Source organism: Macrotis lagotis, chromosome 1 (genome assembly GCF_037893015.1).
Source record: "Macrotis lagotis isolate mMagLag1 chromosome 1, bilby.v1.9.chrom.fasta, whole genome shotgun sequence".
Taxonomy (NCBI): Eukaryota; Metazoa; Chordata; class Mammalia; order Peramelemorphia; family Peramelidae; genus Macrotis; species Macrotis lagotis.
The window spans coordinates 424861852-425438567 of record NC_133658.1 but is presented as its reverse complement, the minus strand read 5'-3'; the positions used below and the strand labels follow the sequence as shown (position 1 = coordinate 425438567).

Sequence of the window (576716 nt, the reverse complement as noted above, 5' to 3'; positions counted from 1 at the left end):
TTCTACCTCTCCCTTTCCCTTTCTCTCAGTACATGCTTCTCTCACCCCTTAATTTTATTTTTTTAAGCTATCATCCTATCATATTCAATACCCACCTGGTGCCCTCTGTAAATGTATAAATATGTACTCCTGCTAACTGACTTAATAATGAGAAACTTCTAATGAGTTACCAGTATCATCTTCTCATGAAGGATTGTAAAGAGTTTAACCTTATTCATTTCCTTTATCATTTACCTTTTATGCTTCTCTTGAGTCTTGTATTTGAAAGTCAAATCATCTATTCCACTCTGGTCTTTTCATCAAGAAAGGCTTGAATGTCCTAAATTTCATTGAATATTCATTTTTTTCTCCTGAGTGGGTCAGGTCAGAATAGATTAAATATTAATTTTTTTGCACAGTTTCGCTGGCAAGTGATTGATTCTTGGTTGTAATCCTAGCTCCTTCGCCCTCTGGAATATTGTATTCCAATATTAGAAGCAGTCAAATCTTGTGTTATCCTGACTGGCTACATGATACTTGAATTATTTCTTTCTGGCTGCTTGCAATATTTTCTCCTTAATTTGGGAGTTCTGGAATTTCATTAATATATTCCTAGGAGCTTTCATTTTGAGACTTCTTTCAGGAGGTGATTGGTGTATTCTTTCAATTTTTATTTTACTCTCCAGTCCTAGAATATCAGGGCAGTTTTCTTCATAATTTCTTGAAATATAATGTCTAAGTTATTTTTTTTTTATCGTGGCTTTCTGGTAGTCCCATAATTTCTTTAATTATCTCTCCTGAATCTCTTTTCCAGGTCAGTTGTTTTTCACATTTTCTCCTATCTTTTTCATTCTTTTCTTCTTTGTTTTATTGTTTCTTGATTTCTCATAAAGTCATTAGTTTCCATTTGCTCAATTCTAACTTTTAAAGAATTATTTTCTTCAGTAAGCTTTTGTACCTCCTTTTCTATTTGGCCAGTTCTACTTTTTAAAGAGTTTCTTCAGTAAATTTTTTTTTAGGTTTTTTGCAAGGCAAATGGGGTTAAGTGGATTGCCCAAGGCCACACAGCCTCATTGGCTTTTGAATCTCTTTTATCATCTTTCCATATCTATTTTTTAAGGTGCTATTTTATTCAGTATTTTTGTGTCTCCTTTTCTTACCTATTCACTCATTTTTCATGATTTTCTCACATCACACTCATTTCTCTTACTATTTTCCCCCTTCTATCTCCTTTACTTGATTTTCAAAATCCTTTTTGCCCAATTCCCATTGTTCTTGGATGCTTTTAATACAGGAATTTTGACTTTGTTATCTCCTCTCGAGTATGTTTTGACCTCCCTCTGCCACCATAATAACTTTCTATGATCAGAATTTTTTCCTGTTGTTTCTAATTTTCCCATCCATTTACTTGATTTTAAACTTTATGTTAAAGTAGGGCTCTGCTTCCAGGGTGAAGAGCACCTTGTCCCAAGTTTTTTCAGGGATCCTTCTAGGGACTTGTGAGTTTTCAGTTCTTCCAAGGTGCCATGATCCAAGGAGAGGTGTTTACCTGAAGGAAAAGACTCTGGGAAGATGTAAGAGCTACTAGCAGTGTCTATCATGTCCTACTTCCAGCTTGCTACATTAAAGACTTCAGAGAGTTTCTCCTTGGATGAGATTCAGAACCTTCTCTTGATTGGGCTGAGTTATCTTATTCTCAGTGGGAGAGCTCCTTTACTCTATGATATCTGTATATATTTTTCTATGATTTGATACTTGTTTTGATACCAATTTGGATAAATGGACTTCTTTGCTATTCACTGTGTGTTAATTGTGAAACTGATAACTGGGGTGAGAGTAGGGGAAAGGGAATCAAAACTTGAATATAAAGTTTGGAGTCCTACTTCCCCCAATATTGAAAATAGCAATCAGAAGTTAGATTGAATCTGAAAATAAGACCCCCTCAGACAGATAATATTTAATGAAGTATATAAATATAATTCTTGTTCAATATTCCCTCTCTCTAAGAAGAGGAGAATAGCCAAATTTCTAGTCACAATATCCTTCTTCCCTTCCTGGCAGAAAAAAAAGTCTCCCTACTAGAAGAAAGGAGGAGTGAGGGTAGAAAAGGTTAGAAATGTTTGTTTTGCCTCCCTTTAAACCACACTTATACCCCCGCCCCATTCCACATATGGGGTTTTGTCTCTTATCTATATATTCATATACATATATACACACACAAAAGAAAATACAGATGGGGTGGGTAGGTGGTGCAGTGGATAAAGCACAGGCCCTGGAGTCAGGAATACCTAGGTTCAAATCTGGTCTCAGATGCTTAATAATTACCTAGCTGTGTGGCCTTGGGCAAGCCACTTAACCCCATTTGCCTTGCAAAAACCTAAAAAAAAAAGAAAAGAAAAAAAGAAAATACAGATAGACAACAAAGTGGGCCTGGAATTGAACAATAGAAGATTGCCCTGGGGGAAAATTGCAAAACTCCTTTTATAACCCACAAATTCATATGAAAGCAAAAAATCCACCTTTTTTAATACCAACATGTTATAGTGTTATTAAATATAAGGCATGGAATGTAACAATCTCTGAAGAATTAAAAATTAATATCATATGGAAGGGAGGAGCTAGGTGGCACAGTGTATAGAGCACCTGGAGTCAGGAGTACCTGAGTTCAAAGTGGGTCTCAGACACTTAATAATTACCTAGCTGTGTGGCCTAGGGCAAGCCACTTAACCCCACTGCCTTGCAAAAAACAGCCAAAAAAATATCATATGGAAGGTAATGGAGAAGCATATGATAGATGTGAGCAGTCTTCATCATATAACCAAGCAAACTAACCACTAGAAACCAACATATAACCAATTTATCTTTGAAGACAAGGGATAAGAAGGAAATGTCATCAAGAAAATATGATAGGAAGAAGAGATAGGCTGGTTATATGAAAAGGGAGGAATGAGAAGTGGACAGCCTTTGGTATGATGTATTATGAGTATATTATAAAATGTCAAAAGAAAACAAGAAAAGCCTCCAGAATGTTGGAAGGACCCCTTGTGGTGAATAGAAGGGAGGACATGGAAGGAGTCATATAGGCCAGGCAGGCATGGATGTTTTGGGACCTACACTGTTGGAAGAAGTCTCCAAATTAATGAGATCACAGACCCATTTGAGTATTTAATTAATATAAACATAAAAATAATAAACTTCCTCAAATAAAGTCTTCCTCCAATGCCTCATCTTGGTAGAGAGGTTGTCTTCTAAGTTCTATTACCAGCTCAATTTTTTTTAGGTTTTTGCAAGGCAAATGGAGTTAAGTGGCTTGCCCAAGGCCACACAGCTAGGTAATTATTAAGTGTCTGAGACCCACTTTGAACTCAGGTACTCCTGACTCCAGGGCCGGTGCTCTATCCACTGCACCATCTAGCCCCTCAATTTTTAAAAAGCAAATATTCCATAATTATTTGCACTCCTGTTTATCCTCTGGGGCACCTGTAACTATTGTGGCACTTTCCCAGTACCCTTGGGTCATGTGAATTAAGCAGTATATGGAGCCTGCAAAAGGCCAACTTGTTTGTCAATGTATTAATTGGCCATTCAGGGAGTTACTAGATTTAAATTAGCATTACCTGAATGAGCCACCAGATGGTACACTAATTGAGCCACAGGGCTCACTAGAGTCTTTGTGGAGCATGAAGCCAACTTGAGGGAATCTTTTAACCTCTTTGTGTCCTAGGCAATTCTCCAAAACTATAAAATGCAATGCAAGCATAGCTCCGTAGAGGTAGAAGGATTCTGCACCACCCTTCCTCTCAGTTCAGAGGAGATGAAAGGAAGAGGTGTGTATTGAGAACCCAAATAGAGGGAAGTAGGGAAGAAGGATGGTGAGATAACTATCACCTACATGGGATTCAGCTAGTCCAATTATTATTAACTCTTTGAAACAATAGAAAGAAAAAAAGAGCAGGGGTCAAACCTGGAAGACACATGTGCATTCATGCATGCATGCATGCTTAGAAAACATACATACATGTATACAAACCTGGAAGACAGCTATACATTTGTTTATATACATCATGCATTTATAAATGACTGCATCATTTCCTTCCCCAAACTATTCTTCTTCTCCCTGACCTAAAGAACTTCTTACATTTTCATTTTCCAGTGTTCAATATTCTTTTATCTGCTTCCTTGTAGAAACTAAAATCCCTGCAAAGATGATGTAATAAAACAGAAGCACTAATTGTACTTCAAAGCTCAACTTAAATGCTTCCTTTTTTTTTTTAAGGTTTTTTTTTGGCAAGGCAATGGGGTTAAGTGACTTGCGCAAGGTCACACAGCTAGGTAATTATTAAGTATCTGAGTCTGGATTTGAACTCATGTCTTCCTGACTCCAGGGTCAGTGCTTTATCCAATGCACCACCTAGCTGCCCCTAATTGCTTCCTTTTTAAAAGCCTTCTCTTCTCCTTTCTCCAGTAATGACCTTCTTCCTCAGACTTGGCTCTGTATCCTTCTAATATAAGATAATGCATGTGTCTGTGTCTATGAGACTATAGGTTCTATAAGAGAAGGGAAGTATCTTATCTCAATTTTGTATTCTTCTTAGAACCTAATAACATAGTAAGTTTGCTAGTATACATTAGTAATTAATTTAATAATTGGTCTAATATAGTAGAGACTTAGGTGCTTTCTGAGTAATAAATAATGGGGTTTTCCACATGAAAGCAAAGGTCTAGGTCGGCCCAACTCCACTGAGGAATATTTATTAACTAGGTGTCTATCAGTCAATAGAATTTACTAAGCAACTATTATGAGTCAATGGAAACACAAAGAATAAAACAATTTCTGTTTACAAGGAGTTTACCTTCTAATGAAGGTAATAATTTAATAATAATAATAATAATAATAATTTAATAAAGATTCATGTGAGTATATACAGAATAAAAAATGCAAATAAGACAAAGTAATTAATTATGAGATAGTTTGAGTAAGAGTAATAATGGGAAAGTGTTGCCCTGAGGGAAAGAGAACTTAAATTTTGGGTTCATTCTAAGTAAAAAATTTACAGATAAGGAGTTAAGAAAGGCTAAATTTTAATTCAAAGGCTACTGCAAAGTTCACAAGTCACCACATAAAAGTTCACAGATTAAGCTCTCTGGAGAGCAACAAGAAAAAGAGCTACTTAAAGGACAACAAAAGTTGAGACTAAGGTGCCTAACAAAAAAGGGAAATGGAAAAGGAAAAAGAAACAACCACATATGTGACAGGGCTTAAACCCAGGTGATCCAGCATGGAGCTGGCACCATATTGGAAGTTACAAACAGGAAACAAGTCATCAAATTAAAGAGAGAAATTAAAAAGAGAAAAGAGAAGGAAAAGCTCAGAAGAGAGAAGAGAGAAAGAGAAAGAGGGAGAAGCTTAGTTCAACATAGATCCAGCCACATGGAGCTGAGACCATGTTGTTAAAGGAGAGAAGAGAGAAAGACAGAGAAGCTTAGATATATTGTATGAAGTGATTTCTAGATTGTAAAAGAAGGGGAACCAGTTCAACAGTATCCCATATAAGGATGCAGTGAGGGATAGACCTGGCCTCATCACTCCAACAGTGTTTCCTACTCCAAGAACTAAAATTGTAGAAATGAGTAAATGGGGAGTGGAGAAAGGAAGGGGAATCCCACCTGTAAGAGACTGCTGTGTGTGACAGTACTGTAAACTTTTATCACCTGGTGTCCTCTAGCACCAGAGTGTTGTTTTACTAAATGCTACGAGAGTGGGAGTGGACCACGGACTGGGGAGGAAATTTAAGCACTTGTATTTGGTTGAATAAAAGGAGATTTTGGAGAACCAAGAGAACTTTAAGGAGAACTTGTCATCTTTGTCTCTCTTGTGCCCTGCCCCTTCAATGTTTGTATGGGTAAGGACAAGCTAGCTGGCAGGAACCTAACACTTCCTGAGCAGCTAATCTAACAGGAACATAACACTCACCTTTGTACAATGAAGAAATACCATAGGTTAAAAAAACTGAAGTATGTTATTAATAGAAAATATATGTGAAGCAAAGATTCTAGCTTTACTAGGTTTATACCCAAAAGAGATTGAGTAAAGAGAAAAAGGACTCATGCCTACCAAAATATTTTCAACAGCCCTTTTTATATAAATTTGAAAGAAACTGGAAAGTAAGGGGATGTTGAATAACTAAAGAATGTGTAAATAAACTATGGCATATGAATGTATTGGAATATTTTTGTGCCATAAGAAATTGACAATCAACAAATCAATAAATATTTATTACATACCTGTTATGTACCCTGGGAAGACTTATATGAACTATTACATAGTGAAATGAGTGCCAGAACAATAATTTATATGTTTATAACAGCTTCATAAAGGCAAATAACTTTGAAAGATTCAAGATCTCTGATCTATGCAACCATAATTCCATAGGATTTATGATGATCTATCTTATTCTCTGATAGAAAGGTAATTGATTCAAGAATCAGAATATCCTGAGGGTCTATTTTTTTTAGGGGGAGGGTGTATTATGTTTATTCTTAAACAAGAATATTTTAGTAATGTACAAAAAAATCATTTGTACAAAAGTAAAAATAAATATAATAATAAAAAAGAATCAAAATAAGACATTTTCTGGATATGGACAATTAATTTCTTTATCTTGATTGCATATTTTGTTTTGGTTTTTTTTAGGTTTTTGCAAGGCAGATGGGGTTAAGTGGCTTGCCCAAGGCCACACAGCTAGTTAATTATTAAGTGTCTGAGACAGAATTTGAACCCAGGTACTCCTGACTCCAGGGCCAGTGCTTTATCCACTAAGCCACCTAGCCACCCACATTGCATATTTTGTTAAAGAGTTTCTTCTTTCTTTTTTTCTTTCAAAAGGACTGGAGGAAGGAGAGAGAAAAAAATAGATGCTTGTTAATTGAAAAATAAAATAAAATTAAGATGAGGGATGACAGTAGAATCTATGTGAGTTTTAATAGTGAGTAATCTCAGATAAGGTAATAAAAATAATCATGGTAAAAAGAGATAAACAGAGAAATTGCATTAGTCTTAAAGGTACCAAAGAGTAATAATTAATATAAATATAGAAAACAATTAACTTATATAATATTTACATTACTCAGAAAAATATAGAAGTAAGTTCCCTTACCAAATTTTTTTATGAAATAAGCATGGTCTTCAAGTTCAAATTAGGGAGGGACAAATCAGAGAAAGAAAGCTACACCATATCTTTGATGAATATGCTGCCAAAAATATTGAATAAAAAGTAAACAAAGAGAAATTCTGTTTAAATATATTTTTATTATTTTATTAAATATTCCAAATAAACTTTTAAAACATTTTTATCATTCTTTTTTAAAAATTTTGAGATCCAATGATTTCTCTCTCATCACATTCAACTTAGATCAATGTATACCATGTAAACAATGGAATGACTAACAGCCTGCCTTCTCTGGGGGTAGGGGGAGGGAAGTGAGATTAAGGGAAAAATTGTAAAATTATAAATAAATAGATAAATAAATAAAAGAAAAAATGATTGGTAGAAATTATCATTGTATATAATTAGAAAACAAATAAAATATATAATTTAAAAAATTGAGATCCAAATTCTCTTATTCCCATCCCTCCCTCTCCTAAGGCAAGGCAAGCAATTTGATATCAATTATGCATATGAAGTCATGCAAACAAATTTCCATATTCCATTCCCCCACTCCCAAACAATAAGAAAAATAAAGTGGTAGAGTTTTTTAAGTATAAATCAATCTGTGCTCAGAATTCAACAATTCTCTCTTTTTTCTTCATGAGTCCTTTGAAATTGTCTTGGATCATTGTCTTGATCAGAGTAGCTATGTCTTTCATAGTTGGTCATCTTTATAAAACTGCTGTTACTATGTACTGGTTCTTCTCACTTCACTCTGTATTCATTCATATTCTCAGATTTTTTTTTTTGCAAGGCAAGTGGGGTAAGTGGCTTGCCCAAGGCCACACAAGCTAGGTAATTATTAAGTGTCTGAGACTGGATTTGAACCCAGGTACTCCTGACTCCAGGACCAGTGCTTTATCCACCTAGTCACCCCTCAGATTTTTCTAAAACCATTCAACTCATCATATCTTATAGTATAATAATATTGAATCACAATCATATGCCACAGCTTGTTCAATCATTCCCCAATTGATGGTTATCCCCTGGATTTTCATTTTTGCCACCACAAAAAAGAGCAGCTATAAATATTTTTGTCCAAATAGTATTTAAAATCCATTATAGTTAGGTTGGAGTTATATCAGGAAAGTACAGGAATAGTAAATATAATTTACAATGTAAAAAATAAAATTCTTTTCTTTCAAGCCAATGGGGTTAAGTGACTTGCCAACACCACACAGCTAGGTAATAATAATAAAATTCTTTTTAAAAAATTGATAAGCATAGTAATGAACTGACCTTTCCTTAAAGTGGCAAACAAATAAATAAAATCTTTCTAAAAAACTAAATAAAATGGCCAACAGCATTTATTAAGTTTCAGAACTCCCAAGTCAAAGAGAAAATATTACAAACAGCCAGAAGGACACAATTCAAATATTGTGGAGTTGCAATCAGGATCACACAGGACTTAGCAGCAACTATATTAAGGGCTCATAGAGCTTGGAATATAATATTCCAGAATGCAAAAGAGCTTGGAGTGCAACAGAGAATCAACTATCCAGCAAAACTGAACATCCTCTTCCATGGGAAAAGATGGGCTTTTAATGAAATGGGAATTTCAAATGTTCTTTTTGAAACAACCAAAGTTGAACAGAAAGTTTGACCTCCAAATACAGGACTCAGGTGAAGTATAGAGAGTGGAGGAGCAGAGTAAATTATGAGGGACTGTGGCACAGTGAATAGAGCACTGGCCTATTAGGGGCGGCTCTAGACTGGGACCCCCTGAGAGGACCGTGAGATGCCCAGAGGTTAGAACCTGCCTTCGGGTACTGGGATGGCCTCGGTATGGGCTGTCTCCACCCTCGGGGGGGGAACTCAGGAGGAGCAAGACCACCTACTAGGAGGAGTTAGGTCTGGGGATAAAAGGGAAAGTATAGAAGGGCTGGTGGGGGGGGGATTCTTCGTAACATCAATAAAGAAGTGAACCTCTCCTCGGGTGCTCTGCCTGGTTTGTTCTCCCCTCCCCCACCCCGGGTGGGGAGCCAGAGAAGTCTGAAGACCCTGGATTAGGGTAAATAGAGGGCGGTGGCTGGAGGGTCCGACAGACACCCCGCAACACTGGCCTTAGTTAGGAGTACCTGGGTTCAAATCCGACCTCAGACACTTAATAATTACCTAGCCATGTGGCCTTGGGCAAGCCACTTAGCCCCATTGCCTTGAAAAATCTAAAAAAATAAAAAATAAATAAAAAAATTATGAGGGACTGACTTAATAATGATGAACTGACTTAATGATGATGAACTGCATGTATTCCTGCATGGAAAAATGATACAAATAATAATCATATGAACCTTCTCATTTAATAGAGCAGGTAGAAGGAGCTTTTACAGATGAGGCACAGGAGACAGCTGAATTTGAAGATATAATATGGTAAAAATGGAGTCAATGGGTGAAAAGGAAATATACTGGGAGTAAGAGAAAGGAGAGGTAGAATAGGCTAAGATATTTCATACAAAAGATATTTCATGTAGCTTTTGCAATGGTATGGAAGGAGGGAAGGTGAGGAGGAATGAGGGAGGCTTCATGCTCATTGAAAATGGCTCAGAGGGGCAGCTAGGTGGTGCAGTGGATAAAGCACCAGCCTTGGAGCCAGAAGTACCTGGGTTCAAATCCGGTCTCAGACACTTAATAATTACCTAGCTGTGTGGCCTTGGGCAAGACACTTAACCCCGTTTGCCTTGCAAAAACCTAAAAAATAAAAATGGCTCAGAGAGGAAACAGCATACACACTCAATAGGGTATAGACATCCAGAAGAAAAAGGAGATTAGAGGGATGGGGGGAGGGGAGGTGGGAATGTGGGTGATGGAGGAGAGGGTACATCATAGGAGAAGATAGTCAGATATAACACATTTTCTTTTTTTATTTTTTGCAAGGTGCTGGGATTGGGTGGTCTGTCTGGGACCAAGGTGGTTGCTGGGTCTCTGGAATTGGGATATAGGCTTGGGGCCTCTTGACCCCAAGGCCAGTGATCTGTCTGCTACACTACTTGGCTGCCCCACAGTCCATTTCTGAAAAGGACAGAGTGAAAGTAGAGAGAAAATATAATAGAGGAGGAATGGATGGAGGGAATTACAATCAGCAGCCACTGTGGAAAAATATGGACTTATGATGGACTTATGATAAAGAAAGTGATCCACCCAAGACAGAGCTGATGGTATCAAAACACAGACTGAAACACATTTTTTTCTCTTTCTTTTATTTTATTTCTCATGAGGTTTTATATTTTTGTGGGAGAGGGGTATTATGTTTACTCTTAAACAAGAATATTTTAGTAATGTGTAAATAAATTAAAGGGAAAAAAAAGAAAATCAATTACCATTATCAACCATGGCAAAAATTTAGAGACCTTTCCAATGAGATCAAAGGTAATACAAAAACATTCATTGTCACCATTATGATATAATACAATTTTAGAAATTCTAGCCACAGCAATAAAACACAAAAAAAGAAACTGGGGGAACAAGCAAGAAGGAAACAAAATAATTAGCTTTTAAAAATGATATGATATTCAACCTAGGGAATCCTAGAATATCAACTAAAGACTTGATTGTCACTCCTAATTTTCCCACATGCTGCAACAGTGGCCATGACTACTGCTCAGAATTCAGAAGAGATTTGCCTCCAGTATCCTTCAGTGTAGAATGGCAAAGAAATGATTTGACCCTATTAAACTAATGAAATTACCAACTCTGGTCAATAGATTTGCCACCTAATCATCTTCAAACCTGATCATATCTAATACTGCACCCGTTGCCAGGGAAAAAAACAAATAAATCTCTAACGCTCTTAAAGAATAAGTACAAGAAGGGGCGGCTAGGTGGCGTAGTGGATAAAGCACCAGCCTTGGAGTCAGGAGTACCTGGGTTCAAATCCGGTCTCAGACACTTAATAATTACCTAGCTGTGTGGCCTTGGGAAAGCCACTTAACTCTGTTTGCCTTGCAAAAAACAAAAAAAAACAAAAAAGAATAAGTACAAGAATGTTGATAAGATAAAGGGTATATACGGTGGTCATATGCCTGAAGTAACCTGGTTAAGGAGACTGAGGATGCTGTGCCATATACTCAGTGATTAATATTTAGTCAGGGGCAGCTAGGTGGCACAGTGGATAGAGCTGTGGCCTTGGGCAAGCCACTTAACCCATTGCCTTGCAAAAACCTAAAAATAAATAAATATTTAGCCAATCTAGTCACCTAATATAATATAGGATTTACATATATTAATACATATTATATATATGTTATATCTAAGGATAATTAGATGAGATAATTATGTCTTATAAAAGTCACATCTATTAGAATTAGTTTCAAACCAACATCTCACTCATGTCTTGTGACAAGATTAATATCCACTAAGGTTCTCCTCCACCACTCTCTAACATGGATTAGATTACATTTTTTCCTAAAATTGTCCCTCTCCTTGACGCAGCTTCCTGGTGACCCTTGGACTTCCTGGGCACCTAAGATATAGAAAGGTCCATTCAAGTGAATTTTATGCCTTTTAGACTTGGTTTATATCCCAAGATCACTCAAACCACTATACCATTTCCTACTGACCAGATATGTGTCTATATGGAGACAAGATGGGATAGGAGGCTAAGTGTCATTGTGTCACTGTTGGATAATCTTTTTATATTAAGGCTAAGTCAACCTCCTTTGGTTAACTGTATAATAAGGTTTTAGTACTGAACCTGAACTAAGTCATGTCTTATACAAGCTAGGCAAGTGATTAATCCCAATTAAGAAAATAATAATCAGTCAAAGAATATGAATAGATGACTTTCAAAGAAAGAAATCTAAGCTATCAATTGACATATTTTTAAATGCTTCAAGTCATTAGTAAAGAAATATAAATGAATAGCTCTGAAGTTCCACCCCATACCTATCATTAGCAAAGATGACAGAAAAGGGAAAAAACAATTATTGAAGGGTCTGCAAAAAGACAAAAATACCATTGATAAAGTTGTGAAGTGGTCTAGCCCTTATGGAAAGCAGTTTAGATCTATGACCCAAAAGGCAGTAAATGATATTGATAATACTATTAGGTGTGTACTCCAAGGAATCCAGTCAAAGACAGACAGAAAGGACCCATATGTGTCAAAGCATTTATAACCAAAAAAAACCATTTATAACAATACTTTGCATAGTGGTAAAATAAGTTAAATAAAATAAATGTTTATCAAATGGGAAATGATTGAACCAAGTTATGATATATGAATGACTGGAATGAGAACAGTAACTGATTAAGAGAGAGCTGAGAAGACTTGTAAAAAATTTTTGAAGATTGGGGTGAGCAAAACAAGAATAATTTACTTGATGATCAAAACACTCATAAATAGTGTGACTGAAACAACTCTGAAGGAAGCTCAGAATTCTAGACCATTAATGACTTAAAAATGCAGATGATAAAATATGCCTTCTACCTCTTTATCTAACAGAATAATGAGGTACAGAACCAGATACTTGTTCTCAGACATGATCAATGTGTTTGTTTTACTTGCCTAAACAGATCTGTTTCCTATTGTAGGCAAATCACTCCCTTTTAGTTTTTGCATCTGTAAAATAAGCATTAATAAGTTCTGAGCTTCCCACATAAAGATGACCTGAATGACCATATTAGCTTTGAGCTCTCTTTCCCTCATATGGAGATGACTTAGCCCTGAGCCATCTATATCCTTGCCAGTTTTGCAAGATGTAGGTCAGAATAGAAGAAACAGATTAAATGGAACTTCTCTGTGCAGTGTTAAGCAGCTTTTTCTGGGGTTATCAGGAAGAAGGGATATAATGATATAATTTACTCATCCACAGTAAAATTATAAGAGCAGTACTGGTTTAGATGACCTTTGCTTTCTATCCTAGGGCTTTCACCTTCTACTTCTTCCTAAACTCCTCTGATCCCTGAAACCTCCTAACCTTTGAGTTCAGGTTAGCCTTGTCTAATTCCTAATTTTCTTCCTACCACTGCTGGCTACCATCTGTTTCCATTTAACTATTGTTTCTTTTTCTTCTATAGCTCACATTCCAGATAAACAATGTATTCACTAGGACTTATTAAAAAGGGGGGGAAGAATGAGTATATTTAGAAATTTTATGCCAGGATGATGTCATTAGAAGAATATATAAAAGGACCTTCCTTGAACTTGAACTATATCACCCTAAATTTCATCATTTCTTTTATAATCACTTTACTTTTTTTTTAGATTTTATTTAGAGTTTTACAGTTTTCCCCCAATCACCCCCCACACAGAAGGCAATTTACCAGTCTTTACATTATTTCCATGATATACATTGATCCAAGTTGAATGTGATAAGAGAGAAATCATATCCCTAAGGAAGAAACATAAAGTATAAGACATAGCAAGATCAGACAATAAGATATCAGGGTTTTTTTTTTCTAAGTTAAAGGTAAAAGTCCTTGGTCTTTGTTCAAACTCCACAGTTCTTCATCTGGATACAGATGGTATTCTCCATTGCAGACAGCCCCAAATTGTCTCTGATTGTTGCACTGATGGAATGAGCAAGTCCATCAAGGTTGCTCATCACCCCCATGTTGCTGTTAGGGTGTACAGTGTTTTTCTGATTCTGCTCATCTCGCTCAGCATCAGTGCATGAAAATCCCTCCAGGCTCCCCTGAATTCCCATCCCTCCCGGTTTCTAATAGAACAATAGTGTTCCATGACATACATATACCACAGTTTGCTAAGCCATTCCCCAATTGAATGACATTTACTTGGCTTCCAATTCTTTGCCACCACAAACAGGGCTGCTATGAACATTTTTGTACAACTGATGTTTTTACCCCTTTTTCATCCTCTCTTCAGGGATAGACCCAGTAGTGGTATTGCTGGATCAAAGGGTATGCACATATTTGTTGCCCTTTTTTTGCATAGTTCCAAATAGCTCTCCAGAAAGTTTGGATGAGTTCACAGCTCCACCAACAATGTATTAGTGTCCCAGATTTCCCACAACCCTTCCAACAATGATCATTGTCCTTTCTGGTCATATTGGCCATTCTGAGAGGTGTGAGGTGGTACCTCAAAAAAGCTTTAATTTGCATTTCTTTAATAAGTAATGATATAATCACTTTTTATCAGATCTGCCATAGCTACTTATTCTGAGTTAGGTCAGTCTTACAGAATTGTATCAGCTCCCCTTATGATCCAAATGAGAATAGTAGCTTCTTCCCTGATGATACCATATTTAGAACTAGATGATAGTGATGAAGAATAAACATTAATATAGCCCTTAGCTCCTTCCATGATAGAATCCTTTGTGTCATCATGTTTATAACGCTTTAGAGTTTACAAAGCACTTTACAAATACGATCTCATCTTATTCTCACAAACTAGGAAGGTAGGCGCTACTATTACAATATAATTTTACAGTCATAGGTTAAATGACTTGCCCAGGGTTGCAGAGCTAGTAAGTATTTGAGGTAATATTTGAACTCAAGTCTTCCTGATAATAGACCCAGCACTCTATCCACTGTGCTATATATTACAATTAATTTAGTAGTTTCTATATAAGTCTTCGTATAACGCATCTAAGGAGATGTTTGCCTATCAGCATTTTATAATTGTTCCGGGCCAAGAAAATAAATTTATATCACTCTTAAAAATGGTATCTATAAAGATATTTCTAGCTTTCCCACCCTTGAGATTCTACATAGGAAAACTAACTTAGAATGTTATATACAGCCAGGCCTCAATCTATAGGAAAACTAACTTAGAATGTTATATACAGCCAGGCCTCAATCTATCTTTCCCACTTCCCACTACCCCTCTTACATTCTGAAATCTAGTCAACCTAGCCTTCTCAGTGTTGCTTTTATATGATTAATAATAATACTAATAACTTTGTAGTACTTTAAAATTTACAAAGCACTTTACATATGTTATCTCATTTGATCCTCAGAATAATATGAGGCAAGTGCCACAATTATTCCTATTTTATAGAAGGTGCCCATAGTCTATTGAGGGAAAATGTATGCAAATTTTAAACAAACATGAATAGTATAAATTGAAGATAATCAGTACAAGGAGGGCACTAGCATTAAAGTGAATAGGGAAAGACTTCTTGTAGAAAGTGGTGTTTTATATGGAACTTAAAGACAGAGGAGCAAAGATGCAGATATGAGGAAAGAGTTTTAGACATAGGGTATATATAACAGGTGAAATTTCCCACACACAGCAAGAATGTTCATGTCACTGGATCTTAGATTACATGGAAGGAAGAGAGGTACAAAAATTAGAAAATCAGAAGAGAACTAGGTTATGCAGGGTTTTGAATGCCATACAAAAGATTTTTTAAAAAAAATCTTAATAGTATTTTATTTTTTCCAATTGCACGTAAAGACAATTTTCAACATTCATTTTTTATAAGATTTTAAATTCCCAATTTTTCTCTCTCCCTTCCTCCCCTCACCTTCCCCAAGCAATCTGCTACAGACTATACATATGCAATTTGTAAAATTTATTTCCACAAGCTGGGAACTCATCCAAATTTTCTGGAGCACAATTTGGAATTACGCCTAAAGGGCAATAAAAATGTGCATATCCTTTGATCTAGCAATATTACTACCTGATCTATACCCTGAAGAGATCATGAAAAAGGGTAAAAACATCACTTGTACAAAAATATTCATAGCAGCCCTGTTTGTGGTGGCAAAGAATTGGAAACTGAGTGAATGTCCATCAATTGGGGAATGGCTAAACAAATTTTGGTATATGTACATTATGTAACACTATTGTTCTATTAGAAACCAGGAGGGATGAGAATTCAGTGAAGCCTGGAAGGATAAACTGATGCTGAGCAAGATGAGCAGAACCAGAAGAACATTGTACACCCTAACAGCAACATGGGGTTGATGATCAATCGATGGAACAATCAGGGACAATTTTAGGGTATTATGCAATGGAGAATACCATCTGTATTCAGAGAAAGAACTGTGGAGTTTAAACAAGAACTTCAATTTTTAAAAAAAGTATCTTATTAGATAATTTTGCCATCTCATATTTTATTTTTTCCTTAATAATATGATTTCTCTCTCAACACATTCAATTTTTATCAATGGATAGCATGGAAACAATGTAAAGACTGCCTTCTGTGGGGGGTAGGGGGAAGGGAAGTGAGATTGGGAGAAAAAATTGTAAAATTCAAAAAACAATTTAAAAAACTTATTTCCAAATTATTCAGGGTGCGAAAGAAGAAACAGAGAGAAAATTTTTTTTAATTTAAAAAAAGAAAGAAACAGAACAAAATGAAAGCATACACACATGCAAACAAAGAAAGTAAAAATAATATGCATTCAGATTCCATCAGTTCTTTCTCTGGATGTGCTTAGCATTTTCTACTATGAGTCTTGGACTTGTCTTCAATCATAGCATGGCTGAGGAGAAATAAGTCATTCATAGGTGATCATTTCACAATTATATAGAGAATTTTCTCTTGGATCAATAAAGTGGAGTTGAATGGAGGCTAGGAGAGATTTGAGAAAAAGAGAGACCAACTGGAAGACTATTATCATAGTCAAGGGGTGAAGTAATGAGGGCTTACACCAGGATTGTGGCAGTATGAGAGGAGAAAAGGGAACAAATAAGAGATGTTACAAAGGGGAGAACTTAGCTGGTGGAGGGAAAGGGGAAAGCAGAACTGTGAGGAGTCAAGGATGTGAGCTTGATTGACTTGGAGGATAGTGATGCTCTCCACAATAATAGGAAAATTCAGATGGGAGATAGTTTGGGGGGATAGGTAGGGAGGAAATTTCTTAAACATACTAAATTTAAGATGTCTGCAGGACATCTAGTTCAAAATGTGTATTACAAATGGAGAAGTCTGGAGATGGGAAGTTTGATTAGAGACTTTTAGGTAGATTTGATAATCTATAGAGATGATAATCAAATCCTTGGAAGCCAGTGAGATCACCAAGTGAAGTAGTAAAAGATAAGTAGGGAAAAGAGAAGAGATCCCAGGTCAGAGACTTGCGAGATACCCAGAGTTAGTGAACATGACCTGGATGAAGAATTAGCAAAGGAGACAGAATGGTCAGACAGATAAGAGGAGACATAGGAGTCACAAAAACCTAATTAAGAGTACAATATCAAGGCTGCCAAGTGGTCAAGAAATATGATAATTGAGAAAAGGTCATTAGGTTTCCTTATACAGGAGAACCTCAGTTTACTAGTAACCTGGTTTACATATGCTTTGCTAGACGAGGAAAAGATTTTCACAAAATTTATCTTGCAGGATGAACAAAACTTTTGCAGTAGGAACATCATATTTGGATTTGAAGGGCTTCAACTAGGGCATTGTTTAAGGAACCTCCATTGTCCATTCTACTTCAATACTATCTCCAAGGCCAGTCTCTTCTCATTATTCACAATCAACCACTTAGCTCATGCCCTCATTACCTCTTTTTTGTTTTTGTTTTTGCAAGGCAATGGGGTTGTAACTTGCCCAAGTCACTTACCCAAGGTCACACAGTTAGGAAATTATTAAGTATCTGAGGTCAATTTTGAACTCAGGTCCTCCTGACTCCAGAGCCAGTGCTCTATCCACTGAGCCACCCAGCTGTCCTGCCCTCATTACCTCTTTTCTGGACTGTTGCATAGTCTCCTAATTGTTCTGTCTGTTTCAGATACCTCCCCTCTCCAATTCACTCAAGAGTGAAGGTAAAGAAAAAAATCAGTCAAAACATGAAAGTGATTCTTAAAAATGAAAAATAAGTGAATGTGGTAGTAGTCTTACTTTTAGTGAAAGTAGCACAAGAAAGAACACTCCTGATGTTCTCATGGAAGAAGATTCTCTTTCTAAGCAATAACCCTTCCTCCTCTCCTCCTCCCTCTTATCTCCCTCATGCCAGGTAAAGTGCAGGTTAATTTGCTTTATTTTCAGTTTATATTATATACTAATCATTGCTAGTGTATTTCAGGTACATTACAGACAAAAAAATTTACTTAAAATTATAAATAATTATTTTTATGTGAATATTTTTGAGGATGTGGTACCGACCTAACATTATTTCCTTTGGGAAAATTCACTTTGCAATATGAACAAATCGAATGCTGAAAAGAATCTTGGAATGAATTAAATTTGTAAACCAAATCCTTGGTCCTCTCTCTCTCTCTCTCTCTCTCTCTCTGGGTCCACCTCAATATAGAGAGAAGTGTTTGTTTATTCATTCATTCCTTTATTTGTTTGTTTATTGTTTTGTTTCTCCTTGAGGGGAGGAACTGTGAGCTTCTATTTACTTTTTTTGTATTCTCGGTGTTGTAACACAGTACTTGACTCAGAGTTAAATGAATGTTTGTTGACTGACTGACTGACTGATTTCACAGATTTTCCTTTTCATACAGGAAACTTTTGTGTTTTGGATTTTCCAGAATTGTAATTGTTGGGGAGCAAGATTTTATCAATCAATTGACAAGCATTTTATTACGCACCTCTCATGTGCTAGCCACTAGAGATACAAGTACAAAGAATGAAACAATCCCTATTTTTAAGGAGTTTAAATTCTAATGGGGAAGTATATAAGTATGTGTATGTAGACATATATGTATATACTTATATGCACATATATGTGTATATACATATATACATGTGTGTATAAAATCAGAGCATATCTGGGTAAGTCCACTTCAACTGACAAGGAGTCACCTTTGAGGACTTTTGGAGCACACCTAGAGTCCTAACATGGGAAACTCTTGGTCCCCTACCACATAGATAGTGGTAATCTTCTTTGACTGGCTGCCTACATCTTTCTTTAAAACTAGTGAGGAAGAATCATTTGCTCTCTTCTCAGCCTCTCTCAAGTGTGTCCAGAAGGTGAAGACCCTACCTGGAGAATGTCATTACATGAAAGGATGGGAAGGAAAGGACTTTCCTTCCTCTGCTCAGTCTGTTTTACCCTGGCTCTGAGAACTGGGCTTGGGGGTATTTGCTTCTGTTTTGTTTTGTTTATCCTCTTTTGTTTTAGCTGCTGGAAGTGATCCACACGGGACCAGAAGTTCAAGTCATAGTGACCTTAGAACAAGATGACATGGTGCAACTAGCCAGTTAGCCAAGCATGGGAATCCTTGAGCAGCCAGGGGTGCAGAGACTGGAGCTCAAGGACTTAAAATTAGGACAGTGTTGTATAAGAACTAAACCAAACTATGAACCTAATCTCCTTCCCAGAGGTTTAAGTGGTTTCAAAGCAGGGAGGAGGATTATTCCTCCCACATGTTGGGGAAGTGAGTTTGTATATCTGTGATTATTCCTTTGGAAGTAAACATTTCTGTGTAAAAGCTAATCTGAATGTTAGTGACTAAATGCAACTGTGGTGCAGAGAATCATTTCCTATACTTCAAAGCCCTTCATAACCTGGTTCCCTCCAACCTGTCCAATCTGCTTAAAACTTAGTCCTCTTTATGGATTTTCCTCAAAGAACTTACTCCATCTCATGACTCTAGACAATTTAAATTGGGTTGTTGTGCTTTTTTTCTTCCCTAGAAGTCTTAAAATAACGAGAAATAATCAGTTTAGCTTTATTTTAAGACTCCTAAAACACAGAGAGTCCCTATCTTTTTTTTTTCCTTCACCCACTTCTATTTTTATTTTTACATTTCTTCCTTTGGAGTATAATTTTTTGGTGTTTAAAATTATTTATGTGAAAATCTGACCTGCATTTTTAATACTATTCAGAACATACATAATATATTCCCCCTCCATTTGTGATTTAAACAGTTAAGTATTGATAGAAGAGTGGACCTATAGGTAAGTAGTTATTGATGTGCTCTCAGGCACATTTTTCAGTATTAATAAGGTCCTGGATTTCCCCCTCCCCCCACAATGTCTTCCTCTTCTTTTTTTTTATTCTTTTTCTTTAATTTAATATTTATTTATTCTCATTTTGTACAAATGATGTTTTTTATACCTTAATAAAATATTCTTGTTTAAGAGTAAACAAAATACCCCCTCCCTCAAAAAAAAATATAGACTTGCTTGAGCAATAAAGGGGAGAGGGAAAAAATTAAAATTAAAATAAAAAAATAGTAATAATTGTAGGTATGGCCAGGTGGTGCAGTGAACAGAGCACCAGCCCTGAAGCCAGAAGTGCCTCAGTTCATATCTGGCTCCATACACCCAACAATCACCCAGCTGTATGACATGCAAGCCACCCCAACCCCACTGCCCTGCAAAAACCAAAAAAAGAAAAAAAGAGAGTCAAAATATAATAAAATAGTAATAACAGTAGGGGTGGCTGGGTGGCAAACAGAGCACTGGCCCTTGAGCCAGGGGCACCTGGGTCCAAATCCAGTCTCAGACATCCAATGATCAACCTGCTATGCAGCCCCAGGCAGGCCACCCAGCCCCATTTCCCTGCACCCCCCAAAAAAATAATAATAATAAAAATGTGCTTCAGTCTGTGTTCCAACACCACCAGTGTATCACGAGTGGATCACATTCTTTATGATAAATCCATCAAAAAAGTTACTTCCATATTTTTCCACCATTGCCATAGCTAATCACAACTCCCTCCTTTCATATTTCTCTACTACCATGTACTATATTTTCTCTCCTTTTACTCTGACTCTGCTGTAGCGTAGCTGAGTGGCGCAGCATACAGATCCCTGGCCCTGGGGCCAAGAGACCCTGAGCCCCCATACCACCCCTTAGGCCCAGCATCCACCTGGCCCTATGGTCCTGGACAGGCCATCCAATCCCAGCCCCTTGCAAGAAGTAAAAAAGAAAATGTGTTATATCTAACCACTCTTCCCCCATGGTCCATCCTCTCCTCCATCATTCACATCCCCACCCCTTCCCCCTGCTCCCCCCTTCTTACTCCAAATGTCTATACCCCATTGAGTATATATGCTGTTTCCTCTCCTAGCCACCTCTGATGAGAGCAAAGATTCCCTCATTCTCCCTTGCCTTCCCCACCTTCCATATCATTGCAATAGCTCATTGTAATAAAGACAAATCTCATTATATGAAATATCTTGGCCTATTTCCCTCTTTCCTTTTTCTTTCTCCCATTACATTTCCCTTTTTTTTCTATTGACTCCATTTTTACACCGTATTTTATCTTCAAATTCAGCTTTCTCTTGTGCTTCATCTATAAAATCTCCTTCTACCTGCTCTGTTAATTGAGAAGGTTCATATGAGCATTATCAGTGCATTTTTCTATACAGGAATACCTGCAGTTCATCATCATTAAGTCCCTCATATTTTCCCCTTCTCCTCCAATCTCTATGCTTCACCTGAGTCCTGTATTTGAAGATCAAACCTTCTGTTCAGCTCTGGCCATTCCAACAGGAACATCTGAAATTCCCCTAGTTCATTGAAAGTCCATCTTTTTCCCTGGAAGAGGACATTCAATTTTGATAGGTAGTTGATTCTCAGTTGTATTCTAAGCTCTTTTGCTTTCCAGTATATTATATTCCAAGCCCTACAAGCTTTTAATGTAGTTGCTGCTAAGTCCTGTGAGATCCTGATTGCAGCTCCACGGCATTTGCATTGTGTCCTTCTGGCTGCTTGTAATATTTTCTCTTTGACTTGGGAGTTCTGGAACTTGGCTATAATATTCCTGGAGGTTGGATTTTTGGGATCTCTTTCTCAGGGGGATCGGTGGATTCTCTCCATTTCTATTTTGCCCTCTGCTTCTAGGATATCAGGGCAATTTTTCTGTAGTAATTCTTTGAAAATGATGTCAAGGCTCTTTTCCTGATCATGACTTTCAGTTATTCCAATAATTTTTAAATTATCTTTCCTAAATTTGTTTTCCATATCATTTGTTTTTTCAATGAGATGTTTCACATTTTCTTCTAATTTTTCATTTTTTTGGTTTTGAAGTAATGAGTCCTGATTTCTCATAAATTCAGCAATCTCCCTGAGTCCTATTCTTTATCTGAAGGATTTGTTTTCCTCAGAGTTTTCTTATCTCTTTTTCCATCTGGCCAATTCTGCTTTTTAAAGCATTCTTCTCCTCAATAACTTTTTGAACTGTTTTATTCATTTGACCTAAGCTGGTTTTTAGCATGCTATTTTCTTTAGCACTTTTTTGAATTTCCTTGACTAAGCTGCTGACTTCCTTTTCATGTTTTTCCTGCATCTCTCTCATTTCTTTTCCCAGTTTTTCTTCTAACTCCCTCATTTGATTTCCAAAGTCTTTTTTGAGCTCTGTCATAGCCTGAGCCCAGTTTCTGTTTTTCTTGGAGTCTTTAGATGCAGGAGCTTGTGCTTCCTCATCTTCAGTCTGAGTGTTTTGATCCTCCTTGGGCTCCCAGGCAAAATATTTCTCAATGGTGTTCCTCTTGTTTCTCTGCTTTCTCGTATTGTCAGCCTAAGCCTGGTTTGGGGGTGCTTCCTGAGCTTTTGGGACATTCCCACAAGGATGTGTGTGAGGCTCTGTCCTCCCTCTGAGGTGGGGGGGGGGGCTGCTGTTCTATTGGGGGGGTGGGCAGAGCTCAGCAGTCTCTCTTCACTCCCCTCCCTAGTTTCAATGGGCTCATGCCCTGGGGGCTCCTGATTACAGGCTCAGCCTGCTTCTGTTTCCTGGATCTGGACTGCCTTGGCCATGAAGCTCACTGTGTGCAGTAAGGGCTGGGCTTCACATTCTTGCTCTGGCAAAGGTCCCCCGCCCCTGTTCCCCCAAGTTGTGCTCAGGGCTCCCCGGGCTGTAGGTCAGGAAAGTTCCCCGCTGCTGTGTGCTGAGGCTCCCAGCTCCCTGGGGCTGCCTCCAGGAGGCTGAAGTTCTTTCACTCTGGTGGGCCACCCCTCTGGTGAGCCACCCCTCCAACCCTGGGGAGCAGAGCCTTTCTGCTCTTTTCCAGGTTACCTTGAGTAGGAGAACTGCCTGGCTGGGTCCCTCTGTGGGTTCTGTCTCTCGAAAATTTAGTTAGAGTAATTATTTTATAAGTTTTATGAGAGAGCGCCTAAGAGAGGATCCTCTCTTGTCGCCATCTTGGCTCCACCCTAGAGTGTCCCTTTCAAATTGCTTTAGTGAGTTGCCCTAATTCAATATCCACAAAGATTCATCAACTTGAGTGCCACAGATTAAATCTATGGATCTTAAGTAATAGAAAAAATATTATTTGTCCTTCATTCTTGCAGAGGACCAATGACATCAGGAGAGTGATATCTTGACTTACAATTGAAGTGAATTTAAATCAGGCAGGGCTGTACAAAATCACCAGCCTCATTCTCTCCTCTAGAGTCAGAGGAGTCTGGTAGCAAGAAAAAAGGTCAGAATTACTGGATGACCCAGGATGCAGAGGGAGGCTAATGTCTTTGCCTGACTGAGCAGTAACTCTATATCTCATTAGACTTCACCCTATAGGAAAAAGCAAGGGAATACAAAACATAAATAAGAATAATCCCATCACTTCCAGATAAGAGCTCAACAACATACAGATTGCCTCCAAAGTTCATAAGAGATACCATTATTCTTTACATGGTACCTCACACAATCCTCAGGGAAGATTTCCTTTCACTCTGGACACTTCTCATCTCTGTGTAGATTAGGTGAGGCAGTAAAGATTTGAAATAGTTGGCAAATAGAACAAGATGACTTAACCATACCCAGAACTACATTTCCCATGATCCTTGGGACTAGAAACTATTAGTCTCAGGGAGAATTATCAGGTCTCCATTTCCAAGGACACTATGTGTGTAGGCTCAGGGTAATTGTATCATAAGTATAACCAACCTCCCTCAGCCTCTTATGCAGACACTGACTAATCCAATGAGGAAGAATCCCATGCAAATAAATTGTGAGGCACAGATCAGTCAAGTCAAACATTGTCATTGGTATTGACAGGTGGAGATTTGAAAAAGTTAAAATTTGGTTCTCAAGGGTAAGTACAAAGAAGGCAATGGGTGAAGGTGCAGATGACTCCCAGACTAAAGAGTCTCCAAAGAAACTTGACGGATGCCTGTACCAGAGAGGCTTGAATAGACCCTCCATTCAACCACCTTGAGTAAAGAGAGCCAGAGTCATAAGGTGGCAGCTGGCAGTTTCCTAGTGGCACTGCCAGACAGGCTAAAGAGGAGGCTACAGCCTCAGTAGACACAACAGAGATAAAAGCAAGAGCCAAGCCAAGGGCTCTACAAGGGAGCAGCCTGGATGGAGAGATAAAGGTCCCAAGACTCTCTCTGCCCCACCCACCCATTAGCTTCCAGCCCTATTCATTGGAACAGAGCCAGGAAGAAGCCCTTGGCTGATTAATGTTTTTTGAATAGCCCTCATCTCAGCAGTTCCATCCCAAGGTTCATCTTCATGAGGGATGCAGTCAGGAAACAATACCCATGCATGTTTTAAAGTACACATGGGAATCGTGCCAAAGCATGGGCAGCTGGGTGGTGTGATGGACAAAGCACTGGGCCTAGAGTCAGGAAGACTCATCTTCCTGAGTTCAAATCTAGCCTCAGACACTTCCTTAGCTGTGTGATCCTAGACAAGTCACTTAACCCTCTTTGCCTCAGTTTCCTCATCTGTAAAATGACCTGGAGAAGAAAATAGCAATATCTTTGCCAAGAAAACCTCAAATGGGGTCAACAGAGAGTCACACACAATTGAACCAAAACAACAAAATGCTACACAAACTCTTGTCAGCTAATCTTAGCTAATCCTGTGGGACCTAGTCCTACATTCCATGGATTCTTTTTGAGACAAAGGATAGCTTATCACTCTGAGAAGCAAAATATCAATCTAGTACCATCAATTAAGTAGATGGATAGATATAGATTTAGCTATTTTTATCACAGTATCTATATCTATGAAGCTTTAAGCTGGATCTCTCCATAGTGTCATCTTCATTCACACCTTTCAAATGTAGGCATCTTTATGCCCCTTCCAGTTAAACTAGTCCAAGTTGTCTCAAATATCCAACATTCCACTTCTAGCCTTCATGCCTTTGTGTTTTCTTCTTATATCAGGAATGTACTCCTGATTCATCTCTGTTATTCAGGATCTATAACTTTCTTCAAAGTGTACTCCCTTCTATAAAAGATCTTTCCTGCTTCCTCTCTCTCCACTTTTTAATTTTATTTTTATATTATTCTCTTCCCAGGAGAATGTAAACATCCTCAAAGTCTCAAAAGTTGTTTCATTTTTGTCTGTGTATTCTTCCCAGAATTTAGAATAGTATTTTGAACAGGATGATTCTTAATAATATTTTGTTGAACTGATTATGCAATTCAACAAACACTACAAAATGAAACAGATAGAATGTAAGCATATCTTTCCAGTCTTCTTAAGGAGCTCCTTGGCAAACATTCCTATTGACATCACCATTTCTCTGTAGTCCTGACCCAATAACAAACTATTTCCTTCCTCCTTTGGAAGGGTTGAAGGGAAAGGAGTGGAAGTAGATGAAGAGGAAAGTTATTTCTTTTTTTTTTATAGCACCTAAATTCCAGGTGCTATAAACTATGCTATGTGCTTTTTACCAATATTATCTCATTTGATCTTCATAATAACTCTTGAAGGTAGGTACTATTCTTGCATCAATTTACAGTTGAGACAAATAGGTTGTGATGTTATTTACATCACATAGGTACATCACTAGGTAAATAAAATGGCTCCTAGAATTAACTTAAAATAAAGGCAAAAGTTAGAGCAATATTCATGTGTTTAATGTTTGCTAGATCTGCCAAGACTGTCATGAATAATTTCATTAATTTCAGAAATGACCCCTTTTTTCTATCTGATTTTTTCATTATGCTAAAATGTTTACTAGCATGCTGGTGAGTCTTATCTAAGCCTAAAGTGGGGAGTGGGGGTGGTTATAGGCCTTATCTGATGGAATTTAGGGACTTTAAAACAAAGTCTCTCCTTTCTGAGGATCTTCATTCTCTATCAGATATGCTAAATGATCTTCACCAAGCATGCCCCCTTTTCAAGCCAGAAAGGTTATCTTGATCTGATACCTTTACCACTTGTGTTACAGAAATATAATTTAAAATATAAATCTGTGTGTATATATGTGTACATATGTTTGTGTATGGGTGTACACCTGTACATACAGGCAAAGTTTATTGTTCACAGTGATGACTTTGGGCAAATCATTTAAACCTGCTTGTGCCTCAGATAACTCCATGGATACTGTGAGAAGAGGGGCCTTTTCTGAAGTTAATGAATGAGATTATTGTTAATGATCCTTCTGTCCGAAATGGACATGACTCAAAACACATCAGGGAACTTCTTTGATGAACAAGTACTGAAGATCCCCATTTACTAAAGACCCTACTTTCTTTTTTTTTTTGGCAAGGCAATGGGGTTAAGTGACTTGCCCAAGGCCACACAACTAGGTAATTATTAAGTGTCTGAGGTTGGATTGGAACTCAGGTAGCTCCTGACTCCAGGGCCAGTGCTCTATCTATCCACTGCGCCACCTAGCCGCCCCAAGATCCTACTTTCTAACTATGCCACTATAAAAATATGTTCCTCCCAAAGCTTCTGGGAGTCCAGTTTTCCAAGTTCCCAGTTAAGTATAATTGTTCATTTGCTTAATGGACAAATAAATACATGAACATTACTTTTGTTAAAGTCAAACACATGGCAACTTTCCTTCTCACTAGGAACAAGTAGCAAAGGCAGTATTTGGAACCAGATCTTCCTGACTCTAAACTCCCTTGAGAAGGCAGCAGATTATGGTGCAAGTTGCCCCCCTTACCCCTGCTCCACAGCTTGAGAATGAGGTGAGTTTTTGATGACTAGATGTTGCTGCATATCCATAGTATTGGTTGAGATTTTAAGGAGATATAGTCACACAGAGAAGGTATAGCCAAAGAAGGAAGCTCCACAACAATGAAATCTCAATTACAGAGAAAGTTGGAGGAGGGGAAGGGAGAAGGGTCTGTCCCCAGAACAGCTAGTATAAAGTAAACAAGGCGGGCAGCTAGGTGGTGCAATGGATAGAGCACTGGCCCTGGAGTCAGGAGTACCTGAGTTCCAATCCAGCCTCAGACACTTAACAATTACCTAGCTGTGTGGCCTTGGGAAAGTTACTTAACCCTATTTGCCTTGCAAAAACCTAAAAAAAAATAAAAAATAAAGTAAACAAGGACAAGGAAGGAGAAGCATGGGAAGTCAACAGAATAGACTGGTAAAAAGGGACAAACAAGTAGGTCATGGTTAACACAGCTGAGCACTGAGAAAATGAGTACCTTAAAAAGTCTGTACTTGAGTCAAGAAAGAATTACAGATACCAATATCATGCATATTCCCATGCTTCTTCCTTATTTACAAAGGGCTTTCTTCACAATAGTCCTCTGTAGGCATACAATTTAAAGACTACTATTCTTCTTTAATAGATAAGGAAACTGGGGGGCAGCTAGGTGGCAGTGGATAGAGCACCAGCCCTGGAGTCAGGAATACCTGAGTTCAAATCTGACCTCAGACACTTAATAATTACCTACCTGTGTAGCCTTGGGCAAGCCACTTAACCCCACTGCCTAGCAAAAAAAACAAAAACAAACCTAAAAAATAGATAAGGAAACTCAAATTTTGGGAGTATCAGAGGATTTAAAGATAGAAGGGACCTTAGAAACTTAGAGATCATCTATTTCTACTCTTGGGCAAATATTTCCAAAGATATTTTGAAATGAATGATGTTAAATAAAGAGTGCCAGGTTCCTTGGAAAGTTGGAAATGAATTTCACACATAGACTATCTTGATTTGACATAATAGGGACATGAAAGTTTATTTCATATTACTTGGCTTAAAAGGAACATGTAAAAAAGTAAGTTAATTCAGCAATAACAAAGGTTAGCTATCTTAAGAAAATCTAGCAAAAGCTAAGGGAGGAGAGGAAAGAGTCAGTGAGACAGAGACAGAGACACAGAGACAGAGAGAAGAGAGAGAGAGAAGCAGTTGCAAGATTATAAGCAGAAACTGAGGAATTTAGCAAAGAAAAGTAAGGACATTTATGAGTGTTGCAGCCAGGCTGATCAGAAGCAGCCAACTTCTGTAACATAAAAATGAGAAATTAGAGACAGTTGCAAGAACATAGTAATTGAGCTAGATTTCTTAGGCAAACAGTTGGAATTTCTTAAGAAAGTAACCAAATTAAGAGAAAGTTAGGACAAATGCCAGAGCATTACTGGAAAAGGGACAAGAGAGGAGTTAGGGTGGTGCTAGGGAGGGAGGGAGGAGTGGGTAACACATAGGCTGCACATGTCCTTAGTATCTTCTAGTGGTATCATTAAGGTAAAGCATGGGATGATTGTATGGGTGGGTTTCAAGTAGTTTCAACCCTAAATAGTGTGGAGTAGGGTATATAGGTGGATCCCAAGAGGATTAGGTGAGGTAATAGAATGGGAGAATACTTCCATGAATTTCTGTGAGATAATTTTGAATGATAAGATAGGGGTAGGAGTGGGGGTGGGGGTCTGTGTTAATGTTAGGGCAACTCAGAAATGAGATAATTAGAGAAATATAAATGATAGATATAGCTCAAAGGGTAAAAATGAGGTAATTAAGGATATGTAGATGAAGGGCAGAAGATCTAAGACTTCCTCCTTTCAGGCTATAGCAAGCTTCCATTGTTTTCTAGATAGGGTTTTGTCCTGTGGAAGAAAAGGAGTCAGGGACCTAATGAGTCCTTGCCAGAGGACAAGGCACTTCACTGAAAATCAGTGATCTCATTGAATGGGATAAAGTCTGAGATTTCTTCAGTAGAATATTATGGATTAGAAATAGTTAAAACTGTGTGTTATGTCCCTTCTGCTCCTCCTCCCCTGACAATTTTATGTTACCTTGACCAGAACTGATCCTGTCTTATCTGGACAAATCCAAATGGTCCTACATTCCTTGTCCTGGAGGGGGAGAACCTGTCTCTGTTTATTCTTTAGAGTAATTTACAGGTATAGATTGTGAAGACCACATTCCTCACTAAGGAGGATGGGTCAGTGGGGGGCGATCTCCCTAGGATAAATGGATCTTGGATTTCCTGCTCTTTACCCCTTTTCTCTCTCCATGTTTAAGACGGAGCAAGGGGGTCCAATCCTCAAGAATTGAATAAAACTTTTCTCTTCATACCTTGAGAAATCTCTGAGCTTTATTTAAGCAGGTAAACTCATCCCACACATCATCAATGTGATTTTTAAGGTTGCACAGTGGATAGAGCACTAGCCCTGGTGTCAAATTTGACCTCAGACACTTAATAATTACCTAGCTATGTGACTTTGGGCAAGTCACTTGACTCCATTGCCTTAAAAAAAAGATTAAGAGCTCTTGAAAGTGAAAAAATTCATTAATAGTCTTGGAATTGAAATAATTTAGGATTTATTTCACAAACCTGTAAAATTCACAGATTAAAACCTTTTTACTCAAGAGACAGCAAGCTGTTTGTAATAGGTTTCTGGACAGGGTAAATAACAAAGTTTTAGGAGATGTGCCTGAGGGAAAGAGTGAAAGAAAACAATCAGGAGAGACCTGGCTAGGCTGAGGCTTAAGTGGAGGACAGGCTGAACAACAAAGTTTTAGGATAGAATCACTGAGGATAAGGGAGTAGGGAAAAATAGCCATAAGAGTTGACTTAGACTCAAGTTAGTCTGGCCACATGGAATAGAGGCCATAGTTCTCCAGCCTCCTAGGCCAGGAGCACATGATTCTAGCTTAGAGGGAGAAAAATGACCATTCTACAAAGAAGGAGGAAGAGATTAGATTCCCATAGTGGGTTGGACAAGGGTGGCACTTGGGGTGTGGTTTAGCACCTGGCTTCAAGCACTCTCCAATATACATGCCACAGGAACAGCCCTCCAAGGAGAGGCCTAGGTAGCACTCTTTGCACATGAGTGTTAGTCCATGCACCAGTCCTTCCTGTCCCAAAGGGTGAGATCTTCAGGTCCTACATGTCATTTCCTGTCTCCTGCATCAGTGATATTTATTACTTTTGCTCCCATATCTATGCTTTGGGATCTTTGAGGAAAGTGTTTGCAGAGGATGAGAGTATGGGCCAGCCAGGGGTATATAAAGGGTCTTGATTATGAGATCAAGTGTTGTGGGGTTATCTGGGACCAGAAGGAGACTTTAACTATGAGATCATTATTGGGCAATACTGGATTATTTCTCAAAAGTCTCATAGAGGTTCTTTATGTGAAAGAGAGGTTTCCCCCCCTTGGGATTCTTTATGTGAAATAATAGGTTTTATACAGAGGTAGAACAATTTATATATAAGAGCAAGACCATCCTTGATTAATAGATTATTTCATTAGGAGATGATTGGGAGTAGGCTTTAGATGAGGGATTAGTCTCCAAAAGGACCTCATCTTCTCTTGCAGTCTGGCTGAGCACAGTACTCAAAGTTTGAGCAAGTTTAAAATGTGGGAGCCACCTTATCTTTTGCCCAGTGGTCTGATTTTACATGATTAGATTAACTCAGATACTGAAGCAGGGCACAAGGAAATGATTGAAACTTTGGCCAAGCAGGACTTGAGGGTGTGGAACAAAAAAGACTCTATAGAATACCAGCTATGTGCAAAGAGGACTGCCATAGCCACTCCTTGTGGACTGCTCCTGTAGCATATGCATTGGAGAATACCTGAAACCAGGTGCTAAACTACTTCCCAAGTACCACCCCGTCCCACCTACCATGGAAATACATTTAAGCAAGATCCTTTGGGGTGGTAATCTCTTCTTCTCTGGATTCCCTAGCAGACTACTGCTCTTTTTCTATCTTTCTATGAGACTAATTTTTTGTCCACTTCTTTCCTGGCTTGTAACTACCCATATGGGCCCTATTCCAAGCTGGACTCCTGATGATCTAAGCCTCTTTGTGGTCTGTAATATGCAGCCCTGTGAATAAAAAAATCTAAACTTTTACACCACTAGGGTCAGTCATTTAGAATCCTAATCTTTGGGCTCTTTATCTGACTGCACTTGCCCAAATCTCCCTTTATCAATAAGGGTGGGAGGAAGGAGAAGAAGATAAACCTTCTGAAAAAAGAGGCTCTATGTAAAGGTACTAAAAAGGCTTGATTTATCAATATAACTTTTGTGTCTTTGTCCTTGCTGTACTGGATTCTTCTTGGATCTGAGGTCATAGCTCTTTCCTTGCATATTGAGCTCTGGAGCTTATTTGTGCTTCTGACCTAAATACTCTGTCCTACTTCTGGCTCATTGGCTCAGAAACCTGTATCCCTCCTAAGTGAAGTTTATTTTCTACATTACTGATGATGCTTCTGGCATTTCCTCAGTTAGGACTGACCAGTTGCAGCTTTTCTTGTTAATCAGCTTGGGAAGTCCTATCTGGTCCAATGGAAACACCCCAGCTTAGGTAAGATCCATCCTTGGATCAGGTCTGTAGGAAACATTATACTTGTTTTTTTTTTTAAATTTATTTTTATTAAAGATATTATTTGAGTTTTACCTTTTTCCTCCAATCTTGCTTCCCTCCCCCTCCCCCCCACAGAAAGCACTCTGTCAGTCTTTACTTTGTTTCCATGTTGTACCTTGTTCCAAATTGGGTGTGATGAGAGAGAAATCATATCCCTAAAGAGAAGAGAAGTCTAAGAGGTAACAAAATCATACAATAAGCTATCTGTTTTTTTTTTCTAAATTAAAGGGAATAGTCCTTGCACTTTGTTCAAACTCCCCAGCTCCTTATCTGGATACAGATGGCACTCTCCTTTGCAGACAGCCCAAAATTGTTCCTGATTGTTGCACTGATGGAATGAGCAAGTCCCTCAAGGTTGAACATCACTCCCATGTTGCTGTTAGGGTGTACATTGTTTTTCTGGCTCTGCTCATCTCACTCAGCATCAGTTCATGCAAATCCCTCCAGGTTTCCCTGAGATCCCGTCCCTCCTGGTTTCTAATAGAACAATAGTGCTCCATGACATACATATACCACAGTTTGTAAAGCCATTCCCCAATTGAAGGACATTTACTGGATTTCCAATTCTTTGCCACCACAAACAGGGCTGCTATAAACATTCTTGTACAAGTAATGTTTCTACCCTTCCTCCTCATCTCTTCAGGGTATAGACCCAATAGTGGTATTGCTGGGTCAAAGGGTATGCACATTTTTGTTGCCCTTTGGGCATAGGGAAATATTATACTTGTACCAATCTAAATATTTAAAATAATTTTGTGTCCCACACTGAAACAAATTTCAATGAAATCTCTGGAGGAAAATAAATTAATATAAAAAATAGTGACTAGAGAATGGAATCCTATGCCTGGAAATTTTATATTTGAGGCAAGAATGTGGCAGAAGGCATATTAAGGGTACCCTTGATCACTGAATCCTCCCAATTCACTTGAAGTTAAAGGATGATGGAGATATGAGTGATCCTTACAGATTTTGAATTAGCTGATTTGTACCTTATAAAGGGTATGTATGTCCTTTTCAAACTTTGGCTAATTTGTGAATAGAAGCACCAGAAAACTTGGCACCTGAAAGACTGCACTGCTTGGAGGCAGAGCTAGCCTTGGTGAGGATTGAAAAGAGATGGAACAGATCTTGCCAGAAATCTCGCAATTGAGTTTCTTAATCACAAATGAAGAGGGCCAGACATGGAAAAAGTCTCAGCTGTTAAAAAGTTTGTTCTTTGTCTTTCCCTTTTCCTTTCTTGGACAGTGCAACAAACATCCTAGGAGCAAGCCCAAGGGACCCAAGACAGCAACTTTTCCCAAAAAGGGAATGTTGGGATGCCCCATGCCAAGTCATGTAAAGAACGCTAGCATTCTGCCACATTGTTGATGTAAACAGCACCTCCTTGAACAAGCATATTATGAAAAACAAGTTTCCCACATGTATGCTCCTTGTCACCTCCATGTGTGCCCTCTGTCTCTGAATGCATTGGGTACATCACTGGGAGAGTATAGTCCAGGATTTATAGAGATAGCTATTCTGTTTCCTTATTATGCTATTTTTAGAAAGTACCTTTATTTTGTGCTAGTAGGATCAACTGAAGATAGTGAAGGAGATATGCTGGAGAAATATTTTCCTATAATATTAAGGAACTATCTATGCTTGTCTAATTTAACCTTCTCAGATGTAAATTCTTTTTTAAAAAATTTTATTTATTTAAGGTAATGGGATTAAGTGACTTGCTCCAGGTCTCAGAGCTAGGCAATTATTAAGAGTGAGACTGGATTTGAACTCAGGTCCTCCTGACTCCAGGGCTGATGCTCTATCCACTATGCTACTTAGCTGTTCCTCAAATGTAAATTCATCAAAATAATAGAAAGCAACCCCACCCCTTCCCCCTACCCCCTTCCACCTTCCTGGTTCAGCTGGATGCTTGACTCCAGTCACTTCCAGGTGAGTCACTCCTTGATCCCCCTCCCAGTGACTCCTCCCTGCAGAGAAGATGGGCTAGATTCCCTATAAAAGTTTGGCCAACCCCCTCCTCCAAGCTGGAGACACTTGGGTCTAAGCTCAGTCACTTCTTGTGGCTGTTTCTCTTTCTTCTTTCCCCTTTTTTAAATGTTTTTGCTATTAGTTTTTATGAACTTTTAGTAACATGTAAATACTTTGTAGAAATCTGTGCGACCTGTGAAGTCTTTCCCACCGCCCAGAATCCAAATGATAGGTGAGTTCTTCACAAATACAAACCTATGTCTATCCTTAAGGCCCCTTTCTCCCCAACTCCATTTCCTTGTCTTTATGGGTACACCCTTTGGTGAGAGTTCAAGAAGTCTTAATTTTAGTAATAGAGGCCCACAGAGTCATCCTTCATAGTTCTTAAGTAATGAGTACAAGTTCGGGCAGGGAGTAATCCAGTAAGGGCTGGGTTGTATTTGTTGTATGTCAACTTCTGTCACTTCTACTTCTTAAAAAATAGTCCAGAGTCATACTCTAAATTTAAATTCCATGTATGCCACTTCCTTAAATAAATCAACCTCCTTATGCTTTAGTTTCCTCTTATATAAAATGAGTTTAGGACAATATGGTCTCCAAGGTTCAGAGGTTTCCAGTTCAAATCTTTGATCTATTATCTCCTATCCAGAGTTTACTCGGGAAAATCTCAAAAAATAGTTCATGAACAGCTCATGTCTAGATTAAAATGGATGTGGGTGAACCCTTCCCCTAACTTGAAATGGTGCAAATTAACCTTGTAAAAGAAGGTTGGGTGTGTATATGTCCCTCTCACACTTTAACTTATTTAACAAAAAGTCAGAAAACTCAGCTGGGAATTGGCAGAAATTATTTTTTTAATTTAAATTTAATATTTATTCTCATTTTGTACAATAATGTTTTTATACATTAATAAAATATTCTTATTTAAGAGTAAACAAAATACCATCCCCCAAAAAATATAGACTCATTTGAGCGATAAAGGGGAGAGAAAAAATTAAAATTAAAATAAAAAAATAGTAATAATTGTAGGTATGGCCAGGTGGTACAGTGGATGGAGCACCATCCCTGGAGCCAGGAGCACCTGAGCCCATATCCGGCCCTGTATATCCAACAATCACCCAGCTGTGTGACATGCAAGCAACCCCAACCCTACTGCCCTACAAAACCAAAAAAAGAAAAAAAAGACCCAAAATAAAATAAAATAGCAATAACAGTAGGGGCGGCTGGATGGCAGACAGAGGACTGACCTTTGAGCCAGGAGCACCTGGGTCCAAATCCGGCCTCAGACACCCAATGATCACTCTACTATGTGGCCCCAGGGAGGCCACCCAACCCCATTTCCCTGCACCCCCCCCCAAAATAGTAATAACAAATGTACTTCAGTCTGTGTTCCAACACCACCAACTCTGTCACAGGAGGATCACATTCTTTATGATAAGTCCATCACAAAAGTTACTTCCATATTTTTCTACCATTGTCATTGCTGATCCCAACTGCCTTCTTTTGTATTTCTCCACTACCATGTACTATATGTTCTCTCTCCTTTCACTCTGACTCTGCTGTAGGGTAGCTGAGTGGCACAGCAGACAGATCCCTGGCCCTGGGGCCAAGAGGCCCTGAGCCCCCATACCACCCCTTAGGCCCAGCATCCACCTGGCCCTATGGTCCTGGACAGGCCATCCAATCCCAGCCCCTTGCAAGAAGTAAAAAAGAAAATGTGTTATATCTGACCACTCTTGCCCCATGGTCCATCCTCTCTTCCATCATTCACATCCCCACCCCTTCCCCCTGTTCCCCCCTTCTTACTCCAGATTTCTATATGCCATTGTGTATATATGCTATTTCCTCCTCTCCTAGCCACCTCTGATGAGAGCAAAGATTCCCTCATTCCCCCTTGCCTTCCCCCTCCTTCCATATCATTGCAATAGCTCATTGTAATAAAGAAAAATCTTATTATATGAAATATCTTGGTCTTTTCCCCCCTCTCCTTTTTCTTTCTCCCCTTACATTTCCCTTTTTTTCTATTGACTCCGTTTTTACATCATATTTTATCTTCAAATTCAGCTTTCTCCTGTTCTTCATCTATAAAATCTCCTTCTACCTCCTCTGTTAATTGAGAAGGTTCATATGAGTATTATCAGTGTCATTTTTCTATACATGAATACATGCAGTTCATCATCATTAAATCCCTCATATTTTCCCCTTCTCCAATATCTTTTTTTCTTTTTTTTAGTTGCTTTTTTTTTACAAGGCAAATATGGTTGAGTGGCTTGCCCAAGGCCACACAGCTAGGTAATTATTAAGTGTCTGAGACCTGATTTGAACCCAGGTACTCCTGACTCCAGGGCTGGTGGTTTATCCACTGTGCCATCTAGCCACCCTTTCCCTTCTCCAATCTCTGTGCTTCACCTGAGTCCTGTATTTGAAGATCAAACCTTCTGTTTAGCTCTGGCCATTCCAACAGGAACATTTGAAATTCCCCTGGTTCATTGAAAGTCCATCTTTTTCCCTGGAAGAGGATATTCAGCCTTTCTGGGTAGTTGATTCACGATTGCATTCTAAGCTCTTTTGCCTTCTGGTATATTATATTCCAAGCCCTACAAACTTTTAATGTAGTTGCTGCTAAGTCCTGTGAAATCCTGATTGCAGCTCCATGGTATTTGAATTGTGTCCTTCTGGCTGCTTGTAATATTTTCTCTTTGACTTGGGAGTTCTGGAACTTGGCTATAATACTCCTGGAGGTTGGTTTTTTGGGATCTCTTTCTCAGGGGGAACGGTGGATTCTCTCCATTTCTATTTTGCCCTCTACTTGTAGGATATCAGGGCAATTTTCCTATAGTAATTCTTTGAAAATAATGTCAAGGCTCTTTTGCTGATCATGACTTTCAGGTATTCCAATAATTTTTAAATTATCTTTCCTAAATCTGTTTTCCATATCAGTTGTTTTTTCAATGAGATGTTTCACATTTTCTTCTAATTTTAGTTTTGAAGTATTGAGTCCTGATTTCTCATAAATTCAGCAATCTCCCTGAGTTCTGTTCTTTGTCTGAAGGATTTGTTTTCCTCAGAGAACTTTCTTATCTCTTTTCCCATATGGCCAATTCTGCTTTTTAAAGCATTCTTCTCCTCAATAACTTTTTGAACTGTTTTATCCATTTGACCTAAGCTGGTTTTTAGCATGCTATTTTCTTCAGCATTTTTTTTGAATTTCCTTGACTAAGCTGCTGACTTCCTTTTCATGTTTTTCCTGCATCTCTCTCATTTCTTTTCCCAGTTTTTCTTCTAATTCCCTCACTTGATTTTCAGTCTTTTTTGAGCTCTGTCATAGCCTGAGCCCAGTTTCTGTTTTTCTTGGAGTCTTTAGATGCAGGAGCTTGTGCTTCCTCATCTTCAGAATGAGTGTTTTGATCCTCCTTGGGCTCCCAGGCAAAATATTTCTCAATGGTGTTCCTCTTGTTTCTCTGCTTTCTCGTATTGTCAGCCTAAGCCTGGTTTTGGGGTGATTCCTGAGTTTTTGGGACACTCCTAGAAGGATCTCAGTGTGTGAGGCTCTGTCCTCCCTCCTGGTCTGTGAATGACCATATGCGCCCCCCTCTGCCACGGGGCTGAGGTGGGGGGGGGGGGCCCTGCTGTTCTATGGGGAGGCCTAGACTGGGATCAGGATCTGAATGTGGTCAGAACCCCAGAGTCCTGTTCCAGGGGCAGAGCTCAACAGTCTCTCTTTACTCCCCTCCCTAGGTTCAATGGACTCATGCCCTGGGGACTCCTGATTACAGGCTCAGCCTGCTTCTGTTTCCTGGATCTGGACTGCCTTGGCCAAGCTGCTCGCTGTGTGCAGTGGGGGCTGGGCTTCATGTTCTTGCTCTGGCAGAGGTCCCCCGCTGTTCCCCCAAGTTATGCCCGGTGCTCCCCAGGGTGTAGATCAGGAAACTCCCCTGCTGCTGTGAGCCTCGGCTCCCAGCGCCCTGGGGCTGCCTCCTGGAGCCTGAAGTTCTTTCACTCTGGCAGGCTGCCCCTCCAACCCTGGGGAGCAGAGCCTTTCTGTTCTTTTCCAGGTTACCTTGAGTAGGAGAACTGCCTCATTGGGTCCTTCTGTGGGTTCTGTCTCTCAAAAATTTAAAGTCCTTAGTTCATAAGTTTTATGAGAGAGCGCCTAAGAGAGGATCCTCTCTTGTCACCATCTTGGCTCTGCCCCCCCCCCAGAAATTCTTTTAGGAAAAAAAATACATTTATATATAAATGTGATGTTTCTCATCCATAAATGTTTATTAAGCACCTACTATGTGCTAAGCAATGGGAATAAAAAAGAAGCAAAAGATAGTTCCTGCCCTCAGGAAATTTATTATCTATCAAACAGTACATAAAACTGTAAGCTATGTACAGGACAAATAGAAAATAATTAGAGAGGGAAGACAATAGAATTATGAGGAGTTGGGAAAAGTTTCTATAAAAGATCTCTCTGCCTAAAGTCTCTCCCTACTCCAAAACATCTTCCACTCAGTTATCAAGCTGATCTCCCTAAAGTTCAGGTCTGATGTCATTCACTATTAAACTCCAGTGATTTCTTGTCATCTCCAGAATCAAATAAAATTTATCTGATGTTTTACCCTGGTCCCTTCCTTTCCAGTTTTCTAATAGCTTATTCTTCTCCACATAATCCAGATCTGTTCCTCCTATGTGACACTCATCTCCCAATTTGGTGTATTTTCACTGGAATAATCTCCTGTTCTCACCCTCCTGACTTTCCTAGATTCCATCACATTTCAATTAAAATCCTACTTTCTACAAAAAGCCTTTCCTGATCTCCCCTCAACCATCTTTCTGATCTTACCTCCAATTTACCCTGTATCTATGCTATCTGTATGTTCTCTTACCTTATTAATTTCATAAGAAATCATGAGCAGGTGGAATTCAGAAAAACCTGGAAAGGTTTTTCAGTCATGAACTGTAATTGAGCAGAACCAGGAGAACATTATACACATTCACAGCAACATTGTGTGATGATCAACTATGATAATTTTAACTCTTCTCAGCAATACAATGATCCAAGACAATTCCCAGAAGATTCATGATGGAAAATACCATCCACATCCAGAGAAAGAATTGTGGAGTCTAAATGTAGATCAAAGTATATACTATTTTCACTTTTTTTGTTTTTTCTTTCCTACAGTTTTTCCCTTTTGTTCTGATTCTTTTTTTTTCATAACATAATTAATGTGGAAATATATATTAAACATGTACAATCTTTATCAGATTGCTTGAAGGGATAAGGGTAGGGACAAAGAAAATTTTAGCACTCAAAATCTTAAATCTCCCAAAACAAATGTTGTAAACTATCTTTACATGTAATTGGGAAAAAATTAAATACTATTAAGTGAGGAAAACAAAAATATGGGTTTTATGAAAGCAGGCACTGGTTTTGCCTCTATAAATCCAGTGCTTAGCACAATGCCTAACATAGAGTTATTGTTCATCGTTTATTTCTGAAGAGGACCAATGATCACAGGATGGTGTCTTGTCTTATATGTGAATTGGAATTCAATGAGGCAGAATTGCATGGTCATCAGTCTCTTTCACTCACTCTTCCATAGTCATTGGCAAATCAAAAGTCAGAACAACTGATGTGATGCTTTTGATTACCTTGGTGTCTTTGACATCTGATCAAGCTCTAAGTGGTCCACAGAATCAGCTGCCTTCATGGCTAGTGGAACAAATTGTTCTCATCTACCCATTCCAACAGAGAAATTTATTTAAGTTTATTTATTTAGCACTTACTCTATGCTGAATAAAGCATGTTAACTTATTGAGTTAAACAAAGGCTTTACTGATCTAGGTATACCCCTTTTTTGGGGAGGCAATTAAGTTAAGTGACTTGCCCAAGGTTACATAGTGTCTGAGGTCCGATTTGAACTCAGGTCCTGTTGACTCCAAGTTTAGCACTGCACCATCTGGTTACTCCTGCTATAGGTACATAATAAATATTTATTGAATTGATAAGAAACTGGTTACTTCACTAATGAAGGGCACCTGTTTGAATTAGACAGTGGTTGGTTCTGAGTTTGTTAGTTTGGAGTTCAATAATAAAGAACCTATCTCTAAAGTTTCTCTAACTTAACAGTTTAAAGAACTGCCTAGAGCAGTGAGAGGTTAAGTGAGTTGCCCTGGGTCACACAGCAGAAGGAAAACTTGAACTCAATTCTTTTTCTCTCTATCCACTCTGACAAAAGGTGTCTCTCTTTAGCTGACTAACTAGATTTGATTTACCCAGTTATGTAAAAATTTACTTCACTGATTTACCCATTTGTTTATAAAATAATGGGTTTTTAGACAGATTCACTAAGTTATTTATTTATTTTGGTTTTCAATGATCATTTTTTTGCAAAGATTTGTTCACATTTTTCTCCCTCTTTCCTTTTCCTCCCCCCCTTTCCTGACAGAAAGCCATCTAATACAGGTTATACATATATGATCATGCTAAACACAGATACATATTAATCATGTTGTGAAAGAAGAATCAATCAAAATGGGGAGGAAAACATTAGTGAGAAAAAATAATACATGACAATTTTTTAAAATTGAAAATAGTAAGCTTTGGTCTGCATTTAAACTCCATAGTTCCTTCTCTGGATATGAATGGCATTTTTCCATCATGTCTTTTTTAATTGTCTTTGATTACTGTATTGCTGAAATGAACAAGTCCATCATAGTTGATCATCATGCAATGTTTAGTGTGCAAAATTCTCTTCTGATTCTGGTCACCACTCAAAATCAGTTGATGCAAGTCTTTCCAGGTTATTCTGAAGTTCTGTCCCTCATGATTTCTTATAGAACAATAGTGTTCCAGCACATTCATATACCACAATTTCTTTAGCCATTCCCCAATTACTGGACATTCCCTCTATTTCCAATTCTTTGCCACTACAGAAAGAACTGCTATAAATATTTCACTTGATTATTTTCAAAATAATCAATGGTTGCACTGAATTGACCCAATTAAAAAACAAATGCCCCTAGAACACTGTATACAGCAACACTGTGCAATGATCAACTATGATAGATGTAGCTCTTCTAAGCAATAAAATGATCTGAGACAATTCCAAAATACTCATGATAGAAGATGCTATACACATCCAGACACAGAACTATGGAGTGTGAATGCAGATTGAAGCATACTATTTTCAGATTTTTAAATTTTTTTCTTTCTTGTAGTTTTTCCCCTTTTGTTCTTTGTTTCACAATATGATTACTTTGGAAATATGATTAATATGGTTGTACATGTATAACCTATATCTTGGGGAGAAAGGAGGGGAAGAAGAGAAAAAAATCAAAACTCAAAATCTTATAGAAGTGAATGTTGAAAACTTAAAAACAAACAACAACAATCCACAAATGGCTAGATGCTTGAATGAATTCATCTGGTCATTTCCAATTCAGTTGGCAAATGCAGCTACAAACTCAAGGAAGGCACACTATACCTCAGCGCCTCACAATATCTCTACTGCTCAGCTCTATTTTTACTGGGACGAGCGTTTGACATGTATCTATTTATAAACTTTTCTCCTTCTTGTGATTCTCATCCCAGTTGTATAATCCATGTAGTGTAGTTTTTTGTGTCTTCAGGTCTCAAGGTTACAGACTCCTGGTTGCTAGCAATATCTGAGAATTTTCTTATTAACAATTATACTGTTAAGGTCCATGTTTAGGGAAACAACAAGAACTATGTTTTTGATGTGGCCCCCAAAGAGACTTTTTTTTAATGCTGTTGCTAAATTTGGAGTTTTACTTTATTTAGTAGCAAGTTCATAGTTTAATTCAGTATAATTAATTAAATTCATAATTTATTCATTCAATTCATAACTCATAAATAAATTCATAATTAATTAAATTCAGCATAAACAATTCTTTTGGTCTCCATAACATTAAATAATAAGAATTCTGCTCTGTGCACCCAAGAGAACAGAGGAGGGCTCAGTAGGTGTGGTTAAGGACACAGCTGTCAACACAGCCTTGTGATCCAGCATGATAGCTGGCCAGACTTTTGGTGTATTCTGTGTCTAAGGCTTCCCAAGGGAGACACATGATATGGAAGATTGCAAACCTGGGCAAAGTCATCCACTTATTTATTTAGTAAACAATTATTGTCTACTATGTACCAGGTAGACATCTTCCCCTATCCCAAAAACCTACCCTGGGATACTCTACCACAAAGACACACCCAAGTCTCTTGATCATTTTCCTTACAGCTCTCATATCTTAACATTAGATTAGATCAGCCCAACATTGGATTAAAAGACCTGCTTCTCCTGGCTCTCCTCTATTACTTAAGGAGTAGAAACTATCAGCATCTGTCGTGTTCACAGGTCAGTTCCCCTGCTTGTAGAAAATAAAAATGTCTTGCAATACGGTGGGGGTTTTCATCCAAGTCTTATTTCTCAACTATCCTGTTATACTGCCATAGGACAGTGCCCTTGTTAATGGAGGGACAGAAGTTCACCTAAAACTCAGGTTGAGTTAACAAACATGTCATGATGAGAATGAAAGAGGTCACCATCCTGCTGTATTCTAACCTGGTCAAGCTTTGAGTCCTGGAAATTTTTGGAATGACATGATATTTGCAACCTGGATCATGTTCTGTTCAGAAGACACTGAGGTTTTTTGCCAAGGCATGCAAAAACTCTCTCTAAAAGGATCTGTTGAAGGATGTTGAGATGTTTGTTTAGTCTTAAAAGACTTAAAAGAGACATGACAGACTAGCTAGTACAAAAAGAGCCTTGTCACTAGAGGGAAGGACTAGAAGCCCAGGGGCGAAAGTGGTAGAAAGACAGATTACCTTCCAGTGTAAGGATAAATTTCCCAAGTAATTGGCATTCATTAAATAACTGCCCTGTGCCAAGCCAGAAAAACAAAGATAAGAAGGAAATAGTCCTTGCCCTCAAGAGATGTTCATTCTATTAGGAGAACCAACAGGCACGGGTAAAGCATATGAAGCAACAGGGTGGTTCAGTGGATAGAGTGCTGGGCCTGGAGTCATCTTCTGATATATACTTATCTTCCAGGATTGTTGTTCCACAGGAAGCACTTTAAAAATGCTCATTCTTTTTTCCCTTCAGTTTGTAATACCCCAAGGGCACTTTCAGATCAGATCATTCAGAAGAGAACTACCTGCAAGTCCTGGGTACCCTATCTCTGAGCTCCCAAAACTCTACTATCCTAGAATTTAGGTTTTGCAGCCAGTGCAACATCACTGGCTTGAGGAATAAGAAGTTGGCTTTGGGAGTGCCCTTAAGACCCATTCCAGTGATAGCTGAAACAAGGACTCATCAGGCATCAAGGCTACCTCCAGATGTGTACTTGGTGGAACTAATGTAGAAACTAAGCTAAGTTTGTAACCACTCTCTCCAAGGACTGTAGTGGGAGAGGAGAGTGCATACTGTCAAGGTATTGGGAGGAAATACTTGTACTTTTGTTCCTACTATATCTTTTTTTTAACATTTTATTTGTTTTCCAATTATATACAATAGTAATATGTACCCATCATTTTTTGCAAGGCTCTGAATTCTACAATTTCCCCCCCTTCCCTCCCTGCCCCAGAAGGCTGTCTGACATTTTCTACATTGTTTCCATGCCATATACTGAGGTAAATTGAATGTGTTATAAGAGTAACCCTAAGAATAAACATAAACTCCCTTCCCCCCCAAGAGGATGAGAAACTTCAAGAATAGAGAGAGAAAAAAAATTGTACTTCAGTCTGTGTTCAGATTCCAATGACTCTGTCTCTGAGGTAAGTGCACCAAAGAAGTTGCTTCAATATTTTTCCTTCAGTTGCTATTATTAGCTGTACCTCCACTCTATTTCTCCCCACTCTCATTTATTCTATTCTCTCTCTCCTTTCGTCCTGGCCCTGGCCAAAAGTGTATTGAATCTGAGTACCCTCTCCTTCCATCTTCCCTCTCTTCGAAGTATCACCTATTGCTCCCTTCCCTCCCCCCATTCCACCTCATCCTGTCCTTTTCCTCCCATCCTTCTCCAGGGCAAGATAGATTTCCTCACCCTATTAAGTATGTATGTCATTTCCTCCCTGAGCCATTTCCGATGAGAATGAAGGCTCACTTATTCTCCCTTGCCTTCCCACCCTCCACTCCATTGAAAAAGCTTTTTCTTGACTCATATGAAATCTCTCAGCTTCTTCATCTCCTTTTCCTTCCTCCCAGTACTTTCCCCCCATCACCCATTGACTCCATCCCTTTACCACATCAAACCATTATATTCCACTCCTTCCTATGTCCTATCTATAGATGTTCCTTCTAACAGCTCTTATAAATGAGAAAGTTCATATGAGTTATCAATATCTTCTTCCCATACAGGAATACAAAGAGTTCAATATCATTAAGTTTCTCATAGTTAGTCCTTCTCTTCCACTCCCTCTATGGTTCACCAGAGTCTTGTACTTGGAGATCAAACTTTTTGTTCAGCTCTGGTTAACTTGATAGGAAAGTTTGAAAGTCCCCTGTTTCATTGAAAGTCCATCTTTTCCCCTGAAAGAAGATGTTCAGTTTTTCTGGGTAGCTGATTCTGTTATAAACCAAGATCTTTTGCCTTCCGGAATATCATATTCCAATCCCTATGAGCCCTTAATGTAGATGCTGCCAGATCCTGTGTAATCCTGACTAAGGAGCCTCAGTAGTTGAATTGTTTGTTTCTGGCAGCTTTTAGAATTTTCTCTTTGATTTGGGAGTTTGGGAATTTGGCTATAATATTCCTGGAAGTTTTTCTTTTGGGATCTCTTTCAGGGGGTGACTGGTGAATTCTCTCAATTTCTGTTTTACCCTTTGCTTCTAGGATCTCAGGGCAATTTTGCTGTATTATTTCTTGAAAAATGAAGTCCAGGCTCTTCTGATTGTGGCTTTCAGATAGCCCAATAATTTTTAAATTATTTCTTCTGGATCTGTTTTCGAGGCCGGTTGTTTTTCCAATGAGATATTTCACATTTTCTTCTAATTTTTGGCTTTTTTGGAAGAGTTTTATTTCTTCCTGATTTCTTACAAAGTCATCAGCTTCCTTTAGTTCCATCTGCATTCAAAAGGAATTATTTTCTTCAGAGAGCTTTTTTATCTCCTTTTCCAGCTGGCCAATTCATCTTTTTAAGGCATTCTTCTCCTCATTTGCCTTTTGTTTTATTTCATACATTAAGCCTAAACTGGTTTTTAACATATGATTTTCTTCAGTATTTTGTATATTTTTCACCAAGATTTGGTTTTCATGATTTTTCTGTATCGCTCTCATTTTTCCTCCCAATTTTTCCTCCACCTTCCTTAATTGCTTTTCAAAGTCTTTTTTGAGCTCATCCATAGTCTGAGTCCATTTTCTATTTCTCTTGGAGGTTTTGGATACAGAAGCTTCGATTTTGTCATCATCTGCATATATGTTTTGCTTTCATGGGACTAAAGTAATTCTCTATGGTCAGATTCTTCTTTTTTCTGTTGTTTACTCATTTACTCAGGCCAAGACTAATTTACAGCACTTCCAAGGTTTGGGTTTTTGGGGTACACCCCACTGGGACCTTTATTCCTCCAAGGCCTTATGCTCTTTAGCCTGTGCTTTGATATGTAGATGACCACAGCACTGCCCTCTGCCCTAAGGCTTTAAGGAGGGATCCAGCTATCTTAGTATGGAAGTCCAAACTGCAATATCTGAGGGTAGGCAAACAGCAGGGTCCTACCCCAGGAAGAGCAGAGAAATCTCTGCAGACTTCCCTTACTGTCTCTGGGGGAGCAGTCTGCTTTCTCCTGATTCTCACTGCAGATTCTATGGCCATGCTCACCCAGGTGCAGCAGAGTTCTCTTACCGCCCCTTCAAGCTGTTGCTGATGATCTCTGGGCTGGGCTGGGCTGTGGCTTTTTTCCAATCCCTGGTCCTGGTGAAACACACCTTTCCCAAGGAACTTCTAAGTTATCTTGGACTGGGAAAATGTACCACTCAGTCTTTCTGTGGGTTCTTCCTCCTCTAAATTTTGGCTAGAGCCATCCTTTGTTTTTGGGGGGTTTGGGGGGGTCAGAATTCTCAGGAAATGTTGCCTTCACACCACCATCTTGGCTCTGCCTCACCCCACTATATCTTTGAAGAAAAAAAAATCTCTCTGTAAAAGTTCATCAGTGTTAGGGAGCCCTTTCGGCTAAACACCAGCAAGCAATGATAAGGGGAACAAACTTTTTGGGCTTGAGTCAATGGCAGTAGAAAAATGTCACTTCAGACCCTTTAGGGTTCTCTTAGAAGAGGAGATGCAGTCAGCCCTGCTACTGACCAGTGAGCAAGGGAGAGAAATAGACAGATGCATAAGGAAGAAAAACAAATTCCCCATTGTTGTTGTTGTGGAATTCTTTCCCAGTCTTCTCAGTCCAGTGGATCATATTGTCCATAGGGGTTTTCTTGGCAAAGATACTGGAGTTTGTGCCATTTCCTTCTCCAGTGTATTAAGGCAAACAGAGGGGAAAGGGACTTACACAGAATCCCACAACTTTGGCCAGGTCCAAATCTTGAGTCAAATCCATCTCTCAAGAAGCGGGAAGTATTCTTCATCAATGGTTAATTGGAATTAGGGTGGTCATTACAGTGATCAAAAGTTCAAATTGACTTTTTTTGACAATGTCTAGCTATTATTTACATGGTTCTCCTCCTTTCACTCTGCATCCATTAATTCAGGTCTTCCCAGGTTTCTCTGCAACTGCTGCCTTTATCATTTCTTTTTTTTTTAAGGTTTTTTTGTAAGGCAAATGGGGTTAAGTGGCTTGCCCAAGGCCACACAGCTAGGTGTGGCTGAAATTCTACAATTAGTGATTTATTCCTCTTTTATCCCAAGTTTTTCCTAAGCTTCACTTATGGGAAACTAGGTGGTACAGCAGATAGAGCACCAGCTCTCGAACCAGGAGGACCTGAGTCAAATCCATTCTCAGACACTTAGTAATTACCTAGCTGAGTGGCCCTGGGCACATCACTTAACCCTATTGCCTTGCAAAAAGTCAAAAAAGAAAAAGAATTTACTAAATGGCTTCACTTTTAAAAAATGCAAATGCTTTATTCTCTTTCCCTCTCCCCAAGCCTTACCCGTAATAAAAGTTTGTAATTAATTGCACTCAATATAAAAGAGTTTATCAGATTTAATATGACCTTTACTCTTACATATCCTGGAACTAAACTTTGAGAATGTGAAAAAGGGAAGTAATTCTGAGCCCTGGGGAAAATGGCCTTGGGAACAGTGGCCAGGAGTTCAGAGATATGGGAGCTTGATGGAAATAAGTAGGAGAGAGAGGATTATATCAAAAGATCACAGAATTTAGATTTAGAAGACTTCTTAGACATCATCTGGTCCAATCCTCACTTTTCCAGGTAAAGAAATTTAAGGTCAGGACCTAGGAAAGGACTTGTCCAAGGCCCCCTGTTAGTAGCCTGAATTGGAACTTCCAAATCTTCAATCATCCTGTCTCAACAGGTGTAGAACAAAGAGAAATTTCCAGGTTTCATTTTGTTCCCTTTCTATTCTGTTTTCATCAACTCTACAGTCCTGTCATACAGGACTACTCTCCATTCTATTCTTTCCCTGCCCTTTCTTGCCTTCCACCTTGTCTATGCAGAACTCCCATGCCTGTAATGGATTACTCCTGTCTCCTACCCCATTTATCCTACAGATATTGAACTGGAAAGGACATCAAATGTCCAGCTAGTTCAACTTCTCCATTAGAATGCAAGCTTCTCCTGAGCAGGGATTACCTTTTGTATCTCTGTGGCTCAGCACATAGTGACTGGTATAATAAATGTGTTGTTATTCAGTTGTTTCAGTCAAGTTCAACGCTTCATGACTCAACTTTTGATTTTCTTGGCAAAGGTACTAGAGTGGTTTGCCATTTCCTTCTCCAGTTCATTTTACAAATGAGGAAACCGAGACAAATGGGATTGAGTGACTTGCCTAAGATCACCAAACAAGTTAAATATCCAAGACTGAATTTGAACTCAGTAAGATGAGTCTTCCTGACTCCAGGCCCAGCACTCTATCCTGCACTACTAGCTACTACTGGTAAGTGGTAGGTGCTTAATAAATATTTGTAGGTAAGAAAACTGAGGGGTAAAGAAATGAAGCCACTGGCCTGAGCTCACAAAAATAAGTTGTAGGGAAGGTCTCCCACATATCAGCACAGATCTTCAGATTTTTACTGTCTCTATGAGATTAAAGTCTGGGTTTCATTCTTGCTGAGGTGTGACTGGTTGTGTATTGTTTCCTGAGAAAAAGAATCTTAACCTCCAGAGAAATTCCAAACAGCTCTCAATCTCACCCTAGTAATCTCAAACAATTCACAACCTTCACAGAGATCCCAAAGGACTCTCAATCTCTATGAAAACTATACCACCCTGCTTTCTATATCCCAAAACTTACAAAACATCTCAAACCCATCTCGCTGTTCCTTCAATAAACAGCTTTACATTCTATTTGCCTCAGTGACTGTCCTCCTTAAACCACAGACTTTCTTACTTCAACTTTTGCCCTTTCAGTCCTATGCTAATAATTCCAAGTCCCTTGAATTTTCTTTCTTCAAAGTTCAACTCAGGTATCACTTAAACCTAGCAGAAATGGAAACCTTTCTATTCACATTTCTTTTGGGACAAGAAGGTGGCAAAGTGGATAGTGCTCTGGGTCTGGAGTTAGGAAAGCCTAAATTCTAATCCAGTCTCTTAGATACTGTGTGACCCCAGGCAAATCATTTAACCTGTCTGCCTTAGTTTCCTCAATTGTAAAATGGGGATAATAACAGCATCTACTTCTCCGGGCTATTCTGAAGATCATATGAAAAAATATTTGTAATGCATTTAGTGCAAAGTTTAGAAATGTACTAAATAAATGCCTATTTCCCTCCCTTGCCTAAACTTCTCTTGTGCATTTATCTTGCTTTGTCCAATTATTTATAAATACATTTTTATCTCCTATTAAATTCAAGGTTCCTTGAGAGCGGAATCTCTGTCCTATCTATCTTTGTGTGCACAGGTCACCCAACTTTCACCTGACTCTAAAAAACTGGAGTGAGGTATCGCACCCATACTCTAATAAAACTGTCTTGGCAGACTCTAAAAGCTGAAGGCATTTAATAAATACTAAATGAAATTAACTGAAATTAAATTCTATTACCTATTATATAATATTAAACATATATTGTAAAGCACTTTTAAAGGCTTGCAAAGTGCTTTCACATACTTTATCTTTTGATTCTCACAACGACTGGGGAGTTAAGTGTTATTATTTATTCTCATGATAGAGATTAGGAAACTAGAGTTAAGTGACTTAGGTCACACAGTAGGAAATGACTGTGGTAGGCACTGATGAATTCAGTTATTTCCAAGTCCACTGTATCATCTAGAGCCTTTCCTTACAAAGGAAATCAATTCTGTAGAGACAATCCCAAAGGACTCAAGATGAAAAATGCAATGAGCCTCCAGAGAAAGAACTGATGGAGTTTGGATATAGACTAAAGCACACTATTTAACAAAAAGGAAAAGTCAAAAACAAAATATCAAAACATTAAAAAAAAAGTTCAGATTCCAGGTTAAGGATTCCTGGATTAAAAACTTTCCTAGTTAATCCCATTCTTTGCTATTCATATACTGCTCCAATCTGCGTATTCTACTCTATTCTTTTTGCCAAAAAAAATAATATATTCAATATATATTCCTAAAAATTACCTGTCAAAAACTATTGGAGTCAATGTGTAATTGGTTCACCTACTACTACTGCTGCTGTCTCCTCCTTCCTTCCTTTTATAGTCTCAAAAATTATCTTTTTAATATATAAATCATTCACTTTTGCTCAAAAGTGCTCTTTCTTTGGATTAAAAACTCCAAGAGAGACAAGGATGATATATTATCTAAACTTTGAATTTCCTTTAGCACCTAGCCCTGTGCTACCCTCCTCATATACTGGTCTTTTTCATACATTTTTTTTTGCAAGGCAATAGGGTTAAGTGACTTACCCAAGGTCACACAGCTGGGTAATTATTAAGTATCTGAGCCAGGATTTGAACTTGGGTCCTCCTGATTCCAGGGCCCATGCTCTATCCCACTGCACCACCTAGCTATCCCTCCCTCATACATTCTTAAGCACCCATTAAATGGGACTACTCTCCATTCCCCAAACATATTCTGTTCAAAAGGCCTGGAATATTCATTGGGGTTTCTGTACATTGCATTTCCTCCTAGCTTTTAAAGACCAATTCAGAAGTCACTCTTCTTTTACAGAATTTCTGATCTCAAATAGCTCTATAACTGTGTTTTAGATACTAACATTTTATTCTTGTATATCATAGCTACTGAAATACATGTTTATCTTCCTACAAACACCAGTTCCAAGAACACAGGAACTTTGTCTTGTCTAAACCTTATTTAATCCCATCTGCAATCAATTCTGCACTCAGAAGGTACTGGATAAATGTTTATTTTTTATTTTAATTTATTTTATTCTGTACTTATGAAATAAAACAGAATAGAAAAAAAAAGTTGACTGTACCTGAAACTGCAAATCTACTATATACGACTTGTTATTCCTTTTAAATATAGAATAGCTATCATGTTATTTTCTCTTTTTTTTCTCTTCTCCTCCCCTCCTACCCTAGTGATGGTTATTATTAAAGACAAGCATGAACATATCTACATATATCTATATAGACATATCTACATGTCTATATAGATATATATGTAAAATCATCCTATACATACTTTTATTTATCAGTTCTTTCTCTGGATATAGACAGTGTCTTTCTTTGTAATTTAGGTATTTTAATAGTCAAAATAATTTAATCAAAGATGTTCTTGAAACAATATTGCTATTACTGTTTAAAACATTCACTTGGTTTTGTTCAATTCATTCTTCATTATTTGTGTAAGTCTATCCATATTTTGCTAAGATCATTGAGTTCATTATTTCTGAGTACAGTAGTATTCCAGCATGACCATAAACCACAACTTATTCAGCCATTCCCCAATCGATGGCCATCCCTGAAATTTCTAGTTCTTTGCCACCACAAAAGGAGCTGTTATATTTTAAAACATAATGGTTCTTTTTCTTTTTCCCTAATCATCTTGGCAAAGACCTAATTGTAGTAGAATTGCTGAGTCAAAGGATACAGGCATTTTAATAACTCTTTGAGCCTAATTCCAGATTGCTCTCCAAAAATGGTTGGATTAGTTCAGTTCCACCACAGTGAACTAATATACCAACTTTCCTACAACCCCTCCAACATTTGTTGCTTTCCCCTTCAATAACTTTAACCAATCTGATGGGTATAAAATGATATCTCATTATTTTAATTTGCCTTTTCCTAATTAATCATGATTTAGAGAATTTTTATATGACTTTTGATTTCTTCAGAAAACTGACTATTCCTATCAAATAGCAATTGAGAAATGACTTGCCTTCTTACAGATTTGAGGAAGTTCTTTATAAATTTGAGATGAGACCTTTATTTGAGGAACTATCTATAAAAATTTTCCCCCAATTTTTAGCTTTCCTTCTGATTTTAGCTAATTTGTCTTGTACAAATCTTTTTTAAATTTAATATAACCTAAATGATTCACTTTACAATTCCTATTGCTTTTAGTCTCTTGTTTATTCATAAATAGTTCCCCTATCCATCAGTCTTGATAAATGTTTGTAAACTGAATTGGTCTTTTCTAGTTGGAAATGTATTTTCCTATGAACTAATTTTCTCAGCCACTCCTAGGACAGGATATTCTGTCCAGAAAGAGAAGATGGGGAGTGGCAACCTCTTCAGGGCACAGGTTCTGGCTATGAAACTACCATATCAACTAGGTTTTATTGGGCTGTGAGGCATCTCAAGTTAGCCCAGTTTTAAACTGTTGGGAAGAGGACTTGAGGTGGGAAGTTGGAAGTTAAGAAGTCAGAGCTGCAGCTCAGTGCCAACAATCAGTTTCACAATCTCCTGGGATAATTCTTAGAGCTGAACCCTCCCCTTCCTCACTGGAACAAGCATAATTTTGTAATTCAGCATTCACTTTTACTTTTACATTTAAAAAAAAATCTTGGGTACAGTGGATAAGAGCACAGGCCCTGGAGTCTGGAGTACCTGAGTTCAAATCCTGCCTCAGACACTTAATAATTACCTAGCTGTGTGGCCTTGGGCAAGCCACTTTAACTCCATTTGCCTTGCAAAAACCTAAAAACAAAATTAAAAAAAATCTTGATATGCTTAAACAATTAATCACACCTCCACAGCTCAGAAATAGGCAGTGCTCTGAGATTCTGGTAGTTTTCTTCTTTCATCCTTCTAAGGTACTAGATGCAGCCCTCCCCAGACCCCAGTCCTGAATTCTTTTCTCTGATTGACTTGTCCCAGATGTTTTAGTTCCATGGAGCCATGATAAAATTTTAACCCCTTGGCTCACTTTTTTTTGATAACTTCTATTTTTCAAAATTCCCTCAGGTGTTTCTCCTCAGACAAAAAATGGAAGCCCAGATGGCTACTTGCTATGCAGACTATTCAAGTAAATGGATCTTAGAGGGAGTGTGGTAGAATCACAATTGATTGCTGAAGTGCAAATGTGATAGACCTGGAATCAGGAGATCAACATGGTTTCAAATAGTACTTACTTGCTATGTGATCATGAGCAAATCACTTCACATCTCAAGAGTTGTTGGGGGGGGGGGGGCTTTGAACAGAACTTAAAATAATATTCAAATCTAAGTTGTTTTGATGGGTGTGACCAAGAACAAATCACTTCCCCTTTCCAAGTTTTTATCTTCTCTTAAAACTTTTCTTCTCAGCACTTGGAAAGCTTTCTTCTATGCTCATTAAATTTTCCCCAAGTAAGAAATCTGGAAATTGTTTGGACCCAACCCAGTAAATCTGGAACTTTGCCCCAAATTATTCTTAGCCATTGAAAATCAGTTAACATTCTGATTCTGGGGAAAAGGGCAGGCCTAGTTTTCTCTGTATAGGTTTTGATAGGGAGTGACGATCAACCTTGAAGGACTTGCTCATTCCATCAGTGCAACAATTGGGAACAATTGTATAGGTTTTGATAAATAAATACAAGGAAAATAGAATAGGATTGGTTGCTTGGTTCTTGTCCTTCATTATCGAAGAAGACCAAGATGACAGACATCAGTATGTTTGAGACAAATCACAGTGAGTCAGACTGTGGCTGATGAGACCAATAGTGGCTCAGGATGCTCTACCACAGGTCGGGCACAAATTGTCTATGTGAACACCTGGGGTAGGTACTCTAAATTTTGGGGATGACATGTTATCTTTGAGCTGCTTCAATTCTTGTCCATCTCATAGAGTGTAGCCTCTCACTGAGGAGGGTGCACCATGCTGGGTGGACCTGTGCCAGGGTCTCCCATGCTGTACAATCAATTCCAAAGTTCTTCAATGAGACATTCAGGGTGACTTGGTATCACTTCTCCTGACCTGTGTGAGCACTTGCCCTGTGTGAGTTCTCCACAAAATAATCGTTTTGACAAGTGTAGATAACAACTTGTCCAGCTCATCATGGTTGCATTCTCTGTAGTACTGTAGGAATTGGAGGAAGTTTAGCTCAAGAAAGTGTCTGGGACCTTCTCCAGCTGGGTGATCTTCAGAATCTTCCTAAGATAAATTTAAATGGAAGAGATTCAGTTTCCTGACATGGCACTGGTAGACTGTCCAGGTTTCACAGGTATAGAACAGTGTGGTCAGCACAATGGCTCTGTGGGCCTTCAGTTTAGTAGTCAGTCTAATCTTCTCCCACAATGTCTTTTGGAGCCTCCCAGATACTGAGCTAGCTCTGGCAATGCTAGTGTCAATCTCATGGTCAATGTGGATCTCCTTGTACCAAGTCACTTTTAAATATCTCTAGCATATATCCCATTCTCTCCTTGACACTGCCACCATCTTGGTGTAGGCACTCACCAGCTCCTGCCTAGATTATTGCAATAACTTTTTTGCCTCTAGGGTCTCCCTTCCCCAGGCTATTCTCCAGTGTGATACTGCAGTGGTTCCCTATCTGGCAGGATCAAATATAAACCCCTCAATTTGGCTTTTAAAGTCCTTCATAACCTGGAGCCTTCCTACCTGTCCATGCTTCTTACACTTTACTTCCATCATTCAATTCTCTTTAGAGAATCTGCATCTACAGAAACAAGTATCAAGAAAGGTTGAATGTGTCAGAAGAAAAATGAAAGGAATGATCTCTGTAATAATAGGATTATGACTAAGAACCTTGCTTCAAATTTTAATGAAAAAATTGAGGTCATTCACTAAGAGTTCCCTTTTCTACCCTCCTCCTCCTCCTCCTCCTCCTCCTCCCTATCTCATATCACCCAGGTACTTTCTGCCACTATCTCCTCCTTTCCTTCTCCTTCCTCCCCTCCCTCCCCCCAACCCCCCACCTCCCATGAAGAGGTGGCCCTTTTCCTTGTCAAGACAAACCTCTCTACCTGGATAAGTGTTTCTATTCCATCTCACCTTTACCAGATTACCCCCTCCATCATCCCCACTCTCTTATTTATTTTCAATCTCCTTATCTGTTGCTTCTTTACTGCCTACCAATAGGCCCACATCTCCTGCCTTCTACAAAAACAAAAACAAACTTCATTTCATCCATGACTGCTAGGTATCATTCTCATAAATCTCCTTCCTTTACTGGCTAAATTTCTAGAGAGAATAATCTGTAATGAATGCTTCTACTTCTTAATTCTCTACAAACTGTCTTCAAACTCATGATCATTCAACTTAAAATGTTTTCTCTACCGTTACCAATCATCATGTAACTGCCAAATCTAAAGGAGTTTCTTGGTCCTCATACTCACTGACTTCCATGGAATCTTTCTCTTCTCTGTTTTTGGGTCATTGCTCTCTCTTGGATCTCTTCCTACCAGTCCAATCCCTCCTCAGTATCCTTTTACAGGATCATCATTCAGAATACACCCAGCTGACCATGGTTATCTGCCAAGGCTCTGTCTCTTTTCTTTTCTTCCTCATACTATTTCCCTGGGCAATCTCAACTATCATCTCTTTATGCAGATGATTCTAAGGTTTATTGATCTAGTTCTAATCTTTTTTTCCTACTAGAGTAGTAGATGGAGCACTGAGCTTGGAATCAGGACTCCTCTTCATGAGTTCAAATCCAGCCTCAGACACTTACTTATGTGACCCTGGGACAAGGGCTTTAGATCCTCATGTATAGAATGACTGGAGGAGATGCCAAAGCACTCCAGTAGTAATCTGTCCCGAGAAACCCCAAATGGGGCCACGAGAGTCAGAAAGCACTGAACAAGGCTCTTTCCTGACTTGCAGTTTTCTATCTGGGCAACTCCGGCAGCTTCACACTGGCGCTGTCCCCCTGCCCTCCTTCTTCCCTGGGGGTTCCACCGGCTCCCCCCCCCCCCCCCCCGCACCTGGGCTGGAAAGGCACACGCGGGCCGGAGCCCCCCCCAGCACTTCGCCCCAGGGGGGCCGGAGCCCCCCAGCACTTCGCCCCAGGGGGGCCGGAGCCCCCCAGCACTTCGCCCCAGGGGGGCCGGAGCCCCCCCCAGCACTTCGCCCCAGGGGGGCCGGAGCCCCCCAGCACTTCGCCCCAGGGGGGCCGGAGCCCCCCAGCACTTCGCCCCAGGGGGGCCGGAGCCCCCCAGCACTTCGCCCCAGGGGGGCCGGGCCAGTGCCGCCCGCGCTTTACACTCCAGCCTGCCCTCGGGGCCCCATCCGGGGGTTCGCCCGGGTCCGCCCGCACAGAGCCGCTCCTTTGTCTGCCGCCGCCCCCGAGGCCCCCACCCCCTGCCAGCCGCGCCCGCCACGTCCGCCTCTCGCCTCGCGGGGCCGCGGGGCCTCCCAGCCAATCGGGGCTCGGAGCTCGGGGCCCGGCCCGGGGTGTTGTCCGCGCCCCGCCGGCTGATTGGCTGCGGCTCCCCCTCCCCGCCGGGGCCGGAGAGCAGCCCGGAGGAGCTCGGCGCCCGGCTCGGCTTCCTCTGCGTGGCGGCGCGGGCTGGGCCGGGCTGGGCCGGGGGCCGCTCGCTGCCATCGCCCTTCCCTCCGCAGCGGCGCGGCCCGGCCGGAGGCCCCACGGGGGCAGGGGGCGGGCGGCGCAGACTCGGCACCCGGAGGCGCGCGGCCCCGGGAGCCGCGGGTGGGAGGCGGCGAGGAGGAGAGGCCGCGCCGCAGCGGGCGGCGGGGGACAGGCCGGCCATGGCGCTCGACTTCTTGGCGGGATGCGCTGGGGGTGAGTACGGGCCGGGGCCGCAGGGGGTGGTTGCGGAGAGCGGCCGTGCCCGCACCGGCTCCACGTGCGCCCCCTCCTCGGGCCCGCCGGGCCCGGGGCGGCGCTGGGAGCAGGCGCGGGCCTTGGCGCGGGCGGGAGCCGGGCCGCTCCGGGAGAACAATAGGCGGGGCGGGAGCCTCCGCAGCCGCGCCCCCCGCGTGCCCGGGCCCCCCGAGCGGGGGAGGACCCTCCTGCCTTTTGTTGCCCCCGCGGCCCTCCCGCCCCTTCAGCCTGGGCTGGCTGCGGGCCGGGCCCCGGGACTCGCCGGGGGGGCGCCGGCTCGGTGGCGGCTCCGCTCACCTGGGCCGGCCCGGGCCGCGGAAGGAGGCAGGAGCGCGCGCGGGGCCTGGGCGCCCAGGCACTTCGCTCCGAATTGGAAACCCATAGTCCTGAAATGGAGAGGGCGAGGAGGGGCTGAGCCCCCCCCCCCGCCCGGCCCGACCCGTGGGACCCAGACTTCCAGGAGCCCCCGGCCGGCCCAAAAGGATTTGGAAGCAGAAGGTGGAGGGGTGCAGGAGAGGCTGGGGTTCCTGACCGCGGATCACAGGAAGAATGGACTTCCTGTCTGAAGCTCCTCCACTCTGAGCAAAGTCTCTGGCAAGAGCTCCAGAACTTTCTTGAAGCATGAGCAGGATGGATTTTCAACCAACAACCCCCCCCCCCCCACACACACACACACAGTGTACATATAAACTGAGGAGACAACTCTGCCAGGCTCTAACTTAAAATCAAGAAATGTCTATGTTCCCCGTCTTCAGAATTTATATAATTTCAAGTATTTTCAGCCAGAAATGGGGGGGGGAGGAAGTCAAATAAAAAGGCTGCTGTGATAGAATTTAGAATTGAAAACAGCATCTAATACTTTTAACCTAAGTCATGAAGGGACCAACGTGAGATAAGGTCACACAAGTCCTCTCTCTGTCAGCCTTTTTTTCATCCCTGACATCTCAAAGTTGGTATTATTCCTTATGTAAAGAAAGCAAATTACATTGGCAGCTAGAAGTGGGGAGGACTGGCAAAAGAAGCCAGAATTTAGAGTCTTTGCAGGAGAGCCACATGATACCTCCATGCCCAGGCTGTTATTTGCTCCAGATTTTGGACAGTGACCGTATTATGTCTTTTAAGAATTGGTTTTTCTTTTCTATGGGCTCCTTGGTGAGCCATAAACCAAGTATTGATCTAGCATGAGTTCACCTTCAGAGAGAGACAGAGAGAGAGGAGTTGCCCCCTTCCACTTCTTGGCATTTGGATCGTTGCTGTTCAGCCTGCATTTTGGCCCTTCTCCTACAGTGGTAGCAAGAATCCCTTTTCATCAGCTCAGCTACATGGTATTTTCTTTACCAGAAACACTCTCAGCCTCAAGATTTCCAAAGTGTTTGCTTTGTAGCAGTTTCTGGGAGTCAAGAGGACATTGAGTTGAGAGATTCTGACCTCCCAGCACATGGCAGTTGTCACTTTTCATTGACCCAGAAAAGACAATCAGTGGTAGAGATGGTGAGATAACCAAGAGTGGTCCTCCTGGCTAGGTAAGACAGCTAGTGGTGATGAGGGCAGTAGGAAGTAGCCAAGGGGATAAATAGTTTTTTATTATGTCTCCTTCATTCTAAGCCTAATACAGTTTCTTCTGTAATACCCTACCTTTCATAAATAGGTATAAAAAATTTATAGGGTGGAACAAACTAATAGTTAACCATTAAATTGTTGAAAGAGGAAGAGAGTATAGAGAACTTTGCCAGTCCTCCCCACTTCTAGCTGCCAATGTAATTTGCTTTCTTTAAATAAGGAATAATACCAACTTTGAGATGTCAGGGCTGAAAAGAGACTTGAATTCAAATGAGACTAATCTGACTGAGCCTCAGTTTTCTCATCTTTAAAATGAAACTATTACCTATAGTGGCCACTCACAGTTTTGAAGAACAAATGAGAGTGTAAATATAAACTGACTTTTGGTATATCCTATAGAGATCAGCACCACTATTTGTCAGATTTATGTTGAATAACATAAGAGGCAGGGTTAGAATCCATGTCCCATAATCCCCTGTCAAGTCCAGAGGAGAGTTTGGAAAGCTGAAGGAGGCTTGGATGGTACCAAAGACTTGTGTTTTGTGCTACTTGGACATATTGCCTTCCTTCTTTGGCCCTCAGTTTCTCATCTGTTTAGGGCTACTGGTAAGATCAGAAGAACTTAAAATGCTGTACCTCCTATAGGAAAATAGTAATGTTATAGTAAAGACTCCAAAAGAAATAAATGTTTAAAATTATAACAAAAACTGCCTTTTGGAGACTACTGATATAGGCAGATCTGCTTGTTCATTGATAAGTGAGGCAGCACAATTATACTAGGAAGATCCCTGGTCTAGAAGTTAGGAAACTTGGCTTCTTACTGGGCCATTGATCCTAACTGACTCCATGTAGACAAATGACACATTTTCTTTGAACCTTGGATGCCCCATCTGTCAAATAACAGTAGCTGACATTTGGTACTTTAGTGTTTAAAATTGACTTCCTGAAAACTAACACTGTATACTTTGTGCAGATGCTATACTCATTTTATTTCTTTTTTTTTTTTAGGATTTTATTTATTTATTTTGCAGGGCAATGGAGTTAAGTGTCTTGCCCAAGGCCACACAGCTAGGTAATTATTAAGTGTCTAAGGCCGGATTTGAACTCAGGTCCTCCTGACTCCAAGGCCAGTGCTCTATCCACTGCACCATGTAGCTGCCCCTCTATACCCATTTTAAAGAAGAGGTAACTTAAGCTCACCGTGGTTTAGGTATTTGCCTATAAATTCATACACCTAGTAAGAGTCCTTGCTAAACTGGAAACCAGATCATATTATCCAGGTCTCCTGCCCCAGACTTTTTCTATATTTTAAACTGTATCTAAATTGTAACATGTTATGATTTTCTAAAAGATCCCTTTGATCCTATATTTTATTATGTCATATGTTATAACATAATTTAATATATAAATTCTATGATCCAGCCTCAATTTTGATAAATGGTTGTAATTGCTATTACTCTAAGCCCTAAAAGAGGTAGGTTTTTTTGAGGTTTTCAAGGAAGTTTAGTAAAAAACTGCTGTGGGTAAAGCACAGAATTTGAAGTCAGGTTGACATCTTCCTGAGTTCAGATCCAACCTCAGGAGCAGCTAGGTGGCATAGTGGATAGAATGCCAGCCTTGGAGTCAGGAGGACCTGAGATCAAATCTGGCCTCAGACACATAATAATTGCCTAGCTGAGTGACCTTGGGCAAATCACAACCCTATTTGCCTCAATTTATCATCTGTAAAATAAGGGAAAGAAACTCTAGTGTCTAGTATCTTTGCCAAGAAAACTCCCAAATAGGGTGACAAAGACTTGGACAAGACTGAACAACAAAAAGTTGAAAGTTTCTCCTACCTAAACACACTATCTGGGATAGCAATGTGTCTGCTGGCACAGATGGTTCAAAGGAACTTGGTCCAAGCCAAACTGGGCCCCGAGGTCCAAGCCAGCCAATGAATGATGTGGGCTGAGGCTGGCTGCAGGGAGGAAATACAGAGATGAATCAACTAACCTAGGGGAGTTTGGGCTAGTCACAACTTTTCTGGGGTTCCATTTTCTCATCTTTTAAATTAGGGATTTAATCAGGATTAATTGACCACTCACCCTAAATCTAGGATTCTAGGATGTCACATTGCATAACATTATCAACTTTTCCCTCAAAAGCCACACTTGTCTTTGAAATTCAAATAAATCCTGTGGGTTAGATAGAACAAGTATTTCTAGTTCTTAGACTAGTCCAGCAGAACAAAATGATAAGTGATAAATGTTAGTGGGTCTGTGAAAGGTATGTACCACTTGGGGAAAAAGTGACCACCTTTTGGCTCAGCTGTACTGCTGCCAGGTCAGTAACCTGTTCCTCAACCCTCCCCAAAGCAAAGAAAAAGTCTTAATTTATAACAGTGAGAAAAATTGGAAACTAAAGAGATAGCCTTTAATTGAGGATCAGCCGAATAATTCAGTTAAGTTAATGTATATTAGTATTGTATGGTAATGAGGAAGTTCATGGTTTCAAAGAGATGTGGATTTATACAAAATTAATAAGAGGTAAAGTCAGAAGAGTCAGAACAACTGTAGAAACATAATTTCAAAGACTTTTGTAAACTGATAATGGAATGAATAGAACAAAAACTATTTATATAGTATAAATCTAAAGAATTTTGAAACCTGTTCAGTGACTATCCATATCCATAGGACTTTCCACCTCCAGACCAAAAAAGTGATAGATTTAGAGCACAGGAGATACAAATCTATTTTGAATTTGTTTTGCTAGACTATGCATGCATATGTATTTCTTTTCTTTTGGGGGGGGGTGGTTAAGTGACTAGCACAACCACACGGCTAGGTAATTTTAAAAAGATAAACAAAAAAATTGAGTTCTAAACTTAGAATCAGGAGGCCTGGCTTCAATATAGTTTTTTCTGTTGCAAAATAGGAATAATTATTAAGCTTATTATTAATATTAACTACCTACTTAAGCATCATCCTAAGGAAATGCTCCATTCTTTAAGATTAAATGAAGGAGGGGGGTTGGCTAGGTGGTACAGTGGATAAAGCACCACCCCTGGAGTCAGGAGTACCTGGGTTCAAATCCTGTCTCAGACACCTAGCTGTGTGGCCTTGGGCAAGCCACTTAACCCCATTTGCTTTGCAAAAAAAAAACAAACCCTAAAAAAAAGTTAAATGAAGGGGGGCCACAGCTAGGTGGCACAGTGGATAGAGCTCGGACCAAGTCTTTCAGGAGTTGAAATTTGACCCCAGACACTTATTACCTAGCTGTGTGACCCCATTGTCTTGCAACACCCCCCCCAAAAAAAAGATTAAATTGGTACTGAGTTCAAATATGACCTCACACCATTTACTAGCCATCTGACCTTGGGCAAGTCACTTAATCCTGATTGCCTCCAAAGTTTTTTTTAATAATAGTTAAATTAATACTATAGAATTGTGAAACAGCTTGTATGTAGAATTCTGAACTTGGAGTCTAGAGAATTGGATTCAATTCCCATCTCTGCCATAAGTTCATGGGCATCATTTATTCAATTAAATTTCCTCATCTCTTAAAAATAATGTCCCTTCTTTACAGAATTCTTATAAGGGCCAAATGAAATAATATATATAAAGCACCTTACAAATGACAGCCCTTGTTATTCCCATTTGAATGGATGATAAAACTGAGGTTTGCAGAATTTAAAGTGACTTGCCTAACACACAACTGGGTCTAGAACCCAGGTCATTCCGAAAAGTTGTTATTTTGAGGTAAGAGATTTTTCAGTGAAGACCATTTATTTGGTTCTTTATGGGAATGTGTATTTTCTGTTTCCTCAGCTAGTCTGTTATCTCCATGGCAAGGAGATCCATGCTGGATTAGATACCATAGTGACTGCTTTCACAAATGCTTTCCAGTGTTCAAAGCTCTTTCTTATGCTTTGCCTATTAGACTAGGAATCAGCCCTATTTTACAGGTGAGAAAACCTTGAGGATTAGGTAAAGTGATTTGCCCATCTCACCCCAATACTTTGTCCCATCCCTACACTGCCCCATACACACATATGCACATAGAATGATTATTCTTGCCCAAGCCCAGAATCGGTACATGGAGAACTCACCAAATGGAGATTTAAGACGACATTTCTTTTTACTCCTCAGACTAAACCATAATCTAGCACAGAAACTGTGATACAGCTCTGCATGTCTTCATGCAAAACCGTACCAGGCAGTGGGCATCTTGATAAAGAAAGATCTGGGTTCACTTTGTACTGATGACATGCTAGCTGTGTGACCTTGGGCAGCTTTCTAAGATTAGGTTGAAGAATAGGCACCCCCCTTTTTTTTCTTTTTTAAAAAGTCTTCTGGGGACAACATGGGGTCACCAGGCCTGGAGTCTGGAGGACCTGAGTTAAAATCCAGCCTCAGTTGTGTGACTGAGCAAATCACTTAACCCATATCCCAGCTCTGAAAGCAATGCTTGTGACTATGGGCTGACACCCTCAGCCTCTTTTTTATAAGATGGGGCAAACTAAGAGCTCTAGAAGGTGATTTATGGTTTTCTGGTAATAGTGTTAGATGTGGAATAAGGAACTGGGTTCAAACCTAGTGCCAATCATTTGATCCCTGGGCCTCAATTTCCTTATCTACAAAATTATGGGGTTGAAATTAGATAACCACAGAAGTCCTTTCAGTACTCAGTTTACCATTGAGTGATTATTATTGTTCTGAAGGCATTCATGGATAGAAAGGTGGTATTAGTCAGGATGGAAGTTTGAGTTGGAATCCAACTCCAACTTTGTGACATGAATAAATGAATGAAAGAAAGAAAAAGTATTTAAGACTTAGTTTGTGCCAGTGTCTTAGCCCCTTGAGTTTACATTCTAATGAAGATAATATATGTAGGGGAGCTCTTTGTTCAGGGAAGTTTTGGGTGGAATCATAGAGAGACTCTACGTTCTACTGAGAAAGATAATCTTGATTTGATTACTATTCCCAGTCCTAGAGATGGAGAGAATGGGGAGAGAGGTTTTAGTTCAGTGGAATGAGTGAAGATGGCTGTAGAAAAAGGAAACCCAGGTCCGAAGAGCAATGGATGAAGTAAAAGATTGGAGGTTGTGTCCTAAATCAGTTTCTCCATCTATAAAATGGTGGTAATAACTGGTTTACAAGATCTTTTATGAAAATCAAATGAGATAATGTATGTAAAATGCAGGTTTTCATCCTCTGTATAAATGTGAGATAATAACCAGCATGAAATTCTGCAGATAAGATCAGAGAATCACAGGATTTTAGAGGGGGAAGAGATGTAGCCACAATCATAGTCCAACCTATGCACCAAAAGGATAAAATAGCAACTCTCAGTACCAGTCTCTACTTGAAGATCACCAGCAATAAGAAGGAAGCCCCCTCCTGATGCAGCTCACTCCACCTGGATAGACAATTGTAAGCCTAAACTTAGCTCTTTGCCTCATCCACCCACTGTTTCAGAATCTTAGCGACCAACAAGTAATAGAGGTGGGACCCTGGAGCAGGGATGACCTGAGTTCAAATACAGCCTCAGAGATTTACTACTTTGTGACTTGGGTCACTGGTTGCGTAATTTTAAAAAAAATGAACGAGTAGGGGCGGCTAGGTGGCACAGTGGATAAAGCACCTGGCCTGGAGTCAGGAATACTCGAGTTCAAAACCGACCTCAGACACTTAATAATTACCTAGCTGTGTGGCTTTGGGCAAGCCGCTTAACCCCACTGCCTTGCAAAAAAAAACCTAAACAAAAACTAAAATTATGATGATACCACCAGTAATAACTAGAATTTATGTAGCATTTTCAGCTTTGCAAAGAATATTTCAAATATTATTTTACCTTCCTAGTGACCCTGGGAGGTGCATGTTGTTATCTCAGTTTTACAGAGGAAAGGAAAGGAGTAGTTATTAATTACCAAGCACTGTCTCCTTTTGTCCCTGCAACAACCTGTAGGAGGTTCCTCTTTTAGTGTGTAAGCGAAACAAATTAAATTGCCTCTAGTCACACACAGAGTATGAGGCTGGATTTTTCTGGCTAAAAGCCCCTGCTTTTATCATTCTTTGATCCCCGGGGTCCAGACCTCTCACTCGAGAAATGTCTTCAGCCCGGACCCCAGGGAAGCGGTTCGGATGTGTCCCGGACTTGGTACCTTTGAGCTGTGCTGCGGCACCTGCGCTCTCCCGGCGGGCCGCGGGGTGGCAGTGCGGAGCTGCGCCCTCGAGGCTGGGGAGGGTCTGGGTTGGAATGGGACTGGCTCAGAAATGGGGGCGGGTTCAATAAGTGACCCGGAAGTGAAGCCAAACAAAGCTCCGCCCCTCACCCTCCCGGTGCATCCAGCTGCCTGTCCTCTCCGGGGCAGACAGGCTGGTTGCCCTAAGGTCTACACGGCTAGGTGCAGGCTTCTGCAGGGCCGCCAGGTGGCGCAGCACATGGAGCCATCACATGGGATCCGGGAACACGTGACATCACCGGGCCCCTGGCGCCCTGCCCCGGCCCAGCCTGCTCAGCTTGTGACTCCTGGATCCACACCTGCCAGGTGTCTGCAGCCACTCAGGAAGAAGCTCAAACAGGAATGCCCCACCCCACCAGCCCTGCCATTTCTCCTGTGATATCTGCAGTGTGCGGGCCAGGGGATGGAGGGAGGAGTCTGGCCTCCACAGGACCTCTACAACCTGCCCTTATAATATAAGTGTTCATACATGCCAGGTGTTATTATAATACCTGAGTAATAGTGGATGGGATCAAGACCACCATGTGTCATTTTTCTTTTTTTTCCTTAGTTTTTGCAAAGCCATGGGATTAAGTGATTTTCTAAGTATTCTAAGTATTAAGTAATCCAGCTTCTTGATGATTTCCCCAAGGTTTCACCTTGATCCACTTGGTCCCACTAAAATCCTTTATTTTTCAGAAAGATCCCCAGCTCCCTTAATGCTAGCCAGAACCTTTCTTCTATGATCATCTCAAGCTTATTATTTTATCTTGCATGTACAGTTTTAGTGTCCTACATTGGAATGAGTCTTTTGAGCAATGTTTTTTTTCATTAGAACAGCAGTAAGAGTAACAAAGTAACACAAATTACTATTCCCAGAAAGAGTCATACTTTTTCATATTTTCCTTATTGCCCTTCAAAGCAATCACCTTCATTCCAGGCTTTAATAATACAGTATTTAAAAAACACATTCACAGTAGATAGCCTAAATATTGCAAATATTTCTTTGCAATTACAAAAGAACATCACACAACTGATAAAAACATCTTATTCATCAATCAATAAGTTACCTTACAATAGGGCCCACAATTGCCATTTGTTCAGAGCCCCCCATCAGCTGCCTGCCCTAAGAGAGAAGTCCACATTCTTGACTTCTTAAACATCTCATTTCCCTTAGAATAAGAGCAAAATGAATATCCCATGTTCTTTACACTTCGGTCTCTTTACCCCAAATTTTCAGAATCCGATCTCATACATACGACATTTAAAACCCCAATGCAATTACAACTCAACTAACTTCCCAACAGTTTAGTTTAATAAACTTTAGAGTACCTTCAGCACTCACATTCCAAATGCTATCCAAAATATACAATTGTTAGCATTATTAAACTCAACATTAAAACCAATTAGAGCATTTTCCCAAAAGACATCAGTAAACATCCCTGATAACCTAAGTATTTCTCTTAGTAACCCAATAGCACTTTACTTTAACCCAAAAGTGTTAGAGTACAGTTTAAAATCCCAAACCACATAACTCCTAGCAAAAGTTCAATAATGTTAAAATAGTTTTAATCCTAAACTAATTTAACAATCTAGGTTATTTAATTCCTCCCATTCTGTACAAATTTTGTCAGAACGTTACAACACAATTATCCCTCTTTTAAAACCCTCAGTGTGCTTCCCAAAACTCTAGTTCAGAAACTTTTAAAACAATGAGAGTCATCACTCAGGCCACTCCTTTCAATAAAGGAGTCTCTTAAGCCCTGGATCATAGATATTTTTCTTTCTTTCCAATCACACATCCCACCTGTGGAGGGGTCACTTTACCTTTAAGGTTTAAGCACTTGAGCTCTCCTGTCTATCCCCCCCTCGCAGGGTTGGATGGGGCACTTAGGTAGACTCAGTCTAGGGTTCAAGTCTTAACTATGTGTCCAACCCACCACCTCCTCCAACCCAGGGAGAAAGCATGGGATCTTTCCCAGACACTCATAAGGGTAAAAAAAAAAATCTTTCCTCCTAGAACTTCTCAATCTTTCCCTTAAAGGTTCTCTCTTCTTTTAAACTTTTTCTCTTTTAAGAATCCCCCTCCCTTCCCTTAACTCTACACGCCTAGCACATCTACCACTGGCTCAGCGAGGGAAGGGCTGATTTCCACGTGGGGGCCACTGCACATTACTTCCTTTTCCCCCACCTTCTGAAACTTCTGGGCCCAACTCCCAGCTAGCCCTCTTTTAAAACTTAAGCTGGAGGGGCGGCTAGGTGGCACAGTGGATAAAGCACCAGCCCTGGAGTCAGGAGTGCCTGGGTTCAAATCCGGTCTCAAACACTTAATAATTACCTAGCTGTGTGGCCTTGGGCAAGCCACTTAACCCCAATTAACCCAATTTTTCTCAATTGCAAAAAAAAAACCTATAAAAAATAAAATAATTTTTTAAAGACTAAGGAAAAACTCTAAAATCTTGGGGAGACCCCTTCTGAAACTGATATACAAAGAAAGAAGTAGGATCAATGAGGGAAACTTAAGCTTGGGTCTTAAGACACAGAGATGCTTTTCTCCTCTCTCCAGACTTTCCCTTTCCTCCTGGGCCCCACTGTTAGCCTCTTCCTCTCTAGGACATTTAGCATTCCCAATTATCCAGCATGCTGCATATATATATTTTCCACCTCTTTATTTAAAGGTACCTGTTCATCAGACCCAAACCTTGCCCACCAGGCAGACTGTCCTTGCATGGGGATTTGTGGCCATTCAGAACAGCAGTATCTGATGAACTTACTCTTCTCTTTACCCTGGACAGCATCCTTACTGTTCCAGCTAGCTCATTTCCTACTCAAAAGGCCTCTCCTCGGTACTGGATTGGGGGGGGGTCTCTTCCTCCCCTCCCTGAAGTGCCTTTTTGACCCCTGGCCTCTTATCTAGGACTGCCTTTCCTGGAATTGTCTAGAATCAGCCTCTAAAGATAAAAACCGAAGTTTCCCTACCTTTCTATCACTCTCCTTGTCAATGGCAGGGTTTCAGATCCATCAGAGGGATCTGGCTTGAAATCAAGCCATGAGTGCTCCTTCCCCCTGTCTCTTCTGGGGCTTCCTCAGGGGGTTTTTTAAGATGGCACAAGGCTCCAAATTGTTATAAATGAATGAAAAGAAAAATCTGCTAAAATGAGAGAAAATTGTGCATTTTATTCACAAACCTTGGAAGATACATCCTAAAAGGGACCTCCCTCCTAGGCTTGAGGCATGAATTGGTTTTCAAAGTCAGCTAATTTATGGTCTTCAGACACTCCCCCCCCCTCTTGGATGTTCATAGGCTCTCAGAGTTTGAGTTACAATCTAAAAGGTCTACCCATTGCGTGACATGCCCCTAATATGATCCCCCCACATCACAGGACATGTGATATGCTAAAGAACCCCAATTGTCACAGGGGTGGGGTGTGGGTTAATATTCAGTTACCTAATTGTGCAAACTCAGTAGCATTAAGTCAAGATCTCTAGGTCACTCTTGACCTGTTGAGAACCAGTTTGGGGTTTGATATCCCTGGAATGGGATTAAGAAAACTCTTCCAGCCTTGTGATTGACTGGGCCTTTCCCCCTTTGTAATGGATTCCCTAAGGGCTCCCCTCCACACCCTGCAGTTTAATTGTTGTTGACCCCATCTGGGGTTTTCTTGGCAAAGATACTGGAGTGATTTGCCATTTCCTTCTCTATCTTCTTGTAGAGTTAAGGAAACTGAGGCAAACAAGGTTAAGTGACTTCCCTGGGTCACCCAATTAATAAGTGAGGTCATATTTGAACTCAGGGAGATGTCCTTTTGCCTCCAGGCTCAATGTTCTATCTACTATACTACCTAATTTCTTTAAGCTTAATTACCTTTAAACTTTTATGAACCTACATTTTCTTACCTTCCAATTGGCAATGATATACTCTGCTCTTCTTTCTCATTGCTGTTCTAAGAGTTGAATGTGATCATCAACTTAATTTGTAAAGCAGTTCATACAATATTAGGGATTGTAAAAGTAAACTTGCTTATGTATGAAATTATATCATTTAAGTCATGGGGGAGATAGGAAGGATGGGGAAGAGAAGATTCCAGCAAGATCTTCACTACCCTGAACAGACCTTTTTATAATATCTGGTATAATACATTCTCACTTTATTTTTCTTTAATAGACAAGATCTTCAATGATCACTATGATTTTGATGGGTTCTTTATATTTTTGACACTTAATGCAACTCAAGTCATGGGTTTTACATTCATTATAATGGGTCATTCCCCTCAAAGCCTTAGGTCCCCTTGGGAATTGGGCACTATGGCTTACAGCATTTCAGAAACTCAGCTTTGGAGAATGAAGGTGTAACCCTGAGCACACTCTTTGAACATCCCTTGGATTAGAAAATCTTCGTCCTCTGAGAATGGATTTCATCTTTAGAAATAGTCAAGAGTCATATCACAGCCAATCACTCTAGGTCTTCAAACTGGACTACTGTTTTTTTGTCCCCCAAATGTCCACCTTACAGAATAATCTTGGAATCTCACTTCTCTAGTGACCCCTTCCTAAAGATGCCTCCTCAAACACCAAATATGGAATGACTGTTGAAATGAAATGTTGGAGTTGTTGTCTTCCTAGAGCTTATAGGAGTGAGACTGAAAAAAACATAGAAAATGTATATGGGGTATATAAAATCAAGTTTGAAACTGTAAGGTAACAATCTGTACACTCTGCTAAATGCATTTCAAATCTCTCATGTGATCCTCACAACAACCCCACGACATAGGGCATTTTTCTTATTCCCATTTTAGAAGGAAGAAGCTGGGACAGACAGAAATTAAGTGCCTTGACATATCTCCTGAACTTTGTGACTCCAGTCCAGTAGTCTGTCTACTAGGCATTGTTGTGACCCATTGAGTATTCAGTTACACTTTAAAGGAGGAATAGGAATTGATCAGGTAGACTACCAGGGCAGGGAGGGAACATGTCCGAGACATAGGAAAAAGCTCCTTTTAAGGGACATGTAAATATGTGGAGTATGTTCCTGGGCAGAGAAGTCTAAGTTAAATTAAACGGCCTTGAATGAGACCTCAGGTCATAAAGTTCAGCCAATCCCCTCATGCTGAAGAAACGGGCCCAGAGAGGTTACGTAACTTGCTCAGGGTCACTAAGCTCCACAGATGGAAATTTTGAACTCAAGATTCAGCCATGTGATCCTGGGCAAGTCATTTAACCTAATTTACCTCAGTTTCCTGTTCTGTAAAATGAGCCTAAGAAGGAAATGGCAAAATCCTCCAGTGCCTTTGCCAAGGAAAAACCACAGGACTGAGAAGTGAACAACCACCACCACCTCTGGTTTCAGAGCTTGGTATTATTTCATTGCATCTATTGATGGGGGCCAAGGAAATAGAATGGTTGAAAATTGATTGGGGCAGCCTTTGACCCATCCTTTGTGCCCTCTTCCTTCAGTGGATAGAATGTTGGGCCTGGAGTCAGGAAGACTCATTTCCTGAGTTCAAATTAAGCTACAGACACTTATGAGTTGTGTGACCCTGGGTGAGACATTTAACCCTGTTTGCTTCAGTTTTTCTCATTTGTAAAATGAGCTAGAGAAGGAAGCAGCAAGCTGTACCAAGTATTTTTGCCCTCTACCCCCCCCCCCAAAAAAAGAATCTAACACAACTGGACTCAACCCATCCCCTGTATTTTACAAAGATTCTTTTATATCACCACCTCCAGTTGTTTGTTCTTAAATCTTTCCTACCAACTTCAGCTTCTTTGAGAATTGTGGGTTGGCCTGTGACTACATAACTGTCCAAATGACACTTCCAATTTTCTTATAATCCTCATAGGTGCTGCAGGTGTGCTGGTGGGACATCCCTTTGACACCGTCAAGGTGAGGTTTTTTTTCCACAGGTTTAAGTATAAAATGAATTTGCACAGAATGCAGCCCCACAAAAAAAAGGGAATTGGTGAAAATTGGGGACCATATTTTGGGGAAAAATTTTCTACCTTTTTAAATTTTTACCTGAAGTGCGTAAACGTGCTTTGCTTTCTGGGTATCTTCTGAGAGGTATTAGGTATATAATGGAGAAACTATTTTACCCAGACTTGTTTTTAAATCTAAAACTGCTTAGAAGGGGATCATAAATTCTCATTTGAAATAGTCTAAGGGCCTGGACACTTTGCTTGAGTGCATGTTGCTGTGAAGATTTCTGACCTTGGCTTTTGGGAAAGACTGACTGACTGACTGGGTCAATTGTTGTTAGTTAAGTAAGCCCTTTCTAATCTTTGATGTTTCACAGGCACCTGTCCAAGGCCACTAGAGAATGCCATTCTTTGAAGCACTTTTCAGGAAGATGAAAACCTGTAAATAAGTTTCAGCCCCAAATTTTATTTTGTTGTAATTGGGGAGAAGGGGAAGGTAAACACTTAATTAGGTTACCTTCTAGATTGATTGAGCCCCTTCCATATCTGATCAGCCTGGAATCAGAGAAACTTTGGGAAAAACCTTAGGGTAAATAATCCAAAACCTTAAAATGTAATTTCATATCTCCTATTGCCTGATTGTATCAACTCCTCCCTTCCCCTTTCCAGCCACTACCCACTGGGGACAGCCAAATGCCTTAGGGGAAGGAAGAAAATGTATCTAATAGGGAGGTCCTGTTCAAGCTAAAACTAAATTCCTCACTTCATTTCTACCAAACTAATAAGAAACTTAAGCATAAGTTGGTTTTTATTTTTTCATTTGTTTTAAAAAAGGTATTATATTTCCTAATTTTGATCTAAGGCTTATCTTTTGTCAGGCAGTCTTTTATAAACTTTTTTCAAGACAGATCATACATTAAAAGTTTGGAGGGGGAGGTGTCTCCCAAAGGAACACCTTTTACAAAGCCTAGAAGCAGCTCCATATTCATCATGGTACATAAATTCAGATTCTTTTATAAAGGCATACCAGCATAGCCTACTACAATGACTAAATGCCTATTTCTGTTACTGAATTAGCATTAGCTTTGACTCCTACCTAGCCTCTAGAAAGCAGGAAATGGCCCTCAGTCCTTGCCCCTTTCCCGTGGAGGAGGAATAAAGGAAATTTTTACTTTCTGTTGCCTTTAAGGTTTCTTCTCAATCCCCAACATCCTTCCTTACCTGGTAGGTAATACAAATATTATTCTCCTTTTATAGAAGAGGAAACTGAAGCTGAGTGTTTTTGCAGACTCAATTGGGAGTGAAGATGATACTTTGTTGTTCACATTCATTTTATAGTCTCAAGGTTTTTTGTTTTTAAAGAAAATTACAGCTATTACTGAGGCCCTTGCAGAGAAAAGAGACAGTATTTACTCTGTGTCTCCTTAAGCATTCTCTTATTGCATAGCCTCCATTTATATTAAACCAGGCAACTTGTTACTCATATATTAAGGATTTCAGGATGGAAGGGAATCAATTTTTTCAACTCCTGTTGTAAAAATCCATTAAAATGAAATCTCCCCCCCCCCCCCCCAAGTCCTGGGAAATTTTCCTGTTCCTTCAACTGTTTGTAAATTTGGAAACTGGTAGTATCAGAAAGTATAGATAAAAAGATGTGGGGGAGATCTGTATCCAGCTCTTTAACATTCACTAGCTAGTTGACCTTTTGCAAATCATTTAGCTTTTCCTGAGTTTTTTTTTTATCTTAAACAGATGCTTGCAAAACAAAGTGCTATTTTTAAAAAAGTGTTCCTTTGAATACCTTCCTTACTAATAATCAGAATGCTAGTGAAGATACCTCACTTTTTTCTTAGTGGAGTTTACTTCCAGTGTACTTTAACACCAAAATACTCATTTTAAATAGGTTTTTAAGGCTTACGAAATAATTTCCTCACCTACTATGAGTAGGTAGCATAAATATTTTACAGGTGAAGAAACTGAGGCTTAGAGAGGTGAATTGCCTTGGCCAGCTAATAAGTGGCAGAACTCTAAACCTAGGTGTCCTGACTTTTAAAACTAGTCAATACATATACATATGCATATACACCTTTTTATTTGGAGGCTGTCTTTGGTCCCCATATGGTCATTAAATATAGCATCTTCATCTTTGGCTTAAAGGAGTAGCTTAGGTCATAGCCATTTAGAGCTGGAAGAGAATTTAGAGGCCACTTTATTAAACTTCTTAGCTTTCCAAGTATAAGGGAATTAAAACATTAAATGATTTGATCATTGGGATTCCAATTTGAATTTGAACCCAAGACCCAAATCCTGGATTTGCTCTTTTAGTCTAGGGCCCAGGTAGGCTTAATTAAATTTTTCAGTTTTTCCCCTTGAGCACCAGAATTTTAATATGCAAAATACTTTGTGATGGGACTAGTTTGGCTTTTGACATTCCCATAGCCCCCCCCCCCCCCCCAGGGTCTACCTTCCAGAGGGTGGGGCCGCTGGTTTTCCAATTCTAGAATAAAAGATTGGATCAGGGGTCCTCCCCACCACTTGCTACTGCCTCCTTCCCTTCCCTCCCCAACCCCCTGTGTTTGATGTGATGTTGAAAATTGTTCTGTTGCTTTTTAACTGCCTTTACTTTCTGAGCCCAGGGCTGTCTTCATTATAACAGCAAAAGTGTTACTTTGTTGTAGATGAGAGATAAGCCTCATCACTGGAGAGTTACCTAGTAAGTACAGACCAGGTGAACCTTCTGTTTCTCTCAGTCTGAATTTCTTCCAGAATGTATGATTAGTGCCAAGAATGGCCCTAAAAATCCCTCTGGAATCCTTCCTCCCAGGTCCTGACAAGTAATTGGGGGGGGGGGGGTGGAGGGTTGTGGGTAGGGAAAATTATCCCAGCCTGGCTAGAACCTCAGATGACCAGCCCAATATTCTGTCTTTTTTCCCCCTTTAAAAAGAATAATCTTGGGGAAATTGACAGCACTAGCTATCACTACTATCAATATGAGGCCTGACTTACACATACCCTTTCTTCAGAGCATTTAAACTTTATTTCTTCTGTTGATGCTTAAATCCAACTTCTCCCTCGAACCCACAGTTGGGATGAGCATAACTAGGATGCATCAAGAACTGGAAGGAGAAAGGGGATCATTTGGATTGGAGGGAGTGTGGACATGGGGATGAATGAACTTCAAGGCTGCTTTGGGGAGAAAAAATAGTTTGATTCATAGATGTGGTTTTATTTTTTTTAATTTGAGCCAAGCAGCTCAGGGAGACAGACCCCTTTACTAAATTGCATTTGGAGGTCTCATTTTCCTAGAACCCAACCTCTATTACTATTTGTTGTGAGCCAAGTGGGAATTTTCTCTGTATACTGTCCTTATGCACAGTCAAACTTTTTCACGCTTTTTTTTTAAACCTGTTGAGTGCTTTTGGGTGGGTGGGGAGGGGTTTGTTTGAGGTTATAGAATCATTTAAAGACATTCATCCTCATCTCTCCTGCCCCTCCACACACTTATGTAATATGTATTATCTTCTAAAAAGGAGGATTATAAGAATCTCACTTTTGAGATTCAAAAAAAAATTAGCTCTAAAGGAAGTCAAAAAGACCTTGTCAAAGAAAATAAAATACTTTAAAAACTTAACCCAATTAAGATGAGTTGGAAGTTTTCACTCATTTAGGAAGCACAAGGATTGAAGCCTAAATCATCCTCAGTCTCCAAATCCTGTACTCTGGCTCTTGGAATAACTAGAGGAAAGGTGGGACAGCTGCTTTCTACCTCAGACCAGAACAAATAAAATTTAAAGCTTTGGGGAAATGTTTCTCCTTATCATTGCAATTTTAAAAACATGCATAACAAGAGCAGAGATAAGCCCCCAAGGCCATAAGGAGTGTATTATCTGTAGAGGAACCTCCTCTTTCTCCTCCCAACTGCTGATAGCTGAAATCTTAAATCAGCCCCAAGGAATCTGCTCACCTTAAAAATAAGTTTTGTTTGTTTTAAATTGGGGAGGGAGTCTGATGCCTACGTTAGGGGAAAAAAAACAAATTGATGACCATAGAAGAAAGCTAAATTGGACTGTATTTATTGCTAACCTCTATCCTCTTTGGAAAAAAAGAAAAAACACTATTCTGATCCTTACAATGAGGTTAGTTAAATAAACTGAGAGCAGGTTTTGTCCTAGACCTCTCTGGTAGTAGAATGGTAGCCAGTGGATATTAGTGCCTCACTCTTGGAATGGGAACCCATTAATGGGGACCCAAGCAATTTAGCAACTCTACAGAGAACAAGTGGGGTTCCTTGAGGCCCTAATTTTGGACTGCTTAGGGGTAACCACACAGAATACCAACATAAAGGGAGGGCTGTGCTTTCATCAAGAGTGCTTTTGTAGGGGCTCGGCTAGGTGGTGTAGTGGATAAAGCAGTTACCTAGCTGTCTGGCCTTGGGAAAGCCACTTAACCCCATTTGCCTTGCAAAAACCTGAAAAAAAAAAGAGTGCTTTCCTGTTAACCCCTTCCCATTTAAGCCCCAGGAAATGTTCTGTGCATCATCTCCCAACAACTCTCTTTTCCTTAATTATAAAATAACCCCTAGTGCATCTCACCACCTTCTGCTCTCTGATGACCACATGTGGGCCTCCAGAGTGCTGTAGATATAAAGGCAGAGGACAAGTAAACTCTTTGGATTTTCCTGGACCTATCAAACTTTTTCACTGTGAACTTTTGTTTTAGGTCCGCCTCCAGGTTCAGAATGTAGAGAAACCTCTCTATCGAGGGACTTTGCACTGCTTTCAGTCTATTATAAAGCAAGAAAGTGTAAGTAATAGTAATTCCCATTTCTTCAGTGCTTCATGGTTCACCTCTACCTTTTTTACAACAGCTCTCAAAAGTCAGGTAATCTAAGAATTGTTATCTCTGATTTAGAGGTAAAATCACTGAATTGAGCTCATTTACTACGTATGTGATTCTGGGTAAGCCACTTAACCCTGTTGGTCTCAATTTTGAGCTGGAGTAAACCAGTCTAGAATCTTGCCAAGAAAAAACCCTAAAAGGGTTCATAAAGAGTAGGATGTAACTGAAAAAAAGACATAGCAACCCAGTGCCAGGCACTGGGCATGCCCTCTGGAAACACTAGGAATATAAAAAGAGGCAAAAGATAGTCCCTGCCCTCAAGGAGTTTACAATCTCTGGGGGAGGGTAGAATACAAATTGCCAACAAATCTATACAAAGCAAGCTAGATACCAGATAAGGAGGAAATAATAAATAGAGTAGAAACTGGAATTAAGGAGAATTTTAATTGGGATTTAAAGGAAGCCAACTTCCATGTCATCTGGGGCAGAACAAAAGTCTCATCCCTCTTCCACTCAGCCCTACAGATATTTCAGGAAAAGAATCATGTAGCCCATAAATCTTTCCTTTTCCACTCTCTTTGGTGTGATGATTTTCTAGAGAGACAGTACCAGAGAGGTTGGGAATGCTTGCTATCACCCAGAGAGGAAACTGTAAAATTAGAACTTAAACCTAGCATCTCTGGAGGTTTTGACACAGTACTTCCTTGTTAATCAAACTTTGGAAACTTTGCTGATCTTATGGTATCGCTTGCCTCTAACACTAATATAATTTGATGTGATCTGTGTTATACAGAGTGGGGAACTTTAATTAATTTAATTAATCTTTACATATATGGATGAGAAAAGTGTAGGGGCGGCTAGGTGGCACAGTGGATAGAGCATGGGCCTTGGAGTCAGGAGTACCTGAGTTCAAGCCTCAGACACTTAATTACCTAGCTGTGTGGCCTTGGGCAATCCACTTAAAACCCTACTGCCTTACAAAAAAAAAAACTTAAAAAAAAAGAAAAGGGAGGACCAGAAAGAAAAAGTTGCTTTTCCATGATTATATCAGCGAATGTGGTTGTGATGGAGCCTGACCCCAACCCAAGTCTTTCTTTTAGCTTAGGGCTTAAAATTTCTTTGTTCAGGGTTTTTTCCTTGTTTGGTTGTTTTTTTTCCTCCCCACCACATAATCGCTTCCATTTATGAGTGAGTTTTTATCATCATCACCAGTATTCCCCATCATTGATTTTTTTTTCTTCTGTTTTGCTTATAGGTATTTGGCCTGTATAAAGGTATTGGTTCACCCATGATGGGTCTGACCTTTATCAATGCCCTCGTGTTTGGGGTTCAAGGCAACACAATCCGGATCCTGGGGAAGGACACACCTATGAACCAGTTCTTAGCTGGGTCTGCTGCAGGTGCCATCCAGTGTGTGATCTGCTGCCCCATGGAGCTGGCCAAGACTCGGATGCAGCTTCAAGGCACAGGCGAGTACAAACAGAAGACAAGGACCTACAAAAACTCCCTGGATTGCCTACTGAAGATCTACCAGCAGCAGGGTCTCCGTGGCATCAACAAAGGCATGGTGTCCACTCTGATCCGCGAGACGCCCAGCTTTGGCTTCTACTTCCTTACCTACGACTACCTTACCCGCTTCCTGGGCTGCGAACCTGAGGACAGCTATGTTGTGCCCAAGTTGCTGTTGGCAGGCGGCTTTTCTGGGATTGTGTCCTGGCTCTCAACCTACCCTATGGATGTGATCAAGTCCCGAATACAAGCAGATGGTGTTCGGGGTGTCCAGCAGTACAATGGCATCCTCGACTGTATGCGCAAGAGTTACCAGGCAGAAGGCTGGAAGGTATTCACCCGGGGTCTCACATCCACCCTGCTGCGGGCCTTCCCAGTCAATGCAGCCACCTTTACCACTGTCACCATCTTCTTGATGTACATGCGGTCAGATGATGTGATGACAGAGACAGCCCTCTCCCACCCTTCCAGCTTGTAAAGAATTTATCCCCCATCCCAGGATGTCTCCTGTTCACTTTTGACATAGCCCTCTCCCCTCCAGAGCTGGATTTTGCTCTATCATATTTTTGTAAATGCCTGTTCTTGTAGAAAACTCTGTAAACAAAACTACTAAGCTGTTTCACCTGGGTACCATCTTGTCTTCTGGGGACACCTGGGTATCATCCCTCTTGGTGATTCAGTCCTTTTGTTTCTTGGGAATGTAGCCAACTTCTGTTCTAAAAGGACCTCAAATGCTAGCATTCTGATCCTAGGACATATGCACTGGACCTAATACTTTTTCTCGCAGTGCCAGCATTCTGATAAGTTTTTTCTTGGATTTTAATTAACCTAACTGTTCCTTCAAGGGAATCAAATCTATACAACTTTGAAAGAGCCTAAAGGCCATTTGTCCTTGGGTCTAGTTAGATTTTTACTTTCCTATGTTGGATGCATTTGATTTTACTGAAAGATCATTATCATGTGATCACAGCAAAGGATTTGGAGTTAGACCTGGGTTTGAATGTCATCTTTGTTCCTATATGACCTTGGGCAAATCATTCCTGTTTTGTTTTTTAAAGAAATTGAGTTTCCTCTTTTATAAATGAGGGTGTTGGAATATGTGATCCCTGTGGTCTTTCTCAATTGTTGACTTGTGTTCTTATCCCAGAGGATAAGAGGTTCTCTAACTAGGAAACCCTTCCCTTAAATATGGTTCTGGGTCAGCAAACACTCATTCAGGAACAGTAGTGCAGCTGAGGGGGTACAAGCTGAGATGCTTAGACATCACTGCCCAGCAAGATGGTATCTCTTCCATCCTTCTTCAGTAATAAAGTCTGCTTGTGCAGGTTTATAGATAATGATGTCAACCATGTTAAACTCAGGACAGGGAGCACCAATGGAGTCAGAGGAGAGTCCCAAACCCCCATCTTCCACCCCTACCTTTTCTGCACTATACATTTTGGTTGGGCATTTCAGGCCATAGACCATAATGTGGAAGTAGATGTGGTTTCAGCATATTGAAAAGTGCAAAGGATCAAATGTGGATAATGAGAATCTTTGTATTTATTGTTATAGAATGGCATTCTCATTGTTTTTTTTGAGGCTCTAAGCCTTGCTAATGCAAAAACTTAGATAATAGGGGATGAGTCATAAGGACTGAGCAATATAGAGTGAGGCTGTTCCCCACATAGGTTTCCTGTCACCAAGGGAGAGCCAGGAAACAGAGACAGGGTTAGGGAGTTGAGGGAATAGGTCCTTTTTTATACTGTACTTTAATAAAACGGAATTAAAAAACATTTTACACCACTGTCAGAAATTATGCTGAGGATACTTATTTTCCAGAGCAAAATATTTGACAGAAGGCAGAGAAGGGTATTATTGATAGGCTGCCACTGAACTGAGTTTCATTCACACAGTACAGGAAATATGTCACCTAAAGTATGAATAAGTCAATGATATCTTTGTAAGATATTCTGTAATTATTGTACAGACTCAATAAATTTTTTTTAAATCAACACTTGAATAAAATTTATTGATGCCTTTTTTTACATGAGTCAATTTAGAGTACACGTCATCTTCATTTCTAAATTGTTTCCTACCGAATTACTCTTATGCCCTGAGCAACATCCCCCATGTATAACAAGAAATTTTTTTAAAGGAGGAAGTCTTTCAGCAAAGTTAATCACAATTGGATCTGACTAAATGGAATATTCTATCCTTACAACTCTGAAGGGTGGGGGGGGAATTTCTCTGAGCAGATTTTGGGCAATATTGCATTTAGTTTTGTTTTTAAGTAACCACTTTTCTTAGAGCATTTTGTATTTGACAAAGTCTATCCTTTCTACCACTCAAGAAGTCTGGTGTTAATGGAAATTACTTATCAGAAGTCAAGAATTAGTCAGTGGCAGGACAGGGACCTGACCATAAATCTTTTGGAAATTAGTGTGTTCTTACATTCCACTGTATTAACCTAGGCTGATCTTATCAGCTCTCTTCTTCAGCATCCTTTGAAAAGTAGAGGTAACAAAATATTTGGAAGACCTCCTTAGATTTAATAGCAAAGGTGTTGAGGAGAGGGCTTTGTCTGTTAAGATAGCCTCACCTGGATTATACATTCTCAAGATCCTCCAGCAGCAACCTGTGCAAAGAAATGCTGGTCATTCAAGGCTCATTGAATTGTCATTGAAAAGCTGGCTGAATCCTTTTTTTTTTTTTTTTGCAAGGCAATGGGGTTAAGTGGCTTGCCTAAGGCCACAAAGCTAGGTAATTATTAAGTGTCTGAGATCGGATTTGAACCCAGGTACTCCTGACTCCAGGGCTGGTGCTTTATCCACTGCTCCACCTAGCCCCCCCTGCTGAATCCTTTTTTCCAGCTCTCTTGGAGATGGCCTGTACAAGCTCTCTTCCAATATCACCCCTCAAGGCCCACCTGAGATCACTTCCTCACATCCCCAAAATCTGCACCTTCAACTTCCTCAACATTTTGCTTGGGCCCTAAGTTGGTACTCATCACATTGTGGTTACTTCTATAAGTCATTCTATCATCTTGTTCAGTTTGAACGTGCATCAAACTAAGAGATTCACATTTATTGATGTATTCATGCATATAGGATGTTTTCCTTACAGCCCTCACATCAGTGGCCCTGAGTATTTAACAGGAGCAATGATGCCAGCCCACCCAAGGGGCAAGGTCTGCTAAAGGTGGGCTAAAACCTTTCTTGAATCATTTTGATGGGAAGAAGGCAAAGGGTCAGTGCTGAGTGACTGAGAGTGTTCCTAGTACAAAGACTTGTGTGATCTAAGGCTCCTGTGTTAATGTGTGTCCTTCGTTTTCATGAAGATCATGTTATCAGGGAAGTGATGCCATGACAAGAACATGAATTGGATTTGAGTGAGGGGGGTGCTGTGTCACCAGCTTCACTTTCTCCTCCAGAGCCATCTGAGTCCAGTGGACAGATAATGAATCAGGATGACTGGAGATGGCCCTGGATGCCAGGCAGTCTGGGTTAAGTGACTTGCCCAAGGTCACACCACTAGTTAAGTGAGGCTGGATTTGAAGCCCTGACTCCTAGGCCAGTACTCTTATCCACTCTGCTATTTAGCAATTAAAAGCAGTGATAAAAGAAGTCATATTTTAGTACACTACTTACAATTGGTATTTCCAAATCTAGTATTTAGAGAAGGCAAACTGCCTTAAGTTTCAGGGATGAAGCTTTGAGGCTAGTCCACTTGTTTCCAGTGTTCACCTAGCTCTGAAATACCCAGCAGAGGGGCTCTGCCTTGAAAGCGGGGGCTTCTCCTTCCATTGAGGCCCCTTAAAGAGTAATATCATTCCTAAGATTGTACAGATTTCTCAAAGATTTGTTAAGAACTCTTCTCATAGCAGTGAATGGTATGGAATTTTATCCTTTTACAGATGAAACAAGCTCCGGGAGAATTTAAGCTTGGTTTGCACATCTTGTGAGTATTAGAGCTAGGCTCCAGAGTAGGTCTTGGCTATAGTGGGGCTGGTTTCTAACTGGTAGCAGCAGTCCTCTCGGTCAAGGGAAGAGGAAGTGTATGTATGCTGCTCCTGGGGGCTAGGCTAAAGTGGCTGCTTGAGTGAGGTAGGAAAGGACTCCTTATCTATACAATGAGGATCCATAGATAGTACCTTGGATAGAGTTCTGGCCCTGAGTTTAAATCTGGTCTCAGACACTAAGCTGTGTGGCCCTGGGCTAGTCACTTAACCCTGTTTGCCTCAGTTTCCTCATCTGAAAAATGAGCTGGAGAAGAAAATGGCAAACCATTCCATATCTTTACCAGTTGGGTAAGTTTCAAACGGGATTATGAAGAATTGGGCATGACTGAAATGACTAAACAACAAAAAATGGAGATAATAGCACCTCCCTCCCAATAAAATATTTGTCACATATTTTGCAAATCTTAAAAGTGCTACCTAAAAACTAGCTATTACAGAAAGGAAGAAGGCCTGACTGATGGGAGTTCCATCGCTGATCTGTTATACCTGCTTTCTAAAGGAGATCTGCAACTGCTCTAAGAAACCTGGCCAAATCTAGATCAGTTATTAGGTGTATTATAAAGGAGTACTTGGGTTCAAATCCGACCTCAGACATTTAATAATTACCTAGCTGTGTGGCTTTGGGCAAGCCACTTTATTTGCCTTGCAAAAACCTTAAAAAAAAAACCATCTGGATTTGAATAAACAAATCAATAAGCCTTTAGTCTAGCCTAGAGTGCTAGGATATAGGGAATAAATACCTCTTAAAGCAAGGATTCAGAAAAAAATCAGGACTGGCCCTGGAGGGGTTGGTGGTGGAATGGAGAAGATAGTGCAGGTACAGGGAAAGAATCATGAAGGCAACTCAAGGTGCTCTTCCAGGGGGGGAACTAGCTCCAAAGAAGAAAGACCAGCCTGGGCTGGCACTGGAGTCCTGAGCCAGACACTTAGGACCTGCTTGAGCCCAGGGAAGAGAGTCTGAACCAGATGACCTCTGAGGTATCTTCCAGTCTTCACTCAATTGTTTGGGGTGGATTTTATCTGTGAAGATTTGCTCAGGTTATCTGGTCCTAAAGTGTAATGAGGGCAGCTAGGTGGAGCACAGATTGAGCACCCTGGCCTTGAGTTCAACTTTAACATTAGCTGGGTGACCCAGGGCAAGACACTTTTCTCATTTGTAAAATGAGCTAGAGGAGGATATGGCAAATCATACCAGTATCTTTGCCAAGAAAACTTTAAATAGCATCCCAAAAGGTTGGAAATGACTGACCAACAACAAATAAAATATCCCTGAGAAATGATCATCCAATAAGGAATTGATTAAATTTATTGAAATCAAATCTTTCCCAATTGAGAAATGTCCAGATTTGACTAGATCTCAAAAGTAGACTATCCAAGTTAGAAAAAAGCATAAGAAAAAATGTTCCATGTCACTAATAGAGAAATGCATAGCAGAGCGTTTGCTGAGATTCTGCATAATACCAATTTGCTGTTATTCAACTCTCTAATCCTATTTGTAGTTTTCTTCACAAAGGTAGAGTTGTAATTTGCCATTTCCTTCTATGGCTCATTTTACAAATCAGGAATAGGGAAACAGGGTTACTTGACTTGTCCAGGGTGACATAGTCATCTGAGACCAGAGAACTTCACCACTTCCCCTAGCTGAGCTCACTCACACCCATTGGCTTGGCAAAGATGAGCAAACCAAAAAAACGATAAAAGATAGGAAGTGGTTGTGGGAGAAAAGGCACCAACTGGTGGAACCTCAAATTTATCTAGCCGTTCTAGAAAGCAACTGGGAAGTGTTCCCCTTCCTCAAAGTCACTAAATACACATACTTTGACCTAGCAATAATTCTGGCCCCATATTTAGAGGAAGAGGAGGACCCATATGTACTAAAATATGGTTAAAAAAAAAAGTGGTAAAGAACTGGAACCCAAGAGGATGTCTATCAACTAAGCAATGAACAAGTTATGATATATGAATAGAATGGAATGCTATTTTTGCTAGAAGAAATGGAATTCATGGATTTGGAAAAACCTGGGAAAACTCAATGATGCAGCATGAGTGATTAGAACCAGCAAAACAATTATATAGTAACAACGATATTATAAAGACAAACAACTTTGAAAGATTTGAACTCCTTAATCAAATCAATACAATGATCAATTATACCAGAGATACTAAGACCAAAGGACTAATCATAATCTAGGCTGCCCACCTTCTGAGGCGATGGATTTAGTGTGAGATGTTTCTAGACACAGAAAATGTGGGAATTAGTATTGCCTGACTATACATATTTATTGCAAGGTTTTTGTTGCTGTTTTTTTAACTTTTTTTAAAACTGAAAAAAATAAATGTTAATTGAAAAAATAAATTTAAAAAAAGAAATGGCCATCCATCCAACCTCTGTTTAAATGTCCAAAATGGCTCAGTCACTTAGGTTTTTTAATCATGGCTTTGCCCCTCTTGGTTGGACCACTCACAAGTAATCTTTAGGATGGTATGTAGTAAAATGAGTCAAAGTATGTCTCCTTGTAACTCCCATCCCTTGGTTCTTATTTTGCCCTTTGGTAGAGAGTCAAATAAATCTCATCTTATCCAGATTTATCTCTTATTGCTTTTCTCTTTTCCTACTGGGTCACCTCTTCACTATTTCTTCCTAAGTAAATAAGCATTTCTGAGTGTCCATAATGAGTAAAAAAAAAAAAAAAAAATCTGTCCTTTTGTAGGTCAGATACTCAATCAGCAAAAAAGGGAGCCAGAGGAATCAAGGACTAGGAATAGAATATATATCTTTATCTCAAGGAGGTCAAAGATAAGAAGAGAGGTCCCACACATTACGGGAACCTAGGTGGTACAATGGGTTCAGAGAGCTAGGTCTGGAGTCAGGAAGGCCTGAGCTCAATCTACCTACAGACCCTTATAGCTGGAAAACCCTGGGCTAGTAACTTCACTTCTTTTGGCCTCAGTTTCCTCAACTGAAAAATGGGAATTATAATAGGTCCTTCCTCTGAGGTTCTTGTGAGGATTGGATAAGACAGCATCCTAACACATATCCAAGACAGAAATACCCCTCACTTTCTCTTCTTCCCTTCAGAGATCCATAAAGGCCCCCTTTTGTGTGAGCACAATCCCAGGAAATCCTGACTGCTGTCAGTGGAGGAGGGGCCACAGGCCCTGTGGAACCTAATGGAATCGCAGTCATTGTAAGGAGTGATAAATATGAGGTATTTAGAGAAACATGGGGAGAATGGATGCAGAATCAAGCCAGCTGAATGCCAACCTTGGACAAAATGGAAATAATAAAACTTGTAAAGGGCAGGGGAATGCTGATGAAATAGAATGACCCATCTCAGCCCTGGAAAACTAGTGATCAATCAACAAACATTGTGGAAAGCACTGGAGGACAGGAAGACAATGACAATGACAACAACAACCACTATCACAAAAACAAGAACAACCAGTCCATGAAGATATTCATGCCCTTCTTTCAGTAAAGATGAAATGTGGTATACATTATGGAATCAAATTGCTATGTCTATAGGTCTTAATGCTTTATTACAATACTGGGTATTCCAGACTGGAAAAATTGGTAATTATTTGAGAAACACTATTACAAGACCATAACTCTTCTGGCAAAAGAGGCTTAGGAAGTGGTGCCGTGGATAGAGAACTAACTGGAAATAAGAAAGATCTGAGTTAAAATCCGACCTCACACTAGCTGTGTGACCCTGGATAAGTCACTTAACCCTGTTTACCTCAGTTTCCTCATTTATAAAATGAGCTGCAAAAAGAAATGGCAAATCATCCCTATATCTCTGCCAATAAGAGTATGACAGAGGGAGGCTAGGTATCAAAGTGGATAGAACCCTGGAGTCAGAAGGACCTGAGTTCAAATCAGACCTCAGACATTTAAATATGACCTAGCTGTGTGCCTTGGGAAAGTCACTTAAACCCATTGCCTTACAAAAACAAAAACAAATAAACAAGAAGTAAGAAGAGTCTGAGGAAGCTGAACAAAGAGAAAATAGAACTGAATTGCCCCAGGTCACAGAGCAAGATAGTTTTAAACTGAAATTACACCCAAGTCAGCTAACTCCAATCAGTGGTTTTTCCTCTACCCTTCTACATTTCTTCTAGAAATATGGTGTCACAGAACAATACTGAACACATATCCCAAGGAAATGAAAGACACAAAATTCCACAATATACCATCATATTTATAACAACACTCTTAATTAACAAGTATTTATTAAGTGCCTAATAGGTGCCAGGCACTGTAGAAGGCATTGGACATGCAGAAACAAAAGTGAAACAGTTCTTGACCTCAAGAAAATTACATTCTAATGGTCTCATACCTACATACATACATACATACATACATACATATAGGTATGTAAAAAAACAGGACAAAACAGATGTAAAATAATTTTGGAATCATAAAGGTATTCATAAGCAGGAAGGACCAGGCCTTATATAGAAGGTGCTCGAGCTGAGTCTTAGAAACTAAGAGTTGAAGGTGGGGGGGTAAGTGCACTCCAGGTATGGGGGGAACCTTAAAATGCAGAGACCAGTGGAGTGATGTATACAAGGAACAATAAGAAGTTCATTTTGACTGGACCACCGAGTGGCAGGATGTTGAAAAGATAGCATGGGGTTGGAGAATATATACATATAGGCATATTGTACACATTATATATATTTAATTTATGTGTATAATATATGCATAACTTTAATTTTAATGAAATTTTTTGTTTTTCTAAACTTGACAAATATGAGCAAACATCAAAATTTTAATATGTAAGCAGGAATAAAATCAAAAATCCCCTCCACTAAGCAAGCTTATTTGAAGGAAATTTTCTATTTCATACAAGACTTTGTAAGGGAAGGTACCAGAGTTCATTTAACAGAAATATATGACATGATCACTGTCAGCATGGAGGATAAAATGGAGAAGAGACTTGAGGCAAGGATCTTAATTAGGAGTTATGAGTAATAACATGCTAAATCAGGATGGTGTCTGTGTGAGTGGAAGAGGGGATGTATATGAGATATTGTAAAGGTAGGAATGACAAGATTGGTCAATTGATTAGATATATGAAGTGAGGGAGCCAGAGAAATCAAAAAACATCAAGAGTACAAATTTGTGTTACTAAAAGGATGTTGCTGCCCTTATTAGAAAAGGAGAAGTTTGGATGGGAAATGAATTTGTGGGGAAATTTACTAGGTTGATTGGGACTTTTGTTGAATTTGAGATGAGTGTGCGACATTCAATTTCAAATTCCCAACAGGCAGGTAGTGATATGAAACTGGAGGTCTGGAGGAAGAGAATATGTAGCCTTGGTAGTTTACCAAAGAGATCATAACTGAACCTATAGAAACTGATGAAGAGAGAGCAGAGAGAAAAGATAATATAGGATAGTCTTGGGGTACACCTATATTTAGGGATATGGTATGGATAATGATAAGCAAAGGAGACTGAGAAGTAGTCAGAAAAGTTGGGAGAATAAGAAAGAATAGCCACAAAAATACAGGAAAAGATGGGCAAGTGAAATAGATGATCAAAAAGATAGAGGGGAAATCTAAAAAAAAAAAAGGGGGAGGCTAGGTGGCACAGTGAATAGAACACTGGCCTTGGAGTCAGGAGTACCTGGGTTCAAATCTGACCTCAGACACTTAATAATTACCTAGTTGTGTGGCCTTGGGCAAACCATTTAACACCATTGCCTTGAAAAAAATCTAAAAAAAAAAGAGGTGAAGAAGTAGAAGACCCCTTAATTAAGAAGTTACTAAGCTTTGGAGAGAGAAGTTTTAGCTGAATGAAGAAAATTGCAGAGGGAAAAGAGTAAGAAGTGGAGCCAACAAATGCAAAATGTTTTGTTTTCCCTTGGTTAAGGAATTTGATTGTGAAAGGGAGAAGTTATAAGATCATAGCAGATATTAGGGTCCAGTGAGGGATTTTTGTTGTTGCTGTTGTTTTTAGAACTGGGAGACTTGAGTGTTTATTAGCAGCAGGGCAGAATCAGTACATATAAGAGAGACTGAAAATTAAAGAGATGGGAAATGTCTGTGGGAGCAATCTGTTGGGGAATGGGAGGGGATAAGAACAATAGTACATGTAAGGGTCGGTCTTGTTAAAAAGGGTCACTTCTTCATTTAGCATAGAGGAGATGGAAGGGATGATATCTAGGGCTAAGAGATGGGAAAACAAGAAGGCAGGATTGATGATCTTGATTCAGCATGAAGATAAATTCTTTGTGGTAGAAATGATCTGAAAACAAGTTGTCAATTTGGAGAATAGTTAAAAAACCTATGGCTATGAACATAATGGAATATTATTGTTAACTAGTGGCATAGTGGAGAGAGCTGACTTAGATTCAAAGGAGACTTGATTTTGAAACTTAGACACAAGAACAGTGTGACACTAGTTAGATCAAATGCAGGTACCTCAAAAGATTGTTGTGGATCAAATGAGATAACCAAGTGTTTTGTAAACCTTAAAAATGCTATGTGAAAGCTATTATTGTATAGTAAAGAAGGAGAGTTGAGGATCATAGTTTTAATCATGGGACATACACACACATACACACTCACAGAGGACAAAAAACACTCCTCCACACATGCACATACAGAATCTTAGGGTGTGAGTTTTGTCTTGTGAGGGAGAAAGGCTTAAGTGTCTCAATATAAAGGGACACTTATGCATCTGTATTCATTGGTTTGACTTCAGTTTGTCTCTACAAGGGAAGATTCACTGGATTTGGGGATAGTGAGAGAACAGGATGGGGGGGGGTGTCTTCAAAAATGGCTAAAGATCATCTCTTGACCAAAGAAGACCTGCATCTGAGTCTTGCTTCTGCTTCCTGCCAGTTTTGTGGCCTTGAGAAAATTACTTTCCCTCTGAATCTTAGTTTACTCCTCTGGTAAAATAAGGATGCCAGATCTCTTTAGGTGATTTCTAAGGTCATTCCCTCCTCCCCACCATCCTCTAGATTTATGACCTTGTCTTGTTTTTCTGAGTAACAAAGGAACCAGGGAAAGAAGTATCAATTTGGGTATATTATAAGCAGAAGCTTTATGGGGAAACCCTTAGTATACTGAAATATTTGAATTGAATGTATTCATTTTAATTGGAGAGCTAATAATATGATACCTAGGCTCAAAGTATAATATATTACCTTTTGACCCAAGTTTATTAACTTTATTTATAGAATTCCATCCACCTTTCAGGAATTATGGGAAAAAAAACAAAAAGTTCTTTTGATCCCTATTATCAATCAATCAACATTTACAAAATGTTTATTAGGCACTAGGCGCTAAGCTTAGTGAACCAGAAGTCACCAAATTTTTTTCTTTATAGTTTAACTTAACTTTTAAATTTATGGCTTAAATATACAAGCATTAATTTTTCTTTCTGGTCTTTCTTTCCCTCCCCTCTCTGGAGACTGGGAGGGCTGAGGGAAGAATGTGGGTATAGGTATAGTTAAGCAATATAAATTGTCACATTGATCAAACAAAAAAATGTGCCTTCCTGCATAGAGTTCATCACTTCCCTGCCAGGAAATGGCTAACATTCTTCATAATCAGTATTTTGGAATCATGATGCTCATAGCGTTTTTGTCTGGCTTTTGAAGTTGCCATCAGAATCATAATTAGCACTAGCTGAATGATGGGAACGTTGATACAGGGGGCAAATCTTGAAGGAATGGAGCATGCTTTCTTCCTACTTTGCTGCATAATCAAATGCCATGCCATCTGGCATGGTCTTCTCATTTACACTTTTACCTGGCCTTGGGCCACCATCCCTGAATGTTCTGTTACTTCAAGGTCACTCTCTTTGGGTCCATCTTCCCACATTGTCATATCAGCATGACTACCCTTAACCAGGGTGAATTTTCTAAGTAATGTTGTCTAGTCTAGGGATCCAGAACATGACTGTAGAATAGTTAACAATACTGGTTCTGAATCTGCCTCAAGAGCTAGAAATTTCTAGTTATAGCTCTGGTCATCTTTGCCACAAAAATATCAACATCATTATTCTTTGCAAGATGAGCTTTCTTTTAGCTGTTGGTAATTTGAAATTTCTGGTCACTGAGGGCCAACCCTCTTCAAGCAGACCCTGCCTAGTTTCTCTCTTTTTGGTTATTGCAAGGCAGTGGGGTTAAGTGACTTGCCTAAGGCCACACAACTGTTAAGTGTCAAGTGTCTGAGGCCAGATGTGAACTCAGGTCCTCCTGTCTCCAGGGCTTTTGCTTTATCCACCACACCACCTAGTTGGCCCCTGCCTAGTTTCCCAATGGGTCTATTCCTACATACTCAAACCCAAACAAAAACACGCTGAAAGTCACTTATGACTGTCCACAGTGCTAATAAAGGAGAGAAATCATCAAAAATCAAATGGGAGTTATGAGTCAAGGATTTATTTCCCTATCCTATTAGCTAGTAAGTCAAACTTCTAGGGAGTCATTTGCTTTTAGATCTGGCAACAACCAAAGTTATCTAAAGACTTTTTAAAAAAGTAACTATATATTTGAAGGTCAACTCATTCTTCAGTGTGTTATAATGGTGAATTTAAATACTTTACTTTTTTGATGACCAGATCTCTCTGTATCTCCCAGATTATTAAGTTCAATGTCCTTTTATGATCTGATCTCACTGCTGTTCGGTCCCCAAGCTTTGACCTTAGTTCACTCCTAAAAAAGCTGGGTGATGGCACCAGCTTTCCCTTCCCCACTGCCAGGAGCCCACCTCATTGGTGCAGGACTTCATGTGGATATCAGCTCAACCCTAATGCAGCTCCAGCACACTGAGCTCAAGCAATCCATAGCCACAGCCTCAGTCCTCACTATCAAGAAGCCTGGCAACACTCTACATTTCAATTTGACTGTTCCAGTAACCAAGGACTTTAGAACCAGACTATGGAATGCATGCCTAGCTTGATGAACTTAACATGTTTGCTGAATAAATGGAAATAAAATTTTAGGTAGAAGGGAACTTAGAATCTCAGACTGTATTATCCTAGGAATTAGAAGTATCTTGGATCAATCATCTTGACTAATATCAACATTATAGAAAGAAAACAGCCCCACTTGATTCTTGACTCTAAATTCATTCTGACTCCCAAATTGATGTAGCTGAAAGGGATCTTTGCATTCAAATCCTCACTTCTGAAACATTAGGCATAATCTGAGCTTAATAATTTCTGCTTTGCCTTTAAGAGATTAACCTACTCATTTTAAATTAATGGAAATAGAGAAGGGAAGGGACCCAGGGTCAAGTGTTATGGCAGTGGCAGATCTGTTTAAATTTCAGCCTCCTTAATGCCAGGCTGACCAGCTAGGTGACAGTGGCTAGAGAACTGTGTCTGGAGTCAGGAAGACTCATCTCAGTTCAAACCCAGCCTCATTTACTAGCTGTGTAACCTTGGGCAACTCATTTCACCCTGTTTGCCTGTTTCCACATTTGAAAAATGAGCTGGAGAAGGAATTGGCAAACCATTCTAGGATCTTTACCAAATTCCAGGCTAGTGATTATGCTTCTGTTCTATATCACTCAAAAGATGGAACTACTCTAAAGGGGTATGGCTATATATTCTCACAATAAAATATGCACCATAATTATGTTTCAAAAAAATTTTGTCCAGCTGTGTGGCCTTGGGCAAGCCACTTAACCCCATTTGCCTTGCAAAAACCTAGGAAAACAATAACTGTCCAGTATCACCAGGACTTTCAATCATCACAGACCAACAGTTACTTATCCTCTACTACATTTGCCACCTCAGCACTCCTTTCTTAAATGATGCAGCCATTAAAATAAGTAAACATACAGAACAAGAAGCAATTATTTATCAGAATATTAAATAATTGTTATTTTATATTTAACATTTTTCTCAATTTCTCCAGGAGAAACTGATTTTGATAGAACATCAGAATTTCAGCTTTCAAATTCATCTCCTATCTATATCAACAATCCCCTTTTACAAAAATGCTTAAAGTGATGTATTTCTTTTGGGACATTCAAAAGGGCAACAGAAATGTGCATACCCTTTGATCCAGCAATTGCACTACTGGGTCTATACCCTGAAGAGGTGATGAAAAAGGGTAAAAACACACTTTTACAAAAATATTCATAGCAGGCCTGTTTGTGGATGGGTTATGGCTTAGCAGACTGTGGTGTATGTATGTCATGGGACACTATTGTTCTATTAGAAACCAAGAGGGACAGGATTTCAGGGAAGCCTGGAGGGATTTGCATCAACTGATGCTGAGTGAGATGAGCAGAACCAGAAAAACACTGTACACCCTCACAGCAACATGGGGATGATAATCAACCTTGATGGACTTGCTCATTCCAGCAATGCAACAATCAGGGACAATTTGGGGCTGTCTGCAATGGAGAATACCATCTGTATCCAGAGAAAGAACCATGGAGTTTGAACAAAGACCAAGGACTATTACCTTAAATTTAGAAAAAAAAACCTGGTATCATGTCTGATCTTACTATCTCTTATACTTTGTTTCCTTATGGATATGATTTCTCTTTCATCACAATTTGGATCAATGTATAGCAAGGAAACAATGTAAAGACTGACAACTGCCTTCTGTGGGGGGAGGGGGGAGGAAAGTAAGATTAGGAGAAAAATTGTAAAACTCAAAATCTTTAATAAAAAGAAGTGATCCATTTCTGACCCAGATGCACTAATCTGGGACAGCTCTTCGCCATGCCTCAGGATACTTACTTTTAGGAAAACCTCATCCTTGTACACATCATCACTACCCTCTGACCCTTTAATTGAAGGATGGAGCCATATACATTGAACCTTCATTTAAGGAGGAAGTTTAGCTCCGAACTCCTTTGGGATATGTCTTTTCTACCATGTTTTCCTCTTCTAGTTTTTTTTTGTGTGTGTGTATGTGGTTTTCCATTACATTGTGAGCAACTTGAACCAAGGAAGTGTTTAAAAACAAGTTATTTGTATCCCCAGATATTGTGACAGATAAGTGGTATAAGGTTAGAGTGCTGGGCCTGGAGTAAAGAAAACTCAACTTCTTGAATTCAAATGTAGCAACCCTGGACAAATCATTTAACCATGTTTGCCTGTTCCCTCATCTATACATATGTATATTAGCTTGAGAGACTTATTAGCTGTACATTACTGGGAAAATTATTTAACCTTGTTTGCCTTAATCATCTAGAAGGGAAAAAATACTCCAATCAATATCTTTGCAGAAGGCCCCAAATGGAGTCAGGCCAAACATTTCTAAAACCACTAAATCACCAATACGTAGCACATAGATGTTTAATCTTGACAATTGGTTAATACTGTATATTTCTAAATTCTTCCATTAAGCAGACAAGTTACCCCAAGAGGCAATGAGCTCTACTTTTAGATCACTGTTAGGAAATTTTCCCTACTATGAAACTTGAATTTGTCTCAGCAAATTTTTTGGTGTTGCTTTTGCTAGTCTTTACTGTCAGTTTTGTCCTGGAGGGGCAAATCTGTGGGTACTTCCATGTGGATAGCACTTTAAATACTTGTAGATGTTATATCCTGTAACTTAACTCTTGACTAAATATCATCAGGTTTAGATAGCATGAAATGATCAGATCTTTTATCATCCTGGTGGCCTTCTTCTAAGGCACTCTCCAATTTGACACCCTGAACCAAGTGTAAAACTCCAAGATGGTAGTTAGTTGAACCATAGCAGATAATATAGAGGTACTTCAATTCTGAACACTACCTCTGGTTAATGAAGCCTGGTTTGCTTAAGCTTTAGCTCTTCAATAGTCATATTACTATTGACTCATATTGACTGAGCTTATGCCTTAATCACCACAACATGCATCACAAGATTTCCAGCTAATTAAAAACTCATGTTAACTTCTTAATAAACGATATTCCTTTTAATTCAAGGAACAAAGAGAACATTATTGACTATATGAAATACACTGATAAAGAAAATCTGGCTTTCTTTGCCTATGTAAATTAAGGACACCTGTCTAGATAATAGAGAGGACTAGGCAATATTTTGGGGTTCAAATTCTGGTTTCCCTAATTTGTGATCTTGGATAAGTCACTGAATCTCCAATCTAGGTCATCCTTTTTTCTTTTTTGCAAGGCAATGGGGTTAAGTGGCTTGCCCAAGGCCACACAGCTAGGTGATTTAAGTGACTGAGGCTGGATTGAACTCAGGTACTCCTGACTCCAGGGCTGGTACTCTATCCAGTGTGCCACCTAGTCACCCCCAGTTTTCTTACTTATAAATTGTAATAACTAGTAAATGCTAGTTTTATAGGGCTTTTAGATTTTACAAATATTTCATTTTTCATCAAGATACTGAGAAGAGCTGTCATTATCCCCACTTTATAAATGAGGTAGTTGGAGGCTGGACTTGACTCAGATCTGATTCTAGGAAATGAGTAGGTAGATCAAAGTAACTCTGAGGTTGTCTGTACTCAAATACAATTTTTCTTTAAATTATGGAGGCAGATTTTGACTCATTATGAGGGGGAAAATCTTAATGCTGAAAAAATATGAACTATAGTTGAAATTCCTGATCAAGTTGCCCAAGGTCCCTTCTAGCACTTGGATCCAAATGAATTTGAATAAGCAAAAGAATAGATTAAATAGATAGATGATTAAAGAACAAATGAGAATTACAGGCCTTAAAAATCTTAACATTCTTTATTGTACTTTATAGGGCCAGGTTATACATGCTTGATGCTTAAAACTGAGTCATAGCTAAATGCTTCTCTTGATGCAAAGTCATCTGAATGCTTGATGCAGATGTTTCAAATATAGTATTTCTGCAGCTACAATCTATGAGCTAATGACAAACCAAGGAAAATTCCAGAAATGGTTTAAAGGAAAAATGCACAGGAGATGCACCGCTTGAGTCCTTGAATTGTGGCCTGTAGTTGTCACCAGAAAGTGGATAAAAATGGTATTTCTCCATGACCTGGTTTAACTAATCAAACCATTTAACTATTCCCAGGTGATAAAAGCCTCCAGATTTTGAAGAAAAATTCAGTTGAATGATTCAGTAGTTACCCTTCCTTCAGTAATGAAAAAGTGCATTCCTTAATCCTGACACATCATGTGGCACTCACAAATGTCATCCAATAGAAATTAATGAAGATTCTACTCAACATTCAAATGCTGTCTTTTACAGATTTGACCTGTAATTTCTTCTATACAGAATGAAATGGAGTCAACATAGGAGAAACCTTTTAGGCTGTGGAAAAAGAAAATCAGTCATTTTTTTCTTGCTCAGAATTTCAATGACTTAAAGCTTCAAAAGTAATTAGACATGCAACTACACTGTTATTTGCATATCATTAAGTTATAAAACAATGAAAAACAACTGCTACATTGGGTCCAGACAAAAGCTGTTTTCTGAAATTGTCCCAAATTGGACATGAAACCAGACTGAGTTCTCTCAAGTTTCATTCTTTTTCTATGATTAGTTCTCTTAATAGGATAAAGTATGTGATTCTAACAGTGAATAAAAATAAAACTGTAAGTAGGAAAATCTAAAAAAAAAAAAATCCCTGTTAAATCCCCAAAAATCTAACCCCAACAAAAATTAACCCCAAACCTCAAATTCCCTATAGCACGTATATATATTATTTAATATAATTTTGTACAATTAAATTTTAGTCTTTTAATTAAGTCCTCTTTTTAATACCTTATCATGGCACAGGTTTTCTTCTTTTTTGGTTCTCAGAACCTGTGTTTGTTGTCTGACGAACAGCCTAGCTAAGTGCATTCTTATCAGGTTTTGCCAATAGATTATTATAGGTTTTGGCCACAACAGCTCCTGAAGACTTGCTGCTACATGATCTGCATTGCATGTGTGGTGGGAGAACCCATAGGGATATCAACTCATTTACATTACACTTTAAGGTTTACAAAGCACTTTCCTCACAACAACCCTGTGAGGTAGGTTGTGCAAACACCCCCATTTTACAAATAAGCAAGTTTGTCTGATGACATAGCTATGAAATGGTGAAACTAGGATTCAAACACAAGTCTTCTTAGCCCAAGCCGAGTTCATGCTCTTTTTGATACAGTACTTGCTAATGCATGGCTGAGATCACAGATGTTTTGAGACATTAGTGGGTACTTACATCTTCCTTTCAAAGAGATGTTATTTTACCTATCCTGAGGGATAATGTATTTAGAGAACAAATGTATGAAATTGAAACCTAAGAATTTAATAATAACTTGCTACATCCAGGTTTAAAAATAAGGCCAGGGTAGCTAAGTGAGGTTTTGAATCCTGGCCTCCTTTGATTAAGTATTACATGCCAGAGGCGTGCTGTCTGAATTCCTTGACTAAGAAATCCTGGTGCACTTTGAGGTCATTAGCATTAAAGACCCTTAAAGGCTAAGCTTAGGCCTGTTTGAAAAAAAGAAAGGTCAGGGTCAGGCAGTTTCGGAATCTAGTGCATCCTTCTCCATTCTCTGCAAAATGACAAAAGCAAGGACTTAATAGTGCTTTCATTATGACTTTTTGTGGTCATCACCTAATATTGGGGGGGAAGATTACCTCAAATTTATAACACAGGACTTTTGTGTGCCCATCCTTTGTCCTCTCAACCATCTTTTTCTTGTTGCCATTTTCTTCAAGTATAAAGCTAGTCATGTCACCCCTTTAAATAGCTTCCTGTCACTCAATAAGGGTTTGGACACCCCAGCCAAGCACTACAGGCCCTAGGCTCTATTAGTCCTCTGACCTCTCCAGTCTCCTTCACATTGCTCCTTACTGTGGGTGCTCATCTTCTGAATACTGTGTAGAGCTTCCTCACCATTCCAAGAGCCTTCCTTCTGTTGGAATGTTCAAAGTCTCCTCTAGGAATTCTTTTATGCCCCCAACCCTAAATGATCCTCCCTAGAAAAGTACTTTGTACCTATAATGCTTTTTTTTCTATACTATACATACTTTGTATAGAAATGCATATTTGTTTATGAGTTGTTTCCTGTTGGAGCTCTACACTGGAGAGCAGAAATTTGGGGTCAAGAGGATCTGGTTTGAAATCCCAGGCTCTTTACTCATGAAATGTAGGAAAAATATTTCACCTCTCTGTTCTTTATTTTCATCTATTTGAGGAGTTTTTGTCCCATTAATCCAAAGTGAATGGTATAAAAAAAGCTTTCAATAATTAAAGATGGGGGTTGAGATGTCACTTTCATTTTTCTCTTACAGCCTATCCCCTCTAGTACCTAGCACAGAGCTTTAACAGTTACTGAATATTTTTTAAGTTCCCTATGACATGAAGGTGTTGGCAGAGGGAAACTCAAAACTTTTGGCCAGTCTAGGTTATGCATCACTCTTGGTTTTGTAACAGTCTGGACAGGAAACACAGGCATGCAGCAACCTTTCCTTGGTCTGAAGCTGCCTGACCCAGGAAAGAAAACCTTATTTTACATGAGAAAGGTTTCCAGGTCTAAGTGGCTTCTTAGAAAAGTAGCTCAATTCTTTTGACACTTATTAAATATTTTACTCATGGCCTCCAAGTTTCATTTTTCTTTATCACTTTCTCCATGGGAGTCAACAGAGATGGAATTTTCAGAAAGATTATATAAACAGAGCTACTGACACCTTTCCTAGGAGCCAGGGATACAAGGCAAATATAAGAAATAAGCCTGTAGCAGTAGTCAGATCAATAAAAGATTATAGATTCAGAAATATATTCAAAGTGATTATTTCTCAAACTTAGTAAGAAGTAAGAAATAGTTGCCAAATCCTAATATACCTGGAATGTCATAGACTTGGGCATGTTGTGTAGAAGATTACCTTATACCTGATCTACAAAATACCAAGCTAGTTAGTAGGAAGGGAAAAAAAAATACACAACAGAGAACAGTTTAAAGTAGCTCTTAATCTTCCACTTAGGCACTTTTCATATTTTAATTTGTCTTATGGGATACCCAGTCACTCCTCACAATAAACTAAGCTTTTTTAGGACAGGGACACAGCTTTACTAATTGTTCTATCACATGCACAGAATACTGTATAGATTCTGTTTAAAGAATTTCTATAGAAGTATTTTCAAAAAGAACATTAGCAGAATCATTTGCACACAAATCAATTCCTAATCAAATTTTTACTTATTGCATTTAGGAAGAAAAAAGAAAGGTACTTATCTAATCAGGCTTTGTTGACCAATATAATAGCCATTTCATTCGAAACAGCTTGTAATTTAATATTTTTGCAAGAACAAAGATAGGCCCTACTAATCATTCCAGTTTATAAACTTCTACAAAAGGGTCAATTTACAGATTAATCATTTTCTTAAATTCCTCAATCTTTAGAGTCAGATCATCCAGTAAAAGGCTAATTCTCTGGACAGACTCCCCCCGCCCCCAAATGTCCAAAAAGGAGAAACTAACCAGAAATTTAAGGATATAAACATCTGATGAAATGTAAATTTATATCTGCTTATAGATAAGAAAAATGAAGGGACAATATTCTAAATTAAGTTAAATCTTTACACCTATGGTCAGAAGCCCTTTAGCAATTTTAATGTTTTTAGCAAATTATAAATCTTAAACATAAGCAACACAATTCAAGATCAACAAAGATAAAGAACTACTACTTTCTCAAGGCTGTGTTGATCACTGTTACTGTAATCCCTTTATAAAGAAGTTGTATATTATTTCTACCAATCCCCATATGAAACTTCCTAAAAAACTCAAAAATCCTTACTTTTCATATGGACAAGATAAGTGTGAAAAGAGGCTACAAGAACAGGAAGGGTGGGTTGGAAAGGAGGATTCAAGACATGCCCAGGGGTTAACAAGGCACAGAGGAAAAAAAAGGTCTACCTTTAGAGATTTGCTTTTTATAAACATGGGCCTGTCTTAGACCCCCCTTTCCAAGGAGCTCCAATAAGTATAATTACCAGGTGAACCTTTCTGCAACCTGGTCTCAGTCAGTGAGATATCAGTGTATTACAGGACTGATGAATGGAAAATGTAACTAGTGGCTCAGTTGGAATTCTGATGACCTCACACAGACACAAATAAGCCTTAGGACAATCAGAGAAAGTATGAACTATTTTATATTACATTAATAAATTGGGACTCTGTGCCTCATGTCTAATCAAAGCATAGTATCATGTGTGCCAGCACACAGTTTTAAGTTAGAAATCCATCCAAGGGCTTACTTCTTACACACACTGCCAAATACAGTAAAGTCCTATGTATCTCAAAAGTCTGAGGAATAGGATTGTGGAACAAAGAACAAAGCTGGAAGGAACACCAAATTCCAACTCTCTTATCTTAAAAGATGGGGAAACTCAAGCTCAGAAAGCGGAAGTGATATCCTTAACAGTCATATTATCAATAGGACAAAACCAGAATCAGCACATACATCCCTGAACTCACAGAAAAGTTTTTCCCACTGGTATGATTAACTGAATAGCAAACTTTTACCTGGTATAGGACAGGTAATCCAAGAGACAGCTGCTTGAGATTTTTATCCTTCTCCCCAAAAGTGGAGAGAACAATAGCCTAAGAGGTAAAGAGAAAATCTGCCATGTGATCTTGGGGAAATCTTTTTCTCTTTGGGCCTCAATTTCCTTATCCGTAAAATAAGTGGATTGGAATAGATTTCTAATGTTCTTATCCAGTTCTCACTAATCATCTAGGTAGCATGAACCCTATAGGGCCTAACCATATGACAATCACTACTGTTTAAATGACCACCAAATTAAGTATGACAGCAGGCTTAGATCAATTAATGATTGTAAATGAAGCAAAATGTTAAGTACATAATTAAATCCATTTAGTCCAGTTATTTCATATATATATATATATATATATATCATACCTAAATACTAAAAATCAACCTAATCTTTCTTAACAATTCAGAAGGCACTTATGATGACCCTGAGGCCCTGCGAATGTCTAAGTGATGATTATTGTATGGGACAATACATGTAGAAAGTTTAGAAGGGATAGATGGACTGAGTCAATTAACCCTGATATAGCCTAAAAATTATTTTTCAAGAAAGAAATCACTGATAACAGCTACTTTACTTGTTTCAGTCTCTCATAAAAGCACTGACATAGAAAAAAGCATCTGGCTGTTTGGATAAGGAATTTACTGTATTGTGGCAGTTTGTAAAAATATTTTCAATGTGTCTGATACTTAATTTATTCCTTGAATAAAAATTCCGAGATTATAACCATACCTACAACATGAGAGGTAAAATATTCCCTGAGTACAATTTTGTAACAGTCTAATGATAGTCACCTTGCAAAATTGCACTCACTGTCTATGTGGAAGCATGCAAGTTACCAGCTCTTCAGTGACTCTTTGACTGGTACCAATGGGGAAACTAGCATTGAAAGATTCTACTGGAGAGAGGAACAAAGGCTTAGAAATAGCCCATTCCTTTATAGGAGAAACAAACACATTAAGGGGAAGGCTCAAAGGCTCACTGATGACCTTAAAGGCAACTTCAAGACTGTAAATAAAGGTTTAGATATACCACCTCACTGGAGTAATGAGTAACCCAATCTCTTCTATGCACTGCCTCCCCCACCCCCCACCCTGTAGCCCCAAAAGTGCCACTGGGAACATCTTACCTCAACAAAGCACATAAAGACCGTCACTGTCAACACAGCTTCATTGAGTGGCTTTGCCATGGCAGGGGTAGGTGCTGAAAGAACAAATGCATCACCAACGACAATTCAGCCATCCTGAACTGAGGAGTTCTCAAGTATCCCTAATCCAGGATGTCCATTACCTATTCTGATTTTAGGCAGATCTTAAATATACAATGGTCTGTAAATTTTCGGGCACCGCTTTCATCACAAATCACTGTAACTGAATGCAAAAGTAAAGGAAACTTGAGTAGCTTTATTTAGCTTCTAATTTCTGGGAGGCTCAAGAATTATTATTCTGGACAACAAAAAAAAATAAGACTGTGCTTACAGATCATTTTCTGCCATTTCTTTCTTTAGGACCACTATTTTATTGTTGCCCTTTCTATTACATGGGATGTACATACTGGGTGTTAATAAAAAGTCAATGCCTGTACAATATATTCTACAACTGAGCACCACTTTCTGTAACTGAACAGGCATAGAGAAATTACACGGAACATCGGCATCTGGCAGTATTTTTCCAAAAAAAGTGACTAAAATGGGTTTAAATTGATTAACACTATTAAATCACATCTAATATCTGATACTACATGATTTCAATACAGCTATACGATACAATTATACAAAATGTGTTAACATCAAAGAATACAACCAAAATTAAGATAGCAAACAAAACCTATATAACTTTTTTTTTACAGGAAAATACTTTTGAAGTATGCATGTAACTGCCCATTCTTTTAAAGAAAATCTACTGCAAGCAAAGTTATCAACCTCCGGAAAAAATCACACATAGCATTACTAAGCATATCCCCAAGAAGTGTACAATATGCACACTTGGAAAATACAAAATTAAAAAAATTGTAAGCAACAGGTGAGCTTCATATTTATAAGAATGTGAAAAGAAGTCCATTTTTTAGCACTGTCGTATAAAGAATTGTCTTTTTGATGCAAGTTCATGAATTAGCCTCCTACTGGGGGCTGCACTTTACAAAACACCATGTTCTTGAAACTGGGCTACAGAGCAAGATAGAGCATCTTAGCAACGTCATCTTAAAAGGTTTTTTTTTGTTTTATTTTTTTGTTTTATTTTTTTTGTTTTTATTTTTACTACTTTATCAAAACATGTCCTTTAGGTGTGTAGGATTCAATTTTTTTTTTAAAAATTCTTTCCTAGAAACAATATACAAAGGAGAGGCATATTTATTTCCAATCATACTCCTCTAAGATGCTTCTCGAGTTCGAGAACATTCTTCCCTCTTCTTTTCACTGGTTGTTTTTGGCCTTAGCATGTGTTAAGATGTGAGATTTCAGGTTAGTTGACTGAGCAAACTTCTTATTACAGCCGTCGAAGGGGCACACATAGGGCCTGTCTCCAGTATGAATTCGCACATGTGTGCGTAAATTGAAGTCCAGTGAAAAGCGCTTCCCACAGCCTTCGAACGTGCACTGTCAGAGGAAAGACCACATATCAAAACTGTTCAGCAACTTTGATAGTTACCTGGGAGATGAACTAGCAAAATTTCTCTTTCTCTTTGGGATAGCTCACTCTCCCTTAAAGAAATTAGATACCTCGATAAGCCAACTATCTTCTACAGTTTCTTTCTAGGGAGATTATATGATGTCTGAACAGGGATCACACTGACCTGACCTCTCCTGTAATGTGTAGAGGTAGTCAAGACTGAATGTGAATTCAAGATACAATTTGAATATCTGCAAACTGACAGAAAAATTACTGAATTAACTGGCTCCCTAAAACTTAAATTATACCATGCTCCCTAGCAGTTTTTTTAATTTCTAATATTAAAATCTAAAAATTGAAATCCTGCTTTTTAAAACATTAATCAATTTATTATATTAAGTTCTGTATAAAAGATAATCTCAAAGAAACAAAAATTAAGCTTATTGCTACAGATTAATATATTAAAAGTATATATATATTACATGACTACACTTGATTAATTGAGCTAATTAGATATAAATGATATATTTTGATCTTAAGAAATATATCAGAAAATAATTCTTAAATATTATCTTGAAAAATTATTAAATATTCTTAAACCATAGCACAAAGACAAAATTATAAACTTCCTCTAATAGAAGATTGCCATTTTCTCCCCTAGCAAACTTTTCCCCAAATACCTGGTTAGAGGTAGTGAGCGAACTACATATGGAGCCAAAAGAAAAAACAAAACAAAACAAAATGTAATACATCTAAGGTAACTCATAAATGCTAAAAAATACCATGGCTTGTATATGTACAGTATATCGACGCTACTACCTTCCAGCCCATTTATATTATATAAAGCAGACAGAAGAAAGAATAAGCTATACCTGAAAGGGCTTCTCTCCAGTATGAACCAGTTGATGCCGTTTTAGTTTTGAACTCTCAACAAAAGCCTTTCCACATTCTGCACATACGTGGACTCTAGGACCATGGGTGTGCAGATGTTTTCTCATGGCAGAGTTATCCCTGAACATCTTTGTGCATCCCTTAAAGCAGAGAGAAAAACTTCATTATTTTTGCCTAAAATTTTTTAATTATTCAAATCCTATTAGACTAGAATACTACTGTCACCTTAAAAAAAACCCCAAAACTTCCATCAGTCTGCTCACTTCTGCCAACCCACAATTCTTATTTTACTTAAAAATTACACTAAAATTTACTTTACAAAGATCAATGATTTCAAGTATTTTTAATTTAGATTCTTCTCTAGTGGTAAATGTGGTTAATAATCACTTCAAAATAAATTACAGAATGTTAAGAGACCAAAAAGGCTATCATGCAGTTTAACCCTTTTACTTTACAAATGAGGAAACTGGGGCCCAGAGAAGGGAAGTGACTTGCTCAAGGCAGCATGGCTCATCTGTGGCAGAACTGGGACTAGAACCCAGGTCTCCTGATTCTCTATCTAGTCTATTTCCTTTGTATCTCCCAAATCTGTTGTCCACAAAAATATTAATGGAAAGAAGCACTGATAAAGAAATGGAATTAAAATGATGGCACTCCACCACTACCTTTGGTGGGCCCCATAGTCTTTGGTGCAAGTATGGTCTGTCATTCTCCATCTCCTACTTCCCTCTTTCTTCTCTCTTTGCCTCTTTCCCCTTCTTGACAGAGAAAGAAGCAAGAGGGTCTCCAAGGAATGGCAACTACAGAAGAAATTGATTTCTGTGAGACACGAAGAACAGAGAGAAGCAGACAAACTGACTACCAATGCAATGCATGTTGAGGCTGATGAATATGTGGTGCTTAAGAAGCGTGTCAATAACAATTTCTTCTGCAGTTGTTGCCAAATAATGGAGTGGTTGGAAAAATGATAAAACAGCATGATAGAAGGACAGAATAAATAACTGTTTGAACAGTTCCAAGACAAAAGGGTGGTATATGGTGAACAGAGTTGAGATTGAGGGTTTTAGAGGAACCAAAGGCATTTCACCTTGACTACTAAGTAGCTATTTGGGAAATTAGATTTTTAAAAATTAAAGAAATGAGAGATGGTAGAAACTTAATATTACTATTTTTATTCTCTTTTCACTTCTGATCCCAATGAAGTCCTTCCTCACAAATCTCAAAATCAATCCAGTGAAGTCAGACTGGGAAACAAACTGTGAATACTGAATTATATAATATATGGATTTTGCTGAAGCTAAATTTATGCATCTTTACTCCCTACCTTGAGACATTTCCTTGGTTTTTTTGTTTATCTTATTCCCTTTACCAACTTCTAGACCTAACTCAAAATTCTTCCTCATGGTTGCATGGATGTATCAGTAGAGAATTAAGTCTGGGAAGAACCTACTGCAAGCTAGAAAGGCTTTGATTACAGGCCTAGTACCAAGACTATTTTGCTGTTGTATGAAACTAACCTAGAAGAGAAATTCATGCCCCAAGTGAAGAAAGATTGTGATCAGTCACCGAAAGTCTGAGTTGAGGAAAAACAATCCTATTGTCCCAATAATTTATCAGAACTTTGAGGTAAAGATAATATTAGGTTAGTACCATTTGAATAAATTCCAAATACTGATAAAATGCTTAAAAAGGAAAATACTTAATATTATATTAATAAATAGACTGGGATGACAGTGCTACTCCCTTTATCTAAAGCGGACTTTTAGGAAAAAAGAGCTACATCAAAAAGCTACCTACACCAAAGAGATTATCTAATTCAGAGATAAGTCAAATCTTATTTTAACAAAAGAACTCTAGGGGCAAAGTGTTGTCAATAGGAAGATGGAAAAATGTAATAAAAAAAACATTCTACAATGTAATGACAATTATCACCAAACTCCCATAAACCCCCTAGCATTACTTACTTTATGAGGGCAAGCTATTGTTCTTGGAGCATCATCTTCTTTTATTTTTCTTGGCTTCATTCTTACAAAAGAGAGAGAGACAGGCATTTGCAGGAGTGGGTAGACTCAACTGAAATAAATCATATTCCCTGAAATGTTATCCTAATATAAAAATTGTAGAGCTATCATAACTCAGAGTAGGAGGGCCTCAGAAGACACCTAGTTCAACCAGGATACAAATATCTAACATCCTTGCTGAGACTTCCAGTGGGGTAAGACAACTCACTACCTATACCAAGGCAGCTCATTCTACTTTTTGTTAGCACTAATGATTTTATAAAAAGTTTGTATTTAAAATACATCAAGTCAAAAATCTGCCTTTCTGCAGCTTCAACTCTTTATTTCTCATTCAGTCTTTGAATCAAATGAATACTATCCTGAATACAGACCTTGGGACACCCATCAGTTGACTAATTGTAGTAAGGTTTGCTAGTACCGGTTTAAGTTCAGCACCATAAAATACAGCTTTTATTAAATGCTATTAGGCTTGATTTTCATCTCTCTAATCTCTACTAAACTTTGGTTATGTATTCTACATAGAATACATATGTATTCTACATAAAATAGATTCAATATATTTTATGTTAGACATCAATGAAATCCTAGAACCAGAATAAAGAATCTAGGAACTGATGTTTTAATAATCAAACATTCTGACAAAAGTAGAGCATGGACTGTAATATAGGTCATGGAGTAAAGAGATTTTCTTTAATTCTGACTTTCCACTGTAAACCTTAGGACAGTAGGTAAAGAATTAGAAAAGAATTGGAAAAAAGTATGGGCTTAAGAAAAAAATGCTATAGGAACAAGTTATTTCCACAGAGCTATCTATAGTTTACTTACAAAGTACTTTACCTTGTCAGTTCAATTGTCACTAGTTCCATTTTTATAGAAAGGAACAGAGGAAGCGATTTGCTAAGTTACATGGTAGAACCAGGACTCAAACCCAGATCTGACCAAGTCCAGTGCTTTCTACTCCATACATAGCACTATGCTAATACATAAAAGCCAAGATAGTAATTATAATAGTGGGTCACAGTAGGGTTCGTTGTAAACACAAAACAATGTCCAAATCTCATCAACTGTTACTATGGGGATTCTTACTGCCAAATGAGGTACAAAGAAAGAAAGAGATCAAAGGATCACCACATGTAGAAAGAAGCCTCAGCTCTTTGATTCATGGCTGGTTCCTAAATTATGCTCTGACTTACCTGGCATTTTCACTGACCTAAAACTTGGGTCTTTTGGCAAAGGTGTATAAAAACAAAACAAAACAAAACAGCCTTCCCTTCAATTTCTCCCTTCTCCCTTAGGATTTACGTAGGGTAGAAAGGAAATAATTAGACAAGTTCTCAAAATGAGCAGACTCTTGTAGGGACCAAATACCTAGGTATTCTCACAAACAGATGAGGTATAGGTTAAGTGCCCTCAAGAAAAAGGCTATCAATCTTTGTAACTGGATTATCACTATAATTAACAAATATTTTCTAAGTATTGTACTTGGCTTTGTTCAGTAAAAAAGACTCAAAAATCTAGGGTTAGGCCAGTATCCATATCTAGAAGTAGGCTATACAAGATTTTTTAGTACCACTGCTCCACCTAGAGGTTGGATCGAAAACTGCTAATTCTTAGAAGTCAGTGCCAATGATACCAAATACTATGACTTTTTATTCAAATACAACAGGCCAAATTTGAAACTTGATAAAAATCAAGTTTTAAGAGCTCTAGTTTTAATGAGAATTCTCCCACATTCTCATTCTGCATTAATAAAAACCAAAAAACAAACCTATAATCATTTTTTATTTCTTTTAGTTTTGAAGGCTTCAAAATGAAAAAGCAAAAAATATTTCCAGTTATAAGACAAAAATGGGCATGATACAATGAAACTTTAATCAAGCATCATCTCTCCTTTTTTAAAGTTAAGGGAGAATAAATTTCAATTGGAATATTTTAAATTACACCCTTTGATTCACAAGTCTTGTGTCTCTCTCCACCTAGAATTCTTTGTAATTGACTATGTTTACAATGACCCAACAAATTTAAATAATGAATTAGTAATGAGAATAATTATCCATTAATTTATTTTATTTTTTAAAGGTTTTTTTTGCAAGGCAAACGGGATTAAGTGGCTTGCTCAAGGCCACACAGCTAGATAATTACTAAGTGTTTTGAGACTGGATTTGAACCAAGGTACTCCTGGACTCCAGGGCCGGTGCTTTATCCACTACGCCACCTAGCTGCCCCTCAAGTCTTGTTCTTAAAGAATCATAATAAGTTAAATATTTGAGGGCAGAATAAAAATTAAGAGTTAATGAGGCTGGTAGAAAACTAAAAAGACAATTCAATTTCTGAAAAAGGGTGGTTTCTTAATTTTAAAAATGCTATCCAATAAAGATTTAATTTATCTAATCCTACTCAGAACATCCACTGGCTTTCAAAGGTATTTTGATGAAGTATCTTTTTCTAACCACTTAGGAAGTAATTAAGATTGAATACCAGAAACAAAATTTAAACTTGATAGATTCATGGGTTAATGAGGAATAACCATCTAGAATTACCTGAAAGTGTAAACCATTGCCCCTTAAAAGCTGAGGATGAGACAGAAGAAACAGGCTAGCACAAAAGACATTTTATTTAGTAGATTCACAAAATTGGATAAAGGAAATCCAACCACCATATTTTTTTTAAAGAGCTCAAAATTGACCATTTCAACTCCAAGAAATTTTTGTTTTGGGAAAGTTGGCTTCTTGAAACAAGCACAGTTAAAGCTGCAAAAGGGTTATCTTAGTGCCAAGGGACATGAAATTAAGTTTAATTTACATTGTAAGAGTTTCTACAGCAATCTATAATCCCAATATCATGAAAAGGTGTTTTAGAAAGAAGTTCAAGCCTGAGAAAGGAATGCAGAGTTAGTGGAAACATCACTCTTCCATGTCTTCTGATACTATCACTGATCTCATTTTCATTCTGCTAGGTTTAGGGGACTTTTAGATGGATTATCCAGGAAATTAAATTTTTTTTTGAAAGATCTTCCCTAAGAATCTGAGATATCTAGAAGTACAATGGGCTGCCTTTTGATATAGCAAGTTTCAAATCACTGGAGATCTTCAAGTCTGGTGGGGATGTCAAGTGATTCACGTTTTAGGTTATGTACTTGGCTAGATTCCATTCAACACTGCAAAGGATTATGTGCTTATTAGATTGATACAAAATACAAAAAGTACAGTTTCTGTCCTCAGGAAGTTTATATTCAATTATGATAGATAACTTCTAAGATCCCGCCTACTCCTGAGATTTTATGAACATTCTGGAATCCTTGGAATATATGAGCAGGCCAAAAGCCCATATAGAACTTACCACTTTATAGAAAGGATGTCATTGCTTTTGAAGAAATTTGATAAAAGGTTTAATGATCAAATCATTTCAGAAACCAAAATATGTAATGAAAATTATCCTCAAATGAGTTGCTCTTAAAAATATTACTGACTTATATATCAATTTGTATACTGTCTGGTGGATGCTCAGAGAACTAACTTTTGCAGTCTGTTGTGCCAAAAATCAAAATGAATTACTTAAACAAAATTAAGGGCAAAACCAAGAGCTACAATTGACTAAGGACACTTAAATCCCCTTCCAAATTTATATGTATATATACACATATAATTATATTATATTTTATATATATATATATATTAGGTTCTTGCAAGGCAAATGGGATTAAATGGCTTACCCAAGGCCACACAGCTAGGTTTTATTAAGTATCTGAGATTGGATTTGAACTCAGATACTCCTGACTCCCAAGGCTGGTGCTCTATCTGCCGTGCCACCTAGCCACCCCTAAAAATGTTTTTAACTGGGAAGATGTTCCTGTTCAAACTATACCAATTAAGTTCCTACTGGTCATAAACCTCTCAATATGAATCACTTATAATTAGATCATTTTACTACTTTCTTTTTGGCTTGAAGAAAAGGAGTCTTAAGTACACAACCCCCCATTTCCCCTCAACTCCACTTGAAAACAAAGACAATTTTGGAGCATGGGTAGTTTATGGAAAGCAACATGGTGTGCCAAAGCACAAAGGCACTAAACAGCAGGTGGCAGAGATGGAGGATGGGTGGAAAAGGGAGGTGGATCAGGCCCAAATAAATTTGATGTCTAACAATTTTCTCCAAAGGGAGTAATTCAGTCTTCAATGCTATTTTCTCTATCTCTGATCAGATACCTTCACCCATCTCTATGATAGGGTTACAGTGATTAAGAGAACTAGACTTAGAATCAGAAGACATTTGTTTGAATACTAGTTCTGCTTCTTAACAATAAATCAGTCGTTTCACCATTTTGTGCCAAAGTTTCCCCATCTGTAAAATGGATACCATTTGCTCTGCCTTCCCACAGATGATTTATAAACCAATTTGTAAAGCCATAAAAATGTTATGGAAATGTGAGGGATTGTTATTATTATTCTATATCATGCTAGGTCTCTCAAAGTCATTATTTTCATCACAGTCAACAGCACATTCCAAATGCTGATTTTCTCCCATTCCCATGCTATCAGAGTGACCCCTGGATTTAGAATTTATCAATTTACCCGGATCAATTACAAAGTGCTTTCTATAACCAATGGTATTATCATTGTTTTAGAATGCTTCTAAATAAGGAATTCAATGCATATAGTTCCTCAGTTTACAACATAAGTGGGTTAAGACCAGAAGAGAGAAAAACAAATTGGACACAGATATATAATCCCGGGGGGGGGGGCCGCGGGCTGCAGGCGCGGGGAATGATCGCTTTTAACCAGAAAGAAATTATTAAGAAACATTCCATAAACCAATCTAGAAATGTGGTAGTTTTTCTTTTAAAAGGCCCTCCCCCACCAAGTTTAAGACAAAGCTTTCGCATAATGATTTTATAATGTGATGAGCTTTAAACTTGTATTATAAGCTACCTACTGACATAATTTGGAAGAGAAATACTTAATTCTACACTAGTGCTCTTCAATAAATAGTGTCTTGCTGCAAGGTGCTATATTTAATTACCATTGGATAAGGCAAGTCAGGTCAACTTACCTGATGATGCTAGCAGAAGGAATCAAGAAAGCATATCACCACTACCATAAGTTAACAATAGTATTTTCTAGTTGCCCATAGCATCAATTGAATAAAGTATAGTTACAAATAGGTCACTAAACCACAGTGAAGGCTAACGTACTTCAACATCAACTTCGAGGTCCAAATAACCTCTGACAATGCAGTCTTGTTCCATGAAGTCTCCTCATTGTTAAATGTTATGTACCCTTTAAAAATTTACAAAGCTCATAACTTAAGTTGTCATGACAACTCCATGAAATAGGCATGCCAAGTTATTATCTTTTATTTGAAGCTGAAGAAACTGAAGGCCAGTGAGTATTGGAGACTGGTCCTGACTCCAAATAGAGTTCCATAAAGTTCCATTTTCTTCCTAAATATCATTTAAGTAATATTTTAAAGTCTGCAAAATGCTTTACAGGTTATGTCATTTGATCCTCATAACAACCCCGAGAAACAGGTACTATTATTCTTATTTTATAGCAAATTAATAAAACTGATGCTGGGAAGTCAATGTTACTGGTAAACCCAGGATGATAAAGACAGCTAGCATCTAAGGCAAGAGCTTTTGCACATGGGCATTGGTTCAAATGTCTTCTAACTTTCACCAGTTATTGACCTAGAGAGTCCAAGTCAGCTGCCTGTGTAGTTAGGGATAAGGAAATGGCTGCTTAATGATCTGACCAAAACAATCTATCACATTGTATCAGAGGTACAGAATGGGTGAATAACTCCCTAGAATCCAAGATTCCTAAATGTCAATCAATATACTTTCAAAATCAGGAAAAAAAAAATCAGCCAAGTTAATGTGGTAAAGGATGATTTGGTTTCTGTAAGGGAGACATTTTTTCTGCAATCTATGACCTCAAAGACTCCAAAATGCTGCCACACTAATTAGCACACTTTGCTTAAAATATAACTTACCACTTTTGTTTTTCCTCATAAAATAATACAAACTACAATGGTGACTAAGGCACAGTAAATATCATGGCTGGTCAGAACTTAAAGAGTTTTTCTAAAATTTTTTTTTTAAATGGAGGTACTGGTGGGGGTGGCGGCAATTTTTGTGACTTACCTAGCAAATTCAGCCAGTTGCTTAGGATCTGAGAGGTCAATGCCTGGTATTCCTCCAGGAGGAAGTTTCTTGCCTGTCATGTACTCAGAATAATCAGGAGGTGAATTCTCTCCAATGATCTGTTCTTCCACCACTGTCTCATGGTCAATGTCTTTTTTATCATCTGAAACACATTATGAGATTACCCTAGGATTTATAAAGATGTGTAGATTCAGTTAAAACTGCTTTAACTTCTCAAAGTTAAAGTAACCAGCAACATACACTTTCCTATAGTCACTTCTTTCTTCTACTGAAACTGCTATTCCCCCCCCACCAGATATTCAATGATTTTTCTCTCGCCGCCAAATAACCTCTTTTTAACAATCTCACTGACTCCTCAGAACAGATTCCTAAAATATCTGTCTCTCAATTATGATTATGACTTCCCCTTTTAAAAATTCCATTGTTTTCCTAATATTAAATCTTGACCTTTTAAATAATGCATTAACTTATTATAAGGCACTGTAATAACTGTGTGAGATGTAAAGATATTTTAGTTCCCACCCTTAAGAATCTTACAAATCCCCAGAGATGATTCAAGGTAGGGGAGAGGGAATAGAAGTGATGATGATTATACACACACACAATGACAAAAACTTAAATCATATTTAGTTGAAACAAAATTTAGTAGAGATAACATGTAAGACTTGGGGTAGAGAAGAAAAGATTTCTTCTTTATTTTAACTAGCATAACTCAACTCCTCATGATCAACTGCTTGGAAGACGCCTGCATGTGGAATATCCTGCATTAAAGCAGTTCAAATCTAATACAATCAAAACCCAATTACCTTTCCTCCCTATTATTTCCTATATCCAGTTACCAAGTCTTGGAGAATGATCTTGAAATCTTTCATATCTTTCCTGTTCTTCCTGGGAAAAAAGGTTAAGTTCTCCAAAAATATCTTCCTTAATAATCTTTGGAGCAGAAACTGTAGTACGTCCACTTTCCTGTCTAAAACCCAAAGGAATACACTAGATTTTGACTTCATTGATTTTGGGAACTACTAGTGAGGAAACAATTTCTGAGTATAAGAAAGTTGCCTAGAGAACTGAAGTTTAGCGACTTGCCCAGGAACATGTAGCCAATAAATATCAGAGACCAAGATCTACACCTTCCTGGTTCCAAGGCATTCTCTATATCCACAATAATCCAGGATGTCTTTGTTTTATAAGATCAACAATAACCTAACTCTAAAGGCTCCCTGCTTTGAATGTGGTCCTATATCCAAACCAAAATATAATCTGCATGTTCCAGAGAGATCTTCTGTTTGAAATTATTAGGTTATGTTTCCTAACAGGGTCTTTACTAAAAGCCAGGCTGACCTTTTTCTTGACATCCCCACAATATTTATTAATTTTATCATCTGAACTTTTCTGTCCCCCAATTTGCCCCTCCTAACTTCTTTGCTCTTGTGGCACTATCATCCTTCTAATCAACCCTCTGGCATAGAATTTCAATTATTTCTAATTTTTCTTTCTCCCTCCATTTGTTCAATTGTGAAATCTTCTCTCCCAACTCTTCGATTTCACCTTTTTCAAGTGTCTGCCACAGTATCCAAAAAGTCTCCCATTTGTTAATATTTTTCACACAGCTACCAAAATAATCTCATAATTTATATGGTTAATAGAAACTCCAGTGATTCCTATTCTCTACTATGGGGAACACAACCCGGTTTGTCAGTCAAAACAATCCAAGATTTAGTTTTAACCTACTCTTTTAGCCTTCTCTTCAATTTCTCTATAAGCTATCATAATAGTGGACTATTTATGAAAAGTTCCATAACCTTGTGCTTTACTTTTGTGATCCTTTTTCCTAGAATCTTCTTCCCTACAGACCTATTGACTCAACCTTTCTTTTTCAAGTCCTTATCCTAAGAACAGTACTTTTCTTAGCAAAGCAAACTTGCTTGCCCCCAGTAGAGATGACATCCCCAAACTCACTATCTGACCTGCCCCATTTACCCACAAAAGCACATATATAGCTCTAAGTTTGTTTGTTTGTTTTACTGCCAGGGACAACAAATTAAGAATATTACTGTTGAGCATACATCCCGTATAAAAAAAAATTATTTATGCAAAGAGTTAAGAACTATTTTTATCCTTACTTTATAGATTAAAAAAAACCTGAAGCCAAGAAAAGTTTAAGGATATTGACCAAAATTGGATGAGATTTCCAAGTTCCCTTTCTACTATGTCATAGTTTCCCCATACATAAGGTGGTTTATAAGACAATTCCCCAACACTATTAAGTAATACTTCAGAATGCTACTTTGGTGTCTTCTTCCTTATCCAACTACCTTTACTCCCATTCTAAGCACTGAAGCAAAATATCTATTATACACCCAGAAGTTTAAAAATGATTCAGTTTTAGTTTTTAGTGTCTCTGCAGCTCTGCAGGGAAAAAAAAAAAATCTGAGTGTGGGAAAAAGTCTGGGCAATGGCTATCTAACACATACTCTTTCCATCCCCCTACACCACAAAATGGGAACACCAGTTATTGTGTTGTCAGAGGAAAAGGTGATCAATTTTCTCTCTTCCTTAATCTTTTATCTCCCCTCACTCAAGTTTAAGAGCCTATGTACTATAAACCTCAAATTATTCTCAGCGCTTGTCAGACAATCACTGTTATCATATGCTAATAAAGTAGAAGCAATCATGGAGATAAAAACAAGAGGTTCAGTTAAAAACAGGTCAATGAGGGCAATGGACAGAGCACCAGCCCAGGAGTCAAGAAGAACTGACTTAAAATCCCAGCTCAGACACTTGCACACCATTTTACATATCCTAGTTCTAAGGAAGTCATAGAATTCAAGCTTTGGAAAAAATTGAATGTACATTTGAAGTTTAGTAAAAATGTTAATTAAAATGAAATGTTAATGTCAATAAACAGGGAAAAAAATTAAAATAATAAAGTCCTTCTATCTTTAAATTCTAAAGCTATATAAATACACACACACACACACACACACACACACATCAAGTCAAATGGGATTGGTTATTTGGTGACATAATTCTTTTACCCAACAGATGAGATTTGATTGGAATCATTAGAAGGAACTCATCCACAGTATTAAGACTACAGACATTTGAGTACTATTTCTATAAAACAATTATGCCAAAGTCATAGCTGAAAATTTCTCTATTAGGGGTGGCTAGGTGGCGTAGTGGATAAAGCACTGGCCCTGGAGTCAGGAGTACCTGGGTTCAAATCTGGCCTCGGACACTTAATAATTACCTAGCTGTGTGTGGCCTTGGGCAAGTCACTTAACCCCATTTGCCTTGCAAAAACCTTAAAAAAAATTTCTCTATCAAAAAAGTTTGTACTTATGCCAACACTAAAAATATACACATAAATGAGATCCACAAAACAATCTTGTCAGGGAACTTTACAGATAACAACATTGTAGCTCAGAGAACAAGAATGATTTGCCAATAAAGGTCTCTAAACTATTAAGCAGGATCATGTAAAAAAAATCTTGGTCTGGAATTCTGGAAAATATTTAGCCTTTCTAAGAGGCTGACTGTTTGGTTCCATTACAACTCCACTGGGCTCTCATTTTATCAACTAAATTAAGTATAGACATTTAAAATATCATGGGCACAATGCTATAACCTGGTATACAAAGGACAACTTTAAACAGTATCTGGCTTTAAGGAATTTTACATTCTAGAAGGTGAAATTATAACATCTAGTAAAAAACAAAGTCACTTATTTTGGGAAAAGAGTAAGGGAAGGGAAAAAAAATCAAGAAAAGGTCTCAGTATCTGTAGGAGAGTTTCTAAAAGGAAACCTCAAGGGAGGACATTATAAGCAGGAGGAATAGTCTATACAAACATAGAAAGTTTTGAGTGTGAGGAACAACAAACAAACCATTTTGGCTGGACACTAAGATGACTGAAGAGGAATAATGTGTAAGACTGGAAAGGGAGGCTTTGTTATTTGATCCCAGAGGCAAGGGAGCCTTAGAATTCTTGAGCAGGAGTGACGACATGGTCACACTAGAATTTAGCAATCATTTTGTTGTCAAGGGCAACTATGTGGAGCAATCAATGAAAAAGCTGACAAATTAGGTGTAAGGAGAACAATGAGAAAATTACTGCAATAGTTATGGGTAATATGGGCCCTCTAGCTAGAGATTCTTTGCTAAAGCTAACCCTGATTTGGTCACCTGAATTATCTTCTCACACCCAATATCTTCATTGAGTAAATTGCTTCAATTGATTCTTGCTTTTGAATCCCTCCGGTTTGATTAAGACCCACCTTTTCCAGCAGCTACTAGATGGCCCAATGGATAGAGCACCAGCCCTGGAACAAGGAGGACCTGAGTTCAAATCCATTCTCAGACACTTAATAATTTACCTAGCTATGTGACCCTGGGGCAAGTTACTTAAATTAGACCATTAACAGGATCTTGTTCCTGTACTGTTTGCCCATCTCCATCTCTTTGTTTATATCTCATGTGCTTAAAATGTATTTTCTCCTGACTAGCTATTTCAAGTCCCCACCTCTGATTCAAGCTTATAGGTTTTTTTCCCAAAGCAACAATCTAAAACTGTAGAAGTTGCAAATTAGCTGCATTGGTATGACTTTTTCTGACCTGGGAGATCCTGACATTAATCAAATTAAAGATTGAAGTTTTACCTCTATTCACCTAAAACCTGCACTAACTATGATGGAGTATAAATCATTTGAGACCAACAATAATTTTAACATGGCTTCATTTTTGGACAGCAAGTCATATCTACTGACATCAGGCTAAGATCATCTGATGAAATCAGAAGACTCTAAATCCAACATGATCTCACTATTTTTATTTTGATTTGGTCATCTGAATGCTAGATTTTGTGGTACTTTGTTTCAATGCTTCTTTTGTTGTACTGTTAATTCTTGTTTTTATATCATTCCAAGGAAATGTGCAAAAGTTATGAAGCTCTAGTACACTTCAACCATTGTTAGAGATATTACAGGAACTACTGGTCTGGGGAAGTCAAATGTTTCAAGTGTCATTCAAGTCCACAATCAAATATTTTTTGATCAATTGCTCTGAAAAACAAAGGCCTATGATCAAGCACCAAGCACTGACAAACTCTTTATTGTTGCAAAAGTCTAATTCTCAAAAAACAAGCAAAGGCCTTCAGAGAGACTGCAAAGATGGAGTTGTTACTGATTCCTCTCCTGTGTGGTGTAGACTTCTTGAAGTTGAAAGCGCATTAAGAAGAGCAGTAATCAAACTGTTAACCACTGCTATGAAGAAAAAAATATACTTGTAAGACAATATAAAGACGGGAATACTACAGAATGAAAAAAATTACTGACAAAACAGTTTTTCATTGAGATTATATCAAAACTGCTGACTGAAGTACAGGTGAATGAACCTGTATAAACCTTGTTATCTTCTGTCTAGAAAATATTCAAACCAAGTAAAAATGTTTTGGGGATTTATTCTTAGGGGACCCTGAAAGTCTTATTCCTACTGAATGATAATCTGATAACTATATTGTTATACTAAGAAACAGAATTCCCAAGTAGATGGAATACCAACCAACATATCTTTAATACAATACCACACATCACGAAAGATTAAGAAATCTTTTTTTGGGTTTTTTTTTGCAAGGCAAATGGGGTTAAGTGGCTTGCCCAAGGCCACACAGCTAGATCATTATTAAGTGTCTGAGACCGGATTTGAACCCAGGTACTCCTGACTCCAAGGCCGGTGCTTTATCCCCTAAGCCACCTAGCCGCCCCTAAGATTAAGAAATCTACCTAAATAGATGAATATGCTTTGACAGAACTGTGTCCAAAATAAAGTTTCATGATGAAGAATTAAACAACTAAAAGAAAATCTTGTGAACTCAATGCCAAAACATGCAAAAAACTGATTGCCTAAAAGGCATTATATTACAATTTTTAAAAAAAGATGTATTAAAATTTGTAAGGTTTGCATGTCAACAAAATTATTTAAATTTGTCCCAGCTAATTTGTACAATGTACCTCACAGAAGCATATTGTAAATATATATAAAGGTACCTTGTAAACTAAAATGCAAGGCATTATAACAATTTATGTTTTGAGGTATTCTTTTTAAGAATCATTTCAGATATTACGATCTCTTCAATGAAAAGAGATCCGTCTCCAGCCTTAAAACCTTCTCTCACCATTATCAAATGGAAAGAGCAGTTATAGCTATCTACTTTTATGTTCTAAACCCCCCCCCCCCCAATTAAACTATGAGCATCTTATAAACTGAAGACACTGGTTCTGGTTTCCTTTGTTGTAAGGGAGGGTTCAACTATATATAGCCAGAACTGAATGGAACAAGATATCAACAAAACTTTTAAAAAGAAAAAAACATTACAAACTTCTTGAGGACAGGACCTTTAAAAAAAATCATTTTTGTGTCAACCTTGTGCTCTATGTATTTAGTCTAAAGTGTTCTTAATTTGATATTATACTTTGCACCAGTCATTCATTCTTTTAAGGTCAAAGATAATTTGTACCTGTTGACAAAGAATATTGATTTAGTCAGTCAATGCTTGGTATTCTGCCCTGTTGAAAAATGATTTGAAATGTTATATGAACTGTTTTTTTATTACGGATAGAATACAATATTCACCTAAATTAATATTATTAAATCTAATGATTTCCTTATCTCTCTAACATAAAACTAGTTTACAAGACATTTTAATAGTAAATATGTTAAATAAGACAAAGAAGAATGAACTAGAAGCACATGCTTTAGGATAATAGTCCTAGGTACAGGAAGATACTAAAGAAGGTCATCTAAAACAGATTCTTCATTTTACATAAAGAAACTACGACCCAGAGAAAGTAAATAACCTGCTTAAGCTAAACAAATAGCAACAGGATTTGAACTCAGGTCTTTTGTCTCTAGAACCAGTGATTATCCCACTATAATATAATGCTTACAACCCAATATATAATTTTCTAAGCCAAAATTATAGAACTACATTTACAAGTCCTCTCCTACCCATCCACATTCTTATTTCATTTGCAGTGCTCCTGGACAACTATGCTATGAATCTTTTATCAGATCATCTTACTCAAATTTAAAGTCACCTTTAAATTATATAACAATTAAGTAAACTGCATGAATTTTTTAAAAATTTATTTTGTACAAGTGATTTTTTACTACATTACTAAAATATTTTTGTTTAAAAGTAAACATAACCCCCCCCCCAAAATATAGACCTTCATGAAAAATAAAGTAAGAGAAAAAAATGTGTTTCAGTCTGTGTTCTGATACCATCAGCTCTGTCCTGGGTGGATCACATTCTTTATAGTAAGTTCATCACAAAAGTTACTTCCATATTTTTCCACTGGTGCTGTTGGTGATTGAAAATGTGTTATATCTGACTATTCTCTCCTATGATCTAACCTCTTCCCTATCACCTACATCCTCCCCTTTCCCCCCTTCTCTCCTTTTTACTTTACATGTCTATACCTTAGAATGTGTTGCATGAATTCTTTTTCTTTTTTTAAGGTTTTTTTGCAAGGCAAATGGGGTTAAGTGGCTTGCCCAAGGCCACACAGCTAGGTAATAATTATCTGAGACCGGATTTGAACCCAGGTACTCCGGAATCCAGGGCCTGTGCTTTATGCACTATTTCTAAGCAGACACTAGTAGTATCTTTTTGTTAACTGAACACAAGGAAAAACAAAACCACTGCAAAAATTCTCCCACGTCATTTATGTCCAAAAATGCAAAATTCCCTCTTATTTGTCTCTCTGTCATGAGGTAAGCAGCACTCTAATCCATGGGAATCCTGGTTGATCCTTTCAATGAATTAAAAAAAAAAAAATTTTTTTTGAAATTCCTTTTCACAATTTCAAAATATATGTATTATTCTCCAGGTTCTTTTCTGAGATCAACTGAAGTTTGAGTAACATTTGTGTATTTAGACTTCTATACTTGCACTCTTTTCAGTTATGAGATGCATTTCTTCCCCTATTAAAGATGCAAACAACAAAAACCTCTTCCAGTGTATCCTTTCTGATTACTTCCTTACATTTGCCTTTTTTACATTTCTCTTTATTCTCAGTGTTTGTCAAAGTTTTCATTCAACTTTAGTCTTTCATTGGGAGTTTAAGATTTGTTTTCTTCTCTGCAGGATTATTATTAGATTTTTCACGATAATTTATTCTTGATTGTAAACTAGGTGGTGCAATGGAGAAAGTGCTGGGCCAGGAATCAGAAGACTGAAAACAAATCCAGTTTTAGACACTCACTTAGCCAAATGAGCCTAGAGGTCACTTTACTTTCTCCATTTGCAAAATGGGTTTAACTAATAGTACCTATCTCCTAATGCTGCTATAAGGAACAAATGAGATAATAATTATAATTGTAAAGCACTTAGCACAATATTTGGCTAGAAAATGTGTAGATGTAAATATTATTATCATTAAACATTTATTTTTTGCCTTTTGGTATAAGCTTATTCCACCATCTCTGCTCTTTTATTGTGGTAGCTGCTAACATCTTGTGTGATCTTAACTGGGGTTCCTCATTAACTTTTTTTTAAACTGGCTGCTTACCATATTTTTTAATTTACCCAGGGAAGTTCTGGATGTTGGGATTTCTTTAAAGAGGTTACAGGGGCAGATAGGTGGTACAGTGGATAGAGCACCAGCCCTGGGGTCAGGAGGACCTGAGGCTCAAGTCCTGCAACCTCAGACACTAGTTACCTAGCTGTATGAACCTTGGACAAGTCACTTAACCCCATTGCCTTAAATAAATGAAGAGGTTACAGGTGGATTCGATTTTCACAGCTTCTAGAAGTGGGTTCTTTTTTTTTCTTCTAGTCATTGTTTTTAAGTAAGAGTGATTCTTAAATTACCTCTTCTTTACGATTTAGTTTTCCAAGTCAGTTGTTTCTGCTATGAATTACTTTTTATTCTCTATTTCATCTTTTGACTTTACCACTTCTTAATGACTTATGGAATAAGTCTTCTGTTTGGTTCACTTTACTTTTCAGGGAGTCTATTATCTAGGGCAGGGTTTTGAACTTCTTATGCTGAGCTGTCCTGCCCAAGTGTCCTCCAAAGCTTTCAATTCATTTATATTTTTAAAAAACTCATAACTTTATAACCTAATAATAGCTGGGATATGGAGCAATGAGTCTGTAATCCCAGCTCTCATAGTTCCCCAACAATGGAAATTCTTAATTTTGACCTAGAAGGATGATTTATGGTAGAATTCTGATCTTATTCAGTCTGGCACTCTTTTTTAGATTTTTTTCAGTGTTAGTGTAAAGGTGTAATGGATCAGAGCCCCCCCCCCCCCCCATTTTGGCTAATCTACAGTAATATTCAATGAACATTACTACTTGTGATGTTATTTACTTAACCTCTGTTCCTACAGAATTTAGTCTTTCTTTTTAAGGTTTTTGCAAGGCAAATGGTGTTAAGTGGCTTGCCCAAGGCCACAGGGCTAGGTAATTAATTATTAAGTGTCTGCAAGCAAGCGGATTTGAACCCAGGTACTCCTGACTCCAGGGCCGGTGCTTTAACCACTGTGCCACCGAGCCACCCCAGAATTTAAATCTTATTATAAATCATGCTCAATAAACTTAGGACAGAGTAAATTGACTAAATTTTCTTTTGAGCCACTTTTCAGTCAATCAACAGCTATGTTAAGAAAGTTTGAATTAGGCACATTTGATTTCTCTGGCAACAAAGGCTAAGAAATTCAAATTTTCTGATGATAAAAAGGGAAAGGTATGCAAAAAGGAGATAAAAGCAGCTCATAGTTTATATGGTTCTTCATGGGCAACAAAACACTAGCCAAAATAATTATGAGTTTGCTGAGTACAAGAATCATTATATCCATTTTACATGAGGAAACTATAGCTTGCTAAAATGAATTGTTCAAGTGTTTTTGGAGTCTGTACTCAAACACTGACTTCAAGTGTAATGTTTCCATTATACCACATTGTGGGTAAAAAGGACTCTTGTCCTGCTGAAACCAGACTTGATGTTCTTAAATGGATCAAGGCCCCTACATACTTTGAGTTCTGTTAACAAGCTTGCTAGATTTCATGAAAATCAGATCCATAGTGTTACATTTCTGAGACAGATGGATGCAACTCCCTTTATGTTGTATAGTCATGAACAATTTGTTCCCTGTAGCTAGCCTCATCAGTATTATGTTCTAATCTGTGGTCGAATTACCAATGGACAATGAAATTATTGAAAAGAAGGTAGGTTAAATAAAGTAGACATAGACAACTTATTTCTAATTTTCATCATTTTTCATACTGAATCTAGAACATGCTATACTTTCTAACACTGAAGAAGTGTTTCTTACTTGAATTCATCCCTTGACTTCCCCCACTAAAACTGTAGTCTTAATCATACCCTCTAATACAACCCCCGCATGCTGCTGAAGTAATTATTAATAAGCAGAAGCTGAAACTCACCTACTTAAGACATCTTTAATGATGGTTTTCTAACTCCTCACCTCTATCACAATAAAGTAGAAACTTCTCAACTTAGCATCCAAAGCCCTGCTCAGTTCCCAATTAGCTTTCTAGTCTACTTCATACACACCACAATCTAGTCCCCATTCTTATCCTCTTTCCAATTACTCACCCTGAATACAGTGAAAAAGACCCAAGTATTTGATGTAAGGACTCTAATTCTCTGCCTCATTTTGTATTGCCAGGCCATTTGTAGCTAGGTGCCCCAGTGAATAGTGTTGGGCTTGGAGCTAGGGAGACTCATCTTCCTGAATTGAAATCTAGTCTCAGATCCTTATTAGCTGTCTGTCCCTGGGCAACTCACCTTACCTTGCTGCCTCAGTTACTCATCTAAAAAGAGATGGAGAAGGAAATGGCAAACCATTCCAGTAATTTTCCAAGAAAACCTCAAATGGAGTCCTAAAGAGTCAGATACGACTGAATAACAGACCACCAAAAAGGAGACATCTCACAAAGAGTACCACCTCAATTATTTACTGTGAGACTCTGGGGTGAAGTCACTTAAATCTCCGTGGGCCAAAATTTCTCATTTATAAATGGGATAGGAGAAAGTAGAAGGCTGAATTACACCCTTGGCAGTTAAGATCGCTTCCAGTTCCCAATCTATGATCTTTTGACATGACAACTGATCACTTTCATTCTCAATACTGTTTATATCATCAAATAGTCATCTTTTCTTAATTTCATCACCAGAGCTATGCAGCTCTTCCCATGTGTTTTTCTTCATAATCACTACTATTTACAATGCAATAAAATCTGATATTCAGATACTATTTTGTTTAGCCATTCCCCAATTGATGTTCTCATACTTTGCTTCCATTTCTTCTGGGTCTTTTCTTCATTTGCAAAATGAGTAGGTTATACTAGTTCTCTAGTCTCTTCCACATCTAAAGCTTCCATGCTTATATATATCATCCCAGTCTGAAAAAAAAACCTTCCCCCTGTTGAAATCCTTTTATTCACAAAGAATGCATTTGCAAATGTCAATTTCCTTTTGACCAAGAAAACTCATTACTAGGAGTAACAATTCAAGCACGTCAAATATAAAAACTACAATCAATACTATATTGAGAGCATTTTTTTTGTTGTAAAGAAATGGAAACAAATCATATATGCCCATCAACTGGGAAATAGTTAAACATTATACATCAATGTAATGGATAATTACTGAGCTGACACAATGAATATGAAGAACACAAAAAACAACCAATTCAAAGTGAAGTAAAAGTAGACACAAGAAAATAAAACACATCTCAAAACTACAAATGGAAAAAAAAGCAAAAATTCTGAAATTAAATAGCTCTGAAAGACATGAGAATGGTGCTTCCCTTCTTTCTTTAATGAAGTAGATGGCTGTGAGTGTGGAGTAACTCACATATGCTGCACCTGGTTTATGTGTTCTTTAACTTCTTTGTTATAGGGGAGCAGCATTTAGGGAAATTAATGTGATAAAAAAAGATTATCAATTTTTAAAGTCTTTCCATTCAAGGCTCAGTTCTGGTGCCACCTCCCCCCAATGAAACCTTCCCTATTTCACTTCTGCTGGAAATGATCTTTCTCTCCTTCAATCAATCTCTCACAACACTGTCCCTTCTATTTCTATCATTCTCAGAGGATTTTAAGTGCTTTGAAGTGCATTCTTTTCATTTTGATTTCTGCAAGGCAATGGGGCTAAGTGACTTGCTCAAGGTCACACAGTTAAATAAGTATTAAGTGTCTGAGGCCATATTTGAACTCAAGTCCTCTAGATGCTATTGTGCCACCTTAGCTGCCCCTAAACATTTCTTCTGATAAAACTTTAAAAGAACTTTGCTGATATCTTCCCTTTAACCTTAGTATTCTTCATTCAGGTTCATGTGCTTAATCCAAAAATCGACTCCTTTCCTCATTAAGGAAGTCCCTGCTGACAATCACACTGCACAAATCTCTCTCAAGTCCTTTAACATTTCCAGTCTGCACTATCTGGCAAATGGAAATCTCCACTCTTGCCCCTAGGTTTGTCCTGTTTTAAGATATTTCATAAGGATCTGCTCATTAGTATAGGTAACTCCTGATATGGAGACTGAACATCTAAGAAGAATTTTCTTTAACAAAGTTATATGGAATGGCCTGGGACACTTCATTCAACAAGCATTTCATAGTGTTTATTTTATGAGCAAAGATGAGGATACACAGACAAATGAATACAGTCCCTGCCCCCAAGGAACTCACATTCTTATGGGTAAAAATGTGCAGTGCAAATAAATACAAAAAGCAAAAAATTAAAAGGGAGTTCCCAAAAGGTCTTTTGTAGGAAGTGACACTTAAAAGCTGAGCCTTGAAGCAAATTTGTGATTCTATGAGGCAGAGGTGAAGGATGTACATGGCAAGCCTAGGGGAACAGTTTGTGCAAAAGCTCAACTCAAACTAAGAGATGGGATATGTATATAGGGAAAAGTTGGCCTGGCTGAACCACAGAGTGTCAAGTACAACGTGACGTTCGTCTGGAAAGACAGGTTGGAGAGATTGTGTAGGGCTTAAATGTCTGACAAATCTGTACTTTACCCTAGGTAAAAAAGGAAAGCTACTAAATTTTCTTGAACAGGGAGTATGCAGATGTGTGATTTGATTGTTATCAAATTTTGCACTTATATCAAGAATGGTTTGGAGACGGAGACAAAGAAATTACTGCTTTAGGTAAGAGTTGACTAGGGTTTAAATCTGGGTGGTAGATGTATGAATGAATACGATGCAAGAGATGCCATGTAAGTAGAACTGACAAAACTGATGTGGCAGGGTTGAAGGAGGATGAAAACTTGAGGATGATTAAGATGTTGTAATAAAGTTGAATGACTGGAAAGATGTTGGTACCCTTGATAGAAAGTGGGTTAGAATGAGGCATGGATTTGGAGGAAGAAGATGAGGTTAAATGTCTTGCTCATGGGCAGATGGCCAGTATGTGATAAGAGGTACAACTTGAACTCAGATTTTCCTGATGACATGTCCAATTCTCTCTCTTCTATCCTAAATATTTTAAGAAAATTACCAAAATATCTGACTATTCTATTAGACTTCAGAATGTCCAAATGCAAATATTTCTGATATGGGTCTAAACTAAAATTCAAGATATGTAGGAAACCAATATGAAAAGACAAAAGGAAATGAAATATAGTTCTCAAAGAAGACTCAAAAACTTTAAACAACCATATAAAAATTGCTCCCAATCGTTAGTAAGAAACAAGCAACCTTGATGTTTTATTTCACATGCAGAAAATTGTCAAAGATGACAACGAATAGAGACAGTCAATGTTGGATGGACTGTAGAAATAGAGAAATTAATAGAGTTGATAAAGAGCTGTAAATTTGTCCAAACCACTCTGGAAAGCAATTTGAAATTAACCTCAAAAAAAAAGTGTCTAATATGGATATCAATTGGGGAATGATTAAATAAACTGCAATATGATCATGATGGCCTATTACTTTGGCTTAAGAAACAATGAATATGAAAATTTTCAAGAAGCATGGCAAGGTTTAAATGAACGAATCAGAGTGAAACTACATGGCTTTTAAGATGCCTTCCAGCTTGAGATTATGACTCTCTACATTATAGGGACTTAAATACACTAAGAACAGGAAAACAATATACACAATGACAACAATATAAACGGAAAGAACAAAAAGCTGAAACTCCTAGTAATAAACTTGCTAGATGATGAACAGATGAAGAAATTTACCTCCCTTTTCTTCTTGGTAAAGGTGGGGGGAGACTGGGGGTTATATGTTGCACATTTCAACTTGGCTGTTGGTTAATTTTACTAAACTGCTTCCCCAATCCCATCTTTATTCTTTGTTTCAAGGATTGGCTGGTAGGGAAGAAGACTATATTTGGAAATGAAGGTGATATAAAAACAAAAAGACACCAATAATTTTTTTTAAACGTGCAAATAAATACAAAACCCCATTTCAAAAATCAAGCAGTTTTTGGATTACCTTAACTTCTGCTTCTCTCTAGTAAAATTAGCAGCACTCTTTTAGGACCACCATCTATTAATCTTGAACTACATGTGTGGCTTCTTGTATGTATCTGTTAACTTTTGTATAGTTAAGTTACCTTTGAGTATAGCTTGTTCTCTCCTAATAGATCAAGTTTTGAGAGAGGTTATATGTTTTTGTAGCTTTGCATCTCCCACAGTGGCTAACAGTGCCATGCAAAAACTAGATACTCAATATCATCAATTGAGGTCTATAAACATCTAGGACAGTATCTAAATAAACTAAACCATATCTTTCAATAGTGACGAACACAAATTACTGTCCCAGATGTTTTCTGGTTCAATTATGGCTGCAAAGTCTTAAAAAAAAAAGCTAACAGTTGAGACAAGATGTTTTTAATCTAATTGAACAAATTGAGAGAGAGAACAAAATACTGTATTTCTGTCCTTACTAGCTAATACAAGTTAAAATGTGTTAAGTATGTAGGAGAGATCACTTCTTTATAGACAGGAACCGGGGAGGGGTAGAGTGGGTAGAGAAAACAAGAAAGACTTCACGGAAGGAGTTGACAACCAGACCTGAGTCTTGAAGGAAGAGAAGGATTTCAGCAGACGGAGATGTGGAGGGAGTCTGTTCCAGGCATGGGGTATGGCCTGTGCAAATGAAGAGGTGGAAAAGGGCAAGATGAGACCATGAAATGGCTATTAGTCCAGTTTGGCTGGAACATAGAGTACATGAAGGATAATAGTGTGAAATAAGGCTAGAAACTAAACTTAGGGCCATTTTATGGAGCACTGTGAAACTAGCATAAAAAAGTTTACATTTTATCCTAAAGGCGACAAGGAATGGATTTGAATAAGGGAGTATAATGATCAGGCCTACATATTAGAAACATTACTTTGGCAGGGATCTAAAGTAAGGATTGAAAAGGGTAGGGGAGACCAGTAAGGTTATTACAATTAAACCAGGCAAGAGGACTGCTCAATTCTGAGGGTCACATTTTAACAATGATTAAGTAGAGCATCCAAAAAAAAAAAAAGTTAACCTGGATGGTGAAGGCCCTCAAGAATATGTTACGTAAGGACTATTAGTTGAAGGAACTGGAGATGTTTAGCTAGGAAATGTTAAGTTTCAGGGGGGAAATATGATAGTTGTCCTTCAAATATATGAAGAACTATAATACTGAAGAGGGATTAGATCTATTTCTGCTTGGACCTAGAGGACAGAAACTCCAAGCAATTTAAGTTTTATGCAAAGAAAAGCATCCCAACAATTAGAAATATTCCAGAGTCTAATTAGATTGCCTTGAAGTATAACAAGTTCTCTTTCACTGGATGTCTTTAATCCCTCAATTACTAATACGCCCCTCCTCATTCTGATTTAACTGTTCATATATTGTTTCTCCAAATTAAAATGAAAGTTCCTTGTGGTAAGTACACAGCTATGTTTGCTTTAATAAGGTATTTAATAATCATTTGCTTGTTGAATGAAATAAAAAGGGTAGGATGAGCATACTGGTCAAATATATTATAGAGATGTTAGGACCCCAAGGGCCTGAAGTTTTTTCCCCTACAGAGGGGTCTGTGAAAGGAGAGCACCTGGTGACCAGCTGAAAATTCTTTTCTTCTCTTTTCCTTTGCACTTCTCATTCTCCCTTGTATTGTGGTGACCTCTCTTCTACCCCCATGAGATTACAAGTTACTTAAGAGCAGGATCTGGATTATATCTCAGTATTCCTAGCAACAAGGAGCCCATGCACATAATCTATCTTTAAATAAATGTTTAATGGAACTGACAGACACAAAAATAAGTTCTTGCATTAAATAATCATAAATAGTCTGCTCTTTTTAAAAAATCAAGAACACATATTATAGCATTCAAGTCACTTCAAAGAGTTAACCAGCTTAAAAGAAAAATATGTATTATATAAACAGCAACTCAGTAGGCTCAGTAATTCTGATTATGAAGGAAACAAAATAGTTTGTTTTTCTCACTACCTGCAGTTGACATGTGCCTTTCCAGATCATATAGACTTGAAAGGAGTTCCAGAATTCTGTGCCAATTAAATAGGGAATCCTCTCCTTCTAAACTAATTCTAAGTGTCCAGGAAAAATTGAAAACTTAATCTAATAATCGTCCTTCCAAATCATGCTGTTAAACTTGGAAGGGTGGTGGTGGTAGTGTGGTCCAGTTTTAACAAATGGAAGAAATTACCAACCTGCTATTTTCACTTCATGATTTTTAATTGGTTAATACCTCAAAGATCCAATAACCTTAGAGAGAAGACTAAAATCTCAAAAGGTTAAGTGAACTTTTCAAGGTCACACAAATTATTAAGAGCTGACCGCAAAACACAATTCTTCTGACTCCTAGGTCAGCAATCTCTGTGGTCCTCTTGAAGTGAAGAGGTAATGATTATCTCAGTAAATATATTTCAAACAAATCCTCTGGTAGCATCGGTTGTATATTTTAAGAACAAACCAAGGGGCGGCTAGGTGTGGCAGTGGATAAAGCACAGGCCCTGGAGTCGGGAGTACCTGGGTTCAAATCCGGTCTCAGATAATTATTACCTAGCTGTGTGGCCTTGGGCAAGCCACTTAACCCCATTTCCCTTGCAAAAACCTAAAAAAAAAAACAAAAAAAAAAAAAAACACCAAAAGAAATGTAAATGTACTGCCTTATAAAACCTATTAGCATAACAGATTTCAAACCAAAAGTATCCTCAGAGTCAATTTAGTCCCAACACCCTCAATTTTACAGATAAGGAAATTGAGAGAGGTTAAATTTAACTGGGAGGTTAAATGACTTGCCTAAGATCACGCACAGGTTCTTTGTGTTGTGGGGGTTTAGATTCAAGTTCCAATCTATTTCCACTGAATTGTTTCCTTCAAGTCTTATTTAAATTCAATTCTCCCTCCAGAAATGAATTCTTGAAGCCAAGTGAAGGATTCTTCGGTTTAACACTTGGTTCAATTTAAGTTAGAGTAACAGTATAATAGGTATTTCAGACTTGAAGTGCCATAGAGGGTAAGTGACTTGCCCAAGGCCACATAGATAGCAGAGCCAATGCCATTCCCAGTTAACCACTGTCTCCCAAAGAAAATTTTTTTTAAAAGGGGGGAGGAAATTTAAAAAATTCTTGATTCATAGCATTGGATATATATATAAATACCAGGAGATGGTTAAAATCTAACGAATTGTGCAATGAAGTGATTCACAACTTTACAATTACAGACCCATTTAATTTTACATTTACCTAAAATTTCAACCTTTGAAGTTACAAAGCTTTATTTTTCAGTCTTTCTTCGGAAGTAAAATTGATCTTCTTTCAATTCGATCTCATCAGTGGCTTAGAGGGATAAGAATTCAAGAGGCCTCAGTCCTATAAATTTACTTAAGCTACTGACTTGCTGAATCAATTTCTTCCAGTCTAAAAGCCTCTAGGCTAAAGCCTTGAAGAAGGCAAGCATTAATTCTAGCAACTGCCTTTAGACATCAAATAACCTCACTCCACTATTGTCTAGGGAACCCTCTTTAGATGGTAAGTCCTCTGTATCTTGTAGTTGGATCACTTTGCCTCCAGAGGTGATTTTTGAATAGACACCATGGGAACTTAAAACTAATAAGGAATAATAAATGAATGTTGAAGTGAATAAATGACACATGTTTTTAAAAGATCTATAATTTGTGGTCTCCCCTCCATTGGGTGATGTGTTAATTTGTTTCTCCCTACTGCTTTTCAGTCATAGCTAAAATTATGTTTTTATGCACTTTATGCAACATAAAACTGAGTTCCAATTTTGATAAGATGGAAATATTTGCTTAATCCATAAGAAAAAGTTATCTGAAGAGTGTCAAAAGCTATTTGTTTACAACATCCTAAATTGTGAATCGTGATTAAGAACAAATTTGGGGGAAAAAAAGCCAACCTAACAAAAGTATCTAACCACACTGAGACATGGGCATTTGCCCAAAATAACATCGCCTTTTGAGGGGTCCTTGAAAAAAGAATCCAAGAACTAAGAACTCATGCCTGTGTTCTAATTCAAAAGATGGTCATCTTTGAGGCCAGTTCTAGATGAGCTGTACCAAGACAGACAATTGTAGAAAAATATGGTTCATATTTGTGTGACTCTCCAAAAGTTAAATCAATTTTTGGTTTTGGGGGTAGATCAGAAGATATTTTGGGGTCTTCTAAGCTTACAGGATTCCATAATTCTTTCTCTGTGATAAAAAGGCAGGAAGATGACAGCAGCTGGCAGGTGGGATAGTTAATGCACAACCAGGATAATAGATTACTGAACAAATGAACAGTTTTCTACTCCAAATGACATTTTGTTGTATTTTAAAAAACATGAAACCTGAGACTCCTTTATTTCTTCACTAACTTTACTTCCTCACTAGCAGAATTCGAGATTATACATCTTAATTTAGAAGATATGCCAGAGGGTCATTTAGTCTAATTCTCTCACATTTTACAAATGAAGACACAATTGTGGTCCAGAAGGGAACGTGACTTGTTCAATATCACACAGGCACTAAAGTGGTAGAATGGGATCCTAGGCTCTCTGACTTTTCACCATTATTATTCATGTGATTATGGACATGGATCCTGTCCAGGGACACTTCTTTAGCTATAGCATAGATTCTTAATCTTATTTTTTATGTGCCATGGGCACCACTGGCAGTCTGGTGAAGCCTATGAATGTATTGTTAGTACAATGGTTTTAAACAAATTGGAAGGATTGTTAAATTTCATTTAAGAGATTAGTCAAAATAAAGAAGAACTCCTAATCTATAGGATGGGATAACATGACCCATCTAACAGGACTGTCAAGTACTCTGTAAATTTTAAAAGCATCTGAAAAATGTTAAAACTATTATTCCAGGGGCGGCTAGGTGGCGCAGTGGACAGAGCACTGGCCTTGGGAGTCAGGAGTACCTGGGTTCAAATCCTACCTCAGACATTTAATAATTACCTAGCCGAGTGGCCTTGGGCAAGCCACTTAACCCCATTACCTTGAAAAATCTTAAAAAAACAAACAAACCAACCCCAACTATTGTTCCAGGATCAAAATGTTAAGTCAATTAAATCCAGAACATTATGCCAAAGGTTAAGAATATTTCAAAAAATTCTAAATTCAAGTTTACATTTTGTCTACATTTAGTGAAACAATGGGATCTTTTAATCATTTCCTCACTCTTGCTGCTACCAAATTATCCTACTTCTAAGAAGTGAATTGAGTTTTGGACATGCCCTGTTGACCACAAACCATTTAGTTTTTCTTCTCTAATATGCCCTCAACCACAAAAGGCAGAGGGGAAAGGGGACAGTCTACCACAAAACATGTCCATGGAAGCAAAATGCCATATATTATCACCATCTCATATTAACTGTCAATATGGTTATGGTTGTTACAGACCCACACCCTTTGATAATTTACATTAAAATAATAAATCCTAAATTGTTCCAACTTTTATGAGCAACCCCCCCCACAGAGGGAAAATGATTTAAAAATGCTGATAATCAACTTTTACTTATTGAAGACACATCCTCAACTCTTGCTAGTTGATTTTTATGCCATTGGGTCTATCTCAGTTAACCTCTGACTTCACATTAGCACCTTTAAAATTCAAAGTTGAAAGTATTTTATTAACCCCTCTGGAAGCTGAATCGAATGCTGCATTTAGTTGGCTTAGAATATAAGTTTTGGCACTTTGTATTAAGCTACTTGGTGGTCTCTTCTGAAAAAAAGCTTTCTCATTTGTAAAACAGGCACAATACTTACAGTAATGTCTTAAGGTTTCTTGAGGTGTACTTTAACACAGAATATCATACCTGTTTTACAAATGAGGAAGCTAAAACTAGGGCAGCTAGGTCACTGAAGGTTGAGAGCTAGGCCTGGGAACAGGAAAATATAAGCTTAAATTCAGGCTCAGGCATTTACTAGCATTGTGACCTTGGGCAAGTCACCTAGTCTAGTCTGGTCTACTTTCCTAAACAGCAGATAGAGATAATAACATTTACCTCCGAAATTATTTTGAGGATCAAATGAGATAATAGTTGTTATTTTGAAACTTATATAATACTTCTTGAACTTCACTTCACCTTGGAAGCATTATTCTCATTTTCCATAAAGTATAGATCACTAGGGTGATCTACAATAGTCTTTATGTGGCCCTTTTGTTGGGTGATGAGGCCCAGAGGGCTAAAAAAATTGGATAAGCCTGGATTAGTCTATCAGTGACTTATTTCTATAGTTATGAAACCTAATATATATCAGGTCAGGGTTGAACTTGGCCTTAAACCTTCATTTTTGTATTAGTTTTTAGGTGTTTATGTACAATCCCATGTCTTTTAAATAAACATAACTTCAGAATTGCATTAAAACTTATTTCTATCTTGCTTAAAATCAGCAAATCTACTTATATCCAAATTTCTAACAGTCTGAAAGTTCCTAAATTAATTTTAGAACACCTGTTAGTAACCAAAATATCCTGAGGTTGCTTTTGGGAAACAATACTAGAATTTCTATAAATTTAAACATCCAAATTCTGCACAACTGGGACTTCTAAAACCTCCTGGGGGCATTCTGAATTCAATGTCTCTAGGTCTATATATCTAGAGAGTCTGGCAGTCTATTTGTTCCAACTGTCCCTTGAATCACATCCTCATTGGATAGACCTAAACCAGCCTAATATTCTAGTCTCTTAACCACCGTTTGTCATTTTCTGGTTTTAAAAACAAAAAAATCACATTATAAAGTAGATAGGAAAAGGGGTTAGACAGGTCACTAAACTTAAGGTCAACCTTTAAACCCAAATGACGAATTTACTACCTGTAGTTGTAGTCATCTTAGTCCCCTATTTAACATTCTCTAATTTTGTTAGAAAAACTGTTATCGTTACACAGTATTGTTTTAAGAAAAAAAGTATTAAAAATTAATGACATCTTTTGAAAGTAAGATCTCCTCAAGTTTTTTGAGGTACAAAACAGAAATCCTTCGTCATAAATAACTCCCCCCAAGAAAACTTTATATTCAAGACCAAAGCTATGTTAAAATTTCTTATAATTTTTCAATATTTTCGATGAGAAAAGTTGAGGTAATGCTTTGTTAGTATTCATTTCCAAACCTAGTTTCAGTTTAGGTCAAAATCAGTATTTCGGTTTATGCCACAACGAATAAAATGGAGCTATATTGCTTTTGAAAAAAGGTTGGAAACATAAAAACGCTTCGAGAGACGGCTCAATAGCCTTATTAAAGAGGTCCTAGTCTTCAACTAGTTGAGGGAAACATACTCCGAGAAAACGGACAAAATCGCCCCGCTCTTTAAAACTGGGGCCTGCTGCAGAGGAGATGCTGGGGGCCTTCCCCGCCGGGGACCCTCAAGTCTTTCCTCCTCCCCGGATCCTCCTGCCCTCCCGCACTTCCTCCTCCAAGCTCCGCCACTCGGCGGGGGTCGCCCCGGGGCTGGGGCCGGGCGCAGCAGGCCGAGCTGGGCCGCTTCCTCCGCCCCCCCCCCCCCCCCCCCCGCTGCCCCGTGGGAAGAGGGCCGGGCCCGGGCGGGGGAGAAGGCCGGGCCTCGAGCCCTCGCGGGAACAATGCAGCGGTTCCACTCCCCCCTCCGGGGTAACGGTGACCCGGGAGGGGGGCCCCGCCCGAAGCCGCAGGGAGGAGGGGTGGGGGCTGGGGCCCGCCGGGCGCGTGGCCGGAGGAGGGGAGGGGGGACGAGTCGGAGCGGAGGGAGGAGCCGGGCCGAAGGTGGGAGGGGGGGGCGCGGGCGGCAGCGTGGAGGCCGAGCGGCGAGCCACCCCCGCCCCACCCCCCCACCCCCCCCCCGCCAGGGCCCGGCCCCACCCCCGCCGCCGCTCCTCCCCTCCCCTCCCCCTCCCGCTTCCCCCTCTCGGAGAAACTACGCCATTGCGGCCTAGTTGTGGAACCGGCGCGCCGCCCCCTCCCCCCACGTCCCCTCCACACCGCCAGCGCCGCCATCTTCCTTTCCCCCCGGACGGATCCCAGCGGCCCCGCCGCCCCCGCCGCCGCACAGGCCCCGCCATCTTTTGAGGCCGCCATACTTGCCCTGGCGAAGAAGATGGCGGCGCCCATCACACACATAAAACATGGCTTCCCTTCAAAACAAAAACATCCCCGGGGTCGGGGGAGCCGGGGCCGTGCCGCCCGGGCCGCGTCCCGGGGCCCCGCGCCTTCCTCGGCCTGGCGCCGCTCACCTGAGGCCCACATGGTGACGGAAAACTCCCCCTCCAAGGTCTTGATCTGCACCTGCTTCTGCTCCCACTTCCTGCCGCTCGGCTCGGCCCCGCCGCCGCCGCCGCCGCCCGCCCCGCCGCCGCCGCCGCCGCTCAGGTAACTCTTCTTGCCGCTCTTCTTGCCCCCGCCGCCGCCCTTCTTCATCCGGCCGCCGCCCGACGACGACGAGCCGCCGCCGCTCTTGCCGGCCGCCGCGGCCGTCACCAGCGTCTGCTCGATGTAGTCCTCCTCGCCGCCGGCCGGCGCGGGCACGGGGATGAGGATCTGGTCCTCGAAGCCGTCCTCGGCCCGCAGCCCGTCCGAGTCGTCGCCGCCCACCACCTCCTCGCGGGTCTGCACCAAGATCACCTCCTGATGGTGGTGGACCTGGCTGGGGTCGTCGGTGACGAGCGGCTGCAGCGCGATCATGGGCGGGTGGTGGTGGTGGTGGTGGTGGTGGTGATGGTGGTGGTGGCCGCTGTGGCCGCCGCCCCCCCCGCCGCCTCCCGCGCCGTCCTCGTCATCCTCCTCCTCGTCCTCCTCCTCGCCCACCACGGTGGTCTCGATGGTCTCCACGGGGATGGTCTCCACCTCGATCTCGTGCAGCTCCACGATCTCGGCCGGCATCTCCGAGCCGTCCGTGGCGATGTAGAGGGTGTCGCCCGAGGCCATGGCTGAAGCCTGCGCCGCCGCCGCCGCCTGCCCGGGCCGCTGCCGCCGCCGCCGCCGCCGTCCGCGTCCTCCTCCGCTGCGGGCGGCCGAGGCGGGCGAGGCGGCCGGTCGGAGGGCAGCGAAGGGAGCGAGCGAGCGAGGGGAGGAGGGGGAGCCTGGGGAAGGGGGAGGGAGGGTAGGGGGAGGGGGCGGGCGAGCAGGCGGGCGCGCTGTCGCCGCTCTCCGTCCCCTCCTCGCTCCGCGCTCGCTCGGCCTTCTCGTCCGGGCTGGAGAGGCTGCGGCCCCCCCCTCCCCTCCCACCCCACCCTTCGGGCCGGGTCTCCGGGCTTTCCCCCCCTCTTCCTCCTCTCCTCCTCCTCCGCCTCCTCCTTCAACACAAATACCAACTCCTCAGCTCGACTGCAAATCTCGCCGCCGCCACACTCGCTCCGGCGCCGCCTCGCGAGACTTCCGCTCCTTCCTCTCCCTCCCTCCCTCCGCGCGAGTCTCGCTCACTCCCGCGGGCTCCTCCCTCCCCCCAACCGACCTCGCCGTTTGCTGTGACAGGCTGCCGCGATGTCGGCCCCGCCCCCCTCGCCCAGCCGCGCTCGGATTGGGGGAGGTGGTGGGAGCTCACCCCGCCTCCTCCCGCGCGTGACGTCAGCGCGTCGCCGTCGCCGCCTCCTTTTCCTCGCGCCGTCCCCCCCCCTCCCTTCTCTCCCCCCCACCCCCAACGGTCGGAACCGCCCGGGTCTGCGCGGCCTCGGGCTCCCGGGCTGCGCTCGGTTACCGGCGTGTTGGCCCGCACCGCCCGCCGCCCTCCCGCCCTCCCGGGAGCCGTCAGCCGGGGACGCGGCGCTCGCCACTCCCCCTCCGCCGCCTTCGATGTGGGCCCGGGCAAGGTTTGGCGGGAGTTGTCGGGGCTGGGGCTCTGGAGGCGGCGGGAAGGAAGGCCCGGTGGAAAATGGCAAGAGGCGGGTGACTAGGCGGCCCCGCGGAGCCGGGAGGCCGGAGGGTGGACCGGGCGGAGATGGGCCGCCGGGGCGCCCGTCCCCGCGGCCCCTGGCGGGCTTTGGGGGGGTGGGGAGAGGGGGGAGAAGAGCAGCCGAGGAAAAGTTAGTCCTCGCCTTGGTGGGCTTGGCCGAGCTCGGGTTCTGCCGGGAGCCCCCGAGGCCGAGGCGGACAGGGAGTGCCCGGGGGACGGAGTGGCCATGTGCAAGAGCCTGCCCCCGGGGGACGCCCTTGTGGTATTTGGGCACGGGTGTTTGGTGGAGAGCTCCGGAACTCCCCTGCTTAACAGCCGTGGAGGCTCAGAACCAGAGTCCAGGCTCTCCCCCTTCACTCTGATGGGACCTGGCGCTAGTTTATGAACCCATCTTGACAGCTGCTTCCTGCTCTATAAAGCAAAGAGATTGTATTTTACGGTTATTTAAAATCCTCTGCATTTCTAAAATCTGTAAGTTGAGAATCCTGGTGAATTAGTTCTGGGCAATACGCTATTTTTTATTTCTGCTCCCAACCATAAACATGTTCCACTAAGTGCCCCTTTCGTGCTGCCAGATGTAAGCAGGCTACTGGGTTCCTGAAAACTGTGCCTTAATTTTTCCCAATATAGCTTCGGCCGTTTGGCCAGGCCCTCAGGAAATAGCCCGAGTTTGGAGAGGTCTGTCAGTCACCACTGGGTTGGCCACTAGGTCTGGGGGGGTCTTTTGCGACCTTAATTGAAGCATCTTCTAAGGGGGGCAGTGCAGCTGTTGCTCATTACACGAATGAAAGGAGAGAACAAAAGCATTGAAATAAAATAAAGCTAGTAATCAAAGACGTGGAAAAGAAAATTCAGAGATCTTAACTTCCTTCATTTTTAGATGAGGAAACAGACCTAGAGTAGTTAAATGATTTTAGGTAAAATGTTAATTTTTGCAGAGTCACTGCTGAGCCAATGACATAGGTAATAACTAAGATGAGCCTAACAACTGATACAAAATTAATAGGCAAAAGAATTTCGTAGTGATAAAAGCATTTGAAGACAATAATGATTTGTCTAATAATAGCTTTGGTTTTGTTAAAAGGCTTTTAGAAACGAAGAGGACTTTTTAAAGTGAATAGTAGAAAAGAAAAAAGGTCCAAAGAGTAGTTTAAAATGATTGAAAACTTACTATTTGATTATAAAGAAAGGGTATCACTCAAAAAAATCAACCAGGTCTATAGGAGCAAGACACATTCACCTCTTGTAGGATAAATTTTACTGATCATAATGTGCTACAGCAGAAAGAACACTGAATTTTTAATAAAAAGAACTGAGTTTGACTCTTTGCTCTATCCACCTCTCACTCAGCTAGCTGGTGCAGTGGGTAGGGCACTGGCCTCAGGAGGACCAGAGTTCAAAGCCAACCTCAGACGTTTACTAGCTGTGTGACCTTGGGCAAGTCACTTTAAGCCTGATTGCTTCTCACCAGAACCATCTCCAGTTTTCCTGATTCACATCTGGTCACTGGACCCAGATGGCTCTAGAAGAGAAAAGTAAGGCTGGTGACTTAGCACAGCACACTCACACAAATCTAATTCATGTACTTATCTTGGTATGACCACCCTGATGTCAACAAACATTATATGATCTTTGAGCCTTTCTGTGTCTTAGTTTCTCATTTTTAAAATAAAGAATTGGATTAGATGACCCTCCTAAATCCCTTTGAGCTTTAAATCTCTAGTTCTCTGATTTTGGTCTCTGGATTATCTTGCCTAGCCGAAATTTCATTTGCAGTATAGAAAGGTCTTTAACTGTGTTGTAATGACATTTGATTAATCAAAATTGGGGCGGCTAGGTGGTGAAGTGGATAAAGCACTGGCCCTGGAGTCAGGAGGACCCGAGTTCAAATGTGGCCTCACACACTTAATTACCTAGCTGTGTGACCTTGGGCAAGCCACTTAACCCCAATTTGCCTTGTAAAAACCTAATAATAATAATGATTATTAATCAAAATTGTCATTCAGGAACCACCACGAAGAGGTTTTAGTTCTCATTCAAGTAAATATAATAAGACTTAAATTAGAAGAACATTATTAATGTCTGCTTATTAAATTCTCAAAACAACCCTGTCAGTTAGGTGCTATCATTGTCTTCATTTTACCGATGAGAAAAGAAGCTTAGTGAGCTGCCTCAGTGTCACACAGCTAATAACTGTTATTCCTGACTCCCAAGTCCAGTGCTCTCTCCGTTGTGCCCCTTAGCTATCCTTAACTGGAACTTTTTAGGCTTTGAGAGACATGGCTGAGTTCAATCCATTTTTTGCAAACAGTTCACTTAGAAGTAGTAGATCTCAGACATCTTTACTCTTGTATATAATAGTGTCTGGTCTGCAAAGTAAACAACAATTTTGGATGACTTAAGCCAAATAATTTAGATTGCTGATTGTAAACTAGATCATTCTTGTGCTAAACAAGTAATTATGAAGTATCTTACTTTGTTTTGAATATTTTCTAATTTAAAAACCATTAGAAAAGCATAGTGGGGAGCATGGTCCCCATGGTAGTATTTTCTAGGCAGTAATTAAGTTTAACTAGTAAATGTAGAGGAAGGCAACCCAATGGGGCAAACGACATAATGGCAGGTGGCAACTTTAGAAAAGTATGTTAAAAATATTCATGTACTATATACATTCACTGGAACTTGTTGCCGTATTGTATTTTACTATTGTCTGTGTGTGTGTTTCCAAGTGCCTTAGCAAAATCATTCTGAGTAAAGGATTCTATGTGATAGAATATCTCGTTAAACATAGTTGAGAAGCTTGTTTAAGGCTATTTTAATCGTTATGAGTTATGATTTATTAACATTTTTGCTCATGTTCACAATATTGACAATTAAACAGGGGGAAACTGCCATTCTTCAGGGGCAAATGTAGGAATTCAAAATTCTGTGCTTATAATAAGGTCAAAATTCCATAAGACCAAAAGACCCTTTGGAAGATTCCCCTGAGTTTATGTGTAATGCTTTACACCTATGACATTGAAAAAAATCTGAGAAGATAGAGCTCAAATTGAAATCATAGCAAAAGAATAACTTCCTGGTGCAGTTACGAGTGGTGGAATAAAAGAATAAAGAAGTCATGATGCAGCATTGATTATCAGTATTTTTAGCATGAATGCCCTTGAACTCAATTTGAAAAGAGCACATGTATATTCATGTATCCTGGAAAAGCAATCCTGTGAAGGTGTATCACTGATATTAAGGAAATAAAACGCTTTTGTAGTTATATCAAACATTTATCAAATGAAAATATTTTACTGGGAGGTAAAATCTAAGATAAGATTAAGTTGTTCATTAATATGGAAGCAATATTATCAACACTTTGAGCCTAAAGGTAATTAGATGCTCAGGAGAAAATAATTTTCATTACTAGAAATAATATTAACTAGCCTTTTACATATATTATTTCAGTTGATTCTCATAATACTGTGAGGTGTTAACACTCATTTTATAGATAAGGAAACTGAGGACACTGATTGAGGATTACTGACATATCCAGTCACACAGAGTAAGTATTTGAGGCTGTACTTGAATTCAGGTCTTCCTGACATAAGTCCAGCATTCTTGTTGCTTCCTTATCTAGCTACCTTGCTGAAAAGTGAATATGAATGGAATGCAGCCAAAAAAGTTGATTGCCTCCATCCTTATGACCATAAATGATTAAACAGGATAGCTGTTTGCATTTTACTATTTTATCATTTTTAACATCAACTGAGTTTTTCCAGGGTTTTTTTGAAATCACTCTTCTGTTATGCAGAGAACATATATAAATTGCCTCATCCCATAGTAAGTTCTAAGCTACCAACTCTTGTCACTAATTCATATACTCAGGGAAAAATAAGGTATTTTCATGTAAAGGTATTTGATAGGCATTTAAACCTGTTGCAAATTAGCATTTTGATGTAGTTTTTCTTTGCAATCTGTGAGGGCATTGGACTAGTTGACTTTTGATCTACCTCTAGATCTATGGTGTTAATTCTATACCAGTTTACAAATGGAAATTTATTTTTTTATCTTTTCATTGGAGTAGTACTCCTTTTTGGATAATGTCATTGGGCTTCTTAAACTTGAGGATAAGACAGTTTTCTTTGGCCCTGAACCTTGCTGCTCAAATAAAATATACTTGGATAAGAAATAACTCTTGAATAGTTTGGCAGTTCAGTTCCAATTTGTTTGCTTCAGACTTCCTCGGGATAGAGAGATGAGTTTGACAACAGATTGTTAACCAAGTTAACTGAGTTCCTAAGTTTGTACTAAAATAGTCCTTAAATTTAAGGAGGCCAGATGGCAATAATATAGATCAACCCTCTCTCCCCATTTAAAGACAAAATAAAATTTTTACTATTCCACTGGATTTCTTGTGTTGTTACCATAATTTATTTTAGTTTTGTTTTTTTGCAAAGCAGTGGGGTTAAATGACTTGCTTGAAAAAGTCTCACAGGTAGGTAATTATTACCTGTCTGAGGCCACATTTGAATTCAGGTCCTCCTGACTCCAGGGGCTGGTAACTTTACCTTGTCATAATTAACAGACTGCCATGGATTAATATTGTCCCAGTGAGTCTGGAATGTTTTATCTCTACCCATAAAAGCAACTTTCTGGAGTCTTGCACAAAGAAGTCCTTGACCTGTAGGTCTTGTGGAAAATATTTTTATATTCTATATTACAAAAGGAGCTCACATAGCAGGAAAAAGGTAAGTTGCAAAGTTAGAGCCAACCAGGATATGTATGTATATGTTTCTTTTGTAGGCTAAGATGAATGATCTGATGTTTCTTTCTTACTCTCCTTTGACAAGTTCATTGACTCCCAAGGCTTCAACTACCACCATTATGCAGATGACTCTCAAACTTTATCTCCAGATCAGAGCTCCAGACAGTCATCTTCAGCTGCCTTCCAAGACCTCTTCTCCTAAATGTCCATTTGGCACCTCTGTTTAGTCATATCTAAAACTTAGCTTAATTGTATTTTTTTTTTCCTTTTAAACCTACTCTTCAAATTTCACTATTTCTGTCAGTGGCATAATCATTCATTCTGTCCTCTGAGTGTTCATAACTGGATCCTTCACCTTTCATTCAATTAGTAACCAGCTCTTGTTGCTTCCATTTCTACAGCATCTCTCATTTCTTTTCCTTCTTCAATTTCTCACATTAATACAAACTCTTCTCATTTAATCTTCCCCAATCCTCTACACCACTGCCAAAGAATCTCATAATATAGATTTAGCTTTGGTTTTACTTTTCTCAAAAATCTTCATTGAATTTCTATTTCCTATCTAGTGAAGTTTTAAATTTTGGACTGACTTTCAAGCCACTCTGCTGTCTGCAATGTGCCCTCCCACAATTCCAGATGTCTCATTTCTTTCCTTTGCACACTTAATGCTAAACTAACTGGACCAGTTGATTCCCCTTATATGCACATATATACCCAGAATGCTTTTTTCCTTCCCTTTTAAAACTGCTCTACATGCCACTACCTACAACCTGTTGATTTTGGTAAACAATGCAACACTTTGTATTGTGACCCTAATGTATTTGTGTTGAAGTCTTATTTTTCTAATAGTAATTTCTTGGATGACAGGGACAGTATCTTATCTAAATTGTGTTACCCCCTAGTGTTTTGCATATAGTAGATAATGTAATATATGACTTACTAGTCTGTAAGCTCCATGAGGGCAGGGACTATGTCTTATCTAAACTTTGGAACTTCTGCAGTGACTACTTTAATGTTTTTCTCACAGTAGGCACTTAATAAATGTTTGTATGATTGAACTGAACCTATCTACTGACTTCTAGTATTTATTTTTCTGCCATTTATTTCTTCATAATAAATTGCTTTAGGCATACTTATGTGGAACTATTTAATGCATCTTTTGTTTTTAAGTTTTATGTCCCTAAAATTTTCTGCAACAGAGACCCCTGTTTTCATAGTTCTAGAACTGACAGGCATAGATAATATAGAATACTTTTATATTTATTTGTTGGTAACAAAAAAAGCATTTGACTTAGTCTAACAAAATATAACCACAAAAGTAACTTTCCTGTTAGCTATATAGAGATCTTTTTTTATTTCATAAAACCACATGGATGATTATGTTAATTGATCCTCTGGTGCAAGAGAAAATATGGGATTTGGAGAAAGGGGACCAACCCAATTTCAAATCTTCTGCTATCTGATCTTGGGCAAGTCACTTTACTCCATTGAAATGTCTCTTCATTTGTATTTTGCAGTGATTGGACAAGATTATCTCTAAATTTATGGTCCTATGATTGTTTTAACTTTCTAGAGTCAATCTCTTAGCTTATTTCATTACAAAAATTTGATATAACCTTTTATCCACAGATTAGAACTGTTGCTCTAGTAAACTAGAAATTCTAAACAGTATACTTGCCCAAGGCCACACAGCTAGGTCTGAGGCCGAATTTGAACTCAGGGTACGCCTGATTCCAGGGCTGGTCCTCTATCCCCTGTACCACCTAGCCACCCCAAAGATAAATTTTTAGTGTTATTTTTTTTTCTATAGTATGTTTCTCACATTATAGGACCCTCCTTCCCAACTTCCTGGAAACTTTATAAGAGATAAAAAGCACTTCATTAAAATTGCCAAAAAATAATGAAAAAGCATTCATTAAACAAATCTGATACTGTATTGTGCACATACAAACACACACCTCCCTCCCTACCTCTCCCCACCACCATGCTCTCTTGAGTTTATATGCCCTGGGGACTTGTGGGTGTGGGTGCTGTCATCTGACCTGTTGGTATACCCCCTGGGGATGGGGCCTGCTATTTGCCCCTGCAGCTGTATATGTTCTCCTTACCCCACCCTGTTTAGATTTTGATCTTGAGATCTGGAATGTTGAATCCCCATAATTGTTATCATACTGGGGCAATAGTAAATAATACATTCTCTTTTTTTGGTCTCGAACCCAGATTGTTTCATTATGATTAACTGACTTCAGTTGTTTTGTAGTTATTGTGCATTATTTTACTTCTGCTTCATTTCATATCAATTCACTTGTATTCCTCTGTCCATATTCACTGTTTTATTACAGAAAAGTAGTATTCCATTATGTGTCATACAACACAATTTGTTTTGCCATTCTCCAATCCATCAATTATCTATTTACTTTGAAGTTTTAACAAATTGTAGCAATGTACTTAATAAATTTTTCTTAAAACCATTTTAAATGTTTGATATTCTACTTTTTGGTTCATTCTTAAGTTCTGACTCTCTAAGGAGTGACTTAGAGCCATAAATTCATTATAACACTAGGTAAAAATTTTAGATTCAGCCAGCGTTTCCAAAAAACGAAAGGTCAATTCTGAAGATGAGAACTCAATTTTACCTAGATAATTCAGATGCAGTGCCCTCCTAACAACTTTTGTTTGGAAATCTCAAAATGATTAGGCTTGTGAAGTTCACACCTAAGATCGTAATAGTTCACGGAGGAGAGATCATGTATAAAGTTGATAAAATTCATGCATATGTCTAAAGCTTGGTTAATAGTATACTAGGTCATAGATAGAAGAGTTCAAGGAAACCTTAGGAATCAAAAGATTTCAACCACCCACCTCATGTATCAGGGCATTGATCAATTTCTTCCTTATAATACTAAGTGATTTATTATAGTGATTGATTCTTATTAGTATCCAGGAATATAATGAAAATGAAATTTGCTAATTAATCATCATGCTTCAAAGCATTCGATTTGCCCTTCTAGTTGCAGTATTATTTCTTGGGATAGCTAATTGTCAGTTCATTCATTCCATAAACAGGAGTGCTAAGCTAGGACCAAGTATAAATCTAACCAAAAATAATGATGCTTCTTTCTTACTCAGAATTTGTTTAGCAATTTGTATTTCTCGGAAGCACTCATATATACAGTCTATACAGTCGTAGGCAAAATGGAGAGATGTGGATTAGACAGTAGTACAATTTGGTAGACTAAAAATGGGCTGGAATGAATAGTGTCAAATTAAAGATTACTGTAGCCCTATAGTTAATTAGAAACCCACAGATTAATATTATCTATGTCTTTTTTTGTTTTAATAAACATTTCCCATTTACATTTCAATCAAGTATGGCTGCATTTAGAATTTTACTGGCTCCTTGCTGCATTAGATGACTAAAATAAAAATTAATATATTAATTGCTACAGGGAGTTTTCTGTAGAGTGCCCCAGATTAGTTATATCCTTGACTCTTCAACATTTTCATTAATCACTTGAATGATGCCTTGCTTGTTATATTTGTAGTTGACACAGTTTGGATGAATAGCTAACATGGCAAAAGTAAGGTAGCAAAAAGACCTTGATATAAGAATGGGCTGACTCTTAAAAAATGAAATTTAATAGCAAAAAGTGAGGTACATGTAGTGTCAAGGAATCAGCTGCTTAAAGTGCAGAATAGGGAAGGCATGATTACAGAATTTAATGTAGAAAAAGAAGTGGGAGTTGAGTATGAAAGAATAGCTCTCCACAAATAAATCACTGATGTTTGTCCTCTGTTCTTAAAGAAGGCCATGGCATCAGGGGAGGTGATGCCATGAATTGGATTGAGTGAGGAGATGCTGTGCTGAGTCATGAGCTTCACTTTCTCCCAGAGCCATCTGGGTCCAGTGGCCAGATACGAATCAGGATGTCTGCAGATGTCCCTGGTTGCAAGGCAATCAGGGTAAAGTGATTTGCCCAGGGTCACACAAGCTAGTAAGTATCAAGTGTCTGGGGGGGGGGGGATTCTCCTGTCCTGACTCCACTACCCCATGAGATGGTTGTCAATAGAAGTAACATCAGTAAATCTTTTGCCTGCCCCAGTTAACTTCTGTAGGCCATATTACTAATCATTGATCTAGAGCAGTGATGTCAATCCCATAGAAACAAGGACCACTAAACTCAGATAAAAATCCTTGCCTGTTGCATATTGACTTGGAAAACTTCATGTTTTATTGTATTTTATTAAAAATTTTCCAGTTATATTTTAATCTGGTTGAGTTGAGAGAGCTGAATTGCATGTCATCTCTGCTCTCCAGTGTATTCCTAAGGATCTTAGAATGTTAAGAAGTCTGGGATTCTATGTGGCCTTGAGCAAGTCACTTAACCCCATTGCCTTGCAAAAACAAAAAAAAAATCTGGGATTGACTCCCTGATAAGAATCAAATCAGTTGACAATTCTTGGCCTGAACTTGACATCATACCTGTTTCTCATTTTATTAAGGAAATAACATTTGTAAATTCGTTCTCCACTAGATTTCTATTTCAAACCTCTTTAACATCTTTCATTCTCTTCTTTGTTCCTCTAGTTTCATTCAAGGCTTAGAACTTGGGTGCCACCCAAGTATTTGAGTATAGTATATAAGTATACTAGATCATAGATTTAAGAGTTCAAGAAGGCCTTTTTGTGCTAAGGGAAGCCTTACCTGATCTCTTTAGTTGTAGAACTAGACTTATTCTTGGCCCCAATAAAACAGTGATTGAGCTGGATGAAAGGAAAAAAGCAACAATCTTCATAAAGTTTATATTTAAAAAATGAAATAGACTATTTAAAAGGATCATGAGTTCCCCATTATAGGAGGTTTTCATTCCCAATCTGTTACCATATAGAATATAGTTTTCCCATATAGTTCTGGAGATTGTGATAATCAGACTGTAGGACATCAGGAAAGTCTTTGAGGAATTGGAATTTGAACTCGGTCCTGAAATGTGGCTAGGATTTTGGCAGATGGAAAAAAAGTACAATGGGCATTTCAAAACTAGGGAATAAATAGTGTGAACAAAGGTAGAAAGGTGCAGATGTGTTGGAACAGAGGGTACAATTTGATGAGTATGTGAAGGATAATGGTGTGAGAAAAAGCTGTACGAAAGTATATGGGAGGCAAAGTGTTGAATGCTAAGTTAAGGAGATTGGATTTTGTTTGAAATGTGTGTGGTGGTAAGTGGAGGGAAAAGTATGAAACTAAAAGTTTGAGGAATGGAGTGATAATTGACCCTTTGCTTTTGAGAAACAAGTTGGCAGCTGTGAAAGATGCACTGAAAATGTTGGGCTATTTACAATAGTGCAGGTTTATGAGAATAGTAGTGCAACAAATAAGAACAGACTAGACCAGGGTCAACAAAGTGCAAATAATAAAGTGGAAACAAATTACAGATTTGTTGTAAAATATACAAGCCTTGGCAGCTAATTGGATACAGGATGTTAGGGAAATGGAGTCAAAGGTGATAGAAGTTTCATGCATATTTGTTCAGGAGAGTGACAGTGCCATTAGCACAAATAGAGAAGCCAAGATAAAGGAGCAGTTTTTGGAGGAAAGATGAATATAATTTTTGGACAGATTGAGGTGTTTTGTGGGATAAATGTGTGTGTGGGGGATTTTGGAACTCCAAGTTGAGTTCAGGTGAAACAGGTTGAGTAGGAGATATATTTGCCCATCCCCCTTTACTGTCTCTCTTCCCCTCTCCCTCTTCCTTCTCTCTCTCTCTCTCCCCCTTTTCCCTCTTCCTTCTTTCTCTCCCTTTTTCCTCTCTCCCCCCTTCCCCTGCCCCCTTTCCCTGCCACCCTCCCTCTCTCCCTCTCATATATATGTCTGTGTGTGTCTGTGTGTGTGTGTGTGTGTATAAAATCTTACCTGTAGTTGAGTGTTGTCTCCCTCATTAGATTGTGAGATTTAAGAGCAAGGACTGTCTTATTTTTTCTCTTTACCCCTTCCCTCTCCCCTGCCCCTCTCCCATCTCTCTCTCTCTCTCTCTCTCTCTCTCTCTCTCTCTCTCTCTCTCTCTCTCTCCCCCTCCCTCCCTCCCTCCCTCCATGACATACCTATTCTTGGTATTGATAAATATTGAATTATTTATTCCATAAAATTGGAAGTCATCTGTAGAAAGATCATAATTGAAATGATGAGAGTGGCACTGAGGACAAAGCTATAGAAAGGTCATGATTGAAACCATAGGAGTGGATTAGATATAGGCACTGAAGACAAATGTCTATAGTAAAATGTTAGGAGCCTTAACAGAAACAACAGGGGCAGCTAGGTGGCGCAGTGGATAGAGCACCGGCCCTGGAGTCAGGAGGACCTGAGTTCAAATCTTAACGCAGATACTTAATAATAATTACCTAGCTGTGTGGCCTTGGGCAAGCCACTTAACCCCATTGCCTAAAAAAAAACCTAAAAAAACAAAAAAAATTTAAAAAATAACCACAAAATAAATTTTAAAAAAGAGAGAAGGAACAGAGAATAGAACTCCAAGGAGTACACATAGAGAGGCAAAATGGGAGAGAGTAGCAAAGTAGCAATCATGTCAGATGCTCCAGATGTTAAAGAATGAGAACTTCTAAAAGATAATTGGAATTATTTCATTTAAGTGGTAGACCAGAGTTGCACGAAAATGTGGAAGCCTCAAGAGTAGAGTGTTCGGGGCAGCTAGGTGGTACAGTGGATACAGCATCAGTCCTGGAGCCAGGAGAACCTGAGTTCATATCCAGCCTAAGACACTTAATAATTACCTAGCCGTGTGGTCTTGGGCAAGCCACTTAACCCATTGCCTTGCAAAAAAAAAACCTAGAAAAAAAAGTAAAGTGTTCCTGTAAGTTTAGCTGTGAAAAAGAACTGAAGGGATGATAGCTGGACTGAGTAGAACATTTGATCAATAGTTTTAGTTCAGGAGATGAATATTTGTAAACAGAAGACTTAGTGGAGAGAGAGAGATTGAAGATGTCTTAGAAGGATACATCTCTTTCCTCCTTTCTCCCACCCTTCTCTTTCTTGCCCTCCCTCTCCCTCTTAATTTACGATTTTAAGTTATGATCTCCAAGTTTCTTTCTAATGCTAAAGTTCTGACTCAATCAACAGGCTTGTATTGAGCACCTATGTTTGGGACCTTCTCATGGTCATTTGGCACGTCCCTGTGCCTAAATAGGAAAGCCACAAGGCTTCCTCTACATTCTTTCTTGGTAACTTCATCCACTTCTGTGGGTTATTATCTTTATGCCCTGTTTTCGCTCTGATTCTCAACTCTCTTTGCTTCATGTCACCAATTGCTAGAAGGTCATTTTTTTTAGGTTTTTTTTTTTTGCAAGACAATGGGGTTAAGTGACTTGCCCAAGGCCACAGGGCTAGATAATTATTAAGTGTCTGAGGCCGGATTTGAACTCAGGTACTCCTGACTGCAGGGCCAGTGCTCTATCCATTGTGCTGCCTAGCTGCCCCTGGAAGGTCATTTTGAACTAGGTATCTATAGATAATTTAAATTTACCATATTCAGAGCAGAATCTTTCCAATCATCTACCTTGTAAATCCCATAGACTTTCATATGGAATGAACTGAGAAATCCTGCTTTGACTTCTACAGTATCTTTTGTATTCTCTACACTTAGACCACAAACACCCTAGTTCAGACCCTCATCATTGCCTGCACATTGCAGTCTTCTCCTAATGACTCTGTCTTTAATCTCTCTCTCCCCTATCCATCCTCCATACAACTTCCAAATTTATATTCTTCATGCACAACTATAACCGTGTCACTCTTCTTTTCAAGAAACTCCAGTGACTCCCTATTATCTCTAGGATAAAATACAAAGTCTTATAAAATTCTAAGCTATTCACATTTGGACTGTAGCCTACCTTTCCAGGCTTTTATTATTACTTCCCTTCATGTGTTCTCTGCTCCAGCCACCTGGCATGCTTGCTTTTCCCTAATGCTACATTCCATCTCCCATCTCAGCCTTTGCACAGCTGTTCTCCCATGCCTAAAATGCATTCCCTCTTCTACCCTGTCTCTTAAAGCTCCAGGATGTCTTTATTCATTCTCTACAGCATATAGTAGAGGCTGTTAATCTGGCCTTGAGGGTCAGGAAGACATGGATTCAAGGGGCACCTCTGATCAACAATGCTTCTGTAAACTAGGTCACTTCCCAGTTTGGGAGACTGGAAGTGAGAGTGAAGCCTAAACAGATTCATATGTAACTGGGAAATGTTTAATAAGATACACTAAAATACAATATGGGATAATATTAACTTGTGATTTTTCTAAGTATGCAGAGCTGTGTTAGTATTTAGTTTCTATTTGACTTGACTGCTTAAGGTAACTCTTTAAGATCTAAAGTTGCGGAGAGGGTGGCAGCTTGCATTAGTGAAGAGTATTTCCTCACCTAAGATTTCTATATATTAAAGAAATTATAGTTTGAGTTCCTGTTTCTTATATTTTATATTCATTTGTATGTGTACCCCCAAAGAATGTAGCCTCCTTGAGGTCAGAAAGACTCCAGGGCCGGTGCTTTATCCACTGCACCACCTAGCCGCCCCTGCCATAGATTTTTAACAGATGTTTGTGGATTAATAAAAGGGGCAGCTAGGTGGTGTAGTGGATAGAGCACCTGCCCTGGAGTAAGAAGTACCTGAGTTCAAATCTGGCCTCAGACACTTAATAATTACCTAGCCCTGAGGCCTTGGGCAAGCCACTTAACCCTACTGCCCTGCAAAAAAAAAAAAAATACTGCCCTAAAATGCCTTGCCAAAAAACCCTAAAAATAAATAAAGTAAAATATGAAGAAAAAGTGTTGAGGGAACTCATCCTGATAGCCTCCATCTCAGGAAAGTGGCTTGACCGAAATAAAAGTAAATTGAAACACAAAGTTTCGAGCACATGAGTTTATAAAATTAAAACACAAACTACTCTATGGTGAGATGGAGTTCATCAGAAAACAGGAAGAAAACTAAAATAGTATTACTGTCATTGAATAAAAATCTACTTATGTATGCTAGCTATACTACATCAGTGTGATTTTTTTTCTTCATTGGCATAGATCAGTCCTTTATTCATATCTTTGCCTTTTCCTAAAGCCTTCATAAAAAAATATACCTCCAGTTCTGGAAGTCTTCCAGCTGAATAGCACATATTTTAAAATGTGAATGAAACAATTCATTTTATGAAGCAGTTAAGTACAACATATTCAACATGCTGAATTATAAAAATGTAATAAATTGACATGTTAGCATGTTTATCATATGTTTGCAGTGGTTCATCTTTAATACGTCTTTTGTCCTATTTTCCCCATCTTTAAAATGAGTACTTGGAACTGAAACCTTTCCAAATCTTAGTTCTTAGGATCTATGAATTTGAAGGTCTTTAGGACATCTGTAACATTCAACATAGGAGGATTTTTACTTTCTTAGAAAAAAAATGAAAATGAAAAGGTTAAAGGATTGTTCAGTAAACCAAATTAAGCTACATTCATTTTGAAGATGAAAGAATTTGTTTAACCTTAAGTTATGGTTTATGAGTAAATTTTTCACATACAATATCTATAGTTCTGAACTCATCGTTAGGAACATAGAATTCTGTCACTATAAGGTTACTTCAGCCAGAAAGGATTTTAAAATGTCTACTACATAGCAGACACTCATTGTCCTCCAAGAAATTACATTCTATTAGAGAAAAGAATGTACATAGAGGTATTTACAAAATAAAGATAAATTTTTGGTAGGGAACAGCTAAGGCACCAGCAGCTGGAGGTGATCACATGTGGAAGGTTATACTTGAGCTGAGTTTTATAGGTGAGAAGAGGAAGAGCAAAAATGTATTTTTGTATCCTCAGTGCCTGACCCAGACGGTTGGCACTCAATACATGCCTGTTAAATGATTGAATCAGAACTTTAGTATTGAAAGGAAACTTGGAGATCACATATTATAAATAAATGATTCATAGGCATGTATTTAGATAAGAGATTGATTACTGATCTTTTTTTTAACTAAAAAAACAAAACACTGAACTATATGGATTGAGAAATAGAGGAAGGGCAAAAAATTTGGTTGGGACTGTCAGTTTAAAGGAGAGAGTGCTGTCCTGAGGAATTCTGTAGACATGGTTTCTATTCCTACTTGGTTGAATGTATGTTCTTGGGTGCGAGGTAGAGGGAAGGTAGAGGTTGTAGGGATGCTTATTGGACCTCATTTTTTTCATCTGTAGAGAAGATTTAATTTGTGTTAACTCTTAGGTCCCAAATTGTACATTTCTGTGGAGGTATTAATACTGCTTAAAGATGGTGACATGAAAGGTCATAGAACAGCCTAACTTTCCCATAAGCAATTCTTTTTTTTTTTTACTTTTTTTATTTTTTGTTTTTGCAAGGAAATGGTGACTTGCCCAAGGCCACACAGCTAGGTAATTAAAGTATCTGAGGCTGGATTTGAGCTCAGGTCTTCCTGGCTCCAGCACTGATGCTCTAGCTGCCCCCAATACTCTTCTTGATAACATCTTTTATGACATCTTTAGTCTCTGTAATCTACAAGAGTACCATCTTGTTAATTGTCATAAAAACCATAGAAAATCAGAGCTTGCAGGTCTTCCAGTCCAATATCCTCATTTCACAGATAGGGAAACTGAGCCTCAGAATGTGAAAGTGACTTGTTCAGGTACACACAGATCTGAGGATTGAAGCTAGATTTGTTTACAAGTTTAGTTCTACTTCACCATGCTAGTTTTTATCTACCATAGCATTTTGGCTACAACTACCCTCCTTAGTAAAGTATTTGACAAAATCAAGCCTTGTGGGACAGCTAGTTGGAGCAGTGGATAAAGCCCTGGCCTTGGAGTCAGGAGTACCTGGGTTCAAATCTGGTCTCAAACACTTAATAATTACCTAGCTGTGTGGCCTTGGGCAAGCCACTTAACCCCATTTGCCTTGCAAAAAAAACAAAAAAAAATCAAGCCTTGTCAGCTTGTTTAAAGGAGTGGAGGTTTTCATCATTTGAATCATTCTTTATGAGGGTATTCACATTTTAAACTGAATGAATAGAGAAGTATCTAGAGTAAATAAAGTCAGCAGTCTTAATATTCCCTATGCTGGTCAAGTCCCTTCTGAAAGGCTTTGGACTTTTTTAGACAGTATTTTAGGCAAGCAAACTTCCTAAGACTGTTTCTCGCATCAGCCCTCTGAGAAAAGTACATAATTAATTTTGTTGTTTGTCCTTCATTTTTGAAGAAAACCTTGACATCAGGGGAGGTGATACCATGATAAGCACATGAATTGGATTTGAATGAGGGGGTGTTGTGCTAAGTCACCAGCCTTACTTTCTCCTCCAGAGCCATCTGGGTCCAGTGGCCAGTTTTGAATGAGGATGACTAGAGATGACCCTGGATGTGAGACAATTCGGGGTTAAGTGACTTGCCCAGGATTATACAGTTAGGAAGCATCAAATGTCTGAGACCAGATTCAAACTCTTATCCTCCTGACTCCAAGACCAGTGCTCTAGTCAGGAGGCTGGGTCTTTAAATCCAGCCTCAGATACTTCCTAGTTGTGTGACCCTGGGCAAATCACTTAATCCTGATTGCCTCTTATCCAAGGCCATCTCCAGTCTTCCCGAGTCATATCTGGCCATTGGATCCAGCATTTTCTTGCAATTAGAGCTGCCCAACAATAGAATGGGTTGCTTCATGAGGTGGTGAATTTCCTGCCCTAGATATATTAAAAGAGTAGATGGGCACTTCAAGATATTATAGAACTCTGAATTAGGTAGAGGGTTAGACTGGATGTTGGCTCTAGTCTCGAGTCTATGATTCAAATTATACCTAGGATAAGGCTATTCATATAGGAGATGTTCTGGCTTTAACATTTAACGAGTACTTATTGACTTTAATGCCAGGTAAAGGGGAGGAGAGGGTAGGATTTATTACTCAACAATGAACACTGGCCTAAAAGGAAGTCTTTCTGTAACAAGACTCCACAGTTAGTGAATGTTATTGAGCTTAATTTACCTAGGTTGTCCTTAAAAGCTTCTGGAAGAATTAAATTTATACTTTTGAAAGCAAACAAAAATTATGCTCTGCTTGGAATATGAATGCAATTCCAGATTATTCATATAAATGCATGATAAATCTTCACTATTAGAAGAATTACTGTAGAAAAGAAAATGAAGAATAGTATTCACATCTCCCAAGAGGGCATTTTGATCTTTCCAACTTTGAAGAAGTGAGATATATGTGTGTGTGTGTGTGTGTGTGTGTGTGTGTATGTGTGTGTGTATATATATATATATATATTTCTTTTATTTGCAAAAATACAGCTAAAGACAGTTGATAAAGCCCATGAAAGCCTTTAGTAACTTTGATTTATAAGTAAAATCCTGTTTTGACATGCCCAGTCAGAACCGATATAATTCATTCAACCTTCTGAAAGCTCTCTTTAAATCTTTGCCATCACAGTAAAATCCCATTACAAATAATAGCATAACAAAACCTCACAGAACTTACCAAAGCAACAATTTATTGATTTGGTTACAGTTCATCTTTCACAAAATTTTAGAGTTTAAAGGGATCTTTAGTTTGACTCATATCCAAGAGGAATCCCCACTGTAACATACTTAATAAGTCATTCAGTTTCTACTTGAAAAAACCTCTTCATTTCAGATGAAGATACTGTTGTTGAGCATTTAAGTGACTTTACCAGAGTCTCACAGTCATTGTGTCTGAGTTTAGATTCAATATGATTTTTTTTTTAGATTTTTTTCAAGGCAGTGGAGTTAAGTGGCTTGCCCAAGGCCACACGGCTAGGTAATTATTAAGTGTCTGAGCTTAGATTCAATCTCAGATTTTTTTTAGATTTTTTTCAAGGCAATGGGGTTAAGTGGCTTGTCCAAGGCCACACGGCTAGGTAATTATTAAGTGTCTGAGACCGGATTTGAACCCAGGTACTCCTGACTCCAGGGCCGGTGCTCTATCCACTGCGCCACCTAGCCGCCCCTCAGATCTTCTTGACTGTAAATTCAGTGTTGTATTTCCTATGTCATCTCATTGCCCTCATCTTTTTATCACTGATAATTATGTTAAATCAATAATATCTTCGCCAATTATTTTTACTAAAGGCTTCCTGAAGCATCAAATCTTATTTGTGCTTTTGAGAAACAGCAAAAAAAATATAATCACTTGCAGTTGATATTGTTTCCTTGAGTATTTTCACAGGATTTTATTTTTTAGCATCTTTTATCCTCTCCTGAGCTGATTTTTTTCCCTTAACATTATCTCTGAACCATTTGAAATCTGCTTTACCAAGAACTATGGTGTATGTCAGACATTTCCAACATGATAGATAAAGGAGTGGTCATTTCTTCTCAGATTTCAATCATTTCTAAATAAACCACTAGTTTCTCACTGATTGTGAGAATCAGACCTAGAATAGAATAGAATATTCTCATCCTATTGCTCAACTTTTTGTTTTGTTTTGTTTTAGGTTTTTGCAAGGCAAATGGAGTTAAGTGGCTTGCCCGGGGCCACACAGCTAGGTAATTACTAAGTGTCTGAGGTCGAATTTGAACTCAGGTCCTCCTGACTCCAGGGCCAGTACTTTATCCACTGCACCACTTAGCTAGCCACCAGACTGCTCAACTTTTTGAAAGATGAATGAAATAATTTCTAAGTCAAGTTAAAAAGCTATAAGACATTTGCTTAGAAATGGAGACATGAAAGGTCACTGAGTAAACCTCCCTCATTCTACTGTAAGTATTCTCATATAAAGATATGAAAAGGGCGCCAGATTGAAAAATGTTCAATAAGTCTAAAGAGTGGGGCAGCTAGGTGGCGCAGTGAATAGAGCACCGGCCCAGGGGTCAGGAGGACCTGAGTTCAAATCCGCTCTCAGACACTTACTAATTACCTAGCTGTGTGGCCTTGGGCAAGTCACTTAACTTTACTGCCTTGCTAAAACTGGGGGAAAAAGTCTAAAGAGTACAATAAGTTTTCCAGTCAAGCTGAGGACTTCATGAAAAGACATAATGTTGTAGGCACTGAGAAAGGGGTCCCTTTAGGGAAGGCAGTATGAACTTAGGTTTAATAGACCTGGAAACTTTAGTTTGTGAGATGCTGTGGAAAGTGTGGGGATTAGAAGTATGTGGTGCCTCAGAGGATAAGGGGGAAGAGTTCTGAAAGCCCAAAGTACTCTGTCTATACTCCTGGGACCCTGAAAACTGCTGTGAGAAGTACCTGAGAAAGTTTATTCCAGTGACAAGCATCAGAAATCAGAAGCAGGACCATACATCCTGAACATCTAAGAGTGTGGGAGGAGACAGAACTTGTCCCAAACCAAAAACTGAGGCTGAAGGTAAAAGTAAAGCAGAAGAAAACACTGGATGCATTGAAGAAGTCTTTTCCACAAAAAATATCTTTATACTTTATATGTATTTAAATTTTTTGCATTAATTTATTTTTTCAATTAGCAATTCCTCTCACTGAAAAAGAAAAAATCCTTTGTTAACAAATATGCATTGTCAAGTTAAACAAATTCCTTTATTGGCTATTTTCAAAAAATGTACAACTTCCTCTTGAATCCCTTACCTTTCTTGTTGGTTGGTATTTGGCATTCTTCATTTTCTGTCCTCTGGGCTCTTTGTTGTTCACTTTGTTGAATTGAGGTCTCTAGTTTTTTAAAAGTTGCTTATATTTTACATTGTTGTTATAGAAATTGTTCTCTTTGAACTTCTCATTTTACACTGCATCAGTTCATGCAACTATTCCCAGTTTTCTCTGAAACCATCCCTTTTCATTATCACTTAGAGCACCGTAGAATTATGTTTATATTCATATATCATAATTTGTTCAGTCAGTCTCCAGTTGATGGGCCTTTACTTCCTTTTTTTTTGCCATTATAAAAGAACTACTAAATCACAAAAGGCAATTAGGGTGGCACAATGGATAGTGTGCCAGTCTTGGACTCAGAAACACTTATCTTCCCGAGTTCAAATCCAGCCTCACACATTTAGCAGCTGTATGACCTGGGTAAGTCACTTAGCCCTGTGTCAAAGTAATTTCTTGTTGGATTTCTTGGTCATTATTCAGCCTGGTATGCATATCACTTTCCTTGGCCAGACTCCTGAAATTGCCATCTAGTCACTCATTTTCCTTTAGGTTAATGTAAGGATTTTAAGGTGAATTGATCAAAGAGAGCAATTCTGATTTTTCTCCCTTAGAATATGTTTTTTACCTGCATCTTCAGCTTTAGTTTCTGAATTAGAGCTTTGAATCAAGACCAGCTTCATGTCAGCCAGCCTTGGTTGTTCTCTCCTTAGGACTCCTGAGTTCTTGTACTGACTTCCTTCTCCCTGGAGTAGGACCTCTGGGATCTATGAGTTTCATTCAGAGTGAGAACCTAGATTTTGATGGTTTTTATTTCTTCCAGTAGTGGATTAATTTAGACATTGCATAGAAATGTTACATTTAGAATAAACCCAGTACAATTAATGTTTTTAGATAACCTCTAAGTATATAACTTTTGACACTTTGTTGAAATGACTTGAATCAAGCCTTTTGTTTACTATCACGTTGGTGTTAGGGACTTAATGTTTACAGATAATGCTGATCTTATCTATTTCCTTTGCTCTCCCAGGGTCATCCTGTTCCCAAAATAGAAACTACTGTGAGTTCTTCAAGAAATGCCCAAATCAGAGACGTGATATGAAAACATATCTTATTTTCTATTTCTTGGCTGATCTGTGGATGAAGTTAAGAGATTACTGTTAAACCTTAGACTAGAGCTCAATACATGCCTTTCTCTCTCTCTCTTTTCTTTTTCTCTTCTCCCTCTCTCCCTCCCTCCCTCTCTTCACTCTCTTCCAGCTCTGTCTTCTCTCTCTCCTTCTCTCCCTCTCACACACACTCACCACAAACCTGACGCTAACCTTGGCACACACAGCTTTATCCCTTTTGCTGGCAGTACCCTACATTTTAATACTTAAGATTCGAAGGCAACCATACTAGACCAAAATACAATTTATTTTTTATTTTTAGATTTTTCAAGGCAATGGGGTTAAGTGGCTTGCCCAAGGACACACGGCTAGGTAATTATTAAGTGTCTGAGGTTGGATTTGAACCCAGGTACTCCTGACTCCAAGGCCAGTGCTCTATTCACTGTGCCACCTAGCCACCCCAAAACACAATTTTAATTGTTACTTGTTTTTCATGAACTTCCATGGACAAAGATTTTTTACCTAAAGCATTGTTTACAGGTAGTGAACTTTTGTCCATATTTATTTAACTAGCCTGGTCCTGGCACAAACAGACAATGTCTGTCTCTGATGCTTTCTTGAAATCTTTCAAGCTTCATAGCCCCTAACAAAGCTTCAGTCCATGCTTTTAGTCTTTCAGGTTACTTTAACCCCATGAATGGGAAAATGACTTTTATCCTAGAGCACAAAAAATGGTATCTTGTATATTATGCCTCATGACATGAGTGAAGAGAACATGGATTTTGTCCAAGGCTATATGTACTGCAGTATAATCTCTGGAAAATACTATCAAGTTGGAAAAGTTTCATGTACAACCTGGAAATGGATTCTGTGTCTATTGTGTGAATCCTTGAGTTAGTGGAGTATAAAGAAGTTCATTACCTTGAAGTTAAAAATCAAGTGTTATGAGCTGGGTATTTGGCACCTCTGGTCAACCCCTACCTAAAATATGAGTTCTCTATACTTGTATCTTATCCCCCTTTCTCTCTCTTTTTTTCTTCCCATTTTCTCCCTCTCCCTATCCCTCTTCTTCTCTTCCTTTTTATGTTCATTTCTCTTTTCCCTCTATGCTTGTATCTTTTTCCTTCCCATTTTTTCCATCTTTGTTTTATGTCTATTTTTTCTTCTCTTCTCTTTTATGTTCATTTTTCTCCTGTATGTCTTTATTCTATTCTTCTGTACCTTCTTTTTTTTCTATTTAACTTTCTCTTCTATTAATCTCAATATTTTTAACTGTTCACTTTTCATTCTCCTCTTGCTCTGCTTCTATTACTTCCCTCTGCTTTTTTATTTGTTCCTTTCTACAGGCCAAAATATGGAAATAAAATATATTTTAAAATAGTTGATGTTATTGAGCTGTTTTATATTCCCTAGTCTCAATATAAAAGTGAATCTTTAAGGGTAGAAAACTCATAAATTAAATTATTCTTGTTATTTTTTTTGTTCCCATTGCTCATTGGCCATTTATAGAAAAAGATTCCCTCCTGTTATATTAGGTATAAATGTGTAGATGAAAAAGGAGTCATCCATGTAATCTTTGCATGACCACATCAGTTCTTTCAAGGTTAACAACAAATTCATGGACAATGGATAGCAATGCAGCATCTTTTTTTTTTAGGATTTTGCAAGGCAAATGGAGTTAAATGGCTTGCCCAAGGCCACACAGCTAGGTAATTATTAAGTACCTGAGGTCAGATTTGAACTCAAGTTACTCCTGACTCCAGGGCCAGTACTCTATCCATTGCGCCACCTAGCTGCCCCACAATGCAGCATCTTATGAAGATGAAGCTGATTTAAGTAAATGGCATACTTACCATCTTCTGCCTCAGTCAAAGTTTCTGACTGACTTTAAAGACTTTCTTTTCTGAGAACACAGGCTATCTAGTTTCACCCAGGAAATAAGTTATATTTTGAGGAGTAATCATATATTAATAGTTTAACCTTTTTTGATCTACATCTGAGTAGGCCCAATAGACATGCCTTAGGGCTAAGCAAAGTACTCTGCTTCCAAGCTGAGAGTGGGGCCATTGACTCCTATCATAAATATAAAACTTAAGTATTGGAGGAACTTTAGAAAACAATAAGGGTGGGGATTCTTTACCTTGTTGATGTTCTACATGTCTCCACCAATCTGGTAAAATCTCAAAATGGTTTTTATTTTAAATTTTTTATTTATGTAAGGCAATGGGGTTAAGATTGACTTGCCCAAGGTCACACAGCTAGAAGTGTCTGAGGCAGGATTTGAATTCCTGACTCCAGGCAGGTGCTCTATCCACTGCACCACCTAGCTGCCCCTCAAAATGTTTTAAATGCATAAAATGATATATATAGGATTACAGAGGAAGCCATTTTTTATTGAAATTCAGTTATCAACATTAAAAAAAAAAATGATTCCAGGTTAAAAACCCCTGATCTGAACTGACTTCTTTTTACAAAGAAAACTGAGGCCCCTGTATGGGAAATGACTTGTTGAAGGTCACATAGTTATAAGTGAGACTAAAACCTAGTTCCCGCTAATTTCTATAGTTTCTTTTCCTCAGCTTTACTATGTTGCCTTTCTACTATAAACAGAACTATTTTGGATTTTTCTCCTGGAGCCAGTTCTGACAAATATTCAAGTCCAGGTGTTAAAATGGTTTGAATGTCAGAACTGGTAGCAGAAGGCTGAGTAGTTGGGACAGTGAGGGAGAAAATCAACTGTATATAGGAAAGGAGGTTTAGCTACCCTATAGAAGTGAATTTAGATATTAAGTTGATTGCTTTGTGTAGATTTTGGTGTGTATTTATCTTGTGCCCAAAGCGTGTGATATTTCCGTCTTTAAAAAGAGCAAACTGTCCCTATTATATTCTCATAATCTGGAACTCCTAATCTGGTTTGTTACTGAAATTCTAGCCTAACAAGATTAGGTTTACTCTTGAAGTTTCTCAACAACAATTCTATAGTTTGTTTCCATGTGCAAGGTTTCTTCCTAGGAACATTTAATTTGGCTCAAAAAAAGGAAGCAAGGAGGGAGGAAGGAAGGAAGGAGGGAAGGAAGGAAGGAAGGGAAGAGGGAGGGAAGGAGGAAGGGAGAAAAGGAAGTCCAAAGCTTACTTTCATCAGGCTGAGACATCAAATATTGGACAGGTTTTATTTAACTTGAAAAAAATGTAAAGATTTGTAAACAAGCCCTAAACAAGTTGTAATGGAGAGAGAGGGGGAATTTTCTCATCTGCTACATTGGGTTATCTCCCATGGAACTGGCTGAGCAGGCTCTTTATCTGTGAGAAGACATGTTCTATGATTGCTGAAGGACTTGGAATTTGAAATGATATATTTCTTATTGATCCTTATACTTAAGGGGTTGTATCAAAGATGATTGGTGACTGTGGCAGGAAAGGAGTAGAGGAAATGGAGGAAGGTCCGGGAAGTACTGTTCTCATGATATCCCTAACCATGAATGCCTTTCCCAGTTCTTCTTTCTTCTCCACTCATTTTTAGCTTAGCTGCTTCCTGATCTCCAAGAAACTATGCCAAATGACCTAATTTGGGAGCTCTTATACTTCCATTTTCTCTCATCCTTTCCCACATCTCTTATATCATTGTCTTCTTCTAATATCACTACTACCTTCCCTCCTCCCTCAGGAGTTCCAGCACCTTTTGGAAATACTGTACTTGCCTTGGAGAAGATGACAGTGTTCATCATATACATCAGACATGGTTTTCTTTCAAAATAAAAAAATATTCTGTGTCCAGAGGCAGCTGGCAAGGTATTATTCTGGCCAGGTCTTACTTACCTTTACCTGAAGTATGAGGATAACAGAAAATTCCTTCTCTGCTTGCTTTTGTTCCTTTCTTCTGTTCCTTGGCTCAATCCTTCTACTATTGACACATCTTCTATTGCTGCCTCTCTTTCCCCCCACCTGTTCTAATGTTGCCCAGGTATCTCTTCTTGCTGCCCTCTCTTGCCCTCAAAAGCATTGTGATGTTAGCACGTGACTATAAGAACTTGGGCTTAGCTATGTGAGCATGAAATGGAACCTTGAACCCTGGATACAGCTGCTTCTGTTTTGTGTTCTGTTCCCTAAACACAGTTTAAGGAATAGTAATCCTGAGAGAAGATTCTGGACCAATGTGGTGATATAGAAATTAAATTAAAAATACATAAACCTCAAAATGTAATAACTCACAGGGTAAATGGGAATTCTGTTTAACTTTGGGGACATCAACCCCTCATAGAGTGGATTTATGTCCCGAGTTCTCTGAACCAACCAAATCCCAAAGATTGCCTCCTTAAAGGAAAACCCTATTAGCTTATGTGACATGAATGCTGTCCCTATCACACCCTAGCTGAACTTTAATGGCCAACTCTCCCAGAGGATCACCACTACTTAAAACTGCTATGACCTTGGGAAGAAACCTCGGAAAGCAGTACTGGAGGAAAAGGAGGTTAATTCAAATAATAAAATTTTAAAAAGTCAATTGATATAAAATTCTTTCACAAGTACAGTCTAGGCAATGGGAACATAGTGAAAAAGAACTAAGTATTATTAAAAATATCTCAGATCAGCATTGTAAGAGTCCTGCCACATAAAATTTAAAATATCCTAGAAATCAACTACCCCATTTGGTTTTTTTCATGCCACCCAAGTATTTTGTATCCATACTTAAGGGATGACTCTTTAGAGTAAGTATGGAGGTTCTTTCAGGGTTGAATTATTCTAATTTCAAGACTTCGAGGAGGTCAGATTCCATATGCCTAAGTCACAGGTCACATTGTGGGGAAGGGTTCAGAGATATAAGGGGCTTCTAGTTGTTAGTAGCCAGGTATTATACCTGGGGAGTTTCTTGGTTTGTGGTCTTACCTTCCCTCAGGTCACACTTCTAATTTCCCTCCTTTTTCTGGAGACTGGTAAAGTAGAAATGCCCAAGTTATGTGTTAGTGTTTTTGTTTTTCCCTAAAGCTATGGGCATCAGATAAGTACAAGAGCATAGCTCATTGGTCCACTGGACAACAGATTTACATATCACCCTTTTACTGATGATTTTAGGAGCTTATAAATGCAGATTAATAATGAAGTTTTCCAAACCAGAGCACAACCTATAAAGATCTATGAATTCAAATAATCACTTGTCTTTTCCATTTACACTCTCATGAAGGAAAAACAAAACAAAACATTAGGGGTAATTGTATCTTTATCCAGAGAAAACTAGACCTAAAGTACTATTAAAATAATAAAAGAACTATTTAATAAAAGATAATAGATTTAGGGCTTAAACCTCTACCTTTTTAGATGAAAAAGGATGAAGAAGGAGAAAAAGATCACCCTGGGTTTCTTCAAAAAAGAAGTCTTACTCTGCCTAGCAAGATTTTCATTAAACTTGTGGAATTGTGAGCAAAAATTTCCAATAGAGCCTGGAAGGATTTGCATGATGCTGAGCAAGAACCAGAAAAACATTGTACACCATAACAGCAACATTGGGGTGATGATGAACTTGATGGACTTGGATCATTCCATCAGTGCAACAGTCAGGGACAGTTTTGGGCTATATGCGATGGAGAATACCATCTGTATGCAGAGAAAGAATTGTGGAGTTTGAACAAAGACTATTACCTTCAATTTGGAAAAAAAAAATCCGTTATCTTATTATGTAATTTTGTTATCTCTTATACTGTATTTTTCTTCCTTAAAGATATTATTTCTCTCTCATCACATTCAATATGGATCAATGTATACCATGGAAACAATGTATAAATTGGCAAATTGCCTTCTGTGGGGTGGGGAGCAAGATTAGGGGGAAAATTGTAAAACTCAAAATAAAATCTTTGGGAAAAAACTTCCAATAGCTCAGGTTAGTCTTTGTGCAAACATGAATCCCTTGAAAATACATTGGCTATTAAAAAAGACTTATAAAGACTTTTATAAATACACAAGTTAACTATAAAGGACATATGAAGAAAAATGCTATCTGCATCCAGAGAAAGAACTGATTAAAAAGAAGTATAAGGGGAAAAAAAGAAATTTCTGTGATAATTTTGCTATATATTTGAAAGGAATAGGAAACTGCTTAGTAGATTTGCAGTTCTATGTACAATCATTTATTATGCTGTGTTATAGAAATAAATGCTTGTTTTATTCAATAAATTAAAAATTAAATTTTTTTAAAAGTACATTTCTTGTGTCATTTGGTTACATGTGGAATCACTTCTCCAGTTTCTCCTGTAATATCCTAAATTAGTCTGGTTAGTTAGATCCAGCTCTTTAGGGACTTGTGGATCTTTCATTTCTGAAGTGAGCTGATTCATGGCCATGAATCTGCATATTTAAAATCTGAGCTTGCTGGCCCAGGCTTGGTTTTAGCTTATCTAGGTTCTATGGATGTCTGGTTCTAGGTATGAAGGATGCCCTCTGGATTCAGGGAGACTTCATCCTCCTCCTCCTGATTTTGATTTGTTGTTTTTTAGTCATTTTAGCAATGTCCAATTCTTTTGACCCCATTTTTGGGTTTTATTGGCAAAAATTTTGGGAGTAATTCTATTCCACCTTATTTTACAGATGAGAAAACTAAGGCAAACAGGATAAAGTGACTTGCCCCGTGTCACAACTAGTGTTGAGACTGGATTTGACCTCAAGATGATTCTTCCTGATTCCATGTCCAGTGCTCTTCCACTGCACCACCTTGCTGCCTCCATCTGACTAGTCTTCCCCAATTCAAGACAAGGTAATTCTTTCCATACTTCTCTAGAGTCTGACCATTCAGGGTTTATTATAGAACAGTAGTACTCCATTAACATTCATGTACCGTAACTTGTTCATTTATTCCCCATTTGATGGGCATCCCTTCAATTTTCTTTTTCTTTTTTCTTTTTTTTCTTTGCAAGGCAAATGGGGTTAAGTGGCTTGCCCAAGGCCACACAGCTAGGTAATTATTAAGTGTCTGAGACCGGATTTGAACCCAGGTACTCCTGACTCCAGGGCCGGTGCTTTATCCTATGCCACCTAGCCGCCCCCATCCCTTCAATTTTCAATTCTTTACCACTACAAAAAAGAGCTGCTATGAATATTTTGGAACATGTGGGACTTTTTCCATTTTTTTAATGATTTCTTCTGGATATATAGGCCTAGTATTGATATTACTGGGTCAAAGGTTTTTGCTTAGTGAAGGGAGTAGAACCTCAGTTTTCTTGTTCTTTGGGCATAATTCCATATTGTTCTCCAGAATGGTTGGATTGATTCACCATTCTATTAACAGTGCATTAATGTCCCAATCCTCCTAGACCTCTCCAGCAGTGATTGTTTTCCCTTTTTTTTGTCATCTTAGCCAATCTGATAGGTGTGAGGTGGTATCAGGATGGTTTTTGATCTCTGAACAGCTGAGTAGAGCTGCATCCACCATAGTTGATCATCTCACAATGTTGTTAATATATGCAATACTCTATTGTTTCTGCTCCCTTCACTCAGCATCAATTCAGACATATTGATTTCTTGAATAATTGTCTTATTTAGACAATATTTGTACAGTGGCTGAGTACTTTTTTTACCTGGCATCTCCTGAGATAATTATCCATCATTTCTTTCTACTCAGCATCCAACTTAGTAATTTATAGACAGTTAAATTTAACGAATAAAATAAGTGTTTCCATAATGTAGAAAAATAAAAAAGATCATTGTACATGAAATTGCAAAGCTGCTATGCACAGTTTGCTAATCTTTTCCCTGCTGTGATTCCACCATCGACTGGTGCTTTATATAGAATCAGAGCAAGGAAACACCACAAGGGAGGAGCACAGTAGAAATTTAATTTTATGGATAAACAAGGTATTTAACTATGTATAAATGGTGAGGGTGGGGGAATGTTTGGGCAGTACCTCTATGAAAAGGGATAGTAGTAGATTGTTGCTTGAGAGCTCATCTTTTTTTTTTTTTAGGGGGTTTTTTTTTGGTAGGGCATTGGGGTAGTGGTCTCACAGCTAAGTAATTATTAAGTGTCTGAGGCTAGATTTGAACTCCTGATTCTAGGGCCGGTGCTCTATCCACTGCCCCCATTGGAGAATTATTTCTCCAAGCCATGTTGGAAGTTATCAGTTTGCTGATAGGTAGCTACCAAACCTTCAACTAATGAGTGGAGGAGGCTATTTATCAAATTTTGCCTAGCATAGGTAACATTTCCCTGGGAAATAGTTTTTCACCATATTGGTACTACCTTCTTGTGGGAAGTAAGGATGGTGTCTTCATACTTTGAACCCAAAAAGTCATCCATCAGGTAGGAACTACTATTTGGGGTAGAGGCACTTCGCCAGATCTAATTAGTTTTAGTTTCTCATAGACCTAGCACTGTGGGGAACAGAAGACACTGTATCTGTGTTACCACTAGCTAATGGGTCTATCTGGAAGTGATTGATAACTAAGAGTCAGGTCACCATTATTGGTGAGGTAAGAATGAGAATGAGGTAAAGAACTCTCATTCAGGTGGGGTGGGTAGAAGGTGGTTCCAGGAATAGGCCTTTCATCCTTGTTCCTCTATTGGTAGCAAATCAAATGAAAGGCATAGTGGGTTGGGGGTAACATTCCCTAGGAAATATACAAAGTAGAATTTGTCACCATATTTGTATCACCCAGTTGTGGGAAAGACTGGCACATAGTAGACCAAGATCAGTTTACTTTATTGGGAGGGCCTTCATATCACCTTCTAGGTACTGCCCCATGGCAATCTCAGTCTACCTGTCTGTTGCCCCGATATTGTGCATGATGACTTGGAGGGGACTTCTCTTTCCCTTTATTAGTAGCCTGAGGTGATACTGACCAGGTTCTACCTACAGCTTGATAGTATGTGTTCCCATATCCTTTATTTGAGCAGTCTGCTAGCTCAAATTTATGAAACGAAAGACAATTAGTTCAACTGGAGAACAGAGCAAGCTGCTGTTTTAGAGATATTAAATCCCCAGTATAATGGACTTTATCTTTAGGTTTTTGTGACCTACAGTAGCCTATGACAGTAGAGCAGGGGTTCTTGATCTACAGGCTTCCAAGGAGCCCATGGATAGATTTCATAGGGTTCATGAACTCAACTGGGGAATAATTACATCTTTATTTTCACTAACCTTTGTTTGTTTTAATTTTATTTTATACCTTTAAAAACATTGTTCTGAGAGGAATCCATAAACTTCACTAGATTGCCAGAGGCGGGGTCTGTGGCATGGAAAAGTTTAGAAGAAACAATTAGTGTCTCTTCACAAAGGAAACGATTGCTGAATACTATCTGCAACCTAGAGCTTTAGGTTGAAATGTAATAATAGACTATGCCACCTTTCTTAATAAGTTAGAGACTTTAATAAGTGTTTCATATATTTATTTCAGGTTTATGTATATAGGCTCTCCTTCTAAGGACAGAGATGGCAGCCCCTCTACACCTCATCAGATGATCTTCATGAATTGTTATGGCTGAAAAAAATCATCACTTAGTGGTCAACCTTCTGGTGAGGAGCTTTTTTTTTATTGCATCTGAGGATACAAGGCCTTTACCCGAAGTCTTTCCAGGTTGATGTTGCCCTGGCAGAGCCTTGGAGAGAACCAATCCTTAGCATGACAGGAGGGTTCTAATCGCAGTTTCAGTATGATTAACTATGCATACACCCAACAGGTCCATGGACCCACAATAACAGCATCAGAGCTAGATTCTAGTGTATTTCTATGGAGGCAAAGGGAAAAACTGCCTCCATTCACATCCTTCTTCCAGATGTAGTGGAAATAATGACAACAGCTCATATTTATCTAGCACTTTACTTTTTCCAAAGCACTTTCACATCCATGATCTCATTTGGTCTTCACTAAATCCCTGTGGAAAAGATGAAACAAAGAAAATTATCCACTTTGAACTTGCCCATGGCTCCACAGCTCATCAGTAGCAGATGCCTTCTGACTCTCAGCCCTTTTCTGTGGTGGGTATGGTGTGCCTCTTCTTACTTTCAAAGCGCTGAACTTAGAGTAGGGAAATGCCCCAGCTCTTTGGGGGTCTCAGGGAAGCCAACCTGTCTGGGCCTTGGGCTTGTCACCCATCAAATAATGATGAGGTCTAATTAGGTAATGGCAAAGGGTCTTCTCAGCTCAGATAGCCTATTAAGTCTGTGATTCTCTTCTATCATTCATCAGTAGCCACCGGAAATGTGAGTGTTTAAAAGAAAGAGAATTTTTAGGATTTTGAATTCATTGCAAGTGCTAAGTACATGGAATTAACATTAGCTGCATTCGGTGCATACATTTTAAAAAGAAATGCCATTAAAAGTACCCAATAACCCTTCCTACCCTCCACCCCCAATAATTTTCAGATGAGCAAAATATTTACAAACATTTATGCATATAGACCTTAACATAAAGTTAGTCACATATTACATACTCATCTGTGCCTCAGTTGAGTCATTTGAATATTCAAAATCCGATTCACAGAGCCACAGCATATCAGTGCTTGAGAGGGTGGGGGTGGGAACTAAGAGTCACAAAACCATAGACTGTCAGACCTTAATAAACATTTAGTATCCAATCTTAGGAAGAAACCAAGAACATTACTATCCCTATGTCTTTATTTAATATATCAATAAGAAATTTGCCAAAAATACTTCATGAACACTTACTATGTGTGAAAAAAAGTGAATGTGTTTTTAAGGACTGAAAAAGCATGATTTCTCAAAAACATCACCTACTTTATGCTTGTTATAGGAATCATGTGTGCTACCTGAGTCCCCTTTATAATCATTTACTGAAAAACCTTTAAAAATGCAATGATTTAATTTTTTTTTTTGACTCTTAACCTTTGGCAACCAACTTTTAATAATATGATTAGATACATTATCAAGTAGAGGCCAAACCTAAGCTGTGTTTTTCTTTCTTACTAGAGACAGATAAAGTCTATTTGTCACAAAATACTGGTGAATTTATTTATGACTGTTTGCAAAGTGTTTCTGCTACCTTCTCTCTGTAGAACAGTCAAATGGTCTTTTCCTCAATTTGGAGAAATCTGGGAAATTAAGAAATTTGCCTCTGTCTCTAATCCAACCTGGGTAAGTTACTTCTTCGCTGTGAACCTCAGTTTCTTCACATGACAGGTAAAACCAAGGGATTAGACTGGATGATAGTATGTTTTGAAATAACTACAGTAGCTAATGCATCTCTGAATAAATGCTAGTGAGAAGGAAAGGGATACATTGGGAAGTTATCCACCCTCTGTCATATTGATCAGCTTAGAGGATGATAAGTTTGGAGACTTCTATTTCATAGACTGCATGTCAGTCATGTGATACAATGAAATTAATTGATGAATTGTTTATCTTAGATTTGATGTAAATTGAAAGGCTTCCAGAAACATCCTATAGCTCCTTCTACAATGTCTAAAATTCTTAGCCATAGCCTCCTTCTTTTAAAGGTTTTGAGGGAGAAGGTAAGACAATACACAACCAATACTTTGGCCTTTTGTTACTTTTACTTATGATGATGATGATGATGATGATGATGATTTCCAATAATGGAATTCAATGCAGAAAAATTTTAGGGAGGAATGAAAAACCAATGAATAAATGAAAAAGCATTTATTAAATAAGTGAGGCTATAAATATCAAAAAGCTATTTAGTTGGGGGAGACAGCCCACAAAAGAAAGTTCAGCTTCTGGACAGATGGAAAGACCCAGACCCTAAGGGTTCAGCTTTGGGATAATGGCAAAAGTCATTAAGATGCATTAGTAGGTCAGGTTACAGTGCCCTAGGATCTGGAGAGCCTAGAGGAATGCTAAATGGAAACTCCAGAGGGGTCTTGAGATAGTAGGTGCTGGTCCTGCCTAGTGGTAATCCATTTCATCTGAAGGATTAGAGTGGATGAATCCTGTCTCATTCCAGAGGTTTGAGCACTCACATTTCCCTTCCTGATTACAAGATACCAATTCAAGGTAAAAGGTTGGGGGTGGTTTCAGCTGTCAGCCTTCCCACCACTTCACCACCTTCTAGAACCTGGGAATCCCAAGGGTTAGGGAAGGTGGTAGAAGAAAGGCAAGAGAGGAGGTTGCCCCTGGTGGAAGGTCTTTATGTCTCCTAGTCCCCCAGATAGAGATGTCTGGTTTCTTCCAGAATTTCAAAGACTGTCCTAGAAGAGGGAGCAGAAAGGAAAGAACATTCTACATCATGTTAATAGAATTGTAGATCTTTAGCCTAGGAGAGAGGTTATCCAGGAGTGATCATTGTCTTCTTATATCTTAAGGGTTATCTTGGGGAAGAGGGATTAGATTTGTTCATTTTTGAGACAGAAGGGCAGAACTAAGAATTATGGGTAGAAATTGTGGGGAGGCAGATTTTGGATTAGTACAGAAAACTTTATAATAATAATAATAATAATAATAATAATAATAATAATAATAATGTTCTGTCCAGCAATGGGATGCTGGATATCATGAACTCTTTGAAAGTGTTTAAGCAGATGTTCTATGATCATTTGTTTGTTTGTTTTTGTTTTTCTGCTTTCTTTATGTATCTCTCTTAGGTATCAGCACTATATTTTTATTATAATAAAGAGGCTTGGTAAGATGATTCTTTCTCTACATTTGCAAAAAATAAAGGAATTTAGGAACAAATTGTTCTTTTAAAGGGTCAGTAGAATTCATTTATAAATCTATTTGGACCTGGGCATTTTTTTTCCTTTGGATGTTATTTATATTTTTCTCAATTTCTAAGATTTTCTCAAATTTTAAGATTTCTAATAATTCTCTATTTCTTATTCTATTAATCTAGGAGTTTTGTATTTTTAAAAAATAAATTCTCTGTTTCATTTAGTTATCAATTTGGGGAACATATAATTGGGCAAAATAGTTTCAAAGTCACTTTTATTTTCTCTTTATTGTGATTTATCTATTTTCATTTTTCATTTTGATAATTTGGTTTTCTTGCTTTTTTAAAAAAATCAAATGAGTTAATAGTTTGGCTGTCTTATTAGTCTTTTAAAAACCTCCTAATTTTATTTATTAATTATTAATGTTAGCTTTTTGTCTTGTTTATTTTTCTTTGATTTTAGCTATTTTAATTTTTTTGATTTGTTGCTTTTCTATTTTTTTTTTTGTCTGCATGACCAATCCATTGATCTCTTGTTTTTATTTTAGATGTGTTTAGAGTTCTAAATTTTGCTTTTGCTTCATTTCAAAACTTTCAGAATATTGTCTCATTCTAATTTTCTTTGGTAAGGTTATCTATTGGTTTGATTTGTTTTTGAATTATATGTTCATTAGGATTATATTATTACACATTTTAAGTTCTTGTTGTATTAAGCTTGATAAAAAATGTGCTTATTAACTGTTTTTCTACACTTAAGAAATTTTTTAATGCCCTAACATGTCAGTTTTTAAAAGTTGTCATAAAACTCAACTCTTCATAATTCCCATCCAGTAGTCTCAAAGGGTTTCTAACTTTTACAAAATTCATATTTTTAACATCTTTCTTTTTTAAAGATATACTTTGTTTTTCCATTTCCATTCTTCACCCTCCTAAAAAACTATTTCTTATAACAAAGAGTTTCTAAAAGAAAAAAAAAACAGAACAAAAAATATTTCAGCAAATTCAATCAACGTGTTCTATTATATGCAGTGTTTTATATTTGTGAGCCATGAACTCGGCAAAGGAGTTGGGGGAAAGTGCCTTTTCATATATATTCTTCTTTGGATAACTTGTCTAAGTCTGAAAAGAGGCTTCATTAAAATACCAAGTAATTATTATTTTTTTTTTTTGCTGTTTGTTTCTCCCTATAGTTTAATTTCCATTATTCTTTAAGCATTTATATGCTATGATATTACATAAACAGTAAAATATTTAGTATTATATCAATTATATATGGTGACTTTAAGCGTGATATAATTTTTCTGCAATTCTGTTTGTTTTTGTTTACTTGTCTAAAACCATATTGCTATTCCTGGGGTTTTTTGGGGTTTTTTTTTTTTTTGATCATCTGAGCTGTAATAGATTTGGCTCCAAGAGAGTGACTTGCCCTATCCAGAGAAAGAACTGAGGAGTTTGAACAAAGACTAAGGACTATTACCTTTAATTAATTAATTCATTTATTTTAATTTTTTTAATAAAGATTTTATTTATTTTGAGTTTTACAATTTTTCCTCTAATCTTACTTCCCTCCCTCCACCCCCACCCCCCCCAGAAGGCAATTTGTCAGTCTTTACATTGTTTCTATGGTATACATTGATCCAAATTGAGTGTGATGAGAGAGAAATCATATCCTTAAGGAAGAAACATAAAGTATAAGAGATAGCAGGATCAGACAATAAGATATCAGGTTTTTTTCCTAAATTTAAGGTATTAGTCCTTGGTCTTTGTCCAAACTCCACAATTCTTTCTCTAGATATAGATGGTATTCTCCATTGCAGACAGCCCCAAATTGTCCCTGATTGTTGCCCTGATGGAATGAGTGAGTCCATCAAGGTTGATCATCACTCCCATGTTGCTGTTAGGGTATACAGTGTTTTTCTGGTTCTGCTCATCTCACTCAGCATCAGTTCATGCAAATCCCTTCAGGCTTCCCTGAATTCCCATCCCTCCTGGTTTTTAATAGAACAATAGTGTTCTATGACATATATATACCACAGTTTGCTAAGCCATTCCCCAATTGAAGGACATTTACTTGATTTCCAATTCTTTACCACCACAAACGGGGCTGCTATGAATATTTATTTATTTATTTATTTGCTTGCTCATTTATTTATTTGTTTATTCATTCATTTATTTATTTAGTTGTTTATTTTTTTATTTTATTTTATTTTTAGTTTTTGCAAGGCAATGGGGTTAAGTGGCTTGCCCAAGGCCACACTGCCAGGTAATTATTAAGTGTCTGAGGTCAGATTTGCCTTCGGGTACTCCTGACTCCAAGGCCAGTGCTCTATCCACTGCACCACCTCGCTGCCCCTGCTATGAATATTTTTGATGTTTTTCCCCTTTTTCATCATCTCTTCAGGGTGTAGACCTAGTAGTGGTATTGCTGGATCAAAGGGTATGCATATTTTTAGTTGCCCTTTGGGTGTAGTTCCAAATTTCTCTCCAGAAAGGTTAGATGAGTTCACAGCTTCACCAACAATGTATTACCTTTAATTTAGAAAAAAACTGATATTTTATTGTCTGATCCTGCTATCTCTTATACTTCATGTTTCTTCCTTAAGGATATGATTTCTCTCTCATCACATTCAATTTGGATCAATGTATGCCATGGAAGCAATGTAAAGAAATGACAAATTGCCTTCTGTGGGGGGTAGGGAGAGGGAAGTAAGATTGGGGGGGGAATTGTAAAGCTCAAATAAAATCTTTAAAAAGACAAAAATAATTTTTTTATCAAACAGTGAATTCTTAACCCAAAATTTAAATCTTTATATTTATCAAGTGTAAAATCGCTATAATCATTTACTAAGTATTTGTTTTATGTCTGTTCTGTTCTACTGTTCTTTCTATTTCTTAGCCAATACCAGATAGTTTTGATAATTATTGCATTATAATATACTTTAGAATCTTATACTGCTAAAATTCCTTTCTTTGCTTTTTAAAAAATTAATCCCTTTGATGTTCTTGACTTTTTGGTCTTCCAGTTGAATTTTGTTATTATTTTACTAATTCAATAAGTTAATTTTTTGATAATATAATTGAGGTAGCATTAAATAAGTAGATGAGTTTGATAGAATTATCATTTTTGTTATATTGGTTCTGCCCACCCATAAACAATTAAAATTTCTCCTATTATTTTTTTTTTTTAAAGAGTAACTTGGCCAAGATCACACAGCTAGATAATTATTAAGTGTCTGAGGCTTGCTTGGATCTCAGGTCCTCCTGACTCCAGGGCCAGTGCTCTACCCACTCACTACTCTGACAGCTGCCTTGTCTGTGTCTGTTTGTTTGTCTGTTTGTGTGTGTGTGTGTGTGTGTTTGTGTGTGTGTGTGTTTCTTTTATATAACATATTTTAAGATTCTTCTGTTTAATCCAATTTACCACACTGATCCTTTTTATGGTTAAGTTCAACTTGTTTACATTCACAGTTATGATGTTTTCAGTATTTTTCCCTCTATTATATCCTACCATGTTTGCTCTCTTTGCCATCTCCTACCTCCACCCCACCCCCATGACTTTTTAATCAAGAAAATCAAGAGGGAAAAAGAAGGGAATGAAATCAATACTAATAATCCATAATTGAACTGGTTTTATCCCATTCCTTCATCCGTTTCTTCATCCAGTCTAGAGTCTTATCATTGGTTCTTAAATTTTCATTTTCCTTTCTTTTTATTCCTCTCTTTGTAGTTGAAGTTTGTTAATATTATCTCCCCAATTATACCCTCTCTTAATTCTCCCCTTCCTTTCTCTCTGTTTTGATCTATCTTGCCTTTGAGTTTAATGTATTTCTGTTTAAACCCTTCATGAGTCTATGGTTAAGATATACCTGAGTGAGTTCATGAAATTTCTAAGTGTGTTTATTCTTCTAAAATACCCAAATACAGGGCGGCTAGGTGGCGCAGTGGATAGAGCACCAGCCTTGGAGTCAAGAGTACCTGAGTTCAAATTCAGCCTCAGACATGTAATAATTACCTAGCTGTGTGGCCTTGGGCAAACCACTTAACCCTATTCGCCTTACAAAATAAAATAAAATAAAATAAAATGCCCAAATATGAGAAATGGTAGATTTGTTCCTTTTTTTAATATATTCTTTATCCCATCTTCTTGTTCAGTCAATCATGTCTGACTTTTTGTGATCCCATGAATCATAGCATACCAAGCCCCTCTGTCCTCTACTATCTCCCCAAGACTGTTGCAGTTCATGTTCATTGTTTCCATGATATTATATATCTATCTTACTCTCTAGCATATTCCCTTTCCCCCTCTCTTTTATTTTTATTATTTTTCTTTTTGAAAGATTAGGTCTCCTTATCTTGCCCAAGTTAGAAGTCCAGAGGCTGCTTATAGTCCTTAACCCAACACTGACTGATACAGGAGTTTGGTCCTATCCTTTTTTCCCACAGGAGCCAGTTTGCCCTCCTTAAACAACCAGTAGCCCTCTGCTCTGGGTGGGGCTCATCATAATGGGCCTTAATGTGTACACTCATTAACCTAGCCCACCACAGCTCAGAACTCTGGAGTTCAAGAGATTGGCTAATCTTTCCCCATTAGCTGGTATTACAGGAGCATTCTACCTTTCCTGGCCTTTTTCTCTTAAGTCATATTTATTTTTCTTTGGCTCCTTTTTGACATTTGAAAACTGGGCTTTTGCATGGACAGTTTTTTGCCCTTCCTAGGATGTATGCATTTGAACATCTCTTTCCAAATTTTCATATGTATTTATCTTTCTAAATTTTTCTGTTTTGAAGAGTCTGCTCATCTCAGGAATGCTTGAAAATCCTGTTTTTTGAAAGTTTCACTCAAGTTCTATAGGACATGTTATTCTTGGTTATAAATCTTTCTCATAATGCTTTAATAGGTCATAATCTAAGTTTTTCTTCCATGTATATAATTGTTGCATATTTTATGTGAATCTGCTTCCTTGGTATTTGATTATTTTTTCCTGACTGCTTTTAACTTGAAAGTTTTAAATATTGACTGTGATATTTCCAGGTCTATTCAATTTAAAGTTTTGTTTTTTTCAGGAAGTGATGTGGATTCTTTCCATTTGTATATGGCCTTTTTAACTCAAACCAGTCGTTTGTGACCCCATTTGGGGTTTTCTTGCCATTTCCTTCTCCAGCTCATTTTTACAGATGAGGAAACTAAGGCAGAGTTAAGTGACTTGCCTAGAATTGCACAACTAGTAAATATCTGAGGCAGGTTTTGAACTCAGGAAGATAAATCTTCCTGACCCCAGATTTGTTACTGTGCCTAGCTACCCTTTGATTTCAAATAGTTTTTGGTAATTTTCTCTTATGATTTCTTGAAATATTGTATCCATGGGTTTTTTGGTTTGGCCTTGGGTTTTTTAAATTTTACTTTATTTTATGTTTTTAGTTACATTCAAACATAGTTTTTTCATCATTCATCTTTTTGTAAGCCTGGGATCAAACCCTGACTCTTTTCACAACTCTGGCCTCTGACCTGAAGTTGGGACTAAGCTTTGCACCCTATAGCAGTTCATGTTGGTTGTCTGGTAAGACCCATTGGCCATTGTCCTACTCCTCATGGCTTCATGGGTCTCAGTTCTTCTCCTATTAGTCCCTGTAGAGTCAAGTGCATCCCACAATCATCCCGATTGTGTCCACCAGTTCTTGGCACTCAGAAACCAGTCAGACTGAGTCAGCTTAGCTTTTGGAACCCAGAATTATGTGCTGAGTCTTTTTGGCTTTTGGCCTCAGACACCAAAAGTGCCTAATCAGCTCGGCTTCTCCAACCCTGGGTCAGAAGCTTCAGGCTGGAAAGCTCCATCCTTACGCCGCCCTCCCCCCACCTGCTGACCTCAGACTTTTCTCAGAAGGGTCCTAAGCCCCCTGCTTGTTGAAGCCTGGTGGCCCACTCTCCTGCTGGCAGGTGCATTCCTGGACCTGAAGTAGACAATTCTGACTTTGTCTGGTCATCCATTTAATCACTTAGGAAAAAGAAGAAATTTAGACTTTGTGGAACCTCTCAAATCACCATCTTCATGAATAGCCCTTGATGGTCACTTGTCAGGGATACTTTAGAAGGTGATTTTGTACTGGGAGGGAGGCTGAACTAGATGACCTTCCAGACTGTGCTTCTGTTCTACTAAGTTTGAAATGAGCTGATAAAGGAGGGAAGAGAAGGAAAGAATCCTGGAACATGTAGTACTGTTGAGGCCTTGAAGGGCTGTGATAGTGGAGGAGTAACCTAGATAGGGGATACGATTTGTGCAAGGTTACATAGTAAATCAACCTCAGAGGAGGAACAAGACCCGAGGACTGCCAGATTGGCACTATGAGGGTTTGCAGCTAAGCAGTTTTTCTGAATTTCTACCTAGTTGTATATAGCAAATATATACAGTATAGTGGAGTTAGTCATTAGGCAGCAAGGAGTTATCAGTGACCTTGCTTAAGTGGGGCATAATCTAGGAGAAAAAAGCATATGGTTGAAAGGAATTGAGATGTTGAAGAGCTGGTATCTTTTTTTAATTCCCTTTTCTGCTCAAATTTTCTGTGGTTCAGTGATTTTTTTTTCCTTTATGGTTAAATTTTACTTTTATTCTGATTTTAATCACCAAATACAATTACATAGTATAACATTATTAGTAGATTGTCCACAAAACTAACAGATCTCTTTTTTATATATATCTTGTTTTCCTTTTTTTTAACATAAATTGCTATGAATTACAATTGCTATAAAATCAACATGTAACTTTTTAACATAAATTGCTATCATTACAAATTATATTTTCAGAGCCGTCTTGTATGTGAGTGCTCACTATCTTCCTTCTATTCTCTTTGATACAACAACAAAACAAAATATTCCATGACCCTTATTTCTTTTTCTTTCTTCTTTTAGGGGTAGCTTTATTATTTTCCCTCCAACCTCTTCTCCCCTCCTTACAAAAAAGAAAAGAACAACTCTTGTCACAAATATGCCTTTCTAGACAAGGTAATTCTCACTTTGGATGAATCCAAAATTGTACATATCGTTTTACATTTTGACCCATCACCTTTCTGTCCAGAGTGGGTAGCATTGGCCTTCTAGAATTGCCAGAATTGTTTCTAGTTGCTATTATATTCAAAGTTGTTTGTCTTTACAATTAAGGAGTTCTTTTTCCTAGTTTGGTTTACTTCGCATTACATGGTTTCAGATCTTTCATTGCTGTAATCCAGTTGTTCAGTCTTGTCCAACTCTTCATGCTCTATTTAGGGTTTTCTTACAAAGATACAAGAGTATTTGCCTTTTTACAGATGAAGGAGCTGAGGAAAACAGGATGAAGTGACACAACTAGCAAGTGTCTGTTGCTGGATTTGAATTCAGCAAAGGCTGGGTGCTCTATCCACTGCGCCATCTGGTGGTACTTCTAAAAGTACAATAATTCTCCATTATATTCATATCCCATAATTTGACCATTCTCCCTTGATAGGTGCCACTTTAGTTTCCTGTTCTTTGCTATAACTACTATCATTTTAAAAATATGGGTCATTTTATTCTTTTTTTTTAATCTCTTTTGGATCAGAGTTTAATGAGGCATAGTTTCCAATTACTTTTCAGAATGGATGGACCAATTCACAGTTCTACCAAGATTGCTGAAGACCCTCTATCAATTGTATTTTTTCCTTTTTAAAGCCATCCTTGCCAATCTGTAAGGTGAAATTTCTAAGTAGTTTTAATTTATATTTCTATAGTGATTTGGAACATTTCCAAATTTCCAATTTCCAAGCTATGTTCATAGTTTGGAATTGCCTGTTCTGGGACAGCTAGGTGGCACAGTGGATAGAGCACTGACCCTGGAATCAGGAGTACCTGAGTTCAAATCAGGCCTCAGATACTTAATAATTACCTAGCTGTGTGGCCTTGGGCAAGCCACTTAACCCTACTGCCCTGCAAAAAAAAAAAACCTGCCCTAAAAAAAAAAATTGGCCTGTTCATATCTTTGGACCATTTATCTGCTGGGGAATGGTGCTTGTTCTTATAAATTTGAAACAGTTTCTTAAATTTCTTAGATATGAGAACTCTTATCAGGGAAACTTGCTGCAAAATTTTCCCCTAATTGTATGCCTTGTAATTTTAAATGCCTTAGTTTTGTTTGTGTAAAAACTTTTTTAAAATTGTCCATTTGATCTTCTGTGAGCTTCTTCATTATTTGGTCATGAAGTCTTTACCTATCCATGAAAGGTATTTTTTTTTCTTGCCCCTCTAATTTGTTTATGATATTACCTTTTATATTCACATCATGTTTCTCAATATTTATTTTGTGTATAACCAAGGCTTTGTTGCACGTGTCCAGATCACTTAAGATGGATGTACACCTGTGAGAGATTGCAGCCCTACCCATATGGTAGGGGAAAACAAAATGTCTTCCCAGGAGCAGGCCCCTGTCATTTCCCACCTGAGTTCTTCCATCTTAGGTGATCTGGGCATGTGTAGCAAATCCCTTATTATACATCATGAAGACCATTTGAAACCCATGGGGTTTTTTGCTGGTTGAGGTAATAGGAAAATGAATAAATCCATCAAGAAAGCCAGGTTTTAGGTAGAGATCTGCCAATCTGGTCCTAGGTTTCTGAGAAAAAAAATAGGATGCCTTTCATTTCCTTATAAAGAGTATGTGTAGGGCGGCTAGGTGGCGTAGTGGATAAAGCACCGGCCCTGGAGTCAGGAGTACCTGGGTTCAAATCCGGTCTCAGACACTTAATAATTACCTAGCTGTGTGGCCTTGGGCAAGCCACTTTAACCCCATTTGCCTTGCAAAAACCTAAAAAAAAAAAAAGGTATGTGTACATTTATTTCTTTGGCAAACCAGGAACAGGAAACAATCTTAGATTTTAGAAGGGAAAAACTGTTGACCTTCAAATGAACCTCCAAAGAACAAATGCAATTTAGTGAACAATTAGCCAGATATATGGTCATTGATGGAAGGAGAGCTTAATGACTTTTTGTTTTTTTGTTTTTGTTTTTTTAGGTTTTTACAAGGCAAATGGGGTTAAGTGGCTTGCCCAAGGCCACACAGCTAGGTAATTATTAAGTGTCTGAGGCCGGATTTGAACTCAGTTCCTCTTGACTCCAGGGCCAGTGCTCTATCCACTGTGCCACCTAGATGCCCCTTAATGACTTTTGAAGAAAGACTTTGGGACTCCACAGAATCTCAGAATACAGAGAGGGGGCATGACTTTCCAAAGGCACGGAAACAGTACAAGGACGTAAGTGTTCTGATCTTTTATCATGAGGATTTGTACTATTTAGGATTTGTATTTGGTGGGATATAGTATATCTAGAGAAGATGTCATTTGTAGGGCTTTTGTACCTTCTTTAACCTGCAAGTGGATACAACCTTAACCAAGCAATTTGAAGAGCAGTAGAGAGAGTTTGGGGTATTACAGGGTAGAGAACTTTATGAAGTCTACTGAATTAACTATATTTCAAACAAATGCTTTTCTATTCTAAAAAAAAATTATATATTTTTGAAGTTAAAACTGTGGTGAGTTCCTGTGTTGCATACTTCCACCCTGTGGCCATATCTAGTAATGACACCTTCCTCAATTTCCTAAACTTTGGGGACAAATGATGAGGTCATCCCAAGAGAGTATTCCAATACCCCAGTATTCTTCATTTCTTTCCTCCCACCAGTTTTTCCTAGAGCGCTCTTAGCTTACAAACTTAGGAAGGAACCTTACTTGACCGAGGGAGACCAAATCACATTTAGATGGGGAATCAAGAGACTGGGGTTCTGGTTCTGATTCTGATTCCACCCTTTATTAGATTTGTGACTTATGCTTGGACAGATGATTTCCCTTTGTGGATCTTGCTTTCCTCATTATAAAAAATAGGTATAATTTCTTTTCTTCCTTCTGCATGAGTAGGGATCAAAGGAAGCAACAAGTATTAAAGTACTTTGTGTTCTGTAAATCTCTGTGTAAGTAAAAGGGATGTCTATTATTGTGGCACTAGTAAAACCTTCCTGACTGCAGTGATTCTTGAGCAGCATATATAATTATATAACAACAATAATATCATTATTGTGGCACTAGTAAAACCTTCCTGACTGCAGTGATTCTTGAGCAGCATATATAATTATATAACAACAATAATATCTAAGATTTATATTGCATCTTAAGCTTTGCACGACATTGCACATATTGTCTCATTTTAGAATCATAACACCACCTAGCTGCCCATAACACTGGCAGTAGCCTCTTATTATCACAGATGAAATGTGGGATATCACCTCCCAAAGTAGATGAGAGTTTTGGTGTTTAACTGGGAAGGAGATTAATAGATGTTAAGGTGTTTAACTGGGAAGGAAGTTAATAGATGTTAAGCTGCACTAATATAAATGTAGGATCTAAGATGGAGGATAATTCATATTTCATATGTTTTAGGTTATTCAAGGTACCTTTTCTAAAAGATCTTTTGAGTCTCAAATAGATAAAGGGTCAAAGAATATGAATGGGCTGTTTTAAAAAAGAAGAAATATTTATTATCAGCCTGAACAAAATCTTTATCACTCATAAAAAATGTAAATTAAACTCCTCCAAGGTCCTGCTTTATACCCATCAGATTTGGCAAAGTGACAAAAGGAAAAAATTGCAATTATTGGAGGGTATCAGAGAGGATAGATAGGCTCACTAATGAACTATAAGGTAGAGCTGTGAAACAGTAATTTTTTAAAATTAAATTTTACTTATTTTCATGAAGATCTGACTTCTCTCATTCTCATCTCCCTTCTTCTTCACCCCGTTGAGAAAGAAAGAAAAGCAAAATTTCCTGTTAACAAACATGTATTGTCAAGCAAAACAAATCTACACAATGGCCATGTTCATATACATACAGTATGCACATATACATACATGTATATATATCTATACATAGATAGTTATACGTAGCTGTAGCTACATGCCACAGTGGATAAAGCTCTGGAGTCACGAAGACTCATTTTCCTCAGTTCAAATGTAACCCCCAAACATCTATGTTTGATGCTGGAAAAGTCATTTAATCCTGTTTGCCTCAGTTTTCTCATTTGTAAAATCAGTTGGAGAAAGAAATGGCAAACCAGTCTAGTATTTCTGCCAAGAAAATCCTAAATGAGTTCACTAAGAGTGAGATACAACTGAACAACAACAAAATGTACTCTGAGTCTTTGACCTCGCCATTGAGAGTGGGTAGTATGAATCATCATGAGTCCTTTGGAATTGTTGGTCATAGCATTGATCAGAATTCCTAAATCTTTCAAAGTCGTTTGTCTTTACAATATTGTTGTTCTGTAAATTGTTCTCCTGGTTCTTCTCAATTCACCCTGTTTCACTTTCTCTGAAACTGGAGAAATCCTTGCTAATTTCTTACAGACATCTTTCTTAATGGTTCATATTTATTTATGTACCATAACTTGTTCAATTATTTCCCAATTTATGGAAAATTAAGTGAGGAAATTCCTTCAGTTTATAACTCCTTGCCACCACACACACACACACACACAAACTTCTCTAAATATTTTTGTTCAAATGATATATGAATTTAATGGAATGTTCTTGAACCAAAAGAAATGATGACTGATAGATTTTGAGAAACTTGGGAAGACTTGTATGAACTGGTGTAGGTTGAAGTGGGTAGAACCAAGAGAGCAATTGATATGATGACCACAGTGCAAAGGACTTTAAAAGTCTTTGAAAAAGACTAATAATCATAATCCTAAAAAAAACTTCTGATAAATCATGCTTCTTATCTTTTGTAGAGAGGTGATGGACAGAACATGCAGAAAGACATACATTTCTAGACACAATAATATTGTGAATTTGGACTCCTTGATTATATTTATTTGTTTGGAACAAGGTATATCTGTGGGGGGGGAGGGACTTAATATATAGTAATAATGATTTAAAAAATAAAATGACATCAAGTAAAATTTTAAAAAATATGCATAAAGATGAACAGAGATGATGTCCCAGGTCATTTCTTATTCTTAACTTTAGTGATCCTGAGAGAGTAGTGGATAAATTGGTGGAGGATGTCCCTGTGGGAGGAACTCTTATATTTGCATATAAAAGGTACTGTATTGACATATTTTCTCATTTAAGAAATATTTATATCACTTCTTTTTATAAAACTTTCCCCTATAATATTTTGAACCCTGAGCTTCTATTAACAGGGAGTCAGTTTCAGTATTGTGAGTAGTAGGTATTGGGAAGAAATTTCCCTAATCCTCCTCTGGGAGGTGGTGGGCTGAATGTGGGTGTATAATAATAACATTTTTATAGCATTTTCAGTTACATCAAATAGTTTGTTCCCAGGAACTCTTGACGGATATATTGCTAGAATTATTATTCACATTTCATAGAGGAGGAAACTGAGGTTAAGAGAAGTGACATGCATTGACTAAGGTCATATTAACTGTGGTAATTTAGATTCAGATCTCAGTCTACCTACCTCTAGATGGAGCAACTTCTCCATATGTAGCCTGCTGCCTCTTGATAAAGTAGTTGGAGTATACTATAAAACACTGTGATGCCCAAGGAAGCTTGTTCCACTGTCAAGATCTGTCCTTGCTCTTTTCTTATGCTACTGATTCCAAAGAAGTTAATCCACTGTTCCCTAATTTGTTTCACCTACTTCCATTTGTAATGCCTGAGACTGACTCTTGCCTAGAAGCCAGTTATATAGGGTATCCCCAAAAAATTTTTAAAACTTTTTTTTCTTATTATAAAGCTTAAGCATTTGGGATATCCTTAACAGATTTCTCCTGGTTTAAGAGAAGTAACCTCAGTTTTATGATTTCCTTATTTGTTATGCTGACTGTTGATCTGGTTCTTGACCCTCTGCCCTCCTTTAATCTTCATAAAAATGACCTAACTTAAGCATATTGTTAAAATGCTTTAAGAAGGATATAGAGGGAATAGATTTTGGGGAAGTGAAAAACTAATTGTTGTCTATGGAACAGCCTGTGAGAGGCAAACTTGTAGGGAGATTCTTTTCTGAAGAGACTTGGAGATTTAACTGTCATGGAGAAAAGAAGCTGTAAGAGATTGTGAAAGCTAACTGTCTTTTTCTTCAGAGAGTTTGGGGAGACATTCTGAGAGAATTATGTTTATTCTTACTTTGTAAAGGAGATATCCTGAGAATTCCCAGAATACCTAAACTGCTACCTTGAGAGAAATGAATTGTTGGGCCAGGAGTCCAGTTTTCCAATCTTTCATGGGAATCACTTTTTTATAGCTTATATGCACTGTTGAAATTTTCCTTTGCAATATTGGTTACCGGAGTAAATAAATTATGTAGCTAGTAACAATATTTGTCTAAACTAGATCGCTACTAACAGAAGAGGAAAAAGTTTATGGGAAAATAAACTTTTTTTTTTAATCTATAAGCTGGGATAGGAGCTTGGAGTTAATTAGTTCATGTGATAGTTTTTTTGTGTGTTTAAATTTAAGAGATAATTTTAGAACATACCTCTTGATTGTCTTTGAACAAGATATGATAGAATTAATAAGCTAACAAGGAAAGTAGCAAGCGCAGAGCTGAGAAAATGCTTAGATATATTTATTGGAGAGAACATTTGGGAGGTGTTTCTCTCACCTTGCAACACATACCAACACTTGCATCACACATCTACAAAAGAATTGCTATAGGGCAGTTGGTATAAACCCTATTACATGTGGGATGCACAAAAAAGCCTGGGGAAGGTAGAGACTCAACAGAGAGGGGAGGAGAAGTTGCTTTAATTTAGAGGCTTCCCATATGTACAAAAAATATTTATAGCAACTTTTTTGCAGTGGCAAAAATTGGAAATTGAAAAGATGTCCACAAAGTGGGGAATGACTGAACAAGTTATGGTATATGAATGTAATGGAATGCTATTCTGCTGTAAGAAATGATAAAGGTGACCTTGGACAAGTCACTTAGCCCCATTGCCTTAAATAAAAATTTAAAAAAATTAAAAAAAAGAAATGATGAGGGTGGCTAGGTGGCACAGTGGATAGAGCACTGGCCCTGGAGTCAGGAGTACCTGAGTTCAAATCTGACCTCAGATACTTAATAATTACTTAGCTGTGTGGCCTTGGGCAAGCCATTTAGCCCCCATTGCCTTGCCAAAAAAAACAAAAAAAAAAGAATGAAGTGATCAGAAGCATGGAAATAGTTTATACAAAACCACAACAATTTAAAGACAATGACAATTTGAATGATTTAGGAACTATAACCAATGCAATGACCAAACATGATGCTGGAGGACTTAGGATAAAATATACTACTCCCCTCCTGATAAAGAGATGAAGAATCTAAGTGTAAATTAAGATATATTTTGTATGTGACCAATGATGAAATTTGTTCTGCTTTACTCTACATGTTTATAGTAAAGGTTATGGTTTTTCTTGCTTTCTTAAAGGTGCGTGTTTGGGGTTGTGGAGGTGGGAAGGAGAGATGATTTTTTTTTTGCCTAAAAAACAATTTTAAAAACTTATTTATTTTGAATTGTACAATTTTTCTCCTAATTTCGCTTCCCCTCCCCCCACCTACCACAGAAGGCAGTCTGTTAGTCTTCAACAGTGTGTTAGTCTTCACATTGTTTCCATGGTATACATAAAAAAAATAATTTTTAATTAAAAAAAAAGTACAGACTTGAGTGTAGACATCCATACAACATAAAATATTATGAGCCCTGGGGAGAGAAATGGGGAGACCAGGCTGCCCAAGGAGGATCAGAAGTGGAGTGAGAAAAGAAAGACTTAGGTGCTGATTGGCAGTGGAACTGGCCCATGAGTTGATGCTACTCTTTTAGCCTGGACTAGATAGGGAGATCCAGTCTTACCATCCCCATTCCCTGTACCTTTTCCCCACCAAAATTATGGGCTTAGGGGCAAATCCTTAATGTCTTGCCTTTTTTTTTTTTGTTTGTTTAAATAAAAACCCTGTCCTGTAATTGAAGTCTGAGTGGGAATTGAGGGATTTTATCTTTTTACTGTGGAGAAAATGAAGCATCATTTGTGAGATGCCTTCAAGACTAGGGTCTGGGCAGATTATTCAATTTTTGGTCACCTTGTATAACTAGAACTTTTTTTTTTAATTTATTGAAATCTATCACTGAAACTTTCACCCATTGCTCCAATCCTACCCTCTGGATCCAAGAAGAACAAATTTAAATCTTTTTTTCCATTTGCAGACAGACAACTATCACTTCTAAATCAGTAGTTTTTAACTTGGTGTCCATGGACTCCTAAGGAGTATATGAAGAGATTTCAGAAGGTCTGTGGATTTGGATGTAAAAAAAAAATAAGTTGTTATTATCACCAGTTTTGGGTTTCTCTATAATTCTGTTTATTTTATTTTATACATTTAAAAACATTCTGAGGGGCGGCTAGGTAGCGTAGTGGATAGAGCACTGGCCTTGTAGTCAGGAGTACCTGAGTTCAAATCCGGCCTCAGACACTTAATAATTACCTAGCCGTGTGGCCTTGGGCAAGCCACTTAACCCCATTGCCTTGCAAAAACTTAAAAAAAAAAATTAAAAAAAAACATTCTGAGAAGGGCTCTGTAAATTTCACCAGATGGTGAAGAGGCATGACACAAAGGAAGATCTTCTCTTCAGACTGAATATCTCTTGGTCCTTCCTTTGGTCATCTCTCTCTGCACGTTCTCTAATTTGTCAGTATCCCACTTAAAACTTTGCACTCAGAACTGGACTCAGGCTCCAGATGTGGTCTGACCAGGGCAGAGGACAGAAGAACTCCCACTCTCATGTTTCTGGACACTCTGTGTCTGTTAATATAACCTACAGTGGGTTTTGACTACCAGGAAGGTAGGAGCAGTAAAGAAGCAGCCAAAGCAGACTCAGAGGATGACCTGTCCTCTGACCACAGATGGACATTTGGAGCCAGACAATGACCCATGTAGAAATTCATATCAAAGATTGGATGATGAGAACAATGCATGATGGTGGGCAATGGAGGAAATAAATAGACATTTATATAGTACTCACTGTCTGCCAGGGACTGAACTAAGCACTTTTTACTAATACTCTCTTATTTGATCCTCATAGCAACTCTGAGAGGTTGGGCTATTATCATGCCTAGCTTACCTTGGAGGAAACCAAGGCAAACAGAAATTAAGTCACTTGCCTAGTAAGTGCCTGAGACTATATTTGAATTCAGGTGTCTTGTTTCCAGGCCCAGTGCTCTAACCCTTGCACTACCTGAGCTGATGTAGCTAACTAGCTGAGGATCAGAGAAAACCTGCCAAGGCTATTTCAGACTGAAGGGTATCTATCATAAATTGAGGAAAATAGGTTGATGTGCCCTTAGGAGCTCTCTTTCTTTTTTTTGCAAGGCAACGGGGTTAAATGACTTGTCCAAGGTCACGCAACTAGGTAAGTATTAAGTGTCTGGGGTTGGATTTGAACTCAGATCCTCTTGATACTGGGGCTAGTGCTATATCCACTGTACCACCAAGCTGCACCTGGAGCTCTCTTTTTCTTTTTTATCATTTTTTCTTCTTTTTTTTATATCTTATTTCTTTTTTTAATTTTATAATTTTCCCCCAATCTTGCTTCCCTTCCCCCACCCCCTACAGAAGGCAGTCTGATAGTCTTTGATTGTTTCCATGCTAAAAATTTATCAAAATTGAATGTGTTGAGAGAGAAATCATATCCTTAAGGAAAAAATAAAATATAAGAGATAGCAAAATTATGTAAAGAAGATACCTTTTTTAAAAAAAATTAAAGGTAATAGTCCTTGATCTTTGTTCAAACTCCACAATTCCCTCTTTGGATACAGATGGTATTCTCTGTCATAGATACCCCAAAACTGTCCCTGATTGTTGGACTGATGAAATGAGTAAGTCCAGTAAGATTAATCATCACCCCCATGTTGCTGTTAGGGTATACAACATTCTTCTGGTTCTGTTCATCTTGGAGAGCTCTCTTTTTTTTTGCCCAGTCCTCAACCTGTGAGAATTGAGGCTATCCATGGAGATAATGATAGGAAGCTAGGTGGTGCAGCAGATAGAGGACTGGTTTTGAAGTCAGAAAGACTCATCATCCTGAGTTCCTATCTGGCCTCAGACTTTTTTTTTTTTTTTTTTTTAGGTTTTTGCAAGGCAATAGGGTTAAGTAGCTTGCCCTAGGCCACACAGCTAAGTAATTATTAAGTGTCTAAGAACAGATTTGAACTCAGGTACTCCTGACTCCAGGGCCAGTACTTTATCCACTGTACCACCTAGCCGCCCCATGACCTCAGACTCTTACTGTGTGACCCTGGGCAAGTCACTTATTCCCATTTGTCTCAGTTTCTTCATCTGTAAAATGAGAAGAAAATGACAAACCACTCCAGTATCTCTGTCAAGAAAACCACCAATGAGATTGGACAGGACTGAAAGAAGACTGAACAACTAATAGAAATGATGATTTGGTGGGGCCTAGAAACAGACTCTAGTGAGTTTGAGGCTACCAAGAGTGAGCAGCAAATGACCCTGAAGGTTTTACAAGTAATTAAGCTTTATGATGTACTCTTAAGGATAGGAAGTTGCTCAGATAATATCCATTGATAGGGGATGTGTTATGTGTTTTTGTATATAATCTTATCACATGACAATATATATTACATATGATCTCTGTTTCATTTATTTTTAGCAACCTTGATATGCCATTCAATGTGATTTAAACATTATATGTACCTGTAACATGCAATATGCATGACCTGGACATGGCCTGTCTAGTCTACTGGATAAAACAGTAATTTTTTTTTTTTTTAGGTTTTTGCAAGGCAAATGGGGTTAAGTGGCTTGCCAAGGCCACACAGCTAGGTAATTATTAAGTGTCTGAGACCGGATTTGAACCCAGGTACTCCTGACTCCAGGGTCAGTTATTTGTTATCTTATTAAGGATAACTAACATATTATGGCCAGCACATAACCAAGCTAAATCTTTGGATTTAGCTTTTAAAAGAAGGGTTGTATGGAAGGAAGGAAGTAGCGCTAACCGAAGGTGGGCACAGCTCCTGTTGAAGAGAACCTTTGTGACCTTGTGGTTCTACGGCCCCTCCAGGGAACCACGTGCATCAGGGAACTACGTGGCCCCAGGAGAGGATGGAACCACATGGCTCCAGAGATGGCAGTAGACAGAGCAAAATGAGTATTTCCAGGACTAAGCTGGGAGCCAACATACTGTGATGGAGCAGCGGCTGTGGAATGATGGAGGATTTCATGCGTCAAACCTCTTGGATCCAGAGGAGGGGTTCTTGTAGAATACCAACCAAGTTCCTGGACCAGGCAAAAGAGTTCTTGGCACAAGCAGCAAATGACATCACTAAGATGGAGAGCAAAGGTATCAGACACATAGCTTATAAGCTACATGTTACCCATAATACTCCCAACTATTGCCTGGAGCAGATTAAAATGTAACTGGGAAATGTTTTAATAAATAAATTAAAATCAGTTAATATTATATTTTAAAATGAAGTCAATATGTGGTTCACAAGAATCCTTATGTATTCTTTAGTGTCTGTTTCTATTTGAGTCTGAGGCTACCTGATATAGCAGAGCAAACCTTTTAGGCATGTGAGTTAGGTTTTAAAGGATGAATATCCTTATAGGTTTGTTTGTTTGGGGTTTTTTTTTTTTTAGGTTTTTGCAAGGCAAATGGGGTTAAGAGGCTTGCCCAAGGCCACAGGGCTAGGTAATTATTAAGTGTCTGAGGTCGGATTTGAACCCAAGTACTCCTGACTCCAGGGCCGGTGCTTTATCCACTGTGCCACCTAGCTGCCCCTATATACTTATAAGTTGATGGATGGATGCACATCAACTTATAAGGCAGAGGGAATAGAGTGAGCAAAGGTGTGATCAGGGTAAAGAGAATAATCCAGTTTGATCATAGTGTAGACTAGACTGGAAAGGGGGGAGGTGGGGAGCACCAGATGGTAGAGGGTCTGGAAAACCAAGAAAAAGAGTTATGTATTGGGGCAGCTAGGTGGCGCAGTGGATAAAGCACCGGCCCTGGAGTCAGGAGAACCTGCGTTCAAATCCGGTCTCAGACACTTAATAATTACCTAGCCGTGTGGCCTTGGGCAAGTCACTAAACCCCATTGCCTTGCAAAAAAAAAAAAAACCTTAAAAAAAAAGAGTTACGTATTTCACATTGAAAGACTATAGGGAAGGGCGGCCAAGTTGCCTAGTGGATAGAGCAGCTGGAGTCAGGAGTACCTGAGTTCAAAGTGGGTCTCAGACACTTAATAATTACCTAGTCGTGTGGCCTTGGGCACACCACTTAACCTCATTTGCCTTGCAAAAACCTTAAAAAATAAAAAAAAGACTATAGGGAGGCAGACATCTGAAGCCTTGTTGAGCAAAGATATATAATCAAATCTATGTCTAACAAAGGTTATTTTGGTAGTCAGTTTTATAGAGGAAGTAAGGACTCTAATGAGGTTATTGCAATAGTTCAGATTAGTTTAAATAATAACAGAAGGGTATAGAAGCCTGATGTGTTGTGGAGGTGGAGTTCCTAATAGAACTTAGTAACTTTTATTATTGTTCATTCATTTCAGCAGTATCCAGCTCTTCCTTGTCAAAGATACTGGAAGTGGTTTGACATTTCCTTCTCTGGCTTGTTTTACAGATGAGAAAACAGAGGCAAACAAGGTTAAGTGACACCCCCAGGGTTACACAATTAGTAAGTCTGTAAGTAAGTAATTTACTACAAAGTAAGTAAATCTGAGGTTAGATTTGAACTAGAGTCTTCCTGATACCAGGCTCTGGGCTCTATCTACCACACCATTTAGCTATCCATATCAATCTAAAAGCACCACTTATATGGCAAACACTTGCTAAGTTCTGGTGATAGACAAAAATGAGACCACCTGTTCTCTCAAAGAGCTTACCGTCTATTAGGTAAAATAATATATATCAGTAATTATGAAATAAATATAATGTAATTTGAATAAGACCTAGCTAGGGGGGGATTAGGAAAATATGTATGAGGTGGCTTTTGAACTAGGCTTTAAAAGTAGCTTTCTATTCAAAAATGGGCAGGAGAGGAGGAGTTGACATTTCAAGCATAAGAAAAGCCTAGATAAAGGAACTGAGAGAAAACCTTGGGAAATTCAGAAGCCTCCCGGAAAGAAGACAAAAGAATGGTTAGAAAGGGAGGAGAGGGGCAACTAGATGGCTCAGTGGACACACCTACCCTGGAGACAGACCTCTGACACTTGATACTTACAAGCTGTGTGCAGTCACTTAATCCCATTGCCAAACCAAAAAAAAAAAAAGTGTGGGGGAGAGAACCAGAAGAGCTGGGATGTTTTGGAAATGATAATATGGAGAGTATATCTGATCATAAGAAGCCATCAATAGTGTGCAAAACTGTAAGAGGTTAAGAAAGATGACTGAAAAAGTTACTGCCTTTGACTGTTAGGAAGTCATTGGTGACCTTTGGGAGAACATTTCAATACAGTGGTGGAGACAGAAATAGATTGAAAGGGGTTGAGAATAGTGAGGAAATCAAAGGTAGAAAGTGAATGAGAGGAGCCTGCTAGGTGGTGCACCAGACAGAATACTAGGCCTAGCATCAGGAGGACCTGAGTTCAAATCCTGCTCAGATACTTACTAGCTATGTGACCCTAGGTAAGTCACTTAACCTCATTTTCTCAAGAAAACAACCAAAAAAAAGATGAATGAAAGAAGGAAACTGGGAAGATGAGAAGTGTCAAAGGGAAAAAAAATTTTAAAGTCTGGGAAAATTTGGTCATATTTGTAGGTATGGATAGGAGCCAGTGGTGAGAGAGCATGAAAAAGAAGGAATGCTATCTGGAGCAAAGTGTCTGGGTTTAGTTTGCCAGTCCCACCCCTTTTCCAAGTTCTCCCTGATGATTCATTCACAAGGTACTCCCCCCCCCCCCCACCTCCCTCAAGCCCTTGCTTCCAAATAACATAAATAGTATTAGAAAAACTCATAATTTCCACTCCTAGGTAAGGCATATCATTTTGCACAATCAGATGAATATAATAGTTTTTTCCTTAGGAGCCTAACATTTTTTTTTTAAAGAATAGTCTTATCTTTAATTTGTTTCTGAATTCTTTTATTAATGGTCTTAATGTAAAACATTTTGTTGATACAGTTTCATAAAAGACAAAACACCAGCTTTATGAATGTGAGCTGTTAACATTATTACATTTTTAACTGTAATTTATTGTTCTAGCTTCTTAAATAGAACTCATTTCTGGCTAACCAAACAGGCCTTTCTAGTTGTTGTTTTTTTTTTTTTTATCTTTTTAAAGTTCTAAATAGTCTAAATATTTAAAGGCTCATTGAGTTCTCCAAGCCAATGAATTCAGATCATTCAGATTATATTTCCTTCCAGAGTTCAGTGAGTTTGAAAAATCTTAAAAGGGGAAAAATGCACAATGAACCATATTTTCCATCTTCTCGCATCCCCAAATTTTGAAAGTGACTTAGAGGTATCATTAGGCCACAAAATAGGATCATTGATCCCAATTTGATGTCAAGTGTTATTGACTTTTTAAATATATAGAATACAATGCACAAACTATGGCCTGAATTTTTTATGTTTACTAAATAGTCCTTGTGTCAAGTCCTGATTTTGAAGGGAAAAAAATGGAAAAATTTAGTGTGTTTACTGAATTGTGATTTATCTGTGACCCTTTAAAAACAGGACACTAGTATAGTAAATAGTGGATGGAAGGAATGCTTCCTTGGCTTCAATTTCTGACCCAGCTTCCTAATATAATTTTGTGACCCTTTGTCTCTCTAGGTCTCAGTTTCCCCAACTACAAAGTGCGGATAGTAATGCTAATATTCCCTGTATGTCAAAATTATATCCTCCCCAAGTCAGTATTAGTAGTTTATAAACAGCCATTATAAAGGGAGTAAGTATAACAAGAAATAAGACCACAAAAGGGAACCTGGAAGTCACATACAAACCAAAGGATCAAAGGAGTATATTTAACAAAGTGTATCATATAATATTAACTGAAATTCATATTCTGTAATGTGTGCTGGGATCAGCAAACACCAATTAGATGCTGCTGTCACAGACTTCTGGTCCTATGATAGGTAAATCTCAGACAAGTTTCAGACCTCCACAGTAAGATTAGCAGAACACCAAAAAGTGCTAATAATTATAAGATGTGGACATATTAATTAACTAGCCCCAAGGGAGCACAGAGAAGAGTTCATCTGTTGTTCCCAAAACCTTAAAAAAAATTAGACCTGGAATTGCTCTCTCCCCTCAGGACTCTTCCAACTTCACTAGGACTATGCTTTCTGAGGGCTTGCAACTCTGATCCATGGTTCTGAGTGGTAAGTGCCTCTCCTCCCTCCCCTCCCCATACTGTCTCCTTTCATCATCACATCCCTGTTCTCCCTTACAGTCTGCTTCAGGATCTTTTTGCCTTACTTCCATACCCTCTGTCTTACTGAAATATGATTGCAGTCCTACTTCCTAATGTCATCATGGGTTTTCCTGCAAGGGCTCAGAAAAACTGTGCTTGTCCCCATTTTATAATTTCATAAGTTAATTTTCAGTTCAACATACTTCTTTGGTTGTAAAGAGGAAAATACCTTATAAACCTTAAAGCACTGAAGAGCAGGCATTTACTATCATGTTATTTTGGTTTGTATGGATCATGGCCTGCTTTCAGTCATGTTAATTCACTGCTGAAAGAACTTGGTATTTCAATAAGATATGAAAGGTCCCAAAGTGATCCCTTGCTTGCCTACGCCCTCCCCCCCACCCCAGCAAAGAGTGGGAGTCATATTTATTTAGAGAAGAGATAGTTTTCCACTGACTGACAGAGCCTGCATCTCTAGGTGATTAAATGTGACTCTTAGGAAAAACTTGCCCTAATATATTGGCATTCCACTGCTGATCCCCCTGGAGCCAGGACCCAACCTTGAACTTTATCCTCCTGGTTATCTTTGCATCTTTTGTTTTCTTCCCTTTAGTTGGTGATCCTGAGAGTTTTGATATGTGAGTGGGGATGATATTGTTTGTCTACCAGAGTAGATAGGAGTATAGCAGCAGGAGCCAGGAGCCAGGCTTGTAGCAAGAAAACTATTTGCATTGGAGAGAGTGACCTGGCCTAAGACTGGTATCAGACCTCCACTGTTCATAATCTTTCTTAGGATATTAAAATACAAAATTCTTTCAACAATGGGTTACCCTGTGGCTAGAAGCTGCCCCAGAGTTGCTATGTGGTCTGGAGGTAAGTAGATAATATAGATTGGAAGCAGATAATACCAGGTAGGTAGGTAGAAAGAAATGGATATAGATTGATAGGTAAATAGAGTAAAGTAAACTCATGCTAAGCACTGAGGATGGAAATAGAATAAAACAAGAACAATCCTTCCCTTCAAGGAGCTTACTTTTTAGTGTAAGGTAATACAAAACATAAAAGGGAACTACAAAGGAGTTAAGTAGAGTATTGTTTTCCTAGGAATTTAATTATATGTTGACAAAATATCTTTTATTTTGTTAAATCTGGGCAAGGACTTCAGTCTGGGGTATAGAGAAAAAAATTAGTATTTCTATGAGGCTTTGTATGCTTCTATAGTACAAATCCACATTACACTCAATAGCAATGGTTCTGATCAAATAGCATTCTCCAATAGATAATAAAAGAATCTGAAAGTGTTTTTTTTTCCCCAGATTTTTTTTTAAGGTTTTTGCAAGGCAAATGGAGTTAAGTGGCTTGCCCAAGGCCACACAGCTAGGCAATTATTAAGTGAGACCAGATTTGAACCCAGGTACTCCTGACTGTGGCTATCCACCTAGCCGCCCCTGAACATGTTTTTCAAAAGAACTGCAAGATACTAACAATCATTTGAAGGGATATTTCAAATCACTATTAAGAGAAATGCAGATCAAAATAACTCAGTTTATATCCAGCAAATTGGCAAAGATGACAAAATATGGGAGGATTCAATCTTGGAGGGTGTTATAAATGAATGAAAAGAAAAACCTGCTAGAGTGAGAGAAAATTGTACATTTTATTCACAAACCTTGCAAGATACACCTTACAAGATACAAGTACCTCACTCCTAGGCGTGAGGCGCACCTCAGAAACTCTTTCCCCCTCCCTCATGGATGTTCATAGGCTCTCAGAGTTTGAGTTACAATCTAAAAGGTCCACCCATTCCATGATATGCCCCTAATATGATCCCCCCCCCACATCATCCAAGGCATGCATGCTAAAGAACCCCAATCTTCACAGGGGGTGTGTGGGTTAATATTCAATTACCTAATTGCACAAACTCTGTAGCATTAGGTCAAGCTCTCTGGGTCACTCTTGACTGTGGGGGTTTGGTATCCCAGGAATGGAATTAGGAAGACTCTTCCAGTCTTGTGATAGGCTGGGTCATTCCCCCCTTGTAATGGATTCCCTAAGGGCTCCCCTCCACACCCTGTGAAGACCATCACCCTATATTCCTCACAACTTCCCCTTTTGTAATGGATTCCCTAAAGGCTCCCCTCCACACCCTGTGAAGACCAACACCCTACATTTCTCATACATGGGATGTGAAAAGACAGGTACACTAAAGCACTAAAGCGTGCTGGTGTAGCCAGCTTGGAAAACAGTTTGGAATTGTGTGTTTTTTTTTTATCAAAACTGTTTAAGGAATAAATGGGTTTACACATCAAGATTTAAAGGATTGTGTGGTCAAAATAAATAGAATTTGTAAACCTTCAGCTGAGGAGTTGACTGCTAAACACACAAATATTTGACCTAGTGAGAATATTGATGAGTTTCTTGTTCCTAATTGCATCCATGGTCAAGTTAATGCACAATGCTCCTAACTACATCCATGATCCACACGACTCATTGCCACACACAGCTAGCAAGTGACATTTGAATTCAGACTTTCCAGACTCCAGGCCTAGCACTTAATCCACTGAGCAACTTAGCTACCTCATTGTAATTCTCACAGAACGTGACTTCAAATCCAGCCTCACACATTTGATACTCAACTAGCTGTGTGACCCTGGACAAGTCATGGTTTAGTTCTTGCCTTGCATCCAGGCCTAGCTCCAATCATCCTGATTCATATCTGGCCATAGAACCCAGATGGCTCTGGAGGAGAAACTGAGGCTGGCAACTTAGCACAGCATCTCCCAATCAAATCTAATTCATGTGCTTGTCATGGTGTCATGTCTCAGTTGTCCTTCAAGAACAAAGGACAGACTTCATCATCTCATTTCTGTGTTCCTCCCTGCCAAATGTTTGTTTGTTGCTGCTGCTGTTTTGTTGTATCTGTGTGATCCTATCTGGGGTTTACTAGCTTGATACTGGAGTGGTTGGCCATTTCCTTCCTCAGCCCATTTTACAGATGAAGAAACTGAGGCAAGTAGGGTTAAGTGCTTTGCCCAGGGCAAAATGTCTCAGGCCAGATTTGACCTCAGGAAGAGGAATCTTCCTGATTCCATACCCAGAACTCTATTCCCACTTGTTCCTCTTCTCAGGTTGCCTTTGAATCCTTGTACTCCCTCTGTAGATTCTCCCAACTTTCCCTGCTAAATGAGAAGAACTTACATTTTGAGTCAGCTAAGCAGGGTGTTATAGGGAGTGGACCTGGAATCAGAAGAGCTGAGTTCAAATCCTGTCTGATCATATTAGTTGTTTGACCTTGGGAAGACACTAAACCCTTCTCTTCTTCATTTTCCTGATCAGTAAATAAAGATAACAAAATCACCTACCTTACAGGGTTGTAATGAGGATTGAATGAGATGATGGATTTTTAAAAATTTTTCTTTTAAATTAAAATTTTATTTTTCCAATTACATGCAGTGATCATTTTTCAACATTCATTCATTTGCAAATTTATGAGTTACATATTTTTCTACCACCCTCTCATCCCTCTTCCCTCCCCATGGCAGTGGTAAAATTTGTACATGTGCAAACCTTTTTAACAGATTTCTATTTTAGACATGTTATGGAAGAGGAATTAGAACTAAACCATGAGAAAGATAAGAAAAACCTAAAAAAAATTTTTTTTTAAGTCAACATAGTATGCTTTCAGTCTGTTTTTTTTCCCTCTGGATGTGGATGTCATTGTCCCTAGCAGGTCTGTCAGAGTTGTCCTTGATCTCTGAGGATCTCAGAGGAGCTGCATCCTCATAGCTGATCATCTACAATGTTCTTTATGTGTACAATGTTCTATTTGTTCTGTTTACTTCACATGAGATGGTATTTTAAAATACTTTGCAAAATGTTAAGTGTAATATAAATGCTAGTTATTATTATGTTAATTATGACACTGTCCCTTTGGACTTTAAATACATAAATACATGCTGCTGCACTCAAGCTTGGTTACATAAGTCTAGGAAAGTTGTGGAAAACAGTAAAGAATAGGGTGGAATCAAGTGGTAGAGGACTTTGAATGCCAGGCTCAGTATTCCATCATCCAAGGCGATTTGAATCTTGGGGTGGCTAGGTGGTGCAGTGGATAGAGCACAGGCCTTGGAATCAGGAGTACCTGAGTTCAAATCTCACCTCAGACACTTGATAATTACCTAGCTGTGTGGCCTTGGGTAAGCCACTTAACATCATTGCCTTGAAAAATCTAAAAAAAAAAAGATTCTAGATTCATCATTCAAGGCAACACCCATGTATCCAGTGGGGTAAAGCTGGAAGAAGGGAGTAGTGCCAAGAGTTTGGAGTAAAGGGGGATATTTTTGCTGAGCTCTCCCAATATTTCCTTTTCAACAGCTTCCTAAAAGGTTCACATAGAATTCTGAGAGGCCTAACTAACAAAAAGTTGAATAATTTTTTCCAGTCCTGGACAACTTAGAAAGAGAGACTAGAGGTCTGAGCATTGGAGTGGGAGAAGACTGGAGGTCATTTGGCAATTCCATTGCCATATTACTCAGTTCTATGTTGCAGTTCCAGAGTGTAGAGGAGCTGCGATCACGAGAGAGATATTGTGGTGGCATATTGTTGTTCTGTAACAATTCCCTTTTTTTTTGCAACATAGCTAATAAGGAAATGTTTTACTTGACTTCATATGTGTAATGGGTTGTTGTATTAGAAGAAATTAAATTGATTCTGTATTGTTTTATATTTGATTCTATTTTGTAATTGATTCTATCACAATAAATTGATTTGATCCTCTAATTGCCTGTCTCGATTCTTTGTCTCTGATCTTAATTCAGAAATTTTGCAGAACTATAGTGAGTTAAGAAATTCAGTTCTCTTGCTATTTATTCTATTCTTGTTTCAAGAAAATACGTTATCCTTGAGGGATGGACACCAGGCAATCTAGTCTACTATAGTTACACCACCAAATCATTTTTCAAGGAATTCTGGCTTGCTCTCCAAAGAAGTCTGTTGGGAACCGTTGTGTATGGAAATGTAAATTATCTTCACCTGGTGTCTTTGAACATCAGAGCCTTGTTCTACTAAGTGCCACAGGAGTGGGAGTGGATTAGAGACTGGAAAGGTATTTTTTAGGCACTGGTGTTTTGGTGAATAAACGGAGCACTTGGAGATCTTTTTTTTTTTTGTAGAAGCCCTTTATTAGCAGAATTGCATCTTCAGAAAATTATGAAGCCATTCACCTGGATCAGGTCTAGTTCCTAACAAAATGGTTAGGCTTTCCCAAACACACAAATAACCAACAATTTTTAAGAAAGTTGCCAACACTTAATTTACCACCTCCCAACAAGGAATGAAGACAGCTTATTGTGTGAATTAAGTAGGGGGTCAAACAGGCTACTTCTCTGACTGTGAGTTAGAGAAATGAACAGCCAGTTGCACATAATCTGGCTGAGATAGCTCCAGATTAGCAGTACAGGAGGCTTCTGCTGAAGGTTTGTAAATCTTAGATCCCCACAACAACCCTGTGAGGTAGGTGCTCTCTTCTAACTCCTTAGAACACAAAACAAAACATAGAGAGGTTATTGTGAAGGCTTGTTTGAAGCAGGGTTTGAGCTTGGTTCTTCTTGACAGGAATAACTTGTTTTGGTATGATCTCTGCCTCTTAAGCATAACCTCAAACATACGAGTGCCACACGGAGATGGAGAGAACAGTAATTTAAACTATATCACAATACACATTTTACCAAATGAATGGATGCAAGAGATGAAGACATTCAAGGGCAAGACAACTTGAATAGTTTGCTGGTTTTTTTTTTTTTGACATCTGCACTTTAGCAGACAGGATTCTAAAATGGGAGGGGCAGCAGTAGTAGTTGTTACTTCTTATTGGGGGCAAATGAGGCGATTTAAGTGATGGATGGATGGATGGATGGATGCAGTGGTAGGGAGGGGGAGGTGGTCTTGGTGTAGAATGCCTTTCATTTTACTGGCCATTCTTTATAACCAGAGCTTATTCCTTCTCCAGTTTATCTCTTTTGAGTTGTACCTGATTTTATTGCCAGTTTTCATCCGAATCCACTGGGGAATGGGACGATTCTGCTTCTGTTTCTTGGCCAGGAACCTCTTGATAATGAATGTTTTATGAAAGGACATGATGATGAGACAACAGCAGAGCTTCCACCACGATGGCTGGATGGGTGAAAAAGGCGCACTTGGAGATCTTGATGGAGTATTTGTCTCCTTTGCAATCCTTGTCTCCCACCCCTCCAATGCTTGCCTGGGGAGATTTAGGGAGCTCAGAAGTGGGACTCTACGTAAAGTCTAGTCCACTGTTTCTTTTTTTAAATTTTTTTTGTGAGGCAAGGGGTTTAAGTGACTTGCTGAAGTCACATAACTAGTAAGTATCAAGTTTCTGAGGCTGGATTTGAACTCCTGACCCTAGGGCCAATGCTCTATACACTGTACAACTTATCTGCCCCTGGTCCTCTATTTCTGATCTTGCAGGTTGACTTGCAAACAATCAGCATTTCTTAATCAGAGGAGGTAGGGGGTTTGCTAGCCCCTCATTTTCAATTTACCCTGAGGACCTCTGTGAATTAATTAAATTAATTAATTAAAAATAATAATTAGATTAAAAATATGTTAAACTTTAGAGTTTGCCCCAATAAGGGCCAAACATTAACCTCTAAGATCTGGCCCTATTTGCCTTGCAAAAACCTTAAAAAAAAAAAAGAAAAGAAAAAAGTGTGAAACAGAATTAGGGAAACATGTTTGTTAAAGTGATTGGGGACTGGCAAGAGAACCAGACTCCCTCAAAATACAACTTTGAAAAGGTTTTGTTTTTTTAAAAATACAATTTCACTATCAGAAGATAGGATCTGAAAAGTTACTTCTGGCTTCCTGATCAAGGAAAGGGAATGACCCTCAATTTGGAATGGGGATGCATATTATACATACCTCCCAGGTTGTATGTCCAGGCGGACCTGCCAGGGGGGATGGCTCCTCCAAAACTCAGGATCTTTGTTCCTTACCTGCTCCTCCAGAATGTTGGCACACCCAGTGACCCATGATACAATGGGATTTGTTATTAGGGGTCAACAAATCTTACTGTCCTCACCCACATGATGCTGCCAAGTTTGTAATTGCATTATTTTCCTCACCCAGTTCTGTTCTTTTATACTTAAAAAAAGGAGTTGTACCACCTCTGTTACCATTTGACCAACTTTGTTAAAAACTGGTTTATGCCTTGCTAATATAAAGCTCTGAAGTCTGCAACTCAGTTTACCTTTATTAAATTTTATGGAGACATAGTTCTTGTCTTCTTAAGGGAGAGGGAGTGAAGGGTGGGAGAAAATTTGGAACTAAATATGACAATAAAGTAATACTAGAAAAAGACTGGCCATGAAACTGGCCATGAAGTTATACACTTACTTCCAAACTCTGCCCTGCCCCTCTTCCTTTTTCCTGATGCCTTGGAAAAAAAAAAGAGAAAAATAACTCATCTGAAAATCTCAGAAAGGCTCAGTCTTAGATCTTGTTTAGAAGCCTTTGTCTAAGGTCTAGATGCTCCTTTTTTTTTTTTTTTTTTTTTTTTTTTTTTTTTAGTTTTTGCAAGGCAATGGGGTTAAGTGGCTTGCCCAAGGCCACACAGCTAGGTAATTATTAAATGTCTGAGTTCGGATTTGAATTCAGGTACTCCTGACTCCAGGGCCAGTGCTCTATCCACTGCGCCACCTAACCGCCCCTTAAGGTCTAGATGCTTGTGAGAAAAGCAATATTCAGAATGAATTTAGAAATATATTAGTGCAACGGTTGGATATGATGAAATGGACATATTGGACTAAAAGCAAATAATTGACTTAGTTGGCTTTTTTCTCTATAAAACCCATCCTGTGTAATGTTATGTTTTTCTAACTACCCTAAAAAACTTATTTTGTATCTCTCTGCACTACCCTTGGACTGATAGAAACCGTCTCATTATCCTGTATCTGATCAGAAACTTCTCCAAAGCATGTTGTATCCTGTACTTTATGTCAAAGTTGGCATGCCCAAGACGTGGACCAGGACCATCTGGTCCAGTCCCAGACACTTAATAATTGCCTAGCTGTGTGACTGTGGGCAAATCACTTAACCTTATTACCTTAAATAAATAAAAAATAAATAAAAATAAATTTTAAAAAAAGTTTTCCCGCATCTCTGTTTCCTTGCTAGTTTTCTTTGAACTTGGCCAGCTTGGAGAAGTGACACCTTTGCTGAAGTGTAAATAAACTTATCCATCCCTCATAACCCCAGGGCCATTTTTCTCTATAAATTCTTCATTCTGCTCAAACCCCAAAACATTTACTTTATCATTTTGATATGTTGAATAGAGCATCGACTTTGACAACCATGCACTTGTACTTGGGGCACCCTCCTTCACACCTAGGATAAGTTTGGGGTGGTTTTTCCACAGATTCCCTTTGGATGGAGCTACCTACCCAGGAACTTATGCTAAATGTTGTGAGTAACCAACCGGGGAAGCTGGTGTAGGTGGAATTCTACAGGTATGCAATCTATACCTCCATGCTTACATGTCTCTAAGAGTATCTGCAGTACAAGGTTTCCATCACTAATTAAGGCTATAATATCATGGGATGTCAGATATCAACTAAATAATTATCAGGAATTGTTTTTGGATGTTGATAGGAGAATTTAACTTTAGTATGATGTTCATTTATCTCTGAAACTATCTTTTTCAATGAAGAGGGAACAAATGAAATTTTGTGAGGACCCAGTATATTTGGATTGACCTTTACTTGTATCTTTGCCAATAAAACTCTAAATGGGGTCATGAAGAGTCAGACAACTGAAAACACCTGAATAACCTTTGCAACGATTTATAAAATGGCAATGTGTATGAGATATAAGTAATCTTTTATGGAGTCATCTGTGTTCAACTTTAGTTAAATAACCTTGAAAAAGAACAAGCATTGTTTATTTTGAAGATGGCAAGACTTAGTTGGGATGTGTTGAAAACCAGAAAGGCCTAGGCAACAGAATGCATATTTTCATCTGTCTCCTTGCAGAAAGGTTCATGCCTTTTTATTGTTACTGGAAAATGAAATCTTTCAAGCCTGGTTTGGTGAAGAATCCAAGCTGAACAAATCATGGATCCTTGAAGGATTGAAGATTAATTAAGTGGTGGCCCTCTGGATTATTTACAGGCTTGACCTTTTGGCAAAGTCAGTAAATGGCCTTTTAAGACAAGAAACACATATACACACAATCTTTCAAGTGACTTGTGTCTACTAGGAAGAAAGGAGGGAAAAAAAACATGGGATGTAGAGTTGCGAATCCTGAGATTATAGGATTTGAAGGATTTTAGGGATCAATTTGTCCTTCCTTATATCTTGAAGATGAAGAGAGCAGGTAACTCAAGTGACTCTACTATGTTGATATAGGGAATTATGGACGTATTGTGGAAGGAAAAATATTGTTTCCACCTATCTGGGGAACTCTGTTGTTCAAAGCGACTTCCTTCCAGGATAGGAGTAGCCTTGGTTTGTTCCCCTTTCCTCCGGCTTCCAATTTCCAGCTACCTTACCTTGGCTATTGATGGATCAAGCTTACTGTGGCATGACAGAAGATGACATATTAGACTTAGAGGTCATACACACCTTGGGACAGAAGGACCTTTATGTAGCTTGCCTACTAGAGAACACCTGGAGCCAGGTGCTAGACCACTCCCCAAGCTCCACCCTTGTCTAATCCACTACAGAAATGCATTTAGGTCAGGAAGAGAAGCATTGGCCCCCTTTTTCCCCCCGGCTCTTTTTCATCCTACCCTTACCTTGCAAGGATGGCTATCTCTTTCCCTCTTTCTTAGGCCATATCTGCCTAGCCTGGAGAACCATGGCCCCTATGCCATGTGGCCAAGTTAAGCTAGCCCATATGTCTATCCTATCCTTTCTGTCTCTGTCTCTATTTCTCTGTCTTTCTGTCTCTTTGTCTCTGTCTGTCTCTCTCTGTCTATCTCTCTGTCTCTCTGCTTTTCGCTGTCTTTGTCTCTGTCTCTGTTTCTGTCTCTCTCTGTCTCTCTCTGTCTCTCTGTTTCTCTGTCTCTGTCTCTCTAACCTCTCCTAGCCTGTCTTCAAAGTGCCTGCTGCTTTTCCAGGGGGAGAAAAGGTTTTAATCTGTAGACTTCGTAGGCCTGTATAATAAATCCTGAGCAGTTTAAATCTCAGAGATGGCATTCACTATTCAAGACCTCTCATTCTTTATTGGGTGACACCAATCTTATCCTCCCACAACAAGACCCCATAATTAATTAGCAAGATTCAAAAGCATTGCTTTACTTGAGAGAAGTATTCTTTCCACAGTATCATTTCCTGCCGTTTCAGTGCTCTACATTTCATAGCTGAATGACCTTGGGCAAGTCATCTTCACTCCTCTAGAACTCAAAAAATTAAGAACAAAAACCAACTCTCTTTCCAGTTGAGTCTGTTTCCTTCACCATACCCAGGAGATAAGTTTTCTTTTAGCCATGTTTGTTTACCACTCACAAGAATTAAGAGAATCATCTCTTTTTTTCTTTTTTAAAATTATTTTTTTTTTAAATTTCCAATTACATGATTTGGTGGTTTTTCAACATCAATTTTTTTAGGTTTTTTTCTTTTTTGCAAGGCAAATGGGGTTAAGTGGCTTGCCCAAGGCCACACAGCTAAGTAATTATTAAGTGTCTGAGACCAGATTTGAACCCAGGTACTCCTGACTCCAGGGCTGGTGCTTTATCCACTATGCCACCTAGCCATCCCCAACATACATTGATTTGCAAATTTATTACATATTTTTCTACTATTCTCCCTTTTCTTCCCCCTCCCCTTGGCAACAGTATGGTAAAAGTTGTACATGCATATTTCTGTTGAACATAGCTACATGTTCATATTTACATCTTAGGTTTTTTTTTTTTGTAAGAGGAATTGGGACTAAGGGAAAAGAAAGAAAACCATGAGATAGGAAAGAAAAACATAAGTATTAAAATGAACACAGTATACAGTCAGATTCTTGGTTTTTGTTTTGTTTTTTCAAGATGACTTTAAAGTTAATTTATTTTTTTTTATTTGCAAAGGAAAGTTTCCTCCTCAGGTAGTCATCATCACACTTAATGAGGTATGAATGAGATGAGTCTTAAGATATACAATTCCTTTATGAAGTACAAACCCTTTTGATTCTAGGCAAAAAGGAAATATCTAGTTTAGCTAGGAAAATCCCTAAACAAAACTCCTAAGAGTTTTTAATACCTGGATGATTTTTAGTAGTTTCAGTTCCAGAGTTGAACATAGGCTCAAGAATGATTAGTGGGTAGGGGTGGCTAGGTGGCGCAGTGGATAAAGCACCAGCCCTGGAGTCAGGAGTACCTGGGTTCAAATTCGGTCTCAGACACTTAATAATTACTTAGCTGTGTGGCCTTGGGCAAGCCACTTAACCCCGTTGCCTTGCAAAAAAAAAAATGATTAGTGGGGAAGAACCTTGGATTGTGGTTGGGGAGAGAGGACTTTCTTTCTCTCCTTCCCTACTTTCATTGGAGCACCTGAAGATAAAACACATTTATCTGAAAACAGGGACATACATACAAACAGGAAAGGGCAGTTACAGATACAGAGAGATGGTCACTCAGGGAGGAAGCAGCTTCACTGAGTTTGATATTTCAAGCTTCTTTGAAGTCTTGTCCAAGAACCTTAACTTTACATGGACTGATTCTTTTTTTAAATTTTTTTTATTCTCATTCTGTACAAATGTTTTTTTCACCTTAATAAAATATTCTTGTTTAAGAGTAAACAAAATACCCCCTCCCCCCATGAATATAGACTTGCTTGAGTGATAAAGGGGAGAGAAAAAAATTGAAATAAAAAAATAATAGTAATAATTGTAGGTATGGCCAGGTGGAGCAATGGACAAAGCACCAGCCCTGGAGCCACGAGCACCCGAGCCCACATCCAGCCCCGTAGACCCAACAATCACCCAGCCATGTGACATGCAAGCCACCTGATCCCCACTGCCCTGCAAAAACCAAAAACAGAAAAAAAAATGACCCAAAATAAAATAAAATAGTAATAATAGTAGGGGTGGCTGGGTGGAGGGCAGAGCATTGGCCCTTGAGCCAGGAGCACCTGGGTCCAAATCCAGCCTCAGACACCCAAAGATCACCCTGCTATGTGGCCCCAGGCAGGCCACCCAGCCCCACTTGCCCTGCACCCTCCCCCAGATAATAACAAAAAATGTGCTTCAGTCTTTGTTCCAACACCAACTCTGTCATGGGTGGATCACATTCTTTCTGGTAAGTCCATCCCAAAAGTTACTTCCATATTTTTCCACTGTTGCCATTGCTGATCACAACTCCCTCCTTTTGTATTTCTCCACTACCATGTACTCTATTTTCTCTCTCCTTCCACTCTGACTCTGCTGTAGGGTAGCTTAGTGGCAGAGCAGACAGATCCCTGGACCTGGGGTCAAGAAGCCCTGAGCCCCCATACCACCCCTTAGGCCCAGATTCCACCTGGCCCTATGGTCCTGGGGAGGCCATCCAATCCCAGCCCCTTGCAAGAAGTAAAAAAAGAAAATGTGTTATATCTGACCACTTTCCTCCCATACTCCATCCTCTCCTCCTTTATTCACATCCCCACCCCTTCCCCCTTCTTACTCCAGATGCCTATACCTCATTGAGTATATATGCTGTTTCCTCTCCTAACCACCTCTGATGAGAGCGAAGATTCCCTCATTACCCCTTGCCTTCCCCCCTTCCATATCATTGCAATAGCTCATTGTAATAAAGAAAAATCTTATTATATGAAATATCTTGGCCTATTCCCCCTCTCTTTCTTTCTCCCATTACATTTCCCTTTTTTTCTATTGACTCATTTTTATACCATATTTTATCTTCGAATTCAGCTTTCTCCTGTGCTTCAACTATAAAAGCTCCCTCTACCTGCTCTATTAACTGAGAAGGTTCATATGAGTATTATCAGTGTCATTTTTCTATACAGGAATACATGCAGTTCATCATCATTAAGTCTCTCATATTTTCCCCTTCTCCTCCAATCTCTGTGCTTCACCTGAGTCCTGTATCTGAAGATCAAACCTTCTGTTCAGCTCTGGCCATTCCAAAAGGAACATCTGAAATTCCCCTGGTTCATTGAAAGTCCATCTTTTTTCCTAGAAGAAGACATTCAGCCTTGCTGGGTAGCTCATTCTTGGCTGCATTCTAAGCTCTTTTGCCTTCCGGTATATTATATTCCAAGCCCTACAAGCTTCCAATGTAGTCGCTGCTAAGTCCAGTGTGATCCTGACTGCAGCTCCACGATATTTAAACTGTGTCCTTCTGGCTGCTTGTAATATTTTCTCTTTGACTTGGGAGTTCTGGAACTTGGCTATAATATTCCTAGGGGTTGGTTTTTTGGGATCTCTTTCTTGGGGGGATTGGTGGATTCTCTCCATTTCTATCTTGCCCTCTGCTTCTAAAATATCAGGGCGATTTTCCTGTAGGAATTCTTTGGAAATGATGTCAAGGCTCTTTTCCTGATCTTGACTTTCAGGTATTCCAATAATTTTCAAATTATCTTTCCTAAGTCTGTTTTCCATATCAGTTGTTTTTTCAATGAGATATTTCACATTTTCTTCTAATTTTTCATTTTTTTGGTTTTGAAGTATTGATTCCTGATTTCTGGTAAGTTCATCAATCTCCCTGAATTCTATTCTTTGTCTGAAGGATTTGTTCTCCTCAGAGTTTTCTTATCTCTTTTTCCATCTGGCCAATTTTGCTTTTTAAAGCATTCTTCTCAATAACTTTTTGAACTGTTTTATCCATTTGACCAAGCTGTTTTTTAGCATGCTATTTTCTTCAGCATTTTTTTGGATTTCCTTGACTAAGCTGCTGACTTCTTTTTCATGTTTTTCCTGTATCTCTCTCCTTTCTTTTTGCAGTTTTTCTTCTAACTCTCATTTGATTTTCGAATAATTTTTTAATTTATTTTTTATTCTCATTTTGTACAAATGTTTTTTTTTACATTAATAAAATATACTTGTTTACAAGTAAACAAAATACCCCTCCCCCCATGAATATAGATAGACTTGCTTGGGCGAAAAAGTAAAGGGGAGAGATAAAAAATTAAAATTAAAAAAAATAATAGTAATAATTGTAGGTATGGCCAGGTGGCACAATGGACGAAGCACCAGCCCTGGAGCCATGAGCACCGGAGCCCATATCCAGCCTCGTAAACCCAATAATCACCCAGCCATGTGACATGCAAGCCACCCGATCCCCACTGCCCTGCAAAAACCAAAAAGAAGAAAAAAAAGACCCCAAATAAAATAAAATAGTAATAATAGTAGGGGTGGCTGGGTGGCAGACAGAGCATTGGCCCTTGAGCCAGGAGCACCTGGGTCCGAATCCAGCCCCAGACACCCAAAGATCACCCTGCTATGTGGTCCCAGGCAGGCCACCCAGCCCCACTTGCCCTGCACCCTCCCACAAATAATAATAACAAAAAATGTGCTTCAGTCTTTGTTCCAACACCATCAACTCTGTCATGAGTGGATCACATTCTTTCTGGTAAGTCCATCGCAAAAGTTACTTCCATATTTTTCCACTGTTGCCATTGCTGATCGCAACTCCCTCCTTTCTTATTTCTCCACTACCATGTACAATATTTTCTCTCTCCTTTCATTCTGACTCTGCTGTAGGGTAGCTTAGTGACGTAGCAGACAGATCCCTGGTCCTGGGGCCAAGAAGCCCTGAGCCCCCATACCACCCCTTAGGCCCAGAATCCACTTGGCCCTATGGTCCTGGGCAGGCCATCCAATCCCAGCCCCTTGCAAGAAGTAAAAAAGAAAATGTGTTCTATCTGACCACTGTCCCCCCATGGTCCATCCTCTCCTCCTTTATTCATATCCCCACCCCTTCCCCCTGCTCCCCCCTCCTTTTTTTCTTTTTTTTTAATTTATTTTTTTATTCTCATTTTGTACAAATTTTTTTTACATTAATAAAATATTCTTGTTTACAAGTAAACAAAATACCCCTCCTCCCCCATAAATATAGATAGACTTGCTTGGGTGAAAAAAGTAAAGGGGAGAGGAAAAAAAATTAAAATAAAAAAATAATAGTAATAATTGTAGGTATGGCCGGGTGGCGCAATGGACAAAGCACCAGCCCTGGAGCCACGAGCACCGGAGCACATATCCAGCATCGTAAACCCAACCATCACCCAGCTGGTGTGACATGCAAGCCACCTGATCCCCACTGCCCTGCAAAAACCAAAAAGAAGAAAAAAAAATAAAGACCCAAAATAAAATAAAATAGTAATGATAGTAGGGGTGGCTGGGTGGCAGACAGAGCATTGGCCCTTGAGCCAGGAGCACCTGGGTCCAAATCCGGCCCCAGGCACCCAAAGATCACCCTGCTATGTGGCCCCAGGCAGGCCATCCAGCCCCACTTGCCCTGCACCCTCCCCCAAATAATGATAACAAAAAATGTGCTTCAGTCTTTGTTCCAACACCATCAACTCTGTCATGAGTGGATCACATTCTTTCTGGTAAGTCCATCCCAAAAGTTACTTCCATATTTTTCCACTGTTGCCATTGCTGATCTCAACTCCCTCCTTTCTTATTTCTCCACTACCATGTACTCTATTTTCTCTCTCCTTTCACTCTGACTCTGCTGTAGGGTCGTTGACTGGCTCAGCAGACAGATCCCTAGTCCTGGGGCCAAGAAGCCCTGAGCCCCCATACCACCCCTTAGGCCCAGAATCCATCTGGCCCTATGGTCCTGGGCAGGCCTTCCAATCCCAGCCCCTTGCATGAAGTAAGAAAGAAAATGTGTTATATCTGGCCACTCTCCCCCCATGGTCCATCCTCTCCTCCTTTATTCACATCCCCACCCCTTCCCCCTGCTCCCCCCCTCCTTCTTACTCCAGATGTCTATATCCCATTGAGTATATTTGCTGTTTCCTCTCCTAGCCATCTCTGATGAGAGCAAAGGTTCCCTCATTCCCCCTTGCCTCCCCCCTTCCATATCATTGCAATAGCTCATTGTAATAAAAAAAAAATCTTATTATGTGAAATATCTTGGACTATTCCCCCTCCCCTTTTTCTTTCTCCCATTCCATTTCCCTTTTTTTCCTATTGACTCCATTTTTACACCATATTTTATCTTCGAATTCAGCTTTCTCCTGTGCTTCAACTATAAAAGCTCCTTCTACCTACTCTATTAACTGAGATGGTTCATATGAATATTATCAGTATCATTTTTCTATACATGCAGTTCATCCTCATTAAGTCTTTCATATTTCCCCCCTCTCCTCCAATCTCCATGTTTCACCTGAGTCCTGTATCTGAAGATCAAACCTTCTGTTCAGCTCTGGCCATTCCAAAAGGAACATTTGAAATTCCCCTGGTTCATTGAAAGTCCATCTTTTTCCCTGGAAGAGGACATTCAGCCTTGCTAGGTAGTTCATTCTTGGCTGCATTCTAAGCTCTTTTGCCTTCTGGTATATTGTATTCCAAGCCCTAAATGCTTCCAATGTAGTTGCTGCTAAGTCCTGTGTAATCCTGACTGCAGCTCCATGATATTTGAACTGTGTCCTTCTGGCTGCTTGTAATATTTTCTCTTTGACTTGGGAGTTCTGGAACTTGGCTATAATATTCCTAGGGGTTGGTTTTTTGGGATCTCTTTCTTGGGGGGATTGGTGGATTCTCTCCATTTCTATCTTGCCCTCTGCTTCTAAAATATCAGGGCGATTTTCCTGTAGGAATTCTTTGGAAATGATGTCAAGGCTCTTTTCCTGATCATGACTTTCAGGTATTCCAATAATTTTCAAATTATCTTTCCTAAGTCTGTTTTCCATATCAGTTGTTTTTTCAATGAGATATTTCACATTTTCTTCTAATTTTTCATTTTTTTGGTTTTGAAGTATTGATTCCTGATTTCTGGTAAATTCATCAATCTCCCTGAATTCTATTCTTTGTCTGAAGGATTTGTTCTCCTCAGAGAGTTTTCTTATCTCTTTTTCCATCTGGCCAATTTTGCTTTTTAAAGCATTCTTCTCCTCAATAACTTTTTGAACTGTTTTATCCATTTGACCAAGCTGTTTTTTAGCATGCTATTTTCTTCAGCATTTTTTTGGATTTCCTTGACTAAGCTGCTGACTTCTTTTTCATGTTTTTCCTGTATCTCTCTCCTTTCTTTTCCCAGTTTTTCTTCCAACTCCCTCATTTGATTTTCTAAGTCTTTTTTGAGCTCTATCATAGCCTGGGCCCAATTTCTGTTTTTCTTGGAGTCTTTAGATGCAGGAGCTTGTGCTTCCTCATCTTCAGTCTGAGTATTTTGATCCTTCTTGGGCTCATTTGCAAAATATTTCTCAATGGTCTTCCTCTTTTTTTCTCTACTTGCTCATTTTTGCCAGCCTGTGCCTGTTTTGGGGGTGCTTCCTGAGCTTTTGGGACACTCCCACAAGGGTCTCAGTGTGTGAGGCTCTGTCCTCCCTCCTGGTCTGTGAATGACCATAAGCACCACCCTCTGCTACGGGGCTGAGGTGGGGGGGCCCTGCTGTTCTATGGTGGGGGGGCCTAGACTGGGATCAGGATCTGAATGTGTTCAGAACCCCAGAGTCCTGTTCCAGAGGCAGAGGACAGAGCTCTGCAGCCTCTCTCTCTTCATTTCCCTCCCTAGGTTCAATGGGCTCATGCCCTGGGTGCTCCTGTTTACCGGCTCCGCCTGCCTGCTGGCTGTGTGCCCTGAGGGCTGGGCTCCATGTGCTCACTCTGGCAGAGGTCCCCCGCTGTTCCCCCAATTTGTGCCTGGTGCTCCCCGGGGTGTAGCTCAGGAGACTCCCCAGCTGCTGAGAGCTGGGGCTCCCAGCGCCCTGGGGCTGCCTCTGGGAGGCTGAAGTTCTTTTGCTCTGGCGGGCCACCCCTCTGGTGGGCCACCCCTCTGACCCCAGGGAGCAGAGCCTTTCTGCTCTTTTCCAGGTTACCTTGAGTAGGAGAACGTCCTCGCTTGGTCCCTTTGTGGGTTCTGTCTCTCGAAAGTTTAGTTAGAGTCCTTAGTTTATGAGTTTAATGAGAGAGCGCCTAAGACATGATCCTTTCTTGTCGCCATCTTGGCTCCGCCCGTACATGGACTGATTCTAAAGCTGGACATAAAACTACAGTAGCCAAAAAACCAAAATCTTTTAACCTCCCATTTCTAGTACTTCCATTTTTCTTTTGGTTTTTGCAAGGCAATAGGGTTAAGTGACTTGCCCAAGATCATACTGCTAGGTAATTATTAAGTGTCTGAGTCTGGATTTGAACTCAGGTCTTCTTGACTCCAGAGCTGGTGCTCTATCCCTGTGCCTCCTAGATGCCCTAGAATACTTTCTATGAGTATTATAATTTCCAGAAAACTGAGGACTAAGAGAGGAAAAGATTTGTTTTTCATCACAGAACTAGCTTTAGGATTATGTATGTATTAATTCTGGCAGCTAGGTGGCACAGTGCATAGAGTACCTGCCTAGAGTCAGAAAGATTCATCTTCCTCAGCTCAAATCTAGCCTCAGACCATTTACTAGCAGTAACTAATTTTGTTTGCCTCAGTTTCCTCATCTGTAAAATAAGCTAGAGAAGGAAATGGGAAACCACTTCAGTATCTTTGCCAAGAAAACCCAAGAATTTGACACAATTGAAAAATGATTAAACAACAAAAAATACATCCAACCAACTTCTTGTTCCAAGTCTAAAACTCTTTCCACTAAACCATGTTGTTCCTTTTTTTAAGAAATAGACTGTTTAAGGGTATGTGGTTAAATATCAGTGTAATGGAGTAGGGAATATGCCCAGATAACTTATTAATGGTGATTTTTGGGACCTCTACTTAGGGGAACTGGTGCTGCCCCACCATATGCTGGGAAGCATTCTTTTTCCTATTGGCTGTATAACTAGAATTGTCTTTGTATTTAAGAATGACTTCTTTCTCACATTCACATTTAAAGGTTTAGGACTCCTTCACTTTGGTGTCAGTGGTTGATATCTTTGTTGTTGTTGTTTGTCCTTAGTTCTAGAAAAAGAAATCATGAAGGTGATGCCAGGATTTATAGGTGAATTGGATTAAAGTGAGGGGTTGCTGTGCTTAGTCACCAGCCTCACTTTCTCCTCCAAGCCATCTGGGTCCAGTGAACAGTTATTTATCTGGACAATCTGAGATGGCCTTGGATACAGTTTTGGTCTTTTTGAGCTAAGGTCATTCCCAAGTCTCAGTTTGTCTGAGGCAATGCCTTTTCAAGGATAGGTTAAAATGAAACAAAGAATGGCCTTTTTAACTCAGTCTAAAAAAAAATCTGGGTGGTAAGACCCTCAGTATTTCTGGCCAAAACAGAAACAATTGCTATTTACTCTCTCTCTGAGTTATCAGAATCCAAACAATGATCCCATAAGCCTTGAACTGGGATCTATTACTGGCTAATCAATGAGAGTCAGAGTGATCTGGAAGGAAGGAAGATGTTTTGCCTAACTGGAACTAGTATATCCTTTAGGGGTTGGGGGGGTGGGGCTGAGGGTTTGGGTCTTATGTCATTTGTTTTTGGTTCTGCAGGGACCAGTCTCCATCCTAAGAACTCAGAGTCTGATATCACAGCCAGACTGGTAAGGAATCCTTAAGATACATCATCATCATCATCATAGTAATAATAAGTTTGTCCTTCATTCTTGAAGACCATGACATCAGGGGTGGTGATGTCATGACAGACACATGAATTTGATTTGATTGAGGGGGCTGTGCTAGGTCACCAGCCTCACCTTCTCCTCCAGAGTCACCTGGATTCAGTGACCAGATATGAATCAGGATAACTGGAGATGACTCTGGATGGGAGGCAGTCAGGGTTAAGTGACTTGCCCAAAGTCACACAGCTAGGCTGTATTTGAACTATCCTCCTGACTCCAAAGCCAGAGCTCTATCCACTGTGCCACCTAGCTGTTCTATACCTTGGTAAAAGAGATACAAAAGCTCACTGAAGAAAATAACTTCTTAAAAAGCAGAATTGGGCAAGTGAAAACTAATGACTTCCATGAGATATTGAATTTGGTGGAACTAATATAGGAACTGAACTGAGATGTGAATCTTATACCCTTCCAAGAGGTGATGGGAATGGGAAGGGGATACCCCCCCAAAAGTACTGAGGGAAAAATTTTTGTGTTCTTGCTGCTCTTTAAAGTAAAAATCATTTTGTAAAAGATAATCTATGTTAAGTGTTTAATTGGAACTGGTGTGCCAGTCAATGGGCCACTAGAGATTTGAGGAACACAAACAGTGGAGGCGTGAACAAATGGCAGAGAGGCAAGACAGTAGCCCTCTGAGTACTGGACCCCCAGAAGAGGAGTGTAGGGGAGAGGAATGTAGGGAGCAGCAAATAATGGACCTGACCCCCAAGGAAGGAGGACCAAGGAATCTGATTTATAGTTAGGAGGAAACTTAGAGTCATTTGGTCCAACATCCTCATGTTGCAGGTCAGAAAAACAAAGGCCTCGGGAATTTTAGTGACTTCCCAAGATGATAAAGGTAGAATGAAGCAGAGCTAAAAGCCAGTGTCATGGATTCAAGTTCTCTTAAGACTGTACATCTATTTCTTTTTTTTCTAATATTTTTAAGGTAATGGGATTAAGTGACTTGCCCAAGGTCACACAGCTAGGCAAGTGTCCAAGGTTGGATTTGAACTCAGGTCCTCCTGACTCCAGGGCTGGTGCTCTATCCACTGTACTACCTTAGCTGCCCCTGTAGACTGTGATTTCCTACAAAGCAGTGACACTAGGTGGCGCCAGAGCCCCAGAGTTCAGATGATTCCTCTTCTTCAGTTCAAATCTAGCCTCAGGCGTCTGCTAGCTCTCCAATAACTCATTTAACCTTGTTGACCTCAGTTTCCTCACCTGTTAAATTATCTGGAGGAGATGGCAAAGCACCCTAGTATGTTTGCCAAGAAAACCCAAATCGGGATCCCAAAGAGTCAGTCACAACTGAAATGAGTAAGAAACAAAGCAGTCAGGGATTGTATCATTTTAAAAGTCTCTATCTCTCCAGAATAGAGGGCCTTACACGTTGTAGTTACTCAAGTGTTTTGAATGAAATTGAATTGAAAAGGGGGGGAAAACATAAATGAGGGGAGAGGGGAAAATGACATAAAATAGGAGACAGAGAAGACAAGAGATTGCTAACCTTCAAACTGCTTCACCATTGACAAGGCTTCCTGGTCACTTAAGGAAAAAAAGAGACCCAATTATATAGATAGAAAAATCACCATTTCTTGCCTCTTCTAAAATGGAGATAGGGGGGTCAGTTTCTACTGTAGATAAATCTTGGTGGAGAATCATTTCCATGCTATGGTTAAATCAACATATTTTATTTAACTGTTAAATATTGCACAAATATCTCATTTCATTCCAGTCTTGGACTTGTACACCAATCCTATCTTCCTCTTTCTGTTGGGGGTGCCCCATTCTTCTAGGTAATCCTTCACTCCTCCCCCATCCTTTATCTCTCACTTTCATCACATTACTTACTCTCCTTCATATATTCCTTTATGGCCAAATTGTCCTGATTGCTGTTCCCTGAACCTGATATTCCTCTAACCACCCTCTATGAAATGAACCTTTTCCTTAATGATTTCTAGCTTCCTTCAAGGATCAACTTTCACCTTCTTCATGAAACCTTTTTTTTATTCCCCCTAATTGTTATGGGGGGAGGGACTCTTCCTTCTCAAACCATGGCCTATTATGGATATAAATGTTATATTCCTACCCCTTCACCCCTCTCCAGGAGAATGAAACTTTGAGGACAGGGTTTGTTTACTTTTTTAACTTTGAATTTTATTTATTTTGAGTTTGTGAATTTCCCCCTCATTTGGCTTCCCTCCCCCCACCCCCGCAGAAGGTAACCCGCTAGCCTCCCAGGGTTTATTTTTTAGTAGTCCTGCCCTAGGACGCTGCTCTTTACTTTGTGAGCAGAGTAGGGTCTACTTCAGTCAGGCGAGACGCTGCTGCGGCTGTTGTTGTTGTTGCCGCTGTAGTTGTTGCTGCCGCTGTTGTTGTTGCTGTAGTTGTTGCCGCTGTAGTTGTTGCTGCTGCTGTAGTTGTTGCTGTCGTTGTTGCCGCTGTAGTTGTTGCTGCTGCTGCTGTTGTTGCCGCTGCAGTTGTTGCTTCTGTTGTTGCCGCTGTAGTTGTTGCTGCTGCTGTTGTTGCCGCTGTAGTTGTTGCTGCTGCTGTTGTTGTTGTAGTTGTTGCCGCTGTAGTTGTTGCTGCTGCTGTAGTTGTTGCTGTCGTTGTTGCCGCTGTAGTTGTTGCTGCTGCTGCTGTTGTTGCCGCTGCAGTTGTTGCTTCTGTTGTTGTTGTTGTAGTTGTTGCCGCTGTAGTTGTTGCTGCTGCTGTAGTTGTTGCTGTCGTTGTTGCCGCTGTAGTTGTTGCTGCTGCTGCTGTTGTTGCCGCTGCAGTTGTTGCTTCTGTTGTTGCCGCTGTAGTTGTTGCTGCTGCTGTTGTTGCCGCTGTAGTTGTTGCCGCTGCTGTTGTTGTTGTAGTTGTTGCCGCTGTAGTTGTTGCTGCTGCTGTAGTTGTTGCTGTCGTTGTTGCCGCTGTAGTTGTTGTTGCTGCTGTTGTTGTTGCCGCTGTAGTTGTTGCCGCTGCTGCTGTTGTTGCCTCTGTTGTTGTTGCCGCTGTAGTTGTTGCCGCTGCTGCTGTTGTTGCCGCTGTAGTTGTTGCTTCTGTTGTTGTTGCCGCTGTAGTTGTTGTTGCCGCTGCAGCCCGGTTAATTCATCCACCGGCATTTACTCCCGTCTCCACCCGCCGCCAGGAGCTGGCCTAGGTCTGGGAACCCGAGGAACGAAGCTCTGAGACTCGCCGCCGCCCATTCCGCCTGAGTCCCAACTGTACAGATCTAAAGGCCTGGAAATGCCGAGGTCTAATGGGGAGGCTCAGCCGGGACACCCTCCAGGGTGGGGGCTCCTCCAGATTCCACTTCTCTCAGCTGTAGGGTCGGTAAAAACAAAGCAAAACAAGCCACCCAGGACCGAAAGCCAGCACTAGTCTCTTATCGAAGTACACAGACCAAAGCGCTCTTTTATCCTGGACCCCCTCAGCAGAGTGGAAGAACACTGGTGGGGTTTTTTGCAAGGCAGTGGGGTTGAGGGGCTCGCCCAAGGCCGCACAGCTAGGTCAGTATTCGTGTCTGAGGCCGTTCTTGAACCCAGGTCCTCCTGACTCACGGGCCCGTGCTCTAGCCGCCCCCCGTTTTCTCTTTTAAAAGAAAAAAGGTGATTTCAGCAGATTGAGGCCATCGGAGTGAAATAAAGTCACTGCTAACACCTCCCACCCTGCCTCGGGAGGGGGCAGAGGCCGCCCCCAGGGCTCGGCCCGGGGCAGGGACGCGAGCCCGCGCGAAGCCAGAGCCTAGACGGCAGGGCCGGGAGGGGGCTCTGCAGACAGGCTCCCCGACTCCCCTTCTCCCGAGGGCGCGGTCCGGAAACCGCCTCGGCCCCCGCTTGGGCAGGTGCCCGTGAGGCCCGGGCGCCCCCCTCCCCAGGCCGCGCAGCCCCGGGCCCGCTGACTGGGCCGCCCCGCCGGCCCCGCCCCGCCCCGCCAGGTGCGCCGGCCGTTCAAAAGGAGCTGCCGCCGCCGCCGCGCAGCCCCGGAGCCTGGTCCTCCCCCCATGCCCCGGCCCGGCCCGGCCCGCCGCCCGCAGCAGCGATGGGCAACAAGATCCCCCGCGGAAACTTCGAGTGGGTCTACACCGAGCAGCCCCACACCCAGCGGCGCCGGGAGATCCTGGGTAGGTGCCGCCCGGGCGGCCGGGAGGAGACGGCGGGAGGGGCGCGGCCGGCGGGGGCGCCGGCTCCTCCAGGCCCGGGGACGGGCAAAGCCAGACCCCGGGAACCCCGGGAACCCCGGGCTGCCGGCGCCGCGCTCCTCCGGCCCCTCGCCCAGCGGTCCAGAAGCTCCGCCTGTCTCTCGGTCTCTCTCTTCTCTCTTTCTCCCTCTGTCTCTGTCTTTTCTCTCTCTGTGTCTCTCTAGTTCTCTCTGTCTCTCTGTCTTTGTCTCTTTTTCTCAGCCTCTCTGTATCTCTCTGTCTCTATCTCTATTTCTCTCTCTGTCTCTGTCTTTTCTCTCTCTGTGTCTCTCTAGTTCTCTCTGTCTCTCTCTTTGTCTCTTTTTCTCAGCCTCTCTGTATCTCTCTGTCTCTATCTCTATTTCTCTCTCTGTCTCTGTCTTTTTTCTCTCTCTGTCTCTTTAGTTCTCTCTCTGTCTTTGTCTCTTTTTCTTTGCCTCTCGGTATCTCTCTGCCTCTATCTCTATTTCTCTCTCTGTCTCTCTGTCTCAGTCTCTGGCTCTCTCTGTCTTTGTTTCTTTTTCTCTCCCTCTCTGTCTCTATCTTTATTTCTCTCTCTCTCTCTCTCTCTCTGTCTCTCTGATCTCTCTTGGTCTCTTTTTCTCTGCCTCTCTGTATCCCTCTGACTCTAATCTCTATTTCTCTGTCTCTTTTTTTCTATGCCTCTCTAGTTCTCTCTGTCTCTGTCTTTGTCTCTTTTTCTTTGCCTCTCGGTATCTCTCTGCCTCTATCTCTATTTCTCTCTCTGTCTCTCTGTCTCAGTCTCTGGCTCTCTCTGTCTTTGTTTCTTTTTCTCTCCCTCTCTGTCTCTATCTTTATTTCTCTCTCTCTCTCTCTCTCTCTGTCTCTCTGATCTCTCTTGGTCTCTTTTTCTCTGCCTCTCTGTATCCCTCTGACTCTAATCTCTATTTCTCTGTCTCTTTTTTTCTATGCCTCTCTAGTTCTCTCTGTCTCTGTCTTTGTCTCTTTTTCTTTGCCTCTCTGTATCTCTATCTCTGATCTCTGTCTCTTTTTCTCTGCCTCTCTGTATCTCTCTGTCTCTATCTCTATTTCCTCTCTGTCTCTGTCTTCTTTCTCTCTATGTCTCTCTAGTTCTCTCTCTATTTGTCTTTGTCTCTTTTTCTTTGCCTCTCTGTATCTCTGATCTCTGTCACTTTTTCTCTGCCTCTCTGTATCTCTGCCTCTATCTCTATTTCTCTCTCTGTCTCAGTCTCTGACTCTGTCTGTCTCTGTCTTTGTTTCCTTTTCTCTCCCTCTCTGTCTCTATCTTTATTTTTTCTCTCTCTGTCTCTCTGATCTCTTTGTCTCTTTTTCTCTGCCTCTCTATATCTGTCTCTATCTCTATTTCTCTCTGTCTCTGTCTTTTCTGTCTCTCTAGTTCTCTCTCTGTCTCTTTTTCTTTGTCTCTCTGTATCTGTCTCTCAGATCTCTCTGTCTTTGTCTCTTTTTCTCTGCCTGTCTGTATCTGTCTCCCCCTCCCTCTGAACTATCTCTATTTCTCTGTCTCTTTCTTTTCTCTCGCTGTCTCTATCTCTATTTCTCTCTGTCTCTATCTCTGTTTCCCTTTTTGCTCTCTCTATGTGTCTCTAATCTCTGTCTTTGTCTCTTTCTTTGCCTCTGTATCTCTGTCTCTCTGATCTCTCTTTGTCTCCTTTTCTCTGCCTCTCTGTATCTCTGTCTCTATCTTTCTATCTCTATTTCTCTCCCTGTCTCTGTCTATTTCTCTCTCTATCTCTCCCTGCCTCTATCTCTGTTTCTCTCTTTTTTCTCTCTCTCTGTCTCTGTCTCTTGTCTCTGCATCTCCCTCCTCCCGTCCCCGAGGGGCGCGCGGTCCTGGTCCTCTTTCCTTTCCCTCCCCCGGCCCCCACTCCTGAGCTGGTGCCGGCTGGCGCTCGCCCCCCGGCCATCCTCCTCCACCACCCTCCTTTCCACTGAGCCGGGACCGCGCTCAGGAGCCCCCCCTCCCGCTCCGTCATCGGACCTTAGGGCCGCGGGGGCTGGGGAGGGCCCAGAAGCGCTCACAAGTGGCCAAAGGCGCAGGGGCTCAGTCCCCGACATTCGGAGTAAAACCCCCCAGCGCCCGGAGTGGAAGGCAGGGAGTCAGTCACCCCTGCCCAGGAGACACTGGGGAAGCCGCTGGGCATTCCTGAGCCTCCGAGACCAGGGCGGCACACAGGTTTTCTTTGTCTCTTGTTGGGGAAAGGGGAAGAGTTCCAGGCCCGTTTGTCCAGAGGTCTAGGTGGCATCTCTCTGCCTAACTGGGATCTGAAGGTTAAGGCCCCTTGGACTCTGTGTTCAAGACCCTGATCGTGTTTGTATTTTTATCTATGAGTGCATTTGCCTGTAACTCTAAAGGTCAGGGGTGGGAGCAAGCAAGGCCCCAGGTGAATCTGGATGTTTCTAACAGTATATAGTGAGGGTCTGGGGGAGCTCTGTACCTTTCTTTCTACTTTTCCCCTCCCTTCTCTTCTACCTTCTTGCCTCCTAGGGCATCAAATTCACTGTGATCTGCAAATACATGGTAGAATAATGACCAGAAATTGGCAATAATAGGAAGAGGAAAATTTGAAACATCCTTATCATCATCATTATTATTATTTTTTTGGAAAGGCAAAGGATTTATATGTACAAAAATGTTTATAACAATTCTTTTCTGGTGTCAAAAAATAGGAAATTGAGGAGATGCCCCTCAGGAAATGGACGAACAAAATGTGATATGGAATAAGAAATGATGAGCAGGATGTTCTCAGAAAAACCTGGAAAGCCTTATATGAGCAAAATAAAATGTACTGTACAAAGTAATAGCAATATTATAAGATCAGCTGTAAATGACTTAGCAATGATCTCCACAAGGTAACTCGGAACTCATGAAAAATGTTATCCAAAGAAACAACTGATGGTGTCTGAATACAGATTGAAGAATATTTGCTTTTTTATTTTATTTTTCTCGAGGGTTTTTTTTTAGGTCTACTTTTTTCCATAAGATGACTAATATTGAAATGCTTTGTGTGACTACATATGTATGACCTGGATCAAATTGCTGGCCTTCTCAATGAAATCAATGTGGGAAAGGAGGAAAGGGAGAGAATTTGAAACTCAACGGTTTAAAAACAAGTGTTCAAAATTGTTTTTACATGTAACTGAGGAAAAATAAAATAATAAATTCTTTTTTTAAAGATTATTAAAGATCTTTACTTCTCAGCAGAAAAGGGGAAACACATAAGCAAAAAGTTGCATTCATGGTCAGATTTTACAAGGAGAAGGTTCAATTCTGAGAACATGTCACTACCTCTATATCTCCTAGCCAACAGTCACAGATCAGCATATGGTACAGTTATATATTAACTATTTACAATTTAAAGTATTTTTCCCTGGAAAATATAAGTACAAAAATAAAGAAAAGAAATAAGGTTCTACCATTTGGTTTTATCTGAAGTAAAAGCTTTAAAGAACTGGTAAAATAATAAATTCTAAAAACTTTTTTGAAAGGCTTTCATGGGTGTGTTTGTTTGGAATGGGTGAGGAAGTATAGCCTCTAAGGTATTTTTACCTCTAACATTTGGAGAAAGGTTGTGATGGATTTATAATTGTCTAGTGCTGACTTAAAGTTATCCTTTGGGACCTTTTGTCTCCTCTACTTGCCAAAGAAATCTTTGATATTTAGATGATATGATTTCAGTTCTACTGGGTGTGAGTTTTGTGAAAACATTGTTTTTTGTTAACTGTTGTCTTCAAACAAAATCAGAGTACAGTTCTTGGTAGTTTTTTGATCTCATTTTGCATGTTTATTTTAATTATATAATAATGGTGCCTGATATAATGCTTTAAGTTTTTAAAGTGCTTCCTCCAGCAATTCTGTGAGGTAGGTGATAGGGCAGATATGCTTATCTTCATCTTACAGAAGAAGAAACTGAGTTTCAGCAAAGTTCAATGCTCTTTTACTTAGAATTACACATGTAGTAAGTATCCACGGTAGAACCTATTCTTTCCAGAACACCGCTTAAAAAGCTTTTCAGATTGAGGGTTTTTTAAATGAACAAAGTCAAATTTCTTTCCCTCCCCCCATCAATCAATGAAAAAACCAAAAACAAATATCCCTTGTAACAAATATGCAAAATCAAACAAAAAAAAATTCCTGGATTGGCCATATTCAGAAGCACTTACTTATTGTTCTTCCTGAAACTATTTACCTCTCTGTTGGAAGAGAGGTAGCATGCTTCACCCTTACTCCACTTGACTGGGCATTATGTTGGTCAGAATTCTTAAGTCTCTTGAAGTTAGTTTTTATAGTGTTTTTCTTATTAGATAAGTATTCTTCATTTTATATCAGCTCACATTTTCCCAAGTTTCATTTAAATTTTCCCTTTCATTATTTACATTTTATTCATTTACCATGATTTGTTTAGCCATTACCCAACTGATGGGGACCTCTGAGTTTTCAACTCTTTGCCACTCCAGGAAGAGTTGTTACAAATATTTTATACATATGTGGATCCTTTGCCTCTTCCTTTGATCTCTTTGGGAATATGTCTAGTAGTGGTTGTTACTGAAAGGGACCGCTAGATGGCGTGAAGCGTGCCAACCCAGTATTAACCCAGTATCCTGAGCTCACATCCAGCCTGAAAGACTTAATAGCTGTGTGACCCTGGAAAAGTCACTTAATGCTGTTTCCCTCAGTTTCCTCATCTATAAAATGGAGAAGCTGGAGAAGGAAATGGCAAATTACTCCAATATCTTTGCCAAGAAAACCCCAAATGGGGTCATGAAAAGTTGGAAATAGCTAAAGAATAACAAGTGATACTGGGACAAAGATAATTTAGTGATCATATAATACCTAATATTAATTGATTTCACAATATTTGGTGAAGTGATGGTATTCTCACAGGAGTGTGAAGTAAAGGTACAGGAGGTAGTATTCACTATAGGAGAGAGTCTATTGGTTAACCAAATGTTAATTCAGTTCAAAATATAATTTATTAGGCTTGGATATTTGAGACTTTAAAGTGACTTTTGGTTATGTGGGAATATTTTTCTGATAATCATATCAAAAATACTTGTGGGATTTTCTTTTTTTTTCTTTTTTGGTTTTTATAAGGCAGTGGGGTTAAGTGGCTTGCCCAAGGTCATGCAGCTAAGTAATTATTAAGTGTCTGGGACCAGATTTAAACTCAGGTCCCCCTGATCCAGGGATTCACTTCACCACCTAGATGCCTTCTCTCCCCTCCCAAGCCCCCCCATGGGCTTTTTTTTAATTAAAGAAGCTTATTTTCTTCCCATTTTTTGCTCCCAAATTTTTCTTTTATTTTTACACAAGGGATTCCATAACCATATAGCTTCCTAAAGGCAGCTAGGTGGCAGAGTGTATAGAGCACTGGGCTTAGAAAATGAATATGACTTAGCAAACCTGGCCTCAGGCTCTAGTTAGCTGTGTGACCTTGGGCAAGTCATTTCATCTTGTTGCCTCTGTTTTCTCATCCGTAAAACAAGTTGGAGAAGGAAATAGCATGCCACTCCAGTATCTTTGGAAGAAAACTCCAAATGGGGTCATGTAGAGTTGGACAAAATGAAATATCAAAATATCCTCCTAGGTCAGTATTTGGGGTTTTATGAATATAATTCAAGCTAAGAAATATGGCCTATATTATTTGAGAAATGTTTGCAATGACCTCTTTTAGCTCTCATTTTATGATTTTATGATTCAGTTATGATTCACAGTCACTGGTATTTTGTTTGACCTAGAAAGGTAAAGGTGGTGTTGGACAAGAAGTATAAAAGCTTATTTATTTTACAGGTGAGGAAACTGAGGGTTAGAGATGAGAGTCAAGGAATCTAAGGTCAAATAGTGACCTTAGATATCTAATCTGTAAATTAGTGGCAGGGCTTAGGCTAGAATCCTTTTGTCTTTCCCACTACTTTTTCCTATTTTTAGTGCTGATAGGGTTGAGGAGGATATTACCTTCTCTAAAAGAACACTTTATCAAAGTCTCACACTGGAGTGGTCCTCACTCAAGATAAAAATCTCTGTGACTCCAAAATAAGGGAAGTTCCTCAAAAAGCCTTTTGCTTCATATCCTGCTTTGTATTTGCCGATATTTAAAAGAAAATTCTGAGTCAGAGTGATGGACACAGAACAAAGAAGGGAGAACAATGAGCCCCTTCCATACTGCAAAGGCTGTCTCCAGCACCCAAACAGGCTGGGATCCAAGATTTCTTTTGGGAGTTCACCTTTTAGAATGCCTTTCCTAGACAATGTAAGAGGGAGGTCTGCTTCCAGACCAGTCTCAAAAGCCAACTGTAATTAAACACACACACACACACACTCACTCACTCACACATACACACATACATCCACATTCTCTCTCTCACATACACACACACACACACACACACACACACACACAACAAAAAGTTTGAACTAGAGCTAAACTAGAAAAAAATAAAAATACAAAGCAATTCATCCACCATGCTAGTGTCTAACCCAAATAGGAGGAGAAATTGCACTGCTAACCTTGAAATTCAAGGATTTTCCTAGTCTGTACCCTCTGTGACCAAGGGAGTTGTTTTCTCTTTGGCATCATTGGGCACAATGGTCAGCTCAAAGGAGGGCTTGCTGGGAATGCATGAATGATTTCACTCCAGTTCTCCAGATTTAACTTGTGCTTTGTTGGAAAGAACTCGAGACCTGGAGCCAAAAGACCTGGGTTTGATTCTTATTTCTGCTGTTAGTTGTGTGCCCTTGGACAGATTATACATCATCTCTGAGACCATTACCTCCCGTGAGGTGTTTAGATAAGATGATCCCCGAAATCTTGTTGAGATTTAAACTCATCTTTTAAGATTTCCTCATGGGTCCTTTTAGTCTCACAAGGTCCAACAGAACCTTCTCTGGACTGCAGTCCCCCCATTCCCTCAAGCCCCCTCTTTTAAGAAGCCCTCCCAGACCATCACCATACATGCTGCCCCCCTCCACTCCCTGTGAAAAAGTGCCTTAGATTTCTCAGTACTCTTTGATCTCTCTTTTGTACTTATCTTATTGTCCCTTTACCATAGTTCTTTGGTAACCCCTGCCTTGGAGGAGCAGTGGTGTATCCTACTTAGCTCTCTGAAAACATTCTGCTCCTATCTTCCTATCATGGCCACCATTTAATTGTTTGCTAAATTAAATTAAACATAATTTATTTTTGTCCCAAGAAGGAAAAGCAGATTTAATTAGTTGAGCAAGGGTACATGATGACTTGTGTGTGAACTCTGAAAAACCAATAAATGCATCATGGATTTAGAATTGGAAAGACTGTTAAGTCCAACTTCCTTCTTTTACAGATGAGGAAACTGAGGTACGGAGAGAGTAAATGGCTGCACAGGATCATAAAGCTAATAAATGTTTAAAATTGGATTTGAACTTATTTCTTGGTTTTTGAGGTCCAGGGCTTTATCTAATGTCACCTACCTGCCTAACAGAAAATTCCCTGAGGAATGCCTAGGGTAATGCACCCCTGTATCAGAGACACTTAGAGATTGATGACCCTTTTATTAAAAAAAAAGTTTAGTTTTTTAATTTTATAAATATTTTGTTTTCCAATTATATACAATAAAAAAAGTTTAGTTTTATTTCCAGGCTTTAGATCTTCTTTTTCTTGGATGGCAGACACACCATTAAGTTTATCACTGACCACTTAGGGGCAGGATAATTTTTTTATATCTCACAGATAGAATTGAGAGTTTGTTTTGTGAAGTGATAGCACACAGGATGAAAGGGGAAGGAGGAAAGGGGGAAGATACACATATACTTTATTTTTTAAATATGAGATAGAAAGAAGGGGAAAGGGGCAGCTAGGTGGCACAGTGGTTAAAGCACCAGCCCTGGAGTCAGGAGTACTGGGGTTCAAATCCAGTCTCAGACACTTAATAATTACCCTAGCTGTGTGGCCTTGGGCAAGCCACTTAACCCCATTTGCCTTGCAAAAAAAAAAAAAAGAAGAAAGAAGGGGAAAGAAACAAGAGTGCATTCCCTGATATAGAATTATTTAAGTCAACAAGCATTCAAAATTTTTTTCTTTTACATTTTTATTTATTTTGCTAAAAATGTTTAACAATGATTTTTGGAAAGTTTGAATCCTATACTGTTGTTCTATTAAAAATCATGAGCCAGGCTGGCTAGGTGGAGCAGTGGATAGAGCACTGGCCCTGGAGTCAGGAGTACCTGAGTTCAAATCCTGCCTCATACATTTAATAATTACCTAGCTGTATGGCCTTGGGCAAGTCACTTAACCCCCATTTGCCTTGCAAAAAAACCAAACCAAAACAGAAAAAATGTGGGGGGAAAAATCATGAGCAGAAAACCCCAGAAAGACTTACATGCTAGAGAATGTAGGAATAAATGGACTGTTCCTTAAAATAATTAGCGGTATCTATCTGAAACCATCAACAAGCATTATATTCAATGGGGAGAGGCTAGAGGCATTCCCAATAAGATCTGGGGTAAAACAAGGGTGTCCATTATCACCAGTACTATACAGACTCAGAATCTTTTTGAAAACAATTATAAAATACTTCTCACACAAATTAAATCAGATTTAAATAACTGGGCAAATATCAACTGCTCATGGATAGGTAGAACTAATATAATAAAAATGACAATTCTACTAAAACTAAACTGTTTAGTGCCCTACCAATCAAAATTCCAAAAAATTACTTTGAGTTAGAAAAAATTGTAAGTAAATTCATATGGAGAAATAAAAAGTCAAGAATTGCCAGGAGCTTAATGAAAAAAAGTGCAAAAGAAGGTGGCTTAGCTAAAATTATATTATAAAGCATCAGTCGTCAAAACTGTTTGGTATTGGCTAAGAAATAAAGTGGTGGACCAGTGGGATAGACTAGGTGTAAAAGCAGGAGATGATTATAATAATCTGCTGTTTTGATATCCCAGCCATTGGGATAAAAACTCCCTCTTTGATAAAAACTGCTGGGGATAATTGGAAGTTAGTATGGAAGAAACTTAGATTAGATCAACACCTCACACCCTTTACCAAGATAAGATCCAAATGGTTACAGGATTTAGACATAAAAAACAATACTATAAGCAAATTAGAAGATCAAGGACTAGTTTACCTGTCAGATCTATGGAAAGGGGAGCAGTTTATGATTAAGGAAGAGGTGGAGAACATCACCAAAAACCAATTAGATGATTTCGATTACATTAAATTAAAAAGCTTTTGCACAGATAAAACCAATGTAACCAAGATCAAAAGAAATGTAGTACATTGGGAAACAATCTTTACAATTAATGATTCTGACAAAGGACTCATTCCTAAAATATACAGAGAACTGAGTCATATTTTTGAAACAAAAAGCCATTCCCCAATTGACAAATGGTCAAAGGATATGCAAAGGCAATTTACAGATGAGGAGATCAAAGCAATCCATAGCCATATGAAAAAATGCTCTAAATAATTAATTATTAGAGAAATGCAAATTAAAGCTTCTCTGAGGTACCACCTCACACCTCTCAGATTGGCCAATATGACCCAAAAGGATAATGATCATTGTTGGAAGGGTTGTGGGAAATCTGGGACACTATTACACTGTTGGTGGAGCTGTGAACTCATCCAACCCTTCTGGAGAGCTATTTAGAACTATGCCCAAAGCCCAAAGGGCAACAAAAATGTGCATACCCTTTGACCCAGCAATACCACTACTGGGTCTATACCCTGAAGAGATGATGAAAAAGGGTAAAAACATTACTTGTACAAAAATATTTATAGCAGCCCTGTTTATGGTGGCAAAGAATTGGAAATCAAGTAAATGTCCTTCAATTAGGGAATGGCTTAGCAAATTGTGGTATATGTATGTCATGGAACACTATTGTTCTATTAGAAACCAGGAGGGACAGGATTTCAGGGAAACCTGGAGGGATTTGCATGAACTGATGATGAGTGAGATGAGCAGAACCAGAAAAACACTGTACACCCTAACAGCAACATGGGAGTGATGTTCAACCTTGAAGGACTTGCTCATTCCATCAGTGCAACAATCAGGAACAATTTTGGGCTGTCTGCAAAGGAGAGTGCCATCTGTATCCAGATAAGGAGCTGTGGAGTTTGAACAATGTTCAAGGACTTTTTCCTTTAATTTAGGAAAAAAAACAGGTATCTTATTGTCTGATCTTGTTACCTTTTAGACTTCTTGTCTCTTCTTTAAGGATATGACTTTCCTCTCATCACACCCAATTTGGATTAAGGTACAACATGGAAACAAAGTAAAGACTGACAGATTGCTTTCCATGGGGGGGGGCGAGGGAGTAAGATTGGGGGGGAAATTGTATAACTCAAATAATATCTTTAATAAAAATAAAAAAAAGACTTACAGGAACTGATGCTGAGTGAGAAGGAGAATTTGGTACACATTAACAGCAACATTGGATGATAAACTATGATTGACTCTGCTCTTCCTCAGCAATATAGTGATTAAAAGCAATGCTAAAAGACTTGGCATGAAAAATGCCATTTATATCCAAATAAAGAATTATGGAGTTTGAATGCAGACCAAAACATTACTATTTTCACTTTTTAAAATTTGTTTTTTCATTTTTTTGTTTCTCATGGTTTTTTCCCTTTTATTTTGATTCTTCTTTCACAACATGACTAATAGGGAAATATGTTTAACATGATCGTGCATGTGTTACCTATTTCAAATTGCTTGCTGTCTTGGGGAGGGGAGAAGAAAGGGGAAAAGGGGGAAAAATTTGGAACTCAAAATCTTATGAAAATGAATGTTGAAAACTATTTTTAAATGTTAATTGGAGAAAATACTATTAATATAAAAAGAAAATTTAGAATTCTAAATTTTCTCCCACCCATGCCTCCCTCCCTCACTGAGAAGGTAAGCAATATATTTATTATACATAGTGAAGTCATGCAAAATACATTTCCATATTAGCCATGTCAGAAAGCATTTATTAAGCCCTGTCTACATAATACTCTGTTTACTGCAGATGCCAAAAAAGATCCAAGACATTTCCTGTTCTCCAGATTTTCATCATCTAATGGTGGCAAGGAGCTTTGGGAAACTGAGACAAAAACAAAAATGGAGGCAATATATAAGAGGAGTTAGACATATTAGTTATGGTCTCATTGGACCAGGATAGTTTAGTTGTTGGCCAGAGCAGGGGATGGACCTGGAACATAAGGGTGTGATGGGGATTTAATCTGAAGTAAATTGGTTTTAATAGTAAGGACTTGTGGATAGCTTAAATACCAGGTTAGTAAATTTTGTAATTTTAGCCTGGGGCCAGTAGGGAATCTTATCATTTTTTGAGCATGCCAGTGACATAAGACATGTGCCTTAGGTGTGTCTTGGCAGCTTTGTGGAGGATGAATTGGAGAATCCTAAAACTAATTATGGGTTATTGCTATAATCCAGGCCTTGGGCCAAGATGGACAGTTAAGGAATGAAGAAAAGGATTGCATACAAAAGATGTTGTGGAAGTATGTCAACAAGATATAGGAAGGAAGATCTATGAAGTTAAGAATGACTCTGAAGGGGCAGCTAAGTGGTGTACCAGCCCTGGAGTCAGGAGGACCTGAATTCAGGAGGACCTGAATTCAAATCCAGACTCATAGACACTTAATAATTGCTTAGCTGTGTGACCTTGGGCAAGTCATTTAACCCCACTACCTAAAATAAAAAGAATTGAAAAGAATGACTCTGAAGTTACAAACATGATTCACTGAAAGGAAAGGTAATAGAAATAGGGAAGTTTGAGGAAGGATGGGACAATATGTTCTGTTTTGGAAATGGTAAGTTTGAGATAACCCATGAAACATCCAAATAGAGCTGTCCAGAAGAAGGAGCAAGATGAAAACCTAGATTTCAGGATAGAGTTCAGATTTTTCTCCTTAGTTTTGGAAAAATCTTAGGAATAGATATATTTTAGAGGGAAGTATTTTCCTTTCCTTTTCTTTTTTTTTTTTACAGGGCAGTGGAGTTAAGTGACATGCCCAAGGTCACACAACTAGGTAATTATTATGTGTCTGAGACTGAATTTGAAATCAGGTCCTCCTGACTCCACAGTCAGTGCTCTATCCACTGTACCACCTAGCTGCCCCCAGGAAGTATTATTCTAGCACAAGTTGGACCAAAGATTTTCTGAGTTCTTTTCTAGCCCCAAAATGATTCTGACTGTGGCAATGAATAAGAAAAGTACCATGAAATCAACACTAGATCCACACATTTTTGCTTATAAGTCAGCAATACAGAGAACTACATCCTTGCTTTGCCCCATGGCTAAAGTGATCTTAGTTCTACCTAATTTGTAAGGACTAGCATTCAGATTGAAGAAAAAGTCATTTCCTCCACTGGTACCCTTAAGATTGAACCTTAGGCTTTGATGGCCAGGAGGTACCTGGAGAATCCCTGCTTAAGAGGTTGCTTTAGGACAGGAACATACCCTTACTTACTATGCTTTGGGAAAGAGAAGCTACTCTGTGAACTTCCATGTCTTCAATGCAACTTCCACATGGGTGTTCCTTGTGATATGCATTTTAGTTAGCTTAGGAGGAATAAAGGCCACTGAAGGTCCATCTTCAACTGTGAGTGAAGGGTAGTAGGCAGTAATAGCCTTTCTAAATTCTGCCCCACTTAAATCCAATTCTCCCACAAATCCACACCCTTGGGATTCATTGGTGCACTTTGGGAATCAAGGATGAACAACAGCAACAAAGACAGTTAATGTGGGTAGATAGTGTCTTAGAAGGATATATTCTTTACAGGGAGAAGATTGGGAAGAGGAAGCAACAAAGTCCTAGATACTGGCTCTGGTGAGGATCTTTTATTGATCTCTCAGCTTTCCTCCAAGGCATGATAGCTATTTAGTTTCCTCCCTCCCTCCCAGGTTTGTTGTGATGAAAGAACTCTGCTCTTAAGCATGTGGAAATGATTATTTTCACATTATAGTTGATAAAAGGATTTTGCTTCCTGAGTGTGCAGTGGTTCCTTGGCTTATCATCTAGCTTCTATTATCTATTCTAAGGGTAGAAAAAAGGGAAACAAGAAAATAAACAATACTTTAGCAGCTACTAACTGCTTTTATAGGCAAATATGATTCCATTTTACAAATTTTTTTACAAATATTATTTCATTTAATTCTCACAGTAACTGTGAGATAGGTGCTATTATTATTCCCTCCAACAACCTCCTCCCCCTCCAAAAAAAAAAAAGTAGAGATAAATATTTTTTACCTGACCTTGGGTGCAGGTTCAGTGCTCAACTCTGTCACTGACTAATTCTTCTGAATAACTCTGGGTCAATCAATCAAACATATATTAAAAACCCAATACTTGCCAGCCCAAAGATACAGAAAAGAAAATAAGCCCTACCCTTTCATTTCAACAAAGTTGAGAATGTACACACATATGCAAATCATTCAAGATAACCTTGGAGAGGAGGAAAAGAAAATAATGGCTTGTGGGGGTGTTGAGGAATGATATAGGAGAAAAAAAACCAGGGATGTAAAACTTTGCAATTGGAGATGAGTCTTGAGAGAAATCAAGAATGCCAAGAGGCAGGGATGGGATCAAAGAAAAGGGGACAGCTGGTGCAGAGGTGTGGAGATGAGAGATAGACTGTCCCATGTGGGTAAAGTCCATCTGACTGGGCCACAGTTTGCATGAAGGAGAATGGGATACCAAAAACTATGGAAAATTAGAATGGGCCCAAGTTGTGGACAGCTTTGAATGCTAAATAGAGGAGTATATATTTGAATAGAGAAATGAGAGTCATTGGGGTTTACTGAATGTGTGTGTGAGGGTTGAGGTGGAGGGGAATAGGATGACATGATCAGAACTTTTTTTAGTTTTTTTATTTATTTAAAGCAGCAGGGTTAAGTGATGCACCCAGGGTCACGCAGCTAGGCAATTATTAAGTGTCCGAGGCTGCGTTTGACCTCAGATCCTCCTGATTCCAGGGCCAGTGTTTTATCTACCTAGCTGCCCTAGAACTTTTCTTTAGGAAGATCAGATTAGAGTGGAGAGAGACTTGAGTTATTAATGCAATAGTCCAATTTGAAAAAGTCTGACTATGAGTGAGGAGAAGAGAGATGTGAGAGAGACTGGAGGGAGAAATGAGAGGATTTGCAACTGGTTTTGTTGGGTGAGGGAAGAGTTAAAGAATACTAGGTGACTGAAAGGATGGCGATACCCTCAACAGTAAAAAGGGGGTGGGGTTTTTTAAAGATTTTATTTGAGTTTTACAATTTTCCCCCCCCAATCTTACTTCCCTCCCCCCCACAGAAGTCAATTTGCCAGTCTTTACATTTTTTTTTTTTTAGGTTTTTGCAAGGCAAATAGGGTTAAGTGGCTTGTCCAAGGCCACACAGCTAGGTAATTATTAAGTGTCTGAGACTGGATTTGAACCCAGGTACTCCTGACTCCAGGGCCAGTGCTTTATCCACTATGCCACCAACCCCCCCCTTTGACTTTAAAAAAAATTCTATACCTAGAATCAAGAATTGTTGGAGTTTGGCAGGTTCTTAAGATCATAGAACAATAGAATTTAAGAATTAATTAAAAATGGGAAACGATTCAGACACCTGAAAGCTCCTGTTGACTTAAAGCCAGATGTTCTAACTTCCATCCTGGGGCCCTTTAATCACCTAGCAATTTCTTCTCATTTTTGATGACAGCTAAAAATTCAGATTTGGGCAAGGATCTCTTGAATTCATGAGCAAATACTCAATCAAATAACATTTTTAAAATATTGCTTTTTGCAGAACATGGTTAGAAGTAGTTAGGAGGCACAGTCTCTGCCCTCATGGAACTTCCAATCTAGGCTGGAAATAGGTCACAAACCTGGAAGACTATAATCCTGTGAAAATGCATCAGAGCCATATCCAATAAAATGCTGTATAAGATCAGAGGGAGAAGGAATGATAGCTTACCTGTCTCCTTTCCCCCTATCCTTCTCAAAGCCTTCTTCAACATCCACCTGATCTTCATATAGCTAATTACAAGGTCCATTACATCCTAATTACTGTCTTCTGGAAGCATGCCAGTTTTATCAGTGTTCTTTCTAATAATTAGAGCTATCTAAATGTGTCCTTCATTCTCCCTTGAAGTCTTTAAACAACAACATTGGAAAGGGGATCCCTTTTTGGGATTAGGGTCAAATATAGGACTGAGATTTTTTTCATATTCTGAGTGATCTAAAAAAATAAATGCAAACTCTCACTAGATCCCATCATTCCTGCTTGGTATCACTCTATATCTCCACTTTTCAATTAAAATCCTTGAAAAAGGAGTATCTATGCTGTGTCTTCCCCCCACCCCTTGCCTCTCCTCTCAGACATAATCATTCAATTGAAACAGTTTTCTCCATATTTACTAATGGCCTTTTTTTTTTTTAAGGTTTTTGCAAGGCAAATGGGGTTAAGTGGCTTGCCCAAGGCCACACAGTTAGGTAATTATGAAGTGTCTAAGACCGGATTTGAACCCAGGTACTCCTGACTCCAGGGCCAGTGCTTTATCCACTACGCCACCTAGCCACCCCAGATTTTATATTCTTGGCAAAGATATTTGCAAAGATCACTGCAAATGATGACTGCAGCCATGAGATTAAAAAACTTGCATTCTGGAAAGAAAGTTATGGCAAATCTTAACTGTACATACTATAAGCAGAGACATCACCTTGTCAACAAAGCTATGGCTTTTTTTCCCCCCAATGGCATTGTATAACTGAGAAATGGACTATAAAGAAAACTAGAACCACTTTTAAATTGTGGTCTAGAGAAGTCTTTTGAGAGTCTTGTGGAAAGCAAAGATTGAAGGCAAAAGGAAAGGGGATGGTGGAGGATGAAATAGGTAGTGTCATGGAAACAAGGATCATGAACTTGGACAGGCATTGAGAAACAGTGGAGAATAGAAGGGCCTGGCTTTCTATGGTCGATGGGGTGATGAAGAGTTGAGCAACAACAACAATAAATCCTTTTTGACTTGTCTCCAGCCTTGGTATTATTGGTCATTCTCTCCTTTGAAGTTTTTGTGACCACCATCTTTTGGTTTTCTTCCTATATGTCTCACTACACTTCTTTTTAATGGATCTTCATTATTATCTCATTGTGATCTCATCAGCTACCATCTTCTCTTTGCAGATGACTCTCAGATCTATGACTCTTTCCTGAATGCCATACTACATCACCAACTACCTATTGGATATTTCCAACTCAGTTTCCAAAACATTCGTCATTCCTCATCCCCCCACAAAAAATTAACTTCAGAAACTTCCAATCTCTTGAGGCTGGCAGCGTTTTCATTGATTGGTGTCATTTTGCTTCGATTCAGCAAAGATTTTTCAATTACCTGTTATATACCAGACATTGTATTAAGTACTAGGAGTACAAACAGAAGGAAATGATAATCCCTGCTGTCAATGAATTTACAATCTAATGGGAGAGATGGCTTGTAAATATATCTAAAGCAAGCTAAATATAGTAAGTAGGATATGGTTAAAAGATGGAAAGCATTGGAATTAAGAGGGATTATAGAAGTCTTCCTGTAGAAGAGTGGATTTTAGTTGGAACTTAGAGCAGAGGAGGGAGAATGTTTTAGACTTGGGAGAGCCTAGAGATGGAGAGTTTTGTTTGTGCAACAGCCAGGAGGTCAGTAACATTGGATCAGAGAGCATATGTTGGGAATAAGGAGTAAGAAAATGGAAAAGTAGGGAGGCAGACAGATTGGGAAAGGTTTTGAATGCCAAAAAGATCATTTTGAATTTCTTCCTAGAGGTGATAGAAAACCACTGAAATTTATTAAGTAGATAACTGAAGGTACTTTAATGACTGATTGAGAGAATAGTTAGGAGTGGGGAGAGATTTGAGGTAGCTGCTCCATGTATCCAGGCAAATGACAAATCTTGCCATTTCTACTTCCAGGATATCTTTTAAATCTGTCTCCTTTCACACAGCCACCACCTTAGTTCAAGCTCTTTTCTCTTACTATCACAATAGCCTTAATTGGTTTTCCTGCTTCAAATCTTACTCTTTTCCAATCCATCCTCCACATAGATCAAATGATTTTCCTAAAGATCAAACCTGACTATATTCCCTTCCTATCTATTTAGTCTATAATAATCCTGTTGTACTGGCCCAATTGTTCTCATTCATATTGTTCCATGTCTAATTTCAGTGCCTTTGCACTGACTGTAGGAAAAAAAAAAAACCCACTCATTTGTATGTTGAAATACTGATTTCAAATTCTGGCTCTTTTTAACTACATGGGTGATACTGGACAACTCATTTCCTGGCCTTTAATTTCTGAATTTGTAAAATGATAAGGTTAGAGTAGATGATCACTAATGTCCCCTTTATCTCTTAATGCTATGATTAGACAGGTAGAATTGTGGTTAGAGCCTTGGACCTGGAGTCAGGAAGACCTGAGTTCAAATCTTTCCTTAGATATTTACTAACTATGTGACCTTCGACTAGTATCTTAATTTCTGTTTGCCTTATTATACTGGAAAAGTAAAGAAAACCCAGTGGGGTCATGAAGAATCAAACACAACTGAAAAAAATGACCGAACAACAACAGTATTATTTATTTTCTAATGTTATTATGAGAATAAAAGGTAAAAATATTTGTAAAGTACCTTGCAGACCTTAAAGAATTATATATCATCATCATCATCATCCTCATCCTCATCCTCTTTATCATGGATTCAAACTGACCTCTTGAGGTCAAAAACATGATAATCTACTGGAAAAGAGGGTTTTTCTGTTTGACCTCCCTCCTCTTTTTAATCTTTCTCTACAAAGGCAACATTTCCTCATTCATAACTGTCCACTTGCAATCATATTTTATGTTAAACAACATTTCATAATTCATGAATATTTAGATCTTTGCTATCTTGGGTGTTGGTCATATAATTAGGTTTTTGCAAAACCCTTTAGTCAGCTCTTTCAATTCTGAGGTTCCAGATGGGAAGTTGGGAGTGGCACCCTATTCAGGAGACTCCACATTTACTCAATAGTACATAGTGCTTTTATAAATATTTTTGGGGGGACTCCATAACAACCCTGAAGATTAAGATAAGGAAGATTAGTAAAGGAGTCTGAAGGAGGGGAAGGGACTTTTCCTGAATCACTCAGCTCTAGTGGGCTGAGCTAGCTTGCAAATCCAGGGCTTCTGATTCCTGAGATAGGGTTATTCTATAAACCCTCCCAATTTCCCACTTTGCTCACTGAACCAACAACAAACTGACCCTTTCCCAACTGATGGATTATGCAAAACCCAACACTTTCCAAGAGGTAGACAAAGACAGAACTGTCCATTTACAAAGAAAAATCTTAAGGGTACTTGTAGTTGAGTCCTTTTAGTTATGACGGACCCTTCATGATCCCATTTGGAGTTTTCTTGACAAAGTTACTGGAGTGGTTTATTATTTCCCTCTCCAACTCATTTTACAGATGAAGAAACTAAGGCAAAAGAGTTAAGCAAAAACAGTTTAGGTCAGGTCATACAATTGTCCTGGCTTTTGTAGTTAGGGCAAATCTTATCTAATAATTATAATTATACTAATTTATTAATTATAAAATTAATCATTGTAATTACTAATTAGTAAATTGCTAATTTATGAATCTAACTAATTTATCATATGTCCAATTTGGTTAAAAAAATTTTTTCTGTTGTTTTTCCCTAAGAAGTACTTAGTGTGTTTAATACTTTCACTCAGACTTAGTCATTTTAGTGCTGGAAGGCAACACTTGAGGTCATCTTGTACAACCCTTCATTTTTCAGAAGATGAAACTATTATCTCAAGATAATAGTTGTCCAAGGTCACTGAATGAGCTGAGGGAAGAGTTAGAATGGGAATGCAGGTGTCTTGGTCCCCTATGCAGGTATCTGTTGACTGTCAGGGGTTTTGAAATCAATAGGAACATTGCCTGTGGTGGTCCTGATGGACTTGGAAGATGAATTAACAGACCAAGGCTAGTGGATAGGACAACTACAATGCTGCTCATAGACCCAAACTTTTAGTGCATGTAAAGTGTTGTAGAAGTCAGAGGAAGGCTTGGAATTTATATTGATTCCTTTTTTAATGATCAGTTTTAGATTTTCTGATTTGTTTAACTATTTGTTTTTCTTTTTTTCTTCTCTTTTATCTTTATTTTATTTATCTGTTTATTTTTTCCATACCTTGAGTTCCAAACTGTCTTCCTTCTTTTCATCCCACTCCTCATGTAATCATGAAAAACATTACCATAAGTCATATTGTAAAAGTAAATATAACTCCCCCCAAAAAAGAAACCTCAAGAAAAATAAAGTGATAAAAGTATGCTTCAAATTGTTTTCAGATACCATCAGCTCTGTCTTTGGGATAATAGTATTCTTTATAATAAGGCCTTCTGAGTTCTTTTGGATTACAGCATTGCTGAGAAAAGGTAGATCATTCACAACTGATATTCCTACAGCATTGCTGTTTCTTTGTATATGGTACATTTCCCATTGCATCTGCTCATGTGAGCTTTTTACTGAGAGCATCCTGTTCATCATTTCCCAAAACAGAACAGCATTTCATCTCAATCACATACCATAGTTTGTTCAGTTATTCCCTAATTGCTGGATATCCCCTTGTCACCAGAAAAGAGCTGCTATAAACATCCCATTACATATAGATTCTTTTCTTACAGTATTTCATCTTTTCTGGAATATAAACCTAGCGGTGGCATTGCTAGGCCAAAGGGTAGCCCTTTAAGCATAAATCCAAATTGCTCCACAGAACTGATGAATCATTTCACAACTCCAACTGACCATTAATGTCTCAATTTCCCTATATCCCTTCCAACGTTTGTCATTTTCTCCTGTCCTTTTAGCCATTCCAATTGGTATGAGGTAGTACCTCAGAATTGTTCCAAACCTTATGTCTTCTATCAGTAATGAGTTAGACAATTTTTAAAATGATTTTAAATAGATTACATATCTCTTGATCATTTATCAATTGAGGCATGGCTCTTATTTTTTTATAAATTTGACTCTGTTCTTTATGTTTGAGAAATAAGGTCTCTATCAGAGAAACTTGTTTCAATATTTTTTTCCCATAGTTTATTGCTAACTTTATTTCCATCCTATTCCTCCTACCCTCTTTCTCCTTTCCTGTCCCTCCTCAAAAGTATTTTGCATCTCACTACCCTCTCTCAAAATCTTCTCTCCCTTCTATTACTAATCCACTCCCTTAACATCTGTTTCCTCTCCTCTAGGGTGAGGTAGATTTCTATTTCCAATTGAGTGTGTATGTTATTCCCTCTCTGAGCCAATTCCAATGAGAGTAAGGCTCACTCTCCCTTACCTTCCTTCTCTTTCACTTCACCACAAAAGTATCTTACCTCTTTTTTGGGAAATAGGTTACCAGACTTCTTCCTTTCCCTTCTCCCAATATATTCTTCTCTTGCCTTAACTCCATCCTTTTAAAATATATTATACCATCAAATTCACTCCCATTTGTGTTTTATCTAAATATGCTCCTTCTAACTGCCCTCATAAATAAGAAAATTCATATGAGTTATCTTCCCATGCAGAAATAAAAGCAGTTCAACATCATTAAGTCCCTTATGATTTGCCTTTCCTGTTATCTTTTTTATGCTTCACTTGAGCCTTGTATTTAAAGTTCAGATTTTCTGCTCAGCTGTGATTGTTTCATCAGGAAAGTTTGAAAGTCCTCTATTTCATTGAATATCCATCTTTTCCCTTGAAAGAGTATGTTCAGTTTTGCTGGGTAGTTAATTCTTGATTGTAATTCAAACTCCATAATCCCTTAATGTAGATACTGCTAAATCTTGTATTATCCTGACTGTGGTTCCATGATATTTGATTTTTTTTTTTTTACTTCTGGCTGCTTGAAATAATTTCTCCTAGACTTTTGAAATTTGACTGTAACATTCCTGACAGTTTTCATTTTGAGATCTCTTTCACGTGATTGGTGGATTCTTTCAATTTCTACTTCACCCTTTGTTTCTAGAATATCAGAGCTGTTTACCTTAATAATTACTTAATAAATGATGCCTATGTTCTTTTTTGGGGAGGTAGTTCAATAATTTTTAAATGAACTCTCCTGGATCTATTTTCCAGGTCAGTTGTTTTTCCAATGAGATTTCATTTTCTTCTAGTTTTTCATTCTTTTGGTTTTGTTTTATTGTTTCTTGATTTCCTACAAAGTCATCAGCTTCCCTTTATTCTGCATTTTAAGGAATTATTTTCTTCAATGAGCTTTTATATCTCCTTTTCCATTTAGCCAATTTTACTTTTTTTTTTTTAGGTTTTTGCAAGGTAAATGGGGTTTAAGTGGCTTGCCCAAGGCCACACAGCTAGGTAATCATTAAATGTCTGAGGCCAGATTTGAACTTAGGTACTTCTGACTCCAGGGCCAGTGCTCTATCCACTGTGCCACCTAGCTGCCCACCAATTCTACTTTTTAAGGCATTCCTCTCCTCATTGACTTTTTGGACCACTTTTTTCCATTTGACCCAGTCTGGTTCTTAAGATGTTATTTTCTTTCGTTTTTTTTATATCTTCTTCACCGAGCTGCTGACTAGGTTCTCATGATTTTCCCACATCAGTTTTATTTCTCTTCTCAATTTTTCTTCTATCTCCCTAACTTGATTTTCAAAGTTTTTCTTGATCTCTTCCATGGTCTGAGACCAATTCATATTTTTCTTAGAGGCTTTGCTGGAGAAGCTTTGTCTTTGTTATTTTCTTCTAAATGAGTATTTTGATCTTCCATAAAAGACCAAAGTAACTGTCTATGGCTTCTTCTGTTGCTTGCTCATTTCCCCAGCTTATGGTTTTTGTAGCCTTTTGACTCTTTGTTAAAGTAGGGCTCTACTTCCAGGGTGGAGGATGCTCTTTTGAAGTTTTTGAGAGTTTTTGCACCTGTTTTCAGAGATAACTCCAGGGACCTGCAAATTTTCAATTCCCCCAAGGTCTTAGGAGAGGTGTTGACTACTCTCCTTGTCTGTGCTTTGCTCTATGGGTAACCACAAGAACTTCCCTCTGCCCTGGAGCTATGAGGAGGATTCCTGCTTCACTAAGACAGTAAACTACTTTTCCTGGGACTGGGGCCCCAGACTGTGACCTGGATCTGAGCATGGGTAAAGCAACAGAGTCTTGACTCAGGCAGAGCAAAGACATCTGTAACCTCCTTCTGATCTCTTTATCACCTGCCAGGTGGCTCCTTCAGCTTGCTCCTGGTCCACTGGGGTTGGGTCTACTCTGAGGCCTTTTCTGAACTGGGCTCCACACTTACCATAGTGGGACAGAGTTTAACTGCTGATCTTCCAAGTTGTCCTTGCTAATCTATGGGCTGAAAGGTCTGGAACCACTGCTGCCCAGTGGTTTGTTTCTGGATTACTGGGGAACATTTGCTCTGGCTACTTGGGCTGCACCATGAGGGTCCTTTCTAACCTGGGTGCAATAGACTTTTCCTGTGGATCTTCCAAGTTATCTTGGGCTGGAAAATTGTTTCAGTTGACCTTTCTTGTGGTCCTGACACTCTAGAATTTGGTTGCCATTATTTAAAAGTATTTGGAGTGGTCTGGGGGAGAGCTTGGGTGAGTCCCTGTTTTTACTCCTTCATTTTGGCTCTCCCCCCCACACTTTGATTTTTAATTACTGCTTATAAATTTCAGCTTCACTTGATAAGGGATCTGGAAGGAACCAAGGAACCAACACATTTTTTTTTTTTAGTTTTTTGCAAGGCAAAGTGGCTTGCCAAGGCCACACAGCTAGGTAATTATTAAGTGTCTGAGACTGGATTTGAACCCAGGTACTTCTGACTCCAGGGCCTGTGCTTTATCCACTGCGCCACCTAGCCGCCCTTTTTCTTTTTTTTTTAAAGATTTTATTTTGGGTTTTACAATTTTTCCCCTAACCTTACTTCCCTGCCACCACCCCCCACCCTGAAGGCAATTTGTCAGTCTTTACATTGTTTACATGGTATACAATGATCCAAATTGAATGTGATAAGAGAGAAATCATATTCTTAAGGAAGAAACATAAAGTATAAGAGATAGCAAGATTAGACAATAAGATAAGTTTTTTTTCCAAATTAAAGGTGTAATAGTCCTTGGTCTTTGGAACCAGCACCTTTCAATTTAAGTTATCAAGCACTTATTAAGCGCCTCCTGTATACCAGCCACTATGCTAAGTCCTGGGGGATAACAAAGAGAGGCCAAAAAAATAGCCTCTGGCCTTAAGAAGCTCACAGTCTAATGGAGAAACTCATACAAACAAGCTATTTACAAAATTCAGTGGTTTACCCTCCTCAATTTCCTTGACTGAAATAAGGAAGTTAGACTAAATTGTTCTGTAAGACCCACCTTCAATTCTCCCATTTCGTGTGCTATGGTTTCAGAAAGTTTCTTTCCACTCACTATCTTAGATCTGTTAAAAGGGACTTCAGAGATTGCAGAATCTAAATTGGAAGTGATCATAGTAGCCATTTGATCCAAATTATTTCTGTTTTTTTTTGTTGTTGTTTTGTTTTATGTTTTTGCAAGGCAAATGGTGTTAAGTGGCTTGCCCAAGGCCACACAGCTAGGTAATTATTAAGTGTCTGAGACTGGATTTGAACCCAGGTACTCCTGACTCCAAGGCCAGTGCTTTATCCACTACTCCACCTAGCTGCCCCTCCAAATTATTTCTGGACAGAGATCTGACAACAGTATATACCACCATACCCCCCAGAAGCTCGGTGGCACAATGGCTGGAACTCCAGGTCTAGGATTCCATTGTGGCCCCAGGATTGGACCCCTCTATTCTACTTTTATTTAGCTGTACTTTTTAGGAAGTTGATTTTGGATTTCTGTGTTAGAATTGGACTCTGGGATTGGACTCTAGCCTTTGGGATTGAGCCTTCTGTCTATTATATATCCTTCTGCTGTTTCTGCAGCTCAGTCTAGGAGGGCTCTAAGGTCTGGTGCTTCCAAAGTAGTATGTTCTGGGGAAGTTGGTTGCACAATGGTTAGAGCACAGGCTTTGGAGTTCAGAGGGACTGAGTTCAGGTCCACCTCAGACACTTATTGGTTGTCAACCCTGATTGCCTCCAAAACCAAAACAAAAATAGTGTGTTCTGAGGAGAGGTCAGTTCACTGCCCTTATGGGGCATATGTCCTTATGACCAAGTGACTATGTTGAGTTCTGGGATTTCTATAAAAACAAAACTGGTGGATTTCTGCCTTCAATGGAGCTTGTAATCTATTAGAGGATACATCATGTATACAGAGAAATAAACTTAAAGTATTTTAGACAAAGGCATTTCTAGGGTTGGGGTGAATGGGAGGGGGCATGAGTATATTAGGAAGGTCTGATGTATAAAGTAAACCTTCAGTAGAGCTAAGAAGTCCAAGAGAAGTGAGGAGAGAGCCCATGCTAACAACAATTCTAAAATCCACCTCTGTCCAAATTCTATTTGTGTCTCTGAGGCCTGTTCTATGAATTAACCAGTTTAATCCCTATAATGCCCTTCTGGTGCTTATAGATGTGGCCATGTTCTTGCACTGCTCCCTCCCCCCAAGTCTTTTCTCCAGGTTAAACATCCCTCAATTCCTTCATCTAACCCTTGTATGACAGTCTCCAGACCCTTTCTTTACATTTTTGGTTGCCTCCTTTGGATACTTTCAAGGTCCCTTCTCAATGTAATATAGTGATTCAGTTGTGGTCTGATCAGGGAGGTGAACATCAGAACTATAGTCATCTTAGTCCTAAGGGTTTTAGATATTTCTTGGTGCAGCCTACAGATATATTAAGCCACAATTATCTACTAAAAGCTCTATTTTTTTTAGGGTTTTTTTTGGGGTTTTTTCCAAGGCAAAGGCCACACAGCTAGGTAATTAAGTGTCTGAGGTTGGATTTGAACTGAAGTCCTCTTGACTACAGGGCTGGCGCTCTATACACTGTGCCACCTAGCTGCCCAAGGTATATTTTTTTTCCTCTGTCATCTAGTGTTAGATACTTGTTGACTTCTCCCCCTTTCCATTTTGTATTATTTAATAAAAGCTAGCAGTTATATATATATATATATATATATATATATATATATATGTATATTTGTATGTGCATACATATAGAATACATTAACTACTATGTATGTGTGTATGTATATATGTATCTCTTCATCTATTCTATCTATATATCAACAGAACATTTATAGTTGCTTTCAGTTTTATCCAACTCCTATTTTCATCTCATTTTCTCCTTCCCCCCCATTTTGCTTTCCTCCTTTTTCAATTCAATTTCATTCATAAATATTTAAGTAACTATAAGGTACTATATTTTTGGAAGGTAGAGGTTTTTAAAATGGTAAAATTCTTGTTTTCTTGTTCAATGTTGTCTGACTTTGTGACTCCCATTTGGGGTTTTCTTGGAGTAGAGTGGTTTGCTAGAGTGGTTTGCCATTTCCTTCTCCAGCTCATTTTACAGATGACGAAAAACTGAGGCAAACAGGGCTAACTGACTTGCCCATGGTCATGTATCTATTAAGTGTCTGAATGTAAATTCGAACTCAGGAAGATGAATCTTGCTGATTATAATCCTGGCCTTCCATCCACTACTACATAGCTGCCCACACCAACTCTCAGGCAATGCAAAAATCAACCAACCAAAACTTTTATTTTACTAAGGGAGAGAAAGCTGAGGCTTCAAGGGGTAGAGTGACTTAATTAGTGTCCCTTAGAGAAGCACCATAGCCGAGTTCTTATTTGACCCAGTGATTTTAGATCCCTCATCTTTTTCACTCTAATCCTGAGGCAAATCAGGTTGATTTTGGTCCATAAATGCCCCTCTTTGATTCTGGCCATTCCAACAGTTCTGAACTGACCTCCTTGTGGTATTGTCAAGTTTTTTTCTGGTCCAGGATACTAGCATGTGATAAGGAGTCAGCTGTCTATGGCATCCCTGATCTACTAGTTTAGTAACCTTGTAAAAAAAGGAAATGAAGTTAGGCTGGTATGACTTGCTCTGAGAAAATCATGTTGATAACGTGTTTGAAGTCTTTTTTCATAGGAAGTTTCCATTGAGAAAGTTCATCCTAGAATCCTCCATTGACCTTTAGAGCTGGAAAGGACTTCATGGCTTACTTAAGGAAGTGTAGCTTAGTGGGAAAGACATTCTATCTGGAATCTGAGGGCTGGGTTCAAGTTCTGAAATCGCTTTTTACTTATCTATATAATTTAGGAATCTGAGGGCTGGGTTCAAGTTCTGAAATCGCTTTTTACTTATCTATATAATTTAGGCAACTACATAGTGAGTAGTTAGAGAACTGGACCTGGAGTCAGGAATACTCCTCTTCCTGAGTTCATATGTGATCTTTGAATAGACTAGTTATATGATCCTGGGCAAGTCATTTAACCCTGTTGACTTCACTTTTCAAATTATCTGTAAAATGAGCTAGAGAAGGAAATGGTAAACCACCTCCATATCCTTGCTAAGAAAACTCCAAATGGGAAAGTAGTGTGGTAGAAACTAGGCATAGACATGATTTAGATAGTGATAAGCAAATTAGGAGAGCAAAAAATAGTTTATTTTGGAGAAGAGAAGAATTTATGACCAAACAAGAGATATAGAACATTGCAAAATGTTAAATGGATAATTTTAATTACATTAGATTAAAAAATTTTTGCACAAAATTAAACCTTCTCTGAGATACCACCTCACACCTCTCAGACTGGTCAATATGACCAGAAAGGATAATGATCATTTTTTTTAATGATGAAAATATTTCTTTACTTAGAAATTGACAGGATAATAGACAGCAAAAAAAAACCCCAAACCCTTAATTGAGTCAGTAACTTCAACAAAGTTTCAGGCTACATTTAAAAATTATACAAATGAATATTTTCATGTAACAATAACAAACTCTAGGAGGTAATAACAATAAGGGAAGTTCCATTCAAAATAACTAAAAACACATAAAATAAAGCATGGTCAAGAATTACATTGACTTAATAACAAAATCTTCCTTTAAGAATTAGCAAGGTGGCTAGGTGGTGCAGTAGATAAAGCACTGACCCTGGGTTCAAATCCGGTCTCAGACACTTAATAATTACCTAGCTGTGTGGCCTTGGGCAAGTCATTTAACCCCATTTGCCTTGCAAAAAACCTAAAAAAAAAGAATTAACAAACATTTTCCTTTTTTTTTCTTTTTTTTTTAAAGATATTATTTGAGTTGTATAATTTTCTCCCCAATCATACTTCCCTTCCCACCACAGAAAGCAAAGGGATAATGATCATTGTTGGAAGGGTTGTGGGAAATCTGGGACACTATTACATTGTTGGTGGAGCTGTGAACTCATCCAACCTTTTTGGAGAGAAATTTGGAACTATGGCCAAAGGGCAACAAAAATGTGCATACCCTTTGATCCAGCAATACCACTACTGAGTCTATACCCTGAAGAGATGATGAAAAAGGGTAAAAACATCACTTGTACAAAAATATTCATAGCAGCCCTGTTTGTGGTGGTAAAGAATTGGAAATCAAGTAAATGTCCTTCAATTGGGGAATAGCTTAGCAGACTGGTATATGTATGTCAAGGAACACTACTGTTCTATTAGAAACCAGGAGGGATGGGATTTCAGGGAAGCCTGGAGGGATTTGCATGAACTGATGCTGAGTGAGATGAGCAGAACCAGAAAAACACTGTATACCCTAACAGCAACATGGGAGTGATGATCAACCTTGAAGGACTCACTCATTCCATCAGTGCAGCAATCAGGGACAATTTTGGGCTGTCTGCAATGGAGAATACCATCTGTGTCCAGAGAAAGAACTGTGGAGTTTGAACAAAGTTCAAGGACTATTCCCTTTAATTTAGAGAAAAACATATCTCATTGTCTGATCTTGTTACCTCTTAGACTTCTTGTCTCTTCTTTAAGGATATGATTTCTCTCTCATCACACTCAATTTGGATCAAGGTACAACATGGAAACAAAGTAAAGACTGACAGATTGCTTTCTGTGGGGTGGGGGGGTGGGGGAGGGAAGTAAGATGGGGGGAAATTGTAAAACTCAAATAATATCTTTAATAAAAATAAATTAAAAAAAGAATTAATGAACATTTTTCTTTTTTATTAAAGATGTTATTTGAGTTTTACAATTTTCCCCCCAATCTTACTTTTCTTCCCGCCACGGAAAGCAGAGGGATAATTATCACTGTTGGAAGGGTTGTGGGAAATCTGGGACACTATTACATTGTTGGTGGAGCTGTGAACTCATCCAACCTTTCTGGAGAGAAATTTGGAACTATGGCCAAAGGGCAACAAAAATGTGCATACCCTTTGATCCAGCAATACCACTACTGGGTCTATACCCTGAAGAGATGATGAAAAAGGGTAAAAATATCACTTGTACAAAAATATTCATAGCAGCCCTGTTTATGGTGGCAAAGAATTGGAAATCAAGTAAATGTCCTTCAATTGGGGAATAGCTTAGCAGACTGGTATATGTATGTCACGGAACACTACTGTTCTATTAGAAACCAGGAGGGACGGGATTTCAGGGAAGCCTGGAGGGATTTGCATGAACTGATTATGAGTGAGATGAGCAAAACCAGAAAAACACTAACAGCAACATGGGGGTGATGATCAACCTGATGGACTCAACTCATTCCATCAGTGCAACAATCAGGGATAATTTGGGGTTGTCTGCAGTGGAGAATACCATCTGTATCCATAGAAAGAACTGTGGAGTTTGAACAAAGTCCAAGGACTATTTCCTTTAATTTAGGGGGAAAAAAACTAATATCTTATTGTCTGATCTTTTTATCTCTTATACTTTTATGTTTCTTGCTTAAGGATATGTAGGGGAAAAATTGTAAAACTCAAAATAAATAAAATCTTCAATAAAATTTTTTGCACAAACAAAACCAATGCATCCAAGATTAGAAAGAAAATTGAAAGCTGGGAAACAATTTTTACAGCCAGTATTTCTAATAAAGTCTCATTTCTAAAATATATAGAAAACTGAGTCAAATTTAAAAGAATACAAATCATTCCTTAACTGGTAAAAATGATCAAAGAATATGAACAAGCAATTTTCAGATGAAGAAATTAAAGCTATCCATAAGTCATATGAAAAAATGCTGTGAATCACTATAAATGAGAGAAATAGAAATTAAAACTCTGAGGTACTACTTCATACCTATCAGATTGATTAAAATGCCAGGAAAGGGAAATGATAAATGTTGCAGGTGATGTTTGTAGAACTGTGAACTGAACCACTGGGGCCATGTCTGCACTGGAGAGCAATTTGGAATTATTCCCAAAGGGCTATAGAATTGTGCATACCCTTTGGGCAATACTATTACTTGGTCTATATCCCAAAGAAATCATAAAAAAGGAAAAAGGTCCCACATGTACAAAAATATTTATAGCAGCTCTTTTTGTGATGGCAAAGAATTGAAAATTGAAGGAATGCCCATCAAATGGGGCAATAGTTGAACAAGTTGTGGTATATGAATGTGATGGAATACTGTTGCTCTATAAGAAATTATGAGCAGGCAGATTTCAGAAAAACTTGATAAGACTTACATGAACTAATACTAAGTGAAGGTAGCAAAACCAGGAAACTCTTGTATACAATAGAAGCAACATTATGTGATGATCAATTATGACAGACTTAGCTCTTCTCAGGAGTTACAACAATCAAAGACAATTCTAAAAGGCTTGTGATGGGCAGTACCCTCTGCCCAGAGAAAGTACAATGGAGTCTGAATGCAGATCAAAGCATGTTATTTTCATTAAAAAAATTTTTCTTTCTCATGGTTTTCCCTTTTGTTCTGATTCTTTTTTCACAATACGACTAAAGTGGGAATATATTTAACATGACTGTGCATGTAGAACCTATATCAAATTTCTTGTTGTCTTGGGGGGAGGGTAGAAAAGAAAGGAGAAAATTTTATAAAAATGAATGTTGATGGAAACAATGTAAAAACTAACAGACCAACCTTCTGTGGGGGGTGGGGGGGGAACAAGAATAGGGGAAAAATTGTAAAATTCAAAATAAAATCTTTCTAAAAAATGAATGTTGAAAACTATCTCTACATGAAATTGGGAAAAAATACTATTAAGATAAAAATAAATAAAATAAAAAGTTGAACAACCACCAAAAAAACCCAAATGGGATCACAAGGAGTCAGAAACCCCTAAAAAAAGGATAACAAAATTACTCTAGGCAAGTATTTCTGAGGTTTTGTCTCCTGATCTAGAAAACAAAGTGGAAATACTGACCCTGTTTTTCATACTACTAGGCTGTGGTTACTATGATCTCAGGGACTTTATTTTTTCAGTTTATTAAATGGAGATGTTTTGCTTTGAATAAATCACTATTGATAACTGAATCATTATAAAAAACAAAATGATGATACAGATTGAGAGCTGATCTAAGAATCAGGAAGTTTTGAATTCAGACCTGATGGGGACAATTCATTTGGTGACTCTTTGCTAGAAACCTAACCTCTTAAAGACACTCAGAGTTAAAGAGTAACTGACAAACTACACAGAGTAAGAAAATTTCTTCACTGGAATTTCTCTATACCGATGAAATCATAGGTCTAGTATTTTATTACATTTATCCTATTCAATGTTTCTACTAACTTATTGGGAAGATACATTATTTACTGTGTCACTGATGCAAGAAATAGGTAGATATCAGTAGATAACTTTTTTAAAAAAATTTAAGGCAATGGCATTGAGTGACTTGCTCAAGGTCACACAGCTAGGTAATTATTAAGTATCTGAGGTTTGATTTGAACTCAGGTCCTCCTGACTCCAGGGTTGGTGCTCTCTTCACTGACACCTAGTTGATTCCCCCCCTTTTACACTCTTAAAAATCCACAGTGGATTTTTATTTATCAATATTTATTATATTAAAAATTAAAACTGATAAACTTTTAAATTATTGATTCTTTTAAAAATATTTAATTTATTATTATAATTAATTATTGAAACGTGCACATTTGAAATGTGCACCCAAGCACCTGCTACTGCCTTGAGAATGAGCCTAGCCGCGGGCTTACCTCTCTCCGAGGTCTTCGGGTGCACTCCGGCTTCCGCCCTGGGGGATGGGAAGGAAGTTCACAGCCACACACGAGCCTGGTTTACAACAGCAGCATCTTTATTCATGAACAGCAGAAAATGGCCCCCCGAACTTTTGCACAGCGCTCTTTTATCCAGTAACCCTTTCTTCCCGGGGTACATGCTCCTCCCAAGTTCCAACCCATGGGCGGAGCCACATCCTGTTAGCGAAGCCGTCCCAGTACCCTATAAGATACCTTACAAGGCAGGTTCAGACTTCCAGGGGTCTCACGGCCCAGGTCATATGACCTTCATGGGTGGCCCCGGTCCAGAGCTTCCCCTTACAATTCCCCCTTTTTGTTAACAACAGGGGGGGTAAAAGGTGACAAAGGAAAAAGGTCTCCTTTGAATCGTTCCAGGGTTATCTTAAGAAAGGACAAAAGGCATAGGGTCAGTCCAAGATAGAGCTTTCAGCCATGGTGGAGAGGGGATGAAAGCCCAATACTTTTGATCAGTAACCATCATTCCAATTGTTGCGCCTAAGTTGGCGAACAGCATCGTCAAACCCAATGTCATTTCAGTCCTTTTTCTGCACACCTGTAGCCTCCTTTCTCGTCTCAGTCTTGCTCGTTTCAGTCCTCTCTGTCCTCTCCTTGTCTTTCTGCGCCGTAGTGACTTCTCGGACCCATTTGATTGGCACCCAGACTTCTTCTCCATCTGGTCCATCTTCGGGCTGTATGGATAGAAAACCCTGTCCTCTGAATCGTACTATTCCAGGGCCATGCCAAATACCCTCATGATCTTTCCAGTACACTTTTGTGCCTGGTATGCATATAGTAGGGGTGTGTGAGATTTTTGCCATATCTGTGCCCTGAGACTGTGGATGAGTAAAAAAGACCATGGCAGGAACCAAACCCTCCTCAGAAATGGATAAAAAATTATGGGTATAGAGGGCTTGTGCCAGGCGTGCCTGCAGAGAATTCTTTATGCCCGGGGAAATTCCCCCTTTTTGTTTTTCAAGAAGGGTCTTTATAGACCTGTTGGCACGTTCTACTATGGCTTGGCCAGTAGGATTATAGGGAATACCAGTGATATGTCTTATAGAAAATTCAGAGCAAAACTGTGTAAAGGCATGTGATTTATAGGCTGGACCATTATCAGTTTTTATAGATTCGGGAACCCCGAAAGAGGAAAAACAAGTAAGAAGATGGATAATAACTGACCTCACTGTCTCCTTAGGTTGGACAGTGGCCATAATGAATTTGGAGTATGTGTCCACACATACATGTATCAAATATCTAGTATAGTGGGTTACATCCATTTGCCAGAGTGCATTAGGGTAGGCACCCCTGGGGTTAACAGCCATTTCCTTAGGTCTGGGAAAAAAAGGGACACAGGCAGAGCATCTTTTTACTATAGCTCTGGCCTGCTCTCGAGAAAGGCCAAAGAGATGTCTTAATGATCTGGCAGATAAGTGGTATTTAGAATGTGCCATAGAGGCTTCCTTCTGCAACGGGCAAAGTAAAGCTTTGTCAACGACGTCATTTCCTGCAAAAATAGGACCAGAGGAGGACACATGTGAACGGACATGAAGAACATAGACAGGAGAGGTCCTTTGCAATAGTAAGGTCTGAACTTTGTAGAGCAGAGGGGAAATAGCAGAAGAGCGAAGATTGAGCTGAGCTTCAGGAAGATTGTGAAGAGAAATAGCACAGTAGAGGCTATCCGTGATAAGATTAAAGGGTTCATGTTGTAATAGTTGTAGAGCAAAGATTATAGCTTGAAGTTCATTTTTCTGAGCAGAAGAATATTCAGTTGGGAAAACTTTCAAGATTTTTCTGGAAGGAACATAGACAGCTGCCCGGTTCTTTTTTGTAGCATCAGTAAAAACATTAGGGCCTTCCACAGGGGACAGAGCTATAACAGATGGGGGACGTGACAGTGGAAGTAAAGTCCATCCCCGAAGGGGAGGTGGTAAAGGAAGCGAGACAACAAAACAAAGGCAGAGTAGAGAAGCCCACTCGGGGATTTCTTCTGAAAACGAGCGTAAAGAAAGCTCCGAAGCAGCAAGATTTAGAACAGGATATCGACCATACAAGAGTAAGGAACGTTCTGCAATAGAGAGGAAAAAGTTGGCTAGCATTTTCCATTTATTTGGTAAAATGCGTTTTTGTTTCTCAGGATAGAGCCACTCCAACACCCCATGCATTTGGTATAGACAGCCAATCGGGGTATCATTCATTAAAATGGTGGCATATATGGGCTCTTTTGGATCCTGTAGAACCACAACCGATGTAATTTTTTTCTAAAATACTATCCATCTGTTTTTTGGCCAAAGGAGTCAAACTCCTAGGGGAATTCAGTGATGAGTCCCCTCTCAAGATATCATAAAGAGGATGCATCTGGGAATCTGGAATAGGAATTACTGAGCGCATCCATTGTATAGCTCCTATTAATTTTTGAAAATCATTTAAGGTTTTCAGTCCCTTTAAATTTATTTTTGGAGAAACACGGGTGACAATGTTTCCCTCTAATATATGCCCTAGGTAATTGTACGGTTGTGTAAGTTGAATTTTTTCTGGCGCCACCTGTAGTCCGTAGAGCTGTAGAGCATCAGTAACCCTTTGTAATATTTGCAATGTTTGTTGGCGTTGGGGAGCAGCTATAAGTACATCATCCATATAATGTATGATTGTAACCTGTGGCTCTGAATCTCTTATAGGTTTTAAAATATTATGGACATATTGTTGGCACAAGGTGGGGCTATTAGCCATCCCCTGGGGAAGGACACAAAATTGGTATCTTTCAAAGGGTTCTTGGAGATTTCTAGAAGGGACTGAAAAAGCAAATTTATCTCTATCTGAAGGATGGACAGGTATGCTATAAAAACAATCTTTTATATCAATCACAGCCAGGTGAGAATCTTTCGGTATGGCTGTGGGGCTGGGCAGTCCTGGTTGTAAAGGACCCATAAGTACCATAGCTTCATTGACTTTTCTAAGATCAATGAGCATCCTCCATTTGCCTGTTTTCTTTTTTATAACAAATAAAGGTGAATTATAAGGACTTAAAGAGGGTTCTATTCTCTTAGACTGAAGTAATTCTGCTACTATATCTTTTAAAGCAGTGAGCTTTTCAGGCGTTAAGGGCCATTGATCAACCCACACAGGGGTTTCTGTTTTCCATTGAATAGGGGGACAGCTCACTTGTTCAATGACCCCAACAAGTTTAAATGTTCAGGGGTGGTCACATGCAAATTTAGTGCTGAAATGAGGTCTCTTCCCCATAGTGCATAGGACAATCCTGTAATTTGCAATGGTTTAAAAAGTCCTGAATGTCCTAGACAAAACCACTGTAGATATCTTGCAGATCGCAGGGCACCTTGGCTGCCTCCCACCCCCAAAATCGTTATTGGATCTGCTAGAGTCGGCCAATCACCCCATTGATCTATATTGATACAAGAATTATCTGCCCCTGTATCTATCATCCCCACGACCTTTTTTCCCTGTACCATTACTTCTAACATAGGTCTTGCCAACTCTATCTTTGTACACCAATTGATATTTACTTCATGCCCGCCTTGTAATCTTGTCCCCCCTTGGCTATAGGTTTCCCTGGGTCAATCGGAATTGGGATATTATGTAAGTTTTGAAACAAGAATAGTCTTCTTATTAGCCAGAATAACTTGAGAAGGGACATTTAGGAGGGTGGTTAGTTTCCAAACCAGTTACCAATCTATCATAAGGTTGTCCCCTCTATTTCTATTTCCTTATGAGAGTACGGTTCTGTGAGAAGGGTTGTGTGACCTACTAGGGTATATAAAGGCCATTGAGTCTTGCTTTATTTGTTTTCACTGTGTTACTAGTATCTTGCAATCGGGTTTTGAGAGTCCCTGGTTCCCAGTACCTTGTGCCCTGTGCCTCGTGCCCTGGTCTTCTATTGTGTTTTGTTGTGCGGGGGCCTCTCTTGTGAAAAGGGAGGCCCCTCCCCCCCGTTTTCCCTGAAGGGTCCCCTTCTTTGCTCGGGCAATCTTTTGCAATATGTCCCCACCTTGCCACAGTAAAAAACATCTAATAGGCCTTTTCACTTTGCATTGTCCTTTGAAATGCCCAAGTTGGCCACATTGAAAACATCTTTTTTTGAGTAACTACCATAACACTCTTCACTGTGTTAGCCAATTCAGCAATGGCACTTTGTGAAGTGTTAGCCGTGTTGGCCAATTCAGCAATAGCACCTTGCATAGCTTGTACAGGATCATTGATGGGGGGCATCTATCAATTTATCCAATATTTGATCTATAGTCGCATCCTTTCCTAAATTCCCAATAAGTTGCTGATATGCGGGCCTTAATCCCTCTCTAACCAATTGAGTAGTAAGCATTTCAGCCCCCGGTCCCGTGCCCATGGTTCTTTTTACTGTTTCAATGACCCTGCTTAAGAAATCTGCAGGGTTCTCGTTTGGCCTTTGTTTCAAATTTGAAAACTTTTCCCTCATTTTCCCCGGAGGATCCAGGCGAGACAAGGCCTGTGACCATATATATGTAACAGCATCCCTAAGAGGTTTGTCATAATTTTATTTGTTGGTCAGGGTTTAGAAAAAGGGGACCTTCACCCATGGCCAGATCAAAATTGCGCTGTTCCTGCCCAGGGGACGTGCATTTCCCTTCAGATACTTTTCACACTCCCCTACGAACAAGTACTACATATGTAACATTACTGTCCGGGGGATAAGGACTGCAGACATAATTTCCCTTCCAATCATTTGGAGTCCAAGGAGTAGTCCATGGTAAGCATTAGTAATTAACTGCCTAACATAAGGGAGAAGCAGGACCATACTCATTAACAGCTCTCTTTATCTCTTTAATCAGTAGGAAATGGTAGTGGTTTGTGTTCAGCTATTTCATTCCCTTGGGGGTCATAGCTAATCTCCAAGGGACATAAAACTGGGCGGAAAGCCCCACTCTTCCAAATCTGGCCTCTCTCCCTCTTCAACTGCTACCTCTAATGCTCTTTTTTCAAAACACTCTCAGGTTCTGTCATAGTTGGCTTCATAGAAAAACGTTAGTTTTCTGAGTACTCTTAGGTTCTGTCTTAACTGGGTTTCGCGGAAAATGTCAGATAAGTTCTCCCCTTTCGAAGAGGTGCCTGAACCAAGGGGAGTTGGATGAAAAAAGGGGAATTAGAAGTAGGGAGAGGCGCATCCCTTATCTGTAAAGAAGTAGAAGTTCTCACTGGGAGCAATAATATTTTCGCTCACTAGATGGCGCTCCGACCCTAAGTTTTACATTCTTTAATTGGGTCTCCGCCTCTTTCTCCGACCCTGAGTTTACATTTCTTTAATTGGGGTCTCTGCCTCTTTCTCCGACCTTGAGTTTTACATTCTTTAATTGGGTCTCTGCCTCTTTGTACTCCCTGTGCCATGATCCCACTTCCTCCCCCAGGTTTTTTCCCACGGGAACGCAACTGTTTCCCCATGCAGTCCTCGAGCCCCCACTATGGGCCATATCCTCCCTGAAAACTGTTTTTAGATCTATCAAAAACGAGGGCTATCTCTTTCTCTTGGAGTTCTCTCACTGTCCCTGAGTCCCGCTGCAACTCCTTCCAGGGGTATAACTGAGGTCTCTTTCTCTTCTACCTCTTCATAACTACACTCAGATTGATCATCTCTTTCTGACCCACACAAGGAAGGTCCTACCTGGCATGAGCATGGCACTTTCACCTTTATTTCTTCTGGTTCTTCTAACAATGTGCTAATGACCTTATAGAATTTAAAGTCCATGGGGGGTAAACAAATTCAGGTTCAGCCTGGTGATATGAGCTCATTTGCTGTCCTACTACCCTCCAACCTTTTGCCATCAATTCCCGAATGTTCCACCCACGGGGGAAATAACAAATAACTTTTCCACAAATTCCTTTCATTGCCTTAGGTGGGGTTTTAACCCATTCTTTTTACATAATTTGTACAGTGTGCAAGCTAAAACTCCCTTTTCTTCAGGCTCCACCACCGGAAGACTAATATTCTTCCCCATCTTGAATATATATTCAAGACTGTGTGTGGCTCCTCTTAACTAGACCAGCTAGCTAAGGTCGGCTACGACTCAGATTCTCCTCAGCATGCAGTGCTTTCGTGTCCCTGTGCGGGCGCCATGTGAAACGTGCACATTTGAAATGTGCACCCAAGCACCTGCTACTGCCTTGAGAATGAGCCTAGCCGCGGGCTTACCTCTCTCCGAGGTCTTCGGGTGCACTCCGGCTTCCGCCCTGGGGGATGGGAAGGAAGTTCACAGCCACACACGAGCCTGGTTTACAACAGCAGCATCTTTATTCATGAACAGCAGAAAATGGCCCCCCGAACTTTTGCACAGCGCTCTTTTATCCAGTAACCCTTTCTTCCCGGGGTACATGCTCCTCCCAAGTTCCAACCCATGGGCGGAGCCACATCCTGTTAGCGAAGCCGTCCCAGTACCCTATAAGATACCTTACAAGGCAGGTTCAGACTTCCAGGGGTCTCACGGCCCAGGTCATATGACCTTCATGGGTGGCCCCGGTCCAGAGCTTCCCCTTACAAATTATAATTAAAATTATTTCTAATAATAGTATATTAACATGAATTATAGCTATATTTTTATGAAAAATAGGTATTTTTTAACAACAAAAATTAATGGGAAGAGTGGTATTGTTAAACCTAGTTTTGCAAACTCTTGGTTGTCTGCCTTAATTTGAGAAAGATGGATGATAGTTTTGTTCTTAGAGACCTTTGAATTCAAGGACTACCTTTAGAGAATAGCAGGGCTACATGACACATAAGAGCTTCATTCTATGCTCTTAGGTCCCTTTCAGTTTTGACTCCAATTAAGATGGAGACTGAATACTATTACCTATTTTGTCTAAGTTGTCTACTGATGAGTATCTAAAACCCAACTGTAAAATAAAGAAGTGAACTATATGATGTCTACAGTATCTTCAAGCTCTACTTGCCCCTTGTGTCTACTTTCTCATTTCAGGTATTCAAATCATTTTAGATGAAGATATGAAGAGATCTATTACATTCTTTTTTCTTAAGAAAGTGCTAATGGGGGTGGCTAGGTGGCGCATGGATAGAGCACCGGCCCTGGAGTCAGGAGGACCTGAGTTCAAATCAAACCTCAGATACTTAATAATTACCTAGCTGTGTGGCCTTGGGCAAGCCACTTATCCCTGTTTGCCTTGCAAAAACATAAAAAAAAAATAGTGCTGACATCTCTTATTTTGACAAAATATTCACTTTTCAATAAACATCCATCAATTCATATGTTCTCTTAAAAAAATTTGATAGCATGTGTCAAGTTCTTATATCTTACTATTTTATAACAAAGAGGAAATGAGTGTATTTTGACACCCATCATTTGGAACTAGTATTAATTGTATTTGATTACCACCATTTACATATAGTCAAAAATATTTTCCTGGTTCCATGAGGCGTAAGTTTAAGCAAGTCTTTTTATGTTTCCAAATCCATAATTGTTATTCTTTGTGGTGTCATAATATGTCACAATTTATTAAGCTATTTCACAATTAATGGCTATATACTTTGCTCAGATTACATCTTCATACTTTGCTCAGATTATATCTTCATAATTGTCCAGTTGGCAAGTATATAGTTAATGCAAGATCTCACTTTGTCCATTATTTGATTACAAAAAAGCATTGATGTCAGCAATGAAGACATGATGTTAAAAATGATAATTGTTAACATTTATTTAGATAGTACTCTGAGGTCTACAATGGGCTTTTTTAATTAACTATCTCATTTGAACCCTCCTAATAATCATGTGGGGATTTGCAATTTTCTTTTTTTTACGAAGTACTTGGATGTTAATTGATAGGTTTTTATTTTTAGTTTTTGCAAGCAATGGGGTTAAGTGGCTTGCCCAAGGCCACACAGCTAGGTAATTATTAAGTGTGTGAGGTTGTATTTGAACTCCTGACACAACCTAGATTTGCATTTTCTAGTAAGTGAATTGAGGTTGAAAAGGTTAAGTGACTGAACACATAGTAAATGTCTGAAGCAGGATTTGGACTCTGGTCTTCCTGAGTTCTGGTTCAGAACTCTTATCTACTACAACATTCAATGTTTCTAACGCGGTATTTCAAAATAGGTATCTTTCCAGTATTGTTGGCAACCCCATGTTGTAATAGATAATGCCGGGGCTGGAGTCAAGCAGACTCAAGTACAAATCTAAACTCAGACAATCACTAGCTGTGTGACTTGGACAAGCCACTTCATCCCTGCTTGCCTCAGTTTTCTCCACTGTCAAAGGGGGAAAGTATAGCACTTTCCTCCTAGGATTGTTATGAGAATCAAATGAAATCCTATTTGTAAAGTACCTAGCAAAATATCTGTCCCTTTGCCTTTTCTTTCACCCCTCCTATCTCTCAAGATCAGCCAGCCTTCTGTATAGCCACACAGAATTTTTTCTCCACGGTTTTCTGAATATGATTCTTGAGCAAAGTATAGAGCAAAGATGCATATAACTAAACAAATGATTGAAAACTGTTTATTGTGTCCACTCTTTGCCTAGCATAGGATTCAGACAGGAAAAAGTGAGATGGGTCTTGCTCCCATGGAGCTCAAACTCTAAGGGAGAAAACATTTAATAGAAAGTTCAGCTACAATGTGGTTGGAAAGGCAGGGAAGTAGATGGTGAGACCCAGGGACCTTAGTTTACATGAAAGGATAGGGTCAGGGATATGCAGGTAAGGCTTGGAGGGCCTTGGGATCTAGGGTATGAGGTAAGAATTAGTAGTTCTCCCTCATTCTTTAAGGAATTGGGTTGGTAAAGCTCTTTTCATTCAAGCCATGTTGAGCAGTCAAGTGGCCTGGATAAGTTTTGGGGATCACCTGGTGCTGGAAAAGGGTCAGTGTTGGGAGCCAGGGTCTCTAAGCTGTTTGACACAGTCGAGGCAAGAAGACTCAAGGCAATCACACTGCCTGATAGAACAACATTTCCTTCATATGTATATATATGGATTCCATGTATACCCATATTTATAGGTCTATTATTGATTGCAAAACTTACTCATCCTAATAGTGGAATGACTATAAAGGAAGGATTTCAGAGAAATTCCTTGAATAAAACAGATTGTGAACTCTGCCCAAATTTAATAGATTGCCTCTCCCTGAGACATACATACAAAAGGCCTCAACATTATGAAGTCTTTGGAAGATACAGCACTGGGAGTTCCAGGAAGACGTCAGAATATATACAGGGAAACCAGATACAAGATGGGTCAGATAGAATTCCAGGGAAATTAACAGTTTTGCCCCCCCCCCCCCCCTTACCATATACCATATATGAAAAAGATGGTGAGAAAATAGTACAGGTGACCAATATGTGAACTTTGCCCTATCCCCGTGGTTTGTCCAATTTCGATCAATTTATTGGGGGTAGGTTGGACTGGCCATGAAGAAAGCCAATCTTTTCCAGCTATACAAGAGACATCCACACCAGTGTCTAAAATGCCTTGTATATATTTTCCATTAATTCTCAGAGTTTTTAATGGTCTGTGTTTTCCTACTGCTTGAATTCAAAAAGCAAAATCAGAGGAACCAAAGCCACGATTTTCTCTATTATGTTTTGTGGCTGGGCTCCCAACCTTAAGTAAAGGTGTTAAAAGGAGTTGTGCAATTCTCTGCCCCGAATGAATTTGAGCAGTTTTTCCTATTGGTGGGGTAAGTATGATTTGAATCTATCACTCCTGGGATTACTGATATCCCCTGTAAGGATGTTGATGATCTCCCTAAAATTAATCCTACTGTATTATCAGGAAGAGGACTGTACACTCCTAATTTTCATAGGGAAAGAGTCAGTGGTTAGTATGACTGAGGTTGCTGCTGATAGATCCAATCCTGCACTCCCTGGGGTGGCTCTGAGAAGGTCGTGAATACTGATCCTTGAGGGGCCAAGGGCTGGCTCCTCCTGAAGTTTCCCTGACCTGTATCAAGCAAGCGCCCATCCTTATGATATTTGGATCTATAATCCTTAAACCAATGATAACCTTTCATACATCTTGAGCAAAGTGTTTTTGGCATGTTACCCTGTGGGTTAGTAGTGTTCTCTCACCAAGTCTGATTATTTCCCCTGGGCACATGCTGCTGTTGATTCTTTGGGCAGTTTCTACTATTATGACCTAACTGCCCACAGGAAAAACAGGTTCCTCCTCTTTCACCTGATTGCCTTTGGTTCTGTATGGCTTGTTTAACAAAAGATGAATAAGTTTGTCCTTGCAAGGCTGTAGCTAGTGTCATACCTTGCAGGAAGGAAGGGTTAAAATCCTCACAAACCTTAATATAATCTGAGAGGCTTCCTGTTTTCTTAAGATGCCTCATTATATTTTGACAGGCAGTATTAGCATTGTCAAAAGCCAATCGTTTTATGATTAACTCAGCTGCCTCCTCACTGTTTATTAATCGTTTAGCAGTATCCATAAGCCGATTCAAAAAGTTCTCACATCTTTCATCTGATTTCTGTCTAATGTTAGGCAATGCTGAAGTTTGTCCTTTTTATTGGGAAGTTTTTTCCAAGCTCCTAATGCTATGGAACTAACAACATACAACACCTCTTTTGGCAGAGTCATCTGATTTTGGGCCGTAGCCCACAGATTCTCTCCTAATAACATATCAGCTGTGGTACCAAGTCTTTTAAAAGGAGGTGTCTTTGCTTCAGCTTTAGCTAAATCCTCATATTCAGCTTTCCACAAAAGATGCTGACCCCCATCTAGACAAGCTTTCGCAGTCTGCTTCCAATCATGTGGAGTCATCCATTGTCCTCCCAAAGCCTCTATAAGGGGAGGATGGGCCATAAGAGGCACAGGCTTGTTTTATTTCTTTTAATAATTTATATGGGAGTAGTTCCCATCGGGGGGCCTCATCATCTTCAAATTCTCCTTCATCAAAAGTGACAGGATAACATCCAAAGGTGCTATCTCCATTTTTTAGAGCTTCTTTAATAGCCCCATAAAATCCCACACCCGATAAGGGAGGTGGGGTCACTTTTTTTGCTTTTCTACCTTCTTTTTCTTTTCTACAGTAAATGCACCCCAATCATCATTATATCTAGCTGCTTCATCTTCCAGATCCTCCTCTTCCTCAGGAGTTAATTTATCAAGAGGAGGATCTTCCTCAGGCTCATCTTGAAGAGATGCCCTTAAGTTATTTCTAGATTTTATTAATAAAGTAGTTTCCTCAGTTGCAGCACAAACTGCAGATGATAACTTAGTACTTATTTTTGTAATTTCATGGTCAGGATCAAGAGTGTCCTTGACCAGGCTCCATAAACTGAACACATCTGTAGGAACTTTCTCTGGTCCTTGTTCTATATAATATTTTCTGATATCTTCTCCTACTTTTTGACAAATATCAAGATCTATAGACCCACTTTCAGGAAACCAAGGACAGCAATTATGTACAAATGAGATGAATCGAGTGACTTTGACCTTAGAAACCTTAATTTCTCTTTTATGTAATAAATGAGTCAGAATTTCAAGAAAAAGAACTCTCTACCTACTTTTATTATTACCCATGATGTTCTTAAGATTATTGCGCTTTCTTGCCTGATATAATTCTCATCAGGGGGCCTGCAGATTCCCTGAGCAGAAACCTATCTATCCCACTAAGAAAAGGAGGGAGTATATTACCTGTCAAGGCCCTGTTTGTGGCGCCAGTCTGCAGGGGGGTCCAGCCTCCGCAGGGCCCTTGGAACCTGACAGGAGGGATAGAGTCGGCAAAATGAGTTGAGTCAATAAGTGGGTAAAGGCAGGAGCAGGTTGACTGACTGTCAGCTGCTTAGATTTATTTTTATAGTCTCAGAATCATATCAAGCAAACTAAAATCATTTCCTTGGTTACAAAAGTGTACAATTTTCATCATTAATCACATAGTTCATACAGTTACAAGTTTGATCATGTAGTGGTTACAAGTGTGATTATTAATCATGTAGTTAATTTTCTTGTCCCTGCTCAGACCATGATGACCTCAACCTGCCTGTTGCCTAAGTTTGTTGCTGCATAGTAAAGTTATTAATTAAACAGAATTTTCCTTATAATAACTTTTGATATAATTTGTTTAATGGAATGCTTTTATGTTTTTGTGCCACATATGTAATGTTTTTCAATATGCTCCCTTGACAACCTATAGTGAGGGTAGTTATGTTTGTCTACCTGTCTGTTGACTCCTTCAATAACCAATTTTACTTTCAGCCCTTGTTGGCAGACACTACGGTTTCTATGACTTTTTTATTCTTTCCCAATAAACTAAGGCTGTTAGAGTTCACATATTGGTCACCTGGTACTAACTATTTTCTCACCATCTTTTTCATATATTCCTGTGTATGGTAAGGGGGAGCAAAACTGTTAATTTCCCTGGAATTCTATCTGACCCATCTTGTATCTGGTTTCCCTGTATATATTCTGACATCTCCCTGAAACTCCCAGTGCTGTATCTTCCAAAGATTTCATAATGTTGAAGGCTTTTGTATGTCTCAGGGAGAGCCAATCCTGTTAAATTTGGACAGAGTTCACAATCTGTTTTATTCAAGGAATTTCTCTGAAATCCTTCTTATAGTCATTCCACTATTAGGATAAGTAAGTTTTGCAATCAATAATAGATCTATAAATATGGGTATACATGGAATCCATATATATATATATATATGGATTGAAGAAGGAAATGTTGTTCCATCAGGCAGTGTGACTGCCTTGAGTCTTCTTGCCTCGACTGTGTCAAGCAGCTTAGAGACCCTGTTTCCCAACAGGTTAAGGATGAAAGACTTTCCTCATTGGTAGAGTTTCCTCATCCTTGGTTTTTCTAATGGATTCTAATGGGTCAGATAAGGTGGCAAGAGTTTGGGGAATGTCCCTAATGGTGATGGGTTTTCCTACCCCTGCCAATTCTGATGGATCCTGGGATGGGCCAAAGTCAGAGGAGAGGATGAAGTCCTTTGTATTGTTAAAATGAAAGATAGATTTCTTATAAATGATGTGGTAGATATTGTTTTTGTTTGTACTTGACATTGTGCCTAGGTATGGAGTAGGAGAAGGGCACATAATTCTAGTCAATCTATTTTATTCTTTGTTTTTATTTTTGTTATTTTGCAAGGCAATGGTGTTAAGTGACTTGCCCAAGGTCATACAGGTAGGTAATTATTAAGTGTCTGAGGCTGGTTTTCAACCCAGGTCCTCCTCACTCCAGGGTCAGAGCTCTATCTACTGTGCCACCTAGCTGCCTCCTAGTCAATCTTATTTTAAATGACCATGGATTGTACTGTAATGTTCTGGGATGCAATGTGTTAGGCACAATGTCAGCCGCAAACAAAATCATCTACCTCATCATATATAGCTGAACACTCTAGGTCTCTTTCAATCCTGAAATTCTGTGAACTGGCACTTTGTGATCCTGGGAGTACCATAATGAAGAGATCACAACTTCCCTAAAGAGACTCCAAAAAATTTCCCAGAGCTGTCACTCTTGTATTTTATGATTCTAAGGCCCTTTGGCATATTGTGATCTTTATCTAATCTTTTCTCTGGACTTTGTCTCTGAGCCAGGCTTATCCAAGTCCTTTAATATTTCTTTCACACTTAAATCCTCCTTTTTACTAAATCAAATTCAATCTGCTCTAATAGAGGCCCACGTCCTCCTTAATAGATGTCCACCTCCTTATTGGAGGCCCATCTCCTTTACTAAGCCTTCTCCTGCCAACACTTAGGGTCTTTACTCAATAATCTGTCACCTAGGTAGTAAATATCATACATTGATGTTTAATAGATTGATTGTTAGTGATAGAAAGGAACTTATGGATACATAGTTCCTATCATTTACAGATGAGGAAGCTAAGACTCAGAGACGTTAGTTATCTTACTCCAGGTCACACTGTATTTGTGTTTTATTCTCACCAACTGAACTTGACTGTGAGCTCAAGGACATCAAGTCTTTTCTGTCTCCTTCTTTTCCTCATATTACTTGTTTCAGATCTGAGCACAAGTACTTGTTGATATGGTATTATGATTCCATGATATAATTTTGAATGATGGCATTTTTTTTTCCTCCAGCTTCCTTTCCTCAAAGAAAGTAGTTGAATTCTCCTAGATAGATTTGCTCCACAGGTTCCAGGATGGAGGGTCATCCGCTTTATTTGGAAACTTCCTATGATGGGGAGCTTGTTTCCCTCCAAAGGCGAGGTAGATCACTTTTGTACAGCTCTATTTTGGAAGTCATTGCTTATCTTGAGATGATCTCTTCCTCTAATTTCTTTCCCTCCTTTCTAATTTATTTCCTTTATTTTACACACAAGAGAAATGATGCACATGCAAGGGAAATGGCTTAACTTTTTACCATACAATACAATTTGCTGAAAGCTGTAGATGGGGCCTTGTCACCACATTCTTATATTGTGATGAAAAGTGCCCTCTCTCCAAATTGTCCTCCTTTTCTCCCTAGCCTTCCATCCTGTATCAGAAGCAAAATCCTGATCTAGAGTCAGTCAGTAAATAGTTATTTCTTTAATGTAGCAACTTTCTCCGTTGGGGTTTTGATCTATTACAGATTGGCATAAAAAATTAAATTGGGCGGGGTGGGGGGTGGCTAGATGGTGCAGCAGATAGAACACCTGCTCTGGAGTTAGGAGTACCTGATTCAAATCCAGCCTCAGACATTTAATAATTACCTAGCTGTGTGACCTTGAGCAAGTCACTTAACCCCATTGCCTAGCAAAAACAAACAAAAAAGGAATCAAATAGAGATTTGGGAAGAGTTTTATAGAAGCCTCTGATGACATGCAAAAACCAGCAGATGACCCAGGGTCTATGACCAAATACTTAATCCAAATCTTACAATAAGGTACTGTAAATATTCTACAAAAGAAAAAAAAAATTCAGACTTCTCTGGTATGTAGGGAGGGCCAAAAAATTTTATGTGGATTTTCCAGATTGTATGAGTGCTGTGCTCCCAACCCTTGTGATGTGGAAGAATTAATTGTATATATTTGAGGCATTAATTATGTTTTCTGGTGCTCTGTGTTGTAAGAAATACAAGAGACTATAGACTCATTAAAATGACAGAATTGGAAGGTGCCTCAGACATCTTCTAGAGAAGACTATTACTTGAAACATGAATACTTTTTACATCATTCCAGGTAAATGTTCACCTAGCCTTTGCTTCAACACCTCCTAAGTTTATGAAGAGGCTCTTCCTATCTGATGAGGAAGCCCCTTTAAGAATTGCAAGTTATTCTAGAGAATATTAAGTCATCCATGTGCTAGCATGGGGAAAAGCCTCACTACCTGGAAATAAATGGAAAATTGACAAAGGAATCATCTCAAACTCTTGGCAGTGATTTGGATAATGAATGAGCTACACCAGATGGTCTTGTTCTGGTACTCGTGGACCTAATTTTAACCTGAACTTGGTTTCATAGAGCATCTAATTCTATCATTCCCAAACTGAACTGGCAGGACCAACTTCTAACCTTTTATAGAACTTGGGTGTACAGCTTCCTTATAACATAGATCACAATCATACCAGCAAATTAATGAAAGACTAACCTGATAGCCAATAAAGAGTCAGTCTGATTTAAAAAAAGAAAAGATAAGAAGACAATTTTAGTGAAGCATCTTGAGTATCTGCATCTAAGAGGCTTAAACTTCTTTATGCTGGCCAAATCTAGTGAATGTTAATCCAATTAAGAGAACTATCCCTTTGTATATCTTTATCCAGTTTGAAAGGGTTAGCCTTAGGATGATTAAAGAACAAGTAAATTGTTTCCAGGAAGGTATTTCTTTTTTTAAAAATTAATTAATTAATTTGTTTGTGAAAATAGGGTTTTTAAGTGACTTGCCCAAGATCACACAGCTCAGCAGTTATTAAGTGTCTGAGGCTGGATTTGATCTTTTTTTTTTAAAACATTTTTTTAAATCCTCTGATTCTATATTTTTGCATTCATTGAATTTATTTATTTTTATTTTTTTTTTTGGCAGAGGCAATTGGGGTTAAGTGACTTGACCAGGGTTATACAACTAGTAAGTGTCTGAGGTCAGATTTTAGTTCAACTCCTCCTGACTCCAGGGCTGGTGCCCTATTTATTGTGTCACCTAGCTGTTCCCAGAAAGATATTTCTGCAAGGATGGACCAACACTGATATTACTTTTATGCTGTTAAAGCAAATAAAAAAAACCCCTTAAATCATGTACTTTTAATTATCTTACTGTGGAATTTTGTTTTTTGTTTCATGATTACTACAAAATAAAAGTGGATATTATTTAGAGTAGAGTAGAGTAGAGTAGAGAACATTCCCATTAACTGGGAACCTTTAGACATATTTCCAAGCAGGAATATTTGTATGTTAATAAATTATCTCTGACAGGTTTTAATCTTAAAAAAAAATAGAATTACAAGTTATAAAAGAGGGCATGGTTCTTTCCCTCAGGGAGCCCATAGTTTAGTTTAGGGAGATGACTTATACCTGTATTACAACTGGAGTGCACTTAAATGTAAAGGCATGTGATTCCAACTATTTTAGGATCTCTGAGACAGAAGAATTTATAGTTGCCTGGAGTCCTTTGGGAAGTAGGGATTGAGCTAGAAGCTTGAAGGATTTATGTAGTCAATAAGGTAGAAACTCCTAACAGAAATTCTCCTGCTCATAAAATTTCATTTTAGATTTATGATCCTAAAAGCATTTAGCCCAATCTTTCTCCACTGCTGTAATTTCCTTCACAGGTCCTATAACAGAGGTTTATCCAGTTTCTATTTGGAAACCTGTGATGGGGACCTCACCCTCTCTTTCCTCTCTCTTTTTTTTTTTTTAAAGGTTTTTGCAAGGCAAATGGAGTTAAGTGGTTTCCCCGAGGCCACACAGCTAGGTAATTATCCAGTGTCTGAAGCCAAATTTGAACTCAGTTACTCCTGACTCCAGGGCAGGTGCTCTATCCATTGAGCCACCTAGCTGCTTCCTCACTCTCTTTAAAAGTAGTGTATTTTACTTTGGACAGATCTAATTATTAGGAAATTATTCCTTATCTTGAGATACCTGCCTCCCGCTAATCTCCTTTCCTCCCTTCCCCCTTTTTTCCCCCTTCCCCTTTTATAACTCACCTCTTTTTTTTTTACTCCGCTTCCCCCTTCTCTCCTCCTTTCTTTCTTTCTCCATTTCTCCCTTTCTCTACTTTCTATCTTGAAGGACAGATAGTTTTTTCCATGACCTTTAGAGAATGTCTAGGGGAAATACCTTCAGGTCTCAAGTGGGAGGTGGGGTGTTGGATCTTTTCATAGCTGCCAGAATTGTTTCCTCACCACCTTGTAGTAGACTGGAGCTTTCCACAAGTATTATAATTTCACATAAAGTATCTGTCTAGGAAAGAGGAATCAGGGGCCCTCCCTGTGGAGATATCCCCGAGGGTCATGGTATCTTCAATATGGTACATTTGGAGCACTAGATATAGTATTTCTCTTCATCTAAGACTATAGGGTAGAACATCAGAAGGGCTAGGGAATATCTTCTTCCCCACCCCTTTACCTTGGCTATTGTGCTTTTTACCTCTGGAATCCTGAGACCCAAACTCTCCACTTCATATCCTCAAAGATATCAGGCTAAATAACCATCTTTCTCCTCCCTAAAACTTCCTAATCACAAATGTGACTTATCTGTGGCCCAGTGAGGAGTCACCAACTCATCTTTCAGGTATCTAGAAACAGGAGAGATACTCCCAACTTTGAGCTAGACCCAATAAACTGTGGAACTCAATTCATCTAGAGAGGACATAGTCTTTTTCCTTCTCCAGGTATAATCCATTCTACTGGATTTATTTTACTCAAGAATACATCTTTTCAGTAAGAGATTATATAATGACAACTAAAGAGTATTAACTAAATCCCTCCTATAAATCTAGGATAACTTTTAGTAGAAAGACCTGACTTGAGGACTTGAGGCTTTGGCCCATTATGTTTTGATCCTTTAAGGTCTGAGAAGAAATTCGAAAGATCATTTACCAGGATAGCTGGAGAAAAGAGGGAAAGCATATATAGAGAATGATTGGAAAGCCACTGGATTGGTTCTAATCTTGTTTTTGTTATCTCTGTGACTTTTAGCAATTCTTCCTTTCTAGGGCTCAGTTTCCTCATCTGTAAAATGATAGGGTTGGAAAAAAAATCTCTAAAGTCCCTTTCAGGTTTAAGGACCAAGATCCTTTGGAATAAATATCCCTCCACAATGAATTGCTGTGTCTCTCTATTGACCTGCTATTTCCACCTTTGAGTTCAACCTCAGAGGATGAGGTGATATGTCAGTAATAAACTCAGTGATTGTTTAATGGCTCAATGAAAGCCATGGTGGGGCTAGAGAACTGCAGAGATAAGAGATTGGAAAGATTTTCATTAAGTTTACATTTATTGGGCACCTAGGTAGCAGTGGATAGAGCACTGGCCCTGGAGTCAGGAGGACCTGAGTTCAAATGGAGCCTCAGACACTTAATAATTACCTAGCTGTGTGACCTTGGGCAAGTCACTTAACCCTGTTGGCTTAAATTAAAAAAAAAGATTACATTGGTTCTCTGGAAATGAAGAATAAGGAAGGTCATGGGCATCTTGCTCTACTCTCATTAGTACAAACAATTTCAGCAGAAAAATAATAGTATCTTATATTTATATGGTGTAGTAGGAAAAAACACTACCTAGGTAGGAGACCTAGGCTGTAGTTCTGACTGCCACAAACTTGCCATGAGACCATGAGCAGACCAAGTTCCTTCCCTAGAGCTTTTTAAACAAAATAATATTCAGTCTTAATTATCTTATTCTAATAATTTTTTAGAGGCAATTGGGGTTAAGTAACTTGCCTGGGATTACACAGCTAGTAAGTGTCTGAGGTCAGATTTGAACTCAGGACTCTTGATTCCAGGGTTGGTGCTCTATCCTTTGTGCTACCCAGCAGTCCCAGTATTATATCTTTCCCACCCCCAACCCAATTACAAGTATAGACAATTTTTAACATTTATTTAAAAATTTTTTTGAGTTTGAGATTCTATCCCTCCATTCCCAACCCCCTCATTGAGAAGGCAAGCAACTTGATAAAGATTATACATGTGGAGTTACAGAAATCATATTTCCAAATTAGTCATTTCATGGAAGAGAACACAGACAAAAAAAAAACCTCAAACAAACCAGAAAAATGAAGAAAAAAGTATCCAGCATTCAGACTCCATTAGTTCTTTCTCTGGAGATGTATAACATTTTTAAAAATCATAGTTAAGAATTGTCTTGGATCATCTATATTGCTAAATCATTTATGGTGGATCATCATATAATATTGTTGTTACTGTATATAATGATTTCTTGGTTTTGCTCATTTCACTTTGCATTGAGTGCATGTGAATCTAGGTGTTGCTGCTCATGTCTTCCTTTTTTTTTTCAGTTAGTAAGTTAGCACTTTTTAAATTTCTTTTCTTTTTAATTTTATTTTCCAATTGCATGTAAAGATAGTTCTCAACATTCATCCTTTTGCAAGCTTTTGAGTTCCATATTTTTCTGATCCCTCTCTTCTCTCTACCCTTCCTGGGACAGCTAACAGTCTGATATGTTATACATGTACAATTGTATTTAATATATTTCCATATTAGGTCTGTTGTGAAAGGAGGGGGAAAAGACTATGCTAGAGAAAGAAAAACATAAAAGAAGTTTTAGTTTTTATTTTTATTTTTTTTTAGGTTTTTACAAAGCATATGGGGTTAAGTGGCTTGGCCAAGGTCACACAGCTAAGTAATTATTAAGTGTCTGAGACCGGATTTGAACCCATGTACTCCTGACTCCAGGACCGGTGCTTTATCCACTGTGCCACCTAGCCGCCCCCATAAAAGAAGTTTTAAAAAGTGAACATAGTATGCTAGCTTTGCATCCAGACTACATAGTTTTTTCTCTGGATGTAGATGGTATTTTCCTTAAAAGGTCTCTCAGGATTTTCCCTGATCAATGAACTGCTGAGAGGAGCTGCATCCATCATAGCTGATCTTCTCACAATGTTACTATTTTTTTTATTAAAGATTTTATTTACTTTGAGTTTTACAATTTTTTCCCTAATCTTAATTCCCTCCCCCATCCCCCCACAGAAAGCAATTTGTCAGTCTTTACATTGTTTCCATGTTGTACATTGATCCAAATTGAGTGTGAGAGAGAAATCACATCCTTAAGGAAGAGACATAAAGTATAAGAGATAAAATGATCAGACAATAACATATCAGTTTTTTTTTTCTAAATTAAAGGAAATAGTACTTGTACTTTGTTCAAACTCCACAATTCTTTCTTTGGATACAGATGGTATTCTCCATTGCAGAGAGCCACAAATCGTCCCTGATTGTTGCGCTGATGGAATGAGAGTCCTTCAAGGTTGAACATCACCCCCATGTTGCTGTGAGGGTGTACAGTGTTTTTCTGGTTCTGCTCATCTCACTCAGCATCAGTTCATGCAGATCCCTCCAGGCTTCCCTGAATTCCCATCCCTCCTGGTTTCTAATAGAACAATAGTGTTCCATGACATACATATACCACAGTTTGTTAAGCCATTTCCCCAATTGAAGGACATTTACTTGATTTCCAATTCTTTGCCACCACAAACAGGGCTGCTATGAATATTTTTCTGCAAGTGATGTTTTTACCCTTTTTCATCATCTTTTCAGGGTTATAGACCCAGTAGTGGTATTGCTGGATCAAAGGGTATGCACATTTTTGTTGCCCTTTGGCTATAGTTCCAAATTTCTCTCCAGAAAGTTTGGATGAGTTCACAACTCCACCAACAATGTAATAGTGTCCCAGATTTCCCACAACCCTTCCAACAATGATCATTATCCCTTTTGGTCATATTGGCCAGTCTGAAAGGTACAATATTACTGTTAATGTGTAAGGTGTTCTCCTGATTCTGCTCACTTTCACTCAGCATCAGTCCTACAAGTCTTTCCAGGCTTTTCTAAAGTCTGGTTCCAGGGGTGGCTAGGTGGCACAATGGATAAAGCACTGGCCCTGGAGTCTGGAGAACCTGGGTTCAAATCCGGTCTCAGACACTTAATAATTACCTAGCTGTGTGGCCTTGGGCAAGCCACTTAACCCCATTGCCTTGCAAAAAACCTAAGGGAAAAAAAGGGACTCTAAAGTCTGGTTCCACTCATTTCCTACGGAGCAATAGTATTCCTTAGCCTTCATATACTACAATTTGTTCAGCCATTCCTTCAATTTCCAATTCTTTGCCACTATGAAAAGAGCTGCTATAAATGTTTTTGTACACATAAATCTTTTTCCTTAAATATTTAACTTTTTGGTTTATAGACCTAGTAGTGGTGATGGGGTCAAAGGGTTTACATGGTTTTATAGCTTTTAGGCTTGGCTCCAAATTCTGGAGGTTACTTTCTCCCTCAGCAAAATGGAGAGTCTTCTTGGATATTTTCCCAGCTCTTCTGCTCTATTTTCCCATGATATGCCATTTTATTTGATTTTTACGGCCCCCCTGTGAGATGAGCAAATGGTGTTGTGAAGGTAACATGAGATATTATTGGAGCAATTTGAATAACTCAGTTCACAGTCAATCAAGAAGAACGTATTAAGCTCCTATTACATGCTTGGTACTATGCTAAGTGATAAGAGATATACAAATAATATGTAGATAAGATTAAAAAAAGACTATTTCCAGAATATTTTAAGGCTAGTCAAATGCTTTCTCCACAAAGTCTCAAAATCATTAGACTCCGTTGCTAGTTGTCAATCTGGAAGGTTCAAGCTGAGATACCTGTAGAAGATATCTGTAGCAAGCTCAGGATCAATGCCATAGGACAGATGCCTTAAATCATTCAATTCAGAAGGCAGGAATTCTTTACTTTTAACTTCTGTTGCCTGTCTAGGCCTGTGTTGAGTGTAGTTAACGTGGTAGGGATTATGACAGAAGGAGATACAAAGATTTCTTCTTTCCATTTTCAAAGTCTAGCAGAAAAGGAAACTCCATGTACATCTATGTTTATATTTAGAGATTTAATTATTTTAGAGTGATCTCTCCAGCATTAAATAATAGAAACCTCTGACTTTAGGAGATCATTTATTTACTAATTCTTTCTATTCATGTATCCTGAATATCACTAAGTAATTGGGAGATTATAAGCAACATTTATATAATATTTTATATTTGTAGAAAGTATTTGAAGCAGCATTTGAACTTTGGTTTTGCCCCTTAGGGTGTTTGTTGATGGATTGAATATTTTGTGATAGATATAAAAGATACAAGAGACAAACTCTCCTGTTTTTGAAGAGGAACTCATTTCTGTCAGAGGTTGCAACATAGACTTTTTCTACTAAAGATTTTCAAACAGAAGACAAGCCCTAGAAGGTCCAATCAATCTAAAATATCTTCAGTTACTCAAGTAGCAGTAGACTGTCTTGAGGATCAGCCAGCTGAAGATCAGAAGCATCAGGGCTTTAGACTGATGAATTTTTCACTTGTAGCTATTCTTTTTTTTTTCTTTATTTAATATTCTCATTTTGTACAAATAATTTTTTATACATTAATAAAATATTCTTGTTTAAGAGTAAACAAAGTGCCCCCTCCCCCCAAAAAATTATAGACTCGCTTGAGCAATAAAGTAAAGGGGAGAGAAAGAATTAAAATTAAAAAAAAATAGTAATAATTGTAGGTATGGCCAGGTGGCGCAGTGGATGGAGCACTAGCCCTGGAGCCAGTAGCACCCGAGCCCATATCCGGCCCCTTACACCCAACAATCACCCAGCTGTGTGACATGCAAGCCACCCCAATCCCACTGCCCTCTAAAAACCAAAAAAAGAAAAAAAAAGACCTAAAATAAAATAAAATAAAATAGTAATAATAGTAGGGGCAGCTGGGTGGCGGACAGAGCACTGGCCCTTGAGCCAGGAGCACCCGGGTCCAAATCCAGCCCCAGACACCCAAAGATCACCCTGCTATGTGGCCCTAGGCAGGCCACCCAGCCCCATTTGCCCTGCACCCCCCCAAATAATAATAATAATAATAAAATGTGCTTCAGTCTGTGTTCCAACACCACCAACTCTGTCATGGGTGGATCACATTCTTTATGGTAAGTCCATCACAAAAGTTAGTTCCATATTTTTCCACCATTGCCATTGCTGATCGCAACTCCCTCCCTCCGTACTTCACTACTGTGTACTATATTTTCTCTCTCCTTTCACTCTGACTCTGCTGTGGGGTCGCTGAGTGGCACAGCAGACAGATCCCTGGTCCTGGGGCCAAGAAGCCCTGAGCCCCCATACCACCCCTTAGGCCCAGCATCTGCCTGGCCCTATGGTTCCGGACAGGCCATCCAATCCCAGCCCCTCGCAAGAAGTAAAAAAAAATGTATTATATCTGACCACTCTCCCACCATGGTCCATCCTCTCCTCCTTTATTCACATCCCCACCCCTTCCCCCTGTCCCCCCCCTTCTTATTCCAGATGCCTATACCCCATTGAATATATATGTTGTTTCCTCTCCTAGCCATCTCTGATGAGAATGAAGATTCCCTCATTCCCCCCTTCATATCATTGCAATAGCTCATTGTAATAAAGAAAAATCTTATTATATGAAATATCTTGGCCTATTACCCCTCTCCTTTTTCTTTCTCCCATTACATTTCCCTTTTTTCTATTGACTTCATTTTTACACAATATTTCATCTTCAAATTCAGCTTTCTCCTGTGCTTCATCTATAAAAGCTCCCTCTACCTGCTCTATTAACTGAGAAGGTTCATATGAGTATTAGCAATGTCATTTTTCTATACAGGAATACATGTAGTTCATCATCATTAAGTCCCTCATATTTTCCCCTTCTCCTCCAATCGCAGTGCCCTGGGGCTGCCTCTGGGAGGCTGAAGTTCTTTTGCCCTGGCAGGCCACCCCTCTGGCGGGCCGCCCCTCCAACCCTGGGGAGCAGAGCCTTTCTGCCCTTTTCCAGGTTACCTTGAGTAAGAGAACTGCCTCACTGGGTCCCTCTGTCGGTTCTATCTCTCGAAAATTTAGTTAGAGTCCTTAGTTTATAAGTTTCATGAGAGAGCTCCTAAGACATGATCCTCTCTTGTCACCATCTTGGCTCTGCCCTCCACATGTAGCTATTCTTAAAGCCCATCTGCTGAATCAGATCAGTGTTAGTGAGGAGAATACTCAACTTGGAATAGTTACAAATCCTTAAAAGTTTTGAAGTAGAATGTTTTAAGGGTTACTGCTCACTTCTTTTATGACAACTCTGTGATGTAGATAAATAATGACCAGTGGATAGAATGTTGGTCCTGGAGTCAGGAAGAAGAAAGTTCAATTCAGTCTCAACTGTGTAACCCTAAGTAAGTCACTTAGTCCTCTGAGTGCCTCAGTTTTCTTAATCATAAAATTGAGGTTAATAGTTGCACATGTCTCCCAGGGTTGTTATGAGGTTTAGACTGTGCAGTCCTTATGACGAAGTACTGTTTTTTTCCCCTTTCTCTCTTTCTGAAGTCAAATTTAATTTCAGATCTTCCAATCTCAGGTCATTGCTCTATCTAGCTGCCCATTTATTTTGTCTATTTATAATATGTACATTGGAGAAGGAAATGGCAAACTACTCCAATATTTTTGTCAAAGAAATAACCAAATGGAAAAATCTAATGATCTTAAGAATTTGCATGTCCTCATAAATGAAGGAAATGATAAATTTCAGTTAGAGGTTAATGGAAATAAAGATGAAATTTTGGTTCAAGTTCATATAATCTTTTTATGAATCTCAGCAGTTCAATGGTCCCAGGACAAGAACCCTGGCTAGATATAGAGAGTTCTCACTCATCAGGAAACTTCTGGTGTAAGGTGAATCTGGTGAGCTTGGTCTATCTTGAGACAACTTTTTGGGAAAATGAGTATTGTTGATATATGAAAAAGTGGGAATCAGCAGTGATCTGGACTCTGGGGAATAGACTTGTCAGCCTGAGTTGGGAAAGCTAATCCTCCTGTGTTTCCAGTTCTTGTCAAAGGGCCAGGGCTTTTTTTGTTTTCCTTGTGAGTTGGTGATCATTAATAGTAGGTGTGTGTTAGTTTGTATTCAATATCATTGACCATTCTTCCACTTCACTATTAACTACAGCACACCTGCTCGGCCCACCAGAGATTTGTTGGCCAAGGAGTTTTTAGAATGAGAAATTTTAATCCTTCTAGCCATAGAAAGTTCAATAACCTCTGGCTTCTTTCCAAGGGAATTTTATATCTACTTTGTTAGAAGAAGTTAATTCCTGCTATAGTTGGTTTTAACAATCAATGAAGAAGCATTTTAAGTTTCTAGGGGTTAAGTACTGGAAATATGAAGACAAAAAATGGAAGTCCATCTTCAAAGAGCATAGGAGGAGACAATATGTACATGTTATTGTTCAATTGTTTCTAGTAGTGTTCAACTCTTTGTGATGCCATTTGGTATTTTCTTGGCAAAGATATAGAAATGGTTTGCCATTTCCTTCTCTAATAAACATATTATAAATATACAAGATAAATGAGGTAATTTTATTTGTGTGTTTAAAAAAGAACCAATTTTATTTTTGTGTTTGAGTACTAAATACTATTATCTGGGCTGGGAGGGGCAGGGGAAAATCAGGAAAGATTTATTGGAACTAAATTTTGAGGCATGTTAGAGGTTCTGAGAGGTGAAGGTGAGGGGAATTTATGTGAGTCATGGGGAGAGGAGATAGAAAGTAATGATTGAGGAGCAAGGTCAGTTTAGTTAGTCCAAAAAGAACAGTAAGTTGGATACAAGCTGTGGAGGTTTTTAAATTTCAAAAGAGGATTCTTGATTGATTCTATGGGCAATAGGGAGCCATTGGAGTTTGTTGAACAGAAGAGTGACAGGTACATACATGTGCTTAGAAATATCATTTATGGGGGGGGCAGCTAGATGGCACAGTGGATAGAGCACCAGCCCTGGAATCAGTAGGACCCGAGTCCAAATCAAGTCTCAGACACTTAATAATTGTCTAGCTGTGTGACCTTGGGCAAGTTACTTAATCCCATTGCCTTAAATAAAATAAAATAAACAATTTAAAAAAAAAAAGAAATATCGTTTAGGAAATTGTGTAAAGGATGCATTAGAAAGGGAAGAGATTTGAGGCAGAGAGGCTAATTAGGAGGCTATTATAATAGTCCAGCAAGAGGTGATGAATATATAGAGAGAGGAACAGAGATGATAAATTGGGGTGAAAGGACTACTTTGAAGCTGTCAATGCATATGAAAAGAAGGCTTATGGTGCTCTGGCATTATTGGATATCCAGCCTCAAAAGACAGTTAGTGATGTAATACTAGAACTCAAAACCCCTTTTGAGTACTAGAAGCTCTATGGTAACAGTTGGAAGTGAATGATGATGGGAGCAGCCAAATATACAGTATTTGGTATGAGATTTATAGAAACTTGGTATATCCATACTTGTTATCTATTATTTCAGTCTATTCATTGAAGGTCAAATAATGAAGCTTAAGCTTAAAGACTTTGGTCACATAATGAAAAGACAGAACTCATTAGAAAAGACCCTGATGTTAGGAAAGATTGAAGGCAAAAAGAAAAGACAATGGTAGATGATGGGATGGATAGAGAGTATCATGGAAGCAATGAACACGAACTTTATTTTTCTTTGAGTTACTTTAAATTTTATGTATTCATTTACATATTACTAAAATAGTCTTGTTGTAAGAGTTAATCCCCCCTCCCCCCACAAAAATAGAAAAACCTCATGAAAAATAAAGTGAGAGAAATAGAAAAAAAAATTGTTCTTTAGTCTGTGTTCAGATACCATCAGCTCTGCCTCTGGGATCACATTCTTTTCATAAGTCCATCAGAGAAGTTGCTTCAATTTTTTTTCCCCACAGTTGTTGTTGCTAATTGTTATATCCCTCCATCTGTTCCTCCCCCTCTTATTTATTTTATTCTCTTTCTCCTTTTACTTCATCCCTCCCTAAAAGTGTGCAATGAACATGAACTTGAATGGACATTAAGAGATAATGAAGGATAGAAGGGCCTGTTATACTGTGGTCCTTGGGATCACAAGAGATGTTCATAAAGAGTCAAGACATGAATGAACAGCTGAATAAAAACAACAAATCTGTATTTCCATCTATTCTAGCTTGTTTTATTCCCCTCTTTTCTGTTCTGTCTTGCCTGTTTGCATGTTGTTGACCCAGAATGTTTTATCAGAAAGATTCTTATCAAATGGGAGATTGTGGAAATGATTGGTAGGAAAGCCACAAAAGCTGGGGAACACTGAAGTGTGGGCCAAAGTTCAATGAAGACAATAATTAACTGCCTCTACCTTACTTTTGTTCAGCATTTTTTTTATAAATAGTATTTTAATTTTTTCCAATTATAAGTACAGTTAGTTTTCAACATTCATTTTTTATAAATTTTTTTTTTAGGTTTTTGCAAGGCAAATGGGGTTAAGTGGCTTGCCCAAGGCCACATAGCTAGGTAATTATTAAGTGTCTGAGACCAGATTTGAACCCAGGTACTCCAGACTCCAGGGCCGGTGCTTTATCCACTGTCCCACCTAGCCACCCCTATAAAATTTTGAATTTCAAGTTTTTCTCCCTTCTTCCCTCCCTCCCCAAGTCAGCAAGCAATTTGATATATTCACTAGCATTTAATTTTTTCAGTCAAATTTTTATTGATATCTTTGTCTTACTGTGCTTTATTCTGTAATAAAAAATATTAAGTGATTTCTGATAAAAGATAAAAAGTACATATCAAGAACAACTAAATGCATCCATTATCCCTGGCAGTAAATAAAATAGATCACATCCATGGTCTCCCATCTCAGAGAAGGGAGGTTGCATATCAATTTATTTTATTTTATTTTATTTTATTTTATTTTATTTTTGTTTTTTGCAAGGCAGTGGGGTTAAGTGGCTTGTTTGGGCCCACAGTTAGGTAATTATTAAGTGTCTGAAGTCAAATTTGAACTCAAGTTCCTCCCAACTCCAGATTTGGTGCTCTATCCACTGTGCCACCTAGTTAGCCCTTGCATAGCATTTTAAAATTACTTCCCTGTATGTCAGAATTGCAGAAACTCAGAGTTGGAAGGAATCTCAAAAGATGTCCAGTACAACTGTTGTCTCTACACTCAACTCAATAGGGAGTCATCAATCTCACAAGATGGAAGGATCCACTGTTTCACCAGGCAGTTTATTTGACTTGTAGATGTATTTCATTGTGACTAAGGCTTTCTTTATAGCTAGCTAAAATCTGCCTTTCTGTAACACATACCCATTATTCTTAGTCCTGCCCTTTGGAGAGAAGGAGAATCCCCTTTAGGTGATAGCTTTTTAGGTATTTCAAAGTCCCATCTGTTCCTGGTCTTTCCTTGTCTTTTCTCCACGTTATCTATCTCTCATTTGTTTAATCTCAGTATGGTATTTTTTTTAGTCTTCTTCAAACTCCTGTGGGTGGGTTCCAGTTTTGCATTGTCTTTCCTAAAATATTGAGTTCATAACTGGATATGTTACTCCAGATATAGTCTACTTGGGTAGAACTCCCTTACTTTGGACACTGTGCCTCTATTCTTGTGGCATTAGATATTATTATGATCTTTTTGAAGTGGCCTGCCTGTTGAGTTTGCAGTCTACAAAACCCCTCAGATTCTTTTTTTCCATACGTCTTTTGGTCTTTGCCACACCTTTCTTCTCTTACAAAGGTACAGCTGATTTTTTTAAACCTAAGTATTAGACTTAATATTTATCCTGCTTTCATTTTATCCTACAATATTAATCTCATTAGCCCATTCTCTGTCCCAGTAAGTTTATTCTTGCTCTCCCTTCCAGCATTTTGATGTCAGATCTTTGGACAATGCTTTTAGAGCTCTTTATTTTAGTTGACAGTCATTGAAGACTAAGCCTTAGTTTTGACACTTGACCATTTCTGAATCTACCCATACTCATTTAGCTGATGACTGCATATTATCAAGGATGGCATGAGAGACTTTGACAAATGGCTAACATTACTTTCTTCCACCAGAATTGACCCATTGCACCTGCTTTCTTCTAATTTTATAGAAATTTTAAAATGTATGTGTTCAAAGGGACTTTGGAATCACAGAATTGAAGAGGACATTGCAAGACATTTGGTCTAATCTTTTTATTTTATTAAGAAGATTGGGAGACCTTAAAAGAGGGAGTGGCTACAAGTGGAGGAAGCAAATAATGACTTCAACTGGAATAATGAATAAATTTAGTATGTTTATCTGGAGAAGAAAAGACTTAAGGGGTATATGACAATGCCTTCAGGTCTTGGAAGGGCTCTTATGTAGAAGAGTAAGTAGCCTAGTTCTGCTCTCTCTAGGAGAGAAGAACAAAGAATGACTTTTCCATAGAAGGAAAAAACTTCCTACTAGAAAAATAGAATAGACAACAGATGTTTGGATAGTGATGAAACATAGGCTTTTTGTTATGTGATTTATCATAGGTTTGTCTGTTGTTCATAATATATGTGTGTTCATAATATATATATACATATATATACATACACACACATGCAAAGACGTACCTTATACATCATTATGTGATATTTATGTTATAATAAAGCATAAATGTTTACATATCTAACATATACTCTGTAGTCATCCACAAGTATGTATAGAGCATACCCTATATGCAAAGTTCTGAACTCTGTTTTTGGCCCTCTAATATGTGCAAAGCAAAAGAAAACACGATTCTTTTTTTTTTTTTTTTTTTGCAAGGCATATGGGGTTAAGTGGCTTGCCCAAGGCCACACAGCTAGGTAATTATTAAGTGTCTCAGACTGGATTTGAACCCAGGTACTCCTGACTCCAGGGCCAGTGCTTTATCCACTGTGCCACCTAGCCGCCCCCGAAAGCACAATTCTTTAAGGAACTGATCATCTAATAGGGTGCATGAGTCATTAAAAAGACAAAAATAAAATAATTATAATGCAAGTTAGTTTAGAATAGTGGAAAGAGTACTGGCCAGATCAAGAGATATGGGTTCTAAACCTAGCATGACTAAGAACAACTCAAATGACCTTGGGAAATTTGCATTCTTCACCCAACCATGTCCCTGGAGAATGCAAATGACTCTGATGGGAGCAAAGTAGAGAGAACACAAACACCACTCTCAGGGAATCCTTTATCTCAAAGGAGTGTAAAATGGACACAGATAAGTCTAACAAACTATCATGGGAATGCTTAGAGGATGGCAAAACCTTTGATGTCATGCTATTGCAAATAAACTTTATAAGCAGTTTGGCTTAATATAAATTCTTCTTTCCTAGCAGATTCTGTATAGTATTTGAAAAATAAATAAAGCTTGCTTATTACAAATTTAAAACATGTCAGACTTTGGGCTTTCAAAGAAATTACCCAAAACATCCCTCTTTATTGAAGGAGAGATGTGAGAGTATGCCTCCTGACTCTCTTGTATTGTTGTCCACTTAAGGCAATGAGAAAATAAAAAGCAAAAACCAAATATTTATTGAGTGTTTATTATGTGCCAGTCACTATCCTAAGTATTAAGGTTAACAGAAAGATAAAAACATGATTTCTGTCCTCAGGGAGTTCACATTCCCATAGAGGAAATGGTATTAAAAAAACTTGTATGTACCAAATAGTGATCTGTCTAGCTGTCTATCGATGGATCCATCCATCTAAATATCAATCTCTATGAAGATGTGTGTATACATGTACATGTATGTTGCATGCATATATTTATGGTGTATAGCGCTATGCACACATAATTTCAGAGGGCACACATTAAAATTGAGGGTAACCAGAAAAGTCCTCTTGTAGAAGGTGAGATTTGATCTAAGTCATGAAGGAAGCCTGAGAAGTCTGAGGAGAGAGCAATTTGAAGAAGAGAGGAAAATCTGAAGAAGAAGAGAGCCTTTAGACTAAGAGGAAAAATCAAGAAAATAAAGCCTTTTGAGATGTCAACAGGGATGAAGGGAGTCTGTGAATGGATGGATAAAAGCAAGAGTAAGGGACCTCTAGCATGGGGAACAGCCTGTAAAAGGGCCTCGAGTTGGCAGAGAGTGTGGCTTTTGGGAGGAATAGAAAAGAGACCTATGCTGCCATATTGTAAAGTACCTGGAGAAATTTAAATTTGGAGAACTACTTCATTGAACACTTAAATATTTCAATGGATGGTTTTTTAATTCCCTTCTAATTCTAAAGTTCTCTTGTTCTATGTGCTAAGTGAGTATATTATACCCAAATTCTATCCAAATGAATGTATTACATTTTTTCTGTGTGCTCACTTCAAAACCCCATTATCCACAAGGTGAAAGATTTGCTTCTTCTTGCTTTGAATCTCTCTCTCTCTCTCTCTCTTTCTCTTTAGCTAAGTATCCAGCCATCAAATCACTGATGGGCCCAGATCCATACTTGAAATGGATTGTATCCTGCATGGTGCTGACCCAGTTCTGCGCTTGCTACATGGTCAAAGACTTGTCATGGCGATGGGTCTTCTTCTGGGCCTATGCCTTTGGGGGCTGTGTGAACCACTCCTTGACCCTGGCTATCCATGACATCTCCCATAACGTGGCCTTTGGGAACAAATTTATTCAGCGGAACCGCTGGTTTGCAGTCTTCGCCAACCTCCCTATTGGCGTGCCATACTCCGCCTCCTTCAAGAAGTATCACATTGACCACCATCGCTACTTGGCTGGTGACAGACTAGATGTGGACATCCCCACAGACTTTGAGTGTTGGTTCTTCTGCACTCCGATGAGGAAGCTCCTCTGGCTCTTCCTGCAACCGTTGTTTTACGGTCTACGTCCGTTCTTTGTGAACCCCTTGGCCATTACACAGATGGAGATCTGCAATATCCTGACTCAGCTTGCAGTCAACATTATGATTTATATATTATGGGGACTGAAGCCAATTGTATATTTTATTGCAGGCACTATCCTCTGTACAGGAATACACCCCTTCTCTGGTCACTTCATTGCTGAGCACTATCTGTATTTGAAGGGCTATGAAACCTATTCCTACTATGGACCCCTCAACTGGATGACCTTTAATGTGGGCTACCACATGGAACACCATGACTTTCCCAGTATCTCAGGTTTCAAGCTGCCTATGGTAGGTGGGACTCCTTTAAGGGAGATTTTCTCAATCTTTCTGTGTTGAGTGTGAGTAGACGGCCAATTTAGTTCTCTTCCACAAAATTTATTAGATGTACTATTTGTCATAAACTGTGTGATAGGGTCCATAAATTGTTATAAATATAACTCTAATATTCAGAATATTTGTTAATACTAAACATCATTATAGCATATAATTATATTAATATAGTATATATACAATGAAGCATCATCAGAGTAATAGTAAGACTATGTTATAGATGAACTGCTGATCTTAGTGAAATGAGCTTCTATACCTGAAAATCCCCACCCTGATAAAATTATAGATCCAGATTTTTTTAAAAGGCTAATAATAATCACATTTAAGATGTGTAAGGCACTTGCTTTATGATGTCCCATTGAGGTAGATGTTTATTTTCCTCATTCTACAGTAATGGAAATTGAGGCTCAGAAAGGTTAAGTGACTTGCCCATGGTCCCACAACTAGAACCAAGGTCTCCTGACTTGGGATCAATGGATGATATATTTAAAGCTGGTCATCTAGTCCAGCTTCCTTATTTTATAGACTTAGAATGATTAAATGATTTGCTCAGGCTCATACTACTAGGATTTGATGTAGGATTCAAATCAAGGTCTTTCTTATTCCAAATCATATCCACTAGGCCAGTGGTATCCAATTCAAATAGAAATGGATTCTTCCTGCCCCATATTGATTTAGAAAACCGCAAATTGAAAATGCTAATATTATATAGTTGTTGTTGTTATTATTATTATTATTATTTTATTATTTTATTATTATTAGCAACACAGTGGGGTTAAGTAACTTGCCCAAGGTCACACAGCTAGGTAATTATTAAGATCTGAGGTCAGATTTGAACTCAGTAGAGTGGGGAATGACAAATATTTATTGAGCCCCAACTATATGCCTTCTCTAGCTAAGTGGTTCAGTGGATGGAGTGCTAGGCCTGGAGTCAGGAAGACCTGAATTCAAATCCAGTCTCAGACTTAGGTGACCTTGGGCAAGTCACTTGACCCTCAGTTTCCTCACCTGTAAAATCAGCTAGAGAAGGGAATGGCAAAAACTATGTCAAAAAAAAAATCTCAAATGGGGTCTGGAAGAGTCAGACAGAACTGATAAGATCAAGCAACAGCAACAAATGTGGTTACTAGTATTTTACAAAAACCTCATTTGCTCCCTACAACTTTGTGAGGTAGTGTTTTAAGGAACCTACTTTTCTGGGAATGAATCTGAGACAGACTGAGGTTTACTGACTGGCCTCGGGCCACATAAGCATCTGAGTCCTGGGGTGGTTAGGTGGCGCAGTGGATAGAGCACTGGCCCTGGAGTCAGGAGTACCTGAGTTCAAATTCGGCCTCAGACACTTAATAATTACCTAACTATGTGGCCTTGTGGCCTTGGGCAAGCCACTTAACCCTTGCAGAAACCTTAAAAAAAGAGTCTGAGTCCAGGTTTGAACTTAGGTCCAATGAGATACCTAGCCTCCTGTAGGGTTTGTGAATGATAGCCACATGAAACAAAGGGTAAAAGGATTAAAAGAGGTCATGGAAGGAAAACCAGAAGTCCCAGACCTAAGAATTTACATCTTAGTTTATAAGCAATTGAGAAACCTAGAAAACTTATGAACCAGGGAACATTATGTGTGGGTTGGGGAGCAGAGGGAGTACCAAAGGCTGGGTATGGAGGCGGAAGATATCATATTCAAAGAAAAAGATAAGGAGGATCTGGGTCAGGATGGTGGCTATGGGGATGGAGAAGAGGAGGGTAAGGATTCGATACTAGAGAATCTAACCTTTTCTTTTGCAGGGATATAAGTTTTTCTTTTTTTGGCCATCAGTCTACTAACTGACCTTAGATTGAGAGCTAGAAGAATCTGTAGCAGTTGGTCATCTTGACCAACCCCTTGATTTTACAGATGAGAAAGCTGAGAGTCTGAGCAGCTTGCTTAGTGTTATGCCCTCCAGGATGTGTGGAGGCAGAGTTTCAATTCCCTTTTCTCCAATTCCAGAGCTAGTGTCCTTTTCCTTAGACTGTGACAAGAGGTCAGAGTCACCTCCATGCTAGGATTTTTGGGTGGAGAGGCAATCAGGGTTAAGTGACTTGCCCAGAGAGAGAGATATAGCCTAAAGTATCTGAGGCTTGGATTTGAACTCAAGGTTCTCCTTGGCAGGTAGAATCCCAAGTATTTTATATTGTCCCTACTTTAAATTGAATTTCTCTTTCTATCTCTTGCTGCTGGGCTTTACTGGTAAAATTTAGAAATTTTGATGATTTATATGGGTTTATTTTATGTTCTACAACTTTGTTAAAGTTGTTGTTTCTAGTTTTTTAGTTGATTTTCTAGACTTCTCTAAGTTTATCATATCATCTGCAAAGAGTGAGAGTTTTGTTTCCTCTTTGCCTATTCTAATTCCTTCAATTTCTTTTTCTTCTCTTATTGCTAAAGTTAACATTTCTAGTGCAATACTGAATAATAGTGATGATAATGGGCACTCTTGTTTCACCCCAATCTTACTGGAAATGCTTCTAGCTTCTCCCCATTACATATAATGCTTGCTGATGGTTTTAGATAGATACTGTTTATCATTTGAAGGAAAACTCTGATATTCCTATGCTCTCTGGTGTATTTAGTAGGAATGGATTTTTATTTTTTAATTTTTTCCCAATTGACATTTGATTTTATTTTTCCAATTAGATAATATGAAAGGTTTTCACATGTATATGCATATTTATAAGTGATGTAATTTCCTTCCACCTTTCCTTCCCACCCCTCACCAGTGAACAGTCTGGTGAATATTGTACATATACATTTGTGTTTAACATGTTTACAAATTGGGGCAGCTAGGTGGTGCAGTGGATATAGCACCAGCTCTGGAATCAGGAGGACCTGAATTCAAATCCAATCTCAGACACTTAATAATTAGCTGTGTGACCTTGGGCAAGCCACTTTAACCCCATTGCCTGTTGCAAAAACCTAAAAAAAAAAATGTTTACAAATTACAGATTTTTTGTATGAGGAATTAGGACTAAGGGAAAAGGAAGACAACCATGAGAAAGGAAAGAAGAACATAAGAAAAAATTTTTAAAATGAATATGGTGTTGTTCATTCAGATTCAGAAGGGTTTTGTTTTGTTTTGTTTTCCTTCCTCTGGATGGGGATAACATTGTCCATAGCCGGTCTTCTAGGGTTGCCCTAGCTCTCTGAACTGCTGAGAGGAGCTGCATTCATCAAGGTTGAACAATTCATAATGTTGTTAATGTGTAATAATGTTTTCTTGTTCAGTTCAGCATCAGTTCCTGTAATTTGTTATGTGCTTCTCTAGAGACCGACCAAGGAATGGGTTTTTATTTTTATTTTTTTATTAAAAAATATTTTATTTGTTTTCCAGTTATATACAATGGTAGTTTCTACCAATCATTTTTTTGCAAAATTTTTCCCCCTCCCCTCCCTCCTCTCCCCTCTCCCCCCTCCTCTCCCCTCTTCCCCATTAGAAGTCAGTCTGAATGACTTTACATTTGTTGCCATGATATACATGTATCAAAATTGAATGTGTTGAGAGAAAAAATATATCCTTAAAAAGTAAAATATTAGAGATAGCAAAATTATGTAATTCATAATTAAAAAATTGAAGGTAATAATCTTTGGTCTTTGTTTAAACTCCGCTGTTCCTGATTCAACCTTTCTGGAGACCAATTTGGAATTGTACCCAAAGGACAATAAAAATGTGCATACTCTTTGATCCAGCAAAACTACTTTCTGGGTCTGTATCCTGAAGAGATCATGAAAAATGGTAAAAATATCATATATACAAAAATATTCATAGAAGCCCTGTTTGTGGTGGCAACGACCTGGAAATTGAGTAGATGTCCATCAATTGAGGAATGGCTGAACAAATTATATATGTATGTTATGGAACACCATTGTTCTATTAGAAACCAAGAGGGATGGGAATTCAGAGAAACCTAGAAGGATTTATGTGAACTGATGTTGAGCAAGATGAATAGAACCAGAAGAACACTGTATACCATAACAGCAACATGGGGCTGATGACCAATGTTGAAGGACTTGCTCATTCCATCAGTGCAATAATCAGGCACAATTTTAGGGTGTCTGTGATGGAAAATACCATCTGTATCCAGATAAAGAATTGTGGAGTTTTTTTTTTAAATTGTGGAGTTTAAACAGAGATCAAATACTACTACCTTCATTTGAAAAAAAGTTGTCTTATGAACTACATAATTTTTCTACCTCTAATATTTTTTCCTCAAGGATATGATTTCTCTCTCAACACATTCAATTTTGATCAATGTATAGCATGGAAACAATGTAAAGATTATCAGACTGCCTTCTGTTGGGGAGGGGAAGGAAGGGAAGGTGGGGGAAAAAGTGTAAAATTCAAAACCTTACAAAAATGATATGTAGAAACTACTATTGTATATAATTATAAAACAAATAAAATATTTTCTTTTGTTTTTTTGTTTTTAAATTTTTGCAAGGCAATGGGGTTAAGTGGCTTGCCCAAGGCCACACAGCTAAGTAATTATTAAGTGTCTGAGGCTGGATTTGAACCCAGGTACTCCTGACTCCAGGGCCAGTGCTCTATCCACTGCACCACCTACCGCCCCCAAATAAAATATTTTTAAAAATAAATTTCGTTATTCCTTCTCTGGATATAGATGGTATTCTCCCTTACAGATCTCCTAAAATTGTCCCTGATTATTGCACTGATGAAATGAGCAATCCCTTAAGGTTGATCATCACCCCCATGTTGTTTTTAAGGTATACATTGTTCTTTTGGTTCTGCTCATTTCGTTCAGTATCAGGTCATGCAAATCCTTCCAGGCTTCTCTGAATCCCTTAACCCTGATTACCTCACATCCAGGGCCATCTCCAGCATCCTGATCCATATCTGACCACTGGATCCTGATGACTCTGGAGGAGAAAGTGAAGCTGGTGACTTAGCATCAAATCCAATTCACTAGCTTGTCATGACATCATTTTTCTGGGATTTCAAGATTTTCTTCATTAAAACAAGAAAAAAATTCAAGGAAGAGTAACATAAGATTAGTACAATAGTGTTCTTTCATATACATATACCACAATTTTTTCAGACATTCCCCAGTTGATGGACATTCACTTGATTTCCAATTCCTTGCCACTACAAACAGCTGCTGAGAATATTTTTGTACATGTGGGGTTTTTACCCTTTTTCATGATCTTTTCACGGTACAGACTCAGTAGTGGTATGACTGGATCAAAGGAAGGAATGGATTTTTAATAGGAACAGGATGTCAAAAACTTTTTTAGCATCTATTGAGATAATATTTCTTTTAATTTTGTTATTGAGATGGTTAGTTTTTTTTAGGTTTTTTTTTTTTTGCAAGGCAATGGGGTTAAATGGCTTGCCCAAGGCCACACAGCTAGGTCATTATTAAGTACCTGAGGGCGGATTTGAACTCAGGGACTCCTGACTCCAGGGCCGGTGCTCTATCCACTGCGTCTCCTAGCCACCCCTTAATATAGTTAGTTTTACTGGTAGTTTTCCTGATTGGATCAACCCTGCATTTCCTGGTGTAAATTCCACCTGGTCATACATAGTGTATGATCTTGGTGATAAATACATACATGCTATGATTAACAGATTTGAAAAGGGTCACAGCAGACATTATAATGACCCAGTTTTACTTATTAACTAGCTCATTCATTTTTAGGCAGAGAGACTTATCCCTGTAGATAATTTTTTCAAAGCCATTGCAACTCATTAAGATCATCTGTTAAGGGGTGGCTAGGTGGCCTAACCCTAACCCTTTCTTACTATTCCAGCTCAATTTCTATGTTTTTTGCATAGTGGCTGCCATTATTCCCTTCTTCCTCAGCTCTCCTTCAAAGAGTCATGGGGCAGAGGATGAAGAGCTTGCCTCACAATAAGGAAGCCAACCTGAGTTTGAATTCTACTACCAGTTTTCATTGGTTGTGTGACTCTAAGTTAATTACTTAGCATATAAATTCCCTTTAAGATTTCTTAAGACCATAAGGTATAAAAGGGGCCTTAGAATCATAGAGTATAGATAATATAGAACATAAATAACATAACAAGGTAGCTGGGGAATCAGAGTTCAGCCTCTTACAAAGTGTGATCAGGAGATATCTACAGACTTTCAGAAGATCTGTGAGATCAAAATTATTTTCATAATAAAGCTAGAATGTTTTCATTTTTGTTACAGTAAATGGGTATATATCTATAAATACACATACTCATATACAAACACACATACACACACACACACACACACACACACACACACAAGCTTTGGAGGAGGGATTGCCTACTAATTTTTAAGGTATAAAAAGTCCTCAAATGAAAAAGTTTGAGAACCACAGATTTAGTCAAACACCCAACACCAACTCCTATTTTACAGATGAGGCAACTGATAGGTTTACAACTTATAGACAGTGTTTAGGTATGTTGCTTGCCTACATTATCTAGATTAACTAAATATTAAAGCAAATGGGGGCGGCTAGGTGGCATAGTGGATAAAGCACCAGCCTTGGAGTCAGGAGTACTTGGGTTCAAATCCGGTCTCAGACACTTAATAATTACCTAGCTGTGTGGCCTTGGGGTTAAGCTCATCAATAGAAATCGTGGGTCCTTAAGTGCCAAAGTAATTTTTAAAATTTCTGTGAAGCTTTTAAAATTTTTTTCATGAAAATCTCACCAATTACTAACAATGAATGAATGACTAAGCATTTATTAAGTGCCAGCTGAATACCTGAAAAGGACAGTCCTTGTGCTCCAGGAGAAGACAACCCACAGTGGAAGTTTCATTTCCAAGTCAGATGGAAAGGCTCCATGATTCTCATGGGGCAGTGACGAAGCCATTGAGGATGCTTCTTTAATGCCATTTCCTTTGATAAAATCATATCATTTTCTGATGTTGTACCATTTGACTTTGGCAAGGACTTTGGTTTTTCTGGGTTTTCAGTAGCTGTTTTGTTTCCTTGGCTAAGGTTGGGGGTGGGGAAGGCTGGAAGCAAGGCCAGTGGTTAGGCTGGGGTGCTTCTACTCCTGGCGTTCTTGGGATCACTTGCCTATGGGAATTGTCAAGTGTTAGTTGTTGGTGGTGATGGTGAACATGGGGATCCCTTTTTCCACACAGGTTTATCACTGATGACCAAAGGTCCTGGACTGGAAGCAGGCTCTAATACCTTTTCTTTATTCCTCTTTGGATTTTTTTGTTGTTTTAATGAAGAACATGAAATCAGAGAAAATGATGTCATGACAGGCAGATGATTTGGATTTGAGGTACGGGGGGTGGGGTTGCTGGCTAAGTCACCACCTTACTTTCTCCTCCAGAACCATCTGGGTCCAATGGTCAGATATGAATCAGGGCGATTGGAGATAACCCTGGATGAGAGACAGTCAAGGTTAGGTGACTTGCCCAAGGTCACACAGCTAGTAATTGTCTGAAGCCACACATGAGCTCAGGTCCTTCTGACTTTAGGGTCAGCACTCTACTGTTTACACCATCTGGCTAGATGGAGGCTGAGAGTGGAGAAATGATTTGTTTGAGGTCACATAGCCAGTAGAATTAGAACCTAGGTCTCCTTGTTCCCAGAATAGGAATTCTTCCTCTTCTTGCCTATTTCTGAGTCTTGTCAGGTAGTATGGAGCTAAGGGGAGCAAATTTGGATCAGGGAACAGCACTTTGGCAAATTTCTCATTGGTTTCTTCTCTCACCCTTTGCTTTTTTTTCCCATGGTGTACCTGCAAACTTTGCCTTGACTACTTCCTATTTCTCCATGTTTTGCAAGCTACCTTCTTTATTCAATACCCCTTTTCCTTTCCAATTGTACTCCCCTTTTGCCCCCCCCCCCCCACTTCCACTTTACATCATACTGGGCTTCAACCTTCTCCTTTTGAGGACAAGTGAGTTACTCATTAAACCTGGGCAGGGTTACTCTCCTGAGGGACCAGAAACCTGTTGGCCAGCTTTGGCACCTGTTGCCTGTGAGGGGGTCCTATGGGAGGTATGTAGAGCATTGTTAAGGTAGGGAAATCCTGGGAGCCAGTGACTGAATAAATCAGAGGCTGGCCTCCTCTAGTCAGGGTGAAAGTTCATCATTCTTCATCTCTACCTTGGCTTTGGCCTCACGTCATCTCCCCTTTTCAGCTTTATCTTCAGAAGGTACATAGAATAGGTATTTAATAGCTTGTTCTAGAATTGAGTTGAATTGGCCTCTTAAAGAAAGCTAACAAACTGGATTATATACTGTAGATATAACTCCCCCAACTATTTTAACATGAAGATCAACAGAATTGAACTTAAAACCTAAACTCTTGTATTTTGCAATATATCCATATCCCTTCACCACCAGTGCCTTAGTTGTCTGTCAAAAAAATTGGATAGAATCTTAAAAGATTAACCTATACCTCCCATATATATGAATATGTGCAAGGTTACACAGCTAGTTGAAGGCAAATGTGGAATTTTCTCTTCTATCAATGGTTACTGACTTGAGTCATTAAAAAGTTATTTGTGCATTTCTATTAAACAACTTAACAGTACTAAATATTAAGATAAAAACTTAACATTCTCCCATATCACTGGTGAGGTAAAAATAACATTAGGGATTTTTTAATAAACAGTTTGTGTTTATTTCACCTAATATTGGTCTGTTAGGTGAGAGCCACAGACATAAGGAGATTCTGCATAAAATCAGAGTATGCACAGCACCTGCAGTGCTAACACCAAAATTAATTCAATAAGCAATTACCAACTGTACAGAGACTTGAAGTTCAGTCTTTTTGTTTAGCAAATTTAAATCTTTTCTTGTATAGGAGTTTTGAATATTTATGAACTGAAAATACTGTTGGCTGATAAAACTTGCTAAAAATGTTACTGCTGAATGTACAAGTCACAGATCATGCCAATATAACAAAGATAACCCTGTTTGAAGATTACAATGTGCTAGACATTCATGGGGAAAAAACCCGACAGACAGACAGACACACACAAACACACACACACACACCTCTAAACAAATTAATCCAAACAACATCTGAGAATCTGGACACTTCACAGATGTGTGTCATTAATATGACAGGTATATCAAAACCTTTGTTGTTGTTCATTCAATTCTGTGGTGTCTGACTCTCTGTGATTGCATTTGTGTTTTCTTGGCAAAGATACTTTAGTGGTTTGCTATTTTCTTCTCCAGCTCATTTTCCATTTAAGGGATCTGAGGCAAGTAGGGCTAAATGACTTGCTCAGGGTCACGCAACTAGAAAGTGCATGAGGCCAGATTTGAACTCAGGAAGAGCAGTCTTTGTGACTCCAGGTTCAGTTTTAATTTCAAGTTGCCACTTTTGTTTTACTAATAGTAAGTTATGGCTTCAGTGCCAACATGGGGAGGGTTCTCCCACCTAATCTGTATTCTTGCCAAACTGGGCTATGCTCTGCCCCGGCTGGCATTGATCCCTTTGTCCACAATGTTATCAATTCTCAGGTTGCCCTTCCTCCTATCCCTCTTAGCCTCTTGAATTTTCACCAATTCTCCCCTCACCCAAAGCCATCCTTCCCACAGGAATCTCCAGTGCCATCTTGTTAGGCATTTCTCTGTGGCCCTTAGGTATTTTTATGTAGAATAGATAGAAAATGAATTAGGAAGTCAGATTCTAACCTTAAAAGCTGTGTAACTCTGAGCAAGTCACTTGGTCTCAGTTTCTCCATTTGTAAACTGGGGATATCAATAGGCCTACTTCACAGGATTGTTGTAAGGACTAAAGAAAACATCATATGTAAAGTGATTTGCTAACCTTAAAGGGCTGTAGCAATGTTATTTATTGTCAATAATAATAATAATCTCCCAATTAGATGTGAGGGGAAACTTCCTAACAAATAAATGCATTTGAGGATAAGTGAGGTGATTGGTAGATCTACAAGCAGGACACAATCTGAGCTGAACTGACTTCAGTCAATCTGTAGTTATAAAGTGCTTCCTAGATACTGCAGGGGCAGCCAGGTGCTGCAGGATAGGATAAAGCCCCAGGCCCAGAGTCAGAAAGACCTGAGTTCAAATCCAGCCTCAGATACTTACTAGCAGTGTGACCCTGGACAAGTCATTTAATCTAATTCACTGGAGATGGCAAATCTCTCCAGTACCTTTGCAAGAAAACCCCTTAGGTGTTGGGAATATAAATATGATGAATGAAACACTCTTACTTACAGGGAGTTTATGGTTCAAGCACATTTAGAAATGTATGCAGTTGAAATATGAGATGAACAAGTACAAGTATATACAAACTTGTTTAAATGTAGTTTGGAAGGGAAGCTGGGATGAAGAAGGCTTCATGCAGAGAATGGTGCTGTGAGCTGTGGGAGAGAGAGTGACACACATATATAAAAGTTATAGGTCTCTATAAATTTCTTTGTATTTTTTTTTTGCTTTTTGTTTTGCAAAGCAATGGAGTCAAGTGACTTGCCCAAGGTTACACAGCTAGGTATTTATTAAGTGTCTGAGGCTGGATTTGAATTCAGGTCCTCCTGACTCCAGGGTCAGTGCTCTATCCACTGTGCCCTCTAGCTGCCCCAATCTCTATATATTTCTAATACAGAGAGGGATATGTATAGAAGATGATAATTCAATGCATCCAAGCTGATGAAAGAGTGCACATGGTTACCCAGAGGGTTCAAGATCAAGAAGCTTTGAGACTGACACAGGTATGCCCCATACCAGAGGCAAGATCCCCTAATAATACATGGAGTCTGTGCCTTAGTTTTAAAATTCATCATTGCTTAATTCAGCACTGCTTAGAGAATCAATCTTTCCTAGGGACAGGGGATGACAGGAGAGATTGAGTGAAGAATAAAGTGGTTGTTGACTGTTGTTGTATCTGACTCTTTGTGGTACTGTTCTATCAGTTGTATTCTACTCTTCATGATTCCCTTTGGGGTTTTCTTGGCAAAGATACTAGAGTGGGTTCCCATTTTCTTCTCCCACTCATTTTCTAGATAAGGAAATTGAGGCAAACAGGATTAAGTGATTTGCCCAAGGTCACACAACTAGAACTTGCATAGGGTCAAATTTGAACTTAGGTCTTCCTGACTCCAGGCTCAGGGCTTTATACATGGCACCAACACTCCCAAGCTGTGCTTAATTTAAGCCATAAGCTCAGAGTTCCTATCCTGCCTCTTCCATTTATGTAGAACCACTTCTCTCTTCTGTCCCTCAGTTTTCTCCTCTGTAAAATGAGGAGTAGATATTACATGTGATTCCTTCTATCTCCAAATCCCCTGCTTGCCCATCCCAGTTCTGCCCCTGATTACCTGTGTGACCTTGGGCAGGTTACTTCATCTCTTACTGGGACTCAGATTCTTTATCTATTAGTCCAGTTATACACCTGCCATCCTTCTCTGTGAAGCCTCTGACCAACCTTTATAGAATCACAGTAATTTCTACTTTAACCAATAACTAAACTCCTCTAACATCACTAATGGGGGGGGGTCATCCAACTTCTACCTAAACACTACAGTGATGGGGAGCTTATGACCTTTACAGGTCACCTCTTCCTTCTTCCCTCTCAACCCCAATTTCCCTTTTGTTTGAATCCCATGCCTTTGGTTTATCTTGAAACTGGGTTGGTCGGAGGTTCCTTGAAATTCTGCCCTGCCCATGCTGGCTATGGATACTATATTTGGATCTAGGCTGATTATTTATGGTTTCCAGATTGGGAAGGTGGACCCCTTTACTATACCCAATCTATATGTACTGTTTGAGGCAGCTGGGACCCTCTTCCCCATCCTCATCCTCTCTCAGCTTAAGGGATCCAAATCTGCTTATCTTCGCTTTGAATATTGGTAAACCAAGATTCAGAAAGTCAAAGGCTATTGCTATTAGTCAGGTTCTTCACAAGGACATACTTCTTTTACAAATTTCTTCAAATCTTTTGGTCAGTTATACTCAAGGTCTCTTACTCTCACGGGTCCATCTTTTTTTAAGGTTTTTGCAAGGCAAATGAGATTAAGTCACTTGCCCAAGGCCACACAGCTAGGTAATTTTTAAGAGTCTGAAGCTGGATTTGAACTCTGGTACTCCTGACTCCAGGGCTGGCACTCTATCCACCTAGCTGCCCCCCAAGCCCATCTTTGAAAACGGAAGTGTAGATTCATTAAACATAAATTAAAATAAATATCATCATCACAATGACAATATTTTGGCCCACGGACAAGGATAATAACCATTGGTCACCTGAATGAAAATCAGCTCAATCCACTACTCACCTTCACATAGTCTTAGTTTTTAAAAAACCTTTAATAGTAAATCACTGTGGCAGGCAGAAAAGGTCCTTAGGCAGAATGAAGCTTGAAGAGATTGTAAAGTTCATGGAAGCGAAAAAACTCTATGTCTTTATCTCTGTCACACACACACATATATTCACTTGCAAAAAATAGGGACAGAGAGGGAGTATCCAAATTGAATTGAAAAAAAAATCGCTGTGAAAATGAAGCAGGGGAAAAAAAAGATTCTAATTTTGTTGGCTGGGGTTTGTTAGGTGGAAATTTTAAATTTCTTTGGAGGGGATGAGGGAGCCAGGGATAGGGGTAGAAAGAAAGATAAAGAGAGATGACCATTCTCTCTGGGAATGCTACTCTAAACTCATATCAAGTGTAACATGTTATCCTTCTCTAAATTTGTGATGGGGGTGGGGGGTGTTCATGTAATCCGTGGGTTCCTTTCCTGGGTTTTTTTTTTTTTTAGATTTTTGCAAGGCAAATGGGGTTAAGTGGTTTGCCCAAGGCCACACATAATTATTAAGTGTCTGAGACCAGATTTGAACCCAGGTACTCCTGACTCCAAGGCCAGTGCTTTATCCACTACACCACCTAGCCGCCCCTACTCCGCCACCTAGCCACCCCTTTTTCCTGTTTTTCTTCTGACACTACAAGGATCCTAATAGGATATTTGGAGCATCTGGGTGGCACAGTGGATAGAAAACTAGGCTTGGAACCAGGAAGATCTGAGTTTAGATGTGATTTCAGACACTACCTGTGTGACCACCCTGGACAAGTCACTTAACCCTCTTTTCCCTATTTGATCTTCATCTGTACAAGGGCATATGAAAGAAGGCGTTCATCTGCTTCTCCAGAAAAGGAAACAAAGGGATCTTTGGAAAAGTCCCAATGCTGGGGTGGTTAAGTGGATAGAGCACCGGCCCTAGAGTCTGGAGTACCTGAGTTCAAATTCGGCCTCAGGCACTTAATAATTACCTAGCTGTGTGGCCTTGGGCAAGCCACTTAACCCCAATGCCTTGTAAAAAGGAAAAAAAAAAACTAAAGAAAAGTCCCAATGCTGCTTTTATGAGGTTACATCTCTAAACTTTCCCAGTGTTCCCATCATCTTTTGTTATAAGCCTTCTAATAGTCAATCTACTAATGCTAAGGTCCTAAAGCATTATTCTAAATCTCCCACTGATCTAAAAGTTTTCAAATTTATTGGGGGGATGGGCCAAGGATAATCTTGGAATGTTCTTTCTCTCTTAAAAGAAGCTGAGGAAACTCATGGAGTTTGTAGTTCCCTTCCTGTTTTAGAGGAAGAGAAAATCCATGGGCCGAAAAGACCTATCCTGTCCTGTGAGTTGGATGCCTTCCAGTTCTGACATTTCCTGTTATAGTGCATTGAGAGTCCTGGAGCAAGGAGAAGATGGGTAATGCCTCTCTATCCCTCAGTACTGTTTGGCTCCCCGACTAGACTATACTAGGAAAGAGGACATTGCTGATTTTAATAGTATAACGTCTCTCTGATGTGTCTCCCTCTTTTTCCATGCCTCTCCCCTATCTCACTCCCCCTGCCCCAGATTAATGGGAAGTCTATGGAGCTGAATTTCATACCCAACAGAAGCTGAACCGAGGGCTTCCTTTCTTATTTGCTCATTTGGAGACACTGGGTCTTTTATTTGTTTACAGGATTGTGTTTTAGGTTGGATGGAAGTTGAAGATAGAATTCTAGAAAATATTTTTTTGGTTTCATTGGACAAATGTACAAAGCCTTCTCTTATAAACATCTGTACTTGAAGAAATAGAGTCCTGGGAAGATAGCCAATCTTTGGCACAACTGAGGCCTCTGGCATAGACCTTCCTTCTCTCCTTATCTCCCAAAGCAGAAATTTGGTGGCTGACTAAAATTCAGAAAAATTGTACTAGTCTTCCAAAAAGGAGAGCCTCTACCCACCCTCATTTCCTCCGGGAGCTCACACAAGGGTATAATTAGACAAAATAACATAATGGTAATTGTAAGAATAATTTATACTTCTGTTTTATACCTTTCTAACTCTGATTTCATCTTCACAGTCACCCTATGAAGGAGGCATGGCAGATTAATGATTGTTTAGTCCCATTTTATAGATGAAGAAATTGTGACCCTGTAAAAAGGGAGGAAACTTGTTCAAGGACATAAAGAAAAGTAATAGCTTAGCCAGAAGTAGAACCAGTTCTCCTGACTCTTGGGTGTGGACTTTTAAAGAGAAGTAAGCCTTGGGACTAACTGGTCCCCATAGCCTTGCTCTTGACCTAGTTTTGCTTCTGAGAGGGATTAGACCCAATCCTGGAGCAGAGACTGGGGCATAAACCCTTGGAACACCGTGCTCACAGAGGGAACAAATTAAATTGATTACTGTCATTAAAACTTTAAGGAGGAGGGGTGGCTAGGTGGTGCAGTGGATAGAGCAGTGGCCCTGGAGTCAGGAGTACCTGAGTTCAAATCAAGCCTCAGACACTTTCTAATTACCTAGCTGTGTGGCCTTGGGCAAGCCACTTAACCACATTTGCCTTGCAAAATCCTAAGGAGTTGACTTTTCTCAGCTGTCTTCTTGTCCCAAAGAGGAGAGATGACTTAAAATCTTTTTTTGTCTCACTTTATCCTCCCTGAAAAGAGGAGATTTTGCTCCCCAAGGAATGCACTGGGATCCTCTAAACCTGCCACTTGACACAGTCCTAAACTGGGGTCCCATCAATCAATCAATCTTTATCAAATATCTACTATATTCTAAACACTGAGTATATAAAAAAGAGAGGCAAAAGACAATCCCTGCCCTTACAGAACTTACAAACTAATAGGGAGACCTAGGTTTGCCTTGAAAAAAAAAACAACCCTAAAAAAATAAGTAATTTACTCTAGGGGTGGCTAGGTGGCACAGTGGATAGATCACCAGTCCTGGAGTCAGGAGTACCTGAGTTCAAAAGCAGCCTCAGACACTTAATAATTACCTAGCTGTGTGGTCATGGGCAAGCCACTTAATCCCATTTGCCTTGCAAAAAAGCTAAAAAAAAAGGTAATTTACTCTTACCCCTACTTCAAAAAGACATCTTCTAGCATCTCCTAGACACCTTCAATACCCAATTGATTTTTTTTTATTCTTAGAGAGCAGGTATCACTTTTTTTTCCCCCACATAAAATTTCATCTTTTAAGTTCATTGTTTTAATCTGTTAAATTCTTTTTTGGGACACAACTCTGGCCACCTAATACATTAGTTATCCCTTTTAGTTGGGCCATCTATTCCTTTATCTAAGACACTGACAAAAATCTTGAGTAATAAATGATGTTTTCCAAAGACTTCTCTCCGAATTGTCATTGAGCATTAATCCTATCAGTTCCAATCCCACCTAACTGCAAACGTGGTTGGATAATAGTTCACATGAAGAAGATGAGGATTTTAGTGGCCTGTAAATTAATTCTGAATTATTAGTTTAATGTGACAGGAAAAAAATCAAATGTAATCTTAGGTTTGACCAACACAATCTAGAATTAAGATGGATGAAGGTGTTATTCCAGATGTCTCCTACCCTGGTTAGATCACATCTGGTAGTCATTACGTTTTTAAAAGATATCAGCAATCGGGAACATACCTAGACTTGGATCAAGGCAGAAATGACATACTTATCAAATCTGCAGATGACACTCGAACATGGAATGGATAGCTAAAACAAAGGATGAAACTCAGGAGTCAAAATCATTAGAGACTAGATAGAGCATGGATATAACAAGATCAAATTAACAAGAGATTAATGTAAAATCATAGAGTTGAATTAAAAAAAGTCACAAGATGGAGAAGTTTGACCAGATGATGGTTTACCTAAAAGATTTGTGCGTTTTAATGAACTTCTAGCTCAATATGAGTCATTAGTGTGGTTTGGCAGACCTTTATGTCATATTAAGGGAGGCATAACTTTCAGGAACAAGAAAGTGAACCCTAATACTTTAGAACAGATTAGTGGCTACCTACCTGCATCAGCTTCTCTTATAAATAAAACCCTAGCCCTCCCCAGGCCATGTTCTTTGGCTTTTATTTTTCACTTGTGTGGTGGAACCCTCCCTTTTGTTAGCAAACTTGCCTGCAGCTTAGCTCTCTTCTTCTTTCTCCTTAAGACTAACTTTATCTTAGTTCCTGATACACATGGTAAGGAAGAGGAATTAGCATGCCTCTTGTTGCTGCTTTTCATCCTCCATCATTCAATAGAGACCTGGGAAAGACCTTAATTTAGAAAGACCAAGGTCACCCACTGCATTTCAGCCCATTACTTCCATAGCTGGAGAGAGACTGAGGACTTTGAGCAGCTCTGCCTCAGTTAAATTCAATTTGCTGGAAAGTCAAGACATCAGTCTGTGATGTCACTGGTCCTCTTTGAGAAAGAAAGATGAGCAACAACAATGACCTTATCCTAGTGGAAATTCATTGCATTCTGAGTGCAGATTTTTACTTTTTTTCACATCCAGAGCTCCAGGGCATTCTTCCTACTCAATAACCTGACTCAGAGTTGGGTTTGTTTTTGTTTTTGTTTTTGTTTTTTACTCCAAACCCTGTTCCCTTCAATACCATGTTCTCCCAGTTCCTCATCTTTCTCAACTTTAGGGTCATACAGATCTTAGCCACTGTTCCCCTTCTTTCCCACGCATTTCCTCCCTTTTCCCTTTTATCTGAATTTCCTCAAATGGTCAGAATTCCCAATTTTGGAATTTAGTACTCTGATTACTTGTCAAGGGTATTAAGGGGTGGGGGAGAGGGTCCTGCCAAATCAGAGACTATAAACATCAGCTTTCCCCACTAATAAACTAAACCTCTAGGATTCTTTTCAGTTCTTAGACCCTGCAGATCTCTGATGCTATGATGTCATCCAGCCCCAATATCTCCATTTCATCTACAGGAATATGTGAGAGCTTGTTGCCTATTGCCTTGGGCTATAAAATGAGGAAATTGAATTTAGAAAATATGCTTTTTGTTTCCAGCCCATAGATTCTCTTTATCTGTGAATTATTTATTCTTTTGTGCCTAACCCTAGGCTAGGTACAGAGGTGTGGGGGAGAGGGGAAGAGTCAAGATAGACTACAGTATAATCCTCGGTGATTTCTTTGTCTCCTTCCAGTTGTTATAAAATCTGTTCTATAGAATGTAGAATTTTCCTCTAGTTTCTTGCCAGCTGAGATATTTCAGTTTACCTATAAAAATTGTCTCTCAGAGGAAGCAACAGTAGCCCTAGGGGACTGCTTTGGTTTCTGCTCCCAGCAAATCTGGCTGGAGACACAACCTCTGAAACAATAGAAAAGACAGGTGCAGCAGAATGCAAGAAAGCTATGATTCCTGATTCTGAATGGGATCTTTCATTTTCCTGATGAGGAATGTGAAGCACTTAGATGTAAAATGACTTACCTAAGGTCACACAGGTAGGAAGTGGCACTCCCATATATGGAGAATTTTATAGTTTTCAAAGTACTTTAATCCCCACCCCCACCCATTGTTATTTCCCAATAATTGGCACAAAACACATTGTAGCCTTCCATATTCATATCATTCCCCTCCCTCAATGGAAGAAATTGGATTAAAATCAAGACAGGTCATTGGATTAATATGTTTTGATGAGATTTACAATTGTTGAACCCTCTGACTCCAAATCTGTTGTTTTTTTTTTTACCATACCACTTGTTTCTTAGGAAGAGATTGCTTAGTGAAAGTCTTCATTGACATTGTGAAGTAGAAAGGATATTGTTTGGAGATCAGGAGACTTAAGTTTGGATTCTGATGTTAGCTATGCATCTATTTGCATAATGCAAGTCATTATATCTCTTAGGGGTTTCCATTTCCCCACCTTAAAATGAGGATAATAATATCTTCATTGGGACCCTAGGTGGTGCAGTGGATAGAGCACCAGGCCTGAAGTCAGAAAGACCTGAGTTCAAATGTAACCCCAGATACTTATTACCTGTGTGACTCTGGGCAAGTCACTTAACCTTGTTTGCCTTAATTTCCTTATCTGTAAAATGATCTGGAGAAGGAAATGGTAAACTAGTCTGGTGTCTTTTCCATGAAAATCCCAAATGAGGTCACAAAGAGTTGGACTTGACTGAAACAACTGAACAGCCTAGATATAATCACACTTTAAAGTGTTATTGTAAGGAAAAGAACTTTGTTAATCTAAAAGTACTATATTTTGTGAATTATTGCTGCTCCTGGTCTGGTACAGAGGAAGAAACAGAATCCTTGAGAAGAGAAACTTGCCTATGCTCTTTTAAATAGTAGAGCTGATTCAAACCTGGATTCTCCACAAATCAGCTGGGGGAGATAGAAGTAGAAATGATACAGGAATAGAAGTCAGGAGACCAGATCTCACTCTGCTACTGACTGTGTGTGACCTTGGGCCTCATTTCTAAATGGTCAGCAGTTAAGTCCTTCTTAGCTCCCAGTCCCATAGTCTGTCTGTCTGTCTGTCTGTATCTATCTATCTATCTCTCTCTCTCTCTCTTTTGGTTTTTGCAAGGCAATGGGGTAAGCTACTTGCCTAAGATCCCAGGGCCAGTGCCACCTAGCTGTTCCAATCCCTTTTCAGTTATAGCATTCTATGTCTGACGGACTTTCTCTCTTTTCTCCAGGTGCGGAAAATTGCCCCTGAATATTATGACAACCTTCCCCAGCACCATTCCTGGGTCCAAGTTCTCTGGGATTTTGTCTTCAAAGACAATATGGGGCCTGCTGCAAGGACAAAGAGGGTCTACAAGAACTTGAAAGCTTCCTAATTTGTCTTCCATTTAATGGATGGGGAAAGCTTGAGCCAGGATCAGGACCCTGCTTGGAAAAAAAAAAAGATTGGCGCAGAAATCCTCAATGTGAATTGTAGAGCCTGAGTTAGTTTTCTGAAATGACCAAAATAGTGGAATGTATCTCCTAAGAAATAGAGCAGAAACAACAAACCTCACCCATGTCCAACCTGCCTCTAAGAGGCTTCCAGTATACTCTGAGCAGAGAGCCCCATATACCAAGACCTGCAGTCCTGAGAAACAGGAGGGCAGAAAAAAACAGAATTCTCCCTTTGTACTGATATAACAGCAAAAGAACTTTAATTCTGAGTCAAAAGGTCTTGGTTTGATCCTGGCCCTAAGTACTTTTACCATGTTCTGGACCAGAATTGATCTGGGAAAGTTGGACTAAATAGAAAATCTCAAAGTTTCCTTTCTGTTCTAAATTTTATGATTTAGTATCCTGAAGGTGGTAGGGAGGAGGAGGAGGAAGAGGACATTAACTTTTCTCCAAGGTGGCCTGGTGCTCCTTGCTAAAGAACCTCAAGGATGGTCCTTATGCTGTTCTTGAGTTATTAATATTTTTCTGTATCATGTCAATTTGGGTCTGCAGAAGAAACGGTCCTTCAACATTTTAATTCCCCCAGGGCCTTTTGACTTCTTGTTTATGAATATGTGCCATAGCTGCTCTATAGGGCAAAAGATTAGTCAAGAGGGGTGGCTAGGGCAAAAGATTAGTCAAGAGGGTTAGCTAGGGGCAGCTGGGTTGCGCAGTGGATAAAGAAAGCACTGGCCCTGGAGTCAGGAGTACCTGGGTTCAAATCCAGTCTCAGACACTTAATAATTACCTAGCTGTGTGGCCTTGGGCAACAAGCCACTTAACCCCATTTGCCTTACAAAAACCTAAAAAAAAAAAAAAAAGATTAGTTATGGAAGGGACCTTCGATTCATCCAGAACCGGCTGTCAGAGCCACTGGAGGAGAAGGGGACAGGGAGCAGGGCTTACAGATAATTTAGAGGAAACTGAGACCCAGAGAGTGGCAACAATAATCTCACTGCTAGAAAATCTGGTACCAGAACACCTCGAATCCCTTGCCAACATTTATCTACTTTATCATATTGCTTGCTGGAGAGATCTTCATTTGAATGAGGGCATTTTTTAAAAAAAATTCCAAGGAATGAAGTTATAATGACAGTGTAAGAGGAGCTTAATGGAAAAAGGAGAGACATTTGAGTCAGGGTGCCCTCTACCCACTCCTATCATTTCCTTACCCCTAACTTGTGGCCCCTAGGGCTGGTGGATGTGACTCCATCTGGGCCACTCTTGGGTGGTTATAGACAGCAGCCTAATTCTTGGGACAAAGGCTTCTTTGCAGCCCATCTATTGCAAATTGAGGTCCCTGACAAGTCAGTTTCTCTGTGAAAAAAAACCCTGGGCAGGATTATTTTAAGTCCAGTGAAAGGTGGTTTGGTGAAAGGTGGTTTGGAAAGGGCTCTTGTTCCTATACTGCCACCAGAACCTTGTGTGATCCTGAACAAGCAGTTTTCCCCTCTTTGTGTTTCTAGGTTCTTCATCTATAAGAGGAAATGATCAGAATGGATTATTTCTAAGGCCTTACTGACATTTTATAGCTGGAGGATTCCAGGGTTGTTTTGGGCATTCTCTTTCTATGATGACTGAATGCTTTAAACTCTGATGTTGGCCAGTTTCATCTCTTTCTCCCAGTATTTCCCAGGATTTCTAAACAGCCTCTTATAATTTATGGTTTTTTTCAGCTGCCATACAAAAGGGAACACCAACTACTTAGAAGGTCCATGTTGAAGGGTAGAGAAACAAGAAAAAGATTATTCTTGAAAGGCTCTGAACCCTGGTCAACTTGGAGCCTGCTGGAATAATTGGGCAGAAAGGTTGACTCCACTAGAATTATGAGATTGGAATTCTTAATTAGGTCATTAGCTCTTTTCCCCTTCCTGTACCACCAACAGTAGTTTGGCCACTACTATGGCATAAGAAGCATGGGACCTTCAAGACCCAGAGAGCTGTAAACTGGGGTCTATGATCCAACTCTTCCCCTTTCTTCCAAAAGGATGCTACTGCCACACTTGGGCCCAAGCTGCACCTTTTCTCAGCACCTGAATAAATAGCCTTTGAGATAGAATTTGTATTCTTATGGAGATATTCCAGTCTTTCATTAAACCATTAAAGTCGTACTCAAAGGTAAAGGATCTTGGTTTGAGTCTTGGATCTTCCACTAATATGACTGGTAACGTGTCAATTCCAACCTAGAAGTCTCTTTAATAAACTCCTTATAAATCTATTGTATGAGTCCAAGGTCCCTTCCAACTTTGTTATTTTATGAGTCTAATGTTCTCTTTTATGTTTATATATCACTTTATGCTTTTCAGAGCAACTTGCAAAAAATTCTTTGGAGCTCATTCTCAGGTCTCCAGCCAAAAAGGGGAGGGAAAATATCAACAGATTGGCCTATGGGCCATTCCACTGGATATTTTATCTGGCTTATGAGGTCCTTTGTAAAACAAATGCAATAAATGTTTGAAACTCTTGTGTTTGTGAAAGTTATTTGGATTTAAAATAAAATAATTAAATCCAATCTTGGACTTTTTATGCCTGTGTGATACGCTTAAAGAGGGTTAAGATAGGAAGGGAATGACCTGGAAGCTTTGTTTCCAACCTAAGTGTCCTTCTCTGGGTCTAGACTCCTCTCCTTGTTCTCCTTCCCTATGTTCCAGACTGGGTTGGGGATAGTAATAAGGAGGGTCCTATGTCAAAATTGTTGACTAACAGAAACCTCTCCCCTATCCCATTTAATACAACTGGTTGGCCTGGTTGTTGATCCCACAGTCAGCCCATGATAGAAGAATCAGGAACACATCTTTGGATCATCCCTCTTCCTTTTGATTCAACACAGGAACAAGATCCCAAGATCCAAACTGCACATTATTCCTCTGAAGATTTAATCCTCCAACAGCTGATCTTCCCTCATTGTCTTGGGCATTATCATTTTGTATTTGAGGAGAAGTTGAAGGAATTGGGGACCTTGGAGAAGAGAAAACTTGGGAGGAACAAAACAAGAGTCTTGTAGTTTTGGAAATTTTGGTTTTCCTGTGGAAGGGTGATTAATGTTGCTTTGCTTAAAGTAGGAGATAGAAGGTAAAGTTCAATATTTCACTAATCTAATAAAGATAATTAGAGCTATCTAGCAATTGAATGGATTGTGTTTTGAGACTGGGATTTCTATCACTTGGAGGTGTTTAAACAATCATTGAAATGTATGTAGAGGGGGTTCTCTTATAAGGGAGGGACTGGATATTTAAGACTCCTTACAATTTTAACCTTTACTCTTTCATTTTAAGATCCCTTGGAGTTCAAACATTTCACATTGTTTTTTTTTCCAGCTCTGATATCCCATTTTCTAATGACCTTTTCTCAGTTCTCATCCTTTTTGACTTCTCTACAACCTTTGTCACAGTTAATTACTCTCTCTTCTCTCCAGATTTTTGAGGCACTGTTCTCTCCTGGTTCTCTTCCAATATGATTATTCCTTCTTTAGTACATTTTGGCTGAGTCATCCTACAGGTCTCAGTTTGTAACTATGGGTGTCTTTTGAGGTTCTATTCTGTGCCTTCTCTTTTCTCTCTATATTCTTTTGCTTGGTGATCTCATCAGCCACCATAGATTCAAAGATAACAATGGTATTATGATCAGTTTTATTTATCCAGCCCTAACTGATATCCAGTCTCACATCTCCAGCACCCTATTAGATATCTCAATTGGATGTTCCACGGATATCTTTAATACAATATGTCCCAAACTTATCACCTTTCACCCTCTAAACCTCCTTCTTCCCATCTTCCTTATGATTGTTGAGGGTACCATCATCTCCTAGTCACCCAGATGTGAAACCTATATGATTCATCACTCTCTCCACTCCCCATCATCCAATGGGCTGCAGATTCTGTCAATCCTACCTTCACAACCTAGGCCTCTTTTCCTTTGTTACTGCCACCACCTTGGTGCATGCTCTTATCACTATTTTAATAGCCTGCTGATTGATCTCCCTACCTCGGGAGATCTCTCCACTTCATCCCATTTCCCACTCAATTGTCAAAGTGATCATAAGGGCAGCTAGGTGGCACAGTAGAGTGCCAGGTTTGGAGTCAGGAAGACTTGGTTTCAAATCTGGCCTTAGATGTTTACTATCTGTGGGACCCCAAACAAACAAAACCAAGTGATCTTAAAGCACAGATTTGACTATTGTTCCTCCCATTATGGTTCCCGATTACCTACAGAATAAAATGTAAAACCCTCCATTTAACTTTTAAAGTTCTTGATAACTTTGCCCCTTCCTACTTTTCCAGGCTTCTCACACTTCACTTCCCTCCAGGTACTCTCTAATCTGATAACTGACCTTACTGTTCTTCCATTTTTCTCAAACAAGATATTTCATCTCCTGATTCTGGGCATTTTCACTAGCTTTACTCCATGCTTAGAATTCTCTCCATTCTCTTCTCTGCCTCCTGCTTTCTCTGGCTTTTTTCAAATCTTAGTTAAAATCCCATCTTCTGCAAGTAGCCTTTCCTGGTAACTCTTAATGCTAGTGCCATCTGTCTGAGATAACCAAAAAGGCTCTGTGTTTTTGTTTGTGTGTGTGTGTGTGTGTGTGTGTGTGTGTGTGTAGTGGGGAGAAGGGAAGATGACTTTTGAGGGTAGTTATATCAAGTTATATCATGGAATAAATTTGGAAGGGGAGATTCAGCATTACCTTTTATTATTTCTTACCCATTGAAATGCAGATTAGCTGACGATTTATTTTCCTAAACTTTTGAGTGTCTCTTAACACTTTTATTTTTAAAGAATTCTTCCCCCTGAATGCTGCATATAAGGTCTACTAACGTGAAAATTATTCTTTGGGTCACTAGGGATAACAAAAGTCATGAAACTCAGAGAAAATCAAGCCGAGGGATAGATCAGTTTAGATTGGGTGTTCCTTTCCCTCTCTATACTCCTTTGAAAGAGAGATGCTTCCATTATTTTCTGTTTCCCACCTCTACACCATCAACAACTGACAGGATCAGGTATCTCCAGGTTACCTTTCTCCTAGTGCAATTAACCTAGGAAAGGGAACAGTGGAAACAACTGAAGCCAGCAAAGCCAGGGAGTGGCATCAAACCAGAAGTTAATAGTTAAATTTTTAGTTCAATCATTTAAGCCTCAGAACTCAGCAAATATTTCAGTTCAAGGCTTGATTTATTATTTTGCTGATTATCTAGACTTAAGAAAATGATAGGGACAGCTAGGTGGCACAGTGGATAGGAGTGCCAGGTATGGAGTCAGGAAGACAACTACACGAGTTCAAATCTGGCTTCAGATACTATAAACTTATAAAGTCACTCTGGGCAAGTCACTTATCCCTGTTTGCTTCAGTTTCCTCATCTGTAAAATAAGCTGGAGGAGGAAATGGCAAACTAGTACAATGTCTGTGCCAAGAAAACCCAAAATGGGGTGATGAAGAGTCAGATACAACTGCAAATGACTAACAATAACAGAAGTGATGGAGGAAATATTAAAAGAACAGATTGAATTTTGGCTGTTAAACATTTATTGGCGCTGCTACCTGGTGATTCTTGTCCCTCTTGACCATTGTTGCAGCATGAGTGTCCCTGGGAGAGTGCAACAGGTTTCATATGACAGGCCTATTAAATCTCTCCTTTCAATTCCTCCTTCTCTCCTGTCCCTCAACTCCCAAGCTCTATCTTCAGTCGGTCACCTGGAAACCCAACCATTAATAACTCCTTCTTTTGGATTTAAATATTGTTTTCCTCAAGTTCTGATGCACTGGAAGGAATGAGACCGACTAGACAAGACATCTCAACCAAAAAGCATTTGAATTTGAATTGTTGGTACTTCATTTTCAAAGGGGAATCACATCCTAGGGAGATGACTTGATCTGTGTTTGAATTGGATTTACAAAAGGCAGAGTTGCACAGTTGTCAGTTGTCAGCCTTGTTTTCTTCTCCAGAGTCATCTAAGTCCTGTGTAGGATAAAAGTCAAGGGGACTGTTAGTAGCCAAGGATGCAATAGATGCCTTTGGTGTATTTGACCAAGCTCTAAGAACCCCTGGAACCTGCTTCAGCTGCCTTCATGGCTATGGGAACAAATTATTCTCACTTGCCCATTCTCTGGGGAAAGTCTTCATCTTCTTGGGGTAGACACCCCCCCTAACTCATTGATAGGTTTGAGACTCCTTGATTATATTCAACCTTGGTTTAGCCTCTACACCCCAGACCATTTTACCAAAGTGTGGTTGCTGCGCATGCTCCAGCTTCTTGGAGTCTCAGGTGAGAACCCGGTGACAGGTAGACATGAAAGGTGGCTGAGCAGCCCTGAAGAGGGTTCAACAAACCCTCACACCAGAGGTGCTAGTCCTCCCTGAACCCCACATTACACCTCTAGTTTGAATGGGTATAAAAGAATTTTGGATTTATTTTTTATGGGGTTTTTTTTTGCAAGGCAACCGGGGGTTAAGTGGCTTGCCCAAGGCCATACAGCTAGGTAATTATTAAGTGTTGAGATCGGATTTGAACCCAGGTACTCCTGGCTCCAGGGCTGGTGCTTTATCCACTGTGCCACCTAGCCGCCCCCAGAATGTTGGATTTAAAGACTGAAGATTCTAGTTCACCAGTTGTATCATCTTAACAAAATAAGATACTCTTCAAATGTTTGGTGGAATCATCATTATTTAATTTTCCCTTTCCATTGGGAAAGCTAGATGACAGAAAACAGCTGAAGAAAGGGAAGCTTTGGTTTCATAGAACTGAGGGTGGTGAGAAATAGAAATGAGTTATGACATAACAGAACATGAGTGAGGAGGGTGGAGTCATGGACAGCTGCATGGAACACTGGACTCGGAGTCGGCAAGACATGAATTCCCATTTTGCCTCAAACACTTATTAGCTATATAACTTTTGGCAAAAAAACCCACTTTATTTGCCTCAGTTTCCTTATTAGTAAAATGGGTATAATAATGAGGCCTATCAGGGATCATAAGCAAATCAAGATATCATCTGTAATTTTCTTAGAAAATGAAGGATGAACAAGTGTGAGAATCAAATGAGATGTGTGTAAAGTGCTTTGCTAACTTTAGAATGCCATATAAAAATTCTGATGATGATAACGCCTGGTGTTATGAAAAAGAACCAACCTCATTCCAGATCACATTGATTCTAGATCACTTTCAGTTTTTTCAAGGGCCCCCACAGGGAACATTTATCTGAGCTGATAAAAATCTTTTGTAGGAATTTATAGCTGGCATCACATCTCTTTCTAATTAATGTTTAACTGTTCTTTTGTCAGGGGCTCAAACAAGGAAGATAGGATTCCTTGAAGCCACTGTGGGTGAGAGAGGTAAAACAAAAAACTGTAATCTTTGAAGCTTGGGTTTCAGTCGTTTCTAGAAATCTTTATATGGTTATCCCTTCCATATCACAGGGGGTAACCCCCCCAACAATCTGGAAAACTCCTGTAAAAGTTTCTGGTCCTTCTCTTATACCAGAGAAATCTGATTTTTTTTTCTTTTATGGGCTATTGATATCATTCAATATTATATATGTATTTTATGCATTTCTGCATTTAGAAACTTTTTTTGTCATCTGCTGGTCTTCCTGTCTTGTCTGTCACTTCTACAAAACTCCCATCAAATTCCCATTTATTTTCTTACGTGGATCTGTGATACATTGAAACTACAATGGGGAAAGTCACAGTGTAGAAGATAATAGTATGCAAGGGTAAATCCTAGAAATCACTGGCTAGGAAGGTGAGGGTGGCATTGAGCCTGATGGATCTGCTGCTACTCTGGAACCAAGTAGGGGAGAAACAGAATTTAGTCCACCACATACTAGCTTCCTACCTTACCTCAATTATCTAGATAAATTCCAGATGCTAAACTCTGTGGTATCTAGGCTGTTACAAGATAGGTGTTGCCAGAGCTCTCTCAATGTGGCATCTGAGGACAAAGTTGCAGGGGGCTCCTTAGATAAATAAGATGGGTCTGCTCTTAGTAAACCTTCCATGATCACCTCCATTCCCAGCCAATGGCTCCTTCTTCTGTTGGACTTGGAGATAGGAGTTTTTGTTGTTCACTCACTTCAGTCAGACCTGACTTTTTGTGATCCCATTTTGGGTTTTCTTGGCAAAGATACTGGAATGATTTGCCATTTCTTTCCCTGGCTTGTTGTCAAACAGATTTAAGTGACTTACCCCGGGTCACAGAGCTTGTAGGTATCTCAGATATTTTTGATGAGTTTTCCTGACTCCAGATCCATCGTTCTATCTATCCTGTCTTAGTGACAGGAGATCTGGTGCACCCCTAATTTGTTTAACTGACAATGGGCAAGTCACTTCCTGCTTCTGAGTTTTAGTCTTCTGCAAATTGGGGATGATAATAATACACTAAGGCAAAAGTTCTGAAATCTTTTTTGGGATCATGGACTCATGTCTGATGAAGCCTATGTTCCCTTTCTCAGAAAAATGTTTTGAAACGCACAAAATACATAGGATTACAAAGGAAACCAGTTATGTTGAAATAAAGATATACTTTCCTCCCATCTGGACCCCTTTAGGGGTCCCAGACCTCAGTTTAAGAATTTTTGTACTATGTAGATGTGTGAGCATGTGAAATCACTTTATTTAGCTGAGCCTCAATTTCCTCATTTGTAAAATGGCATCTTCCTCACAGTGGTGGTATTAGTATCATATGAAATGATGTGATTCTCAACGGTCAGTTATTAATAAGTTCTATTTTTGTAATTTCAAGTTGTTGGGCTTTTCCTGAGATTTTGTGTGGATTTAGACTCAGAATTCCTGGGTTCAAATGCTGATTGCCTCTTATCAACACCTTAGGGAAGTCCCTAAACTTTTCTGGCTCCTAATAAACAAAGGAAGGGGGTTGGGTCAGATGACTTCTAAGGTACCTTCTAGCTCTAAATCTATGATCCTATAAATGATGGCAGGGTTATTATGGGGGAATGTACTTTGTTGACCTTAAAGTATATTAGAAATATGAAGGTTTCTTTTTTTTTTTTAACCTTTTCTCTCCAGAGAGGTTTGGTGTGGTGGAAAGAATTCTGGATTGGAAATGCTAAGTTTTAGTTTATGCATTTCTGAGTTTCTAAATTTTTTCTTGATCATCTGCTGGCCTTCCTGCCTTGTCTGTGACTTCTGCAAACCCCCTCAATTTCCCATTTAATTTCTTATGTGGATCCATGATATATTGAAACAGTCACAATGCAGTTGTTTTAATCCTGACCTGATAATTCTCAGCTGTGTGAGAATTGTGTGTTTGGGTTTCCTATAAAATGAGGGCCTGGTTTAGACTCAAGAGGATGGATAAGATCCTCTCTAACTCTCCATTCTTATCTTCTTTTTTTTTTAACTTTTGTTTTTTTGCTAGGCAGTGGGGTCACATGACTTGCCCAAGGTCCCACGGCTAGATAATTATGAAGTGTCAGAGGTTGGATTTTGAACTCAGGTCTGGTGCTCTATCCACTGCACCACCTAGCTGCCTCTGCTCCTATCTTCTTTGTCTCTGGAACTCAGTTTTCTTATCTGCAAAATGGAAAGGGTGCTCCCCTACCTACATCACAAAGGTTTTGTGAGGATGAGATGAAATGACAGATTGGGAAACACTTTGACATGTGGAAGAGGCCGGTACAAATGGGACACGTTGCCATTATATTAGCTGATGTTTTTATGGTTGATGAGACAAATCCAAGACGCCAAGAGCCGGAGCTCTGGGTGGACAGGAAACAGTTTATTACCCATATGAACACAGATACTGTGGCGCGCTGAAGTACCGTTTGGATATTGTGAGACCCTGGAATCCACCCACTCCTCCCTCACCCCAAGCCTCTGCCTACATGTTTCCAGGTGGGGCCCCCTTACTGTTGGCAGATGGTCCTCAGCTGCTGATGGTTGGGCCCAGGGCCCTTCTGTCACCTAGGAAGCAAATGGCTCCTGCTGTCCTCTCTACCACTAAAAAGAAACGTCCTATACGTAGATAAGCAAATACAAAATACAAAAAAGGCAACAAACAACCGAATGGGCAGTGTCAGGTGGTGGGCTTGAGAAAATCCAGGAATTTCAAATCCTTTTTTTTTTAAATTTTTTTTTTCCCTTTTAGGTTAAGACTTTAAATGAAGTGAATCTCAGACAGCAAAGCTTCACTGTGTGCTGAGTCTGCTAATAAAAAGGGTTTCTGGACCAAGGAGTAGAGGGTGGGTTGGGGTCAGGGGGTGGGATGGGAAGTGCCCTTGGAGCACCTTGGTGCCCTTTGAGATGATTCAGTCTTCCTAGATCCTGGGCCAGGCTGGAAACCCGGGGCCAATTCACAGCCAGCCCACCATTATGTCGTGCTGATCCGGCTCAGCTCCTGCCGGATCGCTGTAGGGACAAAGGAAGAAATTGTCTCAGAAGCAAGGAGAAGCTTTCCTCGGGAGTCTGGGGGAAGGTGTGCCAGGAGAGATGTGCTCCCTGGCTTTGAGTAAACCCTATCACCTCAAACTCAACATCTTTATATGCAAAATGGGCATGATAATAGGTACCACCACATAATCTCACAAAGTACTCGGCAAATTTTAAGGTGCAACAGAGGTACAGCTATTCTAGATGTAGAAGGACTTTTAGGAATCATAAGCTATCAAGTCAAGGCTGGAAGAGGTTTTAGAGATCATCTAGCCAATCTTTTTGATTTACAGTTGATAAACTAGAGTTAGCCAAAGGGCTAGTGGACATCAGGTCTAGTAGTCCCTGGATAGCTGCTACCTGTTATTAATCTTGGAGAGAACCCAGGACTTCTGTCTGTAAGTCGCAGAACTCTAAGAGCTGCCAAAGGACCGGAGAACTATTGGGTTGATCAAACACTCCATCAGCTTTCTCCCTGGGTTAGAAAAATTCCCTTGTCTGTTGTTTTAATCCAGTTGATACCAGGGGAGTCTAGGTAGGGCAGTATGGAGAAGGGAAGGAATATTGGGTGTGGTGGGGAAAGTTAATAGTTCACTTTTGGTGATTCTTCCCTCCCTAGATTATGTATCTCTCTGTCTTCCCCTTTCACTTATTAACTCTGAATTGGAGTCTGATATCTTGGCCAAGCTGGTGAACATAACTTCCCCTTTGGGTGCCCAGGACTTGAATGAGCTGCAGAGAGAGATCTTGGGAATTTCAGAAGAAGAGGAAATTCCAAACCACTCAGTCCCTTTCTTTTAGCTTAATTCCTTTATAGTTTTGCATAAGTCACAGATGCAATAGCAGTGATAATGGTGGTAACAGTCCTAAATTCCTTAAGCCAACTCCCTATTTCTCAAAAATAAACTCCCTCAAAACCCCAAACTCCAACTAATTCTAGTACATACTGGGAGACAGGGCAGAAATTATTATTCCCATTTTCAGAGGAAGAAATCTGAGGCTGAGAAGTCACATGCTGTGTTAAAAGCTATATGCTAGTAAGGAGAATCTAGCCAGGACCAAAGCAAATTTCTCCTGACTCCCATCTCACCATCCTTTCCTCTAGGGATGTAGCTCTTTCTACAAGTTGCTTCTCCAGCTACATGGAAAAACAAGCACTGAAGTGAAGAGGAATGGGACTTTCTTTTATTTTCTTCATTTATTTATTGACTTGCTTTTTCTCTTTTGGGGTAAAGGACTTGACTAGATAACTTTCAGGTAGCCATCATTCTGGCTCTATCTCAGCAGCCTTGACTAATTTTTTTCTCCACAAGGGCAGATGTGGCACAGATAAAATTACATAGATATTTTAATCAATCAATCAATAATGTATTCATTAAATGTCTGCTCTATATCCCAAACTGATTTCTATACAATATGCTTTTATAATGAATTGTGCCTGTCTTATTTTTCCCCTTTTTTTTTCTCCCACCATGTTTGTCTTTTGAAGTAAACTTTACTGAACTTGATATGATAAGAGTCAATATGGGGAAAGACCTGGATTGACTGGAGAAGTGCTGGGACACCTGATTACTGATTTATTATTATGTGAACTTGAGACAATTACTTTCTCATTATGGTCCTCAGTTTCCTCATTCACAAAATGATGGGTCAGACAAGATGATTCCTATGCTGACTTTGAATTTTGACTTTCTGTGCCACCTCTTCACATTTTTTCCAGATGTCCACTAGCTAGTGGATATCTACAGGACTGGTTTTTGCAGCTGAAAGGCTTGGGCTGGAATCTGGGCTTTGACAGTCCCTAGACTAATCTCCTTCCCTCTCTGGGTCTCAGTTTCCTCATCTGTAGAATGAGGGATTGAATTAGAAGGTGTCTCTAAGACCGCTTCTAATTTTTATCCTTGTGTTTTCTTTCCTCTGAGTCCCCTTCACTCTTAAAATCATTATCTCTCTGTTGCCCCTTATTGAACTCAAACCAGGAGATATTCCTATTCTTTGATATATCTACCCTCCCCCCCCAACAAAATTGAAGGCCTGACTCATTGCAGATTCAATAAATATGTATTGATTGAACCTTTCATTTTCATGCTAATTCTGTTGCCTTGTTCATTCAGAATTCTAAGCAGAGTTTGGATAACTACATAATGGGGCTTCTGTTCTCCTTCATTAAACCTTGAAGTCCCTTCATTTCTTTGTTTTTTTTCAACTATAAAATGAGGGAGCTGGACTAGATAGATGGTTTCCAAGATCTTTTCCAGTTTTGACATTCTATGTTCTATGATTTTAACATCCCTCCTACATCTGAGACCTTATAACCTATGAGCTAAAAGTTTTATCTATGTTCTATGAGTCATGTTTGACCTGTTGTTATTGATTCTAAGGTTCTTTTCATCTATGATAGTTTCTGTCCCAAAATTCCTTTCAGTTTTAAGATTCTAAAGTCCCTTTTATTTCTCTTTGGAATATGTCTGTATTCTTTCTTTCTTTCTTTCTTTCTTTCTTTCTTTCTTTCTTTCTTTCTTTTCTTTCTTCCTTCCTTTCATCTATCTGTCTCTCCAAATGTAAAAAAAATATTACCATACCAGTACATATTATATGTTCTATATTAGATAGTATATATACATTTATTAATATCTTTTGTTTTTATATTGACCAGATTTCTTCTCTGGAATCCTTTCTTTTCCAATTTCCAGAGAGCTATTCCTTTTATTTTTAATATTTTATGTTTTAAGACTCCCAGTCCTTCCTATTCAGAAGGGCTATGGTTATTCCCACTCATGGGCCAAACCCTGCTTATATGATTTTGTAGGAAACAGATCAAACCTATTCACCTGAGGCCCAATTTCTATTCAGTAGGACCTGCCTGGGGTCCTTACCATCAATGATTTCCTCTTTGACTTTGTGTAGCTCTCTGACCACTTCCTCCAGTATTTCCTGTGTAAGATGGGGAAAAACCAAACAAATAAGAGTTAATGTATGACCATTCATCCCTTTGATTAACTCTATTTCCCCAGAAGAACAAGAAGAGCTTGGCATTGGGGAAAGGGTGAGTTTTATTTTCTTCATCTGAAGTTGTGAGGTTCAGGATTGAAGAATATAGGGATATCTTTATAGGTTGTGAGGGACCCAGGGGAGCTCTAAGTGGTAACGGGTCCAGAGAATCCCTAAGGAATTGTTAGTACTCCAGGACTGTCTTTAGGAGTTATGAAAAATCCGGATACTTCTCAGAGGTTGTGGGGTGTTTAGCATTCTTCTTACCCTTCCTCTTTAATTCATCCCCCCACACACACACATTTTCCTCCCCAAAAAAATCAAATTAAAGTTAACAATGATTGCAACTTCAAAAAAGAAAAAAGAGTCATTAAATGAATGCTGGTTTGGTGTGACAAGTTGATTGTTATAACATTTAGTCCCCACGGGAAGAGACCCCCTTATTCTTCTTTGTTTGCTTCCTGAATGGTGAGTGACTTAGGACCTGGTTTGACAGCAGCAGGAGGAGGTGAGTGGAGCCGGAGAGTCCAAGTTCTGAATCTCTCTCTTTCCTTCTCTCTTCCCCCTCCCCCTCCCCCTCCCCCTCCCTCTCCTCTCCTCTCTCTTTCCTCCCTCCCCCCTCATCTCCTCTTTTCTGTCTCTCTCTCTCTCTCTGTCCCTTTCTCTCATCTCCTCTTCTCTGTCTCTATCTCCCTCTCCTCCCTCTCTCCCCACTATCTCTCTGTCTTTTTTTTTTTTTTAGGTTTGGGTTAAATGGCTTGCCCAAGGCCACACAGCTAGGTAATTATTAAGTGTCTGAGGCCGCATTTGAACTCAGGTCCTCCTGACTCCAGGGCTGGAGCTCTATCCACTGTGCCATCTAGCTGCCCCTTCTCTCTGTCTTTGTCTCTGTCTCTCTTGTCTGTCTGCTGTCTGTCTCTCTCTCCCCACCCCTTCCCCCTCCCCCCCTCCTTTTTTGTCTCTCCCTCTTTCCCTTTCCTTTTGGGTGGGTGACAGGAAAGGACACTTACCTGTTTCATCCGGTCAAAATCTAAGGCATCTAGAGCACCTTCATTGCCACTACCAGCAGGCTTCATCCTAGGAAGGAGAAGGGAGAGAGGAGGTAGAACAGCAGCAGGGTATTGGCCCTCTTTGCCCCCACTGCTACCCCAAGACCTTCTTCACAAAACCTCTTAATGATACATGGGCAGTCAGTGTCCAGGGCCTACACACCCCTTCTGTCTGTCCAACTTTAGTGCTTCCAAGGTCTAGTGAAACTAGACTTTAGTCTGTCCCCTGTTGTTTTCCTGACTTCTCAGGGCTCCTGGCTTTGGTTCACACCATTCTAAATGGTTTTTCCATTTTCACACAGCTAGTTAAGCCAGAGCAGAGACATGAGCCCAGGTACAGTATATTTTTAGAATAGTGAGTAGATGGAACTACAGTCAGGGGACCTGAGTCTGGCCAGCTTTGCCACTTACTTAGGTGGCTCAGTTTCCTCGTGTGTAAAGTGGGAATACTACTACTTACACTACCTGCCTCATAGGGTTGCTGTGAGAAAAGCAAACTGAATGTGCTTCTAGCATTACTACTAATAATATTACTATCAGTTTTAATAGTAATGACTATCACTAATAATGAATATTACTATTAGAACTAATAGTAATATTATGGTACTTAATGATTACATGTATTAGTGATGATATATTAAATTCAATAATTAATAATATAATTTAATATTACTAATAGTAATTGACCATTCATATCAATTATTATTAGCAAAAACTTTAGTTTCGCTCTGGATTAGTCAGTATTTGACATTCTGTCCTGTTTCCCAGGCATGACAAAAGAGATCTCCTTGTTTCCACAAAATTGAGGTTTTTTGCTTTTCCTCTTATTTTTTTCTTTGCTTTCTGGCACTCATAAGGCCTGGCTCCCATGAGGATCCTATGCCCACTGAAGTCTGGGAACAATACTCCCACTGATGCTGCCCAGAAAAGTGGGCTCATAATTCTTCCTTTCTTTCTAAATCCCAGGGCTATAAGATCCTTTCTAGAACTGGTGCTGGGAGGTAAGATGTGGACCTGGATAAAAGGCTGGGTGGATCAAGAGAGTCTAGGGGTATGAGTTCATGTTTTTTATGTTTTGGAGGAAGGCCTTGGTTGATACTCTTTGGGACTGTGAGATGGACTGTTTGACAACAGGATTTGCCTAGATTTCCCTGACAACAGATATGATGAGTGAGAAGATTACTGTTTTTTTTTCCCCTAAGGTAACTTATTTTCCTTTTTTTTTTTTTTTTAGGTTTTTGCAAGGCAAACGGGGTTAAGTGGCTTGCCCAAGGCCACACAGCTAGGTAATTATTAAGTGTCTGAGACCGGATTTGAACCCAGGTACTCCTGACTCCAAGGCCGGTACTTTACCCACTACGCTACCTAGCTGCCCCAAGGTAACTTATTTTCGAAAAGGAAAGAAGGTGACTTCTTCCAATTGTATGTCAGTCAGCTTGGCTTTACTTTCTGACAACTTAAAAAATTAATTATTAATATGATAGCTAATGAACATCTAGGAAAAAAACAGCAATAATCACAAGGAGGCCTTATAGTATTGCTAGTCATCTAAGACTAAATTGACTTCTTTTTTGTTAGGAATCTGAGACTGAGATAAAGGGAATTATGTAGATATACTTTGTCTAGATTTTAGCTAAGCATTTGACAAAATTGCACATTGTTAATCTTACTGATAAGGTGGAGATATAAGAGCTATAGACCACAGTGGACTTGAAGGTAGACTTAAAGCTGCTCAAATGATTAAACCTAGATAATTAATGTATCAAAGTCAATTTAGAAGTAGGTTGCCAGTGGAATGATGGAGGAACCTGGGTTTGATTCTGAACTGTTTAAAATTTTTATCAGTGACTTGAAGAAAGGCATTAGGTAATAATAATAATAATAATAATAATAATAATAATAATAATAATGATACTGGTAATCAACATAGCATATTTTAAGGTTTGCAAAGCTCTATCTAAATCTGCAGAAGATATAAAACTAGAAAGAACAGTGAACACTTTGAATGAAGAAGAGACAGGATCCAAAGATAATTAGCAGTCTAATTTGCTATAATGTGATTTAAGAGGGATTTAGAGAATTGTGTGGGGTCAGATAACTGGGGGTTAAGTGAACTGTAAGTTCTTTATGTGTTAACAGTTTCACATGGCAGCTGCAAAACATCAATAGTTTTTATCAAAACTAACCATCATCTTATGCAACATTCAGTAGGAGGCATAGTCTCCAGCGTAAGGGCAGTTCTGTGCTGGTTAAACCACCTGTGTGTTATTGTGTTTGGTTGTGGGAACTACATTTTAGAGGCGAGGACTCAGTATGGTGAAAGGCCATAGAATGTGGTTGGGAAAGAGAAGATTAAGGGTGGATGGTGGAGGTGGGTGAAAAGAGCTCTTTGAAAAAAAGAATGATCTGGCAGACTTGCCCTGATTGATTTCAGAGGTCAGAAATAAAAACAATGGATAAGAATTTCAATGTAAGGGGGAGGGGGGGAAGAAAAAAGTCCCATCCATAGAAAATTATCCTAAAGTGCCCTGAGGGATGAAGTTCTCTCCAACTAGAAATCAAACAGAAAATGCAGGAGGGGAATTTGTTGAGGAAGAAATCTTGGTTAATGGAGGGACTCTTTCAGATTAGATAACTTGGATCCCTTTAGATTTGAGTTTCTAGGATTTTGTAACTTCTAAAGATTTTAAGAACACAGAACTACAACGAACTCTAGTTTCTTTTATTCTTCTCTCACTGTCTCTATCAAAGTTGTAAGATCACAGAGGAGAGAAATCATGTGTTGTTTTTTTTTTTTTAACATCTCTGATGACTTAACAGAGGGTGTAATAATCCCTGTTACTCTAATTTGTGTCTTCTTGGGCCAGTCCTTTCTCCATATGGAGCCTCAGTTTTCTGGTCTGTAAAATGAGAGATTTGAACTTTTGTTGTTGTTCAGTCATTTTCAGTTATGTCTGACTCTGTGAACCCTTTTTTTGGGCAAAGATATTGTAATAATTTGTCGTTTCCTTCCCCAGCTCATTTTGCAGATGAGGAAACTGAGGCAAATTGGGTGAAGTGACTCACCCAGGGTCACACAGCTAGTAAGTGTCTGAGGCCAGATTTGTGTCTTCCATACTTCTTGCTACCACTATGCAAGGCACCACTTAGATGCTCCAGATATTTAAACTAGCCAGTCTCTGAAGCAAGGGTTCTTAACTATTTTTTATAGCATGGATAACCCTTGGCAATCTGTTTAGGCCTATAGACTCATCAGAATTTTTTAAAATTATTGAAGGAAATACTAAATTTCAGATAGAAGTTAAGGAAAAATATATACATATTTTTCCCATCCAAGTTCTCCTGCCCCAGTTTTAAGACTCTTCTTTTTCTAAGGTTTTCTTTATCCATTCCCTTATTTTTCCCACCATGAAAGGCAATAGAGCATACTTTAGACATAGGATAATAGATCTAGATCTAGAACTGAAAGGCACCTCAGAGGTCATCTAGCACCCTTCTCTCCTTACTTTACAGATGAGGAAACTGAGGTTCATGTAAGTTAATTGCCTTGCCCACTGACACAGAGGAGGAATTTAAAGTTAGTGGAGTTGCACCTTGGATTTCCATTCTCAATGGTTGTAGGGGATTGCTTCTTCAAGGACCACAGCATAAATCTAGAACTGGAAAAGACCTTTGACCATCCAGCCCAACCACTTCATTTTACCACCAAGGAAACTGAGGACCCAAGTGCTTAAGGTCTCATAGGAAGCAGATCTTGGTTTCAAATGTGAAACTGTAGGGGCAGCTGCAAGTGTTTGCATACATGTGTATGCAGAAATAGAATCATCTTCTCAGACAATTTCCCAAATAACCATTAGAAATATTCTTCTGAAAGCAAAGGTATTTTTCCCCTCCGCTCTTTCCCATTAATCTTGGTTGCCTCAATCTGAATAAGGTGAATTTGGGAATGAGAAGAATGAACAGAGAACCCAAGACAGAAATGAGGCATAGAGGGAGGTGAAGACCACCACCAGGTTACTTGGAAAGCAGAGTGACAGACCTCCCAACATCAAATTCTTTTTTGGTAACTTACCTCCCAAAGACTAACTAGGTACTCTCTAGGTGACCACGGTCCTTATAGATTTTCCTTTGGTGTTTCCTTCCCAAGAGGCATGGTGTAGGGGAAAGATCACTGGCCTAAGGAGGCAGGATATCTAGGGTCTGGTGTTACCTCTGTCATTAACTTGCTATATGACCTTCAGTAAGTTACCTCCCCTCTCAGAACCATAATTTTTTTTGCAAGGCAATGGGTTATAACTTGCCCAAGGTCACACAGCTAGGTCATTATTAAGTGTCTGAGGTCAAATTTGAACTCAGCTCATTCCACTGTGCCACCTAGCTGCCCTATGAACCTCAATTTTAAGAATGAGGGGTTTGAAATAAATGATAAATAAAAGTCTTTTCTGGCTCTTTTTTCCCCAAGAAAACCCAGATCTTTGTGGATACACCTATTTTTGCCCACCAAAAAGGTATTAGATAGAATAAAGAGATAAGTCCCTCCCCAGAGCAAGCTGTTAGAGGACACAGACACTGGAAAAATTTGGGAGTGGAAAGGAAGAGATGTTAGTTAGGTGGCATCAGACAAGAAGAACTCCACCTCTCAGAGGATAGGTGGGGTAGGTGGTAGAACACATGGAACAGACCATTCGGTACCTAGTGTGTGGCTGTGATTGAATGGGACTCTTAGCTTCGGGGCTCTTCGCCGATGACGGGGTTCTAAGCAAGGGAATGAGACAAACAGGAGGATTGGAGCAAGACTTTATGAACCCTCTTACTCACCCCCACCCCAGATGGGCCCCAAGCTGGCCCTCCCTGGTTTAAGGAAGGGTCCATGGCTCACCTGGAGAGTAATGAGGCTACAGGCTTCTCCACAGAATTGCTCCTCTCCCAGGGCTTCTTCCCAGGATCTGTAGAGTGGGATCAAAGAGTGTGTCCTTTCCTAGCCTCCATTCTTTCTTAGCTAAACCCACCATGTAGCAATGACTGCCTCAGATGCGCCAGTCAGAATCTGAGAATCAAAGGACTAGAAATTGTGCACATTAGGTCCAACCCCAGTCCAAGTCATGGAGGTAGTCTACAAAAACCCTAGCAAGTGGTGATCTAGCTTCTACTTAAATACTTCAGTGACTAGAAACTTAGGAGTACCATTTGAGAATATTATAAAAAATATATTGAGTCTTCTTTTAGCTTCCATCCATCTACAAATTAAAAAGTATGATTAAGCTACTTCTCTTATTTTTGGCTGTCACTTTTCAAAATAATTCCAAATTGCATAAGATACCTAGCAGTCAATTGACCTAGTCACATTGAAGACTTAAAGAAATACAATTACAAAACTGACTACATAAGTAAAGTTGAACTTAAATAGAAGAATATTTGTCCTACTGCTTGTCTTCATATGAATACATGACAAATGTAAAAGGTCATATCATAAAAATAGTTATATCCTTGATCAATTATTAATAATTAAGTGTGGCCAAGTAAAGAAGAAAAAATGGAGGGCATTACAAGAGATAAATTGGGCTGGGATCTCCTTGGCTAGTGCTCCACTGCATAGAATAAAAAGAGAAAATGTGAATTGGGTGAAAAAGTCTTCATGGTATTTATTACCAATAAAGGTCTGAGGTTCCAGCTGTAGATAGAGAATAAACACAATTATATAAGACCAAGAAACATATCCCAATGGATGAGCAGCTATGAGACTATGATGAACATATAGTTCTCAAAAGAAGAATCACAACCAAATGTATGAAAGATTGTTCCAAATCATTAATAATAAAAAAAAATCAAGTGAAGATAACTCAGTTTACTTCATACCAGAAAACTAATAAAGATGACAAGAAATGAAAATAATGTGATAGAGTCTTTGAGGAGACTAACACACTAATACACTGATCCAACTGTGTATTGATCCAACCATTCTGAAAAGTAGTTTGGAATGGTGTGACAAAAATAACAAAAATTTCCATATTCTTCAACCCAGTGATCTCTCACCAGGCAAATAACCAAGGAATTAAAAGATGGAAAAGTCCCATATATGCCACTTTGGCTTGTAGCAAAGAACAAGGAAACAAATGAGGAACTCATTGATTATGGAATGGTTGAGCTGAACATGGTAAGTGAATTTAGTGAAATATTATTGTAGCATAATAAATAGTACATATAAGAATTCAGAGAAACATGAGAAAACTCTTATGAACTATTTTATAGTAAGAAAGCAATAGATACAAAGATTATAAAAATGTAAATAGTACAGTAAAAGAAGAAAGGAAAAAAATCAAGTGCCCACTATGTGCCAGCTATTAAGCTAACCACTTTACGATTTATTATCTGATTTGATCCTCACAAGAACCCTAGGAGGTAGGTCCTTTCTCCAATGAGGAAACTGAGGAATACAGGGGTTGAATGACTTGGCCAGGATCATACAGTTAGTATATATCTGAAGATGGATTTGAACTCAGGTCTTTCTGACTTTAGACCCACTGAACCACCCTGTCAAACCAAAACTGATTTAAAAACTAATTAAAATGATTTAGATTTGCTCCAAAGATATAGTGTTCTCCTCTTTTAATGGCAAACAGGAGACCCAAGATATAAGAGGTTTGTCTTCAGATACAGTTCATGTACTGGTTGGTTTACTTAAACCAGTTTACTCAACTTAAGTTTACTCAACTTAAAAAAAATAACAAACAGGGGCATAAAGCACTGACCCTGGAGTCAGGAGTACCTGCGTTCAAATCCTGTCTCTTACACTTAATAATTACCTAGCCGTGTGGCCTTGGGCAAACCACTTAACCCCATTTGCCTTGCAAAAACCTAAAAAATAAAAATAACAAACATCACTTTGTTCTAAGTAACATTTTTCTGGAGGATGGTGGAGGAGGGAGAATGTGAGAGGTATAGGGGCAGATATATTTGAAAATATATGTGTTGTTAAAGCAAAGGGCATGAACGATACTTTAACTAAAATTAAGTTAAATAAGCATGGCAAAAAGGATAGAACTTTGGCACCACCTTAAATCCTGGCTCTGCCCCTTCCTTGCTGTATGACCTTAGACAAGCCATTTATTGCCTTGGACTGATGTGTTGCACTAGGTGACATCTAAGAATTTTCTGGGTTTAACATTCTGAGATTATTTGATTTTGTGACTTGGACTCATACCCTCAGTGCCTTTCTACTTGATGGCATTCTATGTCCAAAGTGAGTCTAACACTATATTCTCGAGTTCTTCACATCTTTAAATACTAATAAAAATTAAGTTTGTATTTCAGCTGAGGTCTTCGTATAATGCAGATCTTTCTTTTTTGGGGGTCTTTTAAAGAATCTAGCTTGAGGTAGAGGGTCAATAAAAGACAAGTTCCCAGTTGGATTCTCTCATGAAGGTCTCCAACAGAAGGAATGCATGGATTTTTTCCAGGAAAAAGGTTTCTAGGATCAACTCGGTTTGTGCTTACCTGAGGCATTTGGTGGCTGACCAGCCCCTCTGGTTCCTGGGGAAGGTGAGGTGCTAGATTCTTCCTGAAAACAAAATATGGGACATCCTATCAGACATTTTGTAAGCCTTGGCTACTCAACAGAAATGAGACTCTGAAACCTGGGTCAATCGGATACAGTGTCAAGGACAAAATGGCAGGTGGTTGTCTGACCTCCTCAAAGAATGATACCTATAGACCGCAGGATTGTTTGGTTCCAAGAGGAAGTGTGGAATACTAGACAGAGAGAGCTGGCCTCAATGCCAGAAAAAACTTAACTCTGCCAAGTCTTTCCTTTGACACATTGGCTTAGTGAAGCTGAACAAGTCCCAACTAAACTATTCCATGCCCATTGAAATTTTGGTGCTCTCTAAACTGTGAGTTTCAGTAGAGGGAGTTTTCTTTTCTCAGTCATACTGTAGTTTGCAGGAATGAATCCTATCTAAGCCATGCTAAGTCCCACTGCTCACACATCTCACAGCCCATGCTTAGTGCTTTCAGTAATGAAGCATTGCCCAAGGCTTGAGTCCAAGGCCCAAGGCATTTGAAACCCAACATTTTTGGTGCATTTGGACTGAACATTCTCTATCCTTGCTTTTACCCGATATGGGTATATGTGGGTAATGACTTCTAAAAATGACATTATTAAGGCTATATATGACTAGAAAAGATGACCAAGTTAAATAGAAGGACTTAGAAGGGAATAAACATTTTTTTCCTATAGGGTACTGTGCTAAGCACTTAAAAATTTTTTTTTTTTTTAAAATTGATTTAAGGCAATAGGGTTAAGTGGTTTTCCCAAGGTCACACAGTTATACAATTATTAAGTATCTGAGGTTGGATTTGAACTCAGGTCCTCCGGACTCCAGGGCTGGTGCTCTATCCACTGTGCCAACCTAGCTGTCCTGTGCTAAGCACTTTTATAAATATCTCATCTGATTCTGATAACCACTCTCTGAGGCAGGTGCAGCTATTATCCCCATTTTACAAGTGAAGAAACTGAGACATACAGAGTTTAAGTGACTTGTTAGTATTTTAGCCTGGATTTGAACTCAAGTTCAGATTGCTTTCTCTGTTGGGAATGGGAGAGTGGAGGGAAGGAAAGAGAAATAATTGGAATTCCAAACCTTTTTTAAAATGAATGCTGATATGGGGCAGCTAGGTGGCGTAGTGGATAGAGTACGGGTTCTGGAGTCAGGAGGACCTGAGTTCAAATGCGCTCTCAGACACTTAATAATTGTCTAGCTGTGTGACCTTGGGCAAGTCACTTAGTCCCATTGCCTTAAATAAATAAAAAAATTAAAAAAATGAATGCTGATAACTATCTTAACATGTAATTGGAAAAAATAAAAAATTATGTACAAAAACAAAAACTCAAATATATCCACTGCACTACCTGGCTGTCTTATGACAAATGAACTGGAATGAACAGCTTGGAATCACAATTCCAAAGAGGCTCAGGGAGGCCTTCTTATAAGGTTGGTTCCCATAGCTTCTTTATGTACCATGAATGGGAAAACGTGAACAAGTACACATTAAAAAAGCTATGAAAGGGCTCTGAACTCACAGGTGAAAGGAATGCTCACAATGTAAAAAGGCTTTAGCTCTTATTGATATATAAGCTCCTTGAGGACAGAAGCTCTTTTTGCTTCACCTCAAGGAAAAGAATAAGAATTTATATAGAGCCTACTTTGCACCAAACACTGAAGTGCTTAGAAGTATTTGCTCATTTGATCAAATCATAATGTGTTTATAATAATTTCATATTATTTATATTTATACATGTAATACATAACATTTTTCTAACCATACACACACACACACACACACGGAGAGAGAAAGTAGATAGAAGCGGGGAAGATACTAGTAGTTGTATGAGAAAGGCTCCCTGAAGTAGGTAGAAGTTTGATTTGAGTCTCAAGTCTATTTGTCTCTACCCTCCATCTCTCTCTCTCTCTCTCTCTCTCTCTCTCTCTCTCTCTCTCTCTCTCTCTCTCTCCCTTTCTCCCTTTCCCTCTCTCTCTCCCTCTCTCTTTCTCTTCCTCTCCCTTCCTCTTGTCTCCCTTCCTCTTTCCCCCTCTCTCTCCTACTTGCCCTCTCCCTCTCTCTCCCCCTCTCCTTTTCCCCTCCACTCCCCCTCTCCCTCCCTCTTCCCCCCCATTTTTTCTCTCTCTCTTCCCCCTCCCACCCTCTCTCCCCTTTCCCCCTTCTCCCTACCTCCTTAGAGGGGGAAAAAGTGCCCCTGCCCTGTCTGGAGCATGAAGGACAAACTGAATTCTAAAAGGCAACCCAAAGTGAAAGAAGCATTTTGAAAATAAAAGTTAATCATGGTCCCTGTGCCATGGATCTGCCCACTGGATCTGCCCCTGCCCCTCAGGAACAGTTTCTCTTCTCCTAACTCCCTTCAAATCATCAATTGTGATCCATCATTGGAACTCAAATTTGCCTGGAGTAATCAAATATCCTCTGGTACACTTTGCATTTCATTTGTTTCTTAGCTTCCTTTCAAGGTTTTCAGGAGGATGGGTCAGGTGGAGGAGGATGGGGCATTCAGAACCAAAGTGCTGATCTTTTGGTCCTTTCTGATTATTCTGCCATCTAAGAGTGGCACCGTGGTGCCCTAGATACGGTCCAGGTTGGGGGAGGGGTCTGGATCTGTCTTGGCTCTGCTACTGATTCACAGGGTGAGTTTAGGCAAATCCCATCCAACTGGTATTTCACTTTTGTCACCTGTAAAAAATGAAAACAGCTGAACTAGGCCATGGATTCACATCATGGATTCTGAGTCAGAACAGGCCCTACCCAGGCCAGTCTCCTCATTGTATAGATTAGAAAGCTGAGGCATGAAGAGGGAGAGGAATTTTTCACAGAGATAGTAAGTGGCAGAGATGGGGCAAGAAACAAGTCCCCTAACTCTGAATCCAAGGCTCCTCATCACCTTGGACCCTCTCTAGTCCTCTCACACTCCCTTCCCTTGGCCCTAACAGCGAATCACAGGAAAATTTCCTCATGATGCAGTCTATCCAATAATCTTGTGTCTTTGCACTTGCAGTGTTCTCCAGACCTGCAATGTTGCCCTTCCATTTCTGACATCCTTCAAGACTTAAATTCTACCCATTCCAGATGTCTTTTTCTGGCATTTACTAATGTTTTCTCCATCTCAGAAACTTTCATTTTCATTCTCATTTTCTCTCTCTCTCTCTCTTTTCTCTTCTTCCTCTCTTTGTGCTTCTCTGTCTCTCTCCATCTCTCTCTCTTTTTCTCTCTGTCTCTGTCTCTCTTCTTCGTCTCTGTGTGTGTGTGTGTCTCTCTCTCCTCTCTGTTTCTCCTCTCTGTCTCTGTCTCTGTCTCACTTCTCTGTGTTTCTGTCTCTCTTGCTCTATCTCTGTGTCTCTCAGTCTCTCTCCTTTCTCTTTGTGTCTCTGTCTCTCTTGCTGTCTTTGTCTCCTCTCTGTCTCTCTGTGTCTTTCTCTGTCTCTGTCTCACTCTGTCTCTCCTTTGTTTTCTCCCTCTCTTTCTTTTCTCTGTCTCTCCTCTCTCTCTCCTTTCTCTCTTTGTGTCTCTCTCTCTTTGAGTCTCTGTCTCTCTTGCTCTCTTCTTTCTCTTTGTGTCCGTCTCTGTCTTTGTCTCTTCTTTGTCTCTTTGTCTCTCTCCATCTCTCTGTCTCTCTCTCCTCTCTTTCTGTCTTTCTCTCCTCTCTTTCTCTGTCTTCTCTCTCTCTTGCTCTCCTCTCTCTCTCTCCTCTCTGTCTTCTCTTTCTCTCCCTCCCCCCACCTCAGAAGGCAAGACCATCTCTGCCTTGCATCTCTAGAGATTAACCTAAAGTCTTGCATGGCAGGTCCGATTCTTTATGACCCCTGGATGGTATTGTACATGGGGTTTTCTTGGTAAAGACACTGGAGTGCTTTACCCTTTCATTCTCCAGTAGATTAAGGCAACAGGGTCCATCCAGTGATTTATCCAGGGTCACCTGGCTTCTAAGTATCTGAGGCTGGATTTGAACTCAAGTCTTACTGGTTCCAGGTCCAGTGCTCTATCCACTGAGTTACCACATAATAAGTGCTTAATAAATGTTTGTTGATTTGATTTTTCACTGCACTATGCTTTTTTTGTTCTTTTTTTTTTTTTTTTGCAAGGCAAACAGGGTTAAGTGGCTTGCCCAAGGCCACACAGCTAGGTAATTATTAAGTGTCTGAGACCGGATTTGAACTCAGGTACTCCTGAGTCCAGGACCAGTGCTTTATGCACTACACCACCTAGCCGCCCCTTGTTCTTCATTTTTAATTGGTCCAACTTAGATACTCCCAGATATGGAGCCAGGCCATATTCTCAAAGACTGTTTGATTCTATGGTGAGGGGAGCTTCCCTTCTCCCAGTTTTACTATTCTGCCACCAAAATAAGGTCTTGGAAACCTAGAGGGTTAACGGGGATCTGACTGCACAAGAGTTTCAACCTGGCTCACCTGAAGGCTGCCCTAATGTTGGGGACAGGCTTAAGGAACTGAGATCTAGATGGCAGCCCAAGTCCTGGGTTTTCCATCAAACTACTTCATTGTGACTCCTCAGTTAATAACCTTTGTTAAGAGGCCAGCATTCTTTCAAACAACTTGCCACAGATCTCACTTCACCTACAGACTCATGTTCTCTCAGTCTGGAATGCACACTCTTCCTTCCCTTCCCCATCCTTTTTTTTTTAAACTTTTGCTATGTTATATTTTCTTTTTTTTAGATTTTTTTTTTGGGGGGCAAATGGGGTTAAGTGGCTTGCCCAAGGCCACACGGCTAGGTAATTATTAAGTGTCTGAGTCTGGATTTGAACCCAGGTACTCCTGACTCCAAGGCCAGTGCTTTATCCACTATGCCACCTAACCACCCCTATGTTATATTTTCTTTAAAGCCCAAATAAAGTACCATTTCTTTTGGGAACTTCCCTGCTCTCAGTCCCCTTGGACCTCATAGGGTACAACATTCAAGCCTCTCTGATAAAGTCATAACATATAATTTTGAATCATGGCCCTATAAATTGTCTTTTGGTAGGGACTGTGTCTCATCCAAGCTTTGTGTCTCTTCTTGTGCCTAAACACTGACACTTAAATCATACTTTTGTTGTTGTTGTTGGAAAGATTTAGTTTGACTTCTCATAGCTCCCATACAATAGGTCACAGGACAGAATTTAGCATCAGAAGGGACTTAAAACTCCATGCCTTCATCTGAAAGATGAAGACACTGAAGTCAAAGGAAGAAAGTGATTAATCTAAGGTCACCCAACTAGGAAGAAGAGCTGGGACTGAGAAGGTTGGGAAAAACCCAGTTTTCCTGATTTATAAGTTCAAGGGTCTTTTCTCCCACATCGACCACACTGCCTGTTTTGTTCAGTGGGATGAAATTGAACTTAGATGCCCCCTGGGAGCAGGGTCAATGCTTACGGTTTGGCTTTCATCCTCCTTTCTGTCTGCTGGCTTGTCAGTCTGGGATGCTGCTTTTCTCCTAAATACAGGAAAAGAGACATACTGCATGTGGATCCCTCCAGATTCTGGCATGATCACATTCTGCTGGTATGCTTCAGATTCAAAGCTTCCTCTGGGGGTTGCCCAGCCTGGGGAAGGTACTAGTCATGCCACTTCTCAGGGGTGATGTGTACAGGGTGAGATAAGAGGTCTCTCAGGGACCCTGGCCTTTCCAGCCTTACCTCATATAATCTGCCACATATTCTATATGTTAGTCAAACTAGAGGGATAACCCAGACCTGGGGCTGGGGGGTAAAGACCCCTGAGGAGGAGGCTGCTCCCAAGACCCCACAGGACCAGGAGCCCACGAACCTCTTGGCCAGAAGTTTGTTCATTTCCTCCATGAGGCCTCCCCCACCACCACCACTGCTTGTCCGGTTGGCTTCTGACTTCGAAGTTCCACTGGGACTGGAAACCCCAGAACCATCTTCTGGCTAAAGACAGAGAAGATGATACTTCAGGGGCCAAGGGCATGGGGGTAGAGTGGGAGGAGGGGAGGCAAGAAAGATGGTTGGGTGAGCTAGACCATGTCTGACAATGGGGTGTCAGAGTTGGAAGGGACCTTGGAATCATGGAACATATGCAAGTTGGAGAGCTTCAGCAATCACCTGGTCCAACTGACCCATCATACAGAGGAGGAAAAAGAGTTCACAAGAGCACAGGGACTTAACAGGATCATAGATTTAGAGTGATCATCAAATCCAATTCTCTCATTTTACAGATAGGACACTGAGGCCAAGAGAAGTTAAGTCACATGGTTAGTAATTCCAGATGCAGCTAGTTGGTATTCTAGGTTTTCTTGGCTTCAAATCCAGTAAACTGGAGGTTGCATGGACAACAGAACTTGGACTAGCCAGCAGCCTGCTGGAAGAGGATGCTGGTGAGAGCCAAGCATCTCCAGGCAAGGAATGGAGAATACAAAACCCAGCTGAAGCTTTTGCAGTAGGGAGCTGCCAATCTTCACAGGTACCATTTACAGAGTCATAGGATGTTGGAACTGAAAGGGCCCTCAGAGGTCACCTAGACCCCCTTGCTCCCATTCTAAAGAAGAGGAAGCTGAGTCTCAGAGGTTGTGACCAGTCTGAGGTTACACAGATAGGAAACAGCAGAACTGTGTTTCAACTCCAAACTCTGACAATCCATGCAATGCTTCCCAACCCATTTTATAGAGGAGAAAACTGAGGGGAAATGACTTACAAAGGTCTCACAGTGAATTAGTTTAATAATGTACTTAATCTTGTTCCTGAAATTCTTTTGGAAAATGTGTAGGGAAGAGGGAAAAGGAGGAACCAGGCAGGGTTGATTTTCACACACTTTTCCCTACTCACCCGCTGGACTCTTCGGAGTTTTGCGCCCGCCAGTGCTGCTGCAAGTCCAGAAACTGAAGCATCGTCATGGATGGTGCTTTGCACCCCACTTACTGGCAGTGGTGGTGGTGGTGGTGGTGGTGCTGCCCCTGTGAGTGGAGGGGGCACTGGTGGTGGGGGTGGTGGGGGCGGCCCTCCTGAAGGTAGAGGGGCAGTGCCTGTGGACGAGGGGTGTCCTGGGGGGAGGATGGGACCTAGAACGTGAAAATATCTGATCAGTAAGTAATACAAAGTTCTTACAGTGTCACCATCATATTCACTCTCCCAAGGTATCTCGCCTTTCCCTGAATCCCTAGAAAAGACCCCAGAAGGTCAAAGGGCTCTTCTCTTCTAAGAGACACAAATGAGAAATTAAGAGCAACCTCTTTTTTTTTTTTTTTTTTTTTAGATTTTTGCAAGGCAAATGGGATTAAGTGGCTTGCCCAAGGCCACACAGCTAGGTAATTATTAAGTGTCTGAGACTGGATTTGAACCCAGGTACTCCTGCTTTATCCACTGCGCCACCTAGCCGCCCCAAGAGCAACCTCTTGTAAGAAGCATCCTGAGATCTCTTCTTTCCCTCCCTCATCACTCCTTTTCTTCTTACTTTTCAGCATGTAGGATAGATAACAATAATATTAGCAATAACAACAGATTTAAAAAGCAACCCCCTCCCAACAACCTTAAGGTAAATAACTCAAATTTTCCCATCCTTATTTTACCAAAGCAGAGACTGAGACTCAGAGTGATTAGACCTGCCCAGAATTACCCATTCAATAAATGTAGGAACCAAGATCTGAGTCCAAGTCTCTCCATTCCAATGATCTTTTCACCACACAGTCTCACTGTATCATAAACATGTTTATGTGTTGTTGGTTGTGAATTTTAAAAATGTTATGCTCCAATTAATGTCACCCTAGTGGGAAAGTAATAGTAAATAAAAGTCAAGCAACATCTACTTGGTGCCTACAATGTGCTAAACTCTGAGAATACAAATATATATAAAAAAAAAGACAAAAGAAAGCTCCTATTCTCAAACAGTTTACAATAAAATAGGGGAAGATAATGCATAAAAGAAAGCCAAAAGATGCATTTTTGGATCTGTGTGTATGGGAAAGGTGCCTAATCTGAGGGCATGGTAATGAAGTCAGAGAAGTTCCAAAATGTAAGTCAGGTGGAAAACGAGGAGATGGAATTAACAATCTCTTTGAAGGGAGGGCCTTGTTTAGATTTATATCTATCCAAAGAACTCCTAGATAAGCACTGGCTGTTATTGGCTCCACTCAGATGGTGTTAAGATGATTACTTGGTGTTCAGTACAATGGGAAAAATGTTTGCAACAAGGAGATAGACAAAAAGTCAGAGAAATTCTCAGGAGAGCATGAACTATATGGAGATGTCTGGAGGTGGGAAAATGGTTTATAAAAAATTTGTAGGATATCAGTGCTGGAAGGGACCTTAGAATGAAAGAATGTGAAAAGAAATATGAAAGCTGGAAGGAACATTTGAGTTAGAAGAGATAGAATGTCACATCAGGAAGGGATTTTAAATTCAGAACATTTTGTGTTATAATTATAAAACTATAGATTATCAGATCTAGAAAGAGTGGCAGAATCCAGAATGTCAGAGTTAGAAGGGCTTTAGAATTATAGAACACAGTACATTAGAATTGGAAAGGATCTAGAAATTATGTGGTTTAACACCATTACATTACAGATAAGGAAACTCAGGACCAGAGAATTTTATTTAATATACATAATCAATGGAAGAGCTAAAAGATAGTAGAACTAAGGTCTCCTGACTTTTTTTTTAATAAAAGATTTTATTTATTTTGAATTTTACAATTTTCCCCCTAATCTTGCTTCTCTTTCCCCACCCTACCCCCCATAGAAGGCAGTCTGTTACTCTTTACATTATTTCCATGGTATACATTGATCTAAGTTGAATGTGATGAGAGAGAAATCATATCCCTAAGAAAGAAAACTAAAGTATAAAAGATAGCAAAATTACATAGCAAGATAATAGGTTTTTTTTTTATATTAAAGGTCTTTGTTCAAACTCCACAATTCTTTCTCTGGATAAGGTCTCCCTATACACACTGAATCTTAATTGAATGAATTCTGCTTAGTAATGTTTGATTCTGTGTATTTTATTGAATTGGAATTATTTGAAAATGGAGACATATAATAAATGATATATTAATATGTCTAAAGTTTTTTTTTTCTATTTTCTAAAAGGAAATAGGGTTTAAGTGACTTGTTCAGGATTATTCAGTCAGTATCTGAGGCTGGATTTGAACCTCAGGTTATCCTGACTCCAGGGCTGGAACTCTATCTACTGTGCCACTGTCTTATCTCTTAAATTTATAAAGCATTTTCATTCCAACAATCCTTTGAGGGAAGTGATACAACTATTTTTATAACCATTTTAAAGACAAGGAAACTGAGGTTCACAACACAAAAGTAATTTGTCCATAGCCACATTGGCTAAAAAATATTAGGGCTGGGATTCAAACTCAGGTTCTTCTGTATTTATGCTAGAGTTTTTCCTTCTATATCAATTTGCCTTTAAAGAATACAAATGTGGTCACTCTAAGTTAAGAGCTTCTAAATGGTCCACACATTCAATTGACCAACTGTCTTGAATGCCCAAGAGTTGACTGCATTTGATTTCCTCTCATTCTTTTCCCCAGGAAGTCATTGGGGCCTTGCTGATGAAGGCAAATTTCCTATTCAATTGTCAATCAGCTAGGTTTCTATGTTAACTATGAAGTCATCAGGCTTCCAGAAAATAAAATGGTGGAAAGGGGGACCCTCTAGAAGAGCAGTTCTTGGGGGCGGCTAGGTGGCAGTGGATAAAGCACCGGCCTTGGAGTCAGGAGTACCTGGGTTCAGGAGTACCTGGGTTCAAATCCGATCTCAGACACTTAATAATTACCTAGCTGTGTGGCCTTGGGCAAGCCACTTAACTCCATTTGCCTTGCAAAAAACCTAAAAAAAAAAAAAAGAAGAGCAGTTCTTAAAGTATGGTCTGGGCATCTTTGGTGGGTTATCAAGATTCTTTCAAAATAATCCATAAGGATAAAAAACTATTTTTCACAATAATACTAAGATATTTTAAATTTCAAGTATGATGAATAGCCAAAGATTTAAGTCACATAAACAAAAGCTCTTTTAAGGAGTTTTCAATAATTTTTGAGAGAGTAAAGGAAACCAAAAAGTTTGAGAACTGCTGCTGAAAAACATATAGTCCCAATCTATCATGAATGAAGACTCTTGGGTCAAGAGAAGGAAAATGACTTGCCCACTCCAATCCATCCCTATTTCAACTACCAAAATAATTTTACTAAATTAGGTCCAGGTCCAATTCCCCTATATTTTCCTTCCCCCCCTTAATAAATTCCAGTGATTAGCTGTCACAACCAGTTTCTTCCTTGTCTTCCCTTCTCCTCATAGGGGAAAGAGAGAAAGGCCATCATAAGTTCATGATATATATTTCTCTATATCAATAAACACTTTTTGAACACATTACTATGCCATGGTACCCTGTGATGAGTATCAATAAAAAAGACACAGTGCTTATCCTCAAGAAGCTTACATTCTAATAAGGGAGAAGGAGAAAGGGAAACAAGACTTGTTCACAAATCACAATATCAAAAGGAGAAGTACTGGCAAAGTTCAAAGGAGGGAGGGCAGGGATTATTTGATTTTCATCTTGATATTATCTAGTACAGTGCCTGTGGATATGTGTTTAAGATGTATGTGTTGATTAATTGTAGCTGACTGAAGGGATCATGAAGTAATTTCATGGAGGAGGTGGCATTTGACCTTTTTATTGCAAGATGATTGGTTGTACACATTAACAACATCATTGTGATCAACTATGATGGATGCAGCTCCTTAGGATAACCCATGGAAGACCTGTTATGGACAGCACCATCCGTATCCAAATTAAAAAATAAAACATATCAAAAAAAATCACAGAATCTAAATGAATACTGTGTTTATTTTTTGAAAATTTCTTATGTTTTTCCTTCCTATCCCATTTTCTTTCTTTTCCCATAATCCTATTCCTTATACACAAAATGACTAATATGCAAATATGTTAAACACAAATGTACTATGTTGAGTATACTGTTGAGGGGGAAGGGAGGATGGAAGAAAACTGTGTAACATAAATACGCAAGTGGATAAATGTTGAAAAACTTTCATAACATGTAATTAGAAAAAGAAAATATCGATTGAAAAAGAAAAAAAACGAAAGATGTTTGGATTTTATAAGAGCCAGTTCAACAGGGGAAAGGAACTCTAGGCATAGGGTCCAACAGGAGCAAAGGCACAGAAACTGGAAAACCCAGGATGCAACCTGTTTATCTCACATCTCTCAGGGTTAGAAGCATATGTGGAGAACCAGAGAGACATAAAGCAGCAAAGGCAGGAGGTTGGAGTCAGATTATCAAGGGCTTTCAACGCTAATGTAAGGAGCTGGGGTCATTCCAAGTTTTTGAGCAGGGGAGCAAAATGAACAGAACTAGCTTTCAAGACTATGACTGAGAACACACATAGAATGAGGTGATGAAAGCTAAGTCTAAGAAAGGGTGAATGTTTGCCTTCAAGTTGCTTATCTTCTAGTTGAGTTACTAATATATGTATTGGTGTATACTGTAGAGTCTACAGTGTAGACAAGGACCAATACCATGAGGTCTACAATAAGCACTGGGTGTATGGATGGGATGGTGTGTACTTTGGAAGCTCAAAGAAGGGAGGTGTCTCTGTGGCTATGGGCAAGTTGAGGAAGCTTCTGGCAGGAAATGCCCCCTGAGGTAAATTTCCCCTTCCAAAATGATTTTTAAGGGTCAGTTTGGCAGGGTTCCAATCAACTGAACTAGCTCTCTCCCTCTCTGCTTCCCTCTAAACTTGGGAAAAGCACATACCAACTTCTTCACAAGGAGGCTATGCTGAGATCACAGACTTACAGATATGGAAAGGACCTCAGAGATTATATATTCCAGATGAGAAAACTGAGGCTGGAAGGAAGGAGGCACAGGGCCAAAATGTGACCTTGAACAAGGCCTTCTGACTCCAAATCTGGCACTTTCTACAATAGGACATTTCTTTTTTCATTATAAAACCAAGTCCCAGAGAGAGGGGAGAGGCCAGGTGGTTTCAATGGACTGCATCTCCATCAACCCAGCCCTTTCTCACCTGGAGTTGAAGTTCTTCTCTCCAAGGATTCCTGTCGCTGTTGTTGTTCCATCACTTGCCTAAAGAAAGAAAGAAAGCAATTAAGGTTTGTGTCCTTTCTTGTCCTAATCCCACCTCCCCACCACTGCATATATACTCTCAATATATTTTTTTTTCATGTCCTTGTAGACATAGACTCAAGAATACAGTATGAATTAGAGCAGGAGGGCTAATGAGGTGCAAAACACCGGATTTGGAGCCAGAAGACCTGGGTGTGAATTCCAGTTCTGCCACCTCTGACCTATTTGGTTTTGGACAGAGGAGATTATTTTAAATCTCGGAAATGAAGTGATGAAATAGATGATTTCTAAGGCCTTTGCCAACACTACAATCCACAAAGCAAAACATGAATTCTAAACATCTATTTCAATTTTCAAAAAGCAAGATGGTTTAAAAAAATTTGTGGAGATTTGGATTCTTGATTTCATTGATGTGTGAAGTTCCTGATGAGGAATTCCTACCAATGCAGATTGACAAATGTCCTTCATTTAAAACATATTCTCCAGGAATATTGAGTGATTAAATGACTTGCTCAAAGTGGCAAAGCTAGTATTTGCCAGGGGCAGGACTTGAACCAGTGGTTTAATATGGGGGCTAAGAACCCTTGGTTTGAGTGTTAGCTTTACCACTTACTAGCTGTATGAACTTGAGCAAGTCATTCATTTCTCCAGATCTCAAGTTTCCTTATTTGCCAAATGGGGATTTGTCCCTCCTTCTGGGACTGATCAAAGGAGATGATCAATGTGAAAGGACTATGTAATTTATCAAACATTACTAGAATATAAAGCAATTCCAGTCAATACTTCAAAAGAGTCAAGTTCAACCTTCAAGGTAATGAAATGGTGGACCCAGATCTAGGAAGATCTGAGTTCAAATCTAGCCTCAAATACTTATTAGCCATATGAACCTTAATAAATCACTTAACCTCTGTCTGCCTCATTTTCCTCATTTTACAAATGAGGATTATAATAATACCTTCCTTCTAGAGTTATTGTGAATATCAAGTGAAGTAATAGCTATAAAATATTCTTCAAAACTTAAATGCTGTATAATTGTTAGCTATTATCAGCATCATTATCATCATTATCACCATCCACATCATTAATCCTCTCAAGGAGAAAAATGAGAATTTCTGCTCTATAATTTTTCCCTCTTCTTTGTGGCCAATGAAGTACTAGTGTCACCTCTGTCACTCTTGATATGACCTTCAACAAGACCTTAGTATCATACTTTATAAAAATTAGGGGATGACCTAGATGAGATGCAGGTGCTTCCTTTTCATTGAACCATAATAAACTGTTTTTGTGAGTTTGTTTTTTTTAGGATTTTGCAAGGCAAATGGGGTTAAGTGGCTTGCCCAAGGCCACACAGCTAGGTAATTATTAAGTGTCTGAGACCAGATTTGAACCCAGGTACTCCTGACTCCAAGGCCAGTGCTTTATCCACTAGGCCACCTAGCCGCCCCTCTTTGTGAGTTTGTTGAAAAAAATTTGTCACCTACAAGTCACCAATCTAGGGGCGAGTTCCTTGTGTTCTCAGATGGCTGGCAAGGAGTCTTTCACCAGGCCTGTAACAGAAGTTCTTCCAGTTTGGTAGGACTTTCCAGGGCTTTCCTGGGGATAGCCATACCATAATAGGCCTTTGGACAAGGATCCCATTTGGTGCTATGAATTTATAAACAGAGATCTTTAAGTTCCTGAGGGACTTATTCATTCAGTTCTTGCACTTGACACCAACTTTTTGGAGAGGAAGGTGTGAAGTAGCATTTCAGCATAAAGGACAAGACTTAGTCATTTAAGTTGCTTTTTTTATTCAATTGTTCCAGTCACATCCAAATATTCATGACTCCATTTGAGTTTTTCCTTGGCAAAGATACTGGAGTAGTTTGCCATTTCCTTCTCCAGCTCATTTCCAGATGAGGAAATGGAGACAAACAGGCTTTAGTGATTTTGTCCAGGATCATACAGTTAGCAAGTGTTGGAAGCCAGATTTTGAACTGATTTTAAGACTGGTTCTCTATCCACTATGCCACCTAAATTAGAGATAGTCAAAAATGGAAGGAACCTCAGACTCATAGAACACAGTGTCAGAATTGGAAGGAGCCTTAGAATTATAGAATCTATGTGTTAGCTCTAGAAGGACCTTAGAGGTCATCTAGGCCAGTCCCTTCATTTTGCAGAGAAGTGAACTAAGTCTCCAGAGAGATGAAGTGACTTGTCCAAGGACATGGCTAAACCAAAGGACCGACTGTCCTGATTTGGGCTCTGTTGTTTTTCCTCCTATAACCTGCTCCAATACAAAGTAATGAAGTTGTTTCAGCTTTGTCACTAACACTCTGTAAAATTATGAAAACAAAAATCACTTGGTCTCTGTGGGCCTCAGTTGTCTCCTGATGATCTATTCTGTGATTAAATTGATGCTATGTGTATGTAGTATGGCAGAAAGAGTATTGGACTTGGGATCTTGGCTCAGAGCCTTAGCTACGACAGTGACTCCCCTGTGTGACCCCTGGGGGAACTCTTTGGCCTCTCTGAGCCTTGGTTTTCTCATCTATGAGAAATGAAGGGTTGTCCTGCTATTGTTCAGTCATGGCTGATTTAATGTGACCCCATCAACTTTCTTAGCAAAGATACTGGAATGGTTTGTCGTTTCCTTTTCCAGTATGTCCCCATCTGCAGTCACCCTGACCTGTATCTGACCACTGGACCCAGATGGCTCTAGAGGAGAAAGTGAGGCTGGTGACTGAGAACAGCCCCTCCCCCCAACTCAAATTCAATTCACTTGGGGCAGCTAGGTGGCTCAGTGGGTGAAGCATGGTCCCTGGAGTCAGGAGGACCTGAGTTCAAATCCAATCTCAGACACTTAATAATTACCTAGCTGTGTGGCCTTGGGCAAGCCACTTAACCCCATTGCCTTGTTAAAAAAACAAACAAACAAACAAAACCAACAAATTCAATTCACTTGCTTGTCATGGCATCCCTTGATGTTGTGGTCTTCTTTGGGAAAGAAGTCAAACATTATTATGTCCCCATTTGACAGATGAGGAACTGAGGTTAAATGAGTTAAGTGACTTGTCCAGGGGTCACATGGCTAGTGTCTGAGGTGATATTTGAACCCAGATCTTCCTTATTCCAGGTCTGGTTTTCTACCTATTGTGCCACCTAGCTGTCTAAGGGGCTGCCTTTTGTTGTGGAAGAGGCAGAATTGAATAGTAGATGATGGGCTAGTCTCTGATTCAGGAACACCTGGATTCAAGTTTTCCCTCTGTCACAAAATAGCTATGTGCTTACAGGTTAGAGGAAGAGATGATCTGTTCCTTTAACTATGCCCACTCCCTCACTTCACTTGCCCTCTCCTCTGATCCTGCGGCATCATCTGTCTGTCCCCACCTCATCTCTGCAGCCTCTTACTTGTCCTAGTGACATCCCAGCCTCACCCTCCATGACTCTACTTACCTCTTCACATCCTAGGCGACTCCCTAAGATTAGAAGTTACAGAGAGTTGTATATCTTCATATGTGTAGAAAAGTTACTACCTAGGGAACTCCCAATGATGAAATTCTAGAATAAAACCACCATACCAAAAATGAAGAGGAAAGGGCACTCAAAGTGGGAAAAGGGGTCGTGAGTTCTTATCTTGACTCTTCTATTTGCTAGCTATGTGACCCTGGTCATATTATAATTTCTCCTTTTTGGACCTCGGTTTCCTCATCTGTAAACCAAGACTGGACTAGATAGCTCATTGCTAACTGGAATCTGTGGGGGGGGGGGGGGCAGGGGGGTCATCAGTTGACAATTTTCCAGGTTTCTCTATTTTATGAGCCCTGGAATTCAGAGAACTCCCACTAGAGGGCTCCTCTGCCACAGGAATAGGCTACAAATTCCCTAGGAAGACCCTTCACTGCCAGACTCTTTTGGTCTGGTATTTGATTGAAGGCAAAATTCACCAAAGAGGAAAAACAGTGCCCAAGTCAGAAATGCAACTGATATACTTAATGAGTGTGAAGGGATCTAGACCTTTGGCAGGGAAATCTAGTCATTATCTTCAGAATTAAATGATCCTGATGAATTCTAAAGGGAGTTTGGTAGAGGGGGAAAGAGCCCTGGGTTACTTGCTGGTTAGGTGATCTCAAAGTGGGTCATTCAAGAACTCAGATTCTTCATCTGCAAAGTGATTCAGACCTGCATCTATGAAGGGAGTATCCTCTAAAGATGAAGTCACACTGAAGTCACCAGTTTGTAAAACTGGATTACTTGACATTTTAGGGCCTCAGTTTTCTCATTTGTAAAATGATAGGGTCAGAGTAGATCAAGGTCTCTGAGGTCCATACATTCTAGAATTCTGAGATGGGAAGAGACCTCTGAGATCATCTAGCCTTTTTCATAATTGTCCATCAGAAGAAATCAGGACTCAGAGATTGAAGAAAGTTGTCCAAGGTACATAGTCAGGGGCAGTCTGGACTATAACCCAGATTCCCTGGAGAAGTAAGACATTTCTAACAATCAGAATGGTTCAGTAATGGAGTATACTGTCTTGATAGGAAGTGGGCACCCCTGTTAATGGAGATATTCAAACAAAGACTATAAATGATCAGTGAGGATACTGTAGAGGAGATTCTTTCATTGGTAGGGGTTCCCCACGCTCCAGTCATCATCCTCATCCCCAAGTTGTGAAGGGGGGAAGGATATCTTGCCCAGAACCAGGTCTCCATGTCACTTGCTTCCAAGTGTACCCACTTCACCTCACTTGACCTAATCAAGTTTCTTAAGTGACTTACACAGGGGCACACACTCAATAAATGTCTGAGGCTGAATTTGAACTCAAGTCTTCCTGACTCCAGGGCCAGTGCTCTATCCATTCTAGCTGGCTCTCTCTCAATTCTTGAGTCTATGCTTCTACAATTATCTTTATTTCCATTGCTTGGAACTGTCTCTCTTCCCAATTAGAAGGCCACATTCCTCATAAGATGGGCATCTGGGTCACAGTGGATAAGAAGGCTGGACTTGAAGTCAGGAAAACTCATCTTCCTGAGTCCAAATCTGACCTCAGACATTTATTAGTTGTGTGATCCTGGGCAAGTCACTTAATGCTGTTTGCCTCAGTTTCCTCATGTGTAAAATGAACTGGAAAAGGAAATGGGAAACCATCTAGTTTCTTTGCCAAGAAAACCCCAAAAGGGGTCATGATGATTTAGACATGACTGAAAAATGACTGAACGACACAATAACAAATTGCTTATAAGAGACATTTGGTTTTGATTGCAGCATGTCAATGACAGAGACAGGGTGACTCTAAGGTTAAGGTTCTTTCCTCCCAGACATTTTCTTTTTGATGTTAAAATTACTATTCCTAAGTGCATTTTTAGCTTGTGGTTATTTGGAAAGGGAGACTGAGTTTATATAAAATGTCAAAAGGATTTATTTTGGCACACATACCTCATAACATTATTATGTATGTTCATTTGAGTAAATAAATGACCCAGTTAGCATCATATTTGGCAGAGGATGCAACAAATAGTCTTTAGACCCTAAAGTTATTATTTTCTATGTATATTAACAAACAACCTTGCTGTTGCTCAATTGGGTCTTAATCCCTTGGACAGGGACACTAGAGTAGTTTGCCATTTCCTTTCCAGTGGATTAAGGCAAACAGAAGGCACATGACTTGGCCAAATCACACAGGTAGTAAGTGTCTGAGGTTGGACTTAGACTCAAGTCTTCCTGTCTCTAGGTCTGGTACTCTATCCACTGAGCCACCTAGCTGCCCAAGGTGAACCTAAATGAACCCAAGGTTCATTTAAAACAAATAAACAAACAAACAGAGTCAGGTGTTAATAGGTTTCTAGTAGTATAGTTTGAAAAAACCTGGTGTATTAGATAGTGAGCCAATCTTAGAAACAGGAAGATTATTTGCTAGGTTTCCCAACCTAGAGATCAAAGGTGAGCAAGGAAATGCTAGATCTGACATGTACTGTTTATGGGACATTGGGCAAGTCACTTATCCATTCAATGTAAGAAGTAATCCTTGGGGTGGCTAGGTGGTGCAGTGTATAAAGCATGGGCCCTGGAGTCAGGAGTACCTGGGTTCAAATCCGGTCTCAGACACTTAATAATTACCTAGCTGTGTGGTCTTGGGCAAGCCACTTAACCCCATTGCCTTGCAAAAAACAAAACAAAACAAAACCAAACAAGAAGTAATCCTCTTATAAGTCGAAGAACAGGTGCTGAATTTTATTTTTAGAAGGTGTTTGCCCATCAGGAGTTCTTTATACTAATGAAACCTTCAGTCTAGTCCAAAAATCAACTACAACTGTCATCAAAGAAAATGACCCTTATAGGGACAGCAAGGTGAATAGCACAGTGGATAGAGCACTGGCCCTGGAGTCAGGAGGACCTGAGTACAAATACAGCCTCAAACACTTAATAAATGTATAACTGTGTGATTTTTAGGCAAGTCACTTAACCCCATTACCTTAAATAAGTAAAAAAAATTAAAAAAAAAGAAAATGACCCTTACAAAGTCATCTTCTCTCCCTTTTACAGATGAAGAATGTGTTGAGAGGAAATAGCTGGGAATTAGGGGCCATTAAATAAGGTGTGGGGAATAGAGAGCCAGATAGATGTCAGGAAAACCTCGGGCTTCAGACACTTTATAGCTGTGTGATTCTGGGCAAATTACTTAACTTTACCTTTGTTTCCCCATCTGTAAAATGAGCTGGAGAAGGAAATGGCAAACCACTTCGGTATCTGTGCCAAGAAAACCCTAATTGGGATCATGAAGAGTCTGAACAACAACTCTTGACTCCCCATCATTTCCAGTTGCCCTTGTTGTCACCAGTCAGGTACAACTTCCCCAACACTAAAGTCATTGGGACAGCCAATCCAGGCACAGCAGAGCAAGTTACCTTCTCTGGACTTCCATCTCATCAGGAGAAGGGCCATTCTGCACCTGACGCTGAGAAGGGGGGCCTGTTGGGAAAGAAGCAGAAAATTAGCCTAGTGAAGGGCAAGCTTTGGAGTACCAAGATTAGAGTATGCTTGGGTGCTCCAGGGCTTCGAAACATCCATAGTCCTTCATCAGAGAAACATTTTTTGAAAGGCCCCACAGAGGCTACAGTGCTTCTAAGACTAGAGGCTTTTGTCCTAAATTCAACCAAGATGTCCATAGCAGATTCTGGAGCAGCAGGATTATCTCATGGTGACCATAGAACCAGAGAAAGTCAGAACTGGAAGGAATCTTAAACTCATAAACTTCTAGAGTTCAGAGGGATCTTAGAATCCTGGTGCCAACATGACAAAGTTGGAAGAGAACGTGGATCATAGAACCATGGAATATTAAACATATCTTTGAAACCATAGAACATGGAATATCAGAGCTAGAAGGTCCTTAGAATCCTAGAACCATAGAGATGGAAGGGATTTTAGACTTATGGAATCTTAGAATGTCTGAGCTAAAAGCAACTTTAGATATTGTATAGAAGTTCATTTTTTAGATAAAGAGACTAAGGAACTGAAAAGGGAAGTAACCCATCTAAAATCACAGAGAGAAATTAGTAACAGGCTGTGAGACAAGTGACCTAGGCTTAGGGAAATGGAGATGAAACCTCTCATGCATTCCTATGCAGTTATCCTCTACTTAGCAGTCAAATTGATCTTAAAGCACAGGTCTGACCATGTCATTCCATTACTCAATAAACTCCAATGGCTTCCCATCATCTTTAGCATATATAAAGTTTTCTGCTTGGAATTCAAAGTCATTCATAGTTTGGACTTCTACCTCTTCAGTCATCGAAGATCTTACCTTGTTCCTCCTGCCAATTCTACCCTCATGATGACAGAGTGACTTACTGTTCTTAAACAAAATACTCCATTTTCTGACTCCCAGCATTTCCCCCATGTCTGGAATGCTCTTCCTCCTTATTTCAAACTCCCGACTTCCCTGGCTTCCTTCAAATCTAAGCTACAATCCTACTTTCTTCAAGAAGTCTTCCCAATCACCCTTAGTACTTTCCTTTTGAGATTGTTTCCAATTTATATATATTAATATGTTTATTCTCTCTCTCTCACTCTCTCTCTCTCTCTCCATCCATCCATCCATCCATCCATCCATCCATCCATCCATCTGACTAGTTTATACATAATTGTTTGTATATTATTTCTCTTATTAGGTTGAATTCCTGGAGAGCAGAGACTGCCTTTTGCCTTTCTTTGTATTCCCAGTCCTTAATAAAATAATTGTTGCATTTTAATAAATGCATTAACTAACTATGTAAATGCAGGAAGCTCCCACATTATTACCATATGTAATGGAGTCACTTTTGTTTTCTTTCAATTTTGACTTTTCTTTTTTCTTACTTGTTCTAGGTTGGGACAGGCCTTTTTAAAGTACTTGGTAGGTGGTAACCTATAAGAACTTTAGAAAATGTTTGTCACTTTAATATAACTTTAAGGTAACTATAATCTCTCAGTCTATCATTTAAGGTAGATCTGGGCCCTTGATAAAGACTTTTAACTTTAACTTTTTGGTTCAAGAACTGTGCTGAATTGACTGCTGGCATTTTTTATATATATATATATATATATATATATATATATACACACACACACACATAATCTTTTTTTTCAAGGCAAATGGGGTTAAATGGCTTGCCCAAGGCCACACGGCTAGGTAATCATTAAGTGTCTGAGACTGGATTCGAACCCAGGTACTCTTGACTCCAGGGCTGGTGCTTTATCCACTGCGCCACCTAGCTGCCCTGGCATTTTGTATTTTTAAAACACTTTCATAAGATTTTTTTTCAACATTCCAGGGGAGGAGAGTTTATTATTGCCATTTAATAGAGGATAAAAATATGGCCCAGAAAGATAATTTGCCTAATAATTGTCATTTTCAGTCATGACCCACTCTTCATGACCCTATATGGAGTTTTCTTGGCAAGGATACTGGAGTGGTTTGCCATTTCCTTCTCCATCTCTTTTAAGAGATGAGGAAACAGAGCCAAACAAGGTTAAGTGACTTGCTCGTTGTTACACAGCTAATATGTTTAAGACCAAATTTGAACTTAGGAAGATTCATCTTCCTGACTCCAGTCCTGGTAAATGCTAAGATAATAAATAACATATCTTTGAAACCATCAAACATAGAATATCAGAGCTAAAAGGTCTTTAGAATGCTAGAACCATAGAGCTATGATTCAAACTAGCTAATGTAATCTTGAGCTGCATTGAGAGGCAGAGGTGACAGTTTTGTATTTTGGACTAATTAGACCATATCTGGAGTATTGGGTTCAATTCTAGGTACTAGAGTTTGGGGAGGCACCTAGAGACTGATTAGAGGAGTATAACCAAGATGGTGGTGAAGATTCCTGAGTCCTGTCATATGTAGACAAGATGAAAGATCTGAGAAAAGAAAATTCAGGGGAGACAGACATTCTAGTTGTCTTTATAGTCTCTCTCTCTCTCTCTCTCTCTCTCTCTCTCTCTCTGTATGTATGTGAGTGTACATACATCTACCTATCTCTATATAACTATAGATACACAAATCTATATCTATATCTGTGTAACAGAGAGTAGACTTGTTTGATATGGCCCCAAAGAACAGAATTAGAATTAATAGGTAGAAACCACAAAAAAAGCAATGTTGGAAAAAACTTCCATATAATTCAAACTATCTTGAAGTGGAATAGGTAGCCTTGGGAGGATGTGGGGTCTCTCTCATTGGAGAGCTTCAAGCAAAGACTGGATGCCCACGGGTCAGGCATAGTACTGTGAGGATTCCTTTGGTGTTTAAATTGACCTCCAAAGTTGTTGGGGTTCCTCTAACTCTCACCTTCAGTGATTCTAGTTCAAGTACATTTTTTTTTTGTTCAACTTCATCAAGTAATGTCAGAGCTGATGGGCCTATCTGGTCCAACTTCCTAATCTTACAGAAAGAGAAATTTGGGCCCAATAAAGAAAAACAATATGCTTATGTAGTGATTAAGTGGCCGTGTTGAAACCAGAACCCAGATATGGTGAGTCCTCCATCTGGGCTTCTTTTCTGCATCACTCTATCTTACACTTCAATCTGGACTGTTGAGATAAGGTGATTTAGGATTTAGCTCTTGTATTTACCATCCAGATGCCTGGGCATGTCTTTCCCTAATGCCAAAGAAGCTAGTTGATTACAAAGAAAAAAAGTTCTATCAATGATTCAGGAAGCTCGAACCTGTTCAAGACTCTGGCCACAAAAAGCTTTTAACAGCTGGTTGATTAAAATTTTAATCTTTCAACCAGAGTAAGGGGTGTGATGTGGTTAGAAGATGGAATTATACAATCTTAAAGATGGAAAGGATCTCAGGGGATATCTAGTCCAACAAGCATCTGAAGAGGAATCTAGGAGCCCTAGTCCTTGGCAGGTGGTCATTCAGTCTTCATTTGGATATCTATTGTAATGAGGAATCCAATACCTTTTAGGGCTGATCATTCTACTTTCAGATAGTTCTGATTTTTTAGGACATATTTCTTCATATTAAATCAAATTAAGTCAGCAACAAGCATTATTAAGTGCCTAGCATGTGCCAGGAACTATATAAGCTTTGGGCTTGCAAAGAAAGGAAAAAATTAGTCCTTCTTTTCAAGAAGCTCATGTTCTAAAGAGATAAACAACATGCAAACAACTATGTATAAGGAAGCTATATTCAGGACAAGTTGGATAATTTCAGAGAGAAATACTAAGATTAATAAGGACTGGGAAAGGTTTCTTGCAGTAGTTGCCATTTTAGGTGAAACTTAAAGGAAGATAGGGAGGCCAGGAGATAGAGATGAAGAGGAAGAAGGTTCTAGGCACAGAGGGACAATGAAAAATGCCTAGAGTTGGTAAATGGATCCAAAATTTGCTTCTTTGCAATTGCTCTTGATTTTATCCTCTGGACCAAGCTGACCAAATCTTAATGTCTCTTCCATCTGTTTGCCTTTCAAATACCTGAAGATGATGACAATAACACAACAAGCTCCTATAGGCTTAATCCATTGTTGGGGCAGCTAGGTGAATAGAGCACTGGCCCTGGAGTCAGGAGGATCTGAGTTCAAATTTGGCCTCAGACACTTAATAATTACCTAGCTGTGTGACCTTGGGCAAGTCATTTAACCCCACTGCCTTGCAAAAAAAAGGCTTAATCCATTGTCTATGTCATTGGGGAGGGAAGAATGGTAAAAGAAGGGAATACCAGCCAGGGTGATAGATGCTAATGGTATCTGTGAAGACCTGGCAGGATCTCTGAGGTGTTGGTCCTTTGAGCTCTGGAGATACCAGTGATTGGGTTAGCACCCTAGCCAGTGTGATGTCATTGCTTCTATGTCTCCATGACATAGATAGGGGGAAGCATGAAGTTGCATACCAGAGGAGTCAGTGTTGCTCCTTTATATTTTGGTTCTTACAAAAGCAGATCAGAAATTTCTGATATCTTTAGTTAAAAGTGAATGTCAAACAGATTAAGATGATACAAGGAGTTAAAGAAGCAGCACAAAGAACCAAAAAACCCCCAATAACTACTAGGCAAAAGAAGCATGAGAAGCAAAGGTATTAGGGGAGAGGGAGGGGGAGAAAGGGGGGAGAGGCAGGGGAGAGAGAGAGAAAGAGAGAGAGAGAGAGAGAGACAGAGAGAGAGACAGAGAGAGAGAGAGATTGAACTCCCACAGGCTGTAAATGTTTTAACATAGAAGGTACTGACCATGAGGTCATGTGAAATAGTCTGAAGACAGGAATACTTTTATTAAATGGCAGTCTTGTGGCATTATACAAGTGGAACTAGGCAAAGGTTTCAATCTGCTTTTTGTCAATGATATCATTGACTTCAACTAACATACCAATATATATGGCAGATTAATTCAGGGCAATTGTAAGAAATAATTTCATTCCTCAGTCTAGATTAGATAAAATAAAAGCAAAAATAAAGAGTAACATACTTGAAGAGGAGAAAATCTAAAGAACCTGAAGGTTTGAAAATCTACCCAATGCAAACTCTAAGAGTACTGCCTAATGACAAACAGATGGCAAAAATAATGATGTCACAAATTATTCTGGAAAAGAGACTGGAATTTTGAAAAGCCTTTCTTAGTTTGATAGCACTAGATCCACCTTATCAAGACAGAGCAATTTTTAAAAGTTGCTACTTACTCTGACCATCATGAATGAGCACAGTATTTAATAGTGTAAAAAAAAATTTAGAACCAGCACACAACAGTTTATGAAACTATGTGTGGCTGTTGTCATGGTAAAGATCACAGGAGGAAAGGTAGAGCTATCTAGGAATACTCCTAAGGATGGATATCAAATACCACCATGGCAGAAGTAGTTTGAGAAATTATTGAAACCTCACACAAAGATATACATCAGTATGATAGCTGGTAAGCACAGGAAAAAACCTGGACATTGTATCACACCATTAAAAAGAATGAAAAAGGAACAGGTGGAATGGAATTCAAAAAACAAAAGTAGATCAGAAATTTCTGATAGCTTTAGTTAAAATGAAAGGTAAACAGGTTAAGATGATACAAGGAATCAAAGAAGCAGCACAAAGAACCAAAAAACCCCAAAAGAGGCTTGAGAAGCAAAGGTATTAGAAGAGGGGGAAGAGGGGAAAGAGAGAGGGGGAGGGGGAGAGAGGTTGAGAGGGTGAGAGAGAGACAGAGACAGAGAAAGACAGAGAGAGACAGACAGAGAGACAGAGAGACAGAGACAGAGAGCGGGAGGGAGCAAGAGAGGGAGAGGGAGAGAAAATGCCTGAAGCATGTGCAAAATATTTGATAATCTATCTGATCAAAAAATAGTCCAGAAAACAAAAGGATAACTGGATCAAATGTGAAAGAAAAAGCTGTATACTGTTGATATAAAGAAGAAAAGAATGGTGATATTGAGGGAAGTAACTAGAATTTTAGGTTCTTTGCAAACCTAGAATATGGCAGGTTCAGATGAAATCCACAACTGGTTAAAAAATTTCACAGGGATGGAGAAATGACTTGCAAAGCACGTTACTCATATTGTCTCTGATGCGTGCCCAATTCCATTTTCCTTAACAGAAAGTATCACACATTCATTAAAACATGACAGCACCAGGGATTGAGCCCAATACGGACCAATTATATTTTTATATATTTTATACAAAGTAGTCAAAACTTGCATTTTTTTAAAAAAGTATATAAACACTTAAAAATCTATTGGTTGAAGAATAAAATGAGAATGTGCCTCAAAGTCTGAAGACTATAAATAGTAACCTACTGATTCAGTATTTTTTGAACAAGTAGCCCGAAAGAGCTTTAACATTTATATTATCTTTATTATTTACCACAAAGCTGCTGACTTAGTTCCACAATACTCAGGGGTTGTTCACATACTACAAATATGTAATATAGGAAAGCATAGTAAAAATGTAAAAGAATTTGATGTTCACATAAAAACTCTTTTCTACTTGAGATATCTCTTCAATACAATAACATCAAGAACAATTAGCATAAAATGGGACAGCTAGGTGACGCAGTGGAGTCACCAGAGTTGGAGTTACCAGAGCCAGACAAATGTGACTTCAGAAACTTACAAGCTGTATGACTCTAGGCAAGTCACTTAACCCCAACTGCCTCAAAAAAAAGTAAAATATAGCATTTTTTTTAGGGAAACAGTTTAAATCTGCGATGGTTCTGATTAATTTTTAAATCATCATCATTTCTGAGTAGAAGTGAATATAGTTTTCAAATCAGAGGAATTATACCAATTATATCCTTGATGTACATGGGCAACATCAGTTTGAAAAGTTCATAAAATAGCTACTTCATCCTTTGGAAGCTTTATTAATATCAAAATGTTACTTGGTCACAAAAACTGTAAAATTCTTAAGGTGAGCTAAGGAAGAATAGAGACTGTAGAGTTGTGAAGTTATTCAAAAAGGCCTATTATCAATGAGGAGTTGCTTCAGAAAGTTGTCAAAAAAGTAGGTTTTGGAGCTGAGAAATGTTATATCCCAGGAAAAAGTATAGATAAATATCACAGATAAAGATCAAAGTTATAAGTAGGGATGGAGGACTTTGTGTCTGCAAGAAGCTTTATATATAAAGAGTAAATTTATGAATGAATTCATCAGTATGAGATAAATTAGGGAATAATTAATTATTTTACAAAAAATCATTATGCTTTTTGAATAATAGGAAGCTTTTGATAAAAACTATTCATATTTTAATTGTGATATAAAAATGTTTGTTATTGTAAATCAAAAGAATTTCTGGAAAAATAGCTAAATGAAATATTCCCTAATTTATCTCTGTTATAAATGTTGATCATCACATATTATTTACTTAAAATTGGAGCCAATTGCATTATTGATACCAAGAGAAGCATACATAGCATTTCAGAGGTGGAAGTGTTTTGGAATTATAAAACATAGATTGGCAGAGCAGGAAAATAGACAAGAGACTGTCTATTTCAACTCCCTCTTTTTAAATCAATAAAATGATGCCTAGAGAATGAAAGTCACTCATGTAAGGTCATATAGCTAGTTAATTTAAAAGTTAAAGTTGGTCCTTCTCCCCCCACCCATGTTTTCCTTCCTCTTTTTCTTTGTTTGAATTATTTTTTTTTTACAGAAGTCATTCTACTCTTCTCCTTTCCCTGTTCCACCTTCCTTGTTGTTTTCTAATAAAGAAAAACATTTCTGTAGATCAGTAGATATAGTGATAGTGGCTGACATCATTATACAATACTCCACAGTTGTAGTCCTCAACTTAATCACCAAGGAAAAGGAAATGTGTTTCATCATGAGTTATCTGGGGCCCTGATATTTCTGACTCCCAATCCAGAGCACTCTTTCTGCTATTCTACACCATGCTGCCATTCTATGGTCTATATTTCTATCTAACATTTATTTTTTCCATTGAGAACAACCCTTCAAATTTTATAAAAGTAAAAATCACCAGATGTGAAATTTTAGTTTGCTTTGATGGTCCTTTGCATGTACTCTCAACATGTACTCTACTTATAAGCTTTCATCAGGATCTTTCTGAGTGGCAATGAAAGCTCAATGCCTCAAAGTCTAATGACCTATGAAGAAGAAGTCCTTTCCTTTTCCTTCCTCTCCTCCTGCTTTGGGGTGGAATGGGTGGGACAGTGTTTAACTCTATGAATCTGTTTCTGAGGACAGACACAGTTGTTCCCAACTTCATAAGGTCAGAACTAGAGGAGGCACAATTATAAACAAGCATGAGAGATTTAGTGTAGACATACAGAAGACCTTCCTAAGACCAAAGATTTTTTTTTAAGTCATGGGAGTGGAATTCCATTCTCTGGAGGTCTTCCTTATCCTTTTGGAAGGTGGCAGAAAAAAGATAGACCTGACTTTCTGGGAGTACCAAAAACTATTAAGCATTGGCTCTGATCAGTGCCTTAGTAATCGCAACTGGGTAACAGGTCTGCCACCTGTTACCAAAGATAGCAGCTGCAGGTATGTGAATTTTCCCTATTTTCTCTCTTCTTCCATCCTCAGTAACCTACTTTTATTTCCTAGAATGGTCAGTGCTGGGCAAAGTTGCAAAAGTGAACACTTTAATGCTTTCATGCTTAACCAATAATAATGATGATAAGAGTTAGCATTTTTTCAAAATGCATTACACAAATTCGTTAATATTCGCAATTACCTTGAGAGATAGGTGTTATTATAATAATACCCATTTTCCAGATGAAGAAACTAAGGTAGGTCAGTGACTTGCCTAGGGTCACAAAGCCATGTCTCTGAGACCAAACGTGAACTCAATCCTTCCTGACTTCAGGTCCAGCACTTTATCCAATGGGTCATCTAGTTATTGTTTGTCTTTCATTTTTGGAGAGAACCAATGACATCACAGGATGATAATCTGACTTGTGTGTGAATTGGATTTAAGTGAGGCAGAACTGCACAAAGACATCAGCCTTACTCTATTCCAGGGTCTTTAAAGTCCAGTTGCAAGACAGCCCCCAGGGAGTAGGCAAAGTTTAACAAAGCCCTAAAGTTGGGGATTTCAGGCATTTCAGAGAGAAAATATGTGGGGGGATAATGGTGGGTTGGTGTGGGATTCTTACAATTCCCACCACAGAGGTGATCACTTTAGGGAAAGGTTGAATCTATCTTTTAATGACTTTTAGCATCTGGCTCACTAGTTTCATATCCGCTCAATCCTCTGTTACCATCATTTTCTTGGCTTTATTCAGGTTGCTGTATCTGCTCAACTTACTGTGCTGGGAATCATAGACTATATGGGGGGGGCTCTGAATCATAGAACATAGAATGTCAGAGTGGGAAGGGCTCTTTGGATCATGGAACAAAGAATGTCAGAACTAGAAGCACTCTTAGAATCAAGGAACATAGAATATCAAAACTAGAAGGGCCCTTAGAACCACAGAACATAGAAGTCAAAATGGAAAAGTTCTTCGAACTATGGAACATAGAATGTCTGAACTAGAAGGGCTCTTAGAACCAGAAAACATAGAAAGTCAGAACTGGAAGGGTCCTTAGAATTATGGAACATGGAATGCCTGGCTCTTAGAACCATGGAACGTCGAATGACAGAACTAGAAGGGCTCTTAGAACCATGGAACAAAGAATGTCAGAACTAGAAGGGCTCTTAGAACCAAGGAACACAGAATGTCAGAACTGGAAGAACCCTTAGAGCTTGGAACATAGAATGTCAAAACAGGAAGGGTCCTTAGAATCACAGAACATAGAATGTCAGAACTGGAAGGGCCTTAGAACCACAAAACATAGAAAGTCAGAACTGGAAGGGTCCTTAGAACTATGGAACATAGAATGTCTGAACTAGAAGGGCTCTTAGAACCATGGAACATAGAATGTCAGAACTAGAAAGGGTCCTTAGAACCATGGAACCTAGAATGTCAAAACTAGAAGGGCCCTTAGAACCAAGGAACATAGAATGTCAGAACTAGAAGGACTCTTAGAACCAGAAAACATAGAAAGTCAGAACTGGAAGGATCTTAGAACCAAGGAACATATAGACTGTCAGAATTAGAAGGGCCTTTAGAACCAAGGAACACAGAATGTCAGAATTGGAAGGGCCCTAAGAACCAAGGAAGATAGAATGTCACAATTGGAAGGCCCCTAGAACCACAGAACATAGAAAGTCACAACTGGAAGGGTCCTTAGAACCATGAAACATAGAATGTAAGAGCAGAAAGGACTCTAGCCTTAGAATCCTACTGGATAGTCTTTTTTTCCCCCTTGATTTCTGATCTATGTTGGGGATGTTGAAGCAGACATTCCTCATTAGGATGTGGTTGAACTCTCCAACTTTTTCTTCAAACAGCTCCTTTTCTATTTCCTTTCCTGCTTCTTATCCCCTTTCTAATCCCATAAAATGATTATTTTACCCCAGATTATATTTTTTTCTATTCTTTCTTCGTATGTTTACTTAAAGTCTCTGACTCACTCCTTATCAACTCTGATCTTTCATCATTCTGGTTGGTCTCTATGCTTATAGATATTCTTCTGAAAATGTGGCACCCAGATAGCACCAGATGCAGATAGGTGGGTTTGACCATGTTACACTAGAGATAGCAGTGAGACACCAAAGGTAAAAGTACAAGTTGAGTGGACAACAGCTAGGGTGTATTGTAAAGAGACTTTTCATTTGGGTAAAATTTTTTGAGTGAGGAAGTGTGGAGTGGCAGATGCACAGCTAGTCTCGGAGTCAGGGAAATGTGGGTATAAACCCTGCCTCTGACACATACTAGCTATGACTAGCCCTGGAAGAATCAAGCAATCTCCCAGTCTCCTAAGAATCACCCTAGACCTAAGTTCAGAACTGTTGCTGACTTGGACTGGTAGATGGAGTTCCTCACTGGAGGTTCCCTTACATTGCTGAAATTATAGGTCATTTAAAAAAATGGACTAGATGGTCTCTGCAAGTCCCCTCCAGCTCTGAGGCTAATTATTGTGATTCTATGGAAGCGATTTTATGCAAAATAATCAATGAACCATCGAACTTCATCTAAAGAGACTATGGTATAATGGATAGAGCATTTACATTTAGTCACTGTAATAACTCATCTTGATATGAGAACTTGAATCACAAAGGAAGGAGCCTTAGAATTATAGAAATAGGAATGTCTGAGTTGCAAGGGACCTTAGAATCATAGAACAAGACTATAAAGTTGGACTTTAGATATCATAGACTATAGAATGCTTGTTTTGTAAGAGACCTTAGAATCACAGATCCAAGGACTGTCAGAGCTTAAAACCAACATTCAGAGCAGATGAATAACTTCCCTAGCATAATACAGCGAGAGGTATTTTTCTTGCTTGCATGTAGGAAATAACATAGTCAGTGAGGGAGGGAAGTCACTTCTATTGTGAATTGAACATAAAACATAGAATATTTTTTCCATATTCTATAAAACATAGAAATGTTTTCCCCCTCCCATACTAGAGAACAATAACAAAAAAGAAATGGATATAGCATATCAATAGGAAAATGTTATGGTTCATTTCAAACATTCAGGATCTCTCTAGGGGCAATGGGTTACTGAAGGCTAAAATTGGTGAATAATCCCTATAAAAGTGAGTTTTGGCGCAGCTGGCTTTTGAATGAGATCATCATCTATTTGGACCAAAACAAAATCCAGGAGAAATGGGCCCATTTCCTAATTTTTCCTCAGCAATAAGAAAATAGTTTTTATTTCCTTTACTGAACTCTGTGAAGTCAGCAGAAACTTTAATTCAAGGAGATTTAGAACCACAGAACATATAGAGGTAGAAGGAACCTTAGAGTTATAGAACTACACTGAATGTTAGAGCTGGAAGGGTCTTTAGAGATCACCTACCCACAGATGGGAAACTGAGGCCCAAAAAGAAGAAAAGTCTTGTCTAGAGTCATAAGCCAGTTGGTAGAAGAATCAAGATCAGACCTGTTTTTGATTCATTCTTTTCCTATTGTACCTACCTTCATAAATCCTCTTCCACACTTCTCAACCCAATCTCATATTCTGGTTCTCCAAGTAGGAATATATTCTCCTCATAAAATGCTCAGTATTGCTCCATCTCCTTTCTAGCCAGCTCATTTTTTTAATGGCAATGGTTTGAAATTTTCCTCCCCACCCCTTGCCTCCCTCCAAACCAGTGGAAAAAAAAATTAGTTGTTGCTCATATATTCCTAGAAAAGAGCAACTTTTCAATCCTCTAGTGTGTCAACCTGGGACCCCGATGGGGAGACACATACCCCTCCCCTAGGTGCAGCTTGGCGTGCAAAATCAAGGTGAACAGAGGAACAGGAAGGAGAGGCAGAAGCGACAGTCACCTACAAGATACTCGGCAGAGAATGATCCAGTCACAGTGGCAGAAGCAGACGCAATGTAAGATCCACTCCCTGCTGACCATAGCTTGCAGGGTCCAGGGCCTCCCTCTATACAATCCTCCAGGAAGCTTCCTCATCCTCGACACTTACCTCCCCTTCCACCTGGGGCTGGATTACCCAATGGGTAATTGATACTTTGGGCCCAGCCGTCAAATGTGCTTCTCTGTCTTCAATCTTTCATGAGGTTCCTGAATAAGCCTATGGGAAACCTGACTGTGTGATTCTATCAGTCACCATGGGCATCACAGGCTGGGCCCAAAGGAGGGAGAAAACTGGAGTCAATGAGGATCAGCTTGCCCCCCTCCTACAATAGCTTTAGTGGGTTGATACACCCATGGGAAACAGATTCCTGGTGTCCCCCCCCACTCATTCTGCCATTCTGCCTACCCATAACCCCCCACCAGAAGAAAACTGGACAAGAAAATAGCAAAATATTGGTTTAGAGAGGCTGAACTGAAGTATTCAATGGTTAATTGTTTAATGTTCCCATCTGTTCTTTTGTAGATCTTCTTTCCTGGGTTCTCTCTTTTGTAGAGAATATTCCTAGAGAGGTTTTGGTTCTTTCTTTTATAGAGAATATTCCTGGACAGACTTGGGTTAGTCCCTGACAATCTAAGATTCTAAGACCTCCTTCCATTCTGCAGTTTGACTAAGAGACTATTGCCTCACTCTCTTTTTCTCAAAAAATCTTGTGCTTATTAATCTATTCCTATTCTCTACTTCCATTTTCATTCCCTCAACTAATATGTATTTGTTTGATATCATAGATCCATCAAGTTTCAGAATGGAAGGTCTTGGAACCTTAAACTGTTAAGAGTATAAGAAGGGACCTCAGAGAGCTTCAATCCTAACCCAATCCTGTCTAGGAATACTGTCTATAAAATCTCTGTCATTCATTTGAAGACCTTTGGAAGAGTGAAGGGAGGGAGGGGAAGAGGGAAAGAAGGATAAAGGGAGGCAAGGGAGGAGAAAAGGAAAGGAAGAAGAGAGGAAGGGAGACAGGAGGAAGCTATGAAAGATGAGAGGGAAGAAGGGAAGGGAGGGAAAGAAGGAAGAAGGGAGAGAGGGAAGAAAGCAAGAATTTATTAAATATCTATTATGTATTGGGAACAGTCCTAAATACTTTACAAATATTATCTTATGTGATCCTCACAACAATACTGGGCTGGGGGGGGGAGATATTATTATGATCCTCAATTTATAGTCGAAGAAAATGAGGTACATACTCTCCCAAGGTCACAGCTAGTATATTTCTTTTTCTTTTTCTTTTTCTTTTTTAGTTTTTACAAGGCAGTGGGGTTAAGTGACTTGCCCAAGGTCACACAGCTAGACAATTATTATGTGTCTGAGACTGGATTTGAACTCAGGTCCTCCTGACTCCAGGGTCAGTGCTCTATCCACTGGGCCACCTAGCTGCCCCTAATGCATTTCTGAAATAACATTTGAACTCAGGTCTTTATGGCCCAGGCCTGGCATTCTGTTATATCACTGAAGAATCAGACTCTACCCAGAATAACTTAACACCAATAGGTGGAAAAGATATTGGTTTACCATTTCCTTCTTTGGTTCATTTTACAGTTGAGGAGACTGAAGCACACTGGAATAAGTGACTTGTTCAGGGTCATACAACTAGCAAGAGTCTGAGGTTGGATTTGAACTTAGTTCTTCCTGACTCTAGGTCTCATGTTCTAAATTAGAGGCTCCACTGTACCCTATTAGAGACTCTCTTCATTATTAGGTGGAAAAGATACACAGAGACAGGAAGAAGAGTGGTAGTCATTTTTTATTCTCTTGACCCTGAGAATCACTGAGTCCATGGAGAAGGAGAACATGGAACAAGGTCACAGTAATTGAAAGAGAAATGACCTGGGAATCAGAGAGCCTGGGTTTAGAATTCTTGCTGCACCATATAATGGGTGTAATTAAGCAACGATTGAGTAACTTGGGAGTAGGGACTGTCTTTTATCTTTTTTTTTGTATCCCCAACACAATAAGTGTTATAGAGTAGGTGCTTAATACATGCTTATTGTCTGAATGACTGGTATAGTAGAAAGAACCCTAGATTTGGAGTCATAGGTTGTAAGATATGGAAGAAAGGGGCTTTTCTTAGAGGTCCTAGAGTCTAACTTTTTCATTTTACAAGTGAGGAAACCAAGTCCTAGAGAGCTTGTGACTTGATCAAAGTGACAAAGTTTGAAGCTTTGAATATGAATGCAAGCTCTGACTTTAAATTCAGCACTCTTTCTATTGAATCAAATTGTTTCAAGTCCTAGGACCTGTGTTCAAATCATACCTCCAATCATTACTACTGCAGGTCACTGAAACCTCTTTAGTTTTCATCAGCTGACCCAGAAAGCAAGAGGGCTGTACTAGATGACCAGTGTGGTCTCTTCCAGTTTTCCAGCTATGATTCTATGATGGACAAATCATGCATGCCTCAGTTTTCTCATCTGGAAACTGGGGACCATAGTATTCATCTGGTCCAATTCATGTAGTTCTTGTTTCTTGTAGAAATCATGTTAAATGCCAAGTGGAAATGTGAACTATAATAATGATGATGCAGTATTAATACTGATGGAACTCCAGATATCCTTGTGTCAAAAATCCTCTCTGATAACTAACGCTGAAGCTGTGAGTCTCTCTGCTCCATTATCAAATGACCTGAAATTCAGCATAGTTGCCAACCCAGACAGTTGGCTCCTTAGGGACCTTCCCTTCCCTGGCTGAATCCCAGGGAAACCCAGGCAGCAGGTTCTACCATTGATCAGCTCACCTGTTTGAACTAAAAGGGTCAGGCTGCACACTTCTCTGGATTGGATCCGGGCAACTGGCTCCTAACTCCTTATATTACACTGTGCTCCTGGACACAATCAACTCTATTCTATTCAATTGGTATCATCTGCCTTATGTTTAGAGATTTTTTTTTTTGTGCTATTATTCTCCACGACCATTCCATAAAATCTACCTGCCTCTGATAACAGTGGGTGGCTGTGTGTTCATCCAAAGTGAATTAGAGAATATTAATAAGAGCACAAGCAATACATATGGGCAACCAGAAAGGCAATTTTGTTCTATGTAATCTTCAACAGAGACAGCTAAAGAATGCTTACCTGGGTTCAAGACCAACTTGGTGGACTATGGACAAGTTGCTATCCCTTTCTGGGTCTCAGTTTTCTCTTGTTTTTATTGTTATTGTAGAAATCGCTTTGAAATTCTTAAAGCACTTTAGGAATGCATCATCAACATCATCATTAGTCTATCTTTCCAAAACCCAGTTTGACTAGATAATTTCTAAGGTTCCATCCAATTATAACATTTTATGTTCAAAGTTCCAAAGTCTTTTCAAGCTCCAAAACCCCACAGTTTTATAATAAAAATAAGGTATTTATATTTCACTGATATTTGCAAATAAGACTTTTTTTTAATAACTCTGGGAAATTATTAGTCTAAGAATCATTATCCCCATTTTACTTATGAGGAAAGTAAAGTTCAGAGAACAAGTTGGTGGTCAACAAGTGGGTGTTAAGCCCAAGTCTCTTGATTGTGACTATTTGTATGTCAGGGCCAGGATCCAGATTTATGTCATTTCCGATTTCAAACCCAGTGTTTTTTTCCATTGTGCCATATTAGTCTATTTCAGTTCTGACATTCTATGATCTTAGGATTCTATGATATTTTCAATTCTTATATTCTGTGCTCTAGTTCTTATTATTCTGAATTTAAGCATTAAAGAAAGGATATTATTATATGCAAAGTAGAATATGAAAACAGGATTTATATAAAACCATGAATTCCCATTCCACACTAATTGCTTTAAAAAAATTGGTCATTGCATTGACCAGTCATGACTCTAAAAGACTGATGATGAAGCATGCCTCCTACTTATTATTACATAATAAATTCAGCTTCTTACTTTCAAAATTGTCTCACTTGTCTGTTTTATTCTGTTCTTTGTATACTTTTTACAATGTTTTATTGGCCCTCATTTTTTTCTTTTCTAATTTTTTTGGGATATCACCATTGCTAACCTCATCCTCCTTATACCTCATTAAAGCCAAAAAAAGAGACAAGAAAACAAGAAAAGAAATCCAAACCAAAAAACTATAACAAATAAGCCAATGTTCTATTTTTCTAAAATTTCTTACTGTTCTAGCATTATAATCCATTTCCAGGTCAAATTGAAATAGTTTTATCTTACTCATCTCTCTTGTCTACATCTATTAGATTGAATAACTAAGAAGTGAATTATTATTCAATAAGTATTCAATGTTTTGAATAATAAAGAAGGCAATACTATTTCCTGCCAGGAAAAGGGGACTATCTCTTCTTCCAAGGATTCTTGCTATCATTCTTCGCATCTTAGCAGCCTAAGGAGAGTAATGCTTCTTTCAAACCTTCTCTGCTATCCAGCCCCAGCTTCTAACTTAGTACAGGGAAATCCTTGGTTTGCAGACCTGCCTTTATTTCATACAGGAACAAAGATTCTAGAATTTATAAAATATTACATCATCTATTTGCCTTTAGAAATTGCCTTATTTCATTTACCTTTTTTCAACAAACTTGAAAAATATAAACAAAGATGAACTTTTTCTTATATAAAGGTCAGATAAAGTGGAAGCTATGAATTCATAATATATAGCTTACCTTAAAATATATTTATATATATATATATATATATATATATATATATATACACACATCTGTATGTACAGGATATAGATATGCATATGTATATTTATATTATGGCCTTGCTTGTCTTTGTCTGAATTTCCTTCTACTGTCAATTCTGTATATTTTATAAATATTTCATGGGCATTCTTTTCTTCATTTTTTAACCACTATTACTAATATATTCCTTTCTTATTGATAAAAAGCCTTCTTTTGAACAAATATGCATAATCAAGCAGACCATTGAAAACTCTTCAGCAGGCTATTGCAATAGTAGTGGCATGAGAGGATGTGGTTGAATCAAAAGTCAAAGGAGAGAAGGGGACACGTGATGATAGTAATATTTGTCCATTCTCAAAGAAGACCATGACATCAGGGAGGTGATGCCATGACATTCACATGAACAAAGTCACCAGCCTCACTTTCTCCTTCAGAATCATCTGTATGTGGTCAGATATCAATCAGGATGACTGGAGATAGCCCTAATCAATCAGGATGACTGGAGATGCATTCCTAAAGGTAGAATAGACAGGGCTTGGCAACAGATTGGGCATGGTATGAGTGAGAGTGGGGAGTTGAGATCTATATTGTAAGCTTTGATGCCCTGATAGCAACAGGGAAGTTAGGAAGAGGGAAGGATTTTGTGGGAAAGATAATGAATCCAGTTTGGGATATGTTGAATTTAAGATGTCTACAGGACAGCCAGTTCAAGGTACCACTAAATAAAAAAAAAATCTGATAATCATTTACAGAGATTATTAAGTTTTCTTTATCTTTGTAAGTATTTTGTAATTGTATTCATTTAATTCCTTCGTATATTTTGATAAGTGAATTCTCATATATTTTATACATATATATGCACATATATACATATATGTGTATATGGTTTTTTTTTTTTTAGGTTTTTGCAAGGCAAATGGGGTTAAGTGGTTTGCCCAAGGCCACACAGCTAGGTAATTATTAAGTGTCTGAGACCGGATTTGAACTCAGGTGTTCCTGACTCCAGGGCTGGTACTCTATCCACTGCGCCACCTAGCTGCCCCTATATGTTTTATATGTAGTAATTTTTAATGGAATTTTTTTGCTCTATTTCTGATGGATTTTGTTGGCTATATAAAAATATGTTGATGATTTCTGGGGACTTCTTTTCTATCCTGATATATCTTTTCCACATCATGGGGGCTTAGGTGACCCTGCAATCTGGAAAATTCATATAAAATTTCTTGATTATCTCTTTGTACTAAAGAAGTTTGAATTATTATGGTATTAAAAGATAAAATATGTTGATATTATACAATACATATATTTTGTGCATTTCTGAGCTTCTAAACTTTTTCTGCATCATTTACTAGCCTTTGTGTATCATCTGTAACTTCTGTGAAGCTTCCTTCCCAAATTCCCATTTTATTTCCTATGCTATCTTGTGAAATATCAAAACTACAATGAGGAAAGTCACAAAGTGAGGGATAACTGTACTTTGCTAAAATTGTCAATTTTTAAAAATATTTTTGGTTAAATCTCTAGAATTCTCTAAGTAATCAAATAAGTAGCAAAAAAGTAATCTTTCTTCTTTGCTTATCTTTATTCCTTCAATTTCTTTTTGATATAGCTAGAATTTTTAGAATTGTATTAAATAATAGTCATGACAATGACTATCCTTGTTTTATTTCAATCTTATGAAAAAAGACTGAAGTGTTTTTTCTTTAAAGATGATGCTTAGCAAATTTGGGTTTACTCTTTATCATAAAGAAAAAGTCTATTTATCCCTCTGCTTTCTAGAATAAAAAAACAGAATTTTAAAAAAAGGTATCAGTTTTTGTCAAAAGCTTTTAAACATCCATTAACATAATTATGTGATTTTAATTGTTTTTGTAATTAGTATGATCTATTAGTATCCTAGTATTGAACCAACCCTGGATTACTAGTACAAAGTCCAAACAGGCCATCGTATATAATTTTTTCATATGTTATTGTAGCTTTTTTGGTAACATTTTAGTTGGTATTTTTATATTAATATTCATTAAAAACAAATGGTCTATAGTTAGCTTTCTCTCAGTTATCTTTCCCACATTTAGATATTGGCTACTTTTATTCTTTGAAGGAGTATGGTAGGATGCCATTTCCCCCACTTTTGCAAACAATTTGCACAAAATTTATAATTAATCTTTCTATGAATACTTGGTTTAATTTATTTATAAATTCATTTACTTCTGGGTTGTTTTTTCCCCCTTTGGGAGTTTGTTTAGAGCTTGCTCAATTTCTTTTTCTGAATTTGACCTATTTAAATTATTCTCTATCTTGTTCTTATGCTATGGGAATTTTATATATTTGTAACTATTCATTCATTTAATTTATTTTTTTGCTGATAGAATTGGGACAAAGTGACTTCTAATAGTTTCATTTCTTATGAGTACTTTTTAAAACTTCTAATAGAAATTTTGGTTTTCTTTTTTCTCTCCTATGCTCTCACAGTCTCACTTTCTCATCAAATTGCCTATTGTGGTTATTTAATTAATTTTTAAAAGGTTCTGCTTTTATTGAACAATTCAACAGTTTCTGTCCCCAGTTTTGTCAATTACTTTATTTTCAGAATTTCTATCTTTTGTATTGTTAGTATTTTTGATTTGTTTAGTTTCATGATTTTTTCTTAGTTGTATTCTCAACTCAAAATTTTGACCTCTATTATAAAAACTGCTATAAATATTATTTCCTCTACCTATGATCTTCAGGTATAAAAAGATTGGTGGTTTATAGCTTTAAAGATTTTCATCAGTAAAAAAGACAACTTCAAATATATTTGAAGAAGATCAAAGAAAGGGAAAAGGTACCCATATGCCTCAAAATTTTAGAAATTTTTAAGGGCCTGTCCTAATGAAGAATGGCCAACCATATTATTTTATATGAATATCATTGCTATGTCATAAAACTGATAAAAATTTAGTATCAATGGAAACTAGAAAAATCTCTATGAACTGTAAGCTTAGAACTAGAACAATATATATACAACAATGCATTATAAGGAAAATAACTTTGAAAGTCTTTAGAACTCATTTGATGCAATTATAAAACATGAGGTCAGAAGGCTGAAAATAAACTGCATCAGTCACTTCCTGATGGAGTGGTGATGACCTTAAAATGGAGAGAGAGGATACATTCACAGGTATGGCCAATGTGGGGAATGATGGACACCATTTTTATGATGATGACTTTCTTCTTTTCTTTCTATTTTCTTTTCTTTTGGTTCAATGGAATAGGTATGGGAAGAACAGGTACATATACATGTAAAAAATGCACACCTAAAAAACTCTCTATGTGTCACAGATCATGCTAAGAGCTGAGGACATTAAGGCAAAATGAGGGTCTTTACCATTAAAGAACTCAAATTCTAGTTGCTTTCCTTGTTAGCTGTGGTTAGAGTGAACTGTAAACTACCTTGAGTAAATGGAAACAGCAACAGAAGCTCCATCCTGTTTCAGGGAGAATCTTGCATGGAAACCTGGGCCATCCTGCCACTATGCCTTCTTTGTTCTGCTTCTATATAATACCTGACCTGGCCTGGGGTTGGAATGGGGATTCCTGATATTATTTTGTCCTCCCCTGCTGTCCAGGATGACTGGCTTCTCGTGAGTAACACTCCCCAACCCCCTTAATCTAATTAGCCCTGAGAAAACATTTTAGTAATCATGCTTGTATGAGATCCTCTTTCTTTGGTATCTCACCCTATATTTGTGTATCATTTGGTATGCTACATTTGGTATAATTAGGGCAGAACAGATTTGCCCCCTTACTTTTGGTATAATTGGCAGTGTCCTCTTACATTGAGCTTTGAGTTAGGAAAAACTGAATTCAATACAGCTTCAGACATTTACCAGTAGTGTGACTCTATTATGTCACTTAACCAAGGATTTGCCTCAGTTTCCTCATCTGTGATATGGGATAATAAGAGTATCTTCAGAGTTTGTTTGTTTTTTTTAGGGTTATTTTGCAAGGCAAATGGAGCTCACAGAGATTTTTATAGGTAAAAAAAACCTTTATTCTGTTAGAAGATGGAAATTAGACCTAGATGAGGATCTCCTCCAGGAGGTATTTTTGTCTATAACCTCTGTAAGCTCTTTGGTCATTTATTTTCAAATTTTGACAGAACACAGAATGTCAGAGCAGAAAGGGACCTTTGAGACATATAACATACACTAAGATAATTGGAATCAAACTGGGAGAGGTTTTAGGCCTAGAAAGCTAGGAAGGGGTTGAGAACATGCCAGGTAGCTGAGGGCTGTGAGTCACATTTAGATTGATAAATGGATCAATTTAGGGAGCTAAGGCTGTGCTACTGACAATAATTTTTGCTTACAAAAGGATTCCAATGGCCTCATTGCTTACTGGGTTTTTTAAAAAAATGAGAAGCAAAATTCAGAAAATGTATATTTCAATTAGGCACCAAATCAAGGTGGCCATCAGATAGTCCTATGAGCAGACTACGTACATAGAGGGCTAGATTTCTTGTTTCATGCTCATCTGGGAAAGCATTTCATGTATTATAGAAATTAGCAACCACTTCAGCAGCCCACACAGGTTGGACATTCTCCCATCATCAGAGGGTCAAAGAATTCCTTTTTCTTTTTTCTAGTGTTTTTTTTTTGTTGTTGTTTTGTTGGGTTTTTTGTTGATTTTTTTTTTTTGTGAAGTAGGGAAGGGTGGATGGCAGGGGCAGGGTAATACTTGTGGAAAATTTTGAAGAGGAAGGGGAAAGAAGTTTGCCAGACTTAGCTTAGCTCCAAGGCTGATTGCCATCCCAGAGACCAGTGGGTTCCCTGAGATATTCTATGGAAAATCTTGCACCTTAACTAGAGGCAGCATGTTGGGCAGAAGTCAAAGTTCTGGCTCCAATCCTAGATTAGATTTCTGACTCTGAGCAAGAGTCTTCAATGAGATTCAATTTCCCCATTTACTCTTCCATCCCTCCCTAGCAAGGTAGTTAGGTAGCTCAGGGCTTGAATGAGGAAGACGGGCATTTAAATCTGGCCTTAGACACTTATTAGTTGTGTGAGCTAGGCTGTTCATTTAACCCTGTGTTCCTCAGTCCCTCATCTGTAAAATGAGTTGGAGAAGGAAGTTGCAAACCACCATCATATCTTTGCCTAGAAAATTCTAAATGGGGTCATGGAGAGTCAAGCAACTCAATAACCACTATCTCGTTAGGACTAAAAGGACAATGCACAGAAGTGAGTGAAAAAAAGAATTTAATTGTTTCTAGAGATCAGTCATGATTATCATTTGAGTGAGAGTCATGGTTATGAGAGAAGAGCAATTTTTGCTCTGTGGCTGGGCTACTAGGCCTCTGAGTCTGGCGTGGACTGCTGACCTCTCCCCAGGCCCTTGGGGGATTCAAACTTCTGAAACTGCTTTTTGGGACACAGATAATCAGGGTACTTCCACAGTGAAGAGGTCTATTTTATATCACTATTTGTATCTTCATTTTGAAGGAGTTTCATTCTCAAGGGCTCTTTGCTGCATCTGTGAATCCTCATGCCAACCACAACTCATTTTACAATGGAATCTTAAGGGCCCCTGAAGAAATACAAAGTAATTATTGTTGAGTTCTTTCCTTGTTTTCCTCCCTCCTAGAATCATGATCTCAGAGGTGGTATTAGAAATTATCTGTGCCTTAGTACAGCTGGTGTCCAAGTATTGGAAGGAGCCTAAGATGGGGGTGGTGGAAGAGGCAGCAACCACTTACCAAATTTATTGATGATATGTTCCCAGGTTGCAAAACCACCCAATGGCAACAAGGCACAGTACTATTGGTCATAGCTTTGCTCCTTATCCAACCTTCTCTAGTGTACCTGGTTCATAACGAAAATCCTTTTTAGCAAAGGAAGAAAAGCTGAATAAAAATGCCCAGCAACTGGCTCACTTTAATTACAAGCAGATGCTGATCTAGTCTCAGGTAAAATCCCACAAATGTGTTGACCTGATAGTAAATCTTCACCAAGTCCTTTGGAGCACGTGGATCAAATATGTCAAATTCTCAACATTTACTTGTGTCAGGGAACCTGAACAGGCTTACTGTGGTGTGCCCAGAAACAAAAGGATAAAGGGTGAATAGTAGCTTTCTTGTTCTAAGAAACCTGAGCTGTGGGTTGCTACCATAGTCCTCTCTTATGTGGCACTGGATGGTGCTCACAGAAGAATCCATAAATTTGTACAAGATTAGCTTCTGAGTTGTACTGGAGTTCACGTACTTAGCCTAAGAAATAGCTGGATCAGTTGGACTCTGGATCATAAGGACTAGTCTGAGCTGAACCAGTTTACTTGCAGCTCAGAGAAGAATTTTCCCCTTTGCTAGCTGAGGATACAGTATGAAGAAGAGCATTAGATGATAAAAAGGTCAGCAGAAAAGGCATGTTTTCATTCTAAATCTAGCATGTGAGATTTGCCTGAGGAACAATTAACTCCTGCATGTCACTAGCTCCTGACTTTTCTGAGAGCATCCTAGAAAGATTCATCTATTTCTGATGGAAAACCACAGAAACCATCTGAATGAGCATTAGTATCATTACAAATTCTGTTAGTCCTTATGTATCATTGATAGTGGTGGGTTCGAATAATGGGAAAATGCTATGTGGGTTTGAATTGGAAAATAAGTTGAACTAGTACCCTGTACTAAGAATTTAAGATGATCTATATTGTCTACTTGGTAGCCAATGGTTCTCAGTGTTCAATTAAACATTAGATACTATTAGATTCCCAAGAGAGAAGGGGAGGGGGGGAAGACACTTTTCATTTATCCAGATAGATTTTTACTAGTTTGAACAAATACACTGGATCCCCACAGGCTGAATATTGCCTTAGATATCTATGCTTTATTTTATTTTATTTTATTTTATTTATTTTTTTAAATATTTCCCAGTATTTAATATGGTTCTTGTAGCTGGAAGTACAACCTATATTTGACACCTCTGCCTTAACACATCTTGGGAGTACTTGCCACTTTTTAATGTCTGAGAGAGGAAGGCATTAGGGACATGAATTACATAGAAATGATGATGTACTTAGATGACCTTATTGTCTTTAGAAAGATTCTGGAAGAACATAAACTATGAAGGATAGAAATGAGGGATGAAGCTGGGATGAAGCTGGTGATTGACAAAGATCAGTTTTGTACAGCTTCTCTCTAATATGTAGACTATCAAGTATTTCAGCAAGGAGTAAATATTGACTCATTGAATATAGAAGCTTTTCTCAGTTGGCAATTGCTCGAGAATTTTTGAGGCTTATGGGCTTTTCTAGGATTTAGAAGTGATTACTGAAAAATAAGATGCAGGAAGGCAAGACAGGCCAGTTTGCCCCACATCCTCTAAAATTTTTCTGAGAGCGCTTGATTGATCAATATGAACAAGTTCTTAAAGATTCAATGAAGTACTTTACACACATTGGTTTATGCAAATCTGAAAAAAATGACATTCTGAATATGGCCACAATCCTGGAAGGCTTAGTTGGAGTCCAGTACCAAGAGAGTTATGGTCATCTGAAACTGATTGGGTGGGGGAATTCTGAGAAGATGGGGGGAATAATAGGTCAGGAAATTCCAAACACTCCAGATTTTCTCCACTAACAATTTAAAAAAAACATCAGGGTGAAACTAAAGCATCAAAAAAGCAACAAAAGTTGCAGTGAACATTGCTCTCCTGGAACAGGTAGAGAAGATTCAGTCTTCCTGGGACAACTGGAAAAGATTTGAAGAAAGATCCCAGGGGTTTCACTGGTTGAGTGAAGTGCAAGTATCTCCACTAAGCTAGCTCCCTGAAATAACAAGAGGTGAGCCCCAGGGGAAGCCAGATTGGGAGAATAGTCTCTTCCTCAGCCCAGGAATTTTCAGCTCCCTGAAGTCTGAGCCAAGGAAGAACAGGAACCTCTGCTGATTAGAAATACCAGGTTCAATTGTGAAAGTGAGATGCAGTTCTGGGCAAGAAGGAACCAGTACACACTCTCTAAGTACTGAAGCAGTGGCATAGGGATCCTACTGGCTATATGGAGAGAGAGAGGGGGAGAGGGGGAGAGGGGGAAAGGGGGAGAGGGGGAGATGGGGAGAGGGGAGAGAAGCTCAGGAGAACTGAGCTCTTGGTCTTAGGTCCAGGTCAGAAGAGAGAACTAAGGTTATAGCCACTGGACGATTCTCAGGGAATAAGATCATTTCCAGCACAGTATGCTGCTTGGAGGGAGAAAGGAGTACAGAGATTGGGCCCAGGATAAAGCTCCTGGGGCCAGAGGCACCGTCCCTTACCCCAAAGGACTAGAGGTGACTATAACAATAAAACACTATTTTTTTTAAATGAGCAAGCTAAGGAGAAAGAACCCAACCATAGGTAGTTACTTTGGGAACAGAAAAGACTAGGGTTTGTCTTCAGAGGAAGATGCTGAAGGGATAAAAGCCTCTCCTATCCCAAAGATGGCTACCTGTTCAAAAAGAATTCATAGAGGAACTCAAAAAAGACTTTAAGTGATTGAGGAAAAACAAAATGAAAATAAGAACAATCAAAGAAAAATAATAAAATTATGAAAAGAAAATAAACCAACTAGAAAAACAGATCCAGAATCTTAAGGTACAAAATGACTCTTTGAAAATCAGAATTGACAGGTGGCTAGGTGGCACAGTGGATAAAGCACCAGCCCTGCAGTCAGGAGTATCTGGGTTCAAATCCGGTCTCAGACACTTAATAATTACCTAGCCGTGTGGCCTTGGGAAAGCCACTTAACCCCATTTCCTTGCAAAAAAAAATCCCTAAAAAAAATCAGAATTGAGCAAGGGGAAGCCAACGAAGTTATAAGAGACAAAGAAATAATAAAACAAAATTTAAAGAATGAAAAAAATAGAAGAGAAGATGAAATATCTGATAAGAAAAACAACAGATTTGGAGAACAGATCAAGAAGAGAAAACATAAGAATAATTAGACTACCTGAAAGCTACAATGAAAAAAGAATTTTGATACAATAATATAAGAAACAATTAAAGAAAAATTGCCTGGAAGCATTAGATCAAGAGGGCAAAGTAGAAATAGAAAAAAAAATCACTAATCACCACTTGAAAGGGATCCTAGGAGGAAAACTGACAGGAATATCATAACTAAATTTCAAAACTCCAGGTTAAGGAGAAAATATTAAGAACCACAGGATAAAAACAATTCAAATATTATGGAACCGCAATTACACTTACACAAGACCTAACAGTAACTACTTTAAAAGATCACAAGTCTTGAAACACAATATTTCAATGAGCAAAAGAACAGGAGTTGCAGCTAAAAATATCATACCTAGTCAAGTTAGGCATAATCCTGAATGAAAAAATGAATATTTAATGAATTGTCAGACTTTCAGGATTTTGTAGCAAAACCCTGAACTTAATAACAAATTTTATATACAAGAACCAAAAGAAATATAGGGTAAACTTACTTAAAGACTAATTACAAGGAATTCAATAAGGATAAATTATTTACTGTCTATCCATAGAAATGTAATGCATATGTTCAAGATTGTTATTAGTAATTGGGGAGTTAAAAGGAAAGATGGGGATAGAGGTGAGTAGGATGGTATTCTTAAAAGTAAAATGGTCTAGGAAAAGATTTTTTAAAAAGAGTTACAATCTTATACAAACGAAGTGTGAGCAGAAGAATTGATACAGAGGAATTAGATGGGGAAGAGAAAGTAGAATTATAGAGGGTAAGGGAATAGGTTAAAAGGGTTTAAAGAAGGATGTTTAGATTAATGGGAGGTTTAGAAGAGTATACAGAATGGATTCTTTGAAGGGAAGTTGATTAAAGAAGTCATAAGGCAGTAAGTAGAAGTAGAGTATGAGGAAGGGTTATTATTTTAGAAAATGTTATAAAATGAGAGATACACACAAACCAAATATATATATCTGTGAATTTGTACACACACACACACACACACACACACACACACACACACACATAAAGAGAGAGAGAGAGTTAGGTCTATGTGTAAGTATGTATATAAATTTGTGTGTGTGTGTGTGTGTGTGTGTATGTCTATGTATATGTCTGTGCATAATTATAGCTGTCCTGGGGGAGGTGGAGGAGAAAAAATAAGAGTAAACACCCACAAGAGAAAACAAAAGAAAACCTATAAAGGTGGCAAAGATTGAACATAATATGTAACATTTATTATATAGACTTTCTTGAAATAAAATTTACTGCTTTATTTTATGAATCCTCTTGTTTTACTACACACATTGTCTAAATAAAATAATAAAATAAAAAAAGATCTAAAAATAAAACAAAGTAATAAATTTGAAAAAAAAGAAACTGATTGGATTTGCTAGCAGAAGACCTTCTGGCAATGAAACCTCATATCCCAAAACAGATTGCAGGCTGTTGCTGAGAATTCTAGGACTATATAAATGGAGCTAAATTTTAAGTATGAATGAACAACAGATCTATGTTTCGACCACTGCAAATGGATGATCCCTTCTGGAGATGGATGGCAGTACCAATCAACTATTAGCCAGAGAAAATCAATGTGGTTGGACAGGCTTGGTTATGAAGGTCACATTGATACTAATGCTATAGTGATATTTTCCATGTACTCTCTATATTCTGCATTAATAGTTTACCCATCATCTTTCCAGGGTAAATTTAAACTCCTTGAGGATGGAGACAGTATTTTTATCTTTTCTTGTGTTATCAGTGCTTAGCCCAGTATTTGGCACAGTTAACTGACTGGATTTATATTGAGATAATGGAAGAGGCTGTGTAATGGAATTTCTGTACTGGATTGCAAAATGGTTTCCCTGAAGGCAACTGGTACTACTAGTCAAGGCACCTCATTTTATTGCTATGAAGACATGACATGAAAGTTCAAGAGAGAGAACCCTTGATAGAGCTAGTAAGAAATTAATTCTACAGGTCTAAGAGGTCTGATGTCACTAATAAATGGGAGATGTGTTTGTTGTGTTTAAAGAAAAGTTCTTAGAATTTGGGCTGTGTATTTAGAGGGGATAATTTTTTACAATATTTGGAATTTATGCATATTGACTTTTTTTCCTCTGGAAGGAGATAGTTAAAACATAAGTCATAGTTTAGTAGTGACTGCCCATTTCACAATTTATATAAATGAATATCCGACCAGGAACCAGAAAACTTGTACAGTGTCATGAAAATTTTCAAAGTGTCGTGAAAGTCTTTCTCAGTTTATAGATTTCCTATTGGGACCTATTCTGACCCAGGAAGAAATTTTGAGAGCATATTTTTTTTTAGGTTTTTTCAAGGCAAATGGGGTTAAGTGGCTTGCCCAAGGCCACACAGCTAGGCAATTATTAGCTGGATTTGAACTCAGGGACTCCTGACTCCAGGGCCAGTGCTCTATCTACTGTGTCACCTAGCCACCCTGAGAACATATTACTTAGGGGAAATTTTGACTGTAGCAGGAACCAGGAAGTCCAGAATCTTACTCTTTCATGCCCAAGGAGGCCCCCAGGTATACCTTGAGCAGAAATTTTGGAACATATTACTTAGGGAAATTTTGACTTTAGCAAGAACCAGAAAGTCCAGAATTGTACTCTTCCATGCCCAAGCAGACCCTCAGATTTTATAAATACCTTGATGTACATGTTAGGAACACTGATCTGAGTAGAAATCTCATTGGCATCACAGTTGTTTCTATTGCATAAGTGCAACTGACAGCAAATATATTTGGGTAAAATTCATCTTACTTAAGGATATATACTCTGAAGATAAAAAAAGATACAAATCTTTATGGTCAATATTTCTCTCAATCTAAATATCAGCAGAAAGGAACATACCAACAAACCAAGGTAATTTACCTATTTGCAAAATAGCCCTGGCAATGATGAGAACTCTAAAAATATAGTTTATCACAAATATTTATTGCCACTGGGAAGTTAGGTAGACTATATACTGCAGAGAAAGAAATGATTCATGGAGAAGAGACTCCTCATCATTCATTAGAGAAACTATCTGAATTAGACTATAGCTCAGAAAATGATGCTTTGGTGAAGAAGATACTGGGTATTGTTACTGACCAATTTCCTCAGACTGAAGGTAACCTCACCTCATATAGTATTGGAGGGGGAAAAGACTGAACCTAGAAAGATATTTTTTCCTATATAGAGCATCACTATGAAAATTGATGGGGTACAACAGAATCATATCACTGAGTTTTCAAATGCTGGAAGTTAGTTTAAGTTATTTATAATCTCACTTCTAGAATGAAGACCTAAAGGTCTGAGGTCACTGCCAATCCTATAGATCAGTCAGTACTATAGATCAGCTCAGGTGTAGGGACAGAAAGGTCATTAGGTAACAAATCAGAACCATCTGATCTGACATCAACTAACAATATTGTAGGAAAATTAGGGAGAAATGTTTACACATGTAACCCTTAGGTGAAAATATTTATGTTTGTCATGTTTTGCATACATTGATTATTATTGAAAACTTCTTGTTTGATGTTTCTCTTGAGTGTCCATGTTTACTACCCTATTTATTGCCAAGATATTAGGAGACCCAGTTTTCCAGAGCTTGGACACAGCAACCAAGGTGTGCCCCAAGCTTGGCATAACAACAATCCATTGTTGTTATCACACCCTTTGGATGATGTCACCCTCTGGAAAAATCTCATAATTATTGTATTATCAGGTTTTCTCTGAGCTTGGATAAGCACTTGCTATATCCAAGTCCTAGTCATGAATCCCTGCTATGAATCAAACATGTCTCATTGCTGCTGTTACTTCTCATTACCAGAGCTACAGTTTACTGTGAAGTTATTGGTATAAGTATTGGAATCTCCCCATATTGTCTCAGGTCTCCCCTCTAGGAGCAGGGTACTGGCATACATATTCTTGCTTGCAAACCATTTCCCAGTGTTCCCAGGGGCAGAGGTGAAGAGTGAGAACATTCCATGCATGGATGATACAATCTCAGTATAAGAACAGTGAGAACACAGATGGAATGTCATATAACAGGAATAGTAAACAGACCAACTTGGCTAGAAAGCAGAGTATGTCAAAAAGAGTTCAATTAGTCTAGAAAGGTAAGTGGGAGCCAGGATGTGAAGACCTTAAAAGTCTTTTTGTTGTTGTTGTTGTTGTTGTTGTTTAGATTTTTGCAAGGCAACGGGGTTAAGTGGCTTGCCCAAGGCCACACAGCTAGGCAATTATTAAGTGTCTGAGACCGGATTTGAACCCAGGTACTCCTGACTCCAGGGCTGGTGCTTTATCCACTATGCCACCTAGCCACCCCTGACCTTAAATGTCAAAAAGAAAAACCATTTTATCCTAGCTTCAAAAGAAAGTCCAGATACCACATTTCTCCTTCCTCCCTATCACTCCTAACTCTTAACCTTTATTTTCTCATCTCAAGAAACTATTTTTTAAACAATTTAATTATTTTCAATTAATGAAAACCTACATTTTCATCTTCCTGCTTCATCCCTCACACTCCATGAAAAAAGAAAAACAAAACCCTTGTAATAAATATACCCAGTCAAGCAAAATAAATCCAAGAATAGGTTCTGAGCAAAAAATATAGGTCTCAATTTGTACCTTATATCCAACACCACTGGGTTAGGAGGTAGGCAGCACATTTTTATCATTGGTCCTCTGGAATCTTGGTTGATCATTACACTGATCAGAGATCTCAAGTTTTTATTTTAAGTCTTTTAATGTTATTAATGTAAAAATTGTTCTCTTAGTTTGACTCATTTCATTTTGTACCAGATACTTCATGGAAGTCTTTCCAGGTTTCTTTGAAACTATCCCCTTCACAATTTCTTATATCAAATTATATTCTATTATGTTTATATACCATAAATTGGTCAATCATTTCCCACTGATGGGCATTTCTTCTTAGTATCTAGTTCTACTCTTTCTTTCTTTCTTTCTTTCTTTCTTTCTTTCTTTCTTTCTTTCTTTCTTTCTTTCTTTCTTTTCTTCCTTCCTTCCTTCCTTCCTTCCTTCCTTCCTTCCTTCCTTCCTTCCTTCCTTCCTTCCTTCCTTCCTTCCTTCCCTCCTTTTTATCATCTATCTAGATCTCTATATTCATATACAGAGATCTATATAGCTATATCTGTCATTATATGTACACATATATAACACATACATATACGGTGCATCTAGTCAGAGCAGTGGATAAAGTACTGGGACTTGAGTCATGAAGATTTATCTTTCTGAGTATAGATCCAATCTCAGTGTTATCATGGGCAGGTCACTTAACTCTGTTTGACTCAGTATTCTCATCTGAAAAATGAGCTGGAGATGGAAATGGCAAGCTACTACACTTGACAAGAAAACCTCTAATGGAGGTCACAAAGGGTGGATGTGACTAAAAGGACTGAATGACAATATCTATATGTGTGTATATATATATGAATATTTAGATATATGTACATATATAAATATGTATTCATACACACTTTGACACAGTGATACCACTACTTGGTCTGTACCCTAAACAGATCAGAGAAAGAAGAAAAGTGTCTTTATAAATGAACATATGTATAAATACATGTGTGTGTGTATATATATATATATATATATATATATATATATATATATGGATGATACACACATGTATTTATACATATGGGTCCTTTTCTTCATTCTTTGGTCAAAGAGCATACAAAATGATGCAATGCTTAGTAGTTTTAGGGGCATAGTTCCAAATGTCTGTCAAGTATGCTGATTCATAGCTCCACCAACACACCCATTCCTTAATCCCTTGTGATCTAGCTTAGTTTCTCATCACCGTACTGAAAATACTTGCTCCAAAACCACCAATGCCCTTGTTTTGGAAACCAAAGACCTATCATTCTTCTTGACTTCTCTGTAGCTATAGATACTCTTGACTATTTCTTCTACTGGATACAATCTCCTATCCATGTCTGCAGACACCACAGTCTATGAAAATCAGTGATTCTTAAAATGTTGTCTAATGATCCCTGGGAACTTTCCAAGAACCTTTCAGGATCTTTCAAGTAAAACTCATTTTCATAATAACACTAAGATGTTTAAATATCTAAGAAATATAGCAATATAAACAAAATCTCTTAGGGGTGGTCTTCAATAATTTTTCTGAGTATAAAGAAGGGTTCTAAGTACAAAAAATTTAGAAATGCTATTGCAAAGTATTCTCAAATCTATTTCTCTAGCTTTGACCTACCTTCTAAATTCTAGATCCCCATCTCTGGCTTGCTTAAACAATATCTCCATTTTAATGTCTTCAAATAGAGCATGTCCCAAACCAAACTTAATACCTTTCTCCAAAAGCTGCTCCTCTTTCTAATTTAGTTGGTTTCTCCATTTACTAATTTCCTATTTCATAAATCATACACAATACCACAATCTCTCTTCTAACTGTCCCACCTTTTCTTTTTTATATAGTTTTTATTTTTTCCATTTTTAATTTTTCCAACTACATGTAACAGTAGTTAACAATTAAAAAAAATATTTTTCCTTCCCTTCCCCTTCCCCCTGCCAGAAAGCAATGTAACATTGGATCTATTATAACTATGCTAAACATAGATCCATATTAATTATGGGAAAGAAGAATCACATCCAAATGGAAGAAGAAAATTGAGAGAAAAAATGACATAATTCATGAGACAACTTTTTTATTTTTTTTAAATTGAAGAGAGTAAACTTTGGTTTGCATTTAAACTCCATAGTTCCTTCTCTGGATATAGCTGGTATTCTATATCACAAGTCTTTTAGTATTGTCTTTGATTGTTATACTGCAGAATTGATCAAGTCTATCATAGTTGGTGTTAGTGTGTAGAAAATGTTCCTCTGGTTCTGCTTACTTCACTCAGCATCACTTCATGCAAGTCTTTCCATGCTATTCTAAAGTCCTGTCTCTTGGTTTCCTATAGAACAATAGAGTTCATTACATTCATATACCACAATTTGTTCAGCTGTTCCCCAATTGATGGGTATTCCTTTGATGTTTAATTCTTTGTCACTATGAAAAGAGCTGCTATAAATATTTTTGTACATTTGGGTTTTTTACTCTTTTTCATGATCTCTTTGAGATACAGACCTAGTAGAATCAAAGGATATGCATGGTTTTTATGTTCTTTGGGCACAATTCTGAATTGCTCTTCAGAAAGGTTGGATCAATTCATAACTCCACCAACAATGCATTAATGTCCCAGTTTTCCCACATCCCCTCCAACATTGATCATTTTCTGTTTTAGTCATATTGGCCAATCAGAGAGGTATGAGGTGGTAGCTAAGAGTTGTTTTAATTTGCATTTCTCTAATCAATAGAGCATTTTTTCATATGACTCTAGACAGCATTAATTTCTTTATCTGAGAATTGTTTATTCATATCCTTTGACAATTTATCAATTATGTCCCATCTTTTCTTATTCCTAATGCCATGATTCTGCTACAGGTTCTTACACACCTGCCTGAACCATTCCAACAGCCTCTCAATAGTTCTTCCTGCCCTTATTCCCCATCCCCTTTCATCCTCATACTGCTACCACACTAATCTTAAAGCATAGGTCTGGTTGTGTCACTGTTCTGCTCAAATCTTTCATTAGCTTCCTACTCTCAAATCAAATCAATTCAATCATCAAGTAAAGTCTGAATTTCTTAGCTTGCCACTCAAGGTCCTCCCTAATCTTTCATCACCTTATCTTTTTGGACTTATTGTATATTATTCCCTTCAATGGGCTCTATAGTCCCTGCCAAGTTGCATTATTTTCTTCTCCCCATCACCCCATTCCACAATACCTTGCAGTTTCTTGACTCTGCTCTCACTGTTTCCAGTGCCTGACATAATTTTCCTTTTGTCTACTGAATTCCTTCATAAATGGCATCTTTTAGGTCATCTTTTCTACTCCCAATCCATAATGCCCTTTTCTCCTGCTACTTCTTACAGCGTTTTGCTCCTGACTTTCTAATGTACAACTCATGCTTTATTATGAATTGATGATGTTTGTCTTTCTCTCTCAAAGAAGACCATGACATCAGGGGAGGTGATGCCATGACTAGCATATGAATTGGATTTGAGTGAGGGGTGCTATGTTCAGCCTCACTTTTTCCTCCAGAGCCATCTGGGTCCAGTGGTCACTTATGAATCAGGATGATTGGAGACAGACCTGGATGTGAGGCAATCAGGATCACACAGCTAGTAAGGGTTACACAACTGGTAAGTTTATGAATTCCACATTTTTCTACCACTCTCCCTTCCCCCCCCCCCCCCTTGGCGGTGAACTTGTCCAGAGTCACACAGCTAGTAAGTGTCAATAGATTCGAACTCCTATCCTCCTGATTTTAAGGCCAGTGTACCACCTAGCACAAGAACTGTTCGCACTCCTCTCCCTCCCAACTGAACAAAAACTACACCAGGTAGTTAGGTGCTCTGTCTTACTTCAGTCAAGTTTTTTTTATCAGGGAGAGGCATAATGCTCTAAACTTTTCTTTTTCTTCTTTAAGTTTGGTTAATTGAATTAAACAAGGTAGTAAATGTCGACCAGTGATGTATGGGGCAGTGAGGTGGTGCAGTGGGTAGAGTGGTTGACCTGGAGTCAGGAAAAGAGGCATCTTCTTGAGTTCAAATCTGGTCTCAGACCTGGGCCAGTCACTTGTCCCTGTTTGCCTTAGTTTCCTTATCTATAAAATGAACTGGAGAAAGAAATGGCAAATGGCAAACCAGTATCTTTGCTAAAAAAACCCCAAATAATGTCACAAAGAATCAAACACAACTGAAAAAAATGACTGAATAAATACAAATGTTAGAGTACTAAGACCTGAGGTGAGAAGAGCTGAGTTCTCTGACTCTTAGAGCTGGAAGACACCACAGAGGTCATTTAGCCCCAACTGTTCCTCTGCTGAGAAATCTCTCTTTAGAACATCCTCATGAAATGGTTATCCAGCCTTGTCCTGAAGCCTGGAATGAATAAGATCCTCATTTCTCCCTCTCAGAAACTTGTTCTTCTTCTTTCAAGATTCAGCTTGCATACTACCTCTTCCACAAAGCATTTCCTGCCCCCTCCACCTAGTTGTTAGGTCCCTCACCTTCCCTAACTGATGTTGTATTTACATACTTGTGTGCATGTCATAGCCAGTCTCCCCCAACCACACATTTCACACAGTAGAATGTAACCTCATTGAAGGCAGGTGCTGTCTTCACTTTGGTATATTCAGCATCTGACAAAATTCTCCATACACTGTAAGTAATTATTATGTGTTAAATTTAATTTAAGTTGAAAATCTCTAATAAGTGGAAATATTACTTTCTATGGTAGTTCATTCTACTTTTGAATAGCTATGTTAGAAGATTTTTCCTTTTATTGAGCCCAAATCTGCCTCTTTACAATATTTATCCATTGTTCCTGGTTCTTGCTTCTGGGACAAAGCAGAATGAATTTAACTCCTGTTCTGTAAGATGAGTATTCAAATACTTTCAGATAATTCTCAGATTCTTCTCAAAGCCTTCTCTTCTTCTTGTTAGCCATCTTCAGGTCTTCTAACCTGTCTCTGTACATTATGATCTAAAGGCCCTTTCCCATTTAGATCACCATCCTCTGCATGTTCTTCAGTTTTAGTATCTTTTCTCAAATATGGTTCCTAGAACTAGACAGAGCATATCACATGAGATAGACTTTCATTTCTCCCAGATTGGGCACTTTGTCTATTTTATTTTTGAATTTTATTTTATTTTTTCCAACTATCTGCAAAGATAGTTTTCAACATTCATCTTTTTGTAAGGTTTTGAATTCCACATTTTTTTGCCTCTCTCCTTTTCCTCCTCCCTCTCCATGACGGAGAATAATCTATTTTATTTTTAAGCTTTTTTCATTTAAGCAGGAAGCTTCCTGATATGAAAGAAATGAAGAGGAGGAAGACTCCAGAGTTTTAATTGTTCAGTCATTTTTCAGTTGTGTTCAACTATTCATGACCTCATTTAGGTTTTCTTGGCAAAGATATTGAAGTTGGGTTTGGCATTTACTTCTCCATTTCATTTTACAAATGAGGAAATTTAAGCAAATAAGGTTAAGTGACTTGCTCAGGGTCACACAGCTAGGAAGTGTCTGAGATCAGATTTGATCTTTTAAAGATATGTCTTCCTGACTCCAGGTCTACCACTCTAACCAATACCTCATCTAGCTGCCCATACTTTGCCTATTTTAAATGTAGTCACAGATTAAAAAAAATAGAACTGGAAGGCATTTTAGAAATCATTTTATCCAACTCCCTCATTTTTTCAAAAAGAGGAAAATGAATTCTAGAGATGAAGTGATTAGTGCCTCCTACCTAAAACTATACTGCCTCAGAACTCAGTGTTCTTTCTACCCCATTAAGCTACTAGTAACCTGCCCAAATGTCATGTTTGGCCACTTTAGAGATTCCTTTTCTTATACGGATATGAGAGAAATGGATCACTGGAGTTTCTAGTTGTTTATATTTGTCATTCTTCTTTAGCAAGAACAGGTACTCCTTTACAATTTATCTTGATCTCTTCCCTCTTTTTGAATGAATTTGTTTCTCAGGGATGTGGCTAATTATGGTTCTTTACATTTTACAGGATGACTTAAAACAATACTGGGAACTGCATGATAGAGAAATCATTATGATTTCTCAGTTCTCATGGGTCTGAGGAAAGAGTATTAAATAAGAAAATTCTCTTTAGTATTGTTATTGTTGCTATTTTTATGTTGGATCTGGACTTACAATTTATTTCCCCTATTAGGCTGTAAGCTCCTTCTGCAGAGGAATTCTTTTCATTCTTAAAAATTGTATCCCCAATGTCCATCAATTGGGGAATGGCTGAACAAGTTATGGCATATGAATGTTATGGAGTACTATTGTCCTATTAAAAAAACCATGAGCGGTCGGGCTTTAGAGAAGTATCAAAAACTTGCATGAATTGATAGTGAACGAAGTGAGCAGAACCAAGAGAACATTGTTTACATTGACAGCAATACTGTGAGATGATCTTGATAGATGAAGCTCCTCTCAGCAATTCAGTGATCAAGAACAATCCTGAGAGACCTGTTAAGGAAAATGTCATCTACATTCAAACTATGGATTCATAAACTTGCAAATACTGTTATTCCTTCCACATGGCTCAGCAGTTAGGGGGTATAGTGCCCCTGTGATCTAGAAAATCTGCATAAAATTTTTTGACCTTCCTTTCATGCCAGAGAAGTCTGAACTGTTATGGTATTAAAAGATAAAATATGTTGATATGATACAACAGAATACTAGACATGTATTTCATGCATGTTTGAGTTTTTCCTGTGTCATCCATTGGTCTACATGTGTTGTTTGAGGTTTCTACAAAACTCCCTGGAAGTTCCTATTTTTTTTTTTTTTTGCTTGTTTTTGCAAGGCAATGGGGTTAAATGATTTGCCAAAAGTCACACAGCTAGATAATCATTAAGTGACTGAGGTCACATTTGAACTCAGGGTCCTCCTGAGTCCAGGGCTGGTGTTCTATCCATTGTGCCACCTAGCTGCCCCACTTTTTAATTTCTTATGCCAACCTGTGATATAGTGAAATTGAGATGGGGAAGTTGTGATATGGAAGGGATATATATATATATATATATATATATATATATATATATATATATGTATATATGATATGTACATAAAAAGTAAGCTATTTACAGATAAATAGGAGATACTTAACTGAGAGAAAGCAGTGGAATTTTAGAAGGGTTTAAAAAGTAGAATATTAGAAGAGGATAGGAAAGCATTCCAGGCTTGGGGAAGGGACAAAAAATGCCTGGAGCCAAGAGATGGAGTATCTTATTTGTGGAACTGCTAGGAGACCAGTGTCACTAAATAAAAGAGTATATGTTAGGGAATAAGATGTAAGAAGATTGGAAAGATAGGAGGGGTGCTAGTTTATGAAAGGCTTAGAACATGGAACTGCAGTTAAGAGAAAACATCCCAACAGAATTTATTGAGGGGGGATGGGGGAGATTAGACCTGTGTTTCAGTAAAATCACTTTAGTGGCTAAATGGAGGATAGATTGGAGTGGGGGAGGAGTGGGATCCATGGGAAGTTTGTGGAGGGATTAAAAAGGTTTGGAGGAGTCACTGTGGAGAGTGGGGCAGACCCAAGAAGCAGAATTTTGCAATAATCCAGGTGATGAGGGCTTGCACTAGAATATTGGCAGTATCAGAGGAGAGAAGGAGAACTATTTGAGAGATACTGCAAAGGTGAAATCACCTAGCCTCAGAGATAGTAAGGAATCTAGGATGACTCCTAGGTGGTGTGCCTGAGGAATTGAGGATGATGGTAATGAGAAAGATTGGGGGGGGCGGGGGAATATGATAATGAGTTCTGTTTTGGACAAATTGAGTTTAAAATGTCTGCTGAATATCAATTCAAGGTGCTGAAAGGTAGTTGGAGATTTGAGGATCATCAGTATTGAAATGGTAATTAAATTAATTGGAGCTGATCAAGTAAAGTAGTATAGAAGGAAAAGAGAAAAGAACTCTGAAGGACCATTATGAAAATTACTTGTGATCTGTAGGAAGCTCCAACTAAAGAGAAAGAGGAGTGGTTAGATACATAAGGAGGAAAGTGCTAACCCAAAAACCCAAGGAGAAGAGGGTAGTGATCACCTGTGTCAAAGTTTGCAAAGACATCAAGGAGACTGAGAAAAGATCATTGGATTTGGTAACTAAGAGATCATTAGTAACTTTGGAAAGTGAAATGGTAAGGTCCCTAAATAGAGAGAGAGAGAAAGGCACCTACAGTGTACAGCTTTTTCTAGGAGTTGAGTTAGAAAGGGCAGAAGAGATATAGGACAATAGTGGGGACGGAAGGATCAAGTGAAAGGTTTTTCAGGATGGGGGAGAGACGGGCATATTTTTAGATATTTTAGACAATAGGAAATGAGCCAGGGAGAAGAAGAGGGGGATGGAGGTGGGGGGGGGATTGATAGAGGAGGAAATCTACTGGAGGAGATGGGATGGGTTGGGATCACATGAACTGGTAGAAGGATAAACTCTGTTATCACGTGAGATAGGGCAGAAGGAGAAGATAATGGCAGAAGGCTCCAGAGTGATAGATAGGAAATGAGGAAGAAGGATCTCATGACAAATTTTGGAGTAGAATATTGATGAATTTAATTACAATATTATAAGTGCTTAGCTTGGATTTTGTGTAATTGACAGCAAATAGTTAAATTCTGTGCCCTTCTGAAGTAAACTGTCAAATCTGGTGCTGACCTTGTGAAGAAAAGACTTAAACAAAAAGTATGTTATTCCCATGGGAAGAGTTTTTCTATCACTCATGAGAAACTGCTTCCTTGAAACAGGTACCCAACATCTGGGCACCCTGTGTCCTGCCAATTGGACAGGGAGGTGAATAAATGACAGGATTAAATTTGATATTTTAAGAATTTGTCTTGGATTGTGAGAGGGAAAGTGGGTAGGGGGGAGAATTGTTTACTTAGGCATGGGTACAAGCTGACCTTAATTCCCTGATTTATTTTGTAAACTCCAGCATGAGAAAACAGACAGTAAGGTAAATCCTCACTGCGTATCTGTAGCACCTGGTGTATGCTCCCTCCTTCAGCCTGAGAAATGGAAATTCCCTACCTTCTCTTCCTTGAGAACTCACCTAACTTATCAGAAGCGGCTCAGATGGTTACATCCAAGAATTTTCATATATAAGCTCTGCCCTTAGCCTCAATAATCAATTAGTTTGATCCAACTGTCTCTTTCTACCTGACTGGAACAGGGTCCTTTGTCTCTTCCCGTGCTGTGAAACCTACACTGAACCCCTTTTCAGAATCCCCCCTGGGAATCCAGAACAATATGAGTCAAAGCTCTCAGTTGAGAGTGGGATCCATGGAAGGTTTGAAGAGGGATTAGAAAGGTTTGGAGGAGTCACTGTGGAGAGTGGGATAGTGGGTTGGTGAGGGGAGGCTAGTGTGCTTGCCTAGCAGCAGTAAGGGCCCAGTTGAGGTTGTATAACATAAATTTGTAGTGGACCCAGTCAGAACAGTTGTGTGATTTTTCTCCCGCTTTGTTCAACAGTTCATGTGTAGGTAAGAAGGTGACAAATGGTGGGGGTAATTCAAGATTGAAGCCCGACTGGGCATAATCAGTGATATGAAAAGAAGCAAGGGATTCAAGAGAGGAGGATCATATTAACCATCTCTCTTGCCAGTGTTTTGTCTATGGATTTCATAATCAGGCCAACTCTACCTTTATTTGGGTTGTATATTTGGGCAGTCCCTTCTTGTGTGACAATGGATAAATTACTTAACCTCTGATTGCCTCAACTGTAAAATGAGGATAATAGTACTCACCTCACAGAGTTGTTGTGGGAATAAAATAATATTTGGGTTTTTGTTTTTTTTTTTAGTTTTTGCAAGGCAATGGGGGTTAAGTGGCTTGCCCAAGGCCACACAGCTAGGTAATTATAATGTGTCTGAGGCCAGATTTGAACTCAAGTACTCCTGACTCCAGGGCCGGTGCTCTATCCACTGTGCCACTTAGCTGCCCCCTCCACTGTGCCACCTAGCTGCCCCCTCCACTGCACCACCTAGCCGCCTCCTCCACTGTACCACCTAGCCTCCCCCATAAAATATTTGTAAAAAAACAATCAAACCTCTATAAATGCTTATGTCCTTTCTTCCCTTCTTCCCTAGAAACTGTAGAGATAATTCCTTCTTTCCTTCCTCCTTTCCTTCCTCCTTCCCTTCCTTCCTTCCCTCCCTCCCTGTAGAGGGAAGGCAGGGGACTTAGCCATCTGAATCGGTCATGCAAGGGGTTAAGGAGTTCTTCCAGCTCACAGCTTATGAGGTCTCTGTTATCTGTCTGTGAGTTCCATTATTAATGAGTGTCACTGTACATTATGCAGCATGATAATAAAGACACCGCCTATTGTCTTGCTGTAGAGGAAGGGTTCTGGCTATGGTAGAAACAGCTGTCTGGCGGTGTTAACTAAGATAATTAGGACAAATGTCCAGGTCTTCCCACCATCCTTGGATTATAATGTTTATGGCATCTCTGGGTTCCTAGCCACACCTACTAGTCCAGTAGTCACTGTAAATCACATTTCTATAATGCCTTAAACACTATCCTTATAACAATCCTGTGAGATGGCAATGGAAGCAGTAGTATTCCCTTTTAATAGATGAAGAAACTGAAGCTCAAAGAGGGAAGCCACTTGTTTATGTTTACATGGCCAGTAAATATCAGAGGCAGGATCTGAGTCTTCTGAGTCCAGACTCTAGTTCAGGTGTGTGTCCAACCCTTGGCCTGCAGTCTGCACATAGTTCTCATAGCCCATTCATGCTACCAGCATTGAGAAACTGGAAAATGAAGGAACATTGAGAGCATGTGCCAACCAGCTTTGCAATATCACAGACCAGCTTAACTCTTAATTTAACAGGGCTCTACTTTTTCACATAACTAACATTGTAGAGTTTTTTTTGGGGGGGGTTGTTTGTTTTTATAAAAAATATGCATATTGGAATTAGGATTTTTATTTTAAAACATTATATGACTCATTGTAATTGCAACAGACAATTTTATTGTTTGCAGCTTTAACTGCTATTTTGTTCCAGGAGTTTAAGAATAGATTTTAAGATTTTAGAAAACACCAACTGTATTTCAGTATATTTGCTATTCTGTTCTCAGTTGACATCAATACTTTGCCTGCAAACTTGCAAATAGAATGTTTAGCGTTCCAATAGGATATGCAATTTAAAGAAAAATTTGTGCAAGTGCTTTTATTGGACTTTTATAAGTTGTACCTGACAAAAGGAAAAATATCTAGCATTTCATGAACATGTTCATAATGTATCTTTTGGGGAATATGTATTTTGCAAGCAACTTTTATCCCCTCGAAGCATACAAAAAGTAAAAATGGAATAAAAATTTCAGACAAGTGTCTTGAAAATATTCTTTACATCGCTACAACCTCTATCCAACTAGATATAAATGCATGACTGTCAAAAAAGTAGGCTCTATGTTCACTAAAAAAATGGCATATTCTTGTTTTTTGTTTAAAAAGCAAATGCTTTATTATTATGCTCATTTTTATTATTGTAATTCATTACATTTCATTACACTTGATTACATTTTATTATTGTACTCATTGGTAATATGGGTTACATTGTAGTCATAAGTAAATATTAAATTCTACATGTGGCCCTTGACAAATTTTTGTTGGGTGAGTGGCCCAAAAGAGCTAAAAGGTTGGATACCTATGATCTAGCTCTTTCTTTCATCACTTCTCCCACAGATTATTTTAATCATCTTCTATCTAGTCTCCCTGTTTCCAGCCTCTCTTCCCCCTGCATGGGTTATATTGAGTCAGCTCCCCAAGGTAAGGCTAAGTTGATTAAATCACTTTCCTGCTCAAAAGCCTTCAATTTATTCCCAAAGGTGACTAGACAAAATGTCTGGTATCCTAGAACTTTTATGATGTAACTCAGTTTACATTTGTAGTTTCCTTTCCCTTCCCATTGCAGTCAAACTGGATTGTTGTTTTTTGAACATTTCTACTTTCCTGTCTTCACACCCTTGATTCTAACACTACTCCTCATACTTAGAATCCCTCTCCTAGCAGCTCTTCCAGGTGAAAATCTACTCATCCCTCAAGGTTCGACTAAATTGCTACCTCCTCCATGAAACCTTTCCTGATGCCCCTTTCAATTTCTCCATCCCAAGTGATTCCCTACTTTCCTGGGACTATCAGAACACTTTGTGCTTTTCATATGCACTTAAGTTTTTATCTGTTTTTGTTTCTTATTCCCCTCATGTTTTACATTCCTTAAAGGATGAGCCTGGCTCTCGTGATATAGAGGAAAACATAGTAGACTTAGACCAGAGAGAAGAGTTCAGATTTGTGGGTCAACCCTTATTAAGGCTGTGACCCTGAAAAAAAATACAAAGTAGGTGCTGTAGAAATTATTGCTAGCATTATGATTTTAATAATTTTTAAAAATCTTTTTATATTTAAGGCAATGGGGTTAAGTGACTTGCCCAAGGTCACACAGCTAGGCAGTTAAGTGTCTGAGGCTGGATTTGAACTCAGGTCCTCCTGACTCTAGGGCCAGTGTTCTATCCACTGCATCACCTAGCTGCCCCTGATTTTAATTATTTTTTAAAAGACTTGTTCTACCAATCTCATCAGGAACTTCAGGAGCTACTCCAGACTCTAGTCTCATTACTAATTGGCATAGGAGCTTTGACCTGCTCTGTTTCAGACTCAGGCTGGTTCTATCCCTCCTTAGGCAATTTGTTGGTACTTTTCTCTTCCTTCCCCCTCCCACCTGACTATCCAGGACTCACTATATTAATATTTTTTAGGTTACTATTTTTAAAAAATATTTTATTTTTTCCAATTACACATAGAGACAATTTTTAAATTTTGAGTTCTGGATTTTCTCTTTTCCTTCCCCCTTTCTAAGATGGTAAAAATTTGATATTATTATATTAATATTTAACTTAGTTTAGACACTTGATTGTCTTAGCCCACTGCAACTCAGAGAATTCTTGAACTGAGCTCAAGAGTTCTATTTACGCAATCTGAGAATATAGGTATGTGCCCAACTTACATGAAGATTCTTTAAAAAAGACCTAAAATCACTTGCAGAAATCACTCCAAACCCAGAGGCCACACCTTGGACAACTTGTATTTGAAGAGGAACATCCTTTATAATCGTCTCATCAAGACATAAGGTAAAGGCCCCCAGTGAGTGGAATATGCTGCCACCAAAGTTAGTTCATGACACTTTGGGCTGGTTCTAATTGTTGGGAAGTTTTTCTTCAAATATAGCAGAAACCTGCCTATCTATAACCACTATTTCTGCTCTCAGGGGTCAAGCAGATAAACTTAATTATTGTCTTTTCCTTCTGAGATATGATTACCTTATTCTTCATATTTGTCTTCCCAGTGCCTAGCATAATGCATAGAAAATTTTCAGTTTCAGTTGTTTTTCAGTTTTGTTCAACTCTCATTGCCCCATTTAGAGTTTTGTGGCAAAGATACTGAAATGGTTTCCGTTTCCCTTCCTGCTCATTTTATAGATAAGAAAACTGAGGCAAACAGGACTGAGTGACTTGCCCAGGTAGCATGGAATTATGAATGTCTATAGATTGATTCCATGTGAATTTCCTTTGACTACTGGAAGGTAGGTGTAACATCTTTCCTCAAGTCTACCTTTTCCTTTAAGCTAAATGTTCCCCATTCCTTCATTTGACTTTAATGGAGTCTGAACTCTTGCATCTTCTCCATTATGAGATTCACTTTTATGGACATCATCATCATCATAATCATAGCTAAAATAAATATGGCACTATTACTTTGCAAAATGCTTTATATATATTATCTCATTTGATCCTGCTGACGTGCTATAATCCCCACTTCACAAAAGAGGAGAATAAGCCTGAGAGATGTTAGCTGACTTTCCTAGTATCATGCAGCTAGTATGTGATGTCTCTACTGATTTCTACTCCATGGTCAATCCAATATGCTACTTACCCTCCAAGAGTAGCTGCTCTGGCCTGTCATCATTCTTTCTAAAATTTAATGACTAGAACTAAATATAATATTTCTCTTAGTGTTTGACGATGGTAGACTATGGTTCTCACCACTCTTGTTCTATATAGCGTAATATTTTTAGTATAGCCTAAAATTACATTAACTTTTTGTACTTCCGCACAAGGCCACAAAGAGGGAAACACAACCTGTGTTTAGAGGCCACTGGTAATATATATATATATATTTTTAGGTTTTTGCAAGGCAAATGGGGTTAAGTGGCCAAGGCCACACAGCTAGGTAATTATTAAGTGTCTGAGACCAGATTTGAACCCAGGTACTCCTGACTCCAGGGCCAGTGCTTTATCCACTGCACCATCTAGCCACCCCATTACATTTTGTTTTAACCAGTGTAGGAAAAAATTGAACTTAGCATTTAGTTAGTAAGAATAGCAATTTTAAGCAGAAAGCTTTGTCGCCTACTAGTGGTCATACCCCATTTGAGCTTCTCCCTTGACCAATTATGCCATACTCTGTATCCTGTCCAACTATATTAAGTTATTACCTTTTGGTGTTCTGGGTCACCTCCTTTTGCTTTTCTCAACTAAAATTTTTTTTTCTTTTTGTTTTTGCCAGGCAGTGGGGTTAAGTGACTTGTCCAAGGTCACACAGTTAAGCAAATGTCTGAGGTCAGATTTAAACTCAGATCCTCCTGGCTCTAAGGTCAGTGCTTTATCCACTGCCCCACCTAGATGCACCTCTCTCATCTGAATTTATCTTATGAAATTTATTTGAGACTGTTTTATGTTAAATGACTCATTTTAATATTACACTGTTGACTCATATTAAGCTTGTAGTTCACTAAAACCCCTGGATCATTTTCCTCTTGTATTGGTTGTCCAATAATACTTTCTTCATCTTATACTTGAAAAGTTGAATTTTAACTAAAGGGAAGCCCATTAGCAGAAGAAGAGCTGAATAAGCTGTGGGGTGTGTGTGTGTGTGTGTGTGTGTGTGTGTGTGATGGAATATTATTGTGTTATAAGAAATGAAGAAATAGATGATTTCAAGAAGACATGGAAAGGCTTGTATGAATCTCTTGCTGACCTCAGATCTTGCATCACCAACTACTTTTCAGACATTTCAAACTGGATGCCTAGTAGACTTCTTAAATAAAAAGTATCCAAAAGAGTACTCATTATCTTTCCCCCAAACCTTCCCTCCCACCCTCTTTCTCCAATTCCCCCCCCCTTACCTTTTATTGTAGAAGGCAACACCACCCTTCCAGTCCTTCAGACTCACAAATTCATTGCCATCCTTGATTCTTCATTCCCCATATTCTATCTGTTGCCAAAGCCTGTTGATTTTATCTTTGCAACATCTGTTGAATACAACCCCTTCTTTCCTCTGACTCTCATCACTCTCACTACCCAATACCTAGTAACTGCTCACCAGTGGATTGGCCTGCCTCAAGTCTCTCCCCACCCCAAGTCAGGCAGTCACCAAAGGGATTTTCCTGAAGTGAACTCCACTCTGCCATCCACCTGCAGGGACTGTTGTAACTTTTCTTTCTTTCTGCTCAAATGAATTTTTCCTTTTCTTTCTGTTTCTGGGTTATATATTCTAAAGCCATATGGCCCTTGGAATGTAGAATTCTAAAGAGACAGCCAATGAAGGAATTTGTTTTAATACACGTATTTATTACAGATAATTTGTTTTTCTTTCCTTTTTCTCTTTCAAAGGAGTGGGGGGTGAGTGGGGGGAGATAATAGATTTCTGTTCATAAAGTTTTTGTGGTTTGTTTTTTTTTTTTTTAAAAGGGAGTGTGTGTTTTAGATGTGAACTGTTGCATTTTCTGAATGAGGTCATAGTACTGTATTTTGGTTTAATTTTTACACACCATTACTAAGGGTTTTCTGGAAATGTTTATGATGAAAAAATAAAACACATCAATAAATTTTTTAAAAAAATGTAAATATAGAAAATTACTTTTTTCCTATTAAATTCCAGTTAGATATTATGCTAGGCCTGAAATCTGGAAGATTCATCTTCTTGAGTTCAATTCTGGTCTCAGACCTTTACTACTTGTGTGACCCAGTGACTTAGCAAGTTGCATAACCCGGTTTATCTCCATTTCCTTATTTGTAAAATGATCTGGAGAAGAAAATGGCAAAGCAAAGTATCTACTAAGAAAACCCTGGCTGGAGTCATAAAGAATTAGTAACAACTAAAATGACCAAACAAACAAGCAAATATTGTTATAAATTGTCAAGATCTTTTTTTGCATGCTAATTCTATTATCTAGCATGTTGATTATATTTCTCAGTTTTATGTCATCTGAAAATGTGAAAAAATGAAAACCATTCATGCCTTCATCTAAATCACTGATAGAAATAATGAAGAGCTAGGGTCAATAACAGATACCTGGAAACCTCCCCCACTAATTGACACAAAAACCATTAATAAGTCTGGTCATTCAACCTTTTGAATTGGACCCTACTGTAATCCACTGGGATTGTATGAGAAATTTAATCTTAATGCCTTACTGCAATTCTATGTTAACAACATTCTCCTGATCTATTCATCTAGTAACCCTGTCAATAAAAGGAATGAGGTTAATCTGGTATGACTTGTCCTTGGCTTTTAGGAATCATTTTCTAAATTACTTGTAGTTTGGTAAGGGCTCTTTCAAGTAAAAGAAAAAGGAAGGAAAAAAGAAAATCATTCACTTGTAGGCTGTTTGAATTTCTTATTATAACTATTATGATATAATTATCACATAATTATATCATTTCTCCATCGCCAACCACTATTTTTCATATATATTTACCACCCACAATACTTAACACTGGATCTTATTTGGGGTAAGGAATCAGATAAATAGAGCTAGGTATCACTTTTTTAAAAGAACTTTATTTTTTATTTTTTGAGGGCAATCAAAGTTAAGTGACTTGCCCAGGGTCACGCACCCACATTTGAACTCAGGTCCTCCTAATTCCAGGGCCAGTGCTTTATCCACTATACCACCCAGTTGCCCCTAGGCATCAATTTTTAATAAACCTTAAACAAAAAAATTCAACTCAAAATTAGTTATATTAGATGATTACAATTCATTTGACAAAGTTATTCTCCTTCAAATATCCAGCTCCTTTAATGCATTTAAAATAAAATAAAGTCTGATTTAGAAAAAATTGATCTTATTATGTACCTAAAATCACAGGATCATAGAGTTAGAGAAGGAACCCAAAAAGTTATTGGTCTAAGAGGTCTAAGTTCCTCATCTTACAGATAAGGTTGGGGCAGAAAGGAAAGGTGAATAAGGGAATAAGCATTTATTAAATATCTACTATGTTAAATACTTTGCAAATATTTGATCCTAAAAGCAACCCTGAGAGGTAGAGGTCAGTCTGATCCCCATTTTATAGTTGAAGAAGATAAGGCAGACAAATGACTTGCCCAGAGTCACACAACTAGTATTTGTCTGAGGCTATTTTTGAATTCTGGTCTATTCTGACTCCAGTCCTAGCATCCATTCTATTTCACCCTCTAGCTGTCTTCCTGACTCTAAGTCTGGTGCTCTAGTCATTTCTACATGCTACCATCTCTATGGTAATTTGGGAACCAAGTATCATAAGGGAAAGCAGTGATTCCCATCTTGGTTTTGTGCTACACATGCTCATATAACATTAACAATAATGACAATTACAGCTAACATTTTGATAGTGAATTAAGGTCTTAAAAGTGTTTTTCCTCACAACAATCCTATGAGTTAGGCAGTGCAAATATTATGCTCCCCATTTTTCAGATGAGTACACTTAGGCCCATAAAAATTACACTGGGCATCAGATTTTAAGACAAATACTTTTTCCAAGGAATTGCACTATTGAGATGAATATTTCAGTGGGCTTGGTGAAATTACAAAGCAAATTCATTTTTAACAAATATAATCACATCTAATGGGCATTTTTAGGAGATGAGAGTAACGAGAGATCAAACCAACAGTGATAATTTAGTCATAGTTTATAGAATCATTGAATCTAGTGATGGCAAGGACCCAGGATAACATATGGGTCAACTTCCTAAAGACAGAAATTCTCTTTATAGCATTCTTGGCAGATGACCCTTCAACTTCTATTTGATCATCTCTGTCATCTTACTATCTCTTGTGAGGGATATTCTATTATTCAATGGCTCTGATTATTGGGAAGTTCTTCACATTGGACCCAAATATGCCTTCCACAATTAGTCCTAGTTCAACTCTTCAGGGCCAAACAGATAGATACAAACATCATTTTTGTTGTGGTTGTTCAGATATTTTTTCTTTTGTGTCTGACTCTGTGACCCCATTTTGGGTTTTCTTTTTCTTTTCTTTTCTTTTTTTTGGCAAAGAGACTGTTTTCAGTTAGTGACCTCTTCTTCCTGAATAGTCTTTCTCATTCTCCAAGAATATCTTGTTCTGAAGGGACTGAGGATCCAGTTGTGGTTTAAGCTGGTTTTTCATTTCCTTCTCCAGCTTGTTTTTACAGATGAGGAAACAGAGGCAAATCAGGTTAAATGACTTTCTGGTCACATATCCAGTAAATGTCAGATTTGAACTCAAGAAACTGAGTCTTCCCAATTCCAAGCCCAGTGCTCTATTCACTTTGGCATCTAATTACCCCCAAATATGACTTATCTAGTACCATTGTATAAGGCTGGAGAAGAAAGGAAGGACTGGCTAATTTATTTTGGTATATGATGAATCTCATCCCTCCTAAGCCCTCTAGGAAGATAAGGTAATCTTGGCATATGCACAAAAATCAGCCTATACCAGCTTAAACAACAACTGGATCCTCAGTCCCTTTAGAACAAGATATTCTTGGAGAATGAGAAAGACTATGCAGGAAGAAGAGGTCACTAACTGAAAATAGAAGTTCCCAGAACACTTTGAGAGTGACAACAAAATGACAGGAAGAATTTAACTTGCCAACAGATGGCTGATAAAGACCCCTGCTCACTCTTGTCATAGATTCCTTCAGGAAGTAACTGAGGGAAATCCAACCTTTTCAGTATTTCTCAGGGTTTCTGTCTAAAGACAGGGATTTTGTTGACTAATTTCTCTTCTGTGAAGTGGTGAGGCAGCCCACAGACCTCTCCAGACAAACAGTATTTATAGAACTGGAACTGGAATTGGAATCACAAACACACAACATGTCAGGGTTGATAGGGATAGAAGTCATCAACTTATCTATCTTCTTCATTTTACTGATGAAGAAACTGAAGGTGAGAAAGGGAAAGGTGATTTGTACCTTCATACTCACTAATCTCTCTTTTATGATTGTTCATTTATTCCTTTTAAAGAGAACCAACAAAATTACTCAGTGAAGTCTTGACTTGAGCATGAATTGGTTTAAGAGAGACAAAGTACCACAAAGTTGTCAGTCTCACTGTCCTTCAGAATCATCAAAATCCAGGGGCAGGATCAAAGGGAAGACAACTTGTGATGGCCCAGGATGCAGTGGAGGACCTTGTTGTCTTTGATGTCTGACCAAACTATATAATTCACAGTGCCTGCTTCAGCCACCTTCAAGGCTGCTGAAATAAACTGTTTTCATCTTCCTATTCCCTGGAGTGGGATTGGAGAGGAGGGAATCTTTTCATGCTCAGGATAGCCATTCCCTTCTACCTCATGATGGATTTGAAGTTTGGTTATCCTCAACTTGGTTTATACCATTTGCTAACACAATTTACAGGTTTTATTGCGATGTGGTTGCTGCTACAGTTACTTGGAATCCAAAAGGGAGAGTTAGATGAACCCTAAAGGTGGTTAGCCTTATACCAATTACCTTCTACAATAGTTATTTGCATAATTCATGAGGATGTAAACACCTTGAGTACAGGAATGGTTTTCTTTTTGTCTTTGAACTCTGAGAGGCAGCACAGTAATTTCATTGGTATGAGAAGTGAGAAATTCCTTTTACCAACGCAGATTTGTATCTGTAATTCAACTTGTTCAGTTTAGAGACTTGACTGGGGTAAACTTGAGAAGACTGCAGTGAGTAGACTCAGGTTTGGAGTCAGAAAAACCTAAATTTAAATTTGGTCTCTGACACTTACTAACCATGTGACGCTGAGCAAGACCCTTAATCTTATTTGCCTCAGTTTCCTCATCTGTAAAATGAGCTGGAGAAAGAAATTTCAAACCATTCTAGTATCTTTGCCAAGTAAACTCCAAAGAATTGGACATGACTGAACAACAACACACAGCCAGTATGAGGTACAGGTGGGGCTTGAACTCTTCCCTTCCTGACTGAAGTTAACTTTCTATTCTACCCCATGATGCATAATAGATACTTAATAATTGCCTATTTTATTGAACTCTTTGAAAACATTGAGTATAGGACTTCACCAGTTGCTGGATACTCAGGAAATATTTGTTGAACAGGATTACAATCTCAGTGATGAAGCCATTAGCCATCTAAATGCTTTATTTGGGAAAGGTGAGGTGTTAGGGCTAGGACAAAAGAAACCACCCTTTAACTTCTTATGAAACCAAGAGCACTTAAAGCAAAGTCTGCCCCTCGTGATTCAGTCTCCACTGTGTGATCTGCCTTATCTGTCAATAGCCACCACCCAAAGGACACAGAGAGCCCTGGTCACTGTAGCACTTGAGTTTCACCCAGGCAGAAGATAGATCAAATTACCTCCCTGTAATCCAATTCCTTACTCACTGAGGCAGATATTTCTTGCCCAGGCAGTTAGCCAGGATCCAGCACCAAAAAACATCCCCAACCTTCAACAAAGAAAATGTTAGGGTCTCAACAACTGCCATTTCCTTTCTAAGCCTGGTTATCTTTCCTTCCTCTGCCTCCTCTCTGTCCCCCTCAAAATCTATCTATAGCCACAGATGCCTTTAGAACCCAAAGGACCTTTCAGGACAACACTTCATTTTACAGAAGTTGTAACCAAGTCTCAGAGAAGTTAACTCACTGTACAAGGTCACATTAGTAGTAAGTAGCTACTAGAGTCAGAATGCGAACTTTAGTTTTCTAATTCCAAACCAGATGGTTCTTTCCACTACACCTCTCTGTCCATGGTATTTATCAGCTGTGTGATCTTGTGCAAGTCACTTAGCTAATCTGCCTTATTTTCCTTCTCTGTAAAATGAGGACAATCACAGAACTTTACCTCCCAGGGTTATTGTAAGGATAAAATGAGAAAATATATGTAAAGTGCTTTGCAAATCATAAAGTGCTATATAAAAGTTGTTATTAAAATTCTCTTCTCCTTTCCCTAACCAGCAATTAATAGTCTTAGAAAGTTGCCTGGGGTCACTGGGAGGGTAGGAGACTTGTTCAGGATCCCACAGCCAATACATGCCAGAAATGGGATTTTAACTTAGTTCTTTGTGTCTACAAGGCTGTTCTCTAGGTAGCAACACTACCTCTTAGCACAAATATGATTGTGTTAATTTTACAGATGAGGAGATTGAGACTAAAAAAGTGATAATTTGTTTCTGGTCATTTAGGTAGCAAAGGCCACAGTCTAAGCCAGGTCTTCTTAGTCTGAATCTAGTATTCTTTCTATCATGTCAAATAATGATGATCTTTTAGAATCCTCCTCTATTTCCTTTCATGAGGTGGAGATTCTTCTGGGATCTTGAGGGCTGAGTCAGACTACTACAAGCAAGCAGGACTCTACCCCACATGGAAGAGGCTACAAATACAGGTCGAACTATGTGCTCTAAATTTATCCTCTGAGGACTAGCTGAATAAATACAGTAGAATTCTTCACCAGAATTGGTGAATTGGATCATAACCCTGGGGTTAGAAAAGATCTCAGAAGCCCCAAACTTTTCAGATGAGGAAACTGAGGCAAATAAATGACTTCCAGGTCACAGTTAGTAAATGTCTGAAGTTGGATTTAGGTCTTCCTGACACTAGGCCATTCAATGTGCCACCTTGCAGCTTCTATCTATATTGTTTCATCTGACCCTCCCAACAATCCTGTGAGGTAGGTATTATTATTATTATTATTATTATTACTACTATTTTACAGATTGGGCAGGTGAAGAGAAGAGAGGTTTAAGTGACTTGCCCAGGGTCAGTGGTAGGATATGAATGCGGGTCCTATGTCTCCCAAGTCCATATTCTTTTTATTTTATACTATGCTGCTTACAGCCACACCAACCCACTGAGGCATAGAGAATGGGCTACAATCTGCATCTATGGAAGATGTTCCCTACATGAATTAAATAGCACCTTGCAACACTGATATAATAGTAATAATCACAAGACTCCACACTGATAGTGATCTAAGGTTTAAGGAACATAGTAATGGTTAGTAATTCATTCTACTCCTTTCCCTTTTTAAATTATTAATTATTTAATTATTTGAATTTTTCCCCTTTAACTGATTTTTCCCTCTCCTTCTTTCACCAGATGATTTTCAGAAGATAGATGACAGTTTCTCAGAAGACAGATGAGTTTCTCTCAGATAAGGCTCACACCTGGTCAATAGACTTCTCAGATTTGGGCCTCTGAGTTACCCACTGCCTACAAAAGCTAATTCACCACAAAATTGACCAGCAACTTCTACTCCTTCAGTGGTTTAAGACGCTTCTGACCCAGCTTGGGTTTTTGCAAGAACATATAACTATTGTCTAATATTTTAAGCTGCTCTCAGATGAGGAAGGCTCAGAGTTTGGCAGTGCTAAGATATTCGGTGGTTAAAGGAAACTTTTCAAAGGTCATAGGAAACCCACCAAGTCTTGGGCAGATATGTAGGCAGAGCTTTCTATATTTGTCAAAGTCCTGAAATAACCATATGGGGGCTGCACACTGAGACAGCAGGCGTGACATTCCCCACTCACTGTCTCCTGTCTAGTCTAGGCTCGGAGCCAATGATTTTCCACTATAAACTTCAATTTTATTGATAGTAATGTTTACACCAGACAGCAGGGGGGAAGAGCTATCCTCTCCAGCAGAGTAGCAGAAGCCCCAGTCATAAGATTCTCCTTTAGAACATATCCAGGCTAATGGAGGTAGAGCTACTGGGTTCCAGAATGTCTCCTTCTCCTTCTAAGACCGCCCACCTTCTCAACAAAGGATACACCATTTTGTTGTAGTTCAGTGCATATGGAAAAAACAGGATTTGGACTCAGAAAAGCAATGTAGTAAAAAATATTCCAGTAAGAGGGCCTGGTTTCAAATCCTGCCCCTGAATGTTTACTAATTTTTGTTTTTTTAACCTTTCTGGAACTCAGTATTCTTGTTTGTAAAATTTACAAAATTCCTCATCATAAAATTAGAAGATTGGACTAGATGGCTGCTGAGGTCTCTATCAATCATAAAACTATCATCCCATGACTTGTGTTCTACCACTAATTTCCCTTATGACTTTGGACACATATAGTATGTTTTCCTCATTTGAGGGACTCTATCCAATCTCATCCTACGAATTCTAGGTCACAGAAAGTAGGAAGAGGATTGTCAGGAAAGCATGAATAAATAGGTCTTGATGGGCAAGCAATCAAACATAGTTCTCACATGTGACAAGTAAAAGTCCGTCTTCACCTTTTATTCTTCCTTACCTTCCCCCTTCTTGGATATTCTAAAATTCCAGTTAATGCTAATCAGCCCCAACACAGAAAGTCCCAGGAGGGCAAGAAAATGGCCCCACATAGAACCCTTGGAGCCTGCTTACCTCCATCCTGGGAATTCATGATGTTCAGAGCAAAGAGCATTGCATTGGAGAAGGTGGTCGCTTCTTCCTTGCTGGCGAAATTCAAGCCATAGACCTGCCGGGCATCTCGCCACTGGTGAAATGTTGGCGTAGCCTGATTGTACTTCAGCCCTTTCACAATTGAATAATTGATCACGACCTGAAAGGGGGTGGGAGGGAGGAGAGACACGAGTAAATAAATAAAACTAGGCAAGTAAGAGGGTGGATGGAAGGTAGGCAAGTCGCTGCCCATGCAAGCTAGTATTGGACCAAAGAGCTTCAGGGGAAGATTTCTGAGCCTGAGGGAAGCAAGAGAGGGCAGGCTATCAGACTTGAACCTTGGTGCAGTTGGGGTTAGAGGCCCTGGCTTTGCCAAATACAAGCTAGGTGCCCTTAGGTGAGTTACCTTACCTCTGTGAGCATCAGATTTTTCATCTATTTTTTTGTTCTGAACTCTTGTCTCCATGCCTCTGCTATAGTTAAACTCTCAGATCCCTTTCAAATATTCAGTCAGTGTGTTTCTCATATATATGTAAAAGACATAGGTCCTGCCCTCAAGAAACTCACATGCTCACCTGAAAAATTATACGATACATAAATGATAAAAGGTAGGTTATAATAAAGCTAATGAATACTAGGTACATAATAAGTTCTTAATAAATGCTTGCTGACTGACCACTAAAATTTATTCTATTAAACTCATTTTATGATTCTGCCTTTAATCTACCTTCTTTCCTAGGCCACACATCACATTTCAACCCCTAATGCAATTCTATTATCATGCCACCCCTCTACACACAAACTCTTTAATAAAGATTTTCCACTGTTTTACAGAAAACTATAATTCCCGATCCTGACAGTCAAGGTTCTATCAAATCTGGTTCCAATGTACCAGTCCATCTTTACCTTCTGCTCTTTCCTTCAAGTAGTCTATATTCCAGTTCAGTTGGACCACTCATCCAGTGACATTTTGTTCTGAACTCATCTTCAAGACTTTGCTAATATTATCTTCATTGCTTGTAATGTACTATATGAGTGCTCTAGGAATCTGAGGAGGAGGGAATGAGCTCTGTGGTTGGAGGGAAAGGAGGAAGAGGCTTTCTGGGAATTTATAGCCCTCATACTTTTCTCAGTCCTCATCTTTTCTGACTTTACTGATCATTTGATTACTTCCCAGATATTCTCTTTTCTTTGTTTTTGCGTATGATGTTGATATTTCTTGGTTACCGTCTTAGAGGACTGAACTCTCCTCAGTCTCTTTTGTTGGGTCATCAACCATATCCTAAGCCTTTACTTCCCAAGGTTCTGTTATAGGTGCCTTTCTCTTCTTCCCTTACATCCTTTCTTGTTTTCCAAGAATTCTATCATCATCTCTATGCAGTTGGCCTTTGACTCTCTCTGTACAGCCCTAACCTCTTAAACTTCAGTCCCATATCACCAGCTAATGGTCATTTACTCAGCAAAATCATTAGCTTCCTCCACTGCACCCCCTTTCTAACTTCCCTTTTTCTGCTAAGGCTTCCATTATCCTTTCAATCACTCACATCGTCAAGCCTAGAATCATTCATGACTCTTCTCTCTCCTTCAACCGTGGTCCGCCCCATATTCCAGTTGCCAACTCTCACTAATTCTATGTCCACAACATCTCTGGCATGAGTCTGTTTCCCCTTCACTAAAATGGTCTCTACCATTCTGGCCCAGGCCTTCATTACCACTTGCCTGGGCTACTGTAATAGTCCCCTACATCATATCTTTCCCCTCTCCAATCCGTTCCCCACACAGTTGCCAAATTGATATTCTTTAAGCACAGCTCTGCTCTGTCATTCCTTGGCTCAAGAAACTTCAGAGGATTCTAATTGCATCCAGGAAAAATATAAATGGCATGGAATTAAAAACCTGTCAGTCTGATTCCATTCTACCTTTCCAAGCTTAATGCACATGGCTCCCCTTCATACGCTGCAGGTCATGACTTATTTCCTCTTCCCTACACACAGCATTGCATATCTTTTTTTTGTTTAAGTGTTTTTGCTCCTAGTTACTCATCATGTCTAGAATGTATTCCCTCCTTATTTCCATTTCTTAGACTTCCTAGCTTCCTTCATGTCTCAAGGCCTGCTCTGGTCCTCCTCACTGCTAATGCCTTCCCTCCCAAAATTCCTTTATATATGTTTAATAACTTTACAAATTGTTTAGAACCAAAAGAATGAATGTGTTTTAAAATCAATTTTTTTTTTTGTATCTTAGCTCCTGGCACATAGTTGGTACTTAATAAATAGTCATTGAATGGATGTTATATGGAGGTGATAAGATACTTATATTGTTGTTTTTTGAGTCATTTCAGTCTTGTCTGATTCCTTGTGACCCTCTTTGGGGTATTCTTGGCAAAAATACTGAAGTGGCTTGCCATTTATTTCTCTAGCTCATTTTACAGATGAGGAACCTGAAGCAAACAGGGTTAAGTGATTTGCCCAGGGTCACACAGCTAGTGTCAGAGATTATATTTTGAATTCAGGTCCTCCTGACTCTAGAGCCAGTGCCCTTAAATACTTGTCCCTTTTGGCTGCCCTAAGACACTTACTCAAATGTACATTACAAGGATTACAGGGTGCCAAGGTGAATATATAGTCCATCTCTTATTCATTCTCATAGATCCTTTGATGAACTGTTCTGGCTAATTTGAATACCTCATTCAGTTGTTACTGTCCAAACTTTGGAGACTGGATAGGCTCTCTTAAACCTTTATAAATGTGCAGAGTGGTAATGTGAGTGGAGATTAACAATTTACGGGTTGTTTGGGAAAGACAAATTTAAACTGGGTTTTTGTTTTTGTTTTTAGGTTTTTGCAAGGCAAATGGGGTTAGGTGCTTGCCCAAAGCCACACAGCTAGGTAATTATTAAGTGTCTGAGACCAGATTTGAACCCAGGTACTCATGACTCCAGGGCCGTTGCTTTGTCCACTACGCCACCTAGCTGACAAATTTAAACTGTGATAACTTGCTACAAGCCAGAACTGAGGAAAGAATCCTATTGGTAAGGTAAATGGGGAGATGGTCTAACTAATGTTTAGTAGACCTATCATGTGTGAGGTTTGGGGTTAGAAATGATAATACAATTGACAGCTCTAGAAATAGAAGACCTTCATGACTTGTCTCCTCTACCTTCCTTCCAATCTTTTTACATTTACTCAGCCCCTCCCTCCCAACTTACCTCTACCTCCCCCCCCCTCCTTTAAACCATGTACTCTTCAATCCAGTGACATTGGCCCTGTCACTGTTCTGGAACAAGGCATCCTCTCTAGATCTTCACTAGTTGTCCTCTCTCCTGGAATGTTCTCCTCCTCACCTCAACCTCTTGTTTCCTTTAAGGCCCCAAATAAAATCTCATCTTCTACAGGAAGCCTTTTCTAACCCCGCTTAATTCCAGTGCTTTTCTCTGAGGATTATCTACAGTTGATCCTGTCTATATTTCATTTGTACATGGTTGCCTGCATCTTGTATCCTCCACTAGATTGTGAGTTTCTTGACAGCAGCACTGCCTTTAACTTTCTTTAAGCTCCCCATATTTTATACATAAATGTTTTTGACTGATTGCTATGAGGATGAGAATTGGAGAAGAGTAAGGGAATTATTCAATGAACAGGACATGAATGGATTCCAACAGGCATAGAAGTTTGAGAAGTTGACCAGAGATTTAAAGCTGAGAAAAACCCTACAGATCACCTACTTATTTTATAGAAAGGGCAATGGAAACCCAGCTCCCAGATTATTGTGCTAATAAATGAAGTCAGGATTTCAATCATTATCCTCTGACTCCAAATTTAGCACTCTGCCCACCACACTATAATGCCCAGCAACTTCTTAGACCACCAAATATGGGACTCCATCTTTTCTCTCCTCAGCTCAGCCAACATGAAACTTATTTCTAGAAGCTTTATTTATTGGATTCCCACCCCCCACCTCCGCCCCCCAAATCCAAGCCATTGCCTAAATCCACAAATTCCTAGTCATCTGAGCATTGGTTAAAGGAGCTGTGAATGTTAAGGGAGGTAAATAGTTGGAGGAAAGGGGAAGGGGCATTGCAGGCAGAGATTGTATGGAGCTGAGATGGAGTATCTTGTTTGTGCCACTGGATTAAAGAATATGTGTCAGAAAAGAGATGCTAAGGAGACTGGAAATGTAGGAGAGGCTATGTTATAAAGGATTTTGAATGAAAAACAGCATTTTAAAATTTTGATTCTGGAGATAATAGGGAGCCTTTTTCAGATTATGGAGTAGGGGGATTGGGCAACAGCTTGTACTTTAGGAAAATTGCTTTGATGGCTGAATAGAGGATGGATTGGAGCAGGGAGACTAGAAGCAAGCCAACCTACCAGCAGGCTATTGCAACAGACCAGGTGTGAGGTGATGAGAACCTGTACAAGAATGATGGTAGTGTCAGAGGAAAGAAGGGCATATTTGAAAAATGTTGCAAAGGTGAAACCATCAGACTTTGGCAAGAGCTTGGATATGGTTTAGAGATAGTAAGAAGTCCAAGATGACTGTAGATTGGGAATCAGAGGACCTGGGAGCATGGTGTAGGCCTATATAGGTAAGGTGAGGGGGAAAGGGTTTAGGGGAAAGAAAATGAGTACCATTTTGGCTTCTTAAAAAAATTTATATATTTAAAGCACTGGGGTAAGTGACTTGTCCAAGGTCACACTGTTAGCCAATTATTAATTGTCTGAGGCTGAATTTGAACTCAGGTCCTTCCAACTCCAGGGCTTTCTCTCCACTGTGCCACCCAGCTGCCCCTATTTTGGCTATTTTTAATTTAAAATGTCTACTGGACTGGACATCTAGTCAAAGATGATTGAAAGAAAGTTGGAGAAGAGAGACTGAATATGAGCAGAAAGATTGAATCAGGAAAGATTGATTTGAGAATTCTCAGCATACAGACAGGTAATTCAATCAATGGAATTGATGAGATCACCTGGTGAAGTGGTATAGAGGGAGAAGAGAAGAGGGTTCAGGACTGAATTTTGAGAGATAAATTTTGAGAGATATCTGTGGTGAAAGGGTATTACCTGGAGGAGGACCTAGCAAATGAGAAAGAGAAGTTAGAAAAACTGGCTGCTGTGGAGAATGAGAAAAGGGAATTGATAAGGGAGGTACAGTAGGATAGTGCATCCCAAGTAAGGGCCCAGTTGAGGTTGTATAATATAAATTTGTAGTGGATTCAGAACAGCTGCATGATTTTCTCCACTTTATTTAGCAGGGGTGAAGCAACAAATGATGGAAGTGATACAAGGCTGAGGTTTGATAAAGAATCTGTGGATTTCAGAGAGGAGGATAGTACAGAATTGAATTTGTTTATTAAGTCAGAAAGGGAAAAAGAGGAAAAAGTGGCTACTGTAAAGGAGATGGCTTGAAAGAAAACTGAAGGGTCAAGGGACTGGAGGTCACATCAAGGCAGATAAAGAACAGGGTTATATAAGAAAAAGCAGAGGAAGAGGTTAAAAAGTCAATAGATTATGGTCAGATAAGGGGATTTCAGAGAGGTGGTACAGTGGTGGGTGATGGCAAGATCAAAGGCATTAAGCTTGTTCTATGTAGCTAGGTCAAAAAGAGAGCCAATTAATCAATAAACATTTATAGAGCACTTGTGTCAGACCCCATGCTAAGTGCTAGGGATACAAAAAAGAGGCAAAAAAAAGTCCCTGGCCTCAAGAAGTTTTTAATCTACTAGGAAAGACAATATACAAATATATATATCTATATATATATGTTTATACACACATACACATATAAAATAACATATTTAGGATAAAAAGGAAATAATTAACAGAGAGAAAACATACTAGAGTTAGGAGTGCTTGGAAAAAGCTTCCAGGAAAAGATGGAACTTCAGTTGGGATTTAAAGGAAGCCAGGGAGGTCAGTAGATGGAACAGAAGGGGAAGAGAACCAAAGGGTGGAAATTAAAGGAAAGAAGATACATGATCAATATTAGCAAGGCCTCATTGTCAATGGAGGTATTCAAGTAGATACCAGGAAAAACCACCTGTCAGGGATTGTGTAGGAATTCTTACGCTGGGAAGTTCATGTTAAATCACCATTAAGTTTTTGTTTTTTCCTTTTGCTCTGTGGAATATGATACGAAAGAACATGTGATTTGGAAGTCAAAGAACTGCGTTCAAATTCAGGCTCTGATACTTAATGTCTGTGTGAAGTCATTTTATTTTACTAGGCCCTCTGTTTCCTTCTCTTTAAAATGAGCAGCTTGGAATAATGACCATTAAGTCCCTTTCAGCTCTAAATAGTAGGAGCCTATAAATGTATACAGGACAGTGAGATGGCACAGTAGACAGAGCACCAGGCCTGGAGTCAGAAGACCTGAGTTCAACTGTGACCTCAGATACTTCCTAGCTGTAAGACCCTGGGCAAGTTACTTAGCCCTGATTACCTCAGTTTCCTCATTAGAAACTGAGCTGGAGAAGGAAATTGGCAAACCACTCCAGTATTTTTGCCAAGAAAATCCCAAATGGAGTGGCAGAGTTGGACACAACTGAACATGACTAAATAACCACAAGAAGTCTATACATATTATTGTCTTTCAATAGTATATGGGATCAGAGAATCACAAATTTAGAGCTGGAAGGGCCCTCAGACATAGACCAACAAGATTAAAATGCAATTGGGAAATAGTTTTCTAAGTCAAATGGACCTGAAGGGATAGTCATGTACTATTTAGTGGTCCACATTTTTATTTGAGCTTGACAACAATGGTCTAGTCCAATCCTCTAGTACAGGTTAGGAAAACAAAACTAAAGAGGGTAAGTGATGTCTTCAGTCATACAGAAGTAAGAGACAGATTCTCCGACTTCCAATCCAGTGCTCTTTCCATCACACCAGGACCAGGTGATCTATAACCCATTGTGGCCTTTAACTCTCTAAAAACTGAAAGTCCTTTATTCAGAAATACTCTCAGATTGAGCAATTGGGTCTAGACATTCTCCTGCATTCTTTGAATGGCAATTCAAGTAAGGATTCCAAGGTGACATAACAGTCCAAGAAGACATGCCATAGCCTGTCACTCTGCCTGAAGTGAGATGATAATGCATTTCCTTACTTTCTAACGACAGGGATCTATGGGCAGTTGATGTAATGAAGATTTATATTGAGTTCAGACCTGGTCTCAATACATTTACTAGCTGGGTGATCCAGGTCACTTCACCTTGCTTGCCTCAGTTTCCTCAAATGCCAAATGAGCTGGTAAAGGAAATGGTAAACCATTCCAATATCTTTGCCAGGAAAACCCCAAATGGAGTCACAAAGAGTGAGATATGACTGAAAACAAAAGAGTCTGAAGCAACATGTATATATTTATATACATACACTCATAGATACATACATATATGTATATACATGTGTATGTATATATAAATGTATCTCTCTATATATTTGTGGTGCTTTTGCTTCAGTTGTATACATCACTTTTGTGCTCCATCTGGGGTTTTCTTGGTAAAGACACTGGAATAGTTTTCTATTTCCTTCTCCAGTTCATTTTACAGATGAGGAACCTGAGGTAAATAGAATTAAGTGACTTGCCCAGGGTCACACAGCTAGGAAGTGTCCAAGGCCTCATTTGAATTCAGGAAGTCTTCTTGACTTCTCTTCCCTGTGCCAACTCACTGCCCTAATCAATTAAATATTTCTCAATTATATTTTAATCTGATTCAGGGGGTCCTCAGGTATGTGCAGGATGCATTTTTGCCACCTTTCTTCCAGACTATAAGTGGAGACCCATTCACTCTCCTTTATGACTCAAGTCTAAGAATTGTGAGGCGTATTCTAATTGATAACAATAAGGATAATAACGACAACAGCTTTATTTCCATAGCACTTAGTATGTACCGGCTCATTTGATCTTTACAACTCCTGGGAGGCAGGTACAATGATGATCTTTATTTTAATGTTGGAGAAACTGAGGCAGAAATTAAGTGACTTGCCCAGGATTACACAGCTAGTAAATTTCTGAGGCTGGATTTGAACTCATGTCTTTTTGACTCCAGGCCCAACACTTTTTCTGCTATGTCAAGGTGTTCTACTTCTTTATGGGATATTCTCATATTCCCATCATCACAATTCAAAGCTAGCAGACAAATGCTCAAAGCTTGCAGTTCTGAATTCACTGCTTCCAGGTCTACTATATGTTTATTCTCCCCAATTTATTCTGCTTTGCTTGAATCTGAGCAAGTTAGAATTCCTTTGGTTTCAGGGCCTAAAGATTATTCATAGGAGAGGTAGTGCATGTTGGGGTTGGGTTGTAGCTTGGCCACTAACTTGCTATGTGGCTTGGGTAAGTTGCTTCTGTCTCTGCGGTACAGTTTCTCAATCTGTAGGAGGAGGGGATGGACCAGATGATCTTTTAAGTTATCTTAAATCCCTAGACCAATCTGATCGGTCTAGATTTCTGCAACTATAACTGCATTTTTCTATATCCTCCTTCAAAATGTAGTCAGTCTGAGTTTTTCCTGAATGATATACTGGGCCAGGGCCAGGGGAGTGTGGGAATTAGAACAGGTTCTTTGAGTCGATTGTTAAATTTCCAGCATACATCCCCTACCCTACCTCTACTCCCACCTCCAGTTGTCAAATACCAGTACACCATTGGGCAGGGTTGTCCTGCTCATTAGATGAAAAAGGTAATCTATCTTCAAATGCAGGATATTTTTATATTCATTGAACAGCTTTTGCCTTTAAGGCAGTGGGGTTGAATGGACAAGGATGACAGAAACACAGTTTCTGACTCCCATGAGTCTAGTACGGAAATACAAGCACAGACACGAAATTGAGACTTTAAAAAAAGATAAAAAGTGAAAGGGTGGAGGTCAGAGAAAGGAAAAGGTATTTGTGTTTGGCAGGGGTCAGGAAAATCTTAGAGGAAGAAGCCTTTGGCCCTGGACTGGAAGGACAGGAGGGAATTCTATTGCCAAATCTTAGAAGGAGGAAGGCATTAGAGGCATATGAAGGTGTCCAGAAAATGCAGGAACAGGGGAATTTGGGGAATAGTTTACTATCGAGTTTGGCCTGATGACCTAGAGTTACACATGGCCCTCTTCCTTTGGTTTCCTGTTCTCATGCTTCAGAATCATCCTGCAATGTTTCTGACAGATAGTGGCTGCAGTTCGGCCACCACAGGGAGAGGAAGCCTGGTGTGGTGAAGAGAACATAGCTCTGGGAACAAACCAACCAGAGCTTTGGTTGCGGCTCTGCTACTCACCAGCTTCCTGTGTGAACATAGTCAAATCCCTCTTACTCTCTAGGCCTCTATTTCCTCATCAGTAAAATGTAAGTGTTGGACTGAAGAGTCTTAAGTCCTTTTTCATCTCTGCCATTCTTTGGTTCTATACTTCTAGGGTAATTTCTTGTTCTGACACTGTGGTTTTTTCCATAAGTTGCAATGGCTTAAAAACTAACCATTAAGCTTTCACATGAAGGATTTTCCTATGGAATACTCTTTTGTAAGCTCTTCAAAGGCACTGAGTCCTCCCTTTTTTGTGCTAAAATGAGGCAATGAGGTGGTGCAATGGATAGAGCTTTGTGGCTGGAGTCAGGAAAACTGGAGTTCAAATCTAGCCTCAGACACTTACTAGCCATGTGATCTTGGGCAAGTCCCTGTGTCTCTCAAGGTTATATGAGGCTCAAAGGCTGTAAAACAGTTAGTACAAATTCAAAGACTGTATGAGCTTAAGATTTTGAAGTCATTATTGAAAACTGAAACAATAACCACCAAAACTGTAATTTTCTCTATCACAGTCACCAGAAGTCACAATGCCCTGGAAAGCTTCCTGCCACTGTCTGAAAGCCATTTGGCCTTCACTAAATCATCTCTCCAGGGTTAGGAAATGCTATGCTTATCCAGCAGACACAGCCCACACAACATGGGAAGCCTCCGCCTTGGGCCCAAATCTGCGATTCTCAAGTGGAGGATGTACTCACACATCCCTCCTCAGGTTCTTTTCTGAGGCTTTGAAGAGTAAAAATAAACTCCAGATGGGAAGGTGGCAAAAAAGGTGTTTATTCCAAAAACCTGCCTTGCCCTCCCTTGTTCTTAGTTGAGAAAAAAATCTTGTTGGGGAGGTTAAGGATCATGAAAAGTTTTTGCTTCTTTTCTCTGGTCCTGTTACCGGTAGAGACTTGGTTAATTTTGAATTTTGAATCAGACATAACTGCAAGAGGATTGGTCTTCGGAAGTGGGAAATCTGGGTTCAAATCTAGTTCAGATACCTAGATAGTTACACCAATAAATCTTAATTTCTTTGAGGGTGAAATGGGAAAGAGATAATACCTCTACTACCTATTTCTTGATGCTGTTGTAAAGAAGGCATCTTCTTAGCAATAAAGTGCTTTTGAAATGAATGGATTGGCACTGAGAGGTTGAGTGATTTGGTCTGGGTCAAGCTGAGATACAGCAGAGTCAAGGCTTGAACTGAGGTCACATTTCTGAATCACAACCATTAGGTCATGCTCCCCTTTTCACTATGAACTAACTAATCATGTTTTATTTTCATTCCAGGTGTCTTGCCCAGCTCCCAAGTTAATATCTGAGTTGTTCTGAAAAAACTCATGGAGAATTTTAACTAAGTAGAAGAGAAGAGAATTTTTAGACCAAGAAATAACCAGAAAGAGCTGGTTCTGTTTTTATTTTATAAAGAAGGAAGCCAAGGCCCAGAGGAAAGGAAGTGAACTGAGTAAGATCACAAAGCTAGTAAGTGCCAGCATTAGAATGCCATTCTCTTGTCAAATGGCCTAATGATCTTTCTACCTCACCTCTGGAGGTAGTTAGGTGTCCTGGAGTTGGGAAGACATGAGTTCAAATCTGATCTCAAATACTCACTAGTATGACTCTGTATCACTTAACCTGTTTACCTTAATCCTCTGCAGAAGGCAGTGGCAAACTACTCCAGTGTTTTTTTTTTTTTTTTTTGCAAGGCAATGAGGTTAAGTGGCTTGCCCAAGGCCACACAGCTAGGTAATTATTAAGGGTCTGAGGCTGGATTTGAACTCAGGTCCTCCTGACTCCAGGGCCAGTGCTCTATCCACTGTGCCACCTAGCCGCCCTCCAGTGTCTTTGTTAAGAAAACTCTCTGGGGGCAGCTAGGTGGTGCAGTAGATAGAGCACTGGCCCTGGAATCAGGAGGACCTGAGTTCAAATGTGACCTCAGACCCTTAATAATTACCTAGCTGTGAGACCTTGGGCAAGTCACTTAACCCCATTGCCTTGCCAACTCCTCTCCCCACCAAAAAAACTAAGACAAAATAACTGCATGGCTAGTAATGGCACAGGATCATGAAGAGTTACACATGACTAAATGACTCCATAACCTCTCCACATCTACTTACTTCTGAATCTAATGACTTCTTTTCTTTTTAAATTTTGTAAGGCAATGGGGTTAAGTGCCTTGCCCAAGGTCACACAGCTAGGTAATTATTATGTGCCTGAGGCTGAATTTGAACTCAGATCCTTCTGATACCACTTAGCTGCTCCTGTCTACTGAATCTGTTGAAAAGAGCTTCCAAGTTGGTGGTGTTTTTATAAACCAATCCACCTTAGAATCATTTGAAAGAGTTAGGGATTTTTTAGCCCGGAGAAGAGAAAACTCAGGGGCAACCAGTAATGTGTTTGGAGTGGTGTCCTTTAGACTTGTCTTATATGACTACAGAGGCATTGCTAGGATCAGTGGGGAGAAATGACAGGAATTTCTTCTTAATTCCATATTTTCACCCAAGTAGGAAGAATTTTCTAATAACTGTTCTATGAGAAGGTGAATTCCCCAGTCACTGGAGGTGTTTAATTGTATTTACCAAATAATGTTCAATATGCATCATATGCCTGGAAACTCAGCATTTGGTGTATTTCAATTTGAGATGGGCTCTTTACCCCATATCATTTTAGTCCCTTAGTTATCATTTGCTTTAATATTTTTTTTAGGTTTTTTTCTTTTGCAAGGCAAATGGGGTTAAGTGGCTTGCCCAAGGCCACACAGCTAGGTAATTATTAAGTGCCTGACTCCAAGGCCGGTGCTTTATCCACTATGCCACCTAGCCGTCCCCATTTGCTTTAATATTTAGTTAATCTAGATAATGTAGGCAAGCAACATACCTAAACACTGTCTATAAGTTGTAAACCTATCAGTTGCCTCATCTGTAAAATAGGAGTTGGTGTTGGGTGTTAGACTTAATCTGTGGTTCTCAAACTTTTTCATTTGAGGACTTTTTATACCTTAAAAATTAGTAGGCAATCCCTCCTCCAAAGCTTGTGTGTGTGTGTGTGTGTGTGTGTGTGTTTGTGTATGTGTGTTTGTATATGAGTATGTGTATTTATAGATATATACCCATTTACTGTAACAAAAATGAAAACATTCTAGCTTTATTATGAAAATAATTTTGATCTCACAGATCTTCTGAAAGTCTGTAGATATCTCCTGATCACACTTTGTAAGAGGCTGAACTCTGATTCCCCAGCTACCTTGTTATGTTATTTATGTTCTATATTATCTATACTCCATGATTCTAAGGCCCCTTTTATACCTTATGGTCTTAAGAAATCTTAAAGGGAATTTATATGCTAAGTAATTAACTTAGAGTCACACAACCAATGAAAACTGGTAGTAGAATTCAAACTCAGGTTGGCTTCCTTATTGTGAGGCAAGCTCTTCATCCTCTGCCCCATGACTCTTTGAAGGAGAGCAGAGGAAGAAGGGAATAATGGCAGCCACTATGCAAAAAACATAGAAATTGAGCTGGAATAGTAAGAAAGGCAGTTTGGTCAGACCACAGAGGACAAAAAGTGGGGAAGGAAATAGGTAATGAAACTAGGAAGGTAAATTTAGGACAAGTTGTAAAGAATTTTGAATGCCAGACACAGAAAATGAGAGTTTATTGAGAAGCAAAGTGATCAGTGCATTAGGAAATTCATTTTAGCAACTGTGTGGAGATTGACTTTGTAGTAAGTTTAGGATATGAATTAAGAGCTCATTTCATTAATCCAGACAAAAGTTAAGGAGAGGGTGAACTAGTGCAGTGGCTGTGTGAGTGAACAGAAGTGGAAGGATATAAGAATAATGATTTGCTGTTAGAGAAATTGGGTGGCTCAGAGGATAGAATTGCTGGGCCTGGAGTCAGGAATACTCACCTTCCTGAGCTTAAATTCAGTCTCAGACACTTAATTGTGTGACCCTGGGAGGGTCACTTAACCCTGTTTGCCTCAGTTTCCTCATTTGTAAAATAATCTAGAGAAGAAAATGACAAACCACTTCAGCATCTTTATCAAGAAAAATCTAAATGGGAAATGGGAGTCAATGAAGAATCAGATGCAGCTGCAAGGACTAACCCATCACAAATAGAACTTTTACATTTATCCTCAGTCGCTGCTATGGTTGAAAAACATGTATCAGCTGGTAGCCAATATTGTGGTAGAGTCTCTGCAAGAGTTGACCATCTCCTTACCAAGGTGAGTTACTAGAAGAGGGTGTCAGTGGTAATATATCTCACACTCCTTGGAAGGAAGGCCTCTCCCTCTTTCTCAATAACATGGGAATTGGTCAACAAGGGAGTGATTCAGAAAAAAAAATTAAGATTTAAACCCTGTAGCATCAACAAGTGGAATGATGATTAGGGTTTTATTCCTCAGACTGTTTCTTTACTCAGTCTCATTCAGAAAAAGAGATTATACTTAAATTGGACAAACTCTTGAACAATAATTGACCTTTCAATACAAAGAGATTGCTCACATGAAAATTAAAATAAGAAATAATATTTATATAGTGTTTTATAGTTTATAAAGTACTTTGTTTGCATTGTTTCCACCCTAAGGATGAGGTAGTTCCAGAATCATCATTCCCATTTTACTGTAAGTCCTCCAAGCTTAGAATGTTTTGCCTCTTGACTTCTCTAACTTTTTTTTTTTATGTTTTTGCAAGGCAAATGGGGTTAAGTGGCTTGCCCAAGGCCACACAGCTAGGTAATTATTAAGTGTCTGAGACTGGATTTGAATCCAGGTACTTCTGACTCCAGGGTCGGTGCTTTATTCACTATGCCACCTAGCCGCCCCCAACTTCTCTAACTTCTTTCAAGTCCCAATTAAAATTCTATCAGTTATATGATTCACCTTAAGTAGTTATTAACATCAAATCATTCTATATTTTTACAATTTTCATGTTGTCTCCCCTTTTAGACTGTAAGTTCCTTGAAAGCAGAGACTTTTTTTTTAAACCTTTCTTCGTATCACCCCAGCTTAGTATAATGCCTGGTAACTGGTAAAAGCATAATGGACCCTCTCAAATTCCAATGACCATTAATATTTTCCATTTATAACCTAATGAACTGGGCTAAAGATTGGAGTCAGAGATCTTACTGAGTGAGTTCCTTTCTATGTCTTTAATCTAATGTCTCTTTCTATATAGGTTATGTATAGTTACTCACTTGTTGGTCTTGGAGTTTAACTCCAACGACCCTGAAGGTATTGCTGGCATTGTTGTGGTAGATGTTGATCCGGCTGAACCCCTGCTGTCCTGGTTTGATGGGCACCCATTTCTTACTGGTGTCATCGTAGACCATCACGGAAGCCCGGGCTTGGCAAATACTCTGTTCACTGGGGAATAGAAGAAAAAACAGATATCAAATCATTGGTCAAACTCCTTTTGCCCCTTCTCTATATTGAATCAGATGAGAGGCTGACCAACATACTGGAGAATTTCTCACAGTTATGCCACCTAAAAAGGTTAAGAGGTTGAACTATATGACCTCTAAACACTGCCTCCATACAACCCTGAAATTCTAAGACTTTATCATTCTAGGATTACAAAAAAAGAAAAGACAAATCAAAAGAAAAAGATAATAATAATAATAGTAATCAATAGGATATGTCCTACCCCTATTCCCTTTATTCCTCTGCCTATACAGTACAAGAAAGGAGCAAAGAGACAAGGCAACATCAGAGTGACTGGTTCACATTGCTGCTGAGTAACTATGCATTTGTTTAGAAAAATCTTATCTTTTCAGAACCCTCAGGAAAGAGGGAGTCAACTGTATGTCATACAGCCAATTATCTCTTTAAAATAATTTTTTGGTCTTCTGGGTTGAAGATCTTTCTATAATGGATTATATAACATCTCTGCCACTTGATAACAAATAATAGTAATATTAATAACTAGCATTTTTATTTATAAGGCTTATAAAGTACTTTACAAATATGATCTCATTTTTATACTCACAGCAACCCTGGGTATAAGTGCTATAATAATATGAAAAATCATAATTTTAGAGATATCTCAGTTAAGTTACTTTGCCCAAGGTTCCTTGACTAATAAGTGTCTGAGGATGGATTTGAATTCAGGGCTTCCTGACTCTAGGTCTGGTGCTCCTCCCACTGCAGCCTCCAGATGCCTTAGTACAAATGAATCCTGGTAAGTATTTTCAAATAATAATGCAATCAGGAAATCTTCATAAGAAAGAGGCATTATTATAATGCCTTGTCTCTAGAATCCTGCTTTCCAATGGCCATGGACTTCTTCAGAATGTAGTCAGAAACAAAAAGGAAAGGGATAATGCATTTGAGGAGGAAAAGATATTATAATAATCTGCACAAAACCTAGACATTTAATCAGCCTCTCAGATCTTATTAATTCTTAGTTTATATCCATTTTTAACAGATTGAATGATCTGATTTCCTAGGTCATAGAAAATTTAGAAATAGAAAATGAGAAGTGAGAGAAGAGAGGTTGCTAGGGGTAGGACCCACTCTCTGCCCCCCCCCCAAAACTGTGAGAAGTGACAACTGAAAGTGTGGGAGGTGTCAGAAACACTAAATAGCAAACACAAGAAATCACAAGCAGCCCATGACTTAATATAGGGGCAAACAGCTTCCCATACCAGAATTATTGACCTTATGGTTATTAGTATTATAATACAATATAAAATTGCTGTTTATATATATATATACATATACATACATATATATATATATATATATATAAATATATATATATATACATAAAACTTTAAGAAAAGGTCAGGATTCAAAAAGTTCAAGGAGTTCTTTCTTCTCTTTCAAGTGGCAGAGATGTATATGATCCATTTTATTTATTTATTTTACAAGGCAATAGGATTAAGTGACTTGTCCAAGGTCACACAACTAGGTAATTATTAAGTGTCTGAGGCTGGATTTGAACTCAGGTCCTCCTGACTCCAGGGTGAGTGCTGTATCCACTGTTCCACCTAGCTGCCACTATATAATCCATTTTAGAAAGATCTTCAACCCAGAAGACCAAAAAATTATTTTAATAAAATAGTTGGCTGTGTAAAGTGGCAGTTGACTCCTTTCCTGAGGGTTCTGAAAAAAGATTTTTCTAAACAAATGCATAGTTACTCAGTAGCAATGTGAACCAGTTACTCCGATGTTGCCCCTTCTCTTTGCTCCTTTCTTGGACTGTGTAGGCAGGGGAATAGGGGAAATGGGGGTAGGACATCTCCTGTTGATTGGCTCAGATCACATGAGATTTTTCTATGACATCTGGATCCATCATTAATAGGATCATTAGATTTAATGTTGGAGGGGGCATTAGAAATCATAGGGTCCTACTCTGTTATTGTTCAAGATGGGCCAGAGAGGATAAGTAATCTGTTTTGAAGTCACAAAAGCATTGAGTAGCAGAGCTGGAATTTGAACCCAGGTCTTTTGATTCTCAATCTAGTGTTTTTTACATATAGTATTCTGTTGTCCACATTCTAACTTCTTTTTTTTTAATATTTTAATTATATTTATTTTATTTTTGTACAAATGATTTTTTATATATTACTAAAATATTCTTGTTTAAGAGTAAACATAATAGATCCTTCCCCCCAAAAATATAGACCCTCATGAGTAATAAAGTAGAGAAGAAAAAATTAAAATTAAAAAAATAATAATAGGGGCAGCTAGGTGGCACAGTGGATAGAGCACCAGCCTTGGAGTAAGGAGCACCTGAGCCCAAATCCAACCCCAGACACCCAACAATCACCTAGCTGTGCGATCCTGGGCAAGCCACCCCAACCCCACTGTCCTGCAAAAACCAAAAAAAAAAAAACCCAACCCAAAATAAAATAAAATGATGATAATAATAAAAAATAAAAATAAAAAATAACAACAACAATAATGATGATGACGATGATGATGATGATGATGGGGCAGCCAGGTGACATAGTGAACAGAGCACCAGCCCTGGAGTCAGGAGCACCTGGGTCCAAATCCGGCCTCAGACACCCAATACTCACCCAGCTATGTGGCCCTGAGCAAGTCACCCAACCCCATCCCTGCCCCCCCCATCATCATCATCATCATCATCATCATCATCATCATCATCATGCTTCAGTTTGTATTCCAACACCACCAGCTCTGTCATGTCTGATAAGTCCATCACAAAAGCTACTTCCATAATTTTTCACTGTTGGCACTGCTGTTCGCAACTCCCTCCATTTGTACTTCCCCACTACCATATACTATATTTTCTCTCTCCTTCACTTTGTCCTTCTTCTTAAATGTGCTGTAGGATAGCTGAGTGGTGCAGCAGACTAATCACCAGCCCTGGGGCCAAGAGGCCCCTAGCCCACATACCACCCCTAAGGTCCGGCAACCACCCGACCCTGTGGTCCCAGACAAGCCATCCAATCTCAGCCCCTTGCAAGAAGTAAAAAAGAAAATGTGTTATATCTGACCACTCTCCCCCTTGTCCACCTTCTCCTCCATCACTCACATGCCCCACCTTCCCCCTGTCCCCCTTCTCTCCTTCTTATTCTAGATGTCTATACCCCATTGAGTATATATGCTGTTTCCTCTCTTAGTCACCTCTGATGAGAGTGAAGGTTCCCTCATTCCCCCTTACCTTCCCCACTTCCATATCATTGAAATAGATCATTGTAATAAAAAAATCTTATATGAAATATCTTAGCCTATTCCTCCTTTCCTTTCTCTTACTCCCATTACATTTCCCTTCTAATCATTGACTCCATGTTTACAATATATTATATCTTCAAATTCAGCTTTCTCTCCTATGTTTCATCTATAAAAGTTCCTTCTACCTTCTCTATTAAATAAGAAGTTTATTATGAGTATTATCAATGTCATTTTTCTATGCAGGAATACCTGTAGTTCATCATCATTAAATCCCTCATATTTTAGACTTCTCCTCCACTCTCTATGCTTCACCTGAGTCCTGTATTTGAAGATCAAACTTTTTGTTTAGCTCCGGCCATTTTAACATTTGAAATTCCCCTGATTCATTGAAAGTCCATCTTTTTTTCCCTGGAAGAGGACATTCAGTTTTTGTTTTGTTTTGTTTTTGTTTTTTTAGGTTTTTGCAAGGCAAATGGGGCAAACAGGGTTAATTGGCTTGCCCAAGGCCACACAGCTAGGTAATTATTAAGTGTCTGAGATTGGATTTGAACCCAGGTACTCCTGACTCCAAGGCCCGTGCTTTATCCACTACGCCACCTAGCCGCCGCCCCAAGGACATTCAATTTTGTGGGGTAGTTGATTCTTGGTTGCATTCTGAGATATTATATTCCAAGCCCTACAAGCCTTTAATGTAGTTGCTGCTAAGTCCTGTGTGATCTTGACTGCAGCTCCATGATATTTGAAATGTGTCCTAGCTGCTTGTAATATTTTCTCTTTGACTTGGGAGTTCTGGAAGTTGGTTTTAATATTCCTGGGGGTTGTTTTTTTTTTTGGATCTCTTTCCAGGAGAGATCAGTGGATTCTCTCCATTTCTATTTTGCCCTTTGCTTCTAGGATATCTGGGCAATTTTCCTATAGGAATTCTTTAAAAATGATGTTAAGGCTCTTTTCCTGATCATGACTTTCAGGTATTCCAAGAATTTTAAAATTATCTTTCCTGAATCTGTTTTCCAGATCAGTTGTTTTTTCAATGAGTTGTTTCACATTTTCTTCTAATTTTTCATTCTTTTGCTTTTGAAGTATTGTGTCCTGACTTCTTGTAAAGTCAGCAGCTTCCTTCAGCTTCATTCTACATCTGAAGAATTTGTTTTCCTCAGAGAGCTTTCTTATCTCTTTTCCATCTGGCCAATTCTGCTTTTTAAAGCATTCTTCTCCTTAATAACTTTTTGAATTGTTTTATCCATTTGACCAATGCTGGTTTTTACATCTTATTTTCTTCAGCATTTTTTTTGGATCTCCTTGACTAAGCTGCTGACTTCTTTTTCATGTTTTTCTTGCATCTCTCTCATTTCTTTTTCCAATTTTTCTTCTATCTCTCTTATTTGATTTTCAGGATCTTTTTTGAGCTTTGTTATAGCCTGAGTCCAATTTCCGTTTTTCCTGGAATCTTCAGATGCAGGAGCTTGTACTTCCTCATCTTCAGATTGAGCATTTTGATCTTTTTTGGGATCATAGACAACATATTTCTCGATGGTGTTCCTCTTTTTTCTCTGTTTACTCATTTCCCCCTGCCTTTCTTGGGGTGCTTCCCTCCATTTGGGGCGCTTCCTGAGCTTTTAAGTATTATTGGGACAACCCCCCCCCCCCAAGGATCTCAGTATGTGAAGCTCTGTCTTTCCTCCTGATCTGTGAATGACCACAAGTGCACCTCTCTGCCACGGGGCTGAGGTGGGGGGGGCCCTGCTGTTCTTTGGGGGTCCTAGACTGTGATCAGGATCTGAATATGGTCAGAGCCCCAGAGTCCTGTTTCAGGTACAGAGGACAGATCTTGGAAATCTCTCTCCACTCACCTACCTAGGCTGATTACTCAAGGCTCAGTTGCCTGGGGGCTCCTGCTTACCAGCTCTGCCTGCTTCTGTTTCCTGGATCTGGTTTGCAGAGGCCACACTGCTTGCTGAGTGCCCTGAGGGCTGGGCTTCATGGGCTCACTCTGGCAGAGCCCCCCCCACCAATCTTCCAAGTTGTGATTGGTGCTCCCCAGGGTGTAGATCAGAAAACTGCCCCCCCCGTGAGCTGCAGCTACCAGGCACTTTGGGCTGCTTCCAGGAGACTAAGGTTCCTTCATTCTGGTGGGCTGCCCCTCTAACACCATCGAGCTGAGCCTTTCTGCTATTTTCCAGGTTACCTTGGGCTGGAGAACTGCCTCACTGGGTCCCTCTATGGGTTCTGTCTCTCAAAATTTAGTTAGAAACCTTATTTTGTAAGTTTTTATAGAGAGAGCACATAAGAGAGCCTCTTCTGTCACCATCTTGGCTCCACCCCTACATTCCAACTTCTAATCATTCCACAGGCTACCTCTTGTAAAGAAGGATTCTAGTCTGCCCTAATTCTTGTGTGACTTTGGGCAAATCACATTTCTCTGTGGTACAAAAGAAAGAACACTCAAGTAACATCATTTATCAAATGCTTATTATGGCTCAATATTGTGCTTAGTATTAGGGAGACAAAGAAGGCAACCCCACTCCCCACCTCCCACCAAACAGCAACCCAACAACTGAATTTAGTTGGAACTTTAATAATTTTATCCTTCATTCTCGAAGAAGACCTCAACATCAAGGAGGTGATGCCATGACAAGCACATGAAGTGGATTTGAATGAGGTGGTGCTGTGCTAGGTCACTGACCTCACTTTCTCCTCTGGGCCATTTGGGTCCAGTGATCAAATATGAATCAGGATGGCTGGAGATGGCCCTAGATGCAGGGCAATCAGGGTAAAGTGACTTTCCCAAAGTCACACAGCTAGGTAATTATTAAGTGTCTGAAGTTGGATTTGAACTCAGGTCCTCCTGCCCCCATAGCTGGTTTTCTAACCACCACACCACCTAGCTGCTCCAAAACAGATGATTTTATATTTGATCCTGAAAGAAACAGAGAGCACTTAACTGAATGAGGTGAGTGAATAAGTGTGTTTGTGTGCGTGTGTGTATGTATGTGTGTGTGTGTTATGTATGTGTATGTAATTAGTTTTTTTGTTTTAGGAAGATTATTCTGAGAATTGAATAGACTGGAGTAGAGGCAGACTTGAGGTAGGGAGATCAACAAGAAGACTAGAAAATAGAAATTAGAAAGAACAAGCATATGAGGTCAGTCTTGAAGGAGACTAAAGATTCTAAGAGAGTAGAAGAAGTAGACTGTGCAAAGACACAGAGATAGCTGGGAAAGGATAAGGAACAGTTAGAAGGTCAATTTGACTGGACTGTTGGGTGGGTGAAGGGAAAGGTAGTTCTGGATAGTTTTTGATGGGCTTTAAACTGAGGACCAGAGAGGGTCAGTTAAGTGATTTGTACAATGTCATGCAGGTAGTAATTCTCTCTTAAATCAATTTTGGATTCTGATTCCTATCTGTAAAGCAGGGCTAGTATTATACTCTGCACCCCTTATAGAACTGGGGGGAAATGAGATTGTGCCATTTTCTGGAAAGTATAAAAGAGTACTTTAGAAACTATAAAGAGTGAGGAGTGAAATATGGTTATTGTCTTAGCCACAGTAGAGGATGTCCCTGCAAATAAAATCAGAGGTGGCTGGAAGCCCAGGCTCTAAGAAAGAGTTTGGAAAGCTCTGACTTGTTTACTTTCAGCACAAGAGGCCAAATGTAACTCTGGAAAACCTAGCTTGAAACCCATCAGTTAGCAAACCTCTCCCCCTAAGGACAAAGTGATTTGCACAGAGAAGCCAGTGGTTTATAAAAATAAATCTGCTTGCCTTTAGCAACTGGGCTGAATTGAGACTTGTCCTCAGGGCCCTGGGCCCCTGAGAAGAAAAAAAAATGTTTTCTTTGAGATTATAAAACATTCAATTTTTCTGGAGCATGTCCCTGAACAACCTGAGTCACAAACATAGAGTTGGAAGAGATCTTAAGATTGTATTCTGTCCAATTCTGTCCCATGTATGAGTCCCTACTATGGCAGCCTGGATAAATGGAAATGAACTTTCTGCTTGTACACTTCCATTGTTACAGAGTTGACTTGTGTTAGTTTTAAATGTTGGGAAGTAAGTCTTCATATGGAGATAATAATATCTTCTTCCTGTAACTTCTGGACTTTGACCCTAGGTTGATCCTCTAAGACAAAGAAGAACAATTGACACCTCTTAAATGTAACTGCCCTTAAAATATTTGATTATAGTAATTATGTCCCTGCTAATAAATCTTCTCCTATCCAGAATAACATCCTTCCCCCCTATTCCTTGAAGCAATTCTCGTCTGGTTCTCTCATGATCTTGATCAACCAATCAACTAGCATTTATTAATCATTTACAATGCATCAAGTATATGGGTCAACTATGTGGAGGAGAGGAGGATAGAGTGCCAGGTCTGGAATCACGAGGATCTAAGATCAAATTCACTTGGTGATGCTGAGTAAGTCACTACCCTGCTTTCCTCAGTTCCTCTTCTGTAAAATGACCTGGAGAAGGAAAGGGCAAACCAATACAATATCTTTGCCAAGAAAACCCCAACTGGAGTCAACAGAAAGTTGGACATGACCGAAATGACTCAACACCAACAACATGAAGGAAAAAAGGGAGGTGGCATTTCTTCTGCTGCTTAGTGTTCTTTCCTTTTCCCTCCCTCCATATCATAATGTCTCTCTAGGATTAAAGAGTATATACATATTTGTTATTTGCTGAGCATCAACCCCTCTTGCAATGAGAATGATACATAGTTTAGATAGGATGCAGTCTCTGCCCTCACAGAACTTACAGTCTAGGAGGAGCATAAGATACAGTTGCAGAACTGAATATTACACAATAAAATCCAAGAGAGGAGTACAGAGCAAAGTTCTAAGTTGATTGTATGGGAAAAGTTAGGCCCTGGAGTCAGGAGGACCTGAGTTCAAATCCAACCTCAGACATTTAATAATTGCCTAGCTGTGTGACCTTGGGCAAGTCACTCAACCCCATTGCCTTAAATAAATAAAAAAAATCTTTAAAAGAAAGAAAAGATAGGCCCCTTGGCACAGATAGGGCATCTTGCTTTGATGTACCCTCTTCAGTGGGTTGCTCCCTCTACTAGTGAAGATTATAGCCTTCTGTGCTTTCAGGAGGGGGGGTAACAGACTTCATATTTAGAAATAAAGGGACCTTAGAGGTCATTTAGTTTAACCCCCTCATTTTATTAATAAGTAATTTGGGCTCAGAGGGGGTAGTTAGTATCTTGTCCAAGGTTATGTATTCAGTACCTGATAGAAAAAGGACTTGAATTCAGGTCCTTTGACTCCAAATCCTGTGTATTTTTTTTATCATGCTCAGTAATAATCTGTATATAATATGTTTATAATACTTTACATTATGCTATTTTAAAAACATTTTAAAAATATCTAACAGGCAGCTAGGTGGTACACTGGATACAGCATCTGCCCTAGAGGCAGGAGGACCTAAGCTCAAATCTGGCCTCAGGCACTTTCTAGGGTGAGACCTGGGGCAAGTCACTTAACCCAAATTGCCTTCCTCTCTCCCAAAATAATCTAACCACCTATGAAATAAAGAAAAGTGAAATGAGTAGTATCAATAGAACACCCTAAATAGTAACAGAAATATTATCCTAAGAACTTCTTTGTCTGGAAAGACTTACGTGAGAAATGTAACAGCACTATTGTAAGGTGATCAGCTGTGATAGCTATTCTAAGCAATCAATGATCCAGAACAACTTAAAAAGCTTCTGATAAAAAATGCTATCCAGCTTCAGATAAAGAACTGATAATCTTTGAATACTACTTTTTAAAAACTTTATTTTTCTTGATTTTTTTGGGGGGGTTATATTTTCTTTCACAATTTGACTAACATGGAAATGTTTTGTATGACCATATATGTATATCAAATTACTTGCCTTCTCAATGAGGGGAGTGGGTTGAGAGGGAGGAAAGGAAGTTTTAAAAAAAGAATGTTGCTTTTATGTGTAACTGGGGAAAATGAAACATTAAATAAATTAAAAACAAATAAAAACAGTTTCAATTATTGGGATTATTAAAAAAAGAATAGTTTTTGAATCACAAATTCATCTTGAGTATCAAAAATACTCAAACCAACAACAAAGGAACAATGAAGGGAGATGTTAGCTACTTTCATAGAAAGAACTGTTAAGCAGGGCAATGAGGTGGCCAATGGATAGAGCATCGGTCCTGGAGTCAGGAGGATCTAAGTTCAAATCTGACCTCCAACACTTAACAATTACCTAGTTGTGTTACTTTGGGCAAGTCACTTAACCCCATTGCCTTAAATTAAATAAAAAGCTGTCAAAGAGAGCTCTGTGTGTGTGTGTGTGTGTGTGTGTGTGTGTGTGTGTGTGTGTTAAAAAAAGTACAGGACAAAAGAAAATTTAAGAGGAAATACAGAAAAGCAGGATGACTAAAAACAATGTGGAGTATTTATTACATATATTTTTTTAGTTTTTTGCAAGGCAAATGGGGTTATGTGGCTTGCCCAAGGCCACACAGCTAGGTAATTATTAAGTGTCTGAGACTGGATTTGAACCCAGGTACTCCTGACTGCAGGGCTGCATAGGAGGTCTCAGACACTTAATAATTACCTAGCTGTGTGGCCTTGGGCAAGCCACTTAACCCCATTTGCCTTGCAAAAACCTAAAAATAAAAAGTAAAATAGAAATTCATGGTTTTATGTTGAAGCCACTATATTGTGCTATGTATCTGGAAATATTCTTTTTTTTTATCTTTTTATATTTAAATTCAAAATGAATAAAAATAATATAACTACCTAATGACAATATCTTTTACTTCCAAAGTTGTACACATTTTAAAAAATGCTTCAATTTATCCTCTCTTTTGATCCCTGTCACCCTGTGAAGTAGATAATGTATTTACATTTTGCCATTTTACATACAAGGCAACTGAGGATACTATAGAGGAAGTGAATTGTCCATTGTCATAGAACTCCCTGCTGGGAGAGCTGGGCTTGAAGTCTAGTCCTTTGAAATGCAGGGCTCTTTTACCCTATACTATAATGATGCCTCTTGGTAGAAGCAGAATCAACTAGGGGAATAATGAGGCTCCCATTTCTAGTGTTGTTATGAGAAGGGAATCCTCCAGATTTATTATGACCTACAGAGCTAAGCCAAGATCACCCAGACATCCTGTCCCACAATCAGGGTACCCACAGCCTCACTTCCCTAACTGCATTGCCCACAGGGAAGTTTCTGTTTGGAGAAATCCACCCACTTCCCTAAGACACAAACCAAAACCATACTGCTGCATTCAATGAAAAGAACTGAATCAGATCTCAAAATCAACTAATTCCAGTGTTATCACAGGTTTAGCCCTAAATAGAGGCTCAAGGTTGTTATTAATCCCAAACTGTCAAACACACAATCAGCAAAACTCTCAATTGAGTTTGGAACCAGACTAAAATGAAATTGTGAAATACTTAACAAAATAAATAAAAATGCAATGCAACATAAATAATGTTAATTGGTGGTTTTTCTAAGTCAACATGTGGCTAGCATATTGACTTTCTATTGAATTTGACTGCTTCAACCCCATCATTTTACCAAGGAGGGAACTGAATGTTTCAGTGTGCAAGATCAGACTTAAATTTAAAAAGTAAGAGGTAGATTTTAAATCAGATACTCTGATTCTAACCTGGTAGTCTTTTGTACTGAGGTGTTTTAGTCAAGGCAGTCACAAACATTTATTAAGCATATATGCTAGGCACTGAGATAATCACTGGGGATACAAGAAAAGCAAAACATGTGATTCCAGCCCTCAAGGACCTTCTATTCTAATAGAGGAGAACCAATATCCAAATAATTACACACATAAAAGCTATACAAAGTCTTGATGGGAGGTATTCTCAGGGGAAAGCACTAGAGTAAGCTGAGTAACAGGCAGGAATGGGAACCATGAAAAGTGTCTTATATGAGATGGTATTTTGACTGAGTCCTAATGGAAGCCAGGGAAGCCAGGAGGCAGAGATGAGGATGGGAGAACATTGTAGGCATGGGAAGTTGGGGTTTTGGAGAAAGTCTGAAAAGGATCAGCATCGGGATATCAGTACCTTGATGTCTGGGCCTTTGTCCAGGGCTCTTTCCTCTGTACTATGATGATGCCCCCTGGCACAGGCAAGGCTAATAATGTTCCTAGAGTAACTAGAAAGGAGCAACATGCAGAAAGACTGGAAAAATAGGAAGTGGCCAGGCTGGAAAGAGCTTTAAGCATCAATGAGAGCATTTTGCATTTGATCATGGAGGTGATAGGAGTATCTAGAATTCAATATGTGTGTGTGTGTGTGGGGGGTGACATGGTCAGATCTGCCCTCTAGAATAGTAGTTTTCCAGCTAAGTGAAGAATGGATTGGGGGGGGGGAGAAAGGAGGTAGGGAAACCAATTAGGAGGAAATTTTAATATTCCAAGTATAAAGTGATAAGAGCCTACTTATATCAGGGTGGTAGATGCCTGAATGAAGAGGAAACAGAAATGAGAGCTATAGTGAAGCTAGAAATGGAAAAACCTGAATTAAACAGGTTCAAAAGGAAGCCAGGGAAGCCAGCGGTTCAAAAGGAGATATTGAAAAGTAGGACAGCTTTGAAACTGTTTTGAATTTATTAATTTCTTTTAAAGATTTAAGCTGTACAAAATTGCTCATATATTAACTTTAAAATAACAAAAAAATTTAAAAATTTAAAATAAAAAAGATTTACTAAACCTTGCAAAATTTTCACTGACTAAATTAACCAAATTAGAGGGTCCTACTTAAACTTAGGTATGAAAGGAAGACTAGAGGCATAAGCCAAAGTAAATACTACCCATGTATTCTTTGCTACTCTGGATGTTTCTGGAGGTTTACCAAAACACAGCTATCATAATTCCAACAACCAATACTTTTAGAGCATATTAAGGTTATTGAAACTCTTTCTTCATAATAAAAGACTTGTAAAGAACTCTCCCCTTGTTGTGTCTCTCTCTCCCTCTTACAGAAGAGAGATGGCAGAAGTATTATAGACCATATTTTACAAATGAGGAAAAGGAAGGTTAGAGAGGTTAAATGCCTTAGAAACATGGCTAGTATGGGGTCCCAGCCCATATTTGAACCCAGGTCATTTGTTTCTAATCCTAGCTCTTTAACTGCTGCCTCCAAATTTATGTTACTGACTCTGTGTGCTTAAAAATATGAGATAAAAATGGTGTAGTAATTTACTGGGGAGGAGAACTCTTTGTAGGAGGAGAAAGCTTTGTAGGACTTGAAAGCTTAGTCAATCAATTAACAAACATTTAACTGTGTGCTAAGCACTAGAAATATAAAAAGAGGCAAAAGACAGTACCTGCCCTCAAAGAGCTTACAATCTATTGGGGAAGACAATAAATATATACAAAGCAAATGATATACACAATAAAATAGGAAATAATTAAGAGGAAACACTAGGATTAAGAGGGGTTGGAGAAGACATTCAGTAAAAGATAGGAGTTTAGGTGGGACTTATTGGAAGGCAATGGAGGTTAGTCATCAGAATGGAGAAAGTAGAGCTTTGCCCAGAACTTTGGCTTCAGAGTTAAGAGATCTGAGTCCCAGTTCTGTGATTTAATTAGTGGTGTGATCATGGGAGAGACCTTAATGTAATTCTATTTGCAATTTCCTCTAAAATAGGAAGAAGAATCCCTTCCCTGTTTCATTCCTGGGGTACAGTATCAAATACTCTAGTATATGTGAAAGTAATTTGGGAAGCACTAGTCAGATGTGGATGATTATTAAGGAACCAAAGAACTATAGAAGGATTTCGGAGACTTTAGTATTGAGTATTCAGAGTCCCTAAAGAAACGAGGGAGGAGATTAAATATTGACCATTCTTTTTTAAACTTTTGATATATTTTGGTATCATATATCTGATTGGCATGAAAAAAAAGAATGTAAATAGGACTTTACCCTTCACAACCAAAAATAGCTTCTTGACTAGACACCTCTGTTTCAGAAAGACTTTGCTTTAATATCACCATCTAGATGAGAAGTTCACAGGCTTTTTGCCCATCACTGCTTGAATAGTCTTCAAATGGGGAAAATAAATGGAATTCAAGCCTAGTAGAAAAGGTCAATCTTGCATAGGGATGAAAATCACCCAAGGGAATTCCATTTTCTTAACTGCTTCCAACAGTTCCCCTAAAACATCTGCTTCCTTCTTCAGAGCTGGTCATGCTACCCCTGCTCAAAAATTTTCAATAGCTCCCTACTGACTAATAATTCAAATTCATATCCTTTTGTCTGGCATTCATGGTCACTCACAGTTTGATGACACTTTGTTGTTTCGTCTCATGCATTCTAAATTCTGGTCAAACTAGACCAGTCTCTGCCTTCAATTTGTGCCATATCTTCCTTCCTGTCACCCGATACCCCTAATGCTCAATACATTCTGTAGTTTCCAGGTTTTTTTGCTTTTGCTTATACTGTTGCTCATTCCTTTTTTAAAAAAAATTAAGACAATGAGGTTAAGCTGTTACTTATTCCTAAGCACAGGATGGCCATCCTTTTTCTCCTGTTCGGCAAAGACTTTCTTTAGACCATAAGTTGGACTTTGCTTTGAATTTCTCCAGGCCTGGAGTCAGAAAGACCTGAATTGAAATCCAACCTCAGATACTTACTAGCTATGCAAGTCATGTGTGCAAATCACCTGGGCAAGTCATTTCACCCTGTGTGCCTCAGTTTCCTCATCTGTAAAATGAGCTAGAGAAGGAAATAGCAAACCACTGCAGTATCTTCACCAAGAAAACCCCCAAAGGGGTCACAAAGTCAGACATGACCAAACAACACATACTTATCAAATGTCCCCATATACTATATACTTAATTCTGGGTGTTTCTGGATGATATCACCCTCCTTCTAATCTTTTTTTTTTTTTGCAAGGCAGTGGGGTTAAGTGGCTTGCCCAAGGCCACACAGCTAGGTAATTATTAAGTGTCTGAGACCAGATTTGAACCCGGGTACTCCTGACTCCAGGGTGGGTGCTTTATCCACTGTGCCACCTAGCTGCCCCTTCCTTCTAATCTTTACAAGACTTGAGGTCAGGGACTATAGATCATCTAAACATTGTGAACCCTTGCCCCAGCACTTGGCATGGTATTACTAAAGAAGAGGAGTTTCATTTGTTGCTGTTGTTCTCAGATCAGGGTTCACTTTACCAAAGGAAATTCTGGTCCCAGGAAAAACTGATTCCTCCTAGTCCCTGAAATGTTTGTCTCAGTGCTTCATTGTAAGCCATAATCTAAGAGGAAGATGCAACATAGATAAGAAAAGTTGCTGGGCTTCAAGTCTCAAGAGATAGCTTCTCTGCTTCCTTTCCCCAAGATCTGGCATCTTGCAAACTTCTGAACATAAAAGGCACTTAGTAAATGTTTACTGAATCTTCTCACTCCAACAATCTAGACTTGATGGGTGCTAAAATCCTTTCCCCCCACATCCCAAGTCTAATACTCACCCTGTCGCCATGGTCAAAAATCTTGAGTTTAGGTAGTGCCAAGACTTTCACCTCTGATACCTGGTTCTAAGTTTCAGTGGCGCCCTGGCACCTTACACTAGTGACAGCTCTGGTACAGATTCGACTTAAAACTCAACAGGAAAAGGAAATAGAGTTTAGCTACAAAGGGGAAATAGCTCCGAGTTATAAATTGAAACTGGGGCTAGAAAATAGAGAAACAAAAGTACAGCTCCCCAATCTCAAAGCATGAGAGAAGGCAAACTAAAGATTTCAACCGGAAATCCTGCAAGGCAAGTTTTATTTTATTCATATTGAAGCTTGAGGTCTCAGGTGTTAGGGTATTGGAGAAGATGGAAAGGAAGTGTTGGTTACAAAAATGTTTGACATCTTGAGGGCACTTTTGAAATCATCTGTCTAAATAGTTTAAATCATAGGAGAAAACTGAGGTCCAGAGAAAGGCATGCCCAATGTCTCATGGTTAGCAAGTGACAGAGCAGAAATTTGAACCCTGATCTTCCCTCTCATGCCGGGTGAACTTCCCACTTTATTGTGGTGCTAATTGGAAAGGTTTATTTTATCATTAAGGGAGCTGGAAAGATGAATAGTTCATTTGCTCAGTGTTCTCTCTCTTTTCTACCCAATATTCACTAATGCATGTGTCAAAGCTTTCATTTACTTTTCTCACTACTGAGATGGAGTCTCTGAGATATAGAAAAGCTAAATTTAAATAATGCTTTACATAGGTTATCTTTACATACACTTTACATAGATTATCAGATAGCTGCTATTGTTATCTTCATTTTACAAATGAGTAACATGGGTAACAAGGTGGCATAATATATAGAGTGCCAGGCCTGGAGTCAGGAAAACTCATCTTTTTGAGTTTAAATCTGATCTCAGACACTTAGCAGCTATGTGATCCTGGGCAAGTCCATTTGCCTCAGTTCCTCATCTGTTAAAATGAACTGGAGAGAGAAATAGCAAATCACTCCCTTATCTCTCCTAAGAAAACCCCAGATAGGGTCATGAAGAGTCAGACACTACTGAAAATGACTCAATAACAACAACAAACTGAGGCTGAGAGAATTAAATGATTTCCCCAGAGTCACTAGCTAGCAAGTGTGTGAAGAAGGAATTTGAACTCAGGTGCTAACAGGGTCCTAACAAATTATGTTACTGTTATTATCACATACAAAGATTTACAAGAAAAAGAAGGAAGAAAGGATAAAGAAAGGAAGGATGAAGAAAGAAAAATGGAGAAAAGAAGGAAAGAAATAAAGAAAAAAGAGAGAAAGAGGGAGAGGAAGGCAGGGAGGGGAAAAAAGGGGAAATAGGGAGGGAGGTAGGAAAGAAGGAAGAAAAATGAAGGGTGGAGAGAAAAAAGAAAGAAAGAGAAAGAGAGAGGGAAAGAAGGAGAGGAAAGGGCAGTAGGAAGGGAAGAAGAAAAGAAAAAAAGGAAACTGGTAAAGAAAATGAGCATGAGATTTAGGAGATCTAGTTCCAAATATGACTTTCTTTTTTCTCCTCTCCAAATCTCTCCTCTTTAAAATGAAGGAGCAATGTTCTATGACTTCTATTGGGTCCTTCCAACTTTGTTGTACTGAAATCCTAAGAATAATCCAGTAGTTTGGAACCACATGAACCTCCTCTTGAGGCTAAAGGTCAAGCTTCATACATATCGGTTGCTTTAAGAGGTTGTGGGTTTCTCTCCTCTACTTCCCTGCTCTCATTCTTCATCCTCACCCCTCCATCCCATACCTTCATGACAGTATTGTTAAATAAGTGCTGGATGTCTTCTTTTTGAAGATTACAGAGAAAGGCTATTAAGTCACAGTGAATTAGATGAGCTTTGAGATTCCTTCCAAATAAGAGATTCTGAAATTCTGCTATTCTCTTAAGAAATTCAGTAAGTGCAACTTTTTTTTTTTTTCCTTAAGGACTGAGGTTGGCATACTTCTTTAACACATGGTCTTACAGGAAAGTCTACTTGCTAATCCCTATTACAAATAATGTTTGCTGATTATTTAATATTGTATTAGAAATTCTAGCAACAGCAAAAAAAGAAGAAAAAGAAGTACAAGGAACTATAATAGGGAGTGAGAAAATAAAACTATCTTTATTTGCTGATAATATTCTTGGAAATCCAGGAACTAAACTAAAAATTTAGATGAAAAAATAATTTTAGCAAAGTCTCAGGATAAAAAGTAAATTCTTATAAATCCTCAACATTCTTTTATATCACAAACAAAAGAAGAGATATTAAGTGATACCTTTTATTTTTTAGTTTGTTTTTTTTTTTGGCAAGGCAATGGGGTTAAGTAGCTTGCCCAAGGCCACACAGCTAGGTAATTATTAAGTGTCTGAAGCCAGATTTGAACTCAGATACTCCAGACTCCAGGGCCAGTGCTCTATCCACTGCGCCACCTAGGTGCTACCTAGCTGCCCCCTAAGAGATACACTTTTATTTATTTTTTTAAATATTTAATATTTATTTATTCTCATTTTGTACAAATGTTTTTTTGTACATTAATAAAATATTCCTGTTTAAGAGTAAACAAAATACCCCCTCCCCCCAAAAAATATAGACTCGCTTGAGCGATAAAGTAAAGGGGAGAGAAAAAAATTAAAATTAAAAAAATAATAGTAATAATTGTAGGTATGGTCAGCTGGTGCAATGGATGGAGCACCAGCCCTGGAGCCAGGAACACCTGGGCCCATATTCGGCCCCATACACCCAACAATCACCCAGCCATGTGACATGCAAGCCAACCCCACTGCCCTGCAAAAACCAAAAAAAGAAAAAAAAAAGACCCAAAATAAAATAAAATAGTAATAACAGTAGGGGCGGCTGGGTGGCAGACAGAGCATTGGCCCTTGAGCCAGGAGCACCTGGGTCCAAATTCGGCCTCAGACACCCAATGATCACCCTGCTATGCGGCCCCAGGCAGGCCGCCCAACCCCATTTGCCCTGCACCCCCCCCAATAATAATAATAATAATAATAATAATAATAATAATAATAATAATAAAATGTCGCGGGTGGATCACATGATCACATATGATAAGTCTATTACAAAAGTTACTTCCATATTTTTCCGCCATAGCCATTGCTGATTGCAATTCCCTCCCTCCGTACTTCTCCACTACCATGGACTATATTTTCTCTCTCCTTTCACTCTGACTCTGCTGTAGGGTAGCTGAGTGGCACAGCAGACAGATCCCTGGCCCTGGGGCCAAGAGACCCCAAGCCCCCCTACCACCCCTTAGGCTCAGCATCCACCTGGCCCTATGGTCCCAGACAGGCCATCCAATCCCAGCCCCTCGCAAGAAGTAAAAAAAAAATGTATTATATCTGACCACTGTCCCCCATGGTCCATCCTCTCCTCCTTCATTCACATCCCCCCTTCCCCCTGTCCCCCACTTCTTACTCTAGATGCCTATACCCCATTGAATATATATGCTGTTTCCTCTCCTAGCCACCTCTGATGAGAGTGGAGATTCCCTCATTCCCCCTTCTATATCATTGCATTGTATTGTAATAAAGAAAAATCTTATTATATGAAATATCTTGGCCTATTACCCCTCTCCTTTTTCTTTCTCCCATTACATTTCCCTTTTTTCTATTGACTCCATTTTTACACCATATTTTATCTTCAAATTCAGCTTTCTCCTGTGCTTCATCTATAAAAGCTCCCTCTACCTGCTCTATTAACTGAGAAGGTTCATATGAGTATTATCAGTGTCATTTTTCTATGCAGGAATACATGCAGTTCATCATCATTAAGTCTCTCATATTTTCCCTTTCTCCTCCAATCTCTATGCTTCACCTGAGTCCTGTATTTGAAGATCAAACCTGTTCAGCTCTGGCCATTCCAAAAGGAACATTTGAAATTCCCCTGGTTCATTGAAAGTCCATCTTTTTCCATGGAAGAGGACATTCATTTTTGCTGGGTAGTTGATTCTCAGTTGCAATCCAAGTTCTTTTGCCTTCCAGTATATTCCAAGCCCTACGAGGTTTTAATGTAGTTGCTGCTAAGTTCTGTGAGATCCTGATTGCAGCTCCATGATATTTGAATTGTGTCCTTCTGGCTGCTTGTAATATTTTCTCTTTGACTTGGGAGTTCTGGAACTTGGCTTATAATATTCCTGGGGGTTGGTTTTTTGGGATCTCTTTCTCAGGGGGATCGGTGGATTCTCTGCATTTCTATTTTGCCCTCTGCTTCTAGAATATCAGGGCAATTTTCCTGTAGTAATTCTTTGAAAATGATGTCAAGGCTCTTTTCCTGATCATGACTTTCAGGTATTCCAATAATTTTTAAATTATCTTTCCTAAATCTGTTTTCCACATCAGTTGTTTTTTCAATGAGATGTTTCACATTTTCTTCTAATTTTTCATTTTTTTGGTTTTGAAGTAATGAGTCCTGATTTCTCATCAATACATCAATCTCCCTGAGTTCTATTCTTTGTTTGAAGGATTTGTTTTCCTCAGGGAGTTTTCTTATCTCTTTTTCCATCTGGTCAGTTCTGTTTTTTAAAAGCATTTGTCTCCTCAATAACTTTTTGAACTGCTTTATCCATTTGACCTAAGCTGGTTTTTAGCATGCTATTTTCTTCAGCACTTTTTTGGATTTCCTTGACTAAGCTGCTGACTTCATTTTCATATTTTTCCTGCATCTCTCTCATTTCTTTTCCCAGTTTTTCTTCTAACTGCCTCATCTGATTTTCAAAGTCTTTTTTGAGCTCTGTCATAGCCTGATCCCAATTCCTGTTTTTCCTGGAGTCTTTAGATGCAGGAGCTTGTGTTTCCTTATCTTCAGACTTGAGTATATTGATCCTTCTTGGGATAATAGATGATGTATTTCTCAATGGTGTTCCTCTTTTTTCTCTGCTTGCTCATTGTCCTAGCCTAAGCCTGTTTTGGGGGTGCTTCCTGAGCTTTTGGGATACCCCCACAAGGGTCTCAGTGTGTGAGGCTCTGTCCTCTCTCCTGGTCTATGAATGACCATATATGCGCCCCCCCCCCCCCGCCATGGGGCTGAGGTGGAGGGTGCCCCTTCTGTTCTATTGGGGGGCTTAGACTGTGTGCAATCAGGATCTGAATGTGGTCAGAGCCCCAGAGTCCTGTTCCAGGGGAAGAGGACAGAGCTTGGCAGTCTCTCTTCACTCCTCCCTCAGCTCAATGGGCTCATGCCCTGGGGGCTCCTGCTTACTGGCTCTGCCTGCTTCTGTTTCCTGGATCTAAAATGCAGTGGCCACACTTCCAGCTGTGTGCCCTGAGGGCTGGGCTTCATGTGCTTGCTCTGGCAGAGGTCCCCCTGCTGTTCTCCCAATTTGTGTCTGGTGCTCCCTGGGGCGTAGCTCAGGAAACTCCCCCGCTGCTGTGAGCCCCGGCTCCCAGCACCCTGGGGTTGCCTCTGTGAGGCTGAAGTTCCTTCACTCTGGCATCTGTCCCTCCAACCCTGGGGAACAGAGCCTTTCTGCTCTTTTCCGGGTTACCGTGAGTAGGAGAACTGCCTCACTGGGTCTTTCTGTGGGTTCTGTCTCTCAAAAATTTAGTTAGAGTCCTTAGTTTCGAAGATTTATAAGAGAGCGCCTAAGACAGGATCCACTCTTGTCGCCATCTTGGCTAGAAACTAAGAGATACCTTTTTGAAGATAACTATAGACAGCATAAAATACCTAGGAATATACTTGCACCCCCCCCACCAAAAAACCCACTATTTTCAAAGATTATTAGGGAAAAAATAAAAGAACTATGTGTTCTAAAATGTTTATAGCAGTTCTCTCTGTAGTGACAAAGCACTGGAAACTGTAGGGATGTTCATTAATTGGAAAATGACTGAAAAAGTTGTGCTATAGGAAATGTGTTGTGGTATAAGAAAAGATGATCTTGGAAAAATATGTTAAGACTCATATAAAATAATGAAGAGCAAAATGAGCAGAACCAACGGAATACTGCATACAGTAACAACAATATTGTCTTTAAGAATCAATAAGATTTTGATTATTATAAATATTCAAATTAATAATAGAGCACTTTTTCCTTTTATAAAGAATTTTATTTATTTAAGGCAATGAGGTTAAGAATGACTAGTCCAACAGATAAAACCACTATAACCAAGATCAAAAGAAATGTAGTAAATTGGGAAACAATATTTACAATTAGTATTTCTGACAAAGGACTCATTTTTAAAATATACGGAGAACTGAGTGAAATTTAAAAAAAAACATTCCCCAGTTGACAAATAGTCAAAGGATATGCAAAGGCAATTTACAGATGAGGAAATCAAAGTGATCCATAGTCATATGAAAAATTGCTCTAAATCATTACTTATTGGAGAAATGCGAATTAAAGCATTTCTGAGATACCACCTCACACCTCTCAGACTGGCCAATGTGACCAGAAAGGACAAAGATCAGTGTTGGAAGGGATGTGGGAAATCTGGGACACTAATATATCATTGGTGGAGCTGTAAATTCATCCAACCTTTTTGGAGAGAAATTTGGAATTATGCCCAAAGGGCAACAAAAATGTTGACTCAGCAATACCACTACTGGGTCTATACCCTTGAAGAAAATATGGAAAAGGGTAAAAAACAACACTTGTACAAAAATATTCATAGCAGCCCTGTTTGTGATGGCAAAGAATTGGAAATTGGGTAAATGTCCTTCAATTGGGGAATGGCTTAACAAACTGTGATATATATATGATGGAACATTATTGTTCTATTAGAAACCAGGAGGGATGGAAATTCAGGGAAGCCTGAAAGGATTTGCATGAACTGATGCTGAATGAGATGAGCAGAACCAAAAAGACATTATACACCCTAACAGCAACATGGGAGTGATGACCAACCTTGATGGACTTGCTCATTCCATCAGTGCAACAATCAGGGACAATTTTGGGGTATCTATGATGGAGAATACCATCTGTATTCAGAGAAAGAGTTGTGGAGTTTGAACAAAGACCTTTATTACCTTTAATTTAGGAAAAAAAACCTGTTATCTTATTATGTAATTCTGTTATCTCTTATACTTTATTTTTCTTCCTTAAGGATATGATTTCTCTGCCATCACATTCAACTTGGATCAATGTATACCATGGAAACAATGTAAAGACTAACAGACTGCCTTCTGGGGGTGGGGGAGAAGATTGGGTGTAAAATTGTAAAACTTAAAATAAATAAAATCCTAAAAGAAAAAAAGAATGACTTACCCAAGGTCACACAGCTAGGTAATTATTAGGTGTCTGAGGTTGGATTTGAACTTAGGTACCATTGCACCACCTAGCTGCCCCACAATTGAATACTTTTGTTTTTTTGTTTTTTTTGTTTTTTGCAAATACCTAAATTTTTTGGGTGGGGCAAGGCAGTGGGGTTAAGTGACTTGCCTAAGGCCACACAGCTAGGTCTCTGAGGTCAGATTTGAACTCAGGTACTCCTGACTCCTGGGCTGGTGCTCTATCCATGGCACTACCTAGCTGCCCCAATAGAATACTTTTGGAGAAAGATGCTATCAGCATCCAGAGGAAGGACTGATAAATAGATGAATGTATAGAATAATTTTATACAAATATACATATAATGTGCCTAATCAGAGCCATCTCTATGGTAGGGGAGAGGGAAGAAAAAATAAATTTACATGCTACCTTTATTATATATTTAAAAGGAAGTTGCAGTTACATATGCAATCATCTTTTTTATTGTACTGTAATATGAAAATGCTTGCTTTATTCCATAAATTAAAAATAAAATAAATTTAAGGGACTGAGGCTTCAAATAATATCTACTCATATTCTAATGTCTTTTATAGTATACAAAATACTTTCCTGATAATAGCCCTGTAAGACAGATAGTACTCTTAAATCCACATCTTGCAGATACAGGGATATGAGTAAGGTCACAGAACTAGTCCATAAAAAAATCGAGTCTTGAAGGCAGGTCTATTAATATCTGGGGCAGTTAGGTGGTGAAGTAGACAGAGCACTGGTCCTAGAGTAAGGAAGATCTGAGTTCAAATTTGACCTCAGCACCTGATACTTCCCATTTGTGTGACCCTGGGCAAATCACTTAACCTTGATTGCCTTGCCAAAAGAAAAAATGTGTACAATGTTCTCCTGGTTCTACTCACTTCACTTTGTATTAGTTCATATGAGTCTTGTCAAGGTTTTTCTTGGAGCATACTGCTTCATTTCTTATAGCATAATAATATTCCATTACAATCACTGACCAAAACTTGTTCAGTCATTCCCCAGTGGATAGGCAGCCCTTCAATTTCCAATTCTTGGCCACCACCAAAAGAGCTGCTCTAAAATCTAGGGTCTTTTTCAGCTCCACGTTCTCCATAAAACACTGAAGGTGGGGAAGGAAGAAAGAAAGGACATGTTTGGAATGGGATTGATCAAAACAACAGAAGACAGAATTTGCAATAACTTAATTTTTTGTACAGTTTTCCTGTGGTTTACCTCACTTCCTGCCCTCACATCACAAAGTCACAACTTGTGGAACAAGTGTGTCATAGATGTCAGATGCAGCTATACAATCAAAAGTCTTTTAAGGAAAATTTAAACAGGAAGTGGCATAATGTCAGAGAATAAACCTTGGATTTGGGGTCAGAGGACTTCAGAACAAATGATGCCTCTGCTATTTATTATTTGTTTGACTTTGGACAAATCATTTCCCTTCTCTGGAGCTCAAAGGTGAGGGGGCTGGACTAGACGACCTCTTAATTACCCTTCCAGTTCTGATGTTCTATAGTCTGTAATTTGAAATGAGAAATTTGGGGTAAGAAGTAAAAAATAAGTCAACTGAGCCATGCAGAAACAGACCAAAGAAAAAGTACCCAAGAGGCCATCCCTGTTTAAATCCCAGAATCAGAGAATCTCAGGTACCACAGGGACTAATCTAATTCTACCTGCTGAGAGGACAAAGTCCCACCCTTCATCTTTGCACCTTCACTTTCTTTCCAAACTATTCTTCCCTACTCTTCACCCTGACCTGATCAAGGTCTCCCAATACCTCAAATCTTGCCTTCCATCAAAAATTACGCCACAAATCTAACTCCTTTCCCTCCTTCCTCCCTGCTTCCTTCCCAGCCCAGCCCAGGGCGTCTTCCTCAAATCTACAAAGATCTAAGCTTCTATCAGTGTGTTTTATTACCACAGGTAATAAATTACCACATCAATCTACACCTTAGAAGATGCTTTGGGGATTTTCTGTGACTCACAAAATTCATCACCTGTTGGACAATTTTCTGTGATAGGAATCTCTAATTTAGCACAGCTGGTGGTTACATTGAACAGACACCTGAACTGATCACTCTGTCCTTGAAGGTTTATCCATTTGGTAGGTCTTTCCAGAGCTTACTCTCCACTGCCATATCCTCTGAAAACTTGAGGTTACTTCCCTGTCATAACAAGGCATCCAAAAAAGAACAGTGGTCTGAAATGGAATAAAAACTTAGGTGTTAATGGTTCTAGTCTTTATTTTATCATTTTTAGGTACAATATAAGATTAAGATATCATTTATAAAGGACTTTGCTGAAATAGCCAGTTCTTAGCTAGTTCTTGAACTCAGAATGGTGCCTGACATATAAAAAGCATTTAATAATGGTTTATTTAATGAATGAAAAAATAGTTTGTTCCAGGTCTTAGGTCTAGTATAGTGGCAGAGAAGACCTGATCCACAGACTTGTGCCTCCAAGTGCACTTTCCTCTATTTTCTCTTCTGTAAAATAGGGTAAAGTATGCATTTTGCTGGCCTTATAGATTATTTATTCTTAACTATTTACAGATCACCCACTCTATTTTCAGCCCTGGAGATGCTTTATATGCTACAAAATCTGAAGCTCTCTCAGAACTCAGTCAAGTAGAGTAGAATTTAAAAAAAATGCATAAGAACTACATTAAACACTTCTGAGGTTGTTGTGAGGATCAAAATGGAGATAGGAAAGCCCTCAGAAAACAGTGAAGTTCTTTGAAACTGTGAATCTCCTCTTAAACTAGAAAGCCTTTATTAATGTATAAAAATTCTTGTCAATATTAATGTGCTTTTATAAACTCTAGAGTGCCCTGTAAATGGCAATGTCCTTTGAAAATTGCACTATTCTAAGGTTTTTTTTTCTTTTTCACATGGTTCTTTTTCTCCTTTAAATTTGTAAAGTTTTATAAACTCTAGAGTGACCTGTAAATGGCAATGCTCTTTGAAAACTATAATGTCGTGCCTTATGTTTTATTTTTATTTTTCTCATAGTTCTTTTCCCCTTTAGTTTTGATTCTTCTTTCATAACATGATTACTATGGAAATATATTAAACATGATTGTTACATGTATTATCTACACCAAGTTACTTACTGTTGTGGGGAGCAGGGAGAAAAGGAAGGAAGGTAGAAAAACTCAAAAGCTTACAAAACGATGACTGTTGAAAACCATCTTTGCAAGTAATTAAAAACGTAAAATAAAATAACATTCAAGAAAAAGAGAAAACTACAATGTTCCTTGTAAATTCTTAAGCTCTTTGTGAACATCTAAGGCCCTTAGTAAACTATAAGGTGTCCTATAAATGTCAAAATTCTTTATAAAGGACTTTCATAAAACATTTTGTTAATTATAAATCATTACAAGAGATGTAAGAGATTAGTGTTATCGACTAGTATGGAGACCAGCAGAAATGGTCCTTTCAGGGAACAATGGCACTTAGGAAGAAATATAAAATAAGAGATTGACTAGTGGTAGGAATTTCAGACCCAGTGGCAGGACTGGTGGACAACTGGACAACTGGACCTTTCTCAAGGATCTTCAGAGCATGCTATACAGTTGGCTGCATTTACCCATATGGCATACAGAATAATAACAAAGATTCCTTAATCTTTTATAGGAAAATCAATGAATAAACTTTTTTTAAGCTCCAGATAAAGTGGTAGGGATACAAACAGACAAAAGACAATCCCTGCTCTCAAGGAATTTACAGTCTAATGGAGGAGATGACATACATACAAACAAATATATGCAAAACAAGTTTTATACAGAGGAAGGCATTGGAATGAAGAGGGTTTAAGGAAGAAGGGAACATCTACAACCAAGCTGAACCTCAATGCTAGAATCCTCAAGTTCTGAGGGATCTCAGAGTTCATTTAGTCCAAGTTCTTCATTTTCCAGAAGGGAAACTCAGGCCAAGAAGGAGGAAGTACCAAAGTCACACAATTTAGTTTGTGGCAGAGCTAGAATTTCCCTTTGACTTTTCCTACAACAATACTATCGGTATGGATATAATCATTTTTAAGATAAGGAAATGGCAGGGATGTTATCACCATTTTTTAGATAAGGAAACAGAGATCTAAAAAGAAATGATTCATTTAAGCCATTATGTTTTAGAACAGCTAAAACTCAGTTTTCTTGATGCCTTGGATCATGGGAATTTAGAATTGGAAATAATTTTGACAGGTAATATAGTCCATCCTTGTCATTTTACATTTCAAGGAACTGAAATCTAAAGAAGTTCAAATGGTTGGCCTAAGAGAAGCCCTGAGAGCTAGTGGAAAGGTAGAAGCAAGCTAGACCTAAAGTCAGAAAGCCTTGAGTTTAAATATAGTTTCATAATAATTTTGTGACCTTGGGCAAGTCATTTAACTTCTGTTTGCCTCAGTTTCTTTTTAAAATTAAAGAAAAGTGGATTGATAATCACATCTACCTCCCAAGACTGTGGTGAGGATCAACAGTCTACTCATTATTAATACTATTACTAAAGTCACATAGTTGTAATTGGAGAGTTGGATTTTAAGTCTTACTTCAGTTCTAGCACTCTTCCCCTTTATATCTCGCCCATTTGTGATATTTACTTTAGAACTTCCAGAATCTTTCATATATAGTAGTTCATTTGATTCTGACAACAACTTCTTGAATTACATAATTCAAGTACTGTTATCATTATTCTCATTTTATAGATGATGAAACTTGGGCCTAGTAGGCTGGAGTGAATTGTCCAAGATCACATAGAAATAAGTGGCAGAACCAGAGACTAGAACCCAGGTTCATTGGACTTTGTACAATTATCTGAAACCTAAAGAAAAAAGTAAAAGTTTGAAATATTAGAGGTCAAAAGCACAAAGAAAACCATATCTATTCCTTTGATTGACACTGGAAGGTGTTAGAGTCACTGAAGGGATGGAGAGTCTAAAAAAATATTGCTTATTCCTGATCCTTTGTTATTAGCAGTTGTGCTCAGATTCCATAATGAGGAAAGATGTCAAAGGGCACACCATCAGGATTCAAATGACACATTTTCAGCATTTTTAAAGAATATTTTAAAAATATTCTATTTAAGAAAAATTTAAAAAACCCAGTCTAAATGATCTATTTAATGACCATTACAGAAAAATCAAAATCTACCTCTTATTTTTGATATTATTAATATTTTCTATTTGTTCAGTCCTTTCTATTTTTCAAGCTGTTACTTGTTACCAGCACAAGTATTTTGAGTATTTTGTATATCATAAAGTCTTAAAGACATGTGAGTGCTCTTCTCCAAATGATGGAAGATACACTAGTGATGCAATAAGGAGGAAACTGAGGCCCAGCTAATATTAGAAGTGAGATAGGTCTTCTAACTTCACCTTCAGCTTCCCAGTATCCTTGGAAGGGAAATAGGGCAAAGCTCAATATCTCCTAAAACCCAGAGAGAAGAAATGACTTGGTCATAATTATAGCATCAGCTAGTCATAGAATCTAGAAGAGAACATATCTGTCACCCTATAGCTTCACAAAATAGGAAGATCAGTGAGTTAAAGGGTCAAGTGGCCCAGGTTCTTCTTGTGTTGCACTTCCAGATGTTATAGCTTCTATGAGTCTAATGAATCTTTTAACCTTGACTTCTATGGTCTGAGGAGGCAAAGTTGCCATTTTCAAGGATAAGCTCTATCCATATAGGAAAGACCTTGCAACTACATCTTTTTTTCCTGCTAAATTTTCTTTTTTCAGATTTTTTTTTCAAGACAATGGGGTTAAGTGGCTTGCCCAAGGCCACACAGCTAGGTAATTATTAAGTGCCTGAGGCCAGATTTGAACTCAGGTACTCCTGAGTTCAAGGGCTGGTTCAAGTACCAGGGCTGGTGCTCTATCCACTGTGTCACCTAGCCACCCTTTCCTGCTAAATTTTAAAGCAACTAGTTTTCCTCACCTCCTCCTGCCTCTCTCCTTTTTCCTCTGGTAGTTTCAAACTCTATCCTCAGAGAAAGTAATCCTTGACTGCCTTTTATATATAAATGGTGAGTTCCAGGCAATGGACTGAAACCTTATGAGGGAAAGGGACAAGGGAACCATTTATGGACCATATGGAGGGAAAGAAGAAGAGGCTGTCACACACACACACACATACACACACATCTTGTGATACTGTTTACAACCGAGTCAGCTAAACACGCAGCAACAGAGAGATCAGCAAATCTCCACTATCTAGGGCACTGCAGCACTGGGAGAATGGGAATGAGATGCACCCTTTGCAGGGAGCTACATTCCTGTTTGTCCATGCATGGTGGCCAACAGCAGCCAACCACTCCACAAGGGCCTCTTCTCTTGCCCAGAGGATGTGGCTGACCATCAACAGCATGAAGCACAAAGAAACCTCAGCAGAACCTAAATTAATCAGAAGAAAATTAAAATTAACTGACAGGGGCCTTCTACTAACTGGAACTGTTTTCTTGTCTCACCCAGAGGGAAAAGAATTGCAGAATGTTAAGAGTTGGAAGGAACTAGAGAATGGATCATGTTTAATTCTCTTATTTTACAAATGAATAATTAAATCTTATATTGTGAAAGGATCAATCGATAAGTATTTATTAGGTGCTTCAGACCCTCATACCTTCTCCCCAAGACAAGTAAAATGATCTCTCAATTAGTCCTCCTACATCAGGTCCCTCCATAATCCAACCTATCCTCTACAAAGATGCCAAAGTAATTTTCCTTGAGGTCAGGTTTGAACACATAAACTCCAGGGTTCTATGTTACTTCTAGGGGCAACTACAAAGTCCTCTGCTTTTAAAGGTCTTCACAGCCTGGGTTCAACATAACTTTCAATTTTCTGCCCTTAGTCAATTGACTGTCTTGAAATTTTTCTCTCATGGTTTTGTCTGATTCTTTGTGACCCCATTTGCTTTTGTGTTTGTTTGCTTTTTGTGGTTTTTTTGGTAAAGATACTTGAGTGCTTTGTCATTTTCTTCTTCAACTCATTTTATAGGTGAGTAAACTAAAAGCAAACAGGATTAAGTAACTCTTCCAGGTTCATACAATTAGTAAGTATCTGAGGTCAGATCTGAACTCAGGAAGATGAGTTTTCTTTAACTACATGGCTGGCACTCTATCTATCCACTGTGCTATCCTAGTAGCCTAACAATAGGTAGGTACATTTATAAGTCTATACAAGATACATAAAATAAATACTATGTAATTAGAGTATACTAGCAACTAGGGGATCAGGAAAGACATCATATAGAAGGTGATGCTTGAACTAAGCTTCAAAGGAAGTTAGGGGTCCTGAGACATGGAGGGGAGGAAGGATATAGAAAGTGTGAAGATCTCAACAGTTCATTTGGATTGAGACATTTGGATCTTGCAAATGTTATCATTGTGAATTTCTAAGACACTGTGAATCTGATATGAAGGGGAACTATTTGCTCAGTAGTTCCCAAATAATATTTTCTTTTCAAAGATTGCTTAATAAGACAAATATGTTATTTAGGTGTATCTATTTTGGTATGCCCTCCTGGGCTCCTGTGAATCCTTCACATCTTCTGGGTTTTCTGTGATAAGTGAAATATGCTTTGATATCTTATACTGTACATTGAGCTGTGCAAAAATTTGGAAAGGAATGGGAGAGGTTCTGTTATTCATATCAGAGATAACAGCTAGGTTGCACCATAGTACATAGGGTGCCAATCCTGGAGTTAGACCTGGAGTCTGACATTTACTAGCTGTGTGACCCTGGGCAAGTCACTTAACTGTTTGCCTTAGTTTCCTCTTCTGTAAAATGAACTGGAAAAGGGGGCAGCTAGGTGGCGCAGTGGATAGAGCACCAGCCCTGGAGTCAGGAGTACCTGAGTTCATATCTGACCTCAGACACTTAATAATTGCCTAGCTGTGTGACCTTGGGCAAACCACTTAACACCATTGCCTTAAATTTAAAAAAATTTAAAAAAAATTTAAAAAATGATCTGGAGAAGGAAATGGCAAACCACTTTTGTCTTGTATCTTTGCCAAAATGACCCCAAATGGTCCATGAAGAGTCAGAAATGACTGAACAACAAAGACACGAGCCATTCTACTATTTCTAATACATGTCTAGGAATTTTAAAGACAAAAATAAAATGGGCCTTGTCATCAAGAACTTTACATTCTATTAGAAGAGACAATATATAAACATTTAAGGAAATACAGTTTAAGTGTGAATTTAGAGTTTTCCTCAGAATAGAATTTAAGAGTCAGGGCTTGAGCCAAGGAGAGAAAAAAGGCCATTTGAGGTCAAGTACTCACCCAAAGTCCTTGGATTACAATTGAATGAATCAAGTGCCTTTGTACTGTGGTGAGTTCTCCATCAAGGAAGGACCTTAAGTTGAGGTTGCCCAACTCTCTTTGCAGAGGGAGGGTGAGAAGTTCTGTTGGAAGAGCCCTAAGGTCTTATGAGATTCTGTGCTTTGAAGTTGCATGATTCTAAGGCTCTATAGTTCTAAAGTCCTAACATTTTTGTGAGTTTATGATTCTCAGAAGCCATTCTCTAAGCACAAGGCAGTTTAAAAATCTATTCTGCAATAAAAGTTGGACTATGGTTTTTATAATTAGCCTTAGTTGCCCAGAAACTAAGTAAATCAGACCCTAATCACAATCACTATGCTTTAGCATTGCTGGTGGTAGAGGTTTAACTGTCATACTCTGCAAAAAAAAAATTGTTTATTGATCAGTCCCTGTCCACTGAAAAAGTTCTATTTCATTGGTCCAAATCTGAATTCCCAAGCCCAGGAGGCAAAGGATCTCTCATGCATGATTGCTTCCCAAATATGCCAGAGAGAGGTTAGTGCTCTATGTCCTCTGGGAATTCTTGGAATCTCCAAGTTAATTAAGGGTCTGGGTTAAACTGGCTCATATTAAGGGTTTAGAAGTCACATGCAGGCTTCTCTGATTACAGATGTGGCAAAGGGCCTTCTCACACAGTTCACATAAATTTCCTTCTGCCCTTCCCAGTCTGTGTGGGCAGCAGGCAGAAATGAACTTTTTCAGATCTCTAAAGAGCCTTCATACTCTGAAAAAGGTTTCCTCAGGACAATGAGAGACAAATTGGTGTAGTGCAAAGAGTATTTATTGAACTATCAGTCAGAGGACCCAGGTTCTAGTCTCAGCTTGATCCCTAATTTGTATGACTCTGGGTTGGTCATTTCCTTCCCATCTCTGGTGAGGGTCAGAGAGTAGTGATGGAGGTTGGGAAAGGAACCTGGCTCCAAGAGGGGCTAGAAATACTAGGATTCATTTCAATAATGTTTCTAGAGGCCTCCTTTTTGATGCCTGACCCCTTTGTGCTTAGGGGTTGATAGTGTGGATAGAAAGACATGATGCCTATTTCAGGAAAAAATTAGGCTGAATCACAGGCAGGAATGCTGAATCATGACAACTGATAATCATAGATTATGGTTTAAGAACTAGAAGGGATCTTAGAATTATGTGTCATAGGGATAGGAGTCTTTCTCAGTCCAGTGCCAGGGCAGTCATTGGTGGTGGCTGCCATCCTTTTAATATTTCTGGCAATTTCTTGAGGCTTCTCTGAATCTCAAGGTAGGACATAATCCTTGTCACTCAGGAGATGAAAAGGTAAATGGAAAATGTCATTCTCTCCCAATGACATCATCTCTGAACCAATCCCCCCCAAAACTTGATGGAAACTACTTATGTAGCACTGAGACAGGGAAGGGGAATGTAATTCAAATGTCCTAACTCAACTATAATTGAAGATATAGGAGTGACTGAGAAGGGGGGGAGCAAACTAGGTCATTTTTTTTAAATTTTTATTTAAGGCAATGGGGTAAAGTGACAGCTAGGCAATTATTAAGTATCTGAGGTCAGATTTGAACTCAGGCACTCCTGACTTCTGCGCCAGTGCTCTATCCACTGCACCACCTAGCTGCCCCGAGTATAGGGAATTCTTAATGAGAAATTCCCTTCATGGATACAGTTTGGCATTTTATTAATAGCTTGAATTTTATTTTTATCCATACTATCAGCAAACCTGTGATTTGAACCAATAAACTTGTTCAATATGCCTGTTAGACGGGGTAGAAGCCCTTGTAGAAGCCCTAAGGTCTTTTGTGGGGAAGAAAAGGTGAATTATGATGTTCATAAGGGAAACTGAGTTTTGGGCACTAGCTATAGAGATTAATGAAAGGTATAGAACTCTTTATCTGGGTCTATGATTTCTGAGCTCAAGGTCAAATACACAGGTCATGGAACATTAAAACAGAATTGGATAGGACTTCAATTATAGAACATAGAATGTCAGAACTAGAACAGACCTTAGCAGAGACAAAATGTCATATCTGAAAGGGATTTTAGATAAAACATGGATAGACTTTCTGTGTTGGGAAGGAACTCTGAAATTAAAGGATGATAGAATTTCAGAACTGGAAGCAATCTGAGGGAAAACCTAATTTAACTTCAGTGGAGAAAACTGACTCTCAGAGAGGAAAAATGATTGACTTAGGATCTCAGTAGTGACCAAGGAAGGACTTGAATTCAGATTTCCTGCTTCTGTGTCTGATACCCTTTCCCTTGTGCCACATGGCCTTCATTGCCATTAGCAAGCCTAAATGAGAGGCACAGGATCATAAATAAATAGATGAAGGGACTTTTGAGGTAATCAAGTCAACCCCCCTCATTTTACAGTGGTTACTGGTTTTTTTTTTTTTTAGGATTTTGCAAGGCAAATGGGGTTAAGTGGCTTGCCCAAGGCCACACAGCTAGGTAATTACTAAGTGTCTGAGCTCGGATTTGAACCCAGGTACTCCTGATTCCAGGGCCAGTGCTTTATCCACTGTGCCACCTAGCCACCCCGGTTACTGGTTTTTTAAAGCTATCATCAACTTCCATTATTTTTAGTTTTAGAACTTCAGTGAAGGATCTGAAAGAATAGAAATCAGATCTGACTAGAAGCTTCTTATGTTGCCTCATATTTCCAATTTTATTTCCATGAGAGGAATGCCTTAAAAGCCCTTACCAAGGTAGCCCAACATGTGATCATTAGATACTATCAGCAACCTTTCCACTGGCCAGCCTTCTCACACTGTCCTTTGTTCTCAGCCTGGCTATCAAAGACCATTTTTGAAGATAGACCAGTATGACCATAAACAGTGCCCATTACTTTATTTTTAGAATAAATTTTAATTGATATATTGGGTTTTTATATTGCTTATATTTCTCCTACTATCCCATCTCTGTTCATTTCCTCCCCAGACCATCCCATTGATCAAAGAACATTTTTTAGATGATAAAGGGGAGAAAAAAAATCAACAAAACCAATCAAATGAAAAAACTTTGAAAATGTATGCAATGTTTCATTAACCCACTGATCTCCGACCTCTCTGAAGAAATGGAACCATGGCTATTCTTTGCTATTCTGCAACATTCATTTTCATTTGCTCTGTGGTGATTGCTCTTTCCTTTTACATATTATGTTTATTGTTTCTATGTTTAACTTGACTCTCCCTACTCCATTCTGTATTAGTTCATATGGATCTTTCCATTCTTCTCTGTATTATGTACATTATTTCTTATAGTAGGGAAATATTCCATTATATTTATATACCACAATTTGTTTGGCCATTCTTCAAATGACAAATGCCCATTATTTTCAAGGAGTAATTAAAATAATAAATAGGAGAAAAGATTAAACAAATCCTTAATCATATTTTTCTTTTGGGGGTTGAGCCTGATATTTCAGAAAATGCTGCCTTCCCACAGCAGTCAGGAAAAATTGGAAATGGCTGGATAAAAGCTCCCTGTTAACATTTCTGCCTTCTGAAAAGTAACAACTGATCTATACTGACAGTTATCTCCTTGCTCTTCCACTAGGTAAGAGAATTGGAATAGATCCTTCTTTAGATAAAGGAAATTTGGGGATTTAGGGAAAGATGAAAAACATGAACAAAGAATAGAGAAAGGTTGTTAATCTGGGGGGGGATCCTATACATTCTACCTCTTTTATTTATTTCATGGGTAACTTTGGGCAAATAATTTCTACTTTCTTGGCTTCCATTTTACCTTGTGGTCGCCTACGTATTATTTAAAGTTAAACTTAAATAACACCTGCTTCAAGAGGCCTTGTCTGGTTTCCATCTTTTTTTAGCTGCTCAGTAGCATCTGACTTTATGACCCTGTAGACCATAGCATGTCAGTATTGTGAGGTTTTCTCAACAAAGATACCAGAGTGGTTTGGCATTTCCTATTCCAATGATTCAGACAAAAAGATGATAAGTAACTTACTCAGGGTCACATAGTGAGTGTCTGAGGCTGGATCTGAACTCAGCTCTTCCTGACTCTAGGTCTAGCCCTCTATCCACTAAGTCACCAAGCTACCCTAACCCATCCCTAATTTGGTAGATATTTTTGTTCTAGACTTCACATGGTTCTTTGTTTTCTCCCTTCTGATACACTTATTATTTAATATTGTACATTTCAGTGCAGATAGAGGATTTTAAAATTTCTTCAGTACTTTGATACTTCCTTATAAGTTCACTTGCTGCTTCTTCCTGAGATTCTCAGCAAACCTCTGACTGGCTAAGCATCCAGTGATAAGGCATTCAAAAGAAACCCTGGGGGAAAAAAAGATAAAAAAGAAATAACTGACAAACATAGCCATAGTTTTGGACACTTTCAGATTATTCTTCCTCTTCTTCTGAATAAAGATGTGACCATATTACTTCAGAATTAGGCAGTCTCATTAATAATCCAGTCAATAAGATTCTTAGAATATTCCAATTTATGAAATCCTTTCTCAAAGGGTACAGATTTGTAGCTTTTGTTGTATAAATATTTACTATTTCAATTAATTGTACCAATTAATTGTTCTATCAGTTGTATAACAGTGTACCAATTTTCCATAGCTCCTCTTTCTAGTATTGGATATTCTTCATTTTAAATTTTTTTTGCCAATTTGATGAGTGTACTATATTTCTAAGTTGTTTTAATCTATTTTTGTGATCAGTAGAAATTTTATTCACTTTTCAAAGTATTATTTTCATTTTTCATTTTGAAAATTACTATTAATATCTTTTGACTATCTCTATATTGGGCATAAATCCTCTTAAGAACTCTGTGATAATTCCTAATAGATGAGTTATCAGATTTTTTCTTTTTTAAAATGTTTTTATTATATTTATTTTTATTTTTGTACAAATGCTGTTTTTTATTCATTACTAAAATATTCTTATTTAGAGTAAACATAATACCCCCCAAAAATATAAACCCTCAAGAGCAATAAACAGAAAAATATTAAAATTAAAATAAAAAATAATAATAGGAGCAGCTAGGTGGTGCAGTGGACAGAGCATTGTCCCTGGAGCCAGGAGCATCTGAGCCCAAATCCGGCCCCAGACACCCAACAATCACCCAACTGTGTGACCATGGGCAAGCTACCCCTACCCCACCACCCTGCAAAAACAAAACAACAAAAATAATAATGGAAAATAATAATGGTGGCCAGGTGGTGCAATGGACAGAGCACTAGCCCTGAACACCCGGGCTCAAATCCAGCCTCAGACACCCAACAATCACCTAGATGTGCAGCCCTGGGCAAACCACCCAACCCCATTTGCCCTGCAACCCCCCAAATAATAATAATAATAATGATGATGATGATGATGATGATGATGATGATGATGATAAAGCTGCCTCAGTCTGTGTTCCAACACCACCAGCTCTGTCGTGGGTGGATCACATTCTTTATGACAAGTCCATCACAAAAGCTACTTCCATATTTTTTCACTGTTGCTATTGCTGATTGCAACTCCCTCCATTCATATTTCCCCACTACCATATACTATATTTTCTCTTTCCTTTCACTCTGTCCCTCTTCTTAAATGTTCTGTAGGGTAGCTGAGTGGCACAGCAGACTGATCACCAGCCCTGGGGCCAAGAAGCCCCAAGCCCACATACCACCCCAAGGTCCAGCAACCACCTGGTCCTGTGGTTCTGGACAGGCCATCCAATCCCAGCCCCTTGCAAGAAGTAAAAAGGAAAATGTAGGGGCGGCTAGGTGGCATAGTGGATAAAGTACTGGCCTTGGAGTTAGGAGTACCTGGGTTCAAATCTGGTCTCAGACACTTAATAATTACCTAGCTGTATGGCCTTGGGCAAACCACTTAACCCCATTTGCCTTGCAAAAAAAAAAAACCTAATTAAAAAAAAAGGAAAATGCGTTCTATCCAACCACTGTCCCCCATGGTCCACCCTCTCCTCCATCACTCACATCCCCCCCCTTCCCCTGTCCCCCTTCCCTCCTTCTTATTCTAGATATCTATACCCCATTGAGTATATATGCTGTTTCCTCTCCACCTCTGATGAGAATGAAGGTTGCCTCATTCCCCCTCACCTTCCCCCCTTCCATATCATAGCAATAGCTCATTGTAAAAAAAAAATCTTATTATATGAAATATCTTGGCCTTTCCTTCCTCTTACTCCCATTACATTTCCCTTTTAGCCATTGACTCCATGTTTACAATATATTATATTATCAAATTCAGCTCTCTCCTGTGCTTCATCTATAAAAGTTCCTTCTACCTGCTCTATTAAATGAGTATTATATATTCTCATGAGTATTATCAGTATCATTTTTCTATGCAGGAATACATGTAGCTCATCATCATTAAGTCCCTCATATTTTACCCTTCTCCACTCTCTATGCTTCACCTGAGTCCTGTATTTGAAGATCAAACTTTCTGTTCAGCTCTGGTCATTTTAACAGGATCATTTGAAATTCCCCTGGTTCACTGAAAGTCCATCTTTTTGGGGTGGCTAGGTAGCACAGTGGATAGAGCACTGGCCCTGGAGTCAGGAGTACCTGAGTTCAAATCCAGCCTCAGACACTTAATAATTACCTAGCTCTGTGGCCTTGGGCAAGCCACTTAACCCCATTGCCTTGAAAAAAAAGTTGTGGCAGAAAGTCCATCTTTTTCCCTGCAAGAAGATATTCAGTTTTGCTGGGTAGTTGATTCTTTGTTGCATTCTGAGCTCTCTTGCCTTCCGGAATATTACTTTCCAAGTCCTACGAGCCTTTAATGTAGTTGCTGCTAAGTCCTGTGTGATCCTGACTGCAGCTTCACGATATTTGAACTGTGTCCTTCTGGCTGCTTGTAATATTTTCTCTTTGACTTGGGAGTTCTGGAACTTGGCTATAATATTCCTGGGGGTTGGTTTTTTTTTTTGGATCTCTTTCTCAGGGGGATCAGTGGATTCTCTCAATTTCTATTTTGTCCTCTGCTTCTAGGATATCTGGACAATTTTCCTGTAGGAATTCTTTAAAAATGATGTCAAGGCTCTTTTCCTGATCATGACTTTTAGGTATTCCAATAATTTTTAAATTATCTTTCCTGAATCTGTTTTCCAGATCAGTTGTTTTTTCAATGAGATGTTTCACATTTTCTTCTAATTTTTCATTCTTTTGGTTTTGAAATATTATCTTGACCTCTTGTAAAGTCAGTAGCTTCCTTTAGTTCCATTCTACATCTGAAGGATTTGTTTTCCTCAGAAAGCTTTCTTATCTCTTTTTTCATCTGGCCAATTCTGCTTTTTAAAGCATTCTTCTCCTTAACTTTTTTGAACTGTTTTATCCATTTGACCAATGCTGGTTTTTAACATGTTATTTTCTTCAGCATTTTTTTGGATCTCCTTGACTAAGCTGCTGACTTTTTTCATGTTTTTCCTTCATCTTTCTCATTTCTTTTCCCAATTTTTCTTCTAGTCATAGTGTGAGCCCAATTTCTTTTTTCTTGCAGTCTTTAGATGAAGAAGCTTGTACTTCCTCATCTTCAGACTGAGTATTTTGATCCTTCTTGGGATAATAGACAATGTATTTCTCAGTGGTGTTCCTTTTTTCCCCGTTTACTCATTTCCCTAGCCTGTGCCCGGTCTTGGGGTGTTTCCTGAGCTTTTAAGTATTATTGGGACACCCCCCCCTTCACAAGAATCTGTGTGTGAAGCTCTGTCTTTCCTCCTGGTCTGTGAATGACCACAAGTGCACCCCCCCCTCTGCCACTGGGCTGAAGTGGGAGGGGCCCTGCTGTTTTATGGGGGGCCTAGACTGTGATCAGGATCTGAATGTGTTCAGAGCCCCAGAGTCCTGTTCCAGGTACAGAGGACAAATCTTGGAAGTCTCTCTTCACTTCCTTCCCTTTGGTAAGCTGAGCACTCAAGGTTCAGTTGTTTGGGGGGCTCCTGGTTACCAGCTCCACTTGCTTCTGTTTCCTGGATTTGGGCTGAAGTGGCCACACTGCTTGCTGAGTGCCCTGAGGGCTGGGCTTCACATGCTCACTCTGGCAGAGGTCCCCCCCCACCCAGCTGATCTTCCAAGTTGTGCCTGGTGCTCCCCGGGGTGTAAGTCAGGAAACTGCCCCTGCTACCAGGCACCTTGGGCCTGCCTCCAGAAGACAGGTTCCTTCATTCTGGCAGGCGCCCCCTCTAACACCGTGGAGAGGAGCTTTTCCGCTATTTTCCAAGTTACCTTGGGCTGGAAAATTGCCTCACTGGATCTCTCTGTGGGTTCTGTCTCTTGAAAATTTAGTTAGAGTTGTTGTTTTATGTATTTTGAAATATTATAGAGAGATAGAGCACCCAAGAGAGGTTCTTCTCCTGTTGCCATCTTGGCTCCACCCCACCCTCCCAGATTTTTTCAAGAAATGTCTATTGCAAGACTTTTTTTCTCTTCCAACTGATTTCTTTTTATTCTAGTTGCAGTGCTTTTTGTCTTGCAAAAGCTTTTCATTTAGATATCTATTTTGACTCATAATTTCTTCTCAGTCATCCTCAGATTAGCTTGTATTTGACAGTATTTGATTTATTTGAATTGTTTTTGATGTTATTTTTGTGTACATATCCATTAATATATTGATTTATAGTTCTCTTTTCTCTCTTATCCTTACCAGGTGTGGGGATCAGGATCACATTTGACTCCAAAAAAGATTAGATAAGAGTAGCATCCTTCTCTCTCTCTCTCTCTGTCTCTAAGAATTTTTGTTATTGCTTTAGCCTGCATCTATGACTTCCCTGAGAATTCCCAGTAAAGATGCTCCCTCCACCAAAGCATATCCATAACTTGTTATTCAATTTAGTGAGCCAGTTGGGGTAATGAGAGTTTAAATGACTTGCTCAGAGTGACCCAACCCAGTACATAATAGAGGTTTTTCTGACTCCAAGATAGGTTCTCTACCCATTTCATCATTCTTCCTTTTCTTTAAAAAAGGAGGGAGGAAAGTAGGGTGTGTTCTTTTTGTAAAGTCATCTAGTCCTACTTTTCGTTTTATTTTTTTGAAAATAAAGTCTATTTAATTTCTATTTATTAAATTGATTTAGCTTCTTTCTTATTTTGTCGATTTGAATGTTTTGTGCTTCTGAAGAACTTTGAAGGTAGCAATGGAGAAAGATTCCATGTGAACAGTAGTTGAACATGGTTCACTCATTCCTGAGAACTAGGTGATTGCTGTTCCAAAGGGATGGATGATGGCCTCCATTGTCTTCAGCCACCAGAAAGGAAGTTGGGGTCAGATCCCTGAATCCAGAGTGGTGGAGATGAGTCCAGTAAGGTAATACAAGCAATCCTAGAGAAGCCAGTAGAAGCCCTATGTAGAGTTCTTTTTACTTCGTGTAATGAGTTAGCACCAGGAGAGAGTATTTCAGTTCTGGCAGCATCTATTGAGATCTAAATCTAGGGAGTGTTCAAAACAGAGTAGTACAACCCTATGAATGACAAGGTGACATTCTCTTAGTGTCAAAGCTATTGCCAGTTGTATCAAACTGATGAGTAGCTCACAATGCACAGATGGAAGGTTGTGAAGAAAAGTCCATATTGGCAATTAGCCCATCTAGAGACAGATTAAGATATATTGGACTGTCACATTCTACTGCCAAAGGTCACATGCTAGCGCTTGCCTGGTCATGATAGTCCACTCTGATGCTTTGCTGATACATGAGGAAGAGGAGCAAAGAAAGCCAAGGAAAAGTCTGAGACGAAAGGCAATTCTGGGAATTATTTCACTGAGAGATAGGTTTGGATGGATTCACATTCTATTACCAGTTATCACATGCTTGTGTTTGTTTGAGGAACCTCGCTGATAAAGGAGGAATCAAAACCATTTAAGGTCAAAAGGATCCATCAGCACCCAGACCATCTCCAATAGTCCAGTTTCCTATAAATCGGGTCCTGGGATAGAATGATTCTGGTAAAGGCAAGTAAGAAGGATGCCTTGTACAGCAGACCTCCCACTATAAAAAAAATATAATTGCACAACTCATGCTTCCAATCCTCTTTGGCACTGAAGGTAGAAGTAGTCATAATAAACATTTATTCATTTCTTTTACATTACCAGTTTTATTGGCATGTCTCTATAAAAGTCTCATAATTTTCTTTATTTCTTCATTTATTGTCTTTTTCCTTTTTTTCAATTTCTGATTTTGCTAACTGATTTTCTTTTTTGAAAAGTTGTATAATGTTTGATTAATTTTATTAAAATTTTAAAACACCTCTTTAATTTTATTTCACTGTTCTTTTATCTTCTATTTAGTCAATTACTTTTCCAGTTTAATGGTTACTTTATACTTGCTTTTACTATATTAATTGGTTCATTATTTTAACCTCAAATTCAATCTATTTTTTTCTTTCATATCTGAATGAATTCAGGCCACAGGTTTTCCCTTGATTACAACTTATATTAATGTTAAATTTAATATAATTTTTATTTTATAATTTGGTATTTAAGCAGTATTTGACAAATATTTTAGTTTTTATAAAGACTTACATTTAAAAATATTTTATTTCTCCAAATCTGGCACAGATAATAAAGACTTTAGGAATTAATTTCTAATTTTGTTATAGCATAAAGTATTGGTTTTTCGAATATTCTATGTGTATTTGGGAAAAAATGGAAAATGGGTATTTGGGTAGTACAAAGGAAAGGTGAAATAGAATGACTTTGCAGATTCATTAAAGGATAGATCATTTCTACCTGAAGTCAAAGTTTTATTGAGAAGAAAGGTTAATAGTCTGAGGTTGTGAAGAAGGTAGTGGAGAGAAAAGGGTATAGGAGAACATTAATTTCAGGTATGAAAGTTGAGGCATTGATAAAAGAAAACTGAAACTTGCTTCCATAATTCTAGGAAAGCACAATGAACATTCTCATGAATTGAGGAGTTAGTTGTAGGTTCAATCCTAGCCTTCAGTACATCACACTTAGGGAATAAATGTATGTAATTTGTTACCCTGAATGACTACATAGGATAAAAATACAAATAATCTATCTAATGCCACTTCTCTGTATGAACAAGATAGTTGAGGTAAACTCTCAATATTCCTGATATCTCATCTTTTCTTCCATCATATTTAATTTCCATCTTCCAACACTGAAATAGATCTCCCCTTTCCCTTCCCATCTCTTCTATGAAGCTTTCCCGGTTTTTTTTTTTTTAGGTTTTTGCAAGGCAAAAAGGGTTAAGTGGCTTGCCCAAGGCCACACAGCTAGGTAATTATTAAGTGTCTGAGACTGGATTTGAACCCAGGTACTCCTGACTCCAGGGCTAGTGCTTTATCCACTACGCCACCTAGCCGCCCCTGAAGCTTTCCTTGATCTCTATTTGTAGTGTGACTTGGTCAGGTCTCTCTGTTCAGCACCTCCTTTGCAATTAACTGATTTTAAATTTCATTATTATACAAAACACACACACACACACACACGTATGGAGAGAGACAGACAGAGACAGAGAAAGAGACAGACACCCAATATGTTTCTTTGGAAAGAGTATCAGGATATAGAAGTCCTAATTCTGAGTCCAAACTCTCACACATTCTAGTCATAGGATTGTGGTGTAAAATGGAGATAATATGGTTAGTGATTCAAGTGGAAATGCTATAAATATATGAATGTTATATCTATGTTCAGGCCTCATCTTTCCTTACTAGATTGTAAACTCCTTGAGGTCAGGCATAATTTTCATCTTTGAAACTTTAATACTAGCACAAATATTTGCACATATTTCAAAGTGTCTATTATATTTCTTCTTCAATGTGGGTATACTCCTTGTGACAAAGAGCATAATTCATCCCATGTGACTCGGTTAATTTTTTCCTAAATATTTCCAAAAGGAGGTTCACTCAATATGCTGGGGTCTTTCTGCTAGCTCTCTTAATTTTTATATCTACCTATCTATCTATCTATCTATCTATCTATCTATCTATCTATCTATCTATCTATCTATCCATATAGATAGATACAGCTATATATAGATATAGATATAGATATCAATATCATGGAGCACATGAACTGTTTGTTAACTCATCAGTTCCATCATTTTCACTAGCCTTCCTCATTTTCTAATCATATCTTTCTTTGGAGACATCTTGACACCATTTGCTTTGGTTAGTAATGTATCTCAACTTGCCTTAGGTAAGTATGGACTTCTCTTTGGGAGATTCTTGATTTTAATTTTGTAGAGACCATAGTATTCTATAATTTATAGCTAGCAGTGTGCTGGTAAATGTTCAGCAATAGGCTCTCAAAAAGAAAGAATGTTTGTATAACACACTTAGAAGTCTAATCTGCATTATTAATGATTTCCCATCACTTCCTTAATTCTGTACAATCAACAAAACAGTAAATTTAAGCCTTGAGTTACTATAGCATTTTCCGATCTCTGAGATGTAAATGCTCACACTGAAAACTTAGCAATTGACTTTCACTGGTAAGAGTATAGTACACCTCTGTGTTATAGTCATACAGAATCTTCAAAAGAACACTGATGTTTGGAAGATGGGTTTTTGTTTTAGGAAGAAGCTTAAATTCACTACATGATTTTCCCAAATCAAACTCACTCACCTTATTCTTTTTTTTAGATTCATTTTCTTTTTGAAAATATGCACTAATACATGGGTTATCCTTAAAATTCACTTAATTTACTTGACTTTTCGAGTAGAAGTTATTAGATAAGATTATTTGAATGATTGAATGTGTCTGAGAGAGAGAGAGAGAGAGAGAGAGAGAGAGAGAGTGTAATCTACCTACCTACCTATCTATCTTTATCTTGTTTGGGACATTCTATATTGTTCTGGGCAAGCAAGGATTCATTCTGCACACTTCTATTTGTAAATATAAAGGGCTGGGTCATCTATAAGAAATTCCTTTTGGTCTTTGTAATGGTCAGCCTCCAAGACCATGCTCAAAACTGAGAGTAATTGTTTTTCTTGCATTATTCCTCATTTGATATTAATCATCAGACAGTTGTTAGACAAAGTTCTTTCTGAATCTTTGCTAACACCTGGAAATTCTCCTCTTACATCTGGATCTACCAGAAAATCCACTTAGATTCAAGATACTTATGAATATTCATTTATTAGAAAACATAGTCCACAAGTCCCAAAATAATGATTTGCTTTTTTAAAAAATGAAGATCTAATTTCTCTTCTTGCTATTTTTTTGCTACCCTTACCACAACTTAGAAATAAGAAATGCAAATAAGTATTAAGGAAAATAAATCTTGCACATTCATGTACAAAAAAAATGATGTTTCATTATGCATTCTGAGTCTATCGGTTCTCTATCACTTTCTCTATCCCTCTTTCACCATTAATATTTTGTAATATAATTTATAACATATTACTTATAAATCAAACCAGCTTAATTTGTTAAGAACTTATTATTTGACAGAGACTATATAAAGTGCTAGAGAAATTAAAAAAAATAAAAGGCAGGTCCTGCTTTTAAGGAGCTCACAATCCAATGGGAGTCACCATTTCATTATGAGTCCACTAGAACTGTGGATGGTCATCGAGATGATCAGGTAATACCAGGTTACTATGCCTATTTGGTTCTGCATATTGTGTAGCTAAACTTTTCAAATGGTCAATCTCCCTATTTCTTAACTTCCAAATTATCATCATCATCATCACCATCATCATCATTATTATTATCATTATTTTGACTTTTGCAAGGTAATGGAATTAAGTGACTTGTCCAAGGTCACACAGCTGGCTAATTATTAAGTGAGGTCAAATTTGATCTCGGGTCCTCCTGACTCCAGGGCCTGTACTCTACCCATTGTACCACCTAGCTGCCCCCCTCCAAATGATTTTGATGACAATTTCTTTGTAGTGTAATTTCTGATCTAATACCAGTAGGGCCCCTTCTTTTTCACTTTTTTTCATCAATTTCCTTGAGATTCTTGATCTTTTTTCCTCCAGATAAATTTTTAAAATTTTTTTCTTGTGCTAGAAAATAATTCTTTGGTTGTTTGATGAATATGTCACTGAATAAATGAATTAATTTGGGCAATATTGTCATCTTAATTTTGTTGACTTTAGCAATTAAAATTTCTGATTATTTAGTCTTTCAATGAATTTAGTTTATTTCATTATTTAGTTTATTTCAACTGGTTAGTTAAAAACAAAGGCAAATTATTTTCATGAAATAGCATAGAAACAAAAGTAAATCTCAGTCAAACACACATAACATTAGTGGAAAGAATGGATACACATCAGGACACTGCCACTTAGAGAATATGTAAGGCAAAAAACACTAATGGAAAGGGACTTATATGGACACTAATGAAAGGAGCTTATATGTGAAAGTATAACATGCATCAATGTCTTGTGGTTAAGTCAATATGACTCTGATGAGCTATTTCTGGGGCTATTACATTTCTTTTTTAAAAAGATAGTCTATTTCAGTGTCTATTCTTTTATCCATTTCCTGTTTTTTTAAAGTAACATTTTACTTATTATTTATTAAAATATAGCTTTTTTTTAGTTCCAAATTCTCTCCATACTCATATACTCCCATCTTTCCCAATGAGAAGGCAAGAAAAAAATCAATTAGAAATACATATAGTCATATAAAACAAAGTTCTGCATTAGCCAAGTTTAAAAAAAAGGAAGAAAGGGAAAATAGTTTTAATTTGTATTCTAAATGCATCATGTCTCCTTCTAGAAGTGATAGCATGTTACATCATGAGTTCTTTGGAATTGTGGTAGATCATAGTATTGATCAGAGCTACTAAATCTTCCAAAGTTGATTTTCTTCACAATATTACTGCAACTATGTATGCTGTCCTCGAGGTTCTGCTCACTTCATTGTGCATCAGTTCATATAGGTCTTTCCAAGTTTTTCTGAACCATTTCTTTCATTATTTCTTATAGCACAATAGTATTCCATCACATTCATATACCACAACTTGTTTAGTCATTTTCCAATTGAAGGACCTTCATTCCCCAAAATTCTAATTCTTCGTCACAACAAAAAGGACTGCAAAAAAGTATTTTTGTAAATACAGGCCTTTTTGTTTTCTTTTTGATCTTCTTAAGGCATTTTCCTGATAATGGTATTTCAGGATCAAAAGGTATGCACAGTTAATGGCCTTTTGGGTATAGTTCAAAAAAGTACTTTCCAGATAGGTTGAACAAATTCACAGTTCTCCAATAGTACATTAGTGTTCCTGTTTTCCCTCATTTCTTCTGTCATTTGTCATTTTCTTTTTTGCCATCTTATCCAATTGCATGAGTGTGAGATGGTACCTCAGACTTGTTTGAATGTGTATTTCTTTGAATACTTGTGGTTTTGAGCATTTATATGATTTTCATATTGGTAACTATTATGTTAAAATATAATCACATTTACTTTCATTCTATTATTTGTTATATGGCATATCTGGCATGGAGAATCCTGACTCTCTTCTTTAAGGAAGCATTCATGGTAGCTACTATCTCATTATCTAATATCTGGATACACATACCCAGCATCCTATATCTCATATAAGATACTTATTTTTAATAGGCTCATAGGATGATGAATTAAAACTTACACTTCTCTTTTTTCTTGTGTCTGAACCAAGTTTTCCATAAGGTTGCTATAGGGTTAGAATTGTGCTTTAGGAAGATTATCTTGGTAGTTTGCTGGAAAGTTGGTAAGTTTGGATTGAAAAAGGCAGAGATTTCCAATTAACAGATTGTTATAATAGGGCAGAGGTGACGGGAGCCACAACTGGGGTGTTAGAAATGTAAGCAGAGAAAGGAGTGGTATGCAGATGTGCTGAGGCAAAATGGATAATATCTAGCAACTGATTGAAAATGTCAAATGGAGAGAAGAAAAGAGAATGAGTCTAAAAACTGTGAATGTGGGAGTTTCCTATGAACCTGGAAGGACAATGTGAGAATAAGAAAAGTTTGAGGGAGGTTAAGATCCAGGGAGAAGATAATGAGTCTATTTTGAAATACTAAGTTGTCAAAGGGAGGTGCAGATTTACATATACAATAGGCATTTCATGTTATAGAACATGAATTGAGAAATAATGTTTATAATGATCTAGGTAGAAGATATGTACATAGAGATGACAATTAAACACTTGGGAGCTTTACCTTTCCATATCATGTTGAGTTATCAAGATTGTAGAGGAAGAGTTTGAAATGGTCAATGCTGCCAGAGATTATACTTTCCTAGATGTTATGCATAGGAAGAGGACAGCTAGGTGGCACAGTGGTCAAGTACAAGGTCTAGATTCAGGAATACCTGATTTCAAATTCAATCTTATACAGTTTTTAATTGTGTGATTCTTGGAAAAATCACTTATCTGTCTCCATTTTATTTAGTTTCTTCATCTGTAAAATAAGCTAGAGAAGGAAAAGGCAAATTACTCTACTCCAGTATCATTGCCAAGAAACCCTAAATGGGTTCATGATGGAAACAACTGAATACTACCACTACCACACCAATAATAACAGTAACATGCATAGGAAAAGGATCAAAATTTCCTACATTACTGTTCAACTCTTCTACACACTTCCTGCTATGAGTAACTGGGACAATCCCCAATCTTGGGGAATTGAGGAAATGGTAGATTTATTGTAAAACCACCAAATTTCCATAATGACCTAACCTACCAACCGGAGCAGCTGGGGACAGAAAAGAGGAAGAGTCTGGGCTCTTACTCTTCTGTCCCTGAGGGATTGGGAGGAAAACAGGTAGCTGGAGTCATAGCTGTGAGGGAACAATTACTGTATTTTTTTGATGTTGTAATCTTTTTTTAATTGATTTTTTCTATATTAGGAGGTCTGAGCGATTTTCTAACAATGACTTACTCCAAACTGGAGAAAGAAGGTTACCAAAGGATGGGTTGAAGGGGGTAGAGCCAATAAGAACAGCTTGAATGCAAGAATGAAAGAAGAGTCATAAATCTCAAGAAATTTTAATATATTCTTTGGTGGTTAGTTTCTCCCCTTCCCATCTCCACATCAACCCTCCCAAATAAAATGTTTTTCTTTTTTTTTTATGACAAACTTGTCTCACTATTCTATGAAGTAATGGGTTGCATACTCTTTGGTTGTTATAAGTATACAGTTTATGCATTGCTCTTCAATGTTGTATTTTTTGAAGGGTTCTTGCCTCCAACATTCTTGTATATATCTAAGACTTGTCTTTTCTGTACATTTGTTTAAACTTTACTATGATGGGAAAAGCATTTGACAGAAAATTAAGCCACTTGGTTATATTCTTAACTTTGCTACTAACTTGGTATGTGATCTTAGGCAAGACACTACTGCCTCTCCTTGGTCCTCAGGTTCTTCCTGTAAATATAATCTCTTACTCACTGGGCAATTATTATAATCATATGAAATACATCTAGGCTTCAACTAGTACATATAATAAATTCTCCCGCGGAGGTTAAATTATTTGAATTTGTACAGCACTTTTTCATTGGGTAGCTAGGTGGCAGAGTGGATAGAGTGCCAGGCCTGGAATTAGGAAGACTCATCCTCTTGAGTTCAAATCTGGCCTCAGACATTTACTAGCTGTGACCCTGGGCAATTCTTTTAACTCAGTTTGCCTCAGTTTCCTCATTTATACAATAAACTGAAGAAGAAAATGGCATCTTTGCTAAGAAAACCCCAAATGGGGTCATGCAGTCAGACATGACTGAACAACAATAAGAACCAAATAGCACATTATAATAATCATAACTTCAAAAGGTTTCAATTTGAATACGTAACCACTTTAGGAGATTCATTATCTATACTAATCAAGAGCTAAAGGTAATAGTTACCAATCATTCCATGTGAATTAAAAGCTATGAGCCATTATGAATACAGGCACACTTTGGAGATATTGTGAATTCAGTACTAGACTACTGAAATAAAATGAAGATTACAATAAAACAAATCACTTGAATTTTTTGGTTTCCCAGTGCAAATAAAATCATACTTATACTAATACTGTAATCTATTAAGTATTTCACAGTATCATGTCTTAAAAATGTACAAACCTTTATTAAAAATACGTCATTGCTAAAAAATGCTAATCATCATCTAAGCTATCAGCAAGTCATAGTCATCTTGCTGGTGAAGGTCCCTGATGACTGATCAGGGTGGTAGTTGCTGACAGTTAGGGTGGCAGTGGTAATTTCCTAAAATAAGACAATAATGAAGTTTGACCTATCTCTTCCTTTTACTAGAACATTTAAGATGCCATTATGGGTTATTAATTGACATAATTTCAATATTGCTATGTCTCAGGAAATAGGGATGCCCAAAGGGTAGGAGGGAGATGGGGAATGGTCAGTTGGTAGGGTAGGCAGAACGCACACAGCATTTGTTGATTTATTTCATATGGACATGGTGTGGCACCTCATAACAATTAAAATAGTAACATTAAAGATTACTGATCACAGATTACTATAATAGATATATCATCAGATATAATAATATTGAACAAATTTGAAATATTGTAAGAATTGGCCAAATGTGATTTAGCGATGTAATGTGAGCACATGCTACTAGAGAAAGGATGCTAATAGACTCACTCAACACATGGTTGCCACAAACCTTCAATTTGTAAAAAATGCAATATCTGTGAAATATATGTATATATGAATATGATATGTATATGAATAAAGTGAAGCTCAATAAAAAGGTATGTCTGTGCTGCTGTTATCCTAGTGCTGAAATTTTGAGGCTTTAGCCTGCCACTAGTCCATTCATGAGAGGGAGGAAGGGAAATCCATTGGTGGAAGTAGGGAGAATACCAAAATGAAAATAAAAAGACCTGGGGGGGGGTCAACTTCTAGTTCTGTCCCAATTAGCAGCGTGACCTAGGTCAAATAGCTTCCTTTCTCTGGGACTTTCCCCATTTGTTAAATGAGGATATAGATGTAAATGCTTGCTAGGATGTCAAACAGCCTCCTTTGGCTGATTTTTATGTTCTATGATTCTAAGGTCCCTCCTACTTCTAACCTTTTATGGTTCTGTTCTGGTACAAACTTCCTCCGATTCCAACACCATTGCTCTTTTTAAATTTGTCCAACAGAAGCTGTTATGAGTAAGGCAGATGGTGTGTCTCGTCCCTCAGTCTGGGCTTGAGAGGAAATAAAATCACATGTTAATGAAATTTTAAAAATGAAACCTTTTTTATCTTGGTCCAAATGTCCTGACTGTTGTTTCTGGCATCATCATTCAAATGGCTTATTTAATTCAGGATCATGTTAACATCTCAATAATGAATCACTTCCATTGGATGTGATTTGGCTTTTTCTTATTGACAGATTTGTGGAGTATGGAATAACTCTATCAACAACCAATAGAGATGGAGGCAGTCTTGTGGGGTACAGTAGTAAGGGAACATGGGATCACTGGATGGAGGATCAGGAAACTGCTTGGAGCTGTCTCTGCCACCAATTAGTTTTTCATAATAGGATTAGATCTGGAAGGAATCTTAGTTTTATAGATGAAGAAGATCAATCGATCAATACAATAATAAATAATAAAGCAGGATTTCAAAAAAGGGCTTGTGACTCAAAATCCTATGCTTAATATGGCCATTATTATTATAGAACCATGCTCTGCTTTTAAATGCAACAAAAAAGGAGTGTTTCAGGTATGGGGGACAGCCAGTGAAAATGCCATAGTTGCAAGGAGTTTCATGTTGGAAGAAGACCAAAGAGCTCAATGTAATTGACGTGTGTGTGTGTGTGTGTGTGTGTGTGTAGGGGGGCATTTAAGATGTAAAAAGTCTAGAAAGATAGGAAGGGAACAGTTAGAGACAACTTTAAAAGTCAGAGGAGGAGCCAAGACAGGAGAGTAAAGGCAGGAACTTGCTTGACCAAACCTCTCCAATAGTTTTCTTTTTTTAGTGAAGGATCTAGATTTATTTATTTTATATTATTACAATAATTTTGTTATGAGTAAACATAAACCTCCCCCTCCCCCCAAAAATAGATGAGAAACCTCAAGAATAGTGAATGAGAGGAAAAAAATGTACTTCAGTCTGTGTTCAGATTTCAATGACTCAGTCTCTGGGTTGAGTTGCTTTCTTTATCATAAGTCCACCTGAGAACTTGCTTCAATATTTTTCCCACAGTTGTTACTAGGTGTATTTCCCTCCACTCTATTCCTCCCCACTCTCATTTATTCTATTCTCTCTCTCTCCTTTTGTCCTGGTCCTGCCCAAAAGTGTGTTGTATCTGAGTACCTTCCCCCACAATCTTCCCTCTCTTCTATTACCTATTCTCCCCCTTCCCTCCCCCCATTCCTCTTATCCCATCCCTTTCTTCTCATTTTTCTCTATGGTAAGATAGATTTCCTCACCCTATTAAGTGTGTATGTTATTTCCTCTCTAAGCCATTTCTGATGAGAATGAAGACTCACTCATTCCTCCTTGCCTCCCCCCTCCATTGAGAAAGCTTTGTCTTGACTCTTATGTGAAATTTCTTAGCTTCTTCTTCATCTTCTTTCCCTTCCTCTCAGTACTTTCCTTTATCACCCACTGACTGCATCTTTTTAATATATTATAACATTACATTCCACTTCTTCCTGTGCCCTGTCTGTATATGCTCCTTCTAACAGCACTTATAAATGAGAAAGTTCATATGAGTTATCAATATCTTCTTCCCATGGAGGAATACAAACAGTTCAATATCATTAAGTTCCTCAGAGTTAGTCCTCATCCACCCCCTCTATGGTTCACCAGAGTCCTCTACTTGGAGATCAAACTTTCTGTCCAGTTCTGGTTGTTTCAATAGGAAAGTTTGAAAGTCCCCTGATTCATTGAAAATCCATCTTTTCCCTGAAAGGGGATGTTCAGTTTTGCTGGATAGTTGATTCTTGGTTGTCAACCAAGATCTTTTGCCTTCCAGAATATCATATTCCAATCCCTACAAGCCCTTAATGTAGATGCTTCCAGATCCTGTGTAATCCTGGCTATGGAGCCTTGGTAGTTGAATTGTTTGTTCCTGGCAGCTTTTAGAATTATCTCTTTGACTTGGGAGTTTTGGAATTTGTCTATAATAATCTTGGAAGTTTTTCTTTTAGGGTCTCTTTCAGGAGGTGACTGGTGAATTTCTTCAATTTCTATTTTACCCTCTGCTTCTAGGATCTCAGGGCAATTTTGCTGTATTATTTCTTGAAAAATGAAGTCTAGGGGCGGCTAGGTGGTACAGTGGATAGAGCATCGGCCCTCGAGTCAGGAGTACCTGAGTTCAAATCTGGCCTCAGACACTTAATAATTACCTAGCTGTGTGGCCTCGGGCAAGCCACTTAACCCCATTGCCTTGCAAAGAAAAAAAGAAAGAAAAATGAAGTCTAGGCTCTTTTCTTGGTTGTGACTTTCAGGTATTCCAATAATTTTTAAATTATTTCTTCTGGATCTGTTTTTGAGATTGGTTGTTTTTTTCCAATGAGACATTTCACATTTTCTTCTAATTTTTGGCTTTTTTGGATGAGTTTTATTTCTTTCTGATTTCTTGCAAAGTCATCAGCTTCCTTTAGTTCCATTCTGCATTTGAAGGATTTATTTTCTTCAGAGAGCTTTTTTATCTCCTTTTCAAGCTGGCCAATTATGCTTTTTAAGGCATTCTTTTCCTCATTTGCCTTTTGTTCTGCTTTTTTCCATTAGGCCTAAATTGGTTTTTAACATATTATTTTTTTCAGTATTTTTTTGTATTTCTTTCACCAAGCTGCTGATTTGGTTTTCATGATTTTTCTGCATCGCTCTCATTTCTGCTCCCAATTTTTCCTCCATCTCCCTTAATTGCTTTTAAAAGTCTTTTTTGAGCTCATCCATGGTCTGAGCCCATTTTCTATTTCTCTTGGTGGTTTTGGATATGGAAGCTTCAATTTTGTCATCATCTGAATATGTGTTTTGATCTTCCATGGGACTAAAGTGATTTTCTATGGTCAGATTTTTCTTTTTCTGTTGTTTACTCATTTCCTCAGCACAAGACTAATTTACAGCACTTCCAGGGCTTTGGGTTTTTTTGGGGGACACACCCCACTGGGACCTTTATTCCTCCAAGGTCTTATGCTCTCTTGCCTGTGCTTTGATATGTAGATGACCACAGCACCTCCTGATGCCCTGAAATTGTAAGGAGGAGCCCTGCTTGGCCATCTTAGTATGGAAGCCCAAACTGCAACCTGGATCTTAATGTGGGCAAACAGCAGAGTCCTGCCCCAGGGAGAGCAGAGAGATTACTGCAGTTTCCCCTGACCCCCTTACCATCTGTGGGCTGTGCACTGGAGGTGCAGGCTGGTTTCTCCCGATTCTCTCTGTAGGTTCTGCAGCCTGTACTCCTCACTCCACACTCATTCTGGTGTAGCATGATTCTCTCCCCACTCCTTCAAGCTGTTCCTGGGCTGTGCTGGTATGGGGGCTTTTTCCATCTCCTGGTCCTGGTGAAACTCACCTTTGCTGCAGAACTTCTAAGTTATCTTGGACTGGGAAAATGTATCACTCAGTCTTTCTGTGGTTTCTGCCCCTCTAAATTTTGGCTAGAGTCATAATTTCATGGCTTTTGGAGTTTTTGGGGGGAAGGAGTTCCTGGGAATTGCTGCCTTCATGCTGCCATCTTGGCTCTGCTTCCCCCCCAATAGCTTTAAATAATGACTCTATAAACAAATTTTGGAGTGGCAGACTCTAAAAAAGATGGAGTGAAACAATTTTCCAGGCCAAGATACCTTGGAAGTCAGTAGGAAAAGTCTGTTGCATCAGCTCATACTGGGACCCCAGCAAACTGGGAGCAAGCCTTAGAACTGGATAAGAGTAAAGCACAGTAGAGTACAGGCTGTGCAGGCACAGACCCAAGGAGTAGGCTTTGGGAGCCACTAAATCGGCAGCAGCAGCTGCTGCTTCTAAAGTTTGTAGCCCACAGATAGTAAGGGGGGCGGTGAATGACATGTCAAAAGGAGATTACAAGGGTCTCTTTGCTAGCACTAAGGCAGTGTATTCATTTCCCATAGTCCTGTGTGGCACTGCCACACAGCCACTAGCATACCAGAGCTTGAAACCTCAAGGTAGCAAGAACTGTCCTCATAGTTACAGGCGGAAAAAATATCAGAGAACAGGCCAGGAGAGTAATATACTTCTCTTTAGATCATCCCATCTTAGAAGAGCTGAAAATTTACAGGTACCTAGAAATAGCTCTGAAAACAGCTGCACAAAACTTGAAAATCAAGTAAGAGAGATAGAAGAAAAATCAGGAGAGAAATGAGTTATGCAAAAAACATGAAAAATGAGTCAATAATTTGGTAAAGAAGAAACAAAAAATGCCAATGAATTCAAAACCAGACCAGACCAAATGTAAAAGATGTACAAAAAGCCAAGGAGGAGAAGAATGCCTTAAAAAGCAAAACTGACCAAATGTTAAAGGAGGTACAAAGGTTAGAAAATGATTCCCTAAAAATTAGAATTGAGAAAAGGAAAGCTAATGATTTTATGAGAAATCAAGAAACAATAAAACAAAGACAAAAGAATGAAAAAAAAGTAGAAAATGAGAAATATTTAATTGGAAAAACAACTGACCTGAAAAAGAGCTTCTGGAGAAATAATTTAAAAATTATTGGACTACCTGAAAGCAATGGTTAAAAAAAAAAGTCTAGACATCATTGTTCAAGAAATTTTCAAGGAAAACTGCCTTGATATTCTGAAACCAGAGGGTAAAACTGAAATGGAAAGAATTCATTTATCACCTGCTGAAAGAGATCCAAAAATAAAAACTCCCAGGAATATCATAGCCAAATTCTAGAGCTCTCAGGCCAAGGTGGAAAATATTGCAAGCATCCAGAAAAATGCAATTCAAGTTTCATGGAGTCACAATCAGGATAACACAAGATTTATTAGGGTCTTCATTAAAGGATCAGAGGTCTTGGAATATGATATTCTGGAAGGTAAAAGAGCTTGGATCTTGTATCCAATCAAGAATCATGTATCCAGCAAAACTAAACATACTCTTTCAGAGGAAAAGAAGGACATTCAATGAAATAGGGGATTTTCAAACTTTACTGCTGAAAAGACCAGAGCTGAGTAGAAAATGTGACTTTAAGTACAAGACTCAAGAGAATCATAAAAAAGTGAATAGGAAAGAGAAATTTTAATAAATCTCAATAAAGTTAAACTTTCTATTCCTACATAGGAAGAAACTACTGATAACACAAGAACTTTCTCCTTATTAGGGCAGTTATAAGGAGTATCTATCTATCTATCTATCTATCTATCTATCTATCTATCTATCTATCTATCTATCTATCTATCTCCTTCATTCTCGAAGAAGACCACAGCATCAGGGAGGTGATGCAATGACAAGCACATCAATTGGATTTGAGTGAGGCAGTGTTATGCTAAATCACCAGTCTCACTTTCTCCTCCAGAGTCATCTGAGTCCAGTGACCAGATATGAATCAGGATGACTGTAGATGGCCCTGAAAGTGAGGCAATCAGGGTTAAGTGACCTGCCCAAAATCACACGGCTAGTAAGTGTCAAGTGTCTGAGGCTGGATTCAAACTCCTGTCTTCCTCACTCCAAGGTCAGTGTTCTATATACTGCCTAACTGCTTTTTAAAAAAAATCAGATTAAGTAATCAAATGGATGGCTTTGATTTTTCAGATTAAGTAATCATAGCTATCTATGGCCATATGAAAAAACACTCTAACCCAATATTGATTGGAGAAATACAAATTAAAACAATATGGAGGTACTACTTCATATCTATTAGATTTGCTAATAGAACAGAAAAGGAAAGTGAAAAATATTGGAGGGGATGTAGTAAAAATGAAACATTAAGGCATTGTTGGTGGAGTTGTGAACTGATTCAACTATTCTGTAGCACTATTTGGAACTATGCCAAAACTACTATAAAACCTTTTAACCCAGAAAACAGGTCTGTATTTCTAAAAGAGATTTAAAAAAAAAAAAGGAAAAGAACTCACATTTACAAAAACAATTATAGCAGCTATTTTTGTGGTGGCAAAGAATTGGAAATTGAGGGGATGTCAATTAATTGGAAACTAAGGAAACTGTGGTACGTGATTATGATGGAAAACTATTCTGCTATAAGAAATGACTAGGAAGCTCTCAAAAAAAAAAGTAACCTGGAAAGACTTACAGGAACTGGTGCAAAGTGAAAATGTGTTATGTACAAAATAGCAGCATGATTGTAAGATAATCAGCAGTGAATTATTTAGCTATTTCAGCAAAACAAGACTTATGATTTAAAATGGGGTCTGAGTATAGATTGAAGCATGCATCATTTTTACTTTATTTTTCTTGAGGGTTTTTTATTTGATTTTTTTCACAATATGACTATTATAGAAATGTTTTGCATGACTATATATATATATATATATACATACATATATATATATCTGTATGTATGTATAGCCTATATTGAATTGCTTGCCTTCTCAATGGGGATGAGAGGGTTGGGAAGGAGGAAGAGAGAGAATCTGGAATTCAAAGTTTTAAAAATGAATATTTAGGGGTGGCTAGGTGGTGCAGTGAATAGAGCACCGGCCCTGGAGTTAGGAGTACCTGAGTTCAAATCTGGCCTCAGACATTTAACAATTATCTAGCTGTGTGGCCTTGGGCAAGCCACTTAACCCCATTGCCTTGCAAAAAGTAAAAAAAAAAATGAATATTTAAAATTGTTTTTACATGAAGCTGGGGAAAAGAAAACACTAAAGAAACTTTAAAAACGTATTTCTTTTTAAAAAAAAAATAAAACAAAAACAAAAACATCAAATAGGCAAAGTAGCAGGGCAGAACAGGGTGGATGACCCTGTTAATTCAATGTAATCTCATCAAAGAAGAAACTTCTTCTAAAGGTTCAATTCAACCACTCCCTATTCTACAGTATTCTTGTCCAACTCCCTTACCTTAGCTCTTCTAGGAAGGAACCACCCTGGAATTCTTTCTCAATATTCTTTAATATTTTTATGCACATCAGTGCAATAACTGGGTTTTCCTTTTGTATTCCTTGCTGTTTCCTCAACCACACATTTCTTCTTAGAAATTTTCTATACTTCTTGCATAAGAATCATCAATAGCAATACTGTAATTTTGATTGCTCATAGATTATGGTGATATATATTTCACAACCATAGAACATTACCTGAAAATTTTTTTTTTCTAGAATAGACCTCTAATTTCACTAGAGCAGGGAACTCTCCTGGAAGAAATTCTCTCTACCAATAGAGTTATACAATATGAAAGTCTTTCAGTGATCAGAGATTTACTCAGAGGTTACTCAGAGATTAAATGACTTGCCCAAGATTACAGCTAAAATATATCAGAGGAAGTACTGGAACCCTAGATCTTCCTGACTCCAAGACTGACTTTCTTCCCATTATGCCACCTTATCTCTCCACCTGAAGAAAACTGATACTGAAAAAATTAAATTTTATGGTATGTGCCAAGGAGATCTCTGTCTCTCTGTCTTCTCTCTCTCTCTCTCTCTCTCTCTCTCTCTCTCTCTCTCTCTCTCTCTCTCTCTCTCTCTCTCTCCCTCTCTCTCTCTCTCTCATACACACACACACACACACAAAATACACACATGCACAGATGCTGATGGTAGTGATGGAATGGTCATATAAGATGGTGGCACAATGTAGTAGATACAGTACTAAATTGGAATTCGGAAGATTTCTTCTTCAGAAGAAGTTCAAAACAAATTTATTAGGTTGTCATTCTGAGAAAATCATAGCTTCTATGTGATTCTGGTAATTCCTGAAGATTTAGGATGGGTTACAATCTGCACTGGGAGAGGAAGTTCTCACATTGAGACTTCTCTACATTAATGAAACCAAAGACAATTTGTTTATTTGTGTGTGCATGCATGTCTCTTTTTTTTTTCTCTTTAGGTTTTTGCAAGGCAAATGGGGTTAAGTGGCTTGCCCAAGGCCACACAGCCAGGTAATTATTAAGTGTCTGAGACTGGATTTGAACCTAGGTACTCCTGACTCCAGGGTTGGTGCTTTATCCACTATGCCACCTAGCCGCCCCTGCATGTCTCTTTTTAAGTTGATGTTTGCTTATTATTTGAGAAAGATTAGTAATCATGGAAAAAAGCCTTAACTATACATAAGATGTAGAAATAAAAGTTCTTTTTTTAAAATTTATTTTTATTAAAGATATTATTTGAGTTTTACAATTTTCCCCCAATCTTGCTTCCCCCCCCCCCCCCACGGAAAGCACTCTGTCAGTCTTTACTTTGTTTTCATGTTGTACCTTGATCCAAATTGGGTGTGATGAGAGAAATCTTATCCTTAAAGAAGAGAAGAGAAGTCTAAGAGGTAACAAGATCAGACAATAAGACATCTGTTTTTTTCTAAATTAAAGGGAATAGTCCTTGCACTTTGTTCAAACTCCACAGCTCCTTATCTGGATACAGATGGCACTCTCCTTTGCAGACAGCCCAAAATTGTTCCTGATTGTTGCACTGATGGAATGATCAAGTCCTTCAAGGTTGAACATCACTCCCATGTTGCTGTTAGGGTGTACAGTGTTTTTCTGGTTCTGCTCATGTCACTCAGCATCAGTTCATGCAAATCCCTCCAGGCTTCCCTGAATTCCTGTCCCTCCTGGTTTCTAATAGAACAATAGTATTCCATGACATACATATACCACAGTTTGCTAAGCCATTCCCCAACTGAAGGACATTTACTTGATTTCCAATTCTTTGCTACCACAAACAGGGCTGCTATAAATATTTTTGTACAAGTAATGTTTTTACCGTTTTTTTCATTATCTCTTCAGGGTATAGACCCAGTAGTGGTATTGCTGGGTCAAAGGGTATGCATATTTTTGTTGCCAATAAAAGAGTTCTTAAGTATACTCCAGTATATCTAGTATATTCTTCATCCAACCTTAACTTAAATGTTTTCTGAGAAATAAACTTTGCATTTAAGAAAGATATAGATAAAAAAAAGTCTGCAGAATACCTTCTACTCTTGGCAGTGTGATACAAATGAATAAAAAAGCATAAAATAAACATCTGCTATATGCCAAACCTTATGTGAAGTACAAGGTATTCAATTTTTAAAAAACAAAGACATTTCTCTTTTGTCAAGAAGCTTATATTTTAATGGGGAAGACAAACAGGGAGACAAAGGGTAATGATAGCCAAGGTGACTTTGGTTAGGAAAGTTATATGGGTAGTGATTAGATAGCTTAATCATTTTTCTGCTGTGTGTGAGACTCTGGAGTGTTTTTGGCAAAGCTATTGGAAAGGTTTTCCATTTGCTTCTCCAGCTCATTTTACAGATTAGGAAACTGAGGTCAATAATGTTAAGTGTTTTGCTCAGGATCAAACTGCTAATAAGTGTCTCAGGTTGGATTTGAACTCAGGCCTGGCACTCTATTCACTGCATATATGAAAGTAATTGACACATCCCTTCCAAATATGTGGTAGGATTTATTTGATCATGACTGATGGTTCAAGAACTGGGAGCATGCTACACAATTACATACAGAATCCTGACTACCCAACATTGACTTTGGGATAGAGATGGGTCCCAGAAGAATTGTAAGGAAGTGTGATGATGTGATTTTCACTGTTGCATATTCAGGGAAAGAAGTTAGAAACTTGTATGGCATGTCTGGGTATCCTTCATTGTCTAGCATAGTCTATGAAAGGGACACAAAGCTAAGCTGGTAGAATAACAAGAAGAAATATAATGAACTTCCCCTCCCTCTCCAAAACTCTTCCAAAGAGATCTAGAAAATGCACCAGATCAAATTCTGATGAAAAAAATTCAAGAAAAAGTAACAGTGAGTCACTTTTTCAAGTAACTTTTTCTTTCATGTTGACATAGAGAGAGGTCAAGAGATGGTGGGACATCTTGGAACTTCCCAAGGCACTCCAATGCAGAAAGAGTCTATGTACCTGGGTGAGAGGAGGTTCTAGACCAATATGGGATCTGGAGTACAGATGCCAACTGGCAGTTCTGTTGCTTACTATCTAATTCTGGATCACACATCTAAGACAAAACTGATGAGAGTACTGACGGCTAGGAGTTATGTTCTAGAAGCAAGCAACAGCTGTGTATCCCAGAAGTAGAGCAAGGCATTGTTAGTTCTAGCCCATTCTAGAGGAATAATGAGGACAGGAATCTCTGACAAGGGAAGCTTGCATTTCTGTTACTGTTCTCAGTTGGTTGGTCATGTCAAGCAACATCTACTTTTTTAAAGAATTTTTTGGCTTCTTGTGGCCTACTGTAGTACTCTGAACATCTGGCATTATCATGGTTTCCCTGACTGGTGCCAAATTTAGAGATTGTTCAGAGCTGTTTCCCCCAGTTTATGAAGTCATTTGGTCCTCCTTACTCCTGAGCATTACGGGGCAGAGTGGAGCAGATGTTTTCCACTTCCATTTGACCACTTGTGATCTCAACCAAGGTAAGGAGCTAGCCCAGTGTTTGCTCTGCAGTGAGTGGTAAGAATAGGAGAAAGTAAGAGTGTTGCTGACTTCCCATGTTTGGCTTACAGATTCATTTCTTTTTTTTTTTTTTTTTGCAAGGCAATGAGGTTAAGTGGCTTGCCCAAGGCCACACAGCTAGGTAATTATTAAGTGTCTGAGACCAGATTTGAACCCAGGTACTCCTGACTCCAGGGCCGGTGCTTTATCTACTTCGCCACCTAGCTGCCCCCCCAGATTCATTTCTAATTGGCTCATTTTTTTTTTTTGGCAAGGTAATGGGGTTAAATGTCACTAAGCATCTGAGGTCAAATTTGAACTCAGGTCGTCCTGACTCCAGGGCTGGTGCTCTACCCACTGCGCCACCTAGCTGTCCCTTACAGATTCATTTCTAAGCAACTTAACTCCCTTTGGCAGAACCTTTGGCAACTGCTATGTCAAGAAAGGGGCACATTTTTTTTTTCATAAGATGAAATGCTAATTTCTTCTATTTGTAGATATAGAAAAATGTATTGGATCCATGTTTTTGGGACCACCTTTCATAACTGGTCCACAGTTTGTGTTACAGCTAGATGGCACAGTGGATAGAGCACTGGTTTTGTAATCAGGAGGATGGGAGTTCAAATCCAGCCTCTGACACCTACTAGCTGTGTGTCCTAGGGCAAGTTATATAACCCAGATTTCCTTGCATTCAGAGACATCTCCAGTCATACTGAGTCCAGTCTCTGGACTCAGATGGCATAACACCCCCTCACTCAAGTCCAATTCACATGCTTGCCTTGGTATCACCTCCTGATGTTGTGGTATTTTTCAAGAATGAAGTACAAAAACATTATTTCATGGTTGGGTCTAACAGTCTATTGACACTCAAACCCAAACCCAGGTCAAGAACTTGAAGAGTTCAGAGAAGGAGAACAGTAATTAGTCTTTGGCCTGGAACAGACCTCTTAGGGAGTACTAAAAGTTTTTAGGCTTTTAGCCTGAATTGTCCTTAAAATGTTGGCTATAACAGTCTATAACCCAAGAAAATAGTAGCAGGATCAGCCCAGTCCTTTCCTCCAAAAGTACCTAGCAGAAGCCAGTATTTAAGTAAAGTCCAAAGTCAGGAAGTAGACTGGAAGAATGAATAGACAATAAAATAAAATAAAATGAAAGATTCCACTTTAAATAGCAATTGTGACCGAATAAAAGAAAAACTCCAAAACATCTATAAGCAAAACCTCATAGAAAAATCTTAGAAAAAAATTCAACCAGAATTCCCAAAAGTGAGAGTGCTATATGAAAAACTTGGAAAAGAAACAAGAGTTAATGAAAAAAATATAAGAAAGGAAATTAGCGCCTTGGCACAAAAAAGTACAAAACCTTTTCTAAGAAACAAACTCCCTGAAAATTAGAATGGACCAAAAGTCCAGTGATTTCATGAAACAAGAAATATTAAAACAAAGTCAAAAGGCTGAAAAAATAAAATACATAAGGTATCTTGTAGCAAAATCAAATGACCTGAAAAATAGATTGAAAAGAAAAAAAAAGAATCATTTGAATGACATTATTCTCCACTCTTTTCCCCTGCACTGAAAGAGCTTATACAGTAAATTTAAAGAAACTTTAAAAATAAACTGTCCAGATCTCAGAACCAAAGGGCAAGGTAAAAATAGAAAGAATCCAATGGTTACCTACTGAAAGAAATTCCAAAATGAAAACAAGTGGCCAAAAGGAATTTAAGTAGCAAGGAGGATTATACATGATTTAACAGTGTATACAAGAGTAGGTTTTTTGGAACATAATATTCCAGAAGACAAAAGTATAGCCAAGTATAACTTATGCAGAAAACTGAGTATAATTAGAATGAATGGAAAATAGAAATTTTTTATGGAAAATTCTTTTAATGGAAAAGACCAGAGCTGCATAGAAAGTTTGAAGTTCAAACACAAGAGTTAAGAGAAATATGAAAAGGTAAACAAGATGAAGGTAGCTAGGTAGTAGTTAGAGCACCAGGCCTAGAGTTTAGGAAGACCTGAGTTCAAATCTACCTATAGACACTTACCAATTGGGTGATCCTGGTCAAGTGACTTAAACCTATTTGCCTCAGTTTCCTCAACTGAAGAATGAGTTGGAGAAGGATGTGGTCAACCACATCAGTATTTTTTCCTAAGAAGATGCCAAATTGGAGTGCCAAAAGTAGGACAACAATTATGAAGGATAAACTACTGACATTCAAATATGAGAAGATAATAATATGTTCTCTTTAAATAAATCTATCATTATCAGGAGTATCAGAAAAAGTCTAATTATATGTTGATAATTGTAGGAGAATATAGAAAGAGAAGGAAAGAGGAATACACAGTGTGGAGGAAGAGAAAGGAATGTTGGATATAAATATCTCACTTAATCTTTGTTTTTGAAGAGTACAATGACATCACAGGATGATGTCTTAACTATTCTAGATTGAAGTAAGGCAGAGTTCCCTTCCAGAATCACTGAAGACCAAGGGCAAGACAAAAATCAGAATGACTGGGGATGGCCCAGGATGCAAGGGATGATCTTGGCACCTTTGATGTATAACCAAGTTCCAAGCCCTCAGCTGCCTTCCTGGCATTGGAACAAATCGTTTTCATTCATCCTTTCCACTAGGGGAAGTCTTAAAATGCCTGGGGTACACATCCCCCTTCTTCATTAACAAGTGTGTAACCTGTCTGTTACCCTCAACCTAGTTTAGTCCATCTGCTGAGATGGTTTATTTGGGTTTGGTCGCTGCAATTGGTACAACTTCTTGGAGTAAAAGGTGAGAATTGCTTGAAAGGTGGCCACCAAAGGTGAACGGGTAGCTCTGAAGGATTTGGCAAGCCCTCACACCAGAGATGCTGGTCTTCCTTGAACAACCATGGGTATACAAATAGATATCTATCCAATCAAGGAGGAGGGGGAGATAGGAAGAAATAGCTGCCAAGTGAACCTCAGGCTCATCTGAAGTGGTCAAACATGGAAGAATATACAGTTTCACAAACACAGCTGGATACAGAAATACATTTCCTTCAGCTGGGAAAGAGGAAGAAAAAGAAAGAAAGGAGCAGGAAGAATTTTTCACTATTAAGTGAGATATTAGTCCTAAGCAAAACAAATTCCATCTAAGGATATGCAAAAATGTTTATAACTCTTTTTAAGGTGGCAAAGAATAGGAGGTGGCAAAAAATAGTTGAACAAATTATTGGGTTGTAAGAAATGATGAAGGGGGGCAAAGCCAAGATGGTGTCATGGAGGCAGGAATTCCCAAAAGTTCTTTCCCCCAAACCTCCAAATATCATAAAATTATGACTCTAACCACATTCTAGAGGGGAAGAACCCATAGAAAGACTGAATGAAACAATTTTCCAGTCCAAGACAACTTGGCAGATCTGTGAGAAAAGTCTTTCCCACTGGGACAGGGTTGGAAAGAGCCGCAGTGCAGCCTGGGTTGCAGCTGTGCCACATTGGAACAAACCAGCTCCAGTCTTCTAAGAACAGTTTGAAGGGTGCCTGGGTTCCTGCGGGGGAGGGGGGTGCCTGGGTCATGACAGTGGGAGAGATTTCTAGACCTCTTGAGTCAGGGATTGCTGGGACGGCTTGAAGGATCAGTGGGAGAACTCTGGCAAACCAAAGTGAACTCAGAGCCCAAGTCAGTGCAGGCCTCAGGGTAGCCCTGGGAACCTGCAGAGCCACTTAGCAGCTGCTTCCAGAGCTCTCAGTGCACAGATGGTAAGGGGGAGTGGGAAGAGACTACAGAATGTCTCTGCTATCCAGAGGCAGGACTGATGCTCTGTCCATACTCAGACCCTGGTCACAGTCTGGCCCCCTTATTACCATAGAGGAGCAAGGAACCTCCTCACAGCTCCAGGACAGAGGGAGGGCTTGTGGTCATCCACAGACCAGAGCACAGGCCAGGAGAGCAGTCAGAGCCTCTCATAAGACCTTGGAGGAATGTCTGGCATACCCTTGGGGTGGTGTACCAAAAACCCCCCAAAGCTTTAAGAATATGTTAAAATCAGGCCATAGTCTGAGGAAATGAGCTAACAATAGAAAAAAAAAGAATCTGACCATAGAAAATTACTGTTGGTCTCCCGGAAGATCAAAATATTCATTTAGAAGATGACAAAGTCAAACTCTTTCCAAAACTTCCAGAAAAATAGGAATTGGTCTCAGGTTGTGGAGGAACTCAAAAAAGACTGAAAATCAAGTAAGGGAGGTAGAGGAAAAATTGGAAAGAGATATGAGAAAGATGCAGGAAAAACATGAAAATCAAGTCAGCAGCTTGGTGAAGGAGATAACAAAAAAACACTGAAGAAAATAACATGTTAAAAACAAGATTAGGTCAAATGGAAAAGGTAGTCCTAAAGGTCAATGAGGAGAAGAATGGCTTAAAAAACAGAATTGGACATATGGAAAAGGAGATAATAAAACTCTCTGAAGAAAATAACTCTTTCAAATGTAGAATGGAGCTAAAGGAAACTGATGACTTTGTAAGAAATCAAGATACAAAAAAAAAACAAAGCCAAAAGAATGAAAAACTAGAAGAAAATGTGAAATATCTCATTAGAAAAAACAATTGATTTGGAAAAACAGATCCAGAAGAGATAATTTAAAAATTATTAGACTACCTGAAAGTCAAGGCCAGGAAAGGAGCCTAGACTTCATTTTCCAAGAAATAATAAAGCAAAATTGCCCTGAGATCCTAGAAGCAGAGGGTAAAATAGAAATTGAGGGAATTCACCAATCACCTCCTGAAAGAGATCACAAAATAAAAACTTCCAGGAATACTATAGTGAAATTACAGAACTACCAAGTCAAAGAAAAAATACTGCAAGTTGCCAGAAAGAAACAGTTCAACTATTGTGGAGCTACAAGCAGGATTACACATGATTTAGCAGTATCTACATTAAGGGCTGGATGACAAAAGAATTTGGTTTACAACCGAGAATCAACTACCCAGCAAAAGTGAACATCCTCTTTCAGGAGAAAAGATGGATATTTAATGAAATAAGTGACTTTCAAACTTTCCTATTGAAATGACTAGAGCTGAACAAATAGTTTTGATCTTCAAATACAGAACTATAAGAGCAGTTAGAAGGAGGGCACTGATTATAATGGTTTAATATATTATAAAGATGGAGTCAATGGGTAAGAAAGGGATATACTGGAGAAAGGGGACGGAGAGGTAGAATGGCTTAAGATATTTCATATAAAAGTCAAGAAAAAGCTTTTGCAATAGAGTAGAAGTGGGGGGAAGATGAGAGGGAATGAATGAGCCTTCATTCTCATCAGAAATGGCTCAGAAAGGAAATAACATACACACTTAATAGGATACAGAGATTAATTGTACACAGGAGGAAAAAAATGGAGGAAAGGGATAGGATAAGGGGCCAGGGGAGGGAGGGAAGGGGGGAATATAGATGATAGAAGAGAGGGGAGATCATAAGAAATGGCAGTCAGATGAAAGGAAAGAGAGAATAGAATAAATGGGAGTAAGGAGGAAAAGCAACTATGGGAAAAAAATAATCAAAGCAACTTCTTTATGATAAAGAATACAACCCATCCCAGAGGCAAGTCGATGGTATCTGAACACTGAAGCATACTTTCTTTTTCTTTCATTTCATTTCTCTTGAGATTTCTCTTTCATTTTTGGAGGAAGGGGGTTTATGTTTACTTTCTTTCTTTCTTTTTTTTCTTTTTGCAAGGCAATGGGGTTAAGTGACTTGACCAAGGTGGTCAAGCTAGGTAATTATTAGGTGTCTGAGGCCAAATTTGAACTCAGGTCCTCCTGACTCTATCCACTGTGTCCACCTAGCTGCCTCTATGTTTACTTTCACAACAAGATTATTGCAGTAATGTGAAAATAAATAAATAAATCATTAAACTTAAAAAAATAAATAAAAAATAAAAAGAAATGATTAAGGGAAAAATTCCAGAACAAACTAGGAAGAGTTGTATGAAATGATAGAGTGAAATGACTAAAACCAGGAAAGAAATTTATACAATTTCAACACTGTAAAGATGAATGAATTTATCTTCTGAATGAATTAAATTATTTGAATAAATTAAGAATTTTGATCAGCATGAAGATCAATCACAATTCCAGAGGACTAACACTACTAAAGATGCTACCTACCTCCTCAGAAGTGAAAGAGTTCAGAATGAGACATATTTTTTAAAAAAATATAACAAATGAAGAAATTTGCTTTGCTTGACTATATATATGTTTATTTTATTAGGGGTCTTAAATTTTTATTCTAAATTTTAGGGGCAGAGGATAGAAGGAAGAGAAGATAATTCTTACTGATTATTAAAATGATTTAAAATATTTTGAAAATTCTTTTAAAAAAGAAAAAAGTAGTCTGTGAATGACCTGTATCATTCAGGAGGCAAACCAGAGAGTATTCATAAGAGAAAATCTGATCAGTATTTTTTTCATTTGCTGAAAACATTTATTTTAAATAAGGACTCCCAATTAATATTAATTTTCTTTAATAATTTTGGTGTCAAAGAACATTGGAGATGGCTGCAGCATCAGGGAAGGGATCTATATGAAAAGCAAAATCATTTACTGTAATGACATCACTAAATAACTCATATGCTATCAACTGGAGTACTCTGGAAAGACATAATATGCACTTCCTATTACAGACACTAGAGGAAAGACTTAAACATGTCAGACTTCAAAAGATTGAGAATCCAAAGAAGAAAAGACAGCCTTTCTCAAAAAGACAAACCAAAGAAAAGGGTACTGTTGATAATGATGAACTTCCAAAGGAAAAAAAAAACAAACTAGCCAGAAAAAACCAGGATGGACTCCTGTACATCTGATTAGTATTTTGTAAACTCATCACAAGTATTTCATATCTTTTCCTTCCTGGAGAAGAAGCACTAGAACCCTGGACTTAAGAGTCAAGAAGATCTGATTTCAAATCCAATCAAGGAAACTTTCTAGGTACATAATTAGGAATGCTTTACTCCAGCAACTCTATTTCCTTATTTGTAAAATGAGGATGATAATGCTTATAGTAACTACATCACAAGGCTGTTGTAACTACTCAGTGAAACAATGCAAATAATGTGTTTTATCAACTTTAAGGCACTATAGCAATATCAACTATTATTAATTGTTATTAATTAATAATAGGGGAGAATGATGAAAATATTTAGAAAACAGGAGTTGTGAAAAATAAGAGAAAGGTAAAAGGCTAAATTATTAGAGGGAAAAAAGTTCACACCTATGTATCATGAATACTTTCTTTAGAAAGGAATCAGGAATGCTGAGTGAGATGAGCAAAACCAGAAGAACATTATAACAGCAACATGGGGTGATGATCAACCTTAATAGACTTGCTCACTCTATCAGTACAATAATCTGGGACAATTTTAGGGTATCTGCAATGGAGAATACCATCTGTATCCAGAGAAAGAACTGTGGAGTTTAAACAAAGAGCAAAGACTACTACCTTCAATTTTTTAAAAAAAGTTCTTATGTACAACATAATTTTGCTATTGCTAATATTTTATTTATTCCTCAAGGATATGATTTTTTCCTCTCAACACATTTAATTTAGAAAGATTTAATTAAGCAAAGTCATCCCAAAGGCATTTTGGAAGGAGGTTAAAAAAATTGAAAATGGAAAAGATCTATATAGATTTTCTTTTTAGGTTTTTGCAAGGTAAATGGGATTAAGTGGCTTGCCCAAGGCCACACAGCTAGGTAATTATTAAGTGTCTGAGATCGGATTTGAACCCAGGTCCTCCTGACTCCAAGGCTGGTGCTTTATCTACTACGCCACCTAGCTGCCCAATATAAATTTTTATAACAAACTTTTTCACCAACAGTCACATTACAGTCATCCCATTTTGGCTCAATATCATTACCCTCTGTGTGCTCCATTTTGGATGTAGAGAAAGTACTAAAGATGGTAAGAGTACCTGAGGGGCAGTTAGGTGGTGCAGTGGATCAAGTACTAGGTCTGGAGTACAGAACTCCTCTCCCCGAATTGGAATTTGATTTCAGAGACTTACTAGCTGGGCAAGTCACATAACTTTTTGCCTCAGTTTCCTCATCTATAGAATGAGCTGGATAAGGAGATGGCAAACCACTCCAGTGTCTTTGCCAAGAAAACCCCACATGGAATCCTTATTAGTTGGACATCACTCAAACAACAGAACAACAAGAATCTCTGAACTGGACCAAATACATACTAAGGTCAAAGATGAAGATGAAATAGCTTTGAATCTTAAAGAAGGAAGAAAACAGAAGCATAAGGGAAAACTTCAAACCTAATTATTACTAAAAAAAAGCAAGAATGCCTACTTTTATGTCTATAAAATTTTAATGCAAATAATTTACATTGAACATCATTTTTGAACATAGGATAAGGGAATAGGCAGCTTTGTCAGGGGTCAAGATTTGCATCAGTATTAATTTTTTTTTTTAGGTTTTTGCTAGGCAATGGGGTTAAGTGGCTTGCCCAAGGCCACACAGCTAGGTAATTATTAAGTGTCTAAGGCCGGATTTGAACTAAGGTACTCCTGACTCCAGGGCCGGTAATCTTACCCACTGCGCCACCTAGCTGCCCCAGTATTAAATTTTTTAAAAAATAATTTGTTTTATATCACCTTCATTTTCGAATACCTCTTTTCCCATTCCACACCATACAAATAATCATTTATAACAAGGGAGAAAAAATAAAAAAAACAATTTAACAAAAATGACCAATACATTAAATGAATCTATAGTCACAATTTCCACCTCTTGAAAGAAAGTAGACTTTCACAAACTATATTGTATATCATATCTTTATAGCCACATAATTGAGTGAAATATTGTAGAGAATATAAGATTCTACTCCTTATTTACTGACCATTTAAAAATATTTAATTCAGAAGAGTAAAATGTTTTCTTTAAACACAGTATTTTCCATGGGTATATCAGAATCATACAAACTTCCTTCAGTGATACAGAAACTAGTAGCTTCTCTTTATGGCCCTTTGACTAACACTATCAAATGAGGTATGTCTTTTACAAAATCCTATATTGATGTTTCATTGTGGTGTAGTGTGGTCCTGTGTTCCCTAAGACTATGACATAGGATGGTAAACTCTACCATACTAGAAAGACTTCAAGTTAGCAACAGACTGAATCTGGTTTCCAAGGAGTAGCCTAATTAAACACAGTGGAACTGATGAAGAAAAGGTTGGCAATACTTCCTGGTCATGATAATCCATGAAATAAAAGTAAAAAGAATCCTTATTCTATGTGTTTCTGAAACATTTGCTTTTTTAGGTATAATGATATAGTATTAGAAAAGGGGAAGAAGAATCACAGAACTTTTAGATCATCCATTAATTAAATTAAACTTTAATTTTACTAGTGTCACTTCAAATGCAAGATCTTTATCCAGTGATCCTTAAGTGGACACACTATTGGAGGAAATCTTGACATTCTAATATGTATCAAAAGAAAAGAATGAAGGAAATTATGACTAATTTGAATGGTGGCTCAAGGTGAGCAAATCTGATTCTCATCACACCAGAAAATAGCTAGGAATAGATATCTAGTCCAGACATGTCAAACCCTGTCCAATGCAGTCCACAACTCTCATGAGTGAAGCCTAAACTGATTTAAAATGTAATTAGGAAATATTTAACAAAAATAAATAAAATATAATATTAATGTATTTTTTCAGTCAGTATGTACCTTTAATGACTCCTATTTCTATGCAAGTTTACCAATAATGATTTAGTCCAAACCCTTGTTTTACAAAAATTCAGTCCCTTTCTCTAAAAAAGAGAGTATGATATAAGGAACACTAGACTGTCAGGCAATAGGTTCAGCCAGCTCTGATACCAAATAATCTTTTGACCTTAGCAAAGTTAAAAATTCATTCTTTTCTGAGTCCATTTTCTTAATTGTAAAATGGAAATTACAATGTTTAGATGGCTTGCCCCTCAAGGTCTTTGGGAGGAACACTTTGCAAATGGAAGGGTGATACGTTTATATAAACTTTTTGTAATCTATTTTTCTTATTATTATTTTAGTTAGGGATAAAGGGATGCTGACTTGGCCTATTACTCAGTGATTCCAGGATATTTCTGAGGAAAAGGATCATGTCAATGACTGAGAACCTCAATCATCCTGGTAAAATTTAAATGGTGATTGGCCAGTGAAAATTAAATCTGGGAATCCAGTCTATTTTAACTTTCTACCATTTTTCAGAACAGGTACAGAGAATAATAAATGGAGATATAAATGGCATAATAAATATTTATGGAATTAAATTTAACTTTTGTAGGAGGTGTGTGTGTGGGGGGATATGTGTACACACACACACACACACAAAACACACACACAGAACTGTGATTTCATTGATGAAGGGACTTTCCAGTGGTGCAACTCCCTCTGCCAATGCAAATCAATAACTTCTACTGTCTTGGCAACTGGTATATGTCATAGGCTGTCTTGCTCAAGTCCAACTTCTCCAAAGTATACTGTGTCAGGCTAACCTAACTTCTTAGCACTCAAGAGTTTTCAAAAACATAAATGCTAATATTTAATAAGGATAAATTTGAAGCATTATACATGGATTTTAAAAAATCAACTTCACAAGAATGGAATGGAATATAAGTGAGTAGATCTTTTTTTAATTTGAAAAGAGATCTGAGGATTTTAGTGGAATATAAACTCAATATGCATTAATAGTATAGTGTGGCAGTCTGTCAAGCTTAATATAATTGTTGACTGAATAAAAGGAGGTAGGACTTCCTGGAATAGGGGGGTTGATATTCCACCTATATTCCTCCCTGGAAAGTCTTTAACTCTGCTTTGGCCTATGACTAGAGACTTCCCTGAAGGTAGAAAAATCATCTTCTCACTATTGTTTTCTCTAAACTGAATTGGTTGGGGCAGGATAATTCCTGTGACCAATTAAGATTAGGGTGTCCTCATAAAAAAGGGGAAGTTTGGAACAGAGAAGTGGGAAAAATCATGATCAGATATATGCATAAAGATTATTTTGGCTGGATGATATATTTTGGAAGGGAGAGAGAATACAATCTGCAAAGATTTGTTAAATGATTATTAAAATAGTTCAGGTGGGTAATGAATGAATTCATACCTTTTCTTCACAACTCAGATATAAATTCTTGGAGGGAAGGAATGGTACTGCATGCTAGCCCTTTAAGAATTCTGTACAATGTTTAATAAAAACTTGTCAGTGAAATGATTACAGCTAGAAAGTTTCAGGAATGGAGGAAATTAGGAGCTCTCTCAGGAATATGGAGGTTCTTATCTGAGAGGAAGCAGGTAGAGGGATGGAAAGAATATTGAATCTGGAGTTTGGTATTTTAGGTTCAAATCCTGACAACAAAATTCATTAGCTAAGTAACCATAGTCGTCATTTAATCTCTCAATTTCCTCATCTATAAAAATGAAATGAATAAAAATTGAACTGCAACTGAATACAACTCTAACATATCCCCTCCCTCACTCTAAGCTATGGGATGGGTCTCCTCTCTTCCTATGGAGCTATACTGCTGAGGACACCAGGTGCCACCTACAGAGAACTGTAAGCAGAGCCCCAAAGTACACAAGGCAAATGAGAAATATTAGAGAGAAGTGACACCTGCTGGGGCTTAAAGTTCAGAAGAGACACTATAGACCACACCTGCTGGGAGTGTCCCTGCCCAGACTATGACTAAAAGAAAACAAGGCCATAGAAGCTCCTGGGGAGAGCTACTCATGAGCAGGAATAGCTTCTTTCCAGGAATTTAACTGTGAGCTCTATTTCTTTACTTTCCAAATTTTCTTCTTCGTTTTTTTGACCTTTATGAATGTGAGTTTACCAAGAGGAGGGGCAACACACTAGATGATATTGACACATTGTAAAATCCCCAGATTTTCTGGTGAGGAACAATACCTTAGAGATATGACAAATTAGTATAAGGAGTCCTTAATATCAGTGATGGTGGTGGTGATAGTAATGGTGTTGATGATAAGGAGGAAGAGAAAAGAGACAGATAGGGACAGAATTGGGGCTTTTAATTTCAATAAACCTCTACCATATTGGTTTGATATTTTCTCTGCAACTTACAGTCTTAGAGAGTTGCCTAGAATACTGGACTCAAGGGACTTGCCCACGGTCACGCAGCTAGTAAATGTCAGAAATAGGATTTGGACCCATGTCTTTCGGATTCCAAATCCTAGGCTCAATCTGCTATACCCTCTCAGTATCTGAGTTTTTTTTTTTGTTTTATGATAGCCTTTCCACATGAGGGTCATAAGGAAATTTTTATTATGTGGTGTAGGCAAATCATAACACCATGTGCCTCAGTCTCTCCATTTGTAAAATGAAACATTGGGTTAAATGATTTTTAATGCACTTTTTAGTTTGTATGATTGAATGTTCTTCCCAATTCTAATATTTTTATGACTCTAAGAATGATATTTGTAACCTGGTATGGACTCATACCACATTGAATTTGAAAAATGAAAAATTATTTCCAAATAGGTTTTCAATTTCACACAGAGGACTGTGAATTCCCTCTTGACACATACAATAAATTACCTTTTACTCAATATAACTGTAAAGTTTGGCATTCTAGCTAACTAAATATTCTTTGCAACAGAGTATATTGCCTTATATAACATCTGGGAACTCTCAATTTTCAGGGTTGGAATATTGTAAAATGTATTTAGCATTAAAACTTTATGAAATCCTTTCAGGATGGTTCAGAAGCCATTTTAGTTAGTATCAAAAAGTAGAAAGGTTTAGGATAAAAGATTCAGGATCCCAACTATATTCACAGGTTGAAAAATGAGCTGAATTAAATAATATGTCAAATGTAAATGTAAAGTTCTTTACTTTGATTAAAGCATAAACAATACAAATGTAGAATAAGATAAGTATGGCAAGCAACATTTTATGGGAAAAATATTTGGAGGTTTTAGAAGATTGCAAGTTCACCAAATGTTAGTAGAATGATAGGGAATCTAAATTAGCCAATTTGTTTTTGGACTGCATGAATAGAAGCTGAATATCTGGGATGATGGAGATGAGAGTCCTGGTGGAAATCTCTTCTAGAATGATCACACCTAGAGCACTTTGTTCTGTTCTACATGTGAGATTTTTGGAGAACATTGCCAAGCATATCCAAAAGAGGATAAGCAGGATGGGGAAAAAAAGATATGGATACTCCATGCTCTAAGACTGTCATTTGATGCAACTGAGAATGTTAGCCTAGATAAGAAAAATTGTCTTAAAATATTTGAAGGTCTACCACGTAAAAGAGGGAGGAGTCACGACCTTCAGAGAATGGAGAACTAGGGGTAATGGATGAAAGTCACAGAGACAATAAAAGAAAAAAAATTCCTGACAATTAGAACTATACAAAAGTGGAAGTGGTTTCTTTTAAGGTCATGGTTTTCCCCTTAATGGAGGACTTCAAGCAAAGGTTGGATGGCCAATAAATTAATTAACACTTACAAATCACCTACTATATGCCAGGCCCTGTATAGAGCAGATTTCTGTTTAGTCATAGATTGGATAAGGTGACATCAGATTCTGAGCTTTTTGATTTCAGCTTTTTCTTTACCTATTTGTTAAGCTTTGTGAATGTGGGGATTATATCTGTTTTTGTCTTTCTATACCCAGCATAAGAATAAGACCTTGCATAGAGTAAATGTTAAATAAAATGTCTATTGAATGAATGTTTAATAAATGATTGATACTGCAGATCTTTCAGGGAGCATCATGGCAGCTTCTCTGTAAGTGACAGATTGTTGCTTATACACAGGGCCAGCTGTAAATGTAGGATGTGTTAGTGAGCTTCTAATCTCTGAAAGCATGCAAGCACAGTCTGGTTGAACACCTGTTAGGTATATTGTAGAGAGGAATCCGACACAAGGTGAAAAGTTGGGCTAGAAAATGCTAAGGTGCCTTGTACCTGTAATAGTCCATGATCTTGCAAGGGCAGACTAGTGATTCTATTTGCCAAAACATTCCCCAACTGTTCTACCTTGAAGATTTGAAATTCTTACCATAAAAGGGATATTTTCTTTCTACCAGAGGTCATTTAATAAATGTTTGCTGAATCAAATTATGGTACTGGAGATAGGACTATCTCTATTAAACATAATGTCTCCAATAGAATTAAATGATCACATTAGTTCTTGTCACAGGATCCTAGAATGTCAGAGGCAGAAGAAACCTGAGAATAAAAGAACCATAGAATGTTAATACTTAAGGGATTTTAGAACACAAAACCATCAGTTCTCTTAGCTTTCTCTTTTATCTCTCTTAGTTCTTAGTTTTCAGAGCATTCTTGATCCTCAGCTAATTCAGGGGTAGAGAATCCCTTAGAATATTACACTATAGCATATCAGGGTTAAAAAAAAAAGCCTTAGTAGTTATCCTCTCCAGCTTCCTCATCTTACAGACAAGTAAACTGGGCCCAGAGATGTAAAGTGACTTATTTCATGTAGCTGTCTTGTGACTGATCTAGAACTAAATTCAGGTCTCTTAACTGCCTAGCTAGAGGTCTTTCTATTATAGTCTTCATCCTCTCCAGATATAATGGCTCTTACCAGCTAGAACCAAGGACAGGTCAGTTTTAATGGGTTAGAAAATATGTAGAAACTTTAACCGAACCCTGAGAGGTCAGTACGACTAAGGGAGACTTTACAATTTTGGTAAAGTTCTTCAGCTCAGGGGTCAGCTAGGTGGAACAGTGGTTAGAGCATGGGCCTCAGAGTCAGGAGGACCTGAATTCAAATCCAACCTCAGAGACATAATACTTATCTGTATGACCTTAGACAAGTCACTTAACTCTTGAAAAAACAAACAAACAAAAAAGATCTTCAGCTCTTCCAATGTTCTTGGAAAAACTTATTATAATCTTCTTAGGGATGGTGTGTGTATGACTTCTTAGTTTTCATTCAGAGGTATAAAATTTAAATAGAAATAGATCTTTGTGTAATGCATATTGACTTAGAAAATAACAAATCATCATTAATTATACTGTATTTTTATTTTGTTAAACATTTCCCAGTTACATTTTAATTTGGTTCTGGTGGGCATTTGTAGGCTGCTTGCTGCTCCTAGGCTGTATTTGGCACCCTGTGGAAAGAATGAACTGAGGTTCAAATCTTATCTCTGTGAATTTACTATCTCTAAAGTGACCTTTGCTAAGTTTTGGGACTTTGATTTCTCACCTCTTACCACTTCAGTTTTTTCATCTGTAAAATGAGATGTTAGAAGAAATGATCCTTTCCAGTTCTAAATCTATGGTTTTGTGATTTCAACAGAGGAAAAATGCCATTCTAGTAGTAATAGACCCCACATTTAACTTGCACATGGGTACTAATGGTTTGTGGGAGGAGTCAAAATATAATCTCTTAAATTTTTTTCAACAGGGATTTGTAGGGCATAATTCTTAGTTCTTTCATAATCTTGGTCATCCTACTCCAGATATTCCCAATTTGACAATGCATCTTATTGTCATAATCAGAAACAATAAACTAGATGTGGTCACACTGGGGCAGAGTACAACAGAACTACTGTTGTGAGCATTATAAGTGATATTAAAATAGCCTAAGATGGATTTTGCTATTCAGCTATCATATACTATGATTTATTCTTATTGAGTTTGTAGTCCACCAAAACTACCAGGTCTTTTCCCAATCAACTTCTGTCTAGCTTTATCTTCTCCATTCTGCAGCTGTGATGATTTTTTGAGCCTAAGAATAAAAATTAGACAAATTTCCTCAGGAAATTTCATCTTCTTATATTCAATTTAATGTCTTCATCTGTCAATATCTTTTAGTACTTATTGTTATCCAGCACATTAACTTTTCCTTCTTAGTTGTATCATCTGCAATTTATATAAAAATATGCCTTCTATGTGCTAGGTACTATTCGAGGTGCTGTGTATATAAATATTCAAAAATTGAAACAGTCCTTCCCTCAAGAAGCTTATAGTCCGTTAGAGAGACAATATGCATAGATATAAATATATATGATATATACATACCTATATATTATACACACATATATTACATATAGATGGAGAGATGGATATAATAGATATAAATAGTAATTTTGGTGGGGACAAAATAAAGCTTGGGGGACAACGACCAAGAAAAGTATTATGTAAGAATAGGTTTTAAGCCAGTCTTTGAAAGAAATCTAAGAGGCACATAGAAGGAAGGCTTCCATTCTAGTATAGTCTTAGCTATAGACATAGGGGAAGTCAGTGTATGGATTTCGGAGATGGAAAGTCAACTGTAAAACAAAAAGATTGATTTGGCTGAATAGTAGAATCTTTAAATAAAAGTAATGTGACATAAAGCTAGAAAGGCAATAATAGTAACAATGAGAATAATCGTGGCTAGCAGTTAGCTAACAGTTTAAGATTTATGAAGTACTTTACAAATATTATCTAATTATGTTAACATTTAACAATCCTTGGAGGTTGGTGATATTCCCATATTAAGAACAGGAAAATGATGCACACAGGGGCATGCAATTTACATTTGAACTCAGGCCTACCTCACTTCAGGTCCAGTGCTTATCACCCACATACTTAGAAGCCAATTTACATAGAGTCTTAGACATTTGTTTTTGATCATAAGAACAATAAGGAACCATTGGAATTAAATGAACAGGGAAGAATGACATGGTTACATGTGAGTTTTAGAGACATCACTTTAGATTGTCTATGAAGAATATAGAAGGAAGTGATGAGGCAGGGAGAACAAGGAAAAGGCTTCTGTAAGTAGTCCAGGGAATGGGGAAAGAGGGACTGAACTAAGACGAAGGTGATATGGTGAAGAAGAGGGGACAAATGCAAGAGATATAGAGGGAGGTATAATTAAAGATATATGGAAACAAATTAAATATATGAGATAAGAAAAGGTGAGGAATTGAGAGTGATTCCAAAGTTATGAATCTGACTGACTAGAAGGATGATATGATGATGATGATGCCAGAAATAGGAAAATTTAGAAGGATAGATTTTTTGGGGGGGGGTGGAGTTCTGTTTGTAAAGTTTGAAATGCCCAGTAGACATTTGAACATTCAGTTTAAAATATCTAATAGGCAGTTGATGATGTGGAACTGAAGTTCAAAAGAAAGATCAGAGTCATCTATTTAGATCTGGGAGTCATATACATAAAAATAATCATTGAACTCATGGGAAGTTTTGAGATTATCAAAAAGAAAGTGTACAGAGAGCAGAGGAGAGGACCCAGGAAAAAAAATTTACAGTATGCCTTTAAGTAGGGACAGAAGACATAGCTGATGATCCACCAAAGATGGTCAGAAAGAAAGTTAAGAGAAAACAATGTTGAAAACTCAGAGAAGAGAAAGTATGCAGGAGAAGAGGATGGTCAACGATATTAAATGCTCTAGAGAGGTCAAGCATAATGAAGAGAAAAGAATATTGGATCTGACAATTGAGTTATCATTGATAACTTTGGAGAGACCACTTTCACCTGCCATTGGAAACCAAGAAAGGGCCCTCCACTAGAACTTTCACTTTAAACTGGCATGTACTATTTATTTAAAACTTCTATTTGGATTTGGTCATTGAACCATTTCTAAATTCATCCAATTTTACTACCATGTAGGCTATATCCCTCTATCTAGTCTAAAAGTAGAGCATAAAACATTTCAAAATCTAAATATTATATAATTTTCAATGTTTTCTTGTTATAACAGACTGATAAACCTGTCAAAAAATGATTTTATTCAAACATCATCTATTCTCTTATTTTTGTTGTACCTTAGTAATGTTTTATTGGGGTTTTTTGGGGGGATTAAACCTTAATTATTTTTTGACAATATCTTTCTTTCACTGTATCCGCTTTCCTTGTAACAAAAACAAAACCAACCAAAAAAACCCAATTCTATAAAAAACAAACCTACTGAGTCTGTCAATGTATATGTACATATTCCACATTCATAATCCTCTGCCTCTCTACCAAGAGAAGTATTTTTCATCATTTTGAGACCAAGAGTGGCCATTGCAATTAATTCAAGTTTACTTGCTTTTTAGTATTGCTTTCTAATATATGATCAAATTAATTGTATATACTGTTTTCCTGGTTCTGCTTTTTTTTGCAAGAGTTCATTCATTTTTTAAATTTATTTTTGAAAGATTTTATTTATTTTTAATACTACAATTTCCCCCCTAATCTTGCTTCTCTCCCCCCACACTCATAGAAAGCAGTCTGTTAGTCTTTACATTGTTTCCATGGTATACATTGATTTAAGTTGAATTTGATGAGAGAGAAATCATATCCTTAAGAAAAATAAAGTATAAGAATTAGCAAAATTATATATTAAGATAATGTTTTTTTTAAAATTAAAGGTAATAGTCTGTTCAAACTCCACAATTCTTTCTCTGAATACAGATGTATTCTCCATCACTGATACCCCCAAATTGTGCCTGATTGTTGCATGGATGGAATGAGCAAGTCCGTTAAGGTTGGTCATCATTCCCCAGCAACAGTTCATTCATATATTTTCATATTTCTGAGTTCTTTATATCCTTTTTAGATGTAATAATATTTCATTAATATATGCATTAACACAATTAACTTAGTCATTCCCTAATCAATGGACACTCACTTTGCTTCCACATTTTTTTTTGTTTTCCCATATGAATCCCTACTATGAATATTCTGATAGATGTAGGACCTTTTATTTTTCCTGTATTTCTCTTTGAGGTATATGCCCTATGGTAGATTTTTTTTAACACAAAGGGCATAAATAGATTAGTAACTTTAGTCACAAAATTTCAACTTATTTTCCAGAATGGTAGGACTAATTCATAGCTCAACAAACAGTGTCTGGTACACTTCTTTATGAAGCCAGTATAGTTCTTGGTAATTATCTCTCCTTTGTTTGCTGATCATTGATCATCCCTTCAATAATGTGTTCCAAAATTTGTCTAGGAATTGAAATTAAGTTCATTGGCCTACAGACTTTTTATACAATCCCAGAACAGTGTTTCTTTCTTAATATTGTGTCACCTAATATGCATTTATTAAGAATCAATTTTGTGTCAAACAAGGGGCCATTCTTTTAAACATCACTAAAGCATTCCTAAAATCAGTCCAAATAAATGTGCTTACCCTATTATTCTGTAACTGGAATGGGGTCAAACCACACAGGTCTTTGAAGACCAGGCTAAAGAGCTTTAACTTGACATTATGGATAACAGAAGGTTATTGTTTGACCTTCATTCTCTAAGACATATGGAAGGTGATGTCTTGATTTGCAAGTAAACTGGATTCAAGTGAGAGAGGGCTATGTAAAATCACCAGTTTCATTTTCTCCTCCAGAACCATCTGGATTCAGCCTCAGATATAGTGAGAGACCTTGGCTTTTTTAAGCTAAGGTCTTTGCAGGTCTCAGTTTGACTAAAGCAATGTCCATTCAGTGATTAAGGTCAGGTACAGAAAGACCTGTTAAGAAAGAACATATATTTTACAACCTCATGATTTCATTTCCATAATGTTCTATGATTATTTCTTTTTACCCTTGCCTTCCTTTCTGCTGCAATTTAGCCCTCAAAATATCTTAGACAGAGTTGGTAGTAATCTTAAAAACTCATTTCTCACATTTTTGATTGCAAAGCATTTTCCTTATAATAAACTCTGGAAGGTCAATAGCACAAATATTATTACATTCATTTTAAAGAGAAATCTATGGATTTGTGATAGGATCATAGATTAGTTGGAAGAAAGCATTCAAGATCATCTAGTCCAAAACTCTCACATTACAGATGAGAAAACTGAGGTTGGGAGAGGTTGAGGGACTTGCCCAAAGTTACTTAGGCAGAAGCGGTAGAATCAGAATTTTTGAAACCAGGCCCTAGCACTCTAAAGCTAAAGCTCTTTCTACCATATCAGTGATCAGGTAGGTAGTGCAGTGGATAAAGCATGGGAGCTAGGGCCAAGGAGAACTGAGTTCAAATTTAGTTTCATACATTTACTCATTATGTTGTGTGTGTGTGTGTGTGTGTGTGTGTGTGTGTGTGTGTGTGTGTGTGTTTGTCTGGACAAGTCATTAATCTCTCCTAATCTGTTTCCCCATCTGTAAATGGGGATGATAATAATAATACCTTGACTCACAGACTTGTTGCTTTGTTATAAATGTTAAATAACATAACTATGTTATTATTGTTATTATTATTATCCTGCTTCTTCAAAATGGAGACTTTTGAAAGGCTAAATGGCCTGACCATTACAGCTAGCAGTGTCTGATTCTAAACTAGATCTCTTTGATTCCACATCTAACATTCTATCCAATATACTATGCTCCACTCATAGTGTGCTTGTGGCAAAATCTTCTGATTGATTTCTCCCTTCTTCCTTCCCACCAATGATGTGATATCATCGAAGGTTCATTCAGCCAAGACAACTAGTGAAGCAGATGTAGTCAGCCCTCCTCTTTGGATGATGAGAGTAATGTTGATGCATCTTTAGAATCACATCTTCCCATACTTTGCAGCAAGCAGAGTAGTAGTAATAATAATAACAATGATAATAATGATGATAAAGCATTGTATTCATTTTACATTTCTGGATAGACTCCAAAGTACATATGTGACTATGAATGTGTGCTCTCTCCAGGAAACGGGATGATGTCACTGAGGACAACTACTCCTTTAGTTATGGAATATGTTCTGGGAGCACACATTAACAACCCAGCTTGGATCTCATATGGTACTTTGTGTTGCAACTTGTTGATGCATTTAATATGCAATTCTGAGCACTGTCATTATCTGTGAGCTAGACCAAATCTGAGACTTTAGTTTGAGAGGAGGAATATGACATTGTGAAATCAGTCAATATTTTGTGCCAAACTAAAACACTGAGGGCAGGGATCATATCTAAACTTTGTAGTTCCCATTGCCTAGGACAATCTTAGGCACATAGTGATAGGCACTTGATAAATGTTGGTTGAATAGTAATAATAGCTAGTATTTCTATAGTGCTTTAAAGTTTACAAAGCCCTTGACAGATATTTCCTGATTTGATTTATCCTCACAACAAACTTTGGGAGGTAGGCACTCTCAGTATTCCCATATTACAGATGAGGAAACTGAGGTTGAAAGGGATTAAATGACTTGTCTAAGGTTATCTAGTAAGACCAGTTTTTAACTCAGGTTTTTAAAAAATTTTTGCAAGTTGACAGGGTTAAGTGACTTGCCCAAGGTCACACAACTAAGTATTAAGTGTCTGAGGCTGCATTTGAACTCAGGTCTCCCTAATTCCAGGACCACTGCTCCATCCACTGCACCACCCAGCCTACCCCTAACTCAATCTTCTTGACTTCAGGTCCAGTGTTCTAATCACTCTGCCTCCAAGGGATCTGGGTAAATGAGAATAATAAAGATGATTAATAATAACTTGTATTACTATACTGTTTAAGAGTTTATAACACACTTTCCTGTTAATAATCTGGGAGATGGGCAGTATAGTATTTATTAAACTGATTTTACAAAGAAGACTGAGGCTTAATATGATGAAATAACTTGTCTGTGGTTACCTAGATGGAAAGAAGCAGATTAATAATACCAACCCAGGTCTTGTGACTCTAAATATACCACTTATTCCATTAATTTGTTTTTTGGGTTGTTTTTTTTTTTTTGCAAGTACTGGGGTTAAGTGACTTGACCAAGGTTACACAGTTGGATAATTATTAAGTGTCTGAGGCAGAATCTAAACTCAGGTCCTTTTAACTCCAAGGCCGGTGCTCTATCCACTGTGCCACCTAGCTGCCCCTCATTCCACTATTTCTTGGGTTTCTAGTAACCTCCAGATGCCAAGGTTATAAGCAATGGCAAGGCTCAGTTTCTGCAGGGCTGGGACTGACAGCTATGGATGTAGCACTTTATCTTGCCCACTCTTGATCCTTCTTTCCAAAGGGACAGGTTTCTGGTACTTATATTAGAGCTCCTAAGATAAAAACTTGAACCAATGGATGCAAATTACAAGAATTTCCAAGCAATCAGAGCTAGCCATCAGTGAAATTCTAGTGGTACTGAGCTCCCAGGCAGTGAAGGTATTCAAGTGAAAACTAGGTGACTACTTGCTAGGGATACTGGCTAGAGGAGTACTCATTGGACTAGATGCTTTCTGAGGTCCCTTCAGGCTCTGAAACTTTATGACTTTTGAATAAGAACTTGCAAGACCTTGCACATTTATTCAAGGTGTGTAGATGCCCATGAGAAACAACATTGATTTTCTCTTCTTTTTTCCACCAAGTAGACACACAGCAAAGGTGGGGGGAGGGGCAGCAGAAGAGGAAGAATGGAAAACATCAAAGAAAAAGCAATGAAATAAAGTCTCCAGGACACTATTCCATGGGTGAGGCCTCACATAGGACTTGCACATAGTGGGTGCTCAAAAAAATATTGGTTGATTGCCTGACATCCTATTATTCCTCCCAAACTCAACTGAGTGGAAGTTAATAGCTAAATCGTTGCTACTAAATTCACTCACTTATTTAACAAATCTGCCTTAATCACCAACTGTGCTCAGGATTGGGGATAAGGATATAAAAATTAAGTGAAAAATGATACAGTAGGTAGTGAGCTGGATTTGGATTCAAGATACCTCTCATATGAATGAGATGTGTGACTCTGAGCATATCACCTAAACTTTCTAGATCTTTGTTTTTCTCATCTATAAAATGAAAGGATTGGAATTAGTGACTTTTAAGGTCTCTTTTAGATCTAAACATATGATCCTATAAGATGGGTCCCTGACCTCTTCCCTGTCTTTTTCTGTGTGTGTATCACAGAACAAGTTTCAGTGACCAATGTTGGTCAGTCATTTTTTCAATTGGGAATGATTTTTCAATAACAGCTTACTCTTTGTGACCCCATTTGGGGTTTTCTTGGCAGAGATCTGGAGAGGTTTTGCCATTTCCTTCCCCAGTTCATTTTATGGATAAGGAAATGGAGGCAGAGTTAAGTGACTTGCCCAGCTAGTAAGTGTCTGAGGCTAGATTTGAAATCAGGAAGAGTCTTTCAGATTCCAGGTTCAGTACTCTGTCCACTGTGCCATCTAGCCGCCTTCTTCCCCCCACCCCAAGCTCCCTATTGCCTAAATATTAAAATATCTAGTCCCTCATCTTATTGTAATCTACACATTTATCATCACAACTTTGCCTATGGGTATATTAGTTATTATTAACATTTCTAATATTGTCTTTAAAAAATGTATTAAACACCCATTTTCTACATACTAGCTTCTCATTCGGCCATCTCTTTCCTGACTCCACTTTGGCCTCCCCAAGACATTCCTAGAGTTTTTAGTTTATGATACTGGTTCTCAACCCTTGCATGCAGCAAACTCACAAAGAATCCCTGTTAAGTTTAAATTTTTGACAGAAACAAGAGATACTTGATATCAGACATAAGCCACTAGTTGAGATAATTAAATATTACTTTTAATATGTATTACTTTCACAAAAAGTTACTAGACTTTTTAGCACACATGCTTATTAATTTATTTGGTTCTAACAATTTAATAAATATAAGTAATGGAAGGGTGCCATAGAAAAATCATTGAGTTACTAAGGTACCATGAACCACGAACCATGAAAGTATGAGAATCTCTGTTCTCTAATAGTCCTTTGTCCTAGCAAACCCTGATGCCTGCTACATTTGTATACATATTGTTTCCATCTAGTAGACTACAATCTCCATGATTTAAAAAAAATCTTTTAAATGACCCAGGGTTTTGCTCATATGAAGTAGAGATTTAATCAATCAATGTTTATAAATCAAAACAAATTCACAGTCAGTCTCTGAATGTTGAAGGGACCTTGGAGGTCATATAGTTCAACTTATATCTTTCTTGAAGGTGAATGAGAATCCCATCCAAGGAGGCCCTTTCATTTTCAGGATAGCTTTCATTATTAGCAAGTTTTTTTTCATATATCAAATTTAAATATATACACCTTTTTTCACCCTAAACCCACTTGTCTAAATTCTGACCTCTGGGGCCACCTAGAAAAGTTCAATCCTGCCCTTTTAAAAAAAAGTCTTATTGGGGGCGGAGCCAAGATGGCGACAAGAAAGGATCACGTCTTAGGCGCTCTCTCATAAAACTCATAAGCTAAGGACTCTAAACTTTCGAGAGACAGAACCCACAAAGGGACCCAGCCAGGCAGTTCTCCTACTCAAGGCAACCTGGAAAAGAGCAGAAAGGCTCTGCTCCCTGGGGTTGGAGGGGTGGCCCACCAGAGGGGTGGCCCGCCAGAGCTTAAGAACTTCAGCCTCCCGGAGGCAGCCCCAGGGAGCTGGGAGCCGCGTCTCACAGCAGCAGGGGAGTCTCCTGAGCTACACCCCGGGGAGCACTGGGCACAAATTGGGGGAAACAGCGGGGGACCTCTGCCAGAGCGAGCACGTGGAGCCCAGCCCTCAGGGCACACAGTGAGCAATGTGGTCCTTTGGCAGCCCAGATCCAGGAACAGAAGCAGGCAGAGCTGGTAAGCAGGAGCCCCCAGGGCATGAGCCCATTGAATCTAGGGAGGGGAGTGAAGAGAGACTGCTGAGCTCTGCCCCTGGAACAGGACTCTGGGGCTCTGACCACATTCAGATCCTAATCGCAGTCTAGGCCCCCCCATAGAACAGCAGGGCCCCCTCTACCTCAGCCCCATAGCAGGGGGGGGCACATATGGTCATTCACAGACCAGGAGGGAGGACAGAACCTCACATACTGAGACCCTTGTGGGAATGTCCCAAAAGCTCAGGAAGCACCCCAAAACCAGGCTCCGGCTGGGAAAATGAACAAGCAGAGAAATAAGAGGAAGACCATTGAGAAATATTTTGAAAATGAGCCCAAGAAAGATCAAAATACTCAGTCTGAAGATGAGGAAGCATAAGCTCCTGCATCTAAAGACTCCAAGAAAAAACAGAATTGGGCTCAGGCTATGACAGAGCTCCAAAAAGACTTTGAAAATCAAATGAGGGAGTTAGAAGAAAAACTGAGAAAAGAAATGAGAGAGATGCAGGAAAAATATGAAAATGAAGTCAGCAGCTTAGTCAAGGAAATCCAAAAAAATGCTGAAGAAAATAGCATGCTAAAATCCAGCTTAGGTCAAATGGATAAAACAGTTCAAAAAGTTATTGAGAAGAATGCTTTAAAAAGCAAAATTGGCCAGATGGAAAAAGAGATAAGAAAACTCTCTGAGGAGAACAAATCCTTCAGACAAAGAATAGAATTCAGGGAGATTGATGAATTTACCAGAAATCAGGAATCAATACTTCAAAATCAAAAAAATGAAAAATTAGAAGAAAATATGAAATATCTCACTGAAAAAACAACTGATATGGAAAACAGACTTAGGAAAGATAATTTAAAAATTATTGGAATACCTGAAAGTCATGATCAGGAAAAGAGCCTTGACATCATTTTCAAAGAATTACTACAGGAAAATTGCCTTGATATTCTAGAAGCAGAGGGCAAAATAGAAATGGAGACAATCCACAGATCTCCCCGAGAAAGAGATCCCAAAAAACCAACCCCTAGGAATATTATAGCCAAGTTCCAGAACTCCCAAGTCAAAGAGAAAATATTACAAGCAGCCAGAAGGACACAGTTCAAATATTGTGGAGCTGCAGTCAGGATCACACAGGACTTAGCAGCAACTACATTGGAAGCTCGTAGGGCTTGGAATATAATATACCGGAAGGCAAAAGAGCTTAGAATGCAGCCAAGAATGAACTACTCAGCAAAGCTGAATGTCCTCTTCCAGGGAAAAAGATGGACTTTCAATGAACCAGGGGAATTTCAAATGTTCCTGTTGGAATGGCCAGAGCTGAACAGAAGGTTTGATCTTCAGATACAGGACTCAGGTGAAGCATAAAGAGTGGAGGAGAAGGAGAAAATATGAGGGACTTAATGATGATGAACTGTATGTATTCCTGCATAGAAAAATGACACTGATAATACTCATATGAATCTTCTCAGTTAATAGAGCAGGTAGAGGGAGCTTTTATAGTTGAAGCACAGGAGAAAGCTGAATTTGAAGATAAAATATGGTGTAAAAATGGAGTCAATAGAAAAGTTCAATCCTTTCACAATGGCAACCCTTCAAATATTTGAAGACTCCTATCTAGTCCCATCCCCTTTGTCACTCAATTAATTCTTCTCCAGGCTAAAATGATTTCCTTTAATTTATAATAAGTTATCATCTGCTGAATATTTTATGATTCATTAATGTCCTTTCTAAATATGAAACCCAGAATATAAGATATATGGTATGATCATGACAAAGTGCATTCTTATGTGAGATTGGTGTGGAATATACTGATAATGCAATAGGAATAAAAGTTGGCATGTTGAAGATACAATACTATTATGAATTTAAATGCTTTCCATCTATAAAGTTGATTAGGCATAAGCCACAAAAAAGAACTGTAGAATTCTCTTTATAGGTACAGGCTGGTTTAGACAATCTTTTTGGGGGAACTATAGAAAATAATCATAGAATCTCAGAGATTGAGGGCACCTTAGAGATCTTCCAGTTCAACTCATATCCAATCAAAAATTCTCTCTGAAAAATTGCTACAGTAGTTATCCATGAGTAGCTTCTCCCAACCTCCAAAGGCAGCAAATTCTACCTGTGGATATTTCCAATTGATAGGAAGTGCCTTCTTACACTGAATCCAAAAAATCAAAACACTGCAGTCTTGCCCTATAGTTCTGCCTTCTGGAAAGAAGCAACTCAGGGTATTTTAGAAGATTCTTGCTTAGGTATGTATTGGACTAGATGACCCTTGACTCATAACTCTGATTTGAATTCATAATAGTTAACTCTATAGTTCCAAGACTAAACTAGAACTTCAAATGTACAACATAGCTCTTGCATCAGGAGACTCCCATTGATAAGTACTTTCCAATGCTGAAGCTTTATGAATCACTGAAAGAGGATTTAGCCACTTGGCTCAGAAGACATGAGGAAATAGTAGAAAAAAGAAGAGAAGGGGTTTATAACGAAAGTCATTAGTGAAAGTCCCAGTACTCAGTTAAAGGAAGCAGCTCCAACAACACAACAAGCCAGAGGGAGCACATCTGAACAACTTCAAGTCTGTAAATGGCAGGGAAATTCATTCATCTCATTTAGATGACTGATTTCTACATCAAGGGTAGTCAAGAGCTAAGGTCCGAGATTATTTGTCTTATATTTATTTTTACTATATTATAAACTTTTCTTTATTACCTTCCAAGTCCCTCCACCCCCGCCATAGGCCTTGAGTTCTGAGCCAATAAACTTGAGAGAGAAGGAAGTCAGATAGATCTCATGTTTAGAGGAGGGACCCCCTTATCACTAATTTCTTCTTGGCTAATAAGCCCTCCCTAAATTAGAGTATGACTTCTACTTCCTCCTGTCCTACATGATAAGGTGATGTTGAGACATTAGATATAGGGCATGAAAAGATAAAGGTTACATCTACTAGATACATAATTTATAAAGAGACAGCACATCATCCAGGATTTGAAGGAAGAACTGAGTTCAAATCACACTTCTAACACTTTACTGGCTATGTGACCAGTCATTTAACATCTCCCCACTTTATTCTCTTACAGGTTAAAAAGGGGTAAAAATAAAATAAGTACTACCATATGCCACATAGCGAGGCTCAAATGAGTGAGTGAATATATGTAAAAATCTTTGAAAATCTTAAAAGTTCTAGTATTGTCAACATTTTTCATCAGCTGTAGCAATTAAAAAGATTCAAGAGACATGTTTTCTGGGTTATTTAAATGTTTTATTAATAAAGCTAGCACATTTATTAACATAAGGATGGTAATTTGACCATTTCTCTTAGATCAAAGATAATTATGGAAGCATAGTGAAGGCTTACATTGTTCTTTTGAAAGAGTAGTGTTCAAAAGGATGGCAAGCAATTCTGATTGGTTATCAATTAGTGGACAGAATGAATATTATTATGAGGGGCTGAAAGAGACATCATATCACCCTTAGACAGAGAGATTAATTCTATACCCAGACCACCTCCATCCTTGGACAATTTAGACAAAATGGTCTGTCCCTACCCAAGTATGAATGACTGAAATTCACTTTAGACTAGAGATTCCTTGTAAGGTTGTGAGGTTGGATAGAGGAGGTTAACTCAACCTTCAGGACTGAAGTCTTGAAATAGGAAAGGGGGGGAACTCTGGATATCCCTTAATTAAGTTATTAATAATCATTTCTCTCATAAATAGTTCACGTTCCTCTCAATCATCTTCCACATGAATCAACTACTCAGTTCTGGCCAATCTTCTCATTATCCTTCAAACATGCCTTATATTATTCCTAGCTTTCTGTCTACCACACATGACTTTTTTTGAGTAGTGCATTTTCCACCACAAAATAAGCTTTCTCAATGAAAAACAAAATAGTGGCTTTGAAAATAATTAATTTTAAATTACCTTTGGATTCAACAAAGAGGAAAGAAAATGAACTTTTTTGGACTCATAATTGTATACTATATGATACTGAATAAAACCTAAAATGGACTTAAATTTCAAAGGTATAACACATCTCTTCTATCACTATATTCCAAATGAAGACTGGCTTATATTTGCTCACTGCTGAACAGAATTGGTGATGGTAGAAGGAAATAAGATTATACATCAATATAGCTATCATGATTCTCCTATATTATCTTTTTTCTTTTTGTTTTGTTTTGTTTTTTAGGTTTTTACAAGGCAAATGGGGTTAAGTGGCTTGCCCAAGGTCACACAGCTAGGTAATTATTAAGTGTCTGAGACAGGCTTTGAACCCAGGTACTCCTGACTCCAGGGCCGGTGCTTTATCCACTATGTCACCTAGCCGCCCCATTATCTCTTTTCCAAGGTTAAACATCCCTAATTATAAGATCATTGTTGTTCATCCTTTGTTACTGAAAAGGACCAGTGATATCAGGAGGGTGATGTCTTGACTTTCAAGAGAATTTGATTTAAGTGAGACAGGGCTATGCAAAGTTTGCAGCATGACTCTTCTCCAGAGTCGTAAGAGTCTAGTGGCAAGACATAGGCCAAGATGACTGGTATTGGTCCCTGATGCAGTGGGAGAATTTGAGCTTTTTAAGCTAAGGTCTTTCTGAGGTCTCAGTTTGTCTGAGGCAATGCCCACTTATCACTTGCACCAGCATTCTAATCTACTTAGATTGATGGTTGAATAGACACTGTTCATCATACTGTTCCTCTCCTGAAAAGCTTTCTAGCAACTTATCAATGCCTTTGGGAGAAAGTCATACAATAATGGAGAAGTTTAGCAAGTCCATATTCCTTAGTATGGCATTCAAGGTCCTACATAATCCAGTTCCAACTTAGATTTCCAGACTTGCTTCCTGTAGAAATCCCTGTACTATACGGAAATTCAGTCTTTTCACTGCCCCTGAACATACCTTGTATTTTTCCTGAGCTTTGTTCGTACTATTTCCCCTTCTAAAAATAACCTCTCACTCCTCTCAGTTTATCCAAATCCAACCTATTCTTCAAAACCAAAATCAAATTTCACTTCCTTCTTGAAGCGTTTTATAACTAACCCAGACCCATAGTGGCATCTCCCTTCTTTCAACTTCTATGCATCTTTTCTGCGTCTCTTATTTGTATCAGACACTCCCTGGTATTTATATCAGATACTTAGTTGTATTTTTATCAGATACTTCCTGGTATTATTAGTTAAAGGATCAGAGGATCATAGAGCTTGACCTGGAAGAGATTTCTGTAACAATTTCTTCTAACCTATTCTGATTTTCATCTTACTAATGAGGATAACCAGGCTCAGATAATCTTTTCATATGTATCATACAAGCTTCTTTCCCCAATAATAGCTAGCATTATATATTACTGTAAGGTTTAAAAGCAGTTTATAAATATTTCATTTAATCCCCATTGTCAACCCTGGGAAATAGATATTATTTTAAATCCCCATTTTATAAATGAGGAAACTAAGGCAGACAATATTTAGTGACTTCATAGCTTGAAAGCTAAAGGGGACCTTGTAAGATTTCCCTATTTCAATTCAGTTCAACAAATATTTATTAAGTGCTTACTGGGGTATAGCACCAATTGTTCTTTCAGGCATTTAAGACAACTCCATTTGGGGTTTTCTTGGCAAAGATTCTGGAGTGGTTAACCATTTTTTTTTCTCCACATCATTTTACAGATGAGGAAACTGAGGCAAACAGAGTTAAGTCACTTGCTCAGAACTAAATAGCTAGTATTTGAACTCAGGTCTTCCTGATTCCAGGTCCTCAGAGAACTTTTTATTTGAATTGCTAATGATTGAATTTTAGACAAAGTAAATAATCACTGGGGGTGGAGGGAGGTGGAAATATTGGCCAGGAATAATAGCATCTTTGACTTAGAGTTGGCAAGTTTCTTCTAGTTCACCTAATCCAATTCCCATACTTTTCAGTTGAGGAACCTGAAAGTCAGAGATGCTAAATAATTTGTTTGAGGGTTGAGGAATCTAGACTTAGTGCTTTGTCAGATATTGCTTTTAAAACTATCTTATGGGGGGCGGCTAGGTGGCCTAGTGGATAAAGCACCGGCCCTGGAGTCAGGAGTACCTGGGTTCAAATCCGGTGTCAGACACTTAATAATTACCTAGCTGTGTGGCCTTGGGCAAGCTACTTAACCTCATTTGCCTTGCAAAAATCCTAAAAAAAAAAACTATCTTATGGGATAAAAAAGTGTCCTTTATTTAGTGATATAAGAGCAAATAATTTGGGATAAAATAATATGGAATAAAAAGTGTCCTTTATTTAGTGATACATGAACAAATAATTTACTTTCTTTAAATAAAGAATTCTGGCATCTACTCACTCCAAGAGTTTTTCTTCTTCTCCATCTTCCTAGGAAACACCAGAGATATAGCTTCTATAATAATGCCAAAGGATCACAGTATTTGGACTTGGAAGTCAACTAGCTCAGCCTACAGATTTTATAGATGTGCATTTTCAGTTCAGTTTAATCATTTTTCAGTTAAGTCCAACTCTTGGTGACTTTAGTCAAGGGTAGAGAAGTTGAGGGGGCTGCTTGATGTCCCAATGGATGCCAGGCCTGGCATCAAGAAGGCTTGAGTTAAAAATCTGGTCTCAGACACTTAGTAGTTGTGTGACTTTGGGCAAGTCATTTAATGCTATTTGCCTCAGATTTCTCATTTGTAAAATGAGCTGGAGAAGGAAAATGACAAAACCACATCAGCATCTCTCCCAAGAAAGCCCCAAATGAGATCATGAAGAGTCAGACATGACTGAAAAATGACTGAACAACATAGGAAGTTTGACTAACATTTTTAGATGGGGTCTGAGGTCTTACTGGTATTTAAGTAAAGTCAAGTCAACAAATGTTTGTAAATAAACGGTAGAGTTAAAATTTGAAGCCACTCGATTTCATCTGGGATCTGGGATATTATATACTAAACTTCAATACTTGCTAGGCGGGTAATGTGGCAGAAAGAGCATTAGATTTGAAATGACATTATGGAGGTTCAAATCATGAATAAGACTTACAATGGGAAATATTCCTAAAGCACTTAGTACATGGTCTAACATACAGTCGATGTTTGATTCATCTTGTTCCCTTCTCTACTTCCCTATTTGCTGTGTGACTTTGGGCAAGTCCTTTAGTATCATAAGCATTAAAGTTGAAAAGCTAATCTTGGAAGTTATATGGTGACCTAGATTTGGGTCTGGTCTTGGACATTTCCTAGTTATGGAAACATAAGAAATTGGTTTAATCTTTTTCAGTTTCAATTTTTTCATCTGTATAAGGGGGATAATATCTATATCTATATATTTACTCTTTCAATCTCACATAGTTGTTGTGAGGATGGTGGTTAGTAAATCTTAATGCACTATAAAAATGTGAGTCATCCCTATTGTTATCGAACAACGCTACACTCATGTAGCAAGTCCACAAAGCAGCATTTGAACCTGGGTCTTCTGATTCCTGAGAGGTTGTGTTCATGTTATAACTCTCAGACTACCCTGTGAGCTTAAAGTCAAACAAGCACAGAGCTTGAATGGTCCTCAGAGGTCATATGCTTCAATTCACACTTGGAAAAAAAGTAATCTGATATAAATCATCACTCCAACATCCCTGACAGGTTCTTTCCCTTCAACTCTGTGAACCTTAGTTCAATAATAATATTATCTATCCTATATACCTCAAATGGTGATTGTGAAGAAAATACTTTGTAAACAGTAAAGCATTATAGAAATGTGAGTTATTATTTAGTCATTAATTATATTCTTGTGTTGGTCTTGGGACTTTAGATCTATAACCTCAGACATAGCTGACTTCTTCCTGCCCTCACCTCACACTTACAATCAGCTGTCAAATCTTGTCATTTTCACTTCTGTATTTCTTATTGAAGGAGTCTGTCCCCTTTGTTTATTCAAAAAGCCATTGCCCTAGTTCAAGTCCTTATTACACTTCTCCAGATTATCTCAGAGCTAAGAACTGCTTTCCTTCCAATTTTCTACTGCTTCATTAGATTGTGAGCTTTTGGGGGGCAGTGACTACCTTTTGCTCTTATTTGTATCCTCAGGGCTCCACACATTGCCTACTTACTAAATGTTTATTGACTGACAGTCAGAGACACTAGGTGCATAAAAATGTTGAATGACTCTCCAATTCAATCCATCTTACACATAGATGTCAAAGTGATTTTTCCCTAAAGCAGTTCTATATTAATGCCTTTCTCAATCAGCTGCAGGGGCTATCAATTCCTTCTAGAATAAAATACAACCACCCCTATTTATATCACTTAAAAGTCCTTCACTACCTAGCACAAGTCTTGTTATATATTCCTTGTCTTCATATAATATGTGGTTCAGCAAATCTGTCCTCACATGAAATTTCATCTCCAGTTTTTGTGTCTTTGCATAGACTGACCCTCCATTCCTGGAAATGCAGTCCTACTCAGCTCTTCCTTTCAAAAGTTTTCATGCCAGCTGCTAGTGCCTACTTTCTCAATGAATAATTGTATTTATTCTGCATACAAATAGATTTATATGTTGCTTTCCCTGATAAAATAAAAGCTCCTGGAATCCATAGCGACTGTCTTTTGCCTCTCTCTTTTTTTGGTATTCCCTACACTTAACATGGTGTCTGACACATGCTTAATAAATGTTTATTGAATTAAACTGAGGGCAGAGACAGTTTAATCTTTGACTTTGCATCCCCAGCATATTTTTCATATAATAGGAACTTAATGCATATTGACAGATTCATGCTCATGTTGCATTCTTCTGACTATAATGTGAGCTCGGAATCATAGAATTTTTGAACTTAGAACTCAAAGTTTATCTAATAGGATCCATAATCAAAATTCTTTCTATAAAATCTCTGACAAGTGCTTGAAGACCTTTTGCAGTGATAAGGAACACACTACCTCCAGTAGCAGCCTATTTATTATTCTACTTCTAATAGTTCAGAGGTTTTTTCTTCTTCCCATATCAAATCTAAATTTGATATTTCTATCCATTGGGACCAACCAGAACAAGTCCCTCATCCAAATGATAGTCCTTCAAACCCTTCCACTAATGCTCACATTTCCTCTCCCACCAATTGCTAAGGTCTCACCTCTGTTTTCTCTTCTCAAGGTTAAGCGCCACTAATTCCTTCTACAAAGACTGACTCAGACTGATTTTGGTGTCTTTCACCTCTGTTAGCCCTTCTGATCTTTAGCCAATCAACAGTCTTTCTCAAATTAGTTGTCCAGAACTGAACACAATTCTTCAGGGCAAAGTATGTTGACTAGAGGATCATCACCCCAGTTCTAGGCATTAGGACCAGATTCACTTTATTGACAGGACCTTTAAGAATGGAAATGGGTTAAATACTGCCTTATATCCTCAACACAGCCAGTGTGATATAATGGAAAACCTGAATTTGAAGTCAAAGAGTATGGGTAGAAATCTCCACTCTACCATTTACTAGTTATTTCCTATCTCTGATACTCATCTGTGTAACCTTGAACAAGTTAGACCAGATGATCTCAAAAGAATCTTTCAAGCTTTAAAATAAAGTGACTAAAAATGGTAAGCACTTTGAGGACATGGATTGTCTCTGTGTCCTATGATATTTAGCATAATATGTCACATAGTAGGTACTTTAATAAATGTTTCTCAAATGAATACCTGTTATCATTTAATGGTTACAGTTAACAATGCTTTGGGAACCACAGTTACACAGCATTCTAACAGATTTCAGAAACATCCCTTTACTCAGGCTAAAGAAACCTGCTGGCAAAGTGAGACATACCACCAGTCCTGATTCTTACCATTGGTTATAGAAAATAGTCCCTGCAGTATAAGATCAGAGCTTCCTCGCCATCTATGACTTCTTTCTATCCCTAAAAATCAGCCTTTCAAATTTCAACTGTAAGAAGCAAGCCTCTCAACGACAACACAAACAAATCCTTGAATCTTAAGGGCCAAGTTTATAAAAAAGAGATCCAGAGCCCAACCTTGTAACTCACTTTTCCTCTTCTGTAGGAAAAGGGTTCCTCCCTCTTTCATTCATTCCCTTACTCGCTCATAAATATCTACTAAGGTGGTTGTTTTGTGATTCTTTTTCATAAGGACCTTGGGTGGTAGCATTTTGGGAGATAAGAAAAGGATTTTGTGGTGAGGGCTGTAACAGAGTCCTGGTGGATTGGAAACAAGGGACTTGAATTCAAAGGACCTGTTTTTGAATCTTAACTTTGCCTAGCTGTCTGACCCTAGATAAATTACTTAAAATCACCAAACCTCTGTTTCTTCATCTGTAAAATGAGATAATCGATTAGATAATCTCTAAAGTCCTTCCATCTCTGCCTTACTGTCTTCTATGATTCTAAGGTCTCTTTTTGCTCTGACATTTTATATTCTGTGATTTCAAGGTCCCTTCTTATTCTGACATTCCAATGTTCTGTGATTCCAAGTTCTCTTCTAATTCTGACACCCTGAGTCGGTAGTCTTTCCAGCTGCTATAATGTTTAGGCTTTGCATAAAAATAAAGAGTAAATCATCCTCAGAAAACCAGAGGCTTGCCGAGGTCAGGAATCCCGGCAAACAGCCTCCTTCATGAGCTCGCAAGAGGCGGCAATACAACATAGAATCCGTCTGTTTGCCTTTTCAGCCCTGCCCCCCCTCCCCATTTCCATTTCTCCCCAACTGCCCTTCCCACACCGATGCTCAGGGATGGGTTCTCTGAGCAGCCGGGGGCAGCCAGCCTCACAAAAGATGCCAATCTGGAACATTAATGACTGCAGCGGCGGCGGCTGAGCCGCTTACAGGCGGCAAGGAGAAAGGCTGCTGGGGAAAAGCCCTTCCAACAGGCTTCGCCCGGCTCCCCAGCCAGGAGATTATCATTAAGAATAACAAGCATCTGGTGGAGCCGCGGCCCGATCTCAGCTCCGCAGCCCTGCCAAATCCTCCGGCTTGGGCCACCTCCATTAACGTTCCCTCCATCCCCGCCTCTTTGATTTATTTATATATATATATTTATTTATTTCTAAGGGAGCATCGCTGTCTGCCGGCCGTGACAAAGGGCGGCCCGCGGCGGGGCTGCGTGGCTCTCGGAGCCCCACGCCGGCATCCAGGTGGGTCTGAATCAGCCCGTGCAACGGACAATCGGTGCCGCGGCTCCCCGCAGCCTTCCCTCAGCATCCTTTCCCGGGACCCCGCGCTTCCCCGCCCCCCCCGGCGCCCCAAAGCCCGTGTCACCCGCCGGGAGATGTGGAAGGCGGCAGCCCTGCCCGGAGGCGGCGGCGGCGGGCGCCAGGTCCGGCGTGCCATCGCCCAGCGCCGAGGAAGAAAGGGAAGCGAGGAGCGGGGCAAGCCAGCCCCGGCCGGCCGGTGCGGGGCGGCGGAGCCTACCTGAATTCCTCAAATGCGAACATGGCCTAGCAGGAGGCGGCTTCCTCGGGCTGCTCGGCAGTCTCCCCGGCCCGGAGGAGAAGCATCTAGTTGGCGCGGCGGCGGGGGCGGGGGCGCGCGGCGGCGGGCCGGGGAGGCTTGCTGCGGACGCGGGCCTGCGGCCTCGGGCTCCGCCAGCTGCTGACAAGGAGCAGCGACGGGAAGGCAGGCGGAAAACCATGTGATCAGCCCCGCGATGCTGAGGAGTGCGGCACCCTGGGAGCTGCCGGCCCAGCCGCGGCGGGCGGCCTCCGGGCAGGGGCCGCCCGGGCCGCTCACCCCCGGCCGATGGGCTCTCCCGCCACGCCTCCCGCTCCGGGGGCCGCGGCCGGGCGGGGGCAGTCAGGGAGGGGAGAAGCCGGCCTTTGTCATCGTCCTCCTGGGCGAACGGGCGAGTCCGGCCCAGCTCCCTGGGCTTGCCGGGACAGCGCGGCTGGCCGCGGGCTGCCCCGAGCCACGCCCGGCCCGACCTGGGCCGTGTGCAGGGGGGCGGCCGGCCTCTGCCCTGCGCAGCCCTTCACCCGCTGCCTGCTGTCATTCACGCTCAAGACGCTTTTCCTAGGACTCGGGGTGCTTTGCCATCACCCAGGCGACGGGACTTCGAATTGGCCAAATTGGCTGTGCTTCTGCACTAGTCCGCACCTTCCCCGACTCTCAATTCACTTTTTTTGGTTAGTTTTTGCGAGGCAATAGGGTTAAGTGACTTGCCCAAGACCACACTGCCAGATAATTATTACGTGTCTGCGGTCACATTTGAACTCAGGTACTCCTGACTCCAGGGCCGCTGCTCTATCCACTCAATTCACTTTTGAAATGAAAGGTTTGGACTCAATGGCCTTTCCCTCATGATTTTTTCATATCACTCTCCTTCAGCCCAACCGTTCTCTCCGCTTGGAATATTTTTTACGTCTCATTCCATTACTGACCCCCTTTCTAATCCCAAGAAAAGGCATGGAGGAATAAGAGCACACCTAAGGAGGAATGACTGTGGGTGTGTGATGGTCTAACATTGATCAAGAATTGGATGAAGTCATGGAAAATTCTTCAAAGCCAAATTTCACCATATTGATGATAATAATAGTGATGATGATAATGCTGGCCTCCTTCCCCACCCCCACCCCCAAAAGGAAAGAAAAAACTCAATAAGCTTAGAATAAAAACCAATCTCAGACTGATGCAGGAGCTTACTTGAATAGGAGCTTACCTGAATTCCTCAAATGCAAACAGACTAGTAGGAGGCAGTTTCCTTTGGGATCCACAGTAATCACATAAAGACTTTTAAATGTAGTTCTAATTTTTTTTCTTATACCTTTCTTACAACTACTATGCAAAACCTTAAGCATTTCAGTTATTTCAAGATAAGAGAAGACTGGAAAATTTGTTAAAATGTGAATATTCATAAGTCTAATTTTCCAAGAGCCTGTGACCCTGAGTTGTGTCTCTACTCTAAGCCTCAGTAATATGATTACATAACTTCATTAGTAAAATCACTAGGTCTAACAGCCTAAGAGAGGCAGCTAAAGTGATTCAGTGGATTGAGCACTAGACTTGGACCTAGGAAAACCTGAGTTCAAATTCAGTCTCAGATACTTCCTCATTATGTGACCCTGGGTAAGTCACTTAACTTCTGACAAAAATGGATTCATTGGAGAAGGGAATGGAAAAACACTTTAGTACCTTTGCCAGGAAACCCTCAATGGAGTCATAAGGAATCAAACAATTGAACATCAAAATAGCAGCCTAAGAGAAATTTAAATGCTAAAAAATAGGGGGAATATTACAATCCACAGTAGGGAGGTGATACCTCTAGTCAGAAGCAAAACCCAAATTAGCTTTTGACTCCTAAAGTAACATTCATTTTGCTACTCTACCTTTCTCTTCCTAGCAACTCTTGTTGGTTGGGAATTGAAGTTAGGAGTCATGGACTCTACTTCTGACACTCACAAACTCAAGTGTGTGACCTTGGACAAGCTAAACTGTTGGTAAGGGAGATCATAGAATCATTAATTTAGAACAGGAAAGGCCCTGGGACATCATCTACTCTCCCCTCCCTCTTTATAAATTCAGAATCTTAGTTCCTGAGAATTTTGGTAATTTGCCCAGCATCACTCAGTTACTAAATGGCAGGTGACCATTGGATCCTCAATTCATCACCTCTTCACTAGCATTACTTGGGGCAGAGTAGGAACTTCAGATATCAAGTTGTCAATAAGTGTATTCTCTGTCTTCCTGGAAAATTTGCTTTGTTGGAAGTGGCAACTAGGTGTGACCTCTCAACAGGGTAACCACACTATCTGTTGAGATTAGATTAAATGACCAGTACTGAGGGACAGAAGATCAATTTTTCTTATCTCACATCTTTTTTTTCCCCACATCTTTTTTTCTGACTAGTTTTGTGAACTTTGGCAGATTTGGAAGATGATGGAAGTATGTGAAGTGTGCAATACTTCATTTTTTTGAGTCTCAGTTTCCTCTTCTGTAAAAGGGGAATATTTGAGAAGACTGGTCCCTTAGGAGAAGGCTGTGGAAGAGTTAATTCCCATTTTATGACACTCGATGCTAACTGGTACTATTACATTAATTCTCCCTAATCCATCTATTGTCAGATGAGTCATTATAGAAATATGATAGAAATAACAAAATAGGGTCTGAATCAAGTCAAACATTAACGTCTATAACTAAAAGCTCAGAGAAAGGACAAAAGCATGATTTAGTGGGAAGGCATCAGGGCAAGATAGTTTCAACATGATATAGGACTGGGTACTATTCTAGGACAAAGGAATGGATTTGGGAAGAACAGGGGAAGAATGGAGAGGGGAAGACTTCCCAGGACCAATTAATCAGTTTATTAAGTGCCAGACACTGTCCTAAGTGCTAGAGATACAAAAAGAGGTAAAAGGTTCTTCTTGCTCTCAAGGGACTTAAACTCTAATGTGGGATACCACATGAAAACAAATATATACTGAAGAGTTGAAATTTCCACTCATTCTTTTTAACACTTTCTAGGACTAAAAAAAAAAGAGTAAAATTAAAAATAAAAAACCATGTCTTAAAGGCAGTAGCTCACCCAGACAGCCAACAATCTGCTGTAAAATGTAGAAAACTATGATGATTTTGATCATGTCTTCAAAAATATAATTAGTTGTCATGAGGAAGAGGGCCTAGCATTGTTCCAGAAGGAACTAGGACCATTGTTGTTCTCCAGCTCATTTTACAGTTGAGGAACTGAAGCAAACAGGGTCAAGTAGGAAGGTGAGTTTTCCTGACTTAAAGGCACACCTTGCTACAGAACTAGGACCAATGAGCAATAAACTGGAAGAAGGGAGATTTCAAATAAAGATAAGGAAAAAAACCTGCCTAATAATCCTAGCTGTTCTACAATGTGATGAGCTTTTACGAGGCAGGGGTTCCCTATCATTGAAGATATTTAAAATAGGTCAGGTGGTCACTTGGTGGTGGTGGTATGGCATCAGTGGGTTAAATAACTTTTAAGATCTCTTTGAAATGGAAGATGCTATGAGTCTCAAAGTCCAAGTTCAAGTTAAAGTGTGGAAGGCATACAATTGCCTGTCTGACCAGCAAATGGGAGAAGCCCAAGAAACTTCTGAAATCCCTGTCAGGGAAGCTGAGGTACTCTATAAATGTTAAGAAGGACAGGTAGATGGTACATTGGTTAGAGCTGGCCTAGGAGTTAGGAGGATGGGAGTTTGAATCCAGCTTCAGACACTTGCCACTTACTAGCTGTGTAACCTTGGGCAAGTCACTTAACCCTAACTGCCTCACATCCAGGGCCATCTCCAGTCATCCTGAATCCTATTGGGCCACTGGACCCAGATGGCTCTGGAGGAGCAAGTGAGGCTGGTGACTTAGCACAACATTCCCCACATTCAAATTCAATTCACATGCTTGTTATGGCATCACCTCCCTGATGTTGTGGTTTTCTTCAAAAATGAAGGACAAACATTATTGTTATAAATGTTAAGACCAGCAATAATAGCTCAAAGCCCCTTTTCTGTCTAAGGAGTCTTCTTCTGTGCCTAACCTGAATCAGCACCAGTTCAGGTTCCTTGATTTCTTCCCCTAATGCTTATTCTGGTTTATCTGATAATGATGTTTGTCCTTTGTTCTATTTATCTATTTATCTATCTATCTATTTATTTATTTATTTATTTACTTACTTACTTATAGATTTTTCAAGGCAATGGGGTTAAGTAGCTTGCCCAAGGCCACACAACTAGGTAATTATTAAGTGTCTGAGGTCAAATTTGAACCCAGGTACTCCTGACTTCAAGGCCGGTGTTCTAATTTACTGCGCCACCTAGCTGCCCCTATCCTTTGTTCTTGAAGAAGACTATGACATGATGCCATGACACATATGTGGACTGGATTTGAGTGAGGGAAGTCCAGTGGTCAAATATGAATCAGGACAACTGGATGGGAGGCAATCATGGTTAAATGACTTGTCCAAGATCACATATTTACTAAGTAAGGCCAAATTTGACTTAGGTCCTCCAGATTTCAGGGCTGGTACTCTACCTGCTGGTCATCTAGCTGCCCCAGGCTCACTAAGGATCCTGAAAAAAACCCACCAGAATTTACTGGTTTGGGAGAGGGTGCCTTAAGTGGGGGCTCTGATTCCAACCAAGAAACCAGAAGACTTGCTGTGTTTCCATCATTCTCTCCATTACCCTTTATTTTGTGAGCATGTGTGTTCAATAAAGATGGTTTGCTTTATTGTCTTCCTGGGAGCTTATTTCCTTCTACTGTATCTGGTATCACAAATTTTTCTATGTCTATATTGACAAGATTCCACCTCCTTCCAGATGAAAGAGAGCTTCATCTCTCAATTTAAGAGCATTTTGTCTGCATATTTGCCTTATTGTTTTTATCATAATTGACTTTATTTCATACTTATTTGCAGGCATGCTTCATCTCCTTCCCCCTCCTTTAAATTATGAATTTCAAAAGGGCTTGGGCCATCACTAGTTGTTTTGACTTGTGTCTTGTCACTGGACCCAATGACTTTGAAGGAGAGAGTGAGACTGAAAACTTTGCATAGCCCTAGATCACTTAAATACAATTCACTTGCAAGTCAAGACACCCTACTGATATCATTTTAAAAAATGACATTGGTCATTTGGTCCTCTTTGAGAACGGAGGATTAACAACAACAATTCTAAAAGTTAGAGACTACATCTTGCTTTATCTTTATGCTTCTAATATTTAGCAGAGGGCCTTTTATATACTAAGGACTTAATAAATAGTGAATAGAATTCTATTCTTTATTCTTTTTCATAAAAAATCATGGAATCTCAGAGTTGTAAAGGATCTGAGAGGCCATCCAGTCTGTTTTATAATTGATTTCATAAATGACCATCCAGCTTTACTCAAACACTTCAAGTGAAGGAAACCTGAATTTTCCCAAGACACTTTAGAAAAATGAAAATTGTTAGGAAGTTTTTATTTTTCTTTTTTAAAGGTTCATTTAGATTGGAGGGTCAGTCTGGTAGATAAGCATTTCTGGTAGAATTGTCTATATATAATAATTACTCTACCAGGTGTGTTGACATAGTATAGGGTAGAGGCTAAGTTAAGGACACTAAGGCAGTACCATCTGGAAGCCCAGGTCACTCCAGGGAATACTCTAGAAAGAAGAGAAAAGTTCAGTCTGTATCCACATCTGGAAGAAAAGGGGAAAGCAGTGACTGCCTTCCAGATGTTTAACATAGCCATATGGATATCAGTAAATATTAGATTGACCATATTTGTTCCATTTTCTTTTTGCCCAGAGGGCATGCATGAAATTGACATAAATATGTTCAATTAAATTATATCAGTATGGTATATGTTGTTCAATATGTTGCTCCTGTCCCAGGAACTGTGGGCAGTCTAAGATAAACAAGCCATTCATTGTCCTTGTTCTCAAATTGTTCATCATCATCATCACAACAACTCATTTGTATTGCATGCCACAATAATATGAGTTGTTAGGGCAAACAATATTGTCCCTTGTTTGCAGATGAAAAAAACTGAAGTTGAAAGAAATGAATTGACTGGTCATAAAGTTAGTCAATACCAAGACAGAACTCAACCCAAGGTCTTTTGATTTCATGTCCAGTGTTTTTTCCACCATATCACACATTTGATCTAATGGGGGAGTCTTGTTATCCAGAGGACTTAGTCACTATAAGCCTATATATCTAATGAAGCATTTTGGGTACCCAGCTGGCCAGTTCCTACAACTGCTTTTTTTTTGTATATGAGCTTGAATCCTATGTGTGGTCCAAATAATAGTCAATCAATAATCATTTATTAAACATTTATTATGTGTCAATGTTATGCTAGTGCTAAGCAGTAGAGATACAAAAATACTCCCACCACAATCAGGAGGATGTTACTTGGCATAATCTCTTCTCTGACTCACAGGTACTTTATGATCTTACTAACTGGTTTTTCATATGACTGAAAGATTAAACTCTTGCTCTAGAGCTCCCATTGGAGAATTCTGGGTTGCTTGATCCTGATTAGAACACTCTGTAATTCTTTGCTTAGGGTTAGTCTACTTTGTGATGCTAATGATTGGTTCAGACTATGACTTTTTATGATTTATGTTACAAGAAACTATGTAAAACTTGTACATTGAGTCCCTCCCCACCCTGAACAAGAGGGTCCCAAGCCAGAAAATGATTCCTAATGCTGGTAGATTCCAGACCATGCTACAATACTACAGAGATCTGTGATACTGGATTTTCCAGCCTCCCTAAAACTCTTCCATCCCTCCATGGAAGTCCAGTTGGCACCCATTCAGAGAAGATATTCTGCCAAAACAAGTATATCAGTATTTGGGTATTTTTAGATCCAGAGATGACTATGGACTGAGGTGTACAGGCTCCTGTTGCATATACACCAATAGACAACCTTAACCAGTTGAGTGGTGAGTGTGGACTCCTTTCATGCTTGACTCAAATCCAGATTACAACCCTGAGTCCTCATGGAATAAGTCACAGAGTCAAGCTATGTACACAAATGAATATAATACAAATTAAAATGTCAGTTTACAGGAGAGGTCCGAACAAAGAATAATGAAAGATCCTAGGATAAAGAAATCATTTCCAGTGAATGAGGGATTGAAGAGGAAGTAATTATTGAAGGCTTCAAGGGAAAGGTGATATTTGAAATCAGGTTGTTGGGTTTTTTTTTTTGGCAAGGCAATGGGGTTAAGTGACTTGCCCAAGGTCACACAGCTAGGTAATTATTAAGTGTGTGAGGCTGGATTTGAACTCAGGTCCTCCTGACTCCAGAGCCAGTGCTCTATCACTGTGCCACCTAGCTGCCCTGAAAAGGTGATATTTGAGCATTTGAGTGGGATATTTTAGGAAAGAAAGCAAATCCTCAGGTGGAGTTGGGGGAGAGTTAACCTACTTCAAGGACAGGTAATTGAAAACATGAAGTTGGTAGAGGGTACGATGAGAAGGGAGAACATGGTGAATAATCCACTTGAAATGGCATAAAGGACACAAAATGGGGAGTGTTGGAAGGCAAAGCTGAAAAGGTAGACAGGAAGAACAAGACATATACAACATATGTGAGTGCCAAAGTCATCACTCCAAATCATTCTTTATCAGCACTCGACATTGTCCAGAGAGTTTTTACCCAATTCCTTATCTCAGCTGGTTACTAGATCATTTGGGAGATGTACAAATAGAAAATGATACTAAGAATTTATCAGAGCATAGATTTGAAGATATTAAGGATCCATGAAGATCATTTAGTCTAAAGGTTCTTTTATTTTTTGTGTGTGTCAGGGATGTCTTTTCAGTTAAATGAAACCTATAGATCCTTTTTGGAATAATGTTTTTTTTAGGGGTTTTTTTTGCAAGGCAAATGGGGTTAAGTGGTTTGCCCAAGGCCACACAGCTAGGCAATTGTTAAGTGAGGTCGGATTTGAACTCAGGTACTCCTGACTCCAGGGCCGGTGCTCTATCCACTGCGCCACCTAGCCTCCCCTGGAATAATGTTTTAAAAAACAAAAGAAAATGCATAAGAATAATAAGTAAACCAATTAAACAGAGAGTTTTGAAAATATTTTAGAAGATAAATTCACAAAACTAATTTAAGTATCCCTGATTTTATCTAACCCCTTTGTTTTATAGATAAGGAAACTGAGGCCCAGAAAAAAACCAAGTGAGCTGGGGACTTGTGATTTTTAACATGAGTTATAGCTAATGATTTGTGTATCCATATCTTCTAATTCCACATCCAGGATGCTTTCCACTACATTGTTGGCATGCAATATACAAATATATGGGAAATTAAACAAAGCTCTCCCTTATCTTCTTCAATTCAATAAATTCTTATTATATGCCTACTGGATAATGAATATAATACCAGGAACCAGGGAGCTACAAAGTACAAAAAAGGCACAGTCTCTCTGCCTTCATCAAGTAATCAATTAATGATTAATTATTAAGCACCTGCTATATCAAGCACTCTCCTTATGGGGCTTACAGAATAAGGAAGGCCCATAAAAATAACTCTAATACAAATTAAAGCACAGTAAGTGCCCAGTTGAGTAACAAGTCTTCCATTTTCAAACATGTAACATCAAGAGATGGAGAAGGAGGTTTCTGGAATACTGTGAGGATTCTAGAAGATTTCAAGGGGAACATGGACAAGAGCCCAGATGTCTTGATGGAGGAGACTGTGTGGAGGGGTTGCAGATATCACAGATGGAATGAGTGCCCACACCAATGAGATAATGCTTCCATCCCAATAGCAAAATGATCAACAAGGCAAAACAACACTTTTGGTTTTAGGGGGAAAGATTATTACTAGCTGGGAGTATCAAAAGAGGCTCCTTGGAAGAGTTGGAAGTGGTGTTTCCACTGACTTTGAAAGGATATGTAGAAATCAAGGCTATGAGACAGGAGCTGCAGGAGATAGAGCTTGGGATGCAGAGCTCTCTGATTACAGTATGAGTCTGGTTGAAGATAACAGGGTACAGGAAAAAAAGACAAGGCAGCAATTTCTTTTGTATCACTTGTTTGCCCAAAGGAAGAGACAGTGATATGCAATTTAGGGCCAAGATCACAATTCTAGGGCCCGAAGTGGAAAGTTTCCTCAGTCCCAACTCTAAGCATTGACTACTAAGACTGTTAGTACCAGTCCTGGACAAGGGCTAATCCTTCTAAATGAAAACAAAACAACAATAACAAAAACTGGCATAGCAACTCAGCACAAGATGAGAGCCAGCAGAAGGAAAGTATAGCAAGTATGTTTTATTGAGGGGGAATACTCACAATACCAGGGGGACAGTCAGGGAAGAAGTAAATAGGTCAGGTTGATCGAGATGCCTGGTGGAAGGGGGCACAAAGGAATGCTCAAGGCTAGAGAGTTTTTCATAGGGTTGTTAGTGCGAGACAAATTAGATGGTACAGTGGATACTGTGCTGGGCCTGGAGTCATCTTCAGGAGTTCAAATCTGGCCTTAGGCACTTACTAGGTATGTGACTCTGGACAAGTCCTTTGACCCTATTCGCTTCAGCTTCCTCAACTGTAAAATGATCTGGAGAAGGAAATGCCAAATCACTCCAGTATTTTTCCAAGAAAATCCCAAAGGAGGTCACAAAGAGATACATATGACTGAAATGACTGAACAACAATAACAATAATAAATATCTAGGTCAAAAAGGAATAGGCATTGAGCGGGGGGCGGGGGAGGAAGAAGAATGGAACTGGTGTGCAGGTCAGTTTAAGGACTTGTGCTAATCCATGCCTAAATGATATTCAAAGCTTCCACCTTGGAGAAAAAAGCACAGGATGACTCAGGAGATTCAGGCTCCCAAATAATGACCATGATAAATTCACAGTTGTGTTAAGGCTCAGGGTATGTATTATGGGGAATTGTGAGTAGTACAGTTTTGCTGGAGTATAAAGTACATGGAGCACTGTAATAGTTGATAGAGCAAGGAAATGGGTTGCACTGAGGATTCTGGCCAAATTAAACATTTTGAATTTTACTTGGGAAACAATAAGGAGTAACTGGATAGTTTTTTTTTGAGCAAAGGAATGTCCTAAATATATCTATGTACAAGAAAGATAATGAGGTTTTATTTGGAGAATGGATAAGTGAGGATAAAGAATGACATTTTCAATTTATTGTCCATAATGCAGTTAGCATCAACTCATATATCATTCTATTCTTGAACTGTGAAGGGCTGCTAAGTGGAACAGTAGATAAAACACTGGGTTTAGAATCAAGAATATCATCTTCAAGAGTTCAAATCTGGTCTCAGACATTTTCCAGATGACTCTGGAAATGTCACTTAACTCTGTTTGATTTAGTTTCCTCTGTAAAATGAGCTGGAGAAAGAAATGGCAAGACACTCCAGTATCTTTGTCAAAAAAATTCCAAAATTGGAGTCAAGAAAAGCTGGACACAACTGAACAAGAAAAATCCTTGAATTGTATCACATATGGTGGTAGGATTGTTTTTCCAATTAGATTATTCCAATGAAATCCCTTAAGAGCTGGGACGTTGTGATTATTAAATACTTTTTTGACTGACCAACTGTGTCTATTTATCTTGACAAATCTAGGACTGAGTTCAGGAGAGGAGTTTAAATGCCAATTCTTCAAAAAACTGTCTCCCCTTAAGCCAATCGGGAATCCAGAAAATGGACTATTCTCTCTTGTCTCCATGTTTTTACTCATACTTTTGTCCTCTCTTCCTTCTTTACCTATTGAATTTCCACTCATTGCAAATGGAATTCACCCTACTCCAATACTAATTCCTTATCCCGTGACCCTGGAACTGGAAAGACTCTCTCTCCTTTCACTCCCTTCACCTGTCATTTTGTTTTATATATTTCCAGGGCACTTATTATATAAAACTGTGTATTATAATTATTTGAGTTTACTCCAGGACTAAAATAAAATCTCTGAGGAGTCATTTCCATGAGGAAATTTTATCTAAATTTTATTTTTTCTTTTAGTGCTAAGGACACTGTTCTGCCTATAGTTGGTGCTTTAATAAGTTGTTTCCTGATTCCCACATTACCCACTCCTCTCTATAATCTCATAACACCATGTATTATTCCAATTATTCCATTTATTAAGCATCTACTAATATGCTAGGTGTTGGGAATAAAAAAAAGTGTCTGCCTTCAAGAAGCTTATATTCTACTTAAGTGATGGAGATAAAATATCCACCCAAATAACAAGTCAATACATACAAGGAAACTGAAAAAAGTCAGTGCTAATAATTGAGGACATCAGGGAAGGTTTGATGGAAAAGGTTTCAACTAAACTGGAACTCTGAAAGTAAAAATGGTTGGAGATTAAGAAGACAATCTTAGCATAAGCACAGTTGTATGAAAAGGACAGACAGAGAAGATGGAATGTCAAGTTTCAGAAACAGCTTGAGGGTTCAGAGAGGTTAAGTGATTTGTTCAGAATCACAGCTAGTAAATGTCAGATGCAGGATTAGAATCCAGATCTTCCTGACTCTAAATCCAATGTCCTATCCACTTCACCATACTGCCCTCCTAAAGTCAGTTTATTTTGAATGAAGGGTACATAAGAGGAAGAAGAAGGAAGAAGAAGATAATATTTGAAATCTGGAAAGGTAAGTTGCAACCAGATTGGGGAGGACTTTAAACAACTGGCTAAAGATTTTGTATCCTAAAGGCATTGGGAACATTACAGATTTTTGAGCAAGGGATGGCATGATTGGATCTGTCTGCTTTAAGAAGAGTATTTTGGTAACAATATGGGGACAGTATTGGAGAAAGGAGAGACTAGGAAAGAGAAGAATGAATTAGGAAGTTATTACAGTTCAGCAAAAAGAATAATGGAGACCCAAATGGAGAAAAGGTAGAATAAGTATAAAGAAAAGGACAAGGTAAGAGATGTGGAAGTAATAGTGAAATTTGGCAATTGATTAGCTATGAGTGGAAGAGTCAAGGATGGCTAAGGCTGTTAACCTGGGTGATTGAAAGGATGGTGATGCTCTTCACAAAAATAGGTAAGTTCAGAGGTGGGGCAGGTTTAGGGGAGAAGTCAGTGACTTCCATTTTGGACCTTATTTCATTTGCAATGAGCATTTGTTATCACAGTACATATATTTGTGGGTATGTATATGTATACACACACACACATACATACATCTATTTATACATTCACATAAAATACAGTGAGGCTGGTAATTTAGGAGAGCAACCCCTCACTCAAATCTGATTCATATGTTTGTCATGGCTTCACCTCCTTGATGTCATGACAGCATGAAAGACAGATATCATAATGTATATAACACACATGTATGCTTATATATGTATATGTATCTATTGTATGCATGTATATGTGTATTATATATGAGTTATCTGTGTAAAACAAGGGTATTTAATTCAGAATCTATGAATTTTCTTTTGAATTTATTTAATATTTTATTTTTTAACCAGTTATATGTAAAATGATTTTTAATATTCATTTTTAAAACTTTGAATTCCAAATTCTCTTTCTTCTTCCCTCCTTACCCCCATCCACTGAGAAAGAAAGCAATTCAATATAGGTTATGCATGTGTATACATTCAAAACATTTCCATACTAGTCATGTTGTAAAAGTAAACATACACCAAAACAAAGCCTCAAGAAAAATAAAGTAAAAAAGTATACTTCAATCTGTATTCAAATACCATCAGTTCTTACTTTGAAGATGGAGAGAATTTTTCATCATAATCCTTCAGAGCTGTCTTGAATCATTATATTGCTGAGAATTGTTAAGTCATTTATAGTTGATCATCTTACAGTCTTGCTGTTATTTTAAACACAGTACATTTCAGTTTGCATGAGGTCATGTAAATCTTTTTTTCTTTCTTTCTTTCTTTTTTTTTAGTTTTTTTGCAAGGCAATGGGGTTAAGTGGCTTGTCCAAGGCCACACAGCTAGGTAACTATTAAGTGTCTGAGGCTGGATTTGAACTCAGGTACTCCTGACTTCAGGGCCAGTGCTCTGTCCACTGTACCACCTAGCCACCTGCTCATGTAAATCTTTCCAAGTTTTTCTGAGAGCATCATGATAATCATTTTATATAGTATAATAGTAGTCCATCATAATCACATACCACAATTTGTTCAGCCATTTCTCAATTAATGGATATCCCCTCATTTTCTAACTGATTCCAGTTCAGTTGTCTTTGGCTAGACTTGTCTTTGGTTAGAAAATTATTTCACTCTGTCCTTTCGTGGTTTCTGTTGCTCCAGAAATTGTTTTATGATATTATTAAAGGAATCCAGAGAGATTTTGTGAGTTGCTGCTTTTTTCTTTCTCCAGCCCCCATGAATTTTGTTTTAAAAATATTTTGATAACTTTATTTCATTATAACTGGTTTCTTATGTAATCCTATGCATTTTATTTTACACATTTAAAAACATCATTCTGAGGACTCCTTAAGCTTCACTAGATTGCCAAAAAATTATTTAAGAAGGTATGATGTTGATGATAAGTGAACTCATAGGAATTAATGAGATCTCCAAAGGAAAATGTATATAGAGAACAGAAGGAAACCCAGTACAGAACATTGGGGAACAGACAGAACCTTTTATGCACAGAGAACAAGATGTAGATAAGGACCCAAGAAAAAGGACAGAGAAAGAGCAACAATATAGGAAGGAGGAGAACCAGGAGAGAGTGGCATCACAGAAACCAAGACAGGAGAGAGTATTTAAGAGGAGGAGATGTTAGTAGTGTCTACAGTGGCGGTGGGGGGGGCAATCAAGTTCTATAAAGACTAAACAAGGGGTTTAACAGTTAATGAGATAGTTGGGAACCATGGAGAGAACACTTTGAGTTGAGTGGCATGAGATACTAGATGGTAAAGGGTTGAGAAGTAAGAGGGAAATGAGAAAATGGAAGAAGTATTAACTTTTCCTAGAAGTATTTTTGTGACAGGAATTTGTATTATGTTTATCTTTGTTTTATCTCCCTAAAAGACTGTGAGACTATCATTTCTTATTTATCCTTGTGCATTACCTGCAATACCTAGGAAAATGCACAAATCAAGTGATTCATAAAGGTTTAAAGTGAATGAAAGGATTAGATGATTTCTTGGACTACCCATTGGGGATAACCTGAACCTTTTGTGGCACTTTTCACAAAGAAGAAGAGGGAGTAAGACTGCCTTAAGTCTGGGAAATCTAGTTTGTAAGATGGTTTGGTGGGAACTTTTCAGGAACATTTGGACTAGAAGCTTGGCAAAGAATATGTTCCTAGATCGAATGACTATCTCTCAATCCATGGCTTAAGGAATATTCTTTTGATCATTGCATCTTCGACAGTGCAATAGGCTACTCTAGAGTAGATGAAAATCTTCAAGTCTTATAAACTCATATGTCTGATTAAACAAATGCACCTTGAGAGCAAAAACAAAAATCACCTTTCTCACAGGATTGCTATGAAAGTAAAATAAAATAATGTATATACAATACTTTTCAAATCTACAAATGTTTTACACATGGTAACTATTATTTTTATCCTCATTTTATAAATGAGGAAACTGAGGGAAAGAAAGATAAACTATATATGCTTAATTTCTGAATATTAGTTAATAGCACTTGGAAATTGAACTCAGATCTTCTGATTTCAAAGTCAGAAAAGGAAATATCATTCTAATATCTTAGCCAAGAGAACTCTAAGTGGGATCATGAAGAGTCAGACATAACTGAAATGACTGAACAACAAAAATTAAAGACAGAATCAAGTCCCTCTTAGTTCTTCTCTTCTCTGGGTTAAACACTCCCGATTCCCTCAGGGTCTTTACTCAAATCTCATATGTCACAGAGTTCAAAGCCCTAGAAGTTTTTCAGAATCATAATTATGGTGTCCTGATTAGGGCTTTTTCCCAGGGCATCAAAATTCAAAGGACATTGATAACACTAAATTTTATAAGCAGCATGGAAAATAATATTTAAAGTAGGAAGCTAGCAAATGATATACTTCTACAGCAAGTGTATCCCCAGTAAGCTTTTACTTTTTTCATCTCCATCCTATGGATTTTTTCCATCTCCTCCCCAAAACTGTTCTCAAGGTATCTAGAAGGCAGAGACTCAAGGGGCCCATGATTTATATTCTCTGTCTCCTGACTATGGATATTTCAGGCTTTCTTACCCTATGGTTCCTTGTGTTCTTAGGTTCCCTTTTTGAAATTGAAGTTATTATAAAAAGTAAATTTGAAAGCATATGTAGGAAAACTTTGCTTAGCTATCAAAATTCACTATGTCTTTGTTATCCTGAAAACTCTCTGGTCCATTAGTCAATGTATTTCTTAAAATATAGTGCCAGAGGGGCAGCTAGGTGGTGTAGTGGATAAAGCACCGGCCCTGGAGTCAGGAGTACCTAGGTTCAAATCTGGTCTCAGACACTTAATAATTACCTAGCTGTGTGGCCTTGGGCAAGCCACTTAATCCCGGTTTGCCTTGCAAAAAAAAAAATAACATAAAAAAATCTAAATATAGAACCAGAACTGAATGCTATTCTCCATAAGACATCTAATCAGGGAAGGATTATCTTTTTAGTAAGAACATTCTAGAGAGGAAAAAACTCAATCATTTTTGATGGCTGAAGGAGAAACTTCATAGAACAATACTGGCTATAAATAAATCTAGATTTACTTATCTAGATACACTTACCCCAGCCTATCACCTGTTTTGCTCTGAGAACTAGGTTCAAAGATAGCAAGATGATAGATTTCTGACCAATGTAAGCAAGGAAATATAAATGTTTTGCATCTGACTCTACAAAAAGTTTTGTTGTGGTTTACGCATGTTTGACTCTTCACGACCATATGAATCTTAGTACACCAGTCCCTTCTGTCCTTTACTATCTCTGAAAGTCTGTCCAAGTTCATGTTCGTTGTTTCCATGCTACTCTTTAGTTATCTCATCCTCTGCCTTTCCTTTTCCTATTGCTTTCAGTCTTTCCCAATATCAGGGATGAGTCCCATCTTCTCATTATGTGGTCAATGTATTACAGTATTTGACTTTCCAGTGAATAACTTGAATTAATTTCTCTAAGGATTGACTGATTTGACCTTCTTGGGACTCTCAAAGTCTTCTTCAGCATTGATTTTGAAAGCATTTATTCTACTGTGTTCTGCTGTGACTCACAGTTTTGATGGTACAAACCTTTGTTGGTAAGGTGATGACTCTCCTTTTTAGTATACCTTTCCAAAGTTGCCATAGCTTTCCTTCTTTTTTTTTTTAAGGTTTTTGCAAGGCAAACCGGGGTTAAGTGGCTTGCCCAAGGCCACACAGCTAGGTAATTATTAAGTGTCTGAGACCAGATTTGAACCCAGGTACTCCTGACTCCAAGGCCTGTGCTTTATCCACTATGTCACCTAGCTGCCCCCTATAGCTTTCTTTCTAAAGAGTAATTGTCTATTTATTTTTTGGCAAGACTATGGGGTTAACCAAAGAGTCCGGTCATTGGGATAAAAACTCCCTCTTTGGTAAAAATTGCTGGGATAATTGGAAGTTAGTATGGAAGAAACTTAGATTAGACCAACACCTCACACCCTTTACCAAGATAAGATCCAAATGGTTACAGGACATAGACATAAAAAACAATACTATAAGCAAATTAGAAGATCAAGGACTAGTCTACCTGTCTGATCTATGGAAAGGGGAGCAGTTTATGACTAAGGAAGAGTTGGAGAACATCACCAAAAACCAGTTAGATGATTTCAATTACATTAAATTAAAAAGCTTTTGCACAGATAAAACCAATGTAACCAAGATCAAAAGAAATGTAGTGAATTGGGAAACAATCTTTACAACTAATGATTCTGACAAAGGACTCATTTCTAAAATATACAGAGAACTGAGTCATATTTTTAAAACAAAAAGCCATTCCCCAATTGACAAATGGTCAAAGGATATGCAAAGGCAATTTATAGATGAGGAGATCAAAGTAATCCATAGCCATATGAAAAAAATGCTCTAAATCATTAATTATTAGAGAAATGCAAATTAAAGCTTCTCTGAGGTAACACCTCACACCTCTCAGATTGGCCAATATGACCAGGAAGGATAATGATCATTGTTGGAAGGGTTGTGGGAAATCTGGGACACTATTACACTGTTGGTGGAGCTGTGAACTCATCCAACCCTTCTGGAGAGCTATTTGGAACTACGCCCAAAGGGCAACAAAAATGTGCATACCCTTTGACCCAGCAATACCACTACTGGGTCTATACCCTGAAGAGATGATGAAAAAGGGTAAAAACATCACTTGTACAAAAATATTTATAGCAGCCCTGTTTGTGGTGGCAAAGAATTGGAAATCCAGTAAATGTCCTTCAATTGGGGAATGGCTTAGCAAACTGTGGTATATGTATGTCATGGAACACTATTGTTCTATTAGAAACCAGGAGGGACAGGATTTCAGGGAAACCTGGAGGGATTTGCATGAACTGATGCTGACTGAGATGAGCAGAACCAGAAAAACACTGTACACCCTAACAGCAACATGGGAGTGATGTTCAACCTTGAAGGACTTGCTCATTCCATCAGTGCAACAATCAGGAACAATTTTGGGCTGTCTGCAAAGGAGAGTACCATCTGTATCCAGATAAGGAGCTGCGGAGTTTGAACAAAGTGCAAGGACTAGTCCCTTTAATTTAGAAAAAAAAACCAGATATCTTATTGTCTGATCTTGTTACCTCTTAGACTTCTCTTCTCTTCTCTTCTTTAAGGATATGCTTTCTCTCTCATAACACCCAATTTGGATCAATGTACAACATGGAAACAAAGTAAAGACTGACAGAGTGCTTTCCGTGGGGGTGGGGGTGGGGGGAGGGAAGCAAGATTGGGGGGGGTAAAATTGTAAAACTCAAATAATATCTTTAATAAAAATAAATTTAAAAAACGATTCTAAGGGCAACCCTAAAAAAAAAGACAATGGGGTTAAGACACTTGCCCAAGGTCACACAGCTAGGTAATTATTAAGCATCTGAGGTCAAATTTGAACTCAGGTCCTCCTGACTCCAGGGCCAGTGTTCTATCCACTGTGCCGCCCAGCTGCCATGCAAATGTGTTTTAATTTCAGGGCTGAAGCTGCTATCCATAGTAGTTTTTGAGTCTAAGAACATAAAATCTGTTTCCCTTTCTTCTTATGGGACTAGTTGCCAAGATCCTAACTTTTTTTTTAATGTTAAACTTCAAGCCAGCTTTTATATTCTCCTCTTTCACCCTCATCAAGAGATGTCAATTTCTCTTTACTTTCTCCAATAGAGTGTATCTCATCTGCATATCTAAGATAGTTGATATTTCTCCTGACAACCATAATTCCAACTTTTGATTCATCCAGCCTGGCACTTTGCATGTTACACTTTGCATATAAATTAAATAAATAAGGTGACAACATTACAGCTCTGTCATACTTCTTTTCCAATCTTAAATCAATCAGTTGTTCCATGTTCAGTTCTAATTACTTCTTCTTGGCCTGCATACAGTTTCCTCAGGAGACAAGTATGATGATATAGTACTTCCAGCTCTTTGAGGACTTGCCACATTTTGTTGTGATCAACACAGTCAAAGGTTTAGTGTAGTCAATCAAAAGTAAATTTTTTTGAAACTTCCTTTCTTCCTCCATAATCCACCTAATGTTGGTAATTTGCTCTCTAGTTCTTCTGCCTCTTTGAAAACCACTGTGCTTTTTTGTAATTCTTGGTACAGATATTGCTGAAGCCTAGCTTACAGAATCTTAAGCATTACCTTTCTGACATGTGAAATAAGTATAATTGTTGGTGATTTGAACATTCCTTGGCATTGCCCTTCTTTAGAAATGGAATATAAACTGATCTTTTCCAATTCTGTAACACTGAATTTTCCAAATTTGCTACATATTGAGTGAAACACTTAAAAATCATCATCTTTTAGAATTTTAAATTGCTCAGTTGCAATTCTATTACCTCCACTATTCAAATTGTTAGCAATACTTCCTAAAGTCAATTTGACTTTATTCTCCAGGATGTCTGGAGATCTAGAGATCAGCAACCGCATCATTATGGCTCTCAGTGATCTTTCTTATACAGTTCTTTTGCATATTCTTGACACTTCTTATTAATCTCTTCTGCTGTTAAATTCCTACCATTTTTGTCTTTTATTATGTCCATCTTGGCACAAAACTTTCCTCTAATATATCTAATTTTCTTAAGATATCACTTGTCTTTTCCACTCAATTGTTTTCTTTATTTCTTTGCCTTGCTAATTTATTATTTCTCCTTGTTATTCTCTGGAATTCTGCAGTCATTGGGTAAATATTTCTGTTTCTGTTTCTTTTTTTGTTTTCCTTCTTTCTTCAGCTATTTGTAAAACCTTGCCTGACAGTCATTTTACTCTCTTGTTCTTTTTTTTTTTCCTTTGGAATGTTTTCTGTTGCTGATTGTTGTGTAATATTATATTGTCTATAGTTCTTCAAGCACTCTAACTCTGAAATCTAATCTCTTAAATCATTTTATCACCTTCATTTCATATTCATAAGACAGGTTACTTAGGTCATACCAATATGATCCAATGACTTTCCCTTTCTATTTAATTTGTCTGAGTTTTTCAATAAAAACCTCATGATCTGAACCACAGTTAATTCTAGGTCTTGTTTTAACTGACAATAAAGAGTTTCTCTATCTTTGGCCACAAAGTATATAATTAATCTAATTTCTATATTGTCATGTGGTGATGACCATGTATAGAAAAGTCTTTTGAGTTGTTGAAAAAGAGTGTTATGATCAGAGAATTATCTTGATTAAATTGTTAAATTTCTGCCCTGCTTCATTTTGTACTCCAAGGTTAAAGTTGCCAAGGTCAAAATTAGAAATTATTCCAATTAATTTTTTTATTTCCTACTTTAATATTCCATTTCCCTATTATAAATATGAAATTTTTTGGGGGGGTGTTTTTCTAGAACTGATTAGCTTCAGTCATATCAGTATCAGTGAGTTGAACATAGACTTGTATTATTGTGTTGTTGAACCAATTTGTCTTGGATTTGAGTGGATATTATTCAGTCATTTTTGAGATACCCCAGCACTACTTTTCTAACCCTTTTATTAATTATGATGGCTGCTTCATTTCTTTTAAAGAATTCTTGGGGCGGCTAGGTGGCGCAGTGGATAGAGCACCGGCCCTGGAGTCAGGAGTACCTGAGTTCAAATCTGACCTCAGACACTTAATAATTACCTAGCTGTGTGGCCTTGGGCAAGCCACTTAACCCCATTTACCTTGCAACCCCACCCCCCCAAAAAAAGAATTCTTGCTGACAATAGTATATGTAGTGATCATTTCATAAATTTGCCTATTCCTATCCATTTAAGTTCACTGATACCCAAAGTATCAATGTTCAATCTTTCTATCTCCAGTTTATCACATCTGGTTCACAGAGTTAACATTCCAGGTTACTATGTAATATTGATCTATATACAGCATTGGATTTTTCTTTTGTCACCAGACATATCCACAGCTGAGTTTCCTTTTGACTTTGATCCAATTGCTGTATTAGTACTAGAGCTGCTTGTAGTTTTCCTCTTCTCAGTAGTGCATTGAATACCTTCTGACCTGAAAAGCTCATCATTAGATGTCATTTTTTTTTTTTTTGTCATTTGGTACTATCCATGGGATTTTCTTGACAAAGATACTGGCAAAATTTGCCATTTCCTTCTCTAGAAATCAACTTCTGTTAGAACTCTCCATTATGACTTATCCATCTCGGACCCTCCATGTCATAGCTTATATAGTTTCATTGAGCTAGGCAAGTCTTTCTGCCATGACAAGGCAGGGGAGTTCAAAAAGCTAGACACAATTTAAATTTAATCAGAATTATTATGCTAACCGCAAATGGACATTTTCTCAATTATTTTCTTATGTTTATAAAATCAACAAGACAATAAATCAAGTCCCAATAATGTCTGCCAATTTCTGAGGTGTAAATACACTGAAAATTTAACAATTACCTTCTAGTAAGAGCTGACTCTAGTACATCCCTGGATATAAGGAAGAGCTCTATAAAAATAAGACTATCTAATAATGAAGAGGACTTTCTGGGTAGGTGATTAGTTCCTTGTCATTGGGTAGTTATTTAAGTAAAAAGATAGATGATCTCCTCTCAGGGATAGTTTATTTATTTATTTTTATTTATTTTATTTTCCCCTAGCGACATGCAAAAATAGATTTCAACATTTACTTCCAAAATCTTGAGTTCCAAATTCTCTCCCTTTCTCCTAACCTACCCCTCTCATTGAGAAAGCAAGTTACTTGGTGTAGGTTAAAAATAAGCAGTTATGAAAATCATTATTACAATAGTCATATTATAAAAGTAAATATACGCCCCCCCACACATACACACACAAAGAAAAACCTCAAGAAAAATAAAGTGGAAAAAAAAAGCATGCTTCAGTCTGTATTCAGATATCCTCAGCTCTGTCTTTGGGATGGATAGCATTCTTTATCATAAGTCTTTCAGAGTTCTCACAATATTGCTAGGAAAAGGTAGATTATTCACAACTAATCATCTTGTGATACTACTGTTTCTTTGTATAAGGTACATTTCCCATTTCATCTGCTTGTGTAAGTTTTTTAATGAGAACATCCTTTTCATCATTTCCTATAACAAAACACCATTTCATCTCAATCACATACCACAATTTGTTCAATCATTCCCCCAACAACTGGGCCTCCTCAGGGAGGATAAAGGAGATTTGTACATTGAATTGTACTAGGTGGTCTCTCAATACCCTTGTTTCTTCGAGGTTCTGTAACCCTAAGATTTTATTAGTATACCTTGCATTTTATTTATTTCTGCTTTGTACTCTTTCTCAGGTGATTCTACCTGAGTATTACTATTTATAGTGAAGGCTACTTTAAGTCAAAACTTTTACCTCTTCCTATTAAAATATACATATTCCATAATCACAGACTGTTAAAGTAGAAAGGGGCCTTATAATCATAGAGCACAGAATGCCACAATTGGGGAAAGGGTATTTGAATGACTAAGAGATGTGAAACCTGAAAGGGGTCTTCAAGTTTATCTAGTTCAAGGAGTGTTCTTTCAGTTATAGCATGTTTTGCTTCACATTACTGGATTAATTCATGCTATACTATTATTGACAATAACAACATACTACTTACTCTTTCCAGAGGCATTTGCATTTTACCAGGGATCTCAGGAGGCAACAATATTTTAAATAGTAAAAGAGTGATTCTTGAATACAAGAATTTCATATGCCAAAGGAGGGTGTGTGTGTGTGTGTGTGTGTGTGTGTGTGTGTGTGTGTGTTTATGTATGGATAAGTTTAAATTTTTGGATCCCACAAATGAAAGATCATTTTTTTCCCTACCTGTAGGTATTCGACCTACATTTCTGTCTAATGAGTATATAACATGACTGATTGTTAGACTCAGTTAAGTAGTCAGATATTGGGAACAGTCTTGGATATAAAACCTTAAAAGTCTTTATTCCATTTTGGACACTCTTACCCTCTCTACTGATGATATAGCCTCTTCAACTCCAAGAAAAATGGAGGTCATTTACTGAGAGTTCTTTCTTTTCCTTATCTCATATCACTAAGATATCTCCTTCTAGCATCTCCTCCTTTATTCCTGAATTTTTTTCAAGATTTACACTGCTACAGGTACTCCTGACAGCATTCTATCCCATCATATCCAGAAGATTCCTCCTTTTATCATCTCTACTTTCTTGCTTAGCTTTCATCTCTCACTATTTACTGGTTATTTTCCTACTGCCTAAAAGCAAACTCATGCCATCCCTATGCTTAGATGGAAAAAAAACCTTACTTGATCTTACTATCTGTACCTTCAGCTTAATTTCTCTCCTCTGCTTAGTATTTACAGTACTTGAGAAAGTCATCTTCATCTGAAGCCTATACTTTCTCTCCTCTCACTCTCTTCTAAATCCTCTGCAATCTGACTTATCTCAATCATTCAACTGCAACTGCTTTTTCCAAAGTTAGAGTTGATTTCTTAATTACAAATATAATTGCTTTTGCTTAACTCTCATCTTCCACTGCTCTACAGTCTTTGACACTATTTGATCATCCTATTCTACTTACTTTTCTCTAAGTTTCTGTGATACTGCCCTCTTCTGGTCCTTCTCTTACCTAGCCTCAGTTTTGCTGTTTTTATAGATTTTTCTCCCAGATGTGATTATTAAACTGAAGTGAACTCTAAAGATCTGTCCTTGGTCCTCTCCTTTTCTCCCTCTACTATCTTGTTTGGTGGAACTCTCATGAGTTCAATAAAAATTTCCATGCAGATGATTCTCATACATATTCATGCAGCCCAAATTTCTCTCCTTATCTCCAGTCCTGCATCCCCAATTACTTTCAATTTGTTGCCAAGTTTTTTCAATTCTACCCTCATGACATCTCTTCTAGAATGTTCTTCTCTACACTCATACAGTCATTAATTGGTGCATGCCTTTTCTCCCCTAAACTAATGCAAAAAACTTGTGGTTGGTCTCCCTCCTTCAAATCTCTCCCTACTCCTTCATTTAGCTTTCAAGGTAATTTTCCTAGACTGCTAGTCTAATATCATACCACTTTTGTACTCAATAAACCCCAATACCTCCAGGATTAAATTAAAAAATCCTCTGGTATTTGAAGTCCTTCCTGATTTTGCCCCTTTCTACTTTTCTAGTCTTCTTGCTCTTGACTCCTTATATATTCTAAGACTCAGAAATACTGACCTCCTTTCTGTACCTTGTACATAGTATTCTCTATGTTAAAGGTAAACAACTATGGTATAGGTGCAACTGCTATTTCCTCATGCTTGGTGTCCTGTCCCTTCACTTTTGCCCCCTGGCTTCTCTGGCCACTACTGTGCCTTTCAAGACAACTCAAAATCGTACCTTCTATAGGACTCCTTTTTCAGGCTCTCCCCCAATCCCATGAGTACCTTGTTCCTGAAATTATTTTCTATTTCAACTGTATTTTTATGTTATATTCCCCATTAGAATGAGTGGTCTTAAATAGCAGGGACTATATTTTTAAAAAAAAAAATCTCTATTGATTAGCACATTTCCTGACATATGAAGTCAGCATTTAACAAAAGTCTGTTGACTGACTATAGATTCAGTATCTCATTTGTGTGCATTCTCCATCCCTAGGGTGGATGGGGGCACTAGGCAAATTTCTTTTTTGCAGCTACTCCTCTGACTATATAAAGGATTTGATGAAAAAAATGTATTATAAAATTCCTGGGCCCATGTGAGGTATAGCAATTTATCAAGAAGATTTAGAATAATTAGCTTACAACCTTTACCTTTTCATGAGAAGCATTGTGATTTAAAACATTGAATCCCAGGGCCAAAATGACTAAGTCTGTATTACTGTTATAGTTGTCATCACTACTATTAAAGTCACAATTCCATGTGGTGTTTGAAAACACTGACAGTTAAAGAGTGAATCTTCCTCTCCCTTCCTGCCCCTGCCCATTTCCCTGGTTATTGGGGACAACATTTATCAGATATTATAAGAACAAGGCTTATGCAGTGATGGCTCATCTTACTCCCACATTGCCTCAAATTCCTCAACATTTGATCATCTCATTCCTTTCTCAAAAGGAAGTTTCAATGTCTTAGGATCAAATATAAAGCCTTCTGGTATTTCAAGCCATTTATAATGTAGTTCTGTTTTTCAAGGCTAATCACACATTATGTTCCCTCATGCAATATGCTCCCATATTTTCCCCATATATGAAACCCCATTGTACTTAATCTATTTATTTATTTATCTATTTATTTATTTTTAGTTTTTTTTCAAGGCAAATGGGGTTAAGTGGCTTGCCCAAGGCCACACAGCTAGGTAATTATTAAGTGTCTGAGACAGGATTTGAACCCAGGTACTCCTGACTCCAAGGCCGGTGCTTTATCCACTACGCCACCTAGTCGCTCCACATTACTCCATATTTTTCCACTCCCCTTTCCTCTGAATAGCAAAATCTCAGTTCCTTGAACACAGGAGCTCACCTCATTTTTGTATTAGTATCTTCAGAACCTTGGACAGTACCTAACACTTAGCTCAATACATATTTTTATTGGTTAAGCACTCACACAATAAAGATAAAAATACAATTCTGTACACAACTATAATTCAGGGCAGATTAAGATGAATTCAAGATTAATGTATAAAGAACTCAAGAAAAACTTTGGGGAATAAGAACTTTCTACTAGGAAGATCAAGGAAGAGGTGGTATCTAAGCTTACCCATGAAGGAAAAGAAGGCTTTTGTCAGGCATAAGATGAAAAGGGAATGCATTCCAGGCTAGAAGGACAGACTACAGAAATGCACAGAGGTAGGGGATGACAAACAGAATTTAGAGAATATCTGCGCCTCCTGTCATTTGAACAGTTATTTAATGAGCAAGCTGTAATATTGACATTACATAATTTCAAATTATATATTAAATTGTATATTAAAACAAGTCCATAAAGGCCATAAAATTCCAGCAAAAATGATGAAAGGCAGTGTCAAACAATAAATGGAGAACTGGCTTGGGAGCTAGGAAGATCTGACTTTCAAGTCCAGTCTCTGACACATATAGGCTGGGTGACCCTGGGGAAGTCCCTACTTCTCAGTGCTTTAGGTAACTCTAAGGCAATTAAATTGCAAGAAAAATGCAGACTTGCTTGATTACTCTAATTAATATAAATATTTTACTGATTTATGGCCTATTATTGATTGTTTTACATATCTTTCAAAAAAGTACCTAGGATAATTCACATGCTAGACTAGTAAATAAAATTAACTGGATAGTTATTAAAAACAATTACTTTTTATAAGTCTCTCCTATATGCTAGGACATGTATCCAGAGTTTTAAAATAACAATAATAAAGTATATTTAACCATACTTTTCTTACTAAAATTAATATTTTAGTGAGGTCAAAAAGGTTTTTGTACCACTAATAAAGTAAAATATCTTTAAAAATTTTATTTACCTTAATCTCCTTTTTAATATGTATCATATATATTTTAATATATATCATAAATATATATCATAAAGTAGTATATACATGTAATTTATAAACAACCTTTATTATTGAAAAGGGTGTAATATCAAAATAATTTAGGGAACATTGTAAGGTCAAATAGGAATTTAAATGGGACAGCTAGGTGAGGCAGTGGATAGAGCATTGGCCTTGGAGTCAGGAGGATCTGAGTTCAAATTCAACCTCCAACATTTAATAATTGCCTAGCTGTGTGACCTTGGACAAGTCACTTAACCCCATTGCTGTAAATAAATAAAAAAATAAAAAAAATAGGAATTTAAATAACTTGTCCACAGTCACACACCCAGCTAACATGTGTCAGCCACCAACCAGACTCCAAGCCAAGTTGCCGCATAACACTTCTATATTTGAACTGAAATCTGCCTTTGCAGATTATACCCATTACTTCTATTCTTTCCTCCCACTTCCCAAAACAATAGAGAATGGAAGTTTTCAAATCCAAATCTAGTATTTCTAAGGTTACAAAGATAACAAATGGGATGTCTAGTCTAGGCCACACATTGGAAATAGTGCTAGACTTCCTAGTTAAGAAGACGAAAGTTCAAATCAGACACTTAATGGCCATGTGACAATGGACAAGTCATATAATGGCTTTCATTCTCAGTTTCCTCACCTGTAAAGTGAAGATAATAATGGCATCTAACTCAAAGGGTTGTTGTGTGGATTAAATAAAATGTGATATATAAATTGCTTTCAAACCTTGAAGTGCTATGTGGTTATAATTGATGATGATGATTGTAAACTTGGTCCTTTCCCAAGGTCTTTAGGGTTGGGAGGGAAGCAGTATAACTCTGAAAGGTCCCTATTGTGCTTGCCTGCCTTATCCTGCAGTTGGCAAGAAAATCCATAATGTCTTTGGCTGTATTTTTTTTCCTCACTATAAGAGGACTTTGCAAATCCCTTGAAAGGCCACCTCCATAGTATTGTGGGACAGGGAATGGCTCCACAGCAACTCCATCCTTGGCATGTGGTCTCACCTCCTAGGTTTAGTCCCTTCTCTAGGGTAGCACCAGACTGAGGGTTTCCTCTTTTCTTCCTCCTCCAATGGTTTCAGGCAATGGAGAGGGATAAATTAAGGTGCTTGTACAAGCCCCAGTCATTCAACCTATTGGAGCTGGGAATGGAGATCCCTGAGGAACTGTACTTATTACATGCAAAGATGTGACAACCAGCCACCTTGACTCTGAACCAAGAATTTTTTCCATGCTGCACTATTCCACCTGTAGCAGGAGAATTCCTGACACAGAGCTGAACCATGGGACTGTTCTCCATTACTTTTTGGTCCTACCCTTTGGGACAGAGGAAGGCAAAGCACATAGTACATGGAATGCCACTCACAGGCAATGAGTGCTGTCTTTGTCACTCCTTGGGGACCACCTTGTGGCACGTACTTTGGAGAATACCTAGAACCAAGTACTAAACCACTCAAGTTACCACCCTTATCCCACCCACCACATAAATGAATTAAACAAAAATCTCCTGGGGAGGAGTTCTTTTTTTTTTCCTGGACTCCCAGCCAGGTTACTACTCTCTTATTTTCTCTAAGCTAGATCTAAATTGATCTAAACTTCATTTCATTTTCCTTTCCCCTTTTAACTTGACTAATCCTTTCCTAGCTTGTAACTACCAATATGGCCCCAGCTCCATAAGGCTAGATCTATGTTAATCTAAGATTTTTTTCCTTTCCTTTTTTTCATTTTTAAGCACTTTAGCCTTTTAAATATCAATTTCTTCAAATTAGTCTGTCTTTAAGAAACTCTCCCATCCTGCTGCTTCTACAAAGAACTTAATCTATGAATTTTTTGTAGTCACCTGTGAACTTTATGGAGTAACTTGTAAACTTTTGAGCAACCTATGAATTAATGTCTATGCCTTTTCTTACTCTCCTGTGTCAGAAATTGGTGAGTTCTTCACCCCCAAATGAACCCCCATAGATCAATCTTTAAGTTCCCTTTGCAGAAGTCCATTTTTTCCCATCTTCACATCCAAATCCACGCTTTCACCTTTTCACCACATAATCTAAGATAATTGACTAATTTAATTAGGTGTATTTAGAGATTCCCATATTCCATAAAATATATCCCATAAAAATGAGGTAATACATTCTTAATTGTGTAAGTCATTCATATTTATTTTATTCTGCATATTTCATTTTTGTCTTAATACTTTTGGGGTACATATTGGCAGCAGAGACCTCCAAAGTGTGGGGCCCCAAGACTCTGACCTGGCTAAAGGTGTTCCTACTTCAGGGATCAGTGCAGATCCCAAGTCATCCATAACCTTTCATCCTATGGAATAATAATTCCATGCCTTAACAGAAAGCCTCCCTAGGCTATTCACAGTATGTTCAAGAAACCTGAGAATTATGGGATTTTATATCAAGAACTGAAAAGCACTTTAGGCATTATCAGGTTTAATCCCTTAATTTTATAGACAAGGAAAATAAGACAGATAGATAATAGCATGTCACTTGTCTAATAGCAGAAGTGAGATCTAAACCAAGTGCTTTACTTCAAAGTCACTGTTCACAGTACCCTATTAACTCCTCCTTATGATTATTCCAATAGTTTATTCATTCCAGAGCAACAGATTATTATCCCTCACTTTCATTAAATAACCAGTTCATCTATTTTCCAGTTCATATTTATCCTTGATGATGACTCTCCCATTCACAACTCAGATCAACTGGATCCGGAGTCAGGAAGACTTAAATTCAAATCCAGTCTCAGAAACCTAGAAGCTGAGAGACCTTGGGCAAGTTACCTAACCTTGTGCCTCAGTTTCCTCATCTGTAAAATGAACTGAAGTGGAACTTAGCAACCACTCCAATATCTTTGCCAAGAAAACTCCAAATGGTGTCATGAAGAGTTGACATACCTGAAATGACTCATTACATTTTCATCATCATCAACAAAAGTGACATTTTGTTCATTCTAGTGCCATACTCAGATTGTGTCCTTCAGTCTTATCATATAACCGCCCTACAAATTTAATTTGTCATATATATCCTTGATTGGCATCTCTTCCAATATAGAACTCATCTTCTGAAATGTGCTACAGTATATGTGTATATACACACACACACACACACACACACACAAACACACACACGTATGTGTCTGTTTGTGTCTGTTTTCTTTTTCTTTTGTTTTTGGAAAATCCAACTGCAGAACCTTCAGGTAGAGGCATCTTTCTTTTATTAAAAAAATTCCAGGGGCAGCTAGGTGGCGCAGTGGATAGAGCAACAGCCCTGGAGTCAGGCGTACCTGAATTCAAATCCGGCCTTAGACACTTAATTACCTAGCTGTGTGGCCTTGGGCAAGCCACTTAACTCCATTTGCCTTGCAAAAACCTTTAAAAAAAAAAAAAGGAATTCCAAAGACTAAAAACTTCAGATTGAACATTCTCCTTTCCTGGCACAATCTTCTTCCTTTGGAACTGCTATCAATGACTATTCTCTGAGCATTTCTTCAGAGATATAGTAGTTTAGAAGGTAAAAAATGTCAGGAGAGACAAAAAAATCATTAGAGGCTTCCAAAATTTTTCAGAATCACTCATCTATTCATAGGCACTGGAGACAAAACAAGGTTTAACTAAGACATAGCTCCTGCCTAAAGTCTAGGAGGCAGGAGTGTACTGGAGTGAGCTCTGTCTGAGGACAGTTGATAGTTAAAATTTCAGTGTGAGCATTTGCACTCAGAAATCTGCAGAGAAGAAGGAGGGGAGAGAGGAAGAGAATTTGGAACTCAAAATTTAAAAAAATCAAATGTTAAAATTTAATGAAATTGGAAAAAAGATAAAATACTTGAAAGAAACTGATAAAGGTTACAAATCTGGGCTGGATTAATTGTTATTTTTGATTGTCGAGACTTAAGAAAACAATGGAAAAATGATAATAATTATGTATAATAAAATGTTAATAATTAAATTCAAAAATATATCCTGAATACATCCCCCTCCCCAGAGCTGAATGTTAAATATTTACCAGTATACCAAGGGTGAATAAGATACGGAAGCAACTGGATATATATACTAACACATTAACCACTTTAATGAATTCATCAGAGTTGTAAAACAAAGTACTTCGTGAGATGGGGCAAGGATCAGAAATGAGTCCTAAAAGAGCTGTTGGGTAGACCCCAGAACACATTCTAATGGAGCATACGAAAATTCAATTCAGTGTTATAGTCAATAGATGTTCTTTTTATGTGAAATTGTTAATTTGGTCATCAACACATTAAAAGGAACTCATGTTTTCCCTAAAACATATCTCCCTTTAAAATTTCCCTATTTTTGTTGATTGCATTCCATTAGTCATTCCAAATAGTTATTCTTGACTCTTCTCTTCCTCTTCTTGCGGCTATGCATGTACAGTATGCCCTGTCCTCGAAGAGCTTACATTGTATTAAGAGGAAACAATACCTATAAATAGAAATGGATTCAAAATATATACAAAGTAAATAAAAGCCAATCGAAGGAAGAGGCACTCATAATTGTGGGGTAGTACATATATATAAGAGGGGGCTTTTGAATTAAGCTTGGAAGGAGACAAAGGATTCTAAGAGCTGAAGAATAAGGAGTGCCTTTTAGGCATGGGGGACATTTGCAAAGGCATGGTTTAGGAAATGGAATCTATAGTTATTTCCTTTTTACTGAATTTTCATTAAGGTTTCAACAGAGATGGGCAACCTGGGAACAGAAGCTCAGAAAGCCCACTTGGCTAACAATTCTCCCAAACTATGCTACATCTAATTCATTGCTTTCTTTCCATTCCAATTGCTTACATTAAATATTTAGTAGGTCCTTCACTTGAATAACCTCCAATAGCATCAATTCTGATTTCCCCTATCAGTCCTTCTCCCTTCTCTCTGCAACCCTTTGCTTACCACATTAATCTTTTTAAACTAATGAATCAATTAAGTCATATTTCAGATCAGAAGTCTATCCCTGGCTCATAAAGTACAAATTCCTTTACCTGGTCTTAAAGGCCTTCTACAATAGCATTTACATTATCCCCTATTCCAGACAGGTAGAGCTCTCCACTGTCTATCCAACACAGATGTGACATTTCCATTTCAACATTGCTCACATCACTCTCACTGCCAAGGACATCCTGCTCCTTGCCTTTGAATACCATCACCCTTTAAGGTTCTTCTTTGAATCCTTCCTTGATTTTTCTCATGTGCAGTGTCTCCAATCTCAAATCTCTAGTTAACATTTGTCATTTTTACAATTCTATGAAGGTTTCATGAGCAATAGAGAAAGAAAACTGATTGAGGCATGAATGAATGGTGAGGAAGTAAAAGCAAATAAGGTTATTCTTCTCAAAGTGCCCATACTATACAAGATCTGGTACTAATTAGCATTGCCTAAAATCATTCCAACAATTAAAGGGCAGCTGAAGCTGTAGGCCAAGGACTTGGAGGAATTAAGATGGTTGGAGCCAGGAAGTTAATTTAGCAACTTTAGCTTTAGCTAAGTCAGAAAATGGGGCTTAAGTCACAATTCTACTGTTTATTAGCTTCGTGATTTGAGGAGGAAGTTGTTTCAAAGTCAGTTTCCTGAGAGATAACCTGCCTCACAGGGTTCAGTTTAATTTAAAAAAAAACATTTATTAAGTATCTTCTATGCATAAGCAATTAGACTAGATTCTAGAGATACAAAGACAAAAATGAAAGGGGACCTTTCTTTAAAGAACTTCTGTCCTTTAGGGAGATACAACACAAGCACATACATATAAACAATTAAATATAAAGTATATACAATGCAAAGTTAAAATAGAGTACTAAACCTGTCAGGATCCAGAAAAGCTTCATGTGGAAAGTGACACCGGAGTTGTTTGGGGCTTTTTTGTGTTTTTGAACTAGGTATCTCAATTTTTACCCAGGTTGGAAGTGCAGCCATCACTAAAAGATCCTAATCTAATATTGAATGGCTTCATTTTTCCAACCTGGGGCAGTTTTCCCCTCCTTTGGCAGCCTAGCAGTCCTCTGTTCCTGGGGGTTCACCATATTGGTGTTGGACTTGGGATGAAACACCTGATCATCTTTAGCTGTAGTGCAGTATAATACAGCTGCTGGTCCTGTGGTCTAGAACTCCTGAATTCAATCAGTCTCAGCTTCCCAGTAATAGGGATTACAGTCATGTACCTGGCTTGAGTTGTGCTTTGAAGGAGGAAAGGAATTCAAAGAAGTAAATGGGAGGAGGAGGGACATTGATGTGAAGTCCAAATGAGATGATGAGATGAATGTGAGTAACTCCAGAAATTTCAGGACTCTGACATTCTTATATATTTTGTGGCATGGAGGACTTTGAAATTCAGTCCTTCCATTTATGAGTGGTTATAGTACCCGACCAAGAAAAATATGAAAAACTTTCAGTAGAAAGGCTAAGGCCATTTCTGGAACCATAAGAGTGAATTTACATCTGTCCTCATTTTGGTGGGATGATTTCATTAGAAGATGGAATTCAATTGGGTCACTTAGTCAGCAGTCATCCTCCTTGCGGAAGCACCAGCTAAGAGGCCAAATTATACCCTGCAATGCACATCTGCAGCTGCTCCAATGTCACCCTGATATGCAGAAATTAGCCAAGAAAATTGTACCAGGAAAAGAAAAAAAAAACCCAAGAAGATGATATATAGGAACTATAATCCAAAAAAGAATTCATTTATTCATCAAACATTAAGTTCCAGGCACTGTATGGGAATTTAAAGCTAAATAAGCCCTATACCTCAACCTCAGATTATAACTGAGGAGGCAAAACCAATATTGACTTGACCTAGAGCACCCCAGAAAACCAGGAATAAAACTTAGGTCTTCTGATTTCTGGGACATCACATTGTCAACCATATCAGATGATAAGGTAATGTGAGAATGTCTGTGGCCAGTAAAGAACAAAAATAGTTTTGTTATCTTAATTTTAATAACAATGATAATTTTTTAAAATTATGTGTTTGTGTCTTTGTACTATCCCCACTACCTCCACCCCATCCCACAAATTAAGAAATATCATGACCTTGAAGTCTTGGTCATGGTCAATGACATCAAGTTTAAGGAAAATTAATCATCCTAGGGGCCCCCCTCCTTAGGAAATCAGCTCCCCCATTTTAAGGTAGTTTGGTAGACCTCTGCTCCATCATAAATCAGAAAATATAAAAAACCCCAAACTGCTAAAAGATCATCACTGAATCTGGAATATGTGTTTATGAAAACAACTTAATAAACAATGGGTCCCATAATAAGGAATGTAATATTCTTGGAATAGAAATGCATAATTAAACTACTAATTAGAATTGCAGGTCTTATTTATGATCATTAAAAAACTCATATCTTAACTTATATCTTTATTATTTATTTTATGTATTGTTCAATTTTATATCTTTTTTATTCTATGAGGTAAAAAGTACAAATATTATTATGTACACTTTGCAACTGAGGAAACTGAGAAGTGAATTGATTTGTCTATGATCACATAAATAGTACATGCTAGAGCCAGGATCTCAATTTGGGTATTTTGATTCCAAGGCCAAGGCTCTTTCTACTATCCCACATTGCCCCTGAATAAAAACCATGATCTAGATTGGCAAACAAGATTAGATGAAGACAAAGGAATTCATAGAACAGAATACTTTGTATGTGCTCCACATTTTTCAAGAAATAATAGCTCATATTTAAGTACTTCCTAAGTGAAGTCATTTTTTGCTGTTACCTATCTACTTTTATCTTCTTATTTTATCTTTAATATAGAAAAAACTGTTTCTCCTTCAAGCTTTTTTTATAATTAATATAATTCCAAAGAAATATAAGAAACATTAAAAATTTCAAAAACATTTTAATTTATATTAATATTTAGTTATGTACAAAGTTTGGGAGATAAAAAATACAATCAATCTAAAACAAGGGTGGCTAGGTGGCGTAGTGGATAAAGCACTGGCCTTGGAGTCAGGAGTACCTGGGTTCAAATCCTGTCTCAGACATTTAATAATTACCTAGCTGTGTGGCCTTGGGCAAGCCACTTAATCCCATTTGCTTTGCAAAAAAAAAAAAAAAACTTAAAAAAATCTAAAACAAAAACCACAAGAATAATTTCATTTCCATATTTTGGGCATGGAGGACTTTGAAATTCAGTCCTTCCATTTATGAGTGGTTGAGGTATCCAACCAAGCAAAGAAGAAAAACCAAAATACTAAGGCCATTTCTGGAACCATAAGAATTTACATCTGTTCTCATTTTGGTGGGATAATTTCATTAGAAGATGGAATTCAATTGGGTCAGTGATTAGTGTGATTAATCCCTTTACCATGCAACCAGCAAATAGGTCTAGATTTATAGATTAGAGTGTGATCAATTTGAAATTGGAGGACCTGAATTCAAATCCCAATTTTGTTACTTGTTTGTGATCTTGAAAAAGTCACTTAAACTTTTAAAGTCTTAGATCTCTAAAATGAAAAAAAATTAGATTGGATGGCATCCAGGTTTCCTTTGACTTCTAAATCTAAGATCACATGTTCAGAGAATTTGAGAACTAAAAAGGACCTCAGAAGCCAACTAGTTTAGGTATCTAAACAGGAATCCCTTCTATAATGTTCCTGATGAGTATGCATTTAGTTTCTGCTTGAAGACATCTAGTAATGGTGAACTCATCATCTCTTGAGGTAGGCAATTTCATTTTTTTTGGACAACTTTAATGGTAGGAGTTCTTTTAAATTTCTTTTAAATCTATTTAAGGCAATGGGGTTAAGTGACTTGCCCAAAGTCACACAGCTAGGCAATAATTAAGTGTCTGAGGTCAAATTTTGACCTCAGGTACTCTTGACTCCAGGGCAGATGCTCTATTCACTGTGCCACCTAGCTGCCCCCTGACAACTTTAATTTTAAGTAAATTTTTCTTAACATCAATCACAAGTCTGCCCTCTCTATAATCACTTCTTTGTATGAATTGTTATCCTGAGCCATCTTCGTTCCTTTGTGTTTTTTAAATTATTGACCAATTTTGTTTCAGTCATATCAAATAAATTTCCATCTTGGTTCAAACTGAATTCTCCCATTGTAAAATCCCTGAAAATTTTTAGATAAAAAAATACATGAATGATTTTGGCAATGTATACATAACTCATCCTTTAAGTAGTTGTAGACTTTTAAGTTACCACCAATGTTTCCCATTGTTTTTATTCTAAATTCTGTTGTTGTCTTAGTTCTAGGATTGTAATGTACACATTGGATTTTACTTCTGCTTTGTTCATTCCATATCACTTCATGAAGTTTTCTCATGTTTCTTTGAATTCTTCACATATGTCTTACTTTTTAGTGGAGCAATATCCCCTTATATTCATATACTACACTTTGTTTAACTATTCTTAAATCATCAGCAAAATAATTCATTTTCTTCTTTAAAATATTTTATTCTTGATATTGATAGCCCTGGTAGTTTATAAAACCAATTGTCAGATATCTAGGTCAAGGAGTTTGAACAATTTGGAAGTTTTATTTGCATAATTTCAAATTGTATTCCAAAATGGTTGAATTGATTAACAACTGATGTTGAACATTATTGGATGTGTAGTAATTTTTGGAACTCTTTCAGGTATTCTTAAATATCACTTCCTCATGCCCTGTTCAGTAAATTTGAATGGCTCCCCATCATCTCCCTAATAAAATATAAAAAATTCTGTTTGACATTCAAAAACCTTTACAATCTGATCTCTTCCAACCTTTCTAGACTTCTTAAACATTACTCTTCCCATCCTACATATTCTGATATACAGTAACACAGGCCTTCATTATTGTTCCTCAAATAAGACTATCTTCAGATTGGGAGCATTTTCACTAGGTATCCCTGTACCTGTAATACTATATCTTCAAGGAATACTATTCTTTTAAGTCCCAGCTAAAATTATAGTTTTTACCTAAAATATTCCTTGATCTCCATTAATGCTAGTGTTTTCTATCTATTTATTATTTCCAGTTTATCTTGTATATATCTCATCAGCACATGGTTGCTTCTTGTCTTCTCCATTTGACTGTGAACTTCTGAAAGGCAAGAAGTGTCTTTGCCTTTCTTTGTAAATCCAGAGCTTAGCACAGCAATTGGAACATATTAGGTGCTTGCATATTGACTGACTGACTCAGAGATCTGGCTTTTTCAAGAAGCCTCAAGAAAAGCTTTGATCCTGTAGAATCTTTTCATGCTGAGAGTTCCAGGTAAAGAACTTTTAGGATTAGTACCTCAGGTGCGAATAGGATTACTTAAGTGCTTTACTGGTGCCCAAGACCAAAACCTGGATTGTCTTCTTTAGAGGCGCACCTTTTAATTACTGGAAATCTCCCTCTCTCTCTTTATAGGGTCCTCATGAAATTATCCTTAGTTGTATCTTTCTGCTAGATTCCAAAAGGTGATGTTTGTACCATGTTGCCTCCTATAGAGTACCTGTTCTTACATAAGTGACATTTAATTTGATCTTTTTTTTGGCTTATTTTGCCATTCTGGTGGGTATAAAGTGATAGCTTAAGGTTGCTTTTAATTTATACTTCTAAGATTATCAGAAAACATGAGAATTTTCATTTCCATCTTTTGAAAACAATAGTGGGGAGGGTCTCAATTTACTCCTTTCAGAACTAGATAAAACTACTATGATAAATAAGAAAGAAGTTTAAGAGATTCTTTTTTCAATTTTAGAAAAGTTAGACATGACAGACCTCTGTAGAATATTGAATGGCACTAGAGAGGAATATGCCTATTTTGAGTTGTGCATGGCACCTTCTTAAAAATTAGTCAAGTATTAGGTCAATGAAATTCAGAGAAAAAGACAGAAAAGCAGAAATAATAGATCTATAATTTTTTCTAGCCATAATGCAAAATAAAAGTCATATTCAATCAAGGGCCTTTAAAGCACAGATTTCAAATTATTTGGAAATAAAATTTAAAAAAGTGAACTGGCTATGAAACGAAAAAGAACTTTAAAAACCATCAAATTAAAAATCTTCAATTAAATTTCAAAATGGTAATAATGAAAAGCAAAAGAGAAATTAATAATTTAAAGCATTCAATATCTGGAGTATTCCCTATTTTTAGTTGTTTTTCAAAAAATTATAGAAATCTATTTTCTTTACTAATATACTTCATTTAATACATGCATATATGTAAATAAACACACACACACACATATATATACATATATCTAGGGTGCAAAGTGAGATAATTTTATTTCTCTATATAAACATTTAGAGAGATGTACCTAACTATCTATATGTATAACATATCTATGGAGATTTAGGGTGCAATGTGACACATTATATAATTGTCTAATGTACACAGATATCAGGTATACAAGTATAAGTTATAGATATACATGTCTCATCCTGCATATGTCTATATAGATATATCTGTTTATATCTACATATATATATAGATAGATAGATAGATAGATAGCAATTCATGTCTCACTTTGCACCCTGAATCTATCTTTTTTAAATATTTATTTATTCTCTTTTTGTACAAATAATTTTTTTATACATTAATAAAATATTCTTGTTTAAGAGTAAACAGAATACCCCTCTCCCCAAAATATAGACTAGCTTGAGCAATAAAGGGGAGAAAAAAATTAAAATAAAAAAAATAATAGTAATAATTGTAGTTATGTCCAGGTGGCGCAATGGACGGAGCCCCAGCCCTGGAGCCAGGAGCACCCAAGTCCATATCCAGCCCCATGCACCCAACAATCACCCAACCTGAATCTATCTTTATCAGGAGGTAGATTATATGTTTTATCATTGGTCCTCTAGGTTGGTGGATGATCACTGTGTTGATCATAGTTCTTATAACTTTCAAAATGTTTGTCTTTACAGCATTGTTGTTATTGTATAAATTTTCATTTGCCTGATTTATATTATATATCTGTGATTTCCTTTATTTCTTCCTTGGATTGGGATGAATAAGAAATTCTAGAATGGTCTTAACTGAACTTTGCATCTCCCCAAACATGTAACCTGTCAAGTACTCTGAATGGCAGAAGATACTTAAAGTTTACAAATGAATGAATGACTGTTAAAACTAGAAAAGACCTCTCACAGTCCATTAATTAAGCCCAGCACCTTACAGAAATGGAAGAAATTTGTCCTAGACCACACAAATTTAGTAACATCAGAGCAGAGCAGAAAACCCTCTCCATCTCCATCTTCCAATTTTTCCAGTTTCTTTTAAGTCCCTCCTAAAATCCTTTCTTCTACCAAAAAATCTTTCCTGATCCCCTTTAATTCAAGAGACTCCTAATGATTATCTTCAATTTCTTCTGAGTAGGTATTGTTTGTACATATATTTTTATATATTATCTCCCATTAGTCTGTGAGTTCCTTCAGAGCAGGGATTATCTTTTCTTTTCTTTATATTTCCAATGCTTAATACAATGTTTGGTACATTATAGACATTTAATAAATATTAGTTTTACTGACTGACTACAGTCAAATATTGTTCTGTTCCCTAGGAATCCAAGGCAAGGATAGAATGAGGAGCCTAAAAATGGCACACACATAAAAAGAGGTAAACAGAGAAATATCAAGTCTTGCGGCCATTGATTAGTTGCCTGGAGGTAAAAATGACCAGTTAGTAGCCCTTAAAAAGAAAGTCTACAAAACTCCCTGTTGAGGTTTGAATATTAGTCTCTCAATTGAATGACCAATAATCAATTGATTACCAGCAATGATCCATGATTAGATTCTCTTCTAATTATTCTATGAATCTTTACTGCTTAGCTCCTGAAATTCCTTTCTTCTTGGCTAGTTTTTGCCCAGAATTACTTTCTCAGGGCATATCTAGACCATTCATACTCATGTATCTGACTTTTTGGTCTTTTACTTTGCTTCATGATTTCCAACATCTTTTTATATGTTATTTGTGAGAAATAAATCATTTGGATCCCTATTCTACTCCAATCAGTATTAATCAGTTTGCTATGATTCCATACGGGTAGTGATTATAAGTTTTGCATTTTATTTCCAGAATTGTGAGATGTAGATTGTAACTTCATTGGCTTAAATACAGGAAGCTAGCTAGAGACCTTCCACATGTGTTTTTTCTTGTCATGGTGACCAAGCCCAAAATGGCGGAAGTGACTCAATTACATGAAAAGCAATCCAACTTGAGGACCAACATGAGCAGGTGAACATCTTATGACCATTTTATGACCATGTAGTCCATGGAGATGTCCCATGCTTCATCCAATCCAAGAGCCCTTTCTCTAGCTGATGCATATAGAATGTGTAGTCTTTGTGTAGTCTTTTTAGAAGCAAAGTCCATCAAACAATGAGATTCTATACTCTATATAGCCTTTTTAAGAATGTTCATATTTAAAATCTAGTATCATATTTTATAAAAATAAGACCTTGGAAGAAGGGGACCTAATGAGAAAGATCTGAAGTCCACTTCATTAGAGGGGACCATGGATGAAGTGCCAATGGCTTAGAACTTTACTTCAGTTTCTTTTATTATAGATTGGACAATTTTAATCCCCATATTATGTTTCTCCATTATAATAAAATTATTTGATAGGTAGACTATATTTTTCTTGCTCTTATCTTATTCCTTTTCTGATTCATATTATATATTAGGTTCTTCTCCTGGGGGTGGGGCTGTTGATTCCAGAATTCCTAGAGTAGAGTCAAAGGTGGTTTTGTTTCTTAGGAATCCAAGGTGGAAGAGGGATGCTGAGGAGTCGAATTCCTTAACTGAGAAAACAGGCAACCAAAGAGCAATTAACCCAGAGCAAACTTCAAGAATAGGTAAATGAAAAGGATGAGCAGAGGGTAACAGTCTTAGTGATCTCAACCAAGCAATACTTGGCTATCCACTGTATTAGATAGGGACACATTGAAAATTAAGGGAAGTGACACCACCAGAACTCAGATTTCCCAATTCTCAATGCAATGCTCATCTGTTACTTCCCTAATATTGTTTCTGCCTTTCTTTGATGGTATTTCACAATTCTACCTTTAAAAGATTGAACTAGAAAATGCTTTTTTAATCCTCCAGTCTTTTAATTCAACAGATAAGGAAACAGAGACTTGCAGCAAGGAATGGCGCTTGCCTAAGATCACATAGTCTTTGTGAAGACGTGTATTGCTGTGGAGATAACAAAATCAAGAGATGATTGCTATAAACTTTAAAAAGGCATACAATTTAAATTGAAGACTCCTAATTTTGTCCAATCCAGTAATTTTATAAAGGACATAATGGGCCCTCATTAAAGGAAGTGAGTTAGTCAAGGTCATATAACAAGATGTAGAAGAACCAAGTGAGTTTTCTGATCTAAAAAATGAAATTCTCATAATTAAGGAATAATAAAAATAAAAACATTTCACTTTTTTGTAGTGCTCTAAGAGTTACAAAGTGATTTTCTCATAACTCAGAGAGATAGGTAGTTCAGATGTTATTTGTTCTAGCTTATAGTTAATGATGATGATGATGATAACAACTATGATGATGATGATGATGATGATAATCATAAGAATTGGCTAACTTTTCTTAAGATTTTCAAAGCACCTTCAAAATTTTATTTTATTCTCACGGTATTCTTGGGAATGTTGCTTTTATTATCTCCATTTTATAAAGAAGAAAATTGAGGTAGGCAGAAGTTTAAATGACTTATCTAGGGTCACATAGCTAGTTTGTGTTAAAGTAGAATTTTAACTCTGGTCTTCCTGACCTCAGATTCAGCTTTCTGTATACCATGCCACCTGGCTGGTCCAGTGATTAAAATATCCATCCCTTTGGAATAAGAACAACTTTTTTTTTAGATTTTTTTCAAGACAATGGGGCTAAGTGGCTTGCCCAAGGCCACACAGCTAGGTAATTATTAAGTGTCTGAGGTCGGATTTGAACCCAGGTACTCCTGCCTCCAAGGCCGGTGCTCTATTCAATGCGCCACCTAGCCGCCCCCAAGAACAGTTTTCTTTTGAAAAACAGTAGAACTACCAAATTTAGCCTCCCTTCTTTCTTTGAGCCGAAGTCCAAATGCTTTCTAGCAGGGTCATGAGAGGAGATACTTTAGAAAGTAATCAGAGAGGAAGAGTACAACTGAGTTATTAGGAAATTACAGATCAAATTAAGTTACTCTCCAAGCTTTGAAGCATTTTGATCATAAGTGGAAGGAAAAAAGTGAGCACATGGGTCCTTTCCAGCCCAAGGTTTAGAAGGAATAAAAATAAATCCTATTTAAAGAAAAGAGGGAAATCATTTCTAGAATATGAAGATAATTTGAATTAAGTGTATTTCTTTTGATGGGTAATCTGTGCTGACAGGCAAGAACAGTCTGTGAGACAAGAGAGTCTCCTCTCTAGGTCACTGTTTAATTATGAAAGTGGGTAAAGTTTGAGTTATATATTCTTCTTCTTCATAATAATAATAATAATAATAATAATTTGGCAAAATGATTATCCCAAATTTACACTTGTATTTCAGCAAAAATCTTTCTAGTCACTGTTGTAGGTTAGATCAGTAGTGTCACATTCAAATAGAAACTGGAATTACTAAACCATAATAAGGAACCTTGCTACTTATTAACTTAGAAAAGCAGATATTAACCTCATCTAGCTCTGTAGTATTGAGGGGGGAAGCTAGGTGGTACAGTGGATTGAGAGCCAGGATGGAGTCAGGAAGACTCATCTGAGTTCAAATTTGTCATCTTTGACAAGTCACTTAATCCTCCTTTCTTGAGTTCCTTATCTATAAAATGAACTAGAGAAGGAAAAGACAAACAATCTTTGCCAAGAAAACTCCAAATGTGATCATGAAGGATGAGCACAACTGAAATGGTTAAACAATAAAATTGTATTTTTATTCATTTTGTTAAATATTACCCATTTACATTTTAATCTGGTTCTAGGGGCACTTGGTAGTGCTGCAAATGCAGTCCAAATGTATTTAACATCTTTAGATAAGATGATCATATAATCAAGAGAATTCATAATTGAAATGTTTTCAGTGCAGGCCCAAAGGACTCTGACATTCATCTTCTTCCAGTCCCCATACTACATGGTTTCCACAACATTCCTGCTGACCCTTCCCTTCTGCTCTTCCCTGAAACTCCTCCATCATTCAGGCCTTTCCTGATGATCCCTCAGTTCCATTAAAACAACAACAACAACCCAACAAAAACACATTCTCTCTAGGCTCACCTTCTCCCTGTCTTGCTGATGTTCTCTGATAGGGCTAAAACTTCAATACTTTAAGTTAGAGATTCCTAATTATTTTGGCTACTGGTCCCCTTAAGCATCTGGTGAAGTCAATGGATTCCTTTGTAGAGATTTTTTTTAAATATGCAAAGTAAAACATAAAGGATTACAAAAAACCCAAGTATATTAAAATGGTTATTAACATATTTTTTAGAAAATAAATTCATAGCCCCTAGATTAAGAATGCTTATTTTAAGTATTTCATCTATGTGGATAGATCATAAAACCCTCTATTATTCAGGAGGCAAAGAGTAAAAAGTAAAAAGATTTTTTTGAGTTCCTGTAACAAAAACAAATAGACTTACAAGCCAGTCACATTATGGATGGGTTAAGATTCTCCAAGCTTAATGAGGTCAGTCTCTGGACCACATATATATCATCCATTGCTGAACTCTTACTCAAAGGGTTTGGTTAGGCCTATTAGAAATCAAATTCTTCTGGAAAAAGTCTTCAAGAATCCAGGGCCACCTCAAGCCAAAATAATTTTTTCCTGGTGTCTAGGACTAATAAGATGATTTAAACTAAAATTTTTTTAAATAACTGGCAATGCTATTGCACTTGCAGATTAGAGACATCTTTAATAACAGTTTCTCAGTTCTTCGCAGCTCTACAGAAGAATTTGGCTCCGTATAGAGCTGGGTCAGAGATGGAGAGCTCATCAAATTTCAAGTCAGAAGACTAAGACTGGAATCCAGAATTAGATTTCTTTGCATCTGTGTGACCTCTCTTAGGCTCTGAAGGAAAGAAAAAGTGGAGTGTGGTGGGGTGGGAATGATACAGATGATCTTGAAGGTCCCTTTTATCACTAATTTCTGTGATTCTATGATCCATTCTATGTTAATTGACTTTATTTCATGACTTTTCATCATTATAGACACTGAAGCAGCCTAAAATCTCACAGCTGGGAGGGACCTCAGAGGTTTCACTGGGTTTGGGATTGTAAGGAATCACAGAGATAACTTAATACAACTCCTCCTAAGATCTAAATAGTGTCTAGGCTAAGGTTCCATGACAATGATGCACTGGCAGCAGCACCTGGTCTCCATCCCAGATTTCGGGAAACTGTCATGAGTTTGACACCCTGCTTCTTTGTGACTTTTCCATTCTCCTTGTCTGATGCATGGTCATTCTTTGTCTTTTTTGCCCATCTAATTTTTAATCATCTTTTGAGAAACTCATTGCAAGGATTTAATTCAATACTCAACAAATTTGACAATAGAAATAGTTTTAGTTTTCCAGCCTAGGGGTCTGTGAAGACCCTGGTCTGTGCTAGTAACAATACTACACTTACTGAGTTTCTTTGAGGGAGCTAAGTTTGTGTATGAGAGGGGTATGTTTAACAGATGATCACTTCCTTTAGTTGGAAAAGTAAGAAATCTTTTATGGAGATGAGAAATTGAACTTAACTGGTTTTGAATTGGGGACAAGCCGCTTAACTGGATTTGCCTGTTTATTTTTAGAAATGTATTTCTCTTTGCCTCCTGAATAATAGTTTTCATTGGTTTTAGATCTGGAAAGGACAACAATGAGCCCAAAGAGACCTTGGGGCCCTTTAGGACAATCTCATCATTTTATAAGTGAGAAAATTGAGGTAAAAGATATGAAATGACTAGTGTCCAGAGTAAAGTATCAGTGCCAGGTTTAAACTGAGGTCCTCTGACATCCTAACTAGTGGCCTCCATGTTTGAACATCTTTCAGAATCAGAAGAAATTCAGGGATCTCCAGATAGTTGAAGATAGTTATCATTTCTATCCTAATTGCTGTCTCTGGGTTAAAAAGTTCCAATTCCTTTACTCCTCTAACAAAAGGAATTCAACCTCTTATTTGGCTTAACCACAAGAACTGTGAAGGAGTGTTCAGAGAGTACAGAACCAAAATGAAGGTGAAATGCTGGTTAAGCAGTATTACAAAATATTTTGTTTTAAAGTTTCAATATCCTGGGAAAGCATAATAAGGACTAAGTCTTTGTCAACAATAGCCTGTGTTTTAAGCATTTTCTTTGTGCAAAGGAAATGATAGCTATTCTATATCTGATCTACACTGTCCATTGAGTAACTTTCTACTCCCCCCCACTTTGGGGAGATCCCTAGATGTGAACTAAAATGTAAGTTTTAGGGCTTTGGGGTATGGATATAAAAAAAAAGCCAAAGAGCATGAGAAAAAGATTCTAATCCTTAGGAAGTTAGAAAATTCCAGGATTAAACTTGGTCTCAAGATCTAGGGACAAGAACTAGGAGAGACTCCTTAATAGAGAGGAAGAGGTTTGTGGGACTCCAGTCCTCTAGATTCAGTAGTAATAATTGCTGTTATATTTGACTGCCTGGTAGATGAGGAGCATGTTAATCATATGTGGCTTTCAACAAGGCTCTTATGACTAAGTGTCCTAAGTCTTATCTTTGTGGCCAGCTTTGAAAGATGTAGGTTGAATGTTAATCAGGAATGTTGGTAGCTAGTAGAATAAATAAATACTAAACCCCTATAGTAATGATTAATGGACTAGGGTGAACCTGGAAGGAATGGAATTCTCTAGTGGAATGCCCCAGAGATCTGTCCTTTGACCCCATTTTATTCACCACTTTTATTATTGACTCAATGAAGTTATAGATATCATGATTGCCACTTTTGTAGATGACACTAGGATGTTCAAATTCAAACTCACATTCAAAAAGATCTGGCCATTCTAGCAGGATGTGGCCAAAACTAAGATGATGACATTAAATAGAATTTTAAAAATGCTTCATAAGTTTAAAGTGTCATATAAATGAGTTGTTTTTGCAGTTTTTTAGTGGATCACAAGCTTGATATGAACATAGAATTTTTTTTCCAGTAGAATTAACAGAAGTCTAGAGAAAGGGAGGTGATAGTTTCCAGTCTTTTGTCTTGATCAAGCTATTTCTGGATTATTGTGACTAGTTAAGGGTATCCTATTTAAGAGTGACAGAGATAAACTGGGAGAGATAAAAATGGTATGATGAATATAAAGTCAACATTGTTCAAAGCCTGCCTCTCATTTATACTGTGTTGATTCTCAAAAACTGTAAGGTGTAGAAAATGGGCTAATCTGAACAGACTCATTGATATTTTGATAAATTGATGTTGTATACAGCTAGAATATCTGATTCTCTATTTTGCATAATGATGATAATGTTTGTTTTTCATTCTTGAAGAAGACCATGACATCAGGGACCTGATGCCAAAACAAGCATGTGAATTGGATTTGAATGAAAAGTCACCAGACTCATTTTCTCCTCCGTTTTGCATAAAAGAATCAAGATAAATCAACAAATCTTTAATAACTGCCTATTATGTGCTAGCACTTTACTAAATATGGGATAGAAACAGAAAAACAGTCCCTGCCTTCAAGGAGCTTACATTCTAATAAGGAAAAATAATATATAAAAGGAAGCTGAAAGGGGGGTGGGGAAGGTAGAAGGAGGGAAGTATGGTAGAAAAAGTCTGGAAAATCAGAACTAGAGCACAGAAAAAAACAAAGACATAGCTGGCCTGGGCACTTTTCTTAAAATAAAGGCTCTGTGAGTAATCAACCAAGTAGGTAAAGGGGCAAAGTGAAATTTCAGGGTGAGGAAGCTTCTTGGACAGGATGGAGAAAGTCCAGAAAGTCAGGAATGGAACACAGAAAGGGTTTTATAAGGAGGCAGCAAGATTTCATATTAGCCATAATATAGTACTAAAGTCAGGAGTTATTACTCCATCTGTTACTGTGGTTTGCAGTTTGATACAATAAGGCAGGAATGTTGCTCAAAAGGCCACAACCTCTCTGAATCTCAAGTTCTCTGTAAAATGAGGGAGGTTGGGTTAGAAAGCCATTGTGATCCCTAAATCAGCAAGTTGTGACCTTTGTTTATAGTCTTTGAACTTATAATAATAAGAGTATTTTTTAAGGCAGAGGGAATCTGAGAGACTGGAGAATCTAACTATCAATTAGACAGATGAAGAAACTTAATTAGTTTCATTCCCTTGACAATCTGGAGATTACATTGAGAGTGAGATAGGCTTCCTACCTAAGCTGTCATACAAATTTCATGAGGCATCTTTGGCAGAATCTTCCAAAATATTTGGAATTTTTTTTTGTGTTTTTTTTTTTTTTTGGGCAAGGCAATGGGGTTACGTAACTTGCCCACAGCTAAGTGAGTATTAAGTGTCTGAATCTAGATTTGAACTCAGGTCCTCCTGATTCCACGGCTGGTGCTCTATCTACTGTGCCACCTAGCTGCCTCACCCCCTACTGTAACACCTAACTGTCCCCCCACTGCACCACCTAGCTGCACCCATTAAGGGACTAAATTGGAGAAATAAGAATGAGGATTTTTTCCCTTGTTAGATAATGGTCTGGAATAATAGACTATGAATCAGCACCAGACACAGAAAATCAAAAAATTAAACAATCTGCTAGGGGCACTATGTCTGGTTGCCCTTGGCTATGCAAGCTAGTTTATTACTTCAGCTATGAGCTTGAAGAGCCTAATTCATCCTTGTCAGGGAAAAGCTTTCTAGTTCTCATACCTGAGCATATGGACACATAGATCCAATAGATGTCCTGAAGAACTGAAGCCTAAAAGAAGGTGGTAGAGAAACAACAAGGATAAAAACAACAGAATGATCTTCAGCAGATATGTGATACCTACCAGAGACTAGGTATAATACAGGGAAAACCAGCATCAGGACATTCCCAGAAGTCAATAAGCAGTTCTTTGACATAAAGGTGAGTTGTACTGTTTACTCATGTGTCCCCTCCATGATTTTTCCCTGGTTGTGTTTCTTTTATATGTGTACATCCCTCAATGTGTGGGAGCGTGTGCCCTCCATATGTGATTGGGGGAAATCTTTTCTTGTCTCTTTAATTGCTGTGCCATTTAAATGAGTAAGAGAAGGGGAATACTCATTTATTAAGTGCCTATTATGTATCAGGAATTGTACTAAGCTTTTTACAGATATTATCTTCTCTGATCCTCAGAACAAACTGCTAATGCAATACTATTATTAGTTAGTCAGTCAATAAATACTTAATAAGCATCTGCTTAGTATAGAATATAGAAAATCCCTGTTTCTAAAGAGTTCACAGTTTAATAGGGGAGACAAAATGCACACAACTATGTACAAACAAGCTATATAGAGGACAAACTGGAAATAATCAACAGAGGAAAGACATTAGAATTAAGGGGGATCAGGAAAGGTTTTTCTAGAGATTATATTTTAGCTGGAATTTGAAGGAAACCTTTGTCTTCTTCACAGGGACTGACACAGAGCTTAGAATATATTAGGTGCTCAATAAATTCTGGTGTTTGATTAGCTATACAGGCTCCAAATTTATATTGCTTTTCTCAACTCAAAACTTTGAAGTTAAGAAGCTTATTATTTATCACACAAGGAGGACATCCATTGATTCTCTTTTGACAGATACATCTTTTTGGGGGCTCTGTCTTTATCTGATCCAGGCAATGCAGTCTATCATCTGCTTAGAGTTTTATTCTGCTTATAAATTTGTTGTGATGGTGTGAAGATAATAATGGATGGGTGAGTGGTGGAGTGAGGAGTAAGGGAAAGAGGTAGGTAGGAAAAGGGAACATTAGAGGGAATTTGTTGTAAACATGAACTTGAAAGTCTTTGGGGTGAAGACCTGCTGATGGGAGGGAGGACAGTAAATAGATGAATTTGCTTTCAGTCTTCTCTAATGAAAAATGACTGCATGTCGCCTCCTATCTTGCATTTTATAAAATTTTTAGGCTCAGATTTTTCCTTCATACTTTTTTCCTAAGGAGGCCAATGCCATGGCCAGAATGATCTCTTTCCTCATCTTTGACTCTTGGAACCTCTAGTTCCCTTCATGCATCATTCCAGAGATCAGCTCCTTCACATTTCCTTTATGGGTTAGGTAGATAACTTGGTAGAGAGAGCACTGACTTTGGATTCAGGAGGACCTGAATTCATATCTACCCTTAGATACTTATTAGCTGTTTGACCCTGGGGCAAATCATTTAACTTTGATTGTTTATTAAAAAAAAAAACTTTACTAATTCCTCAATTGTTTTCTTTCCACTCTTAGTATATATTCTGTTTTTATTTATCTATGAACATAATGTTTGTCCCTAATTGAACATAAGCTCCTTTATGTTAGAGACAGTTCTAATTTTGTATTTGTACCCTTGGTTCCACAGATAGAATCCCTGCCCTCAAGGAGCTTATAATCTAGGGAGAGAAAGAAGACGAGTGAATAAAGAGAACTGTCCCTAAATGAATAGGTTGTCTTATGGAGTAGTGAGTTCTTTGTCTCTGGCAGTCATTAAGGAAAGACTAGCTGACTGTTTGTTATACATGTCATAGAGGGGAGTCCCATTTATTTACAAGTTGTCTTAGATGATCCCCGAGTTCTCTTCTACTCTGAGATTCTGAGATTCTAAGTGTAACCCATAACTCAAGCTATGGGATCCATGTCCAGTTTTGAGGATGACTGCCTAAAAACCTCATCTCTTTTTAGTTTCTATAGTTTCCACCCCAAGTTGCCTATGAGAAAGCTCAGAATATAATTGAAATATAGTTTGCATCTCAAAGATGTGGATAAAAGGGTTCTAAGATCCTACACAAGGTAAAAATACATTATAGGTTGCAGGATAGCATATATCACAACACACAAAAGATTTAAAAACAATTTAAAGAACTCATATAGTACCACACACAATCAATAAAATTATACTCTTTTCTTGAATGCTACCTTCCCCCAGGGTCCTAATGGCACCTGGACTCATAGTATCACCTTGTGGGCTTAGACTCCCCTTAGAAGGGAAAGGAAATTGAGGTTGCAAAGAAAACAATTTACTGAATTCTTCTTTCATTCCAGGCAGCTCCTAGTTTTAAGATACTATCCTTAAGTAGTAAGATTCAACTACCACTAGTCAAAGAAATGCATGTGGGGTTTCTAGAAGGGATCCCACCCCTAACATTCTAGTGAGTTTCTTTTACTCCTAGGAAACATATGGGTATCCACCCTTATGAAGTTTGGAGTTTCCCATGAAAAAAAATCAGATTTTATATTGTTAGAGAAGTGGCTACTTTTCTCACTGGACTTGCATAGTCTAGGTCTCTTAGTCACTTACAGAATGGCTTAATCTTCCCTACCACTCTTCCAACTTTGTAATCACATATACAATCCTATTCTCTCAAAGAACACTGCCTAGAAATGTTTCCTCTCTCTCTATAAGATTGGATTGAAAAATCTTAAATGTGGGTTTAATTGAGTCCAGGAAATCTCTTCTTTTGCTAGAAGGCTGGTTATTAATAATCTAGGGAAGATTAGTTTGGCTTGGTAATGATTATCATAGCTCTTATGTCTATAGAAATTACAATTCACAAATGGCTCTATAAGGATGGTAGTAAAATTTTTTATCCCCATTTTACAGGTGGGAAAACTGAGACTCAGATATGTGAAGCATTAAAGTTGAGCTCAAATCCAAATCTGCTAGGTTAAGTTCCCTTTCAAGGTCCTTTCTACTCCATTCCACTACCACTCAACATACTGAAATGTACTGGAAAGAGAACTGGACTGAAGTACAAAGATCTAGTGCCAGTTTTCTTATTTATGAACTCTGTGACCATGGAAAAGTTTCAAATTCTTCACCTATGAATTGAGGGGACTGAATAAAATGAGTTTAAGAACCCCTCTATCTTCAATCATCGCTCTGATGTTCCTTCCAGTGCTAACTTTCTGTTTTTCCCTGCCTTTTCTATACTTGACATTCCATTTTGTATGAACTCTATACATTCACAAGAAAGACACAGCTCAGGTTCAGAAAGAAGTCATCTAGTGGTAGTTTGCTAATATTAAAACAAAGAATACACTGAGGATATATTACAAGCCTCTAAGATAGCTATCATGTTCCTTTTTGTCCTAACTTCTACCATGTTGTGGAAAACAAGGTCCAACTAGGAATCACCTAGTTCTGCCAGAACTGTAGGCTGACAATGAACCTTGAGACTTATCCTATTTCTCATTTAGGATGGTGTAAAAGGAGTCAGAAACTTTTATAAAAGAATCACTAAGTGGATAAAGCACCCGCCCTGGAGTCAGGAGTAGCTGGGTTCAAATCCCTTCTCAGACACTTAATAATTACCTAGCTGTGTGGCCTTGGGCAAGCCACTTAACCTCATTTGCCTTGCAAAAACCTAAAAAAAAAATAAATGAATCACTAGAGAATTGGCAGACCCTCATGTGCATCTGAATATACTAATGAGAAATAAGCTACAGAAGAATGTATACACAGATTAGTATAATATATTTTGTGTTCAGTAGTTACAACTATGGATAATTTCATCGGTCACTCTGGCTATTTTTGTCTTTTAGTTCTCCTCCTTTGGGAGAAGGAGGTCTAACCTAAAAAGCCTGTCTTAATCTATAAGGTCCCTTGAAGAAATGAGATTCTGTGTTTCTATGAGTTATTAATCTAAATTCTCTTCTATATGAAGGATCATGGGAGTGAAGAGTTGAAAGAGCCTTAGAGATCATGTGATCCAATTTGTAGATTTTACTGAATCCCAGAAAAGTAAAATGACTTGACTGAGATCACACAGCTACTAAGTGGCTAAGACTTGAAGTCTGAATTCAGAGTTATTTTCACTCTCCTGTACTCCCTCCTTTTTTTTCTAAGACATTTTAAAATAAGAATGGTTGACAGTAAAGACTTTATTACCCTTCTCAAAATCACATTCATTCTTAGGCCTTGAGTCAGCATCTGAACAACTAATCTCACTGAATGATGCCATGGAATTTGAAAACTCAAGACAGTGATAGATATCCTGACAGGTTGGTGTAGCCACAGTGAATCATAAAAGTTTCAACTCACATGAATTGGGCATGTTATCAAAACTATACATGACTTTTTTCTTGTTAATTTGAGAATTTCTGTCTTTATTTTGGAAATGACTTCGTTTTCCCTAAGTCCCATATTAGATCTAGTCTTAGAAGCTACTGCCAAAGTGGTCTGATTTGAGACATGAATGTGAAAATCCTCTTGTTCCCAGATATGTTTCTACCAGCCTTCCTAAATGTCTGAGATTCTTACCATAACTTGATCAAATTTCCTGTTAATATGCAATCCAAGAAGAGGCATTAAAACACTATCACACTTTAACTCCAAGGCTCATTAGCTTCCCAGCTGCAGAATAGGCCAGAAAAACTGAAACACAAAATTAGTAAATGTTGATGGGAGTCAAGAAGAGTTAGGTAGATAGCAAATAGCATGGCTTGATGAAGGTTGGTTAGTACAGAATGTCATAATGTTGTTCAGTTTTTTTAAGTCATGGAAAATTCTTTGTGACCCCATTTGGGGCCTCCTTGGGAAAGATATTGGAGTGGTTTACCATTTCCTTCTCCAGTTAATTTTATAGATGAGGAAATTGAGGCAAAGAGAATTAAGTGCCTTGCCCAGGGTCACACAGCTAGTAAGTGTCTGAGGTCACATTTGAACTCAGGTCTTCTTGATTCCAGGACAGGTGCTCTATTGACTATACCATCTAGCTTTACTCCCTTTTCCCAATATGGAATGCTCCATGACTTTTGTGTTATTTTTGTGCAAGGATCATGCTAATCTTGTCTGTATCATTCCATTTTTAGAATAACGCTGCCAAAGCAAGCATTTATAACACAAAAAAATAATTTTTAAAGTTTCACTGGATGGGGGGGCAAAAGGAGGAAAAAGAAAGGGTAAGGACCACTGCTTGTGAGATTAAAAGAGCAGGCAGAATTAATCTACTTTTGTTTTTCTTTTTTCTATGAAGGAAAATAATCTTGAGACTGGGAAGGATGAAACAAATATTATAACAGGGTGTGTAAATTACAAGATAAATAAGTCTTGTTTATTTTTCATTCTCAAAGAAGATCATGACATTAGGGAAATGATGCCATGATATGTAAGTTAATTGGTTAAGTGAGGGGCAGCTGTGCAAAGTCTCACTTTCTCCTCCAGGGCCATCTGAGTCCAATTGCCAGATATGGATCAGGATGACTGGAGATGGCCCTGGATGAAGTAGGGGGCCTTAACTTTTTTAAGTGAGGTTCTTTAACAGATGTAGTGTGCCTGATGCAACATCCATTCAGTGATTAAGATCAGGTAAGAAATACATGAAGTAAAGAGGTAAAGAATAACTACTTTTATCTAGTCCAAAAAAAAAATCAAATTGGGAGAGCAAGACTTTCAGGGTTTCTCAGTGATTAAGCAGGTAAGAAAGAAATGAAGCAAAGAATATCCTCTTTTGCATAGTCAAAAAAAATCACACTGGGAGCTCTTCAGACTGGGAAGGATAAAACAAAAGTTAATAGGGCATGGAAATTCAAGATAAGTGAGAGTATGTTATGAGAAAATTAACTGTTCTCAATGAATTAAATTCCCCAGAACCAGATGGACCCAGGGCACTTAAGTGCTTGTGGATAAGGTTGCAGAGTCATTGTTGCTGAGCTAGAGGGAAAACAAACAAACATGGAGAATGGGAGAGACACTAAAGAACTGGAAGTGAGAAAACATTTTCCTGATTTTCAAAATAAGGTGCCAGTAAGCTTCATTTCAATTTCAGGTAAAATTCTAGAATAGATCAGTAAAGAAATGATTCATGAACATTTAGGAAGGGATGTAGTGACCACTGAGTCAGCATTTAAAAAATTTGTGACAGAATAATCTCATTTCCTTTTATTTTTCACATAGTTTCTAGTACAGTAGATTAGGGGAATGAATAATCATAGCCTGAGATTTAGCAATACATTTAACAAAATCTCTTATGATAGCCTTCTGGGCAAAAGGGAGAAATTTAAGTCAATTCCACAAACATTGATTAAGCACTATCTGTAAGATAACTATGCTAATTTCTTGGGTAAAATGAAAAAAATAGTCACAACATCATGGATTTGGAAAACCCTAGAGAATCAACAAAGAGGCAATAACTTCAGCAAAGTAATGGGATACAAAATAGATACATATATGACAAAAGTATTTCTAAGTAGCAACTATAAAATCCAGGAGGAATTAACAGAAAGGAAAATTCCATTGAAAATAAATGCAAAATGCATAAACTATTTAGGAGTCAATTTACCAAGACACGTTTGAGGACACACACACACACACACACAATTACAAAAGACAGAAGATAAAAAGGAAGACTGGTAATTGGAGGTATATTCCTTGCTCATGGTTGGTTTGTGATAGTATAATAAAAATTATAATACTACCTAAGTTAATTTATAAATTTGGTATTATATCAAAGGATTTGTAGTAGTTTTTGTAGTAGATTTATAGAGTGGAATGTTCAGGGAATATAATATGTTCTATAGCAGAGTAGTTTACAGAACTAGATAAAATAATAACAAAATGTATTTGAAGGACCAAAATATCAACAATCTCCTGGGAAATAATTTTTAAAAAGCAGAAATGAAAGAAAAATAAAACATAAAAGATTCACTCTCTATCTCTTGGCTTCTGTTTCTGTTTCTATTTGTCTTAGTCATCTCCCCCTCCAAGAATCAGAAAATTAGTTCAATAATTCATTATCTTACAAGATTAAATGAGCTTTGATTAAATAATGGAATCATGAAGATCAAAATCATCTTTTAAGGAGGGAGCCCAGGCCAAAGATCTCCCACATGGAATACCCTCTCCCTCTCCCCCATCCCTGCTTTTCATCTTCCTTTTGTGCATTTTTGTTTCCGATTGGGTTGTAAGCTTCTTGAGGATAGGAATTTCTTATAACTCCTCATAAGATATATGGAATGTAATGTCTTTCTTATATTTGTATCTCCAGCACTTGGCATAATGCTTGCCATGAAGTAGGCACTTAATAATGTTTATTGATTAACTATTTTTAAACCCTAGAACACTAAAATTTCATCAATATATATCAATCACATTGCAAAATTGACATGACTCAGTTATACTGTTCTCTAGCAGTCAAAAGGGTTAATGTGAATTTCTCTTACAGGGACAGAGTTCGACTCTCCATAATGGGTGGGATAATAATCTTGAGTCCTAGGTTCATTTCTGGGTGTTCTATTCTGTGAATGATACCAATCAGTAGAAGTACTTCCAGAGTAGGATAGGGAGAGAATAGAACAGGAGGAACAGCTGAAGGAACTGGGAATGCTTAGTCTAAAGAAATGATAGCTATCTTAAAGTATTTGAAAGACTATCATGAAAAATTTGTCTTCTTGTCTCTGGAAGGCAGAGCTAGAACCACCGGGCAGAAGTTAAAGAGAGGCAAATTTTGGTCCAATGTACAAACAAACAAACAAACAAATCACTGGCTTCCCAGCTATTCCTCAAACATAACACTCTTTGACTATCCCCCTATGCTTTTACTCTCCCTTGTCATGTCAGCTTCCTGGCTTCACAAGATTCCTTCGAATCTCAGATAAAGATTAATCTTCTGCAAGAAACCCTTTTTAAACTGGTGATGGAAAATGTCATCTCCATCCAGAGGGGGAAAAACTATGAAATTTGAATACAGGTAAAAGTATAAAATTTTCATTTTTTAAAATTTGTTTTATGCTTTTTTCTCCTTTAATCTTCATTCTTCTTCCACAACATGACTAATATGGAAATATGTTAAACATGATTCTACATGTAAATCCTTTATTAGATTACTTGCTGGCAAGGAAAGTGGGAGGGAAGGGAGAGTCACGAGAAAGAAGTAGAACTCAAAACTTATAAAATATAAATGTTAGAAACTATCTTTATATGTAGTTGGAAAGAATGAAATAAAATTTTTTAAAAGCCCTTCTTAATTCCCCTTAATCATAATGATTTATGAGATTATCTTTAATTTTTATATTTAGATCTATTTATATTGTATGTAACAGGTGTTTTCATGTTATCTCAACTCTTAGACTGTGAACTTCCTGAGGCCAGCAATTGTTTTTTGTTTGCTTTTCTTTGTAATCCTAGAACTCAGTCTGGCACATAGAAGATATTTAAGAAATGCTTGCTGATGATCAGATCTCTTTTCCAGATTCTAGAGTTGTTGAAGGGCTGGTATTTCATGGCTAGCCATGTGGCCATCCAGACAAAAAACAAGAAGAAAGAAAGAAGGAAGGAAGGAGAGAAGGAGGAGGAGGAGGAAGAAGGAAGAAGAAAATAAGAAGGAATCCCCAAAAGAGTAAGTAAAAAGACATAAAATGCAAGATTTTTCTTATCTGACAATTTTGTAGAAAATGGATACTGCTTTAGTAACATGGGATCAGAGATGCATGTTAACTACTTAGAGATACAGAGTTAGATTTGTCAACTTCTCTGGTCCCTTCCAATTCTTAGATCCTGTATGTATCAATGGAGACAAAAGTGGCAATGCTCACATTTGTACAGAACTTTACATTTTATAAAAATCTGGCTTCTCTTATTATTTGGGGAAGTCCCTTAATTTCTCCAGGTCTCAATTTCCTTAAAAAATGAGAACATTGGATCCAGTGACCTCTAAAGGTCTTTCAGTCCTCTCCAGATCAACATAGGTTACAAAGCACTTACATATTTATTATCTCCTTGGATTATCAGCAATGCTATGAACTATATTATGGAGGATTTATTAACTTTGTTTTGCAGATAAGAAAGTTGAGGCATAGAGAAATGAAATATTTTTTCCCAAAATCAATAAGCATGCAGCAGAGCTAAACTAGAACCCAGATCTCCTGAATCTAATTTTTTAAAAAAGAAAATGTGTCAGATATAACCATTTCAGAAAATTTCAGGTATCCAAATCACTCAATCAACAAATCAATCTCTTTCTTATTAGTTTTCTACATTATTTTGTCATTGTTTGATCATTTTTTCAATCTATCCAACTCTTTGTGATTCATCTGGGGTTTTCTTGACAAGATACTAAAGTGGTTTGCCATTTCTTTCTTCAGCTCAATTTACAGATGAATAGGCAAACAGGGTATGTGACTTTGCCAGGTTCACATAACTAGTGAGTGTCTGAGGTCAGATTTATTAAACTTATTATTAATAATACTACTTAAGTTTTTACTAAAATCCTACTCTAATATTTTATTGTGGCATAGATCCAACCCTAGGTTCTTTTTTATTTTTTAAATTTAATTAAATTTAATTTTTTTATATTTTTTTTCCAACCCTAGGTTCTAAAAGTCTATTCCAGAAGAATTAAAGTTCTGTCAGGTCGTATCAATTAATCAATTAGTCAGAAAACATCTATGGAATAGATATTACTATATTATATCTTGCATTTGGTTAGACTTTTCATATACAAAGACAAAAGTGAAATAGTCTCTGACTTTAGGGAGTTCATATCATACAGGGAAGACAATACGTAAACTTACATAAACATATAAAGCATGTACAAGATAGAAACCAAGTAATCCTGGGACCCTTGCTATGGGCACAATTACATATTTGCATTTTATTTATATCTTTTTAAAATCTTAGTCATGCCAATCTCCTTCTTTCTCCTTTATGGCCAAGAAAAACCAATTAAGATTAAATAAATAAAAATCATCCAACATAAATATTATCTGGCAATGTGTACAATATTCTGTCCCATTAGTCTTCTTGTTCTCTGACAATGATGTTTTGTCTTTCTAGCCCTGAAGGAAATATGTAGTCAAATTTAGTTAATTATGAACTTGACTTTAGAGTGATAAAATTTTAGGCAGAGCAGTTCTTATAGACTATCTACCAAATTGTAGCACTGCTAAAATCTATTTTAATGAAGGAATTATCAACAACAACAAAACCACAAATCCATGAAGTATTTAGCAATAATTATATTATAATTTCTAATTTAAAATGATTACCCATTCATAAATCTTATCAGACCTGACTCCAAAACACTCGTAATAAAATTTTCCCTATACGTTATTGAGATGAAGGCAAGAGGAAGCAAAAACTGGGTCTGGGGCATATAGGGAGTTGAGGGGAGACTTAGAATTTCCAGCAAGAAATAAGTAAAACAGTTAATTAGACAAAACCTTCGTTAAGTGTAATGTTGCCCCATTGAGTTTAATCTAAATCCGAATACACTCTACATTATAAAGTGGAGTACATAGGACTATAGATTTAGATCTAGAAGAACCTCAGACATTACCAAGTCTAATCCCCTACTTTCACAGGCAAGGAAACTGATGCTTAGAGATGCACAGTAATTTGCCCAAAGGACAGGTAGATGGTGCAGTGGATAGAGCACTGGCCTTGGAGTCAAGAGGTAGGGAGTTCGAATTTGACCTGACACTTAATTCCGACAAGCTGAGGGACCTAGGGCAAGTCACAACCCTGATTGTCTCACATCCAGGACAATCCCTAGTCATCCTGATTCATATCTGTTCAATGGACCCAGATGACCCTGGAGGAAAAAGTGGGACTGGTGCCTTAGTACCTCCTCATTCAAATCCAATTCACATTCTTCATAGTATCACCTTCTTGATGTCATGATTTCCTTCAAAAATGAAGGACAAACATTATCAACTTGCCCAATGTCACACAGCATGTTATTTTTCAGTCATGTCTAACTCTTCATGACCTTGTGGACTACATCAGACACTGTTGCCAATGAGATTTTTCTTTTTGTTTTGTTTTTTCCAAGACATTGGGGTTAAGTGACTTTCCCAAGGTCACACAGCTAGTATCAAATGTCTGAGGCCAGATTTGAACTAAGGTCCTTCTGACTCCAGGGCTGGTGCTCTATCCACTACACCACCTAGTTCCCCCCATGGGGTTTTCTTGGCAAGACCCTGGAGTGGTTGCCAATTCCTTTTCCAGAGGATTTAGGCAAACAGAAATCAAGTGACTTGCCCAGGGTCATAGTGTCTAAGCTAGATTTGAACTCATGTCTTCTTGACTCCAGGCCCAGTAATCTATCCACTGAGTCACCTAGTTGTCTCAACATCAAATCAGTCAGATTTGAACTCAGGTTTTTCCAGTGAAAATTCAATGTTTTTTTCTGTGCTGCCTCAGAGGTCTTAGGAATTGAGGGTCATCTTTGAGAAAGTCTGGATGTGGTCGAGATAGAAGCACTTAACATTTCCAAACAGAGCAGAGGTGAACATCCAACAGAAGCTTATTCTCATATTCTAGGCTTTAGGGTTTCATTTCTATACTCTGCTCTCCACAAATGTAAAGTATTAGAGAACAAATGATTAGGGTCAGGAACAGGAACTGTGGGAAAAATTCTGCTCCCACCACAAATTGAAGGAGCAGAGTGAGGGTCAGGATTTCTGGCAAATTGGTTAAGTACAAGAATATCTCTGGACTCAGAGTAAGCAAAAGTGAAGCTCCTTTCTCCCACAGAAAATGCTCAGTTTTATATGGATTAGGATCTCTTGATATAGAAACATGAGAAACAGCCATCATTCCCACCTTCTGAACCCCTCCCTGATTGTCTTCTTTTGCTTTTTTGTTTCCTTCTTAAACCACAGATCCTAAGGGATGAGGATGATGATGATGATAAGACACTTTAAAGTTTTCCAAAACACTTTCCAAAACTTCTAATTTAATCTTCACAGCAACACTTTGAGGTTGAGGAAACAGAACAGTTCCAGTGATTTGCTCAGGGTCACACAGTTAGATTAAGTATCTGAGGCAGATTTAAACTAAGGTCTTCCTGACCTGAATCCAACACTATCTGTTTACTTAGGTGTCTAGATGTCAGCCTTAGTAATTTCCTCTTGAGTGTGATATTTCAAGCATTAACAGATCCTTTTTAAAAGAGAGATGGGCACTGACAGAAGGGTCTATTAGCTGAAAGACTAAAATAAAATCTAGTTCAGTGCCAGAGATGGACTGTGTGGCAATTGCTCAAACCATGAAGATTGGAGGTGGGTGCAAATTCAAAATACTTGTTCAGTAGTCTCAGCAAGTTGTTATTCTCTTCTGAAGGAAGAAAAACAATGACAAGAGTTATTTGAGATGGTCCATGTTTTCTGCATTTCTTTGGGCATGTATTTTAGTTTGTTCTACATTTGAAGGATTTTTTTTAGTAGGAATGAGATAATGTCTATTAGCCATATTGGATACTATCTTTCCTGGATAGAATTCAGTTTTCTACATTTTGGAGAGATCCTAGCTCTAAGCCACAGTTGAGCTTTGTTTTGGTGACTTCCTCAGAATTTTACTGTGGAGTGAGGACAGAACCTTCCCTTTTGAGTCAAACTTCTCTCAGGATGAATTTAGGTCAGTGAGACCTTGTTGGAGGGGGCTTTCTGGATCACAGGGCTCTTCTCTATCTGTACTGTAGTGATACAGGACAGTGACATGAAAACTAACTCTAGAGACAGGGTTCAAATTTTGGTTTTCTATTTATTTGGTATGAATGATTGTAGTATAATGGAAAAGAACCTAGGCTTAGGCCTCAGAGGACCTCTCTTCTGATCTTGCCTCTGTCATTCACTGTCTTCAAGATGAGTCCTTCTCTGGGTTTCTTCATTTTCTGAGAGGGTTGGTTAGACTTCAATTCCCATCTAGCTCTAAATCCACTAGTATGGATATGTTACAACTTGCTGAATGAATCTTTCACCAAGGGAAACCAGGGCCCTTCTAAGCAGCACCATTAAAGGCAGTTGAGTTGGGACTCTGCAAGGGGCAAGGTGGAGTTGATAAGAGCCAGAGAGAGAGAGGAGAGTACCAGGTTATTTGAGTCTCTTCAGTTTCTTTGAAATGTTTTAAGTCTCCTCAGGTTCTAATGTCACTTTGGATGCTTCTATATTCCAGCCTTGAGATAGTATGGTGTTATTATTGTCATGTCTGCCTCTTTGTAAACCCATTTCTTAGCAAACATAATGGAGTGGTTTTCCATTTCCTTTTCCAGCTCTTTTAATAGACAAGGAATGGAAGTAAACAGGGTCAAATGACTTATCAAGGGTCACACAGCTACTAAGTGTCTGAGGTCACATTTGAATTCAGGATGATGAGTCTTCCTGATTCCAGGCCTGGAGCTCCAACTCCAACTCTCTGACTGAGATAGAATATGGATGAGGCCAAATCTCACTTCAGGTGGGGGAAGGGAGAATGAGGCTGGGAAAAAGCTGAAATGAGAAGAGATGGCAGTCTCCATCATGTCCCAATGCCCCGTTTGCTCCTCTAGAGATTTTAGGGCATTTCTCCTTAGGTGAGCTCTGGGACTCCCTCTGTTGAGTCAACCTAACTCTCTCTCTCACTGGAATTGCTGCTTCTGTTTTGCTACTGATTTAGATAGATTTTTTGCCAAAAAAAAAAAAAAGATCAATTATGGGGACAAAACAGCTCTGGTACTCATTGATGAAGTAGGATCATGACACCAAATCTGCCAAACTGGAAGGATGTTTGGTGATTTAGTTTTCCATCCTAGAGTAGAAAATCAAAACTGTGAAAAGGGAGCAGAGGGACCATCCTTCTCATTGATGAACCAAAGTCCATTTGTAAATATCTTTCAGGAAATATCCCAACTGACAGGATGTTTTCATGCTCCAGAAGGATCCAAGTGATTCACTTATTGGTCAGTGAGCATCTATTAAGTGCCTACTATGTTCTCAGAACTCTGCTAAGCCCTGGAAATACTAATGACAGGGAGCTCACTGTCATCAGCATAAACATTAATCTAGAGACTCTCACAAATGAGCACAATCCAGGGGTGGCTAGGAGGTGCAGTGGATAGAGCACGGACCCTGGAGTCAGGAGTACCTGAGATGAAATCCAGCCTCAGACACTTAATAATTACCTAGCTGTGTGGCCTTGGGCAAGTCACAACCTCATTGCCTTGCCAAAAAAGCTAAAAAAAAAAAAAGCATGATCCACAAACTGTTAGGGACAGTTAAAAAGTGTTCTTTTCCAATAAAAGAATGGCTATATTTCTATCAAGCATTGGAAACTCTTCATTTTTATAGTTTCACTTTTTGTATATTTGTTCCCACTTTGTGTTTGTGTGTGTGTGTGTGTGTGTGTGTGTGTGTGTGTGTGTGTGTAGGGCATGGGGAGATGGTGGAAATAAAATGAATTATGTTTTCGCTGATCAGAAAATTAAGTAATGTTGTAGTCTAAAGAGACTACTTATAAGAAACTTTCCATCAAAAAAAACCAATTAAGGAAACTGAAGGGAGAAACAGAGAAAGAGAAAAAGAGAAAACCATCTGCAACCAAAAATAATGTTTTATGGTATTTAACCTGAGCAAACAGCTATACATTTGAGTTAATTATGTACAAGGGAGTTAAAGGGGTCTTTTTAAAATTAACTCATTCCTCAGAGTATTCCATGTGTATATGTGTGTGTGTGTATATTTATATTATATATGCATATATATATGCAGTCATGCAGATATACATTCATAGTCACCCACACAAATGGCAAATACAATTGTCATAATAGTTAATGTTTTTTCCATAGTTCACATGGGGGGAGAGGGTGGCTTCATTTCATTGGACCATATAGCATGACACCTTGACAGGATCCCAAGATTGTATACAATGGTAGCTTGGAAGATAGGTTACATCCCACCCATAAGACTAAGGGATTATTCTCCTCAACTATTCCAACCTCCTTTCATTGTTCCTCATTTTCTCTCTTAGTCTCTGGTGTCCAATGGTTGTGGAAATTCTTAACCTCTTCCCTTAAATTTGGAGAACAGAATCTCTGAGTGCTTATCATTTGCCTCAGGCACTTTTTTCTGTGCTTTCCTCTCCACCCCACTTTCCCTGCCACTTTCAACCTCCCAAATCACTTGATGGTGAGGGAAGGCATCCAACAGTAGCTTCTATCATCCTAGACAATGACTGATGAGTAAAAACTACACTTCTTTTCATTTTTAGTGGTTTGGATTAGTTGCATAGGATAAGCATACATGGCCGGGTAAAGATTAGAATCACCTATCTAATTACATTACTTCCCCCACAACTTACATGTCTTTCATACATCCATTTCTATTGAGGGCAAAAGCACCCTTCCTGTCACTCAGATACAAAACTTACATGCCATCAATGATTTCTTACTCCCTCTCACTCTTCATAAGCAATTAGTTGCTGGGTCTTGTCAAATTCACCTGTACAATACCTCTTACATTCAAATATTAATACATTTTATCTTATCTTTAAATTTTTTTGTTTTAAAATATAAATGATTATTAATATGGTACTATTTATATTTATTTTTTATATTTATATTTATTATGAATAAATTTTGGAGTACATTTCAAAAACATTTTTACTGATAAAGGTAAATTTTAAAAATTTAGAAACTGATGATGTAGTTTTAAACTTTACAAATACTTTATATACATTATATTATTTGATCTTCATAAGAACCTGAGAAGTTATAGATTTTACTCCTACTTTACAGATGAGACATAAGAGGCATGCAGAGGGAGAGATATAGAAACAGGAAGGCACACTGTGCTTGCTCTCTCTCTCTCTCTCTCTCTCTCTCTCTCTCTTGAAGTAAAAGGGGAAAAATGGGAAAAAGAAACACACACACACACAGAGTAAGGCATAAAGTGGATAGAAAAAGATGCAAAAAGAAATGTATCCTGAGAAAGAGACAAGAAAGATATTAGGCAAGGTCTATGGTGCATTTCATTTTGCTTGGAGTCTGAGAAAACATGAGAGATGTCACTGGGGAAACTGAGTCAGCAGGCTATTGAAAGCAGGAAGTCACTAAGTAGATTCAGGACATGAAGAGGTGGAGATGTGGGAGATTTTGAATAGGGATTGGCCATCTTCCTTTTAATTAGTTATTGCTATTGCCTTGGGGAAAGCCTTTAAGGTCACCAGTCTTCCCAATGACTGGTCTGCCATTTAATTCAATTTCTTTCAAGAGCCAAGAGCTCCTTGTGGGACAGGCAACCTGCAAACACTGAAGAGAAGGTAGAGCTTAGAAAATTACACTGAAGGAGAAAAGGTTCTAGAAAATGGGAAGACCAATAATCTTTTATATATGTGTGTGTGTGTGTGTGTGTGTGTGTGTGTGTGTGTGTGTGTGTGTGTGTATGTATATATATAATTGGAATGGGAATGAACCTGCAGCTATCAGGAGATCTCAGTTGCTGGTGAGATCAAGCTGGGAAACTGACACTTCCTACCTTTTCTCTAATTGTTAGCAGAATTGAGCTCAGGAGGCTCTAAAAACTGTAACTTCTTCCACTAATCCTTTTATTCCCCCTCATTTTCCTAGGTGGTGGGGGTAGTTGAAGGGATAGTTGGGAGGTAATTAGACTGAGCACACCATGAAACAAATCTGGACAAACATCTTATTCATTTTTTAATAAAATGCATTATGGCAGGGGCGACTAGGTGGTGCAGTGGATAGAGCACTGGCCCTAGAGTCAGGAGGACCTGAGTTCAAATGTGGCCTCAGACACCTAGCTATGTGGCCTTGGGCAAGTCACTTAACCCCCACTGCCTTGCAAAAACCTAAAAAAAAAATAAAATAAAATGCATATGGCCATAGAATGGATTGCCTGTGTAATGTAATTATAGAAAGTAAATCAGATAGATGGACATTTCCCAGACAAATGGGAGCAGGGACCTAAAACCACATAGATATTTCTAAAATTTTCACAATTTAGAATAATATTCTATGTTCTTTTCCTCATATCTCTAGATCAATATTGAATCCCAGCAAGTGTGCCCACTCAGTCTTCAGTACAAGATAGCCCAGGGATTTAGGAACAGAAGTAAGCTAAAAGACTGTGGGGAGTACTCTGGCAAGATAGGAATATCGGGGGCAGCTAGGTGGTGCAGTGGATGGAACACTGGCCCTGGAGTCAGGAGGACCTGAGTTCAAATTTGGCCTCAGATTACCTAGTGTAAATCACTTAACCCCATTGTCCTGCAAAAACCAAAATATATATATATATATATATATATATATATATATATATATATATGTATTTATATATATGTATGTATCTTACAAGTTTATGCTTATGCAAGAACATAAGCACTAGATTCCTTCTGATGAAATCACTTGGATGGTAGTTTCATATCATAGGGTAGATTCATGCAGCATTTAAATTATGTACTATGCTCCACTGATGGTTAATCAATCAACTAACTGAAAGCCTTCTTTTCTTTAGGCTTGTAGAAAGTATGAAAAAACCCAGCTATGGGCTGTTATTACTAAGGCAGTCCTTTCTGTGTCTCCTGGGACACCCACAAGTAGATCGTGTCACAATAATGAAGATAACAGAAAAAGATATAAAGGGAGGAAAGCAAAAAATAGGAAATAAAAAGAGAAGTACATAGACACAAAAACCCCCCAAGATGTCTTAAAAAACAAAGAGTGAGTGAGAAGAGTGAGACAGACATACACAAAGGAAATACAAAGAGAGAAATAGTAGCAAAGGTGACAAATTCACAAAATATGGACAGAGAATGGTGAAGTAGAGACTTAGTACCAGGAAGTAAATTCAACATTAAAGATATCACTGAGATTTGGTGGGATGATATATACCTGGAATATGGATCTGGAATAATAGTCAAAGGAAGAGGATGCTACAAAGAGGAACTGGCTAAAATGTCATAGTAAAAACAGCACATAAGATTTAGAGCTAGGGAACTGCTAGGTGGCATAGTGGATAAAGCACTGGCCCTGGAGTCAGGAGTACCTGGGTTCACATCCAGTCTCAGACACTTAATAATTACCTAGCTGTGTGGCCTTGGGCAAGCCACTTAACTCCATTGCCTTGCAAAAACCTTAAAAAAAAAAGATTTAGAGCTAGGGGGAAAAAAGACCTGACAATCTCCCTTTATTTTATAGTTAAAGATATTGAAATCCAGAGAGGTTAAGGATGTGCTCAAGATTACAGAGATACTTAGTAGGAGAGACATGTTTGGAACCCACATCTTCCACCAACAAATCTAACACTTTTTCACTGTACCATACCACTTCTTCATTTATAGTTATTTGAAAAAAATCCAGGAATTAGAGGAGGAAGGGTAGAGTAAGGAGCATTTGGAGAAAAGATCACTAGAGGAAGAAACTTAAGTGATAGTATCATGGGAATATATTACAGACCACTTAGAAAAGGAATTCCAGATGAGTCCAGGAAACAGATCACAATGTTGGCAAATACACATAATATATAGTAGCCATGAGGGACTTCAATTATATGAACATCTGCTGGTCTTCTCTCTAGCAAACAAGAGTGGTTGATAATTTTATCACTTTCATAATTACTTTTTCATTCTTTAAAAGGTACAGGAACCAAAAAAAAGAGGAAATTGTATTTCTGAACTGAGTCTCAATAATAAAAAGGAACTCGTTTTTGGAGTAAAAATGATAGGAAACTTGAAAGGAGGAAAATATTCCATTTCTTTATGCTAGAATTTGTGAGAAAGGAGAAATATGAACCTAGAATACCTAGAAAATGTCTACCATATAGTAGGGGTTTAATACATGCTTGTTGAATGAACAAAAGCCATATACCCTAGAATTTGGAATAGCCAAGTCCAAGGGTCCTGAAAAAAATAGAACTAGTATCTCATGGGCTAAAAGTCAACAAAGAAAGTAAGAACAAGAGGGGCTAGAAAATTCTTAAGCATTAAATTTTAAAACACAGAGAAAAACAAATATGATGAACTGGAAGATGGGGGAGATATATAAAAGGATTGATGAAGATGACAGGGAACTCACTGATAAATTCAGCTTTATAGCTGAACAAAAACAAAAACCCTTGTTAAAAACTGGAAACCAGGAGCATAACAGAATATGAATACAATAGCTTAATATATTCCAGTCATGAGTGTCAAAGTTCAAAATAACTGAGGCTAGTGAGGAAAGTTAAGAATAACAAAAAACTGAATTATTTTCCTTTTAGAGCTACTTTGGATAAAGGAGGATTGGGATAGAAAAGACAGAAGGTTTTATTGTTTTCTTCTTATTCTGTTTTGCTTTCTCTACAAAGGGAAATGACCTATGGATAAGAAGAAAAACAAAAAGTGGGCAATAGAGAGTTGGTAGATAAGATGACTGGAGAGTTGGTAAGAAGGTACTGGCTACCTCCCATAGGTCTACTTTAGGAAAAACCCTAGAAAAAGTCTAGGGAAAAAAACCTGAATGATGGTTAATAAATCAAATAAGAAACTATAATAAGTATTTTCTTCCATCTCGGAACTGAACAAAAAGTTCATGGTCAAACTAACAAAGCAGAACAAGTGCTAAAAAATACTCCAAAAGCCTTTTAGGATGGAAGAGACAGACCAGAGACACACATTTGTGCCTGCATGGATCTGGAGACAGCTAAAGTGGGAAAAAAGTTCCAGAGTGATTAGAAATCTTCAGAATGGTGAGCTGTTCTTAGACCCTTTGAAGGGTGAGGACTGACAGAAGAAAGGGCAGAGCAGGGGAGGAGGTAGACAGGAGCAAAACATTGCTGAGAAGGCAAAGGATGAAAGGAGAGAACAGAGGAGAAAAAAAATGGAGGGAACTATACAGTTAGTAATCATAACTGTGAATGTGCATGGGATGATGTCACCCATAAAATGGAAACAGAGAGCAGAAGAGATTAATAACCAGAATCCCAAAGTATGTTGTTTATTTTTTTTTTGTATTTTTTTTAGGTTTGTGCAAGGCAAATGGGGTTAAGTGGCTTGCCCAAGGCCACACGGCTAGGTAATTATTTTAGTGTCTGAGATTGGATTTCAACCCAGGTACTCCTGACTCCAGGGCCCGTGCTCTATCCACTGCGCCACCTAGCTGCCCCAGTATGTTGTTTAGAAGAAAAACATTTGAAACTGAGAGAGATACACAGGGTAAAGGTAAGGGGCCAGGGCAAAATCTATTATGCTTCAGCTGAAGCAAAGAAAGCAAGGGGAGCAATCATGATCTTAGACAAAGCAAAAGCAAAACTAGATCTAATCAAAAGAGACAAGGAAGGAAACTATATCTTGTTAAAAGGAACCATAGACAATGGAGTAATATCAATACTAGCTATATATGCACCAAATAGTTTATATCTAATTTCGGAAGAAGTTGAATGAGTTACAGGAAGAAATAGACAATAAAACTATAATGGAGGGGCGGCTAGGTGGCGCAGTGGATAGAGCACGGGCCCTGGAGTCAGGAGTACCTGGGTTCACATCCGGTCTCAGACACTTAATAATTACCTAGCCGTGTGGCCTTGGGCAAGCCACTTAACTCCATTTGCCTTGCAAAAACCTAAAAACAAAAACAAAAACAAAAAAAACTATAATGGGAGACCTCAACTTTCCCCTCTAAGAAACAGATAATTTTAATGAAAAAATAAACAAGAAAAAAAGTTAAAGGGATGAATAAATTTCTGGAAAAGTTAGATATTATAGTGTTCGGGAAAAATTGAATGGAAACAGAAAGGAATACACTTTTCTCAGTATTGTATAGCAATTACACAAAAATTAATTATGATATTAGGATAAAACTACATCATAACCAAATGCAGAAAATCAGAAATAGTCAATGACTCTTTTTAGAATAGTGCAATAAAAATTCAATAATAATAAATGGAAAGATTAAAATTAATTGGTAATGAAATAATCTAATCCTAAAAAAAAATAAGTGGATCAAGGAATAAATCATAGAAACAATTGATAATTTCATTAAATAAAATGCCAACAATGAGACAACATACCAAAATTTATGGGAAAAAGCCAAAGTGGTACTTAGGGGAAAATTTACATCTCTAATTGCTTACATCAATAAAATATAGAAACAACTGACCAACTAATTGGACATGCAACTAAAAGAAGACTGGAAAAATACCTTAATTAACCCTTCCCTCCAATTAAAGATCAAATTGGAAATCTTGAAAAATCAAAGGAGAGATTAATAAAATCGAATGTAAGAAAAACACTGAACTAATAAATAAAACTAGAAGTTAGCTTTATGAAAAAAACAATAAAATAGATAAACCATGGGTTAATTTGATTTAAAAAAATAAAAAAATCAAATTTCTAGTAAAAAATGAAAAGGGGTGAATTCATTACCAATGGAGAAGAAAATAAGGCAATTGTTAGGGGCTATTATGCCCAAATATATGCCAATTGATTTGACAATTTAAATGAAATGGATGAACATCTACAAAAATATAAATTACCCAGATTAACAGAAGAATAAATAAAATACTTTAATTAACCCAAACTTAGAAAAAGAATTTGAACAAGCCACCAATGAACTTCCTAAGAAAAAATCTGTAGGTTCACAAGTGCATTCTACCAAACATTAAATATAAAGAACAATTAATTCCAACACTTTATAAATTATTTGGAAAATTAGGCAAAGAAGGAGTTCTGCTAAATTCATTTATGATACAAATATGGTGCTGATGCCTAAACTAGGAAGAGTCAAAACAGAAAAAAATTAAAGACCAATTTCCCTAATGAATAACGATGCAAAAAATTTTAATTGAAATACTAGCAAAGAGATTAATATATCACAAGGATAATACACTATGACTGGGTAGAATTTATAAAAATATATAGAGCTGATGTAATACTAGGAAAATTTTCACTATAATTGGCCATATCAATAATAAAAGTAACAAAAACCATATGATTATCTCAATAAAAACAGATAAAGCATTTGACAAAATACAATACTCATTCTATTAAAAACACTAGAGAGCACAGGAATAAAGGAAGCTTCCTTTAAAATAATAAATAATATTTATCTAAAACTATCGGCAAGCATTATCTGTAATAGAGATAAGCTAGAAGTCTTTCAATAAGATCAAGGGTGAAGTAAGGATGACCATTATTTCTATTATACAATATTGCACTAGAGATGTTAGCTTTAGCAATAAATGAAGGAAAAAGAAATTGAAAGAATTAGAATAAGCAATGAGAAAACAAAACTATCACTCTTTGCATATGATATGATACTATTCTTCGAAAATCCTAGAGAATCAATTAAAAACTACTTGAAATTACTAACAACTTTAGCAAAGTTGCAGGATACAAAACAGACACCCATAAATCATCATTTCTCTATATTGCCAAGAAAGTTCAGCAGCAAGAGATAGAAAGAAAGTTCATTTAAAATAAATGTAGGGGCAGCTAGGTGGTGCAGTGGATAAGAGCACCAGCCTTGGAGTCAGGAGTACCTGAGTTCAAATTTGACCTCAGACACTTAATAATTACCTAGCTGTGTGGCCTTGGGCAAGCCACTTAACCCCACTGCCTTGCAAAAAAAAAAACCCTAAAAAAAAATAAAATAAATGTAGACAAAATAAAATTCTTGGAAGTCTACCTGCCAAGACAAACCAGAAACTATATGAACACAACTATAAAACACTCCACACAAATAAAGTCATGTTTGAATAACAATTGGAAAAACATTAATTACTCATGGGTAGGTTGAGTCAAATTAATGAAAGTGGCAATACTACCTAAATTAATCTTGCTATTCAGTTCTGTACCAATCAAACCATCAAAAAAATTATCTTACAGAGCTAGAAAAAAATAACAAAATTCATTTGGAAGAATAAAAGGTCAAGAATATCAAGGAAACAATTTAAAATATGTGAAGTAAGGCAGTTTAGTCAGATCTAAAACAGATTATAAAATGTAATTAATCAAAACAATTTGGTAGTGCTTAAGAAATAGAATGGTGAATCAGTAGAACAGATTAGGTACAAAATACATTATAGCAAATGGTCATAGCAATCTAATATATCCCAGACAAACCCAAAGATCCAATTTTTTGCAAAAATAAAATCATTATTTGACAAAAACTGCTGAGAAAATTAGAAAACTAGGTATTAAGCAATCTTCACAATACATACCAACCAACATAAGAACAAAATGGAGACATGATTTACACATAAAGGATGATACCATAAACAAGTTGGGAGAGCAAGGTATTCCTTTACTTGTGAGGTCTATAGTAAAAGAAAAATGAACAAACAAGAAATAGAGAGCATTGTGAAATGTAAAACAGATGATTTTGATTATATAAAACTAAAGTTTTTGCACAAATAAAACTAATGCAACAAAAATTATATTAAAAACTGGGGAAAGCTGCAACAAGTATCTCTGATAAAGGTCTCATTTCTCAAAAATAATGAATTGTTGGTAGAGTTGTAAATTGATCCAACCATTTTGGGAAGTAATTTGGAACTGTGCCCAAAGGACAACCAAACTGTAAATAACTTTTGACCTGGCATTATCACTACTAGATCTGTCTCCCAAAGATTTCATTAAAAAAGGGAAAAGGATCTACAAATACAAAAATATTTATAGCAGCTTTTTTTTTATGGGGCAAAGAATTGAAAAATTGAGGGAATACCCAACAATTGGGGAATGGCTGAACAAGTTATAGCATATAAATGTATTGGAATACTATTGAGTCATAATAAATGATGAGCTGGCAGGTTTCAAAAAACTTATATGAGCTGATGTTGAGTGAAGTGGACAGAAAGAACCAGAACATTGTAGACAATAGCAACAACACTGTGCAATGATCAACTATGACACCTCTTCTCAGCAATACAAGGATTGAAGCCAATTCCAAATATTCATGATGAAAATGCTATCCTCATCCAGAGACAGTATTGATGGACTCTGAGCGTAGATCAAAACATACTATTCCCCCCCACACTTTTTCATGGTTTTCCTCATTTGTCTGTTTCTTCTTTCACAATATGACTAACATGGAAATATATTTAACATGATTCTATTAGCATAATCTATACCATACTGCCTGTCATTCTGGGGAACTCAAAATCTTATAAAAATGAATGTCGAAAATCATCTTACATGTACGTAAACTGGGGAAAAATGCAATTCACAAACAAAAAAACTGATATGAGGTCAGCTAGTCAAGAATGGAAAAGAGGGGTAGCTAGGTGGCCTAGTGGATAAAGCACCGGCCTTGGAGTCAGGAGTACCTGGGTTCAAATCTGGTCTCAGATACTTAATAATTACCTAGCTGTGTGGCCTTGGGCAAGCCACTTAACCCCATTTGCCTTGCAAGAACCTAAAAAAAAAAAAGAATGGAAAAGAAAACTGCATGGGGCAGGGCATGATCTTGGCACAGGAATCTAAACTGGAGAGATGAGTAAACCAAGGAAGACAACGACTAATATAAAAAATTACTGCAGATCTAGAGATGTTCAAAAATCCAATCTAGAAGGAGAAATTACATAATAACTTCAAGCACAGATTTGAAGGGGAAAAAGACATTCCACAAGGACTATATGAATATCTAGAAGAAAAGAAAAAAATGGATAAATGAAATAAAGTCTTTGATGGAAAGAATAGGGAAGGCCAATAATAGCTTGGAAAAGAAGGTGGTAAACCTTACCCAAGAAAACAATGACTTCATGAGAGAGCAAAAATATATGATAACAAAATTAATGACTGAAAACAAAGAAGAAAATTTAAGATATCTAATATAAAAAACAACTGACCTGAAAAACAAGAAGAGATAAATTAAAAATCACTGGATTCCCTTAAAACCATGATTTTTGGAAAAAAAAACTTGCACACAAAAATCTTTAGGGCTATAATGCAATATGTAAGCAATTATTACTATATTATAATATATAATAACTATTAAGGCTTAAAATTACACTAGGAATTTTGAGATTTCTGTATATTTCAAGAAGTCATAAATGAAAACTGGCCAGATCTAATAGACATAGAGAACACTGTAAAGATAGATCATCTGCCAATCATTTCCTAAAAGAAACCTCAATAACCATAGCTACAACATCAACAATAAAAAAAAAAATGCTGCAGGGATCCAGAAAGAGTTCACATACCAAAGAACTACTAGGATCATACAAGACCTAGCAATTTCTACTAAAAATTGGAAAAAAAAATATTGAAGTATAATATTCCTCAAAAGGCAAATGGTAGTATAGTCTTACAATCAAGAGGAACTTAACCCTTGGGCAGTTAGGTGGCACAGTGAAAAGAGCACCAGTCCCTGAGTCAGGAGGACCTGAGTTTAAATCTGTTCTCAGACATTTAATAATTTCCTGTCTGTGTGACTTTGGGCAAGTCACTTAACCCCATAGCCTTGTAAAAACCAAAAAAAAAAAAAAAAGAATAACTTAACCCTACCAAAGTGAGTGTTTTTCTATGGAATTGGGTTAGAGGGAAGATCTTTTGTGAAATAGGATTTTCAAGAATTTCTCATTAAAAGTAGGAATTTTGAAATACTTACAAGGAGAATCCAGAGAAATCTAGAAAAGTAAATTTATTTGAATAGATGCTTGGGTAGAATATGATGATGTAGTGCTAATTTCCTTATGGGAAAGAAGAAACAAGAAATGGTACGAATCAGTTCTCTTCTCAGATTTTGGAGAAGGGAAAGAGAAAAGAAAATTAAAGAAACACATAGTTTAGAAAGGAGGAATAAAGGGGTAGAGTTTTCTATTTCTCATAATTGAGGTGAGAGTAAGGAAGCATAGAAGAAAAGTCAGGAGATAACCTTACTCTTATCTAAATCAGATAAAGGAGTTTTGAGTACACCTAGTTTGATATACAAACTTAAAATCCTGGGTTCTGTGAACTGATTCAAGAGAAGTGAGTAAAACCAGAAGAACAATCTATACAAGAGCACCCCTAAAACAACAGTGAAAGCCTTAAAACAATGACCAGTGCAATGACAAATCACACTTCCAGAGTACCTATTAGAAAACATGTTAACTATCTCCTGACAGAATGGCAAATCAAATCTCCAGACTACCTATTAGGAAACATGTTAACTACTCCTGACAGAATGGCAATGTACTCAAAGAAAGAGGTAAACAGTTGAAGATGCATATTTGTTGGAAAGTTCCTTCCCATCTCCTCCACCATCTCCTCTCCATTTTTAACTGGGTGAAAAGAGGTGTGAGGGAGAGGTAGCAATGGCTAGAAATGACAAAGACCCAAATTTACTTTAAAAATATGGAAAAACTTCCCAACAATTGGCATTATTCAAAAGTGGAATGAGTTTCTTCTAGCTACAGGCCTTCAAGCAAAGGCTGGTCACCACTTGTCTGATATTTTGTAGAGGGGATTCTTCAGTTAAGAATTCCACTATAAGCACCCGGCCCTGGAGTCAGGAGTGCCTGGGTTCAAATCCGATCTCAGACACTTAATAATGACCTAGCTGGGTGGCCTTGGCCAAGCCACTTAACCCCATTGCCTTGCAAAAAAAAAAAAAAAAGAATTCCACTATATGTCGGCTGATAGGGTCCCTTCCAACAACCCCTATCCTTCCAAAAAGGCAGGATGAGAGAAATTAAAATATAGCAGAGATACAGAGGCAGACAAAGAAACACAGGGACACATAAGAAATGCACTCAGAAAAATAAACATTCAGTAGAGACACAGAGGAAATATACAGAGACCAATATACACGAAGGCAAACATAAATACAAAAATATACATAAATATGTATTATATAAGTAAAAATATAATATGTAAAATGTTTACATAAATATATAAAATATGCACACAAATAAATAAAAATATAAAATATATACATGAGTATATTAAATATATACATATATAAATACATGTAAAATATATGCATAAATACATACAATATGATATATAATATAAAAATATAAAGATATTATAACATACATATGAAATATAAACATATTCTGTATATATACACGCATATATATGTATACACACACGCACAGACATACAGGGGAAAAACATTGCTCCAGAGAGGCGGAGAGATGGAGATTGAGAGAGCGCAGACTTTAGTGGGAGGCCGGGCGGGGAAGGCCCACGCGGGGGGCGGCTCGCAGAGCCCCGGGCGGGATGAGTCAGCGGGGCGCGGAGGGGGAGGGGCGGTCCCGGGCCCCCCAGGCCCCGGATGGCCCCCTGCCCTTCCGCAGCCGTCACGTGGCTGCAGCGGCGGGCCGGGGCGGCCCGGCACGTTCCCGCCTCCAGGGGCGCCCCCCCCCCCCGGCGCGCCCCTCCCCCTCCCCGCCCGGCCCCCGAGGCGCCACAGAGGAGCGGCGCAGGGAGCAGGCGCGGAGGCGGCCCGAGCCCCGCGGGGCCCTCCTCGCGGCCTCCCCGCCGGGCACGCGTGGGCGCCCCCCGGGCGGCGGCTCACCTCATGTCTCCCGCGCCGTGGGTCTGGGGCGCGGAGGCGGCGGGGGCTCGGGAGGAGGAGGGCCGCGTGCCCGGCCGGGGCGGCTTCAGGCGGGCGGCGGCGGCGGCGGGCAGGGTCTGGGGGGGCGCTGCGGCTCATCGCGGGCGCGGGGTCCTTGGGGCGGCAGCAGCCGCCGGCCCTGGCCCGGCCCCTGCCATCTCCCTCCGGGTGCGCGCGTGCCCCCCCGCCCGCTCAGCCGCACGCTCCCGGAGCCTGGCGGGGTGGGGGTGCGGGCTCCCGGGCACGGGGAAGGGCCCGGCCCTGAGGGGCCCCGGCCCCGGAGCGCGGCGCCGCCGAGGGAGGGAGCCCGGGTCGGGCCGGCGGCTGCGCTCAGCCTCACTGGAGTAGGAACAAGTTTTGGGAGTGCGCCCCGGCGCGCTTATTGTGCACTTATGCGAGCACGGCCGGACTAATGTGCACACTTGTCAGGGACAGGCGCCACCGCACAGAACACAGGGTTGTTTTTTTTTTGCAACGCAGTGGGGTTAAAGTGACTTGCCCAAGGCCACACAGCTAGGGAATTAGTAAGTGAGGCCGCATTTTAACTCAGGGCCTCCTGACTCCAGGGCCCGCACTGTACTAAAAATATAAAATAATCTAGTAATTACGAAATCAACAATGTTTTAACGTTCATTTTGTCTTTTATCAGTGGTATGAAAATTTTTTTTGCTCAAAAAACCCCCCTAACTAATCAGAGAAAGGCAAAAATGTATCCCTGCCCTGCCCTCGTGGAGCTCACATTTGAAGGGGAGACGATGGGCAATGAGAACGGGGGCCTTCTCGGAGGGGCAGCACTGGCAGTGACCGCAAGGCTGGGAAATGACTTTCTAGTAGAACGTAGGATTTGAGCCGAGTCTTTAAGGAAGCCAGGGAAGCTTGGTGGAGGTGGGGCGGAACAGCATTCCAGGTAAGAAACATTTGGAATTTGGAGGATTGAGTGGGAGAAGTAAAGGGAGGAGAGTAAAATTTAAGAAGATGGGAAAGGAAGCAGACAGGTTTTGAGAAGAACTATAGATGTCAAATAGAGGAATTTGTATTTAATCTGGAGGCAAATGCGGGGAGAGGTGGTAAAATAGACCTGTGCTTTAGGAATTTTGACTGCTTGAGGGGAGGATGGACTGGATTGGGGAAGAGAAAGGAGGCAGGGAGAACAAACAAGGTTATATTGCGGTAGTTCCCAGTGGGATGTGATTAGAGCCCACCCGGGAAAGGAAGCCTACAAGAGAGACATCAGAGTGGGATTGAGTGCAATGACATCTAGGTTGAGATAGGAAGAAGGAGAGTTACAGGAAAGTTAGGAAGAGGGTAGGATTTGGGGAAGGGCAGATATGTTGAATTTTGGACATGTTAAGTTTCAAATGAATTTACAAGACATCCAATTGTTCATTAGGTAGTTGGAGATGCAAGACTTTGTCCAGAGAGATGTCATGGTCAAGAGAGTATAGGCTGCATGCCTGTATGGTAATTAGTAGACCTGGCTCTGGGCAAGATAAGGCAAAAACTTATCTATTAATGGGTGTTGATTGATTTATCATTCATGTATCCCCTATGATTTTTTGAAATTATTTTGTTATATGGAGGGGGAATGACCATGATACTAGAAAAAAGCATAGTCTAGGAATTGCCATTTAGTAAAGAGGAGCAAGTCTTCAGTAAGTAAGAAGACCTAGAGCTACATAAATTAACTTTGCAAGGAATTCTGGATGGGGGTAAAAAGCAGGTTGGGTTGGCAGAAAAATAAACTCAAACTCTACTTTTGTAAATATTCTGTAGACCCCCTAATATGTGCCAGGCACCTTTGAGAGTAACTACACTGTTTAAAGAAAACTTCATTTATACCACATTAGTTTTCT

At 38.4% G+C, this 576716-nt stretch overlaps 4 protein-coding genes, 2 long non-coding RNA genes and 1 other non-coding gene across 20 annotated transcripts; 3 read left to right on the top strand and 4 right to left on the bottom strand.

The window, feature by feature from the left end:
- The first annotated feature begins 55631 nt into the window (after positions 1 to 55631).
- On the top strand, positions 55632 to 77791 carry SLC25A29 (solute carrier family 25 member 29). Of its 2 annotated transcripts, none has more exons than XM_074213082.1 (4): positions 55632 to 55729; positions 69374 to 69417; positions 74169 to 74252; positions 75544 to 77791. In XM_074213082.1, the coding sequence occupies exons 1-4, from the start codon at positions 55696 to 55698 to the stop codon at positions 76273 to 76275; spliced, it is 894 nt and encodes a 297-aa protein (XP_074069183.1). In that variant the 5' UTR covers positions 55632 to 55695; the 3' UTR covers positions 76276 to 77791. The 2 variants fall into 2 exon arrangements, with proteins under 2 accessions (XP_074069183.1, XP_074069184.1); XM_074213083.1 differs by having other exon boundaries at positions 55669 to 55729; positions 69374 to 72162.
- Positions 77792 to 92445: 14654 nt separating this feature from the next.
- On the bottom strand, positions 92446 to 132674 carry YY1 (YY1 transcription factor). Of its 2 annotated transcripts, XM_074213081.1 has the most exons (7): positions 131650 to 132674; positions 123998 to 124072; positions 108912 to 109074; positions 102713 to 102773; positions 100730 to 100888; positions 98378 to 99844; positions 92446 to 93014 (listed from the first exon to the last, which is right to left on the bottom strand). In XM_074213081.1, exons 1-6 carry the CDS (start codon positions 132338 to 132340, stop codon positions 99662 to 99664), a joined length of 1332 nt encoding a protein of 443 aa, XP_074069182.1. In that variant the 5' UTR covers positions 132341 to 132674; the 3' UTR covers positions 92446 to 93014; positions 98378 to 99661. The 2 variants fall into 2 exon arrangements, with proteins under 2 accessions (XP_074069182.1, XP_074069181.1); XM_074213080.1 differs by lacking the exon at positions 123998 to 124072 and having other exon boundaries at positions 131650 to 132672.
- Positions 132675 to 133054: 380 nt separating this feature from the next.
- Positions 133055 to 185056, top strand: LOC141506364 (uncharacterized). Of its 7 annotated transcripts, none has more exons than XR_012473821.1 (6): positions 133055 to 133221; positions 160365 to 160530; positions 163167 to 164863; positions 173299 to 173391; positions 175409 to 178487; positions 184472 to 185056. It is a non-coding gene; the product is annotated as an uncharacterized LOC141506364 (long non-coding RNA). The 7 variants fall into 7 exon arrangements; XR_012473825.1 differs by lacking the exon at positions 184472 to 185056 and having other exon boundaries at positions 163167 to 163285; positions 163604 to 164863; positions 175409 to 184464; XR_012473824.1 differs by lacking the exon at positions 184472 to 185056 and having other exon boundaries at positions 163167 to 163747; positions 164785 to 164863; positions 175409 to 184464.
- A 27431-nt stretch (positions 185057 to 212487) lies between these two features.
- Positions 212488 to 297426, top strand: DEGS2 (delta 4-desaturase, sphingolipid 2). Its single transcript, XM_074213079.1, has 3 exons — positions 212488 to 212569; positions 275041 to 275783; positions 294725 to 297426. Exons 1-3 carry the CDS (start codon positions 212488 to 212490, stop codon positions 294866 to 294868), a joined length of 969 nt encoding a protein of 322 aa, XP_074069180.1. The 3' UTR covers positions 294869 to 297426.
- LOC141506360 (uncharacterized) lies at positions 243722 to 267875 on the bottom strand. 2 transcript variants are annotated; one of them, XR_012473818.1, is made up of 4 exons: positions 267657 to 267875; positions 255347 to 255411; positions 249894 to 249969; positions 243722 to 245783 (listed from the first exon to the last, which is right to left on the bottom strand). It is a non-coding gene; the product is annotated as an uncharacterized LOC141506360 (long non-coding RNA). The 2 variants fall into 2 exon arrangements; XR_012473819.1 differs by lacking the exons at positions 255347 to 255411; positions 267657 to 267875 and adding an exon at positions 250149 to 252969 and having other exon boundaries at positions 243724 to 245783.
- Positions 297427 to 300522: 3096 nt separating the features above from the next.
- Positions 300523 to 574948, bottom strand: EVL (Enah/Vasp-like). 5 transcript variants are annotated; one of them, XM_074213077.1, is made up of 15 exons: positions 500486 to 500678; positions 439355 to 439454; positions 404700 to 404868; positions 390218 to 390395; positions 335902 to 335965; positions 328959 to 329017; positions 323737 to 323969; positions 322721 to 322842; positions 322328 to 322388; positions 316884 to 316947; positions 314269 to 314335; positions 314082 to 314144; positions 309351 to 309417; positions 308226 to 308283; positions 300523 to 305328 (listed from the first exon to the last, which is right to left on the bottom strand). In XM_074213077.1, the coding sequence occupies exons 3-15, from the start codon at positions 404832 to 404834 to the stop codon at positions 305291 to 305293; spliced, it is 1209 nt and encodes a 402-aa protein (XP_074069178.1). In that variant the 5' UTR covers positions 404835 to 404868; positions 439355 to 439454; positions 500486 to 500678; the 3' UTR covers positions 300523 to 305290. The 5 variants fall into 5 exon arrangements, with proteins under 5 accessions (XP_074069178.1, XP_074069177.1, XP_074069175.1 ...); XM_074213076.1 differs by lacking the exons at positions 439355 to 439454; positions 500486 to 500678 and adding an exon at positions 574825 to 574948; XM_074213074.1 differs by lacking the exon at positions 439355 to 439454 and having other exon boundaries at positions 500486 to 500679.
- Positions 552367 to 552470, bottom strand: LOC141510613 (U6 spliceosomal RNA). Its single transcript, XR_012475060.1, has one exon. It is a non-coding gene; the product is annotated as a U6 spliceosomal RNA (small nuclear RNA).
- Positions 574949 to 576716: the final 1768 nt, after the last annotated feature.

What these genes read in the sequence shown, in the direction of transcription:
- SLC25A29 (XM_074213082.1), top strand. Translation starts at nt 55,696, where the DNA reads ATGGCGCTCGACTTCTTGGCGGGATGCGCTGGGG. An exon ending in CTTGGCGGGATGCGCTGGGG is followed by an intron (nt 55,730 to 69,373) that starts GTGAGTACGGGC and finishes TAATCCTCATAG; the next exon opens with GTGCTGCAGGTGTGCTGGTG. An exon ending in ATCCCTTTGACACCGTCAAG is followed by an intron (nt 69,418 to 74,168) that starts GTGAGGTTTTTT and finishes CTTTTGTTTTAG; the next exon opens with GTCCGCCTCCAGGTTCAGAA.
- YY1 (XM_074213081.1), bottom strand. Translation starts at nt 132,340, where the DNA reads ATGGCCTCGGGCGACACCCTCTACATCGCCACGGACGGCTCGGAGATG. An exon ending in TCTCTTCCTTCAAGACTCAG is followed by an intron (nt 109,075 to 123,997) that starts GTCTGGTTGTCA and finishes AATGTGTTTCAG; the next exon opens with ATGATAAAAAAGACATTGAC. An exon ending in CAACTGGCTGAATTTGCTAG is followed by an intron (nt 102,774 to 108,911) that starts GTAAGTCACAAA and finishes CTCTTTTGTAAG; the next exon opens with AATGAAGCCAAGAAAAATAA.
- DEGS2 (XM_074213079.1), top strand. Translation starts at nt 212,488, where the DNA reads ATGGGCAACAAGATCCCCCGCGGAAACTTCGAGTGGGTCTACACCGAG. An exon ending in GCGGCGCCGGGAGATCCTGG is followed by an intron (nt 212,570 to 275,040) that starts GTAGGTGCCGCC and finishes CTTTCTCTTTAG; the next exon opens with CTAAGTATCCAGCCATCAAA. An exon ending in CAGGTTTCAAGCTGCCTATG is followed by an intron (nt 275,784 to 294,724) that starts GTAGGTGGGACT and finishes TCTTTTCTCCAG; the next exon opens with GTGCGGAAAATTGCCCCTGA.
- EVL (XM_074213074.1), bottom strand. Translation starts at nt 500,508, where the DNA reads ATGTTCGCATTTGAGGAATTCAG. An exon ending in TTCGCATTTGAGGAATTCAG is followed by an intron (nt 404,869 to 500,485) that starts GTAGGCTCCGCC and finishes TCTATTCCCCAG; the next exon opens with TGAACAGAGTATTTGCCAAG. An exon ending in GTAGCCTCATTACTCTCCAG is followed by an intron (nt 314,145 to 314,268) that starts GTGAGCCATGGA and finishes TCCCTTGCTTAG; the next exon opens with AACCCCGTCATCGGCGAAGA.